This window comes from Diceros bicornis, chromosome 4, assembly GCF_020826845.1.
Source record: "Diceros bicornis minor isolate mBicDic1 chromosome 4, mDicBic1.mat.cur, whole genome shotgun sequence".
Taxonomy (NCBI): Eukaryota; Metazoa; Chordata; class Mammalia; order Perissodactyla; family Rhinocerotidae; genus Diceros; species Diceros bicornis.
The window spans coordinates 88,273,039-88,849,754 of record NC_080743.1 but is presented as its reverse complement, the minus strand read 5'-3'; the positions used below and the strand labels follow the sequence as shown (position 1 = coordinate 88,849,754).

The following is a 576,716-nucleotide window of genomic DNA, read 5'->3' as shown; positions in this document are numbered from 1 at the left end:
GTAAGTTAACCACTTACTTAGAGTGGATCAATGTTGGTCATTTGTGAGGTTTCATGCAGAGCTGAACATCAGAGTATAACGTCTCAACAGAAAGGAAAAAAAATCACCAACCCGTAAACACATGCTTTATGAACTCTGAAAATACCAGAAACTCCAGACATGACTTCCAGGGTGGAAACCTTGGGGACAGCAGCTGTAGAGCCACCTCTTGCTAATGGATCCATGCCAGGGTTTCATTTGTCATTGGGTTGGCAGGCACCACATCCCCAGTCATCTGTATAGCTGGAGAACAGAAGTTTCCACATTGCCTCTAAGTCAGCTTTAACCAGCTTGAATCCTCCTTAAAATATTTAACAGGCTCTCTCCTCTCCCCCAGACACTGAAACTGCTAAGCCTCCGTTCATCTTCCCGTAATGAAACCTGCCTAAAATTTTTATCTAAGTTGAAATTACACATCCTTTAGCACGCTAGCAATGCATTCCATCCCACTGGGAACCCTGCCAAGAGTGTGCAAGCACTTCAAGGAGCTAGGGTTTGAAGGTGCCATTACCCACAGTTGAAGTTTGTTTTTTCAAACAAGACCCTGTGAGGTTCTTCGTTTTGCTGAAAACCATGTGCCGGCTTGATGCTTTTCTAATCTGGTTGAGACCAAATGCTTCTCAAATGAATCTGCTAGAAGGGTCTCTAGCGAGAATTGTATTCTCTCTTAGCATTCTTCAGTTGGGGTTTGATTTGGGTTAATTGGTTAATGGTAAAATAAGTACTTACATCTTTTGCCCCTAAATCAGGAGCTGCTGCTGCTGCTTCTGCTCTATCCCATCATGACAGCCTGCTGTTACTCACAACTGGCAGACACTGTAAACTGTGATGCCACGTCAGCTGCCCAGAACATTTCTGCTTCAGCAACAGTTTCCCAACGGAATGATTTTGTGTGTAGATCCTGAGGCTGGAAACATGATCTGACCGCCATATTGAGAAGGTCTAAGTACAAGAGGCCACTACCTGAGATCACAGAGAGAAACCACACAAACCCCTCGTGTGTCTAAATAAGAATTCCAAGGAGCACCTAAATGTTATGTTGACTTTCTAAACAATCATGACAGTAAGTTAATAACTGATAAAAAAAATCAGGATTAGAAAGTGAAAATGTATAATTTAGAGAATCTTAGCATTATGGATTTTAGTTCATTAAAAAATTATGAGCTTGAGCTGGAAAAAAATTATCAACTTGAAGGGGCAAAAAACTGAAAAACTGAGTGCTCATGATAGGGAGATGGTTGAATAGATTATGAGACATTTATGTTGTGGAATATTAGGATATCTAATAAAAAATAACAAAAGCTATACCAGTTGACCTGGAGGGATTTCTATGGCATATTATTAAGTGAAAAAGTATAATATTATCCCATATGCTATTACATATGCATATATATAATTATGTGATTATGTATGAGTATTTATGTATCTATATAGATAAAAGTATACAAAAGATATATACCTGGCAGTTAATAATACTTCCTTTGTTGGAGGGAGAGGATGTGCAAGGGCGATGGATGAGCGGGGAAGTAACTTTTTTAAAGGCTTCGCAATAAAACAGCATTTATTACATCCCATTCCTGTAAACTTATCTGTATGTGAATGGTGGGTGTGCTTAAAGAGAAGTATGTATAAGTTTACAAAAGTTTTAGATATCCTAAGGTGGTGACATTCCAGACAACTTTTATTTTATGCTCTGTGCGATAATGCACCACCTAACTATGTTTCAGTCAACGATGGACCGCATACACAATGATGGTCCCCTAAGATTAGTACCATATAGCCTACGTGCGTAGTAGGTTATACCATCTAGGTTTATGTAAGTGCACTCTATGATGTTCACACAAAAACAAAATCTGCTAATGATGCATTGCTCAGAATGTATCCCTGTCATTAAGCAACACATGACTAATTTTATGTATATTTCAATTTTTCCAAGAAAAAAATTTTTATTTATGTAATCAGAAAAAACAATAAAGCTGTTTCTATTATGTAAAATTATTGACAAGTGGTAACTTGCCTGAACTCTTGTGCTTCCGAGTCCCTCTGCTGAATTTTAAATATATTTGGTTTTTTTCCTCTCTGTGTTCCAAATACACTCAAGAATTCTGAAGATGTTCTTGTGCTTATCTGGAACAGACAGGCCATGTCAAAGAGAAATGTAAAACACTCTTCTAGCGCAGAGCTCACAGAGCCCTCCTGTCCTTTGAGATTGATGTCAGAGTTAGGTCACATATTCGCTCCCCTCCATGATGTGTGGTGCAGGGGGATGGCCCACAGCACATGCACACACAGAGATGTTGCTGACAGTGCCATTCAACCCATACTGTCTCCGAAAATGCCTCTAGGAGTAACTCAGAAATCATTGGGGAAAATGCCAATTGAAGAAAAGAAGAAGGGAGTTGGAATTGACCAACCAATCCCTGTCTTTCAGCAACAGAGCCAGAGATTGGGAAATAAGCTCTTATTGATCAATAACCAAATAACCAACATATTTTACATAATTGAAACACAAGAAAGGCCACTGTGTATTCACGACCACATTTTTGGAATTAAAATGAAATGAGGTATATGAATGTACTTGGACAGTAAATTATCTTAATTATATGGACAACAACACAGAGCTTTTTTTAACTGGAGTAATCATAGAAAATTCAAGATGTCCATCACCATAAAGGCTGTGTATAAAGTAGATGTGTATGAATCAGAAGGTATATATTGTACATATTTATTCATTACCTTGGAATGGGGGGGCTCTCAATTTTAAACTTAAATGGGGAAAAGGCCTGAGTTAGGTAAAATTTCTGAATTATAGAACTGTTTTAAAAATAACTTTTTAAAAAGAAGTGTTGCTCTTTTACTTTCAACTATAAAATAATCCTGAGTCCAAAAATTTTTTTATCCTAAAAGAATCTTTAATTCAATAGATCATTTTAGAGAGAGATAATTATCGATTCAGAGAGGTTAAACAACTTGCCCAAGGTCACACAGTAGAACTTAGGACTTCCAGCTCTCAGCAATCATCCCACAGCATCGTGCTGTAAATATTAAGAACAGACCCTAACCTGACTTGTCATAACTAGAGAAGACACTCATAATTATCCTATTCTTGCTTTGTATGCATAGAGCACCTCCTTAGATTTATTCACAGTTAAATATGATCTGCATTTGCCATCTTGTCTTACAATTAGTTTACTCTCCTTTATCTTATTAATAATCACACAATTAGATGAAATGAAGGATATAAATGGACATCCATAAAAAGCAGAATGTAAACAAATGCCAAATGTGTGCTGTCAGCAGTAGGTGCTATGAGAGATCAGGAAAGAGAGATAAATCCAAGGTAATTTTGAGGATGAGAAAAGAAATCAATGAAAAAAGAGTTAGGAAAGAATATTAAAAATACAAAGTTCCTTATCAGAGAACACGTCTACTGTTCAGGCTATTATTGATGATACTGGGCTTTAGTTTACATGGGACTTGTGACCCTGATCCAAAGACAATCTAGCAGTCTCATTTTCCACACATTCCACTTACTTAAAAACAGATACAACTGGGGGCTGGCCCCATGGCCTAGTGGTTAAGTTTGGCGCACTCCACTTCAGCAGCCCAAGTTTGGTTCCTGGGTGCAGACCTACACTCCTCATCAGCAGCCATGCTGTGGTGGCGACCCACACACAAAACAGAGGAAGACTGGCACAGATGTTAGCTCAGGGCCAATCTTCCTCAATTAAAAAAAAAAAAAAGATAAAACAGACACATTTGGAAATGTGCAAAAAGCATATATCCATATATTCATAAACCTGCATTTTCCTTGGCTCAGACATCTTGGGTAAATTGAGGAAGTTACAGACTTGTCTGTATGTAACTAAACAACTGAATAAAAAGTGGAAAATGCAATGACTGCTGTGCTCCCAAGTACATGCCTTTTGGGTCTTGTAGGCACATACTTTCCACTATCGTCAGCGGATTGGAGGTACTAGCTCAGACTTCGCTGAACCAAAACCCACGGCAGAAAACAAGTACAAATGTCTCTCCTTGAAATAATCTTAAACTCCATTCCTTAAACTAAGTTACTTATACAACAGACCAAAAATCTCATGTTTACCCACCACAAGACTGACTCCAGTGATGAGAGAACATCTTGAACTCCCCAGGAGAGACTACAGAAAATGTTTTGGGCAGAGGCAGTGTATCACAGTGGTTACGGTTATGTGCATGGGCTCTGAAGCCACTGCCAGGCTGGGGTCCTGGCTCTGCCACTCTCTAACTCTGTTGATGTAGGGCAAATCACTGAATCTCTCTGGGCCTCAGTTTCCTTATCTGTAAAATGGGATTAATAGTAACTACCTCAAGTAATTGAATCATTACAGGCAAAGCACTTAGAAAAGTGCTGCAGTCTATGGTTCATACTTCTAGCCTAATAATTAGCCTTATTATTATTACTACTATTGTTTAACATTTGTTGAGTGCTTACAATGTGCCAGGCTTTGGGCTAAGTGTTTTTCATATATAATTTTATGTAATCCACATAGCAGTCTTATGGAATAGCTCCTTTTTTTTTTTTTTTTGCCCATTTTAAACTTTATTTTTGTTTTTATTATTGATTTGTAGAAGTTCCAGTTCTGGATACAAGTCCTTTGTCAGATATATGTATTGGGAATATTTTCTCCCAGTCTGTGGCTTGGCTTTTCATTTCTTAACTGTCTGGATAAGCAGAAAATTTTAATTTCAATAAAGTCCAATTTATCAATTTTTTGTGTGTGTGTGTGAGGAAGATCAGCCCTGAACTAACATCCTATGCCAATCCTCCTCTTTCTTGCTGAGGAAAATTGGCCCTGGGCTAACATCCACGCCCATCTTCCTCTCCTTTATATGGGATGCCGCCACAGCATGGCTTGACAAGCAGTGCGTCAGTGCGCTGGGGATCCGAACCTGTGAACCCTGGGCTGCCAAAGCGGAGCACGCACACTTAACTGCAGCGCCACCAGGCCAGCCCCCAATTTTTTTCTTTTAAAGTTAGTGCTTTTTGGAGCCTCATGAAAGAAATCTTTGCCTACCTCAAGGTTATGAAGATATTCTCCAATTTTTTCTTCTAGAACTTTTATAGTTTCAGCCTTCACATTTAGGTCCATGATCCATCTGGAATTATTTTGGGGTATGAATCGGGAACAGCCAGATGGAAGAGATGCACAAGATGAGGTATATGGGAAGGCGCACGGAGCATCCACGCCCCCCTCTGAGCATGCCACTCTCTCCGATTCTCCACGTGTCACCAACCCGGAAGCTCCTCCCCTTTCTTTACAAATGAGAAAACTGAAACTCAGAGAGAATAATTTGCTCCAAGTCCCACAGCTAGCAAGGAGAGGCCCAGACTTTGAATCCAGCGCTAGAATGAATCAAGAGCTTGAACTTTTTTTTTTTTTGGTGCTTTTTTTTTTTAATTGTGAAATTTTTGTTGTACATTATTATCAGTCACCATATAAGCGCATCCCTCCACCCCTTGTGCCCACCCCCCACACCTCCTAGACCCTGGCAACCACGAAACAGTTCTATCTGTCCATGTGTTGGTTCATCTTCCACATATAAGTGAAATCATGCACTGCTTGTCCTTCTCTCTCTGGGTTATTTCACCTAACATAATACCCTCCAGGTCCATCCATGTTGTTGCAAATGGGATGATTTTGTCTTTTTTTATGGCTGAGTAGTATTCCATGGTATATATATATCACATCTTCTTTATCCAATCATCAGTCGAGGGACACTTGGGTTGCTTCCATGTCTTGGCTATAGCGGATAATGCTGCGATGAACATAGGGGTGCGTAAGCCTCTTTGGATTGTTGATTTCAGGTTTGTTGGGTAGATACCCAGTAGTGGGATAGCTGGATCATAATGTATTTCTATTTTTAATTTTTTGAGGAATCTCCATACTGTTTTCCATAGAGGCTGCACCAGTTTGCATTCCTACCAGCAGTGGATTAGGGTTCCCATTTCTCCACAGCCTCTCCAGCATTTGTTGCTTTTTGTCTTGGTGATTATAGCCATTCTAACAGGTGTAAGATGATGTCTTAGTGTGGTTTTGATTTGCATTTCCCTGATGATTAGTGATGTTGAGCATCTTTTCATGTGCTTATTGGCCATCTGTATATCTCCTTTGGAGAGGTGTCTGTTCATTTCTTTTGCCCATTTTTTGATTGGGTTGTTTTTTTGTTATTCAGTTGTGTGAGTTCTTTATATATTATGGAGATTAATCCCTTGTCAGATATACGGTTTGCAAATATTTTTTCCCAGTTGGTGGGTTCCCTATTCATTTTGATCCTGATGTCATTTGCCTTGTAGAAGCTCTTTAATCTGATGAAGTCCCACTTGTTTATTTTTTCTTTTGTTTCCCTTGTCTGAGTAGACGTGGAATTCAAAAAGATCCCTTTATGGCCAATGGTGAGTAGTGAATGACCTATATTTTCCTCCAGGAGTTTTATAGTTTCAGGTCTCACCTTCAGGTCTTTGATCCATTTTGAGTTAATTTTTGTGTATGGTGAAAGAAGATGGTCTACTTTCATTCTTTTGCAAGTGGCTGTCCAGTTTTCCCAGCACGATTTATTGAAGAGACCTTCCTTTCTCCACTGTATGTTCTTAGCTCCTTGGTCAAAGATTAGCTGCCCATAGATATGAGGTTTTCTTTCGGGACTTTCAATTCTGTTCCACTGATCTGTGTGTCTGTTTTTGCACCAGTACCATGCTGTTTTAATTACTATCGCTTTGTAGTATGTTTTGAAGTCAGGGATTGTGATGCCTCCAGCCTTGTTCTTCTTTTTCAGGATTGCTTTAGCTATACAGGGTCTTTTGTTGTCCCATATGAATGCTGGTATTCTTTGTTCTATTTCTGTGAAGAATGTCCTTGGGATTCTGATTGAGATTGCACTGAATCTGTAGATTGCTTTAGGTAGTATGGACATTTTAACAAAGTTTATTCTTCCAATCCAAGTGCATGGAATATTTTTCCATTTCTTTATGTCATCATTGATTTCACTCAGTAATGTCTTATAGTTTTCATTGTATAGGTCTTTCACTTCCTTGGTTAAATTTACTCCTAGATATTTTATTATTTTGTTGCAGTTGTAAATGGGATTGTCTTTGTGAGTTCTCTGTTAGTTCGTCATTGGTATATAGAAATGCAACTGATTTCTGTAAGTTGATTTTGTACCCTGCCACTTGGCTGTAGTTGTTGATTATTTCTAATAGTTTTCCGATGGATTCTTTAGGGTTTTCTATATATAAGATCATGTCACCTGCAAACAGCGAGAGTTTCACTTCTTCGTTGCCTATTTGGATTCCTTTTATTCCTTTTTCTTGCCTAACTGCTCTGGCCAGAACCTCCAGTACTGTGTTGAATAAGAGTGGCGAGAGTGGGCACCCTTGTCTTGTCCCTGTTTTCAGAAGGATGGCTTTCAGCTTTTCCCCATTGAGTATGATGTTGGCTGTGGGTTTGTCATATATGGCCTTTATTACATTAAGGTACTTTCCTTCTATACCCATTTTGTTGAGAGTTTTTATCATAAATGGATTTTGGTTCATGTCAAATGCTTTCTCTGCATCTATTGAGGTGATCATGTGGTTTTTATTTCTTGTTCTGTTAATGTGTTGTATCACTTGATTGATTTGCAGATGTTGAACCATCCCTGTGTCCCTGGTATAAATCCCACTTGATCATGGTGTATGATCTTTTTAATGTATTGTGTATTCAGTTTGCCAATATTTTATTGAGGATTTTTGCATCTAGGTTCCTCAGGGATATTGGTCTGTAGTTTTCCTTCTTAGTATTGTCTTTGCCTGGCTTTGGTATCAGGGTGATGTTGGCCTCATAGAATGTGTTGGGAAGTGTTCCATCCTCCTCTATTTTTTGGAATAGTTTGAGAAGGATAGGTATTAAGTCTTCTTTGAATGTTTGGTAAAATTCTCCAGAGAAGCCATCTGGTCCTGGACTTTTATTTTTTGGGAGGTTTTTGATTACTGTTTCAATCTCTTTACTTGTGATTGGTCTATTCAGGTTCTCTATTTCTTCTTGATTCAGTTTTGGGAGGTTGAAGAGCTTGAACTTTTAATGACTGTCCATACTGCCTCCCAAGTCAGCAGTTCAAAAATACACAACGTAGACCCATTCCTTTGTCATTCATTCATTCATTCACTGAGAGCTTGCTGTGTGCCAGGCCCTGTATCTGGCGTTGTGGATCTAGACACAAACTAGGCAGACCAGGAGGAGCTGCCTGTATGAAGCCTACATGCTACTGAGGGAGACAGACAAGCAAACAAAAATAAATCCATCAGGTACTATCAGACAGTGGTAAGTGCTATGAAGACAATGAGAGAGTCAGAGGACAGAGAGCGTCAGGGTGGAGGTGGGAGGCTATGTTACGTAGAGGAGTCAGGGAATATTTCCCTGAGAAGGTGAGACGGATCCAGTGAGGGGTGTCCCACGGCAAGATCTGGGGGTAAGTGTGGAAGGCAGAGTGAACTATAAGTGCCAGTGTCTCGAGGCAGGAACAAGCTCGGCCTATTGGAGGATTGAGCAGGCCAGAGATACCAGAGGGAGCCGGTATGGAAAGAGAAGGTGTAAAAGAGCCTCTCAAAGAATAGGAAAGTGGATTGACTAGGGAAAAGAGGCGGCGCTGCCAGGAAGCACTGAGAATCCACTTGAGCTCTGTGTCCATAAAATTAAGACCAGTAAGCCAGCTGTGTATTTTTATCCAGCCACATATTCTGAGATTTGGTGCTTGGGTGCAGATGTGAAGAGGTGAGTAGAGTGTTATCAGGTCCCGGGCTTCACCAGGGGAAGGCAGCAGAGGGAGAGATAAGCAGGGGAGTGGAGTTGAGCCTGGGCCATGGCCTCAGGTTGGTGTCGGGCAACCTGCATCTCAGGGAAAAGGTGTAGGGATGATGGACTAGTGGACCCATTGGGGCCAAAGAATGGTTGGAGTTGGGGTTCTAGAGGGAGTGAGCTGGAAGTGAGGAGCTAGAGGTCAGAGTGGGATGCCAGAAATCCACACTTTTGAGTTGGGGCAAGTACTAGGAATGACAAACACCAGGGTTTACTGTAAGAGTGGGTGGCTAAGGTGGGAGAAAGGATCGTTGGAAGTAAGGAGGTTAAGGAGTCAAGAGGCCAGAACATCATTTGGGTCACCTACGCCAGTGGTCTCAAACCTGGTCACTTACTAGAATGACCTGGGGAGCTCTTAAAAAATACACCGCCTCCAACCCCCAAAGATTCTGGCTCAGTTAGTTGGGAGACATGGGGAGTAGTGCCCGGCTTTTTTAAAAAGCTCCCCAAATCATTTTTAAGTGCAGCCAGGGTTGGGACCAACTGATGTAAGTGGGCCAACCATCAAAAGTGAGGGGAGAAGTGGTGCTGAAGAGGGTGGACATGAGCCGGCGGGGCTCAAAGCTTCACTGGATGAGGAGGAGTGACCACAGGTTAGTAGACGATCACAGCATGGGAAATCTATGGAGATTCAATGGCCTGTGCTTCAAAGCTGGGGGGCAAGGGGTGGCTAGAGAGGAACAACGGTCTGGGAGCAGCCATGAAGAGCGAAGCAGACACCTACTCCGCTTTCAGGCCCTGGGACACCTGAGGGGTATCCTCATGTCCCCAGTAGTGAGTCAGGTATCAGTCAGAGCAAAAAGGTAAGGGGGACGTTCAGAGAGCAAGATGAGGACATAGGGGGAACAGCTTGGGGGTCAGGAGGGTGAGAGATAACGACAAATAAAGAGACACTTAAAACAACAGGAATTTATTTCTCACAGTCCTGGAGGCTGGAAGTCTGAAATCAAGGTGTCAGCAGGGCCACGCTCCCTCTGAAGGCTCTAGGGGAGAATTCTTCCTTGCCTCTTCCTAGGTTCTGGTGGCTCCCGGCAATCCTTGGCATTCCTTGGCTTGTAGATGCATCGCCCCAATATCTGCTTCCATCTTCACACAGCCAGATCTTTCCTCTGGGTGTATCCAAATCTCTCGCTACTTATAAGGATACCGGTCATTGGATTACAGACATCCTAATCCAATATGACTTCATCTTAACTTGATTATATCTACAAAGACCCTATTTTCAAATAAGGTCACACTCACAGGTATCAAGGGCTAGAATTTCAACCTATCTTCTGCGGGGGACATAATTCAATGCACAACAGACAGTTTGTAGAGGTGATGCGACAGCTAGGAATAGTGTTCTTACCCAAAGAACACAGGCTCTTTGGGCTGCTATTAAATCTGCTGAGAGCCTGTCACTGCAGAAGAGGGCCAGCTCTAAGCCTCCTTTACAGACCTCAGTGCCCAGGCAGAGGAAAGTGCAGTCTCACGTGGCACACACGCAGGCAGCTCAGTGGGCTGTCCTCAACCCTGCCCCAGGGAGAAAACAAAGCTGATCCAGAGAAAACTCATCCTCATAGTGGATAAACAATTCAAACAAACTTTATGTTCATGGCAGGTCAGCAATATCTTTGAATACACGTATAGCATATATTTGATGAGAAGCCACAAATTGACAAGATAACGAAAGCCTAAAAGATATCCTGCTGTCTCACCATCAGCAGCAAGCAGTGAAACTGGGAGATAAAGACAAAGAAAATAACCTGTGTTGTGCTACAGAACCCAAATTTAGTTAAAAGGGTAATGTACTCTACCCATCAGTTATCAAGGATTAAACGCCTATTATTGCAACATTGACACAAGAAAAATAAAATGCACAGCACCGTCCTGCAAAGAACTTATCCACCAGTTGCGGATGGGAAGAAACTAGAGCCACATATTAAAGACAAAAAGTATAGTTAATTGTTAAATTGTATAGTATAAATAGACTCAAAAATACAGAACCCAAAAATAAGAGAGATTAATGATTTCACGATTACTCAAATTGGGCTTTCTGGAGTTTGATAAGTATCTCTTTGGAGCCTATTCTGTGCACCCGTCACTGGGCTGGACCCTGAACCCATGGACATCTCCGTGAGAGCATCAGCCTCTCTGTTTCACAGGTGAAGAAGCTAAAGTTCATACACACAAAGAGACTTGCCTGAGGCCAGATACCTTGTAAGTTTCCAAGTCAGGAATTAAACCCAAGTCTCTTATCTTCGAGTCCATGGCTTTTTCTACAATGCATTGAAGGATGAGTAGGGTTTGGATAGGTAAGGAAAAACGAGGAGAGTGTTTTATGTGTGGGAAATAGGATTAATATTTTATTATTACATCTAGCTAATCGGCTCCTGAGAGCTGGCCTGTATCCCCAGATGAGAAGCTGCTGTCAATCCTCCAGCTCTTAAAATATCTGGGTCAGTGAGAAGAGGATCACAAGGTCTCCTTACGGTTATTTTTAACTTTAAAAAAATAACCTTTAAGGAAAAGGAGAGGATAAAAATGAAAAAAAATGTCAGAAATTTTACAAGCTGAAGTCAAAACGGAACTGTTCAATAGGAACAGCTAGGTTATTGACCCTGACTTGGAAGCTGCAGGGAGGAGTCCCTGGTGGGTCACAGTGGCTCCTGGCTCTATCAGAACAGGGAAGGGTGGCCTGGAATCTACATCAGAAAGTGGACCTGAGACATGAGAGAAAGTGAGGCAGGAGGCATGCAGGGGCTAGTGCCACTTCCCCACACCTGCCTTCAAAAACACATTGCCCCAGATCCTCCCTTCAGAGAAAGAAGTTCAGTGAATCTGTTCCAGGTTCTACCACTGGCTTTTGCAATTTTCAGAACGAAAGGAAAGGTCAGGGAATCTTTTAAGCAATCGCCCTGTGTTACATGAAAGTGGAACCAATTGACATATGAATGCTGTTCTTATGAGAAAAAAAGATATTCTGAGTGCTGCTTTATGTTTTTTGAGACAAATCAGCAATAATACAAACCCCCTGCACAGCTTTCCCATCAACTCAAAGATGCCAGGAATGAAGAAGCTGTAAGTGCCAGAAAATATGTCTCCCAGGACCTCGCAATGAGAGGTTCCTGCAAAGCATCCCACTGTGTTACATGTCAAAAGCAGCACATAAGAACAGGTCAGAGGCAAGACAGGCACTTTCCTGCACTGGGCCCCAGGCAGGAGAAAAGTCTCAGATACAGGTCTTGAGTCTAAGGAATTTACTCCCTGGTTGTATCTCTATCCCAGGGCCCCGGTCATAGCAAATCTTCATTAACTGTTGAACATCATTGAAGGATAAGATCAACATACGCAATGCCACAAGACAACGGTGCAAATCCATAGCTATCTCAGGGCCCAACTGTGTGCTCTGGAGGCTCCTAGGAGAGCAAGATCAATACAAGCTGGTTTCACTGAGGAAATGAGCCTTCAGCTGGGCCCTGAATGGATGCACTTCGCACAGAAAGGGAATGACAGGTTCCTGGTGCAGAGATTTGTTTCTTCAGGCGCTGTGCATGCAGCACAAACACAACATGAGCAAAGCATATCCTGCTCCCTGCTTTCACAGAGCCTGGAGGTTAGCAATCAGTCCCCCTAGAGTAGAGGTCCTGGTGGGTCATGACAAAAGCTGACATTTCTGTGGGGCCTGTGATGTGCAGGACTATGCGAAGTGCTTCACAAATATAGTCTCATTTGATCCTCACTGCAACTCAGGGACAAGGGGGTTACTATTATCATCATTTTATGGATTGGAAACTGAGCTCACACAGCTAATTAGCTGTGAAGCCAAATTCAAGTCCAGGGCTGCCTGGCTTGTGGGCCACTCTCTTTCCACTAGACCCCATGGGAAATGAGGTCAGGTGACGCTGTATGGTGGAGGGCTTCAAGCCAGGTAAAGCCATTCAGATGAGCTATGGAGGAAATAAGAAGTTATTTGTTAACAGTTCTCTCTTCCTGCAGTTACTGTGCCGTCTGCCAAAGTCAGACTCCCAACGATACACACGAAATTCAGAAGACCCTCCAGGTAAAACGTATTCTCTCCCTCCAGATCTCCATCCACGTTCATGCCATAGTGAACTGCAATGGCCATGTTGAAGGAAAACTTTAGAGTCATATTTTTCTCTCTCCCTTAAAGCCTAAACCTATGAGAAGCCATAAGAAACCCGTCCCCATGGTTTTTCTCATCTGGCCCCTGCACTGGCCTTTTTGTTTTCCTAAGATCCACAAGAACCCAGGAAGTCACCCAGACACCAGAACTCCCCAGTCTTTTAAGTGGCATTTTACCTCCCAAAACATCCAAAGGAGAAGAGATGCTTGCAAAGTTCTCCTTACCTTTAGTTCTCCACCTTCACAGGGAGGAAAAGGGAATGAGAGAAGAGGCGTCTGCACTCTCTCCACCTCCCTAGAGGACAAGGGATTGTTCCCTGCCCTCAATCCTCTCCATTTCTGAGTCGGGAAATACTGCTGCCTAATGACGTCAGGATTAGGAAGTACAAGGTGAAAGTCAGTCCTCCTGGAGGACACAGAATTGGAAATGCTACCATAAAAGTGAAAATTCTTATGCTCCTACAAATAACATCTGTTTATCAACTACAAAGCACTTCCAGAAACATCCCTTCATTTGAATCTCTCACAATAGTTAGGCAGGTTTTATTGTTGATATTAACTTTTTTTTTTTAACAGATGAGGAAATTGAGGTACATAAAAACGAAATGACTCCCTAAGGTCAGAAAGGTCAAACTTGCAGCCAGGCCCTCTGAGCTCAAATTCTGTGCTCTGTCCTCTCCGACACATCCACTCAGAAATCCTGATTTGGACAAGGATGCCAGACAGGGACAGGAAAGCTTAATGGTCACTGACTATGATGTCATCTTCCAAGATTAGGGAGATTTACCCAAATAGTTTTAATTTCACTTTATAATCTCCTATGAATCTATCCTCCAACAATATAAGTCTTTCTCTTATAATACTTGGTTTGGGTCCTAGCAAACTTTGAGAGTCATAAGTTCCATAGGCTTACTATTCCTGTGTAAAGAAGTGCTATTTTTACTTTGCCCTAAAACTATTTCTTTAAAATGATAAAGTTGTCCCTAGTTCTTGTGCTCTGGGATTTAATAAGTTTATATTTTTATCCTATGATTTTCATTACTTTACAAATTTCAATCATATTCCCCTCTCAGCCTGTGCCTTTCCAGAATGAAGAGCCCTAATTCTTTTATTATCCCTCACAAAGAACTCTCTCTACCCTCTGGATCAATTTAGGTGTCCTTCTATAGACCTTGTCTGGCTCTGTATGCCTTTGAGGTACATCAGATCATCAGGCCCCCATCACTTTGTCCATTGTTCTGTATAAAAGAACACAATGACTTCAGCTAAAATAAAATGTAGAAATATTTGAGAGATACTTTTAAAAATCAAACAACTCTTTTGCTCCATGTCAGCCCAGCATATATTGAAAAGTATACATTTTGCTTCAACTCTGAAATGAATTTGAACACACTGGTACTAGAGAACCTTGTAATCTATTATGAAAATGACAATTTGCAAAGCACTTTCACACACATTATCTCATTTGACCCTCACATGAACCATGCAAGGTAGAAAACACATATTATTATCCTAATTTTTCACATGAGAAAAGTAAAAAGATGAGTCTAGCCCAAGGTCAAACAGCTGGAATTAGAGCCCCAGTTGCTGGCCCTCCATGGAGAGAATGCTGCTTTATCCACTGTGCAATACAGCCTTCCTTATAACCACTTGTGATTTATTTTAAATCACCAAACTACCCTTCTCTAAGTCCCTTTCAGTGGTCCACAGCACAGTCATGAAATGTTCTATAGTTCTATTGAAAGAAAAGATGTTTAAGGCTGCTCTAAACCCTCTTCACTCTCGACATGCTCTCCAGGGGCAATCTCAGCCACATCACAGGCATCAATAACACCTCCGTGCAAATGACTCCCAAATTTGTATCTCTAGGTCACAGAGATACAAGAGATGCTCTCTTCTGAGCACCAGACAGGTATATAAAACTATATATTTGACATCTCCTGGATGTCTCAATACGTACAAAACTTCATCTTCTGCCTCCATCATATCCCCCTCCACTGCCAAAATCCAATTCTCTTTCGATGTTCCTCCTCTCAAATATCTATCCAGGAACCTAGGAATCCTCTTGACATTTCCTTCTTGCGCCTCCTCAACCCACCCCTATATCCAATCTAACACCAAGTCCTTTCACTCTAACCTCCTGCATAGCTCTCCATTCTGTCCATTTCTCTCCTTCCCCATCATCACCACCTTAGTCCAAGATGCCATCATCTCTCATTTGCACTTTCATAGACTCCAAATTGGTTTATTTCTCTCCAATCCTTTCTCCCCCCTGTAGCTGGAGGGATTCTTCCAGAACATTATTCTGGTCATGCTGCCTCTGCCCCACGCCTGCTTAGAACACTTCAATGGCAACCCATTACTCTTAGCTTAAAGGCAAAACTCCCAAAACTGGCCCACAATCTCCTGCCCAATCTGTCCCCACTTCCAGCCTCATCTCACAACACTCACCTTCATCTCTCAAACCCCAGCCCTACCAGCCTGCTTTCAGCCCCTTTTACTTGCCATGCTTTCATTAGCCACAGGGTCCTAGAATATTCTTCCCTTTCTTCCCTGCCTATTTAAATTCCTAGAATTTAATTCCTAGAAGCCTCCATCTTCAGAGAGAGGTTCAAGGGTCTTTCCTCAGGGAAACCTTTTTGACCTTCGTGAGTTAAATTCCCCCATTATACTTTACACAGCACTGGTTTGGCACGGTTTTGTGAATTTAGCAAATGTCTGTCTCCCCCACTAGATTTGGAAAGTTTTGCTCACCATTGTATTCCCTGTGCTGTGCTGAGCTTGGCACATAGAGGCAAATCAACAAATGTTTGTTAAATAAATAAGCCCACTAATAAGGAAATGGTTGTATATGATATATGTCCTCATTATGGAATACTAAGCAGCTGTCACAAAGAATAAGTCCATATTTACTAATATGGAATGATGTCTATGGCGTATTATTGATTAAAAACAGCACATTATAGAACAGCATGTTCAGTTACTATGATCAGTTATTTTTAAAACCTATGCATGTCTTTATTAAAAAAAAACAAAAACCTGTGTGTATGTGTTTTAAAAGGTCTGCAAGACTAACACCACACTGTTTACAGTGGTTTCCCTGGAGAATGGGAATGAGACAGGATAGAGGAAAATAGAATAACAATTTCTACTCATAAACTTCTTGCTGGTTTGACTTTTTTCAATGACCATGTGGTATTGTTGTAATTATTTTAACAATACCATTTTAAAAATAATGAGACAATTCACAAAAGTTAAGGAAACTGACCGTTTCTAAATACAGCAAAAAACAAAAAACCTTAAAATAACCGCTTCGTATATGATTCCTCAACAATCATTAAGTTCCAGAAACCAGCATATTTCTAATTCAGATCTTCAATCTACCAAGAAGATGTGATGAAGAAACAAAATGGAAGAGAACAGACATGCTAGTTTTTGTTTGTTTAATTAGGTCTTCCCCTCACGCGACTTTATAAACAATAAAAATTTTGAAAAACCACTGCTTTTTGATTCACGTATACAACCTTAGAAGGAAAAATAAGAGAAAGAAATAATAGCGTGAATGTTTCTTAGATTTTTTTGGTTAAATAAAAGTGATTACGTGAAGACATCTTTATTTTCCTTCACTTGCCAAATAACAAATCTTTTGTTGTCTTTACCATAGCTCCAATAGAAAAGATAGCTTTCTAAAGCTATATAGATTGCTGAGGAAGGAGCAGGGGCAAATATACTGGTGATGTGTAGACAGGATTATTCCACAGCTAATAGCACAAAACCTCACTTCGGCTGTTGAGAGAAGTGTGTGCAGGTGGACAGACTCACAGTCACCAAAAAAGAAGAGGTAGGTGTGTGGGAGTGATTTCTCCAGCAGCCAACCTGCAAGGGAGAGCTGGGAGAAGTCTGTGAATACAGAATAACGCTGTCACTTGGAGTGGCACTGATTCTTTTTTCAGCCTAACTAATGGCTCAGATGGTGGAACAACCAAACAATGACTAAAATATGAGTCAAATGCTTTCAAATCAAATCATTCCCGTGAAGCTGGAACACAGGCCAGCAGAGAGGAGGTCATTAGGCGTTCTAACCCATACTTGTTAAACCTGAAGAAACTCGCTCTCCTTAATAACTGCCTCTTTCATTTTAAGTCCCTTTGATGTTAGTGAGCTGGGGACAATTGATCTTTATTACTAGTGACACCTACTGATCAGCTCAGAACAGTGGGAAAGGTAGCTCCCAGCTGGGCTTGTGCACTTTTCCCAATCCTGACTTCTCTCCCAGGGTCTATCCAGCATGTCTTCAATTATCCCAAAGGGTGTCAGGAAATTCTAAAATTAGCCTCAACGTTGGTGTCTTGATATTTTTGAAAACCAACTTTCATTTAAACACAAAAATAGCTCACATTAAGAAGTCAGTTTGGGGAAAGGCAGGTGAAGAGAGGCCTATCATTAAATAGAACCACAAGGCACACAGCCCCCAGAAGGCTAAAATGCGGCAACGGGGCAGGAAGAGGCGCAGCAACGGGGCAGGAAGAGGCACAGCACGTGCTCTGGCCCTCACGGAAGCACCACGTGGGCCCGCAGCAGACACGTGGGTGGTTTCCCTGCCCTCTTTCCCCTCCCCCTTCCTTCTGCTAATTTCTCAGTTTCAAATTCTTTCCCCAAATGTTCACTCGATATTTTACAATTCAATTCTTCCAAAAGCTCTTTTGGTGAGAAAACCCTGAGAAGAAAGGTGTTTTCAAACAGCATGAGGTACTTATCAGCAAACAAAGCCTCTTACCCCATTTATTGGAACAGGACCTCACCAGAATAAGAAGTACCCCCACCTTCGTGGTACCAGGTGCCTGTTTTCATCTCCACCCACTCTTTTCGGGAATTATCACTCATGCAGTAGGAGGAGTAGAGAGTGTTTAGCACCCAGCAAAGGTACAGGACCTCTCCCCACAGACCAGGACTCGGGCAGGGACTGGAGCTTCCTTTGGCCTAAGCCAGGCACTCTACTCACACCCTCTGTTCTCTTCTCTCAATACATTCACTTGGATGTGAGGGCAATATATTCTTTTATTTTTTTAACATTTTTTAATGTAGTAAAATATACATAACATAAACTTTACCATTTTCTCCATTTTTAAGTGTACAGTTCAGTGACATTAAGTACATCCACATTATTGTGCAACCATCACCACCATCCATCTCCAGAATGTTTCCATCTTCCCAAACTGAAACTCTGTCTGTAGCCTTTAAACAATAACTCCCCATTTCCTCCTCCCCCCAGCTACTAGCAACCACCATTTTACTTTCTGTCTCAGTGAATTTGACTACTCTAGGTACTTAATGTCAGTGGCATCACAAATATTTGTTCTTTTGTGACTAGCTTATTTCACTTAGCGTAACGTCTTCAAAGTTCATCCATGTTGTAGCATGTGTCAAAATGTCCTTCCTTTTTAAGGCTGAATAATATTCCATTGTATGTCTATGGACATACATTTTTTTCCCACAATTTAAGATAATTCAAATTTAATTCAATTTATTGAGTATTGACCACGGGTAACTCACTGTGCTAGTATTGTGGGAGGTACAAAGGCAAGTCAGACACGGTACCTACTCTCCAGGAACTTACGCTACCGTGATAAAGGAGGAGAGAAAGAAGTGAAAGTAACTAGCATTTGCTAATCACTTACCATATGCCAGGTGTTTGCTCAATCACTATGTGTATTGCTCACAACAACTTTGTGAGGTAGATGTTGTAATATCCACTTTACAGTGAGAAAAGGAAGGCTCGGAGACCTTAAGTAACCACCTCCAAAGGGGCGAGACTGGGATTCAAACCCACATCTTGGATTCAGAATCCTGTGTTTATTCCACTAGACATGCTGCTTCCTTTGGTGCAAGGCAGAATGTGACAAATCGTGGGAGAGAATCCACAGGAAGGTAGAAGATGAGCACCCTCCTAAGGGGAACGGCCATGGCAGAGGTAGGTCTTGGAGGTCAGGAAGGCTTATGTTTGACAGAGATAAGGGAGTAGAGGAAACTGCTTGAGCAGAGCAAGCAGGGGGAGGCAGGAAATCAAAGTGAGTACTCAGGGACTGGAGGAGTTGTGGGACATAAGGCTGGAAAGCAGAGAGGGGCAAAATCACGGTCAAAATGAAATGCTTGCTCAAGGAGTTTGAACTCCACCACGTAGACAGTGGTGAGCCATTGTAGGTTTTCTGAGATGAGATATAGTCATAGCTGTGCTTTGGGAAGGTACCATGGCAATAATGTATAACAAAGATGGAAGGGATGGGGGTAGTTTAAAGGTAGGAAAGCCAGTTAGGTGGTCACTGGAATTAGCAGACGAGACATAACTAGTAAGAACGGAAAAGAGGATATGGAGGTGAGAGATTTCCTAGATGTGGGGATGACAGAACCTGGCCATTGATGCATTATGAATGGGGCGACCATACATCCTGATTTGGCTGGGACATCTGTTTTCCTAGCGTAATTACTAATAGCATCCTTTCTCTTTCAAACAGGTTGAAGTTTGCACAATAAAGTATATAATCACACTAATTATGAGAAATAAAAAAACAGAATCAAAGGTGACTCTGAAAGATTTTGAAGCTGGATTAACAAGGAAGGTAGTAACACCTTTAGAAACACAGGAGGGACATCAGGTTTTTTGGAAAGATGATGAGTTTGGATTTGGACATGCTGAGTTTACTGCTGAGGTGAGGATTTATTTAAGAGAGATAAGCACCTTGCCCGAGGATTTGCGCTGTGTCACATGAAGGAAGGCATCATTGACCTAAAAAAAAAAAATCCCAGAAAAGTGGTCAGACTTGCATATATACACATTTCAACAAACATCTGTTGCTGATTCAATTCTTAAAATAGCTAAAGTATTAATATGTGTCTCCAATGAACTGTATGTAGCTAACTATGCAATACTAACCAAATAATTAATCACCACAAACTCAAAGGAAAACAATAATATTTAAGAATAACCCAACCTCAGAATTTTTCTGTCTAAACTATAATTTTCAATGTTGTCAGATAAATGACAGCAGGTAAAACATCCTCAGGCCTGTCCATACTCTATTGTAATATTTCTGTGTGTTCTTGTTTTTTAAAGAATGGAGCCACAGCCAGAAGAATCAATATTTAACTTTTTTCCAATTTTCATCTTTTTTTTTTTTTTTGTGAGGAAGACCAGCCCTGAGCTAACATCCAATGCCAATCCTCCTCTTTTTGCTGAGAAAGATTGGCCCTGGGCTAACATCCGTGCCCATCTTCCTCTACTTTATATGGGACACCACCACAGCACGGCTTGACAAGCGGTGCGTCGGTGCGCGCCCGGGATCCGAACCTGCGAACCCCGGGCCACTGCAGCAGAACGCACGCACTTAACGGCTTGTGCCACTGGGCCGGCCCCTACAATTTTCATCTTTTTATTAAAATTATCCTGTTTCCAGTGTAACTAAAATTGCAGTCTATCTCAAATCCTTTTTTAGAAGCACAAAGTGACAAAACAGAAATTAAAAAGCAGCCACAGCAATCATGACAGTGTGGTATTGGTGAAAGAATAGACAAACAGATCAATGGAACAGATTAGAGAGCCCAGAAATAGACCCATACAAATATAGTCAACTGAACTTTGACAAAGGAGCAGAGACAATTCAACAGAGACAGGATAGTCTTTTCAAGTAATGGAGCAGACCAACTGGACATCCACATGCAAAAAAATGAATCAAGATGCTATCCTTACATCTTTCAAAAAATTAACTCAAAATGGACCTTACATCTAAATGTAAAAGGCAAAACTATGAAACTTCCACAAGAAAACATAGGAAAAAAATCTAAGTCACCTTGGGTTTGGCATTGAGTTTTTAGATACAACACCAAAAGCATGATCCATGAAAGAAAAAATTGGTAAGTTGGACATCATTAAAATTAAAAACTTCTGCTCTGTGAACGACACTTTAAAGAACAAAAAGACAAGCCACAGCCTGGGAGAAAATCTTTGCAAAACACGTATCTGATAAAGATCTTATATCTAAAATACACAAAGAATTCTTTTTTTTTTTCCCTATGTGTTTGTTTATTGTTGTTATTATCTACTACTTAATGAAGGAAATCATACGGTATTTGACCTTCTCCCTCTGACTTATTTCACTTTGCATTATACCCTCAATGTCCATCCATGTTGTCACAAATGGCTGGATTTCATCGTTTCTTATGGCTGAGTAGTATTCCATTGTGTATATACCACAGCTTCTTTATCCATTCGTCCCTTGATGGGCACTTAGGTTGCTTCCAAGTCTTGGCTATTGTGAATAACGCTGCAATGAACCCAGGGGTGCATGTACCTTTGCAAATTGGTGTTTTCAAGTTCTTTGGATAAATACCCAACAGTGGAATAGCTGGATCATATGGTAGTTCTATCCTTGATTTTTTGAGGAATCTCCATACTGTTTTCCATAGTGGCTGCACCAGTTTGCACTCCCACCAGCAGTGTATGAGAGTTCCCTTTTCTCCACATCCTCTCCAACACATATTGTTTCCTGTCTTGTTAATTATAGCCATTCTGATGGGCGTGAGGTGATATCTCATTGTAGTTTTGATTTGCATTTCCCTGATAGTTAGTGATTTTGAACATCTTTTCATGTGTCGGTTGGCCATCTGTATATCTTCTTTAGAGAAATGTCTGTTCAGGTCTTTTGCCCATTTTTTAATTGGGTTGGTAGTTTTTTTGTTGTTGAGATGCATGAGTTCTTTATATATTTTGGAGATTAAGCCCTTATCAGATGTATGCTTTGCAAATATCTTCTCCCAATTGTTAGGTTGTCTTTTCGTTTTGTTGATGGTTTCCTTTGCTGTGCAGAAGCCTTTTTGTTTGATGTAGTCCCATTTGTTTATTTTTTCTATTGTTTCTCTTGCCCGGTCAGATGTGGTGTTTGAAAAGATGTTGCTAAGACCGATGTGGAAGAGCGAACTGTCTATGTTTTCTTCTAGAAGTTTCATAGTTTCAGGTCTTACATTCAAGTCTTTAATCCATTTGGAGTTAATTTTTGTGCATGGTGTAAGGTAAGGGTCTACTTTCATTTTTTTGCATGTGGCTATCCAGTTTTCCCAACACCATTTGTTGAAGAGATTTTCTTTTCCCCATTGTATGTTCTTGGCTCCTTTGTCAAAGATTAGCTGTCCATAGATGTGTGGGTTTATTTCTGGGCTTTCGATTCTATTCCATTGATCTGTGTGTCTGTTTTTGTGCCAGTACCATGCTGTTTTGGTTACTATAGCTTTGTAGTATATTTTGAAATCAGGGAGTGTGATACCTCCAGCTTTGTTCTTTTTTCTCAGGATTCCTTTAGCTATTCGGGGTCTTTTGTTGTTCCATATAAATTTTAGGATTCTTTGTTCTATTTCTGTGAAAAGTGTTGTTGGAACTTTGATAGGGATTGCATTGAATCTATAGATGGCTTTAGGAAGTATGGACATCTTAACTATGTTAATTCTTCCAATCCAAGAGCATGGAATATCTTTCCATTTCTTTGTGTCTTCTTCAATTTCTTTCAGAAATGTTTTCTAGTTTTCGGTGTACAGATCTTTCACCTCTTTGGTTAAGTTTATTCCTAGGTATTTGATTCTTTTTTTTGCAATTGTAAATGGGATGGTATTCTTAATTTCTCTTTCTGCTACTTCGTTGTTAGTGTACAGAAAGGCAACTGATTTTTGTATGTTGATTTTGTATCCTGCAACTTTACCATATTCGTTTATTACTTCTAAACGTTTTCTGGTGGATTCTTTAGGGTTTTCTATATATAAAATCATGTCATCTGCAAATAGTGACAGTTCCACTTCTTCCTTTCCAATTTGGATCCCTTTTATTTCTTTCTCTTGCCTGATTGCTCTGGCTAGGACTTCCAATACTAAGTTAAATAGGAGTGGTGACAGTGGGCATCCTTGTCTGGTTCCTGTTCTTAGAGGGATAGCTTTCAGTTTTTCACCATTGAGGATGATATTAGCTGTGGGTTTCTCATATATGGTCTTTATTATGTTGAGGTACTTTCCTTCTATACCCATTTTATTCAGAGTTTTTATCATAAATGGATGCTGTATCTTGTCAAATGCTTTCTCTGCATCTATTGAGATGATCATGTGATTTTTGTTCTTCATTTTATTCATGTGGTGTATTACGTTGATTGATTTGCGAATGTTAAACCATCCCTGCATCCCTGGAATAAATCCCACTTGATCATGGTGTATAATCTTTTTAACGTATTGTTGTATGCGATTTGCTAGTATTTTGTTGAGGATTTTCACATCGATGTTCATCAGTGATATTGGCCTGTAATTTTCTTTTTTTTTGTGTTGTCCTTTTCTGGTTTTGGTATCAGGGTAATGTCAGCTTCGTAGAATGAGTTAGGGAGCTTCCCCCCCTCCTCAATTTTTTGGAAGAGTTTGAGAAGGATAGGTATTAAGTCTTCTTTGAATGTTTGGTAGAATTCACCAGGGAAGCCGACTGGTCCTGGACTTTTATTTTTGGGGAGGATTTTGATTACTGTTTCGATCTCCTTACTGGTGATTGGTCTATTCAAATTCTCTACTTCTTCTTGATCCAGTTTTGGAAGGTTGTATGATTCTAAGAATTTATCCATTTCTTCCAGATTGTCGAATTGGTTGGCATATAGCTTTTCATAGTATTCTCTTATAATCTTTTGTATTTCTGAGGTGTCTGCTGTAACCTCTCCTCTTTCATTTCTGATTCTACTTATTTGTGCCTTCTCTCTTTTTTTCTTGGTGAGTCTAGCTAAAGGTTTGTCTATTTTGTTGATCTTTTCAAAGAACCAGCTCTTGGTTTTATTAATTTTTTCTATTGTTTTTTTGGTCTCTATTTCATTTATTTCTGCTCTGATTTTTATTATTTCCCTTCTTCTACTGATTTTGGGCTTTGTTTGTTCTTCTTTTTCTAGTTCCTTTAGGTGCATTGTTAGATTGTTTATTTGAGATTTTTCTTGTTTGTTGAGATAGGCCTGTATCGCTATAAACTTCCCTCTTAGAACCGCTTTTGCTGTATCCCATAAATTCTGGCATGTCGTATTTTCATTTTCATTTGTCTCCAGGTATTTTTTGATTTCTTCTTTGATTTCTTCATTCACCCAGTCGTTGTTCAGTAGCATTTTGTTTAATCTCCACGTATTTGTGGCTTTTCTGATTTTCTTCCTATAGTTGATTTCTAGTTTCATACCGTTGTGGTCAGAAAAGATGCTTGGTATTATTTCAATCTTCTTAAATTTATGGAGACTTGTTTTGTGGCCTAATATGTGATCAATCCTGGAGAATGTTCCATGTGCATTTGAAAAGAACGTGTATTCTTCGGTTTTTGGATGGAATGCTCTGTACGTATCTACTAGGTCCATCTGTTCTAGTGTGTCGTTTAAGGCCAATGCTTCCTTATTGATCTTCTGTTTGGATGATCTATCCGTTGGTGTAAGTGGAGTGTTAAAATCCCCTACTATTATTGTGTTACTGTCTATTTCTCTTTTTATGTCTGTTAATAATTGCTTTATATACTTAGGTGCACCTACATTGGGTGCGTAGATATTTACAAGTGTTATATCCTCTTGTTGGATTGTTCCCTTGATCATTATGTAATGCCCTTCTTTGTCTCTTTTTACAGTTTTTGTTTTAAAGTCTATTTTGTCTGATATGAGTACTGCTACCCCAGCTTTCTTTTCATTGCCATTTGCGTGGAGTATCTTTTTCCATCCCTTCACTTTCAGTTTGTGAGTGTCTTTAGGTCTGAATTGTGTCTCTTGTATGCAGCATATATATGGGTCTTGTTTTTTTATCCAGTCAGCCACCCTATGCCTTTTAATTGGAGCATTTAGTCCATTGACGTTTAAAGAAACTATTGATAAGTATGTACTTACTGCCATTTTTTAATTTTTTTTTTCTCTCTGTGTTTTAGTTGTCCTTCTCTGTTCCTTTCTTCTTCTATACAGAATTGATGGTCACTTTAGTTTGACCTCTGTCTGAAAGCTGTACTCTTTAACTCCCCTCCTCCCTCCTTTTATGTTTTTGATATCATATCTAACCTCTTTTTTGTGCATTTGTATCCATTTCCCTCTTATCATGGAAATAGATAATTTTTCCTATTTGTGGTCTTCTCTTTTCCCCTTAAATCAGTCCCTTTAACAATTCTTGTAGCACTGGTTTCTTGGTGACAAACTCCTTTAATTTTTGCTTATCTGGGAAAATTTTGATCTCTCCTTCCATTTTGAATGATAACCTTGCTGGGTAGAGTATTCTTGGCTGTAAGTTTTTTCCTTTTAGCACTTTAAATATATCGTGCCATTCTCTTCTAGCCTGTAAGGTTTCTGCTGAGAAGTCAGCTGATAGCCTTATGGGGTTTCCTTTGTATGTAACTTGACTTTCTCTTGCGGCTTTTAGGATTCTCTCTTTATCTTTAATTCTGGACATTTTGATTATGATGTGTCTTGGTGTGGGCCTCTTTGGGTTTATCTTGTTTGGGGCTCTCTGTGCTTCCTGTACCTGGATGTCTGTTTCCTTCCTTAGGTTAGGGAAGTTTTCATCTATTATTTCTTGAAATAGATTCTCTGCCCCCTTGTCTCGCTCTTCTCCTTCCGGGACACCTATAACACGGATGTTAGTGCGCTTGATGTTGTCCCAGAGGTCCCTTAGACTGTCCTCACTCTTTTTAATTCTTTTCTCTTTTACCTGTTCACTTTGGGTAATTTCTTCTAGTCTTTCTTCCAGCTCACAGATCCGTTCTTCTGTATCCTCTACTCTGCTTTTGAGTCCCTCTAATGAATTTTTCATTTCCAGTATTGTATTCGTCATTTCTGATTGGTTCTTTTTTATATCTTCCATTTCTTTGCTGACATTCTCACTGAGTTCATCTATTCTTCTCCCCAAATCAGTGAGCATCCTCAACACTCTTAGTTTGAACTCTCTGTCGGGTAGGTTGCTCATTTCTGTTTCACTTAGTTCCTTTTCTGGGGTTTTGTCCTGTTCCCTTACTTGGAATGTATTCTTTTGCCTCCTCATTTTGCCTCTTTCCCTGTGCTTGTGTCTATGTATTAGGTAGGTCAGCTACGTCTCCTGCTCTTGGATAGGTGACCTTATGTAAGTGATGCCTTAGGAGGTTTCCAGTGTGCTTCCCTCAGTTCTCAGTGTTCCAGGGGTGGCCCCTATGTGGGCTGCGTGTGTCCTTCTATTGTGGCCTGTTAGCTCTCCCTATAGGCGCCCAGGGAGGCTGAGTTATGCTCCTGGCCAGCTGTTGTAATGCTCAGCTGCTTGTAGTTGTTGTGGGTTCTTCAGTCTCTTTATCAGGTGTGGGGAGCCCCAGCACAGTTGGCTGTAAGCTCTAATACCACATTTATGTTGCAGTATTTCTTTTAAGTGAGTAGGCCCCCAGCGTGGCAGGTTGTTAGGCTCAGGGCCTTACAATTGCTGTAAGCCTCTAGCCTATTAGGTCTCTTGTCAGCTCTCTGAGGATTGCAGCTGGGTGGGGCTGGCCTCAGGCACAGGAGCACCCAATTGTTTCAGGCTTTGGAAGGTGGGGCAAACCTCCTATGTGGGTCTTTGAGAAGCACAAGTCTTCTGCAGCTGACAAGCCCTGTTGCCCACAGGTCCACACACACAGTCAACACAGTCCTGCCCCGTGTGAGCGCTCCGACCTCCCCAAGCGGACCCAGTCTCTCCACGGTGGGAGCCCCACACACTCCGCCACCACCCCATACTCTCCACCCGCTCCTTGTGCACACCCTGCCCCGCCCAAGTCGGCTCAGTTGCCAGGCTGCAGAGAATCCAGTCACCAATCTATGCAGGCCCACAAGTTGCCTGAGGGCTTGTTGTTGGGTGGGGCCAGTCTCTGGGGTGGGCTGCCTGCCCTGGCTGAGCTGGATTAAATCGGTGCTCTAGCGGGTGGAGCAGACCCTGGGCTAGCAGGCCTCAGGGAGAACTCCAATGGCGTCTGTGTCAGCACGCTCACACCGGGCCACAACAATGGCCGCCGCCAATGTCCCAGTCCCTGGAGAGGTCTCACCCCTCACCGAGATGCACTCAGGGCCTATTAGGTGAGTCTCTTGTCACCAAAGCACTGTGCACCTTTCTTTCTGGTGATTTTAGGATGCTTTCTGGAACGGGTGAGTTTGTGCACGGGCCCTTTAAGAGCCAGTTTTAGTTTCTTTGTGAACCGGGTTTTCTGGGGGTACTCCCCAATGCTTTAGTAGCAGGCAAAGTCCGATATTATGCCGCTGGTCTCGACTGTGCTGGGTCCACAAAATGCCCACAGCGGGGGCGCTCCCCGGCTCAGGACCCAGCGCCTCCAGGGAGGGCTGCGTACCTGTGAGCTGCTCCCGGCGGCCGTGAATCTGGCGGCCTGTGAAGGCGGCGTTTTTCCTCTCCGGAACGGAGTCTCTGCCTCTTCCACCCCAGTTAGGATTGTCCGTTGTTGCAGGAGTTCCTCTTATCCAGTTTTCAGTTCTGTCTCAGGGGTAATTTTTCCACGAGTAGTTGTAAATTGGCTGTGTCCACGGGAGGAGGTGAGTTCAGAGTCTGCCTATGCTGCCATCTTGACTCCGCCCTCCTCACAAAGAATTCTTAATACTCAACAATAAGAAAACAAACTACTCAAAAAAGGGGCCAAAGGGCCGGCCCGGTGGCTTAGCAGTTAAGTGCGCGCGCTCCACTACTGGTGGCCCAGGTTCGGATCCCGGGCACACACCGACGCACCGCTTCTCCGGCCACGCTGAGGCCGTGTCCCACATACAGCAACCAGAAGGATGTGCAACTGTGACATACAACTATCTAATGGGGCTTTGGGGAAAAAAAAGGAGGAGGATTGGCAAAAGATGTTAGCTCAGAGCCGGTCTTCCTCAGCAAAACGAGGAGAATTAGCATGGATGTTAGCTCAGGGCTGATCTTCCTCACCAAAAAAAAAAGAAAAAGAAAAAAAGGGGCCAAAGACCTGAACAGACATCTCACCAAAGAAGATATACAGATGGCAAATAAGCATATGAAAAGATGCTCAATATCATATGTCATTAGGGAATTGCAAATTAAAACAACGAGATACCACTACACACCTATTGTAAGTGCCAAAATCCAGAACACTGACACCACCAAATGCTGGCAAGGATGTGGAGCACCAGGAACTCTCATTCATTATTAGTGGGAATGTAAAACGGTACAGCCAATTTGGAAGACAGTTTGGCAGTTTCTTACAAAGCTAAACATAATCGTACTATATGATGCAGCAATCACATTCCTACGTATTTACCCAAATAAGTCGAAAACTTACGTCCACAGAAAAACCTGCACACAAATGTTTACAGCAGCCTTATTCATAATTGCCAAAACTTGGGAGCAGCCAAGACGTCCTTCAATAGGTGACTGAGTAAACAAACTGTGGTACACCAGACAATGGAATATTATTCAGTGACAAGAAATGAGCTATCAAGCTACAAAAAGACAAGGAAGAGTCTTAAATGCACACTGCTTAATAAGAGAAGCCAGTTTGAAAAGGCTACATACTATATGATTTTAACTATATGACATTCAGGAAAAGGCAAAACTTTATTCAGAGACAGTAAAAAGATCAGTGGTTGCCAACGATTGGGGGTGGGGGAGCAAGGGTGAATATGTGGAGCCCAGGGCATTTTTAGAGCAGTGAAGCTATTCCCTATGACACTGTAATGGTAGATACATGACATTATGCATTTGGCAAAACCTATAGAACTGGACAGCACAAGAATGAACCCGAATGTAAACTATAGACTTAGTTAATTATAATGTATCAATATTGGTTTATCTAGAGCAGCAAACATATCAGACTAATAATGTAAGATGTTAATAACAGTGGAAACTGGGAAGTGGGAAAGGGAGTATATGAGAACACTCGATACTTTCTGTTGAATTTTTCTATAAAGCTAAAACTCAAAAAATAAAGTCTATTGATGTTTTTAATAAAATAAATAATAAATGCAAAAAATTAAAATTTTAAAAAGCAAAGAAGAATGGAAGAAAATAGATAAAAGTGTCATTATTTGCAGACAATATAATAATCTACATAGAAAAACTAACCAAAGCCACAAACAAATAAGAAAAGTCAGCAAGGTTGTGAGACAAAAGATCAGCTTACAAAAATTACTGACATTTCTCTATATCAGAAATAATCAACCAGGAAATATAACAGAAATAAAATACTGTTCTCAAAGGCAATAAAAACAGTAAAGTACTTGTAATTAACATAACTAAGAATAATCCACAAGACTTTATGGAGAAAAACTTTAAACTCTACTTAAAAACATGAAAGATCTGAATAAATGGCAATAGATCCCTGTTCACAAATGAGCCCACTTAACATTGTAAAAATATCAATACTCCCTCACATTAATCTAGAAAGTCAATGCAATTCCATTCAAAATGGAATCAGCCAGATTTTTTGAGGAACTACACAAATTTATTCCAAAATTTACCTAAAAGGATAACGATTCACACATAGCTAAGTCAAATTTGAAAAAGAAGAACAAAGGTGAAAGTGTGACCTTTCCAGATACTAAAACACCCTTCAAAGCTATAACATAAGAACAGCGTGACCCTATTATAGGAGCAGATATGTGAACCAAGCGATAGAGTGAAAAGCAGAGAGCAGAGGCATGGATATCCGGGAACTTGAAATAAGATGAAGGGAGCACCACAAATCAGTGAAGAAACAGTGAACTATTTGGTCTGAGAAAACTAGCTCACTATAAGGAGAAAAATAAAATTTGGTTACCTAATTTATATCCAAGACAAAAGTGACTTCAGATGGATTAAATCTTTAAGTGTGAAACACAAGTGCAAAGTTAATAGAGAAAAATAGACAAGAAAATCACTGTGACCCAGAGATGACAAAGGACTTACTAAACAAGTCCCAAAAAGCACTAACCATGAGGCAAAATATTGATGTGTTTGATTACATTAAATCTAGACAAAGGTGCCAAACACATGACAAATTTGGAAGGACAGACTTGTAAAGTCTCAAACTAACCTCTAGAACCTTGCTACTCACAGAGTGGTTCAAGGACCATGGTCTTCTGCATCATCTGGGAGCTTATGAGAAATGTACAATCTCGAGCCCCATCCCACCCTTATTGAATCATAATCTGTAACTTAACAAGATCTGCAGGTGATTCATACACACATTAAAGTTTGAGAACCACAGATTATACAAGGAACTTTAGCAAATTAGTAAGAAAGAGACAGGAAGTCCCACTGAAAACTGCAAGAAGGGTTTAAATTGCAATTTAAAGAATTGGAAACCTGAATGGCTAGCAAATATATAAAGAGATGCTTAAATTAATTAGAAACCAGGGGAATGCAAATTAAAACAATAAGATGCCACTTTATGCCTACCAATTTGGCAAAAATCCAAAAGTTGAACAAGGCTACATATCAATAGAGTAGTGAATAAACAAGAATTCTCATGCACTGCTGGTGAGGGCATTAACTGGTCAAGTCATTCTGGAGAGCAGTTGGCAGTCAAATGAAGAATGCATACATCCTATGACCCAACCATCCTACTCCTGGGAAAATACTCCCACAGCAACATTTGCACAAGTCCCTGTGGTCACCCATGAGACTGTTTATTATAGTTCTGACTATGGTGAGAGAGACTCAAGTCAACCTGGAAGTTTATCAGTAGGGAATGGATCTGTGAACTATGGTGGATGCACACCATGGACTACAACGCAGCACTGAGAAGCAATGACCTGAATACAGGACCAGCAACACAGACAGATCTTAAAAGGACAGCGCATAAAACATTAAGAAACAGAATAAGGTCTACAGCACAACACTACTTAAGTAACTTGAAAATAAATTAGTACACAAAATAATTCTGTGTGTTTTACAAGGAAATACAAATCCAAAGATATGTATTGAACACATTATTGAGACTGGCTCTGAAGGGAGGAAAAGGAGTGGAGAATGACAGTAGGAAATGTAGATAAAGGAAATAAGTAAACTCAGACATCCACAAATACACAGATATAAAAGCAAAAGATGGGCCTTGTGTGTCCAGCAATGAAAATGTGCTTTGAAATGAGGATTATGATTATCCATCCCTTTCCACTTGAAATCCTCCCCAAAGAGCATAAGAAAAATAAGTAAAAATAAGCACAGACACAAATCAATCATGGCAATCTCTGTGCAGCATGAAATCCCTGGTTTCAAAAACATCCGTCTTTTGGGGCTCTGTGCCTTACAGAGACCTTTCCAGTCTAAGTAAATTTAGATGCACTCAGAGGAGGCGGAGAGGTCTAAGACAGATGTTTGAAACACTCATCCCCGCCGTGTCAATCACTCAAAGGTACAGCTCCAAGTGACTCACAGCTGCATCACTCTCCCTGTCAGTTAGAAGTCACTTGTTCCCAGAGATCTGTCAGAGCCCAACAACAGAAAATCCTTGGTAAAACAAGCATGATCTGAGACAGTGATCCTTTTTTCACCCGGCATCCTAGAGAAATGAGGAATCTCCTGCAAATAAATGTTAACATAAAAAGAATCTTATCCCTTTAAATGCTAAAGCTTATTTTTAATCATTTTACATACAAATCTTTATAAAACTGTACCACACATTTACCTAGCTTCTTTAAAACATTGAGGGGGCGCCGGCCCCGTGGCTTAGTGGTTGAGTACGAGCGCTCTGCTGCTGGCAGCCTGGGTTCGGATCCAGGCACGCACCAACACACCGCTTGTCTGGCCATGCTGAGACGGCGTCCCACATACAACAACTGGAAGGATGTGCAACTATGACATACAACTATCTACTTGGGCTTTGGAAAGAAAAAGGGAAAAAAAGGAGGAGGATTGGCAATAGATGTTAGCTCAGGGCCGGTCTTCCTTAGCAAAAAGAGGAGGATTGCCATGGATGTTAGTTCAGGGCTGATCTTCCTCACAAAAGAAAAAAAAAAAAAAAACATCGGGAGGAAAGGACAACCTTTTTGTTCCATGACTTGGGAATCTCATAATTTTGAACATCCATTATTTTACCTTCTGTCTCTCAGATGTTCTGTTATTTCTCTCTATGTCCAGTTGCCACTTCTGTTGTGACTGTAGCTGGTTCTAAAAATAACTCAACTCTGTCCCTTTCTACCCTATAGTTTCTATCTGGGCTGGGAAAACAGACAACCAGTGGTGTTAAGGACTGGCTGTTTAACAAGGCTCTGAGTGAGAGACTAAGAAGAAAAGTGCACGGCTATAGACCAGCGTCTTTTAATAGCTAATTCAGATGCCTGGGATGTTGTCCTGCTGTATTCTACAGGCCGAGTCACCAAGAGGGAGGCTGCTCCATCCCAATGCCTAGACAGATACACAGGCTGTTCCCAGAACCCTGGTTCTCTGCCTCACAGTGGATGAAGCCATAATTAAATTTGTCTCTGGAGATATGCAACCTGGAATTTGGGGGAAAGGTGAAGATATTGCTTTTGTTCTAGATTCTGCTGTTGGAATTTTTAATTAGCTCATCAAGCAGGAATAATCAGAGTAACCTACAATTCCCTAATTATATTATGCTGATTCATGCTTCACTTTAGAAACCAGCTCTTCACCCCATTATAGCATTGTCCTGAGATCTTCCCAACTAAAAAATAAATTCCGTAAGTCTTACTTCTTATTGACTGGCATTCAGAATGTACCCAGTGAATGTTTTTTACTACTTTTTTTTTTTTTGTGAGGAAGATCAGCCCTGAGCTAACATCCACGCTAATCCTCCTCTTTTTGCTGAGGAAGACCGGCTCTGAGCTAACATCTATTGCCAATCCTCCTCCTTTTTTCCCCAAAGCCTCAGTAGATAGTTGTATGTCATAGCTGCACATCCTTCTAGTTGCTCTATGTGGGACGTAGCCTCAGTATGGCCAGAGAAGCGGTGCGTCAGTGCGCACCCGGGATCTGAACCTGGGCCGCCAGTAGTGGAGCGCGCGCCCTTAACCACTAAGCCACGGGGCCGGCCCCCCAGTGAATGTTTGATGAATAAAATAAACTCATGAATGAGTGAATATTTCTGGGACTGAATGGGATTGTTTTTATTTATTTATTTATTTTTTTTTTTCTGAGGAAGATCAGCCCTGAGCTAACATTTATGCTAATCCTTCTCTTTTGTTGAGGAAGACCGGCTCTGAGCTAACATCTATTGCCAATCCTCCTCCTTTTTGTTTTTTCCCCCAAAGCCCCAGAAGATAGTTGTATGTCATAGTTGCACATCCTTCTAGTTGCTGTATGTGGGACACGGCCTCAGCATGGCCGGAGAAGCGGTGCGTCGGTGCCCGCCAGGGATCCAAACCCGGGCCACCAGTAGCGGAGCACGGGCACTTAACTGCTAAGCCAGGGGCCAGCCCTGGGATTGTTTTTAAAAGGTAAATGTTTAGTTAGTGATACACTGTCATGTATATCACTAAGTTGAATTATATTCATCATATCATTGCTCTGATATAGTTGATCTGAATTTTCTTTTAAAAGTCAGTTAATGCATGCCAGCAAAAAAGAGATACAGATGGCAAACGAGCATATGAAAAGATACTCGAGATCATTATTCAGTAGAGAAATGCAAATTAAACCCACCATCAGATACCACTACACACCTATTGGAAGAGCTAAAATTAAAGAAAACAGGGGGTTGGCCCCGTGGGGTAGCAGTTAAGTGCTCACGCTCCGCTGTTGGCGGCCCGGGTTGGGATCCCAGGCGTTCACTGAGGCACCGCTTGTCAGGCCACGCTGTGGTGGCGTCCCATATAAAGTGGAGGAAGACGGGCTCGGATGTTAGCCCAGGGCCAGTCTTCCTCAGCAAAAAGAGGAGGATTGGCATGGACGTTAGCTCAGGGCTGATCTTCCTCCAAAAAAAAAAAAAAAGAAAACAACTGACAATACTAAGTTCTGGCAGATGCAGAACAACTAGAACTTTCTTACACTGTTGGTGGGAAGGCAGAAGAATACAACCACTCTGCACTTGATATTAGCCAAAAGGCCAAGAGGTGATGACAAGCACTCAGATAAACAGTTTGGTAGTTTATTAAAAGTTAAACATAGGGGCCAGCCCGGTGGCATAGTGGTTAAGTTTGCACACTCCGCTTCAGTGGCCCAGGGTTCGTGGGTTCGGACCCCGGTGCGAACCGACACACTGCTTATCAAGCCATGCTGCATCCCATATAAAGTAGAGGAAGATGGGCACAGATGTTAGCCCAGGGCCAATCTTCCTCAGCAAAAAGAGGAGGACTGGCAACAGATGTTAGCTCAGGGCTGATCTTCCTCACACACACAAAAAAAGAGAATAAAAGTTAAACATAAAGTAGCAAATCAGTACAAACAGAATCCTGAAATGTTCAAACAGATCATGTATGCTGGAGTACCAGTTCTAATCCAGAATACACCAGAAAATAGAAAACCTATGTGCTCTGGGCTTTGACAGGAGTGCAGTAATAGTAGCCTTGTCTTCAAAATCATGGGCTGCAGAGACTGCAACAGAATTGCTTCTGAGTAACTGGGGCACAGAGAGAGCTGCTCATACAGTCGAGCTCCCTCTTCTTGAGGTACATCAGCATCTGTTATTTGTAGGTTCTCCACAGATTTCTTTTCAACTGACATTCTTATCTAATGATGTTATCTAGGCACCATTGGATACTGGGGGTAAAAAAGAAAACTGCTCTGTAAATAAGGTCAACTAAATATCTGTGTAAATTCAAAAAAAGAAGGGACAGCCCCGTGGCTTAGCGGTTGAGTGCGCACGCTCCGCTGCTGGTGGCCTGGGTTTGGATCCCGGGCGCACACTGACGGACCGCTTCTCCAGCCGTGCTGAGGCCGCGTCCCACATACAGCAACTAGAAGGATGTGCAACTATGACATACAGCTATCTACTGGGGCTTTGGGGAAGGAAAAAAGGAGGAGGATTGGCAATAGATGTTAGCTCAGAGCCGGTCTTCCTCAGCAAAAAGAGGAGGATGAGCATGGATGTTAGCTCAGGGCTGATCTTCCTCACAAAAAAAAAAAAAAGTTAAACATACACTTAGCACATGACCCAGAAATCCAAGTCCTAAACTAAGAAAACCATCTGTCTATACAAAAGTCATACACAAACGTTTATAAAAGATTCATTCATAATCACCAAAAACTGAAAATAATCAAACATCTATTAATTGGTGAATCAAAAAACAATTTGAGGTACATCCATACAATGAAATACTATTCAGCAATAAAAAAGAACAAGTTACTGACATATGTAAAAACATGGATGAACCTCAGAAGCATTACACAAAGTTAAAGAAGCCAGACTCAAAAGGCTATATCCTGTATGATTCCATTTATATGACATTCTGGAAAAGGCAAAATTATAGGGAGAGAAAACAGATCAGTGGTTGCCAGGGGCTGTGGGGTAAGAGAAGGGGATTGATTACAAAGGGGCACAAAGGAAACTTCTGGAGTGATGGAAATGTTCTGCATCTGGATTGTAGTGGGGTGGTTACATGACTATACATGTTTGCCAAAACTCAGAGCAAAGTTTACTATATATAAATTATACCTCAATAAACCTGACTTTTAAAAAAAAAAAGTCAAGCCTTGTATTACTAAACACAAAAATAATTAAATTTTCAAAATTAAGGGTCAGCCTGGGTTCCTTAAAAAAAAAGAGAGAGTAACCAACACGTATGCCCTAATGCTTCACTGCAACCCCAGGGAGGCAAGGGCAGGGGGAACGTGAAGTGAATCGAGGAAGGAGGGGAGGAGCTACAAGGCTGTGTTACTGATCCTGAACCGGTCATATTCAGGGGAACATGTAGCTAATTGTTCTTCACACCAGACTTCTCCAGAGAGACCATATAGAACCCACTGCATGTCAAATCAATCCATCAGGAGGGGGAACGGCAGCAATTTATCTCCTATCTTCCATTTGTCAGTGCTTGCCCCAAGGAGTGAACTCCCCCACACTCTGGGTTGCTTTACCCAGATCCCTGCAAACAGTTTCTGGGGAAGCCAGAGCTTCAACAGGGCCTTGGAATCAGACTGTGCACCAGAGGTGCAGCAGCTCCCACCTTGATGAGCAAAATGGAGGCCTTGCCTAAGATTATCTCTCACCCCAGGGAAAGCAGGAGACAATCAACAGTGTTAGGAGATGGGCCTAGGGACAGGGTTTGGGCTGTATGGCTGTGGGGGTGGGTGACGTTAACCTTCACTGGAGAAGTGTGACAAGTGCCCAAGGCCTGGGGCAGGTGGGGCTGGCAGATATGGGGTGGCCCATAAACCGGGTCTGGAACAATGGGCTAAAATTAATATGCCATCTAAACTAAAAGAGTAATTTAATTTTTAAGAATATTCCACAGATACATTCAGGAAATTTTGAGTAAACAATTTCTATCCATTAAATCTGTTCATGTGGTGATCTCACCCAACCTTTATGTACTAACCAAGTTCAGATCTGTGAGGTTTAAGTACTGGGTCAGGTCGAGATGCATGTGGGCAGTTCCCTACAGAAAACAGACACTGCGCATCTAAGTGATGCCACCTTCTGAACAGATCACAGGGCTCATTCATGATCCACCCGTCATGGCACAGATATAACCCTTCAGAGAACAAATTCCAGTTAAAATTCAAAATCTAAAGACTGTCTCTCTAATCCTGCCCTCTGAAATGTCAATGCAAAAGTATCACAGTTCAGGCAAACTGAAAAAGCTCAACTCTGGCTTTTATAATGGCTATATATTTTGCTTTAAAAAATATACTAAGTGTTTACTAAGTGCTTTTGCATGTGTTATCTTACTTAATCCTCATAACCACCCTAACAGGTAGAGTATATTACTGCCCCCATTACAGATGGGGAAACTAAGGCACAAAAATGTATGCCATTTGCCCACAGCCAGTTAAGTGGTAGGGCCAGGATCTGAACCCTGGTGGTCTGACCCTAGAGCCCCAAACTCTCAATCAGTCATTCAACAGATATGTGAGTACCTGCCAGAATCTGGAGACACGGAGGTGCAGACAGCACATGGTCCCTGCTCACATGGAGTTTGTGGTCTAGGTGAATGATGGGCATGGAACAAGTAATTACAAGTAGATGAAGGAGAAGCACAGAGTGCTATGAAAATTCATACCCTGTACCTACTGCAAAGGCTATGGTACAAAGTACGTGGTCATAGTAATGTTAACTATCAAGGTCAAATCTATAAGTCCACATATGCAGGAGAAAATATAAGCTGGGAAGCATCGGTTTACATGAAAAAATATTACCCAGGCTTTAAAGTTAAGTGAAATTAATGATATATTCATTTAATCATCTTAATTTTAAAAGAACAAAATATATAAATTCTGTACTGCTAGGGAAAATTCAAGATTCCTCATCGTTTTAACTATGAGATAGTTCTTTCACATTCTCTGGTAGATGGATAAACTTCATTCTCTAGAATAAGGTTTCTAAGAAGCAACTTTCTGGCTTTTTTTGAGGAAAGAGCTTGGCATGGCCATAAGGAGCCCAGATTCTGGCATCAGACCAACCTGGACTGGCTTCCAGGTCTGTCACTTACTACATATCATTGGGCAGCTTTCTTAGCCTCTACGAGTCTTGATTTACTCGTCTGTAAAATGTGATAAAAATGATTCATACCTCAAAGGGTTGTTGTGAAGATTAAACGAGAAAATGCATGTAAAGTGCTTAAAATAGTTCTTGACCCAGAGTAAGCACCTAATGTATGGGAGCTGCCATTATTATTACTATTATTCCTCTAAATAGCGTGCATATTGAAAGAAACAGAAAGAGAAGAAATCGTAAATGGATGGGGTGCGAATGAGATGCTTGAAATTGTTAGGGAGCACGGCTTCAGAGAGCTGGTTGATAGCAGAAAGGTCAGCAGAGGGGGAAGAACTAGAAAAATCCTACGAGCAGAGCCCTCATTGGAAAAGAGAAGGGCAAATGGAAGCTGACAGGAGGTCAGTGAGTAGATAGTTAATTCATGTTTAAGAGGAGAGAGAACCTCAATGTGGGTAATTAAAACAATAACCCACCTCTGGCTTGCTTGCATGCCCCAGCAGCACCTAGAACACGTCAGTGGAGAGAAAACACAGTTCACACTAACACATGTTTCCACCCCCCTACTGCCTGATTGTCTTTACCATCTATCAACAGGTATACGAGAGCCCCAGGTAAAGCAAACCTCAGTTTACAAGCTACAGGATAAAAGCCACAAGATGGAAGGGGACCTGGAAATTCTCCAAACTGGTGGTTTTCAAGTGTTTAAGCCACAAAACCTTTTCTTAAAAGAAAAGTATGAACAAAAAAGTAAAAACGTGCAGCTACTCAGGCCTCAGCAGAGATGGGGTCCCAGACCCTGGGCAGCTCAAATCTACTGCCCACTCCCACATCCCAACTGTGGCTCCTGAAGCACAGTCTGGGAGCCACTGATATTGTCCTACACCTCAATTTTAGAGATGTGGAAACTGAAGGTCAGAAAGGTACGGGAACTTCCACAAAGTTGCACCTAGAGGGGCCGAAGCTGGAAATAGAATCCAACCAGTTTTCTGATGGCCAGTCAGGTTCTCTTTTTACCACTGAATGCTACCTTCTTGACTGACATACCAAAAAGATGAGGAAGAAAGTAAACTGTGTTTGAAAAGAATGTGCCTCGTCATAGGAAAGAACATAAGATGGAAGGCTGGTGAGCAATGAAGTCTGGCACTGACAGCTTAGAGCCCCCTATCTGCATATGAACAAAACATCACCTCCATCAATGGCTGACTAGAGTTACCAAAACAGTTTTCTGAACAATAAAATAAATTAAGCAAAAAAAAAACGTACAGTGAAAGCCTAACACATTCACATTTACAACTATATTGCATATGCATGCACACAATTACACTTCAGAGGAAGTATAAGCCACATTAATGGGACTGTGGGGGAATGAAGAAAGGGAGTGAATAGCCAACAAAATTAACAGCAGTGACTAATGGATGAATTACAGTCTTATGATGCTGGGCATGATTTAGTGTTTTGTTCACAGAACCCCAGCTTAGATCATCTGGTTGTACTTTAAAGCATCTGGATTCTAAAATCAAAGGTCAAGCTAAGTGCTTCCTTCTTAGACTCATATGTTGTAGAGTTCAGAGGTCATATCAACACAGGTAAATTATTTTCTAAAGCACCCTCACTTCCCTCTGTTTGAGACACTAGTTAAGTAGATAGATCCCTAAAAATCCAGCTCCTTCACGGCCTTTGCAGATTCAGGTTCCCAGGTGGCTCACTAGGCCTGATCTACAGCCATACAACCTAGAAGACAGGAAGAAATCCCGTGACCCCACCGCCCGGGAGACCTCATTAACCGTGCTGCATTTTCACCTTTTCATTCCATAAAAGGATTTACAGTATCCAGAGAGAAACTATCCAGTTGTTAGACACAGATTATTTCCTCATTTTATCTGCATCACATCCCTTAAGAGCATCTCACCCCTTAAGAGCATCTCACCTCCTCCAGCTTAAAAACTGCTCCAATGTGTGGCTGGATGCGCCGTTGCTGGCAGTACTGAACAGCCGAGGAAAGGATCCCGGAGAAGAGGGGAAAGTTCTGGTCTCGGTATCGGCCCCAGTACACCCCCATGGCAGATACATTCTTCAGGAGCAGAAGGTTGGCAGGCACAGAAGCAATGGTGCCTCCAGCAAAACCCACCACTACAATCCTGCCCTCCCATGCCAAGCTAAGGGGAAAAAGGAGAAGGAAAAGAAATTATAAAAAGCAATGTACATTCACACCCATTAGAATAGCTACTATAGGGGCTGGCCTGGTGGCATAGCGGTTAAGTGCGCACGCTCCGCTGTGGCGGCCCGGGGTTCACGGGTTCGGATCCTGGGCGTGCACTGATGCACCACTTGTCAAGCCATGCTGTGGCGGCGTCCCATATAAAGTGGAGGAAGATGGGCACAGATGTTAGCCCAGGGCCTATCTTCCTCAGCAAAAAGAGGAGGATTGGCATTGGATGTTAGCTCAGGGCTGATCTCCCTCACCAAACAAACAAAAAAACAAGAATGGTTACTATACAAAAATTTTTTTTCCTTAAAAAAAATACAGAAGATAACAAGTGTTGGCAAGGATGTAGAGAAGTTGGAATCTTCATGTACTGTTGGTAGGATTGTAAAATAGTGCAACTGCTATGGAAAACAGTATGGAGGTTCCTCAAAGAATTAAAATAGAACTACCATATGATCCAGGAATCCCACTTCTGGGTCTACATCCAAAAGAATTGAAAGCAGGGCCTTGAAGAGATATTTGCACACCCATGTTCACAGCAGCACTATCTACAATAGCCAAGAGGTGGAAGCAACCCAAATGTCTATCAACAGTTGGATGGATAAACAAAATGTGTTATATATACATTTATATAGTAGAACATTCTTCAGCCTTAAAAAGGAAAGAAATCCTGTCACATGCTACAACATGGATGAACCTTGAGGACATTATGCTAAGTGAAATAAGCCAGTTACAAAAAGACAAATACCATACGATTTTACTTATATTAGGTACCTAGAGTAGTCAGATTCACAGAAGCAGAAAGTAGAATGATTGTTCAAGGGGCTGGGGAAAAGGGGAACAGAGGAGTTGTTTAATGGGTATAGTTCAGATTTGCAAGATGAAAAAGTTATAGAGATCTGTTTCACAACAATGTAAATACTTAACACTACTGAACTATACAATTAAAAATGGTTAATATAGCAAATTCTATGTTATGCATTTTTTTTACCACAATAAAAAATGTAGAACGAGGGGCCGGCCCCACGGCTTAGCAGTTAAGTGCGTGCGCTCCGCTACTGGCAGCCCGGGTTTGGATCCCGGGCGCGCACCAACGCACCGCTTCTCTGGCCATGCTGAGGCCGTGTCCCCATACAGCAACTAGAAGGACGTGCAACTATGACATACAACTATCTACTGGGGCTTTGGGGAAAAAAAAAAAGGAGGGGGATTGGCAATAGATGTTAGCTCAGAGCTGGTCTTCCTCAGCAAAAAAAAACAGGAGGATTAGCATGGATGTTAGCTCAGGGCTGATCTTCCTCACACACACACAAAAAAATGTAGAATGAAATAAAAAGCAATGTACATTAATTCATAGAGACAGAAAGTAGAATGGAGGTTACCAGGGTGGGGAGTGGGAGAGGGGGAAAGGGGCAGTTACTGTTTAATGGGCACAGAGTTTTTGTTGGGGATAGTTGCACAACACTGTAAGCGTATTTAATGTCACTGAATTATACACTTACAAATGGTCAAAATGATAAATATTAGATTATGTATATTTTACCACAATTAAAAAACAGAAAAGCAACATGCGTTAAACCCCCAGCTGGGAATTCCTCTTGACCTTACAAACTGGCAGAGGTGAACCATCCTGTACCACTATTGATTCCTCAGTAGGAAAATATAAAAATAAGCCATAAGCAAGACAGTAAGGGGCCAGAAGAACTAGCCAGTTTTATAAGGGGACCCACTTTGGAATCAAGGCTACCTATGTAACTACGGTCACGCGTCACTTAACGAGAGGGACACGTTCTGAGAAATGCATCATTAGCTGATATCGTTGTTGTGCGAGCATCCTAAAGTGTCCTTACACAAACCTCGATGGAAGAGCCTACTACACACCTAGGCTGTATGGCACTAATCTTATGGGACCACCATTATCTACGTGGTCCGTCGTTGACCGAAATGTTATGTGGCACACAGCCGTATCAACTACTTTGTGGAAGGAACTGGGTGTAAACAAATGTCATTCTGCATGCTGTTCTTCAAGACAACTCAGTTTGAAGATTGTGAACTTAGGAAGCGGGAAGAAGACAGACACTTTAATGAAGCATCATTTGCTTTACACGAAGACAACTTTAGGACCCCCTTAAGTTACTTGCTTCTTTAGAGAATTTCGAGTAATCTACAAAAATTCACACAAGTTTTCTGCAGGCCATTATGAGAGGTACCATACAGTGCACGTTAAGCAATGAGTTATAAAAATAAATTTTGTAAACATCTTTGATATAAAATACGTGTACGTTTGTTTGGTTTTTAATTTTTGCTTTTCTTCTTCAGAAGGGAAATGAGAAGCTGTTGTCAAAACACTCTTATCCAGAAGGCAAGAGAAGGTGAGCATCAGCAGCTCTCTGTGTCGGCTCTCCACTTAGTCAACATACTCCTGCCTTCACTTCTTCTCTCAGCCAGTACCGGGCATAGCGCAGTGAGGTGCAGGGGCTAGAGGACCAACCGGGCCCCTTCTGCAGGGACGCTGCTCTCTCTGCTTCTGTTTCTTCTACTTTAAACTGAGATAAACCACAAAACTGTGCTTGCCAGCATGACACGAGAAATGAAACCAATATAATCAGAGCACTCCAGAGTCCCTGGTTGAAAACAAAATGACAACTGGTGTGGATACAGCAGTCCTACTAAATCTCCAATGATTTTTTTTTAATAAAACAAATCGAGGAGACACCTACACTGCTGGCTGCTTCAGAAACCAGCAAGATCAAGAGTCTGTACCTTAGTGCACGGTGAACTAGGGAACCGTCACCCCAGTAATTCTCACATCTGAACAATGATCTCCTCAAGAATTACCCACACCACGTACATAAAGTAGTTGAGTGGGGGCCGTCGTAGCTGAATTTAACACATGTATAATTTCTAAAGCATTTGATGTTGCCAACTAGAGAGTCTGCAGTCATTTTTTGGATCTTTTCCAGTTGGATATTTTGTTTTTGCTATATTTAAGCATTTCCTGATTTTCCCTCTGCTTCTATTCCTTTTCACCCACCCACTCAGCTGTTCTCGTTGACGCTGATGCCTACAGGAAAAGAGAGCAGCAAAGACGAAAGAGAAGCAAGGCCAGAAGGAAGACAGAGGTCTGGAAAGTTTTCAGCAGAATCTCAGGTCCAGCCCACTCCGGAAAGACCACTTCACGCACCTGCGGAGAGCCTCCAGGAAGACATCTCCTCCCACGGTGTCGACGACCACGTTCACCCCGCCACTGCCCACCAGCTTCTCCACTGCCTCCTTCAGGCTGCCCTGACTGTAGTTCACGCTGGACTGTGCGCCCCTCTGCATTGCCAGCTTGCACTTCTCGTCACTGCCGGCTGCAGCTATTACCTGCATAAAGAACACAGAGCTTCTGATGGTCCAGAATATGTATCAAGAGGGGCTCACCTCACCCACTGAGCCTCCAACCAAAGGGTACTAACCAAGGAAATCAATGTGACCTTGATTTCCTAGCATCAACCTCAATCCAACACCTCAGGCCCAACACACTCTGTCCAGCACACTGGCCCCTCCATGCCCCACTGGCCAGGGGACCTACATTTCCAGGAATCCTGGAACCCCAATGGGTCTAGCTAGGAGACGGTTCAGGAGACACTCAGAAAGTCTTCTCCAAATGCAAATTAAGGCCACCATTTATTGAGCACCTACTATGAGTCCGTAGTAAAGAATTAAGCTAAATACCAAGCTTAGCGTCAAGAAAGCAAGATACAGCAATGTGATGGGGAAGTACAAGGGATTCCAGAAGTGCAAATGAGAGGTATCCAACCTAGATCTGGAAGACCAGGAAAGGTTTTCCAGTGGGTAAAATATGATTCGTGGAAAGATCTTGAAGTTGTATAGAACTGAGTTCAAATCCTGGCTCTGCTACTAACTAGCTCTGTTACCTCTAGCAAATTATTTAGTAAGAGCTAACACTTACACAGTGCTTACTATGTGCCAGGCACTATTCTAAATGCTTTACATACATTAATAACTCATTTAATCTCAACAGCCCAATGATATACACACTATTATTATCCCCATTTTAGAAATGAAGAAACCGAGGCAAAAGAAGTTAAGTAACTTGCCAAAGGTCACACAGCTAATGGAAAGCAGAACTGGGATCCAAATCCAGATAAACTGTGTCCAGAGTTCATGCTTTTAACCTCTGTACTGCCTGCCAACTTCTCTAAGTTTCAGTTACCTCATCCATAAAATGCAATTTATTTTAAAAATTAAATGAAACACTATACATAAAGCACTCGGAAAACAAAGCGTTGGATAAATTGCATCTATTGTTTCACATATGCAATCATTTATTCTATTTAAACCTCATAAGAACATTACGGGGGGGCCGGCCCCGTGGCTTAGCGGTTAAGTGCGTGCTCTCCACTACTGGCGGCCCGGGGTTCAGATCCCGGGCGTGCACCGATGCACCGCTTCTCCGGCCGGCCGTGCTGAGGCCATGTCCCACATACAGCAACTAGAAGGATGTGCAACTGTGACATACAACTATCTACTGGGGCTTTGGGGAAAAAAAGGAGGAGGATTGGCAATAGATGTTAGCTCAGAGCCGGTCTTCCTCAGCAAAAAGAGGAGGATTAGCGTGGATGTTAGGTCAGGGCTGATCTTCCTCACAAAATATAAAAAATAAAAAATAAAAAAAAGAACATTACGGGGGAGGTATAATTACTCCCATTCTATAGATGGAGACATAGACCCAGAGCGGTTAAGCAACTAACCATCCAAGCAGTAGGGGGTAGAACAACTATTCAAACCCAGTGCTGCCTGATACCAAAGCCCATGCGTTTCCACTACATCACCCCAGAAGAAAAGCATGCTTAAGGCCTGGCAAAGACGGCATAGATGGTTGTGGGCCATACCGTGAGGAGGTCTGGGGTTTGGAAATCTCCAGAAAAGCTTCAAATACTCAAGCATTGCCTAGAAGTGCCTTATCACTGGGCAGCACCCACCAGCCCAAGCACTTTGGCCCCAAGGTGACATTCAGAACTTGCTTTCAAACACCCAAGAACAACAGTGCCCTTGAGATTCCAAACTCACTCAAAACTATTTGAAACCGAAGCTACCCTCAAATCCTCCCCAGTGGAACCCTCAACTAGCTACAGTTCACCGAGGGCTATCAGCACACAGTGCTGCAGAGGGCGGACACCAGACTAGGGTCAGGCACCTAACTCGAGTCCCAGGATTCTCACTAGGTCTGCCGGGAATTGTTGTCTCTCTTGGTGCCTCACTTTCTTTATCTGTGAAACAGGGATAATAAACACTTACATTTCTCATCCCCCAGGGGTTCTGAGAGGATCAAGGATGAGATAATTGCTGTGGAGGCACTTTGAAAGCAAGAGGAAATGCTGTGAATGGAAGGTGTTATCAAAATGACCTGTTCCAAGTAGGTGGCACGATGATATTATTTTCATCTTTTTTGTTTGCTTTTGCTTAAAACTGTTATTGCTGCTAAGGAAAATACAGCTTGGATTCATTTTAATATCTGTATTCAAGTGAATTTTTCTCTTCTATAACTTGTTAGAACAAATGTACAATTTTATCTTCCTACAAATGTTAAATAGCTAATGGTTCTAGACAATGGAACTAATTTTGGTCTCCCCCGCTATGAGATGTGCTAAAAGCCCTTGCTTTTGACATGAAATATGTTAATATTCCATGAGGAATCTCCTGGTATCTACGATTGCTTTCAGAACTCATATGTGCTTCCCAAAAGGAACTTAACTTGAGAAAGGAGAGAGGCCACCTGAAGAAATTCCAGACCAATCCAATTATCTCCAAATCTGCATATCTTGGTGCCTCTGGATATCCCAACTGCACGCTGCACAGGAACCTCACACTCGACATGTTCAAAACTGAACTCACCATTTCCTCCTATGTTCTCAATCTCAATAAATGGCAAATCCACCAGTTAACCTAGTTCGCTCCTTCCCACTCAATGTCTAATAATAACAGGATCCCTTTTTAAGAGATTCTTACTGACATGCCATTCCCTCTAATAGGAGCATTGCACGTGTATTTTCAATATTCCCACAACAACTCTATGAGGAAAGCATTATTTTACCAATGAGGAAACTGAAGCAATTAAGCTAGAGGCAGAGCTGGAAGGCGAACCTAGTTCAGGCTAACTTCAAAGTACTTATTCCTTCAGGTATATTAGGATGCTCTCCAATTAGCAAATTCTCTGTTTTCTTCCACTTTAGTATCTCTCAATTCATCAACTTCACTGCCTTGTTCAAGTACAATCACCTCTGGATGAAGTGCTCTGAGAGTCTGCCCTACCGCCTCCAGACTACCCCTGACCTTGCCCCTATCCTTCATCCCCACTGCTACCAGAGTGAACTCTGCAGAACGCAAAGATGATCATACCACCATCCTACTTAAAATCCTCAACAGCGCCTGACAGCTTCCAGTTAATGTCCAAATTCTTCAGTGCCTCATGCTCTTTATCTCAGAGAGATAAGGGTCTTTCTTTCATTTGTTTATTCATTCACTCAAGAAACAGTCATGGAGTCCCTACTGTGGTCTAGGCACCATGCTAGGTGCTGGGATTACAAAAATGAACCAAACAGACACTGTCCCTGCCTTCATGGGGATTACAGTCCAGCAGGAGGGAGACATTAACAGCAATTAATCCAATAATAACACAAGTAAAGGATTCACCACACCCTGAGGTGTGTACTACGAAAGAGAAATCTAGGATGCTAGGAGACCATATACAAATAGTGAGGGGAGGGGATTAACAGCTCCTGAGGGACAAAGAATACTTCCCCAGAAAAGTGACATCTGAGTTTAAATTTGAAGTGTGGGACATTATAGGTAGAGGGAATAGAATCTGCAGAGGCTGTGAAGAGAGTCAGACCTTGCAGGTTCTAGCAACTGGAAGGACCAGTGATTTAATCCTGGGTCCCCTCACAAGCCTGCAAGCAAGTCGACGGCGAGACCCTAACTCTAGGTTACTCGATATCCCCAGTGCCTTGCACGTGATTTTTAATAAATGAATGAATGTATCCCATGTTTGAAAACTGGAGCTACGACTTTCTTAAATGGAGAATCTAACAAGCAAATACCTTGGCCTGAAGCACGTTTGTTGCCACATCTATCACGGCAAGGCCTGTGGCTCCAGCTGCTGCTGTCACTAAAACCGTCTCCCTGTACCAGAGAAAGAAAAACGTCACTCCAGAAACCAAAAATCATCCAGCAATACGATTTTGAGAACATTCTAAAACTAGGACATTTTAAAGCAAGAAGAGAAATTAGAGGCCATTTCATTCAATGCTTCATGGACACCTGCTCTCCAGCCTTTAGGGCTGGGTTAGGTAGGTGATTGCTGGACCAGTGCTAATTTGGTCTAGTTTTGAAGATGTCCCAGGAAAAAGATGCCTTAATCTCTCTAGGTAGCCTCTTCCTTATGCCAGTGGCAACCTTCTTTTGAGCCACCACTCTGATTTCTGCTTCAGAAATTTTGTCCTAAAATCATTCTCATACTAAACACTGCCGAATTTTAGAAGGTGGTGATCAAGTAATGGCCACTACTCAACTAAACCCACCTCTCGAGAGCAATTCTGAGGCTCTCTGAAGAGAGCAGGAAGCATATGCTCCAGGTAAAGTGAGAAGCTTTAGCACCTCTGAGTCTGAAATACCCCAGCTAGGCACACCCAACCAAGCCTCACAAAGGCAAATACCATTGGGCTCCATTAAAACCAGAGTGAAGCGAGTTTACATAAACCAACTCTCTAAACTTTAAGGTTTTCTAAGAGGTGACTTCCAGAGCGGTCAGGTTTGAGAGAGAGATTTCTCCAAATTCATATTGGCCAAGTTCACAGTCTACCATTCCCTCTCAGACAAAAGGACATCCCCAGTGTCACCATACCCCAATCTCAGGTCACTACCTTCTTTTGGCCTTTCCTCATACAGACTGAACATGAGCTAAAGGTCAGGGAAGGGAAGGGAGGGGCAAGGCCTTGGTGGGCACTTCTGACATCAGAGAAGGGGACCACCCAGCCCTCTGTTGTCTACATAGTCCTCACCCAGGCTGGGTACAGGCCCGATGCTCCAGGGCTAAAATAGCAGTGCCATAAGATATGGGCAAGGTAGCAGCTTCTCGGAGAGGGACACTTTCTGGAATCTGCCACAGTCTCTACAAAAAGAGATAAGAGTGACAGGAATTAAGTACATGTACCTGTTCATAAAGGCTGCTGTACATATTATGATTTGATTGATTTGCAAAAGGAAACACATGTCAGGAACAAAGCCCAGTGGAAGTCAAGACCAAGCAAGCTGTGGCAGAATTCAAGACTAGGGTGCATCAGTCTTCAAAAATCCTAAGGCTGGGGGCTGGTCTGGTGCCATACTGGTTAAGTTCAGACACTCCACTTTGGTGCCCCGGGGTTCACAGGTTTGGATCCTGGGCACGGACCTACACACCACTTATCAAGTCATGCTGTGGCAGCGTCCCATATAAAGTAGAGGAAGATGGGCACGGATGTTAGCCCAGGGCCAGTCTTCCTCAGCAAAAAGAGGAGGATTGGCAACAGATGTTAGCTCCAGGCTAATCTTCCACACATAAAAAAAAAAAAATCCTAAGGCTGGCCTCTGGCTCAGGAAGGAACCAACTTACAGAGAATAGAACACAGATGACCACTATACTGTAATGGGAGAATTGGATTTGATGTAAATTACATCTCAATAAAGTTGTGGGGGAAAAAAAATGTGTACTGTTCACCACTAGGGGGCACCATTCACACCCTGCACAACCTTACGTGGCCAGCCTGGCTGACTCCATCTCTAGGGCTTTCTCTCAGAAGCTTCATGTAGAGAAGAAACCCATTACATCCAGCTCAATGCCCCAAACCAGTTTTTCTACCAAAACTACCTAACTATGGTCCAAGTGGACAGCCAACCAGTTGCTCCATGGCTCAGAAAACAAAATGCCCTTCTTCATTAAACCACTCCACACAAAGCTCTGTGCAATGGTTGTCAAACCAGTATAGAAAAGAGGTTTAGCATTTGAAAGAAAGAAATGCTTGGCTGGGAAACAAGATATGACCAAACGAATACAAAGAAAAAGGGAGAGAGAAGAATGAGGAATTAGGGATAGGGGGAAATTAAAGAAAAGGAAGGAGAAAAAATCTCCAAGTGTTAATATTGAGAGGTAGGGATACCTTCTGGTCAATGACACATTCTTCAGCCATCCCGTTAAAGGCACTAACGCCAATAACTCGATCTCCCTGAAGGGAAAATACCATTAAGGGTATGTTCAAACGCATGGCCTTGCCATTTACCTCTTCCCAAATTAATCAAAAAAATGAAGAAAATCTTTCTTTCTGACCCCATAAGACACAGGTTTGCCTTAATTATCTATTCAGAGTTAATGTTTAGTAAATAATTCAGCCTTTTCTCAACTCCCCCATTAGGTTGCCAAGCCAATCTGAGCACATTGTGGACAACGAATGATAGGATAGAGTAAAGAAAAGGTTGAGATGAATTGGAATGCCAGTGTTAATTTCTTTCATAAGAGGCTGAAACTTGAGAATTTTCTATCCTAGTAACTAAAGACCAAGGTGCTGCCTTTTATTAGTAATAAAAAGTTTAATGAAGCCAAGAATTTCCACTGGCTTCCTTCTCCCAATTCAGAATTAGTTTCTTCCCCTCCACCTCGGTTTCCCTTTGGTATCTGCTGACAAAGGCCAGGAGAAGCAAGATCCTTAGGCTAAAAATGAGGTTAGCACATTTCTCACAGCTACGCACACATCGATTCCCTAGATTTCAACTAATTTACCTCTTTCACTGTGCTGACATCTCTGCCTGTCTCCAACACTGTCCCAGAAAACTCCATTCCTAAAACAAATTGTGTCAAGATTAGGTTATCTGTAAAGCCCAGCACCATGGAGAAGAGAAAGCCCTGATCAACAGGCCATCCTACCAGCTTTCTGGCACTGAGAGGGTTTAAGTGGTCCCCCATCCAGGGAAGAGGGGTAAGAGTGTTGTACCCAAAGCACAGGAAAGTGAATTTAAGATTTCATGATCACAACCTGAAAAGCTATAGCAGTGCCATTCTTACCACGACACAAATGAAAATTTCAAGAATGGGGAAAAGCTCAGAGAATCTCAGGCACACAAGTACTTCTGACCCTGATCACTCGGGCTCCTACAGCACCCCAATTACAAAGTTCATCATATCGTATTTATCTGTTTCCATGACTCCTCTTCTGGACTATGAGGCCCTCAAGGACGTGAACTGTATTTATTCATACAGTACTTAGCTCAATCGGATGAACCGGTGTTGTCTGCCCTTTCCTCTTCCACCTCCGAAATTTCTAATTTAATGATCATGCATTTACCACTTGAGCTGCCAGAGGAATAACTCAATTGCGTATGACATCTTGCCCCCAGTTCAGCATTTAAGCAAACACAAACAGAGGGAAATGATTCCAACTGTTGAGACACAACCAAACAGCCCAAGGCCAAAACACAGCAACTATTTTGCAATCACTGTATCCTTAACGGCATATATCTGTATGAAATATACATGTACTGTATACATGCTAAGTTGTACTTATATCTCTTTAAATAAATTTCAACAACAAAAATCAGTCCTTTGTCCACATATTCAGGATCTAAATGTAATCAGATTGGGCATAATGAAAATCAGACAGTGAGCTGCTAAGAAATGTATAAACTTTTTCTTCTTTCTGATCCTTTGATATTAGATTTCTTTGGGAATGTGATTGTGAGGACTGAGAGTTTTAGCTGCAAACAGATGTTTATAATCCTCCAGTGAAAAAACAAACTCGAGGCACTGTCAAGGAATGAAAGTGAATGACTAGGGCCAATGATGATTGTGATCAGAATTCTGGTGAACCTAATGATAGATGAAAATTCATTTGTTTATTTCTTCATTTTTAAAGTATTCATTGAGCATCTCCTATGAGCCAGGTACAACGCTAAGATAGGGGTATAATTGGGGGCAAGACAGTCATAGAAACTTCCAGGGCTCACAATCTAGTGCTTCTAAGTAGCAGTGAGGCTGACATACCTGAGACCTCACTGACATCAGGCAAGCATCGCCAGGGTACTGCCTGAGATGAAGCACACGGTTCTGAAAACTCACTATGTTCTTTTCCTGAAACAGTCACTTGGCCCCTCAGACTCACCAGGTGTGAAGGGAAGATGGAGCCTTTCCTGATACTGACCACAGCAGGCCAAAATATCAGCAAAATTAACTCCACAGAAATGGACATCGACTCTGACCTGCAAAGGAAATAGAGGAACAGAGCAGAGCGATACACATCCGTGGAGACCAAGTTCATTCAATTATAACAAAATATTTACTGAATGACTACTATACACCAAGTACTGAACTAAGGGCCCACGTACAATCATGAGGCAAAATGGACAAGGTTCCTGCCTTCATGAACCTAAAAGTACGGTAGAAAAGACAGACATTAACCAAATAATTATAATGAGTTACATGTTAAATTACAACTCATACATAAAATGTCAAAGATAGAAATATATAGTGCTCTGAAAGCCGATAATGGGGGGATTTGACCTTTTGGTGAAGTCAGGGAAACATCCCTAAGAAAGTAACACTTGAACTGAGAACAGCTAAGAGTTAACTACTCAAAATAGGAGGAAAGCCTGGCACAGCCAAAAGCATTAGCATACACAAAGCCCCTGTGGCGGGGGGGGGGGGGGGGGGGGGGGGGGGGGGGGGCCCTAGAAAAACCAGTGAGCCTAGAGCACAAAGAGGAGAAAGAACGGGGAACACACCATCCAAGAGTTTGTAGGCTTTATTGAAGATCTTAGTCTTCATAGAAGAAACAATAGGAAGCCATGAAAGGATTTTAAGCAGAAGGGTAACATGATCAGCTGTTCTGGGAATCAGGAATCATCCTGGAAGCGAGTCGCAGATCCCCAGCTTCTGTGTTTCACGACAGTGCTAGAGCTGAGGCAGGCCTGCAGCAGTGTAGCCAGCAATTTCTCTAGACTTTATAAGCCAGTGGTTCTCAAAGTGTGGTCCCCAGACCACCAGCTTCAACATCCCCTGGGAACTTGTTAGAAATTCAAATTCTTAGGCCCCACCTCAACCTACTGAATCAGAAACACTGCGGACAAAGCCCAGCGATCTGCTTTAATAAGCCCTGGGGGGATTCTGATGCAGGCTGAAGTTAGAGAACTACCAACCCATCTCAACAGGGCTTGGGATCACAGGAGGAAATGAAGGCTGAGAGAATCAATGACATTCGTTTGTCTGTTTACGTTTCCAATTTAATACAGAGGTGGCCGTACTGGTAAGAAGACATTTTTATAGACAAAATGCATTCATTCAACAATGTTTTAAGCATCTGCCATGTGCCAGGCACCATTCCAGACTATGAGGATTTAACGGTGAGTAAACTCACATAGACCCAGCTCTCACGAGCTAATTCCTTACAAGGCAGTGTCTGGGCACATAACAGAACAAAGGAGTCCAGCCTTCAGCCTGCGCATATTGTGTGCATGACACATTAGTTGTTGACGTGTACAGCACACATACATCCCCAAGCCACTCCACCTTCATTCAAGGATGATTCAAGGATGAAGATCTTGCAGCATGTGAATCCCAGGAAGCTGACGGGCAGCCATCATGTGCTCGCCCAATAATCCATTTACCCTGTGTTAATGACACTTCAGGGCTGCAGCCACATTGTTCGCTGTCACCAGTACTCCCTGACATTGAGGCTCACTGCCTGCTTCACCTTCTCAGAGGGTCTCAATCTCCACACCAGATGACATTGTGTCACCAGGGTGGTCAACAGGCAAGGCCAAAGTGACTTCTACATTTCAGAGGAAATGTCCACAACCCTAAACTAACCCCACCCCAAACACTGCGGTACCCTAGAGGAGAGCACAAGTCACACGTTCACACGGAAATGCAGGGTATCACCGGGCTGGTGTGGGGAAGTTGGAAGGGCAGATAATTAGATGCTGGCACGGAAGAGGAAGCAAAAGATGGGGTCCATTTATCCGTGTGAAATCAATAACTTGCAGGTGGTTATGCAAAGTCGTGTGTAAATCAAAATTCTCTGTTTCTAAGGCAACAGCTCTGGGGACATGAGAAAGAAGCCTACATTTGTGTTTGGGGGAACAATCTTTCTCTAGCACTTTGGCCTTTATGTGAACCCTGAAAGTGCCCTTCTAGCCCAGGACGAAGTCGGGCTCCGGTCTCCCGGTCGCCCCCTAGCTGAGCGCTTGGGAACTCGATTCAGGATGGAAGCCTGCTGTGTGTGTGCGGTGGCCGAGGGGAGAGTGAACGGGGTGTCAAGGGGTCCCGGGGATAGGCCAGTCACCATACCTCGTGAGGCTGGACAGGGCGGGGGGCGACCTCCTCAATGGCCAGGGGCTGCTTCAACTCGGCGCAAAGCGCGGCGCGGTAGTGGCGGCCGCAGCCCAGCCCGGCCCTCCTGCAACACGGAACAAGGGCCGGTTACTCGGGGCGACCCTGGGGGCCGCCTCTTGGAGCCCAGGGAAGAGTCAGGGTCGCACCTGCAGAGCCACGCGCGAGAGAAGCACCGTGCCCACACCACCGCCGCCATGGCCCGCGCTCCGAGTCGCGGGAGGGTAGTGGTCCGAGCGTGGCAGGAAGGGCGGGACAGCCCCGCCCCGCCCCGGCCCTGCCCCGAAGAGCGGAAGAGCGGAAGAGCGGCCGCCCGGCGGCCCGGGGACGCGACCCGACCCGGCGGCCGGCGCCCGGAACCGCGCCGCGGGCCAGCTCCCCCGCAGGGCGCCGTGCTTCTCCCGGGAGCCTGAGCGGGGTGCGCGGACCCTGGGGCGCCCGAGCCCCTTCTTCCCCAGTCCTCCCTGGAGGTGGAGCCCGCGGGGGGAGGGGGGCGAGTAAAAGGAAATGGATTACCCGGATTGACCTTTGTTGGGATTTCTTTTTCTTTTCCTTTTTTTTTTTTTGGTGAGGAAGATTGGCCCTGAGCTAACATCTGTGGCCAATCCTCCCCTTCTTTTCTTGAAGAAGATTGTCCCTGAGCTAACATCTGTGCGAGTCTTCCTCTATCTTGTATGTGGGACGCCTCTTTGGGAGACTTTTAAAACCACACTTGGCCACATGTAAATAGCCGTTCTTGGGTGCTCTGCACGTGCTCAATCCTAAACACATAAGTAAAGGTTTTAATGTCTGCATTCAACACCTCACTAGAGTTCAATTCTTGTTACTAATTTTTTTCACACTTACAGGACCATTTACACTAAAACTACACGGTTACTAGTAATCCAAGGTTGAATGACCCTACACAAATCCAAAGAATACTTGCAATTAAAGTCAGGCCAAACCCTTATAGTTTTCATGTTCCCAGTGCCTATATTATGCCTAGCATGTAGTAGATGCTCAATAATTGATTCAATGACCACATAATTCCTAGGTGAACAGGTATACTCTGGGAAAACTGAAAACATAACAGTATACTCTATGAAATATTATAAAACTGGGTAGATCTCTATCGCAATAGTAACCAAATATTTATATACTAGCAATATAAGAGAAGCCCATGTTATCCTGGGAAGAATGTTTCATTTGACAGGCAGCTTTTAAAGACAGCATGATGTCAAAGAGTACAGCCTCTCAGGTTCAAGCCCAGCTTTACCACCTATTTGTGTGGCTTTGGCATTGACACCTGATGGCTGTGGTGTCAGTTGCCTCCTCCATAAAGTGAAAGTGTTGGGCAGGATAATCCTCAAGTTTCTAAACTCTGTTTCTATTTTTTGACAGAAATGATATTCCAAGATAGGAAATGATCTGGAAGTAATGATCAGGAATGGAATAAAGGAAAAATAGAGAGCGAAAATGAAGTAGGAAGGAATTTCTGAGATTATGACCTAAAGGCTTTGGTGGGAAAGGAATCCAAGAACCAAGTCCTCACCACAGGTATGTAGTAGAGGTCCCTGATATCTTAAGAGCGCTCATGGGGAATTTGAAGTCATTTTAGCCCCGTCCCCCTCAGGAGGAAACTCAGGCCTAAGAGGAACAAGGACTAGAAGGTGAGAAGATGAAAAAAGTTGTTTTCAATGAGACACTTTGTAAACTCTTAGTCATTAGGCACATAAAATCAAACCAGGAATAATGGAGAAATACTAACATTATCATCATCAAAATGAACATTCTGGTTGCCAAATAGTGAGCAACAAGAAATCTCAAGTTTATGAAGTGTGAAACCAGGATTGATTGTTCTGAAGATGAAATGAGTTGTTACATGTGGAAAGTGTTTTGTAAAATATTACGTATTTACACAAGATATAAAGCAAGCAATTTTTAATTGAGCTCCTTGAAAGCAGCAACCATTTCTTAATCTCCTTGATGTTTACAGTACTTTGCACAATGCAACACTTTTAGGCATTTAATACATGCTTATCTAATGAATTGTTGAATGAGCACTCAGTTATCTAGTATCAATTTTCTAGATAATTGGAAGTATCTTTAAGCATCAAGTCTTTTATTTTTGATTAAGTATTTTTGTGGAAATTTTTTTTCTTATTGTGATTTTCATAATATCCTTGTCATTCTCAGGGAATATGAAAATCAGTGAGTTTGAAGAAATCTATCAACACTGCATTCTACATTTATAACAATATCTGAAGAAAATAGTAAAAGTCCCTTCAAGAAGAATCTGGGAGGGAGATGAAAGAGTCTTAGGTAATTGAGGTAATTTAAGCATTTATATGTAAGATAACGTTCACATTTCCAAAGAGCTTCAAAGGTAACTGTCAAGGCATTTAATTGTAGTTGCTATAGCAGCGAAAGAAATATTTAGCCTATTCATCAAAGTGCTGCCACCACACCACACAGTCTAGTTTTTGTTATCGTTTCTGGTTATTTTGTTTTATTTGGGGGTAAGGTAGAACAGTGGACAGGAAGAATAAAACTTGAGTGCTGGGGGAGAATAAGACCAAGCAGCTACATCTGAACTGATGGGTCCTCCGGGAAGAAAGCAAGAATCGGTAACTGCCATGCAAACCAGTTTGAGGGCTCATTAGGAAGTAAAAGAGGAACAGATGACCCTTCCCTCTCCTACAAGTCACATGGAGAGAGAATATTTAACATCCAGAAGCTGCTGGAGAGCTGAGGGTGGGGAAGGAAATCAGAGCTGAATACACAAACAGCTATGTTTTCACAGAATAATAGACAAACAAGATATAAACAATATAAGCACCATTCAGGACTATGCTGAAAATGTAAAAGTATCCTCACAGTTAAAATGCCTTATCCAAAAGTTTGTCTGCTCCCTGAGAATAGAGACTGTGTCTCTGTGGCCCAGAGTTTACCACCACATCTGGCACGTAGCAGGCACTCAATAGGAAGCCAGGGGCCCTGCAAGCTGTGTGGGAGAGCTACCAGCACATTACTATCCAAAGCCACAGCCAAAACATTTTAAGAGGTCTTGCGCCCAATTCCCAAAGTATACAGCTGCTGGGCATAATCTGGTTTTTTTTCTGACAAGTTCAGTATTGCCATTGTAGATATAAGTTATTGTCTTCTGCCACAATGATGTGCTCCAAGATTCCTGAGGTGTATGTAGTTTGCCCTTTCATTGAATTCCCCCAGATTTCTCTTTCTGGTTGTTGCAGTTGGGGTTAAGTGTTACCAACCTCAGATATGAACTTTGGCCGTTGATGTATGTAGTACATACTGACCTTCTATTCTATTCCAAGAACCGTGTAAGGTTTGCTTAAGGTAACTTCTTTGCTCCAACACTCATGGATTCATAGCACTTCAGAGCTGGGATGATCGTCAGGATAATTTAATCAAACTGCTTCATTTACAAATGGAGAGGAGCGGCTCAGAGAGAGGCTGGCCCAAGCTCACACTGCGGGTTAGCAGCAGGAGCAGCATCAGGATCTGCCTTTCCTGAGTTCTTGTTCTACCTGCTTCTCTTTCCACCAAGCTCTTGGTTTTCACTCAACAGTATACGCAATAATAATAATATTTCATATTTTCATAGGATTTCATAGGTTTCAAATCACTGTCACTCAAATTGCTTCATCCCGCCAATGATGAGAGTAATAAAAATCATTACAACCAGCACCTGTTGGTAACATAACAAACCAGTCACTAAGTGCTTTTGCATTATTCCGTTAGTCCTCACAATAGTCCTATTACGAGGATACTATTATTTTTACTCTTTTATAGATGAGGAATGTAGGCTTAAGGAGGTTAAGTAACTTGCCCAAGGCCACACAGCTAGGACGTGGAGCAGTTTAGAAGCCTCCTAATTGCCTGATGCCAGAGCCCCGACAATGGTATCCGGCTGCCCACCGTGCCTTCCCTCACAGATGCCCTCCGGAGCAGACAAAGAAGGCATTGTACATACATTTTAAAGCCATGCTCTGCTTGTAGTTTTAAGCTTAATTATATAGGAATTTTACAGTAGTTCAAGCCTAGAAAATAGATGAATTTCCTGAAGGAGAGAATATAGAGAAAGCAGCCTCCAAGAAGGCCTGCAGTTTAAGGAGCAGGAAGAGAAGCTGACACGTAATTAGGAGTTACTACCCTATTCCATATAGCCAGAAGCTTGAAAGTGTATTGATTTCATTTAAATTTAAAGTATAATGTGTAAGACTAAAACTGTGATTATGTACAGTAGTTTACACATACATAAATATGATTTTAATGAAACAAATGTGCTGACTGGGTTGCCTGGTTACCAGTCATTGCTTAAGCAGGTACCAGCAGGAGTTGGGCTAAATTCCTGGCACCCGGATGGACTAATTTGGAAGCAGTGGTGACCTGGGCAATGGCTGCCATGGCCCCTAAAACTAACCATCAGTATTTGATGCAGGCATCTGTTTTCCTCCTTAAACCATCATTATGGAACCAGTTTACAAGTTCCTAAGCATTCTGGCAACTTTATGAAGCCTTTCCAACCCTCATTTCCCCCAGAGAGAACATATGTTCTTCCATATGTTCCCCCAAAGAACTTTGTGTAAACCTGTATTAGCTCGCTAATCTCATTGTTCAGGCGGCATTTTTCTATTTATCCATCCCAGCAGCTATGCTGTGAGCATTGTGGATGGTTCTGATGATAACATAGTGAAGTGAAAAGAATCTGGGGCTTGGAATCAGATGTTTGATTCCTGGCTTACCACTTACCCATTGTGACCTTGGGATAGTTATTTAACCTCTCTGTGACTCTATTTCCTCATCTGTAAAACAAGCATAATAATACCCTCCTCAGGTGGTACTTGTGAGAATTATACAAGGTGAGTACATGGCAGCACTTAATAAATGGCAGCTCTTATTATGAACAGTCCCTGCCCTTGAACTTCTCATCATCTAGAGGAGAGAGGCACACATAAATAGGCATCTAAAATGCCTGTGATATGTCCTATGACAGAGGGCTGCAGAGGGGGCTGTGAGAGCACAGAGAAGGTCAACCTACCCCACCTGGAGAGCGTCATTTCAAGAAAGCCTCCGAGAGGAAGGATGAGGAAGAATTAGCCAGGCAGAGAGCACAGCTAAGTGTGTTGCAGGCAAAGGAGTGCATGAGGGAGAACATGGCATGTTCAGTTTATTGTAAGTGCTCAGTTATGACTGAAGTTATGGTTTGAGCCAGAGACGGGTGATGGATGAGGCTGGAGAAGCAGGTGGTGGTGTAGAGAGAGCATAGGCTTTGGAATCAGGCAGTAAGGAATTCCAGCTTCACTTTCCAGCCATATATCCTCAACCAAGTGACTTCTCTCTGAGTCTCAGTTTCCCCATTTGTGAAATGATTGTGATTACATGAATCAATGTATGTAAAGTGCCTGGCACAGAATGTACTTTTTTAAAAAGTATTATTTATCTCTGTTTATCTAGGATGAGCTTGGCGGTATACACTCATTTTTGATTGAATCACCGGCAGGATGAATGAATGGGTGAATTCATTTGCTTAACACATATTTATTAGACACCATCCACGTGCCAGACACTGTTCTGGTCACTGGGGATACAGCAGCGAACAAAACAGACAAGAATCTCTGCCGTGGTGGGACTGGACTTGCAGTTCATGAATTGAGATGGAAAAGGGGGCCACTGGTGTCTGTGAGGGGACAGTCTACTTCATAGCCCATGTGCCTCCAGGGTTATCTGATGAAAAGCTAATAAACTGGCCAAGCAAGGTTCCAGGAGGTCTGCATGTGACTCCCACCTCTTCGCAACAATGAGGAGGCTCCGGTCCCCTCCCTTAACCACTTCTCACTTATCAACCCCCAGCTTCCTGTTGTGATCCACGGGAACTGGTGAGTTGTGTTGTTTGGCAGGAAGAAATGTCAAGGAGGGCTCAATTCATTCTTGGGCTCTAAGTCTAAAGTGGCAGCAGGAGGAAATAGGAAAGCAGTGCACACAAAAAGGCTATGGAGAGGGAGCTTTGCCTATCTCAGCAGCCAAGTGATAAGTGAGCTCAAATGCCTGGTGATGCTTGGGGGTTTTATTTCAGTAGCTGGATAATTATATTCACCTGTGTATATCACTTGACAAAAAGGGTTCACCTAGGGGATCTCATTTAATCCTCAGAAGGACTCTACAAGGTAGGAATTAACCCCATTTAATCCCCTCTCTCTCCTTTAACTCCTCCCTCTCCACTGCCTCCTTCCCTGTGATAGATACCTAGGCCCAAGTTTCAACCATAAACAAAAATAACAAAAATCTTCCTTCATCCCTCATCCCTCTCTAGCCAACAACCCTATTCATCTCCTCCTTACAGCCACGTCCACGTTGAGAATATGCTGATTAGCTCTGCTGCATTCCTCCCATCACTCTCCATTGGGATCTTCCCCTAAATGCCGCTGAAACTATTCTTGCTGAAGTCACCAGTGATCTCCCATTTGCCCAGACCAGTGGACTCTTGTCGGTCCCCGTCATAGTTGGCCTCTCTAGCCTTTGAAGCCAGTGCCTGCTGGTTCTCCTCCTACTTCTCAGCTCCCTTCTTCTCAGACTTGTCCTCAGATTATTTATCCTCTGCCACCCCTCTAATGTTGTCAACCAGGGTTCTTTCTACACCCTGCTCTCTCTGAGCTGTTTTTTCCTTCAAAATCCTGCTCAAGCTTATGATTTGTGAGGCCTTCCCTAACCATAGTCTCACCAACTCTCACTCACACTCTTCTCTCCTGCCTCCAAAACGTACCCAATCCCCTCCTCTTGCTTTCACGGCAGCTCTTCCAGCAAAGCACATATCACGTTGCGCTGTGACTGTTTATGCATCTGTCTCCCCAGGAGATTATGAAAAACTTGAGGGTGGAGCCAGCGATTTCTCTATTTTTGCATTCTCAGGGCCTGGCACAGGGAGACACTGAGATTTAGAGGTGTTTTGCAAATTTACAAGAGTCAAACAGCTAGCAAATGATAAAGGCAGGGCCTAAACCCTGGTCCCGGGACATTAAAGTATGTAGTCTCCCTACTTAAGCACAGAAAAGAACCATGTTACATGTATTTAATTTTAAGTGCCTCAACTCCAGCGAATTATATAAATCAAGGGGTAAGGTGGCAGCTGGAAGGATTTCCCTTTCCCCACAAACATTGCCCCGGCTACCAGGTGTGGAAGGATTGTTTGGAATTTGTAGCCTCCCTTTTGCTACCTCCAGGTTAAGAGAAGAAGGAAGGAAGGAAAAAAAAAAAAAAAACCACCACCTCCCATCTCTTCCTCCCAGTGGACAATCACCACCATCACTTCCTTTCGAGCCAGGAGGCAGGAAGCCTATCCGAGCTTATGAAATTCCCAACCTGAGAGGAGTAGAGTGACTTAATAAGACACTTTGTAGCTAGGCCAGCCCTGAATATGATCACTACCATCCTGAAGAAATACTCTTGAGGAAAGCTTCATAAGACTGTCACAGATACACGGGGAAGGAAGGAAACTTCTGCCTTCCCCAGGAACAAACAAGCTTCCTAGGGAGAGGCTCTAAAATCAGACAATGTGTGCATTCGCCAATTACAAGCTCAAGTTCCACCCAAAAACACACAATCAAAGGCTTTACCAAGGCCATCATTACATGCACAGGGCCCTCCCGCTGTTTGGGCAACATTTTAGTGCTGCACTGAAGCAAGATAAATTTCATCAAAGCAGCAAGGTAAAGACAGACCTATTTGGTGGTGCCTATTCTAGAGCTGATGACTCACTCCAACTTGTCATTTATAATGCTGCAGGCTGGGAGGGGGAGAAGGAAATGAAGAGGAAAAGAGTGGGCTGTGTTGTACATGTAATTTGTTTCCCCATTTCAGACGGCTTTTTAATGAGCTTTCTCATTAAGGGCTCTGTGAGCCTATGCTTAAAGTTTTCTGGACAAGCAAATGAGCAGGACTGAAATCAGATGGCATCTGGCCAGCACCTCATGTTTTGTTTTAAAAATATAGTAATGGGGAGTGGGACTATGAACAAAAACATTGTTATTTGTGAGAAGAGAGGTTTGATAACTCTTTTGTCCAAGATAATTTGAAAAGGAATGATGTGGTTTTACCCAATCCCTGTGAAAATTCTAATGTTCATCAATTATTAGAATATTAGAATGTATCTGTGATAGCATTTCTCTATTCAGCTTGTTCCCATGGAGAGAAGTAATTGTCCTGTGCTATCCTAGCCCTGGGTTCGCATTTCTGGTAGGGTACTCATCACATTGCATCAGAGATAAGGTCCCCTCTAGGCTCTGACCTCCGTGGGGTAAGCACTCAGCCTTACCCAGCCTCCTTTATATTTCCACAGCCCAACACAATGTCCAGACACATAGTAGACACTCAATAAATGTGGTTTTACCATTTAACTGAATTCGTTAGGTGCTATTTATACATGAAAATGTACATGAAATAATTAGACCCAAGTACTAGACCGAAAATCAGAGTAATTTATCACCTTGCAATGTTCAACAAACATTTTAATGTGCTAACAGCCCCTAATTAAAGCAGCAGCCTTCAGTTGAAACTATCAAGAGGGAGGAAGAAAAGTACTGGTGGAGATTCAGAGATGCAATTTTTTTTCTCATTGATGGACATTGTCTATAGGGTTTGTGAGCATGAATTAGCTCTTTTTACAATAGAGGAAAGGATGTGGTTGTTGCATTATTTATCTTTCTAGTGAGTTTGCTTAAATGAACGTAAATACAGAACACACGAAAGCAAATTCTAGCTGTTGCCTATGCTTGAACCAGTTGTCTGGCAATCCTTCCCTCTGCTTGTGTGGCATAAGGACTGCCTCCCTTGCGATGATTCCAGGGACTTTCAGAGGTGATAGCTGTGAACAGTCTGACACCGTGTTGGCCGTGGAGTGTGTGCTCGATAGAAACCAGGCACCCATTGCCTGGAAGGGCACAAAAAGAGGAAATGGGCTGCCCACCATTTGATTGGAGAACAGACATCAAGAGAAGGTGACACAGTCCTCTCTCAAACATTTCCTCAATGGTCCAGCATTTTTATGCTGCTAACTGTTCTTGTGTGTCCTGTATTTCAAACCAGAGGTCTAGGCCATCTCTGTGTCTCTCTTTCTTTCTCATTCAAGTCCACACTTGAGTAGTCAGCAATGAGTCAGCAATCTAACCCCGGGAGCAGAAGAATGAGCTCGGGTCTTCTCAGACGACATACCTGGAAAATTTTTTCTGATGGGCATCACCTAGTCAGTATTTCACAAAGTGTGATCTGAGGACTGTGCATCAGATCCCTGAAGATGCTGATTAAAAGTATTGGTCTCCCAGCTGGGTTGGCATCCTGGCATCTGTAGTTTGTTTTACCAGGCTCCCCCATAATGCTACTTCCTGCTGAAGTCCGAGAGCCTCTGGGCCTGGCTTCTGACCTAGTGGTGCCTTAGATCACTAGAGGGCACCCTGGAACAACATTTTTCCCAGGCTGCAGTCTTCCTGCTCCTGCCAACCCACCAGGGCTGTGGCGCCCACATAGTTCTGGGCTACAGTTTCCAAGCCCAGCCTGGAACCACAGTTTCCTTTAAGAAACTTAGTCCAATTGCCACATCACCAAATATATCTAGCATGCATTTCCACAATGGCACTGTAATAAATTCAACTTCCAAAGAAAAATCAGACTTTAAATCATCCTATATTTATTCACTAAATACTTACAAATTGTGTACCACAACCACATTAGGTTTTAAAAGGATTGATAAAAGAAGACATTCTTTCTACTCTCAAGAAAAATGTGGGAAAGATAGGGCATAAATATGAAATCATTTAAAAATCGCTACAATTAATATTAAATTAATTTTCAAAATAATAAAAAATAGAAGAAATTACTAAACCTGACACAGACAGGGTGCCGGTATATGCACAAACAAGAAGATCCACGAGTGGCCCTAAGCTGCCTGGGATGACTACAGACCGGGACCCCTGGGAAGAAATCATGGAAAGGTGGGATGGGAGAGAGAAGGGAGGTTGGGCCAGCCCAGCTACAAGACGTCTTTCTAATTCAGGGTTCTTCCTCGCCTCTCAGCAGGCACTTCACTAAAATAAACATGGCAAATGCAAATCTGGGAAGGACCTTTGGGCCTTCTATTGTCACATTGGCATAGTGCTCATTTATTCAACAAATACTTGTGGGCACTACCGTGTGCCAGGCCCTGGCCATGCACTGGGAAGACATGGTGGGCAAGACAGACGCCTTAGTGCTGCCCTCCGGTGTTTACACTTCAGTAAGGAAGAGGGACAAATGAACACATAATTACAAAGTCATGAGTAAGTGATAGGTTAAGTAGGGGGTTTGTGGGAGCTCATAGGAGAGAAACCCAACCCAGAGTCAGGGTGGTGAAGGCAGACTTCCCAGGGTAGAATGTCCTATTGGAAGAACGTAAAGGATGAGTTAGGAGCAGCGAGAAAAGGCATGTTTGAAAGTTGGAGAAGAAAAGAAGCAGGTCATATTTGAGGAACTGAAAGAAATTCAGTAGAGCTGATGGAGTAGTGGTAGGTGCTAAACAGTGTGAGGGGCTTAGACAAGCAGGGGCTAGCTCATGAGCAGCCTTGTAAATCTTAATAGGGATATCTGGACATTATCTTAAGGGTACCAGTGAGCCATTGAAGGGTTATGAGCAGGGGTAGTACCCTGATCAGACCTGCATTTTAGGAGGATCTCCCTGTGCCAGGGTCAGTGCTCCCTTGGTATAGTAATAAGCCAGCAAAACCAAAGGAATCAGTCTCTCCCTTTAATTGGACCTCTCCAGTTTCCTTCCTCCATCCCCACTCACCAGCTTCCCAGGAGACCCTTTAAAAACAGAGGTCTCTTTTCTTTTTTTTTTGGTGAGGAAGATCAGCCCTGAGCTAACATCCATGCCAATCCTCCTCTTTTTGCTGAGGAAGACTGGCCCTGGGCTAACATCTGTGCCCATCTTCCTCCACTTTATATGGGATGCTGCCACAGCATGGCCGGACAAGCGGTGCATCGGTGTACGCCCGGGATCCGAACCTTGGGCCGCCAGCAGCGGAGGGCGCACACTTAACCACTACACCATGGGGCCGGTCCCCAGAGGTCTCTTTTTAAGGTCTGCTTCACATGTCAGACAGCAGAGACGGCAGCAATAGCCTGAAAGATTTGCCTCTCCCAGGCTGGACTGCCCTTCTCGGCGTACTCTGTGGTCCTCGAGAAAGGCGACCTCTGGCAAAGTGGAGAGGGAGGCACGGCCACACCAGATTGAGAGGAAGAGTGGTCTGAGCCCCATTTCCTAGGGTGGAAGCCCTAAGCACCACCATTGAACTGTTTAAAGGCAATACGGCAGGCAGGGAAACATCAAACTTGTGAATCAGTGCACAAAATGTATGCAAAATGTACAAAGGGAGGCCTTATCTACCTAGGTAACTGCTGTTTTATTACTCTTATTACTGACTTATGACTTTCACTTGGCCCACACATCAAAACATCAAACTCTTCATCAGGCCTCCCATCCTTATCTACATGGTAGCCAAGAGGCAGGTGATGGCAGTAAACCTAAACGGCCAGAAGAAGCCCAATACTAATGCAGCTGTTTGAACTTTCCAATTAAAGTCTGGTTCCACAGTTGTTTGCCTAGAGAATAATCAGAGGAGCACTTTTTTTTTTTTTTAACCAACTCCACCCTCAGGCTAGTCCGACAGCATCCTGCATTATATCTTTATTTCCTAAAACGGAGGCCGCGTGGAGAACAGGCCTTCAAGTAGCACAGGTTCCTCAATTCCGGCCTGTGTGACAGGAGGCCTCACACCCAGTTTCCTTTCCTTCAGAATAAGGAAGAGTCTGTGTTCAGGGCCTGGAGCCTCTGGGCACAAAAATAGAATATTTGAGCATTTGGATTTTCCTTTCCTGACAGTAGACTTACTCAGGAAGAGGCACTTAAACAAGAGGTTTTTTTTCCCTCTGTGTTTTTCAAAAAAACACGTTTAATGGGGAGAGCAAAACTGTTGTAGAGAGATGACTTCTCAGCCCCTCCTCTTCAGTCCTCAAATATGCTCAGGTGAGATGGTCCTTTCCCCTTTAATTGTCTTTTCTGCTTCACTCCCCCACCCCCCTCCCACCCCCAGCACGCCTTCAGACTCCTTTGCACGCCCCCACCAAGTCCTAAAAGCACCACCGTCTCTTCCATTGTTGGGCTCATAACTGAGACTTCCCACACAGTGATATGAAGAGACATATGATTCAAGCATCCCTGTGCCAGAAATATTATTATAGTCTCAGGAAAAAATAGGGGCCTGCTCTATGTCTGTCACCTGAAATAAACTCCCAGTTCCTTCCCTCCTGCTCCCCAGATGCTCAATTCTGAAGATTATTCCAGCTTACTTTGCCACCCCCAAGGTTCCTAACCCCAGCTAGGGACTGAGGGAGAGGGAGGAGGAAAGGGGCCCTGTAGTCGGCCACCTCAGGGTATGTGAAGCACATGCTTGTCACGTGGAGAAAAAATGTGCCAGCTAACCTCTGTGACTCCCTGGAGAATCCAGAGTTTGTGTCTCTTTGCAGGGCTCAGAACAGCCTGTATGTTCTTCTCTCCCTGTTGTGTGCCTGGCGCTTCCCCAATGAGATATCTCCTGGAAAAGCTTTTCCTGTGAGGGGTGGGGAGCTTTTGTTCTCGGGGAAATATGGTGCAGCCAATTAAGAGCATTGTCCTGTGAGCGGGGAGGTTTCAGAGGCTATTTCCACCAGGGGTGAGTGCAGCTGCCTCTGATCGCTATTGTGGTGTTCTTGATCTCTCTGCCCTGCTGGGACAACCGTTTTGGGGGGAGATTGTGATAAAGCCCGATAAAATAAAAATAGATACGTGAAGTGAAATCTTTTTTTTTTTTTAATATTCTCTCTGCAATGAATTGAGTTTCTATTACTAACTCATCTCAGAGAAGGACCCTCCAACAGTTTGAGTTTTGACCCCTACCCACCTGGTAGAAGCTGGAGGTCGCAGGACTAAGCCATATCTGTGTTCTGTTTCACCCCGTCTCCTATGTATTACATGCAGGAGTCCAGCTAAAGTGAAATTTTTAGCAACTATTTTGATTTAGCTGTTGGTTGTCAGCGTAGTAGTTCAAAAACTCTTAGTTCTTGATTTGAAAAACAAGAATAGCGTATTTTATGGCATTTGTAGGATACAACACTGAAAAGTCTTAAAATATAAGCTGTGATTGTCCCTGTAGTGGCAAACCCAATCAGGAGAGAACTTTGCTGAGGCAGCCTTCCGCAGGGTGTATCACTTACCTGGTTTGCTCTCTCCGGATTCAAGAATCTTCATTCATTAAATGCTTCAGATATTTAATAAGCATTTACTGCATTCTAGGTAGTGTTCTGGGTGCTTGGGATACATTAGGAAACAAAGCACACACAGATTCCTGCCCTTGTGGGGCTTATATTCTAGTGGGGAAGATAAACAATACACAAAACACAATAAATAGATTTTATATTAAAAGGTGATAAGTGCTTTGGGGAAAAAGGAAAAAATAGATCAGAGTAAGAGTAACTAGGTGAGTTGGGGTGAAGGAGGCAGGCTGCAGTTGAAAAAGTGGATCAGGGGAGTCAGGAGGTGGTCATTGAGAAGGTGACAACGACTTGATGGAGGTGATGGAGTTAGCCCTGTGGATGTCTATGGAGGACAACTTTTCTGAAAGAGAGACAAGCCAAGGCACAGGACCTGAGATGAGAATGCACCCAGAACAGCAGGGAGGCTACTGTGGCTGGAGTAGAGCAGAACAGGAGGAGAGGGCACCGGGCAGCCGGTTCGCGGTCAGCAGAACCCCCGAAGCCATGTAAGAACTTCGCCTTTTACTCTGAGTGAAGGAGGGAGCCACAGGAGGTTTTTGAGCAAAGGAATGAAATGATTAGACTTAAATGTTAACAGAATCACCCCGACTGCTGTGTAGAAAAAAGACTGTATTAGGAAATCAACAAAAGTAATGAATCCTAGGTATAATGAACATATATATTTTTTTTCCTGGATATATTTTGAAAGTAGACAGAGCCAACAAGATTTGCCAATAGATGGGATGTGAGGTGTGAGAATAAAAGTTAAGTCAAGGACAACGCCAAGGCTTTTGGTCTGAGTAACTGGAAGGAAGAAGAAAGCTTCACCCGAGAAAAGGAAGGCTGCACCAGAGTCACCTGGGATCCATTTGATCCAAGTAACTTTGTCTGTAACAAGTTCTCATCTTCATGTGCTCATCAGAATCGCAGGGTGGCAACTTTGCCAATTACTCTTGCCCAAGAACCCCAGAGATTCTGCTTTAGTAGGTCTGGAGTGCGGTCCCCAAATGTATATTTGATGTACACTTTAGGTTGAGAACCACAGAATTGTAAAATAATAGTTGGTGGAGTTTTGTGTTTAAAATTCAGGGCTCTATAATGAAACAAGTGAAAGGATTTATAGACAATTCTCCCACTCTCTGGGATGAAATATATGCAACAGGTCCTCCTTTCAAAGTCTCTTCCGAATGAACTGCATATAGCTTACCAAACAGTCAAAGCTTAAGCATACAGAAATGATAAATGATATAGAATGAAGCTGTGAGGTTAAATTCCAATCTCTCACACTAGAAAACTGGTTATGCGGCAGTTGTGCCCTGAGTATATTTAGGTTCCTTTGATGCTTACCTAGTGTGGGCTATATAAACATCAAGCCAATCACCATCCCTCCAGCAGTGACCAGAGGAGAAGAGATGGAAAGGCAAACCTTCAGTGTAAAATAAACAGAAAGACAAGAAGGGTATCTACAGGGAGATTTGGGGCAATGGTTAAAAAGTGGCATGATGGTATCTCCAACTCAGGTCCTACATATAAACATTAATCTAATGACAAACGTTACGGATCCCAGTTTCCAGATTAAAAACCTGAGACTCAATTAGGCCAAGTTCACTTGCTTACATTCAGCCAATAATGCAGTGATAGGATTGGGCTTCAAAGCAACAAATCAAAGGCCAGCTTTGCTGGTTCCCAGGGCTGTCAGCACTTCCTCGTCACAATTGGTTCCATCAAGAGTTGGAATCCTCAGTGAAAGGAAAAGTTGCATAATGAAGCAGCATTCAATGGGAACCTTCTATTCAGTCTGACTCCCAGCCAGATCGTTCTTTTATCCTGGATCATTTTCTCAAGCTATTTATTTCTGTGTGGTGGTGGTGGGAACATTGACGACAAAACGGCACCTTCTTACTCAATTCTGCCCCTCCCTGTGTGTCTGACTCACACCTGCTGACAGGAATGAGCCTCAGCGTCTTCATTCCCTGCAGAGCTGGAGGTGGATTTTAACTTGCCCTTGCCCTCCCCGTCGTCATGAAGACTGTCAGCTTAGTTCTGATTTAAAAACAAAAAAATAAAGAAACAAAGCAACTCCACAAACCTTTATTACTCAGCGGGTCACTAGAGGCAGAGAAAGAGCAGCTCAATTCTCCAGTCTCACGTGAGGGGACCAGTGCTGGCAGTTGAAAGGCCACCTTTTGACTTGTAAAACAGCAACTAAATTGGCCACAGAGGCTCTTATGCAAGGAGGAACAAGGGGCTCCCCTTTCTGTGTTCAACCTTTACACTGAAAATATTCTTTTCACTGGGTGGAATGTCCGTTTGATGACATTTGTTTGGGGGACATTTAGAGTACTGGTCCTGATGAAATCAAGCATTCATTTGACCTGAAAACTATGCTCACATTCATTGAGAGTATAGAACAAATTTATGTAACGTGCTATTCTTATTGCCAATAGGCTGTGATTGTGAATTGCTACTTCCTTTTCTCATTAATGACAATAGGCTGGTATTCATTCTTAGCCGCCTTCTCACCCCAGACATTCTAGAAGACGGCCGTTTGCAAGACAGCTGGCCCAGGAGTAAGGGTTGTGCTGATCACTCTTGCAGAGAGGAAAGGTGACTAGTTATATGTGGAAAACTTTGTTTTCCTTAGTACCTTGCTCTATGACACCAAGAGAGAGACCATTTGGCGCAGGGGTGCTGCCTGTGGGATCTATTTGGATTTAGCTGATCTTGGGAAATAACTTTCTCTGGAGGCAGAACACAGGTTATTTTCCCACTGTGTTAGAAGATGCGACCTTTTGTGTGTGTGTGTGAGGAAGATCAGCATTGAGCTAACATCTGATGCCAATCCTCCTCTTTTTGCTGAGGAAGATTGGCCCTGAGCCAACGTCAGTGTCCATCTTCCTCCACTTTATATGGGACGCCGCCACAGCATGGCTCTACAAGCAGTGCGTTGGTGCGCCCCCCGGGATCCGAACCGGTGATCCCCGGGCCGTGACAGCAGAGCACGTGCACTCAACCGCTTGTGCCACTGGGCCAGCCCCGGAATATGTGACTTTTACTTGCACACTCATTAAATGGCTAGTGATTGTGCTTTTTTGCCTCTCTCCAAGAGTTGCTTTGGGATATTGGGAAAGGGGGCACAATTGAAGAGCAAATTGCTCTGATTAATATTGTATTTATAGTTCAGTCTATCAAGGTCATTTCCCTAGATGCCAGCCTTTCTTTATGAAAACAGAAATACTGTGTCAGTGTCTGTCTATCTCTAGAAGAGGCGGGAGGCCAATGAGGAAGGCAAGCAGTAATAAAAGTGGGATGCATGTTTATTTACGTATATATAGATTTGGCAGCTCGGTGCCATACCTATGTCTCCTGATATGTCTCCATATATATTTTTTTCCTACTCTGAAACTTCTCTTAGGTCACCTCAGTTCCCTCTTAGACTGTTTCTTTGGAAACAAACTGGGTGGAATGTTAAACAATTTCCTTGTTTATTTATAAACAATTTTATTCTGCTTCTATATCTCCCCTGACCAAACTAAGCATCTGGTGGCACTACTTTCGTTATTAAAAATTGACTTTTATCAAATACCATATGATTTCCTTCATTAAGTAGTAGATAATAACAACAATAAACAAACACATAGGGACAGAGATTGGATTGGTGGTTGCCAGAGGGGAAGGGGGGAGGGAGGAGGGTAAAAGGGATAATTTGGTACATGTGTGTGGTGATGGGTTGTAATTAGTATTTTGGTGGTGAACATGATGTAATCTATGCAGAAATAGAAGTATAATGATGTACACCTGAAATTTTTACAATGTTATAAACCAATGTTATTGCAATAAACAAAAAATTTTTTTTAAAAATTGACTTTTAAATCACACAAGGTTGTGAAGCTTGAAGTACAGCCTAGCTTCTAGGCCTCTGAAAGGGAAAGTACCCACAGAACACAGCCCTCTCCTTGAGCAGGTGAGAGAGATTACAGGTGTCTGTGACACTAGAATAATGGAGGGCCCAGTAGTCTTAAATTACCAGAAAATAAGTTAAAACAGTTACCTTAATGTTTTCTTGCTTTTAACAGCCGTGTTTACGTAAAGAAGACATTATCTCAGTCAGTCATCACGCCTTCAGGAACCTTGAGGTGTCCTGTTTGATTCAGACATCCCTCCTCAGGGGAGTGTCATTCCCTGAGTGCTTGGGTAGAAATAGAATGACCTCATTTCCAAAAAGCTCCAAGTGACCAGCGACCATGTTGGTGTATTTCTATGCCTGGTGCTCAGTGTAATGTATTTAATATTCACTTTGAGGTTAACGTTAAGAATTTTGGTGACAAGTTTAGATACAAACATTTCCTTCATTTATTCATTTTATAAATATTTAGTGAGCAGCTCTATGGAGAAAAATGATACAGTACCTGCCTTCAAAAGTAATAACAGCCTTCTTTTGAGTGCTTGCTACATGCCTGGCACCATTCCAAATGCTTTACTTAGCTTTTATCATTTAATCTTCACAACAATTCTGTGAGATAGATACTGTTATGATCTGCATTTTGCAGATGACAAAACTGAGGCACATGTTAGCAAGTTGTCTAATGTCACAGAACTAGGACGTTGCAGAGACTGAATTTGAATCCAGGCAATCTTGTCCAGAGCCTGAATTCTTAACCATTGTACTTGATTGCCATAGCCTCAAGTGCCTTGGATCTAAGGAGAGAAAACAGACAAATGTACTATGATTGAAGGAAGTATAGGGAATCAGGAGTATTTAAGACATATATTGACCCAAGCTACTTATCACCATGACATACATTTTTAGCCAAATTCCCTGCTTTATATGAGACTCAAAAGCATGCTTGGGAAAATACTTTCATCTAATCCACAATAGGTAGAAACATATGCAGACATACAGGTTGGTGGGGGAGAGAAGATGTCCCGAAGGAGGAGTTAGATTGAGACTAAGGACAGTTTTCAAGCAAAGAATCCAGTATCAGTTCATCAAGGCCAGTTAGAAGACTATGGGGGAAGCGGGGCAAAGGAGAGCTTGGTGACAGATGGCCAGGTCACACAAGAGGCCACGCATGCCATGCTGAGAAGTTAGAGTTTTATTTTGAAGGATTTGCACTTTAGAGAGATCACTCTGGCTGCAGGGTAGAGAATGGGTTAGAGAAGGACAAGATTGGATGCAAACAGGCCAGTCAGAAGATGCTTGCAGTAATCCTGGTCAGAAGAAGTAGGGGTTTGGACTAGGCAGTAGTAGTGGGAATGGAAATAAGTGAATGGATTCCAGAGATATCTAAAGGTATAATTGTCAGACTTGATTGGAAATGGGGTACAGATGAGGGAGAAGAAGTTGAGAATGACACCCACATTTCTGGCTTAGGCAACTGGTTGAGTGGTAGGACCATTCACTGGCACAGGGAACCAAGCAGGAAGAACAGGTCGGGAGGGAAAAGCAGGTGAGTTTGGAGCAGCTGAGTTTGAAGAGCATGAAGTGTCTACAGGACATCTAAATGAAAATATGCAGGAGACAGACTGACATATATTTAAATATAAAGCACAGAAGGGAGATCTAGGCCAAAATTCTAGATTTGGGAGTCACAGGCAAATAGATGGTAACTAAAGCCAAGAGAGAGGATGGGGCCACCCAGGAAAAGTGTGTAGATTGAGAAATGAAGTGGCCCCAGTACAGAACCCCAAGGAAAAGGGATGGCCAGTAGAAGAGGAGCTTAAAAAGAAGAAAGTATAGCCAGAGAGGTAGAAAGAAAATCCAGCTGAGTGAAGAGAGCAGTTCAAGAGATTGTGAACAATAGTGTCAAACACTGAGAGGTGAAGAAATCCATGCATTAAGCAGTGTCCCAAGGATTTTGCAATAAGGTGGTTATTGGTATCCTTGGTGATGCAGATTGAGAGAAGTGTAGATGGCATAAGCTGAGCTGTGGTGGGGTGAGGACTGAGTGGGAGGTAAAGAAGTAGTGACTAGACCAAATGTAGACAACTCCTTAAGACGTGTGGCCCAGAAGGGGAAGAGCGAGACAGGGCAAGGGCCATGGCAGGGTGTCTGTTTGTTTGTTTGTTTTGTTTTTATTCATTGCAGAGACTTCAGCATTTTAAATATTGATGAAAGGATTTAGTAGCAGAGGGAAAAGTGGACAATGAAGAGAGGGGGAGAAATCGATAGAGCAAGCCTCCTGAGAAAGTGGGAGAGTTTGAGATCCAAAGGACAGGCAGGGGTTGTAGCTGCAGAGAGGAGGAGGATGGGATATGTCTGGTGGGAGGCCAGACTTTAGGATTGGTGGTGGGAGATGAGGTGGTTATCATTCGGTGGCTTGTGCTTTCCCTATCAGCGGGTGTTGAGTCACTGGCTGAGAGTAAAGGGGAAGTGACATGTGTGGCTAGGAGGGATGGTTGCAGATTTTCGGAGAGGAGAATATGTGAGAGAGCTGCTTTGGAGAATGGAAGGAACATGTTACAAGGGTCCCAGCTGAGTCTGGAGTGAAGTCAGAGAGCCTTCCCCACTGTGATGCACACTTTTAGCCAAATTCCCTGCTTTGTATGAGACCCAGGAGCTTCCTGGGAAAGTACTTTATCCTACTCTACAAATAAGTTTGAAACATAGGTAGACAGGTTAGCTACTTGACTGAACTTAGAATAAACAAATATTTCTTAGAATTAATATTCATTAATGATTCCTTTTAAGTGCTGTGTTTACAATGAATATACAGACTCCACAAATCTCATCTTCTCATTAGATTCTAACATCATGACATTGGAATAACTGGTAGAAGGAGGTGGCATTGCCTGATGGTTAAAAGCACAGGCTCTGGAGTCAAACTTGGGGTTCATCCCTGATTAGGCTACCTATAGCCATGTGACCTAAAGCAAGATAACCTTTTGTCTGTAAAATGGGGATGATAAGAACACTTACCTATGGGGCCGGCCCAGTGGTGCAAGCGGTGAAGTGCGCACGCTCCGCTGTAGCGGCCCGGGGTTCGCCAGTTCGGATCCTGGGCGCGCGCTGACACACCGCTTGGCAAACCATGCTGTGGCGGCATCCCATATAAAGTGGAAGAAGATGGGCACGGATGTTAGCCCAGAGCCAGTCTTCCTCAGCAAAAAAAAGAGGAGGATTGGCAGGTGTTAGCACAGGGCTGATCTCCTCACAAAGATAATAATTTAAAAAAAAAAGTATTAAAAAAAAAAGAACACTTACCTCATAGGGCTGTTAAAGGAGATAATGTATTTGTTGTGATAGTACTTTTGATATATTAACTTTTAAGTTATTAACCAATTTCCTCCCTGGAACTGTTCCTTGTGGTCTATTCCTTGAAGTAGAAGGAGGAGGGGGAACAAGTCAGAAAAAAAGGTGTCTAGGATTCCTAATTTGGGAACCTCTAAACCATTAGGAAGATTATGCCAGGCAATACATCTGAAGCCAATAGCAACAGGATTGTCTCTGGGGCAATTGATTTTCCCTAAAGAGTAGAAAAGATTCCCTCCTTCCTGAAGAGAAAGAAAAGGAGCTGAGAGAGAAGGAGGTGTGTGTGTGTGTGTATGTGTATGTGTGTGTGTGTGTGCACGCGCGCAGGGGGGACATGTATGTGTATGTCACTAGAGAGAAGTCCAGACTTATCAGAACCAAGCCCATAGGAATGAAGGATAACTCAGCAAAGAGGACACTCTATTAGTTATCTATTGCTTTGTAATGATTTACCCCAAAACTTAGCAGTCAAAGGAAACAAACAAACATTTATTATTTCATAGTTTCTGAGTGTCAGAAATTTGGGAGTGGCTTAGCTAAGTGATTTTGGCTCAGGGTCTCTCATGAGATTGCAGTGAAGCCACTGGCTGGGTTGCCATCATCTGAAGACTTGATTGGAGCTGGAGAATCTACTTCCAACCTCGCTTACATGACTATTATCCCGAACTCGCAGTTTCTCACCACGTGGGCCTCTCCATAGGGATGCTCAACACATGGCAGCTGGCTTCCCCCAGAGTGAGTGATCTGAAAAAGAGGAGAGAGGCCAAGAGAGAAGCCACAATGTCCTTTATTACTTAATCTTGGATGTTTCATACCATCTCTTCTGTCCTATTCTACTGTATTACACAGATCAACCCTGGTACAGTGTGGGAGGGGACTGTACCAGAATGTGACTACTAGGAAATGAGGATCATTGGGTGTTATTTTGGAGACTGCTAGGGGGTTTGTTGGAACAGCCAGGCATGAGTGGGAGCAGACCACCTGACCTCCCTGGGATTTTGTTCAGGATCTATGGTTCCGCCAGCTCAACTTCCCTTTGGCATCATTTGAGGACTTCTCTTCTACAGCAGACTTCCCCTCATTACACAAGGCCTTCCAGCAGGAGTGATGGCCACCATGCTCTGAGATTTGGCTCATTCCTGCTTATCCTGTGTACATGACCCCCACCTTGCTATAAGCCCCCAAGAAGGAGGCCTGGATTTATCCACGGGTGGGTGTCCTCAGGAAACTCCCTTGCTATCTGGGATAGTAGTTAAACATACTCCAACTCCATAAGAATAGCTAATTTTACCAGGTGTTTATTTGTCAGACACTATGAAATAGACTCACCTTTCAAATGAGGAAATTAAGGCCCAGAGAGGTTAAAACTTGGTGAAGGTATAACTAATAGGTGCCAAAATTAAGATTAGAACCCTCTCAACTTGGTTCTAAATCTATGATCTCAACTTCTATTCTATATATTTAGCACAGAGCCCAGAGTTAGTAAATGTTCAATAAATGTTGGTTGTTATTATTAATTTTTCTCATTGGAGGAAAAGGTACCTTTCTAGATTCAAGAAGCTAAAGAATTGATACAGTCATTTTAAAAGGTAAACATGTTTTCATTACTTTTTTGTTATTCTCATTGACAATCCAACAAACCTTATAAAAAGTTATATTTACCAAATAGCTATTTTGATCCATGCACCCACTGAATTGCTCAGTGGTGGATCTAGATTGGCTATGACTACCACTTGTTTTACCTTCTGTTTATATAGTCATTCTTTCAAACATTAGTGTCAAGAGCTGCCAGTTCTTCTCTTACCTCAATGGTAACCCACACCGCTGCCTTCTTCTTTCTTTCAAACATTAGTGTCAAGAGCTGCCAGTTCTTCTCTTACCTCAATGGTAACCCACACCGCTGCCTTCCTTCAGGGGACTGAAATGAGTGTGGATTCTGCCAGGGTTGAACTTGGCCTCCACACCAAATCTGAGCTGTATGACCTTGGGCAAGGTACTTAATGTTGTTGAGCTGCTGTTTCCTCCTTTGTGAAATGGGCCTATTAGGAGGATTAAATGAGATAAGATATGTAAAACACTTAATACAGTGCTTATCACCAAGTAGGCTACCCAGAGTTAAATGCCGGTTTCCCTTTCCTTCTCAGTAGGGTTTAATTGCTCCAGTCACTGTGGTCCCAAATCATTTTGATTATCCCAGTTTATGGCATCTGAAATTTATCAGACGATATTTAAATGCATAAGAATGCCTGGTGATATCTCTATTTGTTTTGTATTTTGTTTATAGTCAAGTCTAATCTCCCCCAATATATTCCCTGAGAACAGAGGCTATTTCATATTCATATTTATATTTGTGTTCCCTGCAGTGCTTGGCAAAATCGCTGGCACATAGTAGTATTTAATACGTATCTGTTGATCTAAATTGAAATCAGAGTATTTGGAAAGGATTGAAATTAAAACAAAATAGGAGGGGTTGGCCCCATGGCATAGTGGTTAAGTGCGCGTGCTCAACTGCTGGCAGCCCGGGTTCGGATCCCTGGCGTGCACCGACGCACCGCTTGTCAGGCCATGGTGTGGCGGCGTCCCATATAAAGTGGAGGAAGATGTGCATGGATGTTAGCTCAGGGCCAGTCTTCCTCAGCAAAAAGAGGAGCATTGGCATGGATGTTAGCTCAGGGCTGATCTTCCTCACACACACACACACACTAAATAAATGAATAAAATAAATACTTAAAAAAAATTATATAAAAAAACAAAATATGAAATGTTTGCAGTGAAAGGTGAAGTAAATAGGTTTTGGGAGAGGGGAAATTCATATTTCCAGGAAAAAAGACACATGCGCTGTATAGATTTTCCTATTACATATCATTCAATACCCTCCACGTACATCTTCAAATTCAATTAAATAACATTTCAAATCTTTAAAGAGATAATGGTGGCAGAAATAGAGATTCATCTTTTGAAAATATTTAATATTTTATTTCATGAGCTTAAATGATATGAACACTTAGTACTAGAGAAATTATACCATTAATTATATTAATGATTTAACTGGTTTCCCAGAGTAAGTGTTTCAGTTCTATTTTGCTTAAAGTGACAATTCTTTTAAAAAAAATTTTTTTTGCTTTGGAGGAAGTCAGTTTATATTCTCTATTCAACTAATAGGACACTTGATAATAGATCACTGATGGATAATATGAGTGGGACAATGAGCCCAAGGCATTTTGCTTTCCTTTCCCTATTGTCTAATCAACACCTGAACGACAAAATATCAACCCTGGATCAACCCAATCATCTGATTCCTCCATGCCCACATCTGTCACTTGGCAGCCTGGGGTTGCTGCCCCTTGTTTGGATGGGCAGGGCTGTGGCTTTTTTTAACCTCCCTGCTCAATGGTACTGTCGTTCGTTCAATGGTACATGTTCTGTCAAAGAAATGCCTGGTTGGAGTTACTCAGTTTTCCTGGGTATCTCCATGTATATAGGAGGTATACATGTTATTAAACTTCTGTTTGTTTTTCTCCTATTTAAAGAAAAAAGAAAAGAAATGCCTGGTCATGGCACAGCTCTTGCAAGCTCTTGAGAGGGGATAGGGGTTTGTCTTACGGCAGAGCTCCTTGAGTGTTGTAGAGATACACTGACTTGTTTAAAGGGCTGAGTCAGGACAGGTTCAAGAACAGAATTACCTTCCCTTTCTTCAGGTTGTATTGCTAAGTTGGGTCCACTATTCTAGTCTCCTCCCTCCCTTACGGTGATTTTTTTCCTCTCAAGGGTCCCACTGCCCACCTCTGCAGTCTGGCTTCTATTGTGGAGGATAGAGGATGAGATGGGCCTCAGGGAGTGGGTGAAGAGATGTGTCAATGCACGTTACTTGGTAATAATTTTTTTTAAGCGAACAGTTTATTGGTTTGTTTTGGGCAGAGTCAAAATGTTCCCATATCAAAATAGCCACTTCAAGGCAGCCACATCAAGATGTTCCTGGCATCAAAATGACTGTGTCAAAGCTGTGTGTCAGCAAATTGACTACAACAAAACAGCCTGTATCAAAATGTCTGTAACCTACATTGGCACAGGACTTGCCATCAAAGGAATGCTTTCTAGAATGTCAGTGCTGTTCATAGCAAGATAAGATGAAAAGTTGTGTTTCTTTCCGTTGATGCTTCCACTTTCACTTAGGAGCTGGACTTAACCATAAAGAACTGGATGACAAAGAGGCACCACTCTTTATTCCTAATGATCAATGCCTTCTGCAAAAAGGAATTAGGTACAAATTTACAAAGATGATCCTGCTTTTAGCATGGAAATTGTGAAACTCCCATACTAATTTTATATTCATGCCTTTACACTTTGTTCTCATCACAAAGATCTTTTGGAATTATCTACTAAGAATCAGCCAACAAATTTATGCCAACATGAAGTCAGCCTGGAGTCACTTGTTCACTGCCTTCCACTATGTGTTCAGTCTCAAGCCTGGAAGAACCATAACACCTGCAAATGCTCTGAGCTGCTGCCTCTTCAGACACCCAGTTAGGTTGCAAAACCCTTCTTGGAAGGTTTGATGTTAGAAACCTTTCTTGACCTATATCTTTAGGTTAAGAAAGCTTACAGATTGGGCAGATTCTTGAACTGGGTGTGCAATATACAGTGGACATGGCTCTGTGTTTAATTTAACCATCCCACTTTTTCCTTGACTTTTGAGGTCCCATGCTCTCTTGGCTTTATCCTGCCTCACTGGGCAGTCCTTCTAGTCTTTTTCTGTCTCCCACTTCTCTGTCTGACCTCTAAATGTTGAAGTGCCTTAGTGCTCAATCCTGCACTCTTTTCTCTAAGAATAACTCTCTCCCTAGGAGGGCTCATTCAATTTTGTGAGCTTTAAATGGCATCTGTGTGCTGATTACTCCAAATATATATTTCCAGTCCTAACCTTTGCCAGAACTCCAGATTCATATATCTAGTATCCCTATCTGAATATCCGAAAGGCATCTCAAACTTAGAGATCCAAAATGGAACACTAGATTTCCCCACCCAAACTTGTTCTTCTTCTAGTCTTCTCCATCTTAGTGTCAAAATGAACCATATAGTTGTCCAAGCCACAAAAATAGAAGTTATCCCTGATTCTTTTTTCTCACCCCATATATATATATAACCCATCAGCAAATACTACTATATAGTTCTTCCTCCAAAACATATCTTGACTACATCTCCTTCCTTCTCTCTCCACTGCCACAACCCTACACTAAGCTACCATCTCTGTTACCAAGACTACCACAATGGCCTCTTAACTGGTCTCCCCCTTTCTTTGCATAACTAGCTCCTTCTCATCACTTAGGTCTCAGATAACAAGTCAAGGCTCAAGGAAGACTTCCCAAAGTACCCTATGGAGAGTACCTTCCTCTCCCCTGACTTGTTCTCCACCAACTCACCACGTTGACTTTCGTCACAGAACTTACTACAATGTGTAATTGTTTTTTTCCTTCCTACTAATTGTGTTGCCTGCTAGAATATAAGCTCCATGGGAGCAGAGAGTTCAACTCTTTTCTTCGGCACTCAGTCTCCAGGGCTTATCGTAGTGCCTAACTCACAGTAGGTTCTTGGCAGATATTTGCTGGAAAGAATGAATTCAAGTCTTTCCAAAAAAAAAAAATCTCTTTGGAATTCCAGAAATTTAGGAACCATCAATATTTACTGTTGTTCAGAAATATCGCATCCAGATTGGCCACATATACATGTATCAAATATGAGGAATGTTTATTCAAAGGCATTAAGCTGAGACTTGTTTTCTTTTTTTTTTTTTGGTGAGGAAGATCGGTCCTGAGCTAACATCTATTGCCAATCTTTCTCTTTTTGCTTGAGGAAGATTGTTGCTGAGCTAACATCTGTGCCAATCTTCCTCTACTTTGTATGTGGGATGCCACCACAGCATGGCTTGATGAATGGTGCATAGGTCTGTGCCTGGATCCAAACCTGCGAACCCGGGGCCCCCGAAGCAGAGTGCGCAAACTTATTCACTACGTCACCGGGCCAGCCCCAAACTGAGACTATTTTAAGGCCCACTTCAGACATAATTCTCTACAGACTACTCCTTGGTTTGTCCCAACCTGAACACCAGGATGGTGACTCTATGTGTTTGTTGGTACCCCCTGGTTCAGACACCAATCATTAGCTATAACTAAAAATGTTCTTTTACATAAGATTTTACAAAAGATTTAGTTGGGAAGAAATAATCACATGGATTAGAATAAACAATATTGAATTTTTAGTTACCTGACATATACACGTATATGAACTATAAATAGAAATGTAGTCGAGGAATGTTGAAATACTATTTTGCAAACTGGCACAAGAGTTCTTTTTAGGTAATGAATTGTCTTGGTTTAGAATAACGTCTTAAGAGATGCCTAAATAGTGGAAGTAGAGGCTCTGTATGGGTTGGAAAGAAACAACAAAAAGGTCATAAAATCATTCTGCATAAGAAACTGGGAAATAGGGGAAGAATAGAGAAGAAGTAAACGAGGAGGAAGAGTGGGAGAGAACGCTGAGCAAAATGTCAGGAGGCTTAACTTGGGTTGGTGGAAACAGAGCAAGGAAATCAAATTTTCAGTTTTAAATTGGCTGCTGAAAGTGTTGCATATTTGCCATATAGCCCCCCAATATAGCAAACATTATCTTCAAATCATCAGGAAGAGTCTACTATGCACAGCTGCCTCTCATGAATTTGTGGTGGGAAATCTAGGAGGAGGGGCTGTAACCCACCCTTGGGTCAGTGCCAAATGCAGATAAAGGAACAGCTGCAAGACACAGAGTGAAGAATGGGAATTTAGCAGAAGCCAGAAATCAAACCCTGAGGTTACCAAGAGAACAGGGAGCCCAGAAAAACTGCAGGGAATTTGGGGAGAGCATTGGTTTTCCCATAAGACATGGAATGGGGTTTCCAGATGCATTTATGTAAATCTCAAGGTAATATCTGACTTCACAAATAATCCAAGAGCCACTGGCTGTTGTTCTGCTGATAAGTATTAATCACTCCTCACCATGCCATTAGTGAAAACCCTACTTAGGGATGATAGCGTGTATGTATTCCAATTTGGATCCTCTCCTTTCATCATTCTCTTCTGCTTTGTTTCTATTTTCACCATGGTTCCATACTCCAATCTAAACCATATTAGCCACACTCATAGGTCACTGTTTTTTATTATTCTTAGAGTTGGTTAGCCAGAGCAAAAAAATTAAATTTATGAAGTCTTTGTACTGGGAGAAGTCTAGTGAAAAGTAAATTTTAAGCAATAATAGACAGAAAAACTAAAAGTTTCTGCAAAGAGCATATTCAATTCAACTAAATCATTTATTCATTGAACTCAACAAATATTTATACTCTGCTAGGTTCTCGAACTTTAAATATGAATAAAACCCAATTGCTTTTCTTGATGAGTTCACAGTCCAGTGGGGGGGGTACATAAATAATTACAATATAATATGGTAAATGCAAATATAGTAATAATCATGGCATTTATGAGATTTTTGAAGAGAGGCACTTCGTGAAGCCTGGGGGAGGGGTCAGGGATAGTGAAGCTTTTTGAATGAGCTGACAGCTGAATGGATCTTAATGCATGTGAAGAGTTAGTCAGGTAGAGATGGGGAGGGAAATTAGACTTGAGTTAGGGGTAGGAGGGGTGAATAGAAGTGGAGATGTGCCTTCTAGAAGGGATAGCATAGGCAAATGCCTGGAAGGAAAAAATGCATAGGCTACATAGGGAACTACAAGCAGTTTTGAGTTGCTGAAGACAAGATGAAGATGTAAATGAAGCTAGAGAAAAAGGTAAGAGCTAGATAATGGTGGCCTCTGAAAGCTATGAAGGGAACTCTCATATACGGCTGGTGGGAATGCAAACTGGTGCAGCCACTATGGAAAACAGTATGGAGATTTCTCAAAAAAGATAAAAATAGCAATACCATATGATCCAGGTATTCTACTTCTGGGTATTTATCCAAAGAACATGAAAACACTAATTTGAAAAGATATATGCACCCCTATGTTCATTGCAGCATTATTCACAATAGCCAAGACTTAGAAGCAACCTAAGTGCCCATCAACAGATGAAGGGATAAAGAAGATGCAGTATATATATATACAATGGAATACTACACAGCCATAAAAAAAGATGAAATCGTGCCATTTGCAGCAAGCTGGATGGACCTTGAGGGTATTACGCTAAGCGAAATAAGTCAGACAGACAAAGACAAATATCATATGATTTCATTCACATGTGGAAGATCAAACAAACAAACAAACACAGATATGGAGAACAGATTAGTAGTTACCAGAAGGAAGAGGGTAGGGGGAGGGTGAAAGGGGTAAAGGGGCACATATGGTGACAGATGGAAACTAAACTTCTAGTGGTGAACATGATGCAGTCTACACAGAAGCCAAAGTATAATGATGTACACCTGAAATTTATATAATGTTATAAACCAATGTGAAAGTGTAGACCATCCTATCTGCAATGGAGAAACACTAAAGGGTTTTAAGGCAGAAAAGTGACATGGCAAGATTAGTTTTAAATAAACTACTTCAGTGACTATAAAGAAAATAATTCGAAAAGGGTTGTAGTGGCACCTGTGGTTGTACTTATATTTGAGGCAGACAAAACAAAGGAGGTTTGTTAGCAAACTGTTGTTCTAGATCAGGTAAGAGATGAAGAGATCTGAGGCATGGATAGTGAAGATGAAGAGGTGGGAACAGATCAAGCAGTGTTTAGGAAGTTAAATTGCCAGGGCATGGTAATTCACTGGATTTGAGAAATGAAGGAGAGAGATTACCAAAGAATTCTTTCTTGGATGACAAATATGGATAATGAGCTCAGGAGCTAAAATTGTGTCTACAGGAAGAGACACTAGTTTAATGGAGAAGATGAAGAGTTCCGTTTTAAATATGTAAAGTCCCAGCTGCCTTTGGGACAGCCAGAATGAGCCAGAATCAGCTAGAAGGGAGAGATGTGAGATGAAGGTACAGCACTGGAATTCGTCTCTATACAGGTGGGAGTAGGAACACTGAGGGTGCATCAGGTCACTTAGGGATCATCTGCAGAGTGAGAAGAGTGCTGGTCAAGGGAGATTCCAGGGAGAAGACAGATAGGCCCCTAAAGAAAGTAGAGAAAGATGCTCAGAGATGTATTAGAGAACGAGAGGAGTGTGGTGTCATTAAAATAAAGAGTAAATTTAAGAAGGAAGAGATCAATAGTGTTATGTGTAACAGAGGTATACTATATAGGGCTCCAGGAAAACACTTTAAATTTATCCACTTAGATAACATTTTGAGAGCCGTTGTCATAGAGTAGTAAGAGGTTGAAGAGTGAGTAGGGAGGCAACCGCCTTGAATATCCAGGGAGGATATTCAAACCTGACAAGGATAGCACCAGAAGGGAAAATTATTGGCTGATCTCATATTTATATTATAAATATAGATACACAAAAACTAAATAAATATTTACAATTCATTGAAAGTGCAATATAATCAAGGAGAGTTTAATCTCAGAAATGGAATGATACTTTATTTTTGAAATCTATTGATGTAATTTACCATCTTATCCAATTAATGGAGAAAACTAAATGACCACTTCAATAAATACAAAAAGAAACATTTAATAAAATTTAATCACTTCATGATTTTAAAATATCCTTCTTAGAAAACTAGAAACAGATAAGATAATCCTTAATATCAAAAATGTATAGCAAACATCATACTTAATGGTGAAATAATGGAAACGTTCCCTTTAAAGACAGGCACAAGACGTGGCTATTTTATCCATTCCACATTGTCCTAGAGGTTCTAACCAATGACAAGAAAAGACAAGAAAAAAGACAAGACATTAGAAAGGAAGAAACAAAATCATCATTATATGAAAATAATTTAGGGCCGGCCCAGTGGCTTAGTAGTTAAGTTCCCACGCCCTGCTTTGGCGGCCTGGGGTCCGTGGGGTTGGATCCTGGGCACGGACCTACACACTGCTCATTAAGCCATGCTGTGGCAGTGTCCCACATACAAAATAGAGGAAGACTGGCACAGATGTTAGCTCAGTGACAATCTTCCTCAAGCAAAAAGAGGAAGATTGGCAACAGACGTTAGCTCAGGGCCAATCTTCTTCACCAAAAAATAAAATAAAAATAATAAGAGGTTGAGTGTTAACTAACCAGCCTTATATAAACAAACAAAAAAAAAGAAAATAATATAGTTATCTACACAGAACATTCAAGATAATCTTTTGACATGTAATCAATACTTATAAGACAGTTCTTCACGGTTGATGGTCACAAAATCAATGCTCAAAACCAAGTGTTTCTATACATCAGCAATAACCAATTAGAAAATATAATAATAATAATACCTAAATTATAGTTTCAAGAAAAGCCATAACGTATGTACTCAGAAATAAAACTAACAAAAAATGTCTTATATGAAAAAAATTATAAAACTTTATTGATGGATATAAATTAGGAGAGATATACCATGTTCTTGAAGGAAAAACTCAATATTATAAAGAGACAATTCTCCTTAATGTATAAATTTTATTAAATTTACAGTCAGAATCCCAACAGGTTGTTTTGTGGACTTGACTAGTTGATTCTAAAATGCACATGGCAGACTTCAGGGTCAAGTATAGGCAAGGCAATTTGAAAAAGAAAAATAAGAAGGAGGAGAAATTAACACAGTGTGGTACTAGAGCATAAATAGATCAGTGGACCAATAGAACGGGACAGAGAGCAACACGTATGAGAACTTGGTTTATGATAGAAGCGAAAATACAAAGCAATGGGGAAGAGCTGGACTATTCAGTAAATGGTGCTGGGTCAATTAGCTAACCATAAAGGAAAAAATTAGATCCTTCCCACTTTACACACAAATAAATATCAACTGGATTAAAGACTTCGATGTGAAAGACAGAATAATGAAGCTTTCAGAATAAAGGAGAATATATTTATTACTTCAGAGTAGGGAAGGCTTTTTTAAGGCATGGAAAAACTTAAACTAGAAACAAAAAAAGATGATAAATTAAAACTAAAATTTCTATTTGAGAAAAGATACCATAAACAATGTTAAAAGACAAGACTAGGAAAAAATATTTGCAATTCAAATAACTGCCAAAAGATTAGGGCACAGCACATAAGGAGAGAGAACTTTTATAAATCAATAAGAAAAAGACAAAAAATGCAATAGAAAGAAAAAATCGTCAACGAATGTGAATAGGCAATTCAGAAAAGTGAAACCCAAATTGCCAATAGCATATGAAAAGATGCTTGACCTCTCCAGAGGAAAATGCAAAATGCAAAATTGGATTGCTTTTCAAATATATGAGAATGGCAAAATTTAAAAATCTGATAATGCTAACTATTGGCAAGGATGTGAAGATAAGAAACTCTCATACTCTGATAATGGGAAAGTAAATTGGTACAATCACTATGGAAAACAATTTGCCAATATTTGTAGAGTGTAATTAAGTGTGTACCCTACTACACGGCAATTCACTTTCTGGACATATGTCTAGAGGAACACTTATACATATGCACAAGGAGAATTGCCTAAAAGAAGGTCACTGCTTTATTGTTTGCAATTGTAAAAAACTGGAAACAACCATCAATAGTGAAAGGCGTAAATTAATAATGGACCATTTATATGATGGAAAACTATACGGCAGTTAAAATGAATGGACTAGATCCATGAGTATCATCATAGATGAATCTGAATGCAAAAAATAAATTCCAGGATATATTATATATATGTAAATTTCATGAAGACACATAACAAGAATTCAATAAAAAAAATCACCAAAGGATTTGCATATACACATGTGCACGTGCACGTGTGAGAAAGATACGTACCAACATTAGAATAGTGATGACAATCCAGAAAGGGATTAGATGGGGTGTAAAGGGGACTTCAGTTATATTCACAGTATTTTATCTCTTTTTTAAGATCTGAAGAAAAAATAGTGACTGGGAGGTAAGGAGGTAGTGAAGACAGTGAGTATAGTCTACTCTTTCAAAAAGTTCAGATGGAAAAAGGAAGAAGAAAGATTGATGATGACTTGAGGAGGACACTGAATTGGGAGCCCCGCTTCTAACATTTTTATTATGACAATTTTTAAACATACAGAAAAGTTGAAAGAATTGTACAGCAAACATCTATGTAACCATCACCTAAATTCTACAAAGAGAATTTTGCTGTATTTGATTTATCACATATCTATCCATCTGTCCATCTATCAACTCATCTTATTTTCTGGATATATTTCAAAGAAAGTTGCAGACATCAATGTGCTTCATTGGTCAGGAGCTTTTTGATTAGATTGGAGAGACGAACACATAAATTAAGAGAAGGAGCCAATGTTGCAAGTTGAAAGAAAAAAGAGAAAATAATTGCTCAAGCCCTGAAAGAGGTGGGAGAGTTTGGTTTTGGAAAAAAAGGAGAGACTGCTCATCCTTTGAGGGTGAAGGAAAAGATGGTGGTGGGTGGGGATGTTGAAGGAGATCTTGCTCAGTGGCCTAAATTTTTCTCCTTGAAATAGGAGGCAGAAACATTTGTTGAGAATGAGAGTTGGGAGTTGACTAGGTCTTGAGGAAAGAGACAAAGATTAGGTATATTTACTGGAGAGAATGGGAGAGGGAATTGATCAAAGACAAGTTAAGGGATTGATGAAGTCTCTGAAGGCCAAGTTGAGCTTGAACCTGTAGCAGCACAAGACTCTAGATTATGTGATTTTCTCTAGCCTGCAGCTTTTTGAGAAGGAGGAGCAGAAAAAAGCAGACTGTGGGAATGATCCAGAGTTGATGCAACGGGATAGTGTGCAAGGAAATGGAAGAGAGTAGTGTGAAAGTATTTCAGATGAGCAAACATTAGTCCCAGTCAGGGCATGGGACTGAGAGAGTCTGGGAATAAAATAAAGAGATCAACAGATTTGAGGTCTCATGAAATGGAGAAATGGCCCCTTTGCTAAGCCACAAACTTAGAGAGAAACTTTGTCCTAACTATGCTCATTGCTACCACTCCAAACACAGAGACATAGCTCAAATAAGAACAAAGTCCCCAAGGCCTTTCCAAAAACTTTGTGGCAGCCCTCGCCACATCTCTGCATTTAACAGAACCTTTATCCAACTGGGACACCAAAAACTGTGCGCCAAAGTATAATATTTGAAGCCCGTCTCTCTCCCATCCCTATAATCCTCAGGCGCTGATTAAAAGAGAAATGCTTCTAGTCTCTTTTACCCCCATCCCCTTAATGGTTTAGTACTTTCTCACTTCTTCAGGTTATCACTATGAACTCCCTCTTTCTCATCTCTTTCTCATCTCCTGTGCCGATCACCACAAACCCCTAATCATCCTTTCCACTGAGCCATCTGGAACCTTATTCCATTGTAAATAAAATAATCCACCTTCTTAATATTTCTTCTTGGAAGTATAGTCTCTGCGTCTTACCTTGAATTAAGGGGTCTCCTTCAAGGCTAGGATTTGCCCTGCAAATTCTTCTAGTTGGTGCCGTTCATTCTCTCATACACTCTGTTCTGTTGTGTTGTAGAGGGAGTTGGGGTGCAGGGGTTGGCATTTGGCAGAACTTCCATTGCTACTTCCAGACCGTCACTCTTTAATTTGTATGTAAAAGCTCATCCTTCTCTTAATAAGCTCAACCCCCTCCTCCTCCCTGCTACTAACCAACCTCTTGGTTGCTTCCTTTCATCCCCCAAAGACTCTGAGATATAATTCACAATTGTCCTCTTTATCCCACCTCCCACCACCATCCTAGGACTTCAATAACTTAGCTTCCTAGTTTTTGTACCTCCTTAACCCTAGTGACCTTCTCCTCCACTCTACTTTAGTCATCTACTTCCCAGGAGCGCATTCTATATCTTGTCATCACTCAAACATTACACCTCAGCAATCTTAAATTCCAGTATCCCACTTTCTGACCACTAGCTTCTAAACTTGTAGCTCCTCCTTAGTTGTTCTGCTAAGGTTGTCCTGTTATAGACCAATGGGAAAATGACCCAAAAAACTTTCCAGATTTCTTGTTCTCAATACTAGCAATCAATCCCGATCAATAATAGTGAGATATTCAGGAGCTGCTATGTCCATCTTCATCCATATTTAGAAGACAGCTTACTAGGGATATATTTTGGATATTTTTTTGTTCTTTGCTCACAAGAGTCTTAAACAGCCTCCGGCTATTATAAGTGATGTCTTCACACCTTTATTATACCAGAGGTAAAATGCAAATGGGCCAGTGTAGCCACCATGTGTTGACCAATTATGATAATATTGCTCTCAGGGTAATATGAGGATAGTGGAATCATTTTAAAAATCTCTCCTCTAGAATCATTTGGCTTTGATTTTTTTATTGCATCTTTCGAGGACTCATTAGAACCACGGAGCTAAGGAAGTGATCATTTTCTTTGGTGAGGGTGAAGTAACTTCATGTTTCTATAGTTACTAGAAGAACACAAATTAATTTGCTAAAGATTACCCTCTTCACGGATTGTGTTAATAGATGGTTAGTACTATGTATTCCAGGCAGAGCTGGATTACTCAAAAGACATGGTGTTTAGAGCACTGACAAAAGCAGGAGGAAACAAAAACACACACAACATTTTTAAGAGTTTGAGATTTGCCATTTCTAAAACAAGTTCTGTAGTCGTCATCACTGAAAAAAAATCAGAACTTTGTTGCTCTTTCTAAACACTTTGCAAATTTTTTAATTACATGGAGTGAGGTTGAACACATTATTTTCAGTGCTTAGGACCTCTAAAGGTTTTAATTAGGCCCTGATGTCAGGGGCCCTTGTGGTTCCATCTGAGTGTTTTTATTCTTTTTGCATTCCTGTCGTTGAATTCTGAGGTGAGGTCATTATTTTGGAGAAGGTTTTGCCAAGAAGAAATCACTGGTGAAGATCTGTTTGTCTCTGGCCTGTTCCAGTGCTTTCCCAAACAATATGGTCATTGGTTGGTACAGTGACCTTCTCTTAGGGGCCATGGGCCAGATATAAAAGAGCGCTCACAAAACCCAGGAAGATTCCCAAGTCTTTTTTGGTACTAAGAATGCCTAAGATCAAATGGTTTCTAATTTATAATCCCCTTCAAATGTTGTTGTGAGAAGAGTCAGCTCCTTAAGTTCTCTACCTCAATCTCAGTTTCTCCATTTAGAAGACTCACTTCCTTTCTACCTGACCTGCTTCCAAACTTGACTTATGCCACAGCTTTGGTTTTTATCCAACTTCTTTCTACCCAGAATGCAGTGGAATGAATGGCAACCATCCAACCACTTGAGGCTTCCTGTCCTATGCTCCTGAACAAAGAGACTGAGAAAATAGAGAATTAGTTCCTTTTAAATACAGACCCCTTCTAGGGAATAGGGAATATATTTTCTTCTATTGCATTAGATTCTGCTTAAGATTGAGGATGCAGGATGCTCTCTTGATGAGGGACAGACAAGGTTGAAAAGGGGGACATACTGTGCAATGAGGAACAGCTGAGAGCTACAAAGATAGGGCTGTGCTCATGTATAAATAGAAATGTTGCTGCTACCCTGATGAATCAGACCAGATGTTTCTCTGATGTCTCTGTTTGGTCCTTTGGTTTAAAAAAAAGTATAATTTTGCTAAAATTATATGTAGGGCCAGGAATGTGGCACAAATGCTTTAAGCTTAAATGATATGTAAAAGAATAAAATTACTGAGGAAACCTTTATCAACAAGAAAAATATCCATTTAGAGAAGCACAGAAAAGGGCAAGAAGGAAACAATGTGTTGATGGAATTGATGAATTGAGATTCAGGAGATCTGAATTCTAATCCTTCCCCTGTCACTAGTTGTGTGACCTTCAGCAAGCCATGTCATTTTCCTGGTCTAGGTATGTTTATTTTTTAAATGGGGGAGGGGCAGGGGAGAGAATGGGGGGTGCATGGCTGAGTTCATTAAATTGCTTTTTTAGTTTCTTTTGCAGCGCCAAACATCTATGAACCCAACCGGGTTTTCTTTTTCAGTTTAATTTCTTGTTTCCTGGCTTCTGGTTTCATTGAGCGGTTGATACGTGAAAGACATTGTGGGGGATAAACATGAATAACACAAGGCCTTTGCCTTCAAGATGATAACCTAATAGCAGATATTTGAGTTATGCATAGGACTATACTACAAGAAATACTATGATTGGTTCCAGAAGGCAGACAGGAACAAATACCATGGGAACTCAGAGGAGGCAGAGATCATTGGCAGCTTGGAGGATAGGAAATGACTTGCTGGAGGAGGACATTGGCATTTGGTGGAGGGAGTAGGGCTTGAATGTTGGGTTTTTAGCAGGTAGAGATGGAGGAAAGGACATTCCTGACATAAGAAACAAGCAGGGGCAAGGGGCAAGGAAAGTGCTGATGTATTTGGGGAACAGTGAGCCATTTGGGTTGGCTGAGCACAGGCAATGAGTCAGGTAGTAGTGGTGGTTCAGGACCACATTTGGAAGGCCCTTTTAATCTCAGTAGAGCATGCATTTTACTCAGTAGGCAGCTGGGAGCTGTTTTTGAGCTTGGATGTGACCTGGTCTAAACTGTGCCTTAGGGTAATTCACCTACAGTACAGCATGTAGCATGAACTAGAGGTGGAAAGGCCTCAGGGGAAGGAGGACAGCTAAAAAGCTAATGCATAATCCTGGTGAAAGCTAACCAGGCCTGAGCTAGGATGGTGTCACTGGGAATGGAAAGCAGCGATTGGATTTATGCAAGCTAGGGTGGAGGAGAGGACTCCAAGGTAACTTCATGTTTAAGCAAGTCTGAGGTTGAACCTACTAGTTCAACCAACATAAAAAGGAAATTCCAGAAGGGAAGGTTGTTGGGGCGGGGAAAGAGGGAAAGAGTTCACTTTCCAGGCATGGAGTCTGAAGTACAGGAAGCATATCTTTTGTGTGTGTGTGTGTGAGTGTGAGTGTGAGTGTGAGTGTGTGAGGAAGATTAGCCCTGAGCTAACATCTGTGGCCAATCTTCCTCTTTTTGCTGAGGAAGATTGGCCCTGGGCTAACACCCGTGCCCATCTTCCTCTACTTTATATGGGATGCCACCACAGCATGGCTTGACAAGCAGTGCGTCCCTCCTTCCCAGGGATCTGAACCCACGAACCCGGGCCCAGGAAGCGGAGCACGGGAACTTAACTGCTAGGCCACCGGGCCGGCCCCCAGGAAGCATATCTTGGCAGAGGTGTTCAACATTTATGAACTCCTGACTCAACCTCAGTACTGTGGATGGGGTTGGAGATGGGCATCTCAGAGGCAACATTACCCAAGTGCGAGTTGAAATCATAGAAGTGAATAGAGCCCCAGGGAATTGGAGAGTGAGGCAGGAGGAACACAGACAACAGAATCTAAATTGTCTAAATTCTTCCCTTACGATGAACTGGGCATGGTCAATATTATAGAATATAATCAGGAGAGTCCTGCATCATTGTGTCCAAGGGGAGAGGGAATATTGAAAGGGAGCGGCTGGTGAAATGCAGTTTAAAAGCTGCATTACTGCTTGGGGGATTAGCTGCGTAGAGGTGGTGTCTAGATAGGGACTAGCTATAAGAAAATAGTTAAGAGCTTTTGTGAAGAGGGAACCTCTTATGTGTGTGTGCTTTCTGACAGACAGAGGAAATTGGACACGCCAAGATTATGACAGCCAAGATTCCAAATCCTCATCTCTCCTTAATGTTGGTGATGTATACTCAGAACCCAAGGCCTCTTTCTTTCTTTTGGACATCCCAGATTACTGCCAGCCTTTGTTTTTCAGACTATTACCAGGGGAATTTAAGATCATTTTTTCTCCTCCTAAGTTCCCCAATATTTAGTTCCCTCTTGTCCTGGGTCTTGGGTTTGATTCTTGGAGTTGAATTCCAATGACAATAAATATGTAGATCACCTCTGTGAGCTTGGTGTCTGAAGCTCTAGAGGGAGGAAAAAAGAGGAGGGCTTGGGCAGGCAGGGAAATGAGACTTTAGCTCTATTGTAGTTCACACACAAAGGCCTGTTTGCAAACTACAATGTAAACTAAGACTTTATCAGCCAAGGAGTTATCTTCACATTAAGATCTGGGATTACACCAGGGAGATACCACTGGTATAAATCGAAGTAGGATTAACTGCCTCCCAGCAATGCAAATTGGTTTATCACTTTTGTTTGTTTGTTTTGTTTTTCGTCAATATTTTTCTTAAGTGATAATAATTTGCAAAAACCATGAAATATTTACTTTTGGCTCCACAACTGTTAGCACAACCCTACCCACCAAAGGAACAACAACAACAACAAAAACCCTTAAGGAGTCCAGATTCATCAGTGAATTAAAAAATTAGGAGACTAGCATTTTAATCTGTCTTCTAACTAGCTATGTTACTTTAGGTGTGTTGCTTAATAGAATTCTATGCTCCAATTTTTTTCACTGGCTAAATGGTGATTTAAAAAATACTGGTTCTGCTTATCTCACAGAATTATTGTTCAGGTTGTAAAAGTATTTTCTCTTTAAATTATAAATTTAATTAGAATATAATTATATATATAATATATACAATTATATATTTATAAATATAAATTAGATAAATTCCAGACATACTATTACTTAGGCAACTAGATAACCACTGCAGCTAGTCTGGGGTCAGAATGGGGAGGTGAGACAGGGACGAGGACTTAGAGAGTCTAGATGAAAAAAGAAGGATTACTGGGGGTTGGCAGAAGCTTTTTCTTCAGCTCAAGAATGGATGAAGCCATGAGAGAGCAAGCTTGATTAAAAACCTCTGTGCATGTTTCATACACCACTCCTGACGCTGCTTTGAGATAATTGCTTGGGAAAATAAATTCCTTATATATTGACTAATAAAGAGATGCTCAGATTTGTACATCTGATGCCCATTATTCACTTCTCTCTAACTTCTGTTACCATGACTTCAACAGTATTTAGTATAAATAAAAATGCTCTAGCTTTGTTCAGTGCCAGGCCCTGTAGTCTCCGAGCTTCAACATCTTCCCCTGTCCAGTCAAGCATTGAAGAATACCATGGTTTAGACTTGGAAGTCTGACTATGGAGACAGATAAGAAATCAGTGTTCTAGAGATTGGAAATGATCACTCCAATACATCACCAAGCCACATATCAGCCAGCTTAATCAGGAAAAGTTCTTGAGGAACAAAGTCGAAGTAATCAATATCACTGAGACATTGCAGACCTATCTGTATTCGTGGTTGATTTGCCAGGTAACTGTTCCTCAGTTTCCTCACCTGTTAAACAAGAGGCGGGATGAGATTATCTCTACAGTCACTTCTTGCTTTGAAATACTGTTACTTTATTTATTTTTATATATATATTTTTTTATTTATTTTTTTATTGTGAAATTTTTGTACATTATTGTTTATCTGTCACCATATAAGTGCATCCCTCCACTCCTTGTGCCCACCCCCCACCCCCTCTAGCCCCTGGTAATCACCAAACAGTTCTATCTGTGCGTGTGTTGGTTTATCTTCCACATATGAGTGAAATCATGCCCTGTTTGTCTTGCTCTTTCTGGCTTATTTCACTTAATACCCTCCAGGTCCATCCATGTTGTTGCAAATGGGACGATTTTGTCTTTCTTTATGGCTGAGTAGTATTCCATGGTGTATACATACACCACATCTTCTTTATCCATTCATCAGTCGAGGGACACTTGGGTTGCTTCTGCAATACTGTTACTTTAAATAAAAGTTTGGAGGGCCGGCCAGTGGCTTAGCGGTTAGGTGCGCGCGCTCCGCTGCTGGGGGCCCAGGTTCCGATCTCGGGTGCGCACTGACACACTACCTCTCCGGCCTGTGCAGCTATGATATACAACTATCTACTGGGGCTTTGGGGGAAAAAAATAAATAAATAAAATTAAAAAAAATTAGATAAGAGTTTGGAGAAAATTACAAAATGCATCTTCATAGCTCTCAAAAAGCCCAAACAACACAACAGGATCCCACAAAAACAGCAAACGAAGATGTCCCCTTATAGACCAGTCTCTGTGCAAAGTAGGAATAAATGGGGGGAAAACACCACTAAACTAAACCCCCAAAAAGGTGTTTAAAAAAAAGAAGCAACATATACTGTGGAACTCTTGCTCCATTTTAAGTAGCCATGTTCAAGAAACATTGTTGGAGACCTACTATGTGCAAGGCGCTAGTTTCAACTTTAAAATTATTATTTTGCCAGCAATCTCTTAAACCTGAACTGGTGAATACCGCCTTGCGTGGGCATAAAATTAAAGCCAAGGTCAAGGGAGACAGAGTCTACAAACAGACCAAAAATAAAACGCAAGTGACATCATTAGAGGAAAAAAAGCCAACAAATTGCACAAAGATCAAAGGCAAAAAAAGAGAAATACGTTTGGTTAATACTGGGCTTTCGAGCATTGCATGTGCTTGCGAGGCCCGTCCATCAATCCACACCACACTTCTTAACCATGCTATTCTAAACCGATGACAAGTCCAGATTCAGAGCGGACAGGGCGCAGAGCGCGGATCCCACACATATCCCACAATCCCAGACCCCGCTGCCAACTCTGAGTAACTGTAAAATAAAGCAACTTCTCCAAATCTCTTCGTCCAATAAGAAAGAAATGTTGGTCCCAACAAATAAAAACAGAAATACACACATAAGAGGAAAAGGGTGGAAGCGGGGAAAGGTAAACTCGTTTCCTTTCTTTTCAAATTTCCCGCACCCCTTTTCCTGCCCGCCTCCACCCTAAGCCGCGGCTCGGGAGACCGGGACTACGCACTGCCGGGCGGTCCAGGAGAGGGTATTTGGGAAGTAGGCGGGACTGGCCAGATGAATAATTCGGTGTCCGATTCTTCCTGCCTTCGGTGGCAGTTCCTCCTCTGCTTCGTTACTCGATTGCACACGCGGCTGGGCTCTCGGCCCTCGATTGCTCCGGCCTATCACCCTGGGATGCCGCCTGCCGCCGCCACCGCCGCGGCCGCCGGGCTTGTGGGATCCGCGGCGGAGCAGGAGCCGGAGCCGCGGCCGGAGAGTTAGGGGCGCGGGCCGGCTCATTCCTGGGTGGGGGCTGAGGAGAGGCGGGCGAGAACTTGGGGCCACCGGCCCCCCTCAGGCTGAGGGAGCGGACACTCGGAGCCCCTGAGGCGGCGGCGGCGGCGGGAGCCGGTCAGAGGGGGCGGCCCCTGGCGGCGACGCCCCCAGCCCAGCCCTGCCCGGTCCCACTCCATCCCCAGCCCGATCCCCTTCTGGCCGCAAGAGACGTCGTTGGGGGTTAAGGAAGGCGGCTCTCAGGCACCAGGCGGACGAGCCGCCCCTCCCGGGTGCTTCCACGTCCCCTCCCGGGAGGGACCCACACCTGAGCCCGGACTCACCCCCGGCCGGGGCCACGCTGGACCCGCCTCCCGGCCTGGGTCCCGCCCGCCGGCTGCAGGTGGGCTGCAGCGCCCGAGCCGCGGGCAGTGGGCGGCGGGGAAGGAGGTGAACCGGGTCCGCGCCGGCCGCCGCTCGGGTCCTGCCCCCGCTGCTGCGCTCTCCTCCTCCCCTTCCCGCAGGCAGGGCGCGGAGCCGCTTGCCCGCCCCGCCGCCGCCGCCTTGTCCCTCCGGGGCACCATGGAGCTCTCCCCGTCGTCCGGAGGAGCCGCAGAGGCGCTGTCCTGGCCGGAGATGTTCCCGGGACTGGAGTCCGACTCGCCGCTCCCGCCGGAAGAGCTGGACGCTGTTGTCCCAGTCACTGGGGCCGTGGCCGGTGGCATGTTGGATCGGATTCTTCTGGAGTCCGTGTGCCAGCAACAGAGCTGGGTCCGGGTGTACGGTAAGGACCACAGGCCATCGTAGAGGCTGGTGTTTCTTATCTTTGCTCAGGCTAAATTCATTCCCTGGTCTCAGTCCTATTCTCAGTCCGATCCATCCTGGGTCAGTTTCCCACATCCTTTTTTGTTCTGGGGTGCATTTCTGACAAGTTTCTCCGGACTAGCACTTGGGTAGAGAGATGTGACTCAGAATGGTCTTTGGACCTTTTCAGGCACCTGCAGTAAATTTAAGGTGGAGCTGGGCTATGCAGACGTAATTCTTAGGTGATTACTTCCAGGGAACTGTCAACCGATCTTCAAGAAGGTATGATGGAACACACCGTGAAAGCAAGTGAATGGGCTTTCATTTCTTTCTCGTAAGTGAGGCAAGGCTGGAAACCAAGATATTATGAAAAAGCTTAGCAGAGGATAATAATAAAATAAAAAACCAAAAATATTTATTTTTGGGAACAAAAATATTTATTTGGTGGGAACAGACTAATCTATAACCTCTTTCTGAACCTCACCCTCCAAAGGCAACCTCTTAGTCCAGGGGGTGTGGATTGTTTCAGCTTGCACTGTTGTTTCTGGTTCTCTTTGTAAAGTGACTGGATTGCTACTCAGCAAGTTAAAAGTGATGAACACACTAAAACTTTCCCTTTTTTGTATTCCTAGTAACCACCTCTTTAATTAAAACGGAATGATGAGATTCTATTAGGGTGAGCCTTGTGGCAACATTAAAACCACGCTGGTTTTGAAAACTCATAGCCCAAGGATTTATAGCCCGGCATTCAGGACTGAGCTGTGGCTTTCCAAAATATTGAAACGTCAAGATGCTTATTACTTAGCTCACGTGAACACAAAAGATATTAGTAATGTGGCTGAGTATAAGATGGCAAATTTGAAGCACCTGGGATCAGACACCGTGTTAAGATGTTATCCTGCTGTCATGTGCATCTAAGCCTGCAGTGATCAAGTACATTATGGTTTTTTTCTTCATCCTTCTGAACAGGGTGTGTTTACTATTCAAGAGTGACCAAGATTTAGAAGTTATCTCTCTGGATAGTTCGGTTGATTTCAATTCAAGTCTATCACTATCAGAAAGATCACAGACCTAGGAGTCCAGAGATTTGAGTTTTTGTCTCAGTCCAGCCACTAAGTTGCTGTGCGATTTGGGGCAGATCAAGTCACTTTTTTGTCCTCTGATTCCTCATCTGCAAAATGAGTGGATTGGATTAAATAATCTTTTAATGGCCCTTTCAGTTCTAAAAATCCAGTAATTCTTATAACCAATTCTTAAGGATTTATGTATGTACCACTTTGTATTTTGCTGGATGTTTATAAATGTTTCTTGATGTTATTCTAATTAACTAAAAGAATTAAAGCAAAGAAATGGAAAATGATGCAGGGTCACCCAGTTCATTCTCAGCAGATTAAAAACTTTAGTGCCTGATCTTCCATCCACTGCTAAGCCCACTTAGCTGGTAGGTCTTAACAAAGGTTGATGAGTATCTGAAAATGAGCTTGAATTAGAGTATATTGTGGTTACATTTTCCCATTCTATCCTCATTCGTATCCTTACACACTTCTTTGGCATATTGTTTTTTATATGAAGTTTGAGATAGGGCCATGTTACTGCAAAATTATGTATATATGATAATTCAATATTTTAGTGTCCGAAACTATTCTGTCTGGGTTTTCTAGACCTAGTGTTAACTATCATTCTTTGCATGTAACCCATAAAAATACGTGCTTGTTTTTGTAGTCCATTCCTAGAGCTGTAGCTTTGTGAGAGCTGTGTGTGTGTATGTGCATGAATATGTGTACATATATATTCTTAAATATACATGTAAATATATGCATACATATATATTTTCTCTCACACACACACATACTGTGTATTTCAGAGCCAAGTTGCAGACTTTCCACTGCATTGTAACTTTTTTGTCTTCCCTGTCAATTAACCGGAAGTTGTTTTTATTTACTGTTTAATACTGCTACTTTCCTTCCTCTAGGGCAGCTCATCCTGGATACTCCTTTGTTGTCTTTAGTTTGATGTAAATATTCTAAAACTATCTGAATGACTCTTGGTTTTTCTATGTCCGTAGCTAGTTTTTAAGTTGCTTATTGTATAACTCTTGGAAAAGCTGTGAAGTAAAAAGAATAGAATGTAGAAAATCAATTTGGAAAACTCTAGTTTGTTTTGGTTTTCTTGTTTACTTGTTTTGTGTGTTCAAGAACTTGATTATTTTGGAACATTTAGGTTCTTCTACACAATTTAAAGAGACTTTGATGAGTGTAGTCTAATGTTTTTTAAAGAAATCTGGAAACTGAGAAACTAGAGTATACAACTAGGGGTTGAGAACCTGGGTTTTCATTGTGCCTTTGCCACAAATTGGTGGTCTAACTTTGGGTAAGTAATTTTAACTCTGTGGGTCTAGGTTTCTACATAAAATGTGGAATCTGGAGTAATTGGTATTTCTGGTCCATTTTAGCTTTAGAGTTGTCTGATTCTATGACCTGGCCTAGTATTTTACCTACGACTTGGCCTACTAATTCCAGCCTAACTCTTGGGGCCAGGCATCAAGCAAGCCCCTAACTTAAGGTGTTTAAATCATGATCGTCGGGGGATTCTGGGGAGCACTTTTGTCAAAAGGTCAGTGAACTGAGTTTTGAAAGAAGAAATGTTGAGGGCAGATGTACATTTGTTTGGAATGTTTTCACAAGATAGGAAGGTGGGAATGGGGATCTTGCTCAGGTCTAGCTCATTCAGTTTTGAGATCTAACCTAAAATAGCCATTCTGGTTTTAAAGATAGGATGCAAAATAAGGAGATGTATTAAGTGCTGCTGGCTTCTGGCTATGGTTCACATGCTCTGCAATAGACTTATGTTTGAAATCAGTTTACAAACAACAAAAGTACCCCTCCCCCAAAGAATATCTTAACAGAAACTTTTAGAAACAATATTTTCTTAGTTTGCCTCACTTGAAGCAAAATTTGAAGACTAGACACTGTTTAGAGTTTGCTATTGACAGGTCAGGTTCTTTGGTAGATAATACGTATATCCAGAGTTTTGTGTATTGCTATGATTGGAAAACTTCTTTGGAATATGTACAGAGTTTTATAATAGGTGGATCTATGTTTAGAACACAAACAAATGCACATCTTTGATACACAGCTAAGAAAATATTTATGCTGTCCTATTCTTCCTTTTCTTTCAGTTGTAAAATGTTTCATTTGCTTTACTCCAGTATTATAATAAGTTGTGCTCATGCCCTGTCAAGATTATAAAATTTTTGACACCAGGGAGTCTATTTTGTTTATCTTTGTATTCCTATCTTGCCACCCCCTTCATTGTCACCATGTCTAGCAGATTGGTACCTTGCTGTTCCTAAGTCATTGTCTGTTGAATGTTGATCCATCTGTCCTTTGACCATTCAGAGCTCACCCTAACTGATTGTATGGGTGGTAGAGTAGCTTAAACAAAGGCATGCCACAAACAGCTAAATATGGATGCAGAATCCAACAGCATCAAATGCAGAACATTTTTCAGATATTTATAGCCTCAAAGCAAAGTCAATTGGCTGAAGAAGCCCAGCAGCCTAGCAAAAGGAAACGGAGCGGCAGAGCCAGCCTCACCGTCTGTGCTTTCTGGTCAACAATGCGAACATTAAAATTAACTACTTTACCATGAGTGGATGGTGAGTGTAGGACACTATTTGGGAGAAATTTAAGATACCCCTCTCTAGCAGTTCCTGCATTGGAGTTCTGCACGCGTGAGCATAACAGGTCTGCAAGTGTATGCACAGATGTGCTCTTGGATAGCTAGAAGGGACATACAGTTATCACAAGAAAGCGGTCACCAAGAAATCAAATATTTTTAATTTAATAGTATCAGAGGTCTTACCTAAAATATTCAGTTAATAAAATAAATAACGTCAACATTATTGTTTACCATTAAGCTAGTATACAGCTCATTGTTTATTGATGACTGATAGGGACCTACTGGAGAATTTCTAAAGGCTGAGACTATTTCAGGGAGCAGAAGAAAAAGGGAATTAATCATACTGCATCAACTACCATATAATTCTAGAAAAGTGGCAATGGCAATTTGATAAGAATTTCTCGTGAACTGGATGTGAGTTGATGGGGGCAGAAGTCTTACCTGGTTGTAATAAATAATATTGCATATGCTTCACAAATTAAAACAGAGGATAAGATATATGTTATTGCATTTTTAGAGAATATGTCTCTGTATTTACTTAAAATGTTGCAACCAGTAACAAGTCCAGGAAGTTGTTTCATTTCGGTCCAGTATGAATTGGATGTGACTCACTGGCCTTATACAGAATGTTCTTAACATAACTAACTTTGAATATTCTTAACGAATCACTCATTCTCACATGTCTTAAATATGCACCTCTTGACGCCTGTTTTTTGTTAATGTGTAGATGAATGAAATTGTTCAACCAAGACTAAAAGTTTTTTGTGCTCTAGCTAGTTGATTGCTAGAAGAAAATCAGTGAATGCGTACCCATTACATCCCCAAACGTGTTCATGTTACTTAAGTGTTTTAATTTCCTTAATACTGTTAATTGAGCTTCTACAAACCAGTATTAATATTTTAGGAATTCTTGGGATCTTGAGCTTATGTTTCAAGATTTTATTTGTTTATTTTTTTCCTCCAAAGCCCCAGTAGATTGTTGTATGTCATAGCTGCACATCCCTCTAGTTGCTGTATGGGGACACGGCCTCAGCATGGCCGGAGAAGCAGTGTGTCGGTGCGCGCCCGGGATCCGAACCCGGGCCGCCAGCAGCGGAGCGCATGCGCTTAACCGCTAAGCCACGGGGCCGGCCCTCCTGAGCTTATGTTTAATACTTAGAATGTGGCATTAACTTTGAGTGTTGACACATGATCTCCAAATACATTTTATACACATTAGTAGACAATTCTTTACTAAAATAAGAACTTGCAAGAATGCCTACGCATATACTGTTTGTTTTAAATTATATTGATTTAAAATAGCCCCATTGTTTTCTTCCTTTGCGAGAAAGTTTGTATGTCTCATTTAAATTGTGTGTTCTGTTAATGTTTACAGATGATGGACAGTTTCCTCTATAACACGTTAGTATTTCTCTATCATGTTGGTTTATTGCTATTTCATTTTCAAAGAATGAAAATATTTTTGAAGAGAACTATAGATACGTCAGCAGTCTCTTTTCCAAAATCATTTGGACTAGAGTGTTTCAGAATTCAAAATTTTTTGATTTTAGGAAATACGGTATATATACAGTGACATAACCCCCTACTGGGGTCTGGAGCAACATCCAGGGTTCAGTTGTGTTATATTAAACAAAGGAGTGTTCACGTTAAGTATGGTATGAGACTAGAAATGATTTTATGTCAGTGTGGGTCAAATTGTAGTGCTAGAAAAGTTATGAAAAAAGCTTTGGTTTTCAGAGCTTTTTGTATTTAGGAATTGTAGGTATGGAATTGAGGGTCTGTACAAATTTTCTGACGTAAATTATATGAAGTTCTGGAACACCCTTCTTTATTTGATAATAGTAGGTTTATAACGATTGCCTTTATCTTTTTCAGATAATAAAATTCAGTGCATACACTTTTAAAAATGATATACAGTTGTGTCTAATTATGTTGAATGAAATAAATTTCTCTGATTTGCTAAGGAAAAGAAAAAGTATTCACATGACAGAGAAAGTAGGCTTTATTGAGATTTCTAAGGAAATGGTGGCAAGGCAGTGGTTTCCAAAGCTTTGTTTCATTAGGAAGAAGGATGAGGTAAGTTGAAGGGAGGGTTTATGTAATTGTTCTTCTCAGTTGCTCTTTTCACTAGCACAGAGTGATCTGATCACCTTTTAAGTAGGTGAACCACAAAAAAGCATTAGACTAATGACTGAGTTAATCTAGAAAAAATTCAGGTGTCTGCTCCCTTGTCCCTCCCTATTGGAATAATTTTTAAGTAACTAGAGAGGTGTTTGGTCTTGTTAACCAGGAGGAGGAGTTTGAAGTTGGCAGAGAGCACTGCTGGATTTGCTTTATCCTGTCTTGGCAGAGGGATAATTGCTCTCTGATGTTTGTAAAAACACCTTTCTTCTGAAGGCTATCAAGTGCTCCTCAAGACCCGTAGGTAGAGAACCTTTTATAAATTTAATGTAGCTTATTTTCTAGTGCCAGGCAGCCATCAAGAGGTACCTGATATGCAAATAGTAGGGAAAAAGACAGACGGTCTGAGGCCCAGCGCATTGGTGTTAGTGGGTGTGCTGTAAACAAAAAGCAATGAAAATTGAACCCTTGAAGGCGTGACAAAACTTCCTTTGCTTGCCTGTGATACAGAAGTTATCATCTTATGTCTGTAGCAGCGTTTCAAATGTTGGGAGTCTGAGTTTTACCTTCCCTTACCAAGTGTTGGTTACATTAATTAGTTGTCTGTGTTTGCTTTGCTCATAAGGGTCCAATTTAGATCGTGATTGCATTCTTATTCCTCCATAAATTGTCTTCAGCATTGCTCAAGTTCTCTTCACATTGTGTCATTTTCAGTAGGCTTTCTAAAAGTACCCCCTATGCTCCTCCTGAGTCTAAGAGATTGGTAATACTTGCAGATACTGTTTGGGAGGGTGAAAATTTAGAGAGGAAAATATTTAAAGTAAGGCAAGAAAACAAAATTCAGAAGAATAGTGTGAAAAGTTACAAAGAAACTTTAAAGTCCTAAATATTTTTCAAAACAATCCTGTAAGTTTCCTCATTAAGGAAACTGACTCAGGAAGTTTAGTTTATTCCCAAAATTGGAGACAAATTCCACAGTTTGTCAGGATTAGAACTCTTAACCTCAGATTCCTCAGCCTCCTGTTTTAGCTTCTAGATCTTACTGCTTTCCCTTAGGGAGATGGCCTTTCAAAGCTGAAGGTCAGGAAAACTCGACAGTGAGAAATACCAGATTGTTAGTTTCACAGTCTTTAAGGGAAATGCTGGCAATACTATTACCTAGGTAACAGAAAACAAAAATGGACAAAACATCCAGAAAGTAGGAGGATGAGAATAATCTCACAATGATCCGTAAGAGGACAGATTAGATATTTTTCATCTGTTTTCCTAAATCCCTTATCCATAAATTCCTTATTCTGCCATTGGAAGTGATATTTTAAGGAAATTTGACTGTTTCATTTATGATGCTTAGAACCCTGGAAATACCTAATATCTTTCTACCTTTCTTTTTAATTTCTAACCTCTCTAATTCAATCATTAAAAAATTAATACCTTTTTCTAATTATGAGTATAACCTGTGCTTAAAGAATTTGAATTATGAGAAGAATCCAAAGAAAATCAAAATTGTCTGTAATTTCATGTCTCAGAGATAACTATTCTTTTAATATTTTATTCCAGTCTCTTCTGTGTACAAATGTACATTTTTGTACATACTTGGTATCATACTGCATATATTTTATGTCCTGCCTTTTTTCTCTTAACAGTATATTTTCTCATGTTTTTGAGAGAGTTTAAAATTTTTTCACATACATTTTTAATTTTAAAAATAGGTAATACATTTTCTTTCAAAATTCAGAAGGTGTAAAAAGGATATTCTATGAGGTCTCTCTCACCCCTCCTCCCCACCCCTGTCTTGCCATCTGGCAGACAATCATTGTCCCTTCCACACAATCAATAAATGTTTGAAATTCTTGTGTATGTCTTCCGTACCTATTCCATGTACATAGAGGCAGATAAATAGATAGATTGATGTGTAAAAACTGCCAAGAATGGGGTCCAAGAAATTTAGTTTAAAAAAAATGCAGGGTCACGTTGTTGCAAGGTTAATGAAATGACTGGAGTAAGCCTGCAAAAGGGAGGTTGACTGGGAGATCTGGGGGTCTGGAGCCAGTTGTTAATGGCTTTATATCTGAATTGATATTATCATAGTTTTTACTGTGTATATGCTTTTTTCTCCTTTTTTACATAAATGATAACCCATTATGGGACTTGATCTGCACCTTGTGTTATTCCTACCTCACATCCCCCCTCCACACACACTTATTAATATATATTGGATATATTTTCCTGTCAATTTGTAGAGCATTTCCTCATTCTTTTTATGGCTGCATAATGCCTGGATGTATCATAATTTATTTAATCAGTTCCCAAGTTTTGCTGGTACAAGTGAGAGTGCAGTGAATAATCTTGAATATAAGCAATTTTGCTTGTGTATATCTGTAAGAAAAATTAATAGAATTGGAATTGCTAGGTCAAAGATATGTGTATTTGTAATTTTGAAAAATATTCCCAATTGCTCTTCTTAGGGGTTGTACCTATTTATATTTCACCAGCAATGGATGAGATTGCCTATCTCCCCCACACATAGGGAATTATCAGGAATTTTTAAATCTTACAATCTGAAAGTGAAAAAATAGTGTCTTAGTTTAATTTTTCATATCTCTTACATTAAGTGTGATTGAATATTTTTTTCAAGTTTAAGAGCTATTTAAATATATCCTTTTCTGTGAACTGTACATATCTTTTGCCCATTTTTATTGGGTTGTTGGATCTTTTTCTTAGTGATTTGTAGGAACTCTTACTATATTAAGTAAAGAGCCCTTTATCTGCTACGATGAGTTGCCAGTATTTTCATTTGTCTTTTTTTTTTTTCCCTTCCCTCCATGAGGAAATTATTTTTAAGCAGTTGGATGTATCAGTCTTTTCTTTTATGGCTTTTTGGTTTTATGTCTTAATTAGAATGGTCTTTCCCATTCTGAGGTTATAAAATAATTCTCCCCATGGTTTGTCTAGTACTTTGTTTTCATTTTCCACATTTAAATCTTTGATCCATTTGGAATTCATCCTGATACGAGATATGGATACAATTTCGTTTTTAGAAAGATGGCTTTCCAGTTGTCCTAAAACTATTTGTTGAATAATGTCTTTTACCCACTGATTTGAGACTCCTCTATCCTTTACTAGATAGATTGCCATTTGTATTGTAACCGGCAAACAGCCGTTGATGATTAAGCTGCTAGTAACTATGGGAGATTAGAATTTGGGAACTCAAAATGTGTCTCTGCCTGAATGACATTTTGACCCCCACCCCCACTAACTGACCAAAGGAGTTTGGGATAGGAGGCCTGCCTCCAGAAAAGGCCATTACTATAGATATATCTCCGGGTACCTGGGTGGGTTGTGCTACACCCCTTCTTAGTTGTAGTTACCCTGTATGAGAGACATTTACATGTGTAAAGAAAATTTCCATTTGTAAATGTATCTTCTTCCCTGTACCAGGAAGGGGGTGGGGGATGGCCTTACCTAGAAACTTATCAGAATGGAAAATGAAGACTTAAATCCGCATGATAAACTTACTCATTGTTAACTGTGCTGTTTGGGCAATATGCTATCTGACTCCCACTAGGTTCCTATAGATGACATCTCCCTGGAGCCTGGGTTACCATGGTAATGGGTGTTGGAGCTATTTTTTTCTAGGAACTGAACCACTTGTCCACTTCAGGCTGGATTGAGACCACCAACCCATCAACTGAGCCCTTTTGATGGCAAGAGGTTGGAACTCCACCCTCAGGGCAAGCTAATGCCACCATTCTGTGAACATGTGTCCTACGAAGAGGCATGAAGGCTGACTGCTCTTGGGCAGATCATCAATTACCTCATCCCTCCTCACCTCCAGTCATTTCAGACCACCTTGCTCTTTCCCCATAAATACTCCTGAGTCCCTATTTTCAGGGAGGCGGATTTGAGACTTGTTCTCTGTTTTCCTCACTTGGCTGCCTTGTGATTAAACCTTCTCTCTCTGCAATCTCATCATCTCGGTCATTGGCTTTCTGGGCGGCGGGCAAAAACAGACCTGGTGCGGTAACAGTATTTTGGTTTATTTCAAGGTTTTCTATTCTGTTGGTCTGTCTATATGCATATGCCAGTGTCACGCTGCTTTGTTACTGAGGTTTTTATAATATGAAAATATAATTTGTTAATGACTCTTATTTAACATAACTTATTTAACCATTATCCTATTTTAGACATTAACATTTTTCAAAATTTTTATACTAACAGTCTACTGATTGTCTTTGCTCAGAAGTCTTTGAATTGAACTTCTAGCCATTTCCTTAGGCTGAATTCCTAGAAGAGTATGTTTTTAAAGGCCTGAGACTTGGTGCCAAATTGGTGCCTCCTTCCTGGAAAGCAATTCCTGCTACAAGTATATGAAAGTATGGCTCATAACTTTAAGTCCTACTTTTGTATTGCTCCTTTCAACATATTGAAATATTTTTACATAGATTTCATGTAGCGCCTTAAACATTATTTAGCACATATTGAATGTCCTCAGAGTTCTATTGCTTATAACACTGTCCTTCAGAAACTGAATTGTTTTTCCAATGGTGTTCCTTTTGATTAATGGCATGTCTCCAGGTGAAGGAGGGAAGGGCGTGAGTATAGAGTCAAAGCAGTTGGTCTGCTAAAGGTCGAATCCATGACGGCCTTTTTAAAACTATGTTAGACTCTCCAATTGAAATAACCTGACACAGACACATAATATTTTAGATATTCTAGGAAAAATATAGTTGGTGCCTTTTATCTCAGCTGTCCGTGTTCCCCTTTTGCTCTTTGTTTTTCAGAGTATTAAGAAGGAATTGACATTCATGAAAGTTCTTTCCAACATGATTTGAATATCGGTTCATTTGGTTTTAGCAGGATGAATGATTGAGGTGTACTCCTTATGCGGTATAGTACTGTGTTAATGACTGAGTTTTACAGCATTGGATTAATTTAGGTATGTCCTAGGGAAGTTTATTATAATGTCAAACAAAGGCAAATTCAAGGAAAGGCAACAAGAATTAATTTTTTTGTTTGCTTTTTTTTTTTGTGAGGAAGATCAGCCCTGAGCTAACATCCATGCCAATCCTCCTCTTTTTGCTGAGGAAGACCAGCTCTGAGCTAACATCTATTGCCAGTCCTCCTCCTTTTTCTCCCTAAAGCCCCAGCAGATAGTTGTATGTCATAGTTGCACATCCTTCTGGTTGCTGTATGTGGGATGGCGGCCTCAGCATGGCCAGAGAAGCAGTGCGTCGGTGCGTGCCCGGGATCCGAACCTGGGCCGCCAGCAGCGGAGCATGCGCACTTAACCGCTAAGCCACGGGGCTGGCCCAACAAGAACTAATATTAATGACAAATGTAATTTAAAATCTTTTCTTCAGGAAAAAAGGATAGGAATAGGAATTGGACTCTGAAAAATCATAGTGTACATAGACCATTAAGCAGTTAACCAAATTTTTTTTTTTTCTATAAGACTTTATTTATTTTTAGATTCATAGCAAAATTGAGACGATGGTACTGAGATTTCCCGTATACTACCTGTTCCCACACATGCATAGCCTCCCTCATTATCAACATCCCTGACCAGAGTGGTACATTTGTTGCATTAATGAACCCACATTAACACATCGTCATCACCCAAAGTCCATAGTTTACGTTAGGGTTCGTTCTTGGTGTCGTACTTTCTGTGGGTTTGGACAAATGTATAATGACATGTATCTACCATTATAGTATTATGCAGAATATTTTCACTGCCCTAAAAATCCTCTGTGCTCTTCCTATTCGTCTCTCCCTACTCCATACCCCTGACAACCACTGATATTTTTACTGCCTCCATAGTTTTGCCTCTTCCAGAATGCTATATAGTTGGAGTCATACCCAAATTTTCTTTTATCAGTTAGCTGTTTTGTTTAGCATGTAATATGTAATCATAAGCTTGCTTTTCAAAGTCAGAAAGGAGCAAACTTAGAAAGGAACAAAATCGTTTAACAGTGATATAGAAGTTTCAGAGTGAAATGAAAAAAAGATTCCCATATCCAGTTAATATTGTAGGAAATTTTGTTTGAATTAAATTTGGTCAGGATATAATATATAAATATCTTGCTCCCTTAGGCTTGACTGTGTACAATTTTCTGTATATTTGTAAATTTCAAGAATGTCCCTGAGTAAGGAAACCAAGGCCTTTCTAGTGCATGCTCTTATTTTATTTTTTTTTATTTTTTATTTTTTTTAAAGATTTTATTTATTTTATTTTTCCCCCCAAAGCCCCAGTGGATAGTTGTATGTCGTAGCTGCACATCCTTCCAGTTGCTGTATGTGGGACTCAGCCTCAGGATGAACGGAGAAGTGGTGCCTCGATGCGCACCCGGGATCCGAACCCGGGCCACCAGCATCGCAGCGCGCGCACTTAACCACCAAGCCACAGGGCCGGCCCTATGCTCTTATTTTAAAACGGACCCGTTTTGCCCAAGTGGTTGGTGATTAGTTGGTATCAATGGACAGACCTTGAAAAAGATGGCCAGTGCAGTAGCTACCAGCTGACAAACAACATTTCAATGTCTAAAAAATGACTCTACCTTTAGTATTTTCTGGTTTCATAAAGACTTTGTAGTAGTTTTCCTTTTTACAGACTGAAGATTTATACACGTTTTTTGAATCTAGCTTGATAACATAGTTAAGAAAGAACTGTATCGTGTGGTGATTCCTGTTGAAAGAGAAAGATACTCTAGAGGATTTGATAAGGCCATATTTCTTGCTGTTTTGTTCAGGTCAGAAAGCCCTAAGTCATTCTTTTACAAGTATACACGAAATCACTTTAAGAAGAAATTTTTAACTATTTGCACTTCAGGTTGTATTTTTGGTGTAGACCTTGATTGAGAGAGGTTTTATGTTATAATGTCTATTGACTGGTCATCTTTCTTTTCTTGTAGTTTTGTTAGCAATGATAATGTTTCCCTTATATAACCAATAACGTTATTCCATTTTCCTATGAGCAGATTTTGTAAAATTATATGTTTTTACAAAGTTTTTTTCCTACAATCTCAAAATACCCTGCATTTTTTTTTTCAACAAACTTATGAAACGTGATAAATCGTTTCTCCATATTATTGGGGAAGTAAGCATGAAAAAGTTAGTAATTTGGGGCTGGCCTAGTGGCCTGGCAGTTAAGTGTGCACGCTCTGCTTTGGCGGCCCGGGATTTACAGGTTCGGATCCCAGGTGTACACCGACACACCGCTTGTCAAGCCATGCTATGGCGGCGTCCCATATAAAGTAGAGGAAGATGGGCTCGGATGTTAGCCCAGGGCCAATCTTCCTCAGCAAAAAGAGGAGCATTGGCATCGGATGTTAGCTCAGGACTGATCTTCCTCACAAAAAAAAAAAAAAAAAAAAAAAAAAAAAAAAAAAAAAAAAAAAGAAAAAGTTAGTAATTTAAAGGTTCTTGGGCCGGCCCCATGGCTTAGTGGTTAAGTGTGCGCGCTCTGCTGCTGGCGGCCCGGGTTCGGATCCCGGGCACGCACTGATGCACCGCTTCTCCGGCCATGCTGAGGCCGCGTCCCACATACAGCAACTATAAGGATGTGCAGCTATGACATACAACTGTCTACTGGGGCTTTGGGGGTAAAAAATAAATAAATAAAATTATAAAGGTTCTTGGTGAAGTAAGATTAGAATCTGAGTAAGATTGGAATCTGAGTTCCAATCTAGTGCTTTTTTTGAAAGATTACCCTATCTCTATTATCCAAGTTCAGAGTTACTGTTTCCAGTTTGATATATTGGTGTTAAAATGTGTCACAAGCTGTTTAAAGTAGCATTTTTATGCTTTTCTGAGTTGTCTTTAAAGTTTAGCAGTATGTCTTGTCCTAGCTTCTCTGCTTCTTTCAGAGCCATGTAGGTAAGAACAAATATTGAGTTCTTCACTGGTGAACTGCAGGAATAAAAGTGAGGATGCTAGGTGGAGTAACCAGTAAATTCTTTTTGCATTAATTCTTTTTCTTTTATTGTGTTAAAATATACACACCAAGTTTCATTTTAACCATTCGTAAGTGTACATTTAGTCACATTAAATACATACACAATGTTGTGTAACCCTTAGCATTATCTATACTCCCAATTTTTGTATCATTTCCAACAAAAACTCTGTACCTATTAAACAATAACTCTCCCTTTTCCCCTCTCTGGCCCGTGGTAACCTCTATTCTACTTTCTGTCCCTATGAATTTGCCTATTCTAGGTACCTTATATAAGTAGAATCATTAAATATTTGTCCTTCTGTGTCTGGCTTATTTTACTAAGCATAATGTCTTCAAGATCCATCCTTGTAGCATATATCAAAGTTTCTTTCTTTTTTTTAATGGCTGAATAATATTCCAGTGTATGTATATACCATATTTTGTTTATCCATTCATCTGTCAATGGACACTTGGGTTGCTTCCACCTTTTGGTTATTGTGAATGGTGCTGCTATGAACATTGGTGTGCAAATATGTTTTCCAGATCCTGCTTTCAGTTCTTTTGGATATATACCTAGGAGTGGAATTGATGGGTCTTATGGTAGTTCTGTGTTTAACCCTATGCAAAACTGCCAAACTTTTCCATAGCGTCTTGCACTTTTTTTCATTTCTGCCAGCAATGCACAAGGGTTCCAGTTTCTCCTTTACATTTCTGCCAGCAGTGCACAAGGGTTCAGTTTTTCCACATTTTTACCCACATTTGTAATTTTCCATTCTTTTTGATTATAGCCATCCTAATAGTGTGAGGTGGTATCTCATTGTGGTTTTGATTTGCATTTCCCTAATGATTAGTGATGCTGAGCATCTTTTCATGTGCTTATTGGCTATTTGTGTATTTTCTTTGGAGTAATGTCTATTCAAGTTCTTTTTTTTATATTAATTCTTAGTAGATATATTTGTATTTTTCAAATTGATAGTGATAGTGTTGATTACCTATATATTAATCTTAACTCTAATAACAGTGACAATCATGAGCATAATTATAACAATGACAAAGTAAAACTTCTTGGGTGCTTACTGTGAGCCAGGCAGTTCTAGGTGCTTTATGCCTATTCACTTATTTAATCTTGCTAACTATACTATGAGGTAAATACTATTATTATCCTCATTTTATAGATGAGGAATCAGAGCCTGACATGGGATTTGAATCCAGGCAGTTCGCTCTTGAGTTTATGCTCTTAACTACTGTGTAATTTGGCTTCTCACAGATAAAAAATTCAAACTGTTATTATAAAGAGCATTCAGTGTGGTATTTGTTAATTTGAATCTTGAACCTGTAGTTTACCTGTGTGTTTTATTATCACTGTAACTATAATCACATTTGATCTGCTGGGTATGCTTTGGATGGCATGTTGTTATGTAATGTCTTAATAGAGTTGTCCAAGTTTTATTAACTGTAGACAACGTGAAAAAGCTGTATGTGGGTAAGTGGTGTGAATATTTCTATAATTTAAAAGGTTAAACAAAGTCTGTTAGCTGTCTAAAATTTAGGTATTTTGAGCGGTAATACAAAATATGAAAATAGGTTTTTTTCTATAAAAGCATGCCTTTCTAGGCCTATTATTTATGTTTGATCAAGCCGGTGAGAATATTGATATTTAAAAGACCACACAATCTTAAGAACCATGAATTCTATTCATCTGGGGCGTAGCTTTATTTATTCTAGGATTTACATTTCAAGTGGCTCTCCACTTTAATATCAGTAATTCGAAGAAAGAGAATCCACTTTTATAGAACCAGGTAAACCCAAACATTGATCAGAGGTTGGCTCTATAACAGACATTTTAGGATACTTATTGAATTCACATATTTTTTTTCCTAAAAGCCCAGGAACATTGGCCTCTTGTTGGGCCTGGTTTGCTTTCATCTTAGTTCCTCTTCTTATTTAATTAATTAATTAATTAATTAATTTGAGGAAGATCAGCCCTGAGCTAACATTCATGCCAATCCTTCTCTTTTTGCTGAGGAAGACCGGCCCTGAGCTAACATCTATTGCCAATCTTCCTCCTGTTTTTTCCCTTTTTTCCCCAAAGCCCGAGTAGATAGTTGGATGTCACAGTTGCACATCCTCTAGTTGCTGTATGTGGGACGTGGCTTCAGCATGGCCGGACAAGTGGTGCGTCGGTGCGCGCCCGTGATCCGAACCCCGGGCCGCCTGTAGCAGAGCATGCACACTTAACCACCAAGCCACGGGACTGGCCCCCTTAGTCAGTTCCTCTTAAACCTGGCTGTCCTTATGGAGCATATGCTTTATAATTTAGACATATCCTAAGGTTTGTATTTCAGGAACTCAAAACTTAAAGCAAGATTTATACACAATAAAGAGTGTGAATCAGTTCTGAAATTTAACTTCTTTCCTACTAATAGATTGCTGTTCTTTAAAATGTGTGATTCTTTTGAGCTATGGGAAACCTAGCAATAGAAAGTGAGTTATAAACTTATATTCTGATCAATTCATACATCTTTAAAAAACAATTATAATTGACATGCAACAAACTACACTTATTTAAAGTATAATTTGATATGTTTTGAAATTTGTAAATAATTATGAAACCATCACCACAATCAAGAAAACGAGCATATATTTCTTCTTAGAAGTTTCCTTGCATCCCTTTGTAATCCTTCTACTCTATCCCTCCCAAACCCATCACCAGACAATCACTAATCTGCTTTCTGTCTTTATAGACTAGTTTGGATTTTTGAGAATTTTATATAAATGGAATCATGTGGTACTCATTTCTAGTCTGGCTTCTTTCATTCAGCATATTTTGAGATTCATCCATGTTGTTGCTTGTATCAATAGTTCCTTTGTGTTGTTGAGTGGTATTCCATTGAATGGATATTCCACAGTTATTTATCAGTTCACCTTTAATGAGCATTTGGGTTATGTTTCCAGTTTTTTGGCAATGACAAAGCATCTGTGAACATTTGCATATAAGTCTTTGTATAGATATATGATTTTGTTTCTCTTGGGCAAATACCTAAGAATGGAATGACTGGGTCATATATGGTAGGTATATGGAGGTACATTTTAAGAAACTGCCAAACTGTTTTTCTAAGTGCTTGTGCCGTTTTACCAGCACCATTGTTCCAGCACCATTTGTTGAAAAGACTATTCTTTCTGCGCTCAAATGCCTTTGTACCTTGGTTGACAATCAAATATATGTGTGTCTATATCTGGACCCATTACATTCCATCATTCTATTGTCTATCTTGACTTACAAGGATACTATTTTGATTACTATAGATTTATAATAAGTTTTGAGGTGAGGTATAAATCCTCTAACTTTCTTTTTCAAAGTTATTTTGGCTATTCTAGGTCATTCGCCCATATGAATTTTAGACAAATTTTACACAAAACCCTGCTGGGATTTTGATTGAGATTGTGTTGAGTAGATTCTATTGGCTTTTCTATATAAAGGGTCATGTATATTGTCTGCCAATAAAGACAGTTTTACTTCTTTTCCAATCAGGATGCCTTTTATTACTTTTCCTTGCCTGATTACACCAACTAGAACCTCCAGGATAATGTTCAGTGGAAGTGGTAAGAGCAGACATCTTTGCCTTCTTCTTGATCTTAGGGGGAAAGCTTTCAGTCTTTTGCCATTGAAGTATAATGTTACCTTTAGGTTTGTTTGTTTGCTTGTAGATGCCCCTTATCAATTTAAAGACATTCCCTTCTTCTTTTTTTTTTTTTTTGGTGAGGAAGATCAGCCCTGAGCTAACATCCATGCTAATCCTCCTCTTTTTTGCTGAGGAGGACCAGCCCTGAGCTAACATCTATTGCCAATCCTCCTTTTTTTTTTTGTCTCCCCAAAGCCCCAGTAGACAGCCGTGTGTCAGTCATAGTTGCACATCCTTCTAGTTGCTGTATGTGGGACGTGGCCTCAGCATGGCTGGAGAAGTGGTGCGTCGGTGCGTGCCCGGGATCCAAACCTGGGCCGCCAGTAGCGGAGCGCGTGCACTTAACCGCTAAGCCATGGGGCCGGCCCAAGACATTCCCTTCTATTCCTAGTTTCTTGAGAGTTTTCTTTTTTAATCAGGAATGGATGTTGGATTTTGTCAAATATATTTTCTGCATCTATTGAGATGATCGTTTGGTTTTTCTTAGATCAGCCCTAAGCTAACATCCATGCTAATCCTCCTCTTTTTTGCTGAGGAAGACCAGCTCTGAGCTAACATGTATTGCCAATCCTCCTCCTTTGTTTTTTTCCCCCTAAAGCCCCAGTAGATAGTTGTATGTCATAGTTGCACGTCCTTCTAGTTGCTGTATGTGGGAGGCGGCCTCAGCATGGCCGGAGAAGCGGTGCATCGGTGTGTGCCCAGGATCCGAACCCCGGCCGTCAGTAGCGGAGTGCGGGCACTTAACCACTAAGCCACAGGGCCAGCCCTGGTTTTTCTTTTTTAGTCCTAATGTTAATTACATTGATTTTTGAATTTTAAACCAGCCTGCTATCCTGGCATAAACCCTACTTGGCCATGATGTATTTTTATCCTCTTTATATGTTGTTTGATTTGATTTGCTAAAATTTTGTTAAAGAATTTTGCATCTATATTCATGGAGGAAGATTAGTTCGTAGTTTTCTTGTGATATCTCTCTGGGCTTTGGTTTCAGAGTATGTTGACCTTGTAGTATGTGTTGTCAAGTATTCTTTTCTTTTTAAGTTTTTTGAAAGAGTTTGTGTAGAATTGGTATTATTTCTTTCTTGTATGTTTGGCACAATTCATCAGAGAAGCCTTTGGACCTTGTGGGAAGATTTTTCACTTCAAATCTGATTTCTTTAATAGATATAGGGCCACTTAAGTTACTCATTTCTTCTTGATGTTTGTATCTTTAAGGAATGTGTCCATTTTGTCTGAGTTGTCAAATGTCTCAGCATAAATCTGTTAATAATACTTCCTTATCCTTTTAATATCTTTAGGATTTCTTTTTTTTTTTTAATTATTTTTATTTTTTTCCCCAAAGCCCCAGTAGATAGTTGTATGTCATAGCTGCACATCCTTCTAGTTGCTGTATGTGGGACATGGCCTCAGCATGGCCGGAGAAGTGGTGCGTTGGTGCGCGCCCAGGATCCGAACATGGGCCGCCAGTAGCGGAGCGTGCGCACTTAACCGCTAAGCCGCGGGGCCGTCCCTCTTTAGAATTTGTAACAGTGTTACCTCTCTCATTCCTGATATTAATTTGTGTCTTCCTTATTTTATCCCCAGTTAGCCTGGTTTAGGTTTATCAATTTTATTGGTTTGAGAATCAGCTTTTGGTTTCATTGTCTTTTTTCTATTTCTTTTCTTTTTTAAAAAAATTTGACTGATTTCTCTTCTGATCTTTAGTATTTCCTTTCTTCTGTCTATTTTGGGTTTCATTTGTTATTTCTTTGCTAGTTTCTTTCGTGTTTTTTTTTTTCTGAGAAAGATCAGCCCTTAGCTAACATCCATGCCAATCTTTCTCTTTATGCTGAGGTGCTAGTTTCTTAATGTAAAAGCTGAGGCATTGTCTTGAGATCTTTCTTCCTTTCTCATAAATGCATTTTCACACTGTAAATGTCTCTAAGGACTGCATTAGTTGCATCCCAGAAATATGTTGTATTTTCATTTTCATTCAGTTCAAAATAATTTCTCATTTCTCTTTTGATTTCTTATTTGACCAATGGGCTATATAGAAATGTGTTATATAGTTTCAAAATATTTGAGGATTTTCCAGATGTCTTTTTGTTACTGATTTCTAATTTGTGGTCAAGAATATACTTTGTATGATTTGAATCCTTTTAAATTTACTGAGACTTGTTTTATGGCCCAGAATAGAGTGCGCACTTAAAATGAACGTGTATTTTGCTGTTGTGGAATAGAGTGTTGTATAAATATCTATTAGGTCTAGTTGGTTGATAGTGTTGTGCGAGTATTCTATATTATTCATGATTTTCTATCAGTTACTGGGAGAGATTTGTTGAAGTCTTTGGTTATAATTGTGGATTTGTCGGTATTTCCTTGCAGTTCTATCAGGTTTTGCTTTGTGTATTTTGAAGCTTTATTATTAGGAGCATAAACATTTAAGAGTATTATGTCCTCCTGTTAAACATAATGTCATTATGTACTTTATCCTTATGAAATGGCCTTCTTTATGTCTGCTGATATTTTTTCTTCTAGAATCTATTTTATCTGATATTAATGTAGACATTTCAGCTTTCTTGTGATTTGCATTAGCATGGGATATCTTTTTCTATCCCTTTACTTTTAACCCACTTGTCTTTTTATATTTAAAGTGAGTTCCTTGTAGGGAGCATATAGTTGGGTCTTGATCTTTTATCCAGTCTTTCAAATGAAGTATTTAGACCATTTATATTTAATGTGATTATATTTAATTATTTATATTTAATGTGATTGCTTGGGTTTAAAATGAATGGTTGGGTTTAAATCTGTCTTGCTATTTATTTTTAATTTCTCCTGTCTGTTCTTTTCTCTCTTTTTAAAAAAGTTTTATTGAGGTCATAATAGTTTATAACATTGTGAAATTGCAGTTGTACATTAATCTTTTTATTTTTGGTGAGGAAGATTGGCCCCTGAGATAACATCTGTTGCCAATCTTACTGTTTTTGCTGAGAAAGATTAGCCGTGTGCCCATCCTCCTCTATTTTTACGTGGGATGCTGCTATAGTGTGGCTTGATGAGTGGTGTGTTGGTCTGAGGAATCTGAACCTGCGAACTCTGGGCTCCGCTGAAGTAGAGTGCAAAAACTCAACCACTACACCACTGGGCCGGCCCCCAGTTGTACATTGTTATTTGTCAGTCACCATATATATGTGCCCCTTTACCCCTTATGCCCACCACCCAACCCCTTGCCCCTCTGGTAACCACTAATCTGTTGTCTTTGTCCATGTATTTGTTTATCTTCCACTTATGAATGAAATCATATGGTGTTTGTCTTTCTCTGTCTGGCTTATTTTGCTTAACGTAATACCATCAGGGTCCATCCATGTTGTTGCAAATAGGATGATTTTGTCTTTTTTTTATGGCTGAGTAGTATTCCATTGCATATATATATCACATCTTCATCCATTCATCAGTTGTTGGGCACTTGAGTTGCTTCCTGTCTTGGCTGTTGTCAGTAATGCTGCAATGAACATAGGGGTACGTAAGTCTCTTTGAATTGTTGATTTCAAGTTCTTTGGATAAATACCCAGTAGTGGGATAGCTGGGTCGTATGGTATTTCTATTTTTAATTTTTTGAGAAATCTCCATACTGTTTTCCATAGTGGCTGCACCAGTTTGCATTCTCACCAGCAGTGTATGAGGGTTCCCTTTTCTCCACATCCTCTCCAACAGTTTTTTTTTTGTCTTCGTAATTATTGCCATTCTAACAGGAGTAAGGTGATATCTCACTGTAGTTTTGATTTGCATTTCCCTAATGGTTAGTGATGTTGAACATCTTTTCGTGTGCCTATTGGCCATCTGTGTATCTTTTTTTTTCTTTACATATTTTGGAGATTAACCTTTTGTCGGATATATGATTTGCAAATATTTTCTCCTTGTTGGTGGCTTGTCTTTTGTTCCTGGTTTCCTTTGGCTTGCAGAAGCTCTTTAGTCTGATGTAGTCCCATTTACTTATTTTTTCTTTTGTTTCCCTTGCTTGAGTAGACATGGTATTCGAAAAGATCCTTTTAAGATCGATGTCAAAGAGTGTACTGCCTATATTTTCCTCTAGGAGTTTTGTGGGTTCATGTCTTACCTTCAAGTGTTGAATCCACTTTGAGTTAATTTTTTTGTATGGTGTAAGATAATGGTCTACTCTCATTCTTTTGCCTGTGGCTGTCCAGTTTTCCTAACACCACTTATTGAAGAGATGTTCCTTTCTCCATTGTATTTTCTTGGCTCATTCGTCGAAGGTTAGCTGTCCGTAGCTGTGTGCTTTTATTTCTGGGCTTTAAATTCTGTTCTGTTGATCTGTGTGCCTGTTTTTGTACCAGTACCATGCAGTTTTGATTACTATAGCTTTGTAGTATATTTTGAAGTCAGGGATTGTGATGCCTCCAGCTTTGTTCTTTTTTCTCAGGATTGCTTTAGCTATTCGGGGTCTTTTGTTGCCCCATAAGAGTTTTAGGATTCTTTGTTCTCTTTCTGTGAAGAAGGTCATTGGGATTCTGATTGGGATTGCTTTGAATCTGTAGATTGCTTTAGTAATATAGACATTTTAACTATGTTGATTCTTCCAATCCATGTGCATGGAATATCATTCCGTTTCTTTATATCATCATCAATTTTTTCCAGTAATGTCTTGTAGTTTGCATTGTATCTCTTTTTACTCTTTTAATACTTTTTTGCATTAGTTGTGTTTCTTATGATTGTTTTCTAACTTTTTTGTATTACTTCAGTGATTCCTTTATAGTTTACAGTATACATCTTTTAACTTATGAGTGATAATATTACAAGTCTACCTTCAAGTGATGTTACACCACTTTGTGTATAGTATAAGAACTTTATAACATTATGCTTCCATTTCTTACTTCATGGCCTTTTTACTGTTGTAATATATTTTACTTCTACTTACAAACCCCACAATAAAATATTGTTTTTGCTTTAAATAGTTTATTATCTTTTAAAGATTTAAATAATATGAGAAAAAATCTTTAGTTGAAAAATCTTAGTTGTTTCAGGCAGAAGGGTAAATCTGGTCCTTTTTACTCCATCTTAGCTGATAGCAGAAGTCCCCCTATATCTGGTTTGGGCCTGAATGATGACGCATCCTGGAGCAATTCCGTAGTGTTATTCTTTTCTTTCTGCAGTTTTAAATCTAGTATTTTTCACATCTTTGGAGAGGTATGATCTTGAGCTGTTGGAGCTCTGACAAATTGGGTTTCTTTAGTGCCTTTTACTTATTTAAAGTCAGTACTCCAAGGAGGTCACTACATCTCTGTAGTGTCACCCATGTAGCCATGTGACTCAGTACAATAAAAAACCTTCATATGCTACCTTAAATTCCTCCATATATACCACAAACAGTTAATGGCATAAGCCTTGACTACAAATTTCACATCACATCTCTTTCTGTAAATGGTGGAGTGGAAGTTGGGAATGCTTATTTGACCTGAATAAATCACTGAAACACTTTCTTCTCTTTTTCGAAGGTGCTGATTTTTGACAAGCAAAATCACTTTTTCTAGATTTAGACCAAACTTCCTAAGCTTCTTATTAGTGAGTAATTAAACTACAAAATCATGCTATTAGGTTAAAAAAAAATTATTTTTGCTAAATGTACAGTCGGAAGTGAGGGTAGGGAGGAGCTGGTTAGGGGTCTGTATTTGGCACACAGACTGTGTGTTGTAGTGCAGGCATAGCAATGATGTCTGTGCTTGTTAGTTCACCATAGATATTTTGACTGAAAAGAAAACATATTGACTTAGGAACAAATATGTATGTTGGCAGGTTTAACCTAAGGCAAAATTATTTATAGGCACTGCCCTAATGGTGCTTACAGTTTAGTCAGGGAAGTAATTATTAATCAAATAAACACAAAATAAATATAAAATTACAATTCTAACAAATACTGTATAAGAAAGTATGTGGTGTGGTAAGAATATATAACCAAATGATCTAGTTTAGTTTGGGAGAATAGGGAAGACTTTCTTGAGGAAGTGGCTAAGATTTAAAGGGTGAATAGAAGTTAACTAGGTGAAGGGGGTTAGGAGTGAATGAGTGTTCAGGGTGAAGAGGACAGCATGTGCAAAGGTCCTGGTGTTAGTGAGCCTGGCAAGTTTGAGGAACTCTGAATAAAGACCAGAGTATTTGCAGTGTACAAATATCAAATCATTATGTTGTATACCTGAAACTAATGTAATGTTGTGTGTCAGTTATATATCAATGAAAAGGAAAAAGAAAAAAAAAAGACCAGTGTGGCTGGAGCACAGATAGTGAGAGGGCACATGGTATAAGATGAGGCTAGAGAAGTAGCCATGTGTCAAGAATTTGGGTCTGGAAGGTGATGCCTGGTGCCTTTACTTAGAAAAGACCACTTTGGCTGCAGTGTAGAAGATAGATTGGTGTGGAGCAGGGAGACCAGTCAAAAAGCTGCTGTTGTAATTTGGGCAAGAGATGATGGTAATTTGGGCTAGGGATATGGTGGTGGAGAAGAGAGAAGTAGACAGATTTGAGAGATATTTAGGAGGTTAAAATGGGTAAGATTTGGTCAAGGATTAGATATGGGGCAATGAGATACGGGGAGAGATGGGGAGATGTGTCAAGGGTAACTTTTAGTTGAATGGTGAATGAATATTGGAGGGTTGTTGGTACTGTTTGCTGAGATACAGTGTTTTCCCCAGTGAACTAGAAGCATTTTTTTTTTTTTTTTGAGGAAGGTTAACCCTGAGCTAACGTCCATTGCCAATCCTCCTCATTTTTTTCTGAGGAAGATTGGCCCTGGGCTAACATCCGTGCCCATCTTCCTTTGCTTATATGGGACACCGCCACGGTGTGGCTTGACAAGTGGTGCGTTGGTCCGCGCTGGGATCCGAACCTCCGAACCCCTGGCTGCCGCAGCGGAGCCCGCGAACTTAACCGCTACGCCACTGGGCCGGCCCCTAGAAGCATTTGTATTCCAGGGAAATGTGTATTTTGTTTAGGGATGTTTCAAAATCCTATTCATCCTTTAGGACCTGGCATAAATATGACTTCTTCCTTGAAGTCTTTCTTGACATCTCATTGACGGCTTTCCTCCATAGCTAGAAATAACCTTTTTCTTCTCTAAACTTCTATTAAACTTTGTTTATGTTTCTGTTATGGAACATTTTGTCGTCTAACTTGTGTTCTACTTATTTATGTATATGTTTTATTTCCTTTATTGTATTGAAAACTGCTTATTGAAAGGGAATTTTATTCATTTTGATAGTTTCACGACTAACAGTAACTGTTTCTTTAATGAACACATACTAAGGCCTTATGAAGGTGTGGGTTTCATGAGGAGTATACTATTTTAGTAAATTAAAACTCTTGTGTCTGTTAAAGTATCTACATACAAGAAGAATTCACTAGGATGATATAATGGTAGAAAGGTCTAACACGATTCCATTATTTAGATCATTAACCATTATTAAACATTACATTTTTAAAAACAAAGGTACTACTTCAGTCCAATATGAATGCTTTTGGTCAAAGTTTCTTAACAAAATGGGTTGTTAATTTTTATAATTATTGATTTAATTCATCCATCTGCAATTGATGAGCTAAGCATAGGGTTATATAATGCTTAACATTTGTATAGATAGGACTTAATAAATATTCAAAGCATATTCACTCATATGTCTCAATCCAGTCTCATATCAGGGCTGTTAGATAGTAAGATAAGTATTGTTGTTTTCATTTTGCAGATCCATGCCATATATCGAAGGATACTTTCGAAGACCTTGGAATGAGACTATTTTGTGTTTTCATAGATCAAAATATTCCCTTTAACTGTCTCTAACAGAGTAAATGGAAGTCTTTGAGTAATACAGTATCTGATACTATTGTAAATAGTAATCTTTCTGATGATTTGACATAACTTTTTGGGCTACCATGTCAATCAGGTTCAGTTTCCGAGAGGAACTCAACTCCAACCCATTCTGTTTAAGCATTGTATGATGTTTTCATATTTTTGTTAAAAAAGCTGTTAAATGTGTCTTCCAAATAAGTAGTAAAAAAAAAAATATGCCTTAATGAAAGGAAATAGCAAGATCTTAAAAATAAAGCACAATTAAAACTTGGAATATGATAATATGAGTCAGATTCTTTTAATGTGTTATAGAGAATCAGAGCAGGATCCCAGTAACCTCCTTTTCCCCAAGTTTTCACAGATCACCTGTTTCATAATACATTTTCAAGTTTTTCTGAGTAGCATGAGCCTTACTGGTCTCCAGTTTCTGAGCCCTACTCCTAACTGCTTCATGAAAATCAGTACAATATTTTTTCTTTATATGAGATCACCTTCAGAAGTTTTGTGAATAAATGTTTTTTAATCTCTTCTTCCAATTTCCTCTTAATGTTCCTTTTTTAAAAAAATGTATTTTGTTCACTAAGGCATTAAAAATTTATATTTGTGTAGCTCTTGGACATGTATGATATGCATTTCCCTTCATGTTCCTCGTAGCAACTTTGTGAAATAGATGGGGTTATAGGTGAAGAAACTAAATCTAAAACAAGTTGTGACTTGTTCAGAGTTAGAGACGCCAATCCAGTATTGGATCTACATTCTACTAATAGAAATCAAGTAATTCTGCTTTCTCTTTGTCATTTGTTGTCATTACACTCTTTTCCCCCAAACCCTAGACCTCTCTCTGATTTGGTCATGTTTCTCTGTACATAGCTTGAAACAAACAAAAGAACAAACGAAAAACCTAGTCCTACTTTTTAATCTTTTTTCACTGACCTCACCTCATTTTTGGTTTTAGTCTTCCTGTTTTTCATTTCTGGGTTTCTTTGGAAGCTTTTGGAGATAGATGTTCTTTAAAAGCTAAGCCTTGCTCTCGGACTGCCTCATTTTTATTTATGGTATTCTGTACCTTCAAGACAAAGGGCACCCTGAGTCTTCTCAAAGGAGCATGGAATCCATGGAGCTGACTCCTGTTGTTACTGCTGAAAAAAAAATCAATGACTGAGTGTGCCACCAGCCTGAGACTCATGAAATGTTCAACTGAATGGGTTTGGAATGTTAGGTGAAGTGTGAAAAGATTAATGAGCTTTATCAGTAATCCTATTTTTGCCTAGTATAAGAAAAAATAGACAAGTATGAGACTGTTCATCTGTTTTATAAAGCCAACATCAGAGTTGAAAAAATTGAGTATTTTGGGGGCACATTAAGTCAAAAAGAAAATGATGGTATCTGCTTTGACTATACTTAAGTAAAAAAAATAGAGAAAATGAAATTGACATGGCCATTTGCTTAAATAATATTTTCAGGTCTTCAGGAATGAAGACTTTAGTAGGAACGCAGTAATAATGATTGGATGTCAAAAATGACATGAGAAGTCATTTATCTGTTTGCATCCTAGCATGTCATCTTAATGTGTATCCAGGAAGAAAATGAATCAAACTGACTGATTCATAAACTGATTTGTTAGAGGCAAGTATGTTTGTGGTACATGAAAAACCTTTATCAAAGAGCTAGAATTTTTATAACCACTGAAGTTTTATTTATTTTTTGGTATATGTTATAATATCTAAAATTATAGCTGGGATAAGTGTAGTTTTTGTAGGAGGGAAGAATTAATGATACAGATTTGTCAGATTTTATAGTCCGGCTGTTCATCATGAAATGCATCTGTAATATTTACTTTCCATTTCTTTGCTCATATACTACTTTGGACCATTTTTTTAAAAATTTTTTTTATTTTTTTATTTATTATTATTTTTTTTTGTGAGGAGATCAGCCCTGTGCTAACATCCGCCAATCCTCCTCTTTTTTTGTCGAGGAAGACGGCCCTGGGCTAACATCCGTGCCCATCCTCCTCCACTTTATATGGGACGCCGCCACCGCATGGCTTGCCAAAGCAGTGCGTCTGTGCGCGCCCGGGATCCGAACCAGCGAACCCCGGGCCGCCGCAGCGGAGCACGCGCACCCAACCGCTTGCGCCACTGGGACGGCCCCTACTTTGGACCATTATAATTGTTTAGTATTAAAAGTTTATTTTCCTTTTTAGATCCTAGTTGAGTTGACCAGAAGCTAATGGTAATAAATACCAAGTATATTATAGTCTGGATAGAGGATGCTAGCATTTCGTGATAACATATAACATTGGTGCCAAATTCAACCTGTCGACCAGTGTTGTTAAAAATGAGTCCTTCAGCCCATCTACATAAGAATCACCAGGAATGCTTGTTAAAAATGCAGAACCTTGGACCCTTCCTACCCACATCTCCCACCAATCAAAATCTCTGGGAATTGTTCCTAGGATTTGCATTTTCACAAGCACCCAGCTCATTTGGATGCACATTAAAATTTGAGATCTCCTTTTACAGAAAATTAAACATGTTGACATTGCTCTCCTGTTTAAGAAGGTTAATTTAGGAGATCTTGAAGGCAGGGAAGGGCAAAGATATCTATTTTCAATTTAAGAATCAAATAGATTTTTAGAAGTTTAAAACAAAGCTAACATATAATTACATCATTAATTTCATTTATTAGTTTTCCCTGAGGATTAAACTTGGACTTGAATTTTATAATTCAAGGCTTTGAACATGTAATGTTTGTTTAAGCAAGGTAAAGTACCGTAAGGCTTCTAAAGACTACATTTCAGTTCCTATTGGGCTGAAGAAATACGGATAAGCTACACATTCAACTTGCCTTCTGGTCCCCACTTCACCGTACTCTCTCACTCCTGGTGTTCTTCCAGATGTCAGTTTTTCCAAAATTGGCTTTGATTTAAAATATAAAAAGAGAAAGGAGGGGAAAAATTTGAGGTTTCTTATTCACTGCTGTATGGAATTTGGTATTATGATATGTCTGTCTATGTCAGGATTTTCAAACATTTTCCTCCCAAGGGATATATCCAGAACCCCAGAAAACGAGAGTGGATCTGCTCTGGTTACACCCCATGAATGCTCCTGAGGCATTTCCTGGGCACTCTAGGGTCTTGGGTATAAAATTTGAAAACCACTGGAAGGAGAGGTAGTTAATATTTATTAAATTATGAGTAGAAAGAAGAAGGGAGAGTCTGAAGTACTGTCAAACTAAAGTCTGAGAATCACCTTAGAGCAGTGATTCTCACCCTGGGGCACTTTTTCCCTCCCTGGGGACATTTGGTAATGTCTGGAGACATTTTGGACGTTGCATCTGGGGTGGAGGGAGGGAAGCCAATGGTATCCAGTGGTGGAGGTCAGAGTAGTACTGCTAAACATTCTGCAGTGTACAGGACAGCCCCCTACAACAAAGAATTATCCTGCCTCAATTGTCAGTAGTGACTAGGTTGAGAAACCCTGCCCTAATGAAACAAGTTTTCTAAAATGTGATTTGGTTTATAGACCATATTCTAAAATGTACCTTGGTTTACAGATCATATTATTTGTAAATAAGAGTTCAGAGGCATATGTTTTTGTAAATGAGTAGCTGGGTAAATTGTGATGTCGTTGTTAGGTTACTCTTTCATTAGGGTATTTATTTTGTAGATATTTTGATTAAACATAAGTTTTCTTTCAACAGTTTTAGCAAAATCTTTAATAAGAAAATATGTTATTATATTTTATGTATGATAACCTATTAGATGTGCACAGTATGAGATGATAATAGCCTCTCTTTTAGAATTGCCCTCCCCGCTTTGGGGTTGGTTCTCTTTTATTTTATGGCCAGCTTTTATCAGCCAGTTTGACTTTTTGTTTTAAAGAAACTTTTAGTCACCTTTATTAAAGTAGATTGACTTTTTTAAAGTGGAAATATTTCTAGTAGAATCTCCTTTCTCCATAAACTTGTTTCTATTATTGCAGCATCATTTTAATTCAGTCTTAAGGAAGTGCTATAGAGAGATTAAAAACTTGAGTTTAGAATGTTGTGTTGCAGTCTTTGAGAAATTATCTCCTACCCTCCTTAGGTCCTTCCTAATAGCTAGTCATAGAAATATCCTGGGGGAACTGACGTCCAAATGTTAATTAGGAAAAGTATGTTAAGGAAGTTCTGGTCACCCAAAATGCTTCCTTAAACCTTATTTCCTCTTTAGTGGATATATAGCATTTTAGCCAGTTCCTGTGGCATTATATATTTACTAAATGTACCACAGTTTAGATAATTTTTGCTTATGTTTCAGGGGAAATTGAAGTATCTGATTGGTGAGGATTGTTGGAACTATATTCTTACTACCTTATCTGAAAACTTTTCCCTAGGATTTTTTCATAAGGCATGGGAACGATATCTCTTCATATGCAATGTAGAATATATACTTATTAACTTGAGTCAATTAGGAATCTAATAACTAGGCATGGAGTTTTTCATAAATCTTGTGGAAAATTTAGTATCTCACTGTTTTCTATGGATATAGAAAACAACAGCTAGCTGTTATAATTTTACACAGTTTTATGGTCAATCACGGTGGTTAACACAGGTCTTACCTAATGCTTATTTTATTTCAACATTGAAGTGGTGGCAAATGATTTTATTAAGTAGAAACAGAAGGCATTTGAAAACAGTAATTTTACATGCAATAGAATGTGTTATTCTGTTTTATGTGACATTTGCTACTTCAGTCTACATAGGAGAGTACTTTTTTTTTTTTTTTTGTGGGGAAGATCAGCCCTGAGCTAACATCCGTGCTAATCCTCCTCCTTTTGCTGAGGAAGACCGGCTCTGAGCTAACATCTGTTGCTAATCCTCCTCCTTTTTTATTTCCCCAAAGCCCCAGTAGATAGTTGTATGTCATAGTTGCACTTCCTTCTAGTTGCTGTATGTGGGACACGGCCTCAGCATGGCTAGGCAAGTGGTGCGTCAGTGCGCGCCCAGGATCCGAACCCGGGCCGCCAGTAGCGGAGCGGGCACACACAACCACTAAGCCACCGGGCCGGCCCAGGAGAGTACTTTTGAGTTCCCAGTGAGTGGAAATTGCCACCTGTATCTGGTTAATGTGATTTGTAAGGTAAGTTCCCAGAAAACTATTTATGTTATGATAACCTGTTTTGAAATTTATTGCTCGCTCTTTGGTTATTGCTAGTGTATTGCCATGATGAACTCAATTCTTTATCTTTAGAAATAAAATGCAAATTTGGAGGACAAAATTAGAAACATGATTTTTACCTCTGTTCTATTTGAGCAAAGAAGTACAAAATTAGATGGTCAGCTACTGTCTTACATATTGAGTACTTACTATAGAAGCAGAAATGTTTAAGTTGATCATAGTACTCTAAGTTTTGGTTGTTTATTGGGTTATAATTTACATATAGTAAATTTTACCTGTTTTATGTGTACAGTTCTATGAACTTTGATAAATGTAGACAGTCATGTAAACTTCCTCCACTATCAAGATAGAGAATATTTCCATCTTCTCAAAAGGTGGTCTCCTGCCCCTCTATGGTCACTCCCCCTTTCCCGCTCCCAGCCCTTGGCAGCCACTAATCTGATTTCTTTCCCTACACTTTTGCCTTTTCCAGAATGTCAGGTAAATGCAATCATAGAGTATATAGCTTTGTATGTCTGGTTTGCTTAGCTTAGCATGATGCTTTTGAGATTCCCCCATTTTTAATTAAAAAATTTTTTTAATGTGTCGGAGTTTCATTCCTTTTCATTGCTGAGTAGTATTCTGTTATATGAATGTACCACAGTTTATTTGTTCATTTATATGTTGATAGATATTTTGTTTGTTTTCAGTTTTTGGCAATTATGAATAAACCTGCTGTATCCATTGGCCTGCAGGTTTTCTTGTGGGCGTATGTTCTTATTTTTCTTGGGCAAATATCTAGGAGTCTTGGATTGCTAGGTCATGTGGTAAGAGTATGTTTAACTTTATAAGAAACTGCCAAACTGTTTTCTAAGGGACTGTTCTCCCTCTCTCTCCCTCTCTCTCCCTCTCTCTCCCTCTCTCTCCCTCTCTCCCCCTCTCTCCCCCTCTCTCCCCCTCTCTCCCCCTCTCTCCCCCTCTCTCCCCCTCTCTCCCCCTCTCTCTCTTTCTTTCCCTCTCTCTCTGTCTTTCTTTAACAGTAGAGACTTCATTGTTCATAAACTATATGGTGGTGATGAGAGAAATTGTATTAATGATACAGTTGTCCATTTTTTAGGCAATTGGCAGATACTTGAACATATACTAAAGGAGAAAGGCTTGGTGCTAGGTATAGTAGGGGATACAGATAATTATACTAACTGATATTTTATAGTGCTTGCTGTATGCCAGACACTTTTTTAGGCACTCAATTTATGATTCATATAATTTTTAAAACCACTATATGCTCTTATCCTAATTTCGCAGATGAGAAAACTGAAGCATAGGGAAGGTAAATATTTTGGTCAAAGTGACAAAGCTGATGGTGGAGCTTGGCTTTGAGCCCAGGTGACATGGCTCTAGAGCCTGTGATCTTAACCCGTACTCTAAACTAGAAAGTAGAAAACATGGTTCCTGCCTGCAAATAATCTAGTCAAGGTGACAAGTCTCAAACGTGTGAAAGATACATAGGATATATTTTTAAAGGTTGTAGACTGTAAATAAATGCTATAAGTAGAAAGGTGGGTCCATTTAGTTGACTAGATTGGCATAGTAAGGCAGAATCAGAATTCTAGACTTCTGGCAGTAGTGTTGCATAATATTATGGAGCAGCTGGGGTGGGCTATGCAGTGTGCATATGCACTCTATATGAGTAAGAATGAAAGAAACACCATTCTTTTAGACAGCACTTTTTTTGTTTATTTGTTCAGTTTTTAGCCACAGACATGTAGTTATAGTGAGTAGTTTATTAAAATTTTCTCTCTTGTTTTTGCAGTCTATTTAAATAAAAATGTGAGAAAGCTTCAAGAGTAGATATATTTTACAATCTAGCTGCCGTTTTAAGGGATTTCTACTTGCACTACTCTTGAAAAGTTGTGCTTCATAATTCTTGGAAGATGATGGGGAGAGAGAAGAGAAGAAGGGAACAGTTGCATTCATTCAGTCCTCTAAATGACTTCTGTTAACTTTGTTTTAATGCTTTAGGTTTATGCTCAGAAATAGGGTGTGCCATGCATTGCACAGCACGCTGTCATGTGCAGTCTGCCTCCTCATGACTCTTTGAGTAAAACTGACTCAGTGGTTTGATTGAGACCTGGCCTTCAGTGCAAGAGAAGTAAACATCTACTCAGAGCAGCTAGAAGACTGTTTTTCATTCTTTGGTCCTTCATTTTATAGCTTATTTTGCCCTCAGTCATATGTGACCCACAGATTATAGATTGAGTCTACTCTTGTTTGATTAATTTTATTATTTCCAGAATGTGTCACAGATAGGATGGTATAGTGGTTTGAAGATAGAGACTTATCAAAAGTTATTCATGTTTTTCAAGTCACTTTTCTTCTAACAATCACTGTTATCCAGGACTTAATGATAATATGTTTAAGTATGTTTAAGTTCAGCATTTTCTCTTGGCTTTGAATTGTTCTTCAGTTTTAGTTAGATATACAGCCTCTTAAAAATTAAGCAGCATGAAAAAAATGCTTTCTGTTCTGAAATGGAAGCATTTAAAGTCGCAAGGAAGTGGTAGTACCCTTTTTCCTGTGGGAATAACAAAAACAGTATTAACTCTCTCCATTCCCAAATAGTACGTAAAAATGATACAACATTCCTTTGTGTCATTGATAGTGCTTTCTCTGATTTTTAAAATTTCAAGAATAGATTATTTGGGAAGAGCACATCTTTTTGGAACTTTGTTTGAGATACATACATGATATAAATGAAACTCAAGACTTACAGAGGAAATGGAATAAACATTACATTTTATAACTTTGTTACTTTTAGACTGGAGATATATTCCTGTGATGACCATCTTTGTATAAAAGGCCTTTAGTATATTTGTTTTTCTATTCTCAATACTTATTCTAGAATCTAGACTTTTCATATGTATACTCCCTTAGCCCATAGACACATTTCCCCTTCAATCTCTGATCAAGGCAGTTGTACATAATTTTGATTGAATTTTGTCATTGTTACTTTGTTTCTAAAGAATATGTTTGTAATGAATGACTAGTGGAAAAGAGAGCCAGGTAGAGAGCAATGCCTCTACTGTACTCAATAAAGCATATAAAAAATTAGGAGGGAGCAAATGATTGCTCTGGTGGCTACGTTACTAAGGCTATAGAAAACCAGTGGTGAAAATGTCTCTATATTCTTTGGAAGACATTTCATTTTGTGGAACAAAATCAAAAGGGACTTTAGAGATAGTCTAGGTCAGTTCCCTCATTTTTACATAAGGTTTATCAATTCAGGCCTTCTGACCCGGATGAAGTGTTCTTTCTATAACACTATCTAGGTATTTATGATCTCTTTGGTGATCTAAAGAATTTCTTTCCCTTTGAAAACCTGAGAGTTTAAAAAATTGATCCATATAGAAAATGCTTATTTCATTTTATAAACAAATGCAGTAGCTATCAATTTTTGTTATTTGAAGACAGATAAACTAAAGTTCCAGTCCTGGTTCTGCAATTTATTAACTGAATAACAAGTTAATATCTGTGATATTGAGATAATAATAGAAATCTACCTGTTAACTTGTGAGGATTGAGTTACTCAGCATCTCAAACTGGTAACATTATAACGGACATAAAAGAATCATTTTATGTGATTTGAAACATAATACTCTGTACATTTTTTTGTTTTTGTTTTTTGTATGTCTTTTTTGTTAAATAGCTTTATTGAGGTGTATTTTACTTATAAAATTCACTCACTGTAATTGTATAATTCACTGATTTTTAGTAAGTTTATAGAGTTGCGCAACTGTCACTTCAGTTTAATTTTGACCATTTCCATCACTCCCAGATGTCCCCAAAAGTATCTCTCTGCAGTTATTTTCCACTCCTAGTCCTAGGCAACTGCTGATCCACTTTCTGACTGTCTAAATGTACCTTTTCGGGACATTTCATATAAATGGAATCATAATGTGTGGTTGGTTTCTTTCACTCACTATAAAGTTTTCAAGGTTCATCCATGTTGTAGCATGTACCTCATTTCTTTTTATGGCTGAATAATATTCCATTGTATAGATCTATCTGTCACACTTAGTGTATCCATTCATTAATTGATGGACATTTGGATTGTTTTCACTTTTTGGCTATTATGAATAATACTGCTGTGACCATTCATGTACCAATTTTTGTGTTAGTATACTGTTTTCACTTCTGTTAGGTGTATACCTAGGAGTGGAAGGGATGTGTCATATGGTAACTCTATGTTTAACGTTTTGAGGAAATGCCAAACTGTTTTCTATAGCAGCTGCACCTTTCTGCATTCCCACCAGCAATGTATGAGGCTTCCAATTTTTCCATATCCTCCCCAACACTTATTTTCTGAGTGAGTGTGTGTGTGTTTTATATAGCCATCCTAGTAGGTATGAAGTGGTATCTCACTGTGTTGTTTTTTTTTTTTCATAATTTTATTTATTTATTTTTTTCACCAAAAGCCCCAGTAGATAGTTGTATGTCATAGCTGCACATCCGTCTAGTTGCTGTATGTGGGACGTGGCCTCAGCGTGGCCAGAGAAGCGGTGCGGTGCGTTGGTGCGCGCCCGGGATCCAAACCCGGGCCGCCAGCAGCGGAACGCGCGCACTTAACCACTAAGCCATGGGGCCGGCCCCTCTCATTGTGGTTTTAATTTGCGTTTTCCTGATTACCAATGATGTTGAGCACTTTTTTAATGTGCTCAGTAGACATTCCTATATCTTTTTTAGTGAAATGTCAATTTATATTTTTGGCCCGTTTTTTTTTTTTTTTTTTTTTTTGGTGAGGAAGATTAGCCCTGAGCTAACATCCGATGCCAATCCTCCTCTTTTTGCTGAGGAAGATTGACCCTGGGCTAACATCTGTGCCCATCCTCCTCCACTTTATATGGGACGCTGCCACAGCATCGCTTGACAAGTGGTGCATCAGTGTGCGCCCGGGCCCCGAACCTGCGAACCCCGGGCCACCAAAGAGGAGCGTGCACACCTAACCACTACGCCAGCAAGCCGGCCCCTCTTTGGCCCATTTTTAAATTGGGTTATTTGTCTTATTATTGAGTTGTATGAACTCTTGTTGTATTCAGAATACAAGATCTTTATAAAGATATGTGATTTTAAGATATTTTATCCCAGTCTGTGGCTTGTCTTTTTATTTTTTAATGATGTCTGTTGAAGTACAAAAGTTTTTAATTTTGATGAAGCCCAGTTTGTCAATTTTTTATTTTATGAATCATGGTTTTGGTATCATATCTTAGAACTCCTTGCTTAACCCAAGGTCATGATAATGTTCTTTGGTTCTTTTAGAAGTTTTGTAGTTTTAGCTTTTAAATTTAGGTCTGTGATTCGTTTTTAATTAACTGTTTGTGTAAGCTATGAAGTAAGAGTCTGTACATTCATGTTTCTTTCTTTTTTTTTTTGCATGTTGATATTCAGTTATCCTGTCACCATTTGTTAAAAAGACTATCCTTTCCTCATTGAATGGTCTTGGCATCTTTGTTGAAAAACAACTGACCATGAAGTAAGATTATTTGTGAATTTTTGATGTATGTTGTATGCACATTGAAACATATTTTTTTTCTTTTTTGATGCTGGCACAGTAAGTTAGAATAATTAAAATAAAATATCAACTCATTAGCAAGATTTATATTTTAGAATTAGCATAAGTGCTAATTTTATAGTCTTTCACCTTTTCTGTTTTTTGGTGAGAAAGATTGGCCCTGAGCTAACATCTGTTGCCAGTCTTCCTCTATTTTTTGTATATGATGCTGCCACAGCATGGCTTGATGAGTGGTGTGTGCGTCCGCGCCCAGGATCTGAACCTGTGAGACCCGGGCCACTGAAGCAGAGCACGCAAACTTAACCACTATACCATTGGGCTGGCCCCAATAGTCCTTCACTTTTTATAGGATATGGATGTTTGCATAATTGTAGAAGGAAAATCTTCGTTTCAAATATAGAACAGGTCTTTTCCATATTATATCCAAATTCAGCAGGGCAATTTGTAAAACATGTATAGCACATTTTAAATTATGGCTTATGTTAAACGTGATTTCTTTAAACAACCAATCCCTACATCTTTATTCCATGTCATTCTGGGCCTCTGGTATTGACTTCTACCCAAATTTTGATATAAGTAGTATGTGATTGATAATTGACAGGTCATACAGTTTTCAGAGGATAAAAGTCTAAAGAAAAAATGCTTAATTAAGTTTCTTTTCTGTTTTATGCTAAGTTGCCCTTAAATATGCCCCAGGGCCACACTTATTATTTTGGCATGTGAAAGAGTATTTTTTTTTCCTAAAAAATCTTATGCAACTTCAACCACATCACCTCCGTGTGAGAGAGAGAATTTATTCTTATTTTTTGTGTATTTTGTACAAGTCAAATCTTGAATACTATTTTGACTACGTGTGTATTGACTTGAATCATTTATCGTATGGGAAATATAAAGAAGCCCTTTGTCATATCCGGTATATCTGATTTAGTTCCAATCTTTGGATGTTACCTTTCGGGGAAAAACCTCCAGGCTAAATAAAGATTTTTGTCTTTTCTTTTTCTTTTGTTGGGCAGATATAATCAAATATTAATCTTGATCTTTTGACTTTGCTTTTTTCGTCATATATTCCTTCCTTCTTTTTTTCTTTTCTTCCTCCCTTCCTTCCTTCTTTCCTTATACTGAAAAAATAATGTTTGTAATTTGGTTTTGTTAGGTTATGAGATGAATTTGTATAATTAAAATTCCAGATAATTAGAGTGTAACCCATTAAGTGCCAAGACCCTTTTAATGGCAAGCTTCTTGGATGCGAATATTCAAATTTGTTTTCTTGCCCTCTTAGAAAGTGTACATCAAACTTAATTTAATCTTCTCTTTATAACTGTTGGGGGGGTGGGGTGATGATGGTTTTTCCAGAAACTTGGCATTAAGCTGAACATTTTGTATCAGTTATCTTATTTCTTCATCAGCCCACAAATTAGACATTAGTATCTTTAGAGTAAGGATTAGATAAGTTATCCCCAGGGAAGTAAAATAATTTTAATTTGCCCAAGGTCACGTGAATTGTGAGTGGCAGAATGCTATTGTGAGTTCTGGGCTGTCTGACCAGAGAGCCTGAACTTTTTTTTTTTTTTTTTTTGTGAGGAAGATCAGGCCTGAGCTAACATCCATGCTAATCCTCCTCTTTTTGCTGAGGAAGACGAGCTCTGAGCTAACATCTATTGCCAATCCTCCACCTTTTTTTTTTTCCCCCCCAAAGCCCCAGTAGATAGTTGTATGTCATAGTTGCACATCCTTCTAGTTGCTGTATGTGGGACGAGGCCTTAGCATGGCCGGAGAAGCGGTGCGTCGGTGTGTGCCTGGGATCTGAACCTGGGCCACCAGTAGCGGAGCACCCGTGCTTAACAGCTAAGCGAAGGGGCTGGCCTGGAGCCTGAACTCTTAATCACTATGCAGCATTTGCCTCAACAGCTTTATAAACATTAGTAATTACATGCTACTAGAATGCCCTCGGAGGGTTTTGACGTGGCAAGACTGTTCATCCCTATATTAAAATCCTGATTTGGCTGTTCCTTTTTTGAGTCTTTATATTTCCTATTCTAATTTTTCTTCCCTCATTTTGAGGCTTTTTTTTTTTTTAAGTAACTTACAATGTAGCATACCTATTTTTATGCCTCTTCTTATTTCTTTCTAATCTTCTGTAGGCTTGAAGATGAGGTAGATAAGCAAGCTTGTTACTGTTGTTTCTAATCTAAAGGTAAATAGGTCATAAGTGAGGAAAACAAATTACCAGGTAGTTTACCTCCAGATATTCAGAGTGTTACTACAGTAAGATATCATGTAGGACACACAGATGCTTTTCTGGAAGGATCAAATACTCGATTATTGTATTTAAACATATCGCTTATATTTTTTGTTCCAGTTATCTTGCTTGCACTGTGACATGATTTTTGTGGATTTATTCATTTCAAGTTACATGAAATGTATGCAAACAAGCAAACTTTGTTTACTGGAATTGTTAGTTCTGGGAATAAATGAACAGCAGCTACTTCGTAGTCATAGTTAAATCCACATTTATTTATTTTCTACTGTATGCAGGGTGCTGGGTAGAATACAAATAAATATAAAGCATAGCTCCTCCCTTCAGAAGAAAAAGGAAGACAAGCATATGAAGAGTAAATAATTTCTAATTGAATGGATACAAAGGAGACTGTTGATGATCACTGGCTCTGAAAAACAGAACTAAGGTCTAGATGTGGGAGAAATATAACTTTTTGTACTCTGAAATTTTTGCTATGAGCTTGTTTTATTTTTGCAATATAAATAAATGCTTAAAAAAAGGGAAAGTAAATAACTGTTACTTTAAGTAACAGTTCAGGCCTGTAGTAGTCCTCCTTTATCTGTGATTTCGCTCCCTGAGGTTTCAGTTACCCGCAGTCCGGAAGGAGATGATCCTCCTTCTAACATCAGAAGGTCACTGGTAGCCTAACACTATGTCACAATGCCTACGTCATTCACCTCACTTCATCTCATTACCTAGGCATTTTATCATCTCACATCATCACAAGAAGAAGGGTGAGTACAGTACAAGAAGATATTTTGAGAGAGAGAGACCACATTCACATAACTTTTATTACAGTATATTGTTAACAATTGTTCTATTTTATTATTAGTCATTGTTGTTAGTCTCTTATAAATTTATGTGCCTAATTTATAAATTAAACTTTATCATAGGTATGTATGTATAGGAAAAAACAGCATTATAGGGTTTGGTACTATCCATGGTTTCAGGCATCCACTGGGGGTCTTTGAACATATCTGCTGTGATAAGGGGGGACTACTGTATAGTAGAAGCAGTTCCCCAGTGATGAGTTGATGAGTGATACTTGTTTAAAGTGGAGGAGAAATCTCTCTGGATGTGTAACTTAGAGATAGAATTTGAATAGCCTATTGGATTTTTCTTCAGATTTGGAGGATGAGTGCTATAACTGTATGATTTGTGTGTCTTTTATGTTGCTTTCATTCACCTTTTGTGATACGGAAATGTAAATGATACTTGTACAAGAGTTTGAGACAAGGAAGTGAAATCCATAAGTTAAGGGTACAATTTGGTGTCTGTTAGAGCTCAATGCTTTGTCTCCTGTCATCCTTCTTTTACCCTTCTCTTCTTTTCCTCACTTCCAATCCGTTAGTAAACTTGCCTGAGGAATTAGCTTTAGTCTTATGAATTTTGCTTCCTTTTTTTGGGTGGTGGGGGTCCAAATGGCACGAAACGAAATGTCTGTCATCTGCCTTTCCATGATCACTTTGGTCACATTGTATCAGCCACGAGTAAACCTGGCAGCTCCGTGAGCAGCAGGACAAACTTGAATGTGGTATGTGGGCAAGGAGGTTATTTTCTTAATCTTAAAGAAGTGCCACCAGAAAACAGCTCCCTGTTGTTGTTTTTTCTTTTTTTGGGGGGGAGGGAGGATGTGTTTGGTGGGAGTGGTAGTAATTTAGGTTGCTCTATAATTCACTGTCTAATAAAACTGAAAATTTGTCTTATATGTAGTTAGGCACATTAGTATATTAGAGTTTCCATAAAATTTCTGAGTGGGGCTCTTGCCCTGCTCCATGGGAAAAGCCTGTTCATAGGACTCATGTGAAAGAGAGAGTAGGGGAAAACCCTCTGAGGTTTAGGTAAGTCATACCAGTTAGGAAGTCCTAGGAGAGCCTGGGTACTGTCTAAGTCTGGCAAAGCCTCTTATCTTTTTTACTGCACTCAACATCCAAAGGGCACTGTATTTATTTTCAGATAACTATGTTCTTTATCAGTGATTGTCACATAAGGGAGAGGTGTGACAAGAACATGTGGGGGGACCTTTTCTAAATAAATAGCTACCTTGCTCCCCAAGATTCTGATGAGTGTTGGGAAAGGAAAAAGGTTGAGGCAGATGTTCATAGGCAACAATGTGAGGAATTTAATAATTGAGAAGTTTCTTAATTCTTTATTTATTGCTGTATAACAGACCACCCCCAAAACTTAGCAGTTTAAAACAACAATGAACATTTATTATCTCACACAGTTTTGTGGGCCAGAAATTCAGGAGCCGGTTGGCAGGGTTGTTCTGGCTTAGGGTATCATAACATTGTAGTCAAGATGTCAGCCGGGCTGTAGTCATCTGAAGTCTTGTTTGAGGCAGGAAGATGGCTCATGCATATGACTGTTGGTAGGAGACTTCACTTTCTCTCTGGCTGTTGGCAGGAAACCTTAGTTCTTATCCATGTGGACTTCTCTGTAGAGCTGTTTGAGTGTTCTCAGGACATGGCTGCTAGTTTCCCCTAGAGTTTGTGATCCAAAAGAGGGAACAAGAAGGAAGCTGTAGTGCCTTTTATGACCTAGGCTTAGAAATCATCTACTGTTACTTCTGCCTTATTCCTTTCCTTAGAAGGGAGTCACTGAGCCAACCCACTCTTAAGGGGAGGGGAATTAGGCTTCATATTTCAATGGGAGGAATGCTAAAGAATTTGTGGACATAGTATAAACATGGGTTATAAAATAAAATTAGTTCCTTTTTTCAATAATTGTAATTTAAAAAAAGATTTTGAGTCCTTTCATTGCAAGATATTATGCATATATATAGGTTAAAGACTCTGCCCTCTAGAATTTTATAGTCCTGGGTGGGAAAGTTAGGCACGTATGTAAGCAACAAGAAACCAAGATAAAATATGATATATTTCCATAATGCTTATGAATTGCTTTTTCAAATTAACTTTGCCTCAGTATTGTTCCAATTTATTAACCTTACTTGGAGAATATTAAAAATCTCGTCTCTTCATTAAAAAAACAACAAAAACCTTGCCATTCCTGAGTATGTATTAGTTGAATTCCTTATGGTAGACTCAGAAATTCTGTAATTTAACTACTTGATTTACCTGTTATACTAAATGTATAAAGTATAGAAGAGAAATAGCAGCATTTTAAATATACCTTATGAACTCTTTGAGTCTTAGGAGAAATAGTCACTTTTCCTTTAATGATCCTAGTTAGCTAACTGCTAATATAAAAGAAATGCAGATACTAAAGGGGAGTTTTGAATACAGAGTTAATTATCCAGACTGTCAGTTTATAGGTCTGTATGTAAACTACGGTCCTTATTGTAGCTTTGTATTTTTTTTTTTTTAACTAAAAGACTTTATTTTTTTTAGAGAGACAGTTTTAGGTATACAGAAAAAGTGAGCAAAAAGTACAGAAAGTTCCTATATACTCTTCTAACTCCCCTTCCCCTGCAAATTTCTCCTCTTATTAACTAACATCTTGTATTAGTGTAGTATATTTGTTACAGTTGATGAGCCAATACTGATACATTATTATTAACTGAAGTCCATAGTTTACATTAGGGTTTGTTCTTTGTGTTATACAATCTATGGGTTTTGACAAATGTATGATGACGTGTATTCACCACTGCAGTATTGTATAGAACAATTTCACTTCGCTAACAATCCCCCCTGCTCTACGTATTCATCAGTCCTCTCTTTCCATGAATCCCTGGCAACCACTGATCTTTTTACTGTCTCCATAATTTTGCCTTTTCCAGAATGCTATATAGTTGCAATCATACAGTATAGCCTTTTCAGACTGGCTTCTTTCACTTAATATGTATTTAAGATTAATTCTTCTGTGTCTTTTCTTGGCTTGATTGTAACTTTGTATTTAATTAAGCATTTCCTCCTAGTATGATAGTTTCCTTTTAAACAGAGAGGCAATATAGTGTAGCAAAAAGATTGCGGGTTTGGGACCAGACAAATTTGGGCTCGAGTCCTTGCTTCATTATATATTACGTATGTGACCTAGGGCCAGCTATTTAATTGCTGAGTCTGCATCCTCAGCTATAAGAATAGTGCCTGTCTCTGAGGTTTATTTTGAAGATGAAATGAAGTCATGTGAAGGGTTGCCCAGTGTTTCTTAGATACTCAGTAAATCTTAGTTACCTTCATTTTGCTCCTTTTCTGTAAAGAATGAAAAGATAAGGCAGTCGGGAAAGGTTTTCTTTAGGAGATGTATTTAAGTTGAGACCTAAAGGTCCAGCCCTATACAGGCAATGGGAATAACATGTGCCTGTACAAGGCTATAGGGAGGACAAGCTCGACAGTTTTTATTTTATTTTTTTAATGGTTTGTTTTTTTTTTTTTGGTAAGGAAGATTGGCCCTGGGCTAACATCTGTTGCCAATCTTCCTCATTTTGCTTGAGGAAGATTGTCCCTTAGCTAACATCTGTGCCAAACTTCCTCTATTTTGTATGTGGGACGCTTCCACAGCATGGCTTGATGAGCCATGGGTAGGTCTGTGCCCAGGATCCCAACCTGCGAACCCTGGGCCCCCAAAGTGGAGCGCCTGAACTTAATCACTCTGCCACCAGGCTGGCCCCAAGCTCGACAGTTTTAAGGACTAATCAAAGTCTTTGTCCCCGGACATAGTGGGGATAAGTTTGGAGAGGTAGATAGGTAGGAGCGGGGTCGCGGGGTCTTAAGGCACTTTGAGGGTATGGTAAGCATTTCTTTGTATTTAATTCTGAGTGTGGTGGAAGCCATTGGAGAGTATAAATCCAAAAGGGCTGTAACTATAATTTCACAAATTTGAGACCATAGGGTGCAGTTAATTCCAGAGGAGAGATTTACTTTCCTTCTGTTTTTCAGAATTTGGGAATTTAATGTTTATTACTTGCTTTCAAGTCTTTTTTTTCTTTTTTCAAAAGCCAAAGAATAAACTTTTGTAGAGGAGATCCATGTAGATCTATGTTCTTTTCTCAGTAAGAGCTTTAAAATAACTGCAGGGACTGAGACAGAACCTCCCCCTCCTCTCTGTTCTGCTTCTGCTCCCAGAATTGAAGTTATTTTCTCCTCTGTACTTTTTCTTCCATTTACTGCATTTTTAAGGAAATTAGGGATTGAGCATTTGAAATGAGTTCTGCTGTCTCCCTCTGTTGTTTTTCTGTGGAGTGTTGCACAGTTTTTACTGTTGGCTAAGCAGATTTTCTGGACCATTTCTAAGGCACACATACTCCCATCCTCTTTTTTCTCTTTATGCTGATAGCATTCTATTGCTGTGCATCTATCATCTGGGATATATAGTAGGGAGTAATATTGGAGGTTACTTTATTAACCTCTGTTAAATTTTAAATGACTTTTTGAAAGTTTGGAAATTTTATTTTACAGAATGAAAATCTTGTTAGTGCTTTTAGGAAGAGAGTCAGCCTCAGATGCTGACTGACACTTTGAAATAGTCAACAAAAAGCAGAGTTAAGGATTTTGTGAAATGATTTGTTTGTGGCCAAAAAAATCATGGTTGTGACTTGGATGATTTAATTAAACCAATACCAAATATTTACTTTTTTAACCTAAGGAAAAGTATATAATGTGTCTAGAGTAGATACCATTTTTATTCACCATTTCTGCTCTTCTGGATTGTCAGAGACGTTGTGGAAACATAGATGCTCTCATTTCTCTCCCACTCTGCACTTTCCAGAAGCACTCAAGAGAGGAGCCAGGTGTGTTTTCCTACCTTCTGTTAGCTAGGAGAAGGGAGAGGAAGAAGACAACTAATATTTAATTAATCCTTTGTGTGTTAGTGTATATGAGTACTTAATTATCTCATTTAATTATCTCATTTAAGCATTTTTATAACACAGGTGATATTCTCTAGAAACTGAGGATTAAAGAGACTAAGTAACTTGCCCATGGTCACACATCTCTTAAATAGTGCAGTCAAGATTTGAACCCAGGTCTGTCTAATTCTGAAGCCATATCTGTCTTTCCTTCCTTTTTTTCCCTTCCCTTCCTTCCTTCCTTCTTTTCTTTCTTTTTGCTTCCCTTTCTTCCCCTTCTCTATCCTTCCTCTTCCTTCTTTTCTCCTTCCTTTTTCCCTTCTCTTCTGTTTCCTTCCTTAAAAAAATAACCTTTCATTATTACAGAAGCAGTCCAAGTATGTTGTTGAAAATTATAAAATATATAATTTATATTTTATTTAAATATTTGGCTAAGAAAAAAAGTTAAATTCCTACCACGTAAAGCTTACCATTGTATGAACACTAATGTTAGTTTGTTTTTTTTCCAGCTGACTCTACTTTTCAATAAATTTTCATCTCATCTAATGAGCCGATTAACCCTCAAGTTACCTTTACAACTAATTTGTCCAAACTAGTAGTAATCAGTCTAGTATCATGCATTGCATTTACTTGTTACCTCCTTTAAATAAGTTTCTAAATACAGTCCTAGAGAATAAGGTCATTGGCAGGATTCAGCTGAGAGGAAATTTACATATTAGCTCCTAAAGCTGGTTAATCTGAATTTTCTGTCACTCTTATATTTTTCACAGGTTTTCCACTTGAGTGATAAAGTTAAATTTAAGGTTAAATATTTTTAGATATGTCAGTTAAGTATTCAGATTATTGTAGGAATAGAAAAATGGTGATTGATGTCTGCATTTGACTGCACAGGGAGAGTCTGTTTGGAATCTGAAGATCTTTTGGCCGCCTTATAAAAAGAGGAGAATAATAATTGATAACCCTTCTAAAGTCATGACCTAATTCTCCTCAAGTTTCCCCACATTGTCAAATGACTAATATCATATACTCTTGTACATTGCTATCATAATGGTGGTTCTTTTATGCCTCATAGGGATATATCTCAAATGTAGAAGTTTTTTACAAAATGCTCTTTCAGAATAGTGTCATGAATTAGAACTGATTTTGTCAAGCAAGTTCTCTCTGGGATGCAACATAGACATGGTCTCTTTTCAGAATGGAGAGTGGAGGTAGGATTATATCTACGAGCCATATAGCCTTAAGCAAGTAGCATACCCTTTTTATCCCTCAGTTCCCTCATGTCTAAAATGAGATGGAAATGCCCTATTTTCTTTGATTCTGAGCTGCAAACATTTTTTTCACATTCTAACTGTTCTGAGATTAGAATGTATTTTTATGATTGTTATGTCTTACTGTCAGCCAGATGACAATGGAGATGAAGTTATATGAAAATCTTTCATTGATATCTTCTGGTAAGATCACAGCATCTAGCCACCCTCATAGATTTGATGATAGTACTTACCTCAAAGGGTCTTTTTGAGGATCAAATTAGTTAATGTATATAAAGTACTTAGTACCTGCCACCTAGTAAATGCTATATAAGTGTTAGCTATTTTTAATATCTATTAGAAATATAATGATAGTGGTTGGCTGATTTATTTATGATTTTACAATTATATAACACCTTTTCTCCGTGGAACACAAAGCATTTTCCATTGGACATTTTGAAAAGGAAAACTAAATTCCTTAGCGTTATAGATGTATAATAAATACAAAGGAGAGACGATTACTGGGCAGAAGAGGTAAATGAGGATGATAAAAGTGGTAATAATAAGCAGACTTCATGATTTATACTTAATACGAGAAATGTAAGTTTCTGCTGTTTGTTTTTCTGATATCGATATGAGGGAGTAGATTTTAAGAAAATATCTAGTGAATTTGACTTTTTGGGAGGTTGTCAGTCTTTGGTGGTACAAATTTTCTATTTACATTTCTTTCTTTTTCTAATGGAAATAAGAGAACTTTTTTCCTTAGAGGACCATATTTGTGAAAAATTGAGCACTTAAATTTTTCTTTTCATTGTGGTTTTCAGATGATCCAGACTAAATCTAATAGATTACTATTATAATTAGTGGTTATCTGATTATCTGTGTAAACTTTTTCACTGGCCTTTTTCCTGGTATATGTACTGCTTCCGACTTTAAAATAGAAATCCAGAGTGATAACAAGAACTTTTGAATTTTTTAAAATAACTTCTTACCATTATTCCATTCTTCATTCTAACTATCAATTTGGTACAGAGTTGTAGACAAAATATTTTTCAGTTTTTACCAGGTAGGAAAGTTGCCTATGATAGGGGAAGCAAAATAGAGAAGTTATTTCTTTTGGTATGGTACTATACTGTTCACTGATTCACATGAACTATATGTCATAATTGTCATATAAAGTTATCAGTTATTATATTGTAAGTTTTTTTTTAATGTTCATTTTTCCAGAGTGGTGTCCTTTGTGGTAAATTAGAGTAGTGGTAAAATAGTCTAGATACTTTATTACCTTTTATGAGAATGAAATGTACCCAAATTTTGCTTTCATGATAAAAAAGTAAAAGGGTACTTTTTACTGAGCTCCTCTGTGTCAAAGCCTGAGCACTTTACATGTGCACTTATATTTACTTTGCTATACATAACGTTTTTCTTTTTACATATTAAAGTTGATATTTCTACCTCCATTTTACAATGCTGAAAGAGGTTAAAGGGTTTGTCAGCTAATTAGTAAGTGTCAGGATTTGAACCCAGTTCTACATTATTCTAAAACCTCTGAAAGCTGGTTAAAGTTTAAAGCTTAAATAGCTAGAGACTAGATCAATGCTTCTCAGCCTTTTCTTCATTATCTCTCCCATCCCATGCCACCCCCTCAGCCTTTTTTTTTAAAAATACGCTTTATTTTTTAGAGCAGTTTTAGGTTTATAGTAAAATTTTGCAGAAGGTACAGAGTTCACATATGTCCCCCACTCCTAAACACATGCATAATTTCTTCTGTCATTAATGTGGTGATATTTGTCACAATTGATGAACCAATATTGATACGTTATTATTAGCTAACCTCTCTAGTTTATATTAGGTTTCACTCTTTGTGTTGTACAGTTCTCTGGGTTTTGACAAATGCAAGTGTCATGTATCCATCATTACATTTTCATACAGAATAGCTTCACTGCCCTAAAAATGCCCTGTGTTCCATCTCTTCATCCTCCTCCCATCCTCCCTCCCCCTGAATCCCTGGCAATTATTGGTCTTTTTACTGTCTCTATAGTTTTACCTTTTTCAGAATGTTGTATGGTTGGAATCAACCGTATGTAGCCTTTTCAGACTGGCTTCTTTCCCTTAGCAGTATGCCTTTAAGGTTCATCTTTGTCTTCTCGTGGGTTGATAGCTCATTTCTTTTTATTGCTGAATAATGCTCCACTGTATGGATGTACTACAGTTTGTTTATACGTTTGCCTATCGAAGGGCATTCTGTTTGCTTCTAATTTTTGGCAGTTATGTATTTGTGAGCTCTTCACATGTTGGACTGGAAAAGCAAAATCTCAAGGAGCCTTTTAGACCCCACCATGAAATTTTAATATCATAGATATAATGTGCATTTGTTAATGTACTGTGGCCCTTTGGAGGGCCATCAACCATTTTAATAGCTAAAATCTTTTCTCTTCCAAGAATCATCTTTAAGGTGACCTTATAGACTGCTGTGCCTGCAGGAGCTTAGCCATTGTGTCAGTATTCCAGATAGCAGCAAAGAGCAAGGGGAAAGAGCCTAAAGATTCCACCTTTCAGTTTGAGGCACTTAGATGTAAGCAACTTTCCCAGAAAGTCCCAACACAACATTTCCTCTTAATCTCATTAGCCAGAGCTTAGATACGTGGCAACACCTAGCTATAAGGGAAATCTGAAACTAAGGTGCATTGCTGTCCCAAATAAAATTGGGGTTCCATTATTAAGGAAGGAAGAGAGAGTACATAGAGGATAGGAAAGTAGCATTCTCTACCATAGTGAGGGAAAGAAATTTTTGTTTCTACTGAGATACAATAGGTCTGAAAATTTGGCTGATTATTTCGGAATTGCAGTGAATTAATTTTAGTCATTTATTAGCAAGATCTCTCTGATAAATTCCTTATTGGAAAGAACATGGATGATTGCCATGGACTTGTATTCAGAGGGCTTTAAAAAGGTACTTCTAGGAAATAAGGGAGTTTTTTTTTTTTTTTTAATTGATGTTTTAATGGTTTCTAACATTGTGAAATTTTGGGTTGTACATTTTTGTTTGTCCATCACCATATATATGACTCAATAAGGGAGATTTTACTTTGATTTTTCACTATAGAGAGGAATAATTTTTCTTATTTTTATTCCTCATACTCAAACTCTGCAGTCCTCATGGGGTTCTGATGTTATCCTTTGCAAGCTGATGTAGGTATAGCCCTGCAAGCTTTATTTAGCTTTTTAATGCTTACCAGTTCTAGTCAAAATGCATTCTTTGTCTTCTGATGTTCAAAAAGAAAATTAGAGAGAACTTGAGATATATAAATTATTCCATAAGACACTCAAAAAATATTAGTTGGGCCCATTTTTGCATGTAATCATGTTGTTTTCAAAGCTGTTACAAGTTTTATTGCTGAGATGCTTGAGAAACATGTTCCTGTCTCATTCTATTATTCTTAGATGATTGAGCTGGAAATGTTTATGCAGCTTTTATAATGGTGACTTATTGGCTGAGTATTTGCGCCTGCTGCTATCTTTGGCATTCGAATAATGAATTAACTGGTAGGTGGCCATGGGAAGGGAATGTTATGAATGGATTTTGCCTACGCTTTTTTGGTAGCAAATTATATTTGCTACAAGGTTGCTGTGCCATACCTCTGTTTCTTCAACTTTTATAAAGCTATTAATTTTCACAGTAATGGATGGCAGTAACCTTTCCCACACCGACCTAGTCTCAGCATGGCATATGTCAGACAAACCTGTGGGTGGCGATGTCTGTATAAAGGCTTGGTATGAATGCCAGAGTTACTTAATAGTATAAAATGCTTCCTTTTAGCCTTTGGCTATTTCCAACTGTTTTAAGATTGGTTCATTTATTTCATACAACTTGGATTATTTTTGTAGTTGTAAATTACAGCTATAATGAAATCTTCCTTTAAATTGGTTATGCCAAAGTCGATGTTTATGGTAAATAACTCATTGTTTTATTTTGAACTTTTATATTAGGAGGATTGAATATTTTAATTGTCTTCACCTTTACTACACCATTTTACTCTCCTTACCTTAAGTTAGTTTATATGAGCAGTAAAATAGGTAAGTGAATATGAACAAACCATTAAAATATATATGACCACACAGGCTCCCTTTGGCAAATAGATGAGATTATACAGGATAATATGTTCTTTCCTTGGTGGTTTGAGATGCAGTAACAGAACTAGGTTATATTCATATGTACATCAGGAGAAAGCTCACCTTACTTTGCAACTTTATTCCTGAAATGAGGTGGATTTCATTTTTCACCATTACCACAAAATGATTGAATCCCTTTTTACCATAAGCCTCTATACTGGAATAACTAGTATTTCTCTAGTGTTCTTTTTTTTTTCTTTACTCATTTTTTTAAAAAGGGGTATAAAACCATAAGTAAAGGATTAGAGAAAAGATGTGACAGGAAAGGCTAAGCCTTGGTGAACTGCTTTGACTTTTAATTTTGACCCTTCAGGGGCAAGTTACATATAAACACCTTAAACTGTCTGAAGGAAAACCGTTTAGTTACTGTCTCTTAAGTTTAATCAATGATGTTATCAAAAGTGTAATCAACAGGCTTAAAGTGCTTCATCTATTTCATTCTTTACTGTTAACTAGGTTAGAGTTTAGAAATTTCTAGAGTTGTCCATGGCCACTTAAAGCTGTTTACCCTACATTTACGTGAATCTTGGAGATTGCCTTTGTAATTTTGCAAATTACATTTTCTTGCACTATAATTTTCCACTTACTTTCTCTGATCTGGAAAAAAAATAAATGACTGTTGTTACGGGTTCTTGCTCTCACTCTCTCTTTCTTCCCCTCCTTTTGCCTTCCCTTCCTTCCTTCTTTTTTTTTTAAATATAAATGATTAAAAGTATTTCATTAGGGAGGATTATGCTGTGTGAAAGATCTAAACCCGTGTAAAAATGTCCTTGTTGAGCTACATTAATCTAGGACATAAGCTGTCTCTAAACTATTCATTAATTTATGTGCTAGGTAGTGATATGAAAATTAAGAAGCCTTTCAGAGATTCCTAATTTATGGAGAGTAAGATAGGAAGAGTTTATGTGCGTAGATATTTTTAGAGTATTTACTGTATACAAGGGAATGTACTAAGCACTTGTGGGAGTTTTAACCTCTTGTTTAAACATGTATCATGAGGTAGATATTTTGTTTCTGGTGGTTGTGCACATTGTCACTATAAGAAATTCTAAAATTGTTGTGGTCTTAATTCATTTTTTCCCTTAAACTCCATATTTCTGCCAGTATCTCTTCAATCATGGTAATCTTTCCTTCTGCTTGTCATCTCTTCATTTTCTGTTATTTGCATTATAGAGTTTGTTGTCTTTGCCTTTTCTCATATTTTGCTTTAGTCATTAATTTACCTTTTACTTTTGAGTATCAATTGGAGAGAGATTCCATGTTCTCTGTGAGCTGCATTTGAACAAAGTAGGCACTTTAAAATGGATGCTCTTTTTTTGTATGAAGTCAAAACTGTCCTATATTCCACTTAAACACTTTTCCCATTGTCTTTTCTTCCACCACCTTCCTAAATGGAAGGCAGATTTGATCAAATAGTGCAGTCTGAATGATTTTCTGTTGCACTTAAAATAAATTACATTTACATGCAAATAGGATCACTCCAATACTTAATTATCTGTTGTCTGACCATTGGTTAACCTCCTTCATTAGCAAATGGGAACAATTAGACTAGGAATGACTGTAACTGGACTGGATTTGGAAACCCCACAACCTTCAGTATGTAAACATGGTGAGTTGTTAGTGTTGGTTTCTGCTTTAGGTGGTTCAACTTGTGATTTTCCCATTTGTAAAAGTATCGTCCTGTTTTAGGAGAGTTAGAATTGTAAATTAGCTCCTTGACAAGTCTTTACATAAGCTTGCTCCTCATACTTTTCATTTTTTATAGATTTTCTGAGATATTTTTTAAAATTAAAACCCTTGTTTTGTTGTCTGGTTAAATTAAGAAATTATAGCATATTGGACTTAACTGTTTTGTGTTTTTTAAGCCAAAATAAGAATACACTGGTTATTTTCTCCATAAAAGATAAAATATCACCTGCTATATAATTCAAATATTGTGATATAGAAATATTGAATACTTCTAAAACTTGTTGCTTCTATGGAGAGTGTGTGTAGTTTCACAATTTCATCATCATCATCATTTTTTTAAACTGTAATTTAGGATCTCTCAACTCTTAGGTATATTACATGTCCCTGCACTTTTGAGAGTGGGGGAAAGGGGAAGAGAAAGAGAAGTAAGGTCTCTAAAAATCTGTGAGTAAGGGAGGAGAGAGAACTTTCTTCACTGGAAATATTTGTAATCTTTGGATAGGTGGATGTGGCAGGCACAGCTGACTTAGAGATACGGTTTTGACATTTAAATGTAGATTTCTGTAGGTTGAGGATTCTTGCTGTATTATATCTAATGAGGAAGTAATTAGAAAATTGTAGATTTGGAAAGGTCCTCATTACAGGTCAGTTTTTATATTTCGAAGATAAGAAAATTGAGGTCCAGAGAAGATAAATAACTTGACCAAAGCTGGTAGTATAAGAAGAACTAGTATAGTAATTCATGTGTCCTGAACACTATTCCAGTGTTCTCTCTATAGTGGTGTAATGAACGCTGTTTTGAATGGGCTCAACATTTTTAAAGACCGTAGCGTTCTGATTTTTTAAAAAACATAGGTTATTGTATCCAGGTATCAAAATGTGTGAAGTTTGTATGTAAAGCTGTAAAGCTGTGCCTAGATTGTGATGGTACTTTTGGGGGGAGGGGTATATTTTAGTTAGTGTTTTTTTTGTTTGTTTGCCTGCTTTTTAGAGTTGTAGGGGTTGAATAAAAGGTTATTTAGGTCTTCTGTACTGTTTGTTTTATGGGTGAAACAATACTTTTAATACTACTTATAACCCTAAAATGATTATTAGGAAAATTTGGTAAATTTTTTTCTTCAAAAGTATTCCCCAGTTGGAAAGAAAAAAAAAATTTGCATCAAACAAGATGCTTGCCAGGGGTTAAAAATACAAAGCAAAATGAATATTAATAAAAAACCAGCTAGTTGCTTGTAAAATTTCAGAGATATCACAGTAAAATTTGCTGAAGTTTCTCATATTAAAAAAGGGTTCATTTAATTGATGCTATATCCTCTTAAGCATTGTAGGATATTACATTTTAGACCATTCTCTTTAAGGACTTACTATTTAGTAAACATACATGACACTGAAACTTCCGAAATAGATGTGTAACTTGAGGCAATTAGAAATGAAGATTTTGAACATTTTTTCCCCACTGCTCTGCACGTGTAGTTGATCCTCATTATTCGCAAATTCTGTATTTGCAAATTTGCCTAGTTGCTAAATTTTGTTTGTAACGCCAAATCAATACTCTGGCATTTTTGCAGCCATTTGCAAAGCAGCAAAAAATTTGAGTCACCCAATGTGCAGGTTCCCAGCTGAGGTCAAGCGAGGTGATGCTCTGCCTTCTTGTTTTGACTCTCAGACTGTAAACATGTGTCCTTTTTGCTGTCTAATTCCACATTTTATAGCATATTTGTTGGTGATTTGCTGTTTAAAATGGCACCCAAGCATAGTGCTGAAGTGCTGTATCTAGGGTTCCTGAGCTCAAAAAGACTGATGTACCCTACAGAGAAAATATGTGTGTTAAATACACTTCATTCGGGCATGAAGTATAGGCTGTTGGCTGTGAGTTCAGTGTTAATGAACTTCCACTCACACCTCTTCAGATTATTTTGAAGCAAATCCCGTATTATTATATTAAATAAGGTGCTTTAAACAGAAACACATGTAAAACAAGATTATGTAATGATCACATGAAGAAAATGTTGTGACCAGAGGCTCCCAGGAACTTAACCGTGTATTTCCCCTAGGAACAATGGTTCAGTAGTCGCTAATTCAGTAATTACTAATATATAACTACTGTAAATAATGAGAATCGCTTATATATTGTGGTAGCCAACCTCCAATACGGCCTCCAGTGATCCAAGCCTCCTGGTATTGACACCCCCTTCCACACTGAATAGCAGGTGATTGGCCCTTTGTGACCAATAGAATACAGTGGAAGTGACAATATGTAACTTCTGAAGCTGGATCATTACAAACTTGGTGCTTAGATTGTTTAGATTGGTGCTTAGATTGCCAGCTGTTGTACCCAGAGGACATCTAGGCACTCCTGTGGAGAAGCCCACTCGGAAAGGAACTGAGGACCCCCACTGAGGTATAGTAAAAATATATATTTGGTCATTGTCTCCAGTTCTTGGCACAGAGCTCCTAGGACCCTTGGAGTTTCCTGAGTGTTAGGAGTGTCTTTTGTTATTTATAACGAGCCCCTTTTATCTCACCTGAATTTATGCAGGTGAGGTGACTTAGACCAGGGCCCCTGAATGGCCCCAGAATGGGGTTAGTTACAAGAAAGACCAAGTGATAGACATGGAAACTTTCAGCCTCACCCACTGACTTCCAGGAAAGGTAGAAGAGACTAGAGATTGACCTCTTTAGGAGCTCTTGAACAGTGAGATTGGGTGAGCTTCCAGATTGGTAAACATATGGAGGTGCTGGGAGGGAGGCATTCCTGGAAAGGGCATAGAAGCTCCACCCCCTCTCCCCCTAAACCTTGCCCTATACGTCTCTTCCATGTGGCTGTCCCTGAGTTATATTCTTTATAATAAACTAGTAAATGAAAGTAAAGTGTTTTCCTGAGTTCCGTGAGTTGTTCTAGCAAATTATTGAGCCTGAGGAGGAGGTTGTGGGAACCCCTGATTTATAGCCAGTTGGTCAGAAGTACGGGTGGCCCTGTCTAGACTTGTGACTAGTACCTGAAGTGGGGGCAGTCTTATAGGACTCAGCCCTTAACCTGTGGGGTCTGTGCTAAGTCCGAGTAGTTAGTGTCAGCATTGAATTGAATTGTTGGACACCTACTTGATGTTGAGGAATTGGAGAATTGTTGTTGGAAAAGACACCATGTATTTGGTGTTAGGGATAAAAAAAAAACCCTACAGGGATCAACAGGTCACACCAACTTGCTGGTCAGGTGAATTGATCACCTTGGAAATTGATCTTTCATATCCAATCAAACCTCCAACTGAATGCAGCCTAAGCAGACATCTGGCTATAACCACATGAGACACCCAAGTGAGAATTAAATAGCAGAGCTCTTGTCAAATTCCTGACTCACAGATGCTGTGAGACTAGTAAATGATTATTTTTTTTAAGCCTTTAAGTTTTGGGATAATTTGTTATGCGGGCATGGGAACTGATACATATATCCAAGACCTTTTTTGGTAGAAAATTTCAAACATACGCAAAAGTGGAGAAAATAGTGTGGTGAGTCCCATATAACCATCAATCAGCTTCAACAGTGATCAGCTCATGCCTAATCTTGTTTCATTTATACTTGTTCACGTCTACTCACAACTCTTCAGGTTATTTTGAAGCAAATCCCATACATCTTTTCATCTGTAAATATTTCAGTGTGTACTTCTAAAAGATAAGAATTCTCCCTAATATCATTATCATATCCCTCCAAATTAATCATTTCTTAAAAACAGTCTAATATCCAATCAGTATTCACATTTCCCCGTCTTATAATTTCATTTTACGTTTAGTTTATTTGAATGTGATCCAGATAGGTTCCATACATTTCAATTGTTGATATATTTATGTCTCTTTTAATTTATAGATTCTTCCACTATTTCTCTCCTTTTCTTACCCCCTCTTTGCAGTGTTATATTAAAGAAACAGAATTGATTGTCCTTTACAGTTTCCCACAAGTCTGGGTTTTGCTGATTGCATCCCTATTGTGTCATTAATATGTCATCTTGCTTCTGCTCTTCCTATATATATGTAGTTAGATCCGCAGGCATGATCTGATTTAGGGTTTTTTTGCAAGACTATTTTTTTAAATAGCTTTATTGAGGCATAATGTTCAAAATATAAAGTACACTGGTTTTAAGTGAACAATTCAATGAATGTATCTTTACAGTTATACAACTATTATGACGATCTAATTTTAGAACATTTCCATCACCCTAAAAAGAAAATTTATGCCCATTTATAATCACTCCTTTCTGTCCTCAGACCTAGGCAACCACTAATCTACTTCTGACTCTATAGATTGACCTTTTTTTTTTGACATTTTGTATAAATGGAATTGTAAAATATGTGCTCTTTTGTAGCATGTATCAGTAATTCTTTTTTATTGCCGAATAGTATTACATTATATGGATATACCACATTTTGTTTGACAATTCAGCAATTGGTATACTTTTTTTTTTTATTGTGAAATTTTTGTTGTACATTATTGTTTGTCAGTTACCATATAAGTGCATCCCTCCACCCCTTATGCCCACCCCCAGCCTCCTAGTCCCTGAACCACCAAACAGTTCTATTTGTCCGTGTGTTGGTTTATCTTCCACATTTGAGTGAAATCATGCCCTGTTTGTCTTTCTCTTTCTGGCTTATTTCACATAACATAATACCCTCCAGGTCCATCCATGTTGTTGCAAATGAGATGATTTTGTCTTTTTTTATGGCTGAGTAGTATTCCATGGTGTATATATATATACCACATCTTTATCCATTCGTCAGTCAAGGGACACTTGGGTTGCTTCCATGTCTTGGCTATAGTGAATAATGCTGCGATGAGCGTAGGGGTGCATGAGCCTCTTTGGATTGTTGATTTCAGGTTTGTTGGGTAGATGCCCAGTAGTGGAATAGCTGGATCATAAGGTATCTCTGTTTTTAATTTCTTGAGGAATCTCCATACTGTTTTCCATAGAGGCTGCACCAGTTTGCATTCCTACCAGCAGTGGATTAGGGTTCCCTTTTCTCCACAGCCTCTCCAGCATTTGTTGTTTTTTTCTCTTGGTGATTATAGCCATTCTAACGGGTGTAAGGTGATATCTTAGTGTGGTTTTTTTTCCCCCCCAAAGCCCCAGTAGATAGTTGTATGTCATAGATGCACATCCTTCTAGTTGCTGTACGTGGGATGCGGCCTCAGCATGGCTGGAGAAGCGGTGCGTCGGTGCGCGCCCGGGATCCGAACCCGGGCTGCCAGCAGCGGAGCGCGCGCACTTAACCGCTAAGCCACGGGGCCGGCCCTCTTAGTGTGGTTTTGATTTGCATTTCCCTGATGATTAGTGATGCTGAGCATCTTTTCGTCTGCCTGTTGGCCATCAGTATATCTTCTTTGGAGAAGTATCTGTTCATTTCCTCTGCCCATTTTTTGATTGGGTTGTTTGTTTTCTTATTGTTCAGTTTTGTGAGTTCTTTATGTATTATGGGGATTAATCCCTTGTCGCATATATGGTTTGTAAATATTTTTTCCCAGTTGGTGGGTTCCCTATTCATTTTGATCCTGGTGTCATTTGCCTTGTAGAAGCTCTTAATCTGATGAAGTCCCACTTCTTTATTCTTTTTTTTGTTTCCCTTGTCTGAATAGACATGGAATTCAAAAAGATCCCTTTATGGCTGATGACGAGTAGTGTACTACCTATATTTTCCTCCAGGAGTTTTATAGTTTCAGGTCTCACCTTCAGGTCTTTGATCCATTTTGAGTTAATTTTTGTGTTTGGCAAAAGAAGATGGTCTACTTTCATTCTTTTGCAAGTGGCTGTCCGGTTTTCCCAGCACCATTTATTGAAGAGACTTTCCTTTCTCCACTGTATGTCCTTAGCTCCGTTGTCAAAGATTAGCTGCCCGTAGATGTGAGGTTTTATTTCTGGACTTTCAGTTCTGTTCCATTGAACTGTGTGTCAGTTTTTGTACCAGTACCATGCTGTTTTAATTACTATCGCTTTGTAGTATGTTTTGAAGTCAGGGGTTGTGATGCCTCCAGCTTTCTTCTTCTTTCTCAGGGTTCCCTTAGCTATTCAGGGTCTTTTGTTGCTCCATATGAATGTTAGTATTCTTTCTTCTATTTCTGTGAAGAATGTCCTTGGGATTCTGAATGGGATTGCATTGAATCTGTAGATTGCTTTAGGTAGTGTGGACATTTTAACAATGTTTATTCTTCCAATCCAAGTTCATGGAAAAATTTTCCATTTCTTTATGTGATCATTGATTTTACTCAGTAATGTCTTATAGTTTTCGTTGTATAGGTCTTTCACTTCCTTGGTTAAATTTACTTCTAGACATTTTATTCTTTTTGTTGCAGTTGTAAATGGGATTGTCTTCTTGAGTTTTCTTTCTGTTAGATCGTCGTTGGTATATAGAAATGTAACTGATTTCTGTAAGTTGATTTTGTACCCTGCCACTTGGTTGTAGTTGTTGATTATTTCTAATAGTTTTCCGATGGATTCTTTAGGGTTTTCTATATATAAGATCATGTCACCTGCAAACAGCGAGAGTTTCACTTCTTCTTTGCCTGTTTGGATTCCTTTTATTCCTTTTTCTTGCCTAATTGCTCTGGCCAGAACCTCCAGTACTGTGTTGAATAAGAATGGCGAGAGTCGGCACCCTTGTCTTGTCCCTGTTTTCAGAGGGATGGCTTTCAGTTTTTCCTCGTTGAGTATGACGTTGGCTGTGGGTTTGTCATATATGGTTTATTACGTTAAGGTACTTTCCTTCTATACCCATTTTGTTGAGAGTTTTTATCATAAATGGATGTTGGATTTTGTCAAATGCTTTCTCTGCATCTATTGAGATGATTTTGTGGTTTTTATTTCTTGTTCTGTTAATGTGGTGTATCACTTGATTGATTTGTGGATGTTGAACCATCCCTGTGTCCCTGGTATAAATCCCACTTGATCATGGTGTATGATCTTTTTAATGTATTGTGTATTCAGTTTGCCAATATTTTGTTGAGGATTTTTCCATCTATGTTCATCAGGGATATTGGTCTGTAGTTTTCCTTCTTAGTATTGTCTTTGCCTGGCTTTGGTATCAGGGCGATGTTGGCCTCGTAGAATGTGTTGGGAAGTGTTCCATCCTCCTCTATTTTTTGGAATAGTTTGAGAAGGATAGGTATTAAGTCTTCTTTGAATGTTTGGTAAAATTCTCCAGAGAAGCCATCTGGTCCTGGACTTTTACTTTTTGGGAGGTTTTTTGATTACTGTTTCAATCTCTTTACTTGTGATTGGTCTATTGAACTTCTCTATTTCTTCTTGATCCAGTTTTGGGAGGTTGTATGACTCTAAGAATTTATCCATTTCTTGTGCATTGTCCAATTTGTTGGCATATAGTTTTTTATAGTATTCTCTTATAGTCTTTTGTATTTCTGTGGTATGTGTTGTAATTTCTCCTTTTTCAGTTCTTATTTTATTTGTTTGAGCCTTCTCTCTTTTTGTCTCAGTGAGTCTGGCTAAGGGTTTGTCAATTTTGTTTATCTTCTCAAAAGAACCAGCTCTCTGTTTCATTGATCATTTCTACTGTTTTTTGATGTCAATTTCATTTATTTCTGCTCTGATTTTTATTGCTTCCCTCCTTCTGCTGACTTTAGGCTTTGTTTGTTCTTCCTTTTCAAATTCTGTTAGGCATAGTTTGAGGTTGCTTGTTTGGGCGTTTTCTTGTTTGTTAAGGTGGGCCTGTATTGCTATGAGTTTCCCTCTCAGGACCGCTTTTGCTAAATCTCATATGATTTGGTATGGTGTATTTTCATTTTCATTTGTCTCCAGATATGATTTGATTTCTCCTTTAATTTCTTCAGTGATCCATTGGTTGTTTAGTAGCATGTTGTTGAGTCTTCACAGATTTGTCACTTTCCCGGTTTTTTTCTTGTGGTTGATTTCTAGCTTCATGGCATTATGGTCAGAAAAGATGCTTGTTATGATTTCAAATCTTCTTAAATTTATATAAGCATGTCTTTTTTACCAACATATGGTCTGTTCTTGTGAACGTTCCATGCGCGCTTGAGAAGAATGTGTAATCTGCTGTGTTTGGATGGAGTGCTCTATATGTATCTGTTAAGTCCATCTCATCAAGTTTTTCCTTTAAGTCCATTATTTCCTTATTGATTTTCTGTCTGGATGATGTGTCCATTGATGAGAGAGGGGTGTTAAGATCCCCTACTATTATTGTGTTGTTGTTAATATCTCCTTTTTGGTTTGTTAATAATTGCTTTATGTACCTTGGTGCCTCTGTATTGAGTGCATATATACTTAAAAGTGATATGTCTTCTTGGTGGAGTGTCCCTTTTATCATTATATATTGCCCCTGTTTGTCTCTCATTACCTGTCTTATCTTGAAGTCAACTTTGTCTGATATAAGTGTTTCGGACTATCAATTCAGTTTGGTAGTTCTGTATGGGCGTTCCCTTAGTTTTCTCTTTCTTTATCGTGTGTGATTCTGTTCTGATTATTTGGTTAGTGGTTACCATGAGGTTTGTATAAAAAAATCTCGTGGATGTGATAGTCCATTTTTTGATGGCCCCTTATTCCCTTAGACTAAGTTGATTTGATCACTTTCCTCTTCTCCTTCTAAGTTATTGTTGTCACATCTTATTCCTTCTTGTGAGTTTGTGTTTAACATGATGAAGTTACATTTATTCTTTGTGCTTACCTTCCCTCGATCTTTGGTTTTATAATTTTTTGGTAATCTATTTTGATAGAGGACTGCAATTTTTCTGCTTTTGTCAGCCTATTTTCCTCCTTGTTCAAAACTTTGAGTCTGCTTTCTCTTTTTTTCCTAAGGGATGAGGGCCTTCTTGAGCACTTCTTGTAGTGGGGGTCTTGTGGCAATGAACTCCCTTAGCCTTTGTTTATCTGAGATAGTTATTATTTCTCCATCATATCTGAAGTATGTGTTTGCTGGTAGAGTATTCTTGGCTGAAAGTTTTTGTCCTTCAGAATTTTGAATATATCATTCCACTCTCTCCTAGCCTGTGAAGTTTCTGTCAAGAAATCGGCTGAGAAACTGATAGGAAATCCTTTGTATGTTATTTTTTTTTGTCTAGCTGCTCTTAATATTTTTTCTTTGTCATTGACTTTTGCCAGCTTTACTACTATATGCCTTGGAGAGGGTCTCTTCATGTTGATATATTTTGGAGATCTGTTTATTTCATTCACTGGTATTTCCAGCGCCTTCCCCAGGTTTGGGAATTTCTCAGCTATTATTTCTTTGAACAAGTTCTCTGCTCCTTTTTCCCTGTCTTCTCCCTCTGGAATACCTATAATCCTTATGTTGCATTTCCCAATTGAGTCGGATATTTCTCGGAGTTTCTTCATTTTTTTTTAGTCTTAGGTCTCTTTCCTCCTCCATCTGGAGCATTTCTGCATTGCTGTTCTCAATATTGCTAATTCTTTCCTCCATATTGTCAGCTCTGATGCTTAAGGCTTCCAGATTTGTCTTTATCTCCTCTATTGTGTTTTTCATCTCTAAGATTTCTGATTAGTTTTTTTTTGTAGTTTCAATCTCATTTGTGAAGAAACTCCTGATTTCATCAAATTGTCTGTCTGTGTTTTCTTGTATTTCATTGAGCTTTTTTATGGTGGCTATTTTGAATTCTCTGTCACTAAGATTATACATTTCTGTGCATCCCGCACTGACTTCTGGGTGCTTGTCATTTTCCTTTTGGTCTGGAGATTTCATATATTTTTGCATAGCGCCTGTTGGTGTTGGCTTATTTTCCCTCATAGTGAAAGTATATGGTCACTGTTTCCTCTTGCTGCCGCTGAGTGGGGGTCAAGGGCTGTGTATTCTGGCCCACCTTAATCTGCAGGCGCTCCTGTCGGCCCCTGGCTGATCTGAAGCGCGGCTGAGCAGAGGCTGCTGGGGGTGAAGTGTGGGAACAGCTGGAGCTGGAGTTTGGGAATAGCTGGGACTGGAGTGCAGCCAGGCTGAAGCAGCTGGGGCTTGGGTGCAGGTGGGTTGAAGCAGCTGCAGCAGAAGTGCTGCTGGGCTGAAGAAGCAGGAGCTGGAGTACCGCTGGGCAGAAGAAGCTTGAACTGGAGTGCACTGGGCCGAAGAAGGAGGAACAAGACTGCCACTGGGCTGAAGAAGGAGGAGCTGGAGCACTGCTGGGCTGAAGAAGCTGGAACTGGAGTGCAGTGGGCTGAAGTTCCTGGTGCCATGTCAGCTGGAGCCTGAGCACAGGCCAAGCTGAAGCAGTTGGAGCTGGGGCTGGGGGCAGCAGCCAAGCCGAAGGAGCTGGGGATGAGGCACAGTGGACCTGGGGCAGCTGGGGTTGTGGCTTAGTCCAGCCGGAGCAGCTAGGGCTGTGGCTCAGTGGGGCCTGCACTGCTGCTGCCTCTGGTGCAGGGGCGGCGGCTCGCCCCGCTGCTGGTGGGGCCCTGGCACCTGGGGGCCGCTGCCTTTGGGGGCGGGGCGCAGTCGCGCTGCCCGTGCAGGTGAGGCCTGGGCGTCTGAGGGCTGCTGCCTCTGGCGACCGGCCTGAGCTGAAGCACCGCTGTGCTGAAGCGCCGGTCGTGTGGGCCAGGTGGGAGAGGCGCCCTTACTTTCGCCTCCCCGATCTCAAAGGTTTCTCGCCTTGCTGTTGCTCTCTGCTCTCCTGAGGGGATAGCTTGTTGAAAGTACCCTCACAACAGTTCCGCTCCCTCTCTATGTGGATCACTAGGGGATGTCAGGGGTCTTGGAGAGTGCCGGTTTTCACGCAGCGAGCCGCCCCTCCCCCGCCGAGAGCCACGAGGTCTCACTCTCTAGGTCGCAGTCCTTGGGGAAGGAAGGGAGCTCCCCTTACTTCCTTCTACTTACTCTGGGGATTCTAGCACCTCAGTTCTCGGGTGTACAGCTGCCTGGGTGCCTCAGACGTCCCCTGTGTTGTATGAATAGCTTCTGTTTGAATATGAATATCCTTTTTGTTGTGTCTTAGAGGGGGAGAGTTCAATGGGGGAAGCTCACTCTGCCATGATGCTGACGTCACTCCCCTGGTATACTGTTTTGACTATTAAAAGTAATGCTGCCTCATATAACTCAATAACAAAAAAATGAACAATCTGATTAAAAAATGGGCAGAGGAACTGCATGGGCATTTTTCCAAAGAAGACATATGAATGGTCAACAGGTACATGAAAAAGTGCTTAACATCACTAATCATCAGAGAAATGCAAAACAAAACCATGGTGAGGTATCACCTCATACCTATTAACATTGTTACTGTCAAAAAGATAAGAGATAATAAGTGCTGGTGAGGATGTGGCGAAAAGGGAGCCCTTGTGTACTGTTGGTGGGAATGTAAACTGGTGCAGTCACTATGGAAAACAGTATGGAGGTTCCTCAAAAAATTAAATATAGAACTACCATATGATCCAGCAATTCTACTTCTGGGTATATATCCAAAGGAAATGAAATCATTATCTCAAAAAGATATCTGCAGTCCCATATTCATTGCAACATTATTTACAATAGTCAAGATGTGGAAATGACCTAATGTGGTATATATGTACTATGAAATATTATTTAGCCATAAAACAGAAGGAAATCCTGACATTTGCAACAACATTGATGCACCATGAGGGCATTATGCTAGGTGAAATAAGTCAGCAAAGAAAGACAAATACTGTATGATCTTGCTTTTATGTGGAATCTAAAAAAACTGAAGATAGATACAGAGAACAGATTGGTGATTGCCAGAGGCAAGGGGGTGGGGGAAATTAGTGAGGGTAGTCAAAAGGTAAAAACTTCCACTTAATAAGATAAATAAGTTCTGGAGGTGTAATGTACAGCATGGTGACTATGGTTAACAATATTTTATATTTGAAAGTTGCTAAGAGAGTAGATCTTAACAGTTCTCATCAGAAGAAAAGATTTGAAACTGTGAGGTGATTGGTGCTAACTAAACTTATTGTGGTAATCATTTAGCAAAATATACATATATCAAATTGTTATGTTGTACACCTTGGGTAATATAATATTATATGCCAATTATATCTCATTACTGAAAAAAAACTGAAAAGAAAAAAAAATAATGATGTTGCTATGATCTTTTGTATACGAGGTTTTGTGTAGGCACATGTTTTCAGTTCTCTTATATAGATATCTAGGAGTGGAATTGCTGGGTAATGTTATAATTCTATAATAACCTGTAAAATATCTGCCAAACTGGTTTACAAAATGGTTGTACCATTTTACATTCCCACCAGTAATGTATGAAGTTTCCAATTTCTCCACATCTTCAACAACACTTGCTAATGTATGACGTTTTAATTATAGCCATTCTAGTGGGTGATATATGATATAATATTGTTGTTTTAGTTTGCATTTTCCTAATGACTAATGATGTTGAGCATCTTTACATGTGCTTATTGGCCATTTGTATATCTTCGCTGGAGAAATGTTACAAGACAACTTCTTAAGTTACTGTGTGCTTCCATCAGGAGGCACAGAGTATATGATTGTCACTCTTGGGAATGGTATCAACCATTGGTAGATCCCTTATCAATGAATTAACTAATTAGTTCATTCATTCATTTTGATGCTGTCATTCCTTCTTCATTTAGTAGCTGGAATACTTTGCCTGTCCTTAGGGCATGCCAGTCATTTTAGTTGTCTAATGCTCATTCTGTAGCTGCACCATCAAAAACTAGCCACAAAGCTATTTAATTAAAATAAAATTGAAAACTTAGTTCCTTATTACACTAGCCACATTTCAAGTGCTTAATAGTCACATATGACTAGTGGCTACTATATTGGATAGCAAAGAGAGAGATTTTCCATCATTGCAGAAATTTTTACTGGTCACTGCCGTTTTGCAGTATGTTTTCAGGAAGGGCTCAAGGCAACAATATTCCCTGGGTTCTTGCATATTCATAAAAGTATGTGCCATTATACTTCAAGGTCAGTTGGTGTTGATATAGAATCTTTGGTTATACATGTCTTATAGCTGTTGGTATTATTTCCTTGTTTGCTTATATTTTGATGTTCATGGGAATACTTTGTTATCTAGTTTTGTTATAAATATTGTCTGTAAATTATTGGCTTAAGTATCCTAGTTGGTCTGTTTTTATGAGAGAATTTAGGGAAATTCAAAAGTATGCAGTCTTCATCATCGTCTTCCAGAATCCCTTCATGTTTATTTTAATTGTACCTGTTACTAACTGAGAATTGTAAAAAGTTAAGAGCCAGAAGGAACTGGGAGGTCATTTAGTCCCTAAACTTCATTTTAGAGATGAAGAATGTGAAACTTGGATAAGTTGTGTGGTTATAAGCAGTCAGGTCCATAGCCCAGTTGGCTTGACTCACATCAGTGCCCCTTTGCACATCTGTAGCACTGAGGCAAAGGATAAAATGTAAGCGGAGGTCAGATGACTTACAAAGACAAAATGGATACTTGGATTTAATTGGTTCATAAGGCCAAATGAAAAGAGGGAAAGGGAAGCAAAGTAACTGATTGAAACAGTTATAAAGAATCAGATATAAGATAAGTATATATTGTGTGTATAAATATAACATAAAAAATTTTTGAGACCTTTTTTAGAGCAGTTTTAAGTTGACAACAAAATTGAGAAGGAGATAAGAGATTTCCCATATACTCCCTGCGTGCACACATGCATAGCCTCCCTAATTATCAACATCACTCACCAGAGTGGTACATTTTTTTTTTTAACAGTTTTATTTATTTATTTTTTTTGTGTGAGGAAGATCAGCCCTGAGCTGACATCCATGCCAATCCTCTTCTTTTTGCTGAGGAAGACTGGCTCTGAGCTAACATCTATTGCCAATCCTCCTCCTTTTTCTCCCCAAAACCCCAGCAGATAGTTGTATGTCATAGTTGCACATCCTTCTAGTTGCTGTATGTGGGAGGCGGCCTCAGCATGGCCGGAGAAGCGGTGTGTCAATGCGCGCCCGGGATCCGAACCCGGCCGGCCAGTAGCGGAGTGCGAGCACTTAACCACTAAGCCATGGGGCTAGCCACTTTTGCAGATATTTTCTCCTAGTCTGGTGCTTGTCTTCTAATTCTCTTGATAATTGCCTTTTGCAAGGCAGAAGTTTTTAATTTTAGTGAAATATAGCTTATTAATTATTTCTTTCATGGATTGTGTCTTTGGTGTTGTATCTAAAAAGGCATCACTGGGGGCCTGGCCTGGTGGCGCAAGCAGTTAAGTGCACGTGCTCCGCTGCGGGTGGCCCCGGGGCTTGCTGGTTCGGATCCTGGGCACGCACTGATGCACTGCTTGGCAAGCCATGCTGTGGCGGCGTCCCATATAAAGTGGAGGAAGATGGGCACAGATGTTAGCCCAGGGCCAGTCTTCCTCAGCAAAGAAAGAGGAGGATTGGCAGATGTTAGCATGGGGCTGATCTCCTCACAAAAAAATAAATAAATAAAATAAAAAAAAATAAAAAGGCATCACTGTATCCAAGGTCATCTAGATTTTCTCCTATGTTATCTTCTAGGAGTTTTATAGTTTTGTGTTTTACTTTTAGGTCTGTGATCCATTTTGAGTTAATCTTTGCGAAGGATGTAAGGTCTGTGTCTAGATTCATTTTTTGCATGTAAGTGCCCATTTGTTCCAGCACTATTTCTTGAAGAGACTGTCTTTTCTCCATTGTGTTACCTTTGCTCCTTTGTTAAACACCAGTTGACTATATTTATGTAGGTCTATTTCAGGGCCCTCTGGTATGTTCCATTGATCTATCTGTTTGTTCTTTTGCCAATATCACACTGTTATGATTATTGTAGCTTTAGGGTGAGTCTTGAAATCGGGTAGTGCCACTCCTCCAACTTTCTTTTTCTCCTTCAGTATTATGTTTACTATTCTGGGTCTTTTGCCTCTTCATATAAACTTTAGAATCTGTTTGTTGATATCCATAAAATAACTTGGTGGATATAATTAAAATATTTTTAATATAGGTAGTTAGAAAAATGATTTGTCCATTAAAATGGACTGAAAAAGCCTCCATATATAGGGAAGAGTAAGCTTCCAAGGAGATTTCTTAGGGTATGTTGATAAGATTCGGCAATTCAGTTACCAGTTATCCTCTTCTGGGTCAGCTGTGTGTTTACTGTGCCATTTTATAATATCATTTGTAATTGTTGAGAATTTAATCAATACTTTTTCAAGTGAAAGCAAAAATAATAACCATTGTCAGAAGTAGATATAAATACTGGGAAATATAAAATTATGTTTTATTACAGAAGATATGATTACATATTTAGAAAACAAAGGAATCAGTTGAACAAAACCTATTAAAATTACTAAAAAAAGTTCAGTCAAGTGATGGGAAATAAGAAAAATATAAAATTAGTAGCCATCATGTACCTAGCAAGATTGTAAATTTTCTAAAAGCAAAATCCATACTTCTGTCTTTTAAATCTCCTATTATTGCCCAGAATGCCCAGTATTTTACCGAATTAAAATTTTTAAAAAAATTGTCATTGGTATATGATTAAAGATAAAAAGTAAGTCTCTCCAGTGGAGATATAAGGTTAGGTAAGCAGTGTATGGCTGTTTTGCAGATGCCCTTTAGTGATAAGCTTAGTGATAAGTAATATTGGGGCACTGAGGAGTCATTTATAGTTTTGAGTAGGAAAGTCTGTAGTTTTTGAGTAGGGAGTTGATATAAATTTTTGATTGATCCTTCAATGTATATCAGATAAATTAGAGAGGGCAGATCCTAGAGACATGGGAATCTGGAATAATCTCAGTAATAGGGATGAGACCTAGGAGCTAGGGTGTTAGCTCTCTAAAAGTAAGGGAAGATATGGTTAAGAAATTTAAAAAAAACGTTATTCTGAAATAATTTTAAATTTTCTTGAGTTGCAAAAATAGTGTACCGAGTTCCCATATACCTTTTTGCTAGCTTCTGCTAATGTTAACATCTTATATAGCCATAGCTCAAAATGAAGAAATTAACATTGATACAATACTATTAACTAAACTATAGACTTTATTCGGATTTCACCAGTTTTACGACTAATGCCCTTTTTCTGTTGCTGGATTTAATCCAGGATACCATGTTGTGTATAATTGTCATACCTCCTTAGTCTCTCCCAGTCTGTGGTGCTTTCTTAGGCTTTCCTTGTATTTCATGACCTTGATACTTTTGACGAGTACTACAAGTTAGATATTTTAGAATGTCCTTCAGTTTGGGTTTAGCTGATGTCTTCTCGTGATTAGACTGGGCTTATGCGTTTTGGGGAAGAATACCATAGATGTGAAGAACCCTTCTCATTGTGTCATATCAAGGGGTGCATGATATCAACATGACTTACCACTGGTGATGTTAACTTTGATCACTTGGTAAGGTGATGTATGCCAGGTTTCTCCACTGCAAAATTGCTATTTTTCTCTTTCTATAGTCTGTTCAGTAGCAGCAAGTCTCTTAGTCCAGCCCACATTCAAGGGGAGGAGAATTAAACTCCGCCTCCCAGAAGGAGAAGTATGAAAGAATTTGTAGACAAAAGTTAAACTTACCACATAATTAATCAGTATTTGAGGGAGATATTTTGAGGCTATGCTAACTAGATATGAAACATTTTGAGAGAAGACTTAATAGTTTTTAGTAATTAGAGGGCATAAAAGAAAGGAAAGGAACTCCCAGATTTTGAGCCTGATTATATTGTTGAAAGAAATAGAGTTATTCACTTTGGTTCTGTCATTGATTCAGTCTTTTTCTACATTAAAATCCAGTTCTTTAAACTATAAATATGAGTTTATTTTATTTATGTTTTTTTGTGAAGAGGACTAGCCCTTAGCTAACATCCGATGCCAATCCTCCCCTTCTTTTTCTTGAGGAAGACTGGCCCTGAGCTAACATCCGTGCCCATCTTCGTCTACTTTATATGGGAGGCTGCTGCAGCATGGCTTACCAAGTGATGCGTCGGTGCGCGCCCGGGATCCGAGCCAGCGAACCCCCGGCCGCCGCAGTGGAACGCGAGCCCTTAATTGCTTGCGCCACTGGGCCGGCCCCAAACTATAAACATGAGTTTAGATAGATAATCTAGATATAGTACCAAGAAACAGGACCTTGATTCTATATTCTTTATTGGCCCAGAGGTTATTAGAATATTCAGGACATGCCGTTCTGATGTAAACTACTCAATTCTGAGTCATAGCCATCAGGTTGCATGCTTTATCTTCTAACAGAATTTCTTCTCATAATTTATGCATATTTCCCCTGATAAACTTGCCCTTTATTTTTAAAATTTAAGATATTTTAAGGAAGTTTTTCCCCCACTTGAAGAATATAGCTCACTTAGTACATTATAAACCAGAAAAAAAAAAAAAGATTAGAAGTGTGGTGGTGACATCCTATTATTATAATTTACATGTTACCTTTAAAAAAATCTGTTACTGTCTTCCAGGGGATTTTTTTAGTCAGTTCTCAAGTATCCTCCTACATCTTTGTAACATGGGAGACAGATCTTGCTGACTCCCTGTCATCTTGCCAGCCTAAATTTTTTCTTTCTCTTGAGAGAATATGCTGAATATGTTAAACTTCCTCTCTCAGTTCTACTTCAAGCCCCCATGAATGACTTTACCACTGATGACTATTTTTCAACAGGCTGTGTGTGTACTCTACAGGACTTTGTTGAGAATATTATACCTCTGTTCTATGTAAGGAGCAATTCAGTTAGGTCCTATTACATCTATATCTAAGTTGTTACAGAGATCCTTAGAACGAAGATCCCTTCTCCTTCCTGGCAATTAGTAATCTGCCAATTGAGTTCATAGTTTCCAGAAACCTGTTGTAAAGTAGTGTTTGATTGCTTTTCCCCCCATAAACCTTGTATTTCTTGCCTTGTTAAATGATTAGTAGGTATTTAATTGCAAAGAGTATTTTAAAAAGTTCTGTTCAGGTAATATTTACTTCACAACTAGGAACTCGTAATTACGACCTCATAATAGAAAGTTGCAGCCCCAAAATTTCTAACTGAAAGTTTAAAAATGATTTCATTTGAGGCAGATTAAATACTGGAATTGAGCCACCAAATTATTCACTATTTGCTGCTGAAAGCACATACATAAATACAAAGAAATCCTATTGCTTTAGGAACAATAGTGATTTAAATTATTGTTTGTTCTGAGAATTTTCTCTCATTTTCCTTTAATTTGCATTTTGTACGTTATAAAAATCATTCATCTCTAAGTAAGCATTAATTGTGTGATTTCTACCCTCTTCCCCTTCTCATTATATCAAGTAGTTCTAGAATTCTGGATTCTTTGTAAATAGTAAACTTAGACTATGAGTGTTAGTGTGGAACTTTGGTCATTTTACTAGTAAATTATAGGTAGGATTAGGGGAGATGTATGTTGTTTGTTTTTTGTTGTCAGAATGTCAGCTGTGCTGAGATGCATACTTTTTTATTTGAAAGAAATATACATGAAATTAGTCTCTAAATTATAAGTGTCAGCTAATGTATTAGACTTCTTTAGAGCTGCTCAGCAATTCTGAGTAGAGTAAGTGGCAGATTTTTGGATGGTTGGCATTTAACAGGTCCTGTTGAGTGGGTAGAGAAGAGAGAAAATGAGCTAAAAGCATCAAACATTATTAGACTTTCTAATAAATACTATTTTTAAAAAAACACAATGAAAAAGGTCAGTGTTGGGGCCGGACCCGTGGCATAATGATTAAGTTTGGCACGTTCCGCTTCGGCTGCCTGGGTTCGTGGGTTTGGATCCCATACGCGGACCTACACCCACTGTCAGCCACGCGACTGATGCACGTATAAAGTTGAGGAAGATTGGCAACAGATGTTAGCTCAGGGCTAATCTTCCTCAGCAAAAACAAACAAACAAAAGGTTAGTGTTAAAAACCTGATTCCCTGGTGTATAGATGGATAATACTAATTAAAATAAAATAAAATATAATGTTAGAACAGGTTGAAAAATATGATTATATGTAAGATCCTTGGCAATGTCATTTCACGAATGCCTAGACCAATGTAGTATTTCATCTATAAATCAGCAATTCTATTTAGCCTAAATACCTACTTATGAGTATCATCTTTTCTTATAATATCTGACATTATGAATAGCCTCTTGTGTGTGTATAAAATGATAGTACGTATTTGGTGGACCTTGACTTTCATAAAAATCCTCTTTTTGAACATTATATTGACTTCCTGAACTCCTTTCTGCACGTGGGATTGAATCTTCCATATTCTGTTTCCTGAGTCTTGTTAATTTTGAACTGTTGCATTGTGGCACTTCTTGCCCAAGATCGTCGACAGTTTTTTAGCTTAGATGATTGGGCTGGCCATGGTCTAAGTATTTTCACTGTGTCCTGTCTTGTGGAGGGAGCCTCCCAGAAATCCTAGATTGCCAGGTGCTTCTCTGGATCACTGCACAGCCAGAGCCTGGAATTGGTTTGCTTACAGTGGTGCCCATGTCCCGCCCTTCCCTTTCTGTCACCCCTCTGCCATTATACCACCCAGATTTTGTTCTTGTAGGGAGTGGGGCTTGGTCACTGGAGGGGCTGTAGGCCTGTAGGAAGGAGAAATAACCTGGTTCTAATTCCCAAGACCACAGAGTTGAGGTGCCTCTGAGGGTTATCCGCTGCTCCCTGATTTGTGGGTTTAGGGTAAGGGTGGTGTTCAGGCAGTAGATAATGCCCTCAAAGCCTTAATTAGATTTGATTATATCTTTTAGTACTCTGAGAACATAACCACCAGTATAGCATATACGTCTGTTTTTAGACTCGCATACATTCAACCTTCAAATGCATCTTTGGAAATGATATATATAAGAGTAGAGGAGTGCCAGTATTAAATGATGCTTTACTACAAAGTTTATTATTGCTGCAAGGTTTTTATGTAAGGTTTAAAAGTAAAGGAGTTACCATAAAAAAGTCAATGTCATAAAAAAGTCAATGTTTTCTTTACTTGCTCTTTGATGACTGATTTCAGCCCTACACATCTCATTTGAAAATCACTAATTTTTCAAAAAAAATACTTTCTTGCTAGGATAGCTTTTCATCTTCTGCTGTTTTCTAAATGGTGATTTTTTTCTTAATGTGGGTCCAGCAGATTAGTGGCCAGTGGGCATATTTTGTTTGGCTGCTTTGTTACGCTTGCACAATATATTTCAAGAGGCCAGGTTAGATAGGCAGATGTATGCTTGGTTGCAAAAACATCTTATTCTCTATTTTTTTAACTCACTGCATACTTTTTATTTTAATTGTAAGGCTCTTGTTGGCATTTGATTTTTGCAACCCTGCTTTAGAAGAACAGAGGGTGGAGCGTTATATATAGTGAAGGGATAAGTTTTGGGATTAGACCAACTTGGATTCAAAACCCTGCTCTGCCTTGTACCTTGTGTGTGTCCTTGGACAAAGTAGTTGAACGAGTTGAAGGAGTTCTTTACCTCCTTTGTAAAATGGGGAAAATAATGTTATTTTTAAGGATTAAATGAGACAATTTATATGTAGCATCTAGCACACAGTAGGTACCCCATAAATGGTAGTGATTCTTATTGTAGACAGAGTTAACGAAGAACCACTAGTATCATGGCAATTTTCTCAAAATATTAGTAGTACCTGTTACTTTGATTCCTCATGCTTTCTCCCCTTGTAATTCAAATTCCCAAGTTGCTTTTTGTGGAAATACAGAAGTGGATTTCTCTATTAAATTTACTTGTTGCTTCTTTTAATAGGTATCAATTTCATCCAATAATTCTGAGGTCATAGGGCATGGGACAACACGCAAGTGTTAAAAAGTATTGTAATAAAAATGTGTCTTGATGACTTCTAGATTCTAAGGCTTAAATTTGAATTACTGGGTAATATTTACTTTGTGAGCTCTATATTGGCAAAGTATAATCTTTAAAAAGTCTTAATTATACTGGAACCAATAAGGTAAAATATAACTTGAAGTTTGGAGTATAAATAACAGAAGACTTAATTTAGAAATTATTCTTGGAAAATAAAATATAGTTTTAAAAGAGTGAAAGTAACTATACGCCTGTACTGTTTGCTGTTTCAAACTAAATTGTGCAAATTGGTATTACACTGGATATCTTGGGTTTTATTTTTGAATTCTTTATCGTTCATATTTTAGTCTTTTTAAATTTAGCATGCATATAGTTGCTACGAGAAACATTACTCATGAGATGATGACACTATAGCATCCATATTGATGACGTCTCTCTGACTATCATAGTCTAGGCCAGTCACATAATACAGGAGGGTAGACCTGGCATATCTTATTTCAGAATAGTGCCAAGACTTTGTCTTGGCTGACCAGACAGTCTGGTTACAGCCTTATGGTGTTCAGATACCCTAGAAAATAAAATTAAAACAAAACAATGTGATGTGGGGAAAGTGTTTTTAAACAAACTGATTTACACATCCACTTGTTCTTTTCTAAAATGCTCTCACTTATTAGACAATTATTGAAGAAAAAGAAAGTCTGTCATTTTTTTTGCCCTTCTGCGTATATTCCGTAAAATACCACTTTGGATGAGTATGTCCAAAGCAAAAAATCAAAATAATCAGAACTTTTAATTTTCCAGTCATAGTCTGAGAAAATTGTTCTGTGGTTTTGAAAACTATAGTAGAACTTGTGCAGAGAAAAAAAGAAACATAATAACTTAAAACAATAAAGTAATAAAATTATTTATTAGATGGGTCAAGAGAATAGATTTTCTTTTAATAACTAAACTCATGAAATGATATCAGGATCAGGGTGGTAATAAAGGAATCCCATTTATATCAAATTTATTGAGTAAACATTTACTAATCCTGTCTAATGAAGGAAAGGTCAGTCAGGCAGTGAAAAGTCTGACTTAGGGAACATATTAAAAGAAGATAGCTTGATTGCTTTCGATAATTTGCAGGATTGGCCCCAACTAGAGAAAGAGGATAGAGTAGTAACCAGGCTTCTTTTTAAGAGAGAGTACTTAAACTGGGTGAGACTCATTGTATTAAGCATGTCCATCACTCAGAATCAGTTCCCAAAAGAATCTGGTGCTGCCACCTGTGTGTTCCAGTGGACATAATTAACTCCATGTTCTTTCTGATTGCTTCTCTGGCCTCTTTTTTTCTCTTTGTTTCACACAGATGAGGGTTCCAAGTGTCTGTTCTGCTGTTTTCTTTTTTCTTCCTCTTTTTACCCAGAAAAGTCTACAACATGTTGGGGTTTTTTTTCCCCAAATAATTTAAAAAATGAGATATAATTCACATACCAGAAAATTCACCCTTTTTGGGCTGGCCCGGTGGCTTAGTGGTTAAGTTTGCGTGCTCCACTTTGGCACGCTGGGGTTCATAGGTTCGGATCCCAGGTGGGGACCTACACACCACTCATCAAGCCATGCTGTGGTGGCGTCCCACATTCAAAATAGAGGAAGATTGGCACAAATGTTAGCTCAGGGACAATGTTCCCCAAGCAAAAAGAGGAAGATTGGCAACAGATGTTAGCTCAGGGCCAATCTTCCTCACCAAAAAAAAAAAAAAAGTACAGTTAGGTGGTTTTTAGTATATTGCACAGTAACTTGTGCAACCATCAGTACTATCTAATTCCAGAGCATTCATACCCCAAAGAGAAACCCCCTATGCATTAATAGTCACTGCCCATTTTCTCCTCCCCTAGTCTTTGGCAACCACAAATTTACTTTCTATCTTTATGAAATTGCCTATTCTGTACATTTCATATATATGGAATCATATAATGTGGCCTTTGTGACTGGCTTATTTCAATTAGCATGCTTTGAAGATTCATCTGTGTTATATATATCAGTACTTCATTCCATTTTATGACTGAATGGTATTCCATTGTATGAATATACCATATTCATCAGTTGATGGACATGTGGATTGTTTCCAGTTTTTGACTATTATAAATAATGCTGATATGAACATTTCTGAACAAGTTTGTTGACATGTTTTCAGTGTTCTTTGGTATATGCGTAGGAGTGAAATTTCTGAATCATATGGTATAACTCTATGCTTAACTTTTGGAGGAAATGCCAAAATATACCCATTTTGCATTCCCATCAGCGATGAATGAAGACTGTAGTTTTTCCGCATCCTTGTCAACACTTGTTACTGTTCATCTTTTTCATTACAGCTATCCTAGTGAAGTGACATCTTCTTGTTGTTTTGATATGTATTTCCTTAGACACTAGTGATACTGAGTATCTTTCCATGTGCTTATGGGACATTTTATATCTTCTTTGGAGAAATATCTATTCAAATCCTTTGCCCATTTTTAATTGATTATTGATTTGTAAGAATTATTTATACTAGATACTATACCTTATCAGATATATGATTTGAAAATATTTTCTCCCATTTTCAGGTTGTCTTTTCACTTTCTTGATGATGTCTTTTGAAGCACAAAAATTTTAAATTTTAATGAAGTCCTATTTTTTCTTTTTTTGGTGCTTTTTATGTCACATCAAAGAAACCATTGCCTATTTCAGTGTCATGCAGAATTACGCCTATGTTTTCTTGTAAAGGTTTTATAGTTTTAGCTTCAAAAGACATCAAGAAAGTAAAAAGACAACCTGTAGAATGGGAGAAAATATTTTCAAGTCATGTCAGTATACTGATAAGGAACTAGAATTCACAGTATATAAAGATCCACTTTGAATTAATTTTGTTTTGTTTTGTTTTTGGGAGGAAGAAAATCACTTTATTCTAATTAATTTACAAACAATAACATCACAAATGCTGGTTTAAGGAGGCCGCACAAACATCTGCCCAGGCCCAAACTCCATACCATCTCACTGAACTTCTGTTTAGTAAAAACATCCTCTTCCATTGCAGTTCTGAAGCAAGGAAGCTATTAGTGATAGAGGAGAGGTTTAACTGATGGTGTTACACTTTATATCTTCACTATCAATTATATTTTTATGCTAAATAAACTTGGTTATAAGAGATGATTTCCATGTCTTCAGTTTGAACTTCTTCATTAAGCTAATCCATTTGCAAATCTGCACTGTTTGAGCACCTCACTGAAACTCTCACAAAGCTTAAGGTCACCCTGGTTCTGGGCACACTCCAAAAACTGTTTCATCTCGTAGTGGCACCGGCCAAACTACTGCTGCTGTTAGTATGCCTGCTGGGTTCCTTGGGCTCCTGGTAAGTGGTGTCAGGCCTTGAGGGCTCAGCATTACTTCCTCCACTGAAGCCCCGAGTGATGGCATGACCTAGCGTGTGCCCGACAGCAGAGCCCACAGCCATGCTAGCTGCAGTGGTTGCCATCTGGGCCATCAGACCTATCAGACCTGGCTGCCAGGGTACAGCAGCAGATGAGCCAACAGCAGATGGTATAGCTGCTGTTTATGGCTGAGCTGCTGGTGCTGGCCTGGGTGCAGCTCTCGTCTTAGGTGCCCAGCTGGCTGGAGGGGCCATGCAGGAGGTGCAGCTTTGGCTTCCACCGGGCTTTGAGTGTGGTGGCTCAGCATCCATAACTGTGAGACTTGGAGGAGCCATTTTGAATCAATTTTTGTTTATGGTGTGAGGTCCAGTTAATACTTTTGCATCTAGATATCCTGTCATTCCAGCACCAGTTGTTGAAAAGACTATTCTTTCCACATTAAGTTGTCTTGGCACCCGTGTCAAATCAATTGTTCATAAATGGATGGGTTTATTTCTAGTCCCTTGATCTATATGTCTATCTGTACCACATAGTCTTAATTATTGTAGCATTGTAATAAGTTTTGAAGTTGAAAAATGTGTGTATTTTAATTTGTTTTTGTTTTTCTAGATTGTTTTAGCGGTCAGGGATCCCTTGCAATTGCGTATGAGTTTTAGAATCAATTTATCAATTTCTGCGAAGATAAAATCAGCTGGGATGTTCATAGGGATTATGTTTAATCTGTAGATCAATTTGGAGAGTATTACCATTGTAATGATATTAAATCTTCTGATTCATGAACATGGGCTATCTTTCCAGTTGTTTAGGTCGTTTTTAATTTATTACAATGGTATTTTATAGTTTTCAATATAGAGGTCATTCACTTCTTTTGTTAAGTTTATTTCTAAGTATTTATTCTTGTTCGTGCTTTTGTAAAAAAATAAGAGGGGGAATGATAAAGCATAAGTGGTAAAATATTAACATTTGGAGAATCTGGGTGAAGAGTTTATGAGAATTCTTTGTTTAATTCTTTTAACTTTTCTGTAAGTGTGAAACTCCTTCATAAAAAGTTTAAGAAACACTATATAAAAGGAAGATAGAGCAACTTATAGACATAGGAATTAGTGCTTGGATTCCTCAATACTATTTATTGGCTGTCAGGTCTCATTTCTGGGAGGGGGTTAGGAAAAAATGAGGTGCATGTCTGAGTTCAAAACACCAGTTATAACACCTTTCTTCCATTTTGGCAACCATTATTATGCCATTAATCAGATAGATTAATGTCTTTTCTAATTCTAATTATTGAAAAAGTTGGTTCATTCCAAATGGAACAGGCCAAAAATCTTCAGGGGAAACTATTTAATTTTTAAGCATCTAAACAAGAATTACAATGATAAGTAGCATTATGGTGTGTGTATGTGGTATTAAACCATATTTCCCATTCTTTGTTCTAAATGATTTCCTGAAAATAAACTGTCATTAAATTTGTTGATGTCATTTTTCTCTATGAGTGCAGGATTTTTTTCTTTTCTTTTTTAAAGGAGACAGAAGTATGTATGGCTGGTTATAGAGCATGTTATTAAAAGCTTGTTCATGGGCAGTCCTGTGGTTGATGGATTACTTATTTTGGCGGAGTGATATATTGTCAGTTTTCACTTATTTTTCTCATTTCATAAGACCAAAGTTTTAAGTCTTTTTCAGAACACGTGCTTGTGTTCTTCAAACATTCATGTATATGTTTGTGTATGTGTGTGTGTATAAAATTATTTAGGAACAGTGAATATGGTGATTGAGTTTTTCATCAAATCATTCTTAGGTCAGAACTATGTTTTATTCATCTTTATGTTCTTAATAATTGATATTCCATGAATATTTGATTTTTAGAACTGAAAGGAACCATATAAACTAAACAAGACCTCCCCCTAATTTTACTAGTGAAGAAGCTGAGTTCCAGAGTCTCTTGTCCAAAGTTGCCTTGTTCACTAGTGTCTTAACCATGACAAACATCAACCTAATACTTGGCCTGTTGCACTTTCAAGTCTTAGTTATAAATGACTGAGATAGTGAAATTACATTCACAATCTTTTTCCCTTCTGTATGCACGTGTGCACAGGCATACTCTAGACAGTTCCCCAAACCCGCTTGATCCATCTCCATTGCAGGTGTCAACAAACCCCTTTTCCCATAAGTATTCCCTGATCTCACCAGAGCCAGATTCATCTGTTTTCACTTCCTGAAAGTAAAATAACACCTTGTTTCCTGAAGGTGCTAGAAACGAGGGAGTTAGGTGGGATCTTTTTTAACAGGTCACATGCTTGTGATCAATCTCAGTGTTGCAAAGCGTGAAAATAATAGCTGTGTGACGATACCAATCTGATTGCGTAATGGATTTTTAAATTAATGCACTTAAAAAAATTCCAGGCATGTTATACAAATAGCACCAATTTTAAGGTGTAAGATTTTTATGAAATGACAGATAATCCTTATGGAACTAAAATCAATAGGTGCCTAATATGACTAAGATGTGGGTAAAAGTTCCATATAGTTTTAAAAAACATAGAGGTAGATATCTCATTGTTAGTATGTTTACTCAAAAAGGAAACAAAATTAATTCAAAAAAGAAAAAATCAGTGTATGGAGGTCACCTTTTAGTTTAAATTTTTAGTCATTTACATGGATTTTTACAGAGTTTTGTTACAGTTTTTTCTAGCTTCTGTTCTGAGGAAGGTATTTCCAGTTGTTACTCAAAACAGTCAAACAAACAAAAAACTTTCCTAATTGATACATCCAATGGGACATTTTTCCCCCCACCAATATCTGGCAAGATATTTTCCATTGTTAGCATTTTCTTTAGGCTTTCAGTAAGGTGCACACTAAGTTAGAATTTGCATAAACCACTAGTTGTTGGTGTTTTATGCTGTTTAAACACAATGACAGAATGACAGTGGACTTTATCCATGCTCAGAAGACTTGAAGTTTAAATTAGAGAGACGGATAAAGCAGTAACAGAGTGAGAGAATGAAGATTTTTATTTTCCAGTTGACTGTTGTAAAAGATAGTCATGGAAATGGTTTTGCTGTGCTTTTTTCTTGTCTTATTTATCTGTACTATACAAGATAGAAATAACTTCTCATATAAAAGATGAGCCTATTTTTTAGATAATAAATCAAAATAATAGATTTTCAGTTACTTGAGAGTACTATTTTGAAATTGGCGGTTTGCAGAATTCAATTTTTCTTTTTAAAGTAGTTGTATGAGGAAAGGATATAAAAACAGACAGCTGCTTTTAAAGGGGAAGTTTTTAATTACGTCTAAGAGCATTTTTAAAAATAACAGTTCATCTTGGTTTTAGAGTGTGTTTTCAACATTAACTAAACAACCAGATTTTCCTGTCAACTTTGGAAACTGCTGAGGGTTAGCTTGATTCATGGCACAAGCAGATGGCATCCTGCTTCTGCCAAAATGGGCAGAAAATTCTTTCAGCACCCACCTGTGTATGTTCTAGTCTTCATAAAATCCTAGTGCACTTTTAAATTTAAATACTCTCTACGGTTTTAACAAACACATTTATTAAAGTTGAAATCAGAGATAGCACACAAATAGCTAAGATTTAGTCTTATTTTATAGATCCTGTGACAAACCAAAAAATGAAAACTGCAGACAAGAAAGTAGTATTATTGTTGGCAAAATACTACATATATATTGTATTTCTCCAAGAAGATTTATCAGAAATATTATTACCAGAAATCTTTTTTTCTTTTTACACCTTCAGCTTAGTTTCTAGAGGTTATTTCCTTTAAAGTACTTAATGAAGGACCCGTTTGTAATCTATGAGAGAGCACTCCTATTTTGAGTATGATATTTTCTACTCCCACTTTCATGTCTCATTGTAAAATTTGGGATTGTGGGTATGTTCTATTTTTAATGTGGCCTGCAGGATCTCAGCAGTAGCACTGCTAGCTCTGGAGTCTAGTTGAAATGCACACCAGGCTGTGTATTTCTGAGATTTTTGCCTATAAGCTTATGCTCGACCTCATAGCAGTCAGTGGGGCTGTCTGTACCATCATATGAGAAGCGTTTAGCGGGTCACACAGAATGAACTCTTTTATAGTCATTCTTATTACTGTTCCTTACTATGTGGTGTTTTAGAGTTTGTCAAGTGTTGTACAGCTCATATATGGAAACCAAAGTCTTTTAATCTGTGTTTGAACATGTATGATAATGTTGAAGTTAATTGAGGCTCCATAAATTTATTCTTTTAACTACAAAACATTTTTCATTTAAGATTTCCACAAAAATGAAGAAAGATCAACGGCACTATCCTTGTTTTTCATCTTTTACTGGGGTAGTAATAGAGCAATAGAAGATATAATCTTTAACCTTAAAATTATTTTTAACATCGATATACACAGTTGCCTACCTGCCCTTTAAAAATGTGCCATTTGTCAATTTTTTATTTTTATGATTGCCCCTGTTTTTTCCTTAGCTAGTGTATACTTAAAGAAAAAAGCTTAATATTTATTCTTTATGTTTGAATATGTCCAAGTCTTACTTAACTATAATGGTTACTTTTTCTTCCTTCTATGATTGACAAGTTGTATTCACAGTTTAGAAAAACCCCAAGGGATTTTGGTGGCAGCTCTTGTTAGAAAATTTTATTTTGGTGACGTGTTCGTTTGTTTTTATATGTCTTTAGGGCTTTGTTTTTATATGTCTATAAGTCAAGGGCTTGCTTGACTTTTCAGTAGGTTCATTTACTAGATGAGTTCATTTTTGAAAGGTGTTCTTTTCAATCCTTACAGTTGACACTAATTGCCTCCCTTTTTTGGTATTTAATGAGGATGCTAACTATTGAATAGGTGCAAGAGATGATCTTTATCTTTTACCGCTAGAGGAGGTACAAGCCAAGAGATATGCAGAAGTCTTATTGGTCCTGCTTAACTCACACCTATTAATTGAAGATTCTTCTCCACAATTCTCAAGGTTGTGCCTTTTTCCAACTATTCTCTTTATTATTAAAATTAACCTTTTAGGGTTTGCAACCATATGCTGAGTTGCAAATGTAGAGAACAGTTGCAATTCTGCTTTCAACCTTTAAAATGAAGGCTATAGTGTTTACTTATGGGACAGTACAGTTTTAAAATGGGGATGGAGTTAAGTGGGTGGGCTTTTCCAAAAAGCAACCTGCAAAAATTCTGGAGTGTTTGTACTTGCCGGAGTGCTGCCTTCTTAACATTCCATTTTATATTTTAAAGAAATACACGTCATGGAAGAATGGAAGGTTTAAAATAGATTAACAGTTTGGCTAAATGATTATGAATACATTTATTTCCACTCTTAAAATCCTTAGTGTGTGACTTTGTCCTTCCCCATCCTCCTTGCCCTGATTTATTTTAGATTTGTCTTTTCTTGTTTATTTAAACTGTTCCTTATTTCCAAATAGATAAATTGAAAATAGGCAATATTCTCTCTTACTTCGTTGCTAAGAAATATTCCAAGACATTTGAAAGTGGATTCTTGACCTGCATTTTATAGGGACTAAAATGTTGACCAGAGAATTAAATGTTTATGAAGTAGATTAAAGCATTTCCTCTCTCTATTTTAACGTGGAAAAAGATGGAGTAAATTGCCCCAGGAACTAGCTAAATTGAAATAGAAAAATTCTGTGGTCTTTCCCTAGAAGAAGTATGTTAAGACACAGTATACACATGTTTTGGTAGGAGCATGAAAGAGGAAGCTGCTAAAGATAAGTCTAACAGCTGCTATTGTGGGAAGAGCTAAGTCATAGTTAATTCCTCCAGTGCAGTAAAATATATAACAGAAAAAGGAGTATCTAATTAGAAACACACTTCTTAGGAGGATTAAAATATTTTTAATATTCATTCACATGTGCAACTATTTAAAATTTTCTTTCCAGTTTTACAGCATACTTTTCAAGAGGAGTTCTTTGGTGGATCTGTTTCTGAGTTGGTCCTTCTGTGTTCATTCATTCATTCATTCATTCATTTATTATTGTTATTGTTATTTTTTGTGAGGAAGATCAGCCCTGACCTATCATCTGATTCCAATCCTCCGTTTTTTTGCCGAGGAAGATTGGCCCTGGACTAACGTCCGTGTTCATCTTCCTCTGCTTTATATGGGATGCCACCAGAGCGTGGCCTGACAAGCAGTGTGACGTGCGCGCCCGGGATCCGAACCTGCAAACCCTTGGGCTGCCGAAGCAGAGTGTGCACACTTAACTGCTGTGCCACGGGGCTGGCCCCTGTGTTCACTTTTTAAGCAGATTTTTTTTGCTGTTTTCTCTGAAAGACATCCTGTTCATTCATATTACATGCTCTTTTCATATATCTTGTTTATTCAAGAATTCTGATCTTTAGCCCTTTTTAAGATCTTCAGGTTTCAAATGTTAATCATTCATGCATCAGCATTTGTTTACAATTAAATACACACATACTTATACACACACACTTATGCACACATGCACTGATGCACATACATACCAGCCTGAGTGTTTTTCTGTTTAAAATTATCAGTTCTTTTTTTAGTTTTGTTGATTTGTGTTGTTCATCATTCCATTCCTTCTTTCATCATTTCTAACTTATTTTTTTATGCCAGTTTAATGGGGGCAGTGAATTCATTTCAGCTAAATTTCTTGGCACATGCTCTTGGTCAATATAAATAGGCTTATCTTTATGTCCTTAATAAATTAATAATCAATTAATTATTACTTAATCAGCAGTCAGTAAATTTATACACTACTCTACACCAGTTGTTCCTGAGAGTATGGAATATTTTTATCCACATATTATGTTTCTAGGTCATCCAAAAGCAGTTTCTAATCCTGAAGATATGTGGTGAAAAGATGAGGAACAAAACATAGGCCTTTTAAAGCAATCTGATCTATCAGCACATTGTTCCCACTCACTCCTATCCTCACCTTTGTACTGGTTTTGTTTTGAGAAGTATCAATACTGTGGCGCTCAGGCAGCTTAATCGGTCACTGGTTTCTGCCCATAGAGTAAAGACTAAGGAAACATTGACAAAACCTGCAAACTCGTACATTATCTGAGCAGCTTTCTCTACAGAAGAATGAAAATAATAATTGATACTTGAGTAGCTTGCCTAAAATATTGGTCTGGGAAATTCAGACTTGAAGTCTGAGCAGTTAGCAGTTTTGAGGGAAGCAAGGATTGACTATTTGAAAATGGGGTAGATTGTACTTGGGCCATTCAGACAATATTGTACTCATGGAGTTGGGGTGAACAGGTTGGTCTAGATCAGATCCTACTAGAGAGAAAAGGTTATGAATAGTTTCTGTGGCAAAGTTCTTTACTCAGTACTTAATATAAGCTATTTTAATCAAAAGTTATGCTGTTTTAATCCTATGGTCCATTTGGAGATGTTTCATGAAACCTTGGTCTAAGGGTGGAGATTTGAGACTGAGGTGTAACTCTCCCAAGTGTTACTTGCTTTCTCTTTCTCACATTCTCTTATGGGAGTTTGAGTAACCATGTCCATAAATTTGCCCTTTTTCTTGGTTCTATCATTCAAAGCTTTTTAAAAGGATTTATTATGCCTAATATTTTTTGAACCATTAAGAAGTTTAAAGGTGTATAAATTTTATATGTTCCTGGATAGCCTTTTTCACGTTCTATTTCATATGTTGCCTTACCTGCCTGAGCAAGATTCTTTTACGGAACCCTTCCTTTTCTTTTCCCTTCCTTCCATTCTTCTCTTCCTTCCATTCATTTGCGAAAGTCTTTTGCAAACCTTGAACCTGGGCAAGGCCTAATTAAATTTGAAACTACACAGGGGCCGGCCAGGGGCCGGCATGGTGGCGTAGTGATTAAGTTTGTGTGTTCCGCTTCAGCAGCCCAGGGTCCACAGGTTCAGATCCTGGGCATGGACCTACACACTGCTTATCAAGCCATGCTGTGGCAGCGTCCCACACATAAAGTAGAGGAAGATGGACACGGATGTTAGCCCAGGGCCAGTCTTCCTCAGCAAAGAGTAGGATTGGCAACAGATGTTAGCTCATTGCTAATCTTCCTCACCAAAAAAAAAAAAAAAAAAAAAGAACTGTTATTGACTGTTTCCTGTTTAGAGAGGTTGTCAATGACAAATTGATAGGAGATGGAAGAGAGGTCTCTTTCATGAATTTGAAAGTCCTTTATGCCATTTTAATCTTCTTTTTCCATCCAATTTCACAAGATCAATTATACCTACAAACTGGCCCAGTTAATAGTGTCAAAGGTTAAGGTAGAGGAATGGCCACTTCTGCCTATGGCCTGGACAACTTGTGGAAATGGTGGTGGTCTAAGAGAAGCTGACTATAAAACCCTAGCCTCTAGCATGAGATACGTAAAAATATCCTGCAAATTAATCCTACAAACTGCCATTTAACAATATTAAGTTCTCTTTATAAAGAAATTTGGCAAGTTTTCTGTTTAAATTTTAATACTGTTATCCCTAGATCAATGATTCTCAACCCTATCAAACTCACTGTCCGCTTATTATAGCAAATATTTTGTGATGTTCTCTTTACCCCATCCTGAAACAAAATTCATATATATACACGTACACACACACATAGATGTATGTGTGTGCATAGGTATAGATTAAATATATCTATATCTATATAGTGTACATTTAGACATTTACCTCACACATAAGTTAAAAGTAATTACAGTCATCCCTCCATATCCAAGGGAGATTGGTTCCAGGACCCCCGAGGATACCAAAGTCCTCTGATGCTCAAGTCCCTTATACTATAAAATGGCCGTAGTATTTGCATATAACCTCACAGATCCTCCCATATACTTTATTTTTTTTTTATTTTTTAAAGATTTTATTTATTTATTTTTTCCCCCAAAGCCCCAGCAGATAGTTGTATGTCATAGCTGCACATCCTTCTAGTTGCTGTATGTGGGACACGACCTCAGCATGGCCGGAGAAGCAGTACATCGGTGCGCGCCCGGGATCCGAACCCGGGCCGCCAGCACCGGAGCGCGTGCACTTAACCACTAAGCCACGGGGCCGGCCCCTCCCATATACTTTAAATCATATCTAGATTACTTATAATACCTGTTACAGTGTTAGTATTATGTAATTAGTTGTTGTACTATATTATTTAGGGAGTAATGACAAGAAAAAAAAGTGTGCATGTTCAGTACACTGAACCATCCTCTGCCTTTTGATCCATAGTTGCTTTTCCGCTGATGCGGAACCCGCGGATATGAAGGGCCAACTGCATAATACCTCAAGTGATGTAAATGAGAAATAATAAGGAAAATAATTTAGAATAAAATAATATGTATTTCAATATGTAAATGCTCAAGCATGACTACACTAGAAGACATAATAAGGTAGTAGGTGCTTACATCTATGTATAGAATCACTGTGATTGTGGCACTTGCAAATGGCAGTTAAAATACCACGAGTAGTGTTTGCCATTGGTGACATGATTTTCCGAAAAGGTAAACAACCTTGGTAAAGTTCCAAGTGAAACAAAAATACAATCTTTATTTGTTTGGTAACTGCATTCCTCGAAATTCAGTGTATATTAAAATTGTGCAGAAATACCTATGTTTATGTGTAGAACAGATTTAGGCTTCGATAATTATGAACTTGTTTTCACCCACGTGAATGTCTGGTAGGACATTATTCACTGTGTGGGACTAGCCATACATTCCAAGATGTCTTAGTATACATGTCCCCCAGGGGCTGGGGGGAGGAGAGAACTCTAAATCTTAGCAGCAACTTCTAGTTACTGTGGTAACAAAAAACACCCTCACAGATTTCCAAAGTGCCTCCTAGGGGCGCAAAGCCCCTATTTTGACCCACTGCCCTAGAGGAATGGTCAATGTGAAAATAGTTCTAACAGTCCAGTGTGTCTCTAGTAAGGCATTTGTGGCCCATTCTTGGTATTCCTGTTTCCAGAGATAATGATCTTTACTAGAGGATGCATAGAATAAATGAAACAAAAAAGGCCATCATCACATTGTAGTATACATTTAAATATAGCATATTTGCCTTGGCTGAAAGTTTATAAACCTGTCATTCTTTTTTTAGGGCAAAAGGTGCTAATCTGGAGTTTGGGTACTTTCTGAAATCACACAGTGTGTGTGTATGTTCTTTCTGGGTAGATGGTCCATGGTTTTAAGTAATCCTTAAAGCAGTCGCTGAGGTCAGCATGAAGTCTAACAAGTGTGGAAGGAGCCTGTTCTCTTTCTATGAACCTTGGAGCACAGTGGCACTCCCTGAGGTTGACTGAGATGAGAGTCACCTTACCTTTACCGCTACTTTTTTCCTTTTTGACTAGAAGAAATAGGGATTAAAATCCTGTAATTGAGGAAATCTATTTAGGTTTCTTGAAACCATGGCATTAAAACTCTCAGAAGGAAAGCTAACATATTGTCATTGAGTCTTTATCCTGTCACATTCCAGGAGAGGAATTTTAACTATTGGGTAAAGCTTTGCAGGATATTAGTCATGACAAACAAGCTTTTATTTTTTTTAAAATGTGTTTTGTATTGTAATCAAGTCTAACATTTAAAAAAAGAAAATTTAAAAAATGAGAGACTTTTTAACTCTGCCCTCTCTTCCAATTATTCCCATATGTGTGACCATAGTTCATACCCTATGGAAATTACTTTTAAGAGAGGTACTGACTTTAGGACAAATTTTACCTAGTTGATGCAGCCTCTTCCTTTTGTTACTTATTCCAAGAAGTTTCAAGAAAAATCTTTGTCCCCTAATAAATGAGTGTGATATGAAAAAAGCATTAGCATTTAATCTTTTTGTCTTCTTGGAAAATCTCAGCAATATTCTTAGACGTCTCTTTAAATGCTTAATTTAGGTCATATAGCATCTCCTCCTAGTAATTTTTTTAGAATACCTATATCCCTTATCTGTATCTTTCTAGGTCTTAACTATTTGAGAGTTGGTTTCAAGATTCTTTCTTCTAATATTCTTCATATTTCCTTTTTTCATTTGCTGTCTAAGGTTAATGTTTACCTGATAATACAGTTTCCACTATATTAAGTTGGAAATTTTAAAAGCTTTCATCAATTTTTGGTAAGACAAAAGGTGTACTTTTCTAACACATATAATCCGAACGATGCCCTAACATATACTTTCAAGTAAGGATATCATGTGGAAAGAAGAGTTAATGGGGACTTCTCTTTTCAGGGTGGCACCTAAATTATGAAATCCATAGGTTAGGTGAACTTAAACTGTTTCTAGACCAAATTCCCTAAATGATTAGGTTGTGTTGAAAATGAGTTATAATTAGGTCAGTCAAGAAGGCCTAAACAGATAACAAGTGAGAGGCTAATTAGTTTCCTGCTTCTGCCTCTGGATTTAAGCAGTGTAAAGAGTTCATGCATGAACCCTTTGACTTTGGCATTTACTTTCCAAGGACAGTTGCAGGCAGCAGCTAGTTCCTTCGTGAGCTAAATTCAGCTCCTTCCTGAGTTTGCTTTAAAAAATAATCATCCATGGGCCGGCCCCGTGGCTTAGTGGTTAAGTGCGCACGCTCCGCTACTGGCGGCCCAGGGTTCAGATCCCGGGAGTGCGCTGATGCACCGCTTCTCCGGCCATGCTGAGGCCGCGTCCCATATCCAGCAACTAGAAGGATGTGCAACTATGACATACAGCTATCTACTGGGGCTTTGGGGGAAAAAAAGGAAGAGGATTGACAATAGATGTTAGCTCAGAGCCAGTCTTCCTCTGCAAAAAGAGGAGGATTAGCACGGATGTTAGCTCAGGGCTGATCTTCTTCACACACACACACACACAAAAATCATCCTTGCCAGATTTCAGCTTTGAGTTGCCTGTTTTCAAATCAGTAAAAATTATTGTCAAGTCCTGAGTGTTGTATGTTTCTTACCTAGAGTGACAAGAAGCTTTTAGGAAAGTTTTAGTGTTCTCTGGAGCTTTTGACACTTCTATCACTAAGATGAGATAGTGAGAGTTGTATAGTACGTGGCACGTTATTAAGAATAAGGTTCTAGATTTTAGAACTAATGTCAATGATTGACTGCTAACTTTGGGAGAACAAAATTTTGTTAATTGTTTCCATTTTCTCGTTGATAAAATGGAAGAGAATTGATCTTAGGTCCCTTTCACTTCTCTGATTTTTTTTCCCTTTGATTTAGTTAATTAATTAATTAATTAATTCTTGAGGAAAATTAGCCCTGAGCTAACATCTATTGCCAGTCCTCCTCTTTTTTGATGAGGAAGATTGGCCCTGGGCTAATATCCATGCCCATCTTCCTCTAATTTATATGGGATGCCACCACACCATGGCTTGATAAACAGTGTGTAGGTCCGCGTCTGGGATCCGAACCTGCAAACCCCGGGCCACCGAAGCAAAGCATGCGAACTTAACCACTACGCCACCAGGCTGGCCCCTCACTTCCATGATTTTAAATGTATGTTTTCCTTTTTAGTTAAATTATAGGAAGGATTAATTATTCCCATTTAATCCCATTCATTTACCTTTGAAAATTTTTATTAACTTTTTTGGGGGAAAAGTCATATGAGTATGGAAAACATTGTAACACCTATAACGGTATATGATAAAAGGGAAATCCACTTCCTACCCTAGATCCCCCAGTTTCTTAGGCCTCTCTCCCAGAACTAACCTATCTTGCCATGGTATCCATCCAGAAATATTCTGTGCACACACTAGCACCTATGTGTATGAATGCATGTGTGTGCCCCCTTTTCTCCAGTTAAACATATTTATTTTATATTTTACTTTATTTTTCATCATATTTTATTTTCTATTTTTTTAAACATTGGCAAAAGATTAGTTTTCTATCAGTGTAGACCTTTTTACAGGAAATCAATCTAAATTTTGCTATTTCCAGAATCTCCTTCATCTGAATATTTCCTTCAGTTTTTTAAAGGAATAGTGGGTAGCATGTGTAGTTGAGAGAAGAGTGTCGTGGATACAGGGTGTGATACTGCCTGAGAATTACTCAGTCTCCACTCTATTGGAAAAAAATACAGTGCCTGAGTTATGTCTTTGGAAGCTAATACATTCAAGTGGTGCCAATAGGCTCCAGTATGATCTTAAGTTTTGATAATACTGTATCCAGATCAGTGTTCTATGGGATTCAGTAATTATGCTGTGATCTTGAATTACATCTAATGTTGATTCATATATCTTGAAGCTTAATTTGTAGTAATTTGTGTATCATTCATTCATTCACCTACCATGTGCCAAAGACCATGCTGCATCCTGAGGTTATAATGGTGATCAGGAATAGGCAAGATCCCTGCTCTCTTGAGATCTAAAATTTAGTTAGTTACACAGACAGTGAATGTATAAATATAAACTGGTAAATGCTGTCAAGGAAAGGAATATGACCTTCACTGGGAGATAAGGAAAGACTTCTCTGAGGAAGTGGTATTTGAACTGGGATTCAGACTGGAGCGAGCACTGGGAGAACAGTTCAGTCGGAGGGAGCAGCATGTGGAAGGCCCTGTGGAATGAGGAAGGATACTGTATTACAAAAACTCAGGAAAGCCAATAATGCTGGGTGTGGTGGGTAATTAGAGGTGTAGTGTAAGATGATTCCAGACAGGTAGGCAGGGAACAGGCTTACAACTATAGTATAAATAACTGATTTAAATGACCACAGGACATAATTAATTCTAAAGTGTTCGGTAAATACTTTTTTTTTTTTTTTTTTTCTTTTAAGCCCCTGGGATCCTGGGGTTGTCTGTTTTTTTTTTATTGATGTTTTAGTAGTTAGTAGTAGTTCAGTAGTTAGTGGTGGATAATACCCTACACCAAAGTTATGTTTTAGACTAGAAGAATATTTCCAGTCTCAATGTTCATCATTTCCATAAAGTTTCAAACTATTCGTAGTTAAAACTTGAATTTCATATTTTAAAGGGTTTTATTTATCTCTCTTGTGATTACAGTTTTCAAATTTTGTATTGAGTGTTGTTTATTGAATTGAGTTTTGGCTTTAAGAGCATGAATGATCTTAAGACTTGTGTCAATGATAAGAAAGGAATTTAAGGGCATCTTACCACCAGTGCAAACATTTAGACATTAGATGACCATAAAAAATTTAACTTCAATACAAGTAATAAATCAACATCAGAAGATATATAGGACTGAGTGGGAAATGTGGGTTAAATTAACCACTTAAAACAAAGAATGTGAAATAAAAGATTCTTTTAATAATTTATTTCATTTATGTGATCTTTGCAGTGCAGTGAAAATCTGAAATGAAGACCTGGTACTTATTTATCAGAGCTCAAGTATAAAACTTTTCAAATCATTATTTAGTGAAGGGAGGAAAAACAGTATCTTTCTAGACAGATACATAGACATATTTTACTCTGAGACACTTTGGACGCCTCCAAGTGATCTTTTTAAATGAAGTGTTACAGGTCAGTTTATTCTGCATTAACTATAGTTAAGAGATTTTGCTCAAATTTCTGAATGTAAAATGAATTGTGAAAACCTCAAACACAAGGCCCAGAAGTAGATGTTACAGTCCAAGATCATTGGTCACTCTTCTCTTCCCCCTTCTCATTTAGGAGAATCTCATATATATATGTAAATCAATTCTGTTTTCGTATGTTTCCAGGAAGAGAGAAAAATCTCTTGTTGAACATAAGAATAATTTTTGAGATTGCTTTGCCACACCTAATCTAAATTTCTCTTTTTCCAGTGGAAGCCAAAATCTTGGTTCAGCTGTCAGAAGAAATGATGAACAGGTGGTCACCTAAGCGTTCTTTATATGCTTAATTATAGTTACTAAATTACTTCTATTTATGACTTCCCTTTTATAGTACTTCTTCATAAGTCTGATGGCTTTCTGAATCCTTCCAAGTCACTACTCAAAAAGTCTGCATTTATATGATATGTAGTGGTGGCTGACAACTTGGACAGAGGAGATCATTATTAAAAGAGAACCTGGAAAATTGGAGAAGATGCAAAAAAAATAAATTGTTCTCATTATGTGAGGGATAGTGTATGGAATACTGTGCTAATTTTTTCCACTTAGAAATTCTAAAGGACCCAACAACCGTACTAAAATCAAGTTTAATGGCTTTATACTTTTACATTATTGATTTCCTGGCTTATAGGGTTTTTAATACTCTGCTTTCATATAGCCAGACTATATTTGTAATACCGTAACAATATTGCTGTCTACCACATACTAAGTGTCTTTTATGTGTCTGGCATTTTTCTAGGTGTTTTACTTATATTTGAAATTCTTACAACAGATTTGCAGGGTTGGCGTTATTAGTCCCATTTGAGAAATGTGGAAACTGAGCCCAATGATGTGTTGGTGAATGTTTAACAACTGGCTCCTTGGGTAAAAAAATGTCCTTATTGTAGCATTTGCTGATTTCTGAGGTGTGAAGGCTCCCATCGTGGCTGATTTCAAGCTACCACTGACTTCAAGTTAGTGAAGGGCACTTGGGAAGAGATGGGCACAATTGGCTCTCCAGTAGTGTGCGCATGCGTTAGCATACCACTGACTAAGGCTCTTGAAAACAAAGTAACTTCTCTTTGATAAAGCCAAAATTCACACTCAGACTGGTTGAATTCTCAAGACTGTATTCTTTCTACAATACTCTGTTTCGTTTCTGGGTAAAAAATAGCAGAATACTTCCCTCCTTTAACTTGAGGAGGAGAGAAGGAGCTAGAAGAAACAGAGAGAGGAAGAGAAGGTAGAAAGAAGGGGGAGAGAGGGAAGGAGGAAGAAAGGAGCTGTAAGATTGAAAATTGAGAGCAACTGATTCAGACCATGTTGGAGGTAGGGGAAGAAAAACGTGTCTTACTCAAGTGATAACTCAAGTTCTATCAAAATAGGCAGCAGTATACTGTGGTTTTGTCACTCTCAAGAGGACATGCAGCTAGGGGTTAAGTGCGCGGGCTACGCTGCTCGCGGCCCGGGTTCAGATCCCGGGCACACACCGAGGCGTCGCTTGTCAGGCCATGCTGTGGCGGCATCCCATATAAAGTGGAGAAAGATGGGCACGGATGTTAGCTCAGGGCCGGTCTTCCCCAGCAAAAAAAGGAGGATTGGCATGGATGTTAGCTCAGGGCTGATCTTCCTCACACACACACTAAAAAAAAAAAAAAAAAGCCACACAGCATACAGAAATGATAATAATGGCCACCACATCTTAAGTGGGATTGTGTTCAGACAACTCCCTTCCTGCAACTGATGATCTATTCTTACCACTCTTATTCACACCGACTTCAACCAGTGGCTGCATCACTGCACACAAAAGCAGGCCAACAAAGTGGCTAATGTAGATAATAAATAACAATCTGTTATTCATATGACAGAAAATAACCACAATTTTCTGGGGGTAAAAAAGAAAACTAAATATACTCTCATACATTCAACATTTACAAAATTGCTTGTTGTTGTAAATAACAAGGGGGAAGAGAGAGATTTTCAGAGCACATCTAGAATGTGTTCATTCACTTCAGGTTTTCAGAGACTGGTTATGAATCTTTCTCTTTCCCACTCTTGCAAAATTATCTGGTACCCAAAACATAATATTGGAAGAAGAGAAAAAGAAGGCACCATTGCTACCCTAACCACAATTTTTAATTAATTTTGCAACTAGAAGTATCTAAAATGTTTATGCAGGAAAAATATTAAAATAATCCTGAACAGGGACTTTATAAGAAAGAAACATAGTTTACTTTGTATACAAATAATCACAGCTCACAACCAAAGATACCAATTAAAGCTGGAGAAAAGAAACCACTGAAATTTAATTCTGCTGACCAGTTTTCATATCAGATAAGAAATAGATAAATATTCCCTTCTAAGTTGTTGAATTTAGTGTCATAATGCTATTTATATTTCCTTATCCGTTTAGTGTCTGTAGACTCTGTAGTGACGTCTTCATTTCATTTGTGATATTGGTAATTTGTATCTTTTTTTCTTGATTAATCTGATTAGAGGTTTTTTAATTTTATTAATCTTTTCAAAGAGTCAGCTTTTTGTGTTACTGATGTTTTTATGAGTTCTTTAAATAAACTTTTAATGATGGAATAGTTTTAGATTTATAGAATTATGAAGATACTAGAGAGTTCCCATATACTCCACATCTATTTTCCCCTATTATTAACATCTTACACTACTAATGCACATATGTCACAATTAATGAACCAATATTGATGCATTATTATTAAAGTTCATATTTTATTCCTATTTCTTTAGTTTTTACCTAATATACTTTTTCTGTTCCAGGATCCTATCCAGGATACCACATTACATTTAGTTGTCATATCTCCTTAGGTTCTTCTTGGCTCTGATAGTTTCACAGGCTTTCCTTGTTTTTGATGACCCTGACAGTTATAGGGAGTAATGGTCAGATGCCTCAATTGGGATTTATATATTTTTTTTTCTCATGATTAGACCGGAGTTTGGAGTTTTTGGAGAAAGATGCAGAGATAAAATGCCATTTTCGTTACATCATATCAAGGGTACATACTGTCAACATAACACTGTTCTTTTTTTTGAAGCTTTATTGAGGTGTAATTGACAAATTGTGTATATTTAAGGTGTACAACTTGATGTTTTGATATACATATGTATTGTGAAATGATCATGACAATCAAGCTAAGTAACATCTATCACCTCACACAGTTACCTTTGTGTGTGTGTATTGAGAACACTTAAGATCTACCCTCTTAGCAAATTTCAAGTTTAGAAAACAGTATTATTAACTATAGTCACTATACTGTACATTTGATCTCCAGAACTTACTCATTTTGCATAACTGAAACTATATACTTGTTGACCAGTATCTCCCTGTTTCCCCCACCCCCTAATCCCTGGCAACCACCATTCTACTCTATGTTTCTATGAATTTGATTATTTTTATTTTAGATTCCACATATAAGAGAGATCATGCAGTATTTGTCTTTCTGTGTCTGTCATTTCATTAGCATAATGTCCTCCAGGTTCATCCATGTTGTTTCAAATGACAAAATTTCCTTCTTTTTTAAGACTGAATAATACTCCATTGGGTATGTGTGTGTATGTATGTATATGTGTGTATATATGTATATATATAATCTCACTCTCACATTTTCTTTATCCATTTATCTGTCGACATTTAGGTTGTTTCCATATCCTGTGAATAATGCTGCAGTGAACATGGGAGTGCAGATTATCTCTTCGAGATCCAGGTTTCATTCCCTTTGGATAGATATCCAGAAGTGGGATTGTTGGATCATATGGTGGTTCTATTTTTAATTTTTTGAGAAACCTCCATCCTGTTTTCCATAATGACTACACCAGTTTACATTCCTACCAACAGGTTCCCGTTTTCTCCACATCCTTACCAACACTTGTTATCTCTTGTCTTTTCGATAATAGCCATTCTAACAGGTGTGCGGTGATATCTCATTGTGGTTTTGTTTTGCATTTCTCTAATGATTAGTGATGTTGAACACCTTTTCATATATCTTTTGGGCTTTTGTATGTCTTCTTTTGAGAAATGTTTATTCAGGGCCTTTGTCCATTTTTTATACCAGGTTGTTTTTTTGCTATTGAGTTGTTGGATTTCCTTATGTATTTTGCATATTAAACCCCTTATCAGATATATGGTTTGCAGATGTTTTCTCCTATTTGTAGGTTGCCTTTTCACTCTATTGATTGTTTCTTTGCTGTACAGAAGCTTTATAGTTTGATGCAATTCCATGTGTCTATTTTTGCCTGTGCTTTTGGTGTCATACGCCAAAAATTATTGCCCTGACCAATGTCAAGAAGCTTTTTTGCTATGTTTTCATCTAGTAGTTTTACTGTTTCAGGTCTTATGTTTAAGACCATAACTTAATACTGTTAGTATTGACCTCGATCACCTGGCTGAGGTAGGTTTGTCACGTTTCTCCATTGTAAAGTTACTCTTTCCTCTCATTTTTCATATTGTACTCTTTGGAAGGAAGTCCAGTGGTCAGCATACTTAAGGAGTGATGAGTTATGTTCCATATCCTTGAAGGTGCAGTATCTACATAAATTATTTGACATTTTTCTGTACAGGAGATTTGTCTATTCCTCCTTGTCTATCCCAACCCCCCTCCCCCCGTTTACTTAGTTATATCACCATAGATTCATGGATATTTATTTCATACTTTGGGTTATAATCCAATAGTACTTTATATTTTTTGTTGTTCAGATTATTCTAGCTTTGGCCATTGGGAGCTCTTTCAGTTGGCTCCTTGTCCTTTTGACATACTCCATCATTATGCTTTCATTTGAACACTTTCCTTACTCTCTGGCACTATAAGATGCTGTAGGCCCATCTTGTATATTTCCTGCCCCAGTCCTAGAATCAGCCATTTCTCCAAAGAGCTCTTGTTCCTTTTATTGGAAAATGGTATTAGAATTCAAGATCTGGGAACTAGGTGTGCTTATTTATACTGGGGTACTGTTGCTTCTAGACCCTCTCAGTTGACAGAGCAAGGAAATATATGTGTGTATACTGACTTGTGTACCATATACACATATCAATAAATATTTCTAAATGTGACCATCTGTATCTGTATAAGCTGAAACGTGAGTTCATGCTGATGTCTCCAACTCTTATCTGTTACCACATGGATCATTCTACCTTCCTTCCATGGCTTATCTATAAACTCCCATTCCAACAGTGAGAAATTTGGCTTCCACAGTCCGACATCCATTTACTTAATTGTTTAATTCCAATATACATGTATAGGGATTTCAGAATTGTTAATCCAGATCCCTGTGGGAAACAACTTTATCAATTCAAGTACAGTGCTTATATAAAATTTTTTTTACTTTTAGTCTTACAGGCTCCACTAATTTCCAGAGTTGCTTAGGGTAGTCCCTGTTCCCCTTACCACTTTCAGTGAGATTGTTTCACACGTTCAAATTAGAGGTAGATTGTTTTACCACATTCTGCATTCAATTCTGGGATTCACTCGACTTCCTAAATGATTTATTTCTAATTTGTATCCTGTAAGTTGCACTCTTTATTTATTTATTTATTTTTTTGCTGAGGAAGATTTGGCCTGAGCTAACATCCACTGCCAGTCTTCCTTTTTTTTTCTACGTGAGCCGCCACCACAGCATGGCCACTGAGAGATGAGTGGTGTAGGTCCACGCTGGGGAACCGAACCCGGGCCGCCAAAGTAGAGTGTGCCGAACTTAACCACTTGGCCACCGGGGCTGGCCCTAGGTTGGACTCTTTTATGTTATAAAATTCTATGGGTTTTGACAAATGGATAGTATCATGTATCCATCATTACAGTATCATGCAGAAGAGTTTTACTGCCTGAAAATATTCCCTGTACTTCACCTGTTCAACACTCCTATCCCCTCAATCCCCTGGCAACTCCTGATCTATTTACCATCTCTGTAGTTTTGCCTTTTCCAGAATGTCTTACAATTGAAATCATAGATTATGTAAGATTCTCAAACTGGCTTTGTTCGCTTAATAATATCCATTTAAGATTCATGTCTTCATGTGGCTTGATAGCTTCTTCCTTTCTTTTGTTGAATAGCCTGTTGAATAACCACTAACTATTGAAGGACATTTTGGTTGCTTCTAGTTTTTGGTGATTATAAATAAAGCTGCTGTAAACCTCCATGTGCAGGTTTTTGTGTGGACGTAAGTTTTCAAACAGTTGTGTAAATACGTAGTGGCGTGATTGCTGGATCGTATGACTGTGAAGACTATGTTTAGTTTTGTAAGAAATTGCCAAAGTATATTTCACAGTATCTGTACCATTTTGCATTCTTACCAGCAATGAATAAGAGTTCTTGTTGCCCTGTAGCCTCATCAGCAATTGTTATAGTCAGTGTTTTGGATTTTAGCTATTCTAATATGTATGTAGTGGTATCTTATTGTTGTTGTAATTTGAATTTCCCTGGTGACAAATGATGTTGATCACCTTTTCATATGCTTATTTGCGGTCAGTATGTTTTCTTTGGTGAGGTGTGTGTCCAGATCTTTTGCCCATTTTTTTTTTTTGGTGAGGAAGATCAGCCCTGAGCTAACATCTGATGCCAATGCTCTTTTTTTTTTTTGCTGAGGAATATTGGCCCTGGGCTAACATCCATGCCCATCTTCCTCTACTTCATATGGGACACTGCCACAGCATGGCTTGACAAGCAGTGCGTTGGTGTTTCCTGGTATCCGAACCTGCGAACCCCAGGCCGCTGAAGCAGAGCACGCATGCTTAACCGCTGTGCCACCAGGCCGGCGTCCTTTTGCCCATTTTTTTAATTGGGTTGTTTGTTTTCTTACTGTTGAGTTTTAAGGGTTCTTTGTATATTTTGAGGACAAGTCCTTTATCAGATATATGTTTTGCAAATATTTTCTCCCAGTTTATTATAGCTTGTCTTTTTTCTTAGCAGTGTCTTTTGCAAAGCAGAAGTTTTTAATTTTAATAAAGTTCTACTTATCAGTTTTTTTCTTTTTATGGATTGTGTGCTTTTGGTGTTGTATCTAAAATTCAACATCAAACCTCAGGTCGTGCAGAATATTTCCTATGTTTTCTTCTAGAACTTTTGTAGTTTTGCATTTTGCATTTAGGTATATGTTCTTTTTCAGTTAATTTTTGTGAAAGGTGTTAGATCTGTGTCTAGGTTCATTGTTTTACGTATAGACATCTGATGTTCTAGCACCATTTGTTGAAAGACTGTCCTTTCTCCATTCTTTCTTTTTGCTTTTTGTAGAAAAATGTGTAAACACATTTCTTTAAATCAGTATGGTTGGAATACAGATGATGATTTGTGAAGGGTGAAGGTAAAGCTGTCCACTGTATTTGGAAATGGGATTTGACCAAGCATTGTACATGCACCTAGCCAGGATTTAACCCATCTCCCATTTACATACATTTGTGTACGTAGGCAGAGACCCATATGTGTGAGTCTGTTTCTGGGCTTCTGTTCTGTTCCATTGCTCTACTTGTTTATTCTTTTGCCAATGCTGTGCAGTCTTGATTTCTGTAGCTTTATAGTAAGTCTTAAGATCTGGCAGTGTGATCCTCCACCTTTGTTCTTTTTCAGTATCATGTTGGTTATTCTTAGTCTTTTTCCATTTCATACAAACTTTAGAAACTGTTGGTATCCACAAAATAACTTGCTAGGAGTCTGATTGGAATTGTGTTGAATATATAGATCAAATTTGGAGAATTGACACTTTTCCAGTCATGAGTCTTCTAATCCATGAACATGGAATATCTGTCCATTTATTGAGATCTTCTTTGATTTCTTTCATTAATATTTTGCAGGTTTTGCATACAGATTCTGTACATATTTTGTTAGATTTGTACCTAAGTCTTTCTCTTTTTTTTGAGGAGAGGGAAGATGCTGTTGTAAATGATATATTTTTTTAAATTTCCAATTCCAATTGTTCATTGTTGGTATAGGCATGTAATTAACTTTTGTTTATTAACTTTGTATCCTTTGACCTTACTATACCTGCTCATTGGTTCCAGGAGATTTTTTATAGATTATTTGTGTTTTTCCATAGACATTCATGTTATCTACAAATAGAGGCAGTTTTATTTCCTCCTTTTCACTCTAGATGGTTTTTATTTCTTTTCTTGTATTAGTGCACCAGTTAAGACTTTTAGTAGGATGTTGAATAGGAATGATGAGAGAGCACATTCTTGCCTATTTTCCATTTTAGGGAGAAAATATCCAGCCTCTCACCATAAAATATGATGTTAGCTCCGCCCTGAGCTAACGTTTGTTGCCTATCTTCCTCGTTTCGCTTGAGGAAGATTTTCCCTGAGCTAACATCTGTGCCAGTCTTCCTCTATTTTGTATGTAGGTCACTGCCACACATGGCCTCTGATGAGTGGTGTAGGTCTGCGCCCAGGAACTGAACCTGGGCCGCTGAAGTGGAGTGCGCTGAACTTAACCACCAGGCCATGGGGCTGGTCCCTAGTTATAAGCTTTTTTGTCGATGTTCTTTATGAAGGTGAGGAAATTTGCTGAGGATTTTTCTTTTTTTTTAAATTCATGAATGAGTGTTAGATTTTTTCCACATCTTGTCTTTTGTCTTTAGATGATGTGCTTATATGATTTTTTTCTTCATCCTGTTCATATGGTGGATTATATTAATTGATTTTCAAATGTTGAACTAGTCTTACATGCCTGGAATCTCACTTGGTTGTGGTGTATAATTCTTTTTATACATTGTTAGATTTGTGTACTGTCTCTATCTGATTTTGGTTTTAGGTTAATGCTGGCTTCACAGAATGAGTTAGGAGGTGATTTCTAGGCTTCTGTTTTCTGGGAGAGATTATGGAGAATTAGTATTACATATTCCTTACATGTTTGGTAGAATTCACCCTTGAAACCATCTGGGCCTAGTTCTTTGTTTTTGGAAGATTACTAATTATTTATTTAACTACTTTAATAGACATAAAGCTATTAAGGTTATCTGTTTCTTTTTGTGTGAGTTGTGGTAAATTATGTCTTTTTTCATTTAAATTATCAATTTTGTGGGCAAAAAGCTGTTTGTAACATGCATTTATTATCCTTGTAATGTCCATGTGATCAGTAGTTATGACTTTTTTTTCCCTGATTTTGATAATTTGTGTCTTCTTTCTTACTTTTGGTTAGCCTGGGTAGAGATTTATAAATTTTGTTGATCCTTTCAAAGAACTCCTTCTGATTTTGTTGATTTTTCTCTGTTGTTTTCCTGTTTTCAATCCCGTTGATTTCTGTTCTAATTTTTTTTCCTTTGCTTGTTTGAGGCTTAAGTAAGGTCTAGTGGCAGTGGATTCACTCAGCTCTTATTTTTTCCCCAAATGTCTTTTTTTTGGCCTTCATTTTTGAAGGTTTTTTACTAAGTATAGAGTTTAGTATGACAGTTTTTTTTCTGTATGTAAAAATGTTGTTCCATTATCTTGAAGCTTGATTCTTTCTGATGAGTAATCACCAGTCATTCTCATATTTTTTCCTCTTCATGTTACGTTCCTGAACCCTCTGGCTGACTTTATTATTTTTCTCTTCATAAGTAGTTTTCAGCAATTTAATAATGATGTGTCTTGATGTGGTTTCCTTGGCTTTATCCTGTTTGAGATTTGTTGGTTTTATGGATTTTTTCCTTCAAATTTTTAAAAATTTCAGCCTTATTTCTTCAGCTTTATTTCTGTCCGCTCCCTTTTTATCCTCTCCTTCAGGAATTGCTTAATATGGTCCCACAGATCACTGATCTTTATTTGCAGCCTTTCCCCTGCTCCCGCACTCCCTGTTTTTCGATTAGGATATTTTGAATTGCTATGTCTTTCATGTTCACTGATATTTTCTTTTGTGGAATGTAATCTGTTCTTCTGTCCATCAAGTCAACGTTTCATTTCAGATTGTATTTTTCAGTTCTATAAATTCCATTGGGTCCTTTTAAAAATATCTTACGTTTCTCTCATTATTATTATGCCTTCTTTTAAATCCTTAAACATATTTATAATATCTGTTTTATAGTCTTTGTCTGTTAAGTTCATTATCTCTTTCATTTCTGGTATTGTACCTACTGACTAATTTTTCTACTGGTTATGTTTCACATTTTCCTACTTAACATGGGTAGTAATTTTTTATTATATTTTGGACATTGTGAGTTTTACATTGTTGATTTTTTGCTTTTTGTTGTCTTTAATTATGATTGAGTTTATGTTTCTTGAGAATCAGCTTGTTAGTTTTGAGGCTTGATTTAAAGGTGTGTTAGGCTGGGTCTAAAGTAGCCTTTTTATTGGACTAATTTAGTCCTACTACCAATGTGTAACCTTTTGAGGATATCTATAAATGCTTTGGGTATTAAACAAGATTTCTTCTCTTTTGACTTGAGGGATCTCAAATGTCTTCCAGTCCCGAGTGAGTTGTGAGGATTTTCCAGCTTATAGCTCCCAGCAGTTGTCTTTGCTAGCAGTCATGAAGTTTAAACCTACACACATGTAGCTTAATTTTGCAACCATTAACTCAAAGGGATCCCCATGCAGATTTCTGGATCTCTTTCTCTGTGTAATTTCCTTTTCTCTTGGTATTTTACCCTGCAAATTCTATCAGCCTCAGTCTCCCTGAACTCCCATTTCTGTCGCCTCAAATTCAGTGACATCATTGTGTTCTGCCTTTGTTTCCTCTCCCTGTGCCAATATTCAAAAAATGCCTCTAGCTTTAAATCCAGGATTATCATAAGGTTTATCTGATATGTTTTCCTTCTTTTAGGGATCACACTCCTGTGCTTCCTGTTTTCTAATATCTGAAAAAACTTGCTTCGGATATTTTGTCTGGTTTTCTAATTGTTTACAGCAAGAGGACAAGATCAATATCAGTTACTTGGTCATGGAAGGAAATGGATGACTATAGTTTCATTTTTAGGACAATATTAACTGCGTCACCAGAAAGTCTACCATTAAAGTAATTTTACTTCACAGATTATTTAAAATATATCCTATCCTGAAGCATGTTTAAATAAAACCTAGAAATAGTAAAATCCTTAAACTTACTTTCTGATTCTATGTTAGGTCAACCAACATTTATGGAGTATTACTATTTAGGAGGTAAATTATACTCAGTATTTACAAATATTTGTATATTAGCTTAAATGTGAAGTAAATTACGTTCTAGGGTGAAGAATTTCAGGAGTCACTAAAAGTACCAAATTTCTCAATTGTATACCCCCCTAAAAAATTAGAGTGCTATTTCTCAGATATTTCTTTTGTTTTGATTCAATGATTCATAGATAGGACCACTAAGTTTGCTTAATATGGAGGTGCCTTCACTGGCAGCAATTATAAGATAAAGACCCATATGGTAGGTAGAAGCACCCAAAATAAAGGCAAGTAACCATAGCAATTATTGTTGTCCACTTCAAATGTTGATTTATGTTGCCTTTGTAAAACCTGGATTGATTACATAGATATCAACTGCATCATTATCAACTGTGACCTACTATAAGTGAACGATTCGTAATCTCTGAAACCACTGTTATATGGCTACATCATTATGGCATAAATAAGGGACTTGCAGCAATTTCCATAATTATAGTTCTTATGTTCCCTGGTATATATACTCCAAATATTTTTAATAAAAATTGATTGTCATGTGAGGATATAACAGCTAATTCCTGGTCCAGTAGTGGAGTCAGTATGAAAATAAGGGTTGTGGAACTTTGTGGGAACTGGTAGGAATACTGACATCTATCCATCATTTTTTTTGAACTAAGAATATATGCAAGTACCAGATACAGGGGAAAGAAAGATCATTGTCAACCAGAAAATTCATTCTGAGTCATTGGTCTCAAGGTCATGCTTCTTAATAATATCAAGAATTTAATTAATACATTTTCTTGGAAGCTTTAGAATACTTTCACTTTTCAACAAAAGTCATGATATTTCTGTTATGCTGTATATTAGAGCTATATTTGATTTAAAAATGGCATGACTATGTCATAACCCAACAGTCTCAAAGTCTCACTATAGGTCAGTAACTGAGCCAATAAAAGAAACAAATCTTCTGTGAACATAATCCATACCAGTTGTCTCAGAAGTGTGGTGTGTACATCCCTGGGGGTATACAAGATAATCCTCTGGGGTTCTGGTTATAAAAGTATTAACACTTCTGTTGATATATTTTTATCTCATTCTGTTTAAATTTATATTTATATTTTACAATATATGTAACATTAGTACAGTAGTTCATGTTTGTAATTTATAAGTAAATATACCTGGATAGAGATGCATGCTCCAAATTTTTTTTACTGATGGTATGCATTGGGAAAAAAAATTTGGAACTATTATTTTATACTGTCAATCAGTGGTTCTCAACTGGGGGCAGTGTCTGGAAACATTTTTGATTGTCATGACTAGGGTGTGAGGGTGTACTTCTGGTATCTATTGGGTAGAGGCCAGGGATGCTGCTAAACATCTGCCCGTTCACAGGACAGTTCTCCCCCCAACATACCCCACTAAACATACATAAGGAATTATCAGGTCTGAAATGAATTTGAGAAACCTTGCTAGAGATTGTATTTCCTCTTCCTTGATGGATGGATAGCAAAGAAGTGAGTCTAACCTATGTTTATTTTCTTTTTCATCTCACTGTAGACTACTTGGCTTTCCTATGTGTATGTCTGTATTTCTAATATCTCAAAAATAGGCACCAAAAAAATTGAAGGTACTTATAAACATTTAGTATTTTGTAAAACCAAAAGGATATTTTGAGTAGTTAGAGGAAGAGGTAACAAAATGTATGAAGCCCTAAATAGTAGTATCTTAAATATTTGTGTGTGGTTTCACACTTCTGAGATTACCTAAGTATGTTCATTAAATTCTACTTTATGTATTTGTATCCTACCAAGCCATTTGATATTTTATAAATTAAATTGGCATCCTTATTATTGAAATCTAAAAAGAAAGCAGCTACTGATAAGATTGACAGGAGAGAATCCATCGTCAGCTGGAATGAACTGTTTTGCAAAGTAAAGAACAAAAAGTATATGATCTACTGATTTCATGGGAAGATTCTGACTTTAGGTTTTATTTCTGAGTTTATGTGCCTTCAGTACATGATCCTATGCATATTTAACTTTGTTTTGGCTTCATGGTCTGGAAAAAAAAACCTTATTTGTAGCAGGAATAAGCATTCACTGAGGTTTCCATTTTAGAGCATAAGTTTTTAGATAGTGAAGACCTGTCCTTATTTGAATTCATATCTGAAACAAACATGTCTTATTTCTGTATGCACTTGTGTGCTTTAAATAAAGATGATTCCAAAGAGGTGCAAAGTCTGCCTCACAAAAGAGTCATAAGGATTAATGGCTTCAAGTATTGGAAAATTGAAATAGAATATTATTCTATCACCATCTAGTTGCTTCTCCTTTTGATAACATGTGCCAAAGAATGTCAACCATCTGCTCCTCACTCCACTGAGATGCTTGAGGAGTTCAGTCAGCATAGCTGAATTGTTAGCATGATCCTTAATTAAAATGGCTCATCATCTAATTTATATATGAGGTTCTTCCTGGAAATAGGGAATAAGCCTCTTAGAGTTCCCTCTAGATCCAAAAAGAAGCTTAAAATAGGGAACAACTTGAAAGTTATAGTCAGAATTAGATGTATTTAATAAGAAACTATCTGTTTTTTAAAGTTTTTTCACTCTGTTGTGAACCAAGACTTTAGCAAAATATAATAAAAATGAGTAACTAGAGAAATGAAATAAAAAACAACCTGTATTTTTTAAATTATTAGATTCAACAGACATAAAATTACTCTGTCAAATTTCTATACAAGTTTCTAAATACTACTTCTCTATTTTCGTATTCATCTTGACACAGCCTCATAACAGTTTGCAGAAACTGTTGAGTTTCTGGTGAGAGGTCTGAGAACCAAGCTTTGAGCAGAACTGATTTCAATAGAAATTATTTGAAATAAAATTTCCTTTTCTGCTATTTACATCTTAGCCTTCACTAAGTACAAATTTCTGCCTAATCTCAGTTGAAATATTACCTTCCTGCAAAGCTTTCCTTGACTTCTCCAAGCTGGCTTGGGTAATCCATCCTCTATGCTCTCACTGCACTCCAAAGGGGTCTCCCTTATATCATTATATTAATTCATTTATTTCATTTAAAGGAAATGTAAAAATAGTCCTTAAGAGCTGGGGAGGGTTTGTGACATAGCAGACAATAAGTAAAATTCTGTTTAATGAATGAATAAATTGCAGCAAAATCTCAAGGCTCTAAATATCAACATATACTGGATGAAGGAAAACTTCATTCTGTGGAAAGAATACAGTTTCTTAGTCTCAAAAGTTAGGCTTATGTGAATCAACTCCTTATAAAAATAACCCACAATAGATTGACAAATGAACACATGCACACATTTTGTAACTGTATAACACAGATTGGGAGAAAACACATACGTGAACACAAACCAAAAACTCAAACCACTTAAGCTAACTTGTTAGCAACACTGGTTTAACAATTTTTGGCAGGGGAGGGTATTCGGGTGGGGAAGGAGATTGAATACCAGTGCCCCAAGTGTTTTAAGGTTACTTTGTACTATACTTATATCTTTTTTCTTCTCCTTGCCCCTCCGATAAAGATCTGGTATCCTATCATACTCCTTCGATTTATTGCAATGCATATTTGATGACTGCCTACTGAGTACTCTGCTAGGCACCTTGGAGAATACAAAGGAGCTTAAACATGAGGAGATTAAAATCTTGTGAAGAAGTCAGAAATACATAAAACTAACCCAAACATAATGTAAAATGCATAAGATAGAAAGTGCAGTAGAAGAATGAAGGCAGAAGAAATTTTAAAAATATGTATAGATTATTTTAAAATTATGAGTGTTTATAGGGGCTGGCCTGGTGGCGTAGTGGTTAAGTTCGTGCGCTCTGCTTCAGCGGCCCAGGGTTCTCAGGTTCAGATCCTGGGCGCGGACCTACACACTGCTTATCAAGCCATGGTGTGGCAGGCGTCCCACATGTAAAATAGAGGAAGATGGGCACGGATGTTAGCCCAGGGCCAATCTTCCTCAGCAAAAAGAGGAGGATTGGCAACGAATGTTAGCTCGGCTAATCTTCCTCACCAAAAAAGAAAAGTGTTTATAGGATGCTTTTCAAACTTTTGTGTTTCATCTGAGTCGATTTGGGGATATGTTTAGGACAGCTCTTATAAATGACACATCTATATTGAAGTAGATTTAATATTTTCTTTAAATAATAAATAGATGGATAGATTGATAGATTATATTGCTTTAGTTTAAGCAATCCATCAGTAAAGGACAGATTTAGCTTGCAAAGCTAGAAATGAATCTACAGGAGATGAAAATGGTAAGGAATTTAGAGGTGTACAGTCTCCTGCTTTAGTGTGTAACTCAGTAGGCAAATGAATGTATAATTTTCAGTACTTCCCCTGGTGAAGCTGCACAACTATTTCCTTTGCGTTCCATTTCCAAGAGATTGGTTTAGGAGAGGGAAGAAGTACAGAAGTCTGAAGTCCTAGGATGCTGGCACTGCCTTTGGGGAGAGTTCAGATCTTGCATCACTCCTTGGGTATGCACACATTTCCAGTTCCCACAGAGAAGCTGTCCCTGGCAGAAGGCAGATAGGCACAGCCAGACTGAGTCACAACTTGAGAATCAGGGAAATTATTTTTAAAGGAATAAAGGCCATTAGTAGGATCATATTTCTGTCGCTAAACAGGAAGCAAAGAAAAAATATATTTAAATCTGGATCACATTTGAGGGAATCCATCCCAACAGTTTCAAATTATTCTTCCATGACATAAATCAGTGTGGATTCATGTGGCAATTACCTTTATTGATTCTTCTTCACAAATGTTGACTGATAATCCTCTGTTGTATTTTAACCCCACCTGCCAGCTGTGTAATGCTCTTTAAATACCTTTCATAGGATAAGCACAGGTCACGTTATTAAGCAAATGTTAAAGACCACAATAAATGCCACAAACCCTCCTTTCTGTCCTTTTTTTCTGATTAGAAGTTTATTTGTTAGAAAAAGCCTTATAACAGTAAAATAAATTGCTTTTGTTTATAATTTTCTGAATCCTCTATATTAAAAAGACTAAAAGTTAAATAATCAGCACTGTCCTGAAAAACCAAGGACATGGTTTTGTGACATTATGCTTCATAAAACTTAATTCTATTTGGAAATTCTTTAACCTTTCTTTACTCTTTAAAATTTTTCTCCTCCTCAACCCCCGCCCCACCCTCTCTCTCAGCAGTTAACACAGGTAGGTGATACACTGCTTCTCTACCTACATTTAAATGTCCTCTTTGAGAGGGACCTACTCTTTGTTTCCTTGTAACTAACTTATATTACCTTATACATACATGAGACTTAAACAAATTTAACTATAAGCACTTGACACAAAGAATGATTTTAAGGTTTAAATGTAGATATTTTTGATTCAACCCGCTCACCAAATATTTGCCAACTATTTTTCTGCTGCTCAACCTGCCATGTTCAAGTGATGAAAAATAAAAACGAACATAAATATAGTTGTGTAGGGCACTTAAGAGATGGTACCTCCAATACTGTAGTTTGAACGATTTAAGAATTTTCAAGGGTAATTTTGACTATATCCAATTTAGCTTTAATCATGTGCTTTAAAGCCTAACTTCATTCCTGCTCCCATTTCATTCAGCACAGGTACACATACACTATGCAATTCCACTATAGTCCCTTTTTTATTTGGCTAAAGTAAGGCTAAGAGAGATTAAATGATTTGCTTAAGGGCAGTCAATTAGATAGTTGTGATCAGGACCAGCTAGATCTCATCTTTTTCTAATTTTAAAGCTTATATTCTGTCCTATAATCCAGACCACTTCTAATGTGTCAGTGATCAATATACTACTTTCCCCATATTAGAAGTTTATTAAATATTTACTATTTAATTAACTGCATTTGAACAGCTAATTGTAAGTGCTTTCACTAATATGCAATGTGGCTTAGTACTAAGGTTGGGAGTTACTAGGCTTGTGTTTGAATTATTGCTCTGCCTCTTGCTAAATATTGCTCTAGCACTTAATAACTGTTGCTCCGGTACTTATTGTGTGACTTTTGGAATGAGCTTCATTTTCTTCATCTATAAAATGGGAATAATACCTACCTCATAGAATACTGTGAGAATTAAAAAGATAATTAATATAAGCTGTTCACTATATGGTAAGTATTCAGTAAATAGCAGGTATTATTATCCTTTAACACACTTGCTATTTTTCCTTTAAAAAACTGTTGCGGAAGATGAATCACTTTTTATGACATCAAGACTAAACAAAATTACTCATCAAACTACACATTATTTTCTAGATAGAACTCTTGAGAGTGTGACACATGTATCCAGGAAAAAAAGCTAATTATGGTGGACTATGAATTAAATACATTGGAGCCATTATCCCAAGTCTGTTATTGTGATCATAAAAGAAAAAGGTTACTGACAGTTTCCCCTCAACTCATACTATTCATAGATATATATTTTTTTTCATACTATTCATATATAGTATCCATACTATTCAAGGGACTTATATAAATCTTAGTATTCTATAACATATTGAAGAGACAAATCCACTATCCCAAGACCAAAAACTTGAGAATTCCATATCTCATAAATATTTGAGGGTATCAATATAACCATATCAAATAAAAAAAGTGAAAGAAGGATGTAGAATATTATAGATGTTTAAGAAATAAAGTAGAATCTTTAATTCTCAAAAGTTTTTTTGTCTCTTTGTGGTGCCTATTCTCACTGATTTAAAAAATAAGTAAATAATTGCCAATGGCATCATATATGCCTAAAAATCTATTGCTTTGCAAAATTTGGGAGCCTTTCACCCTCACTAAAAACATGTTAAAAAATAGCGGTGACACTATAAAGAGAGGGAAAAGTCATGCCTCAAAGTGAGAAAAGATATTTGCAATGTATAAAACAAAGGATTAACATCTAAAATAAAGAACTCCTATGGGTTAATAAGAGAAAGACAAACCACCCAGTAGAAAATGAGTAAATGGCGTTCTTTGAGTGGCACCTAACAAAAGAGGAAACACAAATTACCAGTGACTACATCAAAACATGTTCAACCTCATTAGTAATCAGGAAAATGTAACGTAAAATACAAGGAAATACCATCACACACCATTAGATCAGTAAATGTTTAGAAAGGTTGACATTAGTGCTGAAGGAGATGTACAGCAATAGAAATTCTTATTTCTATTTCACAGGACTGTAAATTGGTACAAGCATTTTGAAAAATACTTTGGCATTGCCTAGTAAAGTTAAACATGCTCATAGCCTATGATCCAGCAATTCCACTTCTACATGTTTACCCTAGAGAAATTCTTGAGTATGTGTACCAAGAGACATGTGTAAGACAATTCACAGGAACATTGTTCATAATAGCAAAAACCTGGAGATAACACAAATGTCCATTATTGGTAGATTTGTTAAATAAATGGTGGTAAATTTGTACAATGGAATGTTTTACAGTAGTGAAAATGAAGGAACTGCAGCTACATACAACATTTTATATGTGAACGTCTACAAGTTCTATTAGGTGCTCTTGTACTTTTTGGTGGCAAAAATTCTAGCCTCAACCACCAGGAGGCTGACGCTGCTCTAAGCAAAGGTAGCCTTCTACTAATAGTCTCTCACTGCACCTCTGATGATTTCACTCTATTCCTGAAACATATGCAGGACTCAGTACCCTCCTAAGGGGGTGATACAAATTGGATGATTTTGCATTTTTAAATTGATCTCCAAAAGAAAGCTACTTCCTGGTCTTCATGGAGGTAAAAAATTGAAAGAAAAAGATGATTCTTAAGCCAAATATTGAAATCTTCCACAGATTAAAAAGCAGAACACTGAATTCTGAGACATCCTGACTGTAAGATTTGAGTAAACCCATCTTATATTCTGTACGGAAAGAATAAAAGCAATTTATGAAATTGTTTCATGGATTTTTTCAATTAGTATATAAAATGCTTGTAAAGTTAAAGATGAATCGTTTGTCATTTTAGTTTCAGTTACAGTTTAGCATGTACTTTCTTCCAGAAAATGGAATATAATGGTATTTCATAATTGGAGGAATATATAAAGGCTTCCAAATTATCATTCCTTGACCATAATTAGAGCCTGTCATATATCCATGATAATAAAAGGAAGAATATTAGAATTATTCGTTGAAAATATATAGTCAAGCGGTTAGTAAAGACAGTTATTTGCTATGTTTTCCGACATTAGATACTATCAAAAATTTGTTCATGTTTACGGAAAAATCGATGCTATGTGAATTAACAGCCCATACCAGATCTTAGAGAATTTTTTATAAAGGGACTTCTTTCCTGAATGCCTTAACTAAAGGCCAAAAACAGAGTCATGAGTCAGGCCAGTTTTTTTTTTTTCACATCACTAACTGTTAAAAGGACCCTACATTGACACCTCTACTTCCTTACTATTGGATCACTTTAGCCTTGAAGTCTGTTGGAACTTGACATCCATACTTAACATTTTCTTGAAATTACAAATCTCCTACTTGCTGAATCTAATGGCAACTTCTAAATCCTCAACGTTTTTGACTTCTGTTTGACACTGTTGACTGTCCTCTCCTTGAAGTCTTTCTTTCCCCAGATTCCTTGATGTTACTGTCCTGATTTTTTTATTTTTCTGACTGTTTCTTTCCAGCCTGGTTCCTTAGCTCTAGTCCTTTGCCCTTTGCTTCCATGTAGAATTTTCCTCAATGTATTTCTCTTGCTCTATGTACTCTGTCCTGTCTATACTCATATACCCAAACAAGCCAAGCTCAGATACAAGTTTCAGGCAAGATAGGAGTGAAGAAAGCCAGAGAGGAAAGAGGAGTGGCATTCTGTTTTATTCTCATATAAAGATTCCGTTTTAGAGACCAAATGGCTAAACTATACTTTACTTCTAGTATTCCCTTCACTTTCTCCTTCCCTACCAGATCTTGCTACACCAATGTAACAATGTACTTAACCTTTCGCTTTCTACTTAGTCCAACTATCAGGTAAGAGTTATTGATAATATGTATGACACTGGACACTTGGTATGTTATCTCAATCAATGTTCACAAAAACTCTCGGAGAAAAGTATTATTTCCATTTTACAGATGAGGCAACAGGTTCAGTGACGAGCCTAAGGAAAATCACACAGGTAATGAGGAATGGAACTGATACTGGACATAGAAAGCTGTCTGGCTACAAAGCCCGTGTTCTTTGCAATTCACCATTATTTTCTTTTTAAATTTAAGATCCCATCCCAGTCACGACTCTTTGGTGAAAGCCTTAAACTTTTCTATACCTTTTGAACCATTAATTCTGTTTCTAAGAATCTACCCCAGAAAAGTAAAGATTTGGACAAAGATCTATACAAAGTTGTTTGTTGCAATGTTACTTGTAAAAGCAAATACAAAGCAAATCAACGAAAAGCCTGAAACTAGTTAAGTACTGGCTGAATAAATTATGATAATCCATTCAATGTAATATAGTACAGACAATAAAGGTAATGATCTCAAAGCATTTTAATGATGATTGGAAATGTGTTTTACAAAAAGAAGAATATTATGTTCTCGAATGTAAAGAAATATATACATACCTGACTCATATATACTGTGGGAATAAACTAAAATGTTAATTGAATGATGGGATTTTAGATGATTCTTTCATTGCTAAAAAAAGTTTCATCAGACATATATGCATATGATTAATAACTTATATGGCTTATAATGAAAAACAATAGTCCCTTGCTCCCTCCGCCTTTCCACTTCTAGGGCAACTACTTTTAAATTCTTTAGATGGTTTTGTCTGGGTTACTTCCACATAGGTAAGTAATATGACACTATTTTCTATTTCTCGATTTTAGATATTATTTATTTGCTTCTTCCTATGATAAAGCATTAGGACTCTTATAATGCACAGTTTCACTACGGCATCCCCAAAATAGCTATAGTACATGTTTTAGTCAAATCAGAAAAAAAGATGTTTTTTAAACATGATTATATTTCTTTTCTGGTACATCTTATTCTATTTTTCCTTAAATTTCTAATTCTTTCTTCTTGCGTTGATTTCTCTTATCATATCCTCATTGTTTTCCAAATGTGCCTTTGTATCAAGTGCTTTCATATACTTTTATATTAAATTCCCCCACCTGCAAACAACATTTTGTTTTTTCTGGAGATATTCCGCATGGAGCTTTGTGTCCACCACCTCCTATCTCTGTTGGTGCTCTCTAGATCTGCTTTGTGACCTAATCTTGGGACTTTCCCTAACTGCTTTTCTAGATTAGATACCCTGTACCTTGGATCCGGTGTTTTTCTCTTTCTTGAATTCTTATTTTGCTGAGGCACATCATCAAGTACCTTCCTAAGAAATGGTGCATTGGGATCAAAATTTCTGAATCCTTGCATGTCATTCTGGTCTAACGACACTTTCAATATCTTGGAGGTATTCGGTGTGACTCCTGAGAAATCCAATGTTTTCTCATTTTTTTTCATTCTTTTGTGGGTGATATTTTTATTCCCTTCTTCCTTTAAAGTTTTAAGCTCATCTCTTTATTCCAGTATTCTGAAATACACGCACTGGTTGGGTCTTTTTTCATTGAATAGTTGGTGGGCTCTTTTAATCTAAAGACTCGTACTTCAGTTCTGGAAAATTCTCTCTCCCTCTCCTCCTCTCCCACTCTGTCTCTCTCTTATATAACAACATCTTCACATCTATTTTTCTATTCTTTTTTTCTTGGACCCTTATTAATCAAATGTTAGACCTCGTATAGATTGATCTATCTATTTTTCTCATTTTTTCCGCCTCTGTTTTTAGGTTGTTCTTTCTAAGACATTTTCCTACCTTTATTTTTCAAGTGGTCTTTGAGGCTTTGTTTTCTTCTTTATTTTGTTTTGGCTATTTTGAATTGCCAGGAGTTCTTTTTAGAACATAATTGCTTTTTTCCATAGCATCCTGTTTTTCTTTAATGAAGGCAAATATCTTCATGAATCACTCTGAAAGCAGTAATAAGAGAGTTTATTATTTATTTTAAAGTTCAAAGTTATCTTTCCTATGTCATCTCTATTTTCTGGATTTCTTTTTATTTATGTCTGGTTGAAATTTTTCAGGCTTCTTGAAGCTGTAGATTGATATCTTTCATCAAATATAGAAAATCCTGTCACTGCCTTTGAAAAAGTACCTCTCTCCATTCTTTCCTCTTTCCTTTTGGGAGTCCAATTTAACATGTTAAACTTTCTCCCTGTAACTTCTAGGTCTCTTTACTCCTGTATTTTTACTCCTGAATACCTCCTATATTTTTATATTTTTCTTTTGTGTGTGTGTGTGTCTTTCCATGCTTTATTCTGGATTGTTTTCTCTGACCTAATTTTCTCTTTAGCAGTATCTAATGGTTTTTCTGAGATCTAGGACTTTTATTTACTTCTTTTTCTAATTTGTTATGACACTTTTATAATTTGCAGTGTTTTTGTCAGATTTTTAAGCTTGGATTTTATTGTCCAGTATATTATAACTATGTAATTATATAGACTTGTCCTTGTAATTCAAATACATGTCTCTGTTAATGTCTCTCTTTTTGTTGCCTATTGGTTTTACTTGTTTGTGCTCATGATTTCTTGCCTTCTCATGTGCATCATTATTTTTAATTGTGTGCTGAGCATTATATAGCATTATGATCCTTTATTTACAATTCCAAAGTTCAAAAACCTGTGATAACTAACAGTTTTTTCATAACTCATTTATTGGCCAAACCTGCTGTGAAATGATGCAAAGCTGTTTAGCATTATCTCACTTAGTGTGAATGTTTGTACATTTTGCTTCAGATTGGTAACAGAGTGCTGCCCCACACTGTACTGGTGATATAACAATATATGGTATATGCATCATATTACCTTTCTAAAATATGAAATCTTGTAAATTCTCAAACACATTTAGCCTGAAAGTTTTGGTAAAAAGTAGTGGATCTATTTGAAAATTTATTTCTGGAAATAATATGATGCTTGGGACAATGTTATATTTCTCTCAATAAGATTTTTGTTATCTCCTGCCCAACACTAGAGGTTCTAACAAACTGGAATTACCATAATCTAATTTCAAGACTTGAGATTTTTGATGAGCTACCCATAAGACTCAAAGCCAGGCTCCTTGTAAATCTGGTTTACTTGTGGTTTACCTTTAGTCCTAGAGTGACTCTGTGGGGTCCTAGTCCAAAGGGGGATAAAGGGAAGGGGATTAGTAACCTGGGTTTCCAACTCCGTCCAGCCCTGGTCTCTGACTTTTTATCTCTGTAGCCCCTTGTGCCTGTTAATGACATAGCTCAGTTTCTCAGGACCTCTTCTGGGTAGCAAAAGTCCCCAAGTGAGAACCACCCCTAAGTGCCTAGCTCACTCCTCTGGGTTGTTGTCTCAGCCAGGTAATTCCTCACCATCTGGTTAGTTGTTTGATACATGAAATCTTTGGTAGGTCTTGGAGCCAGCAAAGGGGAATCACTGACTTTACTGTCTCAGTACAGATTCTCATTATTTTACTTCTAATAATATCCTAGCTGGTCTCCCCCCACTGATCCATATCTCTTGCCAATCTAACTTCCTAACCATTGCCAGAAATAGCTTTCTAAAAAAGTGCAAACATGATCACATTACTAGCTTACTTAAACTTTTTTAGTAGCTCCTCATTATTTACAAGATGAAGTCCAAATTCTTTAGCAAATAAGAGACTCATTAGTTCTTCCTTGGTTTACCTCTACAGTAGTGTTTTCTCTCATTCCCTCTCTCCTCATACTCTGGACTCGAATCGGGATTATACCTGATATGCCTCATGCTTTTTTATGTCTTAGTATCTTTGCCCATGCTGTGCTCTTTGCTAGGAGTGCCTTTCTTTTACACTCAAACACTATCACCTTGGCCTACAAAACTCCTCATCCTTTAAAACCTGGGAAAACTGACTAATTCTTTTTCTGTAGAGCTTCCTTCATGTTCTCTCTCATTTCCCACAGAGTAGACTGGTTTCCATTTTGTCCTCATTATATTTTGTATGTACTTATATTTTTGGACTAACCAACCCATCTTAGCAGTTATTAGTGTCCATGTCTGTTTCCCCTAACTAAACTGTAAGGTCATTGAGGGAATATAGAATACATTGTTATTTATGCCCAATCCTTAGCACAACTCGCAGAATACTGTAAGTGCTTTAAAAATGTAATTGAATGAATGTTTTGACTTGAGCAGTATATTTAAATCTTTCTCATTTAATATTCATAATAAACTATAAAATGAAGAAGTACAGTATATGGTTTCTGAAGTTGTTTCTTAAAGATTTCTAGGATTCTAGTACATGTTGGGATGGTCTACACTTTGGAAAAGGATGTCTAAAGTGAAGATGACCCTGTAAAATTATAGAAGACACCAAAAACTGGCAGAGTAGATGTTCAACTAATTTAGTCCATCACAGGGTAGTAGGCATTCAATAAGTATTTGTTGAATGAATGAATTCCAAAAGAACTCACCCAACAAATAATATAGTGAACTGTAACAAGCATAAATAACTGAACAAATATAAAAAGAGCATTTTCAAATTGTCTATATTATTCTCTTTTGAGAACCTAATATGACCTACTAAATGCTCGTGCCAACTAGAACATATAAGATCTGGTACTAGGAAATGGATGAGAGGTAGCAGTATAATAAATAATCCCCGCAGGGGAAGATGAAGAACTGCATATCAATTATGGTTGCTAATAGTCTGAAGGAAAGAATGACTAGGAGAAATGAAGAAATTTAAGATTATTACTCACATGCATGAGGTTTACCAATGGTCCATATGGCTTCTATTAACAGGACATGGCCCATCATCACACTTGTAGGTAGATACGGTTTGAGGGATATAGTTTGAGTTTTTTTCAGTGTGAAACATATTCTTGAAAGAACAAGAATAAAAAAGTGGGAAAGGGTTGATTTTTAGATGACAGAAAAAAAATGTTGACAACATAATTGTAGTTTTAGAAGCTATTATGAAATTGAGATATTTAAATGTAGGAATTATGTTGATATCTTTATCAGCAAATAATCTTATAATATTGCTACCAGTTGTGAACTATTCCACTTAATAATGATGTAGTAAATTTTTGGATGTAATTCCTAGGAGAATTATAATAATAATGCAAACCTGTGTAAAAGAGACGCCTGAGGAATAGCCTCATGTAGGACATCAAGTGTATGCGGGCTTTTATGAAATGTATGGGATTTTTAAAAATCCTTCATAAGAACCAAATGAGAAAATGAAGTCAGAGTTGGAAAGTGACCATCTAGCCCGGGCCCCTCATTTTTGATGGAATTTTCGTTGTTTTGTTCCAGAGTATCAGTTCCTTTGTTCTTGTCCCAGAAGGTAACTGGGTTCACTGAGGATAAAGGAGGAGTGTGATGAGGAGGAGCTTGGGCTTCTTTCCATTGCCCAGACTATAACTGAATAGAATTTACTGAGTATATGGCTGTCATCACTAATTCCTTATTTGCCTAACGATGTGGCTGTACTTTCAAACACAAATTCAAAAATACGAGGGCAATCCTTTGCTTTTAGTTGATTAACATCAATACCGCTTATTAAAGGCCCTTTGAAAGATAAACCAACACACGCACAGATAGAACTGTTTGGTGGTTGCCAGGGGCTAGGGGGGTGGGGAGTGGGCACAAGGGGTGGAGGGATGCACTTATATGGTGACTGATAAACAGTAATGTACAACAAAAATTTCACAATTAAAAAAACATAATAAAGGCCCTTTGGGATTTAGGGATTTCAGACCACGAATAGGGATAATCTGGCAATTCTGTATTTCCAGGGACCAAACACTTCAGAAGGTTTTCCAGCTCCTGCCAGAACAGTACAACTTGGTAAACGCTCTCCCTAGTGCTAGGATTGGCCTGGCTCAAGGTTACCTTTTCTTCCTGAAACTGACCTATTTGAGAGGTAGTCTCTCTTACCTCATCTACTGCCTTATCTTTATCATTTTCCTTGAGTCATGCTGACTGTGGTGTGTCTGACTTAGACTTCTGTCTGACCATTTAAATATCATAATTTTGAAGTATTTGAGTCTCATTGTTGCATTAAGAATTATATTTAGACATGATCACTTTGGATTTAATTTCCTTGTCTTTTTCTGGTATGCTAAGTAGAAGCTTAGATTATTGATCTTAGATCTTTCTTCTTTACTAATATATGCATTGTTTCCCTCTAGGTACTTCTTTTGTTGCACCCCACAAATTTTGATAAGTTTTATTTTCATTTCCATTTAGTTCAAAATTTTCAAGTTTCTCTTGAGATTTCTTCTTCAACCAATGTGTTACTCAGAATTATGTTGTTTAATCTCCACGTATTTTTGGATTTTCCAGCTATCTTTCTGTTATTGATTTCTAGTTTAATTCCACTGGAGTCTGAGCACATACATTGTATGATTTCTAGTCTTTTAAATTTGTTAAGGTGGTTTTTATGGCCTACAACGTGGTCTGTCTTGGTGAATGTTGCATATGAGTTTGAGAAAAATGTGTATTCTGCTGTTGTTAGATGAAGTAATCTATAGATGTCAGTTATATCCAGTTGATTGATGGTGCTGTTGAGTTCAACTGTGTCCTACTGATTTTTTGCCTGCTGGATCTGTCCATTTCTGATAGAAGGGTGTTGAAATCTCCAACTAGAATAGTGGATTCATCTTTTTCTCCTTGCGGCTCTCTCAGTTTTTACCCCATGTAGTTTGGTGCTCTACACTTAGGTGCATACATGTTAAGGATTCTTATATTTTCTTGGGGAATTGACTCCTTTGTCATTAAGTAAAGCCGTTCTCTATCTCTGATCATTTTTCATTCTCTGAATTATGCTTTGTCTGAAATTAATGTAGCCACTTCAGCTTTCTTTTGATTAGCTTATATATGTGTTAGCATGTTACATCTTTTTCCATCCCTTTGCTTTTAATCTACCTTTATATTTAAAGCAGATTTCTTGTAGACAGCATGTAGTGAGATATCTTGTGTTTTGATCCCCTCTGACAATCCTTGTCTTTTAATTGGTGTATTTAGACCATTGACATTTAAAGTGATCATCAATATAGTTTAATTAATGTCTACTATATTTGTTACTGTTTTCTATTTGTTGCCTTTGTTCTTTGATCTCATAATTGTCTTACACTCCTTTTTTGTCTTTTGTGATTTTGGTTGAGCATTTTATATGATTCTGTTTCTTTTCTCTCAGGGTATATGGGTTATACTTTTTTTTATTTTTTTTACTTTGTAAGTGGTTGCCCTAGAGTTTGCAATATATGTTTACAATAATCCAAGTCCACTTTCAAGTAATACTATATCACTTCACAGGTAGTACAAGTACCTTATAATAACAAAATATTCCTAATTCCTTCCTCTGGCACCCTCAATTTTGCTTAGTACAAGGTGCTTTCTTATTTATCAGATGTGCAATGCTGATATTTACTTCAAGTTATCAGAATATTATTCGTTTTCCAAGTATATATTCATTAAAGAACATATGAAACTTGTTGGTAGCTTGTAGTTATCTCTTTATGCTTAAGATTTTTTCCAAATGGTGATGCTAACGTTAAAAATAATTTTTAAGAAAACATGGAAAAGCCAGGTAATAGTTTCTGCATTAACTAAATTGGCATTTCTGGAAAAAAACTTTTTAACAATTAAAGCAGTATTTCTTGCCTCTTTCTTGACCTCCTCCCATTTCACATTATTCTTTCATTAGTTTCCTCCTTTAATACTCCTCTCTATCCATATCCTTGAAGAAACAAATAACCACGTGGTTCCAGGAAAACATCTCCCTGGAGAGTATTTGACTGTCTTCTCCCCCTCTTAGGATATGTATTTTGATGTGATCTTCAGAGTATCAGAGATAATGTTAAACTGAAATATGTGATCACCGACCCTTCTCATTACTAGTCTGAAGTTAGGTACTTTTATTTTAGATCTTTCTCAGATTTTATTAAATTCAACAAGTATTTGTTGAGTGTTCACCATATGCCAAGCAGTCGGCACACTAAGGAGAATAAAAACAGAAATGGAGGTTATAGCCTTATGGGTAAAACGGGTATTGATTAATAATCTCACAAGGAAATGTCCAAATACAACTATAACTGCAATAAAGAGATGCTCGGGCTGTAAAGGCCTATAATGGGGAGATTTGACCTAGTCAGGGAGGTCAGGAAAGACTTCCCTCAGGAAGTAACACTTGAACTGAAACCTGAAGCATGAGTAGGCAGATGATAAGGGGAGGAAGATCCTTCCCAGTAGAGGGAGCAGTGTGAACAAGAGCCCTGTGGTGGGAGGGAGAGTGGCTAGTGTGAAGGACCAAAATGATTCAAGTTTAAGAGCGAGGCTAAAGGGGTGGTGTAGGTAGGGACCAGGCTGTGTTAAGGAATTTTCATTTGTTTTGTATTGTTTTCCAAAGAATATCAGGAAGCCATTGAAAGGTTTTAGACAGGATCTAGTAAATTTGTATTTTGAAAAGATTATTCTGACTACAGTAGGAATAATGGTTTGCAGGGGGCCATAGTAGATGTAGGTAGATGAATTTAGGAGGCTGTCGTAATCCAAGTGAGAATTGATAGTATGTTGATTTAGGGGAAATGGCAAGAAGTAGATAGATTAAGTAATACTTAGGAGGGAAATTCAATAAGACTCATGGGTTGGATATTGAATGGTAAGAGAGGGGGATGACTAAGGTTTGGGGCTTGTACAGCTGGATAGATGTGGTGCCTTTTATTAGGATAAGGAACACTGGATGAGACCAGATTTTAAAGGACAGATCATGAGTTAGATTTTATACATTTTGAATTTGACATAGCCACAGAATGTCAAATTGAATATATGGTTATGTTGCTCAAAGGAGACTGATCTGAACTGGAGGTATAAGTTGATGTGGTAACTATGAATGATGATGTACATGATGAGAATGTGGAGAGGGGATGCCAAAGACCCAGTTTGAAAAACTTTCAACGTTTAGAGACTAGATAGAGAAGAATGACCCTCAAAGAAGACAGAGAAGGTGTGAGAAGAGAGGTTAGAGGAAAACCAGAAGTTTTTATTTTTAAAAAAAGACTTTAAGGGGGCCAGCCCGGTGGTGCAAGCGGTTGGGTGCGCGCGCTCTGCTGCGGCGGCCCGGGGTTTGCCGGTTCGGATGCTGGGCGCACACCGACACACCACTTGTTAAGCCATGCTGTGGTGGCGTCCCATATAAAGTAGAGGAAGATGGGCGTGGGTGTTAGCCCAGGGCCAGTCTTCCTCAGCAAAAAATGAGGAGGATTGGCATTGGATGTTAGCTCAGGGCTGGTCCTCCTCACACACACAAACAAAGAAGACTTTAAGGAATCCTATAAGGAATTCCTAAAAGGCTTTTAGGAATCATCTGTATTTTTGTTTTTATTTTAAATTGTTTTATTATTTTAAAAACTCATTGATTCCAACACTTGTCTGTTAAAAATAATCTTTATTTAGCCCTTCTAGACATATCTTTGTCTCTTAAATGAGAAGTAATTGTGTACGTGTCAGGTGTGTCTGAGTTCTACTACTTAGAAGGGAGGTCGTTTTTGCCACAGGAAGTGTTTCATCGGGAAGCAGATGTGCTCCAGTGATAGGCGATGGGAAGGGGATGTTTTGTTATTAATTACTTAGCTTTCTATAAACAAGGGTTTTGTAGTTTTGAAAGATGTCTTCTTCTGGTTTATAGAAATTAATCCTATTTTTAAAGCTTTTCATGAGTTGGTCTAAGAGGTATGTACTCTCTTGTTCTACTAACAGAACTCCAAAACTCTTTGTTAATTGTAGCATATGTCATGTCTTCTATTACAAAGGAGTATGTGGGATATATAGAATAGAATTTAGTGTAGAAAAGCTGTGTCTTAAGATAGGAAGTGGTGGCAGACTATTTGTAAACTGAAGAAGCTCAAGTTTTGCCTTTTCGTCTCTGCTTGCTTCCCTTAGTTGAAATAAATCTAAAAAGATATTTTAATGAGAACCTGATATCCTATTTTAAACTTTAAAAAAGAAAGGATTTTAGCATTTGAACTAAATAACACTAGACTGTGGACTTAATGTCACACTTATGCTCCTTAAGCCTGAATTTCTCAACTATGTTCTGTGGATCATAATTTGGAAAATGCTAATTTGAGCAGATTATAGAATCCTGAACTGGGAATTAGGATACACGTGTGTTCTTGTTTTTTTTGCTGTTAACTAAGTAATTATGGACAAGTCTTTTCCCTCTGGCCTAGTTTGATTATATGTAAGAGTTGGTTAAGTTATCTGTGATGACTTGTCCAGTTCTGTGTTCTCTAATTCCCATTCTGTAGGTTAATGTTAAGGATTTTATTTTTGCTGTGGGTAGATTTAAATATATATATATTTATTAAAATTTTCTGCTTTCAAAAAGAATAAAAATATATATGCTTATTTTAAAATTTCATATATTACAGAAATTAATAATATAAAAATGAAAATCTCTTGTAATAAAAATAACAGATTTTGTTGTTGTTAAAAAAGAAATAACTAAAAGAAAAAAGCAACAAATTTTCTCTCCATGCATATTCCACCATGTACATACTGACATATTATGATATTTATCACAAGTGGGATCATGCTCTACTTTTTATGGTGTATCTTGTTTTTCTACCTTATCTCTTGGACCTCCTACCACATAAGTTTCTCTCTTAAGTTTGTTCTTATTATAAATGTAGTATATACTCACAGTTAAATATTAAAACTGTAAAGACCTACGGTAATTTCTCAGTTGTACTTTCACAGGTAGTCACTCTTAAAAAATTTGTGTCTTTGTAGCACATTTAAATACATGTAAGTTTCTTTTTGTATAAATATGTACTGTGATTTATCTAGTTTCTCTCCTGTTGATGGTCATTAGCATCCCCCTCGCTTGCTGCCTTCCATTAAAGAAATGATGTAATTCATAAAGTGCAGAAGATTGTTGGATTTTTAATTGGGCTTCATTTATATGTTGTAGATAGTCTTTGCTGTATCCAAGAAAGAGATTTGGCTAGGATTATTGTATCTTTGATTCTCAGCACACTACCTTGAGAACTACTAAATCTCTATGTGATAAATATACACTCTCACAGAGTATTTCAGGCAAATGTTCTCACTTTGTTCTCAAATCCCAATACAATTTCTTATTTTGGTGAACCTTACTGAATATCATGGGAGCATTGAGAACTCCTTTAGTCTTTTCATTTAAAAATGTGTCTACAGCTTGCTATTCACAGTTTGGTTCATGGATCAGCAGCACAGGTACCACCTAGGAGAACCACCATTGTTAGAAATGTAGACTCTCAGGCTCTCACCCATGTGTACTAAAGCAAAGTCTCCGTTTTATTTGATCTCCCGGTGATTCATCCATGCATTACAACGTGAGAAACACTGGTCTGGAAGCAGATCTGTTGCTTTTTTTTTTATGCTTCGTTCTTCGTGCCCACATCATGAGTTTTGTTCTTTGGTTCTTATTGCTCTGATAAAGAGAGGAGGAAGAAAAGAAAAAAATGAAAAAGTTTGAACTAAAGAGCTGAATTGACTAAGGTTAAGAGCCTTTTCCCCTCTGCTTTCACTGTGCCTTTCAATGGTAAGGTCTCCTGTTGATTTTTACCTGGTTTTTACCATATCACTTACATGCAAGAGAAGAGAAAATACAGTCAGTTCTCTTATCGTGCTTGTTTTGAAAACGAGGATTTGTACCATGTGATTGATATTAGCAAAAAATTTGAGCATTACATGAATTTTGTATTTGCTTGCATGCCATTTGTCTGAGAAACGCTAGCTGAACACAGAAAACTGGATCCAGGTACACATGCTGTGTAGGAAATACACAGAAAGCATACATTTCAACCAACTACCAGCTACCTCAGTTCTCCACAGGTGTTATGAGCCACACACATCCACTTACCGTGTTAAAGCTGTCCTTCAGACTTCAGATAACACTCCTTCCACCACTTTACAAAAATGGCAAAGCTGCAGCCTTTCTGATGCTCACTTCCACAGTCAAACTTAAGGCTTTTTTCAAGGTACGTGCCATATTTATTTTAGCATTTGAGTGTTTCTTAACCATTTAACATGTGTAAATTGGTCTACAGTTTTTATTAGCTTCCTATCTTTTTTTTGTGACATTATTGAAGTTTCTGAATGTTGCTCCTCAACCCCATCTTCCCTATAAGCCCTGTAGTTTTATTGTGCAGTTTTGTATAATGTGGTGATTTTTAGGAATGCATGTCAAATTATAGCAGAATTGACTGTAACAGTAGAATCTCAAGATCAAGAGAATCTCAAAAGAAATTGGTTCTATCCTTTATCCTGAGATTTGGTAAAAATCCCCTAATTACACACTTTCTCTAACACCCTGTATACTCCTCTTCCTAATGTAAGCCTTTCCTGATCAACTGGCAGTTCCAAGAGGGCAGGGACAGTGTTTGTCCTGTTCTTTTTTGTTCCTCTAGTCCTAATACAGTGCCTGCCACATGGTAGGTACTCAATAACAATTTGAAATATGACTCTATATTGATATAAGTACTTGCATATTTATTTAGGGAATTCAGATGTTTCTTCTGACTTAGCAACCAGAATACTTCTTAGAGCTGTGCTTTAAATATTACGAATTATTATAAAGAAAATTAGTTGATACTTGAGGTGGCAGAAACGTTCTTGTTCTGACCCTTCAATCAGCAGCCAATTTTTACAGTAGGTTTCATAATGAATGTAGTAATTCAGTGGTACTAGTGTCATTATTTTTAATTTTAAGAAATTATAAATCCTGTGAATATTTTCTTAAAAATTCATAAATTCATTATATATATTTGAGAAAATTCAGAAAATGAAGTGTCAGGTTACTATCTTAAATTCAGATGAAAGATAAAACTTTGAGAAATAACTAACATAAGTGATATTAGGCTTTCATAATGAGAGAAGACAATTTGAAGCATTTGTCAAATCCAACTTTAGTCAGCTGTGAGAGAGATGAATTTTCTTTATTTCTTTGATTATTCCTGTTTAAAAACTGTCACTTCCTTAGTCTGTAGTTCTTTTGCTTTTTGATTTCGCTTGAATCTTTTTCTGTGTTATTTAATATTTTCCAGTTCCGTATTCCTCAAATAGGGAAGTTTATGGTAAGAATAATTGTCGTAGTTCCTCAAAAGAATTGAGTTGATGAGTTTAGAAACAACGATAATTATTTTTACCCATGACCTTTACCCATTTAGTGTGTAAAAGTGTTTTCTCATTTAACATTGAGTCTCTGAATTTCACGGTGTTGATTACAGGGCCCAAATTCTACTCTTACTGTTCAACTTTTCTCAAAATTATAGTCTTAATTTAATTTTCCATTGAGGTATTTTAATAGGATGATCTTGATTAACTTCCCTCCCCTGTAACACCTGTGAAAGTAGATATTTCGTTATGTTGCCCAAAAGATATTCTGAAACAGGGACCATTACAGTATTAATAAAAATATTTGTATTATAGATCCAAAGGAAGTAGTTGTAAAATTTTTAAAAATTCACTTGTAGAGTGCAAAACACTTCCATATCCTCTACCCAGATTCAACAATTGTGTATGTTTTGCCCCATATGCTTTATCATAGTTTTTTTCTTGAATCATTTGAGAGTTAGTTGGAAATGTCATGCCCCTATATCCTAAATACTTCTGTGTGAATTTCCTAAGAATAAGAATATTTTCTTTCATAACCACAGTAAAATTATCAAAATCAGGAAATTTAACATTGATAGGGTTCTACTATCAAATTCATAGTCTATATTCAAATTTTGTCAGTTGTCCCCATAATGTCCTTTATAGCTATTTTTCCCCCTAGTTCAGGATCCAATCCAAAATCATGCCTTGCTTTTAATTGTCTCACTGTAGTCTTCTTTGAATTGCATTAGTTCCATGGCCTTTCTTTGATCTTCTTGACCTTGACATTTTGAAGCAAGGAGAACAGTTGTAGATCTTCTTTAATTTGAGATTATCTGATGTTGCTTCTGATTAGTTTTAGGTTACGCAATTTTTGCATGAATAACACACAAGTGATGTTGTATCCTTCGCGGTTCACCATGTCAGGAGGCACATAATGTTAGTTTATTCTATTATTGGTATTTATTCTTTCATTCATTCATTCATTCTCTTCCATGTATTTACTCCTTTCCTCAAGCCTAAAGTACACAAAAAGTGGTTTCAGAATTGCTAACCCATAATACTGGATAAGCAAACCTACTAACTAGAGTTCAGTGTTGCTTACAATTTTTTAACATACAATTTAATTATGGCAAAATACATAAGTCTTAAGGAAACAGTTGGGTGAGTTTTGATAAATATATATACCCAAACTCACATCTCTATCAAGACTTAGAAAGTTTCTATCACCCTGGGTAGCTTCCTGGTGGCCCTTTTCTGTTAATAGTGCCCTCCACCACTGACAACTACTTTTCTGGGTTTTTTTCCGTTATAGATTAGTTTCACCTGTTTTAGAACTTTATAGAAATGGAATCATACAGTGTGTACTCTTTTGTGCCCAGTTTTTGTTGGCATAATATTTGTGGTATTCATCCACATTGTTTTGTGTATTAGTAGTTCATTCTTTTTATGGCTGAGTAGTACAGCATTGTATGAAAATACTCACAATTTGTTTATTCATTCTACTGTCATGGGCATTTGGATTGTTTCCAGTTTATGGCTATTATAAATAAAGCTACTGTGAACATTTAAGTACAAGTATGTATATTTTAATTTTTCTTGAGTAAGTGTGTATGAGTGAAACTGCTGGGTCATAGGGTAGATGTATGTTTAACTTTATTAAAAAAAATTGTTGAATTTGTTTTGTAGTAATTGTACCATGTTATGCTTCCATTACCAGTTATGACATTTCTGGTTGCTCCATATTCTCACCAACATCTGGTGTTATCAGCCCTTTAAATGTTAGCCATTCTAGTGGATGTGAGTGATATCTCACTGTGGCTTGAATTTGCGTTTCTTTAATTACTAATGAGGATGAGTACTTTTTTCATATGCTTATTGACCATTCATGTAGCTTTCTTTGTGAAGGGTTTGTTCAACTCTTTTGCCTATTTTTAAAAATTAGGTTGTTTTTCCTTTTATTAATAAGTTGTTGGAGTTCTTTAAATATTGTGGTACAAATTGTGAGATGTTTGCATTGTGGATATTCTCTCCCATTTTGTGGCTTGCTTATTGTTTTTCTTAATATGTCTTCTATGGAACAGAAGCTTTTGATTTTCATGAATTCACATTTATAAATATTTTCCTGTCATAGTTATTGCTTTCTGTGTTCTAAGAAATCTTTGCCTACCCTCAGGTCACAAAAACTTCTCTTATGGTTTCTTTTACAAGCTTTATAGTTTTATATTTTACATTTAGGTTTATTTTCCATCACAGATTAATTTTTGTGGATGGTGTGATATGCTATAAATAGAGATTAGAGTTTAATGTTTATTGTTTTTCTCTTTGTGCAAATTCACATTTCTAAGTGTTTTTGTTTTTTTTTTAATTTTATTTATTTATTTTTTCCCCAAAGCCCCAGTAGATAGTTGTATGTCACAGCTGCACATCCCTCCAGCCGCTGCATGTGGGACACGGCCCCAGCATGGCCAGACAAGCGGTGCGTCGGTGCGCGCCCAGGATCCGAACCCGGGCCGCCAGCAGCGGAGCACGTGCACTCAACCGCTAAGCCACGGGGCCGGCCCATAAGTGTTTTTTTTTTTAAACAAGGGAAAATTTTACTATTGTAAGATACTCTAATTTGATATATTATGCTTTTGGGAAAGCCTAGTACTTCAACATTTCTTTAATATAGAATGTATAAATTTAGAGACTAGGTATATAGACAAATGAAAATGAGATTATTGCTTTATGATAATGGAAATAACTAGAACATTTTAATATGTTTGAAAGAATAGGTGTGTTACTAAATTTACTATTTCTACAGTAAGAAGAGAGAGACTTAGTGTGAGAACTGGTTTCCATTGTACACATTCTACAAATAAATGCATAGCTTTTTAGTTTTCCAGATGAAATCATCATTTTTTATACAACTTACAGAGTGATTTGATTGCTCTGTTATATTTCTTTTATTGGTGGTCTAAAGTCTGTCAGGCTTTCCATTCGAAACCCCTGTTTTCAGGAGTTTATGAGCAGACAGTTGAAAAAATAAAATAACCAGCCAAAAACTTGGCATTCATGATCTTGGTTCAATATAAGGTACTTGGCTTTAACAAAATTTTAAATAGTCAGCTGTTTTTTAAAGTTGTAAGCAGCACAAAGAGGAATAAAGGAATTTCTTTGGTTAAATAGATAGGGAATATTTTTCCAGACAACTTATCCCAGTTAGATTTATAAAGCAAACTTTCCCCTTCTCGAAATCATTTAAGTATGTACATTCCTATGTTCCAGTTGCCACAAGATCTTGCCTCAAGACTTTCCTTTTCCTTTGCTATAGTTCAGAGCAAATATCCTCTATCCCTGTTCTCTTTTCTATCCATTTATGCTTTTTTAATTCTCTTTATTTACAATAAAAATGGCTTTAAATTTTGACATTCTTGTGTCCTTTTTTCTTCCCCTTTGCCTTGCCTAATTGAATAAAACAGTATATGACTTTACCTATTGGTTGAAAAACAATATTAACTTTGAGAGAAGTTGTGGTATAAATAGCAATGATTTTCTTGAAATTAAATTTCTGAAATGCAGACTGTAAAAACTATTCTGAAGAGCTGTCACTTAAAGAGCAGGCTTTAAGCAAGTTTTTTTTTTTTTTTTTTCTTCTTCCGGAAAGTGTGTATGGCAGCTTGAGTACTTTCACAATCTGTTTTTAACCCACTATGATTTGCATGGTGAACACTTAACTACTATTGGTTCATAAAGGTGTTTGTGGGTTTTGTGTCACTTTTATTTCACTTCTTATTTTTTTTATAAATCATTTCCTGAAGACCTAGTACAGAAATGTAGCCTACTGCAAGAAGCAAGAAGATCTTCTGGAAATCTTTACTTTCGCTGTACTCTGTAGATAATTTGCTTCAGGCAAGAGATTTTTGGGTGCTGCTGAAATTTTGGAGATCTGGGAAAATGGGATAATAACATGACACCAGCTCTTAAGCAGCAACATCTGCTGTGGTTCAAAGCCACACGAAGAAAGCTGCTTAAGCAGTTGAATGTTTTGGACTGCACGGACAAGTGTGGTTCAACTGCAAAGACTGCGTGCGGAATAGAGGAAACTTACAGTTTAAAGAAGTTTAAAAATGGAGTCGTGGAAGATGAGCCTCTTTAAGAGACAAACATCACCTTGTCCTCCAAACTATCGAAGATCTTTGTCAGAACCTGCTTATGCAAATTCAGACATAGAAACAAGCTTAAAGAGTTATCCATGGTGTGGTCCAGTGAAAAGCAAGAGGAAGAAAAATGAACACGCTGTTTCTAATCTAGGAAAGCCACTGGGTGCTTATCGGTGGCAAACACACTCCAGCTTTAGGTGGAAAGGGGGCAAAAGGGAGAGATTGCAAAATAGTAAAGGAGACTTGGATGAACCACAACAGAAGGTCCTGCCAAAGATGGTTGATAATAATGCTTCTTCCTCTGCTAATGAGGTCCTTCGAACATCGACAGAGAAGCTGAACCTAGTCAACACCCAGTCACTTCGGGTTCCATTCACCAGATCTATTTCAGAGCCAGAACCTCGCTGCAGTATCAGATTTGTTAGACCGTGGCCGACTTCAGTGAGATCTGTGGAGTCTGAGCAGCAGGGATATTTCATCCGTGGCATTTTCTCTACTCTTTCCAGTGGCTTCTCCAGGATGCTGAGTCTAAAAAGAGAGTCAACCAATGAGCCAGTAAGAGAAGGTATATTGTGATGAAGAAGGGGAAAGAAGGGATGGCTCAGATTTAATTACTATTGGAATTTTAATTAATTGTGTTTTATGATAAGCTAAACCATTCTGTTTGCTCATTATAAAACAAATTTATTTAATTAGTACAATTGTTAAAAAGGGATAAATACTGCTTCAGAAACCCTCTTTAAATGAGTGATAGGAAATAATTATAAAAATTTGGTTAACCAAAAATTTGGATTTGGTTAAACTAAGGAATATTTTTATTAGGTTATACTCTTGCACTCAATTTTGGGGCCTGTGTAGAAGTTTTTTGTTGTGTTTTGCTTTGTTTTTACCCTTATTTATCCCCTTTGATCTACTTTTGCAAGTTAAATGCAATTTAGAGGGAGAAATAATCAAATAATTTCCTCATGACAAGTTGAGAAGTAAAAATAGAATTTCTACTGTTATCTCTTCATAAAAATTAACAAATGTTATTAGAGAGAACTATTTAGAGCAGAATCGTATTGGTAGCTTTTAATAAGGTGAAATTTTGACTTGCTTATGTCATAAAAATACACAATTTGAATATAGAAGTAGAAGATGCAAATCTTGAATATTTGTTAAGATGACAAAATAGAAATTTGTGTTTGACTCATTTCAGACAACAGAATCATTGATTTGTTGTAAACCTCATTTAGGACTTGTTTAAATTAAAAAATGTTTTATATTGACGGTAGCATTGTTAAAGCCAAAAAAACCTCTTAAATTTTTATCTGATTGCCTTAGAGATGATTGACCTTATCTGATGAACTATTTCACTTATGTGTTAGGACCTATGTTTGTTTATTTTTTGTTTTTCAAAATCTTAACACTGAAACTCTGATAATATATCCATCCACTTGAGATCATTTTTGGACAAGCTCTTACCATTAGAAAACTTTAGGTTATCTTTCTTATGAGATTGACCACATCAGCAGAAGTTTTAAACTTATGCTAAAATTGTGAGAATTGTTGAAGAATTTTGTTATTGGAGTACAATTTAATTCCTTTTAAAATAAAGTTGGAGAATGCAAAAGTGTGATATATCAGTGAAAAATTAAGTGATTTTCCAAATATATGTAAGCCAATAATTCAATATTTCTCCTAAACACTGTCCTTTCCAGATTTTCCTTTGCTCAGTGAGTTTTAATACTATAAATGTATATATTTTCTTCCTACCCTTGGATTATAGATAATTACCAAGAGTAAAATCTTTCTTGATGTTCCTTTGTTAACATTCTGTTACCATTTTTGAAAGACTAGGTTGTTACATTTCCTTGGATGCTAGTATGTCTGTTTCCTTGTCAGGTGATCAAAGGATGATGTAAAGGAGCATCAAAGGAAATCATGAATTTAAGATAAATTCTTAGAATTAATGCCTCTCAGTGGTTAACATATGTGCATTTGATAAAAGAAGGCTATAGGGTTTTTTTTTAATATTTGTGTTTACAAACATTTTTGGACTTTTATAGTTCACTTTAAGTTTTTAACAAATATGCCAAGCTACTGATTGCCTACTATGTATGAGTTGCTCTGAGAATGTGTTCCTGCTTTTTACACATTTTCGGTCTACTTAAGGAGATATGAAATGTTCTGTATTTATTACTTCCTAATATCTATTTTAATCATAGAATAATTAGGCATGTCGAAACATATACAGAGTTTCAGGTGGTATTATAAGGGATTTCAAGTCTAATAATTAAAAAACAGTACATAGTATTCCAACCAGTCAGATCAGCAATTTTTATAACCGGTTACTATGTTATCTCCTAAGTGCTTCACCAATGGCGAGTCAAGCTCTTAAGACTGAAATGTACTATTTAATACAAAGATTGAAGGTAGTTATTGTCAAGAGATCTCCTTTTCTTTTGGGCGGTAGCTTCTACCCAGTATGGAGTCTCTGTCAGTGGTTTTCTAACCATCTGAGGTTATGAACCTTTCTTCCCCACAAGGGAAAGAATACGATTGGCCTAGGAGACCTGAATTCTACTTCCCTCTATGCCAGTTACCATTTGTGAAATTTAATCTCTGAATTTCTCTTTACACCTTTGTGAAATAGTAATTCCTTCCTCACAAGTGGTAAATGAAATTTGAACGTGCTATGTAAATTATAGTTTACACATGCTATGTGAATAAAAAGTGTTCATATCAGAGTTCTTATTGCAGTATTGTGGCAAGATATGGAATTATCAAGACATAGATGTCTTTTAGGCTGTGTTAAGAAAATCGATATATTTCTTTCTTTTTTTTTTTTGTGAGGAAGATCAGCCCTGAGCTAACATCCACGCTAATCCTCCTCTTTTTGCTGAGGAAGACCGGCTCTGAGCTAACCTCTATTGCCAATCCTCCTCCTTTCCCCCGCCCGCCCCCCAAAGCCCCAGTAGATAGTTGTATGTCATAGTTGCACATCCTTCTGGTTGCTGTATGTGGGACGCGGCCTCAGCATGGCCGGACAAACGGTGTGTCGGTGTGCGCCCGGGATCTGAACCCCGGGCCGCCAGTAGCAGAGCGCGCGCACTTAACCACTAAGCCATGGGGCCGGCCCTCGATATATTTCTTAATTTGAAACTCACTAGTGTTTGTTACTTTTCTTCTTCAATATGAACTGCAAGATGTGAGGCGTTAAATAACGTAGTATGTATTTAAAGCATTTAAGACAGTGTTTGGCACATAGCAGTTGTTTAATATATATTAGATATTGTTTCTATTAAGAAAGTGAACTTGGATATAGTTTATTAAAAAATCAGGAGGAGAAAGAGGATATCTGATTGTTGAATTTGTTATAATTCGCGAATATAAATAAATTGTAATGTTCTAGTCTTAAATTCTTTGAACCCAAACTTGTTCTGAGCATGTGCATGTTCTGAGCATAAACAAGTAATAATTTCTTATATCACGGCTGAACACAATTACCCTTGTGTTTAAAGCAATGAAATTTATCATACTCAGGGTTCCTAATCAATTTAAAAGGGAGAAGCTCAAAAACTTCACTACTGTTCTATGTTCAACCCTCCAGTTGTGCAATATATATTCCTTCATTTGATACAATACCTAGGTCAAATGATACAATATAAAAAATAAAACTTTTACTTTTTATAACTAAAAGTGATTCTAACTGCTTTGGGCTCATGTCTAAGCATGGTGTCAACATGCCTGCAATAGTGGAAATAAATTGAAACACCCAGTAAGAGAGGAATAATTAAACAGGTTATGGCATATCAAATCAACAAAATACCATATGGTCTACATAGTTGACACTTACTAGTTATGTGCAACTTAGAAGAAACTGTAAAATTGTAAACATAAATGGGATGTAAACTATATAGATGTAACGTGTATAACACTTAGAAAGTAGAAATTACTGGGAGGCAATTTCATTCTTAAATTATTTTTCTTCTGTCGGTAGATAGAGATAGGAATGAAAGCTTTAAAAAAAAAAAAGTAGGAAAGGAAATTAAATATACCCCATGTAGTTCTCCTTTCTAGTTGTAATTTATCTTTTCTCTTTATCTATACTGTCACAGTAATAAAAATATCCTCTCTCCCCAGTGTTAGTTTTTAAAGACCTCCTAACTCAGGAATTAGAAAAAAATTTTACTTTTTTTCTTCTCGATAATTTTATTTTAATATTCTCATTCAATTTTTAATAACTTTTTCATTAAAAACCTTATTAGAAAGGACCTTAAACGTTAACTTACCAACAGTTTATTGAGTTCCTGAAACACTGTTCTTGGTGCTGGGAACATAGCACATTATTTTATTAACTAACAGCTTCCTCACTTATTTTAGGGAATTAGTAAATTAGAAAAAAAAATAAAGTACTCTAAGTTCACTAGATTTACATATAATAAGTAGTAGTAGTAAGGTCTAGTTAGTATAAGAATTTAAATGGTGCCTCACATCTTCTCTATAATTGGACCTTCTGTTTGCTTTATATCATAATGAGTTGACAAAAGAGATATCTCTGCAAACTACGGAGAAATGTGTTCCCTTCCTGCCATTGCTCCTAAGAATCACTGCATTTCAGCATGTGTAACACCTACCAAGCTAGCATTTTGTTATCCATCTCTCGCATCTAAGCTGTCCTGCAGTTACTGATTCAGTATTTTGCCACTTACGATATTTATGTTGTCTATTGTTAAGCAACCTTGAAGTTAATAAATTTTTAAAAATTTAGGCAACGAACTTGAATAGGCTATTTTTGTATACGTCTACTATATTTGAAATTATTCAACATATCAATATAATTCTTTCATTTTAAATAAATGTATTCTGGATGTATTAGTCTGCTAGGGCTGCCATAACAAAATCGCTACAGACTAGGTGGCTTAAAAAACAGAAATTCATTTTCTTGCAATTCTAGAGGCCAGAAGTCTAAGATCAAGGTATAGGTGGGGTTGCTTTCTCCTGAGGCTTCTTCAGCTTGCAGATCGGTCTCGCTTTTTGTTGTATTCTCACTTGGCCTTTGCTCTGAGCACAGGTGCCTTTAGTGTCTCTTCCTCTTCTTGTAAGGACACCAGTCCTATTGGGTTAGGGCCCCAGCCTTATGACCTAATTTACTTAATTACCTTCTTAAAGGTCCTATGTCCAAATACAGTTACATTGGGGGTTAAGGATTCAACATATGAATTTTAGGGGGACATAATTCAGTCCATAACACTAGGGAACAAAGGTTTCAACAATTATGAGATCATTAATGAAATATATTAGCATAAATTTTAAAATGTTACATGATGTAGTCACATATGCTGAAACTTTAAAAAAAATTTTGTTATAAAGTTAAGTGGCTTTAGAGAAATATAGGCTATATCACTTTAAGTTTATGTCTCATTTTCTTATTATTTATGTATATTTTTTAAATGGTTATATTCACTGTAAAATATGTGCTGAGTTATCTTCCTTTTTTTGATTTAAGACTATTTTACATACATTCCCATTTATTGACCAGTAATAAAAATGGTAAGGATGTTGGATTGTCTGGTAATCTGTTACATTGAAATGTTGAAGTACGTTCTACTGGACATTTCAGTTGTTTATAGTTTTTTTCCATTACAGTTTCCACTTATGGAAATCTCTTTTTTTTTCCTGTTGGCTTATTTCTTTGGGGTATATAAGAATAATTATACCTTGGAATGTGACTATCTTGTAGCTCATTATATATTGTAAGGTTTTCCGATAGAAAGATATAACACATTAATAATGCCTATAACAATTTGAGTACAGTTTTCTCTCATGACATTACCAAATTTGGGCTTAAGCATTCTGGGTTTTCTTTGTTTTTTTGTTTTTTGTTTTACTCATAGCATGAGGTGAGGGAAAGGAAAAGATCTTTGGAGTTGGACAAATGGCTTCAAATTTTTACCCATGCTGTTGTCTAGTTATATGACTGAGAAAGTTTCCTGTAACCTTTCTGAGCCTCTATTTTCTCATCAGTAAAATGTGCGATGATGATAACTATTTTGTAGGGTTGTTGCAGATAGTAAATGAAACAAGATGCCTAGCTCATATTAGGTAGTTACTTAATAAAAGTTTTATGATTATATGTTTAATGGGTATATAATATCACTGTTATATTTTTATTTTATTTGTTAATGAAATGGCACATTTTTTCCCTAAAATGGTTTATATTTGTAATATAATATGTGATCATTTTTCAAGTAGAATCTCTTGTTTCTTTTGATTATTTATCAAGTTGAATCTGAGTAAATGTAGCAATATTTATTTTCAATTATTTTACATTGTAGGTTCTAAAATTATTTACGTTTATCCCAAATATTCTTGTTTTTAAATAAAATTTGAGCAGTTTAAAAGAGCTATTCAAATCTTATAAAGCATGTTTCTGATCTTCTTTTATTTCTTCATTATTTAGAAAATTTATCTTAACATTTAGTACAAATATATTCTTATATTTCATTATTTAAAAAAATTCTTTTAAATGCTTACTTATCCTTTCTGGGATTGATTTAGTTGTATGATGTGATGTGTAGAACTAAGTAAACTGTTAGCAATATTAATAACAGTTGTACCAAATTATTACTTTCTACATGACTTCAGCATATATTTAAAATATTCTGAATGTCTCTATGTCTGTTTTAAAATGTTCCTTGGAATTGCTCTTATGTCACAGATTGTACCGTTTCTGAAAGCAATAAGTTTTTTTCCTGCAAAATGAAATAACCTTTTCTCCAATTATAAAGTAAAAAAAAATCACTGTATAAATTTTATCAAAGACAAAAATATAAGGAAGACCATTAAAACAGGCCATAATCCTTAGTTGCCAAGCTAAAGATTTTAATTTTTTTTTGAAAGATTTTATTTATTTATTTATTTTCCCCCCAAAGCCCCAGTAGATAGTTGTATGTCATAGCTGCACATCCTTCTAGTTGCTGTATGTGGGACGCGGCCTCAGCATGGCCGGAGAAGCGGTGCGTTGGTGCACGCCCGGGATCTGAACCCCGGGCCGCCAGCAGCGGAGTGCGCGCACTTAACCGCTAAGCCACGGGGCCGGCCCAGGATTTTAATTTTAATTTCAGGTATGAAACAGTTGTATGATAGTTATGTGATATGATGCTGCTTAGTCCTTATGTTGGAGTTAGATCTGGGGGTAAGTTCTGGCTCTGCCTCTTTTTAGCTGTGAAGTAGACATAACCTATCTGATTCCCTATTTTCTTTACAAGAAAATAGAGCTAGTAATACAGATGTCATGGAGTTGTTATAAGGATTAAATTTGTCAAGTGCTTTACTTAACTCATAGTAGGGGCTCAATTAATGGTAGCTTTAAAATAAAAGTAAAGCCATCTGTTCATGAGGATACACCCTGGAATCTTCTTGGGGTAGACTTAATACATGTTCCAATCTTAATTATACATTTATAAATCATTTCTTAAGATAACCAGTTTTGTCTAAGTGATATTTTCTAAATGTGTTCTCAAATTCTGGAAATACTTTACTTTAGCTTCCTATTTACTTGCTGTTTAATTAATAGAAGAACAATTGCAATTTTTTACAATATGTAGTCTCCTCAACCAAGAGCACTGTGTGTGCATGTGTACACTTCCATTTGTTCATGACTTCTTTAATTTTTCCATTGAGATTTTGCAAATTTTCTTAATAAAAAAATTAACCTTCAAATATTTTGCTATACTTGTGATTGGGCTCTCTTTTGATTGCGTGTTTTATAGTTAATTTTAAAGATGATAAAGAAGTATGTTGACTTTTCTATTGAGCTCTAGTTAATTACTGACTATCTGATATTTAAAATCAGCATTCTTTATTTTAGAAGCAGAATATTTTACTGGAAAGAGATCAATGTTTGGAGACATAAAGACCTGTTTTCAAATTCTTTATGTGTCATGTGTTTGCCACATAATTCTTGGTGAGTTATGTTTGACCTCTCTGAGCCTTATCTTCCTCATATTTAAAATAAGGATAATATTTACCTTGAAAGATTATTAAAAAGCAACATAACGTAGCTGTTAAGAATCTGAGGTTTTCTTCGGAGATATCTGGGATTTAAATCTGGCTTTAAAGAGAATGATTAATAGCAACTTTAGGCTTTGCCTTTGCTGAGGAGAGCTAAGGAGACAGAAAGGGAAGGAGTGTGTAGGTTGATGTAAGTACTGGCATTGTTTTCATTAGGGGTCGAATTATGGTTTTACTAGTATTTATTGTAGTACAGATAAGTAGATGAATGGATGAGTCGGTTAATCTAAAAATCAGGCCATGCATGGCCCATTAATAACAATGGGTCATGAATGAAGGATAATTAAAATGATTAAAAATATTTTTAAATCCTGGCTCTACCACTTATTAGTAATGTGACCTTGGGCAAATTACTTTTTCTCTCTAAGCCTTGGTTTCCTCATTTGTAAGATGAAGTAACGTCTGCTTTGTAGGTTGTTGTGAGGGTTAAATGAAATGGGATGTGTCAAGTCCATAGCATAGTGCCTGTCAGGTAGTAAGAGCTCAATAGACATTAATACCCAGTGGAGTGCTGGAGCTAGCCTGCAGAAGCCAATTTTGTGCATCTATTCCCAATTCCCATTTAGTGACATTCCATTGATAGCTTCAAATTAACTGTGGTGGGACTATTCTACCCCAAACGGTGGAGGTGGTGGTAGTGGGTGGTGGTGTTTCAGGAGGGATAGTTGTTAAACCTTTAGAGACATACCATTGGTAACACCTATTTTTATTTAAATCTTTAGAGTTAATAACCAGTATTATTAGAGAAAATAGGATTTTGACTCTAGATATAAATATGCTTTTTCTCATATTAAGAAATTTTGTATTTAATATTTTAGAATATTAATCAGAGTTGAATATTGAGTTGTATTAAATGCCTTCTTGGCATCTGTTGAGAGATATTTTTTATTATTCTTTTTCCTATTATTTTACCAGCATTAAATGTCTGGAAAACCTATATATGGTAGATAATTATTTTAAGGTATTTTTTTGCTGAGGTATGTTAATACTTTTTGTTACGATCTTTTTTTTTTTTTTTTGGTAAATCATCTGTAACTGTGTTCTTTTTTTTTTTTAAAGCCAAATCAGATACTTCCTTCTTCTTTTTTTTTTTTTTTGTGTGTGTGTGTGAGGAAGATCAGCCCTGAGCTAACATCTGTGCTAATCCTCCTCTTTTTGCTGAGGAAGACCGGCTCTGAGCTAACATCTATTGCCAATCCTCCTCCTTTTTTTTTTTCCCCAAAGCCCCAATAGATAGCTGTATGTCATAGTTGCACATCCTTCTAGTTGCTGTATGTGGAACGCGGCCTCAGCATTGCCGGAGAAGCGGTGTGTCGGTGCGCGCCCGGGATCCGAATCTGGGTTGCCAGTAGCGGAGTGCGCCCACTTAACAGCTAAGCCACGGGGCCGGCCCTGTAACTGTATTCTTACCTCTGAGATTGCACAGTAGTTTTTTTGGATCCTATTATTGAGTGATTTTTGAGATCAAAACTGTGTATTACTTTTGAGCCCATTGAATAAAATGTAATCCTCTTCTGAATTTTAGAATAATATAAATAACACTTTTGGAATTATCTCTGGTGAATTCATTCATGCTTTTATTCTTCAGTGATTTTTTTTAAGATGATTTAAAATTTTGCATTCACTATTATTGCTAACTGTTTTTCTGCTTCTTGTTTCATTTTGGTGCTTTATGTTTTTAAATTATTTTCCCTTGGATTTTCAGTTTGCTAATATGTGCTAAGTAAAATAACATCCAGTGTTAACAAAATTTGTATTTCTTTTTGCCTTTTGTTTAAGTAAATCCAGTTAGTATAAAATCTGAGCTAATTATTAGATATAATCAATAGAAAAACTTACTTGAATATTTTAGTTTAATGCCCTCATTGAATTTGTATCAAAGGCTCCAACAAAGCTATTCTTGAAAGTAAAATTTTCTTGTCCTTTTTGTCTCATTGCTTAAATGATCAGATTTCACTCTTTCCGTGTGGTTATGCAATTTCTGAGCAATCTGACAAATAAAATGAAAAAAATATGTGCTTTATATGGAAAGACTTTCCTTAACAACTAACTAACTGGTTTGGTTTTCTTATCTAAAACAAAGTAATTTAACTTAAAGTCACCAAGTCAGTAAATCAGTAAATAAATGTATAGGAGAGAGCCAGTATCCTAAGGAATAAAATTTCCTAGCCAGTTTATTCATTTATCTGAAATATCCTAGTTCATTTCAAGATTATTCAGCTGTTATCCCACCTTCTCCTGGCTGCCAGTATCTTTTTTCATGCTCATTTTCTAGATATTTGAGTTAGAGAGCCGTTGATTACCAAACCCTCAGATAACCAGAAGACATTCTTTATTGAAATATTAAGTGCAAAGGGTCTGACCCAGTGTAGTCAATGGTAGTTAATGGTGACATCAACCATATGGTAGTTTTCCTAGACTACGCCTAGTAATCTTGAGTGTTGAGCCACCCCTAACCTAGACTAGAATTTATCTCGAGATAGGTATGTAATCTGCCGGTATACTTAGGGATATGATACCATAAACTTGTACCTGTCTGTCAGCTTTAGAATTTGCTGTTAATCTCAGTTTCCAAAATCAGAGATTCTAATTTTAGGACCTAGCCCAAAAAACTAGTGAAATTTTCAATAACCACTCTAAAACTTGCCTATTCATCTGAGTAATATTTTTTGATGTATCTTGCAACTGGATCATTTTTTTTAACTCCTCAAGAGTATAAAGATTAGTGATTCTTTGGTTTTCAGTTGCTTATGGTTTTCCAGTGAAGTCTTAAAAAGCAAAGAAAAAAAAACCCAGAAAGGATTTGGTTTTAAATGTTGTGATTAATAGTTTATGTCACTGGTCGAAACTTTGTGGTGTGACTTGCACCAAACACTAGGCATCTCTGGCATTTACCTTGGAGCAAAAATTAACCTGTGACATTTTATGTTGGGCTCTGTTTCTTAATGTAACTAGATCTGTGTCTTTCCTTTCTTATTGACTCACTTCATTTTTTCTTTATCACCAGCCACTGAGGATGATACAGAAATGAATATAGCCCATTATCCTCGCTCTAGTAGTTTACAGTATAGTAAGGAGACAGATATGTAAACAGAAACAACAGTCTCTGACAAGATCATTTGAAATAGATTTGGATTAATAAAACTCTCTCAAGTTAACGAAAGGAGTCAGGGGTATTCTAGACAGAGGGAACAGTGTGAAGGCCGGGAGTAAATCTAGGGAATGGTGAGGCGTTCACAAAGTAAAAAATTTAGAGGATGGAAATATGAGTAGATGTGACTGGAAAGGAAAGTGAAGCGTCAGTGTTTGAAGAGTTCTGTGCTGAGTATCAAGCTAAAGTTTTTGGATTTCAAAGGTAACAGAGATTTTAAGGTAGGAGATAAGCTTTGTTTTTTAGAAAGATAATTTTATGGTAGCATGGATGATGGGCTGATGATGGGGATATAAAATTAAATTGTGCCAGAGTTTAAGTGAGACATGATAAAAGCCTAAATTAAAGAAGTCTCAATATTAAATGAGGGTAGCGACTCAAATAAAAAGACATTTCTGAGGTATATTGATAGAATTTGAAGAACAATGCAGAAGGCAAATAGGAATCAATAATAACAAGGTTTATAGATTTGGAAAATGGTGACACCTTTAACAAGTTTGAGAATAAAGAAGTAGAGAAAGTTCAAAGGGGAAGGCAGTGGACATGTGTTCAGTAATTTCTATATGCTTGTTTTTTCAACCTCTGGGTGCTTTATATGCATATATCTGGGTTAATCCTCTGAATAATCCCGTGAAGCAGTTAGAGTTATTCTCATTTTAAAAGTAAGGAGTAGAGGCACAGGAAGTTTCGGTTACTTACCTAAGACTATCCGATAGCTAGTAAGTGGTAGGTCCTAGGTCTCTCTGACTCCAAACCTCTGTTCTTACCCCTCCATTTTGTAGCCGCCTTTGAGTATATGATTTTTGAGAGGTTTTCAAGAACTTGGGAGCATCTATCCAATGAGCATTGAGGAATAATGTGGCAGGAGTTCAGGAGTAGAGATCAGTTCCCATATGAAGATACACATTGGGGAGTCATCAGCACATGGGCGTTGAAGCCACAGGAGTGGATGAAATCACTCAGGTGGGGGATATAGCGTGAGGGTAATGAGAGTGTCAAGACTAGCACTCTGACCTTGACACACCTGGCCATGTTATTCCAGACTAACCAGAGTTTATTAGCAGAGCCACTCAACTTTTATGATTATAGACTTGGAGTTTACCTGTTGTGGTGGCAAGTTTAATATTCTTACTTTTCTGTACACACACACACACAATCTGCTTACTTTTTTTTTTTTGTAGTTTAATTCTTTTTTTTTTTTTTTTACAGAGGTAACGTTGGTTTATAGCATTATATAAATTTTAGGTGTACATCATTATATTTTGATTTCTGTGTAGACTACATCGTGTTCACCACCCAATTAATTAATTAACATTTTCTTGGCTGAAAATGTTTGATAGATGTGTGATAGGTTTTTCTAATGTTAGAATGCTTCTGTGTATTTCTGCCTTTGCATCTCCTTTATGAGGAGTTTCCTGCTTTAAGATATTTGTTGCTATATTACTATTTGCATAGATAACAGTCACGAGTAAGTCTTCCTTGTGAATTAAAATCTATCATTATAAAGTATCCTTTTTTATTTTGATAATTTTCTTGCATTCTATTTTTTAATATTAAAATCACAACCAGTGCTTTCTTTTTGTGTGTATTGTTTAAATGTATATTTACCCAAGCTTTTATTTTAACCTTTCTGAAATACTTTGTAATGTATTTGGCTTTTATAAAACTAGACTGAAAGTCTTTTCTTTTTAAAGGTATATTGGGTACATTTAAAATTTTTGCTAAACATAGATTTAGTCTTGGCTTTGTCATAATGTGTTTTTAAAATTATTTTATTGAGATCATATTGGTTTATAACATTGTGTAATTTCAGGTGTACCTTATATGTCAGTTTCTGTATAGACTGCATTGTGCTCACCCTCAATAGTCTAGTTTTTATCCATCACCGTACATAGGGGCCCCTTTACCCCTTTTGCCCTGCCCCCCACCCCCTTTGCCTCTGGTAACCACTAATCTGTTTTCCTTATCCATGTGTTTGTGTATCTTCCAAATGTGACTGAAATCTTATGGTGTTTGTCTTTGTCTGGCTTATTTTACTTAACATAATACCCTTAAGTTCCATCCATGTTGTTGCAAATGGCATAATTTTGTCTTTTTTTATGGCTGAGTAGTATTCCATTATATATGTACATACATACCCCATCTTCTTTATCCATTCATCAGTCGATGGGCACTTGGTTGCTTCCACGTCTTGGCTCTTGTGAATAATACTGTGATGAACATAGGGCTGCATAAATCTCTTTGAATTGTTGATTTCATGTTCTTTGGATAAATACCCAAGTAGTGGGATAGCTGGATCCGTATGGTACTTCTATTTTTAATTTTTTGAGAAATCTCCATACTGTTTTCCATAGTGGCTGCACCAGTTTGCATTCCCACCAGCAGTGTAGGAGAGTTCCCTTTTCTCCACATCCTCTCCAACATTTGTTATTTTTTGTCTTGTTAATTATAGCCATTCTGACAGGTGTAAGTTTTGATTTGCATTTCCCTAAGAATTAGTGATGTTGAACATCTTTTCATCTGCCCGCTGGCCTTCTGTATGTCTTCTTTGCAAAAATGGCTGTTCATATCCTCCGCCCATTTTTTGATTGGATTGTTTGTTTTTTGTTGTTGAGTTATATGAGGTCTTTATATATTTTAGAAATTAACCTCTTGTCAAATACATGATTTGCAAATATTTTCTCCCGGTTGGTGGGTTGGCTTTTCATTTTGTTCGTGGTTTCCTTTGCCTTGCACCCCTTACTTACTTTTATTTAATAGCTTTATTGAGATATAATTCATATACCATACAATTTACTCATTTAAAGTACATAACTCAATTGGTTTTTTTTTGAATTGTGGTAACATATACATACCATAAAATTTATCATTTTAACGTTTTTAAGTGTGGGGTTTAGTAGAATTAAGTGCATTCACATTGTTGTGCAACCATTACCACCATCCAGCTCAGAGTATTTCATCTTTCCCAACTGAAACTCTGTATCCATTAAGCAATAATTCCCATTCTTCTCTCCACAGCCCCTGGTAACCACTATTCCACTCTCTGTTGCTATGAATTTGCCTGCTCTAGGTATCTTGTATAAGTGGAATCATACAATATTTGTCCTTTTGTACAATTTGGTTGTTTTTAGTATATTCACAAAATTGTGTAACCACACCATAATCAGTTTTGTAACACCAAAAAGAAACTCTGTACTTATTAGCAGTCATTTCACAACTGCCTCCTACTCAGCCATAGGTAACCATTAATGTACTTTTTGTCTGTATAGATTTGCCTATAGATTTCATATAATGGAATCATACAATATGTGGCCTTTTGTATATGACCTCTTTTATTTAGCATAGTGTTTTCGTGGTTCATCCATGTTGTGACATCTATCAGTAATTCATTTCTTTTATGACCAAATAATATTCTATTGTATGGATATACCACATTTTATTTATATATTCATCAATTGAATGGACATTTGGTTGTTTTTACTTTTTGGCTATTATGCTGCTATGAACATTCAAGGATAAGTTTTTATGTGGGCATATGTTTTCATTTCTCTTGGGCACTTATTCTTATTTTTTGCAAAGGAGATTTCCTGCATCCAAAATAATGATGTGGTGTTTTGAGACCTTAAGTCACATTTAGTTTTTCATTTGTTATCTAAACGTGTAACAGTCTTGCTATTTTATTCGTATTTTAGATCTAGGTATTTGTTCATTGAATAAATATTTGTGTAAGGTATTTGCAAGATATTAGTCTTAATCGAATACTTTCAGGAATCAACACTTTCCTACACCTGTGCTGAAAGTATAAATATGAATGTTTCCTACTCTGTTATCTAGAGTTTCCCACTGGTAGCTTGATTATAGTGAACATGGCGATTTGTTTTCATTGACAGGGTGATTGTCATATTTTTATCTGCCTGAGGCAGTTTTTAGTCAACTTCTCACGCTCAAGGCTGATATAGTTTTGTGAGGAAGCAAAGAGAAGAGTAAGATGAGTAATGACTGAATCTATGATTGTGAAACCTCATCCGCATGAGTATACAGGTTCCTGGTGACTGAACTTTAGTCAGTAAACCACAGGCATTTATCCTGTCATTCTCATGTGAAGTTTCTCATTGAGACATCCTTAGCTTTGTTTTTCTCTTAGTTTCTAATTTCTGGATTTGATGGTTATTTATTCACTTGCCTTTATAAAATAGAAATCCTGTGTTATGTCTATATTTTTGATATTATCACCAAAATGTCAAAATAGTTTGAAGCTTAAGGGATACCAATTCAATTACAACTTAGCACAGTATATAACCATAACCTTGGTCAAAATAATGAGTATTTTGAATGCTGTGTGTGTGGTTTGTTGTTCTGAAGAAAAGTGGTATCTGGTGGTTAGAACATATGAGTTGTTGTCAGCATTTGTGGGTTTATTTCCAGATCCAAGGTTTTTTTAAGAGAGAGGCAGAGTCCATGCCTGGTATATGTTTAGCACAGTGCTTTATAAGCTATAGATGTACTGTAAATACTAGTGAAGATTTTCTACTACTGGCAGAATAATATACAACAAATTACTGACAATATATGTAAATAATGATAGCTGTCATGGGTACAGCTATCTTTAAGCTTTCTTTGAGAAAGTCATGTTTATCATTCTTAAGTAGTAGTGATGGCATTTTAAGCAACTTATAATGGACTTTTTTTTATTCAAAGTGTTTTAGACATTCAAGGGACTGCTGAAAACTTTACCTAATGGAACTCATTCGTTTCACAGTAGTACTTGCCAGTATCTCAGAGTAAGGAAAATGCTTTAAGATTGTGTGGTGATTCTAATACGTGGAGACCAGGCACTGATATTCTGGTATTTGTTTTATTTGCCTCCATCTTTTTGTCGGCATCCTAAACTAGGTGTTCAAAAAAATAAGCCCTCTTGTAATATTATTCGTCCTTAATCTGGGCAGAGGTATTCTGCTCTTAAAATAAGGTGATATAGGTCACTTCCTAGTTTATTAAAAACAGATGAACGGCATTTAAAAATTTTTTTATGAATATTTCTTAACATTTTGGTGCCTGGCTTAGTCTATAATAAAATATGAAGTATTTAACTTAACTCAGATTTCTATATTTGATTATTTTATATTTAATATTAAGTTGTTGAGTTGCTTTTTGTCCCATGACTTAACTTTAGGGCATGGCCTTTCAAACAGTGTTTTGTGAACACCGATTGTCCACAGTGAACAGAGGTTGGTTGCTAGTGGAAATCATGATTGTAGCTTGTTTATTAATCCTCTCTAGCCTTTATTCCAATTTATTGGATTGATAGTTATGCCTCAGATATTGCTATTGATCCCTAGATTGAGACTGTATTCCTTTGAATAATGCTTTCCTATTCCTGTTCTCTATGGAATTCTAAATGTATCATTTTGTTCAACTGAAAGAAACTTAATATTTTTTTGTGAATCCTGTCTATTCTGAAGGCCAGTGTTCATCATGTATTTTTTTCACCAATGAAGAATGTTCATTTAAGCACTATTAATAGGGCCGTTTTTTGCTATTTTTAGCCAGTTTTCTTTTTCAACATTAGCCTACTGCAAATACTAGATGCAAAGGGACATTTCATCCAAGAGTAAATGGTATTGGAAAAATACCACTTCAAATAAATCATTCAAAGCAGTTGCCAGAATTTCATACTAAATAATGTATACATGTGTGTATGAGGGGGCAGGGGGAAGATAGAGGATGATTGAGAATTTATCTTGAAAAAATATGAAATGGGAATTTATGAAAAACTTTAATCTTTTAAATAAAATTTAGGTTAGAATTGCAACTATGCACTAATTATTAAAATAATGAACTTTTGTTTGGAGTATTTTTTCTGAACAAAATTGTATGATTGCAAGTTATGGCATACTTCTTCACATTTTATTTTCTCTGCACAATTATTTTATTACAGTTTTTTTACAAAATCATTAGAAGAATTTGTTAGTCCTTTAGTTAATTCTTTCAAGCCTCCTTCTTTTTATTTATTTTTATTTTTATTTTTTGTGAGGAAGATCAGCCCTGAGCTAACATCCATGCCAATCCTCCTCTTTTTGCTGAGGAAGACTGGCCCTGGGCTAACATCTGTGCCCATCTTCCTCCACTTTATATGGGACGCCGCCACAGCATGGCCTGACAAGCAGTGTGTCGGTGCATGCCCGGGATCTGAACCCGGGCCACCAGCAGCGGAGCGCGTGCACTTAACCGCTGCGCCACAGGGCCGGCCCCAAGCTTCCTTCTTTTTAAAATTTATACTTATTTCAGTTTATTGGAAAACTAAGCCCTATTATTATATCCTGTTGCCACATTGTTATATTTTAACAACACAGTTTTAAAATAAAAGCGCAGGACATAAAGCACAAGGTAGAATTCTGGGGAAAGAATAAATATTTTGCAATTTATAAATAAAATGAAAAAATAAGATGAATTTGTGAATACAGCTGAGTATTTAGTTTCTGATAATCATGCTTCCTTCTGGAGTGCTGTATATTTAGAACTTACATATCCTAAATGAGTATTATTGATGTAAATTGTGTCTGTACTTGGGATAAAATACTGTATTAAAGAATGAAGTGCTCTCTATGTATAGCTTTCAGAAGATCTCCAATCTGTGTTGTAAAACAAGCAACAAAAGTACTGTATGTTTTTTGGGTTCTTTATAGTTTTCAAACCCTTTCACATATGTAATTTGATAATACATGCATTGTGGAGAAAGTAGTAAGTTCACTTTATGTATGGGGAGAAACATTTTATATGTAGGGATAAATATTGTAGTTTCAGAAGGAAGCTCTTTCCTCTGTTAAGGCTGTGGATTTGGAAATGAGAGATGGGAGACCCTAAGAGGTAGACCTGAATCCACCACCAGTCTGATATCTTTATCCTTTTGTCTTTACATTAATTGAACAAGAATAAGTCGAGCCTTGATCATGGATAAGATTCATTAACGTTTACTTAATACCTTCCCTTCCTCTGCCAATGATGCATGATTAATGATTGTACTGGTAAGAGTGAGTAAAAGGTGGCAAGAAGCCTACCAACTTAGCAATGCAGTATCTTGGACAACTTTACTTACTCTTCATTTGGGTAACTGTGAAATGCAGATAATTATAGTGCAGATGAATTTTGCCCCCCTCCTCAAACACATACATCCATGTGGAGGCTATAGTTGGACCTCTTAGTCTGGAAATTTCTTTCCATATGAAGATTCTATGTTCTCTTGCTATGGTGTTTACCTTTAGCTCTCTCCCCAGTTCAACTGGTCACTTACTAAGGGAGCACTGTTGACAGCATGAGGATAGAGAACTGCCTTATTTCACCTGCAGGTTCGTTTCTTGATTTGTTCATATGTTTTTGAGTGTATCTCTTTATATAGTCTTCTATACAAAATTAAATTTATTTATGGTTCTAGAGGTATTAAATTATTCATATGTGACATCACAGTTTACTGGTATCAACATTTTACCACGGTGAGTGAGTGAAGTATGGAAACCTTACTTCCATTTAGGTCCCTCTACTTTTCCCACTTTAAAATGTCATTACCTGAAGTGTCAGATGGTATTGTTATTTTTACTTCAATCAATAAATATTTATAAAACTCAGGATAACAGAATATAATATATTCTCATATTTCTGCTCTTTCTATTGTTTTTTATTCTTTCCTAGTGCTATAAAATTCCTTCTATTATCATTTCCTTTTTGTTTGAAGCACTCCCTTTTGCCATTCTTTAAGGGTAGGCCTGCTAGGGACAAATTGTATTAGTTTTCCTTCTTCTGAGAGTGGTCTTTATTTCCCCTTCATTTCAGAAGGATAGTTTCATCAGGTATAGAATTTGCAGTTGATGGTTCTTTTCTTCAGCACTAAAAAAATTTTGTCCCACTTCCTTCTGGCCTCTGTGGTTTCAAATGAGAATTCTACTGTCATTTGAATTGGTGTTCTCCTATAGGTAATATGTCATTTCTCTGACTGCTTTCAAGATTTATTCTTTGTCTTTATTTTTCAGTTTAGTTATGATATGTCTTGTCTTGAACTTTTTGGGGTTATCCTATTTGGATTCACTCAGCTTCTTGAATCTATAGGCTTTTGTCTCTTGCCTACCCTTTTCAGAGGTCTTCAGCCATTTTGTCAAATACTCTTTTGTCCCTACTCTGTTTCTCTTCTCCTGGGCCCCTGATGATACGAATGTTGGATCTTTTGATATCATCCTGCAGGTCTTTGTTCTTTTTAAATTTATTTTTTCAGTCTATTGTCTCTCTGTTGTTCATATTCAGTAAATTCTATTGCTCTGTCCTCAAGTTTGATACTTCTGTCTTCTGTCATCTCCTTTCTACTATTGAGCTGTTCTAGTGAGCTATCTATTTCTGTTATTGTATTTTTCAGTTCTATAATTTCCATGCAGTTCTTTTTTATAACTTATGTTTCTTTGCTGAGATTTTCTATTTTCTTAATTTGTTCCAAGAGAATTTCCAGTTGATTATGAAGCATTTTATGATGGCTGTTTTAAATTTCTTCTCAGATAATTTCAGTATCTGATTAATCTCAGTTGACTGTCCTTTCACATTCAAATTGTAATATTCTTGTTTCTTGTTATGATGGATGATTTTTTTTTATTGAATGTTGAACATTTTGGCTGTTATGTTAGGAAACTCTGGGTGCTATTTAAATCTTTTATTTTAGCAGGCAGTCACCCTATTTAGGTTTAGCATGTAGCTACAGGCCTATTGTTGAGGAATCTGGTTCCACCGACAATTTAATTTTCAGATCTTTTGGAGTACTCTTTTGGTGTGCTTGGTTTATCTGGGCCTCCTACTGGTCCCTGCTGGTGCTAGCTGAGGGAGCAGAATGAGCTTCCCCAGGACAGGCCATCCGTGCCTCTAAGAGGGAGAAGGGAGTCTCCAGCCCTTGGGGACAAAGAGTCTTTCCAGGCTGGGCTGCTGTGGCAGGATCCCCCTGATTGTGAGAGATGGAGAACAGTTCCCAGACTGGGCCCTTGTTGTAGTAGGTCCCTCTTTCCAATGCCCCTGGGCTACCTAGTGTTCTCAGTGGGGGAGGGGAATCTTAGGTTTGGAAGGGAAGGAGAGTGCTTCCCTCAGCTGCTCATTGTCTGCAGGCCTATCAATACCCCCTTACCAGTGCTGTTGGCCTTGTCCAGTGTTGAAAGGAATGAGCCTCCCTAGGCCACTTTCTGTTGCTAGGTTTGGGGCAAGGCCTGGGTCACCTTCTTCTGTTGAACCAGGGGTTGTAAGATGTCCTGCCACTATGTTGTTCTTCAGCCCTGGAGCCCCTAGCAAGTCAGCCTTCTTTCCATTTTCAGAGTTCTGTGGCAGCCTTTTGAAGTTCCAAAGTTTATAGTTGTATTTAGCAGGGAAGGGTAGGGAGAAATGAGTCTATGCCATCTTGTCTGGCCCAAGACTCTTTCTTAATCCTTTGTTATTCTTTGGTTTACTGTGCCTAGTTTGTCATCATCCATGTCAATTTTCTGCAGTTGTTAAATGATGTAACTCTTACATATCCTTTCTTATCAGAAATTTTACATGAGATCTGAGCTCTTTTCCAACATAGCTCTCTCATCTTTGTGAAATCTTATCTCTTTTGCAAGATTAGCAATTTGACTCTGCAGTTATTTTGCACTCATACAGTGTTTAACAATGACCAACAAAGGTTCAAGGATGGATAGTGTTCAAGTGGGGATTGATTTTTGTAAGAGCTCAGTTAACTAGTGAACATTTTTGTGTTTGGTAAACTTTTGCTTTTCTATAAAAATTTATAACTTTAAGGACTATAATGAATACTTACTATAAGCAAAAACCTTTCTAATTATCTGTGTCCTTATACTTTATTTTATTAAATTATTTTAGAATTTTAAAAAACCTTAAAAGTCCTCTAATCAAATGTCTTTATTTTACAAGTGAGTAAAATAAAGTGAAGATAAAAGACATGCCTAATTTGAAGATAACCTTATAATTTATAATTTAAACAGAGAGGCTTGTGAAGATTGAAAGAGGGCACTATTAACAATTACTTTGGGACAACAGGTGTAATCTGGGACATGTAGTATTTATACCTAGACCAAATTGCTAGTAAGAATAAAATCTAGCTTGGTGAGACCCCAAAACTCCTGACTCCAGTGAGTAGCCCAGATGTAGCATAGCATTGTGATTATGATTATGGGCTACAGAGTCAAACTACTTTGGTTGAAATTCTGACTTTACTACTTACTAACAGTGTGACTGTCATCAGTTTACTCAAATTCTCTGTGCTTCAGTTTCTTTATGTGTAATATGGAAGTAATGATAGTACCAACCTCACAGAGATGCTGTGAGGCGTAAATGAGATCATGCATAGAAAGCCCTTAGTACAGTTCCTGGCTAGCACTTATTAAGTACCGTCTTTGCTGGTGCTGTTATTACTGTTGTTACTTTGTAAAATTCTAAGATCAGAAATGGCAAGGGTTAAGTGAGGTCTGGTAGCTTTAGTGTGAGACTAAGAGTCAGGAATCTGAGGTTCTATTTCTGTTTTGCTCTTGGCTCGCTTGGACTCTTTGGGAAACTGCTTAACCTTTTTGTATCTAAATCTTGCCATTTAAAGCTAGAAGAATCTAGCCATCTGCTCACTTTATGGAAGATGGTGAAGAATATTTTGGAAAATGCTTTAAGATCTGTGGGAGAAAGGTGCTATATAAGCTTATAACTGTATTCGTCTCTGCATTGACATTAACTTGCTCATTAAATATGTATACAGTTTTTAATCAGCTAAACCAGTAATCCAAAATTACTGTATATGTATAATGTAGGGGTGTTGATACTTCTGTTAGAACACTTCCTTTTGTGTTTTCTTCATTTAAAAAATGCAGATCTTTGGGCTGGCCCGGTGGCGCAAGCGGTGAAGTGCACGCGTTCCGCTGTGGGGGCCCGGGGTTTGCTGGTTCAGATCCGAGGCACGCACCAACGCACTGCTTGTCAAGCCGTGCTGTGGCGGCATCCCATATAAAGTGGAGAAAGATGGGCATGGATGTTAGCCCAGGGCCGGTCTTCCTCAGCAAAAAGAGGAGGATTGGCAGATGTTAGCTCAGGGCCAATCTTCCTCACCAAAAAAAAACAAAAAGAAAAAGAAAAAGCAGATCCTTGTTGCCACATATTAGAAATATATATAAAAATCAGTATGTATAAATTATGGGTAATGACTGAATAATAATTCCTTATTTTGTACTTAGTTTTTTTTTTTTTTTAATAATTTTATTTATTTATTTTTTCCCCCAAAGCCCCAGTAGATAGTTGTATGTCACAGCTGCACACCCTTCTAGTTGCTGTATGTGGGACGCGGCCCCAGCATGGCCGGAGAAGCGGTGCGTCGGTGCGCGCCCGGGATCCGAACCTGGGCCGCCAGCAGCGGAGCGCGAGCACTTAACTGCTAAGCCATGGGGCCGGCCCTGTACTTAGTTTTAATTAAAATGTAGCTTTGATTCTTTTTAAAGAAATGAAAAAGGATGGAAGTGGTTACAAGGAATGGTTGATTAATTATAATGACAGTAAAATGTGGGCTAAAAAGTATCTTAAAAGAACATTTAGCATTTCTCCTGCTACAATAGAGTTATATTTTAATGAATTCAATTTGGTAATTATTGATCAAGTGGCTACTATGTGCATGGAGAAAGATAGGACGATTCTTTTCTTTTGCTCAGATGCTTATAGTCTTGTAGGGAAAGTAAAAACAACTCTTTATTCTTTCATTGTCATTACTGCTATAACTAATCTTTTCAAAGTTGCTTGCAAATAGAGGTAGTATATGAAATGAAATCTTATACAAGATTTTGACTTTTAAATTAGCTAGATTTAGCTAAATGTTTTTATAAGTTTCAAAGAGTCAAATGGTCAGGTTAGAATAAAAGACATACACATAAAGGTTTCAAATTTGCCGAAGTGATTTCTCATTGGTGTCCAGAATCAGTGTTGTACATTATTTGTCAGTCACCATATACATATGCCCCACTTATGCCCACCCCCAACCCCCTTCCCCTCAGGTAACCACTAATCTGTTCTCTTTGTCCACGTATTTGTTTATCTTCCACATATGAGTAAAATCATACGGTGTTTGTATTTCTCTCTCTGGCTTATCTCACTTAACACAATACCCTCAAGGTCCGACCACGTTGTTGCAAATGGGACGATTTTGCCTTTTTTATGGCTGAGTAGTATTCCATTGTGTATGTATACCACATCTTCTTTATCCATTCATCAGTTGATGGGCACTTGAGTTCCTTCCATATCTTGGATATTGTGACTAATGCTGCAATGAACATAGGGGTGCATAAGTTTCTTTGAATTATTGATTTCAAGTTCTTTGGATAAATACACAGTAGTGGAATAGCTGGGTCATATGGTATTCCAATTTTTAATTTTTTGAGAAATCTCCATACTGTTTTCCATAGTGGCTGTACCAGTTTACATTCCCACCAGCAGTGTATGAGGATTCCCTTTTCTCCACATCCTCTCCAATGTTTGTTGTTTTTTTGTCCTGGTAATTGTATCCATTCTAACAGGTGTAAAATAATATCTCATTGTAGTTTTGATTTGCATTTCCCTGATGACTAGTGATGTTGAACATCTTTCCATTTGCCTGTTGACCATCTGTATATCGTCTTTGGAAAAATGTATGTTCATATCCTCTGCCCATTTTTTTTTTTTTCTCATTCGTTCATACCTTTATACTTTGTTTGCTGGCATTGTGCCGTGAAAAAGAACATTCCCTCCCCCTTCATACCATTAACATTTCTGTTTTGGGGCCGGCCCTGTGGCTTAGCAGTTAAGTATGTGCGCTCCGCTACTGGCGGCCTGGGTTCGGGTCCTAGGCGCGCACCGACACACCACTTCTCCAGCCATGCTGAGGCAGCGTGCCACATACAGCAACTAGAAGGATGTGCAACTATGACATACAACTATCTACTGTGTCTTTGGGGAGAAAAAGGGAAAAAAAGAAGAGGATTGGCAATAGATGTTAGCTCAGAGCTGGTCTTCTTCAGCAAAAAGAGGAAGATTGACATGGATGTTAGCTCAGGGCTGATCTTCCTCACCAAAAAAAAAAAAAAATTTGTTTTGGCTATCACTGTGGACTTGTCAAGTTTGTTTTTTCCTCTGCCTATTTTTTGATCAGGTTGTTATTTTGTTACTGAGTTGTATGAGTTCTTTATATATTTTGGAGAGTAACCTCTTGTCCGATATATGATTTGTAAATATTTTCTCTCAGTTGTGGGCTGTCTTTTGTTTTGTTCATGGTTTCCTTTGCTTTGCAGAAGCTGTTTAGTCTGATGCAGTCCCATTTGCTTATTTTTTCTTTTGTTTCCCTTGCCCAAGTAGATATGGTATTCAAAAAGATCTTTCTAAGACTGATGTTAAAGAGTGTACTGCCTGTATTTTCTTCTAGAAGTTTAATGTTTCACGTCTTACCTTCAAGTTTTTAATCCATTTTGAGTTAATCTTTGTGTATGCTGTAAGATAATGTTCTACCTTCATTCTTTTGCATGTGGCTATCCAGTTTTCCCAAACATCATTCATTGAAGATACTTTCCTTTCTCCATTGTAGGTTCTTAGCACCTTTGTCAAAAATTAGCTGTCCAAAAATGTGTGGTTTTATTTCTGGGTTTTCAATTCTGTTCCATTGATCTGTGTGTCTGTTTTTGTGCCAGTATCATGCTGTTTTGATTACTATAGCTTTATCTAGTGTATTTTAAAGCCAGGGATTGTGATACCTCCAGCTTTGTTCTTTTTTCTCAGGATTGCTTTAGCTATTCGGGGTCTTTTGTTGCCCTATGTGAATTTTAGGATTCTTTCTTCTATTTCTGTGAAGAAAGTCATTGGGATTCTGATTGGGATTGCATTGAATCTGTAGATTGCTTTAGGTAGTATGGACATTTTCAGTATGTTTATTCTTCCAATCCATGAACATTAAATATTTTTCCATTTCTTTATGTCATCATAGATTTCTTTCAATCAAGTCTCATGGTTTTCATTGAATAGGTCTTTCACCGCCTTGGTTAAATATATTCCTAGACATTTTATTCTTTTTGTGATTGTAAATGGGATTGTAGTTTTGAGTTCTCTTCCTGTTAGTTTGTTATTAAGTTATAGAAATGCAGCTGATTTTTGTAAGTTGATTTTGTACCCTGCGACTTTGCTGTAGTTGTTGATTATCTCTAATAGTTTTCCCATGCAATCTTTAGGGCTTTCTATATATAAAACCATATCATCTGCCAACGGCAGTAGTTTCACTTCCTCCTTTCCAATTTGGATACCTTTTTCTTGCCTAATTGCTCTGGCCAAAACCTCCAGTACTGTGTTGAATAAGAGACGCAAGAGTGGGCCCCCTTGTCTTGTTCCTGTTTTCAGAGGGATGGCTTTCAGTTTTTCCCTGTTGGGTATGATGTTGGCCGTGGGTTTGTCATATGTTGCCTTTATTAGTTGAGGTACTTTATTTCTATACCAATTTTTTTCAGAGTTTTTATCATAAATGGATGTTGGATCTTATCAAATGCTTTCTTAGCATCTATTGAGATGATCATGTGGTTTTTATTCCTCATTTTGTTAATGTGGTGTTTCACATTGATTGATTTGTGGATGTTGAACCATCCCTGTGTCCCTGGTATAAATCCCACTTGATCATGGCCTATGATCCTTTTGATGTTGCTGTATTTAGTTTGCCAATATTTTGTTGAGGATTTTTGCACTGTGGTCATCAGGGATATTGGTCTGTAGTTTTCCTTATTTGTGTTGTCCTTGTCTGGCTTTGGGATCAGGGTGATATTTGCCCTCTAAAATGTGTTAGAATGTGTTCTGTCATCTTCGATTTTTTGGATAGTTTGACGAGGATAGGTACTAAATCTTCTTTGAATGTTTGCTAGAATTCTTCAGAGAAGCCGTTTGATCTTGGACTTAGTTTTGGGGAGGTTTTTGATTACTGTTTCAATCTCTTTACTTGCAGGTCGTCTATTCAGATTCTCTATTTCTTCTTGGTTCAGTTTTGGGAGATTGTATGAGTCTAAGAATTTATCCATTTCTTCTAGATTGTGCAATTTGTTGACATACAGTTTTGCATAGTATTCTCTTATAATCTTTTCTGTTTTTGTGGTATCCGTTGTAATTTCTCCTCTTCCACTTCTAATTTTATTTATTTCAGCCTTTGTCTTTTTTTCTTAGTGAGCCTGGCTAAGAGTTTTTCAATTTTGTTTATCTTCTTAAAGAACCAGCTCTTTGTTTCATTGATCCTTTGTACTGTTTTCTTGGTTTCAATTTCATTTATTTCTGCTTTAATTTTTTATTATTTCCCTCCTTCTGCTGACTTTGTGCTTTGTTCTTCTTTTTCTAGTTCTGTTAGGTGTAGTTTTAGATTGCTTATTTGAGATTTTTCTTGTTTGTTAAGGTTGGCCTGTATTGCTATGAGTTTCCCTCTTAGGACCACTTTTGCTGCATCCCATATGAGATGGTGTGGTGTATTTTCATTTTCATTTGTCTCCGGATAGTTTTTGATTTCTTGTTTAATTTCTTCAATGATCCATTGGTTATTCAGTAGCATGTTGTTTAGCCTCCTCATCTTTGTTGCTTCCCCAGCTTTTTTCTTGTAGTTGATTTCTAGTTTCATAGCAATATGGTCAGAAAAAATGCTTGTTATGATTTTGATTTTCTTAAATTTATAGAAACTTGCCTTGTTTCCTAACATATGGTCTATCTTTGAGAATGTTCCATGTGAAGTTAAGAAGAGTGTGCATTCTGCTGATTTTGTATGGAGTGTTCTATATATGTCTAAGTCCATCTGGTCTAGTATTTCATTTAGTTCCACTATTGCCTTGTTGACTTTCTGTGTAGTTGATGTATCCATTCATGACAGTTTGGTGTTAAGGTCCCCTACTATTATTATGTTGCCGTTAATGTCTCCTTTTAGGTCAATTAGTAGTTGCTTTATGTACTTTGGTGCTCCTGTGTTAGGTGCATGTATATTTCTAAGTGTTATGTCCTCTTGGTGGAGTGTCCCTTTTATTTTATTTTATTGTTTTGTGAGGAAGATTAGCCCTGAGCTTACACCAGTTGCCAATCCTCCTCTTTTTTGCTGAGGAAGATTGGCCCTGGGCTAACATCCGTGCTCATCTTCCTCTGCTTTATATGGGACGCCACCACAGTATGGTTTGGTAAGCAGTATGTATGTCTGCACTCAGGATCCAAACCTGCCAACCATGGGCCACCAAAGCGGAGTGCTCTAATTTAACCACTACACCACCAGACTGGCCACTGGAGTATCCCTCTTATCATTATTTACTGCCCCTCTTTATCGCTCATTGTCTTTTTTATCTTGAAGTCTACTTTGTCTGATGTAAGTATGGCAACAGCTGCTTTCTTTTATTTGCCATTAGCTTGAAGTGTCATCCTCCATCCCTTCACTCTAAGCTTGTATTTGTCTTTAGAGCTGAGATGTGCTTTCTGGAGGCAGCAAATTGTTAGATCTTGTTTTTTAATCCATCCAGCCACTCTGTGTGTTTTGATTGGGGAATTCAATCCATTTACATTTAGAGTGATTATTGATATATGAGGGCTTAATGTTGCCATTTTATTGCTTGTGTTTCAGTGGTTACGTATTTCCCTTGTTTCTCATCCAGTGTATTTCAGACTGCTAGTTTAGTTTGGTGTCTCTATATGGTAGTTTTTTCAGTTTTCTCTTTATTTATCATTTGTGTCTTTGTTCTGATTTTTTGTTTAGTGGTTATTGTGAGGTTTGTTTAGAAGATCTTGTAGATGAGATAGTCCATTCTCTGATAGCCTGTTATTCCCTTAGTCTAAGCAGGTTTTGTCCCTTTCCTCTTCCCTTTCTAACTTGTTGTTGTCACAACTTATTTCATTATGTTTTGTGAATTTGTCGTTAAAATGAAGTGATTATATTTATTTTTAATGTTTTCCTTCCCTTTATCTTTAGAGTTATCGTTAAGTGTTTGTTAATGTGTTCTGATAGAGAGTTGCAATTTTTCTCAATTTTTCTTCCTATCTGTCTCCTTGCCCAAGGCTTTGTAAATCCTTTCTTCTTTTTTCTTTCAGGTATGAGGGCCTTCTTGATGAAATCTTGTAGGGGGGGTCTTGTGGCAATGAACTCCCTCAGTGTTTGTTTATCTGGGAAGGTTTTTATTTCTCCATCATATCTGAAGGATATTTTCGCTAGATATAGTATCCTTGCATGAAAGTTTTTGTCTTTGATAATTTTGAATATATCATTCCAGTCTCTGCTAGCATGTAGAGTTTCTCCTGAGCAATCTGCTGAAAGACTGATAGGGCTTCCTTTGTAGGTTATTTTCTTCTGCCTTGCTGCCCTTAATATTTTTTCTTTGTCATTGACTGTTGCCAGCTTTACTAATATGTGCCTTGGAGAAGGTCTTGTTACATCGATGTAGCTGGGGGTTCTGTTGGCTTCATTTACATGTAATTCCAGCACCTTCTCCAGGTTTGGGATGTTCTTAGCTGTTATTTCTTTGAGCAAGATCTCTGCTTCTTTCTCCCTCTGGACTATCTATGAGCCTCATGTTGCGTTTTGTAATTGAGTCAGATACTTCTTGGAGAATTTCTTTCTTTCTTTCTATTCTTAGTTTTCTCTCCTCCTCCATCTGAAGCACTTCTGTATTCCTATCCTCTAGATTGCTAATTCTGTCCTACATAATTTCAGCTCTGTTATTCAAGGACTCCAGATTTTTCTTTATCTCATCTATTGTTTTTCATCTCAAACATTTCTTTATAGTTTCGATCTCTTTTGTGAAGAATTCCTTCTGTTCATTAATTTGGTTCCTGATTTCATTGAACTGTCTTTCTGAATTCCCTTAAAACTTGTTGCGTTTTTTTATGATGGCTGTTTTGAATCCTCTATCATTTAGATTGTAGATTTCTGTGTCATCAGAATTGTTTTCTGGGTCTTTGTCTTCTTCCTTCTGGTCTGGAGTATTAATATATTTCTTTATACCATTTAATGGAGTGGAAGTGTACTGGGGTATAGTGATAGTATCTGGTTGCAGGTCCCACCTGTTGCCACCGGGTGGGCACAGCAGGAGCTGTGTAATCTGAGTCCACCACCGCAATCCCTGTCCACTGTGCCTATCAGAGCCTGAGCCACTCCTTGGGATCGCTGCGGCCCTGTGGGGTCTCCCAGTGATTGGGAAAGCAGTCACGTGGGCACCTCAGCCTGCTGCCCCCTGCTCTCAGAGTCCCGCTGACACACGCTTCCCCCTTCTTGGCCGCAGTGGTACTATGGGCATTCATGGCAGCCGTGAACTTGTTTGGTTTGCCTAGACTCGCTGCTCAGCTGCCCTCTGCTCCTAGGTCACAACAGCCATTCTGCTTAGTGGGCGGTACCTCCCCACTGTGTCCAAGCCAGAGCTACTCCCTGGGATGGTGATGGAATTGTGGAGTCTCCCACCTGACGAGGGAGTGATCACAGTGGGCCTCAGGGCTGCTGCTGCCTGCTCCCACAGTCCCGCCTAGTCATGGTCCCCCCTTCAGGGCTGCAGCAGTACTATGGGCGTTTGTGACAGCTGAGAGCTTGGTCGCCCAGGCTGCAACTCTGCTGCTGTGTGCTCCTAAAACTGCTCCTAGATTGCATCAGCTCTTGTGCTTGGTGGGCGGGGCTTCCCCAGTTGGTCCCAGTGAGAGCCACTCCCTGGATGGCAGTGGGACTGTGGGGTCTCCCACCAGACGAGAGATTGATCACATGCGGGCTCAGGGCTGCCGTCACCTATTTCCAGAGTTGTGCTGAGGCACGCTTCCACCCTCGTGCTATGGTGCTATGAGTGCTCCAGCCGGGAGTACAGTCGCATGTGTGCGCTGGGCTGCCTGGGTGCCAGCAAGTGCTCACCTATCTCGACCACCTCCCTGGCAGGTAGTTCATCCACCTTCAGATGTATAGCTGTGCAGGTCTCTCATGCATCCTCATGTGCTGTGTGTGTCTCCTCTGCTGATCAATGAATGCTCATTTAGTCATAGTTTGAAGAGGGAGAGACAAAGGGAACAGGTCACTCCACCATGTTGCTGATGTCAGTGCGTAATTTTTTAATAAAGGGAATAAGTTATGTTATTCAAGAGAATAAAGTACTTGAAAACTTGTATAATCTGAAAAATTATCTTGAGAGGCTTTTTTTAGATAATTTCCCCATAATTCACTTTCAGATTATGATTTAGCCTGAGTGATTTTCATTGCAAAAGTAATTTTGAGAAATTGAAAGAAATTAAAGCTTTGAAAATAAAGTGGAAAATTATATTCTAAACATATGAATTCTTGCATTTTAAATGTAAAACTGGATTAATACAGATCCGGGTATAGATTACAAATATTCAAATAGTGTGTTCACCCTTTGATCTTGCTATTCACTCATACTTGACTGGGAGAATGTTAGGATAGAAATATCTTATCCCAGCAATATGGCAATATGAACATTGATATTTAAATAAAATGTAAACTATGTATTTTAATGTTTGTAAGTTTTATGAAGATTGCAAAATTAAAGATAACTTATCTTTATCTCAAAATAAAACTTTTATTTTGTTTTTAAGGAGACTTTTTGGTATGATATTTTGGGACTGGCAATCAGTCCAGCTCTGTCTTTTTGGTTTGGTTGCAGATGTCTGAAATGCTTCTAAGGAAGAGGAATGAAATAGTCTATTAATTATTAAGATTTTTGTCTAAAGCTCAAGAAGGAATTTTTAGATAGAGATTAAAGGCAAAAAGTTTATTAATGATAGTTAGAAAAGGATCAAATGGCAAGAAACATAATGAAATCACAGTCTACCATCCGGTTTGGTAATCCAGAAATGAGTTTTTATGTAATACCTTGTTTTCCCTTTCTGTCACCAGAAATCCAGTTCATCATCAAGTCCTGTCTTTTTTACCACTTAAATATTTGTGGAATATGACCTTCCTTTATTTCTTCTACTGCCACACTGCTTTCAATCTACCATTCCTCTTGACTGGGTAATCATAATAGCCTCTGTATTAGTTTCCTAGGGCTGCTGTAGTAAATGACCACAAGCTGGGTGGCTTAAAACAACAGAAATTTATTCTCTCACAGTTCAGGAGGCCAGAAGTCTGAAATCGAGGTGTTAACAGAATTGGTTTCTTTTGAAGGCTCAGCGGGAGAATCTGTTCCATGCTTCTCTCCTAGCTGATGGTGTTTGCTGGCAATCCTTGGCTTTAGCTTCATCACTACAGTCTCTTTTCTCCATCATCACATGGCTGCCTTCTTTGTGTGTTTTTTCTGTGTTTTCAAATTTCCCTCTCCTTATAAGGATGTGACTCCTACTCCAGTGTTACTTCATCTTAACTTGTCATTTTACTGGCGCTTCCACCCAGGGCAATTAGGCAACAGAAAGAAATAAAAGGCATACACATCGGGAAGGAAGAAGGAAAACTCTCTATTTGAAAATGACCTGTTCAAGTATAATAATATCCTAGGAAATCCACTTAAAATTTGTTAAATAAGTGAGTTCAGCAGGGTTGCAGAATGCAAGGTGAATATACAAAAATCAAAGGTATTTCTATACACTTGCAATGAGTAATCCAAAAAATAAAATTAATAAAACAATCCTATTCACAATAGCATCAAAAAGAATAAACTACCTAGGAATAATTTTAACAAAAGAAGTGCAGAACTTTTACTCTGAAAACTTCAAAACACTATTGGAAGAACTTAAAGAAGATCTAAATGAGTGGAAAAAATTTTGTGTTCATTAATTTGAAGACTTAATATTGTTAAGCTGGCAATGCTTCCTAAACTGATCTACAGATTCCAGTGCAATCGCTATTAGAATTTACAGCTGACTTCCTTGTGGAAATGATGATTCTAAAATTCATACGGAATTGCAAGGGAAGTAGAATATGCAAAAACAATCTTGAAAATGAAAAAACAAAGCAGGAGGACTCACGTTGCTGGATTTCACAACTTATTACAAAGGAACAGTAAGCAAGACAGTATGATACTGGCTCAGGGATAGACATATATATCGGAGTAGAATTAAGAGTCTAGAAATAAAGCCATATCACTAAGGTCATCTGATTTTCAACAAGGGTGCCAAAACCATTCAATGGGGGAAGAGTATTTTCAACAAATGGTGCTGGGGCAACTTGATAGGCATATGCTAAAATTAAAATTGGACTCTTACCTCATATCAGATACACAATGAACTCAAAATGGATTAAAGACCTACATGTAAGAGCTAAAACTATAATACTCTGAAGAATTAATTTGACAGTATATCTATATGACCTCAGCTTTAGCAAAGCATTCCTAGATATTATACCAAAAGCGTGAGCAACAAAAGGAAAAATAGATAATTTGAACTTAAACAGAATTAAAATTTTGATGCATTAAAGGATACCATTGAGAGAGTGAAAAAGACAACCCCATAGAATAGTGGAAATATTTGCGAATCAACTATCTGATCAGAGACTTTTATCCCGAATATATACAGAATTCTTACATTTCAAAAATAAAAAGGCAACTCAGTTTTAAAAATGGGCAAAAGAATAGACATTTCTCCAAGGAAGGTATACTAACGTCCAATAAGCACATGAAAATATGTTTGAATAAACACTAGTGCAAAAAATAGAAATAGAAAAGATGCTTGACATCATTAGTCATCAGGGAGATGCAAATCAAAACCACAATGAGAGATGTCACGAAGATGGCGACATAGGAGGCTCCTGAATTTCCATCCTCCCATGGACTCACTGAGTACACAGCTACACATGGGGTGATTTCTTCTGAGAGAAATCCAGAAACTAGCTGAGTGATTCATACAGGTCAGGCTACTGAGAGAAAACGCACATCAAAACAGGTAGGAAAGCCTGAAACTCACTTGTACCATAAACCCAACCCGCAACATAGCACCACACGATCAAGAGAGGACACTCAACTCCCAGCATCTCCCTGAGGAATGAAGGGTTTGGATCACATATCTGGTGCCTCAACTTTTAAAGTCGCCATCTGAATGATGGGCCCCCCAAATCACCTAGCTCTGAAAGCTAATGGAGCTTGTGTTCAAGAGTTCCACAGAAGTATAGCAAACAAAGAAGTGAGTACTGATGGGTGTGTGAACACTTCCCGTGGCTATGCCCCAGGGGCTCAGTGCAGAAGGAGCAGGCAAAAATGCTCACCTCCCGGTCTTTTCCTGGAATGGATTTGACTGCATACTTTATAAGCTGCTGCCTGAGGGTCCAGCTTCTAATTAGCATGTATCTAGGGTGCTGACTGTGTTCCTCCTGGGAGCCTGAAAGAGCCAATGGGTACTTCCCCTTCATTTTTCCACTGGCTTGCTCTTACTCAAAATCCAGGTCTCCAGGTTCTACTTGGAAGGAGCGTGTCCACCCAACTTTTTTGGCTGCCACCTGAGGGATGGGCTGTCAAATCACGTAGCTCTGATAACCAACGGGTCTCAGCATTCATGAGTCCCACAAGGCCATATTAAGCAAAACAAAATGAAATGGACACACAAGCACTTCTTTCAGCTATCTGCCCTGCGTTCATTCAGCCAGAAGGAACAAGCAAAAACACTTATTTCCCAGTGTCTGCCTAGAAGGGATTTGACTGCATACTTTCCTAATTTTGCCTGAGGTTCCAGCTTCTAATCAGCCTTCATGTGCTGAGTGGGATTCTCCCAGGAGCCTAATAGAGCTGGTGAGTATGTCAACTGCTGTCTCCACCTGGCTCACTCCAGCAGTTAAACCAAGTTACCAGCATCTTCATGGAAGGAGATTGTCCTCACACATAGCACCCCAGCTGTTATGGCTGCCACCCAAGAAACTGACTACCAAATCACCCAGCTCTGGGAACTGACAGGGCTTGGCATTCATGAATTTCCCAGGACCACACAAAACATAGAGGAGTTTCTATTTGGCTGCACAATAACTCCCAGCAACTATTATCTTTGTCTCACCAAAGAGTAGGTAATCAAAAACACCCAGCTCCTGGTTTCTCCCTGATTGGAGTTAGACTGTATAACAAATGTCTTGGCTTTCCCAGCTGCTGCCTGAAAGTCATGTTTCCAATTAGCTTGCATTGGGTGGCGTGAAGGGTCAGGCAATTAGTAGTCCTCTAAGAGCCTGAACAGGCACATGGGCAATCCTCACACCTTTGGGATACTGACGGGTCTTGACACATCCTCAATTACTAGGAGCCACTAAGTAAAGAAGGTGGCTTGAATAATCACAAAGGTTTGAGAGGCAACCAGGAGCTTGGACTGGGCTGATTGATGAGATTAATCTCTTACACAAGACCAGTGTGTCAAGACTTTGAGATGTGGCTGCTTTATCTAATGTACAGGCACTAACACAGAGAGTCAAGGAAAGTGAAGAAACAAGGGAATGTGTTCCAAACAAAAGAATAAGATAAATCTCCTGATACTGATCTTAATGAAATGGAGATAAGTGATTTACCCGATAGAGACTTCAAATTAATCATCATAAAGATGCTCACTGAGGTCAGGAGAGCAATGTACGAAGAAAGTCAGAATTTCAACAAAGAGATAGAAAATATTAAAAAGTACAAAACAGAAATCATAGAGCCAAAAAATAAAATAACTGAACTAAAACATTCAACAGAGGGGTTCAATATCAGACTAGATCAAGCGGAAGAAAGCATCAGCAAACTTGAAGACAAGGCAGTGGAAAAAAGAATGAAAAAGAGTGAAGATAGTTTAAGGGACACCATCAAATGAACCAATATCCACATTATAGGGGGCCCAGAAGGAATTGAGGGAAAGGGGCAGAAAATAATGGCTGAAAAATTCCCTAATATGGGAAAAGAAACAGATATCCAGACACAGGAAGCCAAGAGATTTCATAGAAGATAAATCCATAGAGACCCACAGTGAAACACATTATAATTAAATTGTCAAAAGTTAAAGGCAAGAGGAGAGTCTTAAAGGCAGCAAGGGAAAAGCAACTTGTTATATCTGGTGGAACCAGGATAAGACTTTCAGCAGATTTTTCAGCAGAAACCTTGCCAGCCAGAAGATTGTGGTATGATATATTCTAAGTGCTGAAAGAAAAAAGCTGCCAAGCAAGAAGACTCTGCCCAGCAAAATTGCCCTTAAGAACTGAAGGAGAGATAAAGTGTTTCCCACACAAGCAAAAGCTGAAGGAGTTTATCACCACTAGACTGGCTGTATGAAAAATGGTAAAGAGAGTTCTTCAAGCTGAAATGAAAGAAGACTAATTAGTAACACGAGAATATATGATAGTATAAATATATAGTTTAATTCATAATATTGTGATGGTGGGTAAATCACTTATGAGTCTAATATGAAGTATAACTACTAGAACTACTATGACTCTAGTATAAAAGTTAAAAGAAAAAAGTATTAAAATAATTAAAACTACAATAATTTGTTAATGGGTACACAAAAAAAGATGTAAATTGTGACATCAAAAACATAAAATGTAAAATTATAGAGCTTTAGTATGCATTCTAAGTTAATTTCTTATCATGGTAAAATATATTGTTATAACTACTAAATATTTTATGTAAGCCTCATGGCAACCACAAAGCAAAAACTTATAGTGGATAAACAAAAGAGAAAGAGAAAGGAATCAAAGCATACCACTACCGAAAATGATCAAATCACAAAGGAAGAGAGCAATAGAGGAAGAAAGGAACAAAGGAATTTCATAACAGCCAGAAAACAATTAACAAAATCACAATAGTAAGTCCATACCTAATAATAATTGCTGTAAATGTAAGTGAACTTGAATTCTGCAATCCAAAGACATCGAGTAGGTGAATGGATAAAACAGCAAGATCTAAGTATATGCTGCCTACAAGAGATTCACTTCAGCTTTAAGGGTACACATAGATTAAAAATAAAGGGATGGAAAATTATATTCCATGCAAATGGAAACCAAAATAAAGCAGAGGTAGCTATACTTAGATTAGACAAAATAGACTTTGAACCAAAAATGGGAAGAAGAGACAAAGAATGTCATTGTATAACAATAAAAGGAGTCAATTCATTAAGAGTATATAACATTTGTAAATATTTTTGCACCCAACATCAGAACATCTAAATATATAAAATAAATATTATTAGATCTGAAGGGAGAAATAGACAGCAATACAATAATAGTAGGGGACTTCAGTACTTCACTTTCAACAATAGGTCATCCAAATAGAAAATCAGTAAGGAAACGTTGGTCTTAAACTACACGTTAGACCAGGTTGACCTTAACAGACATATACAGAACATTCCATTCAAAATCAGCAGAATACACCTTCCTCTCAAGAGCATATGTAACGTTCTGCATGATAGATCATATGTGAGGCCACAAAACAAGTCTCAATAAATTTATGAAGATTGAAATCATATCAGGCATCTTTTCTGACCACAATGGTATGAGACTAGAAATCAATTGCAAGACGTAAACCAGAAAATGCACAAATATGTGGAGATTAAACAACGTGTTCTTGAACAACCAATGGGTCAAAGAAGAAATCAAAAGTGAAATCAAAAAAATATCTCAAAAGAAATAAAAATGGAAACATAACACACCAAAACCTATGGGATGCAGCAAAAGCAGTTCTAAGAAGGAATTTTATAGAGATAAATATCTACATTAAGAAAAAAGAAAGATCTCAAATCACCTAACTTTACATCTCAAAGAACGAGAAAAAGAACAAAGTAAGCCCAGTTAGTAGAAAGAAGGAAATAACAAAGACCAGGGTAGACATAAATTATATAGAGACTAGAAAAACAGTACAACAGTACAAAAGATTAACGAAACTAAGCTGTTTTTTTTTTAAAAAGATAATCAAAATTGGCAAACCTTTAGCTTCACTAAGGAAAAAAGAGAGAAGACTCAAATAAATAAAATCGGAAATGAAAGAGGAGGAGACATTACAAGTGATACCACAGAAATAGAAAGGATCAGAAGAGACTACTGTGAGTAATTATATGCTAACAGATTGGATAATCTAGAAGAAATAGATAAATTCCTAGAAACATAGAACCTACCAAGACTGAATCAGGAAAAACAGAATATCTGAACAGACCGATTACTGGTAAGGAGATTGAATCAGTGATCAAAAACCTCCCAATAAACAAAAGTCCAGGAACAGATGTCTTCACTGGTGAATTCTACCAAACATTTCAAGAAGAATTAATACCAATCGTTCTCAAGCTCTTCCAAAGAGGTAGAAGAGGAGGGAACTCATGTAACAAGGCCAGCATTGTCTTGATCCAAAACCAGAGCAGTACACCACAAGAAAAGAAAAGTACAGGTCAGTATCCCTGATGAACATAGATGTGAAAATCCTCAACAAAATATCTGCAAACAAATTCAGCAATACATTAAAAAATCATACACCACAATCAAGTGGGATTTATTCCTGGCCTGCAAGGATGGTTAAACATGCACAAGTCAATGTAAGTGGTACATCACATTAACAAAATGGAGGAGAAAAATCATAGGATCCTCTCAGTAGATACAGAAAAAGCATTTGACAAAATTTAATATTCTTTCATGATAAAAGCTCTCAACAACTTAGGTATAGAAGCACTGTGCCTCAACATAATAAAGGCTGTATGTGACAAGCCCACAGCTAACATACTCAATGCTGAAAAGTTGAATGCTTTCCCTCTGAAATCAAGAAAAAGGCAAGAATGCCCACTCTTGTTACCGTTATTCAATGTAGTATTGGAAATCCTAGCCAGAGCAATTGGGATGAAAAAGAAATAAAAGGCATCCAAATTGGAGAAGAAAGAGTGAAATTGTCTTTGTTTGCAGATGATGTGATTTTATATATAGGAAATCCTGAAAACTGTCAGAACTAATAAATGAATTCAGTAAAGTTTCAGGATGCAAATAAATACACAAAAATCAGTTGCATTTCTATACACTAAATGTGAACTATTGAAAAGAGATATTAAGAAAACAGTCTAATTTACAATAGCATTAAAAAAGATAAAATACAAATAAATTTAACTAAGGAGAGGAATGATCTGTACGCTGAAAAATATAAGACACTGATGTTAGAAATTGAAGAACACACCAATAAATTGAAAGATATTTTGTGTTCATGGATTGGAAGAATTAATGTTATTAAAATGTTCCTACTACCCAAAGTGACCTACAATTTCAATGCAATCCTTATCAAAATTCCAATGGCGTTTTTCACAGAAATAGAAAAAATCATTCTAAAATTCAAATGGAACAATAAAAGACCCCAAATAGCCAAAGCAAACTTGAGAAAGAACAACAAAGCTGGAGGCATCACACTTTCTGATTTCAAACTATACTAGAAAGCTATAGTAATCAAAACAGTATGGTATTGACATAAAAACAGAGACATATATTAGTGGAACAGAATAGAGAACCCAGAAATAAACTCATGCATATATGGTCATTTAATTTTCAACAAAGGAGCCAAGAATATAGAATGGGAAAGGACAGCCTCTTAAATGAATGGTGCTGGGAAAACTGTATATCCACATGTGAAAGAGTGAAACTGAACCCCAGTCTTACACTGTGCATGAAAATCAACTCAAAATTGGTTAAAGAGTTGAACATAAGACTTGAAAGTTTAAAACTCTTAGTAGAATACATAGGTAAGCTCCTTGACATTGGTCTTAACAATGATTTTTTGGATGTGATACCAAAAACAAAGGCAACAAATTCAAAAATAAGCAAGTGGGACTACATCAAACTACAAAGCTTCTGCTCATCAAAGAAAATCATCAAGAAAATGAAAAGGCATCCTATGGAATGGGAGAAAATATTTGCAAACCATGTATTTGATAAGGGATTAATATCGAATATATACAAGAAACTCACACAACTCAATAGCAAAGAAACAAATAACCCAATTAAAAATTGGGCAAAGGATTTGAATAGACATTTTTCCAAAGAAGACATACAAGTGGCCAATAGGTATGTGAAAAGGTGCTCAATCTGACTAATAATCAGGGAATTCAATCAAAATCATAATGAGATATCACCTCCCACCTGTTATGATGACTGTTATCAAAAAGACAAGATAAAAAGTGCTGCTAAGGATGTGGATAAAAGGGAATCCTTTTACACTGTTGATGGGAATGTAACCTGTTAGATACACTTTGGAAAACAGTATAGAGGTTCTGCAAGAAATAAAAAATAGAACTGCCCTATGATCTAGCAGTCCCATTTCTGGGTGCATATCCAAATGAAATCAATACATTATCTTGAAGACATGTCTGTACTCCCATGTTCATTGCAGCATTATTCACAATAGTGGAGGTATGGAAATAGCCTAAAAGTCTGTCTGCAGATAAATGGTAAAGAAAATGTAGGTATAATGGAATATTTTTCAGCTTAAAAAAATAAGGAAATCTTGCCATTTGCAACAACATGAGTGACCCTGCAGGGCATTATGCTAAGTGAAATAAGCCATACAGAGAAAGACAAATACTGCATGGTATCACTTATATGTGGAAAGTAATAAAAACAGCAACAACAATAACAACAAAGTTGAACTCATACAGAGAGTAGAATTATGATTGCTGGGGCCCAGGGTTGGGAGAAATAGAGAGAGGTTGGCAAAAGTATACAAACTTTCAGTTATAATATGAATAAGATCTGAGGATCTAATGTATAACATGGTGATGATGGTTGAAAATACTATATCGTATAATTGAAATTTGCTAAGAGTCGAACTTGAGTTCTCATAAAAAGATAGTAAATATGTGAGATGATGAAGGTGTTAATTAACTTGATGGAATCTCTTCACCCTGTAGACTATATCACATCATCATGTTGTACACTTTAATTTTGTCAATTATACCTTATTAAAATAGGAAAAAACCTACCTTGAGATACCACTTTGTACACGTTAGGATGGCTAGAGTCAAAAAGTTGTATAATAACAAATATTGATGATCATGTAGAGAAATTGGAGCCCTCATACACTGCTGGTAGGAATGTAAGATGGTACAGCTGCTTTGGAAAATGACCTGGCAGTTCCTCAAACAATTAAACATAGAATAACCATATGACTCAGCAGTTGTACTTGTAGGTAACTACCCAAGATAAATGAAAACATATGTCCACATAAAAACTTGTACATGGGAGGCGGAGTCAAGATGGCGGCGTAGGCAGACTCTGAACTCACCTCCTCCCGTGGACACAGCCAATTTACAACTACTCGTGGAAAAATTACCCCTGAGACAGAACTGAAAACTGGATAAGAGGAACTCCTGCAACAACGGACAATCCTAATTGAGGTGGAAGAGGCAGAGACTCCCTTCTGGAGAGGAAAAACGCTGCCTTCATGAGCCGCCAGCTTCACGGCCGCCGGGAGCAGCGCACAGGTACGCAGCCTCCCTGGAGGCGCGGGGCCCTGAGCCGGGGAGCGCCCCTGCTGTGGGTATTTTGTGGACCCAGCACAATCGAGACCAGCGGCATAATATCTGACTTTGCCTGCTACTAAAACATTGGGGAGTACCCCCAGAAAACCCGGTTCACAAAGAAACTAAAACTGGCTCTTAAAGAGCCCGCGCACAAACTCACCCGTTTCAGAAAGCATCCCAAAATCACCAGAAAGAAAGGTGCACAGTGCTTTGGTGACAAGAGACTCACCTAATAGGCCATGAGTACATCTCGGTGAGGGGGGAGACCTCTCCAGGGACTGGGACATTGGCGGCGGCCATTGTTGTGGCCCAGTGTGGGCGTGCTGACACAGATGCCATTGGAGTTCTCCCTGAGGCCTGCTAGCTCAGGGTCTGCCCCGCCCACTAGAGCACCGATTTAATCCAGCTCACCCAGGGCAGGCAGCCCACCCTAGAGACTGGCCTCACCCAACAACAAGCCCTCAGGCAACTTGTGGGCCTGCATAGATTGGTGACTGGATTCTCTGCAGCCTGGCAACTGAGCCAACTTGGGCGGGGCAGGGTGTGCACAAGGAGAGGGTGGAGAGTGGGGGGCGGTGGCGGAGTGTGTGGGGCTCCCACTGTGGAGAGAAAATCCTCAACAAAATACTAGCAAATCGCATACAACAATACGTTAAAAAGATTATACACCATGATCAAGTGGGATTTATTCCAGGGATGCAGGGATGGTTTAACATTCGCAAATCAATCAACGTAATACACCACATGAATAAAATGAAGAATAAAAATCACATGATCATCTCAATAGATGGAGAGAAAGCATTTGACAAGATACAGCATCCATTTATGATAAAAACTCTGAATAAAATGGGCATAGAAGGAAAGTACCTCAACATAATAAAGACCATATATGAGAAACCCACAGCTAATATCATCCTCAATGGTGAAAAACTGAAAGCCATCCCCCTAAGAACAGGAACCAGACAAGGATGCCCACTGTCACCACTCCTATTTAACATAGTACTGGAAATCCTAGCCAGAGCAATCAGGCAAGAGAAAGAAATAAAAGGGATCCAAATTGGAAAGGAAGAAGTGAAACTGTCACTATTTGCAGATGACATGATTATATATATAGAAAACCCTAAAGAATCCACCAGAAAACTTTTAGAAGTAATAAACGAATATGGTAAAGTTGCAGGATACAAAATCAACATACAAAAATCAGTTGCATTTCTGTATACTAACAACGAAGTAGCAGAAAGAGAAATTAACAATACCATCCCATTTACAATTGCAACAAAAAGAATCAAATACCTAGGAATAAACTTAACCAAAGAGGTGAAAGATCTGTACACCGAAAACTATAAAACATTTCTGAAAGAAATTGATGAAGACACAAAGAAATGGAAAGATATTCTGTGCTCTTGGATTGGAAGAATTAACATAGTTAAGATGTCCATACTTCCTAAAGCCATCTATAGATTCAATGCAATCCCTATCAAAGTTCCAACAACATTTTTCACAGAAATAGAACAAAGAATCCTACAATTTATATGGAACAACAAAAGACCCCGAATAGCTAAAGGAATCCTGAGAAAAAAGAACAAAGCTGGAGGTATCACACTCCCTGATTTCAAAATATACTACAAAGCTATAGTAACCAAAACAGCATGGTACTGGCACAAAAGCAGACACAGAGATCAATGGAATAGACTCGAGAGCCCAGAAATAAACCCACACATCTATGGACAGCTAATCTTTGACAAAGGATCCAAGAATATACAATGGGGAAAAGAAAGTCTCTTCAACAAATGGTGTTGGGAAAACTGGATAGCCATATGCAAAAAAATGAAAGTAGACCCTTACCTTACACCATGCACAAAAATTAACTCCAAATGGATTAAAGACTTGAATGTAAGACCTGAAACTGTGAAACTTCTAGAAGAAAACATAGGCAGTACGCTCTTCGACATCGGTCTTAGCAACATCTTTTCAAACACCATGTCTGACCGGGCAAGAGAAACAACAGAAAAAATAAACAAATGGGACTACATCAAACTAAAAAGCTTCTGCACAGCAAAGGAAACCATCAACAAAACAAAAAGACAACCTAACAATTGGGAGAAGATATTTGCAAACCATACTTCTGATAAGGGCTTAATCTCCAAAATATATAAAGAACTCATGCATCTCAACAAGAAAAAAAACTACCAACCCAATTAAAAAATGGGCAAAAGACCTGAACAGACATTTCTCCAAAGAAGATATACAGATGGCCAACAGACACATGAAAAGATGTTCAAAATCACTAACTGTCAGGGAAATGCAAATCAAAACTACAATGAGATGTCACCTCACGCCCGTCAGAATGACTATAATTAACAAGACAGGAATCAACATGTGTTGGAGAGGATGTGGAGAGAAGGGAACTCTCGTACACTGCTGGTGGGAGTGCAAACTGGTGCAGCCACTATGGAAAACAGTATGGAGATTCCTCAAAAAATCAAGGATAGAACTACCATATGATCCAGCTATTCCACTGTTGGATATTTATCCAAAGAACTTGAAAACACCAATTTGTAAAGGTACATGCACCCCTGTGTTCATTGCAGCGTTATTCACAATAGCCAAGACTTGGAAGCAGCCTAAGTGCCCATCAAGGGACGAATGGATAAAGAAGCTGTGGTATATATACACAATGGAGTACTACTCAGCCATAAGAAAAGATGAAATCCAGGCATTTGTGACCACATGGATGGACATTGAGGGTATAATGCAAAGTGAAATAAGTCAGAGGGAGAAGGTCAAATACCGTATGATCTCCTTCATTAAGTAGTAGATAATAACAACAATAAACAAACACATAGGGACAGAGATTGGATTGGTGGTTACCAGAGGGGAAAGGGGGAGGGAGGAGGGTGAAAGGGATAATTCGGTACATGTGTGTGGTGATGGGTTGTAATTAGTATTTGGGTGGTGAACATGATGTAATCTATGCAGAAATAGAAGTACAATGATGTACACCTGAAATTTTTACAATGTCATAAACCAATGTTACTGCAATAAACAAAAAATTAAAAAACAAAAAATCTTGTACATGAATGTTTATAGCAGCATTATTTATTAGAGCCAAAGGGCGGAAACAACTCAAATCTGTTTTAATCGATAACCTAATGTGGTATATCCGTACAATGGTGTACTACTTTGGATGACTCTCTAAAAAGTTACGCAGAATGAATGCCCATTTATTATATGATTCCATTCATATGAAATATCTAGACTAGAGAAATTTATGGAGACAGAAGTAGATTAGTGGTTTCTTGGGGGGGGATTAAATTGAAGGTGTTAGCTAAAGTATAATGAAAGTCCTTTTTGAGCTGATGAAAAATCTTCTAAAATCAACAGAGGAGGTCGTAGTTGCACAGATCTATGAATATACTACAAACCATTGAATTGTATACTTTAAATGGATGGATTCTATTCATTGTGAATTATATTTCAATAAAGCTGTTATAAAAGAAATGTCTGTCTTCTCAGATAAACTACACATTTTGATGTCACAGATATTGTTTGTTTTATAACCATTATATTGCTTTTTAGACTTCAGAGTATAGAGTACAGCCACAAACAGCCTTAGCAGTTTGTTACTGAAAAAAAATTTTCTATTTTAGACTTAGAGATCTTAACGAATTTTCTGAAATGTGAGGTTTGTTTTGCCTTCATAATAGATGTCAATTTTTAAAATAAATTTGATAATAGTTGTTTTAGCACACTTGGAGATCCAAGAAAGTTTGGTGTCTTTTATCTTCTGGGTATATGTTTTTATTTTTATCTTCCTCTACAGTCTTAACTTTTGTTAACATTTTTAGAGTTCTCATTAAGACTTGTGCTTAGTGTAAATCAAATTGTGTCAGAGTGACATGAAAAACATTATTTGTCAGGTAGAAATTTAAACCTAAATATGAAAGATGATATGATAGCCAAAGAAAGACGTATAAAAGACCATTGTTCTTTAGAAAATGGGTTTAATAGAGAGGTTTGCAAATTTTGTTTTTTAGTTTTGGGAAGGGAGAAATGTAATGGTAGATTTTATGATTTTAGGATCCTTTTTTTTGGTCTTATTTTTTATTAAGGTGATTAGAATTATGATATTATCTCAATATATTTATTTTAAATTTTCATTATGTTTAACACTATGACTTTTGCCATCAGCTTTTAAAAATCACTTAGATGAGTGATTCACACATAAGCCTTTTTTAGAGTCCTCCAAAGAAGAAAAAAACAAGTTAGCTTACAAGTAAAATTATTTTGCAGTGTTTTATTTCCATAACTCAACATCTTTCTATATCCTAAATAAGTAACTTCACTAAAATATCTAGAGTATTTTATAAAAGACTTGCTGGATTAACTGATATGATTGATTCCCCAAAACTCCCTGTTCTTTCTGTGAAACCTTCTGACTGTCACTCAGGGTACACTGGACATTTGGGGCTGCAGGGCTGATCTCCAACATGCCCACTCACTTCTGTACCATTCAGTGAAGTTGAAACCTTACCAAGAATCAGTGATGTTTGTTCCCAAAACTGCCAGTTTGTTCTTGTTGTGATTGCGTGAAATTGTAATGTTTTGTAAATTGGTGAAAGTGAATGTAAAAAGTTTCCATTAAGTTAAATTTTAATATTTTGGAAAGGCTCAATTAAGAGAAGTTGCTTATGAATAATTGCTCGTAATCTGGTGAATCAACTATAAAAAAATTGGGGAAAAAATCTGGGAGAACTCTGTGCTCCGGTTATCTCATCACTATCTTTAAGTTTTCATTAAATAAAGAAAAATAAAATAACTAGGAATTATAGTTGGTATATAATGGGTGTGGTTTATGCAAAAATACCATGCAGAACTATGAATCAACAGACTCACATTCTAAAAGAAGGCTTGGCTCTACATGAAAAGATTGGCCAACGGGTTTGCATTTATATGTGTGATTTAAAAACATACTGTTTAAGGTATCCAAATAGAACTTTTTAAAAATTCTTTACTTTAGCGGACTTTTGCAGTTTACCAACAAATGAACACATAAAAAGGCATCTTGTATACTTTGGACGTAGTTTCCTAGTAGTCATACCATCATTTACAAGAAGTTTATAGTCAAATTGTTGTCCTCCCTATCCTTAACCACTGACATGGTATACCATCTTCTGTTCCATCTCTGGATACCTGTAACTGTTAAATTTATTAATTATCCCCTCTTCTGCCTCCCACCACACTTAATTCTTGTTCTTTTTTTGTGTGTATTGCATTGTATTGCTAATATCTGATTACATGTCTGTCTCACAATAGACTTGGCATTTTTTCTTCCTAATGTCTAGCACAATGATTTGCTTATAGCAGTACTCAATACATGTTTAAGGACATACATTTATTTAACCTTTAAAATTGCTAGATTTAAATAACATGCTTTGTCCTTTAACATCTGTCAGAATGAACATCTTAATCTTCGGCATTGGGGAATATAAATTTGTACATACACTTTTCTGAAGGATTGTTTGGCAAAATGTGTATGAGAGTCTTAAAAATGTAAACTTTTGACTCAGTAATTACATTTCTTGCAATTTATTCTAAGAAACAATTAGGGATACATACAAACTTTGGGTAGGATATTTGTTGCAAAATTATTTACAAAATTGAAAGATTGGAACCAACCTATATTTTCAACATCAGGGAATTCATTCAACAAATTTTGGTACCTTTATATGGTACAATACTACGTTAAAAACCATTCTCAAAGACTGATAAAGGACATTAGACAATGCAAACAATATATTCCCAATAAATTATAGCTTATTAAATTTGGCACATTTTTTCAAATGTCATGATCATTTTGGATCCTGAGTGTCTATCATATGTACCATTGCACTCAGTTCTGTATCATCAATAAATTTAATATGTATGTCATTTTGTTGATCTAAGTTACCGTAGGACTGAGAGTTTATATAGTAAAACACTAGAAATTGGTTAGGTTCATATGCTTCACTCTCTTGATCCAGATAATTTTGATGTGATTGTTCTTGGCACAGTTATGAAAACAGATAGTTTGGTCCTTGGTCTGCAGTGCTAGAGAAGGATTCAATTTGCCTAACCTCTTGAAGTAATATGCTGCCATTTCCTTCTTTGCCTGTGCTTCAGTGCACATTGCTTCGTCCATTTGCCCTGCTATATCAAGGTCCCAGCCATTTTTTCCCACTCTTCCTTGTCTCTACTCTGTATAATGGAAACTATGAAATTGTAGGAGTTATTGAGTAGCTTCCTAGTTGCTCCAAACTTAATTTTTTCTTCATCCACTTATGCTTTATTTTCTCTTCACTAGATTTGACACTTTGAAAGCACTGTCATTAATAGTGAAACTGGTTTTTAATCAATGAAATTATGTACTTTTACAAAAAGATGAGGTGCTTTCACTTAATTACTTTTAGTAGATGCCTGTCTTGACAAAATTAAGTGTGATTTATTATAAGCAACATATGTTTAATTACATCTTATGATTGTGGTCTATTGGATAAAGAAATGTACCTGCCTATAAATGTTGGCTTGATAAAAATACACACCCTCGTAAAATTCAACTTAACAGTGAATCGGAAGGCACGGAACCTGTGATCTGATTCTTTGTTCTCATTACTCCCATTGAGAATTGTATTTTACACTTTCTTTTGCTTCAAAATTGTACTAGTGCCTCACTAAACTTAATAGATACCTTTTGTCTCCCTTCCTCATTAGTTGTCATATGGACACTGATGACAAGGCAATATTTGTTACTTTTGGAGGCTCTAAGGGGCTTATGTAAAGCCCACAGTGGCTTTCTAAAGTAAAAAAAAAAATCTTAAGATTTTATTTCTCTCCTATATTTTAAGTCTTGTTATTGACCCTTTATACATACCATTCAATTCTTTATTGTTTATTAAAAAACATTTTAAGAACGGTTAAATAAGGCACTTGTAATTTTTTTCTTCACTGAGATTCTGACATTTCTAAGGATTAGAACAATGTAATATATATCTTCAAAAGGACCAAACAATGTATAAGCTCCCAAAAATATACTCAATACTTAGTAACTTGAATTAAAATAAATAAGCATCTATTATAACCTTCACCCAAAGGAGTTTGTAATAAATGAGGTTATTTAAAAATATATACAAAAATGGCTAAATAGAAACTCTCTTTGCCCTGTAATCTTGGCATTGTAACAGTCTGAATGTGCGGTGAGATAAGAGAAACACCACAAGGTGTGGTATTCCAGTCTTATAGCTCAGAGCTTCCTGCTGCTGCCATCATCGTCACACAGTTCTTGGGAACTCTCTAAGTGCGGTCTCTGAGTTCTCCCAATTTTACTTGTCAGTTTCCAGCCTGCATTTTAAGAAACACTTGCTTAAAATATTTATCTCCTAAATAGAAAAATAAGAACTCTGGAATGGTCCAAAATCTCAATGGCACACATAATTAGTTGAAAACATTCCATAAATAATGTTGATGTAAAGATAATGTAAATATTTTGGTCTAACAGTGGGTAGATAGATATTAGAGATGAGCTTAGCTATAGACCTTTCATAACAATTTAGCCCTAAGTACCACCTTTTTAAAGAGATCTTTATAAAGGATTATAAACTTGTTTGACTTTAACAATAATTTAATCATGATCACCTCATACTGAGCCTGTGTTTCTGTGCTGCAGTGGTTACTGTAGCTAGAATAAACACGTTTACATACTAAATTCATATGTGAGTTCAAGGCTAATAGTAAGTAAGGAAAAATAACTTTCCCAGGAAAGGCACACAAGGAAGAATTTATTTTTCTCTGTTACTAGAAGTGTACTCCTTAACACAGAGGAACATTACCGTAGGGATTAATCAGAAGTGTTTATGTGCATTGCATTTTAAAAATCTATAATGTGAAGTTTTGCTAAAGGACTCCAGGCTGGCCTTTTGAGAGTCTTTCTATTCATAGGGCTGTGTAAATTCTTAATCCTCTTTTTTGCTGTCATTATGTGGAGAATATAAAAATGAATAATTGAATGATTGAGGAATGTTCCTGAGTATATTATTTGGAGGAATTATTGGGGCAGAATCAGTGTCTTTTCTCTGTTGGAAACAGTGACTAAAAAGAGAGAAAGTGGGCAGGCTCCCGGTATTGTTAGGAAGGTCATGCTCCTGGGCTTTGTATAACTGCAGGGTATTTAAAGTTCCTGGTATCCTTGGAAACACAAACTGTTTGTGATACCAGTTGATGCTTGTGTTTCAATGATGTCATACAATTTACAGATCCACACAATGGATCTCTTGTTTGTGGACCTACAGAGGAGTTGAGATAGTTTTGGAAAAGCACCTGAATACCCATAGGAATTGAGGCTTAATTGTGTGTGTGTGTGTGTGTGTGTGTGTGTGTGTGTGTGTGTGTGTGAATTTTCTCTCAGGCTTTACGAAGAAGTAACAACCTTACTAGTCATTCCTTAATCTTTTTAGTTTAGATTCAACTTTTTTAAAAAAGCGAGAAAATATCACCCACCAAATTCCTCATTGTTTTACATTCTTGTGATTGAATTTGAGAAGTATATGTACATTTTTGTATTACTTGAAACTTGTAGAGAAACAGATGAGGATTAATTGTTCTCAAGTTTAGCCATCAGCTGTGCAGTGGTAAGAGGCTTATAGAGCTGGAGGTATTTGAACTAATTGGTTAGATTAAAACAGTGCCATTAAAAAAATTCTTTTCTTTTTTCCTCCTCTTCTCTCTTTCTTTCTTTTCTTTTCTTTTTTCCTAATCTGAGAGGTATTTGATAGACTGACCTAAATGATGTACCAAACCAGCCTAAATAAAACAATGTGTTCCTGTCCTTATATTCACTTCTGCTTACAATTGTTTCTGTGGCCAAAAGGCTATAGGTGTACCGGCTTTTCCTTTGTAAGGTTTGCATCAAGAGTGCTATGTAGATTCATGGCACCGTGGTGTACCAGAACCTGTCCAATGGTATCAGATGGAAGTTTCCTTATGTTAGAACAAACCTGTGTAGTTTGGTTATTTTTCCAGAATATTTCCAGGGAAAATTTTATTTACATATATCATATAATTCTGAAGATCATTTACAATTTAAATCAGTTTTTCCCCTGACATTTGATCACAATATTTTTAGCATCAGTAGTTTTGAATTGGAATGAGAAACCAATTTGTTATTTCAGATGTGTGAAGTAAAAAGAATAGTAAGAACTAACATTTATTGAAGGTTTACAATATGCCAGGCACTGTTCTAAATGCTTTACGTTTCTCACTTAATCTTCACCACATCCCTGTGAGGTAGAAACCATATTGTTCCCATTTTAATGAGGAAATTGAGGCACCAAGAGGTTAAATATCTTTTTTTTTTAAATATTTATTTATTTATTTTTTCCCCCCAAAGCCCCAGTAGATAGTTGTATGTCATAGTTGCACAGCCTTCTAGTTGCTGTATGTGGGATGCTGCCTCAGCATGGCCGGAGAAGCGGTGAGTCAGTGCGCACCCGGGATCCGAACCTGGGGCACCAGCAGCCGAGCGCGCGCACTGAACTGCTAAGCCACGGGGCCGGGCCAAGGTTAAATATCTTGATTAGACTCTCACAGCTGGTAAGCGATAGAGTGGGGATTCCTTTTTAAGCAGTCTGACTCCAGAGTCTGTGCCCTTAACCACTTGACCATGATGCCTCTCAATAACAATGATAATAATGAGAGCTAATATTTTCATGTGCCAGAAATTGAGAAATGGTCCTCAGCTCTTTCTAGTGTGTTAACTCACTTAGTTAAATAACCTAGGTTGGGGACATGGGTCATGCCATGACTCTGAGCCTCACTCTGCCAAATTTTTATGCTTTGTTAGCCTCAAAGATCTTCGTAAACAACTCATATGTGCTGAAAATCAATATTATGTTAAGCAGCTCTATATAAGAATCTTAGGAGAAGTCAGTATGTGCTGGGGCACTGTGAGTTAGTATCACCTTCCTGTATATTCAAGTGCTGTATTACTTATCGTATGGAGGAAATTAAAACCTTAGAGAGTCATTTGAGAAGTATAAGTTTCAACCTCATGTTCCAAATGCTACTTAGATATTCCAAAAAAGAGAAATAAAAAGTCTTATAACCAGCATTTCTTTTCTGGTTCCTGGGGTCTTTAAGTAGACTTGAACTAGTTAAAAATAGGTGGTTCCCTAGTAGCAGGTGGTTCTCTAACTAATAATAGAGGAAGTTAAGCATCTGTGGACTCACTTAAAGTTAGCATTTCTATGCCACCCACACTCTGTACCATGATAGAGAAGTTGAATTATAGATGTATTGAAGTGTTTTAAACTCTGTTTTCTTTTTTGTCCATAAGCTTGATATTGATCAACTTAGTTTGGAGTTTCCCTTTAACCATTTTCTGTTTTGGGAGGACCTCGCTTTGTATTTCTAAAGTGAATAATGTTATTTGAAAATTTAATCTTATGTTAAAGTGATAGATGTACATAGTTACAAGTGTGTACTACAAGGATTGAAATGAAAAAGAGCAGTTAGCTTCCCTACCGATTGCCTCAGCCAGTTTCTGTTCCATAGAGGCATCCACCTTTAACTCCTTTACAGGTTTTTCCACCACTTGCCTTCGTATTTTTAAATAACTCATGCATTCACACATACATAAATGCACACATGAAAATATAGACTTAAATAGTTTCAAACACTCTTTGTTTTGAACTCTGTTCCACTTTTAATCTGTTTTCAGAATTCTCTCTAAACACACACACACACACACACACACACACACCCCCCATGATCTTATTCCCTTTTATGATTGAGAAAATGTAATTTCAGAGAGGTTAAATCATTTGCCCAAAATCATGGAAATTGTAAATGGCAGGTTTGAATCTAGTCATCTCACTACACAGCTAAATTCATGTTTCATATAAGTCAAATTTGTTCAAAATGGGACTATATAGTGATTTCCCCCTCCTTTTCAATGCCCAAATTTTAGTAATAATAGCAAACAAACCTTTATTGTGTGCTGAGTATGTGTAAGGCACATTGTTAAGCGCTTTATGTGTATTATTTCATTTGAACCTCACAAAAATCTCTAAGAGAGCAGGTACTCTGTCATCCCTATGGTGAAGACGAATAAATTGAGGTTCAATTAGGTTGAGTAATTTGTGCAAGGTCACACAACTTAGAAGTGGTAGAACTGGAATCTTTTTTATGTATAATTTTTATTGAAATATAAAGTACACAGAGAAAAGTGCAAAAATCCTATAGTTTGATTTATAGCTTGATGAATTTGCATAAAGGCTACATCCCCAAGTAACTTGCACCTTACGGGCTGAAGAAACAGAATGTTACTAGCGTCCCAGAAGTCCTCCTTATGCCCTTTCCCGATCACTGCACATCCAGAGTAACTGTGTTGCTGACTTTAATATCTTTGATGAATTTTACCTATTTTTGAACTTTATGTAAGCAAAATTATACATCTTTTATATAGACTGATTTCAGACTTCTGACATCTGACTTCTTTTGCTGAATATTATATGCTGAATATTATATTTATAAGCTTCATACAAGTTGTTACATGTAGTTCTTTCATTCTCATTGGTATATAATATTCCATTTTGTGAATGACCACAATTTATCCATTCTACTATTTGTAGGCCTTTTGGATTGTTTCTAGTTTTGACTATTATAAATAGGTGCTGCTGTGTGCATTCTTGTACATAGCTTTTGGCGAATATTTGTCCACATTTCTGTTATGTATATATCTAGGAGGAGAATTGCTGGATATGTATATGTTCAGTTTTAGTAAATATTGTCAAACAGTTTTCCAAAGTGATTGTACCAATTCATACTCTCATCTGCAGTTGCTTCACATCCTCACCAACACTGATTTAGTACAGTCACGTGTTGCATAATGACATTTCAGTTAATGATGTACTGCATATATGATGGTAGTCCCATAAGATTAGTACCGTACAGCCTAGGTGTGTAGTAGGCTATACCATCTAGGTTTGTGTAAGTACACTCTATGATGTTCTCACAATGATGAAATCGCCTAAGGATGCATCTCTTAGAATGTATCCCTGTCATTGAGCAATGCATGATGGTATGTTTTTCATTTCAGCCATTCTGGTGGGTATGTAATAATATGACACTGTGGTTTGAATTTGCATTTCCCTGATGATTAATGAAGTTCAGCAACTTTTTATATGTTTTGTGGACATTTGGATATTCTTTTTTATGAAGTGGCTGTTCAAGTCTTTTGCCCATTTTTCCGTTGGGTTTTCTGTCCTTTTCTTAACAGAATACATTGGTTTTTCTCACCCCTCTTTGCCTTTTTCTCAGGGAAAAACTTTTGACTCTTCTAGCTTTTTATTCTAGCATTTACACATCTTATTAATTCTAAATAATATGCATATACTGTTGCTTTTTTTATTCATCAATTTTAGAGCTTTTTATTGATTTTCTATTATAGTGGATGAGGATTTAGCTGTCATACACAATCATCCCCACTTCCTCACCATAGTTATATATTTTTTTAAAATCCGTATTTGATGTTTACATTATTATGCCTACACTGGGCATGGCTGAATGTCGTTATTACATTTCCTTTCTTACTATTTTTTTGCTTTTTTTGTGAGGTTAATAATTGCCTTGTTTTTTCATTTGGTTAATTTTCACTTGATCTTAGCCAAAAGGCCGAGAAGCGATATAATTTTCTTTGTATCTATTATTTATTCTTCCCATACCTTCCTGTAGTCTTGCAGTACATTTTTAATCAAGGTCAGTGATGTCAGATAATCTATTAGATCCAGCTTTATTTTGTTTTCTTTTTTCTTGTCAACATCTCTTATGGAGTCCCCCTAGTCTTATATTTAGGAATGTTTCCTGAATAGCTGTCATCCTAGGTGTTTCTTTTGCTGTCATCCTTAGAATTCCCTTTGCCTTTCTTTAGGTTGAAAGCCTTGTTTCCTGGATCTTAAGTCTTCCTCCCTTTTTATTTACCTTCTTATTTCATTCAGGCATATCCTCCAGGAGTTTTAAAAGATGGCACGGTAGCAAAAAGCATGGTATGACAGCCTTCAACATGCCAGTCTCTTTAGACACACTAATCCAGTCAGAACTGCTTGTATCTGGTACATAGTTATCAACCTCCTATTTCACTTCATCATCATTTTGAGTTACCCTTTTCTTCTATCCTTTGTTGGAGTGCCTGTTTTTTTCCTTGTTGCTGTAGTTTTTGTTGTTGTTGTTTTGTTTGTTTTTTAAATATTGTATGCTTTCTTTTTTCTTTATTTGCTCCCTGTTATGGGTTAAATGTTTGTGTTTCCCCAAAATTATTTTATGTTAGAGCCCTTACCCTCAGTGTAACCGTATCTTGGAGATAAGGCCTTTGAGGAGGTTAAATGAGGTAATAAGGGTGGGACTCTGATCCAGTAGTGCTGGTGCCTTTATAAGAAGAGGAAGAGATATCTCTTTATCTCTATCATCTGAGGACACAGCAAGAAGGCAGCCATCTGCAAGAGAGGAAGAGAGCTCTCACCAGGAACCAAACTGGACCTGTGCCTTGATCTTGGACTTCCCAGCCTCCTGTCCCGTAGGAAAATAAATTACTCTTAAGCCACCCAGTCTGTGGTATTTGTTATGGTAGCCCAAGCAGACTGAGACACTCCCTTATTTTGAAGGAGGATATAATACAGCAGCTTCCTGTGAAGCAGAACATGGTAGGCAAAATTTGAGGCCTTGAATATGTAAAGACATCTTTATTCTATCTTCACACTTGGTTGTTGGTTGGCTAAGTGAATAATCTAGGTTGGAAATAATTTTCTTTTGAAATTTTAAAGATATTGCTCCATTGTCTTTTTTGTGTGTGTGTGAGGAATATCGGCCTTGAGCTAACATCTGTCAATCCTCCTCTTTTTGCTGAGGAAGACTGGCCCTGGGCTAACATCCATGCCCATCTTCCTCTGTTTTATATGGGACGCCGCCACAGCATGGGTTGCCAAGCGGTGTGTTGGTGCGTGCCCGGGATCCTAACTGGCAAGCCCCGGGCGGCCGCAGCGGAGTGCGCGCACTTAACCGCTTGCGCCACCGGGCCAGCCCCAACTCCATTGTCTTCTTAATTCCTGTGTTGCGTTTGAGAAGTATGGATCCATTCTTATTTCTGAGATTTTGCATGTAAACTGTTTTTTCTCGGTGATGTGTTTTGGTGGGCAGCTTTTTTTGTTGATTTTTCTGGGTTCTCAGTGGATTTCAATCTGGAAACTCATATCCTTTAGGACTGAGAAATTTCACTAATATTTCCTTATTTCTATTGTCTCTTCCATTATTTTTATGTTGAACCTCCTGGATTGGTTTCTCAATTTTCTTCTTTTTTCTTTTCCATCTCTTTGTCTTTTTGTTCTACTTTTGGGGATATTTTCGAAACTTTATCTTCTAATCATACTACTGAGTTTTGTTGTCATTTCTGCTATTATATTTTTAGTATACAAAAGCTCTTTTTAGTTCTATGAATGTTGCTTTTTATAATAATCATCCTGGTTTTGTTTCATGGATGCCATTTCTTCTTATAGCTCTTTGAGGGTAATGATGGTTGGTCGTTTGGTTTTTTCCTCCCTATATCATTTTTGTCTCCTTCAAACTGCTGTTTTCTGTTTGTTTTTATCTGTTTTCTCATGCTAGAGGCTTTCCTCTAATCTCTGGTAATCCTTGTTTGTCTGCTCTGTGTTGAGAATGGGAGAACGTTGCCTGGAAGATCTGAGTGTGAGAGTGGGGCTTGTCCACTGAAAGCTTTACTGTAAGGTGATCTGGATGGGCTTTTTGGTGGGAGAACTCCTTTTGTTAACGTCTTTGGTTCTTTTCTCTTGAGCTGATGTGATACGCAAAGAATATTCTTCTGATTGCCTGCCTGGAGAGTAAAAGTCTTTCTGCCAGTTCTGAGAGTCAAATGGGGGATGAAGAGAACTTTGGGGAAGCACTTATTAGCATTCCTTATATGTTTTCAGCATGCTTTTCTCAACTGTGACATCATCCTTTAGTCAACGCTTTATTTTACTCTTCCAAGAAGGCAAAACTCCATTCTTTTCCTGGGTTGGGGAGAGACAGTTATGTCTAGAATAATTTGGAGAAAGTATCTTGGGTCTCTGACTAATTCTTAAATCAATTTTTATTTTAGACCACCCCTCCTCCCATCAAGAGATACTTAGTGCTGGCCTATCCCTGAATTCTTTGAGGATTCTCTGGTATTAATTGCATTGGTTCTTAGCTTTCCTCACTATTAGCCTAGGATTAAATTTTCTCAGACCTGGTAAGTCAGTTACCACTTGAACATATTCTTTCTAGCTTCTAAAATTTCATTTATTTTTTTCTCTATCCTTCTGGGGTTTTGTCTCCATCTTTACATGTAAATATAAATTTATCTTTACTGTAGTTTTAGTGGAATTTTGAGAAGGAGTAAAATCATATATGTTCAATCTGCCATTTTAACCTAGTAGCTACCATATATATATTTTTCTTTTATTGATGCCATAATAGTTTATAACAGTGTGAACTTTTAGTTGCACATTATTGTGCATATAAATGCGTTCCTTTACCCCTTGTGCCCACTCCCCAGCCCTCTTCCCCACTGGTAACCATCAAACTGTTCTCTCTGTCCATCTGTTAGTTTATTTCCCAGATATGAGTGAAATCATGCAGTGTTTGTCTTTCCCTATCTGGCTCATTTCGCTTAACATAATACCCTCCAGTGCCATCCCTGTTGTTGCAAATGGGACGATGTTGTCTTTTGTTTTATGACTGAGTAATATTCTATTGTGTATATATACCACATCTTCTTGATCCAATCATCAGTTGAGGGACACTTGGGTTGCTTCCACTTCTTGGCTATAGTGAATAATGGTGCAATGAACATAGGGGTGCATAAGCTTTTTTGGATTGTTGATTTCAAGTTCGTTGGATGGATTCCCAGTAGTGGGATAGCTGGATCATAGGGTATTTCTATTTTTAATTTTTTGAGGAATCTCCATACCATTTTCCATAGAGGCTCCACCAGTTTGCATTCCCACCAGCTGTGTATGAGGGTTCCTGTTTCTCCACATCCTCTCCAACATTTGTTATTTTTGGTCTTGGTGATTATAGCCATTCTAACGGGCGTGAGGGGATATCTTAGTGTTGTTTTGATTTGCATTTCCGTGGTGATTAGTGATGTTGAACATCTTTTCACGTGCCTATTGGCCATCTATATATCTTCCTTGGAAAAATGTCTGTTCATATCCTACACCTATTTTTTGAATGGGTTGTTTGTTTTCTTGTTGTTCAGTTGTGTGAGTGCTTTGTATATTATGAAGATTAACCCCTTATGAGATATATGCTTTGCAAATATTTTGTCCCAGCTGGTGGGTTGTCTTTTTATTTTGATTCTGGTTTCATTTGCCTTGCAGAATCTCTTTAGTCTGATGAAGTTCCACTTGTTTATTTTTTCTTTTGTTTCCCTTGTCCATGTAGGCATGGAATTCGTGAAGATCCCTCTATGACCAATGTCAAAGAGTATACTGCCTATATTTTCTTCCAGGAGTTTTATAGTTTCAGGTCTTAAACTTCAAGTTATTTTGAGTTAATTTTTGTGTATGGTGAAAGAAGATGGTCTACTTTCATTCTTTTGCATGTGGCTGTCCAGTTTTCCCAGCACCATTTATTGAAAAGACTTTCCTTTCTCCATTGTATGTTCTTGGCTCCTTTGCTGAAGATTAGCTGTCCGTGGATGTGTGGTTTTATTTCTGGGCTTTCATTTGTGTTCCATTGATCTGTGTGTCTGTTTTTCTACCAGTACTATGCTGTTTTGATTACTATAGCTTTGTAGTATATTTTAGAATTAGGGATTGTGATGTCTCCTGCTTTATTCTTTTTCCTCAGGATTGCTTTGGCTTTTCAGGGTCTTTTGTTGCCCCATACGAATTTTAGTATTCTTTGTTCTATTTCCATGAAGAATGTCATTGAGATTCTGATTGGGACTGCATTGATCTGTAGATTGCTTTACATAGTATCCACATTTGAACTATGTTTTTTTTCCAACCCATGTGCATGGGATATCTTTCTATTTCTTTATGTCATCATTGATTTCTTTCAATAATATCTTATAGTTTTCATTGTATATGTCTTTCACCTCCTTGGTTAAATATATTCCTAGATATTTTATTCTTTTTGTTGCAATTGTAAGTGAGATTGTCTTCTTGAGTTCTCTTTCTGTTAGTTCATTATTAGAGTATAGAAATGCAACTGATTTTTGTAAGTTGATTTTGTACCCTGCAACTTTGCTGTAGTTGTTGATTATTGCTAATAGTTTTCCAGTGGATTCTTCAGGGTTTTCTATATATAAGATCATGTCATCTTCAAACAGCAAGAGTTTCACTTATTCGTTGCCTATTTGGATTCCTTTTATTCCTTTGTCTTGCTTAATTGCTGTGGCCAAAACTTCCAGTACTATGTTGAATAAGAGTGGCGAGACTGGTCACCCTTGTCGTCTTCTCAGAGGGATGGCTTTCAGTTTTTCCCCATTGCGTATGATGTTGGCTGTGGGTTTGTCATATATGGCCTTTATTATGTTAAGGTACTTTCCTTCTATACCCATTTTGTTGAGAGTTTTTATCATAAGTGGATGTTGGATCTTGTCAAATGCCTTCTCTACATCTATTGAGATGATCATGTGATTTTTATTCCTCGTTTCATTAATCTGGTGTATCACATTGATTGATTTGCGGATGTTGAACCATCCCTGTGTCCCTGGTATAAATCCCACTTGATCATGGTGTATGATCTTTTTAATATTGCTGTATTCAGTTTGCCAATATTTTGTTGAGGGTTTTTGCATCTATGTTCATCCACAATATTGGCTTGTAGTTTTCCTTCTTTGTGTTGTCTTTTTCTGGCTCTGGTATCTAGGGTGATGTTGGCCTCGTAGAATGTGTTAGGATGTGTTCCCTCTTTCTCTATTTTTTGGAATAGTTTGAGCAGGATAGGTACCAAACACTTTGAATGTTTGGTAAAATTCTCCAGAGAAGTCATCTGGTCCTGGAGTTTTGTTTTTTGGGAGGTTTTTGATTACTGTTTCAATCTCTTTACTTGTGATTGGTCTATTCAGATTCTCTATTTCTTCTTCATTCAGTTTTGGGAGGTTGTATGAGTCTAAGAATTTACCCATTTCTTCTAGATTGTCCAATTTGTTGTCATATAGTTTTTCATGCTATTCTCTTCTAATCCTTTGTATTTCTGTGGTATCCATTGTAATTTCTCCTCTTTCATTTCTCATTTTATTTATTTGAGCCTTCTCTCTTTTTGTCTTAGTGAGTCTGGCTAAAGGTTTGTCAATTTTGTTTATCTTCTCAAAGAACCAGCTCTTTGTTTCATTCATCTTTTTTATTGTGTTTTTGGTTTCAATTTCATTTATTTCTGCTCTAATCTTTATTATTTCCCTCCTGCTGACTTTGGGCTTTGTGTGTTCCATTTTTCTAATTCAGTTCGTTTTAGTTTAACTTCATTATTTAGGATTTTTCTTGTTTGTTAAGATGGGCCTGTATTGCTATGAGTTTCCCTCTCAGAACTGCTTTAGCTGTATCCAACATGAGTTGGTTGGTGTATTTTCATTTTCGTTTGTCTCCAGATATTTTTTGACTTCTCCTTTAATTTCTTCAATGATCCATTGGTGGTTGAGTAGCATGTTCTTTAGTCTCCAGATCTTTATCACTTTCCCAGTTTTTTTTTTTTTTGTAATTGTTTTCCAGTTTCATAAAATGATGGTTGGAAAAGATGCTTGTTATGATTTCAATCTTCTTAAATTTATAGAGGCTTGCCTTGTTTCCCAACATGTGGTCTATCCTTGAGAGTTTTCCATGTGCACTTGAGAAGAATGTGTAGTCTGCTGGTTTTGTCTCTTGTATATGTCTATTAAGTCTATCTTGTCTAGTTTTTCGTTTAAGTCCACTATGTCCTTATTGACTTTTTGTTTGGATGATCTATCCATTGATGTATGTGGGGTGTTAAGATCTCCTACTATTATTGTACTGTTGTTACTATCTCCTTTTAGGTTTGTTAATAGTTGCTTTATGTACTTCGGTGCTCCTGTGTTGGGTGCATATATATTTATAATTGATATGTCTTCTTGGTGGAGTGTCCCTTTTATAATGATATATTGCCCCTCTTTGTCTCTCATTAACTGTTTTATCTTGAAGTCTACTTTGTCTGATATAAGTATGTGAACACCTTTCTTTTTTTTGCCATTAGCTTGGAGTATCGTCTTCTATCCTTTCACTCAGCCTGTGTTTGTCTTTAGAGCTGAGATGTGTTTCCTGGAGGCAGCATATTGTTGTTGGGTCTTGCTTTTTAATTCATCCCGCCACTCTGTGTCTTTTGATTTGAGAATTCAATCCATTTACATTTAGAGTGGTTATTGATATATGAGGGCTTAATGTTGCTATTTTATTGCTCATTTTCCAGTTCTTTTGCATTTCCTTTGTTTCTCGTCCGGTGTCTTTCAGACTACCAATTCAGTTGGTAGTTCTGTATGATGATTTTCTTAGTTTTCTCTTTACTTATCACATGTGTCTCTGTTCTGATTATTTGTTTAGTAGTTACCATGAGGTTTGTATAAAAAATCTTGTAGTTGAGATAGTCCATTTTCTGATGGCCTCTTATTTCCTTAGACTAAGTCGATTCCATCCTTTTCTTTTCCCTAAGTTATTGTTGTCACAACTTATTCACAAGTTATTCCATCTTGTGTTGTGAGTTTGTGTTTAAAGTGATGAGGTTATATTTATTTTTGGGTTTTCTTCCCTTAATCTTTGACGTTATAATTGTTTGCTAACCTATTCTGATAGAGAGCTGCAATTTTTCTGATTTTGCCTACCTGTTTTTCTCCTTGTTCAAAGCTTTGTATCCCCTTTCTCTCTTCTTTTTTAATTTCAGGCATGAGGGCCTTCTTGAGCATTTCTTGTAGTAGGAGTCTTGTGGCAGTGAACTCCCTTAGCTTTTGTTTATCTGGTATAGTTACTATTTCTCCAGCATATCTCAAGGATATTTTCGCTGGATATCATATTCCTGTCTGAAAGTTTTGGTCTTTCAGAATTTTGAATATATCATTCTACTCTCTCCTAGACTGTAAAGTTTCTGCCAAGAAATTGGCTGAGAGCCTAATAGGAATTCCTTTGTACATTATCTTTTATGTCTTGCTGCCCGTACTATTTTTTCTTTATCATTGAGTTTTGCCAGCTTTACTATTATATGCCTTGGAGGGGGTCTTTTCATGTTGATATATTTAGGCAATCCATTGTCTTCATTCACTTGTATTTCCAGCTCCTTCCCCAGGTTTGGGAAGTTGTCAGCTATTATTTCTTTGGATAAGCTCTCTACTCCTTTTTCTCTCCCTTCTCCCTCTGGAATACCTGTAATCCTTAGGTTGCATTTCCTAATTGAGTCAGATATTTCTCAGAGAATTTCTTCATTTCTTTTTAGTCTTAGTTCTCTCTCCTCCTCCATCTGGAGCATTCCTATCTTCAATTTGCTAATTGTTTCCTCCATATTGTCAGCTCTCATCTTTAAAGATTCCATATTTTTCTTTATCTCTTCCATTGTGTTTTCATCTCCCAAATTTCTGATTGTTTTTTCTTTATAGTTTCAATCTCTTTTGTGAAGAAGTTCCTCATTTCATTGAATTATCTGTGTTTTCTTTCTTCTTGTCTGTGTTTTCTGAGCTTTTTGATGATAGCTATTTTGAATTCTCTGTTGTTTAAGTTATAAATTTCTGTGCCTTCAGGACTGATTTCTGGTTGCTTCTCATTTTCCTTATTGTCGGGAGATTTAATGTATTTTTGCATACTGCTTGAGGGTGTGGGCTTATTTTTCCTCATTCTGAAAATATCTGGTTGTAGCTTCTATCTGCTGCCACTAGTTGGGGGTCAGCAGCTGTGTATTCTTGGCCTGCTGCAATCCGTGGGCACTCTGGCCAACCAGTTGTGCTGGGGCACTGTGCAGGCGGGGGGTACTCTTTCTTTCGCCTCCCTGGTCCCGGGGGCTTCTCGCGCTTCCATGTCTGCTCTCCTGGGGTGCTAGCTTGATGAAGGCAGCCCCATAACAGCTTAGTGCTTCCATATGGGAGTTGCTCTCAGGCTGTTAGAGAACTTGGATTGCGACAGTTTTCCTGCTGAGGGCTGCCCCTCCCCCCTCTCTCTTTGAGGGCCAAGTGCACCTGGTCCCATGGTTGCTTGTCATTCGGGTAGGACAGGAGTTCTCCCTATCTCCTTTCACTTCCTCCCGGGGTTCCAGCACCTCCAACTTTAGATGTATGGCTGTGTGGTTCTCTCAGATGTCTTTTGTGTTTCGTGAATGTCCTCTGTAGGTATATGAATGTCCTTTTTGTTGTATCTTAGGGGAGGAGAGTCTGGGAGGAAAGCTCACTCCCCCATGATGCTGAACTTACTCCTGCCATATATTTTTTGAGATGAAATTTGAATAAAGCATTTGTGGAGCTCTTGAAGCCAATCCTGGTTCTTCTGTAGGCCAGGGTTGGAGGTTTTGAACCTAGGTAGATAAATCTAGCTTTTGACTTGATTTTTTTTTTTGACTGGATATGACTCAAACTAGATTCATCATTTTATCTCGCAAACCCAGTCTTCTTCCAGAATTCCTAATTTCAATCAATGAAACCCACATTCACCTCTTGACAAAAATGCCAATTGGTTGTGCCACTCTTCTGTTTGAAACCCTTCAGGGGCTTCCTTTTCTTTCTAGGATCAAGACGTATATCTTTAACCTGGTTTATAGGTCTCTGCATGATCTTGGCCCAGACTATTTCACCAGCCTCCTAACTCTGCATTTACCTCCTTGCTCCATATGCATCAGTCGTAGTGGCCTTCTTTTCAGATTGTTGGAAGAGCAGAACCACTCTCTTCCTCAAGGGCTTTTGGGCATATGATTTTATGTGCCTGAAATGCTAATACTTAAATTCCTCTCCACCACCAACTTATCCTCCCAACTGCAATAATGTCCCAGACTAAGTCCATTGCTCTTATTATATGCTCTCACAGCACCCTATATTGCTTCTTTATAGTGTTTATCATAATTGTTTAAATTAATTCTATATCTTTTGTACAGCATTTGACCCCTTGACTAAATTTAAGTTTCATCAGTCCAGGGACTAGGTTGGTCTTGTTCACTGTTAAATCTCCAGGCTTGAGGTCAGTGCTTTACACACCATAAATAAATACTTACTGAATTCAAAACAAAACAAGGAGAAACTTTATTGATATACTAGAAAAAAAATCCTAGATTTTATATCAGAATAAATTCTAAGATAACTGTCTTTGGTGTCTTTAAGCAAGTCATTTTATACCTCTGAGCCTCATTTTATTAATCCATTAATTGAGGAAGTGTGATATACTGACCTTTAAGATATCATTCAACACTGATTTGCTTTCCAAAGGACCTCCCTCTTCCTTGTCTATGCATTTCTTTTCTTGTTGATTTTTATTTTTATTTTTTCTCCTGCTTGATCCTCATTATTATTTGCTTCCCTGTAGTCATTCTTTTCTCTTTACTGTCTGTATTGTGAATGTATCTCTTGATACCTAAACTCTCATCATCCAAATATTTCCTCTAATGACTGGGAAATTTTTAACCTAAAATTGACTATCCAAATTGAAATATCATTAAAAGAAAGTCACATGTGTGTTCTGGCCAAAACCACTTAGTTGTACATGAATCTGGGTGAGAGAATAGGGAGTAGACTATCATCTTTTATCACTTATTCTTCCAACGGGATTGTGTTTCGTGATCATGTTGTTTAAAGGCTTCATGCAATCTAAAAATCTTTTAAGATAATGGAAGAGCTTTTGAAAAGTAGGTGGGTCTTGGAGGATTAGAAAAGCTCTTACCTAGGAGAAAAGATCGAAATGATAAAGGCTAATAGGAGACAAGAGAAAAAGACAAAGAAATAACCTTGGCTGTGCACATGTCCTCATAAACTATGCATATGATTTTTACCTATTTGTGAGAAAAAATGATATTATAGGGGCTGGCCTGGTGGCACAAGTGGTTAAGTGCTCACGTTCCGCTGCGGCGGCCCGGGATTCACCGGTTCGGATCCCAGGTGCGCACTGACACACCGCTTATCAGGCCATGCTGTGGCGGAGTCCCATATAAAATGGAGGAAGATGGGCATGGATGTTAGCCCAGAGCCAGTCTTCCTCAGCCATAAGAGGAGGATTGGCAGATGTTAGCTCAGGGCCTATCTTCCTCACACAAAAAAAAGAAAAAGTAATTATAAAAATGGCATTAGTTTCAGAACGTCTTGTTAATTTTATTTTTTTCTATTTGCATTCACATGCTGCTTTAACAGATTATTGTTCATTTACCTTGTATTACATGTTTGCAGTATAAAAGGAAAATGTAACTTGTGACCGATACTATATACTATGCACAAATGTACCCACTAATAAGTTTATTGAATATTAAATGATTTTGTATGTTTATCTTTAATTTAGATGTTTTTGGGCAGATCATATGTAGAGGTTTAAGAATACTTAATGATATTTGGGGAAAGTAATTGAGAGTCTTAGAGGGTCTTAAACTAAATTATTCTTTTTCCACTTAAAATCAGAATATAGTCTCATTTTTATTCAAAAATTTGCCATCTAACACATTTTCAGGAATGGATTAGATTTCGATAGGAGGGATTTCTGTTCTATTTGTGTTGGTTGTGTTGAAGAGAAGAAGCTAAATGCTTTCATTTATTGCTTTATAGTCTCATATTGTAGGTGTTTGTTTGCTCCTTCTCATTTGAGGTCATACTCATTTGAGGTCATACTCATTTGAGCTCAGTGGTTTTTGATAAAGAGAAAGATTTTTCACTTCTAATGTATGCCAGCTAAGTTGTGTCAAGACCAAGCTGATTGAATTGGGTTGTCAACTTACCAGTGAGTGAGTGATAGGATTCTTTAGAGAAGCCTACATTATCTTCTTGATAGTGTTCACTGTAAACTTAGTGATTTGTGATTCAAGCAGGTCACATTTTAGAAGAGATACATATGTAGCTCTGTATTCTATTGTAGCTGATACTGTGGAGAGAGGTGGAGCTAGTAAATTTTTTTTTAATGCTGCCAAACTCTTCGTAAGTTTTATTTTAAATGCAGTCTACCACCTTCTGCTCTCTGAGATAATTGGTTGTGTAACCCATTGCTCAGATCTGAGAAACTGATCTCTCAAGAGTGGTGAACTATTCATTTACTCTTTTTTTTCCTTTCTCCACTAAGAATCACGTTCCTTTAAAAGCTCTAATTGTTTCCCCACAGCATCTGCCCCTAAAGGAAAGTGATGGGATTCAGTTCAAAAGGAGACAAGCATGGGCATATATTAATGTAGGAATATATATTCCTTTTATACTACAAATATGTAATATATAGGAATATATTAATATAGGAAGAGGTACTAAATGTAACAAAAGGAATGAGTATTAAATGATGTTTGAGATTAATTCTTACTGTAGTTCATTTTTCTACCAGTAACAAGAACATGAGACAAGAAAAGGATCTTGAGTTTTGATCATTTATATAACACTGTGGTTATATTTTAAGGGCCAGACTAGTATTTTCTCAAATTTGTGTAATACTTGAGTGTTAAGAAAAACTTTCATATGCGCCTTTTTTTTCCTTCTAAGAATTAGTATATAAATGAATTATTTTATTTTGGGTATTGTATAGTTTTCTGTTTAGGTAAAAGAATGAACTGTAGATGTGAGTGATCTGTTAGGATTGGAGAGCAGGCTGTGATTGACTGCCATCTGTCACCTCAACGCTGGCATCATTCATAACATTCTATTCAGTTACCCAAGTCATATGGTTGCTTAAGCAGTGCTTGGCCCAGTGTGGGAATTATGGGATTTACTCCCTCTTGTGCATGTCTAAAAAGCGGAAGAAAACCATGGGATCTGCTCTGCCTGCTGTTTCGTAGCACACATGATCAGGTGCAGTGCAAACTGTGTACTAGTGAAGTGGAAGGGAGAAGCCGGCTGGAACCACCATAGGAATTATTTCCCATCCTGGCCATCTTAGAATACTTAGGTAATAGCATCAAAATAAAATGAGTTTTTCTGTAAGAGAAGTGTTACTTTTATCAAACATCTGATTGTCTACTATAAATAAAGCATGCCTTCAAGGAACTGGTTACACTGTTATCAGACAACTCACTCTGCCTTGTGATGGAGCAGAGTTAGAACCCCCAGTGCTTAGGTCCTGGTGCTGCTGAGACTGAGAGGGAGGCAGCAAAGGGACTCGTTGCATACTTTAGACTAGAGGAAATTACTCCCCAGAAAGAAGTGACACTTGTTATCTCCTACCTGCCCTCTCTTTCTCTTAAAAAGGGTGTTGGTGAGCATAGGGGATTTACTGACTAGACACCAGTGATCAAGTAGCCTGGAAATTAAGCCTCTGTAGATGAGAAGGAAACTAAAATGGTTAGCTAAGGTCAAAAGACACAATACAAATTCATTTCAGCAAATAGTTATCCTTTCAGAGTGAATTTATTATAAGGATTAAGACATATTTCCATTAAGGCAAACATTTCTGACCTAATGATTTTATATCTTAAACATGTTGAATCATTTATTACTTAGTACCCTGTTATTCACCAAGGTGAGTGTCATCATACTTAAATCTACTGGGGCCATTGATTCATATAATTTGCCAGCCCAAAGATTCATTGTATGTCAGGACAAAGCAGAGTTCACAGACAATAATTTTAGTGTTTGAGTGGTTATCAATCTAAGAAGATTTTTGTTTGTTTATTCTGGAAACAAGGCATTTTCTGACATTTTGACAGAATACAGAGAGTGGAAAGGTAATGAGGGGATAAAACAAATAGAATTAAACTTTATTTTAATGTCCATATTGGTTTTTCTTTTCTTTCTATACTTGAAGAATAAAAGAGAGTAACTCAAAGTATATGGATGGCAGTAATTGATGGCAGCTATACTAGGTCTTGAACAGATAGTATTAACACATTTATAAAATAATTTGATCATATATCTCTAATGTCTAGAGGGCTGCTGTTATGCAGCATGTTACAGTTATTGACATTATTAAGAATCATCTCCACATGACAACTCAAACATTTCCTCTCTTGTAGCAGAAATTGCCTATAGAAGATAGCTAGGCATATATCATATTTTTAAAGCTGTATGGCAGGGCAAGGATTTTATTATTCATCAAAAAAATAAAGAACTGCCTTCTAAAAACATTGCTTGTTAGTTGGCCTATTACTATAAATGATATTTAAACTTCAGCTTTTGTCAAAACTGTTTTGAACATTTTGGTGAAGAGAAAAATAGCCCTTTGTGTATTTATGGAAACTGACATGTTCTTAGCTAGTTTAAGTAGCATAACTTTTAAAGTTATTTAGATGTGTTTTTACTTGTATAAGAAAATGGTCACTCCAATTTTGAGTCTTTATGCAAGTAATGCTTGTATTTTGGCTTTGAGTTTTAACCAAATTCAGAACCAAAACAAGTCTGATAATTGAAGTTTGAATGTTAGGCAGAACTTGCCATTTCTTTTTTTTTTTTTTTAAAGATTTTATTTATTTATTTTTCCCCCCAAAGCCCCAGCAGACAGTTGCATGTCACAGCTGCACATCCCTCTAGTCGCTGCATGTGGGATGCAGCCCCAGCATGGCCAGAGAAGCGGTGCGTAGGTGCGCACCCGGGATCCGAACCCGGGCCGCCAGCAGCAGAGCGCGTGCACTTAACCACTAAGCCACAGGGCCGGCCCATGAACTTGCCATTTCTAAGCAAGGTTACCACTATCAGGAGTGTAACACACACACACACACACACACACACACACACGGAAAGATCTTTCTACAGCAGTTGAGACCTCTACAATTTACAACTAGTTAGAAATGTGTTTCTCTTTTAATGTATTAAAATCTCCCCAGTGTAGATAGATTTCCCAAAACTATGTTTTGTTTTTATTTTTTTAGGTTGGTACTAAGAATCAATGAAAGGCTATTGAGACTGAATGAAACATTAGGACTTGTGTTAGCTGGAAGATTCTCTCTGTAGAATTCTCTGTAAAGCTTGTTTTGGATGGCGGTAAATAAGTTTAGGATTTTACCTGTTGCATTAAACTTTCAAGGTTGGGATTTTAAAAAACATGTGGCTAGTAAGTGATGTGATTCAAAAGCAACTCAGATGAACTTCTAAGGAACTGTAAGATGCAAAAATAAAATTTACCAAAGCAGTTTCTTTCTTCGACATTCTCCATATTTGGGTCATAGACTTGTTCTTTTCTACTCTCCTTTACCCCTTTTTCTGCTTCCAGTTAGATCCCTTTGTTTACTCTCCTACTGTAGGTCTTTTGAGATGCTTTCTAAATCTGGAAGAAACAAGAAGATGCTTACTCTCTAAGGGAAAAGTTACTTTGTGGATATTTATAGATATACCTATTGGAATTTCCAGCTCTATCATATCTTTTTGTTCATCTTTTTTGTCAAGTGATGTGACAAGCCATGATGCCCCCTTCTGTGGTTACAAGGAAGGGTTATGAGGAAAGGTTACACATAAGAGAAGTTTTTTGTTGTTGTTTCCTTGCCAAGTGGTTACTAAATTAATATTAGCATTTGGAGAGGCCCAGGGTTTGATTTTTAGATTTAGAGGTAAACTAAATAATCTGGTATTTTGAATGCTGTTTTGAAAGGATTTGGATGTAATGGATTACACTGAATCCTTCAAATTCAATTCCAATTCAAAAGCTTCCCTTTTAGGTTTTCTTTATTCCTTTTTTGAAAAACTTTGCTTTGGACTTCCCTGCTAAAACTGAAGCAGAGTTACAGTTATATAACCTGCTTCATGAGCATTTATCAGTCTATATTTGTATTAATTACTCTTTTATTCTCTTGTCTTTTGTGCTATTCTTCCACCACAAACAACTAGAGAGTTACCAGTGCAATTGATTCCTATTTCAAAATCTAGCTCACATAATCCCTTTCTTTCTGTTTCTACTGTCACCAATCTATGACCCTAATCATCCCTTACCCAGGCCATTATATTAGTCTCTCATTCATTGTATAAGACCTCTGGACTTTTCCCTACTTACTTCATCTTACAAACTATTGCCAAATTTTCTTCAAGTCCTTCATTGGCTTCCTATTGTGTAAGCAATGGTTTTGAAAGTATGATCCGTGGAGCCCTAGAACCCGAGGATCCCCCTGATCCTGCTAGGTTAAAACTCTTTTCATAATAAGACTTGCCTTTTTTTTTTTTTTCCATGTGTTGATATTTACACTGATGAGGCAAAACTAATTATGAATAAAACTACTGACTCAGTAGCAGGAATCAAGGCGTGGCATCGACCTATACCAGTAGTCATTGCATTCTTCTCTGCCACATACAGTAGGGAAGAAAGAACTTTTACTTAAGAATATCCGTGAGAACTCAGTGAAAATCCTTAATTTTATTAAATCTCAACCCTAGAGTTTACATCTTTTTAACATTCTATGTGATGACACGGAAAGTACTCATAAGCTGCAAACTAAAGTATGATGGTTATAACAGTGGAAAACATTTGTACGGATTGATTTGCGAGCTGGACTTGCCACTTGTTTTTCATGGGACACCATTTTTATTTGAAAGAACAACTGAAAAGGCAAACTATAGTTATTCGATCTTGGTTATTTGGCAGACATTTTCTGGAGAAAGACGTGAACCTGTCACTTAAGGGGAAAAAACCAACAGTATTTATTGCCAGTGATAAAATTCAAGACTAAAAATGAAAGTTAGTATTTTTGAAAATTTGAATCTGCCACCTTGAGCTTGACAACTTTCCAGTACTTAAAGACTTTTCTGATGAGATCAGGACTTTTCTGAAGGTTAATGAATGTGATTTTTTTGATATTATGAAAAGTGTCAACATTTGTAAGATCTGCAAAACTAAGTGAACTGATATTTTCTAAATGATCAATGCATAATGTTACAAATTTATGTGCATGGGTAAAGGATCCATTCAGAGGACAAGATAGACCAGTGATTTTTTATGTAACAGAGTATGAAAAGTCGGTTGATGTGGTGTTAGATTCCACATTTTACTCACTTTTAAGAAGTAACTGCTTGTCAGGTTTTGGTATGGTATTAAAAAAGATGATCCCCAGTTATCTAAAAATGCTGTTAAAATACTCTTCCATTTTCCAACTACATATCTGTGTGAGTCCAGATTTTCTTCATATACTTCAACCAAAACAACATAAAGCAATAGATTGAATGTTGAAACACACATGAGAACCCAGCTGTCTTCTGTTCAGCTAGACTTAAAAGAGATTTGCAAAACTCAAAACAGTGTCACTCTTCTCACTTATTTTTTTTGTTTTGGAAAATAGTTACATTTCATTAGAAATGTGTTATTTATATCAACATGTAATAGATGTTATGTTATCATTAAATGAATAAATATTTTTAAAATTTTTCAGTTTTAATTTCTAATATGGTAAATATTGATAAATATAACCCACATAAACAAAAGATGTCTGAAGTCCTCAGTAATTTTAAGAGCCTAAGGGGATCCTGAGATCAAAAAAATTTGAGAATTACTAGTCTACATGATAATATCCAATCTTAGAGAAGTGCTTTCCAAAGGGCAACCTCTGATTGTTTTTAATGTCTCTCAAATTATTCAATTTTTATAATAAGGCCAGTATCCAGTGTCCTTAGTATCCTTATAGGAATGGGACAGTGCAAATCTAAATTTTTTTTCCAATTTTGCTAATAAGATTTTTATTTGTAATTCTAAGTTAGTTATCCTTCTTTCTTGTTTTCTTCCTTGGTATGCATTCTCATAAAATTGTCAAAAAGGGGACATGAGTAAAAAACAAGTTGAAATTATAACAGAGCTAATCAATCTCATAATTTAGACAGAAAATTTTAAAATATAGAAGTGTTGGTCTGTACTTCATTCTACCTCGGCACTGGGGAGAAGTAGTTTGGGGTCGAGAAATGCTTTGTGAGTCATTGTCTAGTTTCATAATACCGTGAAGAAACTAGGAACAAAGCTCAGGTTAGAGAAAGAGACATGAGACAGTGAGACTTGAAGAGAATTACTCAGGATGACACAGGAAGAGAATTTAGATTTTTGTAAATTCAATGCTGATACAAATTTATATTTTGTCAGGAATCCTGGGTTATGCTATATATATGGTATCCTATATTCTAATTTTTATGGAGTCTATGAATATCTTCTTGCTTAGTATAGATCATAAGATTACTGTTCAAATTAAATTACAGTGGGCAGTTTAGGTCACCTATGGTTAACTTATGTAAGAAGGTTAGTCATTTGGACGAAAACTTGTCTGGGCCACAAAACCACCACATTTCCACATAAAGTAGGTGCATCCCTCTCTGTTGAAGTGGTCTTGGTATTTGACTCTAAAAATAGGCCTACATTGTGGTAAAAATCTAACCCACTTGTTTGTCCAAATCATGTGAAGAAAATCAGCTTTGACAAGGCTAAGTATAGACAAGAATCTCCTATATGTATCAAAAAGGATTGAGTCAGTTCCTTTAAATTTTTTGGTGATAATTTTAAGAAATTTTGAAATATAAAGAAAACTTTTAAATAATTTAAGATGCTTAGAAGACAAAGGGAGACTTGAGGGTGGTGGGAGAGAGAGTTGGTGTGGAATGGAGAAGCGATAGATGCAGTGTCTACTGCTGTGCATAGTGCAGAGGAGATAGAAGCAGAAAAATAAGGGGAGAATAAAGGAGAAACAGTGAACTTCTAAGGATTGGTAACATGTCCAGCCAAGCCCTAGTAACATTATGGGTTCTTGGACTTTGAATTATTTTGGAGGATAGTTGATAACCTCCCCAAAACATGCAGAGCAACAAGTTTAGATAGATTTTGAGAGAGCAAAGGTAGCTAAGCCAGAAGGAGCACTGAAGATAATATTGGACACATAAGGGGATGTAAGAAGAGAGACATACACTTAACTGCACTAATTACTGACTTGTTTACTTTCTACAGAACTCCAACTATAGTTATACATATTTGGGTAATTATGGTATAAAACATCTAGGAAATCATTTGAATTTCCTTGAAGTCAATACCAGGCATACTTATCATCCTGTGATAAAAAGACTAAAAGTCTGTAGATAGTAATAGTAATGAAAACACTCATAATAGATAAAATGTGCTTATTTATAATTTATGAGTCTCCTGCCCTCATGGGTGTTTGTTCTCTAATTTATTCAGTTTGAGATGTTCTTCTAGCGTAAAAACTAAATAGTAATAAATAGTGCATTTTAAATGATCCCTGCAGTATATTCCTGAGCAGAGTTAGTCCTTCATGGCTAAAGAACTTTTAATACTATATATTGAACTGTCATAAAAGCCTTATTTACTGGATCTAATGTGTACTTAGATTAAGATATATTCCAAGTTTTACAGCAGCCTGAATGAATGAACAGTTCATGTCCAAAAAATTTAAAGTAACAAAATAATAGTAACCACTTGGTATTTTATAGGGAAATAAGACATTGAGAAGAATTGAGACATTTAGCTTTGATGTTGCATGCCTCCACCTCTAAGAGACATGATGGTGATATGTTTAGATCTTTCCTTGAGGAAATTGCTTTCTATGTTTTTAAGATCTTACTGGCCTCTAGTGGTAATATGATGCTATAGTTTAAACATTTCTAATTCTTATGAGTGACTAGCAATAAATCCATTTTGAAGGCACAGGCTGCCAATAACTTCACTCTCTCAGTCCTGGGTCAACAGTACCAGTGTACATGCAACATCATCTTCCTCCTAAAGACCAGAGACTGTATCTTTTGTTCTTGTCTGAGTCACCCCCACCTCTTTATTTTAAATGATATTGGTTTAGTTCTGAAGCTCCCTCTGATTATTTTAGTGCATACACAGTGGTGGTTACCGTGTCAAGTCTATGCTAACCATTCTTCTTAGAGTGTTGCAGCCCTCTTTTCTGCAGACTATAGGGCCAGTTTTTCCCTCTGTATATAACAGTTTTTACTTTTTTAAGAGGAAGTTAAATTTTCAATTTACCATTTAGATTCGTGTTTAGACCTCTTTATTTAATTTGATTTTGAAGAATCTTATGTTCAAAATACTAGTTTACTAAGCATGATAATGATTTGTCACTTCTGTTTTTCATATTTGTCACACAGATGTGAAAGGGCCACCTACCCATCGTCTGTCTTGTGGCCAGTCACCCTATACTGAGACGACAACATGGGAACGAAAGTATTGCATCCTCACAGACAGCCAATTGGTGTTGCTCAACAAGGAGAAGGAGGTGAGATGGATATTACTGAGAAAAGCTACTTCCTTTTTGTGACCAAATTCCTAAAATAATCTAGTTTTATTTTTATTTTGATAAGTTGCATTTATGAAAATGGAGACTTTATGAATGATAAACTATAAGTAAGTCTAAAGAGTGGCTAATGTCATAATGATATGCAATTGCCATGAAGGAGTGAGTTCAACAAGATGGGGCTGCATTTTCACTGAAGGACCAGTGAAAGAGTTATTGAGTTGACTACTTTGGAATGAGAACGGATTGGATTGTGTAGACCTGGCCCCGAAAATGACCCAGAGGAGCTATTGGAAATTATATCAGTCTAGCTCCTAGCAAGTAACAAATGGCACAGTTAGTGGATTATTTGAAAGAGGTTTAATGAAGGGACTATTTATAGAGGCAGGGGCAACATAAGGGACCCACCAAAGGGTGGGGAAACACACATGAACTAGCAACAGCAGAAGGTACTTATCACCCCAGACCTTCAGGGCAAGGGAAGGGAGCAATGTTTCTGGAACCCAGAGAACTATAGTTGCATGAGAGGGCTGCATGACAGTTGCCATGGCTGTACACAACACAGCCTCTATTGAAACAAAAATGGCCAGCAGAGAGGAAGCAAGGGAGAATAAACACCCCAATTCTCTTTTCCTGCCTTCTGATTTCTTGCCAATGTTACCTATTGCCCAGACCTAACTTGGAGACAGAAGAAAAGATTGCTCTTGATGTGGTCTGTAGAGGTTTACTTCCTGAAACACACAGCAAGGGAGAGAAGGGCAGAGAGTAGATCTAGAGAGGCATACAGAATGTAATTAGCACAGACATCTAGTTCTAGGTAAACTTTCTGTCCCTCTAAATTAAAAAACTCTTGAACTTATCATATACTATTACTGCTTTACTCCTCAAACTGTTATATGTACAGATCCTTCTACATCCAAATAATTCATTTACTTATTGGTGATTTATCAGATAGTTTGTATCATTCTGATTTGGTAGGGCCATAAAACCATCCTACTCCCAACCTCCGCAACATAAAAAAATGAGTGAATATGATCTTGACAAAGAAGAGGGATAATGAGAGGGAGGGAGAAGAAAAGATCTGATTCAATGAAGGAGAAAGATTAATTGCCAAAAATATATATGAATAACTAGAAAGCTATGGGTAGAATATCAATTTAGTGAAGTCATCCCTCCTGAAAAGTGAAAAGAGGCAGCAATGAACAGGAAATACATTTCTCAATTCTCATTTGTGGATCCCTCCCTCCCTTTTCTCTTCTCTCTCTCCTCACTCTCTGTCCCTTTTCTTTTCCGTCCCTTCTCTTACTCAGCATTTTTTAGTATAGTAAACGCAAGGTACTAACAATAAAGCAATTTCTGTTTCTTCTTTTATTTTAATAGGCAGTACTTACTTGCAAGGGCCCAGCTAATGTGTCGTCTATGAAGAACTTGCTTATTCTTTTTCTCCAGCCATTTAAAAATGTTCTTTTTTTTTTTTTTGAGGAAGATTGGCCCTGTGCTAACATCTGTTGCCAATCTTCCTCTTTTTCTTTTTTCTCCCCAAAGCCCCAGTACATAGTTGTGCATCATAGTTGTAGAGTTGTAGCTCTTCTATGTGGGATGCCGCCTCAGCATGGCTTGATGAGTGGTGAGTAGGTCCCAACCCGTGAATCCCGGGCCATCGAAGCGGAATGTGCGAACTTAACTGCTATGCCATCAGGCCGGCCCCTAAAAATGTTCTTACTTTTGTTACTATCTCCCTGCCCATGACCCTTTTCCAGAATTTTAATATTATTAAATTTAATTTTATTAAAATAATTTAATAAAGGTCAGCCTTTTCTGGTACAGTCTAGTACATGTTGCTGTGTTTATATTAAGTAGATACATAATAAAAATTGGTAGAGTGACTATTAGTATAGAAGATTTCTAATTATCCAATTTGAATAAACAAGTGATTCAAAATACTCATTTTAACTAACCTGCTCTGTCTGCAGTCTTTGATCAGAGCTATTAATAAAGAGTGATATGAATAGATCATTTGCCACCTTTTTGCCCTTACCTACATTTTATTCGGTGTAGTACTGTAAGAAATTAAATAGCCTGAGGACAGATAGCATAAAATCAAGAAGCATGCCTTACTTAGAACCAAGATAGAATCTGTTGATTAAATATTACTGATCAATTGAGTAATCCAGGCCTGGGCTCCCTTTGTCTGATAAAATAACTATCCATGATGAATAATTTCCTAAAATAATATCTTATATACTTTATCCCTTTTTATGCCAGTCATCATGAGTAGCCCTGGACACCTGGGGAAACCCCTCATCTCCCACACTCTACATATGGCTCTGTAAATAGTCTTTTCTGTCCCGGCCTTCCACTCATCCTTTCCTACCTCTTTAAACCCTTTCACCATGCCCTCTGCAACTCATGGCCCATCATCAGCAAAATCAGCTGTTTCTTCCACCTCTTCTCTGAAGAAGTCCCTTAACTTCTTGGTCTCATGAGAACCTGTGTCTTCCCTAAGGACACTGTCTTCTGTGAAGTGCTGTCAAGTGATGGGTGTTTTTCTCCCACAGCCCTTATGTCATGCTGTCTATAGTAGGTGTCCTTCTCCTTTCAGGCGTGCTTCCTATCTGTTCTCCCTCATTTTCCCTAAAAAGCCCAAACTCTGAATCTCATGTTGTAGTCATCTTCCAACTCCCAATCATACCTCCTCATTTTTTTGTTGCTCCTGGCTTTTTTAATGCCCCTGGCATTTTTTTGTTGCTCCTGGCTCATTATCATTATCTCTAGTGCTACTCCAGCCTTAATTTGTGATGATTCCAGTGTCCACAGAGATGATTCTATGAATACAGTGGCTCTCAGTTCCTTGAACTCCTTTCCTCTAAGAATCTTTTCCTCTACCCTGCCTCATTGCTACAACTTCTTCATATTCTCAATTGCATGCATCTTACTCTCTGACCATCATCTCCTATCTTTCTAGATGATCCCTTATTCCAACAAGTCTTCAATCCTTTTGGGACCTATGGTCCATCAATCCTATCACCGTTTCTGCCCCTCATACCTCTGATATCCTCTCTTCTCTTTTCACCCAGCCTGAATTCCGTGGTCAATCATTCCAAGGTCATCCCCTGCATACTCTTTCCCTGCCCTTCTCTTGTATCATCATACTCACTTTGCAATATGATAGCTCAGTTAAATCCTGTTCCTCATCTATCCTGCCCTGCTTTTATGCAGCATAATGTGTCTGGAGAACATCACTCCGCCATCCTGATGGTCTTTAAACTAATGGCTGCAAACCTCCTGTAAGCCCCTAATGCTTTTTGGTAATCACAAAACATTTTCCTAGTCCATTTACTGTCCAACTCTCCTGGACTAGTGCTTCTCAATCTGTGCATGGTGAAGGACCAGTTTTTCCCCATGTCATCATGAACAATAAAATAGAATAAAATGAATTGTTAAGAAAAATGAAATTTTAAGAAGACATAAAAATACAAGCCCAACTTTTAATTAGAATTGTAATGAAATTACAATTCAATAAATATACACAGAATAATCATAAAATAGGAAAAGAAGGAATAAAATTACAAAAATTGTACATGTTCATGGAAAGTGTGTTGTATAATGAGACAAATCCGCTGATCACACCAGCACTCTTCTTCTGAATTTCTATACTGTTAAATTGTTTATCGTGGACCAGTAACAAACAATTTGCAGAACAGCACAGGACCTTGGACCACACTTTGAGTAGCACAATCCAAAATGATTTCTAAGATGATTTTTTTCATGTCTCTTCCCCTATTCCAAAACTTTCTCTGTTACCCTCACTTACAGCTGATTGCTTTGCTTCTTCCGTCACTGAGAAAATTCAGGTACTCAGAAGAGAACTTCTGCATACTCCATCACCATGTCTACCCATCCACCAGCAGCTGTTTCCTTATACCCTGATTTTCTTCCTTTAGCCATGATTGAACTCTCCACAATCCAACAATCAGCCTCTCTATGTGTGCCCATTCCGTACTTCTTGCCTATTGAAGGATATATCACTAGCAATTCTCCCTACCTCTTTTACATCTTCAATTTTTTGATCTCTGCTAGATCATTCCCATCAGCATGCTATTATTTCTCCCATCTTAAAAGAAAAAATAAGCCTGTATTAACCTCACTTCTACCTCCAGTTACCACCCCTTTCTCTGCTTCACTTAACAGCGAAGATTCTTGAAAATTCTAAACTTATTGTCTCTAATTTCTCTCCTCTCGTTGTCTCTTAAACCTACTCCTGTCAGAGTCGTATGCACACCACTCTGCCAAAATTGCTCTTGTTAAGATCTCTGGTGACCTCCACATTGCTAAATTCAGTAGTCAATTTTCAGTTCTCATCTTAATCTGTCTGTTAGTGGCATTTAATGCAGTTGATCGCTCATTCCTTCTCCTAAAACTGCTTTATTCACTTGGCTTCCATGACACCATGCTCTCTTAGTTTTCCTCCTGCCTCCCTGGCAGTTCCTTCTGAGTCATCTTTGAGTCATCAGATTTCTCTTTTTGTCTTCAAATCTTAACAGGGGAGTGCCACAGAGTTCACTTCCTTAGGAATCTCATCCAATCTTATGACTTTAAATACCTTCTAATGCTGTTGATTTCTAATTTTATGTCTCAAGCCTACACATCTGTTTTCTCTAGACTCATATATCCATCTGCCCATTGCACACCTCTACTTGGATATGAAATAGTCATCTCCAGTATGCCCCACACTGAGCCCCTAATCTTCCCTCCCAAACCTGCCAGAGGCCATCCACATCTCCATTAATAACAACTCCGTCCTTCCAACTTATAAGGCCAAAAACTTCCCCAGCTCACTATGTTCCAGCCATTCGGGCTTCATCGCTGTTGTTGAGCATATCAGGCATGTTCCTGCCTCAAAGCCTTAGCCTTGGCTTTTCCCTCAGATATTTGCATGACTCCCTTTCTCATCTTCAATTCCTTGCTTACATACCACCTGCTCGTAAGGCCTACCCTGACCAACCTATTTAAAATTGCAACCTCTCCCTGTATCTCCGTCCAGATCTTCTGATCTAATACCCGGCTCTAATTTTTTTCCCCATAACATTTGCCACCTTCTGAAATACTCTATAATTTATATATTATGTTTATTGTCTCTCTTGCCCTACTGGAATGTAAGCTTTAGGGCACACATTTTTTTTAATCCAATTTTTTTTATTGATGTCATAATAGTTTATAACATTGTGAAGTTTCAGTTGTACATTATTATTTGTCAGTCACCATATATATGTGCCCCTTTACCACTTATGTCCATCCCCCAACCCCCTTCCCCTCTGGTAACCACTAATCTGTTCTCTTTGTCCGTATATTTGTTTATCTTCCACATATGAATAAAATCATACAGTGTTTGTCTTTCTCTGTCTGGCTTATCTCACTTAACACAATACCCTCAAGTTCCATCCATGTTGTTGCAAATGGGACTATTTTGTCTTTTTTTATGGCTAAGTATATTCCATTGTATATATATATCACATCATCTTTATCCGTTCATCAGTTGATGGGCACTTGGGTTGCTTCCATGTCTTAGCTATTGTCAATAATGCTGCAGTGAACATAGGGATGCATAAGTCTCTTTGAAGTGTTGATGTCAAGTTCTTTGGATGAATACACAGTAGTGGAATAGCTGGGTCATATGGTATTTCTATTTTTAATTTTTTGAGAAGTCTCCATACTGTTTTCCATAGTGACTGCACCATTTTGCATTCCCACCAACAGTGTATGAAGGTTCCCTTTTCTCCACATCCTCTCCAACATTTGTTATTTTTTTGTCTTGGTAATTATAGTCATTGTGACAGATGTAAGGTGATATCTCATTGTAGTTTGATTTGCATTTCCCTGATAATTAGTGATCTTGAACATCTTTTCACGTAGGGCATGGATTTTGTTTGTTTTGTTCATTGCTGTATCCCTCCGTGCTTAAAACAGTTCCTGCCACATGAGTAAATTCTCAGTAAATATTTGTTGAATAAATTTGAAAAAGCCAAATTATAAATTTTAATTCCTGAATACCCATTTCCTTCTCTTCTTTTTGTGTGATAAGTCTTCTCAGAACATGACTTAATTTCATATTTTTTCTAAAACTGGATAATAAAAGAGGAGAAAAATATTCCATAAGATGCTTTTCCATTATTGAATATGTGATTCTCTATTTATTGAGCATCTATTAGGTATGCAGTATTGTGATTGCAAAGATGCAGTTTTATTGGGGACACATTGAGGTAAATTAAAAGTTGTACTCATTTGGAACTAAATAGAGGTGGTGGTTGCACAGCATTGTGAATGTACTAATGTCACTGAATTATTCACTTTAAAATGGTTCATTTTATGTTATATGAATTTCACCTCAATAAATTATTATTTTTTATTTATAAAATATAATCATAAGGGAAAGATTAGCTGAGCTATTGCATGGCGTGGGATATCATATGAAGTGGAGAATGCCAGAAAAGGTTTTACAGAGAAATTTATGATTGGGCCATGTCTTTAGAGACAAATAGAAGCTTACCTTCTAGTAAGATAAGAAAAAGAAGGGAAGGATATTCCATGTATGTATAAGGATACAAAGTCAAGAAACATCTTATATCTCTTTGGCAAACTGCAAAATGTTCAGAATTCTTGGAATATGATTTGCCAGAGGAAAAGTAATAGCTGTCAAGAACCAAATAATAAAGTGCCTTGAAGGCCATGCTAAAGAATTTGGACTTTATTCTGGAAATGATTTGGACCATAGAACGGTATTTAACAGGGCAGTAACATCATTACATTTGCTTCATAGAAAAGTAACTCTGTTGATCATGTAGAAAATTGAGTGAAAGGGATTGGAAGGAAATAGATGAGTTAGATTACTGCAGTAGACCAGGTGAGGGATGATGAGTTTACAAAAAGTTTACAAAACAGTTTAATGCCCTGAGATGAGTCTGTTCTACCACTATTAAGTTGGAAAAATGGAATTAAGTCTCTAGGATAAGAAAATGTTAAGCCATTGCTGTACCTGCTACTTGAGTGATAAATTTAATATTCTAATTATTTCATTACAGGAAAGGATTAGAAAGCAATTTTTTGTGGAATGACCAGAATATGCTGTCACTCTTCTACCTTTCACTCACACTGTCATGAGGAGTGTAACTCTCACCCTTGGAATTTTGCAGTGAACAATTTAGAATTCCTTGAAACGAGGAGTTGAAGGAATTTCCTGCTAAAATTATCTTAAAAGGCTCTTTTAAACCTTAATCAACTAATCATGGGGATGTTTATTGCTGTGCTAAAGAGATCAATTAAGAGGGTTCTGTAAGGATTTAAGCTGAATCCTTAGCCAGGCGCTGCTGGAATGTGAAAGGACTATATTAGTCTAGTATTACTCATGTATTCAGTGTGTGGGATATTTCAGTGCTCTCTCTTAACTTTGCATGTTTCCTGTCAGAAATGGAAAAAATTCTGCTTGTGGGATACGCATGGGAAGAGTGTTAAATATAACAATTACCAATTTGAGAATGTAGCAGAAGGGTAGATCTGGGCAGAATGCTGAAAGAGAAGTCTGTGAGGAGTATCACCTTGAGAAATGACTCATTGGTTCAGTAAATTGCTTCATGCAGATTATGCCAAATAGACGTTGCTTGTTACGAAATATACTTCCCTGCCTGGATGCCAGGAAAGGCCCCAGCTGGCTTAGCACCAGCCCAGTTCAAAGAGGGCGTAGGAGGCCATTTGAATTCCATTTTGCTTGCAAGAGATAAGACCAAGTAAACTAGAGATTAAGAAATTGAGGGAAATGGTAGACAAGACAATTCTGAACCCCTCTGAGGTACAGCCAGTATCAAAATACAGAAGAAAGCTGAATTTGTGAGTTTCTTTCTTTTGGTAATAACAAGCCATTAGGAAGGGTAAATATGGTTCCATTTTTCTTCATTCAGACTCTACTTTCTGTATTTGAAATTTTTTAAACTGAATGCTAGCATACAGGCTGCAAAGGTAGTAATAATGCAATTTTAAAATATTTTACAATATTTTTCTTGCTTTTGGAAAGCAGTATTTACACTCAGATATACTGATGAAAATAGCAGTTAGAGTTTGTACAAACAGCTAAAATCAACTGTTATTTATCCTGGGGTAAAATACTCATGGCATGTTTCATTCAGAACCACTTTCAGGTTATTCAGCAAATACATAATGTGCCCCTGTGTGTGTATTCACTATATTAGAAGTTGCAAAGAATAAGACACAATTCTTTCCTCTCTCTCCCCCATACCAGATTTAGTTGTGAAATTAAGACAATTTTAAAACGGCATTTGATAAATAGCATAAGTAAAGTGGATAGAATAAAAGAAAATCCATTTATTCAAAAGAACCGTAGTCTGTGTCATTAAGATGCTATTGGCAATGGGCAATTACCAAGGGAAGCTTAAGAAAGGAAGAGATTTGATCAAAGTTATGTGTTATGAATATTAATCTGTAGGATGTATTGGAAGAGAGAGAGATAGGAAGGAGACAGACCAATTAAGAGACTACCATTCCTCTAAAAACTTGAATAGTTTCCCAGTACTCCCTGAATTATGCATGACCTGGTATTAAAGCCCTCCCAGTGTAGTCATAATATATTTTGGTGTTCTACCCCACTTATCCCCCTTAAGAGTCTCTAGCTAAATTGGCCTACTTCCTGCTCCAAAGCAAAACAGAAAATTTATATGCTTAGCAACTTTTTGGCTGATGTTATGTTTTTTCCTTTGCCCCATCTCTACCTATCAAATATTTATTCATTTCTGGGTTGGAGCTATTTTAAGATTTGGGGATTGACTGGTAAGATACAAGCTGTTAAGTTACGTGGAATTAGTTGCACAAATGAATATTTATAATTCAATATAATAAGTATAGTGACAGAGAAAGATCTGTTATTGACAGAACCTCAGGGAGGTGTACCTTAACCTTCCCTTAGGGAATTGGTAGAGGGGGAAGATTCCTGGAAGAGGCCATGCCTGTCTTAAGCCTTAGGATGAAGAGGAGTTTACCTGGAAGGCATAGAATAGGAAAGAAAGTGAGGGAAAATATTTTAGGATTCGAGAACAAACTAAGCAAAGGCACTGAACTACAAAATAGGGGATATAGTAGGGAAATGCAAGCAATTTGATGTTCATAGAACGTAAAGTCTGAAGCTGGACACTCACGCAGTGGCCAGATTGTGGATAACCTGGTATAATATATTAGGGAGCTTGTGCTTACTCTGTAAGATAGTAGTAGTTTTTTTTTTTTTTTTTTTTTTTTTTTGTGAGGAGATCAGCCCTGAGCTAACATCCGCCAATCCTCCTCTTTTTTTGCTGAGGAAGACGGCCCTGGGCTAACATCCGTGCCCATCTTCCTCCACTTTATATGGGACGCCGCCACAGCATGGCTTACCAAGCAGTGCGTCGGTGCGCGCCTGGAATCCGAACCAGCGAACCCCGGGCCGCCGCAGCGGAGCGCGCGCACCTAACCGCTTGCGCCACCGGGCCGGCCCCAGATAGTAGTAGTTTTAAAACACTCTTTTAGCAGAAGAACCCTTTCTTTGTAGAAAAGCTTAAGCAGAAGCCCTTTAAAACAGACAAATTCAGAATTAAGCTCTGGTTGAAGTAGAGACATACCTCCCCCTGTCATATACTTCCACATACAAATACACCACCACTCCTTTGAAAACCATAGCAAGGGGCAAAGGAGAACAACTGAAGGGCTTTAAGCCTCAGAATGAAATAATCATATTTGCATTTTGGAAATACTCTGATAACTATGGAAAGGATATATTTAAGAGGCAGAACGTCACCAATGAAGAGACCATATTAGTGGTTTGGATAAGAGATAATAAGAGGCTTTTGCCACCAGTGTTACGGTGTAACTGGTACAAAACTAGACCTCTCACTACAAACGACATAAAACTGGACTATATATCGATATATAGAGATATATAGAACTGCCTATCTGTCTGTCTATCTGTCTGTCTGTCTCTGTCTGTCTGTCTGTCTGTCTATCTATCTATCTATCTAATCTGTAGAAGAGAAAGAGAGAGAAACTATTTTCAGGCATTGGACAATAGGCGGCCAAAGACAGTGATCATCACCATTGCTCTCGCTCTCTGCTGTGTACCATTTCCCGACTTTGGTACTTGATATGGAGTCCAAGCAGAGTGTAGTAGTCCCACTGAGCTGAGGAGGCAGAAAAAAGAATTCTGCAGGTGAAGGGGCTGGAATCTGCTGGGCAGGACACTGGTGAGTCTTTGGTCAAGGGCCGGACTATACATGCTCAGGGCAGGACTACTCAGACTTTCTAGAGAGCAGCTGAAATGTTGAGAGGCCTGACTCTCAACAATGGCCTGAGCAATGCTAGAGGCCTGACTCTGCCAGTGAGAGACCTCTTTAAAACCTTACCACCCCAGGCAACTATAGCTGAGATACCAGAAAGACCATGCCCCAAAAATATAGAAATTGAGATTTGGTAAGGCTAAGTGATTTATTTATGCCTCCATGCTTAGTGCTGGTCGTCAAGGATGATTTCTAAGTAACTTGATGTATTTGTGCCACATTGCTCTTCCGTTGTCGTGGATGGTTTGGAACTAACAAAGAGGAGTGCAGTCAGAGATCCAGTTTGTCTTTGTTATTAACACGTTTTAGATACCAGAGAAGCCATGTACTTCTCACTATGTTCCACTTTCCTCATCTAAAATGGAATGTATTAAAGTGCTTGGTTTTTTTCCCCTGAGGAGAAAGAGGACTCAGAAGCACAGGACAAGGCCAAAGAGGTTAAAAGAAAAACAAAATTCCTCTCAGGTTATAGAATCTGAAAGATAAACAATTTTTAAAGAGTAATTCAGTATGAACAAGTAAATGTGGACTCATAAACTAAGACAATCAAAATGGACAAAATTGCTTTTCTAAAGTTGACTTTTTCTAAAACTGATTCTCTTGAGCTGTGTACTAAGATTTGTGAACTCCAGCTTAGTTCATTTGAACATACTTGAAATATGATCCCTCTAATTTTCGAGGAATGGATCAATATCTTTAAAAAATATTTTAGGTAAGAAGCAATCGTTAGTGTTGTAAAAATAAAATATTCTTAAGAAATGCAGGTTTAGAATAAAAGTCAACACTATTCTTCCTTATATCCCCAAGTCAGAGGTAAAATGCGCTAACCGTTAAGAGTGATGCTTTGAATAAAACCTTTTATCATATTTTAAGTTTCAACAGTAGAAGACAAAAAGTCTACATTAAAACTTGGAGAAAATCATTGTGAGCGAATTCTAGGCCCAAATAAGAGATTTGATATATTTTATTTATCATCTCCTTAGATATGGTGGAGACAAAGCATATGACAATAGAAGCCGTTTCTTACTTTTTCCTGGAGATGGCCTTTATAAATTTCCACAGAAAAGATCATAGGTCATTCCCTCCTAAAATATCAAAAATAACTACACCTTTTTTCTGTGTGGCTTAGGCCTTCATTTTTTTAGATAATAGGTACTTTTAGAACTCTTATGAAAATAATTATGTTTATTTAGGCTTATCTGTTTGTTCAAAGATCCAAACTATTTTTTTTTTTTCTTCCTAATACACCCCCATTCTTTCCTACTTTTAAGGCAGGTAGAGGATACATTTTTGCCTTTCTTACTTGGAGGGAGTTATTTAACCTCTCTGTGCTACTCTTTTAATTATTTAATTAGAGATAATATAATTTCCATCCTGAAAGGGATGGGCGACTTAGATTACTGTTCGTAAAGTTTTATATTACAGAGTGCTTTTGGAAGAGTTCGTGTCTTTATTGATGCTATTATTCGGTCTCCCTTATATTTTAGAATTTTACCTTTCTTAATTCTGCCTTTTGTTTCTCAATGTGCAAGCAGTAACCGTAGTTATGGTATGAAGAAATGAGGAATTTTTGGTCCTATAAAGAGTGTGAAAATTTTCAGTCCTTATGAAGACATTAGGACTTTGCTCTTCAGATTCTCAGTAACACAGAGAAAGCTTCCCTTGGCTATCATCCCCTTGACCCCTGTCACAGGCGTTGGATTACTGGGGCAAAGCAGAAGGCCTATACCCTTAAGCCTGTATCTATCCCAGTTTTGCTGGATCAGTTGATGTGATATGTGCACATTGTAATCATTTGGAGAAATAAATTATTCCTCATCTAAAAAGAGGATGATAATAATGGCTCCCTCATAATATCACACATGTAAATTCCTTAGCCTTGCACATGGTAAGAAACTCAGTGCTAGTCATTATTATTGAAATTTGTTGAAATTTCAATATTGGAGCCATAAGAAATTAGAAACTGTGATTAATTACTGACATATTTTGCCAAACTATTTAAGATGTTACCAGTACTATTAGTTCTGGTAAAAGTTACTAGTAAAATCTCATTGTGAAAAGTCCTTGCCCTCTACTCTCAAACGAAAATGATTTGGTCTTTTAGCATTACCAAAAAAAAAAAAGAACTTAGAGCCATCCCGTTAGTCTACAATGATAACCTGTAAGTTTTAAAATAGTTATTGGCATTAGAGATCTTTTATACCATTCATATTTCTCATTCCACATATATAAACAACACTTGATATGTTCCTGAAATTATGCCAGAAAAAAATATTTTTTAGGATTTCAGAAACTAATCTCACTTTTGGAAGAAAATATGCCATTTTATATAATTATCTATACAAGTTTCCACTGAAAATGTGTTTTATTAACTATCTCTAAGTGCTTAATTCTAACATTGAAGAAAATTTGAGTGATTTTACTACTTTTATCTAACAAAACCTTTTTTGTAGAGAATTTTGGAGCTAAATCTTTCTCATCAACTTTCATTTCCATTTACCTTATTGAGCTTTGGGCAGAATGGTGCTTGTGAACCAGTTTTTGATGTAAAAGAATCTTTTATTTGTGTGGGTGTTTTGTTTTATTTTCCGGAGCTCCCAAAGCAGGTACACTTCTGTATATTATTTGTACATGCTTCCTATAAGCTAATTTACATGCTCACTTTTCCTGATCTTTCAAGTTTTCTTTTTAAAGAAAAGCTTCTCAAAAGGGGTAGTAATAACTTACCATTGTATATACTTTATTTCTACATTTCTTCTACTTTGCTCTGATGATTAAAAACTCCTGTCATCATTAACTAAAAACATTATTCAAACAGAAGGTAGTTATGATGAGTTAACTGTTAAGTTTCATCTCTTTTTCTGTTGGTTAACTAGATACCTGTGGAGGGAGGACAGGAGCAGCAAACAGATGCCACCAAAGGGCGATGCCTGCGGAGAACTGTCAGTGTCCCTTCCGAGGGTCAGTTTCCTGAGTACCCACCAGAGGGCGCAGCTAAACTGGGTAAGCTTATAAAGGACAGAGCTTCCTAGCTTTTATCTGGTAATTTATGGACTTGTTAGTGAATGTTACAATAAAACAAAACATCCTGCATTTCCTGTTAAGTAAGCAAGTTGAAATATAGTATGTTAACTGAGAATTAGAGGTCATTAGAAAGTTCTATTCTTTATAACCAAGTGGCAGCAAAGTTATTTTACAGAGATAAAAATTTATCTGAGTGCTAGTAAGGTTGCTGTACAGTCCTAGGCAAGTTGGATGATATGTTGTTTCTGAGTTTACTGCTTTGCTTTAAATTTTCAAAGAATATTAGGTAATCTTGTTGAAGCACTGAGATTCCTTAGGGAGCCAGTATTGTGTGAAGACTTAGTATTGAGTGGTTTATCTCCTGTTCACACAGCTACTGATGTTGTCTTGTATAATGTAATGTCAGAGCAGGCTAATTTAGCTGAGCTAATTTTACACATCCCACGTAAGTTATAGTCAGGACTGTGGTTGGAGTGGGTGACAGAAGGGAGAAAACAAAAAAACCCTACTGGAGATATTGTACACTAAAGGAATTAATGTCAGTATCAAAGCAGCTCTTTCCCTATTTCCTACCAAATGTAATCTGGTGTTTTGCATGCTTAACGATGGATATTTAGATAATTAGACCAGTCAAATAATTTTAAGGGAACATAATTAAGACTAAATAAAATAATGAAAGAATTTGAAAAGTAGGAAATGCCTTGCATTGTTGTATTATTATTTGCTTAGTGAACCTAGACATTTAGTCGGTAGATAAAACAGAATCATTTATTGTCTCTATGTTGGTTAATATGGATATTTCTGTGATTTTAGTTTAATTTTTGAAAATCAAGGTTTGGTTTTTTTTGCTTGTTTTTGCCTTTTTCTTCATTTCTCTTCATTTTCTAAATTGAACTCAGAATTCTTGGTTAGAATTTGAATCTTTTATTTTTCTTTTTATCTTGTAACAGTGGTTGCTTTTCTAGACGTTAGTCAAGTTAGCAAACACTTTTCTCAAAGGAGTCATACTTGGAGAAATCAGATTTTCTTCTCATCTTATTTCCATTGTACTTCTTTAGCATGTGTTGAAAGGAGTTTAGGTGTGGGCCTAAATTATACTACAAACCTGTCTGGGTGTAACCATTTTACAGCCTGTTTATGTCTTACGTACAAGTTCTGTGTGAATTGGCCTGGCTCCGAGTCACCTTCTTTCAACTCCTTTGCTGTCATTATTTGTAATATTATGTTGATGACTGTCTTTGCCGCTTTTCTAGGAACGTTTGACTATTCAAGCTTTGACCCACAAAAGTCAGTTGATTTTGAGGAAGTGTACTTGTAGTCTGAAGAATTATTACAATTTTATAGAAGAGAGAACTATATAGTAAATTATTAAACATGTCCAGCATTCCAGGTACTGTTCCCAAAGACAAACTAAGATGAGGTGGCCAAGGTGTCTAGTCCAGAGCGAATCCTCTACCTTCTGTGCTTGATAGCAGGTCTGTGAGCCATCTTGACCCATGGCAGTCCATGATCCTTTTTGCAGTGGATATCCTAAATTAGCACTGGAAGCTATCGCTCATAAATATCAGAGGGGAAAAACTACTTTTAAAGCCATTCTTTCTTATATGCCAGTCTAATGTTGAATTAGATAATTATTCTCTTGTTCTATTTTTATCTCCTAGTAATTTGTCTTTAGGCAAAATTTTCTGCTGTCAAATGTTTGAGTAATTGCTGTATATGTAATATTCTATGCCAGTCTCTAAGGAGGAAAAGAGATGTAAGATAAAATTTCTGCCGTTAGAAGTTTCTTACATAGTTAGGAAGATAGATTATTGATGACTATTCACATACGTGTTAATATTGTGGTATATTTTATTGTATGGCTTTTATTGATTTTTTATTTTTTAAAACCCCATTCATTTATGCAGCAAATAGTTATTGAGTGACAACTATGTGCCAAATACAGTTCTAGGCACTTGAGATATAGCAGTGAAAAGAAAGTAAAAAAATCTATCCTTTTGTGGAGTTTACATTCTATTGAGAAGTGACAGACAATAAGCAAGAGTAATAAGTAAAGTATATACTATGCTAAATGGTGATAAGTGCAAAGGAAAAAATAAAGGAGGGAATGGGGATAGGAAGTGTCAAGGAAGTATAATTTTAGCTTAAGGTGCCAAGGAATGCCTCACTGTTAAGTGACATTTGAGTAAAGATCTGATAAAGTATGGGAGTAAGTTATGTGGATACCAGGGGCTAAGGGGTTCCACCAGGGGAACAACTAATATAAAGTAGGAATATGTTTGGAATGTTCTAGGAACAGCATAGATGCCAGTGAGGCTAGAGTGGAAAGAACAAGGGGGAGAGTAGTAGGAGATGATATCTTTGAGCTCTTGAGCAAGCAGATCATGAAAGTCTTATAGGTGATCATAAGGGCTTTGACTTTTACTTTGTGACATGAGGAGCCACCAACTTCTATATTGAGAGTAGGGATGCAAGAATGGGAGTTCAGAGACCAATTAGGATGCTATGGCAATAATCTCGACAAGAGATGGTAGAACTTGGGCCATAATGTAGTAGTGGAATGGCTGAGAAACAACGAGATTCTGGATGTATTTGAAGGCAGAGCCAACAGAATTTGCTTGTTGGATTGGATATAGTAAGAAACAGAAGAGTGAAGAATTTTGGCTAGAGCAGCTAGAAGAATGAAGTTATTTTTTTTAAATGGGAAAGACTATGAATAAGCCAGTTTGAAAGTGCGATTGCCCAGGAGCTCAATTTTGGAAATTTGAAGTTTGAGGGTCTTATTAGACACCTAAGTGGAAATATATGAGTCTGGAAATCAAGAAGAAGTACAGACTGGAGATATAAAAACGTTTAGCAAATGGACGGTGTTCGCAGCCATGAGATTGAATGAAATCACCAGGGAAATGTGTGTAGGTAGAAGGGAGAAGTCTAAGATTAAGCCCTGGAACAACATTTAGAGGTTAGGAAGATGAGGAAGCGCTAGCAAAGGACGGACCAGAGAAGAAGAATGAAAATCCAGAATTTTATTTCCAAATAAGTAAGTTGAGTCAGGTGTGTATGGGGAAGCCCTTCTGTTTTTGCACAGTTCTCACACTTTGCAAGCTCTGGATTCTCTTTGTTCTTCTCCAGTGGAACCCCAAGGAGGACTGATCAGTTTTTGCAGCTGTAAAACTGTGGCATACATTTTGATTTCAGGTATGAGGCAATCAGCTATGGAGAAATGCCCACTCATGAAAAACATGTACCTTTTACTCTACTTCAGAGAATTCATAACATAAAGGAGCTCTATGAATGTAATGATCTGTGAAGAACTTTTGTAGTGGCTGCCAATTTACTGTACATCAGAGATTTCAAACTGGTGTAAAAATTTTTGAATGTAAAAAGATGAGAAGGCCTATATTTGTGCCTCACACATTGTTAACATGAGCAAATTCACACTGATGAGAAACCTAATAAATGTCAGGAACTTAGGGGGGAAAAAGTGTGTATTGGGAGGCAGTGGGGGGGCCATAAGCACGGAATGTACTTCTCACTCAATGGTTCTCAGCATTCAGCAGTTTACAGATTACCCAAGATGCTAAAATTTATATTTACACTGGCATTTGACACAGATTTTGATACACCAAATTATTTTCCACTGAAAATGAGATGTTTTCTTGAGGTATATGAGCATCATGTCTAAAGCACCTGTTTCCAGGTTTAGAAAAACTAGAAAAACCTATTTTCCCCTGGTGACAATATCCAGATTTTAATTTATTCATCAAAAAAAAGATTTTCCAAATTCAAACCATGTAAAGTATGATTTGCTGAGTTTTCAAAAGGAAATGACTTCTTCAAATGGCAGAGTCTTTGAATACAAACAATACTGGGAGATGTATAAATTGACCACATGAACCTGGAACTAGTAAATATTCATTTTTAATGTACCTGTAACCTACATGAAGTCAATTAAAAAAGAAGCCATCAAATACTTTCCTAGAACACTGTGAAATAGAGGAAAGGGGAAAGCTGAACAGTGGACGACATTTTTGTGAAGTATACATTTATGGAAGAAAATATATCTCTATTGCAAACTCTGTGGCCTGGCTGGTTGACAGCACAGAGGTATGAATCGGGAACTCTGTCCAATCTGTTTGTTGCATTTCTTTGACATTCCCTTAAAGTTCATGCTCTCATGCCCAAATGAAGCCTGAAATAAGCAAGAATACTTGTTTGCAGGTAATGTCATAAACATGATCATAAAGCTAGTTTAATTAGAAAATGCCAAACATTTATAAGGCCGTGCTTTCTCAGTTCTCAAACAGAAGATTCAAATTGAATGGCAAATTCAAAACCAAACATCTAGTACCTGAAAGCTGCAGAGATCTCGTGCCTCTATTTTATTATATTATGATAAAATCTTAAAGTTACCCTCATGGTCTTACAAAATCTCTGGAGTTTTAAAAAACTGTGCCTGTGATAAGTAAATTTGTTTCACTATTATAGAGTCCTCAAAACCCAGAAACATTTGGTAAATGTACTTAAAATCATAATTTGTAAATGTACTTAAAATCATAATTTGACATAGTATGCCTTTGATACATGCTAGCAAGCCTTAGGAAAGAATATATCAAAAGTCTCGTAAAGTTAGCTATCCAGAATTTTCATGTTTATGTAAATGAAGAAGTCAAACAGAAAATTAAAAATACCACCACTAAAAAATGAAATCAAATTGGAAAAATTTTGAGAAAAGTCAACCTTGTACCTATGTTTTCCTAAGTTTATTGACCTCAGTGATAAAAATTTGTGGAAACTGAAAAAAATGAATATTAAAGCAGAATATCCTCTCCAAGGTATTTCTTTATAATAATTTTATAAAGAAAAACTCTTTTACTCGAAATTATTAGAAGATATTGATTATTCAAACCTTAGCTTTTAACCCTGACCTTCTCTGTTAAATTGGCCTCAGTTCTAACTTTATGTATAGACTAATGATCACTTTCTTTTTATTCCCAAGACATTATTAGGAGTATCTAGATAATTTAATTAGTATTTTCAAGATGCTAGAATCTTCTATAAAAATATAGGATGATAATAATAATATTGAAAGAAGGAGAAATATGAGTAAAGAAAATTTAATATTGCAAGAAACATATTCTTTCATTTTTTTAAATAATAGAATTAAAGATACTGATAAATAGTGCCTGTATCTGGTAGCACTCAATATTTAGATTGACTGTTAAATTTGTGTGTGTATGTGTGCGTGTGTGTGTGTGTGTGTGTGTGTGTGTGTGTATAAAACCAACAGAAGCAGATCTTGAACTTTAGGGTAATAGACATACGAATGATCAAAATATTTATGAAAAAATCAGTAGCCTGGTATTTCTAGCTCTGAAAGCTAGAGCTGAATGGATAATGGCAGTACTTGGGTTTCTTTGAAATGTCCTAAGACAGTCATCTTGTTCCCCTCCTATAAAATAAACTGAGACCATTTCACAATTATCTATAAGCAGGCTCATGCTAAGACAGCTGCTTAATATCCAGCCTTTATGCTTGTATTCTATCGTTCTTAGGTTTCAGCGATACATATGTTTTTTGAGGAAAAATCAAATAGAATTATCAAAAACATTATGGATAATTAAGGTAGAAGACCCTGGAATAAAGTCCCTTGAGGCTTTTGGTTGGGTAGTTTTGGATTTTCTTAAAAATCATGAGCGAGTATATGTTTATTCTTTGCAATTTGTAAGATTCTATAAGATATACATGGTAATACTGCTGATAATATGTATTCTAGAAGTATGAGCTTGAGTCTAGGTTAAAATAGCCATGTACAGTCAGTTCCTGCTATAATGTGACATATGTCATATAAAAATCACTGCTCTGTGCAAAATTACACAATAAAAATGACAAAGCTTATGGAGAAAAGGGGATTAGGGGCACTATACTCAAAAACTTGTTTAACGACATGTAAACAAAGATTGGAACTTTGTGAAAATGGTAGTGCATTTTTATGTGTTAAATTATTGAGAAATAACATAAATACTGCAATAAATATAGCACTTTACCTTGAAAAAATCCTGAAATTTACTTGTGGTAGTGGGCATCAGAGTATTTGTAAGTTATTGTGAAGTGATGGAAGGAGGGTTTTTGGAAATTGAGTAGAACATTGTCATACCAGATGTGGATGGGTGTGGCTCAGAACACACACAGTGAAGTGAGGCAGCAGGTAGATGTTTGAAGTTTGCATGTGTGTGAGCATTTTGTGTATTCATACGTGGCTTGGTTCAGCTTTCTTGCTTGGTGCAGTTTTCTTTGTTCACCTAGTGTTTTTCAGAGATGACCTTATTCATAAACAAACAAAAATTCACGTAATCACGGATTGTTCCCTAATGTGTCAATTGTGGTGGAACATTCAAGTTTTCAAAGCAAACATTATAACAGAGCTGACCTTACTGCCAGCCTGATTTAATCATTTAATCAGGTTTGTCCATTAGAAAGGAGCAGCTTGCATTTGTTAGCCAATTGAATTTCAAAATGTCAGTTAATTTTGAACACCTTCCTAAATTTCTTTTGAAAGTTAGTTATTTGGAACTCAAAACTAGTATGAATAAAATAAAAACTAGCAGTTCTTAAGTTCTCAAGCTAACCTACTAAAGCCGATTTTTATTTTACTCTTATGAACTAGATTTAGATTAGCAGTTAGAACGTTTTTTTCTCTGAGAAAATCAGTTCTAAGTCAATGTGCCAGACTACAACTTCTAACTTGTAAGTGGAAATTTGGATTCCTGATTTGCTCTTCTATCTTCCTCCCCATCCTTATCCTGACACGGTAGAGATTTGTTCACTTCTGTGAAAGATGGTTCAAGAGCAGTACTATCCCTCTGGTTGTGCAAATTATGCATTGCCCGACAACTAGGAGTGCATATCATTTAATTGTCATCTTTGATTTGTAATTATTTCATAAAATTTTCAGCAGATAGCAATAAAGTGTCTTAAATAAGGAATTTCTTTTCTGATTCATGTCAGTCATTTGTATAGGCTCTTGTCAGGGTTGCTCTAAAGCCAGAAGACCTGGAGCAGGAGAAACCTTGAAGGAAGTCACCGTTTAACTGTGGACCACCATTTGCTAGGTTTACAGAGCTGTATCATATATCTTAATATTTACGTTAGCATAAAAAACTTTTGTTTTTAAATAAACTTAAATAAAATATGTTCTTTCCTTCAACCTTGACTGTATACCTGTATACTTTTATAACAATGTGGAAGTCCAGGCTAGAATTTTCAGATGTGGTCCCACATCATCAGAGGCCTCACAAACATGCGTGTGGACAGCCTGGCCTGTGCATTCAAGCTCTGTGGGGATTTGTGCCTAGGAGCAACAGAGTTGAGTCCTCTAAAATGTGATGCCCAGGCGAGGGGCCCTCTTGACCAGTTCTAAGGCAATATTAATCTTGGTCATCCACTAGGGTGGTTAGAGAATGAGTGGCATGAACAATCAGGAAAGTCTTTTAGATTCAGCCTGAACTTCTGGGAAGAAAAATGGTGGGCTGCAAATAAGCATATAATTGTATTTCTTCCAGAAACCCCACTACAACTGTAGTAAAGGGATTTTCTCTTCAAGACATAGTCTTTTAAGGATAAGGAGGATGAGAAAGAAGAAAATACCACACACACAAAAAATAATAATAAATTGAAAGCTGAAAGCAAATGGAGTGTGCTAAATGACCTAGCTGACTTGAGAAAGCCAAATCCTAATCTGGCAATGAGGAAAGCCAAGAACTAAGCTGATTTTTACCACAGAATCTTCAAATAGCTCAGGAATCAATGGTACCAGGAACACATGGTAGTGGATCCCTAGGCCTCCTCCTCTTCTCCATTCCACTGAACCCTGGCTCTTCCCACACCCGCCTCTACCTTTATATAAGACTAGAGATTAATTCCTTGGAGAAAAAACCCCCAAGGGTCTCTAGATTGGGGCATGCCAGGCAAAATTGAGAACATAGGGCACTTTAAATATAAGGGAATTGAGTGAACATCTACACACTGAGCGATGAGACTCCTCCACCGGTCTTCTCTCACTTGCCTTTACCCTCTGGGCAGGAGATCGGAACAGTACCATTTGAGACATTTAACCGGCCCAAGAGGAAAGACCTAAAGATACTGGCATTCCCAAGACTAGCAGTCATCCGAAAAAAAGCTTCTAGCATGAAAGAGAAAAATCTAAACAAAAAAACAAAAGGAAAAAGAAACTTGAAGGAACAGTGACAGACAGGGAATAGAAAACTTAAAAGAAATTCGTCACTATCCTCAGAGAGAGAAAATATTATACACATGAGACGAGAACTGATTGTTATATATAAAGCCAAAGAGCTGCTGTGTATTTAAAAAAAAAGTAACAGAAATAAAACTCAGTAGAAGGGTTGGAAGATGAAAATGTGGAAATATCCCAGAGAGTAGAGGAAAGAAAAAATAAAATAGAGTACCAGTCTAGGAAGTCTAATAGCAAAACAAAGAGATCCAGAAAAAGAAAAACAAGGGGGGGGAATCACTAGCAAAATAATTCAAGAAAATGTCCCACAACTGAAGGATGTAAGTTTCCAAATTGAAAGGACTTACTGAGTGCCTATGACAAAGCACATTTTTGGGAAATTTCAATTTGTCTCTAGTGACGAAGAGACAGTTGTACAAATTTCCACAGAAAGGAAAACAGATTACACACTAAGGATCAGAAATCAGAACGGCTTCCGACTTCCTATCAGCAACATCAGAAGCTAGAAAACAATGAAGAATGCCCTCATACTTCTGAAGGAAAATTATTTCCAACTTAGAATTCTATATTTAGCTATAAGCCATTAATCATACATGAGAAATAAATAAAGACATTTTCAGACATGCAAGATTTTTTTAAAAAATTACTTCCTATACATTATTTCTCCTGAAGCTAATGAAATATATTCTTCACCAAGAATGAGCAGGATGTGGAATATAGAATAGCAGATCCAACATGGGAAAGACAAAAGGAAACCCTCGGAAGAATGATAGAGAGAGAAGCGAGTTAAACACTCTGTACCAGCTGTAGAATGAAGGCAACCGGTTCAGATTGGAGCAGTCAGAAGAAGGCGGTAATGAGGACTTCTCCAAGAAGACAAAATTGATATCACTAATGAATTTAAACAACAGGAAGCAAATTTGGAATTGAATTAACAATAAGCTTATAGAAATCTAAGCAAATGAATGATCACAGAATAACTACAGGAGAAACAAAAAAGTCGTTCAGGACTCAGAGAATGCTTATATAGCACTTTCTACATATTAGGCACTTTATAGATATGAACTTTGTAATGCTTGTAAACCCACAAGGTATTGTTTTACAGATAAGGAAACTGAGGCCTAGGGAGGTTAAGTAACTTGCCTAAATAACTAGACAGCTAGTAAATGGCAAAGATAGGATTTGAACCCAGGCAGTCAGCCTTTAGGATCTAGGCTCTTGATCACTGTGCTACAGTATACACAGGATATACTGTATGGCTGCACTGTAAATAGCATACATAGCCTTAATATTGTTTGTTCTTACCAAAATTACTGTGTAACTATATAGGGAGGGTGAGAGAATAGGAAGTGTATATGCGTCTACTGGGGTAGTAATGGAGGAGAGAAGAATCAGAGTCTCATCTTCCATAGTGGAAAGTCAATAGATAATGTCTAAAATGGAAAAATTAAAAAACATCAGTACAGTCATATTATTTATTTGATGGTAACTACCAAAAGAATTTGCTGAGAGAGATAAAAGTTGTTCCTGGAGAAGGAAAAGTATTAGAAGAGGAGACCTGGGGATTGCTGTTTGTTTTAATGAGTCTTGTAAAACCAGTAGACTCTAAACTGTGTGCGTATATTATTTTATTAACATGTAAAAGCTTAAAAAATAGGGAAAGACATATACAGTTCACAGGAAAGAAAATTAAATGCCATTTAAACACAAGGATAAATGCCATACCTCATTTATAATCAATAAAAAATTAAAACTACAATGAGCTGCCAGTTTTTGCCTACGAGATTAAGCAAAAAGAAAAAAGTTTGTTTTGGAAGGATAGGAGGAAACAAGCATTCTAGTCCATTAATGCCAAATTGCTTCTACAGAGGCAGCCTCTGCAGGATGCGTTTTAGCAAAAATATCCATCCTTTTTTCCCCAGAAGCAGCCCACTTCTAAGAATTTGTCCTATACATCTCACAGTCATTCCATCATGCAGACGCAACCTAAATATCCATCATAAGAGATTATTTAAATAATCTTAAATCTATGTAATGGACCTATCAAAAAGAAAGTGGCTCCGTGAGTAGTAATTGAAACAATTTCCAAGATACATTGTTGGGGGGGGGGCATGTACAGAAATGTATATGTATATTATGATGTGATTTCTGTAAAAAAGCCATATGCATATAAGCGTGTGTATGTAACTCTAGACTTATATAGAAGAAGCTTTTAGCAGTGGTTGCTTCTGAGGAGAGAACTGGAGACTTGGTGGATCAGAGTGGCAAGGACATTAACTTTTCATTATATAACCTTTTTTAACCTTTTAACTTTTAATCAAATGAATGAGTCCGTATTCTTAAATAATAATAATAATGGCAGTAATACTAATAACTATAATAAGGAGGAAGAGAAAGAGAAAGAATAGAGAAGAAACCTGCCTGTACTGAAATACATTTCAGTTCTTTATGATGTATTTCAAAAACAGGGAAAACAATGAACTAAAATGTTAGAGAATTAACTGGAAGGATATATTATATTGATGCCAACCAATGGGTTTCACATTACTAAAATATACTGCTTTAAAAATTAGCTAAGTTTCTTCTCACTCTCCAGTCCTTAATTTGTAGCAGGATATTATGTTGACCATTAAAACAGCTTAGTTTTTATTTATCTGCAGCAAAGAAGAGAAATGGAGTCTGACTAAACAAGACTAAAAACTTGTTGATGTTTTTACATTAGATGAATTATAATCTAATAGATTATAAAAGAAACCTCTGTTGGACTTTTCAGGAGTGTTTAAAATGATATTTTCTTCTCCTTGCCTCTTTGTTAAATAAAACTTAGCCGAAGTAATGCTGGCAAACAAGTTTTCTGTGGATCCTAAATGCTCTGCCTATCATTTAATGTACCATTTTTGTTTGTATTTCTTCCTACAAATTCAAAACCCAAAGACCATGATAGCAAAATATGGGGCCAGCCCCGTGGTTTAGCGGGTAAGTGCACGGGCTCTGCTACTGGCGGCTGGGGTTCGGATCCGGGCGCACACCGACACACCGCTTGTCCGGCCATGCTGAGGCCGCGTCCCACATACAGCAACTAGAAGGATGTGCAGCTATGACATACAACTATCTACTGGGGCTTTCGGGAGAAAAAGGGAAAAAAAGGAGGCGGATTGGCAATAGATGTTAGCTCAGGGCCGGTCTTCCTCAGCAAAAAGAGGAGGATTGGCATGGATGTTAGCTCAGGGCTGATCTTCCTCACCAAAAAAAAAAAAAAGAAAGAAAGAAAGAAAGAATTCCTTCTACACAGGTCTCCTGTAAACCCATAGCAACCCTTTTCTCATGAGAAGATCTGAGAATGCAGTTTTTCTGCCTTAGTTAGGACTGTTTTTATTATGTTTCTTATAGTGTTGGATAATTAGAATTCAGAAGAATATTAGTAAGAAAAATTGCTTGTAAGTAATTTTATTTTGTTTTATTTCACAGTTTTTCAAGTATTATTAGTGATGATCCTAGCAAATAATATTAGGCTAATAAAATAGTCCTCTTCCAGCTCTTAAAAGGGCCCCAGCTTTTCACTTCAGATTACAGATATGCCAGTGATCTGCACGAAAACTAAATAAAATATGAAATATAGGATTACTAGACAAGTGTTGTATTGCAAACTACCACTTTATGAATTCAGACTACTTTCTAATGTTCTGTTGTTTACCCTTAAGATTTTTTCCCTTTTTTTTTCCCCTAAATACTGGGGAAATTACTTTTCAGTATGTCCACGGTATTGGTTTTTTTACTGAGGTCCAGCGTTTTTAGCGGTTCTCTGTGCAGCAAAGCAAGTTTCTTTGCTTGTTGAATACTAGTTGTAACATGCTATTAGATTTGAGGTGGTAGGCATCATAGACATACTTTTATGACTGAAAACAGCTTCCTCCCACTTTATTATTATAACTATTTAATTCATAGAATTGACTCAAGTTAGAAGCTAGATAAGTTAAAGCCAAAATAGCACACGAGTCAGTTCCAGTTATGCTCTGATTCACTGATTCAGTTAGCATCCTTCTCCTGTAACAGGCACATTCTAAGTTTTTAGTATATTAACTGGTTCTAGAAATGATTGTAAAAGTTAGGACACCTTAGGGCTATCTCAGTTCTTCATTAACTTTTTCTAAAACGTAATTTATCTGTGCTTAGTCCCTAATTATTTTTTTCTGTACCCAAAATCTGATTTCATATGCCACTGAAATTTCCCCAGCATCAGAGATGTGATAGTAAGTTCCATAACTGCAGTCCTCTTCACCCTCTAACTCTTCTTCAGAGTTTGTAATGATTGACTCTCCCTCCTGCTTTAGAGCTCCCCTTTCTCTACTTCTGTGACTTTTTTCCTCTATTGGCTGCGCTTTTGCCTCACTGTACCCTCTTTGCTATTTCCTGCTGTTTGAGAGCAGATATCTAAGGGTCTTATCCTTACCCTTCTTCTCTTGCTTTGTTCTTTCTCTGTAGATGACTTCACCTATTTTCATTTTTCCAAATATTACCTCTGTGCCAGTAACTTTTAAATCTCTATTTCTGGCTTCAGTTTCTCTTCTCAATTCCAAGCCTGAATTTCCAATTGGTCATCTGAACATCTCTATCAGAATCTTGAAAACTGAAGCCATTATCCTTGTAGTTCCCCTTCTTCATTCCCTCCCTCCCCCACAAACTGTTATTCTCATGTGACTGTTGTTTCTGTTAATATGACCACCATCCTTCTAGTGCTTCTAACTTTACATGATCCGTTTATTTCTACCTAGGTATCTTAATAACTACTCATCTATCTCTTCTTGTTTCTGTTTTCTTCCTTCTTTGATAGTCATTTCACTGCTTGTTTGGTATTTTCTTTGTAAAGCACTAATTGAATCATATTACTTTCCTTGTTTAAACACCTTTACTGGATCTTCATTATCTATAGGATGAAGCCCAAATTTGCAGTGGCACTAAAGGGCCTCTGTACTCAGACCCAGAGTTGGCTGTCTAACATCGTCTTTCTTTACCTGCCACAGATACTCTGGGTTCTGGCCTCACAGGACTGCTTCAGGTTCCCCAGGCATTTTCATACACATGGGTTTTTGCTCACATTGGGCCATCAATCTGGAATGCCTTGCTTTATTCACGCACTTCACCACCTTCAAATATGATAATCCCATTTTATCCTGAGGCCCAAATAGATATCACCTCTTGACATTCTTTTCTTTCATTTCACTAATCAGAATTCACCAGCATTCGTCTGTGATAAACAGCTCTTTTTCTACCTCTAATACTGGGATGTATTTCCTTATGTTTTCAACAAGTTGTTGGTATGTGTCTTCTTTACTAGATAGGAGCCTTAGATGACAGGACTGTATCTTATTCATGTTGGTATCACCACAACACCTAGCAGGTTGTTTTGTGCATTGCTGCAGGTTGAGTGAGTGACTGATTGTTGAGCAAATGACTAATGTGACACACACTAGAGAAACCCTTGCTTGACTTTTTCGGGTGAAGCACTTTAAAATGAAAAATAATCTTAGATGTGGGAAATACTTTTTTGTTTCCTGCGGGAAAAACCTCATCCACTTCAAAGAAATATTTTAGGAATGAAATTAAAGAATTACTAAATATCACTGTGCAGCCACAAGGACTATAAACAGTTATTACAGTCACAACTATTGGTTCTGATAAGTACAAAGTTGATTAAGTGGGATTGTCCAAATTAATAAGTCACAATGTTGAATGTGCCTGGTTGCAATGTCAATCTGAACTCTTAGACTCTGCTACTGGTTGATATCATAACCGTAGTTGTGCTAGTGAGCAAGGTATCTGTGCTTATTTTTAAGATTTTGTTAGTAGTAAATAGCTTTTATTACATATTTTCTTGTTCCTGTACAGAATGGTGAGAGAAAATAAATTATTTTAATGAAAGAAAATAACCTTTTAATCCTTTTTGCTGCATTTCAGGTTGATAGCATAAATGTGTGTGCTATTGTTGGAGTATAGGTTATTAAGAGACTAATTAGTATATCAAAATCACGAGCAGATTTAGCAGTTAATTCAGAGATGGAGAAGGTTTGCTGCTTTAGGAAAGAAAATGCATGACTGTGACTAGAACTCTCCATCCTCTCTGGAAGGACTGCCTTTAATCAGAGGCAGTGGTGGAGCAGTGGAAATGGCATAAGCTTTGAACTTGCCCTTGCCTGGATTCAGATTCCATCTCTTCTCATCATTAACCCTGAACCTCAGCTTCCTTATCCGATGAGATTTTTATTATGATTTGAAGGAACAATGCAGGACCAACAACATAAATTTTGATTTGAGACAAACTTCAGTTCTCTCTGACTGTTATAAAATCATGGAACCAATGGGATAATAGAGTAGGTGTAATGTTTCTCATTTTGCTTGGACAGGTTTAAATCAACCCAATAAAGAAATCTGAGGTGTGACATGTTAGGAAGCATCCTGTCTCTATATCTCATGACTTTACTTGTTTGTTTTTTCCATTTTTACTTGCACAGTTTAGCAAATTCCTTTCTTCTAAAGTACAGTCATAATTCACCTTTCTGTTATGTAATGGAGGTAGAAAAATGGGTGTGGAGTTGCTTATAACGCATCTTGAGATTTATTTTTAAGACTTGATCTAGGCCCTTGGCTGCCATAGAACCTTTTCCAAAAGGAAAAATATCTGAATCACGTAAGTTTAGCAAAATTAGCTAAACACTGCTTGCTTTAGTTGTGCTCGCACACACTCTCACTGTCTCACATTCTTCTCTCTCCTTTTTTTTTGGTAGTCCAGGATTGGCTAAGGTGTTTACCAAAGCCTTTTTAGTTTGTATTTCAAACAGAAGGATTTATAAATCAGATTGGTGGAAAATTTTGTTGCGTTTGTGTCTAAAACAGACTGGAGCTGCCTCCAGGGATGAAGCATGTTTTGTTATGACCCTCTCAGCACCCACCTGCAGTCTGATTTCTGTAGTAACGATACTTAAGAAAGGAAGCTCCCGAGTTTCCCATAAAGCTGTTGTGTTTACTGGATCATTCTGATTACTTTCTTTTCTCTGAAATTCACAACCTATTTTCTTTCCTGTAGTCTTTAGAAATCTGCACTTGAACTTATGTTCCCATTTTAATTGATGTTTAATATAGCACATTGGGAAATTCCCATCTATTTCACTCTTTTCCTTCTGCTTACAAAATAATTCTTATTTTTTTCTGTGTTGGACCTCTTCTTGCTAACTCTAGAGAGTAGAGAATAACATAGGAAAAATTCAAGGAGAAAAGAGTGAAAAGAACATGAATTCATAGGATAGGAACCAGGTAAAAGAGACTGAATTAGAAAGAGAACTGGTCATAAAAAAAGATTATTATTTTATCTCAGTTCATTTTTTCCACTTACAGGCCTTTAGATTTTTTTCCCTCTCACTTTAATCAGAGTAGTGCCATCAAAGAGTCAAAAACATCTTTAAACAAATATTTGTAATTAATTTTTAAAAGTAGAAATTGTAGAGAAGTGTTCAGATGTATGTATTAGGAGCCAGATGAACTTAGGGAGGGAGCCTAGTGACATAATACGTTAGGTGTGACCGGAAGTGAGAAGAAAGAGAAAAATACATTTAAAAGCAGGATATCATTGGCAGTGCACGTAACAATTAGATAAAAATAGCATTGGAGTAGCTACTAAAAGCTTGAAAATTCCACAATGATAGATAAGCCTCCCAAAAAAGAAACTGCATGCAGAATAGGAGTGAGGAGAAAATTTGGCCTCTTCTGATCATGTTTGACATGGGTGGTATAGCATAGGGTTATAGGTAAAAGATGAGCTTTTGTAGCTAAATGTGTTACTTTGGTTAGTAAATTAGAATTATACTTATATTTTCAGAAGCTTTCTCAAGGCATAGCAATGAATTTAACTGCTCTGTTGTATTTATGACTAAATAATACATTCAGGTATAGTACTTGTCTTAGTCAGTTTGGGCTGCTGTAACAGAATACCATGGACTGGGTAGCTTTAAACAACAAAGATTTGTTTCTAACAGTTCTGGAGACTGAGAAGTCTGAGGTTCGGTGTCTGTTGAGGGCCCTGTTTCAGGTTGCAGACTACCGACTTCTCCTTGTATCCTCACGTGACAGAAAGAGGACAGAGGAGCTTTCTGGGGTCCCTTTTATGAGGGCACTGATTCCATGCATGAGAGCTTGACCTAATTGCCTCATGACCTAATTACCTCCTAAAGGTCCCACCTTGTAATGCCATAGCATGGGGGTTAGGATTTCAACACATGAATTTTGGAGAGACACCAACATTTAGTTCATTGAAGTATTATTGTCACTTTTAATTGACATAGCAATTTAAAGAAAAATTAATCTTGCAGAATCTCATGTGCTCATCTTAAAGGCTGGTTTATGCATTTTCCACATTAGAAATGTTGAACCATAGGTCAAACAAAGGTATGTTGTATCAGTACCTATCAAGGAAAAAGAACAGATTCAAAATTTCATTAGCAGAAATCTGTCTCCCTCTTGTTCTTTGTTAATAAGTGAGATTCATGAATGGGTTTCTAGAAGAAATATTAGACTTTAAGAAGTCATCCTTTAATGTATACTTGTCTTTCAAAATTATTGTATACTATTTCCATTTTATTGGTAATAATGCCATGTTATTTCAGAATTGGTGTACCAAATGTTTGTGTCTCAGAAAAAAATATCTAATTAAATTGTACTTTCTTTGTTATAACCCTCTTTTTCTCTCATTTTCCCTATTTTACCTTCTCTCCTATGGACTTTGGTCATAGATTTTAAGTGATGCTTCTTCCTTTCTAGGGATAATCAAAAGCGTAGGATTATTCCTATCATTTAAACTAAGATGCCATTGTATAAATACTGTAAGGCTCTTACTAAAGAACCAATTTGATGTAGTAATATGGTCCAGGTAAATAGAATAATTTCTAACTAAATAATAATTTCTAATAAATTCTAACTAACATTTCTCTCTATTTTGAATGAAACTTAAAAATTACTGAACTCTTAAAAATTTTAGTATTTGTATATATCCAAGTTTAGTTGCTATCATTGAGGGCATCTTAAATAGCTTTTTAAAAGCACACTATGTATCTATTTAAATTAGAAAGAACATTCTTGAGGCTAGAACGTCTTTTTAAATTAGAAACTGATATCAGAAAACTATTGGAATATCATAGAGACTGTAATTAATAACAACATAGTCTGTTGTTGAATCTGAAAGGATAATTGGCAGGAAGACAACATTGTTGATTCTTATACCTAGAAAAACAGTATAGAAAATGCAATAGGTATGTACAGTACAAAATCCAATGGGAAGAACAGAATAATACCTGCTGTAGTAGCATGACAGTGACCCCCAAAAATATATGTCTATGGCCTAATCTCCAAAATCTGTGAATGTGACTTTATTTGGAAAAGCGATCTTTGCTGAAGTGATTAAATTAAGGATCTCTAGGGGCTGGCCGGGTGGCGCAAACGGTTAAGTGCGTGCGCTCCGCTGCAGCAGCCCGGGGTCCGCAGGTTCAGATCCCGGGGCGCACTGATGCACTGCTTGTCAAGCCATGCTATGACGGCGTCCCATATAAAGTGGAGGAGATGGGCATGGATGTTAGTGCAGGGCCAGTCTTCCTCAGCAAAAAGAGGAGGATTGGCAGATGTTAGCTCAGGGCCGATCTTCTTCACCAAAAAAAAAAAAAAACAGAAACAAAAATACTTCAAATAAGAGTGGCATCTGTCTCTGGACGGTAATATTAGAAGCTCAGACCATAGAACAGTGCGCTTAAAGTTCCAAGTGAACATGATTTTTAAACTGAAATTCCAAGCTAAAGTACCTGTCAGGTAATAGAAGAGGTAAATTGAGAAGGATAAGAAGAAGACAAAGGAGTTCCCCAGAACATTGGTGAGGGGAAGTCTCAGGATGGCATCCGTGTAGCTGGCTGAGAGAGCATCCAGTCCAAATGAATAAGAGGATGGAAGACTTCTAAGGCCTTCCCAATTTAATCTCAACATTTCTAAATAATATTCTTATACCACTAGGTTTTATTTAGAAATGTTGTGATAAATACCGAAAGAAAAAGCCGAAAATTAAAAGGAGGAGTGCCTTTGGTGGGGTGGGTTATGGGGCTGCTATTTTTTATTAGCTTATTTGATTTTAGGTATGGTGGTGTTTTTTTCCCCGCAATGTACATATATTGCTTTGCTAAAGTCGTGTAGTTTAAGGAAACAACCTTCTGAATTTGTAAAATCAGGATGATAATTACTACTTCCCAGGGTTGTGAAAGATAAGATATTAAAATTAAGTTCCCCAGCAGAGTGCTGCCACATAGTAGGTGCTCATGAAATGTTAGTTTCTTTCTCTTTGCCGATTTTGCTGTATTTTCTGTAAGAAAAGGTATCTTGAATTCCAAGCAATCAATGTATGTGAACACATTTAAAACCCATCTAATTTTTAAGTAGAGTATTTCAGACTTAAGTACTGGTTATGCATCATTAAAAAGATTATGACAAACATTCAAGATGTCAGATTTTTGGTGAGAACAACTTTTTTCCTTATAAAGAAGTCACAGATAGTAAAAATGTATTCAGAAGTGAAGTGCACACCAAAAAATTAATTCAATGAAATTTAACACCCTTTTCTTCAACCATTTTGGATGTACTTCTTATTTCAACAAAACAGGAAAATCTATCTCCAGCAATATTTAGATCAGCATTTATTATACATTCAATAAATCTTGGTTGTTTATATTGTTGACTAAATTGCCTTAAGTTACCAGAGTCATTTGTGGCGGGAAAAGTATAAATGTTGTTGAATGCTAAAGTGAAGGCATTAGTTTATTATAGTTCCACTTTATTACAGAATTATTATCAGGTGACTAGTAAGCCCTGCACAAATCTTTTCTCAAAATTGTTTGGTTGGATAAGTTCAGAAGATTGGGCTAATACTAGCCTATAATATGAAGAACATAAGTGATGTGTTATTTTGTTTTAATGTTTCTGCTTGGAATATATACCCAAGATTTTCTGCAAGCTACTGTCCAATGTACCTAACTGAGAAATTATTTCACAAAAGCATTCTGTTTGTACCTCTTTGAGTAATTTAATAAGCATTTTCTTATCAAAGTATCTATGATTACAGTGTAGGGTATGTCGTGTCTTCTTTCTAATATTCTCTGTGGATGGAACAGAAGACTGAACAGTACTCTTGGTAAGAGGAATACTTTTTTGACAAAGTTACAGACTTTTTCACGTGATTTTAGTTCTAGCGGGATGTACTCTGGACCCTGCAATGAACACATTAAAAGTGTTTCCTGTTAAAAGTATTAGACATTTCTGTAAATGGAAGGAAAAGAAAAAGATTTCAGAGCATCTGAGGCAATAATAGCTTGTGAGTCCTGGTAAATGAAGAAACCCATAAATTTTATAGCAAAGAGGTAAGCTTTTTGAGGGAAAGAATACTATGTCAAATCAGGGATGGGTGATAAAAATTGTTCTCATTTTCTTTTGGGTTATTTTTGTTCTACTTTTTTACAGCCTCCCTCCACCAAACACACACAATAATATTTTTATTTTATTGTACTCAACAGATGTTTATATGTTGGTTTGTGCCATGTACTGTTCTAAGCACCCTCACAAATATTTACTCACTTAGCCCTATGAGCTGGGTACTATTATTATCCCTGTTTATTTTATTTTTTAATATTTAATGAAACTGAGGCAATGCTTTTCCAAGACCCTGCATGCAAATAGTAAAATTGCACAGCTGGTATTTGAACCTGGTAATCTGGCTGTAAAGTCAGTTCTCTTAACTACTATGCTCTTTCACCTGCTAATGTTACCTTAGAGTGGTCAGCAAAAGAGGCAGAGTTCTATACTCCTGGGTCGTGTGACACTGTCAGTGGTTATATCATATACCCTTACAAAAATAAATTCATTAGCAAAATTGTCTGTTTTACTGTTATTTAGTGGGAAAAAATTTGTAGTCATCTATTCAAAAATATAAAAACAGAATACATAGGTTTTTTGTTGCTACCAGCAGTTGTAGGAAAAATTGTGATGAATGAAATTCTGTACGCTAAAGATGCAACTTCATGCATCATTTAGAGAACTCCTTTATAAAGAACGTGTTTGGCACTTAATGGCACTCAATAAATATTGAGTCCAATTAAATGTTGAACAAGAATGCACAATATATTTTCAAATTCATCATGTTCTTTTTAATTTCATGTTTACATGTATGGGTGTGATGTAAAATTTGAGATATGCATCATAAAAGTTTTAGGAAATTTTGATAATTTTGTAGGAGATTTTTTTTTTTTTTTTTTGCTAAGAAAGATAAGCCCTGAGCTAACATCTGTTGCCAATCCTCCTCTTTTTGCTGAGGAAGACTGGCCCTGGCTGACATCCGTGACCATCTTCCTCTACTTCATATGTGGGACGCCTGCCACAGCATGGCTCGATAAGCAGTGCATAGGTCCGTGCCCAGGATCTGAACCCGTGAACCCCGGGCCACCAAAGCAGAGTGCGCGAGCTTAACCACTATGCCACCAGGCCGGCTCCTGTAGGGGATAATTTTAAATAGGCAGCAGCTGATGATGCAGCATAAAGCATGGTCTATAATAATCAGATTTTACAAATTCAAGCCTAGAACTTCTCTACGGACAAATCTATGTTCTTAAAATCAGTGTTGTGGCCTGACTTTCTCTTGCCAATGAGATAGAAACCATTGTATTTATTTCCTGATGAAGGGGAAAGGGATGTCTCTGTCCCATGCACAGATATCCCTGTTCTTATTTCCTTGGGTGGCCTCTTGAGAGATCTCATAATGAGTGTGTGATTCTGTCCTTAGTCACCATGACTATTTCCTTAGCAAATTCATTAAATCTCTTCTCTTCTCTCTAAATTTTTGTCACCCATAAAATATCTCTCACATATTAGACTTCCTTGAAATATGGCTATTTTTCATTTATTTTTGTTTCCTATCAATATAACATTTTAAGACTAGCATGTTAAATACATTATTTAGTTTTATATTTGCTCAAAAACCCAAGCCATAGGCTCTCTACATTGACTATATCCTGGGGCAGATTTATCTGTTAACAGTAACCAGTATTGAAGACAGGTTAAACAATGGTACGGACATACAGTCATGATTCTTGAATATGTTGAAAACCAAAGACTTAGTTTTGTATTGGAACTGCATCACTACTGTCAGTGAAACACATCTCTTACAGAGGATTTTCAAAATTTTCATTGATAGTAATATTTTTTGTTTTTTGCTTAGCAGTAATGAATTTATATCTCATGTTTTACTGCCAAGAGAAAATATGTTATCCCTTGTGACAGACAGAAAAATTTGACTTGTTTTCAAAGCAAACGGTAAATCAGTCCTTGGATGCAGTGTTTGTGTTGCTGAACTGCATTGTGTTTTCTTTGTAGGATTACTGTTTTGGAATTGATCATGAATTGATTATGTGCTTTGTCCCATAATTCTGTACCTTTTATACCATTGCTTTTGCCTTTTCTGGAAGAATATCTAATTATTTCATATGATGTAGCACTTTTTTTTGTAACTATAATAATTTTTTTTACTGTCCGTGCAGAAATTTAGAAGGAAGTTTTAACCTCTTGAAAGTTATTTTTCATATATACTGATATTTTCTAAAACTAAAAATGATTATTTATGGAGTTGTTTTTCATGTCCATAATGTTTTGCACTTGGCTTTAACAGATTGGAGGATCATTCATCTCAACTCTTAAAAAAGAAAAAAAAAATCTCATGTCATTACATAGGAACTTCCAAAAAGAACACTTCTCACAAAAGAGGAGGAAAGTGTATTTCAAAATGTAATATTTGAAATGAAAACGTAATAAGGCTAGTATCATAGAATGGGACAGGATTGCCCTCTTGGAGCCTGGAATATAATTGAAAAAAAGGATCTTATTTTTATTACTATCACCATTCTAATGGTTCAAAAGTAATGAGTAGAAGTACCACAGATTAATTTTCCCCTTACTTAAGAATTAAACTTTCCTTTGGGGAATGGATTTTCTATTAAAAAATAATCAGGACCATCATTTAAAAAAATTTAATATATTTGACACATAACATTATGTAAATTTAAGGTGTACAGTGTGCTGCTTTTGGTACATTTATATATTATAATATGATTACCGTTGTAGTGATATTTATTTATTTATTTTTTAATTTTATTTATTTTTTTTACCCCCCAAAGCCCCAATAGATAGTTGTATGTCATAGTTGCACATCCTTCTAGTTGCTGTATGTGGGACGTGGCCTCAGCGTGGCCGGAGAAGTGGTGCATCGGTGCGCGCCTGGGATCCGAACCCGGGCCACCAGTAGCAGAGTGCACGCACTTAACCGCTAAGCCACAGGGTCAGCTCTGTAGCGATATTTATCACTTTACATAATTATAATACAGTATTGTTGTCCGTATTCGTTATACTGTGCATTAGATCACTATGGCTTATTTACTACTTGTTGCAAGTTTTCTCTCTTAAACAACATCAGTTTTATTCCCCAACCTGCCATTCCCTGGTAACCAGCATTTTACTCTGTTTTTTTTGAGTTTGACTTTTTTAGATTCCATATATAAGTGATATCATACAGTACTTGTCTTTCTCTGTCTGACTTATCTCACTTAGCATAATGTGCTCAAGGTTCGCCCATGTTGTCACAAGTAGCAAGATTACCCTCCTTTTTCATGACTCGATAATATTCCATTGGTTTATATACCACATCTTTTTTATCCTTCATCCACTGATGGGCATTTAGAGTGTTTCCATATCTTGGCTATTGTGAATAATGCTGCAATAAACATAAGAGTGCATATATCTCTTCAAAATACTGTTTTTGGTTTGTTTGGGTATATACCCAGTAGTGCAATTACTGGATCATATGGTAGATCTATTTTTAAATTTTTTGAGGAACCTCCATATAGTTTTTCATAGTGGTTGGATCAATTTACGTTCCCACCAACAGTGTATGGGGGTTCCTTTTTCACCACATCCTCGCCATCGCCTGTTCTTGTCTTTTTGATGATAGACATTCTATTGAGTGTGAGGCACTATCTCTTTGTGGTTTCACTTGCATTTCCCTGATGATTAATGATGTTGAGCATCTTTTCATCTGCCTGAGGCCATTTTGATATCCTCTTTGGAAAAATGTCTACTTAGTTCTTCTGCCCATTTTTTAATCAGTTTGTTTTTTGTTATTAAATTGTATGAGTTCTTTATATATTTTGAATATTAATCCCTTATCTGATATATGGTTTGCAAAAATGTTTTCCCATTCTTTAGGTTGTCTTTTTATTTTGTTAGTTGTTTCTTTTGCTTGCAGAAGCTTTTGAGTTTGATATGGTCCCATTTGTTGATTAGGACCATCATTTTTAAAGGTTTAATTACAGGATAATATTCTTACCAAAAACAAGTATGGAATATCTTCAAACCAAAGACTGTATATATATTTGTGATACTGTTTTTTTTTTTTCCTATCTCTTTTCTTTATATAAAGGATAAGGTCTGATTCAGTTCTTTGCCCTATTTGATATTGAGTATGTTAAAAAATGGAAGAGGGAAAAAAGTAGCCATGGAACTGAGAAAAGAGGCCCCTTGTTCTCTCTTGTATTGGATTTCTTCCTGAGAACACACAATTTGGGGCCAAGCTACTGAGAATATCTCCCTTTCCCTTTCCTCACTTAACCAATTCTCTTCTACCTTGAAAAAAAACCAAGAAGATGAACTCCCTCTCTACTGGTTCCCCGTATCCTAGGACCCAGATGTTCAGAAAACTTGCACACATTATCACTCATTTTCCAGTCAGGAGCTGCCTCTCAGATTCTGGGTAATATAGCTGTCTCTAGACGCTGAAATAAATGAAAAAGCACAAGTGGCATGTTCTTTTGAAAATTCAGTATATTGTTCTAATAGATATATGTTTTGTGACTTCTGGATTCAAACACATTGAAGAAAAGAGCCAAAGCTGCTGATAAACCTAATCTGGAGGAATATGCAAGCTCTTTTATAAAATTAATACTATAGGAATTTGGAAAATACAGAAAGCTATGAAGAGGAAAACAGTAACCCCAAAATGCCACTTAAAAGATACATTTGGAGAAGTAGTTTAGTTTAGTGTACCATAGTGGTCAGGGGAAATCACCCCAGAGCCAGCTGAGATGTGAATTCTGGCTCTACCGCTTTCTGACCTTGGGCAAGTTACTCAAACCTGTCTGTGTCTCCATTTCCTCATCTCTTAAAATGGGCAAAATGATAGCTTTACCTCTTAGGTTGTCTGTTTTAGAACTCTTTTCCCTACATAACTGCTAGTAGAATTTTCTAATCTTTCTTTTTTTTAATGCTTCATGACTTATCTCTTGGAGTTCTACTAGATTTTAGTTTGCTTCAGTTAGTTGTAAGGAAATGATGGAAATTGAGTGAAATGGACTTTACCTGCAGTATGCAGTAGTATTTTGAATTATATATATGTATATGTGTATATATATATGTATATGTGTATATGTTGTTGTATCAGTGGTATGCCAAAGATGACTACCATCATCAATGCTTTTTCTAAGTAGATTTTATGGAAACAGTAGCCTGTAATTGCAAATATTCTTTAAAACTAAGGCAAAAACAAATGCCTAATGACTTATTTTTGCTGACACTGAAGTGTTATCTACATTATATGGGAAAGATGGACTAAGAGTGCTTCAGTTGTGACAACAGATTAGCTTAATAGGAAATCAACAAACCTAACATAATTTTTTTTTTTCTGGTGAGGAAGATCAGCCCTGAGCTAATATCCGATGCCAGTCTTCCTCTTTTTGCTGAGGAAGATTGGCCCTGGGCTAATATCTGTGCCCATCTTCCTCTACTTTATATGGGATGCCGCCACAGCATGGCTTGACAAGCGGTGCATCTGGGATCTGAACCTGCGAACCCCGAGCCGCCGCAGTGGAGCGTGTGCACTTAACTGCTACGCCACCAGGCCAGCCCCCCTAACAGATAATTTTATATATATATATTAAAGCCACTGAAGAAAATGAGCTTTTGAAAACTTTATTCAAGTACAATGTAAGCCCTCTTTTTATTTTTATTTTTTAGGTTTTATTTAGTTATTTTTTATTCAGATTTCCCCTGTTTTTAAAAATATTATTTTATTGAGATCAAATTGGTTTATAACATTGTGTAATTTCAGGTGTACATTATTATTATATATCAGTTTCTGTATAGACTGCATAGTGCTCACCCCCAATAGTCTAGTTTTTATCCATCACCATACATATGTGCCCCATTATCCCTCTCAACGCCCCCCCCCCAACCCCCATGCCCTTCCTCTCTGGTAACCATTAATCTGTTTTCCTTATCCATGTACTTGTTTATCTTCCACATATGAATGAAATAATACTGTGTTTGTCTTTCTCTGTCTGGCTTATTTCACTTAACACCTAATGACATAGGTGTTAGATTCATCCATGTCGTTGCAAATGGGATGATTTTGTCTTTTCTTATGGCTGAGTAGTATTCTATTGTAGGTATGTACCACATCTTCTTTATCCATTCATCAGTCGATGGACACTTGGGTTGCTCCCACGTACTGGCTATTGTGAATAATGCTGCAATGAACTAGGGGTGCATACATCTCTTTGTTCTTCAGATAAATACCCAGTTGTGGGATAGCTGGATCATATGGTATTTCTATTTTTAATTTTTTGAGAAATCTCCATACTGTTTTCCATAGTGGCTGCACCAGATTGCATTCCCACCAGCAGTGTATGAGGGTTTCCTTTTCTCTACATCCTCTCCAACATTTATCATTTTTTGCCTTGTTAATTATAGCCATTCTGACGGGTGTAAGGTGATATCATATTGTAGTTTTGGTTTGCATTTCCTTAATAATTCGTGATGTGGAACATCTTTTCATATGCCTATTGGCCATCTGTATATCTTCTTTGGAAGAATGTCTGTTCATATCCTCTGCCCATTTTTTGATTGAGTTGTTTGTTTTTATTGTTGTTGAGTTGTATGAGTTCTTTATATATTTTGGAGATTAACCCCTTGTCAGATATATGATTTGCAAATATTTTCTCCCAGTTGGTGGGTTGTCTTTTGGTTTTGTTCCTGATTTCTTTTGCCTTGCATAAGCTTTTTAGTCAGATATAGTCCCGTTTATTTTTTCTTTTGTTTCCCTTGCCTGAGTAGACATGGTATTCAAAAGATGTTTCTAAGACCCATGTCAAAGAGCGTACTGCCTATATTTTCTTCTAGGAGTTTCGTGGGTTCATGTCTTACCTTCAAGTCTTTAATCCATTTTGAGTTAATCTTTATGTATGCTGTAAAATAATGGTCTACCTTAATTCTTTTGCATGTGGCTGTCCCGTTTTCCCCACACCATTTATTGAAAAGACTTTCCTTTGTCTGCATTGTATGTTCTTGGCTCCTTTGTCAAAGATTAGCTGTCTGTAGATGTGTGGTTTTATTTCTGGGCTTTCAATTCTCTTCCATTGATCTGTGTGTCTGTTTTTGTGCCAGTACCATGCTGTTTTGATTATTATAGCTTTGTAGTATAATTTGAAGTCAGGGATTGTGATGCATTCAGCTTTGTTCTTTTTTCTCAGGATTGCTTTAGCTATTCGAGGTCTTTGGTGTTCCATGTAAATTTTAGGATTCTTTGTTGTATTTCCATGAAGAGTGTCATTGGGATTCTGCTTGGGATTGCGTTGAATCTGTAGATTGCTTTAGGTTACATGGACATTTTAACTATCCATGAGCATGGACTATCTTTCCATTTCTTTATGTCTTCTTCAGTTTCTTTTAATAATCTCTTATAGTTTTCAGTGTATAGCTCTTTCACCTCCTTGATTAAATTTATCCTAGATATTTTATTCCTTTTGTTGCAGTTGTAAATGGGATTCTATTTTTGGCTTCTCTGTCTAGTAGTTTGTTATTAGCGTATAGAAATGCAACTGATTTTTTAAGTTGATTTCGTACCCTGCAACTTGGCTGTAGTTGTTGATTATTTCTTATAGTTTTCTGGTGGATTCTTTAGGGTTTTCTATATATAGAATCATGTCATCCTCAAACAGCAAGCGTTTTACTTCTTCCTCTCCAATTTGGATACCTTTTATTTCTTTGTCTTGCCTAATTGCTCTTGCCAAAACCTTGACTGCTATGTTGAATAAGAGTGGTGGGACTGGGCACCCTTGTCCTGTTCATGTTCTCAGAGGCATGGCTTTTAGTTTTTCAGCATTAAGTATGATGTTGGCTTGGGTTTGTCATATATGGCCTTTATTATGTTGAGGTACTTTCCTTCCATACCCATTTTATTGTGAGTTTTTATCGTAAATGGATGCTGCATCTTGTCACATGCTTTCTTTGCATCTATTGAGATGATTATATGACTTTTATTCCTCATTTTGGTGATATGGTCTATCACATTGATTGATTTGCAGATGTTGAACCATACCTGGTATCAATCCCACTTGATCATGGTGTATTATCCTTTTAATGTATTGTTGTGTTCCATTTGCTAATATTTTGTTGAGGATTTTTGCATCTATGTTCATCAGCAATATTGGCCTGTAATTTTCCTCTTTTGTGTTGTCCTTGTCTTGTTTTGGTGTTAGGGTAATGTTGGCCTCGTAGAATGAGTTAGGAAGCATCCCGTCTTCTTCAGTTTTTTGGAAGAGTTTGGAAATAGGTATTAAATCTGTAGATGTTTGGTAGAATTCTCCAGAGAAGCTATCTGCTCCTGGAGTGTTGTTTTTTGAGGTTTTGGATTACTGTTTCAATCTCTTTACTTGTGATTGGTTTATTCAGATTCTCTATTTCTTCTTGATTCAGTGTTAGGAGGTTGTATGAGTCTAAGTATTTATCCATTTCTTCTAGCTTATCAAATTTGTTGTGATATAGTTTTTCATAGTAGTCTCTTATAGACCTTTGTATATCTGTGGTGTCCATTGTAATTTCTCCTCTTTCATTTTTAATTTTATTTATTTGAGGCTTTTTTCTTTTTTCCTTAGTCTAGCTAAGAGTTTGTCAATTTTGTTTATTTTCAGAAAACCAGCTCTTAGTTTCATTAATCATTTCTATTGTTTTTTTAGTCTCTATTTCATTTATTTCTGCCCTAATTTTTATTATTTCCCTCCTTCTGCTGACTTTGTGCTTTGTTTGTTCTTCTTTTTCTAGTTCTATTAGGTGTCATTTAAGATTACTTATTTGAGGCTTTTCTTGTTTGTTGAGGTAGGCCTGTATTGCTAGAAATTTCCCTCTTAGTACCGGTTTTGCAGCATCCCATAAGAGTTGGTATGTTGTGTTTTCATTTTCGTTTGTCTCCAGGTATTTTTGATTGCTCCTTTGATTTCTTCACTGATCCAATGGTTGTTCAGTAGTATGTTGTTTAGTCTCCACGTCTTTATCCCTTTCCCAGCTTTTTTTTCTTATAGTTGATTTCTAGTTTCATAGCATTTTGTTTGGGAAAGATGCTTGATATATTTCATCCCCTTAAATTTATTGAGGCTTACATTGTTTCCCAACATATCATCTATCTTTGAGAATGTTCCATGTGTATTTGAGAAGTATGTGTATCCTGCTGTTTTGGGATGGAATGGTCCCTGTGTATCTGTTAAGCCTATCTGATCTAGTGTTTCATTTAAGGCCACTGTTTCCTTGTTGATATTCTGTCTGGATGACCTATCCATTGATGTAAGTGGGGTGTTGAGGTCCCCTACTATTATTGTGTTGCTGTCAGTTTCTCTCTTGAGTTCTGTTAATAGTTCCTTTATATGTTTTGGTGGTCCTGTGTTAAGTGCATATATATTATTATTATTTTTTTGTGTGTGAGGAAGATCAGCCCTGAGCTAACATCCATGCTAATCCTCCTCTTTTTGCTGAGGAAGACTGGCTCTGAGCTAACATCTATTGCCAATCCTCCTCCCTTTTCTTCCCCAAAGCCCCAGCAGATAGTTGTATGTCATAGTTGCACTTCCTTCTAGTTGCTGTATGTGGGACATGGCTTCAGCATAGCCAGAGAAGCAGTGCGTCGGTGCGCGCCTGGGATCCGAACCCAGGCCACCAGTAGCGGAGTGCACGCACTTAACCGCTAAGCCACGGGGCCGGCCCCTATATTCTTAAGTATTATGTCCTCTTTGTGGAATGTCCCTTTTATCATTATATACTGTCCCTCTTTGTCTCTCTTTATCTTTTTTTTATTGAAGTCTGGTTTGTCTGATAGGAGTATGGCAACACCTACCTGGTTTCTTTTGCTTGCAGTTTGCTTGGAGTATCATCTTTCATCCCTTCACTCTGAGCCTATGTTTGTCTTTAGAGCTGAGATGTGTTTGCTGGAGGCAGCATATTGTTGGATCTTGTTTTTTTAATCCATCCAGCACTCTGTGTCTTTTGATTGGAGAATTCAATCCATTTACATTTAGAATAATTGTTGTGATATGAGAGCTTAATACTGCCATTTTGTCTGTTGTTTTCCAGTTATTCTATATTGCTGTTGTTTCTTTTCCCTTGTATTTCTGACTGCCGTTTTCCAGTTATTCTATATTGCTGTTGTTTCTTTTCCCTTGTATTTCTGACTGCCATTTCAGTTTCTTGGTTTTTTTTAGTGGTTTCCCCTTTATTTATGATTTTTGTTTCTGTTCTGATTTTTCTTTTTTTTGTTACTAGTTACCATGAGGTTTGTATAAAAGATCTCATGGATGATAGTCCATTTTCTGATAGCCTCTTATCTCTGTTAGCCTGAACAGGTTCCATCCCTTTCCTTTTCCCTTTCTGAGTTATTGTTGTCACAAATTATTCTTTTTTGTGTTGTGAGTTTGTGACTAAATTGCAGTGTTTATAATTATTTTTGATGCTTTCCTTCCCTTTATCTTTTATATTATAAATAAATATTTGCTAACCTATTCTGATAGAGAGCTGCAATTTTCTGATTTTGTCTGTCTATACCTTGCTCAAAGCTTTGTAAACCTTTTCCTTTTTGTTTCAGGAAGGAGGGCTTCCTTCATCATTTCTTGTAAGGCATGTCTAGTGGCATTGAACTCCCTTAGCTTTTGTTTATCTGGGAAAGCTTTTATTTCTCCATTATATCTGAAAGATAATTTCACTGGATAGAGTATTCTTGCCTGCAAGTTTTTGCCCTCAGGATTTTGAATATATCATTCCTTTCTCTCCTAGCCTGTAAGGTTTCTGCTGAGAAATCTGCTGAAAACCTGATAGCAGTTCCTTTGTAGGTTATTTTTTTCTGCCTTGCTGCCCTTAATACTTTTTCTTTGTCATTGACTTTTGCCAGTTTTAACACTATGTGCCTTGGAAAAGCTCTTTTTGCATTGATGTAATTTGGAGTTCTATTGGCTGAATATACCTGTAAGTCCAGTTTCTTCCCCAGGTTTGGAAAGTTCTCAGCTATTATTTCTTTGAAGAGGCTCTCTATTCCTTTCTCCCTCTGAAATACCTATAATACTTATGTTTCTTTTCCTAATTGAGTCAGATATTTCTCAAAGAATTTCTTCATTTTTAAAAAATCTTAGTTCTCTCTCTCTGTCCACGTGAAGTATTTCTATATTTCTATCTTCTAATTCACTAATATTGTCTTCCATAAGATCTGCTCTATTTTTTATGGTTTCTGCATTATTTTTTTATCTCATTAATTTTGTTCTTCATATTCAGAATTTCTGAATAGTTTTTTTTTTAAGGGCTTGAATCTCTTTGGTGAAGTATTCCTTTTATTCCTGAGCTCATTGAACTGTCTTTCTGTGTTTTCTTGTAACTCGTTGAGTTTCTTCATGACAGCTATTTTGAATTCTCTGTCATTTAGATTGTAATTTTCTGTGACTTGAGGATTGTTTTCTGGAGGCTTGTCATTTTTCTTCTGCTCTGCAGCGTTACTGTAGTTCTTCCTGGTATTTGATGAAGCGATCCTTTGCCGGCGAATGTGTAATAGCATTAGGTTGCAGATTCCACTTGCCACCACAAGGTGGGGGAAGAAGCTGTGTTTTCTGATGTCCCCTGTCTGCTGGTAGTTGTGCTAGTGGGGCCTCTCTGCGTTCGCATGGGCTAGCCACAGCCACTCTGCGGGTTGCGCTCATGCAGGTGGGGCCTGTGTGTTCTGTGGTCAGGTTGTGCTCACACAGGTAGGGCCAGCTGAGCTGTTGTGCTAGGCGAGAGCAGCACTTGCGTGCAGGCTGGTGCTAGCTGAGCCGCCACCACTCAGTGGAGAGCTGTCACGTGGGCAGGGCCACCTCAGTAGGTTGGTGCTCTCGCGGGCTAGTCTACCACTCTGAAAGCGTTCACATGCAGGCCGAGCTGCCCCCACTTCCACTCACAGTTGCGCCAGCCACTGTGTGAGTATCCATGACCTGGATTGCTGCATCTGGGGAGGCGGAGGCGTCTGCTCACCTAGTTGCACTGCTTCCCAGGAATCCAGTCCACCCACTTGCAGATGTATGGCTTCATGGATCTCTCAGGTGTCCTAATGTGTTGTGTCCTCTGTTGGTTAATGGCTATCCATTTAGTTGTAACTTAGAGGGGAGAGATAAAGCGAACAACTCACTCCACCATGATGCTGATGTCACTCCCTGTAAGCCCTCTTTTTAAATGAGAAGAGCCAATATCATAGGCATGTCCTTGGCTGTATAAGCACATTCAGAGATATTACCCATTAATATCCAACCTTATCCCCAGAATGCTTCTGGTTGCTTTTTGTTGTTTATTGATGAATGGTTTTCATAGAAATAGAAGTGTTGCTTTTGTTCCTGTAGTATATTGTTACTCAACATGATGAAATAAAACTAGAAGAAGATTTCCCTGTATTTTTCCACTTAACATTTTGCTTATTTTTCTTTGAAATATAGTCCTGTTCATATGAGAGCCAGAGTATTGAGAAAGGTGACTGATCTCTGATTTTGTCTAGTCTCTGTAATGCTTCCTCCCTGCCAGTTGCCATTTCAGGTGAGAAAATGCAGTCTACTAAATCATCTTGGCTGGAAAAGAAAAGTTAAGCTCTAATGCTTAGCCAGAAATTGTAAAAACTTTGTGTGGCTGTCAAAATTGTCACTTTTTTGGCACGTGCCTCTTCTAAACACTTGTAAATACTTTACTAACCATATGACTAACAGATCCTCTGGTCTTTAATTATAAAGACCTTTTTCTTAGAAGGAAAGTGTGTGTGTGTGTGTATCTCTTGTGGTCCCATCATATTCAAATAAAATGAAATAAAAATTAGAATTTCAGTGGCATTTCTGAATAAGTGGGTGGCTTTGGTGTTCATTCCAATTATGAACAATGATTTCCTTTTCTAATATGAGCTCTAAAAAGAATGCAGTGGGAAGACCACAGTATCAAAATGCCAAACTGTTTATGGTTGGAAGAAGCTGTGTGTCTGATTGTCTGCTGTTCAAAAGAGGAAGCACACATATAGACTAGTATACACCTCAGCTTGACTGCTATTGAGATGTGTTTCTACTTGGAAGAAGAGAGATAGGTATTAAGAGGGATTTTTTGTTAATTTGGTAAGAAATAAAATGGATATGCAAGTAATGTTTGATTATATGCAACTATCTCCTTTTTTGTGCCCTTTGATTTACATAAAATCATGCATTTATGGTTTTAGGGTTTCTTAATGGCTGTCATGTTGAGTTCTATGCCTGTACCAAAGTCAGAATTCCATAATTACTTTTGTAAGGGGTAAGGGGAAAATATGCTGTCTCTATTCTTCAGATTTCACAAAACATACGATTTGATTGATTCATAACTGGGAAAAATCATCCTAGTCTTTTAGAAAGAAAACTAATATTTGTTGATACTGAATTTGTAAGTTCACATAATATAGTCTTCAGTAATCTACTTATACTTGTTTTCAAGCCATTTGTGTATTCAGCAAACATTTATTAAGCACTTACTATGTGGCAGGCACTATAGTTTGCGCTGAGGATACAGCAGTGAACAAGGCAGGTATAGTCCCTGCCACCATGGAGCTTACAGGCACCAGGATGAGGAGCAGATAGACATTCAACATATAAATAACTAAATTATAGTTGTGTGAAGTTCTAAGAAGAACAAGAACAGAGTGCTATGTTAAATGTATAATAGGAGGACCATAGTTTGACAAGTTGGTAACCAAGCATTGAAATTGATTGATACTCTTATTTATGTTTGAATTATAATATCATGGGGTTCCAGAACTGGAAGAGACCTTTAAAAGTACCTAGTTAAACCCTTCATTCAATGTTTGAATCTTTGTTATTATCCATTTGATCCTTACTGGTATTTGACTATTTTTGAATTACAAAAATGGCATTTTCATGTAGTTCAACCTAATAGAACTATTTATTAAGTACAATGCTGGATCATGACTGCATAAGATGGATTAGTCAAGACAAGCCTACCCAACTCTCTGTACAGAGGAGAAATGTGAAATCAGATATTTACAACATAGTGATTATCTGTAGAAATAAAATGGCTTAAGTGCCCTCACATAACCAAAATGAACATGCTGGGTGCTGCATTGAGTGTTCTAGTTGTATGATCTAATATATCAGTTCAAAACTCCTTCACACTCTATGAGGCTGTTCTTAACCAGTGAGGGATTTTCTATATGGACATGGTTTTCAGCCACTTTCTAACTTGAGCCTAATGGCTAAAAGGTCAAGCATTTACTGATACTTCTTCAGCTTCTTAGAGAACTCCTCCCTGGTGCTGTAGGAGATTAAGATCTTATCAGTCTCTTCAGTCTCTACTCAGAAGCTGCATATCCCTGGCCGCGGCAGCACAGCGCATGGCACTGAGTTCACAGATGGTGAAAATTACTTCGAGAAGCAACTTCTATCAATCAAGATTCCACTTATTACAAGTAGATCTTAATTGGGTGAATGATGAAATGGACTATTTTCAATTGGCTTCAATTAGTTACTTGAAACTGCACAAGCCTGAGATGAATTCCTTTATGTTCTTGTTTCACCGCGTAACATACCCAGTGGTAATAAACTCTGGCATCAGAAAATGGATATGCTATGGTTCCTGTCCTCAAATTATTCTAAAGTACTTCTAAGTCTAAATACTTAGAAAGGGCTTGATAAGTGAAATATATTCTTCCATCCATCAATCTATCATTTATTAAGTACCTACAAACGCTAGGCATTGTTCTAAGCTCTAGGAATAAGCTGAAAACAAGACAAAGCCCCTGGCCACTTCCCCTAGCCCCACCCCCAATAAAAGAGACATTACTCATCAGTACATAATGTATTGATGAGGGATATAAAGAAAAAAATAGTGCAGATTAAAAAAAAAAACAGTCCAGAAGAGAATGTGATCAACTCTGGGTTGGAAATAAGGTAAACCACATGAAGAAAATAATTTTAAATCTATGTTTTGAAGGATAAATAAGAGTATGACAGGCAGACCAGGCAAGGAAGGGGCTTCCAGACAGAGAAGGAGGAACGCCAAGGCTGGAAGGCATGAAACAGGGAATAACAGATAGTAATGCATACTTGTAACAAAGATTTAGTATAGAAATTAATGAGATATGGTGTATAATCTCCTTTTAAGATTGCTGACTAATGGAATAGCATCATATTTTGATTTAAAAAAAATTGTTTCCTCAACAGTGATTCTCAGATTTATTCAGGTATTAGAACTCCTGGTAGTAAACATGCTGTGTGCAGAACCCAATAAGTTATTGTTATAATTAACTTTCAGTTATCTGAAAATGTCATTATTTATCTGAATTTAGAACCATTCTAGGCATCTTTAAGGTTAATTGACAGTAATAGATTCTAACATTTTAAAATATATTTAAGAAGAAAAACTCACACTTGAGAAAATTGTATACGTGAACTTTTTCTGTCATTTGGGAAAACGTTGCTGTTATTCTCTTTTATCATCAGAACACCAGTGTTGGTCAATAGCTTAGTTTGGGAACTGCTACACTGCAGTATATTCATCAAATGGACAAACAACCAGTGTGGGAAGAGTTAGGGAGTCACTGTCTCTTATAGCACTCAGCCCCTTCAGAAAACTGCTTTCCATGGCTCTGACTTCCTTTTATTGAGCTGAAATCTCTCTCCCTTAAAACTTAGACTTACTGCCCTTAGTTCTAACTCTTGGATAGAATTATGGAAATCATGACCTATTTCTTAGAATTATTCTGAGGAATAATAAGTAAAAATAATTCCAGTATGCTTTGTAGTATTTTAAGGTCGATTGTAAATGACAATTAATAATAGTGATGAAGCTTTGTATCATCTTTGGTGATGAAAGGGTAGGGGTTTTGTTTCGCATAAGGTAGGGTGGGAATCTGTGATCTGCAAGTCCGCATAGTCAGACCTGTAGTTTCTTCCTTTCTGTATAACTTTTGTTTATTCCTTTCTTTCCCTATGATTCTTATTTGAGTATCAGTAAGGTTTAAAGGAGTAGTTCATCTGAAGTAGAAATAGGAATCCAGAAGTAAAGGCAGAAGAATGCAATGTTAGAGTATTATGATTCTTGAAGGAAGATGAAACTAGATAACCAAAAACAACTTATGATAGAATTAAAGGAGACTTTAAATTTAAATTATTGAGAGTTGGGGAGAGAAAGGGGAGGAGACAAAGGGTGCGAAATATACATACACTCACACATATACACACACATAGATATGTACACATATATAGTGAGATAGTATGTGAGAGACATATTACACATAATACATATATAAACACACGTAAATACGGATAGATCGAGGATATGTGTTTCCATCAGCTGTTTCTTAAGTGGTAGGTAACAGATTGATACTATGCTCTTCTCATGTCTGTCCTGTTCCACTGTCTGAAGTGGCAAGTGGAGTCTATTCAGTGATTGAAAATGTGAATTTTTAAATTGATCAGTCCTGACATGCTAACCTCAGCAACTGAGCAGCTGCATAATGTGTTAGGTCATCATACCAATAATGAAGATTACATCACTGACCTGCCTTCCTTTTTTGTAGAAAAAAACAAACCTTAGAAATATGTATGATTTTTAAACAAACCAAATGATGACTGAGAATAGTGACATCTATAGTTTCATCACATCTAGTTGACTAATTAGTAAGAGCCACTCGGTTTATAAAATTAATTTTTGATTATTCTTTATTTTTAAAATGAAGTTCTAGTTTAAGACCTGAATGAAGGGTTTTAGAGAATCAAAAATTTTCTAAATTTAAAATATTTCTGTTGTGATAAGTTAAGGTGATTCTACTGAGTGACTTTAAGATAGTAATATGTGTGTTAACAGACTTCTATACAGACTTATATATACATCAGCTGTAAGATATTTACCTGGTTTTTGTACTTAGAAAAGTTTATATTTTAATTTAGTATGATCACATTCAAAATAAGAATTTCTGAAATTTGTTTTATTTTTATATCCCTAAAATAAGACAGATTTTGAACTAGATTGCTTTAAAAAAATAAATCACTTATTAAAACACACACATGCACACATCCACCCTACTGCCCCTTGGGACAGAAAAAATGAATTACCTAGCTTGGTAAATCACATTGCTTCTCCTGAAGTAGATTGCCAGCACCCAGTGCTGTAAAGAGAGGCGTGGTGAGTAAGGAAGGGTGGCTATTGTTTAGTGCTCTCTAGCAAAAGAATGGGGGGGGGGATTGAGTTTGACTGGCGTTGGCTCTCGCTTTTCTGCATTCCAAACTGTCTGAGACACAGAGCGAGGGCAAGAGAGAGAGAGAGAGAAGAAAGAGGGAGCGAGAGAGAGTGAGAGCGGGTGAGTGAGCGAGCAGGAGCGAGCACGGGCCAGTACGGTATACAAAGTGTTTTGAGTTTCTGACTGGCATGCTGGAAAGATCATGTTAGCAACACCCAGAAACTTCACAGAATGCAAATCGCAGGTAAGAGTTCCAGAGTCTCTCTGAGATTGAAGTTAAAAGTTTGTATATATTTAAAGGGAATGTTTTTTTTTTTTATTGCACAAATGCAATGACTGTTTACCTTTGTGGTTTTAAAAAACTAAGTTGGTTTTCATTACTGTGAGTTCACAGGAGTATTGTGTGTAGGCTATCCGCATTCCAGTACAAAATCTAGCACAAGCATAGCCTTCTGAGAAACTCGTAAATTGAAAGAGTAATGATCATAGCAAAATATTAACTCCACAACATTTATTTGTTCTTTTAATAATTTGAAGGGGATTCTTATTCTGGATCCTCCCCAAAATTCTTTATGGAATATTAAGATAGCCGGGAATGGATACAGTTCATTTCTCTCTGAGAGAGAAAAACTATATTGACCATCAATAAGATTGTAACAGCCTTGCTTGAATCTCAGTAGCACATAATAAATCTGTCATTCAGAAAGTTCAACAGGTTGGATCCATAGACAACAGTAAGAGCATTGAAATGAGAACTTTATTCTTTTTGCCCGAGGTAGGCTTTTAACATCCTCCGCCAATAGATGACAAGTTAGAAACTTTAACTAATTGGCTCATTGAAAGTTAAATCTGAAAGAGACTTTAGAGATCATCTATAGTCCCAGCTCTCGGTTTTCAGTGAGAACATTGAGGTCTGAGGGATTTCGTGCTTGCCCAAGATCACAGAGTTAGGAACAGAGTTGAAATGAAAATCCAGATCTCCTAATTTTCAGTTTACTGTTTTTTCATGGTACCAGTTACGGTTAGGCTTTACATTTTATCTATACTGTATCTGCTGGCCTCAGGTACCATGAATTATTGCCTAAATAGACCAAATGCATCATAAACCTAGATTGAATCTTATGGGGAGGAGCTATTGGGGGATGGATGTAGTCAAATCAATATTGACACCATATTCTTGGTCAAAACCGAAAATATATAACAAAATATTTATCAGAAGAAATACATGGCTATCAGTTAAGGAAAATGACTATAGTTTGTATGCTGCTTTTATATAAACAATTACATAGCTGTGGCATATTCTGAATATTTTTAAATGAAATTAAAACTCTTTCAAATTGATTTTAATTTCTTTTAAAGACTTTAGGACTTAGAAATTTTCTGTGTAATTTATGTTAGTAAAGCTTTTCCTGTATGCTAATATCCATTTTTGTAACCTGTATCTATTTACTGGAAACAAAAATCGTCCCATATTCACTGCCTTCTCTCTGTTTGTTTTTTAAAAATTTAAGATGACATTTTTAAATTATCCATCTCTTGGGACCAATTGCTTCAATACTCAAGGTACAGCTCTGTTTCTCTCCATTTATGAGTCCTCTGTTACTTCACCTCATGAATTATGTGTTAGAGGATAACTTAAGTGGAGGATCTTGAGAGTCACAACAGACAGTGAACATCTGTCTTCATACGTTTTCATTTAGTCCCTAAGAAAGGTTGCTGCCCTTTCCATTTTTCTGGAGACCATTGTGGGGTTGAGAGAGGCCACGCTATTCTAGTGAGCTAAATAGTAAAGATAGCCACTGTCAAAAGGATCTGTCATGGCTCTTTGCATGGGAACAAGTTAGCTTGATTTGGCTATGAGCACAGTGAAGGGATGTTGTTCTTTTGTGTTAAATCTTGACCTGCTCATTCCAGTTTTCCACTGGGTCTGTGTAAATGCAGTAGTGATTAACAAGTCTGTGTGGGATGAGCAGTAAATTGTAAGGAATAGTTTCATTACTGCTGTCGGCTATTGGAAACCAAATTACAAAGTGCATTCTCCACCCAGTAGGAAACAAGAGACTGTTTGTCTTACTGCAGAATCCATTATTTAAGCACACTGTTTATAGGAGGGCTGGTAGCTGTGAGAATAAGGACATAATGCTCTGTTCAACTTAGCAGTGTTCGTGTTATATTACGCAGGGCTTAGATTTTTCTCGCATCTTTTATCCTGGAGTATGGAATATGTGAAAGGACTGCCATGGTATGCATGTGTATGTTATGTGTGTATGATAGATGGATAAATAGACAGACAGACTCAGACAGATAGAGAGAGATTAAGGTGGACTTCTGGCCTGAGTGTATTTCCCCATGTCAGAAAAAATCAGAGGCCGTTAATCTATTGCTGGTATTTTACTGACCTAACTTGAAAGAAACTACTTTATTAACCAATCTAATCATTATAAAACTCACTACCATGCATTAGAAAGAGAAAAATATTAGAAGGAAACACATATTCCTTGTTCTTTCCTGAATACAAATGTCAGATTATGCAGGTTTATACCTTCTGTGTTAAAGAAAAGCAGTAGTAAGGTGCCCATTTTGTGACTAAAGACAAATTTTAAGTGAGAATATAGTGGGTAGAGTGAAATGAGTGGCATGAGAAAAGAAACTCTCATATGTATGTGAGATATTTTCTTTTGACCAGTGTTTTCTTGAAGGCAGGCCCATTTTCACTACTTATGATTTTCTCCTTGATATTAGTTTCTTTAAATTTTTATCATGAAATATATATATCCATATAAATACAGTTTATATATTAAATTTTCAAAGAAGGTAAAGAGCTCTGCAGTATAGCTATGACATTTTTCTGATGAAAGTTTGACTACAGTTAATCAAAACTTTTGTCTCTTTCAAAGGAGTTATTTCTCCTTTCCTGCTGCAATTTCTCCCTACCTCTTGGGTATAATTCTTGTTTTGTATCCCATTTAAAACCATAAGAATAAAATCTCTTCAAACAAAAGTCAAGACAAAAGACAGGCCAGGGCCAGGGGCCTGAGGCTGGATATGTAAAATGCTGAATTTTCAAATTAATGCTTTACTCATAAAATTTACCTGATTATGCACTCAAAACTCTGGGAATCCTTCTATGTAGATAACATGATTTTGCTTCCCCTTCTGCTCCAGTCTTGATCTTTAGCAGCCTCTAAAGAGGAAAAGTGTCGCAGGCTGGTTTTGTTCTTTCTGTTCTTGCACGCTCTCTAGCGGTTGTTCGTGTTGGTTCTTGTTTTCAGTTCCTTGTATATCAGTTTTAGTGAAGAAGCAGGTGACTGTTGTGGAAAAAGGTTCACCAGATTCTTACACTTGAGTTGCATAAACTTTCTTAAAATATCTTTTTTTTTTTTTTGCGAGGAAGATTAGCCCAGAGCTAACATCTGTTGCCAATCCTCCTCTTTTTGCTGAGGAAGATTGGACCTGGGCTAACATCCATGCCCATCTTCCTCTATTTTTCATATGTGGGACGCCTGCCACAGCATCGCCTGATAAGCAGTGCGTAGGTCTGCGCCCAGGATCTGAACCTGCAAACCCTGACCGCCAAAGCAGAGTGCGTGAACTCAACCACTACACCACATGGCCAGCCCAAAAATATCTAATTTTTAATGCAAAGAGGGAAAAAAATTGATTGTGTCCTGTTGTGTCCTAGTGAACAGTGATTCCAGAAAGTCATGACTCAGCAATATGAATCCTCTTATGGCTGTCTTTTCTTTCTTTTTTTAATGCTAATGAGGATTCAGTCTATCAAAATTCCACATTTAGTTATGGATATGATCTCAGCTTGTGTTTGGAAGCCTTAAGCACTGTCACTGAGAATGCTCTCTTTGTATATACTTGACAAGTAGGAGAGACTTACTGAATTAGTCATTAAAATTCAGATGAAGGTCTTTATCTTCTCTGGTACCCTCCTTGCCCCTATTAAGACCTTACCATTCAGTGAGTTAGGAGTGCTATGAACTTAAACACACTGAGAGGGAGCCAGCTCTTATCAATAATTTGACTCTATACAACTCCACATTTCTGTCATTCTCAGGTTTACAGTATTTTATGAGTAGATGAATTGCTGAAACAGCAACTTGAAAAGTTAGTTTAGGTTAGTGCAGTTCTATTCTTTGAAGAAGCAAAATTACTTGCTTGCTCTTAAGAGACTTTCTAAAGTAAGCAACTTGAGCTGCCAGGATTGAGAAGGTGTCATTCAGGATCAGGCGTCACCCAGGATAGCCAACCTGTTGGACAAGTTGCTAACTTGGATGTCTTGTGTCTAATTCCACAGACTATGGAGTACTTTTGAAAAATTTAGCAGTACTGTTGTATAGTTAATTATTAATAGATACTACCTTTAGTCAATCAATATGAAGACTAGAAAAATTGGACATTTTTTTCACTTTGTAGTATTCTGATTTGTAGCTTTTTTGCTAAATTGTACTTCAAATGGGTTGTGTGTAGTTGATTTGATTTCTGGTCTCTTGAATCAGATCACAGGAGATAAGATGTTTGGGTCTCAACTTCAATAACTCCTTTTTCCAGGAAAACCTAGAATATAAACAGTCAGGTAAATAGATGAAATCATTTATTTCATTACAAAAAAAAAATTATATGTCAAAGGGAGTGCAAGAAGAGCCACAAAAAGTCTAGCTTTTGTGAATACATAGAAAGAATTGGGTTTGATCAGTCAAAGGACAGGACAAGCTGTAATAAGTCTGTTAACGGGAGGATAATCATCTTTTGTGTACCAAGAGCTCATTGTAAAGAGCTCATTTCTAAGAATTTGCTCAGTATGGTTATAGAGTGTTTCTTATTAGCATTTTCTCAAAGTATGGGAAACTAATCACTCAAAGAAAGGGTAATAGATCATTTAATTGCTTTCTGCGTATGGTAGAGGAATTGCATCATGTCATATTTGGTCTGATTTTTGTTAGTCTCTATTACACAGCTGAAATATAAGGAGATTTTTAATTAATTAAAATCTTTATTTTGTCTTCTATAGTTTGCTAACATACATTCTGAGATTTTCCTTGAAGCATTTTGCCTCCACATGAAGTTCAATAAAATGTCACAGTAGTTTCCTGAAACAGTAAATGTCACTCTATTTTACAAGTACCATGATTTTACTTATAAATATTTGCATAGCTACAATTGCTAAAATTCTGAAATATATTTTTAGTAATTTTAGTTTTATTCATTTCCTTCTCATAAATACAACACTAAGTAAATACTTGATTGATGATCAACTTTTAAAGGTAAATTTTCAAAGTAAGTATTTTTTTTTTTAAATTGGAGCTGGAGTCGACCATTTTTATTAACAAAACCAAAAACATGGTATAAAGAAGAAATCCTAGGAGTTACTGTTCTCCTTAGAAACATTGTTTAGCTTACACAAAACCAAAATGTACTGTGCAGAGGGAATTGATTGTAATATAAAAGGCAGAAGTCTAGTAGAAGTACATGTGTTTGTCCCCTTTGCCTCAGTAGAACTGTTCAGGTCAACTCTTGATGATACCACTTTATTTCAGGTATTTTGTGGGAGGGAAGAGGGGAGCGTGGCAGGGGTTTCTGTTTGTTTGTTTTGTTTTTAAATGGAAGGATATTGAAAACCAGAAGCCAAGCTTTTGTCTGGTGTTTTTTAAAAGAAAAATCCAACCAAGTATTTACCAGTTTTTCTCAGAACCATATCTTCCTGTGAACAAACTGTAAAATGTTTTTGCCAATGAAATTTTAATTAAAAAGAAATAGTGAGCTTCAAGGGTGTGACTGTTTTATTCCTATAAAGTGCTGTGATTTATGACAGCTTTCCAGTAGGTTTCTCTCGGTGTCAGAAATTGTAAACCCATTTTCATTTTGCTTAGTTCTTGAATTAAATATTTAAAGGTAGACTTTTTTTTTTTCTTTTCCCTGGTCCAGTATGTGTTGCAGGAGAATAGAAACTGTTTTAAGGCTCTTCAAGTTTAGTCTAGATGTTGCCTATGTTACATTTTTCTCTGACAGTCTGAAAAGAGAAATTTTTAAATTTTAATATGCAATCATAATATATAACTAAGTCCTACACTTCAATGAGAAAAAGGCAAGATTTGAATGCCCATTTTACAACAGAGGCAATTCAAATGGCCATTCAGTATGTGAAAAGGTGCTCAGTTTTATTAGTCATCAGGGAATTGCAAATTTAAACCAAAATGGAATTTCACACCCATCAGAATGTCTAAAATGAGAAAAACTGTAAATACCAAATGTTGACAAGGATCTAGAACAACAGGAATTTTCATACACTGCTTATGGGATTATAAATTTGTACAGCTGCTTTGGAGAACTGACAGTGTCTACTAAAGCTGAACAATGCTCGATGACCTAGCAATTCCACTCCTATTTCTGCACCCAACAGAAATGCACACATGGGTTCACCAAAGACCTGCACAAAAATGTTCAGAACAGCACCATTCATAACAGCTAAAAATTGGAAACTACCCAAATGCTCATCAGCAGTAGACTGGATAAATTGTGTTTTGCTTATACAATGGAATTCTAAACAGCACTGACAAAGAACAAAGTACTGCTTCATGCAACAGAATGGATAAGTCTCAAAAGGTTAGTCTCAAAGGTTATATACTCTGTGTCATTGCTTCATGCAACAGAATGGATAAGTCTCAAAAAGTTAGTCTCAAAAGGTTATATACTCTGTGTCATTCGATTTATACACAGTTTAAACTCATCTGAGGATAGTGATTATCCTTATGCAGTAATGACTGAAAAAGGTATCTGAGGGAGGCTTCTGTTGCTGGTAATATTCTGTTCTATTTTGTTTTGTTTGTAAAATAATGGTCTACTTTCATTCTTTTGCATGTGGCTGTCCAGTTTTCCCCACACCATTTATTAAAGAGACTTTCCTTTCTCCATTGTATGTTCTTGGCTCCTTTGTCAAAAATTAGCTGTCCATAGATGTGTGGGTCTATTTCTGGGCTTTTAATTCTGTTTCATTGATCTGTGCATCTGTTTTTGTGCCAGTATCATGCTGTTTTGATTACTATAGCTTTGTAGTATATTTTGAAATCAGGGAGTGTAATAATACCTCCAGCTTTGTTCTTTTTTCTCAAAACTGCTTTGGCTATTTAAGGTCTTTTGTTGTTCCATTTAAGTTTTAGGATTCTGTGTTCTATTTGCATGAAAAATGTCGTTGGGATTCTGATTGGGACTGCATTGAATCTGTAGATTGCTTTAAGTAATATGGACATTTTAACTATGTTTATTCTTCTAATCCATGAGCACGGAACATCTTTCCATTTCTTTATGTCTTCTTAAATTTTTTTTAATGATATCTTGTAGTTTTTGATATACAGGTCTTTCACTTCCTTGGTGAAATTTATTCCTAGGTATTTTATTCTTTTTTTGTGATTGTAAGTGGAATTGTATTCTTGATTTCTCTTTCTGCTAGTTCATTGTTAGTATATAGAAATGCAACTGATTTTTGTATGTTGATTTTGTACCCTGCAACTTAACTGTATTTGTTAATTATTTCTAATAGTTTTTTGATGGATTCTTTAGGATTTTCTATATATAGAATCATGTCATCTGCAAACAGCGAGAGTTTTACTTCTTCCTTTCCAATTTGGATACCTTATATTTCTTTTTCTTGCCTAATTGCTCTGGCTAAGACTTCCAATGCTATGTTGAATAAGAGTGATGAGAATTGGCATCCTTGTCTTGTTCCTGTTTTTAGAGGAATAGCTGTCCGTTTTTCCCTGTTGAATATGATATTGGCTGTGAGTTTGTCATATATGGCCTCTACTATGTTGAGGTACTTTCTTTCTATACCCATTTTATCCAGAGTTTTTATCATAAATGGATGTTGTATCTTGTCACATGCTTTTTTTTACGTCTGTTGAGATGATCATGTGATTCTTATTCTTCATTTTGTCAATGTGGTGTATCACATTTATTTGCAGATGTTAGCCTCCCTGTGTCCCTGGAATAAATCCCACTTGCTTGTGGTGTATGGTCCTTTTAATGTATTATTATATTTGATTTGCTAATATTTTCTTGAGGATTTTTGTATCTCTTCATCAGCGATATTGACCTGTAATTTTCCTTGTTTGTGTTGTCTTTGTCTAGTTTTAGTATCAGGGTAATGTTGGCCTCAGAGAATGAGTTAGGAAGTGTCCCATCTCTTCAATTTTTGGAAGATTTTGAGAAGGATAGTTATTAAATCTTCCTTGAATGTTTGGTAGAATTCTCCAGAGAAACCGTCTGCTCCTGGACTTTTGTTTTTTGGGAGGTTTTGGATTACTGTTTCAATCTCTTTACTTGTGATTGGTCTAATCAGATTCTCTATTTCTTCTTGATTCAGTTTTGGGAGGTTGTATGAGTCTAAGAATTCACCCATTTCTTCTAGATTATCCAATTTGTTGGCATATAGTTTTTCATAGTATTCTCTTATAATCTTTTGTATTTCTGTGGTATCCATTGTAATTTCTCCTCTTTTATTTCTGATTTTATTTATTTGAGCCTTCTCTCTTTTTTTCTTAGTCTGGCTAGAGGGTTGTCAATTTTGTTTATCTTTTCGGAAAACCAGCTCTTAGTTTCATTGATCTTTCCTATTGTTTTTTTAGTCTCTATTTCATTTTTTTATTTATGCTCTGATTTTTATTATTGCTTTCCTTCTCCTGACTTGCTTCATTTGTTCTTCTTTTTCTAGTACTTTTAGATGTAGTGTTAGATTGTTTCTTCGAGATTTTTCTTGTTTCTTGAGGCAGGCCTGTATTGCTATATACTTCTCTCTTAGTGTACCACTTTTGCTGTATCCCATAGGTTTTGGTATGTTGTGTTTTCATTTTCATTTGTCTCCAGGTATTTTCTTGATTTCTTCATTGATCCAATGGTGGTTCAGTAGCATGTTGTGTAGTCTCCACATATTTGTGACTTTTCCAGCTTTCTTCTTGTAGTTGATTTCTAGTTTCACATCATTGTGGTTGGAAACAATGTTTGATATGATTTCAGTCTTCTTGAATTTATTGAGACTTCTTTTCTTTCCCAACATATAGTCTGTCTTTGAGACTGTTCCCTATGAACTTGAGAAGAATGTATATCCTGCTGCTTTTGGATGGAACGTGTTCTATATGTATCTATTAATCTATCTGGTCTGGTGTTTCATTTAAGGCCAATGTTTTCTTGTTGATTCTCTGCCTGGATGATCTATCCATTGATGTTAGTGGGGTGTTAAAGCCTCCTACTATTATTGTGTTTCTGTCAATTTCTCCCTTTAGATCTGTTAATAGTTGCTTTACATACATTGGTCCTCCTATGTTAGGTGCATATTTAGTAATAAATGTTACATCTTTTTGGTGGAATGTCCCTTTTATCATTAAATAATGTCCATCTTTGTCTCTTGTTATCTTTTTTGGCTTGAAATCTATTTCATCTGATATAAATATGGCTACTCCCATTTTCTTTGGTTGCCATTTGCTTGGAGTATCATCTTCCATCTCTTTATTCTGAGCCTTTGTTTGTGTTTAGAGCTGAAATGGTTTCCTGGAGGCAGCATATTGTTGGGTCTTATTTTTTAATCCGTCCAGCCACTCTGTGCCTTTTGATGGGTGAATTCAATACATTTACATTTAGGGCAATTATTGATATATGAGGGCCTAATACTGCCAGTGTATCTTTTGTTTTCTAGTTGCTCTACATTTCCATTGTTTCTTTTTCCTTGTGTTTCTTTCTACCATTTCCATTTGGTGGTTTTCTGTGATGTGTTTCTCAGTTTCCTCTTTTTTTATGTTTTGCGACTCTGCTCTGAACTTCTGTGTAGTGCTTACCGTGAGGCTTGTATAAAAGATCTCATAGATGAGATGGTCCTTTTTCTACTGATAGCATCTTATCTTCATTTACCTGTGCAGGTTCTGTCCTTTTCCTCTTCTCCTTCTATATTTTTGTTGTCACAAATTATCCCTTTTTGTATTGCGAGTTTGTTACCAAGTTAAAGTGGGTATCATTATTTTTAATGCTTTATTTCTCTTTAGCCTTTATGTTATAATTAATTGTTCACTAACTTATTCTGTTATATAGTTGCAATTTTCTGATTCTGTCTATTTATCACTTTGCTCAAAGCTTTGTATAGTTTTGCCTTTTTGTTTCAGGTAGGAGAGCTCCTTTCAACATGTCTTGTAAGACAGGTCTAGTGGTGATGAACTCCCTCAATTTTTGTTTCTGTGGGAAAGCCTTTATTTCTCCTTCATGTCTGAAGGATAACTTTGCTCAATAGAGTATTCTTGGCTGACAGTTTTTATATTTCAATATTTTGGATATATCATTCTATTCTCTCCTGGCCTGTAGAGTTTCTCCTGAGAAATCTACTGATAGCCTAATGAAGGTTCCTTTGTAAGTTATTTTCTTCTCTCTGGCTGCCCTTAATATTCTTTGCTTGTCATTGACTTTTGACAGTTTTAATATAATGTGCCTTGGAGAAGGTCTTCTTGCCTTGAGATAATTAGGTGTTCTGTTAGCTTCATGTATTTGTATATCAGTTCCTTCTTCAAATTTGAGCAGTCCTAAGTTCTTATTTCTTTAAATAAGCTCTCTGCTTCTTTCTCCCTTTCTTCCTTTTCTGGGATACCCGTTATCCTTATGTTGCTTTTGCTAATTGAATCTGATTTTCTCGTAGGATTTCTTCATTTTTAAAAAATCTTAATTCTCTCTCCTCTTCCACGAGTCATTTCTAGATTTCTATCTTTGAACTTCCTAATTGTTTCTTCCATATGGTCTGCTCTCTTTCTTCTTCATCCCACTTATTGTGTTCTTCAGCTCCAGAATTTCTATGTTGTTCTTTTTTTTTTGTGTGTGAGGAAGACTGGCCCTGAGCTAACATCCAATGCCCATCGTCCTCTTTTTGCTGAGGAAGACCAGCCCTGGGCTAACATCCATGCGCATCTTCCTCTACTTTATATGTGACGCCGCCATGGCTTGACAAGCGGTGTGTCGGTGCGCGCCAGGGATCCAAACCTGTGAACCCCAGGCCACTGAAGCGGAGTGCTCGCACTTAACCACTGCACCACGGGACTGGCACCCAGAATTTCTGTGTTTTTTGTTTGTTTGTTTTTTTAGAGTTTCAATCTCTTTGGTGAAGTACTCCTTCTGTTCATTAAGTTTATTCTTTAGCTCATTGAACTGTCTTTCTGAATTTTCTTGTAACTCATTGAGTTTCTTCATGACAGCTATTTTGAATTCTCTGTCAGATCGCAGTCTTCTCTTACTTCAAGTTTGGTTTCTGAAGAGTGGTCATTTTCTTTTTGCGCTACAGTGTTACTGTAGTTCTTCATGGTGCTTGATGAGTTGTTCTTCTGCCTGCACATTTGTGGTAGTAAACACCTTTCTTATTTGGGTAAGGCTTTGTTTACTTTGACTCTGAGCTGCTCCTGGTTGTATTTGAGAGCCTGCACTTTACACCCTCTTCTGCCTCTGCCAGGGGCATCATCAGTATCTTTGTTGTGCTGCTTGTGCCTCTGAGGTTGCTGGTGCCTTGCTGCTTAAGATATCACTGCAGTCACAGGTGTCGCCACTGGGGTCATTGGGCTGCGAGCACCTCTGCTGCTTCCAGGATCAGCTGAGTTGCATGTTCTCCCACTGCAGTGGGGGGTCAGGGGAGAGTGGAGCAGGAGCCGGGGTCATGGCCACCTCTGCGACGTCCATGTTTGTTGGGTCTGCGTGCACCGGTGCTATGGGTGGGGGGGCCAAAGTTGTGGGCATTTCTGCACCTGGGGGAGACTGGGGTCATGGGCTCCATTGTCTCTGTTACTGGGCTCTCCACAGGCTTGGGACCTGCTGCTGTGTGCACCACCTGTGCTACTGCTCCAGGGTTGTCTAGGACTGCTGAAAACACCACTGTTGGCAGCACTGGGTTTGTGGGTGTCGCTGCCACTGCTGGGTAGGCTAGTGTCATGAGCGACACTGCCACCACCACAACCATGGCAGGAGGGGTACCTGGGTTGCAGGTGCTGCCATGGCTCCTGAAGCCTCTGGTCTCTGGCACCTGTGTGGTTCCTGGAACCTCAGGTCATGGGCATCACTGCTGTTGCCAGGGGCCCAGGGTCTTGTATGCAGCTCCTGCTGCTGACATGGCTAGTGTGGGAGCTGCTGCTAGAGGCTAGGTCAAAGGCACCACTACAGCTACTGAAGCCTCAAGTCACTGGTGCCACCCACCACTGCCAGGGTAGATATAGGGGCTGAGCCGTGATTACTGCTGTGACTCTTGCAGCCTCTGGTCTTCAGTGCTAGTGCACTTTTGGGGACCTCGAGTCATGGACACTGCTGCCGCTGCCAGGAGTATCAGGGTCTTAGTTGCAGCCCCTACTGCTGGAAGGGCCAGTGTTGGAGGGGAGAGGGCTGGGTCACAGGTATCATTGTGGTTCCTGGAGCCTCCAGTCATGGGCCTACAGTGATTTCTGGCACCTCTGGGAGCATGGGCTGCCTGGATTGCTTAGGTGTTTGTTTGTGGACATTGCCTCAGTTCCTGGGGCCTCTGGGCACAGGCGTGGCTGTGACCACAGTTGCTGGAGACCTCTTTTCAATTCTGCCTTCCAGTTACAGACCTTTCCAAATGCCTGTCATTTAATGCCTCATAGTTCTTGACAACCTGTGCCACTCTTCTTCCTTGAACTTTTATTTATTTTGTTTTGTTTGTTAGATTGTAAAATAATCATAGACCAATTATTCTTTGAATTCTGATGTTATGCCTCATGTGTTGCCATCTTAAATACTTAGCAACAGAAATATCTGTTAACAGACTCATGTACAGTTTTAAGTCCTGGGAAGCACGTCTCACAAACAGTGGAAAAAACAAAGACACAGATATAGAATTTCTAGTGAAAAATTCTATATAAATAAAGGTAGAAAGGCTAAGCCATGTGCAGATATTATTTAGAAGCACTGCTTTAAGAGTCAAGTTAGATAAGCCAGTATATAATGTGGTATTATGGTTAACAAAGAAATGGTGATACCTACGTGCATAATATAAGTGTTAAACATTTAAGGCATGTTAAGTAATTTTCTGTTTTAGTTTGCAGTCTTTATTAGAGTTCTGTGTCCTCTTCTGTGTGCCATATCAAAAATTTTGGACACGTTTTCAGTGATGGGGAAAGGCTAGAAAATAAGATCTTGAGGAAAACTTAAAAACATTGAAGTTGTTCAGCATGAGGAAGAGAAATACAAAACATGTATGAAAACGTAGTCACCAGCTATTTTCCCTATCTGTTAAGAGAAGAAAAAAGAGAATGTGGTAGTATATAGAATCTAAGTGAAATAGAAAGAAGAAATATATAGGTTTTTGGCTCTAAAACTGAAAGTCTTAGGATCTTCTTCTTTGTGAGACATCATAAGTAAAATAAATTCTTATTTTTCCTGAGATCAAATGAATCCTGTTTGAAGGCCAAAGAAATTAATTGAATAAGTTTCAAGTTCCTTGCTACCCTGATTATATGTAATTTTATAATTTATTATAATAATAGAACTTATTTACAATCACAACAAAAGATTAAAAAATCTAGGAATAAATTTAACCAAAGAGGTCAAAGACCTATAAAATGAAAACTGTAAGACATTATTGAAAGAAATTTCAGAAGATAGAAATGGAAAGATATTCCATGCTCATGGATTGGAAGAACAAACAGTTAAAATGTCCATATTACCTAAAGCAATCTAAAGAGTCAGTGCAATCCCAAGCAGAATCCCAATAACATTCTTCACAGAAATAGAACAAAGAATCCTAAAATTTATATGGAACAACAAAAGACCCACAATAGCCAAAGCAATCCTGAGAAAAAAGAACAAAGCTGGAGGCATCACAATCCCTGACTGCAAAATATACTACTAAGCTATAGTAATCAATACCGCATGGTGCTGGCACAAAAACAGACACACAGATCAATGGAACAGAATTGAAAGCCCAGAAATAAACCCACACATCTCTGGACAGCTAATCTTCGACACAGGAGCCAAGAACATACAACGGAGAAAGGAAAGTCTTTTTAATAAATGGTGTGGGGAAAACTGGACAGCCACGTGCAAAAGAATGAAAGTAGACCATTATCTTACAGCATACATAAAGATTAACTCAAAATGGATCAAAGACTTGAAGGTAAGACGTGAAACCATAAAACTCCTAGAAGAAAATATAGGCAGTACACTACTCTTTGACATTGGCCTTAGAAACATCTTTTGAATACCATGTCTACTCAGGCAAGGGAAACAAAAGAAAATATAAACAAATGGGACTTGGTCAGATTACAGAGCTTCTGCAAGGCAAAGGAAACCAGGAACAAACGAAAAGACAGCCCACCAACGGGGAGAAAATATTTGCAAATCATATATCTGACAAGGGGTTAATCTCCAAAATATATAAAGAAATCACACAACTCAGCAACAACAACAAACACACAAACAACCCAATCAAAAAATGCGAAGAAGATATGAACATTTTTCCAAAGAAGATATACAGATGGACAATAGGCACATAAAAAGATGTTCAAGATCACTAATTATTAGGGCAAATGCAAATCAAAACTACAATGAGATATCACCTTACACCTGTCAGAATGGCTATAATTAACAAGACAAAAAATAACAAATGTTGGAGAGGATGTGGAGAAAAGGGAACCCTCATACGCTGCTGGTGGGAATGCAAACTGGTGCAGCCACTATGGAAAACAGTATGGAGATTTCTCAAAAAATTAAAAATAGAAATACCATACAGTCTAGCTATTCCACTGCTGAGTATTTATCCAAAGAACTTGAAATCAATAATTCAAAGAGACTTATGCACCCCCATGTTCATTGCAGCATTATTCACCATAGGCAATATATGGAAGCAACCCAAGTGTTCTTCAACTGATGAATGGATAAAGAAGATGTGGTATATACATTGGAATACTATTCAGCTATTAGAAAAGACGAAATTGTCCCATTGGCAACAACATGGATAGTCCTTGAGGGTATGATGTTAAGCGAAATAAACCAGACAGAGAAAAACAAACACTGCCTGATTTCACTCGTATGTGGAAGATAACAAACACGTGGATAGAGAGAACAAATTAGTAGTTACCAGAGGGGAAGGAGATTGGGGGGTCGGCCAAAGGGATAAAGGGGCACATACGTGTGGTAATGGATAAAAATTAGACTTGGTGCTGAGTATGACGCAGATTATACAGAAACTGATAAACAACAATGTACAGCTGAAATTACACAATGTTATAAACCGTTATGACTGCAATAAAAAATAAATAAAAATAAATAAAAAAATAGAACTTATTATGTAGATCTATTTTAAATAAAATCTTAATTTAAAATATAATAGTAATAGCTGCTGCTTCTACCAAATTCAAACCAATTCGGGTATAAAAGCTCTCCCTTCCCCTACACCCCAGGAATTTTATTTTCTGCACATGTAACCACAATTAACAATTAGTATTTATCCTTCCAGACTCTCTGTGTGTATATTGAGTGTGTGTGAATAACACATGAGCATAGACATTTTTTCTGTGTCTTGTTTTCAACAGGATCAAAAAATACATGTTGTACTTCAACTTGCATTTTTCACTTACTGGTAATGGTAGGCTACGTTTTCTGAATAACCTTCCCACTGAAAACAACTAAGTGAGATAAATATATATTTTTTAAAACTATCTTCTTAAAAGCATCAAAGATATACTTCTAGATAACCCATAGATCAACAAAGAAATTTTAATGGAAGTTAGAAAATATTTTCAACTGAATGATAATAAAAATACTATATATCAAAAGTTGTATGATTTAGCTAGAGTAGAACTTGAAGTTAGAAAAATAGCGTCATAGTAAAGAAAATAGAAGGAAGGAAAAAAGGATCAGAATAGGAATTAAGCAAATGGAAACACACAGTAAAGAAAATCAACAAAGCTAAGAGTTAGTTATTTGAAAAGATGTAAAATTGAGAAACCTGGCAAGACTGATCAAGAAAAATATAATTATTATCAGGAATAGAAAAAGGTATATTGCTATTGATTCTGCATACAATAAATAATATTTACAAGATATTATGAACAACTTTATGGAAATAAATTTTAAAATTAAATGAATAGTAAAACTTCTAGGAAAATACTGCTTACTGAAACTGACACACTTATTAACTATTAAAGAAATTAAATCTGTAGTTAAGAGCTTTCACATAAAGAAAACTCTAAGCCCAGAAGACTTTGCTTAAGTATTACAGCAAACATTTAAGAAAGATATAATTTCAGGTTACTCCAGTTCTTCCTAAAAAAGAAAAGAGACTGTACACATCAACTAATTTTGTAAGACTAGCATCACCTTTATCCTACCTGACAATAACATTACATGAAAGGACAATTACAAGGCAGTCTTATTCATTAGCATAGATACCAAAATCCTAAACAAAATATTAGCAAATGGAATAATCCATTATGACAAAGTTGGGTTTATAACAGCAATGAAAAGTTGATTTAATATTTAAAAATTAGTATAATTCATTATTAATGGACTAAAGGAGAAAAATCTTAAAATCAGCTCAATTGATACAAAACCACATTTGATTAAATTTAACAACCATTCATAATAACACTTAGCAAAACAGGAATAGAAAAGAATTTCTTTACTCTGATAACGGATATCTACAAAAATCCCTCAACAAACGTCATTCTTAACAGTTTAAAGCCTTCCGTATCAGATGAGGATCAAGGTTAGAATGTCCACTATTACTGCTGCTATTTCATATTATACTGTAGGTCCCAGTTAGTACGGTAAGGCAAGAAAAGGTATAAGGGTTGGAAAGACACAAAATTTTTACAATTTGCTGATGATATAATTGTTTGTATAGGAAATCCACAAAAACCTTTACAGATACTGAGTTTAGCAATGTTTCTAGATACAAGATCCATAAACAAAAATCAATTGCATTTCTGTATGCCAACAACAAACTGAAAGTTAATTTTTTAAAAGATACTATTTACAATAATATATAATGTCATTACTTAGGAATAAATCTAACAAAAGATGTGCATGGGGCTGGCCTTGGTGGTATAGCGGTTAAGTTAGCACCTTCCGCTTCAGCGGCCCACAGTTCCCGGGTTTGGATCCTGGTCGCGGACCCAGTCACCACTCATCAAGCCATGCTGAGGCGACGTCCCACATAGAAGAACTAGAGGGACCTACAACTAGAATATACAACTATGTACTGGGGTTTTTGGGAGGGGAAAAAAAAAAGAAAAAGAGGAAGATTGGCAACAGATGTTAGCTCAAGGCCAATCTTAAAAAAAAAATAAAACTACCATAAGATACTACACAACCTCTAGGTTGACTGAAGTTTAAAATCGGATGAAACTTGTCAAGGATATAGAGCAAGGGGAACTTTTAATTGCTAGTGAGAGTGAAAGTTCATACAGTTTCTTTTTTTATTTTAATGTTTTTAAAAAATATTTATTTATTTATTTATTTAGTGTGTGTGTGTGTGTGTGTGTGTGTGTGTGTGTGTGTGTGAAGAAGATCAGCCCTGAGCTAATATCTGTTGCCAATCCTCCTCTTTTTGCTGAGGAAGGGTGGCCCTGAGCTAACATCCGTGCCCATCTTCCTCCACTTTATATGGGACGCCACCACAGCATGGCCTGACAAGCGGTGTGTCAGTGCGCGCCTGGGATCCTAACCCGGGCAGCCAGCAGGGGAGAGTGCGCACTTAACCACGCCGCGGGGCCGGCCGCATACCGTTTCTTTAGAAAACAATTTGGCATTATCTAGTAAAACTGAAAATAGTGCTAACCCAACTGAAGTACATGATGATACATGTAAAAGAGTAAACAAATATCCATAATAGCCCCAAACTGGATATATCCTGGAAAAAAAAAATCAATAAAATGGGTTTTTTAAAAAAGTGAGATAGTCGTGCAATGGAATACAGCAATAAAAACAAACTGTAGCAACACACAACAACATTAATGAATCTTAAAAACATAATCTTGAGTAAAAGAAACTAAGCTCAAAATTATGTATGTTGTATTATACCATTTATATAAAATTCAAGAAAAGAGAAAACAAAACTTTATATTGAGGAATACACATTTGGGTGCTAAAACTGTAAATGAAGCAAAGAATGTTTACCACAGAAGTCTAGGTTGTGGTTATCTATCAGGTAGAGGGAATTGGGATCAGGATTGGAGTATTTAGGGACTTACGGGTTGCTGGCAATGTTCTAATTCTTGGTTTGGTGGTATTATAATTCATTAAACTCTATACTTATAGTGTATGCTGTTTTCTCTAGGGCATTATGTTTCAATAAAAAATATATTAAAACCATCATTTCATTTCATTACATTTGCACCTGTAGATCCTTAAAGGCTACGTATTGTTTCATTGTAGTTCTATCTGTTCCCCTCCTTATGAACACAGTATTTTCAGTTTTTGCTATTACCATCTTTAATGTTAAACATCTTTGTACGTATATCTAAGTTCAATTGCTTGTGCTGATATTTCTGTAGGATTGATTCCTAGAAATAGAATCAAAGGTAGTTTGCATTGCATATTTTGATAGACAGTGTTACGTAGCCTTGCAAATTTGTTCAGGGTGTCTTTTTTTGCTACTTGATACTTTTAATTTTTATGTTTTTTCAATCTGTCCCTGTTTTCCTTTGTAATTTCTGCCTTTTGTGTCATGCTTAGAAAGGCTTTTCTCAATTTAAGATTAGGTCTTTATCTGGAATTTATTTTTGGTTTTGTGAAATGAGATTTTTTTCAGCTATATAGCCAGTTGTCTCAACACCTTTTATTGAATGGTCTATTCTTTCCCCAGTGATTTGAAATGTACCTTTATTATCAGCTAAATGTCTATGTCTTTTTCTGGATTCTTTTTCTATTCCACAGATCTATTGTTCTATTCCTACATCAAAATCAAAATGTTTTAATGACTACAGATTTTAATTTGTTTCTCTTACTGATATAGATATAGCAGATTCCTTCTAATTAGTTCTTCCTTTCAAAATGTATTTGGCTTTTTACTCATGCATTTACTTTTCCAAATGAAATGTGGAATCAAGTTGTCCCTTGCTCCCAGCCAAAAAAAGAAATATGTGTGTTAACATTTCAACTGGAATTATAATGAATGTGTAGATTATTTGGGGGGAAATTAACTTTCATACACATTTCTAAGTTGTACGTGTTTTTAACTTGATATAAAGGGCAAGTTTTATATATTCTTTTGGGACTTATTTTTTTCTCTTAAATGTTATATTACTAATATCTTTCTATGCTATATAGGTCATTTATTTGACTACTGCATGATTTTTACATTGTTTGAATATACCAAACAAAATTAGAGTTTAGTTTGGGTTTGGTATTGGGGTTCAGTCTCACATTGAAGGGTATTTAGTTTAACAGAATTTTGCTATTGGTATTAGTGCTGCTGTGAACATTCTTGTACATATCTTCTTTTATCCATTTGCAGGAGTTTCTCTTTGCTATATTCCTAGGAGTGGAATTTCTGGGTCTTAGGGCGTATAAATGTTCAACTTTAGTAAATAATGCCAAACTGTTTTCCCACTAAAAATATGTATGAAATCCTGAGGGATCCACATTCTGACCAATACTTAGTATTCTCAGACTTTTTAATTTTTGTCATGTAATGAAGATAAAATGATTGATTTGCATAGCCTGATTACTAGTGATACTGAACATTTTTCCATAAGTCTATGGCTATGTATGTTAATGCTTTTGTGAAATTCTTCTTATCTCTTGCCCATTATTCTATTGAGTTGTTGTGCTGTTTATATTAATATATAGGAGTTTTTTATATGTTCTTTTTTTATCATAAAGATATTTATTCTAAAATTTTCCTTTTATAAAAGAGAAACGTCAAGTATAGACACTAAATGATTCAATCAAGGTCTCCTAGTCAATGGCTGATCTTGGCCAAAAATGTATGCTTCATGATTTTTAGGTTTTTTTCCACTACACTCTTTATATATTCTTGACAGTAACTCTTTAATACCTGTGTGTATGGTGAATGTACGCTCAATTTGTAACTAATATTTTCACTTTCTTTTTTTAAGATCATTGGATGAACAAAAGTTCATAATTTTATATAAACAAACCTATCAATCTTTTATTTTAGAGTATTTCTTACGTCTTCTTTACAAAATCATTTCCTACGCCAAGGACTCAAGATATTTTTTATTAGGAGTTTTCAATTTTGTTCTTGACATTTAAGTCCTTTATCCACCAGGAGTTGGTTTTTATACTTTTATACTTTTTTGATATTGATAACTTTTTCCTGCTATATTTATTGAACAATCCCCCTTTTTCCCCATAGATCTAATAGCACCCTATCTGTCATATATAAAGTTTTATATTTTTCTGCAAATGTCTTAAGTATTTCCTATTAAGCTTATCCCTAGTTTTTAGTTTCATTTTTTTTTTTGAATGGGTCCCTTTCTCCCATTGATTTTTCTAATTGGTAACTGCTGGTACACATCTAGGGAAACTCTTAAGTTCTGTTTATTTATCTTTATTCTAATCATCTTACTAAATCCTTTTATGAATTGTTTTTCAATTGATTCTCTTGTTCTCTGCTGCCATCCTTGTTTAGGGATACATCTTATTTTCTGCAAATATTTATCATTCCTTTCTTTCTTTCTGATGTCTATATGCCTTATTGCTTGTCTTATCTTAGCACACTGGCAAGAACCTCTTAACCAGTAACACATAACAGACCCTGGTGAACCCACATCCTGTTGAAAACAGGATGTCACTCCTACCCTTAATAAAAATTTGTTTTTAATGTTTTAAATTTGTATAGAAATTTGTATATTGCTATTGGTTTCTGGTCTATATCCTTTATTAAGTTAAGAAAGTTCCATTTATTCCAGATATTCTAAGATTACTTATCAGAAGGGATACTGGATATTATCAGTTGCCTTTTCAGCATCTCCTGATATGATCACTTGGTTTTTATCTTTTAATCTATCATAATATTATATTAAGATGTTTATTCATTTCTGCCAAGTCACAAATGTAAAGCCAGGAAATTTAGATCCAGCAGTTCATTGATAATATAAATATTGTCCTTTCTGTTATTCTCTAAAACCCTTAGAGTATTTGTTTTGTTATCCAGCGTGCTGACTTTGTGCTTATCCTTTTACTCTTCTTACCTAATTTTATTGTACAAAACACCACTAATAAATTTCCCAAGAGATTTCAAGTTTTATTATCTATTAAATATCTGCAGAAAAACCTGGGGGTCTCTCTTTATGCTGACTGAATGCATCACTGTTGAAACATAAGGATACATTTAAGAAAAGTAAGGCAGTGACTTATTACCATAGATTCTACACCATAGCCAAATGCTGATATCTTTAGGTAAATGATGAATAACTGTTATAAATGGTTATAGGGCTTTGAATAAACTTTTGACTATATTACTGTTGTTGAAATAAGTTCTTTTCTCTGTTTGTAAAAGATCTTTGCAGCATATGAGACCTTAATAAAAGAGAAAACAAGAAAAGAGAGACTTGTGTTTGTAATTTTGTGTGATTTTTCTTAAAGATAGCCCCACAAATTGTACAAGCTTCAGGCCTCACACCCTTGAGTCCACCTGTGAACGTAAGCCAAGACATGGGGAAAGGTTGGGGAGTGGTTTTATTTTCCCCACTCCTTGCCCCCAACTGTGTTATCACTGCTAGAAAGCTGATCTTTAATAATACAATGGGGAGCCAATAGTTTTTTTGGTTACTTTAAGTAATTAACCAGTCCATTCAGTCTACTTCAATTTCAAATTCTGTCTCATATCCAAATTAACTCCCCACCACCACCTGAACTTGGAGTGGGAGATGCCCAGCTGAGTCTTTCACTCCTTCCCTTCCTTTTCTGGTGCTAACTCCCCTGGTGTTAGGAACACAAGTTTTTACTTAGTGGGACATAAAATTACAAGGCTTCAGGCTGCTCCACTGCTGTATCTTGGTCAGTATATTATTTTCTAAGGCTGCTTTAACAAAAGACTACAAACTGGGTAGCTTAAACAAAACTTTGTCTTAACGATTCTGGAGCCTGGAAGTCTGAAATCAAGGTGTTAGCAGGGTTGCTTCCTTCTGAGGGCTGTGAGAGAGAAATCTGTTCCTTGCCTCTCCAATAGCTTCCGGTGGTTTGCTGGCAATATTTGACATTCCTTGCCCTGTAGAAGCATCACCCTGATCTCTACCTTCATCTTCGTGTGGCATTCTCCCTGTATGCGTGTTTTTGTGTCCAAACTTCTTAATTTTATATGCACTCCAGTAATATTGGATTAGGGTCTACTCTAGTGACCTCATCTTAATCAATTACATCTGCAATGGCCCTGTTTCCAAAGGCCTGGGGACTAGGACTTTAGCATTTGAATTTGAGGGGGAGACAATTCAATTCATTGTTTTCCTCCTCGCCTCCCCTGCCTTTCTCTAGCAGGTCTACTGCCTCAGCTTTCTAACCTGGAACCAGTTACTAGTCAGACACACCCAGTCTTTATAAGTGATTGATTCTTTTGGTGCTTCTTTATGAGGTTAGGTGGGGTGGGTAGGCGGGAAAAGCACTCCTTTCTAGACCAGCACTAACATTTTGGAAGATAATCTTCAAATTCTCCTTCTTCTGCACATAAAGACTGAGAACTTGAGTTAGCAGAGAGAGGCCACCTCTTAAGAAGCCCTGAGGAGGTATCCGGCTCCGGTTGTTTTCCACTTTCTTTGATATGTAGGGATACTTAATCCACTTTGAGTTTATTTAAAATTTGGGGGCAATAGGAAATATTCTACTCAACATTCTTTTTGGAAGGAGCGGAGGGGAAGAATCATGTCAGTCTGTGCACAAACTAAGTACAGAGTAGATTGTCCAGACAATTATAACCTAAAATTCCTTCAAATAATAAAGTATCCCCTTACCCTTCTTTTATCCTGCCCTTGTCTTGCTTCTGTAAAAGTGTTAAATTAATATGGAGTAGAGATGGCAAATCTGTTTCAATTTGTATACTGACTGATAACTCAGTAGTAAGTGACAGAGTATTGTGTTTAAAGAATTCCAAGGCCATACTCCGGTTCTGAAGGAAGAGTGCTGTCATCATTTTAAGATATCTGCTAAGGCCACTTAAGTGTGCCCCATATTTGCTCTCTCTCCAAAGTGGGTCCATCCCAGGGTATTGCAGAAGGCAGTCCATTGTGGGTGGGAAGAAAATATGAGAGCTTTTATTCCTTTTTTATCCAAAAATAAGAAAAAATACACTTTATTAATATTTACTACATAGATTTGGAGCCCATGCATATAATTTATAAATAAATATTCATATACTGGACACGCGAACTTACATTTTTTATTGATGAGGGTAGACCATCAGAGAAGTGTAGACCATGAGCTTCTAGAGAATAAGTCTTTTTCTGATTCCTCTCTATATTTCACAAATTTTATGTGTTTCATTTTGTTTGAATGAACTTTCCAGGTAGATAATTCTATAGAAATTTTGCCATTTAAGATCAAATAGAGCATGTTTTACATATCTATTGATGCAACTGTTTTGTTCCAGTTCATTCTTATACTACAGCCCAATCTGCAACATACTCAAATACTAACCAACAGGAAATGAAAGAATTGTTTGTAGTGCTTGTTTTTTCAATCAGGGATGTTTTCTGGGCACATCTGTGTTTGGTGTTTTAACAATCCAGGTGAAAATAAATGTATTGAAAGTTTTTGATAGTTATGGTTTTCAATGTAAAAAATAGGTGTGAAACTACCTGATATTTTTTTCTGAGTTGACAAAACATTTCTGTAATACCATATACATTCTCCGTAATTATTAGTACCCACTTACGTTTATCAAGCACCACATGTCCAAAGTTAGGTTTTCTTTTTCTTTCTTTCTTTCTTTCTTTTTTTTTTGTTGAGGAAGATTGGCCCTGGGCTAACATCTGTTGTCAATCTTCCTCTGTTTTTTTTTCACTTGAGGAAGATTGTCCCTGAGCTAACATCCATGCCAGTCTTTCTCTATTTTTTTTTTTGTATGTGGGACACCTCCACAGCATGACTGGTGAGTGGTGTACATCTGAGCCCAGGTGGACATCCGAACCTGTGAACCCTGGGCCGTGGAAGCAGAGTGCATGAACTTAACTGCTACGCCAGTGGGCTGGCCCCTAGGTTTTCTCTTAAAACCACCAAAGGTTATATTTTCTCCTTCAAACGTGTTACATTCCCTAACTTTAAAGACATTACTTAAAATGATGGATAAAAATTGACATGGTTTCCATTGTAAAATTAGCAGTAGCAAATTTGTCAAGCACAGCATCAAACAGCCTCCTTAAAATGCCTGTAGGGTCAAACAACCATGACAAATACTAGGCATGGAAAAATATTTTCATTTATTCATTCATTTAACGAATACTGAGCACTTACTGTATGCCAAGCATTGCTCTAATGTTCAATGAAATCCTTTTGTTAAGAGATAATTGTGAAAAAACAATCAGGCTATCAGAATCATTTATTGGTTGAAAGAAAAAAACAAATGTACTCTGTACTCTGTGAAATTCAAACTGATCTTTTCATACCTTTACATTAGAAACTATGGAGTCTGGCTTCTTGATTTTGTGGGGATCTTTGGATTCCTACACAATTTATTTAACCTTGTTGAGCAAAGAAAACAGTTTTACTTCCTGCTTAATGAATGTTTACCTTCACCCTTCAAACCTCTCTCAAAGTATCCAAAAATTTTATAGAAAGAAATTCTAATATGGAATGTGGTTAAAGAGTGTCAGTTCTGGAATAAGGATATCTAAGTCCTGGCACCCCACCCCCAACCCTTACTGGCTGTGTGACTTTGTCACTTCTCTAAACTTTAGTTTCCCAGATACAAAATGGCAAAAATGTTACTCCTGCCTCACAGGGTTGTTATGAGGAGTAAAGGAGATTAAACATGTAAAGTACTTCATGTACTATCTAGTACATTGTCAGTGCACAATACATTTGATACAAATGTTCAAATTATTGCTGGTTCTAGAGACAGATTATAGGAAATATTACCCTAATGATTTTCAGTTTACTTACATAGCAGTGATAATCTTAGATGTGTGGGTTTATCCTTTCATCTACCCACTCACTCAGTAAATTTTGAGTAGCTACTATGTGCTTGATATTGTGTTAGGTGCTAAGTAATAGACTCCAAGAATTGCATACACTTTGAGTAAAATTAGTTGTGAAGTTTAACTTTATTTTATGGAAAAATCTTTCAAGAATAATTGTATGTTACGCACTTTCTGGGTATGTTACCCTAAATGAAGGGTCAATATTGGAGAAGTTATGTATTCAACTACAGTCATCACTGATTTACATTTTTTTCTAAGGAATCTGATTATCTTTAATTCTAGATAGTCATCAACTTCCTTAAACAGAATCTGACATTAGTCTTTGATTGGCATGTTACTTTTTTTTTTTTTTTTTTTTGTGAGGAGATCAGCCCTGTGCTAACATCCGCCAATCCTCCTCTTTTTTTGCTGAGGAAGACGGCCCTGGGCTAACATCTGTGCCCACCTTCCTCCACTTTATATGGGACGCCGTCACAGCATGGCTTGCCAAGCAGTGCGTCGGTGCGCGCCCGGGATCCGAACCAGCTAACCCCAGGCTGCCGCAGCGGAGCCCGCGCACTTAACCACTTGCGTGATTGGCATGTTACTTTTGAGCATCTGTTTTGTCATACTGTTACTACCTTATTTTTTTTTCCTTGTTTCTTTTGTACTACTTTACATTTTTTTTTTAACTTTATTTATTTATTTTTCCCCCCAAAGCCCCCCAGTAGATAGTTGTATGTATGCTGTATATGGGACTCGGCCTCAGCATGGCCGGAGAAGCGGTGCATCGGTACACGCCCAGGATCCGAACCCGGGCCGCCAGCAGCAGAGCACCTGCACTTAACCACTAAGCCACGGGGCCGGCCCCTACTTTACATTTTGATACCCCTTTTCACTGGAGGATATCAAAGCACCTACTACTATATGTTTTAAATAATCATGTAATAGGAATGGCTTTTATAATATTAATATCCTTATTAATTTATGGCTTTACATGTCAAACTTGTTGCTTCTTAAATCCAAATGAATGAAAATTCAGCTTAGCTTCATTAGTTTTTTCAGCTCTAATCATATAAGATAACATTTCTGGCAAGTGAAAACAATGTGTGAGTGTATTCATTGATATATAATTTATATGTAAGTTGTTTGAGGTTGTTTGAGGTTTACATATATATTTGGGGTACTATTTAAAGTGTTGAACTATAGATTTCATAGAATTTAACTCTCTTCCTAGTACAGTAAAATATCTCCTCACCAAAATATAAGGAAATGTTATTGACATTACTTTAAGCTTCTTTGAGGCAAAGGGTAGTACATATCCAAAGGAATATCAAGGTGGAAATGCGATCACTTTACTTGTTGAATTAACATGTTGAATGTTAATAAGTTCAATAATAATCCTTCTAAAATTTGATAGATAGTATTTTAATATGATATAGACTATTACTTTGAATTGTACTTAGTCAGTACTTGTGATTTCTCTGTCACCATTGCTTGAAGACAATTTGTTTTTCAGCAAAGGACCGTGTATGATATTGAAATAGAGTTTGTGTAGTGGATTTTGCACGTAGAGGCATGTTTAATTTTATCTTTAAAATATCAACCAATGTCAGTGTTACATTTTCTGATTTTGATAATTGTTCTAGGTTATATAAGAGAATGTCCTTTGTTTTAGAAGATACACACTGAAGTCATTGGCAGTAAAGGGCATAATGTCCCAGCGTTCTCAAATGGTTTAGAAAAAATGCACATATATATGATAATATATACGGAGAGAAAGATTAAGCAAAGGTAGCAAAATATAAACAGTTGGTGAATCTTGGTAAAAAAATATATAGGAGTTCCTTGTTTCTTCTTGCACCTATTTTGTAAGTTTGAAACTGTATCAAAATATAAAATTACGCCCCCCCCCAAAAAAAAACAAAAACTGCACCAACTTACCAACCTTAGTTATCAATTTAGGAAAACATCTATTATTGTATATTACCTCATTCTTGAGTATTACTTTTTTCCTGTGTACGAGAATAATAGATCAGGAGAAGAGAGACTCAGTGAGTAGTTTTGATTTCTTTAAGAAGGATTGAAATCCCAGATGAATTAGGAATAAAATACAATGCTTGTAAAGTTGGACAATAGCTCACTTCTGCTGTAGCATTTTAAAATTCTTGGTACAGAAAAAGCAGATTATATAATACGTCTTATTTGAATATTCTTTTAAAGTGTAAGGCTTCCATATGAAACTTGTACAAAAATGTTCATAACAGCATTATTTATATTATTAAAAAGCAGAAACAACCCAAATGTCCACCAGTGGAATACTATTCAGCCACTAAAAAGAATGAAGTACTGATACATGCTACCACATGGGTAAAATTAAATGAAAGAAGTCAGGTACAAAAGGCCACATATTATATGATTTCATTTATATGAATTGTCCAGAAAAGGAAGATTAGTAAAGACAAAACTTAGCTTAGTAGTTGCTAGGGGGTTGGAGGTGGGGAGGGATGGAGAGTAACTGCTAATGGGTATAAGATATCTTTTTAGGTGATGAAAATGTTCTGGAATGAAATTGTAGTGATGGTTGCACAATTTTGTGAATATATTTAAAACCACTTTAATTGGAGTAATTTTATGGTATGTGAATTATATTTCAGTAAAACTCTTATATAAAAAAAGTAAGGCCTAATGAATTACTCCTGCCTCAAAGTCTTCCCATCTAATTAAGAATAAGAGCCAAAGACTTTATGACTTTATATGATCTGGCTTCCTGTTACTTCGTAGACTTCATGTCCTTTTATTTTTCCCCTAGTTCATTCCAATCTAACCTCCACTAGTCTCCTGACTGTTGCTGCTTCTAGGCCTTTTTATTGGTTTTTCCCTCTTCCTAAAAACCCAGCGAGCCTTTATTCAAAAGTCAGTCTCTCAGAGATGCCTTCCCTGACTACCCTCTAAAATTGTAGACCTCTCCAATGTAACCTATCCCCCTTTGCTTTAGTCTTCTCCTTGGCACTATTTACCATCTAAATCTGTATTTTTTTTTTTTTAAACTATCATTTGTTATTTTTTTTTTTTGTAATTTTATTTATTTATTTTTCCCCTAAAGCCCCAGTAGATAGCTGTATGTCATAGTTGCACATCCTTCTAGTTGCTGTATGTGGGATGCGGCCTCAGCATGGCGGGAGAAGCGATGCGTCGGTGCACGCCTGGGGTCCGAACCCGGGCCGCCAGCAGCGGAGCACGCGCACTTAACCACTAAGCCACGGGGCCGGCCTCTACCATCTAATACAATATATATTTTACTTTTTTATCTTGTGTATTGTTTATCTCTTCCTCCTAGAATATGAGTTCCATGAGGCAGACATTTTTTTTTCTCTTTTATTTGCAACTGTATCCCAGGGCTTGGAACAGTGCTTAGCATGTATTGTCACTAATGTTATCAAATGAGTGAATCTGAAAGCATAAGTACAGGCAGCCATAACAAAAATCAGGAATATGAAGTAATTGAAGAGGAGGCTACATGTTTTGTACCCTTTATTCAAATAAAAATTGTTTCCTATAAGACCATGAAACTAAGGAAGTGGGAGGAAAGAATTAACTGTTTTTAGAGTCTTGAAAGTAAAACAATAAAGACAGTTATTCAGTTCTTAAAATGAAATAAAACTTTATCTGATCCAGGCAAATAATTATTTTATTTTTAAATTATAAGGACCTGACAGAGATCCACAGATACATTAAATACTCAAAAAAATGTTTACTGAATTACCATGTGGGCCTAAATGAAGGGTCAGTAAACTATGGCCCACAGCCTTTTTTTTTTTGTAAACAAAGTTGTATTGGAACACAGCCATGCATGCCCATTTGTCTACATATTTTCTATGGCTGCTTTCATGTTACAGCAGTGGGGTTAATATAGTTGTGACAGAGACCATATGACCCACAAAACCCAAAATATTTACTGTGTGGCCCTCTATAGAAAAAGTTTGCTGACCCTGCCTAAATTAGTCCTTGTAGGCTATAGAAAAGTATGGTAGGGAATCTTGGCCGAACATTCAGAAGTTCAAATTTCATTCCCATGACTACTTGCATTACCTTGGGCAAGTTAAGTTTTATGATCTTTGGTTTTCTCATCTATAAAATGAAAACAATACCTATCTCACACAGTTGTTTAAGAATTTTAAATGAGGTATGCCTTATATATTGTGACAACTAGTACTTTTTCTTGGGTGCTTACTTGCTCTCAGTTTACAGAAGGCAAGTTTATGGTACTGGATTATTTTGATGATATCTTTCTGCCTGTACTGCCTTTTCTTTGGTAAAATAAATAAAATAAAAGATAAATTTTTTCCTTAACCAGGTTTTGTTTTGGTTATTGGTTTGGAGACTAAAGGTATGAATCCTTACATCAGGAATATATGGGATTCTTTAGTATTTATCTTTGGTATATAGAATCACAATCTCACTGTCACTAATATATTGTTCAGTAAACATTTATTAATCATCCACTATGTGCTAGGCATTAAAAATTTTTTTTAATTAGTAGAACACAGTTTTTGCCTTTTAAAAGCACAGGATATAGTGGAGGAAATCACTATGTAAACAAATAATTTCAGTAAAGAAATAGGAGTAATAATAATGAAAGTATGGATGAGAAAACTATTGACTCTACCTTAAGGTGTCATGGACGACCTAGAGAGGTGATATTTGAGCTGAGTCTCAATGGATCAGTTCGATATTGTCAGATATATATGGTAAAAAGAATGACACCTCACAGGAGGTACCAAAGTCAATCAACAAAAATTTTTAAGCACCTACTGTGTGCCAAATAATGCTCTAGACAGTGGAAATACACCAATGAACAAAACAGATGACTTTTTCCTGCTCTTGTATAGATTACTTTCAGTGGAACATGCAGACGTGGAAGTGAGATACATAGTATAGCATGGCTGAGCCAAGGAGAGTCTGGGGGCCCCTACCAACAAAGAAGCAGGAGCACATCACACCAGGAAGTTTGAACTTGATGCTCTAGGCCAATGGTGTCAACCCAGGACCTCCAGAGATACTGATGTGTGATGAAGTTATTACAAAGGGATTATCAGTCCATGCTTAGATGCTAAACACACATAGCCTGTGGATTTTGATAAAATGTTTTTTATACATATTTATCACTACTTTTCAATTTTATGTAGTTATTTTGAGTAATAAAATATAGATATAGTTAAACATATTATGAATTCATAATACTTTTTTTACGTTTTCCGTCTTCTCAATCGGTTAGTACTATTGCTACAACTATTTTTAAGTCACTGTCAGAATGACTGATTTTAAAAAGAGATCCTAAAATATTCGGCCTGATATCTCCTGCCAGTACTGAAGCTGTTAAAACTTTTAGAGCAGCCAACCAAAACTTCAGTAAATATTAAGAGAACTCCTTCTAAGTACCAGGCACTGCTCTAGCCCTTGGGGTTACAAAGATTGATATAAAGCAAAGTCTGTGTCCTCAAGGAACTTCCAGTCAAAGTGGACTAGAGTCCAGATGAAGAATACTAAAGTAAACATGGAGAGAAGGGTATTGACTCAAGATATATTGAGATAATAACTCTTAAGCAGTGAGAATTCTCTCACTGAAGGCAGACTACTAGAATAGAAAGAAAGAGTAGATTATTGGGAACAGAGCTGATGTTTTGCTAATGTAGGGAAAAACTATCTTTTTAAGAGTGTTATTTTCTCATAGCAACAAACCTAATCAATCTCCAGAGAACAGGGATATTAGTGATTTATGGTCTCTGAAAATACCTCTTCTGCTTGGTTTTTCTCTGCCTATTAATAAGGTGTAAGCCTGTGAAATAATCTTAAATCAAACCATGTAAATATGTAATGTATATCATTTAAAAATCCATCTGGATCTGGCTCCTTCACAATGACTGTTTAAGTGTGACAGGAGTTGAAGGACAGTCATTTGTGACATTGATGGATCTCTGAACCTTCAGCCCGACAAGCTCACTTCTCTTACTTCTTCACTCTCTCTCTCTCTCTCTCTTCCTCTCTTCCTCCCTACCTCTCCCTCTCCCCCTGTTTTCTTTCTCGCTAAGAAAGACAGAGCTATTGACTAGAAGCCCAGAGTTGCCCCCAAGTTCCGACCACCGGCTCGAATTCTTATGACGTGGACTTGTAATATCCTTAATGTTGCTGTTGGCAGTCAGTTACAGATTCCATTATTGTCGATCAATGCAGTCGCCATGCGAGGTGGGGGGGGGAATGGAGGAGGAGGAGAAGAAAGGAGGGATGAGAGCTTCCTATTCACAGATTTATCAACCTGCCTTTGCTCGCTGGAAATCTTCGTAAAGGGGGCTGGGATGCTGTTGAAATAGCTAAAGCAGGAAGGGGTTAGGGGGCTGCAGTTCTCTCGGCCGACTGAAAGGAAATTTGAAAACCTTTCTTCTCAGAACAAAACAAAATGCTGAATTTGTTCTTTTGCCTTTGTTTTTGTTTGATGATATGCTTTACTTAACTGATTAGCTATTGTGCTGTCTGGTTGTCTAAGCTGCTTCAGTGTAGGAACGTGTTTCTTTTTCTTTGAGTATCTTTATTCTTTATTTTCCTTTGCTTTCTCCTGTCGTTAAACACAGATCATTATTCAATTTTGTCCTGGCTTTCTCATTCAGGCTAAAGCTTAACACCAAGAGACAGAAGGACAGATCTTTCTTCCTTTCTCTTCTATCACCCTCTTTTAACCCTCTCTATTTCCTTCCCCCTCCCCCTCGTTGTATTAGATTGATGTCACAGAGACAGAATTCAGAGTGGAGGGAGGATCACATTTTCTCTTTCATCGTTACAGCCTAGCCAGCAATTGAAGTGTTGGACCCCCAAGAATTTAGTCTCTGTATCTTTCTTTTCCCACTTCATCATTCAGTAATTTTGCTCTCTATGGAAAAGTTTTCTGGCTGGAGAATGAGTCTCCTTTCCCCGGGTGATGTGGCCGAGTGGTTGGATAGTAGCACCGAAGAGGAGAAGAGCCTTCTGTCATTTCTGGGTACGGTAGGGCTCTGCTTGTTCTTTTAACACTTTGTTGTCTGAACTTCTCTTACTTTGGGGAGTAAGACCCCAAATTTTCTGAAATCCACTTTTGTATTTTTAAAAGGGGGAAGAGGAATTAAGAGAATATGTTTAAGTTGTTTGCTTTTCAAGTTTTGTTTATGTCTATAGAAATAGTACCACAAACATTGGCTATGAGAAATAAGAGACAGTTTGCTTTGCTTTAACAAAGAGTGCTAGCTCCATGCAAGGCTTACGTTGTCATCTGGTCAGCTGTTTGTGGTATTTAGATAACTTCTACTAGCCAAAATGTATTATTGTTTTACTATACCTCTTGTTACAGTAATGATGAGGCTTGCTGTGAGCGGGGGAATAGGCTTTGTGTGCAAGAAAAGCCTACATAGGAATTGAGAAGTAGCTTTTATGCCAGGTGTGAAATATTTGTAATGTTCATGTGTAAGATGACTACTGAGTATATAAAATAGGACACATGGACCAGCCATTACTGTAACTATCCATTCATGGGTGCTTTCTAATAAATTTCTAAGTAAAGCAATTATTGATCATGGAATTATTGACATAATAAACAAATTCCTGGGAAAGTTAGGTTACAAATCCAATCATATCTTAAATGAAATAGGAGAACTTGATGCCTATAAAAATCCTCTTTGTGAATACTTTCGTTAGATTAATAATTGCCTTCAAATTTATCTTTTTTATAAATTTGATTTATCTCATAATATATCTCTCTAGATATACATATACCTTTATTATAAATGGACAAAATTTATGGTCTTCTAATTTATTCCTCATGAATATTCTCTATGATCTATGAATAGTCCTCTGCTATTCCAAAAGATATCTCTCTCTATTATATTTAGCATAAGTTTATGTTTTGTTTTGTTTAATTCAATTGTGTTGTCAGTCTTAACATTCTGCACACAATAATCATTTGCACACAAATGATTTCTTTTTTCATGCAGTTTGGATGTAAAGGGTCATCCTAATCAGGTCTTTTCTAATTCTATAAAGACTCAGGTATATATATTTAGATATTAATCCTACTTTTAATTTGTTTAGCATAGTCTTACTTGTCTTAGGCATTTGGGTAACTTTAAGAAATATGTAAACCTTTTAACTCCTCATTTCTCTGAAGCCTATCTCATTCTACTTGCTTCCCATTCCCCTCCCCGCCACGCACATAGCAAAACATCAGTAAAGAAAAACAAATACAAATATCCCTGAGTAAAACTAACCATTTAGAGTCATCGCTAAACATCTTTCCCTTGGTCTTGCATGACATTTTTATGAATTCTAATTATCTAACCTTGAGATTAATTTATTTCTTTTTTTGGCCGTTACCCCACTATGCCTAAAAAGAATTTGATCAAATAAATAGAGATGGGCAAATAAAAAATACTACGTTTGTGCCCCCTCCCACCCTCACTCACATCCTCTATTTAGGAGAGTTAGTAAATTCCTCTTTATCCACAGATCGAGGTAATAAAGACAAAGGATGTTAAAACATGCTTAGAAGAAAAATGCAGATTCCTACAAATTATCTCTCTAATGGAAGGAAACTTTATCATATGTAATAGATAAAACACAGATAAATCAGAGTCACGATTCTGCTCAAGGGCTATAACAAGAAGTTTGGTTACTGAGTGAGTAGATAACTATGTATCCCATGCTCTGCTGTGGCAGGGCTGAGCCCTGGCTGTCAGCAAGTCATTTTGGGGATTGAAGCTCTCTCCTGACCATGGGGAGCAAACACCTCCATCTGTGGATAAATAGAAATTTACTAAACAACTCCAGAGGAACTAGGAGCAAAACTGTCTCAGATATAGCTTGTTATAGTTTGAAGATGAAGCAAAGCCCTTGTGATGAGTCATTTGCTAACGCAGTTACCATTAATGAGAACATGCTTTCCCTAAGGAAGATGCCAAGAGAAAAATAAGAGAACTGAATCTACTTTATGGTGAATCTAGGATGAGTGGAACCAAAAGAGATATTGTATCAAAGAACCTATCAAACTATGCTTTCTTTGCCTAAGAAATTTTATGGCAGATTTCTCTCTAGGAGAGGAGATGAAAGAAAAGTATTTTGTGCTGGTTAGGCTTTTCTACTTCACTTTTGCACAGTAGCCACCTCACTGACGTTCAGGCCTTCCTGTAAATTTACCACGCTGCTCGTTTGATGAAACTTCATAAAACTGTTCATTATTCTATTCAAAAACCTTCCGTGACTCCCTCATCACCTATCAATCAGATAAAGTAAAACACCTTACTCTGGAACTTATTCTGACCCTCCCCACCTGACATTCCAGTATTCAGGGGGCTAGGGGGCTTCGTTTTACCACACTGATTAACTTTCTATGTCTTGCCCTTCCCTACCTTTGCCTGTGCTGTTTCTTCTGTCAGCAGTGTCCCTTCATCCAAACTGGACTTTCCAAAACCCTACCCTGTTTCAGATCTTGCTTATGAACAAGATACTGTGCTCGTTACTGTGGCTGGATACAAAGAAGTATAAGATAAAGCTGCTTGTTAGAAGCATAGAGTTTGGTTGGGGAGAAAATATGAACTATATCCAATTAAGAGAGAAAAACTTAATGATAATTCAAGACAACAATGGAGAAAATAAAATAAAATAAAATAAGCCAGTACCTGATTGTGAAATGATTTATCCAGGCAAAAATTGCTGTGGGAATTTGAAGAAGGGAGACATCATTTTTTGATTAGAAACACTGAAGATTGCTTTACAGAGATAGGATTTGATCTGAATCTTAAAAGATAGAACAGATTTTTATGGAAATAGTGGAGTTTTTTGTATGAGAAGAGTGTCATGAGGAATATTAAATTATGTTCATGTCCAATGAGTAAACTGATTTAAAAGGAATGGAAAGTTCATGTAAAGAAATAATGAGAGATAATAGTTGAAGGATATTTGGTGGTTCACTGTGTAGGACCTTTCATGACAGGCTAATGAGTGACAATTTTATCCTGAGAGCAGTTGGGAAGAATTAAAGGTTCTTGAGCAAGAAAAAGATATGATCAAAATAGTTTTTTAGGAAGACATCTGCAAGTGTCGCAATAGGGAGAAGAGACTAGAAGAAGTTAAACCTGTTTGAAAGCTACTACCGTAGTCCAGATGTGAAATAAGTGCCTCTGTTTTAACACTTAACCCTCTATATTATAATTAGTGGTTTGCTTATTTATTATTAAAACTAGGTTGTGAATGCCTTCACAACAAGGGCTTAATTCTCTGTGTTTTCAGTACCCAGTATACTCCAGGTGCAGATGAATATTTGCACAGCTCAGATGAATAAGTGAGATGAAAAGATGGAGAGAGTACAAAGGATCTATCAGCAGAATTGGTGACAGATTGGAGGAATGGGGAACAAAATGAGTCAAAGACTATTTTTGAACTTGGGAGGATCGTGATACTGTTAACAGAAATAGAAAAGTTGGGAAAGGGAGCCAGTGTTTGAGGGAAGAAGGTGAGTTCTATTTAGATATATTGAGTTTGAGGTGACTAGTACACATCTGGAGAGAAATATAGTTCTCATGATTAGAAATGAAGTTACAGGTAGAGAGCAACATTTGGGAATCATCTAGGGAAGAAAGCTATAGTTGAAGCTCCAAGCATCTATAGGAATCTACCATTGAGAGACTGTCAAGAAAAAACAGGGCAGGGACTGAACCTTAAAGAACACCGGGAGTGGGCATGGGGTAAGGTAGAGAGGAAAAGGAGATACAGAGATAAGGATCATAATAGTAAGAGGAAAGCCAGGATGGTGTGGTATTACAAGTGCCAAAGTAGAAAACGTCAACGATGTGGTCTGTAGCGTCAGTGTTGACAAAAGCCAAAGAAAAGTCAGAAAAGACCACTGGATTTGACAGTTAGGAGAGTTTTGATAACCTGTGAAAGTATCAGTGCTATTTCATTCATTAAAGTTGAGGGAGGAGAAGTCAGATTTTATAATACTGAGAAAGACAGCAGATGATGAGACAGTGAGAGCCACAGGTTACGACTCTTGCCTGGAAAAATCTTTGAGTGATAGAAAGGAAAGGGTGCCTTTTTTTTTTTAACTGGGGAGACTTGTGCACATTTTTAGGTAGTGGAAAGAGCAAGATATTGAACCTACACGAGAGGAGAATAACTGAGAGAACAAAATACTTTATGGGTTTGGAAGTGAGGGTGAGGTTAAGGGCACAGGATTAACCTTTTGAGGAGAGAAGGGAGAAACGCACACAGGAATCAAAGATGCCTGCAGAGATTTGGCAACGGAAAGTAGGGAAGATGAAGAAGATAACAGCCATTGTATTAATCTTCTGGCATTTGTCTTACCCATTCTTGCATTGTAGTTGGTTATTTGTGTACCCATTTATGTTGTTATTTGTGTAGCCATCTAGCACTCCCTTGCTACTTCAGGGTAGGGATCTTCTCTTAATATTTTGGCATCTTCCAGAATAACAATGAATAGGTGCTTAATAATGTTTTGAGTGAATGAATGCTATTCATTTACCCAAAAGTTTGAGATTCAGCCATTTTCACAGTTATCCAAAAAATCTGTCAGATCCACCTTTTTCCCCCCCTTTTCTACTACCCTTCTTTATTCTTATACGTGCAAGTACCATTTAAGGTACCTTGGTAGCATTTGCAATTATTATTCAGTAGATTATAATTGGGTTTTCCAAATTCTAGAATAAGAAGGAACATATTCAATAAGTATTTTGTACTACTTGACATTTTATAAACTGAATTTGTCATTTCATTTCATTAAGTCATTTAAGTGATAGAATAATTCTATAAAAGAATGTAATTTTTACAAAACCTAATGATTTTTAAGTTTCTAAATGACTCTACTGACTACAGTTAATAATTTGGTATTGGCAACTATTATCTGATTCCTAAAATCACACCTAACATCGGAGGGAAAGCATATTCAATAGTTAAAACTCTCATTTCTGGCATTGTGGCAGACTAGATATCCTGAAAAATAATACAGAAACAACTGGAAATGTCATATTAATGAAACAAACATTTTAAACCAAATGACTAAACTCTCCTCTTGGGAAGGAGGAAATCCCCAGGAAGAGAAAAAAGAAAACTAAAATTCCAGGTATTAAATTGTCCTGGGGCATTTGCCAATCTCAGAATTCCAGGAGGTTAAGTTTTCATAGCCATAAGATAGGAGATGGGCTGAGGGTCCAAATAAAGTGAGGAATTAGAACTGAAAGCCTCACGCCATTGTTCCCGACAGGACTGGATCCCTTCATAAGTGAAAGTGGAAATAGGGAAAAATCTGCTTACTGAAAAAACATTGGCAAATCTTATTTATGTGAGTGGGGGGATAGAGGAGGATAAAAATCCCCTGAAAATTCATAACCACCATTCTGATGATAAGGTAAAACTAAAATAATGGACAACATTAATGTGTCAGAGATAGGAAGGGGGTAATTGGAATTGAAGTATTTTAAGATCATTGAATTATTCAAGAGAAGAATAGAAATCAGGATTAACTTTAGGCTTTAAGTACATGTGTTAAAATGTTAAGGACAACTATTAAAAGAATAGAAATAGAGTGAATGATTTCAAAAGCAAAAGAGAAAGTGAATTTTTACAACTTGATCAATCTGAGAAAAGACAGAAAATCAGAAAAAAATCATAGAAAAAAGTAAATAAAAAACACAATAAGATGGTAAAAATAAAATCCACCTATATCAGAAGATACAATATATGAAAATGTTAAAGGTAAAGATTGTCAGACTCAATTTTTTTTTTTAATGCTATGAATGAGAGAGACATAAGGACCCAGTAGGGTTAAAAGTAAAAGGTTTGGGAAAAGATATATCAAGCAAATACTAATTAAAAGAAAGCATAGACATGAAAATGAGATAAAATGGAACTTTATGTCAAAAAGCATTGCTTGGAATAAAGGAGGTCGCTACATAATGATAAAATGTAGAAATCACTAGAAAGGTGTAAAAATCGTACATGTACCCAATAACAGCCTCAACATTTATAAGGCAAAAATTGACGTAAATATAAGGAGAAATTGATAAATCTACAGTCCTATCTACAAAAATTAGTAAGGCTATAGAAGGTATAAAAAACACAATAAGTTTGACTGTATGATCTCACTCATATGTAGAATATAAACCAACACATGGACAGAGAAAACTGGACTGTGGTTACCAGGGGCAGTGGGGGTGGGGGGTGGGCAGTGGGCACAAGGGGTGAAGGGAGTCATATATATGGTGATGGACAAACAAAAATGTACAACGCAAAATTTCACAATGTTAGAAACCATTAAAACAGCAATAAAAAAAAAAAAAAAAACAGTCTTTGGCCCAGGAATAAATTCAGCATAAAATAAATACAAATAAATATTTTTTAAAAATAAAAAAAATAAAATAAAATAAAAAAATACACAATAAGTTTGAATTAAAGGAGATGTATAGAATCCTGAATCCAACAATTACATAGTCTTCTCAAGCACTTATGGAATCTTTATGAAAACTAACAATAGACTGGGGCATAAACAAATCTCAACATATTTCAGTCTTTATATCATACAGAATGCATTCTTTTGATCATAGTTGAAGTAAATTAGGAATTAGTAACACAATTTACCTTAAAAACCTTTACTTTTGGAAACTTTTAAAATTATATTGAACTCTTTAGTCAAAGAAGAAATAATAATGGAAATTATAAAATACTTAGAACTGGACATCCTGAAAATAGTACATATCAAAACTTGGATATTGCTAAAATAATTAAGTGAAACTTATAGCCTTAAGCTTTTATCTTGAAAAGGAGAAAGGCTGAAACTTAATGAGTTAATTAAGCATTCAATTCAACAAGTTAGAAAAAGAAAAGAAACTCAGAGAAAGTTTAGGGAAAAATAATAAAGATAACAGCAGATGATAATGAAATGAAAGACAGAAATAAATGTAGTAGAGTCAGTAAAGCCAAGAGTTGTTTCTTTAAAAATTCCAATAAACATAGATAAAACTGTCAAGATTTGATCAAAACAAAAGAGAAATCACAAATAGACAATGTAAGAAATGAAAAAAGGGGACATAATTACAGCAAATCAGAGACTTGAAAAATAGGAGACTATCATGAACAAATTTATGATAATATATTTGAAAATTTAGGGAAAATGGACATATTAAAGAAAAAAGGTTATTTATTAAAATTGACTATAGAAGAAATAAATGTAAGTAGGCCTGCTACCTATAACCATTAAAGAAATTGGATCAGATTAAAATCTACCACTGGTTATGGTTTGATTTCTCATATAGCTTGACTTCTGAAAAAGAATGAATTCTGGATCACACTTGCATTAATATTTCCTATCAGTGATTCAATGTTTCATTGCAAATGAATAAATTGGCATTCTGGTATCTAAATTGAAAACAAAAAATACTAAGAATGATGCTTAAAACCTAAGCATGGCGACTGAATCTATATTAAGTCCCACGGGTGGTAATGGTTCCCTTAGAGTTTTTAAGTCTTATATCCTTTGCTTGGGGAATATCCTTAGAAAAGAAAAAAAAAAAGTTCTTTCAAAAAATTTTCCTTATAGGGATGTGCAGATAAAAAGCTTAAGGAAATCAACTGATCAGCTATCTAAAGAAAATGGAAATGAATAAGAACATACCAAGATTTAAACCTGATTAATTTATCTATAAGTGTGCTTCTTAATAAAACCTGAAAATTTGTGAATTTTCAAATAGAATGATGCATAGAAAGAAAACCTCAAAACTTTTAAGCCTAATCTCCCATAAAGTTCATTTATCAAAATCTCAATTACAGCTGAAGATTCAAGTTAATATACATGAAAGGACAGTGATTCTTAAACTTGACTAGATGGTACACTTTAATTCCATATGTGAATTAGAAATAACTAGAAAATTTATTAATAATTTTAGTATGTATTAAGTTGAACCATATGAAATTGCTGATATTTTACCATTTTAACATACAAAAATGGCATTCTAAATGATCACATATGTTTATTAAAGGAGGAAAAAAAGGTGTCCAGACTATCCCGAACTATTTTTAGTTGTTTAGTTAAAATTTATTTATTACTAATTATTATCTTTTATTCTGTTTTACTACTTCATGCAGATAAGCAAGAATGAGTGCAAATGATTTATGGAAACATTGTGGAAGAAGTGTTTAAAATTGAGAGAATTCTATTTATTAAAATGTTTTATTTGAAAATTTAGAAAAGATCACCATTATTCAAATCTTGCAACACAAGCCCTCAGTTGTAGAACACTGTATTGGGCAGTTTATCTACAATATAAATATGTAAATATAGTTTGGTACGTGAAACTAGAGAACATATAATCAAGTAATATGAACTTATGTAAGTGTATTAATTGGAAATCAAAGAAATGTGAATAATTAGGCCTGGTTTTATGGAAGTAGATGAATTAAAATTGGTATTGAAGGTCACCTAAGATTTGGCAGGTAAGTGAAAACCATTAGCAAAGACAGATACAGGGGAATGAATAGTTGGAGTGTTGGCAGAAAAGAGTGACTATGTAAGGTAGGGGCCAGGTGATTTTTTTTTTTTTTTTTTTTTTATGTCTAGTTGTCTATCTTAAATCTCTAGGAAGGTAATTACATCAAGAAAGTAATGTTTTAGGGAGATTAATCTGGTAATGGTGAGCAGAATAGCTTTAAGCAGAGAGAGACACAGGAGTCAGTGAGATCAGTTAGGAGGGTGCTGCCAAAATCTGCATAAGATAAAATGTCCTGCACTAGGGTGATAGATGGTAGTTGGATAAAGAGGACAAAATGAAGCCAACAGACGTTTAGAGGAGAGACCTGGCAGTGTTTGGTAACTAAAGGAGTACAATCAACATTACAGGCTCCTCCCTTTTCTATTACCCTCACTAATGAGTGATGTCCAATGTAAACATTATTTGTTTTTGTACAGTGCCATATGCATATTTGATTCTCAGTAAATGATTACATTCTCATCTTTATATTAGAGGCCCAAATACTTGTATGTTTTCAGTACTTTCTATTATTGTCTGTTTTGGAAAAGACCCTGGCATAATCAAGGACCAAATCTTTTTATTAAAGACTTTAAAGATGAATACTGAAATCATGGTATGAATAAATCAAAGATTATACCTGGAATTATGTATGAAACATACTACTACTAAGAACATATTATTAGGTCAGTTAGAAAAAGTTTCAATAAATGTCTTAGAACATCTCCTTAAATTAGAAAACATTGTCTTCCAGAGTTGAAGACAAAATGTTATTCACCAAAATGAAGCTGTGAGATTAAGAAAAATCTTATAACTAGATTGAAATGCTCAAAACGGTCATTTTATGCTGAACAATGCTTTCTTAGTTATTTAGAGATTGTTCTTTGTAAAACCTAGGATCTTAATGCTTTTTATCTTTGTTTGTCTCATAGAATTGACCTAAGTAGTTATCTTTCCACTTAGGTGTACTGAAGATTACTTTATGAAGGTAGAAGAGCAGATTGTTGTTTTTTGTTTTTTTTAAGACTGTTTTTTTAGGGCAGTTTTAGGTTCACTGCAAAATTAAGAGGAAGGTACAGAGATTTCCCATATACCCCATGCCTCCACACATGCATCGCCTCCCCCATTATCCACATCACCCATCAGAGTGGTACGTTTGTTACAGTTGATGAACCTACATTGACACATCATATCACCCGAAGTCCATAGTTTACATTAGGATTCATTCTTGATATTGTACATTCTATAGATTTGGACAAATGTATTATGACATGTTAACATCATTGCAGTATCATACAGAGTATTTTCACTGCCCTAAAAATCCTCTGTGCTCCACTTATTCATTCCTTACGCTAAGGGCAGGTTATTTTTTGGAGGACTTTTTGTCACTTTTTTATTCAAGGAATCAGGAGTAGGTATTCTTTATAGCTTGATTCTTACTTTGTTCACATTTTTTCACCATTACCATAAGCAAGTCACCTTTTCCCTCTTTACCCCGTTGCCTCACCTGTTTGTTTCTTGACTAGAATATTCTTATTAGCCTCAGTGTTCCAGGATTGAGAGTTTTCTTTAATGAACTTTGTTTGCAGTAAATTATCCCTCAAAGAATATGATTTAATTCTCTTTAAAATATGAAGTATCACATGCATATTGTTAAAGTTCTTTGGGTTATTTTTAGGAAAACAGTAAGAAAATTGGAGGCTCTATGATTATTTATCTGATCTCCATTACAACCCATTATACAAAACACAGGTAGAACAGGATGGCATGCATGGATCCAAACTGCATGGGTTCCAATCCTGATTCTGCCCTTTACCAGCTGTGGGCATGGGCAGAGTAATAGAACATCATCTTGTTTCCTTATCTGTAAAATGGGGCGATAATTCTAATTCCAGAGAATTGTTATGAGGATTAAAGAAATAACTAGTGTAAAATACTTAGCATGTAAGAGGGGATAATAAACGATAGTTGGGTATTGTAGTTATCCTTTTTGTGTTTTTATTATTATTATTACAATCCCAAGTTATCACTAAGAACCAGAGATATGCTTTGTATTTGAAACTTAAGTTACCATATAAACATCCCTGAGCTGTTTTCTTAGCCTTTCTGGTTGAGAGTGTTATTTGCACTGAAACTGTTCTCTACCATCTCATCCAGTATCATCATGTGAAGCCCTAAGTTGAAGAAATGGAATACTTGTGGGTCTCCAGATTCCTTGACCAGAGAGAAATCTGTTCTTCTATTATATTAACAAGAAGAAATTTAAAAAAATAATAATAGTAGAGAATAAATTTGTTGAAGTAAAGAAAAGATGAGGGACTGGATGGCTTTACTTTCTGAGAATTCACCACATTTCTGTACTTAGCACCAATTCATATGTATTGAAGTAAGTGTCTAGGGCATGCAGACTTGAAAGGACTGCTTGTTTGAGTAAAGTACTGCAGGCTAAGTGATACAAATTGGATGAATTAAAGTGGCTTTGGGAATTAGTATTTCAGAGCAGCTGAATCGTAGTGACTGTCAGTGCGTAGGCTCTAAAGCAGTACAAGTGGGATACAGGAGAAAATGTCCTACTGAAAATCAGGTGGATGAAATCTATAAAATTCCCAGGTGCTACCGTGTTAGCAACTGTATAAATGCAGTGTGTAATTTTCTTCTCTTTGCTCTTGTCACTTTTCCTTTATAAAATTGTACCTACATCTTTAAGCTCCATTACCTTTAGGAGTCCTCCAACAAGAAGTATGAAATTTCATTTTCATGAAATCTTTTTTTCTTTCACATTGTGCCATTTGCTGTTAAAGCCCCTCTTTACTGAAGAGGTGCAAACTCCTTTCCTAATACTATTCCTTCCTTCCTATTCTGTTTCTTAAATGTCTTCTGTGTCTCCTACAGAAGATGAATTCTCCTAATTTAGTATTCATAGCATGGAGAGAAAGTTATTTGCTTATCTCATTCATTAATAACTTGAGCCACTGATGTATCATATCTTATTTATTGTCATTATTTGCACAATATAGGGGGAAAATAGATCATAGTAAAGTAGACTCAGCAACACTATACACTATATACACACTGAAATTTCAGTGACTTGAATGGGTCCACAAACAGTTTGGTGTGTATTCAATTTTTTATCATGCTTTGTTGAAATGTTATTGATTTTTAAAAAGGTTTTTGAAGTAAACTGAAGTATTCCTCTTTTGAGGATAACATTAGAACACTTGTTTCCTAAATATAATAACAAAAATATTAAAGGGGCCTATGAATAGTTAAAATTGACAGAGCATTCACATTCATTCATGTTTTATAATTCTGTACACAAAATTACTAGGCATTGGCTTGGGTTGCTATTAGTGTGAAGTATTTAAGTATACTATACATGCCAAGTTGACTGCCTCTATGAACATGCAGTGTTTTTCTGGTCTGTCATAACTAGAGAGTTTTGTTGTGAGAAAGATATTTTGGTTTCTTACATCAGTGTCCACCAAATTAAAACTTGATAAATATCTTTTTACATTTTGTTCATCTTTCGTGTTAAATTTTCTGAAATTACTTTCACATTGGTAAGGTTATTTCCCTTGTTTTAAATTTTGCCCCCACTCTCATCCAAGAGAATAATAATTGTTACCAGCTCAGGGGATTAAGTAAGGTAGATGCTAGACCCAATACTTAGCACATAAAAAACACCCAACATTAACTAAAATTATCATAAAAATATTTCCGTCTTAGACAAATTATTTACAAAAGAGATGCTTAAATAACTTTCACAGTACATCTTTTTCTCTTTAAAAAAAGTATTTTTAAATTATTTCCTCTACCTTTTTTCTTTTAACTATGGTAAATCATTCTAAAAGTGGTAGACATTATCAGAATTCATGACATTTTTAGCTATGTTATTTATGTTAAGTATATGCATATATGACATGATGGTATATGAATTTTGGTTAAATGTGATTGAACAAAAAGTAAATATAGTTGGTGTTTATAGATATTTGGCCATAATGATGTTATGTAAGAGATACTTTTCTCATTTAAGGTATTTTCTGAGGTTTTTAGAACCTAACTCTCGGTTAATATGATAAACATTTCCCTTTATTCTCTTTCCAAACATAGTAATATTCCAGAATTATTTCAATCACATTCATTATTCAGAATCCTGAGAAGAAAATAATTCAGAAAGTGCCAGTAAGTGTATCTATGTAGTGTTTCTATGTGATTTGTACCTTTTGGTAAAGTGTATTTGACCAGGTGGTTTTTCATTTCAGAGTAAAAAAGTTAAAGCCCTTACGTATAGGCCTGTGAGGCCTACATTATCTGAGCACGCCTGCCCTAATTCTTCTCAGGCTTTCTGCTACTGTTTGTCCTCACTCACTGACACCAGTCCCACTGGCCTCTCTGCTACACTTTATATTGGCTTCCGTCAGCCTGCAGTGTTCTTCCCTGATAAACCTACAACGCTGACTTCTTCACTTCCTTAAGTATCGGCTCTCACCTCACCTTATCCATACGACTACCTATTCGCTATAATTACTATAGTGAAATTACTATACCTCTTCATCTCCCTTACACTGTCCTACTTTTTTTCCTCTCTGAAACACTTCTTGACATTTGCTTCCTGATAAGTGAACTAAAGGCCATGCACACACTTTTAGGTTCTAAAGGCAGAGGTTGACTTCTGTTTGTTGAATAGGCATATCCTCCACCAAAAGTGCTTTTGCTCCTGTAATTATCCAGTTGTCAGTTTCTTTGCCACACTTTTCAAAGAAAGCACATTGACATAGAGGAAAATGAGTATGTTGAGTAAATGACATTATAATACTCCTTTTTGGAATTAGAGAGCCCTTTTCTTCCAAAAAGCTAATTTTGCATCAAAGCATATAAACTCATTCATCTTGTCTTCATCTCTGGTTGGTCTGAATAACCCAATAGATTAATGAAGACCAGAGCAGGAAAGGTGAAATGGCTTACACAGAACCACACAGATAGTTGGTAGAGCTGCTAAGAAGAGCACCCAAATGTTCTCTTTGTTCAATACATCATCCTGTGTGGAGCTGTGTTGGAGGTTATGTCTCGTTATTATAAGTTGTCAGCTATCTCAATTCATACCCAGTGGCAAAGGATAAATTTAAAACTTCACCAGGACTTTTATAACTTTTTTCACCTTTCAATCTGAAGATGAAAAATATTATTTTTAGAGGATGAGAAAGTGAACAAAACAGTTTCAGACCTTTATCTACTGAAACAATATTATAAGTCTCTTGTCTCAGTCGTAGAGAGCGAGTAGACTTTAAAATGACTGTAATTAAATATTGTGACTATGAAAGGAATATTTTTACAGCAGGTGAAAATAATGAGATAGTATGTAGCTTGAGGGGGTGTAGAGGAGAGAGCTGTCTAATTTTGGCCTATTGGAACTAGTATAGATTTTCTTTCTGACTCAGCAGAAATGTAGCTTTAAGAGCATAGTAGCAACTTTCCTTTCTGCTTGGAGATTTAAAGTTAAAGGTAGCTGGACCGCTGTAATGTGCAGGCCTGCCTGTGACTAATTCAGCACGTTGTTCATTCTGCTCTTGATGATGGTGCTCCTCTGTTTCTAAGTGGACATTGGTTCTTGGGGTATATATTCTTCTCTCAGCTTTGAAATAGTTTACAAGTCTTCTGAGAACCAAAGAACCTGGGTATTCAAAGGCCTTTTCTGCATCTGCAGATAAGTTGCATTGTTGTGGAGGCTGAGAAAGTCAAGAAGTGTAGACTTCTTCCTCTTATCGTTAGTTGATTTAGCTTACCTCATTCCCTTTTCTTTTCCCTCTTTAGTGACAGTTGTTGAAACTTCAAGAATAATTTAATTTCTTCCTTTTTTTTTTTTGGTGAGGAATATCAGCCCTGAGCTAACATCCGCTGCCAATCCTCCTCTTTTTTGCTGCGGAAGATTGGCCCTGGGCTAACATCTGTGCCCATCTTCCTCCACTTTACATGGGGTGCCGCCACAGCATGGCTTCACTAGCGGTGCGTCAGGGGGCGCCCCGGGGTTCGACCCGGTGAACCCCGGGCCGCCGCAGCGGAGCACACGCACCCAACCACTGCGCCACCAGGCCGGCCCTGATTTCTTCTTTTTGAACCCAGTAACATCTTTAAGATACATCAGAGTTGTGATTTTTTTTCTTTTCATGAAACGGAAAGAATCTAAAAGGAAAAAAAAAGTATAACAAATAATATATTTGTTGGAGTTTGAAATATGGTTGCTCATTTTAGCCATTATAATTTCAAATACTTAAAAGCATTGAAATATATTTATTTAATGAGTTCGTGTGCCTGAAGACTAAAATCAGATGTTTGGAAGAAAGTGAGGAAATAAGTTTCAATATTTTTCTTAACCAGAACATTGCAAAATAAGGAAAACTGTTTACTAGATCATTTTATCCTTGCTAATGGAACTTAACTTTTCTCCCAATTTGGTTTCTCCATCAATTATTCAGAGATTAAAATATATTATATTGTAATACTCAATCTCATGTATCTTCTAATTATAGGTAATTATCAGAGGAAAGATGAGATTTTCTTCTACCTTCACCAGCCCCTCTCCCCACCTGCCTGCCCCCCATATAGAATTGCCTAACTTGGATAATCACTCTTTTAATTCGTGTTCCTGAAGTCTAAAGGTCTTGTTGTTCAATGTGCTTTGACCAACTGATTTGTTTAAATTCAGTTCTTTGTGCCATTCCTGTGAATTTTAGCTAATTATACATCCATTTTTTAGAATTGTGCGTTAGAAATCACATGTGCCTAATTCTGAAAATGGCTTTGTACATTAAGGCTCATTTAACCACTGATGGTTAGAGAGAAGTTGAGAGACTTACAGTTATTGGTCATAATTTTAAAACATGGAACTTTCTTGTACTGCAGGCAGGCATATAAGATGCTATGTTGTCAATCTCTCAGTCATTACGAATGTTGCAGTTTGGCTTATGTCTTACTGGTCAAGATGTCACAGAGAAGATAGTTTAGTCATGGAAAGAAAATCAGTGTCTAGCATGCAAAGATCGTAACAGGGTAAGCACTTCCAGTAGGATTTTCAGAGGAGGGGTTGATTTGTGTGCATTACTGGGTCTGTGTGAAATGGTGTCCTTTTGGCACTAGCTGAATATAAATTTCAGTAAATGTTTTTTCTTGCTGCAGATTAGTGTAATACAGTGAAATTTTCTGTAACTGAGTGGAGGTAGTGGTTGACGTCTGCTAATAGCCTGAAAGTAATGAGGATGTGCAGTCTGAACGATTGATTGAATAGCTGCAGTCCTGTGTGTTTCTTTCTCGCTTGCTCTCTCTGCAAGCTGTAGAAAGGGAGGGGGAAGAGCAAGACACAGGGAGGGAGCGAAAGAAAAAACGCTTTCTCTTAAGTGGAAGTAGCACGGATCCCAGGGGCCAGGAGGCCAGAAATGGAAGTTTAAACTGCATCTATCTTTTAAAGGGAGAACAGCAGGAATCAAAATGTCAGTCTCCGGAGTCACGATTTACTCCTTATTTTTTAAGATCTGGAAGATAACACAGAATACTTTTTTTAGGATGTGGTTTTTTTTTCTTTTCTTGTCCATGTTGAGATTATCTAATGTTATCTGAGAAGCTGGATTCCTATATGTCTGTCAGTTGAAGTGGAGATGGGAAGCAGTTGTGATAAAGGTATAATATGTATATATCTATCATCTGTGTGTGCGTGTGTATGTGCATATATATATGCATATATATATATCACTCTATGAAAAAAATTTTTTAAATGTAATCTTAATATAGTATATAGTAATTAAATTGTAGAATATCACATCATCTGCAAAATTCCAAGCTTGTTAGGTCAGTTTGAACAGATTTAGGATTCCAGAATAAGATCTTAGTAAGGTCGTATTGCTAGAACAAGGAGAAGCTGATCTATTTTTATATCTGTATAGGCATATGTGTTATTTTATCCTAGCAGCAGCTTTCAGTCTTCTCATGGCCCTTTGGCTGCAGTCTGGTGAATCATCTTATCTGCACAGAACTGAACTTTGACCTTTGTGCAAACACCATCAAATCATGTGCAACACTAGGCTATATTTTGTTCACAAGAATATTAAAAAATTTCATTAAATTCTATTAACTGCTATATTGCTGACAAATATAGAAGTAGATTCACTGTGAGATGCAAATATTAAGTGAACTTATAGAGATTAAACATAGATCAGAGGAAATTACTTTTTATATGTACACAGGTAAAGATATAAACTGTCATGCTAAAGCAGATTCTTAACTGTGACCAAGTCTCCCTAGTGTCTTTATGGTTCAAACACCACAGAGATAAAGAGACAAATTATGTGGAAATACAATATAATGCACCTTGAAAGCAAACTGATTTTTTGTGGGAAAAGAACAAAACAATAATTTTACAATTTAGCGAAAGATCCTAAATTTTGGACTTTTGATGTTTCTTTCTTCTTTTCCAGAGGTGCCAGCAGAAAGGTCCCCCCGCAGACGGAGTATCTCAGGGACCAGTACATCAGAAAAACCCAGCTCCATGGACACTGCAAATACCTCACCCTTCAAAGTACCAGTAAGTGTTTCTCTTCTCTAAAAGACTATTTTACTTTTCTCCTTTCTTCTTAGAGTTAGAGACAGTTACTAAGGAACCAAAATATTTTGCTCCTCAGGAATTTCTTTACAATACTGAGGTTAAAGGACAGAGTTATCAACTTACATGGATTAACTGTGGTTAATGTCCACTACTTTAAGTATAAAGCGAATATTATTTTTACTTGTGGAGTATTTCCAAAATATGTAACTAAATACATTAAATTCAAATTCCTTTGAACTAGGGAGTGCAAATTTTTGCAGGATGTCCTTTTATCAGGTTAAATCTGTCTAGCTGAAACCTGCCTAACTAGCTAAAACCTGTCACAATTCTGTAAAGGTACTGGTGGGATTTTTTGGGGGGGTATGATTTTTTTATTTTCCAGAGCTGGAGCACAAGCAGAGAATGATGAGACTTATAAAGTTGTGGAGCAAATTATCAGAGACTTATACAATTGTGAGTTCTAATCTTGAAACCTGGCCTGTGCTTTGCTTAAGCCGTCTTTTAGATGGCCATCTAAGGGCTTAAGAATCACCCTGGAAGAGATATCCTAGTTTAAAATACTCCTTAAACTGACTAGGCAGTACTGAGAATCAGTATTAAATACAAAAGAATGCTGAGATGGAAAGGCTGTAAGTGGTCATGTCGTCTGACTACCAGTTGCTGGCCTGGTTTGGATCTTTTTGATATAACTCTGAGTAACTCAGATTTTAATTCATCCATTTTATTTGTTTATTGAGTAAGAAATATACTTCCTAATAATATCATTTTATTAAAATTCATTGATTTTAAACTTGGAAAGAATTGCTTCAATGAGGTCATTATTGTAGGTACAATGGAAAGCAGTATAAACTAGAAAAAGAATTTTCTGTTGGAAAAAAATTTTTTCTTTTAATTCGGCCAAGTTTATATGTTGTGTTCTTTATTTATTTATTCCAATACTATTATTTTTAAGTTTAGGATGACCTTTTAAGTAGAACTGATATTTTGAGATATATAAGCTGACATTCATTTGTAAGTTAACTGAATCGAATGTTTATTTTGGATTAACCCTGAGAAGCAAGATTTCCCCTTATTGTATCTCAGTGCCTTGCAGAGTTGGTGATATCTGTTACTATGACATCTTTCAAATTTTCACAAATTTTCTCCTATTTTGAAGATCACAAGTAAGTATTGGGTTAATATGCTAACCAAATTATGACAGGAATTTTAAAATATCAGATTTCATGCCTTTTACTAAATTTCTTTGTTCCATAGACATAGCAACCTATGTAAAAATTTTTTTTCATAAATGAAGAAAGCATTTTTTCCCCTCCTCTCCCCTTCTTGTTTATCCTGATAAAACAGAGATCAAATACAGTAAAACTAACTATCCATGTACAGAGTTTGGTGAAAAGGATTGAGTTAGAATTTGAAGTTTTCATTCTATCATGTTAGAATAGAATGGTGAATTCTTAAATTTGTTTTTCAAAGTCAATAACTGAAGAAGAATATCCCTCTACAATGTAGTAACATTGAAGTACTTCCTATATTGAATCTGAAGTTCATGGCTGGGCTTTTTAAATTTCAATTCATTAGGAACAACAATTTTTATTTATATTTAAGCAATAATTTGACAGCTAATTCAAAGTTTACCTTAGTAATTTAAAACTAATTATTCTTGAATAAAAGTAATAAACCAATGATGCATGTACATGAAGGCTAGCACTACTTATAAACCACTTACTCAGTTGTTAGTCTTCTGACAGTCTCAGCCACCTCATGGATTTAAAAATATTGAGGGAAAGAAGGGGCCTCTGTCTAGCAAATTGTAGTCACAAAGCCCATGCACTTAGCTCTCTAGGAGAATTTAATCATTCACAAGCCCTCACCTAGACAATTGTTTGAGAAATAAACATCAGAACATACTGATTGCACTAAAAAAAAAAAAAAGACAGTGAATTGAGGGAAGAGGCAGAGAAAATGAAAAGCAAGGAGTCATAAAACAATCTGAATCCACTTAGGATAAAGGCAAATAGCCTTACATTTATCAATAGCCCTTAAGGGTACCATTATATTACAGGATGGATGGCGCAGAGTGCAGTAATTGACACTGATAATAATGACCCTGAATCATCAAGAAAAAGTGAAATTATATTTGTTGTGCTGGGCTTTTTTTAAAGTGAAACTGTATAATATTGTGTGATATCCATTGAGAATATTTAAAATCTTGAAGATATGTGATGCTTATAAAACTTTTTATCCAGAAAAATCTGGTTTGTGAAGTAGCTCATTCCTTAATAATGCTAGATAAATAATTTATATTCTTTTAAGAGAAATCAAAATATGCTGGCTAAATGAGGCACTGCAGCACTTGAATGTCTGTGGAAGTACATTGTATTTTTTTAATTTCCATATAATACCAAGAGCTAATATGACTTACATCACTTAAATGTATTGCCGATAAGAAGTATGTCTAGTTTTCAGATCAACACAAAATATTTTGGTAATTAATATCACAAAAGACTCTCCGAATATGGGAAAACAGTACAAAAAGGAACCAAATTTTGAGATGCTTAACTTTAAGTTACTTATACATTATCTCAAAGAAGATCATTTCCATGCTAACTCTATGAAGGGACAGGAGTGTGATTTAAGCACAAGTACTTGTGGTTCCAGGATTCTTTACTCTGGTGAACAGCAGGTTCGCTACTCATGAGATATACCCAAAAAAGAGCTGATAGTGGACTCTGAAAGGACCTTATTCTTCTCAGCTCCATTTTCAGGCTCACTAAGAGCAGATGACATAGATTTTAGCAAACCTTGACTGAAATTATTGACAATGACATACTTATTGAATGCTTACTTTAGGCAAACTATTAGTGATTCACCAATTATTGATACTTTCTTGGCATTATACTTAGTACTGGGGAAACAGAAATGAACACAACAAAATTTTCCACTCCCAGAGAACTTATAGTCTAGTAGCAAGAGACAGAAAAATTACCAGATTCATAAGGAGGTAGATAAGCATGATGACACAGGTTTTTAACAAGGTTTTAGCTTCACACATGCACTGTGTAAGCTAAGGCTTTGCCAAGGAACCAGTATTTGAGTTGAGTTTCAAAGGCTGAATGAAAATAGTTGACAGGGGAAGAAGAGTATTCTAGGCTGAAGGAAGAGCATTTTGGAAAGACACACTTCATAAGGTGACTGATGCTTCCAGGGAATACAGAAAGGGTTCAGTGAGGCAGGAACTGAAAAGCTTGTAGGTAAAAATGGCAAGAGAGAAGGCTGGAAAGATAGATTGGGGTAAGACTGTGAGTGGTTTGCTTGTCAAGCTTAACTAAACTTTGCTGGCCACTAAAGCATTAGAAATTTGTTTATTGAAATGTTTGTCTTGGCTCAAAATCTAAACCAATTTGTATAAATACTGTGAAGTATTGGTAAATTACGTGACTCTTCCCCAAGTGACTCTTCTTTCTCTTGCTGTCACTATCTCAACTCAGGGTGATAGGTGAGAGGCCATTATTGAACAGAAGGCCAGCCCAGCACCCACCCCTGGCTATCAGCTGACACTGCTGATAGTTCTAGAGTAGAGGTTAGCCTTAGGGAGATTCAGGAGCAACCAGTGGGTAAGAGTTACTCGTATCCTGCTGACTGCAGCTAGATAAGGCAGAAAAGAGCCAAGGAGTAACTATACCAGTGAGCCCCAAACCTTAGTATATCTTCCTCATTCCCCAAAATTTATATTTTTAAAAACTTAAAATGGATAACTAGTATAGCAGTGTACTCATGCATATTTCTTCCTTATTCTAAGGCATCTTATGCAGGTTGTAGACGGCAGAATCAGTAAGTTTAAAAATAAGGACATGAAAAATGGAAGCGGGAACTTAGATGGCCACTGAACCTATCAGTTAAGACAAGGTCTTGGTATTTAGGAATGTTTAAATGAACTTGTACTTGTATCTAATTATAGCCATAAGAAAAAGCAGAGATCTGCAGGATAGTTTTTTCTGTTCTTCCTTCACTCTCATTCCATATTTCTTCACCTTAATTCCAGTTGCAATTATTTGTAGGTCTCTGTCCCTCATTAGACAATAAATATCTCTTCTAGGGGCTGGCCCAGTGGCATAGTAGTTAAGTTCGGTGCACTCTGACTTGGTGGCCCAGGTTCAGATCCCAGGTGCAGATCTACACCACTCATCAAAACCACGCTGTGGCGGCGACCCACATACAAAATAGGGGAAGATTGTCACAGATGTTAGGTCAGGGCCAGTCTTCCTCAAGCAAAAAAGAGGAAGATTGGCAACAGATGTTAGCTCAGGGCCAACTTACTCACCAAAAAAAAAATCTCTTCTACTCATCTTTGTAGCTACCCCAGTGCCTAACACAATACCTCGCACATAGTAAACATTCAACAAATAATCATTGAAGGGATAAAATATGCATGAGTTATCTAGGAACTAGAATCAAGTATCTCTCACAGCTATTCTCTTGGTATTACTGATGATGTCTCTAGTCAAATGGATTACTTAACCATTTAATAACCACTAAGAGATCATTTGGAATAAATGAGTTTACCTGTGTAGAATAGTTACATTTTTTCCCTCAGCAAAGAGAGATTTTAATTTATATTTGGAATTCAGGGCTATGGTATTTTATATATGTAGGGTATACTGTGTGAAACTAGATAGAATTCCTTATTTAATGATTTGTTTCTGTGGCTATTTCTTTGAGCCCTTTAGGTGTCATACATATGTATAAGCTCACAATGTTTTTGCAGATCTGATTTTTGACTAGTAGATTCTTCAAGAACAATTTTAGTCATTTGAATGATTTTTCCCTCTTTTTAAAGATCTTATTTTTCATTTTTTCTTTAACATCCTACTAGACTTTTTACTTTTGTCATATTTGTGTTTTCCTTTAAATAAAACATCCATTATATGTTTTACACATTGATAAAACTACATTTAAATGATATTATAGGGATGATTAGGAAGAAATGAGTAAACTAATGAAAAGTTATCCAGGTCCTTAAATTTAATGCAGAAAGGGAAAATGATCACGTCTTGTAATTGTATATATTTATTTCACATTCCCTGAGTTTTTGGAACAGGCTTCTTTCTTTAATATTCTATTTATAAAGTGTCTATTGATATTTATGATTTTTGTATCACTTCTCCTTAGACGATGGCATCAAATTAGCTTTGGCTAAAAGAAAGCCGCTTGTGTTCCGGGCCAGGTGCTCAGTTTAGTGTTCTTATTTCCATACCACAATGGTCTGAGTTGGCCTTCTATGTGAATATAACACAATGCAGTCGCAGCTGCTTCATTTGTATTAGCTTTGAGCTTGGCTCTGAAAGAATTCAGGCACTAAAAATGTATGCCAAGACAACCAGAAAGCATAGTTGAACTAAGGCACTAGCTGACTATTCCTGTGTAACCCTCCTTGTGTTCTTGTCACAATGACACCTGAACATTCCGAATCAGACATACTAGATATAAAAGACTGTCAAAAGATGAAACCTTTGCCTACTTTTTAGAAGAAAGTAAAGCTTTGGAAGATAAATGTAGACTAAGTTAAATTCCTAAATTTAAAAGGAATGTTTTAGGGGCTGGCCCGGTGGCGCAAGCGATTAAGTGCGTGCCCTCCACTGCGGCGGCCCGGGGTTCGCTGGTTCGGATCCCGGGCGCGCACCGACGCACTGCTTGGAAAGCCATGCTGTGGCGGCGTCCCATATAAAGTGGAGGAAGATGGGCACAGATGTTAGCCCAGGGCCAGTCTTCCTCAGCAAAAAGAGGATTGGCAGATGTTAGCACCGGCTGATCTCCTCACAAAAAAAAAAAAAAAAAGGAATGTTTTAAAAGGAATGTATAAAAAGAGATGTTACATCCTTTCTTAAATATCAAGGTATCAGGCTGTTAATATTGGTCTCTGTTTTGAATAGAATCCTCAATAAGATCAATAAGATCCTTAATAAAATCTTTGTTTTTCCAAGTTAAACCAAGGGACAGAAAGCTTCATGCCCACTTAATAAAGACCAGAAAGTGTTCATTGTCTAAACCAGTGGTTTTCAATTCTGGCCATACTTAAAAATCACCTAAGGACGTTAAAAAAAAACAAAACAAAAACTAATGCCTGGAGTCCACCTTAGACCAGTTAAATCAAAATCTCTGGACTGGAACCCAGTCTTCTGTATTTTTTTAAAACCTTCCCAGATGATTCTAACGTGCAACGAGGGTTGAGAACTATTTGTCTAAATGATTGGTTAAACTATTGGGAACCCATTTTAGTCAATGTCTTCCCTGTGGACATCAGTGCTTTTTTTTATACCTTCTAGTCTGGCATAAGAAACTAACAAGCAATATTTTCTCAGTGGCCTGCTATTGCTCACAAACAAATTGCTGCATTGTGTGTTAGTTGCCCTTCTAAGTGTTTGCCACAGTCAGTTCAGATGACTAGTCGTAAATTTACAAAATAACTTGCTTTATTGTGGCACGGTGACCTCTGACCAACCTAAGAATCTCAGTCTTAGGGGTGAAATAATCAGTTTGAATTCATAGCACCCAAGCTACAATACTGTTCAGTTTTTGTATTCTCATTGCTATTGTATTCCAGGACACTTCAAGTTCTGTCCTGTGCTGCTTAAAGATTCTATATCCATCTTTCTTCCTTCTCTTTACTGACAATCTGCATGGAGTTGAAATCCGTAATAGGATCACCCTGCAGTGATACCTCTTTTAATAAAGAGTATATTTATGTTCACATATGTATGAACATGTAATATATGAATATATATTCACATGATATGTCTATCAAAATATTATTACCAGAGGTAACAATAATATAATAAACATAGGAATGTCAAAAAAGGAAAATTATAGTCTGAAGATGTTAAACATTATCTCTTTAAATCATTTTGTAATCAGAATGGGTATAATTTTAAAAACTTCATGATAAATATCCTAGAAAATATAAAATTTGGAACAGAGAAAAAAGGAATAACCGTTTAAGGGGGCATGTGACCCTTTAAGGGAGATGGAAAGGAGATAGCAAACACCTGGAAAAAGGGAGCAGGCATGGCAGGGAAGATTCTAAACTTGAAAGAATCAAAGAATGATGGAAACCTTCCTCAATCGATGGTTATTCCTAGAAATAGGTTTGCAGCAGTACTAACTAGTGGAGATTCCAATTTATCCTGCCCAGGAGAAGAGGGCTCTTTGAGAGAGAGGACTCTCTCAATGAACTCACTTATAGCGCCTTCTTATGGATAGTGTACTATAAGCCCCTCTTCCCCAAAGCAAAGGTATTTTCCTTGTGCTTTAATGGAGAAGTGGAAGCTTAACACCTCTCACTTCACAATTAGAGATCAACATTTTAAAGGGCTAATGCCCACTTAAGGGAGCATGTAATTAGCCACTAAGTATAACTGGTATCAGAGACTTTCCTATTTCACAGGAGTTAGGAAGTGAGAGATATAGAGAGGAAACCTGGCCAACTTCTCGGTTTGCTAGGGTTAGCTGTACAGAAAGGTATTTTTGTACTTGTCAGCTGTACCTTTACTCAGCAAGGTACAGGCATTGTTGGTAAACAGTAATACCCTTGAGGTGCCTTCCTACCGTCCGACCCTTTAATTCTGTAACCGATGCCAGTACCATGCCACTGGATTTTTAAATGCTTTATTTTATATTTCACATCTACTAATTTTGTTTTAAAGGAACTTCATTCCAAGGGCATTATTTGATTAAAATAGCACTACAAAATTTTTTGTCAGACTATTGAGGAGCTATTAAAAGAAAAGACTCCAAAAGGATTTGAATAGACATTTCTCCAAAGAAGATATACAAATAGCCAGTACACACATGAAAAGATATTCAATGTCATTAGTCATTAGGGAAATGTGAATCAAAACCATACTGAGATACCACCTCATACACACTAGGGTGGCTTAATCAAAAAGAAAGAGAGGGGCCAGCCCAGTGGCACAAGCGGTTAAGTGCGCGAGCTCTGCTGTGGCAGCCCGGGGTTCGCCGGTTCGGATCCTGGGCACGCACGGACGCACCGCTTGTCAAGCCATGCTGTGGCGACGTCCCATATAAAGTGGAGGAAGATGGGCATGGATATTAGCCCAGGGCCAATCTTCCTCAGCAAAAAGAGGAGGATTGGCAGATGTTAGCTCAGGGCTGATCTTCCTCACCAAAAAAAAAAATAATAAAAGGCAATAATAAGTGTTGACGAGGATGTGGAAAAATTGGAACCTTCACATATTGCTGTAGGGAATGTAAAATAGTGCAGCAACTTTGAAAAACCGTTTGACGGTTCCTCAAAAGGTTAAACATAGAGTTACCATATGACCTAGCAATTCTATTTCTATATGTACAAGAAAATTGAAAATGTATGTTCACACAAAATCTTGTATGTGAATGTTCATAGCAGCATTATTCATAATAGCCAAAAAGTAGACACAACCCAAATGTCCATCAGCTGAAGGATAGATATACAAAATGTGGTCTATCCATATAATGGAGTGTTATTCAATCATAAAAAGGAGTGAAGTACTGATACATTGCTACATTTGGATGACCCTTGAAAACATTATGCTAAGTGAATGAAGCCAGACACAGCAGGCCGCATATTGTATAATTCTATTTATAGGAAATGTCCAGAATAGGCAAATCCATAGAGACAGAAAACAGATTAATGATTGCCAAGTGTTGGGGGCTGGGGGCAGGGAGTAACTGCTAATAGGTACGGGATATCTTTTGAGAATGATGAAAATGTTCTGGAATAAGACTGGGGTGACGGTTGCACAACTTTTTGAATATACAGCAACCACTAAATTGTACACTTGAAAAGGATAAATTTGATAGTATGTGAATTACATCTCAATAAAGCTGTTTAAAAAAAACTTGGGAAAAAAGAATAGAAAGTATCTGAATATTTCTTAATATTGATTACAAATTGATATGATAACATTTTGGATATATTGCGTTAAATAAAATGTATTTTAGGGAGGAAAAAGACAACAAATGCATTTCATTATATCGTGGCAGCTTATTTTCTACTTATTTTCTATTTAGGTGCTTATTACTGATACTTTGCATATTTGCATTTTTATTGAACTATCATGATTTGCCTGCTATAAGGAAGATAGTTCCATACATTTTTACTTAAGGATGTAGAAATAGGAAGCATGACATTTGATTTTAAAAGTGAAAAGTAAATTATGGCTGTCATAAATATATATGGAATATTTTTTAATTTTTACAAGTTTTCACATTTTATGAATTATTTGTATCTTATATTGTGTACTTTATATCTCTTCCATAGGTTCATGTCTATTAATTAAACTGCTTGACATTTTTCATTTTGTGTGTCGTCTACCTCTGCCTCTGCATTCTTGTAAGATTTTTTATATGTGAGCTTGTTTAATGGGATAGTGCTGAGATCTTCACATTAGAAAGATCTTTTTATGACTTTTCTATAGCAATGAAATTAATGATCAACAAATCAGGAAATGGAAAGTGATATTGTTTTAGAGAATCTTCTTCTAAATAGTCCTCTGTACTATTCTACTCTGATGTCCCAAAGTAATTTAAATTCAGCTTGCCCCAAGCTGTATTCACTTTATGTTTTTCCCAAAATCTATTTTCCCCCTGAATTTTCTAACTTAGTAGTATAGGCATGTGCCACATAATGACATTTGGTCAACAATTGACCGCATGTATGACGGTGGTCCCGTAAGATTAGTACCATATAGCCTAGGTGTGTAGTAGGTTTGTGTAAATACACTCTCTGATGTTCATGCAAGGACAAAAATGCCTAACGACGCATTTCTCAGAACATATCCGCGTCATTCAGTGATGCATGGCTATACTATAAATTTCTTCAGTTCCAAGAGCCAAAAACCTAAGAGCCATAGTATTCGCTTCTCTTTCCTCCCACATTCAGTCAATTTTGAAATCAGGCATCCATCTGCTCTTTTCCAGCCCCCTGCCACTTACTGCCTTCAATGATCAGTGCTTGTTATTCTTCCCCTGAGCAAGTACCAGGCCTGGCTTCATTAGCATGAGACCAGTACAGTGCACAGGACCTGCACTCAGAAAGGCCCTGTGCATGGAGTTTAATGCTCTGTGGTTGCCATGTCAAAATTCTTAATGATTCATCTTTGGATTTGTGTTTTGTAAGTGATGTCCAGTAGGACAATGGAGCATGGGCAGGGACTTGGAGCCAAGGCACAGTACCACCTGCTGCCTCCCTGGGATGGATTCTGCACTGCCCACTTCCCCACACCCTGGTATCCCAGCCAGCCTCCCCCTCTCTGCCTCACCCAGCCAACGTCTGTCACTCTCTGATCCTGGTGGGCACCTGTGCACAAACATAAGAAAGATAGGGGTTAGGCTGCGCACGCTGTGCAGTCTCGGGGCTGGGCTTGGCGAGCCATCCTTGCCTCTGCCTATCAGCTCCACCAGTGTCTGGCAGGTGACCAGAGGCCACACCTCAGTTGGGGCAAGCCTCTAGCCCATCCCCAGTCCAGGTATCTAGTGAGTTGCAGTGGCAGCTGTGGGAAGGAAGAAGCCTGGCTCGACTTCCCTGCGCTGGGACAGGGCATGGCATGTGGGCTTGGTGGCCAGCAAAGGGCAACCTAGTGCCCAAGGGAGCATGACATTAAATAGCAAATTAAAAACACCATGGCAGATGGAGAGAGAGACTGCTGAGGAAAGGAAAAATTCTTAGTACCTTTAATGGCGCTGTTTTTCTGCTTTTTGAACAAGGTCCCTTATATTTTGCGCTGAGCCCCTCCAAATATGTAGTTGGATCTAGGAACAGTAGAGACTTGAACTCATTTTCTGGTCTCCAATTCCTTCCTCATCCGCTTTAGCCTTCGCACTGCTGCCAGAGTGGTCTCTTTAATATCTGAACCTAATCATTACTTGACTCTCCCTTGCTTGAAATCTTTTAGTAGCGCTCTATGGTCTCATGCCCATGGACATGACCAAATTTTGTACATTTTATTTGGCTTGCACAGTGGGTGGGTTCTTTCCACTCTCCCTTTTTTTTTTTTTAATTTTATTTATTTTTTCCCCCAAAGCCCCAGTAGATTGTTGTATGTCATAGCTGCATATCCTTCTAGTTGCTGTACATGGGACGCGGCCTCAGCATGTCCAGAGAAGCGGTGCGTCGGTGCACGCCTGGGATCGGGATCAAACCCGGGCCGCCAGCAGCGGAGCTCGCGTGCACTTAACCGCTAAGCCACGGGCCGGCCCTCCACTCTCCTTTTTCTCTCCCTTTGTCCTTCCCCTCATTTGAATGTCTTCAGACAGAGCTAGCTTTTCCTTCAAAAAGCATCAGTCACCTGCTGAAAGCTTTTGAGTTTAACTCGTGCTTTACAGGATAATAAAAACGAAAGTTATCTTGGCACAGAGAGCCTTTCACTGTCTAGTTTTGGGCTGTCCTTCCTTCTCATTTCCTAATACCTGGTATCCCCATCCCCACCACAAGCTCTCTAAGCCTCCCAACTTAGGAAGTGCTCTACCTTAGTGCTCCATCTTTACCAACTTAAGAGTTCCCCAAACAAGTTTTCTCAGATATCTTTGCACGCTTTTGCCTAGCAGGACCACTTTCTATGCTTCCTAAATGTATTCTCCTCCTTTAAAGCTCAGCTCCAGTGTCTTCCTACCTCTCCTAGGCAACGTTAGCCTTGACCTTCTCTGTCCTTCCACAGGAGTGTGCATTTATCCATTATAGTACTGATACTATTGTATTGTGGGGTCATTATTGGTATAGTTGCCTTCCCTGGTCTGTGATATTCTACTAGTGGTCTGTAGAATGGGATATATATACCTCAGAGGGTGCACAGCACAATCTCTTTGGTTTTGCAGAATGAAAATATTAAGTGTTTGATTTTTTTAAAACTTTCACTCTTTTTAGGTTTTTATCTTATTGAGTATTTTACAGTCGTATATTAGAACATCCTTATAATTTATAGGTAAACAATTTTAGGAATGCACACCAACAATATTTTACTCATTTGATTCATGGTCAAGACAATTTAGAAACCACTCTTCTAGAAGATCAGGACTGTATCTTATTCGTCTTGTAACTCTAGCACTGACCTTTTCTTTTTCCTAATCTGTTTATGAAAACTCAGTGTATAGGTGCATTCATGATTACTCAAGGTATGAACATTGCAAAGACATTAACGTCTTATGCCAGAGCATCTTCACATTAGTTGATGGTTTTAAATTAATATTGTGTATTTTTTAAGGGTCTACATTAATCTTTAAGTAAAATAGAATTAAGGGTGGAATACTGTGAGTAGAAAGAAATAATTTTCTTTCTGTTGAAGCCCTGTGAGGATAATGATAGAAAGAGTGACTCAGGGGGACTGTCTTTCTCAGTTTGCTTCTCACTCAAGGAATAATTGGATGTGTAGGAATGTGGTCTGCCTCTCAACTCTTTAAAAGTTAAATGGAAAAAAAGACAATTTATTCAGCAGAAGTGAAGGTCAAAACCTGATGATCTGTCCTTCACTACCTGGGCTCATATCTTATGCAGTCAGTGAGACCATTGTCACTCAGGAGCACTTCCCCATTAAAATCAAATGCCTGCAGTTCAAAAAGGCTCGACACTCTTCTGACCATGTGATCTAGGGCCTGTGTCACCTGCCTGTTTAATTCTGCCAGAATATCAGTACAAGGATTACATATTATTAGCATTTAAGAATTTATACCTAGAACAGGCAAGGGAGTGATAACGTATTTTTTTTCCCCCAAAGCCCCAGTAGATAGTTGTACGTCATAGCTGCACATCCTTCTAGTTGCTGTATGTGGGACGTGGCCTCAGCATGGCTGGACAAGCGGTGCGTCGGTGCGCGCCCGGGATCCAAACCCGGGCCACCAGCAGCGGAGCGCGCGCACTTAACTGCTAAGCCACGGGGCCAGCCCTGATGACGTATTTTTAAATGTATGTTCAGCTAGCATCTCACTTGTGTGACCAAGAGCAAATTGTTTGACCTCCTGTAAGGCATAAGATTCCTTTTTTATGATAATGAAATACTGCACAAATATTTTAAGATCCTTGGGAAGTTTGCTGATAAAAAGGTATTATATATTAAGGACCAATTTGTTAATATTTGGGGGCCTAAATTTATAATGGAAAAAGAATGTTTGCAACATTAGAAGTGGCACAATTAGGAAATAGCCTCTAGAAGTTATATAAATATGCCTAATAAAATCTTTTCCATGATGTAGTTCTCCCTCCCTTCCCCACTTTATTCTTTAAAAAAAAAAAAAAGCCCATCCTGGTAGATATTAGTAAAGAGTAATTATATTGTTTTACTTTGTACCTTTTGCTCACTACCATTTCCGTAATTTGGGTTTTTAGGTGCATTTTGTTTCACCAGAGGCAATAAGAATTTTATTTTTTTTAAATAACTAATAGGCTTCAAAGCCCCCCTCCATCTGTGATGCTATTATTCTTAGAGTTCTAGAATTGAGAGATGGAAAACTTCAATTAAATTCATCTAGTCCATCTCCCCTGACACTGAAAAAATGTCTTTCACATTATATTATCTGATGCTTTTTCGGGCTTCTATGATAACCTCTGGGAGACTGTCCAATAGACTAATAGATCTCACTTTGAGGGAATGTTCTCTTTCTTAGTTTTGACCCATCATTTCTCATTATTTTAACCCTTAAAGCCACCTTCCTTAATATTCATCATCTGTGAACTTGAGTAAGACCTCTCTGCTAGTCATAAGAAAATCAACATACATTTCATTAGCAGGAACTGAGGTGGTCTATAGAAGTGAATATTCCAGATACTAGACTTTTCCTCTTTAAACACTAGATTTGGTTTTATTTTAATAATTTTGAGGGGTTTTTCTCCCCTCAGATGTATTAGATATTTTCCCTACTTTCTTGAGTGAATTGGACTTTTCTTAAATAGTTCAGGTTCATCATTATTAGCATTCTGCAAATATGTATTAAGTAGCCCACTGTATGCTAAGCACTGAAGAAATGCAAAGTTGAGCTCAATAATGTTTGCCTTCAGGAGTTAAGACTCAGTAGGGGTACATAAAATAGGAATAGAACTAATTATTGGTCAAGACAGAGGAAAACAGTAGTATAAACAAAAGATCTTAGATAATCAGAAGCGAGAGACTATCCTATTAGAGAAATCAAGAATGGTTTCCTGAGGAGTTGGTATTGGAAATAAATAGTGTAGGGACAACTGAGTAGCCATTTGGAAAAAAGATAAAATTAGATGTGTATCTCACACCTTACACAAGAGTAAACTCCAAGTGGATTAGGGATCTGAATGTAAAAAAATAAAATAAAATAAACCACGCAACTATTAGAAGAAAACATAGATGAATTCCTCTTTAACCTTAATATAGGACAAAACTTTTTGTAACAGTTACTGAAGAGCCAGAGGCAAAAATGTTTTTTAAAAATTGCATGGCAAAAAACATAACAAAGTTTAAAGACAACCGGCTGACTGGGAGTAATTGTTCACAACATATAAAAAACTATTAAAAATTGAGGGACAAATGCCCAAAAATGCAATAGAAAAATTGAAAAAGAGATATGAACAGTTAATTCTCAAAAACTATTAAAATGTCCTGAACAGATAAAAACAATGTTCACACTCACTCATAAGCAGAAAAATGCGAATTAACACGGAAGTATTTCACCTTTTAGGCTAGCAAAAACTATGAAGTTTGACTACAAATTCAGTTGGCAAGGTTGTGGGAAACAGACACTCTCATACATTGCTGATGGGAATGCAAACTGGTACATCCCTTCTAAAGGGGATTTTGGCAAAGCTATGTATGCATTTACCTTTCAACCCAGCAATCCCACTTCTAGCAGTCTACCATGAAGATACACCTCCATCAGTATGAAAATACATACATGCAAGATATTCCTTGCAGCATGTTTTGTAATTGCAAAATACTTGAAGCAACCCTAAATGCCCTCTCACAAGAAAGTAATTATATAAACTATGTGTGGAAGGTAGAATAATGGCCCCCCAAAGAGGTCCACATCCTGATACACAGAATCTGTGAATATGTTATCTTACATGGCAAAAGAGACTTCTGCAGATGTGATTAAGGCTAAAGACCTTCTGGTGGGAAGAGTAGCCTAGATTATCCAGGTGGGTCCAATCTAATCACATGAGGCCTTAAAAACTGAGAACCTTTCAGAGAGATGCATCATTGCTGGCTTTGAGGATGGAGGAAGGGGACAATGAGCCAAGGAATGTGAGTGGCCTTTAGAAACTGGAAAAGGCAAGGAACAGATTCTCCCCTAGACCTTCAGAAAGGAATGCAGCCCTGCTGACACCTTGATTTTAGCCAGGTGAACCCTGTGTTGGACTTCTGACCTACAGAACTATAAGATAATAAATTTGTACTTTTTAAGCCATCATGTTTGTGGTAATTTGTTACGGTGGTAGTAGAAAGCCAAGACAGTGGAAAAAATAGTGAAATTAGAATTAGGTCTATAATTTCTGTCAGTATGGTATCTGTGTTAATTTCCTAGTTTTCATAATTATACTGTGGTTATGCAAGATGTTAACATTAGGGAGAGCTGGGCAAAGGAAAACTGTACTATTTTTCCAAATTTTCTGTAAATCTAAAATTATTTCAAATATAAAGGCCAAAACATCAGGGATACCTTCCCTCCTCAAGATCCCTCCCCCACTCCACCTCATTAACATCTTATCGTCTTAAAAGGTTGCCATTTCTTCCTGCTATTTGTTTGTGAATTTCCAACCAAACTTGTAACTCAGTGGTTCCCAAACCGTGTCCGCATAAACGTTGTTCACAAATTTTTTTAGCAGATTTATTCTTAATAGACCCAAACTGGAAACAATCCAAAAGTCCATCAGTTGGCAAATGGATAAACACATTTATTTTGGTATATCCATAGAGTGGAATAAAAAGGGATGGACTGCTGATATATGCAACAACATGGATAAATTTCAAAGAGTATACTGAGTGAAGGAAGACTCCATAGTGCATAATTCCATTTGTATAACATGCTAGAAAAGATAAAACTATAGGGACAAATCAGATTAGTGGTTTCTGGGGCTGAGGAAGAGAAAGGGATTGACTATAAATGGGCAGGAAGACATTTTTTGGATGACAGAAATGTTCTATATCTCAATTGTGGTAGGATACATTTGTCAAAACTCATCAAGCTATATGCCTAAAAGTAGTGAATTTTGCCTTTGGTAAATTATACCTCAATAAACCTAATGTTTTAGAAGAAAAGATACATTTTAAAACATAATGTACAAAAGTTGAAAGTAAAAGGTTTGAAAAAATTTAACAGGAAAATAATAATCAAAAGAAATCTGACATAGCAGTGTTCTATCAAACGAAAATGAATCTCTAAGATAAAGAATATTATTAGGGATAGAGAGGTGTGCTAAATATCCTCCATTTCCCCTCCAGCAAATCTTAACACATCAATATGTTATAACATATATTATTATATTAACGATTATAACATGTAACATTATATTAAACATTTTACTTTTATATTTTAATATAATATAATAACATATCAGTATATTACAATGGTTAGATCTGATTGATGGATATATGCTTAATATATTAATTTCTGTGCTTTTGTATGTTTAAAAGTTTCATTAAAGTTTTACTTTGCTTAATTAAAGAGGATCATTGGATGCTTGTCAAAAATGCAGATCACTGTGCTCCACACCCAAAGATTCCAATTCATCAGCTCTGAGCTAGAAAACAGCTGTAATTTATGATAGAACCTTTCTTTTTCCCTTTGATGCTTAAATTTGCAAAAACAAGAAATAAAAACCCCCACTCCCAGGGGGGAAATTACCCACATTGAAACTGCTGGTTAACTATAAAGCACTTTACAACTGTTTGTTGTTTTGTTATTATTCTTGTTACCTAGAGTTTCCCTTCATGTTTGGACTTCCAATAACTGGAAGATAAACTAAGTAAGTAAAATATGATGGCTGGTGAGTGGAGTTTAACATTTTCAGATGCTCTTCCTTTTCCTTTTTCCTTGTTAATTTTCTACAGTTAGAGTTTAGTCAACACTTAGTGAATATCTACAAGTTCCTAAGTTATATTAAGAGAGCAAGGAAGGGAATAATTGATATATGACATAGCCCTTCTTCTCAGGTAATTACAGTCCATAATATGAACTGCTAACATATGCAAAATACAGAAATTAGTTTACTAATTAAACTAAAACATTAAAAGCAAGAATGCAAATAGTTCTCACCTGGGTCCTCTCTAGTTGACAAGGTGGCATTCTCTTAGTGTGAGTCATATAACATTTTAAGGAACTGCTATTAAAATTACTTAATCACCTAGAATTGCTTAATCCCTTGTGTGGTCGCTGATATGAAAGTCTCGGACAGGATTAAAGCAGGATTCTGTTGCACATCGCTGTGTTTTTGTGTGAAAGGTGATGATGTGTTTCTCTGCCTCCACTTCTCCATGTCTTGAGGTAACAGCAGCAGCACTAGGACACTGGCAAGTCAGTGTCTCTTATTAACCACTACTGAGGCTGCTGAGAGTGGTTGCACAGCAGCGGTTTTATTTCAGTTACCAATCGTGCCTTGATAGCCAAGTTCAGTCTTTGGAGGTTACTCCAATTTGCAGGTAGTGAACAACTTTTATCATTATCTTAGCATTTACCAAGCTCCAGAGCAAGGCAACATTTGGCTTTCACTGGCAGTTGCTAATTTTAAGCCTTATTTTGACAGAAAATAGTGAGTACCAACTAATTAAAGTAAGTCATTTTAGTTGTATCAATTTCTGTGACAATGTAGTTGTTTAAAATGGTAAGCTTTTTACTATTTTTAAGAATTGTAGATGGTAGCAACAGCCTTTCAAAGGAGAATTGGATTGGGTAGCATTTGTTTTGAGGGTTTTATTAGTATTCTTTCAGATTAGGTTGGTGTCAGAAGGATGAAATCTATTTGTAGTCTTTTCCTTTGTTTCCATTTATGTTGTTGGATTTTTAGAATATGCTTATAGGAGCATCATTTACTCCATAAATATTATAACTTTATGTGAAAGAGAGAGAAGCATTTAGCTCTTGGCATCCATCTATTTTTCAATTTTATATTTGATTTTTTCTCTCCATGACCACAGAATCAGTTACGTATAAAAGTAATTTCAATAAGGTTTCAATTTTACTTTAGTTTAATTATATAAATAGGAGCCATAGGGGTCAATTTTTCTAAGTCAGATGTCACACTAGTGGTTTTTTTGTTTTCTTTTTCTCCCTCATATTTTCAAATTGGCATATTGTACCTCTGCCTCTTTGTGTTATGTAATTCTATGATAAGATATGTGTAGAAATTAAGTGTAGTACACACGGAGAAAATAGGTTATATTATAGTGCCTAGGTTATTTGAAGAGGCATTTGAAGGTGGACAGTTAGTATAGTATAATGGTTGAAAAGCAAGGGTTCCAGAGTCAGGCTGCCTGGACTTGAAGTTCTACTCTGCCACTTAGCAGCTGTGTGACCTGGGAAAAGTCAGATACCTTCTCTGTATCTCAGCTATTGGTATGTGATCTACTGTGGATGAAGAAAATGAACTGTTCATATATTGCACATTCTTGCTCAAAACCATATTAAATCAGTACACATTTATTTCTATTTTCATAGCTGAAAGTATTTCTCTCAGAAAAGCTAATGCTTATATTTATGACTATTTTGAATGGTCTTGTCTCTCATTGTTGATTTCCATAGAAATCAGAGTAAAAGATGAGGTCTTAACAATGGCCTACAGGATCTGTGTTCTCTCACCACTCACCCCGCTACAGGGAATAGCACCACCCTGCCACCTCTCTGACCTCATTTCCCACAACCCCTCCGATTGCTTTCTCCACTCCAGCCACATTGACTTCTTGGCTCTTTCTTAAACATACTAAGCATGCTTCTGCCTTGAAACCTTTGCCTAGCCTGTTCCTGTTGCCTGGAATGCTTTTCCCTTCTGATATCTGCAGGCTAACTCACCTCCTCCAAGTCTTTACTCAGTGTAATCTTTCTCCATAAGGCCAACCATGACCACTTTATATTCCTAACTCTCTTTACACAGCTCTGTTTTTCTATAGTGCTTGTCTTTTACTAGTGGCTTACATTCTTTGTTTATTGTCTGTCTCCTTCCCTAGTGTATAAGCTTAATAAAGGCAAAGATTTTTGTTTTGTACATCTCAAGGGCCTCAAGTATCTGGCAAATAATAGATACTCAATAAATATATGAATAAATGAAATTTTTTAAGTACTAGCAGTATACTGGGTTTAAATCCTCGGCTATTAACTGTGTTACCTAAGCAAGTTACTAAATACCTGCTTCGTGGAGTTGTTGCATGGATTAAAAGGCATTACGTGTTGGAAAGCACCTGGCCGGTGTATGATACCCAGGAAGCCTTCAGTAAAGTCATTCAGTCAACAAATATATATTAAGCATTTATGATGTACCAAATATGACTGTAGGCACTGGCATACATCAATGAACAAAACAGCCCCAAATCCCTGCTATTCTGGAACTTATTCCTCATTTCTTTCCCTTCCTTTGTTGTGGTAGGTTCTAGAAGGAAAAATCGTGATTCTACCTAGCCTGTTCAGTAGTCTCTCATCCTAGATTCATATTCAATTAATACTTATAGGTACCTATTTTCCATTATTTTAAAAATACTTTTGCATTCAGTTATCTTATTCTTGAAAAGGTGCTAGGAAGAGGATTTGTTTTTTAATTTTTTGTTTTTAAGGAGGATCGACCCTGAGCTAACATCTGTTGCCAATCTTCCTCCTTTTTTCTCCCCAAAGCCCAAGTAGGTAGTTGTATGTCATAGCTGTAGATCCTTCTAGTTTCTCTATGTGGGATGCAATCTCAGCATGGCTTGATGGGCAGTGCATAGGTCTGTGCCCAGGATCCGAACTGGCGAACACCAGGCCACGGAAGCGGAGCACATGAAGTTAACTGCTACGCTACCAGGCTGGCCCCTAAGGATTTTTTAATCCTCATTTTACAGATAAGAAATCTGAAACTTGCAAGTTGTGACTTGTCCAAGGTCATTCAACTAGGAGAAATTGGAGCCAGGATTTGAAGCCACACTTTCTGATTCAGAGTTCCCTGATCTTTCCATGTTGGGGCTTGTAGCAAAAACACCATGATGGCTTTTATTCACTTCACTGCCTATTTTATTTCAGTTCTACAGACATTTATTGAGGCCCCACTAAATGCCAGATATCAGACCTGCCCTGGGAATGCAAAGATTTTTAATCCCTGTCCTGAGGAGTTCAGAGTTTAGTAGGGAAGACTGCTGATACATAAGTGGGCATGCAGTGTGCTAAATGTAAGGCCAGCTGTATTTATAGACACTTAGAAGCACAGAGGAGGGGCACCTAGTCTAGAGCAGGGTCAGGACATGTCAAAAAAGGCACTCTAGGGGCTGGCCTGCTGGCGTAATGCTTAAGTTGGCACGCTCCGCTTCAGCAGCCTGTGGTTCGCAGGTTCAGATCCCAGGAGCGGACTGACGCACCGCTTGTCAGGCCATGCTGTTGCGGCCTCCCATATAAAGCAGAGGAAGATGGGCATGGATGTTAGCCCAGGGCCAATCTTCCTCAGCCAAAAGAGGAGGATTGGCAACAGATGTTAGCTCAGGGCTAGTCTTCCTCACCAAAAAAAAAAAAAAGAGAGAGACACCCTAGAAGAGATCGTGCCTGAGCTGGGTCTGAAAGGATGACTTGGCCAGGATAAAGGGAGGGAGTATGAGCAGTAGCAGAGATGCATGGTGAATGTAGAGAATTGTAAGCTTTTAGAGTTGCTGGAGTGTAAAGCATGAAGCAGAGAATGACCAGAGATCAGGCTGGAGTGGTTAGTAGCTACCAGATGATACTGTATCCTACAGGCAGAACTCTTACCAGGACCACTCTTTTAGGTACCTTAGGTCAATTATCCACCCCTTGTCTAGTCATCTACAGCCAGGGCAGAAGAACTGCATAGTACAAAGCATAGTTACTTGTATGTAAGGAATACATACAATGCTCAGAAGGGGGCTGTGGGCATGCCATACACTCTAAGGTTTCCCAGAGGGGGTAGTGTTGCTGGAAGGCTCAGTGCTTGATTGGTCCAGGGCAAAGACGTAGTAGAAGCCAAGCCAAGCTTGGAGATAGTGAATATTTAGTGGCATCAGTATATTCAGCTATGTGGTCTTCCTGAACAGCCTGGTCATGGGACCAGAATTTAAATATTTATCCAGTTTCAATTTTGAATAGCTGATGATTAAGAGAATGGAGGTTGTCGGTGACTGAATTTCAGCGTCAGATGATTGGCCATGGAGTCCAGGTTGGATAGAGAAGAAAACAGGAACAGGGAGAAAATGGGGTGGGCAAGAAACTGGAGGTTTTTCTGAGGTTGAAGAGCCAGATGTTTTGGAAGAAAGAGATATATGATCAGGAATAAAAGTCAGAAAGAAGAATATTACTGTTTAAGACATCCGAGATGGGGGATCTCTGAATGATGATAAGATCTAGGCTGTGGCTCTAGGAGTGGGTAGCTGGAGAGGAGGATAAGGGTTATTGGAGTCAAGGAACTGTGAAGCTAGGATATTAGATGGATCGTTACCTGGTTATTTACTAGCATAGTGTTAGAAGTTAAGAGACAGAGAAATATTACAAGCTAGGGGCTAAAGTCCTTAGTGAATAAAGGAAAGTGAAAGAGAGATTAATGCATGAGAACAGTGAAGAGCGATACAGGATGTTAAATCAAGATGGTTTGAACCTCAAAGAGTATGCTTTACTCCAGACTCTTATTTTATGAAACAGTGATAATGGAAGCAGTCATGGTAAGCTAGGAAAATCCTAGCACCTCTTCCTGGGTATCGTTGAATATTGGGTAGGGGAGAATGAAAAATCTCTACCAAATAGGGCTCTAAGCTAAACAATGTTTCAGGTGAGAACTATGTTTCAGTTATATCAAGGACATTAAAATAGAATTTTGTAGTAGATGCTACTATCGCTGAGAAATATCACTGACCACTCTGGGCAATCTTAAATGTTCCCTTATCTATATTCCTAAAACAACTATAATTTCATGTATATATTTATCAGATATTTATTGAGCACTTACTAAGGTTTAGACACTGTGGTAGATGCTAAGATAGATAGAGCATTATATCTTCCCTCAAAAGTTTAAGAGCCAGTGGGATCAATAATTATACATTAATAGCTGGACAAACTACCATTCCAGCCTTATTTTCACTACTCCAATCATATGCCAGCCAGACTAAATCTTCTTAATGTATACCCTCTGTGTTCTTGCCTCCATGCCATCTCTCATGCATTGCTCCATACAATACCCTTGCTCCTCAACACCCCTAAACCTGAATCCTGTCTACTCTTTGGGACCTAGCATCTTCTGCCTCTTCCATAGTATTTCTCCTTATTTCTCCAGATGATGTAATCTCTTTTTTCTCTGAATTCCTGAAATCATTTCCTATGTAGCCTTCTAAAATAATACCATATTTCATCAATTCTAAGATGCTTATTTTTCACATTTTTAACATTTCTGTAGATTACACTTGTAAGATATGCTGTTTGTCATCAACAAATAGTTGCTCAAAAAGTAGTTCAGAAGAATGAAGAAGCATTAGGAATACCTTAACCAATTTATTTTGCGTATATACTTTTTATGTATACACTATGTGATATATGACAAAACCTGCCTAAATACGTTTCTTTAAAAACTTCTTTAATACAAAATAAAAATTCTAAGTGATAAAGCATTGTGTTATAGTGTAATTAGCAGCTTTTTTCTTAGTATACATAAAATAGTGGCATGACTTAGAATCAGTGGTGTCCTGGATTGAAAGAAATATGACAGTTAACTTTTATTTTGTGATTAAATATGCCAGTCATTAGGAACATGTACTTTCTGAATTGTGTAATATGTATTTATATGTAGTTTCCAAATCCTATATTAAATTACAAGCTCCTTGAGGGCAGAGTTTGTGTTATCTTTGATTCCCTTACAACACCTGAAACAATGCTTTATAACAAATGGACATAAAATAAGTATTTATTAAAATACATGGATTAAAATATGAATTATGATATAATAAGTGCCACAGAAAGGTAAAGTTAATATGAGTGAACATCTATTAGTACATTCTTAGTTACAACTTAACTGTATTTTTGTTAGAAATGTATGTATATATGGTATTTGGTCAGGTCCTTGGCTGGATCTCAACTTAGGCCAGTGGTTTTTACACCAACCATAAATGATTCTAATAGAATTCTATAAACTTACGTCTGGCTTGCTGACTACATTTATGAGCAGATGTGGTGACTCATCTTGATTGAATCATAGAAAGTAAAGTAGTAAATAAATCCTTTGTCTTGGAGAACAAATGATAGTGACTTTCCCTAACATCATTAAGATTGTGCAGGAGACCAGGCAAATGCCTGTCTCTAAGAAATATAGTACTTTTAAAAATAGCCTTGTTTTCTTCCCTCCCATCAATCTCTATATACCTTTAATAAAAAACAGCCTGGGGAATTATGTCTATGTGATATTTTCTAGGAGTTTTTATCCTTATTCTTTGGGCTACAAGAAATAATATAAGCATTTTTCTTCAGTCAGCTAAATAGTTCTACTTCTGATTCAAATAAGTTTGTTTCCATTTTTCTCTAATGGGAGGAGCAATGGCTGTGTGTTCACAAAACACTTGGTGTGGAAAAGCGCTGTGGTAGTCCACACTACTGTTCATCAAATATTTCCAGTTCTCTTTCTGGACACATGATACATCCTTTCCCCATTGAAGTTAGGTGTGATCATGTGATTTTTTTTTGTCCAATGAAATGAGACCAGAAGTGACATGAAGCTTTAAGAACTAGTACATAATTTGTCACATTTCGTTTATCCTGCTGCAGCAACTCTAGAAGCACAGAGATGGAGCCTCTCTTAACCTAAGTCCCTGAGTGAGGACAGCATAGAGCCGGGCCCCTATCTCCCTTAGTTGACCTGCTCATAGACATGTAGCATGTTTTATGCTACTAAGATTGTGGGGTTATTAGATAAGCATGACCTAGCTTATCCTGAATAATATAGTCTTCACCCCAATACAGTGGGCTTTGGAGTGGTAACTAAAAGAATGTAAGATTTGATGTGCTGATATTAGCTCAGTATTTCTTTTCTTTTTTATGGAAATATTTATTGTACACAGCTTCTATAAGATAACTCATCTCAAGGTGATTAGAAAGAGTCGTTTTCCATGTGTCAAAATACTTTTCTTTGAATTACAGCCTTTTCTTAAGACATTCTGATATACTTCTATAAGATGTCCTTACATCTGCCAACAATAGAGTTATTTCTTGAAAGCAGTGACCATCGGCATTCATTCTTGCATTTATTCTTTTATTCAACAAGCTTTTATTGAATACTCATTATTTGCCAGGTGTTAAGATTATGAATATGTTCAAGGAACTCCAGATAGTTTGGTGGAAGTGGCAGGAGGCAAGCGAGGCCAAAAACTGTAAAGCACTGTGTTCCCCTGAAGTCTAGATGTTTCAGTGGTTTCATAAATGATACCTATTTCATTTAAAAATAGTGTAGCTACATTTAAAACTTAGCTTTACAAATACCATATCCAAGGTGATATAGACCAAATTTTAACACTTTTGAGACCACCAGCACATTACCTTATACTGATTACTTAACTTTTTTTTTTTTGCAGATCTTAGAATAAAGCTGCTTCTCCTCTCACTATCAGTATGTTCTTTAAAATTCCTCCAATGCACCAAGTACCTTCTTTCCTCATGGCCTTTGCACATACTGTTATCTTTTCCTGTTTTCCCTTAATTTAGTTCAGGAAATTATTGGATGTCATATCTATTGAGATTGCTGACACTATCTTCATAGAAAGGATTATATTTTTCTATGTTATATTGTTGTGTTTTTAAAAATATGTTATTAAAGTTAGAAGTTTCTCTATCATAGCTAGTATAGAAACTATTTAAGAAATAAGAAATTAAGCACTATCAAAAAGTTTAATTATCCCAATTATCATAGAAAAAAGATTTTTTTCATCACATTACCAGGTGGTTTCAAGCAACTATTATTTACAAATTAAAAAATTAAAAGCTGAAATTATGTTTCTAGTCTTCATTATAAAAATTGGAATATCTTTTGCAAAGGTAGCACAGAAGAATAAGGAAGACAGCAAGGTGCTCTTATGGTTCTTTCTCCCATCACCTTCTGCCTTTTCATTCTAGGGATTCTTCAGCAAGCGCCTGAAAGGCTCCATCAAGAGGACCAAAAGCCAATCAAAGCTTGACAGAAACACGAGCTTTCGGCTTCCATCTCTTCGTAATGCAGATGACAGGTAGGAAGTTAATTTGCTTAAAACAGAGAAAGCAGTTTTACAGTGGGTTTTGATAAGGCATCTTGATCTTCTCTAATTTTGCATTGATGACAATTGGAAAGATCTAATACAAAATTTACTTTTTGTCTTGTTCATGTTGAGGCAAGGTATAAAATGTTGGTTCAAATACCCAACCACGAATCTTATAATACTGGAGAGTGTGTGAATACTTAAGAACTAATTTAAGAATTAGTTGTGTTTTTTCTGTAGAATCAAGTGCTAGTGGTCAGAGGTGTATCTTTCTTTTGTAGAATGGCTATAAGGGATGATGATGATAGCTAACATTTTTTGAGCACTGCACTAGATGCTTTATATAAATTGTCTTGCTTAATCTTTATAATAACCCTATAAGGCAAATATTTTTACTTTATAGATGAAGAATCTGAGGCACAGAGAGGTTAAGTAATCTTGCCCAAGGTCATACAGCTTAGTAGATAGCAAAAATGGTATCTAAACTTGGGTAATTTGGCTCCAGAATCCATGCTCTTCACTGCTACATTGTTCTTTGTGTACAGCATATGGAATCGGTCTTATTGGTCTGCATACATCTAGAAGACAAGTATGAAAAGGAAGCCTGGATTTCAATAATTAGGACTACTAGCTTGAGTAAATCTCAAATGCATAGCTCGCTAAGGATAACCTAAAATCGTTGAACGTGTGCTAGGACACATTTTTATTTTATTTTATTATTATTATTATTTTTGGTGAGGAAGATCAGCCCTGTGCTAACATCTGCCAATCCTCCTCTTTTTTTTCTTTTTTGTTTTGTTTTGTTTTGTTTTTTGCTGAGGAAGACTGGCCCTGGGCTAACATCCGTGCCCATCTTCCTCCACTTTATATGGGACGCCGCCACAGCATGGCTTGCCAAGTGGTGTGTCGGTGCACGCCCCAGATCCGAACCAGCAAACCCTGGGCCGCCGGAGTAGAGTGCATGCACTTAACTGCTTGCACCACCGGGCCGGCCCCTAGGACACATTTTTAATGCTTCATGTCTTCATAATGTTCCAAATTTAGGAAATGATACTTATTGTATCTTGACACGTCATTCCATCACCAATATTTATTGAATGCCTACTATGTGCCAAGCATTTTTAATGTAGTCTGTCATGTAATACAACCCTAGGTACTATTATTATCCTCATTTTACAGATGAGGAACTAAGGCAAAAGAGATTGAGAAACATGCCCAAGGTCACATAGCTACTAAGTGGTAGAGCTTGGATTTGAACTCATGTCTGCCTTTCATATTTGATACTCTGATTTATACTTGGGGGATTTTTTCTTTCAGTAAGAAGTTATCTGTATAACAAACAGAAATACAGATTATAATCTCTGTAATGGCATATTATAGATTTACCAGGCAGAGATTTACTCTCCTTGTTTTATAGATGAAGTAATTTGTCCCCCTACTGAGTTGATGAGAGACTACTGCTTTATGAGCTCTTCTTACCCCTGAACCACATTAGAGCTGCTCTGTGAAATTTGCAAGTCGGTCCAGTTTGCATTATAATTGTATTGTTAATTACCTCTTTTATACCTTTTTGTTTTAAGGTAATCATAAAAAAACTGATTTTTTTCTTCTCAGATCTTTTCCTTAGATTCCTATTATTCTACAACATTCATCATTGTAAGAATTCAAAATTTCAGCATTTTATAAATAAGTCTCAATAAAATGGAATGACAAATTTTTTCAGAATATTGGTTTTAAGAACAAGGATGTTGTGCATCAACTAAAACACTCTCAATTCAATAATCAGTTTCTTAAACTCTGCAGCATCATGTGTAAACTTGGGAGACAAGGAGATATTTTTTATAGGTGTATTTTATTTTTTAAACTTACACTAAATGTCACTTTTTAAATTTCAAACAAATTGCTCTCTCCTATTCCATTTTTCTTTACTTAGCCTAAAGGTATTATTGGGTTGAATTAGCAAGAGATTATATTCTCCTAGAGTCTCTCATATAGCTATTATATAGTTACTGCATTTTTAGCCTTTACAATGACCTAAATTCATGGTATGTGCCTTCCATGCTGTTCTGCTTTAATCAATAGTAATATCTTTCTATCTCAAATACAGCGTAATAAAAAGGTGCTAGTAAATCTCAAAGATTAGACAACCCGTTTTATTTTTCAAGTCCATTTGAATTATACAGGTTTCCTGCACAGAAATTTTTCAAAGACTTTATTCTTCTTGTTTAGGGATGTACTCACTAGAGTTTGAATGTGTTACAGTTTTTTTAAAAAATAGGCTCTCTTGCCTTCAGCTTATCTGAAGACACAGATAAATAGAACTAAGGTACAAAAGGTTAATCAACTGAAAGTTCTTTGAATTGGAACCCTTACAGGTGTGACCAAAGATTTCCTGAACATCCCTGGTTTTCTTGGGTCATATGCTGAAGTCAGGCCATTTTTTCCAACAGGATATATAGTATCCAAATCTAACTAGCAAAACATTTCTATTCTTACATCAAATCTACGGAAACTCTAGGTAAACCTAATAAGGAGCCCCTTTTTTCAGTTTTTAAATTGTACAGTAAAATACACGTGTCTTTGTTATTTAAAAAAAAAAGTTTTAGTACGTAAGTACAGAGTTAAAAACTAATGTCCGATTTCACTTTTCCCGTCTCCCCGTATAAACAACCTCATTAACATTTTCTATATTTTCAAACTTCTTTAAAAATCCGTACATAAATGCACACATAGGTATGTTTTGTTTTCATATAAGTGAAATCATATTATACGTATTACTTTGTAACTTGGTTTTTAGTATAAATAATTTGGAGAACTTTATTTGTCAGTACATGTAAGTCTACATCATTCTCTTTATCAGCTGCCTTCTTGGTATGCTACAGTTTTTTATAACATACCTACTTTGCTTCTCTGTTAATGGTTATTTAAATTGTTTCCCCTTTGTTGGCACAAAATAGAGATGTAATGAACATTTTTAACATGTACCTTTTTGTCTCTATATGATTGGGTCAGATTTCTGAAGTAGAACTACTAGGTATAGAGCATGCACATTATCAAATTGTCCTTCAAAAAAGCAGTACTAATTCCATTCCCACCAACAGACAACAGATTAAGATTACTTTTATCCTTTAAACAACCGTTTACATTTTATCAGTGTAATGGATGAGTAGTAATAATAAACAAGTATATGGTATTTACTATGTGCCAGCACTGTTCTAAGCACTTTACATAAAGTAACTCATTTAATCACCATAACATCAAGCCCTGGTTAAGGGGCCATTGCTCTTTGTGGGCTTTTTCCTCTGCCATCCTTAGGATCTTCAAGGATCTCTTTATGAACACAACATAGCTACTGAAGCTCTAGCCAGAGCATCCATGTTTCAGGCACCAAAAAGAGGGACCTGTGAAAGGGCACCTGTCTTCCAGATAAATTATCTCCCTTTAAAGCAATTTCCCAGAAACCCCGTCCGTTGACTTCTCTTTATGTCTCATTGCTACTTTCATCTGCAAGAGAGACTGGGAAATGTCATGCCTGGGTACATTGTTGCCCCTAATAATACAAGAGTCTGTTATTAAGGAAGGAGGGTGGGATGGACATTAGGAAGATAGCTAGCAGTCTCTGGCATAAGAGGGAGGTTGATTTACCCACCCACCCCCAGAACTCTGGGAAAGTTCGGCTCCACCCAGCTCTAGAAGGCCAACAGGCAGTCTTACATTTATCACATAGCAAATTTGAGAAACTGAACCAACCCAGATAAAAAGACCTACAAATACTGACATTTGCATTCCCTCATTACAACCCCAGCTGGTAATTCCACTTCTAAGTATATCCAAGAGAAGTGAAACATATGTCCCCACAAAAACTTGTACATAAATGTTCATAGCAACATTATTCATAACAGCCAAAAAGTGGTAATGACCCAAATGTCCATCAACTGATGCATACATATATAAAACGTGATATATCCATACAATGCAATATTATTTAGCCATAAGAAGGAATGAAGTACTGATACGTCCTACATCATGGGTAAACCTTGAAAATTTTATTCTAAGTGAAAGAAGCCACTCACAAAAGACAATATATTGTATGATTCCATTTATGTGAAATGTCCAGAATAGGCAAATCTATAGAGACAGTAGATTAATGGTTGCCAGAGGCTGGGGATATAGGGCAGGGGAGGTGATGAATAAAGAATGACTGCTGATGAACATGAGGTTTCTTTTCAGAGTGATGAAAATGTTCTAAGCTTAGATTGTGGTGATAATTGCACAACTTTGAATATACTGAAAACTGTATACTTTAAATGGGTAGATTTTATGGTATGTTAGTTATATCTCAATAAAGATGTTATTTTTTAAAAAAAACAACAGCTGGCCAGGAAGTACTCTTCAATGAAGCTCATCAGTCTATAAGCTCCAGTCCAACACACAAAGCTTCCATTGAGCTTTTTAGTACTTTACTCTTAAATATAAACAGATAGCCAAGAATCTCCAGATATTTGAGGAAAGCCTCCAACGTGAAAGACAGAGAGCAAAACAAATAAATGGGAGAGAGAAAAAAGAACCCAGAAGAAACAGAGACAATGCGTAGAGCCAAAAACAACTTCAAAGCATAATGAATATTTTCAAAAGATAAGATTGTGGATCTATGAAACAATAACAAGATGTTATAAGAAAAGGAACATCAATGAAACAAACAAGAGAGCTTGGAAATTAAAAATATAAAAGCTCAAGTCAAGTTACTCTTCCAGAAAGTAGAACAGAAAATGAGAAAATCAATCCAGAAGAGTCTAGTTAAAAGAGAACATAGAAAAACTTTGGAGAGAGGAAATTGTCAAAGAAATAATAAAGGAAATTTCCCCAAATGGAAAAACATAAACGTCCAGATTGGAAAGGCCACCAAATTTCTAGCACAGTGAATGAATGAAGACAAAAGACTCCCCCCAACACGCACACACATCAATTCACATCATCATGAAATATCAGAACACTGAAGCTTAAAAAAAAATCTTAAAAGCTCTAGAAGGAAAAGATAGCTTACATACAAAGGAGGAGTGGGATGATTGCATTGGAATTCTCAATAGAAATATGGAAAACCAGAAGTCAATGGAGCAATGTCTCAAAATTCTGAGTGAAAATTATTTTCAACCTAATATTCCATACACAGGGCAGTCCTTGAATGTCAGACTGAGGAGTTTGAATTTTATTGTATAAGCAATGGGGAGCCTCTAAACATTTATGAGCAAGAAAATGACCTATTTAGAATTGTAGTATATATAGATTAATTTAGCAATGGAATTTCAAATGACTTGGTTTGCAGAGACTTGGTTTGGAAGACCAGTTAGCAAAAAGCTATTGTAAGAAAGAATGAAGGCTCTAAGAGGGGTAGTGGCAGTGGGAATGAAGTGGCAGAGACAAGATAGGAGGAACATTTTAGAGGCAAAATCAATAGGATGTCACAAAGTCATCATTGTTCCAAAGCCATCTAATCAGATAAAAGCCAGTAAAGTGATTTCCTAGAATCAATATTGGCAGCATTTTCGCATTAAAGCCATGTCATGTTGGAGGGTGTTGGGATGGGAGAAGACTCTGATATTTTTGCCTTTCATTCAAATGTGCTTTGAAAAGTTTGAGAAAACTAGGAAATACTAAAAAACAGTGGTCATACTACATTGTCAGGCATTCCAGGATTCCCAATGCCTGTCAGCTGGCCAACCTTGCTCTCCATGTGCTACTTAAATTTACCAAAGTCTTAAGGCAAAGATAAGCACATGGAGTAGAATTTTCTCACCTCCTTCAAACGTCTCACAAATAAAAACCTTCACAGTAATGTCCTCAATTCTGAGACTCACAGACAAAGCGTGGTTTTAAAATATTCCACTTGTTCTTTGTCAGGAAAAGTAAGTGTAGTGTTCATTTGTAAGGGGAATTTTGGAACAATATTCTCAACGTCTTGAGTTTCTCCTCATTAGAAGTAACTTTTTTTTTTTTTTTTTTTTTTTTGTGAGGAGATCAGCCCTGAGCTAACATCCGCCAATCCTCCTCTTTTTTTTTTTTTTTTTTGCTGAGGAAGACGGCCCTAGGCTAACATCGGTGCCCATCTTCCTCCACTTTATATGGGACGCCACCACAGCATGGCTTACCAAGCAGTGCGTCGGTGCGCGCCCGGGATCCGAACCAGCGAACCCCAGGCCGCCGCAGCGGAGCGCGCGCACTTAACCACTTGCGCCACCGGGCCGGCCCCTAGAAGTAACTTTTTAATGTTTTATTTTGAATTTATATACTCACAACTTGTAAAAATAGTACAGAGAGTCTTACAAACCCTTCCCTCAGCTTCCCCCAAGAGGGATATCTTATAACTGTAGTATAATATCAAAACCAGGTAATTGACATTGGTACAATACTATGAACTAGACTGCAGACTTGATTCAGTTTTCACTAACTTTTATATGCATTCATTTGTATGTGTTTATAGTTCCGCGCAATTTAATCCTATGTATAGATTTGTGTAACCACCGCCCCAGTCAAGATACAGCATTGTTTCATTACCAGAAAAGAACTCCCTCTGCTATCCCTTTATAGTCATACCTGTCTCCTTACACCCATCCCTGTCCCCAGCAACCACTAATTTGTTTTCCATCTCTATACTTTTGTTATTTCAAGAATGTTATGTAAATGGAATCATAGAGTATGTAACCATTTGAGATTGGCTTTTTTTCACTAAATAGAATGCCCTTGAAATCCATCCAAGTTGTTGCATCTTTCACTAGTTTGTTCCTTGTTGTTGCTGAGTAGTATTCCATTGTATGGATGTACCAGACTTTGTTAAACTATTCCCCCAATGAAGAATATTGGGTTGTTTGTGGTTTTTAGCTGTTATGAATAAAGCTGCTATAAACAGTCATGTACACATAAGTTTTCACTTCTCTAGGGTAAGTGCACAGGAGTGCAATTGCTGGGTTGTATGTTAAGTACATGTTTAGGTCCATAAGAAACTGCCAAACTATTTTCCAGGGAGCTGTACGATTTTACATTTCCACCAGAAAATGTTTACGGGTTTTTTTGTGTGTGTGTCCCAAGAGATTTTCACCTATGTTTTCTTCTAGAAGTTTTATGATTTTTAGGTTTTATATTTAAGTCTATGATGCATTTATTTAATCTGTGGTTGTTTAAATAAAAGGCCTTGGCTCAGAACTTATTGATGTTCAGTTCAAGATATTAATCAAAACTGCAAACCTGCCCCAGCCAGACCAGTTACAGGGAATCTTCCTGCCTTTGGAGAAGGAAGTATTGTAAAGTACCACTTCTCTCCTCGTCTACTCTTCCCCTTCAGCTTACTAACCATGGTTTTAGGTGCCCTGCAGTTTTTGGGCAAGGGGAGACAGAAAGGAGGAGAAAGGAGATAAGAAAGTTCTAGTACTGTCTTAGCCTTCCATAATGCTCTCTGAGCCTGGCAGATGTTTAAAGTTCTAGTACTGTCTTAGCCTTCCATAATGCTCTCTGAGCCTGGCAGATGTTTTTTTGTTTTTTTTAATTTTTTGTTTATTGCAGTAACATTGGTTTATAACATTGTAAAAATTTCAGGTGTACATCATTGTACTTCTATTTCTGCATAGATTACATCATGTTCACCACCAAAATACAAATTACAACCCATCACCACACACATGTACCGAATTATCCCTTTCACCCTCCTCCCTCCCCACTTCCCCTCTGGTAACCACCAATCCAATCTCTGTCCCTATGTGTTTGTTTATTGTTGTTATTATCTACTACTTAAAGAAGGAAATCATACGGTATTTGACCTTCTCCCTCTGACTTATTTCACTTTGCATTGTACCCTCAGTGTCCATCCATGTTGTCACAAATGGCTGGATTTCATCGTTTCTTATGGCTGAGTAGTATTCCATTGTGTATATATACCACATCTTCTTTATCCATTCGTCCCTTGATGGGCACTTAGGTTGCTTCCAAGTCTTGGCTATTGTGAATAACGCTGCAATGAACACAGGGGTGCATGTACCTTTACAAATTGGTGCTTTCAAGTTCTTTGGATAAATACCCAACAGTGGAATAGCTGGATCATATGGTAGTTCTATCCTTGATTTTTTGAGGAATCTCCATACTGTTTTCCATAGTGGCTGCACCAGTTTGCACTCCCACCAGCAGTGTATGAGAGTTCCCTTCTCTCCACATCCTCTCCAACACATGTTGTTTCCTGTCTTGTTAATTATAGCCATTCTGACAGGCGTGAGGTGATATCTCATTGTAGTTTTGATTTGCATTTCCCTGATAGTTAGTGATTTTGAACATCTTTTCATGTGTCTGTTGGCCATCTGTATATCTTCTTTGGAGAAATGTCTGTTCAGGTCTTTTGCCCATTTTTTAATTGGGTTGTTAGTTTTTTTGTTGTTGAGATGCATGAGTTCTTTATATATTTTGCAGATTAAGCCCTTATCAGAAGTATGGTTTGCAAATATCTTCTCCCAATTGTGAGGTTGTCTTTTCGTTTTGTTGATGGTTTCCTTTGCTGTGCAGAAGCTTTTTAGTTTGATGTAGTCCCATTTGTTTATTTTTTCTATTGTTTCTCTTGCCCGGTCAAACGTGGTGTTTGAAAAGATGTTGCTAAGACCGATATCGAAGAGCGTACTGCCTATGTTTTCTTCTAGAAGTTTCACAGTTTCAGGTCTTACATTCAAGTCTTTAATCCATTTGGAGTTAATTTTTGTGTATGGTGTAAGGTAAGGGTCTACTTTCATTTTTTTTGCATATGGCTATCCAGTTTTCCCAACACTATTTGTTGAAGAGACTTTCTTTTCCCCATTGTATGTTCTTGGCTCCTTTGTCAAAGATTAGCTGTCCATAGATGTGTGGGTTTATTTCTGGGCTTTCAATGCTATTCCATTGATCTCTGTGTCTGTTTTTGTGCCAGTACCATGCTGTTTTGGTTACTATAGCTTTGTAATATATTTTGAAATCAGGGAGTGTGATACCTCCAGCTTTATTCTTTTTTCTCAGGATTCTTTTAGCTATTTGGTGTCTTTTGTTGTTCCATATAAATTGTAGGATTCTTTGTTCTATTTCTGTGAAAAATGTTGTTGGAACTTTGATAGGGATTGCATAGAATCTATAGATGGCTTTAGGAAGTATGGACATCTTAACTATGTTAATTCTTCCAATCCAAGAGCACGGAATATCTTTCCATTTCTTTGTGTCTTCTTCAATTTCTTTTAGCAATGTTTTATAGTTTTCGGTGTACAGATCTTTCACCTCTTTGGTTAAGTTTATTCCTAGGTATTTTATTCTTTTTGTTACAATTGTAAATGGGATGGTATTCTTAATTTCTCTTTCTGCTACTTCGTTGTTAGTGTATAGAAATGCAACTGATTTTTGTATGTTGATTTTGTATCCTGCAACTTTACCATATTCGTTTATTGCTTCTAAAAGTTTTCTGGTGGATTCTTTAGGGTTTTCTATATATAAAATCATATCATCTGCAAATAGTGACAGTTCCACTTCTTCCTTTCCAGTTTGGATCCCTTTTATTTCTTTCTCTTGCCTGATTGCTCTGGCTAGGACTTCCAGTTAAATAGGAGTGGTGACAGTGGACATCCTTGTCTGGTTCCTGTTCTTAGAGGGATAGCTTTCAGTTTTTCACCATTGAGGATGATATTAGCTGTGGGTTTCTCATATATGGTCTTTATTATGTTGAGGTACTTTCCTTCTATACCCATTTTATTCAGAGTTTTTATCATAAATGGATGCTGTATCTTGTCAAATGCTTTCTCTGCATCTATTGAGATGATCATGTGTTTTTTATTCTTCATTTTATTCATGTGGTGTATTACGTTGATTGATTTGCGAATGTTAAACCATCCCTGCACCCTGGAATAAATCCCACTTGATCATGGTGTATAATCTTTTTAACGTATTGTTGTATGTGATTTGCTAGTATTTTGTTGAGAATTTTTGCATCGATGTTCATCAGTGATATTGGCCTGTAATTTTCTTTTTTTGTGTTGTCCTTGTCTGGTTTTGGTATCAGGGTAATGTCAGCTTCGTAGAATGAGTTAGGGAGCTTCCCCCGCTCCTCAATTTTTTGGAAGAGTTTGAGAAGGATAGGTATTAAGTCTTCTTTGAATGTTTGGTAGAATTCACCAGGGAAGCCGTCTGGTCCTGGACTTTTATTTTTGGGGAGGTTTGTGATTACTGTTTCGATCTCCTTACTGGTGATTGGTCTATTCAAATTCTCTACTTCTTCTTGATCCAGTTTTGGAAGGTTGTAGGATTCTAAGAATTTATCCATTTCTTCCAGATTGTCGAATTGGTTGGCATATAGCTTTTCATAGTGTTCTCTTATAATCTTTTGTATTTCTGAGGTTTCTGTTGTAACCTCTCCTCTTTCATTTCTGATTTTACTTATTTGTGCCTTCTCTCTTTTTTTCTTGATGAGCCTAGCTAAAGGTTTGTCAATTTTGTTGATCTTTTCAAAGAACCAGCTCTTGGTTTTATTAATTTTTTCTATTGTTTTTTTGGTCTCTATTTCATTTATTTCTGCTCTGATTTTTATTATTTCCCTTCTTCTACTGATTTGGGGCTTTGTTTGTTCTTCTTTTTCCAGTTCCTTTAGGTGCATTGTTAGATTGTTTATTTGAGATTTTTCTTGTTTGTTGAGATAGACCTGTATCGCTATAAACTTCCCTCTTAGAACCGCTTTTGCTGTATCCCATAAATTCTGGCATGTCGTATTTTCATTTTCATTTGTCTCCAGGTATTTTTTGATTTCTTCTTTGATTTCTTCGTTAACCCAGTCGTTGGTCAGTAGCATTTTGTTTAATCTCCACGTATTTGTGGCTTTTCTGATTTTCTTCCTATAGTTGATTTCTAGTTTCATACCGTTGTGGTCAGAAAAGATGCTTGGTATTATTTCAGTCTTCTTAAATTTATGGAGACTTGTTTTGTGGCCTAATATGTGATCAATCCTGGAGAATGTTCCATGTGCATTTGAAAAGAACGTGTATTCTTCGGTTTTTGGATGGAATGCTCTGTGTATATCTACTAGGTCCATCTGTTCTAGTGTGTCGTTTAAGGCCAATGTTTCCTTATTGATCTTCTGTTTGGATGATCTATCCGTTGGTGTAAGTGGAGTGTTAAAGTCCCCTACTATTATTGTGTTACTGTCTATTTCTGTTTTTATGTCTGTTAATAATTGCTTTATATATTTAGGTGCACCTACATTGGGTGCGTAGATATTTACAAGTGTTATATCCTCTTGTTGGATTGTTCCCTTGATCATTATGTAATGCCCTTCTTTGTCTCTTTTTACAGTTTTTGTTTTAAAGTCTATTTTGTCTGATATGAGTACTGCTACCCTAGCTTTCTTTTCATTGCCATTTGCGTGGAGTATCTTTTTCCATCCCTTCACTTTCAGTTTGTGAGTGTCTTTAGGTCTGAAGTGTGTCTCTTGTATGCAGCATATATATGGGTCTTGTTTTTTTATCCAATCAGCCACCCTATGCCTTTTAATTGGAGCATTTAGTCCATTGACGTTTAAAGTAGCTATTGATAAGTATGTACCTACTGTGAGCCTGGCAGATGTTTAAAGCTGACTCGTCTATCATAGGGTCTTTGGGGAATTCTTCACAAGTGTTTCATCTCTGAGGAGCTCTCACCTATGGTTTATTGAGTTTGGCAGGTACACTTCTATTCCAGGTGTTCACTTGCAACTCCTCTCACAGTTTCTAGGAAGGAATTCTTGCAGTTCTAGTCTCTTCACCCTTCCAGCCCTCTGGTCCACAGGAAATATCCACACATCCTTTGCCCTGACAAACCTCTTAGGAGTACAGGTGAATCCAAAAGCATCAACCCTCTCAGGTTCTGCTGCCAACAGTTAGTCATTTCTCATCATCTAGATTTCCCAGATAAAATCAAACCTCACCCTGTCCGCATCCCCTACTCATATCCCATAGGGGAGAGGGGGTTGAGCCTCACAGCTTTCTCCAAAAGTTCTCTCTCACAAAATCCTTTCCCTTCTCCATACTCTGCCCACTTTTTATAGTCTTGTTCAGAGCGGTTCAAGGTAATGGAACTGGTTCCAAAACATTTCCTTTGTAAGTTCTGCAGTTTGTCTGGTACGACATTTTGGTATACATCTATTTTATCTTAGTGTCTCAACTGAAACTTCAGTTTTAATATCTCATCACATATGTATATAATACTTTCCTTAATTAGCATAGTGAACAAAATGCAACATAGCCCTATCCTTCCCTAACTCTCAGCATTATCTCCTACCACTCCTACCCAAAGCCTGTCATTACTTATCATACAGTTTCATATTTCTCTGCTTTTGATCTTGCTGCTCTCTCTATCCCAAAAGCCATTTCCTATTCCTACACCCTGATCTTTCTTGGGCTTACTTGTAATTCATACTCATGCAACAATACCCAAGTCAGGAGTCGTGTGCTCCCTGACTTCTTTTCCTTGTTCTTCCAGTACATCATCCTAAACTAAGTACCTACCCTACATACCCACCATGGCCAACTGTATATACCCTGTTTTAGGACTAACTACTTTCTATTGAATTTATCTTTTCATGTCTCTGCTTACTGCAGCAGATTGGAAACTCCTTGAGGGTGCAAACAATCTTTGTATATCCCCGGCCCCTAGCACAATGCCTGTCCTATTAAGAAACTTAATGTTTCTTGGCCTGAAACAGAAGGGAAGAGTCCAAACAAATTCTAGATAATAAAGAATAATCTTTTTCAATATGATGTACTTTGATAGAATGACAACTTCTCAGATATTGGATTCCAGGCCATTAATTAATCAATACAGTTTAGCTATAGATTATAGAGTTTCCCTTACCAGTATTTACTACTATGGGCCAATTAAGGATCCCTCAGTTTTGTGAACTGAAGTCCAATCAAAATTTCTAATTGTATCATGATAGCATTTTAAATTCATTAGAATGTTTTATCTTAGTAGAAAAAACATTATTTCCATACATTTATTCCTTCTCTTTTCATATTATTCCAGCAAAGAGTTTTTTCAAGAAAATAGCTATTTTGATCTCAACCAGATGAGTAATTTCCATAAAATGAACTAATGCATATCATATTGCTATGAAAAAGCTCTGTCTGCAGTGATAGGCCCATTTGTATGAAACTGTAGTTTATGAGATATTTGTGAAATCATAGATTATTGCATTTGATTCTCACAGTAACCGTGTGACGTATAGGAAGAGAAATCATTATCCACATTTTGTAAATGAGATAACTAAGGTTCAGAAAGAATAAATTATGTGTTCCACATCACATAGCTAGTGAGTGGTTGAGCTGACATGAATATGTAGGGCTTTGGCTCCAAGTTGAGTGCCTTTTCCATTATACTCTTTGTTCATGTATTGATAGGAATCCTAACTTGCTGAGAAGATGATTAAGAAAGAAGGAAAAATCAAGGGTAAAAATCACACACACACATATACATACATACAAGCATACACAAAACAACAACTCTTAATAAAAGTAGAATACTATGCAGTAATAATTAATGAGTCAATTTATGGTCATAATATTTCCACAATTTCCACATAAAATTTCCACAATAAAGGTCCCTACTGTACCCCTTTCATCTCCCCTTCCCCTTCAAATCCAAATGGATTGGATGAAAAATTAAAAGCACTAAGAGAAAATATAGCTGGATTTCTCTCTTGTTTTTTTTTGTGAGGAAGATCGGCCCTGAGCTAACATCTGCCAATCCTCCTCTTTTTGCTGAGGAAGACTGGCCGTGGGCTAACATCCATGCCTATCTTCCTCCACTTTATATGGGACGCCGCCACAGCATGGCTTGCCAAGCGATGCATCGGTGCGTGCCCGGGATCCGAACCGGAGAACCCCGGGCCGCTGCAGGTAGCGCGCGCACTTAACCGCTTATGCCACGGGGCCGGCCTGGGTTTCTTGTGATCTTGGAATGAAAGAACTTTTTCTAAGCATAAATTGGGGGAAATAATTACATATATGACAGAAAAATTACTAATTTAATTAACATACAAAGAGTATTCACTATAAGTGGTTCAAGAACATGATATAGCAGTTCTTAACTCACAGAAAAGGCAACTGAGATTGCCAGTAAACATGTTGAAATGTCCTCAACCTCATAATTAAAGAAATGCATGCTAAATAATGAAATACCATTTTTTTACCAATTATACTGGCAAAGATTTTTGAAGTTCAGCCATATCCCATTTTGGTGATAGAATGTGGAAGCATGCACTGTTGGTAGGAGTTTAAATTGATGCCATCTTTTATGGAGGATAATTTATTAATATCAAAATTTTAAATGTATGTGCCCTTTTGATCTAGCACTTTCACATAAATACATGCACAAACAAAGATATATCTCCTGAGAAACTTTTTGAACCTGGGTGGTAATCACAAAAAACAGAAAAGAAAAAACTTAAGTGGTCATCAGGGTCTGGTTAAACTACTCCAGGCCTATATAAGGGAATACTTTGTGGTCACTAAAGAGGCAAGTTATATCTGTATGTTCCAATATGGACAGAAGTCCAAAATACACTGTTAAGGAAAAAAAGTATTATAGAATCCCATTTGTGTGTGTGTGTGTGTGTGTATTTGGTTATCTATGTATAAAAAATTTCTGGGGGGGTCATAAAAATTGTTAATAGTATTTTCTGTAGAAGATTGAGGGAAGTCCCCTTATTTATATTATTCATCTTCTATCCTTCTGAGCTGTTGGACTTGATTACCAAGAGCATTTAGTACTTCATTGTTTAAGAGGAAAAGATGTTTAATTAGAAAAAAACTTCCTTCAACCTCATTTCAACCTTATGTCTCCCTAGTTATTTCTCAGTTGCCACCCCTTCACCGTCAGACTTTATGAGTTAGTCTCCACTTTCTCACTTCCTATTCATTTTCTCATCCCACTGCAATCTCATTTTTGTCCTCATCACTTCACTGAAACCGCTCTTGCCAAAGTCTCCAATTGTCTCTCAGTTCATATATCCAGTGGCTACCATTAATATTTCAACACACTTGATCTTCTACAGTAATGGACAGTCCACCCTTCTTGAGAATGCTCTTCCCTGGGCTTTTATGATACTTGAGTCACCTGGATGTCTTTCTATCTTTCAAATTTTTAAGTCTCTTGTGTCATTTTTTGTAGATTTAAGTGTTATCATTCCTCTGTTTATTTTCTTAGGACCTTTGCTTGATCTGCGTGTTCTGTTTCAGAATTCACATTGTCATAGTCCATTCAGGCTGCTATAACAAAATACCATAGACTAGGTGGCTGATAATCAAGAGAAATTTATTTCTCACAGTTCTGAAGGCTGGGAAGTCCAAGATCAAGGCTCTGGCAGATTCATTGTCTGGTGAGGACCTGCTTCCTGTTCAAAAAACCATCTTTTTGCTGTGTCCTGACATGGAGGAATGGTCGATGCATCTCTCCGGGGTCTGTTTTATAAGGGCACTAATCCTACTCATGAGGGCTCTGCCCTCATGACCTAATCACCTCCCAAAGGTCATACCTCCAAATACTATCACATTGGAAATTACAATTGCAACATAAATTGGGGGACACAAACATTCAGTCTGTAGCACACATCTACTCCCACAGGAACTTCAAACTTTACTTGCACAAAACTTGCCTTCATTTCCACCCTCACCTCAACCAGCATTGCCTCTCATTTCCCATCTCTGTAAAAGACATTACCATCTTTCTACCCAGTGGCTCATCCTTGACTCTACCCTCTTCCTGATGCCTCCAACATTCCAGTCATTAAAGCCTATTTACCTCCTAATTATCTCTCAAGTCTATCCACTTCCCCACTTCTGCTACGCTAATGACCTTTACTCAGATTACTACCGTAATCTATGAACTAGTCTTTGTCTTTCATTTTTTCTCTCTCCTCTCTGTGTACCCGTCTCTTTTTCCACTCCTTAGCCGAAGTACTCTTACTGAGACACACATCTGAGCATGTCATTCCCTCTCCACCACCCAAAACCTTTCTGTGTCCACTGGTCTTGTAATCAAATTGAAATACCCACAATACTATAATTTGTATCATGCTATCTCTCAAGCCTCATTATTCCCCATCCCTCTTCTCTCAGCCCCAACACACGTCCATACTGCACTAGAGCCACACTGCTGAACTCTTTTCATTTTCTCCAACACTCTAGTATACTTTTACTACAGGCCTTCTCACATGCTAACCATTCCCTCTAGAATTCTCAGTACCTCCACATCTGCATATAGCTAACTCCACCCCATCCATAAAGTCACAACTTCACATTACTTTTTTCTCTAAGAAACTTTCTCTGAATCCCCAATTTAAGATCCAGGGCCCCTACTAAGTGCTCAAAGAGCCTCTTTTGAATTCTTTTTCGAAGGTCTTAATCACATTGTATTATAATGGATTAACTCACTAGATTATAAGCTGTATGTGAGTACAAGGACCATGCCTTTCTTCTTCACCATTGTATTCCTTACGTCTACCTCTAGTATGGTGCCTGATGCATAATGTGTACCAAGTAATCATTGGATGGATAGATGGAGTCATATATATATATTCATTTATTCAGCCAAATGAGATACTAATGTGAAAGCAAATAGTCATGAGTTTAGGAATGATTAAGAAGTACATGTCATTGAACTCCATTAGTTTTTTCATCTTTTATTCTCCCTGCACCCATACTTAGTTTTACGGCAATAATGAGACTAGAAGTCTAACTAAATTTGGGGAAAGAGAAAGAAAAGTTATTAGTCTTTCCACTCACTCTTTAACTAGTAAGAATGTTAGGTGAGTTGGTTTATGAGTGTGGTTTGATTTGGTTTCATGGAGTTTTTAAAATTCAATATAGTTGTGTTTACATTTAATTTGCTTAATAGGCACTAGTAGATTTTATTCCATTTGCAATTTAAGGACAAAAAAGGGGCGTATTACAATATAGTACACTTTCTGTAAAGAGATTCTTCCCTAGTGTCTGTCAGATTGGAGGCTAGTTGAGTTTTCTGCCCTCCAGAACATGTTTTAATATTTATAATCTTGTCTTCTTTCTGTGTCTGCCTTCATTGTATATATACATGTTTATGTACCAGAATAGGTTGAATGTCATTTTTGTCTCTGATGATAAATTTCCTTACCATGAGTTGGTTCATTTTAAGTAACAACTCAGGCTGACAGATATTCTTCTTTACCATTAGCAGCTGGACTCGTTAGACCATCCTGTCTAGAGTCTGAGAGCAGGGAGAGAGAAGATTAGCAGTAAATGTTATGTTTCCATAAATGGCTTTTGTGTGAGTGGTTGTATCGTCTATTTTTTTAAGCTAACATCCAAATCAGAGAGTAATATAAGCAGTAGGGACTGGGCTCAACTGCAGTGGGTTAATCAGTGCAGCTAGTGCTGTCAGGATCCTCAGGGAGAACATTTTTTTAGCACACAACTAGAACTCTGGTGAATGAGCTCTAATTTATTTTTATTTTTTAATCCATGGAGGGAAACCTTTAAAATTACAGTATAGGAAAGGATCTGCTCTTTCAAACAGAAAACATAAGTTATATGTTTTCACAGATACCAGGCTGAAAAACAATAAAATCTGGGGAGCAAGTAAAGCTACATTTTTCCCAAAGTGAGATCTCAGATGCGGTTTTGTTTGTTTGTTTTTTTGTTTTTTCGGGTTTTTTTGAGGAAGATTGGCCCCGAGCTAACATCTGTTGCCAATCTCCCTTTTTTCTTTTTTTTTTCCCTTCCCATAGCCCCAGTATCTAGTGGTATATCCTGGTTGCAGGTCCTTCTAGTTCTTCTATGTGGGATGCCACCTCAGCATGGCTTGATGAGTGGTAAGTAGGTACGAGCCCAGGATCCAACCCGGCCAACCCCAGGCCGCCGAAGCAGAACAAGCAAACTTAACCAATATACCGCCTGGCCGGCCCCACAGATGCAGTTTTTTAAAAACTGATTAGACTTTATGTAAATCTGTTGGTGGTAGAGTATTAGGTTACTGAATTTTGTTAATTACTACCTGGGAAATTTTCAAACAAGGTAAAGCGCGTTAGGAATATGTATTAGTGAATACAAGCGTGTATTGGCAGCCCCCAGCTTCTGGCTGAGCTGTCTCTTCAAGAATTCAGTAAAGCGATCTGGAATCATAACTGCCAAGCCAAACAGAAATTCACCTGCTCTGGAGTACAGGATTTTGTGTGGCAATAAGCATTTTTAATTAAGTTTCCCAAATTTGGAACTGAATCTGTAAACATGTGGCAGATTGAGCTAGCACATCCAAACACCATTGGCGCTTTGGAAGAAATATGGCTTTTAAAAAAATTGGACGGTGAAGCTGAGAAAAATCCAGCTGTGTTTTACTTAACATTGCACTAATCAGAGTTCTTTGACTCCTTTTTCTTTTTCTTCATCAGTGTTTCCAGTGGTGTGTGTGTTGACACCCTATCCACCAACCCTTCACTTTTGTCTTTTAAGACTCATTTCAGGTAGGGGTGTGGTTCAAGCAATATAATACCCATTCACTGTAGCAAGTAATAGAAAGCCTCCCCTGCCTTGTAGTTTATCTCTTAAATAGGTCAGTAGCAGCAGGTAATCTTGATCGGCAAAGCAATTAGATTTTTAACCCTTACCTGTCACATTGCTAGAGGACCTGGAGTTTACACAGAAATCAAGATTGTCTGCTGACCTTAAAAATGTAAAGAATATGGTTTTCCTTAATTAAAAGTAAAATTGCTTCTGGGAGGAGTTTCCCAATTAAACCAAGAAATAGTCATATTGGAGCCCTGAATTATTCACACATGGTATTTGGGATGATGGGGGTTGGGGGATAAGGATACAGGGTTGGGAAGAGAACTTGGGCCAGTAGTCAAGGGATTCACAATGTCCACTTTGGACTAGGTTCCTGAAGATTGTTGTCAGATTGGACTGGGAAGAGTTGTCTTAAACTTGTATTATTCTCTCAATAAATCCACATTCTACTTTCCATTAGAGAAGTAAACTGTAGTGCCATACGAAACTGCTAAAACTCTCTAGTTAGCAGAGCTAAGAAAGATCAATTCATATGAAGGTACAGGAGGAGGGAAATATGATTTAGAGGGGACTTGGGGTTACTGATCCTATTATATGGAAATATTTGCACAGATAATGCCTCCCCCCAGCCATTCCCAGGCTGCTTGATCTTCCTATTTACTGTAATGCTGCTTCTCTGGGAATTACTTCTGTCTTCTCAGCGATACTTTCTTCTCAATACAGGAAGGGCTTGCTTATTTATTCAGTAGTAATGTTGAACATATTACTGACTTGAGTGTTCAAATCATGGGGGTGTGGGTGTAGCTGTGTATATACACACATATGTACATAAACGCTGAACAATAGGAGATTCTGAACTACGTATTAATAATTGAAATGTCAGTACCTAGGAGTTTTGAGTTCTAATTCCAGATGGGTTGGTTGTAATATCTGTTTATGGCTGCACTTGGAAGTTAGACCTGAGTATTGAAATGAAATTTGTTTGGCATTAGAAATAGTGAATAAAGAGTTTTATCCAACTTTTTTTGTAAAAGAAAAAAAAAAAACATGTGACCAGATAAGTTAATGCAAAATAATAGCTAGAAACATTAAATTAGAGTAAGCGCTGCACAAGAAATAGAACAGATGTGAGAGGAAGATTGTACTCGCAAGGTAGGATGTAGCAAACACCTCCTAGTAAGGGGGCTGGGAATCATACAGGAAGCAAGCTAAAGCTTCTCAGCTTTGTCCCCTAGTAGCATTAAGAGATTTTCCTCCACCCCCAGAGTTGCCTCCGTTTTTTTTCCTACAGCCTTACTCTGAGAAATTGTTAATGGGAATGGGTAGGGGCCTTGCCATTTCTTCCTTTCTGTCTTAAAATGGTCACGTTTGCAGAGCATGTTCCTTGAGTCCTTCAAGCTGCAGCTTCTCCCTGCTGCCTTTAGCTCTAATCTCTTTATAGGTGTAGCACCATGGCAACAGGCCCAGCCTGGAGCCCAGGAACCTTGTTTGTGTTACCTGAGGGGCTGGATGCAGCCTGAGGAAGAGAAGAAGGAATATTACCTATCCTGCAGCCTATTTGGAAGATGACTTCAAGTTCTGTTGTTTGTGTTTCTGTTCTGCTTCTGTTGAAGACTTGAAATTACACCTGGAAAACATTTATCCACAGATGTTATCAGTAACCAAAGGCAGCAAGGAAGCCATCTTCTATTGGTTCTTGTCTTCTAAACAGAGAGTTGTTTTCTGAGATGTAGTTCAGAAAGTGATTTGCTATACCGTGACATGTGGCACCGCTATGATTTGGGGTTGCACTGCCAGGTGGCTGTACAATTGCTTCATGTAGGTAGACATTTATTTTATTTGAAATAAAATTAATTTATGTCTTAGAATATTTTCCTAGAGAATTTAAAAACTGAGTAAGCCTTTTGTCTTACCTCCTTCTGTTTTAAATATGCCTTCATCTTTCCTATTAAGAGGCTTACTCCCAGAGCATGAGAGGCTTTTCTCCTCCAAGCAGCTCTTCCTGGGAAAAATGGGCTGGAATTGTTATTTCCTGTGTGTTTAAGTAAGATTACAGTATCCTGTTGCCTCAACCAGGCTTCCTATGAAGCATACTGGGCAAGGTTGTACGGTAATTACATTAAAGGAATAAAATTGTTTTAGCATTTAGTTATTTATAGTTAATGTGCTGTGTTTACAGTGTATAATGTGTCATCGTCTTGTCCAATAGAACAAAAGGAAATAAATGTGGAGCTATTATGTTTTTATGTACAAAACATTAGATGGCTTTTGTGTATACTTTGTAATAACGAGGGTAAATATAATTATTGACTTTTTGACCTTGAAAAGACTGTTGAATATCAGAACACGTTTTTCAGTCTAAACATTAAATGGTGGTTGGTTTTTTTGAGTGTGGAAAGAATGGACGAAAATCCTTATTGCTTAAGATGTTTCTTACTGTATGGAGTTTGATTAAACAATGTTAGAATGGAAACGGAAGGGAAAGAGCAGCCTTTAGTGCTAGTTTCCTATATCTCATTACTTTATAATTTAAGTGAAAGCTACTCTGGCATTAAGTATTTCAGTTCCTTTTAATGTTAACATGGTTATTTCAAGAAAATGAATGAAGCTGCTTATTTAGTGTGTTTTACAAAAACAAATGTCTTCACAGAAGGCATTTCTTTTTATCCCTATTACTAGGTACTTCTGCTTGAAATATATGTATTTAACTCTGGGTGTTTCTGTCAATAAATACTATAATTATTGAGTAAAACTGCGTGGCAGTCCAGTTCTGGATTTAAGAATATTGTGCTTGATATTGTTTGACTTCATTAATTCTTCCAAGGGGAAGGCAGTGAAGTACTAGCTCCTGTAGTGACAAGAATCATGATTCCCAGTATCCTTTTTTAAACAACTAGGAAACAAAATCAACCAGGATGGCTGAATGGTGTTGACAAAGATCTGTTCTTGTGGATGAGAGTTTGAACATTTCATTTGAGGGTGGGAGGTTTCTTCAGGGCGTTTTATTCTTTATTCATATTTATATATTAAAGCATGGATAGAACCAAAAGCTTGCCAGAAAAGAATTCCATACTGAGATGGAAATCAGACCTTTAAAGGCAGGGTCTTGTGCTGAGAAGTTTGGCTTTGATTCTGTGTGTGTATGCGTGTTTATTCTGCCAAACCAGAAAGAAACAGAATGAGGATTCAGCCACTACTATTTTGTCAATGATAGAAGAGGATAAAACTATCACATGAAATAAAAAAAGAAATAACATGTCTTTTGATAATACCTTTACATAAAAAAGATTGTATAAGATAACCTTGAATAGTATATATTTCTCCATCTCGAAGATACGAATGAGGGTAAAAACGATGTCTGTGGTGGAGCTTTGAGCTCCCTTGAGTCTAGTAAAATTGTAGTACACGTTGTTCTTTATTGAAAAAAAAATGCATCTGTGTGCACACACCAATATATAATGTATATGGTTTACATGTGCCACATGAATATGGTTACTATTATTATTATAGATTAACTATTAATTTGCTCCTCATTTATTTTTCCTTAGGCATTTATACGTTTGTTGTTAGCCTCCATTGTATTAGACCTTCATTTCCTCCTTGGCCAAGTAGTTACACATTTCAAATATCTTTTTCTACCTTTAGGTCTCGTGGGCTGCCTAAACTAAAGGAGTCACGTTCTCATGAATCTTTGCTGAGCCCGTGCAGTGCAGTGGAGTGTCTGGATCTTGGTAGAGGGGAGCCTGTATCAGTGAAACCACTCCATAGCAGCATCCTTGGACAAGACTTCTGCTTTGAGGTAAAAAAAAAAAAAAAAAAGGGTAGAAAGAAGGAAGAGTAGTGAAACAACAAGCAGATTTTCTATCCAGTAATGTGATCTCATTACTGTGGTGTTGATGATTTGATCATCTTAACTGGTTTTCAGTTGCTTAAAATTACCTACTTACACGGAAAAGGTTGGAAATCTATTAATCCAATTATATTGGCAATTAAAGTTATTAATGATGACTTCTTATTTCTATTGGCCTAGTCTGCTTTCAAAATAAATGGGTTCTTAGTATGTTCTTAGCAGGGGTGACAAGACGAACAAGTTATTAAACTAGTGTTTTAATTTTTTAATATTGATAAAGATATCACCCAATATGTTTTTATTTTTCTCCTGAAAGCGTAAGCTCCAGATTTTAGTGATTCTTTGAGGAAATTGACCAAAACCATAATTTTTCTAACTAAAACATGGGCAGTTCAAGATTTGGGACCATGTCTGATTTATTTTTGTAATCATCTGCACCTAGCCCAGTCCCTGGCACATTGCAGGTGCCTAATTTCTTGAAAGAGCAAATTACCCTTCACCAGAAAATTATGACTCTTACTTTTTATGAGGTAATTTCTCCCTCCCAAACTAGATGTACACAATTGGCCATTTGAAAATTAAATTTTAAAATAATATATGTAATTGTTAGGGTTAGGATTTGATTAATTAACACGAACTTACTAAGTAACTAGTGATGAGTCCTATGATAGATGTTGTAGAAGTTGAAAGATGTTTGATTCCTGTTCTTATGGACCTGCAGTATCCAACAGAAATATAAAGCAAGCCACATATATAATTTTAAATTTTATGAAACCCAAATATTATCATTTCAACATATAACTAATATAAAGTTATCAATGAGATTTTTTATATTCTTTTTTTTTTTTAAACTAAGTTGTCATAATCTGATATATATTTTACACTTAGAGCACATCTCAATTTGGGCTAGCTACGTTTCAGATGCTCACTAGCTACATGTGGCTTGTAGCTACCATATAATCTGATCTGATTCATTGAGTTACAGTCTGAGATTGAGTTAATATGTGAGCACACTTCAGCAATTTAGACAGGTCATTTATTGGTGTCCTATTTTGTAAAAGTCACTTGAACGTTCCCATATTTGTGGAACTCAGTTCAGCAGGTTGTATACCAAGCCCGGTGTTAGGTACTAGGCATATACACAACATGTTTCATTTTCAAAGGACAGTGATAGTAATGGTCAGGCTAACTTAATAAATGACTGGAAATCAAATGACTGGTTGCCTAGTGGAGGAGAAATGGGTTCCCAAGACAGTAATTCAATACACGTAACTTTTTTCAATTTCTTTTAGTAGCCTTCTATAATATTGTAAGTGAAGGCAATCCTGAGAAGTTTGTTAAGCTGTTTTAGAGACTTGCTTCCCTTTTTAGTTATTTTTTTCCTTTGCCCCCCCACCCCACCCCACCCCACCCCACCCCACCAAGCCCCAGTAGAGAGTCATATGTCATAGTTGTACATCCTTCTAGGTGCTCTGTGTGGGATGCCGCCTCAGCATGGCTTGTGCATAAGTCCGTGCCCAGGATGTGAACTGGCGAACTCCAGGCCCCTGAAGTGGAGTGCACAGACTTAACTGCTATGCCACCGGGCCAGCCCCTTTTGGTTATTTTTTTTTATTTTTTGTGTGTGAGGAAGATCTGCTCTGAGCTAACATCTGCCAATCCTCCTCTCTTTTGCTGAGGAAGACTGGCCCTGGGCTAACATCTGTGCCCATCTTCCTCCACTCTATATGGGACGCCACCACAGCATGGCCCGACAAGCGGTGTGTCGGTGCATGCCCGGGATCTGAACCGGCGAACCCTGGGCTGCCACAGCGGAGCGCACGCACCTAACCGCTTGCGCCGCCGGGCCGGCCCTCGCTTTTGGTTATTTTTTATTAACTCACTCAGAATTGAGCATATTCATTTACAGGTAGTTTAAGATGTAGCCTGAAAGATTTTTACTTTTGATGTTTTTTAACCTTAGGCCAATTTTAGCTTCCTGAGCTGAATTCTCAATGGTCTTTCTTCTCATACCTGGAGATGAGTGTGCATATTACCTAGATAACAAAGCAAAAAGCTGATGTAGATGTAGCTATAGATATCACAAAACTAGCAATTATCATTTTGGTTTCATGTAGTATGACTTGGGTTCATGGCATATCCCTAACACTTAGATGATACAACTAGGAAGATAGAGCCCCCAAACCCTATGTTTCCCTTTCCTTATCTCTAATCTTTGTGTTGAAGGTTACCTACTTAAGTGGCAGTAAATGCTTCAGCTGCAACTCCGCTTCAGAGAGAGATAAGTGGATGGAAAACCTTCGCAGGACAGTTCAACCAAATAAGGTAATAGTGGCTTTGAGTGTCTAAAAAATGTATAATTCTGTAAGCAATAGTTGATAGAAGATAAATGCAGTAATAATACCTTAATTTTTATAGTTTTTAAAACGCCTTTACATTATGCTATTGTATGCTCAAAATAATCTTATTGCAGATATTATAATGATTTTACTAGTGTGCATAAGAAGACTCAGAAGTTAAGTGACTTGCCCAAGTCAGAAGCTAGCGCATGATAGAGATGGGACTAGAACACAAGTTTCTTAACTACTTAACCTCTATTTTATTTGCAGCAACTAGTCCAGTTACCACTAGGCTGGCTTTATGAGAACTTACATTACAGGATATTTTTTTAATCCAAGTAAAATAGAATGTATGTGACTTTCTAAGATTCTGACACATTCTTGTTTAGAGCTTGCTATTGTGAACAATGACATAGGAATCCCTTTTATTATTTATTGACTACTCTTAATAAAGTACATAGTCAGCATCACCTACTTTAAGAGGAAAATGTTGTCTGTCTGAGATTTCAGCTCTCAAACTCAACTTTGTTGCTTCCTTATAGGACAATTGCAGACGAGCTGAAAATGTTCTTCGTTTATGGATCATTGAAGCCAAGGACCTTGCCCCTAAAAAGAAATATTTCTGTGAACTGTGCCTTGATGATATCCTCTTTGCTCGTACAACCAGCAAGACCAAAGCAGACAATATTTTCTGGGGTGAACATTTTGAATTCTACAGCCTTCCACCTCTTCATAGCATCACAGTTCACATTTATAAAGATGTGGAAAAAAAGAAAAAAAAAGACAAGAATAATTATGTAGGGCTAGTCAACATCCCCACTGCCAGTGTGACTGGTCGCCAATTTGTAGAAAAGTGGTATCCAGTGAGTACACCTACACCCAACAAAGGAAAGACAGGAGGACCTTCTATTCGGATTAAATCACGTTTCCAGACTATCACCATTCTGCCTATGGAACAATACAAAGAATTTGCAGAATTTGTCACCAGCAACTATACCATGCTGTGTTCTGTCCTTGAACCGGTAATTAGTGTGAGAAATAAGGAAGAGTTGGCCTGTGCCTTAGTGCACATTCTTCAAAGTACTGGCAGAGCCAAGGTAAGAGGAAAAGGAGATTATATTACCCCAAATCTCTTCCCTACCTTTTGTGAAGAAACAAACATATGTTTCCTGTAAAGAGCCAAATTAGAGAAATATACTTTGCTATTGGTGAAAAAAAAAAGAATGAAGAAGGAAACCTATTAGCAGTTCTTCGATCTAGAAAAGATGGGGATTATAAAACTAAAAAAGTAAGCTGGGGAAACCAACAAATATTTATTTACGTTCCATTTGTATGAAACATAGGTACCTCAACTAGCTCTTTATTGTCTGACAAAAGAAATGTAGGATTGGCATGATAATCCCACAATGCATTTAAGATTATTTATCTTTAGTTCTAGAGTGTGTTGTATGATGGTTTATTCCTTGCTATATTTTGTTTAAGTTAAGATTAATTGATGACTATATCCCCTAGTCACAGAAGGAGGTATTCCAGAAGCATGCTGGGCATTATCAAGAATCTTCATAGGATTAAAATCTAAATTTGGAAATAAAATAGCAAGGGATGTTATATAAGCTGTTTCATGATAGCCTTGTCTCATTTCATCCTGGATATAAGTAAAAATTCAGGAAGATGGAAAAAGAGAAATATGCTAATTGTTTGAAGAACGCCAATCAATTGATAGAGTCTTTGATCAGCCTGACTTATGAGGTATATTCACTTAACTAGGCTGAGTCTCCATTATATTATATGCAAATTAGTTGTGATAAAATTGTATTTTAGATCTAGAGGAGTTCACAGCTAGAATAATTTGTTTAGAACTAAACAATAAAGATAAATGTTTTTAAGATTTCTTGATACAAATCAGAATATATCAGCATATTCAGTAGTTAGTTCCTTGTCTAACTACCTTCCTGTTGATTAGCTTTCTTGTGGTTGAATTTACTGATAATAATTTTGAGCTCTCTGGTGTTACAAAAGCCTACAAGTTTGGGGGCCGGCCTGGTGGCATGGTGGTTAGGTTCGTGCACTCCCCTTTGGCAGCCCAGGGTTTGCTGGTTCGAATCCTGGCTGCAGACCGAGGCATCGCTCATCAAGCCATGCTGTGGCAGCATCCCACATACAAAATAGAGGAAGATGGGCACAGATGTTAGCTCAGAGCCAATCTTCCTCAGTGAAAAGAAGAAGATTGGCAACAGATGTTAGCTCAGGGCCAATCTTCCTCACCAAGAAAAAAAAAGCCTACAAGTTTGAAGTGAGGTGTCATTGGAATTTTAAGTCTCATCTTTGAAATTGTATGGATATGTTCTTTCTGCTCTTCAGTTGCTCAAGGTTCAAGGATTTATGTAGGCTTTTTTTAACAACTTTATTGAGGTACAATTTTCATTCAATAAACTATACCCATTTAAAGTATAAAATTCAATGAGTTTTGACAGATTATGCACCCATGGAAACTACAACAAATAAGATACAGAATTTTGCCATCATCCCCCAAAGTCTCCTTCGGTCCCTTGGCATAAGAGTTTTAATAGTGATTCCTAGGTCTACGACTCTTTTACACTGTTGAGCTTCCCCAGAGTAAATCCCATTAATGTTTAAAATGCTTTATTTTAAAGAAAAATAAATCAGCGTAGTCCCTGTTTTTGGTTTTGGAGACTTTGAAATATCCAATGAATATATAACATTAATAATATATGATGTTATCTCATTTCAAACTGAACAACAATGAACATTGATTTTTATATCAAGTTCTTTAAGACTGTTGAGAAATGAAGCAGCTATTTCTTAAGGGCTTTATTTCTCCTTATGCCTTTCTTCTGGATGGATGGGTAAACGAATGGATAGATGGAGAGAAAAAGAGAGTCAGCCTAGAAGATAAGTTCAAGTGTTGGGTTCAAGAAATTCCTGGGACCGGCCCCATGGCATAGCGGTTAAGTGCATGCACTCCGCTGCTGGCGGCCCAAGTTTGGATCCCGGGTGCGCACCGAGGCACCACTTGTCGGGCCATGCTGTGGCGGCGTCCCATATAAAGTGGAGGAAGATGGGCACAGATGTTAGCCCAGGGCCAGTCTTCCTCAGCAAAAAGAGGAGGATTGGCATGGATGTTAGCTCAGGGCTGATCTTCCTCACAAAAAAAAAAAAGAAAGAAATTCCACGTTGATACTGTGAACCGATTTGTAGCTATTATATATTGAACACTTAATATGTGCCAGAAACTGTTAAGTGCTAAGAATGTAGAGGTGAATAAAAATAGACACTGTCTTTGGCCTAATGGGGCTTACAGTCTTCTGGGGAAAACAGATATTAATCAAGTAATTACAGAAATAAATGTGTGATTACAGTGAAAAGTGCAGAGGAAAAAAAAGATAAATGATGCTGTGACAGTGTGGATTAAGGGGACCTGACTAATGGGGTTCAGGGGCGATGCTGATCAGAGGAGGCTTCACTGAGGAAATAATCTGCAAACTAAGATCCAAAGGATCCGAGGATTTAACTCCATGACACTGGGGGTTGGGAGCAAGGATGGGAGCCAGGGCAGAACCGAGAACAGCATTTGCAAAAAGCTTTGTGGTGAACAGACAATATCGTGTGTTAGAAAGGATTTGATGTATTCAAGGACCTAAAAAGTAGGCCCTTGAAGCTGGAGCAGAATGCAGTGAGAATGGTACAAGATGAGGCTGGGAAGGAGACAGAAACCAGAAAATGTAGAGACTTGTAGACTGCATTCAGAATTATGGTCCTTGGGGGCTAGCCCGGTGGCCTAGCAGTTAAGTTTGTGAGTTCCGCTTCAGCAGCCCGGGGTTCCCTGGTTCAGATCCCGGACACAGACCTACTCACTGCTCATCAAGCTGTGCTGAGGCGGCGTCCCATATAGAAGAGCTGTAACTCTACAACTATGATACACAACTATATACTGGGGCTTTGGGGAGAAAAAGGAAAAAAGAGGAAGATTGGCAACAGATGTTAGCACAGGGCCAATCTTCCTCAAAAAAAAATAATAATAATAATTATGGTCTTTATCAAAAGTGCGATGGAAAACCTTGAAGGAATTTTAAACTTAGGGCTGGTGACACCTAAGATTTTATCATGACTGACTTTTTTCTTTCGAATGAATCTGGTAGCTTTAGTTTTAAAGCAGCATTCCCAGGATGTCTGATGTTTCATCAGTCTCTTCTAATGTATGTTATCTATTCAGTTGCTTTCTGCCTGATTGAACATTATTCTACCAGGATTTTCTGACCGACTTGGTGATGTCTGAGGTGGATCGTTGTGGAGAACATGATGTCTTGATCTTCAGAGAGAACACCATTGCCACCAAATCCATTGAAGAATACCTCAAGTTGGTGGGACAACAGTATCTTCATGATGCATTGGGTATGGAGAAGAAAAACATCTGTTTTCTTTTCTTTCCCTTTTGATTTTAAGTTATTTCACCCTCCTGAGACAAACTGAGCTCGAATTCTCCATGTTATGCAGTTGTAGCTGACTAGAGTGTTAAAATTTGAGTTTCAGCTGTAAGAAGTCTCTGCAGTACTCACCAGTGGAGGAACAACAGATTAGTTTACTACAGTATGTACAGCAAGAGAAAGCCCAGCACACCCCCAGGCCCTCAAGTTCCTGACTCGGAGATACCCAACAATATTAGTGGGTATCACTACTAGAGCTGAGGTGACCTGTTTCCCCCAAGGTGCTGGTTATTTATATCATGATATAAATATATTACCTATGTCTTGAAAGTGTTAAAATTTGCTGTCATGCATCAAAAATGAAGGCAATTGCCAATTCCCACAACTCCCAGTTTCTGCCTTTAAGACCTCCAGAATTTTTAACAATAACTAATTTTTGTCCGGTCAGTAGTTCTTGGTGACTAGGCCATTCACTTGCAGTTCCAGATTTGGTCATGAAATTCAGGCGTTAACCACTAGAGTAAGGCACTGTGCTGGGCACTTTGATGTACATAACGATAAAGCAGATGGGAGTTCCTTGAAAAACATGGTCATTTCTTTTATCTCCATATCCCCAATACTTCACACAGAATGGAGAGCAGCAATATCATATAGAAACATAATGTGAGTCACATGAGAGTAACTTAAATTTTCTAGTAGTCACAGTACAAAGAGGGTAAAGAGAAACAGATAAAGTTAATTTTAATAACATTTTGTTTAACCCAATATATCCAAATATTGTTTAACAGGTTATCAGTATAAAAATTATTAATGAAGTATTTTACTTTTCATACTAACTCTTTGAAATTCAGTGTGTATTTTACATTTATTACACATTTCACTTTGGACTAGCCACATTTCAAGTGCTCAACAGTCACATGTGACTATCAAGAGTAAACAGTAAGATATGTCGAATGAATGGATAGACTTTTGCCCTCAAGGAGCTTACAATATAGGGAGATAAGAAAGATAAGAATATCCCTATAACCAAAAAGGAGAGAAATCCTGTTGTTTTTCAAAGAATTAAAGAAATTGATTCTAGCTGATAGAATTATAAAATTTCCTGTGTGAAATACATTTTGGTGTGTGTGTAGCTTGAAGCATAGAAAGGTTATATAAAAACAGATTGGACAGGGAGGTAGTAGGGATTAGTGCAGGGGAAAGAACAACATGAAAAAAAAGGCAGAGAGAACAGGATATGTATGGAGTAAAACCAGTTAACTGAAAAATGAAGTGAAAAAGGCAAGTCAACAAGAACAAAAATTAGAAAAACAATTAGAACCAATTTGTTGAGAGCCTTGAATGCCTGAATGAGGAGTTTAGATTTTATAGTAATCATTGGCAAGCCACTGAAAGTTTTGAGCAACGTGTTTATTCAATAGAATCAGTTTAACAGAATGGTTAAAATGGGTTGGTGAAGAAAGCAACTGAAAGCAGAGACCAGTTAAGAAGGTGTTGTGATAAGGAAGGCAAGAAATAACGAGACTCCGAATGAGGTAATCACCAAGAGTAAGAGAAAAGGTGGATCTTTTAGGTGGAGAAATATTAAAGAAATTGAACTGTTAGGACTTAGTTTATAGGAATTATAGGAATCTGGTGGCGGGTGGGGAGAAATTTGGGGCCTTTGTGAGTGACTAGAAGGATGATGAGATTCTTAGAAATAGGGAACATAGAAGTAGTAGGCTTGAAAGATGGGAAATGATATTTCCACTTCACATGTATTCAATTTGAAGTTCTAGTAGGAAGTCCCAGGGATTCGCAGTAGGAAATCCCAAGACATCTGTCTAGCTAGCTCTTGGAAAGGGGATAAATGAAGCTACAAGATTACCAGAGGAGGAAGAGAACAGGGCCAAAGACAGATCTTACAATGTCTCTGGGTTTATGGTGTAAAAGGAAGAAGAGGTGATCAGAGAGAGAGAAAATGTGTACCAGCATGCAAAAAAAGAAAGAAAATCAGGAAAATACTGAGTCCTAGAGACCAAGAGGGAAGAAAGTATCAATAGAGTCAGAGATTGAGGAAGGTGAAGGTAAAAAGAAAAAATGGCTATTGCATTTAGCAACTAAAAGGTCACTAGTGATGGCTGGGACTGCTGTGAGGAGGACAGGAGCCAGGTTGTACAGGGCAAAAAGTGAATGACTGCTCAAGAAATAGGACCACTGTGTTTATGTGAAGTAGACTCACTGTAGTGGCGATTAGTTTGTACTCTGCAGAAGTAGATTTTTTTCTCTTCCTGCTTCCTATCTTCATATTCTTTTCTTTTCTCTCAGTCATGTGCTTTAGTTTAAGATCTAATGGAAATTTGTGAGAATAATTAAAATGCATTTTCATTGACGTTAGGAAAGGTACAGAGAGGTTCGTGGTCTTACATAAAGAACTTATTACAGTCATATCATACATTATATATCTCATGGTTTGCTTTAATGATTTGTATTGCCTTATAAAAGGCAATGATGAAGCATTTCAAACAGTATTCTCCATTCTGTGGACATAAGGGTAAATATTTGTTGACCATCTACTTCTTAAAAATCAAATATTCGTATTCTACCTTCAATGTGCTAAACAGGATTCCTAAATAATTTCCGAAGTAAAAAGTAGATACGGGTCCTTTGATAGGACAGTTAATAATTAGCTTATTGGCTCAACAAGACATGAAAATTAATTCAGTGAGCATGGGAAGAAATTCAAGTCACCCCATAAAGATCTCTATTATCATATTTGTAACCCAGGAGCAAGGGCCACAGTGGTGAAAATGGCTGCTGCTTCCAAGAGCATAAATAAAATTAATTGGTAACCTTCTTCAGGACAGAGATTCTCCTGTGTTCTTCCCATTTAACTCCTCGTATTTCTAGTTAGCGTTAACATTTTAGACTCTCAATGGCTGATGTTTTTCTCCCATATTTTACTTTTATGACAGAAATTCTATTTTGGAAACAGCTTACTGGGCCGGGCCACTGGTGTAGCGGTTAAGTGCACGCGCTCCGCTGCTAGTGGCCCGGGTTCGGATCCCGGGCGCCCACCAACGCACCACTTGTCAGGCCATGCTGTGGCAGCGTCCCATATAAAGCAGAGGAAGATGGGTACAGGTGTTAGCTCAGGGCCAGTATTCCTCAGCAAAAAGAGAAGGATTGGCATGGATGTTAGCTCAGGGCTGATCTTCCTCACACACACACAAAAAACAAAACAACTTACAGAATGTATCTTGGCACCAGTGTAAATTTAGACTTATTTTATATGGTTCAAGATAGTAATAAGTGATTTTTCAAATAGTAACCTTGAAGAACTGCAAAATTTTCAGTTACCTGAGAAAGATTCAGTTATTTTCATCATATGATACTGTACTTGTTATGACAGGAGCCTCTCATAATACAATTGTGGAAAATTTCATAATAAGTATTAAATAAAAAGGCCTTTACAGTGAAGTCTCAGTAAACCAAAAAAATTAAATTAGGGGCCGGCCTGGTGGCGCAGCGGTTAAGTGAGCGCACTCTGCTTTGGCAGCCCGGGGTTCGCAGGTTCGGATCCCAGGCGCGCACTGATGCACCACTTGTCAACCCATGCTGTGGAGGCGTCCCATATAAAGTAGAGGAAGATAGGCACAGACGTTAGCCCAGGGCCAATCTTCCTCAGCAAAAAAGAGGAGGATTGGCATTGGATGTTAGCTCAGGGCTGATATTCCTCACAAAAAAAAAAAAATTAATAAGTACTGTTGAGCACTCTGAATAATTAAAGTTTTGTTATATTTCATACACTTTGGGCAAAAAAATAGATGCTATTTCCAGACTACCTGAAGAATTCTCAGAAAATTGAGTTTAAAGTTGCCAGTCATATACAACATCTATCTGCTTTTTAGCCAGTCTTCATTTATCTTGATGAAAAGCATTACTATTTACTGCACAGACTCTGCCTCAGTTAGACTTAAAGTTAAATCCTCTATCTGTTAACCCCTTTTACCTTTCTCATTGAAATCAGATTGCATGTTGATGTCCTGTGATGCACGGGAAATACCGTTTGTGAGATATAGTAAAGAAGTCCCTCAAAAGGCCTAATTTCCATTCTTGGTGGCAGAGGCAAATTTATTTTTAGCAATAATTATGTCCATACCTGTTGACTTATTTCTACACATGCATGTTGGATGCTAGATAGTAATGAGTTAATGATTTACATAGAAAACACACCATAGAACATTCTAGGCACAAACTCACATTTAAACAACATTGGCTCTGATTTTTTTCAAAGTCAGGAGAGCAATTGTAAATGAATTATTGAATCTGTCTCAATTTTTGATCAGGTAAGGAGCTTCTAGGTACAAATCTATAAAAGGTTCACCTTTCAATGTGGTACTTTCCACATTATCAGATGTAGATTATAGTTTCATAAGTGAAAATAATTTTCTCGATTTTGGAGGATCTTAAATACCTCTTAATCAGGTAAAAAAAAACTTTAGATAGTTAATTTAGGTCTGGACCCTTGAGTTATTTATTTGTCTCTTGGAGAATAAAAGAAAAATATTCTTAAAATTCATGAGTTATTTATTAATGTTAGTATTGTTTCCCTAGAATAGGTATAACCTTAAGGAACTCACTAAACAGAATATTTATGATATAAATTTAGAGGCGGGCCAATTTTTACATGGAGGATTTGACACTGATAACTTAGTTTTAAATTTAGGTACTTTTTCTTTTTTTTTTTTTTAATTTATTTTATTTATTTATTTTTTTTTGTGAGGAAGATCAGCCCTGAGCTAACATCCATGCTAATCCTCCTCTTTTTGCTGGGGAAGACCGGCTCTGAGCTAACATCTATTGCCAATCCTCTTCCTTTTCTTTTTTTGCCTCCAAAGCCCCAGTAGATAGCTGTATGTCATAGTTGCACATCCTTCTAGTTGCTGTATGTGGGACGCCACCTGAGCATGGCCGGACAAGCGGTGCGTTGGTGCGGGCCCGGGATCGGAACCCGGGCCGCCAGCAGCGGAGTGCACGCACTTAACCGCTAAGCCACGGGGCCGGCCCTAGGTACTTTTTAAAATGAGGTAAATTGTGTGGAAGCACATAGCATGGGAGACATTGAGAACATGTCGAATACAAATTTTGTAAGAATTGGTAAACATTTTTAAAAGCCTTTTACTAATTTTGGTCATATCACGTTATGAAAAGTTATTTTAAAATTGCATAGTTTGTATATAATACTACTTATTGTATAGAGCCCCTACTAAGTGCCAGGCACCATATCAGACACTTTTCTGTTCATGCATTATTTCGGATTCTCACCGTGCTCTATAGGGTGGGAGTCATTAACGCCATTTTGAAACTCGGACTAGTTAAGTGGCTTTTCAAGGCCCCACAGTCAGTTAAGTGATGGGTCCAGGATTTGATCCTAGATCTGTCTGGCTCCAAAGCCATTACTTTTTCTGTATACCACTTAGTTCCCTGTTCTCCAAGCATTCTTCTTCCAAATAGTAGCTTCCTATCCTCTATCATAGCTATTTTTTTAAATCCTTCATTTACCTCAGTACTAACCATTTTAATAAAAAATGCTCTTTATATTGCTGCTTCTACTTAATTTTGCAGAAATTATTGTTCTCTTTCATGAAATGTATTATAACAAGCCTGAACCTCGAGTAATACAAGCAGATTTGAAAGGATCTCTGAAAGATCTATGCCTCTTTTCTAAAGACCTATAAAAACCCAAGAATACACACTACCATCTTGGATAAATATTTATAAAGCACCTGCAATGCTGTGGGAGCTATTTGATAGGCTGGAGATTTGAACATGAATAAAGCCTGGTCCCTGACCTCCAGGGGTATTCATCCTAGAGCTGAGATAGACATGTGAACAAATAAGCACAAAGTAGTGTGAAGCATGGAAGAGGAGAACATGTACAAGGTGTAGTGCATAGTGGAGGAGTAACAGATGAGGTAAGGATTTGTTCTTTCAGGGAATATTGGGCATATCTCTATAGAGGACAGGACGTGTGAACAGGGCTTCTACGCTAAATATATTTGGAAAAACCTATACAGATTATATAAAGAGATGTTCTGCTACAATTTTGTGCTGTGTTGAACGATTATCCCCATTACAAGAGGTAAGCCTAGAGACCCTTACTCGAATCTCTGGCACCAGCATTAGTACTTAAACCCTTAGGTGAGCTAGTCAATCAAGCTTGGGTTATTTTTTCTTCTAAAATGGTAACATTATTTATCCTGGTAGAGGGGCCTTATAGCAAAATTAAATATATTGGTGATTTCAGATAAAAGATTTAAAGTTATATCATTGTTTACAGTAGTATCATTATTATTTTTATAAATACCATGATGATAATGTTAGTGATTACTATTTTTGCACTTCCAGGATAAGGAAAATAAACAAGATACATGGGAAGTGGTGACTCTTGGGTTCCAAAGCAGTAGCCCTTCGTGAACAATCTTTTGTGCCCTCCATGTCAGGTCTCAGAAAGAATTCCTCATTATACATTTTAGGACAGAAATCCTAAATCCTTTTATTCTATTCAGGAAGGCATTATTTATAGTTATACTGTCTGCCAACTTCTCTCTTCAATAGGGGAGTTCATCAAAGCTTTATATGAGTCAGATGAGAACTGTGAAGTGGATCCCAACAAATGTTCGTCTAGTGAACTGATAGACCATCAGAGCAACCTGAAAATGTGCTGTGAGCTGGCTTTCTGCAAGATCATCAACTCTTACTGGTGAGCTGGTATCAGTGTTTCATGTCCTGCGTATGGAACTTAAATTTTTCCATATACAAGTCGACACAGTGTTAACTGTTATCTCCCAACCAAAGGAAGGGCTTAGGGGAAAATTGAAAGTTTTCCTAATACGGTCCTATCTAAAATCTAAATCTCCATTATAAGCAGAAGTACCTCTGAACTGACTATCTATATAAATGTACTATTTCCCCAGAATATTAACACCACATCCTCTTTTTTTGTGTGTGTGTGAGGAAGATCAGCCCTGAGCTAACGTCCTTGCTAATCCTTCTCTTTTTGCTGAGGAAGACTGGCTCTGAGCTAACATCCATTGCCAATCCTCCTCCTTTTTTTCCCCCAAAGCCCCAGTAGATAGTTGTATGTCGTAGTTGCACATCCTTCTAGTTGCCGTATGTGGGACGCGGCCTCAGCATGGCCGGAGAAGCGGTGCGTCGGTGCACGCCCGGGATCCGAACCCGGGCTGCCAGTAGCGGAGCGCGCTCACTTAACCGCTAAGCCACAGGGCGGGCCCAACACCACATCCTCTTAACACCAAAAGTATTTTAATGGCTTTCTAAAATATTTACTAGTGTTAAACAGATGTGTTAATGGTTTTTTATCATTGCTCCAACCCCAGCAACTGGTGAGATTTTGGAAGATTTTTGATGAACAGTTTTTAGAGAGATTATGGTGGGGAGCCTCATGCCATTTTCCCACTTCGTAAAACTAAATTTGTCCTAATCTCTGAGTTTTGTAGCTTTGGGTTTCCAGTTTCTATCCAGGTTTCTGTGAATTTTTCTCCACCTCTCAGCCACAGTCAGACAGAGCTCTCTCCACTGGGCCCTCCTTATAGCCTAGCTCTAGAGCAGAGTATGTTGAGTCAGAGTGGGATTGCTTATGCTTTCGAGGATTATGGCACTTTTGTATTTAGAGATCTGGATCTCTTTTCCTTCCCCAGTGTTTTCCCTCGTGAGTTGAAAGAAGTGTTTGCATCATGGAAGCAGCAGTGCCTGAACCGCGGCAAGCAAGACATCAGCGAGCGGCTCATCAGTGCCTCATTGTTTCTCCGTTTTCTGTGCCCAGCCATTATGTCTCCCAGTCTTTTCAACCTTATGCAGGAGTATCCTGATGACCGCACGTCTCGGACTCTGACTCTAATTGCCAAAGTCATTCAGAACCTGGCTAACTTTGCCAAGTAGGTGTTGCTACCATAACCACTTTAAAAAAAAAAAAACAACATTATTTAAAAAGTAAGTGAGACCTGGGGCTAGCCCCACAGCTTAGTGTTTAGGTTCAGTGCTCTCCGCTTCGGCAGCCCAGGTTCACAGGTTCAGATCCTGGGTGCAGACCTACACCACTCGTCAACCATGCTGTGGCAGCAGCCCACATACAAAATAGAGGAAGACTGGCACAGATGTTAGCTCAGGGCTAATCTTCCTCAGCAAAAAAAAAAAAAAAAGAGAGACCTAAAATTTAGATGGTGGAGAGCCTCATTACTCATGTTACAAGATTTTCCTTATGGTATTATTAAAAATAGCAAAAAAAAATGGAAACAAGTATTCACTTTATAGAGGAATAATTACGTAACCTATGATATATACATTCAATGGAATATTTGCAGCCATTACAAATAGTGTTTACAAAGAACCAATAATATGGAAAATGATAAAGATATATTGAATGAAAAAGGCTGTTAAAAACTTTAGCCAGGGGCCAGCCCAGTGGCCTAGTGGTTAAGTTCACATGTTCCACTTCGACAACCCAGGGCTCATGAGTTCGAATCCCAGGCACAGACCCACATACTACTCATCAAGCCATGCTGTGGCTGCGTCCCACATATAAAAAATAGAGGAAGATTGGCACAGATGTTAACTCAGGGCCAATCTTCCTCACCAAAAAAAAAAAAAAAAAAAACCCACAAAACCTTTAGCCAAAAAAAAAAGACAGGATACCAAATGGTACATATCCCAGCAACATGAAAACACAAAAACCTAAATATACAAAAGTTGGGAAGAACAATCAGACAAATTCTATGATTATATTGTCTAAGATAATTGGCCTGACTTCTTCAAAAAAGTCCGTGTCATACAAAATGAAAAAGATGGAGGGGACTGTTCTAGATTAAAAGAGACTAAATACAAGGTTTGAATCTTAACTGGATCTGAATTGGAAAAAAAATCTACAAAAATCATTTTGGGGGCGATTGGTGAAATTTAAATATGAACTATATATAAGATTTATGAGTAATGTTTTGTTTGGTTTGGTTTGGTTTTTTGGGGGGTGAGGAAGATTCGCCTTGAGCTAACATCTGTGCCAGTCTTCCTCTAATTTGTATGTGGGATGCCTCCACAGCATGGTTGATGAGTGGAGTAGGTCTGCGACTGGGATCCGAACCCATGAACCTGGGCTGCCAAAGCGCAGCGTGGAACTTTAACCACTCGGCCACGGGGCCAGCCCCCATGAATAATGTTTTTTAAAAGTTTTAGTGGGATAATGGCATTAGTTTATGTAAGAAATATTCCTTATTCCGAAGAAATAGGTGCTAATGTATTTAGAGGTTACGTCTGCAACTTACTTTAAAATAGCCAAGAAAAAAAAGTATATGTATAGAGAGAGAGAGTGAAAGCAAACCTGGCAAAATGTGAAGAGTTGGTTAATGTCAGTAAACAGCATGTGGTGTTCATTGTATATTCTTTCAGCTTTTCTGTAGCTTTAAAATATTTCAAAAGGAAGCGGCCAGCCCAGTGGCGCAGTGGTTAAGTGCGTGCATTCCACTGCGGCAGCCCTGGGTTCGCACGTTCGGATCCCCGGCGCACACCAACGCGCCACTCGTCAAGCCGTGCTGTCTTGGAGTCCCATATAAAGTGGAGGAAGGTGGGCACGGATGTTAGCCCAGGGCCAATCTTCCTCAGAAAACAAAAAAGAAGAAGAAGAGGATTGGCATCGGATGTTAGCTCAGGGCTGATCTTCCTCACAAAAAAAAAATTTTTCAAAAGGAAGTTAGGAGAAAGCAGTTGGGGAGAAATACACTCAAATGTAAACAGCAGATATGTTTGGGTGGTAGAGTGGGTACACCCACACTTTTTCTTTCCACTTTTCATTGTTTTCAAATTTTTCTTAAGTTTCTATAATTTTTATAATTTATAGAAAACAATTTTAAGAATTAACTGAGAAAGAATTTACACTGGCAGAATTGATCACAGATTTACTCAATATTGAAGCTTAAAAATAACTTTCTATTAGAAGGAAAAAATTAGAACTAAAATGAGACAGATTGTTTTCTAGTTTTATAAATAGTGGCTTTTTGGAAGTGCACTATATTAACTTTCTGTGCCCTATATATATGTGCCAACACAGAAATACGCATATTTACCCATATTTGAGCTAATTCTGATAAAAATTATTTCTTGTTTATTTTGGAACAAGTTTTGTGGACTTAAGCTAGGCCCAGAAGATAGCTAGAAACCAGATAAGCAAGAGGAGACAAGTTCTGTAGTGGAAGTAAATAGTATGAGTAAAAGCTTGGAGAAGAAAAAGAGTATAATATATTTGGGAGACTTTGAAGAAGCTAGTGATGTTGAAGGTTTACACTGATGAGCATTTGGTAGGTAACTAAAGTCTGTATTACAGAAAGCTTTAAGTACCAGAAAAAAGACTTTTGGCTTTACCTTATAGAGAATATAAAGCTATTCAAAGTTTTTGAGTATTAAAGTAATATTAAGAAAGTATGTTTTATCGTTTATCACTTACAGATAATAAACAAATTAGTCACTTACCTCTCCAAAGTAAAAAAATTTTATAGCTCTGTGTAAAGTCAACTCAAAATAATCACATCTCTTTTCCTGAATATGTTCTTTCTCATTTTCTCTCCCTCTACTTCAGATTTGGTAACAAAGAGGAGTACATGGCATTCATGAATGATTTTTTAGAACATGAATGGGGTGGAATGAAGCGCTTTCTCTTGGAGATCTCTAATCCAGACACCATCTCAAACACCCCAGGCTTTGATGGCTACATTGATCTAGGCCGAGAGCTTTCAGTTTTGCATTCCTTACTGTGGGAAGTAGTTTCCCAACTTGATAAGGTAAAGTAGGCTGGAAGGGTAATGGGAGATGGGAGGTAGAGAACCGTGATATACCTGAGTTCTGGAGAGTGTCTACAGAGTGGTAGCTTTCTACTAGTTGAAAGCAACCTTTCGCCCTAGAAGTCTGGAAGTAAATGGTTATCATTTGTGAGTAAAATATGTGCCCTACAAACCAGGAAATTCTAGAAAGCCATGAAATTATTGAAATATATTTTTAGGTAATTACCTTAATAAATGGAGTATATATTCCTATAAATAAGTATATGTGTATATATTTGTGTATGTATGTTTGTGTATATATAAATATAAACACACACATACACTTAACCTAGAAACTGATATCAAATATTGGTGTATGCAGCCTTATTCATGTATAGTAGAATGAGGTGAAACTTCATATGGTAATTTCTAACAAAAGTGTGGACTTAGAAAAATATTGAGACTATCGTGTTTAAGTAATTTTACCCATGGGATTTATTTTTATCATGCAAGTCAGAGAGTTTAATGTAACTGTTAGTACTACAGAGTTACATGGATCTGAAAATCCTAATGTTTTCTTTCCTCTACAGATGTAAATTAAGAATACAGAAAACCATTATCATTTTTCATCATTTATTTTTTGACTATAAGCTAAGAATTTTATTATATATCATATTAATAACTAAATGTATACCATGCCAATCATTTTCTTCCTCCTGGAATTTTGCAAAGAGGAATATTTTGTAATGGAAAATAGTTTAATAGACTTTGGCTAGGTTTATCACAATAATTATTTATTGATGTTTTTGTTTGCTACAGGTACTTTATAAATATGTGTGGTGGTATGTGTTAGAATAACTTCAAAAAACAAAGTTATTTTTCTGTGATAAGAATTTGTTTTCCTCCATTTTCCTATTATCCTTAAAAATGTTGCACCAATAAATTGGGAGGAGGAGTAAAATCTATTAATAAAGACCAGTTTCCTGAAGAAATGTAAATGATAGGGTGTCCACTGGTGCTTAAAACATTTGTAAAATAATAAACTGTTCCTTATTCTTGAGGGCCCCTTCTTCACTTCTACAAACACTAGCTAGATTTTAAGTTGCAGCTATGCTGAGGATAAATTTCTGAATAGGAATCATGGCTCAAGAGAGCTGAGCAAGTAAAGACATTCTTCAGATGGCATTTGTACCCATTTGAGCAGGGGGGAAGAGTCTATTGGTTGTTGAGAAGACAAAGACCCAGAGGCAGCCATGTAAAACAGTTGAGGGTTCCCATAAGACCTCATGAGAATAAGAGTACCCCAAAGAAAAACATGATTGAGATGGATAAAACAAGTACTAAAAAATTATTCTTTGTTGAATAACTGCATCAGTGGGATGCAGATACAGTTATCATGTAAAATCAGCCTGGTTTATTCAGGGTTGAGGTCTTTTTAACAGGCTTTGCTGTGTAAACACACTTTCTCCTTTTTAATCTCTGTTTGGTCCTGGGAACCAGGATTACATCTAGACATATCTCACAGAGAGTTTACCTGATTTTGCTGTTTAAGAAAAAAAATTGTCTTGCTGATGCCAACTCAGTTGGCAGTAGGTCAGGGTTCCCAAGATTAAATGGGATAGTGAATGGCAGTATCAACTGTGTGCCTTGCAGTGCTCTGGACCCCTGAATGCAACACCTTCTTGTATGTTGGCATGCATTTCTTTCCTTACATGATCCCTTTTCTTTGCAAGTTTCATCACACTAGCCAATCCTCTGGTCTTGAAGTCCTTTTTGGTTAGAAGGTATTTGGTTCTTCCCCAACCCTCCCCCACCTTGAGCTACTCGTGTCCCAAAGATTTAGTTTGCTTTGCATGCCTATTTTAGTTGGAATGGCGATAGTTTGGTTGTTTTGAGCATGTCTTTTAATTTTTATTTGCATAATCCTAATTTCTATTTCCTTTCTTTCCTCGATGTCTGCTGCACTTTGTTTCGCCTCCTCCATTCATCTCGACGCCATGGTTCCGCTGCTCCATAACAATGCATTATGAACCTGCCACTCCCATTTGCAAACACCTACCCTTCCCTCCAACCTCCACCCCTCCATCAATGGGCATCGTTGTCCCAAAACCAATCTGTGGTGGATATCGCAATGCTTATTATCCAATTAGGGTGAAAATTCCTTCCTACAGGCGACTGTGGCAAAATTGGGACCTCTCCCTCGTGTTCTTGCTGATATTACCAAGTCTCTGACTAATCCTACACCAATACAACAGCAACTGAGACGCTTCACTGAGCATAACTCCAGTCCAAATGTCAGTGGAAGCCTCTCCTCTGGGCTGCAGAAAATATTTGAAGACCCCACTGACAGGTATGAAAGAGAGAATTTAAACTACTTATCTGAGAGAGAGAGAATGTTTAGAGATTTGGCAAAAATCTGTTTAACTTATTTGTTGAATCTACAACTTTTAAAGTCATGAGCAATTGGAAAGAATCATCTGACCTGAGATAAATCCAATTGTTTGTCCTAATAATACACAAGATCTAGGATACTTATTTTCTAGAATGATATTGTAAAATTATAATATATTCAACAAATATATTAAAAAAACCTATTTCCTGCTTGATGGAAGACTAAGAGCTCTATGAAATTGATATTTTCATATATTGTAGCACTCAAAAATCTGGAGAACTTCAGTTAGAACCATCTTTTAGCTGGCTGTGTCAGCTGGACAGTAGATACAATGTTGATGCTTAGACTTTATTTTCTGTACTGGCAAGACTGTGCCTTTAGCAAGGACTCTTTGGTTGTGCACTCGGAGCTTCTCTTCTTGAAAGTATAGACAGAATCAATTAAATATGAATTGGAATACCTTGGGAGGGTTTAAAGCCTAACTAGGAAATGATTGGAATACTAGGAAAAATTGAAGATAGTGGTGTATATATAGTGTTATTCTTCACCTTTGGAGAAAAACTAAAAATGTTGGATTTTATTCTAAGAATTGTAATGATGAAATCTGAGTTTAGAAACCTATGTAAGTACCCACATTGGGCCTGAGAGCTTTCAGAAGAGTCCATACACCTTAGTTGAGGAGTCTTAATTTTGTTGGATTTGCCTCAGGAGTAATTAAGGTTCTTTCCTTTTCCACAGTGATTTGCATAAACTAAAATCTCCAACCCAGGACAACACAGATAGCTATTTCAGAGGGAAAACATTGTTGCTGGTTCAGCAAGCCTCCTCCCAGAGCATGACTTATTCTGAAAAGGATGAAAAGGAAAGTAGCCTTCCTAATGGTCGGAGCATCTCCCTCATGGACCTTCAGGACACTCACGCTGCTCAAGTGGAGCATGCATCTGTCATGCTTGATGTGCCTATGCGCCTGACCGGAAGCCAGCTTTCCATAACCCAGGTGGCCAGCATCAAACAACTGCGGGAAACCCAGAGCACTCCCCAGAGTGCACCCCAAGTGAGAAGGCCCCTGCATCCAGCCTTGAACCAGCCAGGCAGCCTCCAGCCCTTGTCATTCCAGAACCCTGTCTATCACCTCAGTAACCCAATTCCAGCAATGCCAAAGGCCTCTGTGGATTCTAGTTTGGAGAACCTAAGCACTGCCAGTTCCAGAAGCCAAAGTAACAGTGAAGACTTCAAACTCAGTGGACCCAGCAATAGCAGCATGGAAGATTTCACCAAACGTAGCACTCAGAGTGAGGACTTCTCCAGGCGGCACACTGTGCCCGACAGACACATACCTCTTGCTCTGCCACGGCAAAATAGTACTGGGCAGGCCCAAATTCGAAAAATGGACCAGGCTGGGTTAGGTGCCCGAGCCAAAGCCCCACCATCCCTGCCACACAGTGCTTCCTTACGTAGCACAGGGAGCATGTCGGTGGCATCTGCAGCCCTGGTGGCCGAACCTGTGCAGAATGGGAGCCGGTCCCGGCAGCAGTCCTCTTCCTCCAGAGAGAGCCCTGTTCCCAAAGTGAGAGCAATCCAGAGACAACAGACACAGCAGGTAGGGGTCAGTGCTGGAGGGGTCTGGCTTCTACTTGGTGCAACTGTTTCCTCATTTCTTTGTACATAAATCATTGGGAAATCCAATTGCTAACAAGGTTTCCCCTTAAAAATATTTTCTGCAACCTTTAAATGGAAAGAGGAAATGAAAAGTTTGGGAGGCTTCTGGCTACGTGAGGTAGCAGAATGTAGCTTGACTCATTACCCTTAAGAGGGTACCTCTAACAGCCACGCAGAGGGCCTTCCCTTCTCTTCAAGCAGCAGAGCTGCTCCCTCAGTTTGCACTGAGAACAGATCTGGGATGTTGAATGAATAATTAGACTTAAACTACGAACTCTGTAGGCCAAATCAACTAGAATATATTTTGGGAATCTGGACATTAATCTTCCTTAATTTTTTTTTTATTTAAGCTTCCAGAATTAGGTTTTGCATTCTGAGCCAAGAATTTAATGTAACTGCTCTCTACTCCATCCCCTAACTCCCTCTGGAAATATCAAGTCCCATGTGCCTTTTCCTGGAAATGGCTAGAAAAATAAACAACTGAACATCTATAGAGGCAAGGTAGAGGAGAGAGGTAAAAAAGATAAAAACACAGGTGGTTGGCAAGTATTCTAAACATTTACAAATCCCTTATATTTCTATTTACTTGGACAAGCCCAGCTAGTGTCACACCTGATCTTAATATAAGATTTCCAAACGTTTTTCTTAAGACAAAAAGGTTTCCCAAGAATTCAATCATTTCTTCCTTACGTATTACATTTTGAGGCAGCAATACATATTTTGCTCTTTGAAACAAACTGATAATTTTAAGAATTCATATATCTGTATATGTGTGTGTATATATATATAAAATCTTTCATCTAAAAAATTTGTCTCCTAAAAAGCTGTATTTGTTGAATTTTTTTTAAAACCTAATCGTAATTTATAAGTCCTAGGGAGCTCTGTGATTAAAAAGAGTTCTGTGACAAATCCTTTTGTCAGCAAAATCACTGGTCAGAGGAGACTGCAATAAAACTTCAATGTTTCTCTTTAATATATTTGCGTTTTTATAGGTAGGCATTTACTGATTTGGCTGCTTCTGCCTCCACTCTGCTGTGATCAGAGTCCTTACCCCTACTTTGATAGTTATCATTTAAAAAAATTAGAACATTTACAGAATCCTTGGATACAGAAGTAGAGGAAAGGATGAAAAGCATGAATAACTTATGCTGATTCTGGTAGCCAACTTCCTGGCAAAACCTCCTGCTTGGTCATTCTTTGCTAAGAAATAAAATTTTTCTTGTCTTAAATTTTTCATTTTTATTTTGTTATATTTCCCAAAATTTTACCAATTCATTTGATTTAATAAGCATTTTCACTAAAAAGGAAAAAAGATTACATATAATATAATATTTTCCCTTTTCTTTAAATGAATACACTTGTTAAATGCTTTCTTATATATATGCACATACACCCACACACTTACTTTGTGTGTTAGGAGGCTATTGGTCATCCATGCCTTGTTGTGAATTTGTTTCCACACATTGCTTTTATCCTAGCTTCTAGTTGAGATCAACTACTTTCAGAGAATTAAAGTGTTTCTTGAGAGGAGAAAAGAAAGATAAGTAATTTTAGAGATGGAAAACTATGTGGAGGCAAACATCTTTTGGGGGCTTAGTGCAGCATGAGGGTCCTGAGGATGAGATAGGGAGTAGAGAAGAATATCAGATTGGCACAAAGGGACAGGACATGAGAAAGAGCCCTTCACTTGCTTTTCAAAAGTTGACTTAGGTCCAGCCCTGAACAGAAGAGAGGAATGCTTACCTATTCCTCCTGTATCATGCAATCCTCAATTCCCAGGTCTCATGACTCAGACTGGCTGTTTATAAGTATTACAAATTAAATAGCCTTTTGTGTGATCATCTGGAACCAGTTGTTATTTATAATATTTGTGCTGTGGGAAAATATAACGCCTATGACATAAGCACTCCATACATGTTTCTGTGGGCGAATAGAAGGCTGGCTGGATGATGGGAGGGAGGAAATGCATCCAGTCTCCAAACAACCAATTTAAAAATTTGTTATGCCACAGCCATTGATTAGTTGAGGAATGTCTGTATTATATTGGCATCAAGTGGGGCACAGCCACAGTGAGACATCCTAGAACAGCTTTAAGTATTCATCTTTGTTTATGCCTTTGCTGGTACTGCCACTGCCATATCAGTTAGAGCATAAATCACTATATTTTGATTGCTCAAGTTTCTGGGTTTTCTGCACTGGCTTTTTCTACACAGATGGTTTATTCTTTTGGACTTGTTATTTTTTTATTCCTTATCTTTCTGTTTCTTGCTTGCTTTTCTCATCTCACTTCCATGAAGCCTCTGAAGTTCTGTATAATCAGCACATTTTTTTAGGCAACTTCTTTTACATATTTTAATTGCAAATTGTGTTGGAATTCTTCTCTCCCAAAAACTAGAGGATTTCTTTGTGGAAATTGTTCTGTAGGCGTCTATAATTATCAGTGGCTTTGTCTCATGCATATTCCATTTGTATCTTAGCACAAAGGAGCAGCCATTGTTGGCAGTGTAACTACCTTCAGTCTTCTCTGTCTACTGAGTAGGAAGGAAGCAAATAAAATCCTACTGAAACAATCTACAAAGAAGGAATTTGTTTTTCAGGAAAATATCTTTTAATTTTTGATCCTTTTCTGCCTCTATTTGGATTTCTTTTTTCTCTTTTTCCTCTACACTTTGTTTTTCGTGTATCATGTACCCTGCATATAAATAGACTTTATTTACAATATATGAGTTGTTCAGCTCTAGCATACTACCTAACCTTAGAAATTCAAATTTGAAGAGGCCTTTAAAGTGGGTTTTTGACAAGCCTATCAGAATGATGCTACAGTTTTCGCATTTGGTTTTGTTGAACCCTCTCCTAACCAACCTCTTCACGAACTCTGAGTTTACTTATTAATTTAGTCAGCCATTTCTTTGATGTTGATAGCAGAAGTGTTATTCATTTATGGGAACCTGACTATTTCAGGTTATGGAGACGCTGAAACCAATAAGTCTCATTTATATCTAGTAAGTGCTAGCAAGGAACAGGGAACTGGCCTGTTCACAATTGTCTTCAGCATAGCCAAGCTATGACTAATTGTAGGATCAGTGAAACTGCTGTCTCAGTCACTTTTGCCTTAAAGCATTGCTATTTTTCCCGGAGAATCTCTATACAGCTTTATCTCAAAAGGGAGATTCCTAACAGGAATTCCTGCTCCTTTCCTTTTTGTCTTTTTCATCCTTCATTTTCTTTAATGATCCACTGTTGGAGGTCAGTGGATATAAATGCTCTTTCTAAGGCTATAGCTAAGCAAATGGGATCTGAACCACTTGCCAACCTCTTTTCTCAATTTCTTTGACTATAAACTAGCGATAATAACTTCTGCTGTCTATCTAGCTTATAAACAATATGGAACAAAAATTGAGGAAAAGCCTTTGATGCACCTCCAAAGGATTAGAGCAAAAATAGAGTATCCTTCCCTTAGTAATAAATTGTACTTTAGAAATGAATTCTAAAGAGAGTCCAGAGTATTAATAAAGGAATAATATTTTATTGAGCATCTATTATGTAATTACATAGTCACTTTCATTCAAAAAAACTATATGATCTGGTGCCATGCCTCAAGGAGTGACAGTCTAACTGGGAAATAAGACCAGCACACACAAGACCAATGGAGAAAATGTAAAAGACAGTATATAATTTTTTCCTATGAAGAATATAATTGTTAAAGCAAAAAATAATTTTGAAACAAAAATCACCTCTATTTTCTTCCAGTCTAACACAATAACTGTTTTTGATTTGTTCAGTATTACTTTTCCATCTCTTTTATAATTATGTAAAGGTTTTATCATGAGTAGAAGGAATAGCTAATATTGGTCTGATTTATTTTTTTCAACAATTGTTAACCACCTACCTTATTCTATGGGAAGTGCTAGGATATATTAGGAAGTGGTTGAAAATGAGATTGAACCAATAAAGTAGGAATAGACCTGAATGCCTGGTTCCCATTGTGCAATCTCTCAGAATTCACTGGACATTGTTAGTCCTAAAGATATGGTAGCTACCACCATCATCAGTGAAATAAACCAACTCTTGTTTTTACAGCCTTTCAGTTAACAGTTAAAACTGAGATTACCCTAAGGAGTTGTTGTTAATCTACTTTTAGGGGCTGAGATCTCTCCTTAGTGTGTTCTTAGGAATACCATTAGTTTGCAGTGCATTTATAGGCATCCGATAAATAGTTACCCATAGCAAATCACAGGGCAAGAAAGTTCACTCAAGCAACATCTTGTTAACTATATAAAGCAGAAAGCTATTGATATCTGCCTTGAAGTAATGAATTCCAAACAGTAAAGTTATCAGTTTTAGTAGCGATTTTATCTCAAACCGCTATGGAATAGAAAATCCTGGTTTCACAGAAAAGCAGCTTTCCTGTGCCCTGTGTGCTAAAGTGCTAAGATTATAAAATTAAAAAGGCATTTGTCTCCCTTAAATATTGACTTTCTATTAATTTTTTAAGACTCAGAACTACATTGTTTTGCTTTCAGGTGTACATATCTCAAATAAAAACCTAAACTCCTTGTTAAACTATTTTTCTCTACCAATACTAAAGCAATTTATTGTTCTCTGCTTTTAAAATCCAGTCGGGGGAGAACGAGTATGTGTGTGTATGTGTGTCTGTATAACAGTTTACAAAGTGCTTTTACATGCTGTCTCATTTGTTTCTTATAATAACTTTTGATGTGGATAATTATTACCTTCCTTTTATAGATGATGCTATATCCTATAGGCTAGCATTCCCAAAGTGGGATACTCAGAATTATTTAGATATTCAAGGTGTTTGTTTAATTAATCATGTAATTATTTTAACACATATTAGAAAAATGTGTAACAATATAAAAATATATTTATAAAAATATACGTAACATCAACTCATGATTTTACTGATATTATTGCTTATCGCAAGGACTTAGCTAACTGAAAAAGGTTATTTTAAAGAGATAATAAATATCAATGATAATGTGGTTATGACAAAAATAATGAAAGTGATACACAAATGAATGAAGAGTAAGAAACACACATACCATAGTGGAGATGGAAGCAGACTTTTAAGAACTGAGGGTTCTAATGTTTGACGTGTTTATGTGTTTCTTGACACAGTGGAGAAAATGGCTTTAAAGAAGGAATTTCTAGAAGTCATTCACAATTGTTTATGTGTGCCTCAGTCATGAAGCCATTTTTTATTGATACATATCTATAATCTGTTCATAAATCAACTAACTAAATGATGTGGTTCTTCAAACCTTTAAGAAATACCCTCATGTTACTTTTGTATGTGTAGTTTTTCAAGTCTCTCCCCACCCGCCTTTGATAACCTTTTAGTCTCTGCAACCAATTTTTTTCATCTAGTCTTTCTAAATCTCAAAGTCATCCAAATACCCCTTCTTTTAAAATATCTGTCTATTTAGAGTTTACCTGGGTTCTATTCCAGAATGACATAAAGATTCTTAAGGTATACAGGGAAAATTCCCTTCAGTTATGAGATTATATTTGGTCCTTAAAGTAGAAATCCATTTTAATTATAGAAAGGCTAATTCAAAAACAATGCTTTTGCTCTTGCGCTTGCTTGCTCTCTCTCTCTCTCTTTCACTGTCTCTCTCTCTCTCTCTCTCAGGCAGGCCAGAGAAAAAGAATTTGTTGTATATTTCCAGCATTGTTTGTGGAAAAAGCACTAATTTTCAGTAGCCTAATATAAATTGTAATATCCAGTGCCAGTTTTCTAAACATAAATATAGTAATAGCATCTAAGCTCTCTAATACCCTGTAGTTTCCGAAGACCTTTCACACACATTGTCTTATTCAATCCTTGCAACTCCCTATGAAATGGTCAGGATAAGTGGTGATGGTGGTGGTGATGGTATCCCTATTCAGTAGATTAGGAAAAGAGTATTTAAGAGATTAAGTGACAATTTAAGTGGCAGAGTTGCTACTCAAGACCAGAGTTCTTATCACTCTGTATATCTATATTGGAAAAGGGCAATTTATCTAGCTATCCTAACTTGATAGAAATATCCCTTAGACTAATTCGATATCCATTGTTTTGATCTTGTATTCATCAAGAAACTTTCCAGTCTAAAATATGGACTTCTGAGTGATCTTAACCCATCAAGAAGTCAGTGCTCTCTGAAAATGACTTTTCTCTAAATGGTTAATGTGAAAATTAAGAATTCGGCATTCTGATATATAAATGGGCACTTTGTGAGTTTGTTGAGCGTTCATCAGTTCTTTGGTTCCTGATAATCTCTGGGTTAAATAGACATTTCCTTACCTGAGCAATCAACCATCACATTGTGCTTTCTTTCTCTCATTCTGTCGTCATTGGAATTTCATTAGGTAATTTGGGTCGCTAGACTAATTAACAATTTTAAGGCCTTGGCTTTCTTTGGAGGGAGAAAAAGGCAGGTTCTTGGATGTGATACATAGGAATTTCTGTTCAGAGTAGTTTATTCTAATACAAATGGATATTCTCTTTTCTCACTCTCAGCCCTGGCATTAATAAAATATTACTTAGAACTGAGGGCATTTATTAGAAAACAAGAGTCACAATTATGTCTTCCAAGAATAGCTCTCTTTGTGAAACATAACTTTTAGCAGATGAGCTGTTTTGGGAGATGCTAATAAATATTTGTGATGCAGGTTCAGTCACCTGTGGACTCTGCCACAATGTCCCCAGTGGAGAGGACAGCAGCCTGGGTGCTGAACAATGGGCAATATGAAGAGGATGTGGAAGAAACGGAGCAAAATCAAGATGAAGCCAAGCATGCTGAGAAGGTAGAACCTAGTCTGTCTTTATTGACTTATTGCCCCCACAGTGATAGGCCACCAAAAGGTTTGTCTGGGCAAGAACATGATCTCCCCCCTCCCCAACTTCAACTCCATCTCTTATGTTAACCATCATATACATATCTATGTATAATAATTCAGTAGAGTCCTTACGTGAAAATATGCAGAAAATATCCGTCAAGCTGGGGTGGGAGGATTAGTTCTAATTTTTTTTTTTTTATGTAGCTTGCTTTAATTTGGAGAATACTCTGCTATTCATTTCTAGTCACTTTAGGTGAATATTTAGTGTTTCTATAAACTGGTTATTAGTCTTCAACCAAGGCCAAAATACCCTTGGACTAGACTTCCTTTCTATACCTTGGTAATGATTTTTTTTTCTTTTTGTCTTTTCTAGATAAAGAGCTTCTAGCTCTATAGATGATTTTTAAAAGGACATTAACTATGTATTGTTTTGGTTTTATTTTATTTTTTTAAGAAAAGTTGACATGGAAAAAAAGGATTATCAAACAAGAACCTTGGCATCATGTATGACATTATCTCATTTAATTAACAACCAGGCAACTAGCTTCTGCTTATTTATCAGCATGATCCTAAACTATGCTTGTTGATGCATTCTACCTCTTCAGATGTCATAAAAATTGTCATCTTTGATCTTCTAGATTAACAAGCGTAGTTTAGGACTATGATATCAGACCATGATGAAGCTAATTGTCTAATTGTCAATTAAGTGGGATATTATGTGAAAATAGATTGCATTTTACAAAGCACCATACAGATTTGTCATTAATTACTAATGAATTTAAGTGGAACATCCACAAGAATGTTTATGCTTCTCACCTCACATAGAAACTTGACATTCCAGTGTACCCAGACTCCAACCACAGAAACTTCAGTACAAGAAAGGACCATGTAACCAATTGAATTATATAGAGCTTTAGTGAGAAAACAGACGTGTTTCAGTAAGCAGTTACCAAATTGCGCAGATGAACCACTCCATGAAAATGGGCCCAGAGGCAGTATTACTGAGCACTGGAGAACGTGGAGGCCTTTTGCTTAGTGCTTGTGACCACAATATTTTACACGTTTATAGTTGCGGGGAAAGCGGCAATACCATACTCTGCCATAAAATTCTATTTATTGATTTAATAGCTTCACATAATAGAAATGTTGCTTGTTCTATAAAGGACTGATTCTAGTAGAGTGAAGGAATGGCAGTCTGATGGGCCAAGATATGTCAGAGATCCTATAGTACAGGTGATGATACAGCAGTCTTTTCCCTTGTAGACAACTGGCTTATATTAAGTAGTTTGTCAGGCTTCTAAATGCTTGATCTTTTTTTTCCTACTCCCATTTGATACCATCACAAATTGAATGTGGCTTGCAGCAACTGTTTAATATGAAGTTTAATATGGAGAGAGATACATAAATATATAGATTTGGAATGCCAAGTTAAGATTAAAAATGTAATTTTAGGAGGTGGGCAGAGCTCCATTACCATTATGCCTATTAGTAGTTTTAAAGAACATTAGCCACACATGGAGTGGCAGCTCAGACAGCATCCAGCTACATTGCCTCGAGTTTCTTTCATAAAAAGTAAATCACTAACTTCTAAAACCAACATAACTCCAGTTTTTCTCTCCTTGTCTTTGGTGTCTCTTCTGCCCTGCTCTAGTATGAACAGGAAATTACTAAACTGAAGGAGCGCCTGAGAGTGTCCAGCCGGCGGCTGGAGGAGTATGAACGCCGGTTGCTGGTGCAGGAGCAGCAGATGCAGAAGCTGCTGCTGGAATACAAGGCCCGGCTAGAGGACAGCGAGGAGCGGCTCCGCAGGCAGCAGGAAGAGAAAGACAGCCAGATGAAAAGCATCATCAGCAGGTTAGAGGATCACCTGGTGGTGGTGGGTGTGGGCTACAAGGATACTAAGAGGTGAGAAGATGATCCTAAAGCAGTGGCAGCAAAAGCTGTTTTCAACTCTACATATGCTTTGTGGTACTTAGTACAAATGTGATGACTGACTATATCTATCACAGTTTTCTAAATGTGAGACCTTAGTGCACTTCCTTTGAAGATAGAGGTAGTGTATTTTTCTTTAATCATAACAATTAGAAAAATTAAAAACTTAGTGACTCCTTTGAGAGGTCTTAGAGGACAACTGGATTTTAAAAAGCTAAGTATTCAGGGTCAGCCCGGTGGTGCAAGCCATTAAGTGTGCGTGTTCCACTTTGGCGGCCCGGTGTTCGCAGGTTCGGATCCCAGGTGCGCACCGACGCACTGCTTGTCAAACCATGCTGTGGCGGTATCCTATATAGACTAGAGGAAGATAGGCATGGATGTTAGTCCAGGGCCAATCTTCCTTAGCCAGAAAAAATAAGGGAGGGGGAAGGATTGGCATCGGATGTTAGCTCAGGGCTGATCTTCCTCACAAAAAAAAAAAAAAAAGCTAAGGATTCAATGTCCAAGACTAACTGAGTTTTTCACAATGAGTCCAGAGACATGGAAGAGAGTTTCACTGGATATCTTTAGGGCCAGAGAACCGAGAGAGAGTGCCAAGGATGTCAAGAGAGACTAGGGAGGGGTCAATTTTACCAAACACTTACATAGCACTTACTATGGGCCACTTTTCTAAGCACTTTACAAATAATAATTTGATAAATCTGTTAACAATAATTTGTTTAATGCCAACCTCTAAGGTAGGCATTATTATTATTCTCATTTTACAAATAAAGAAACGAGCAACAAATTCATTAAGTCACTTGCCCAAGGTCCCTTAGTGGTACAACCAGGATTTGAAGCCAGGGTTCCTGAGTCCATGCTCATAACCACTGTGCTTCAGTATTGGCAAATGCTATGGACAGGTCGAGTAGACTGAAGTTAGAAAAGGTTTGTTGTTTTGTGGTACAGAGGTAATTAGCAGTCTTACTGAGAGGTTCATGGAATCAGACTTCAGTGAGTTAACATGTGAATGGTGGATGAGAAAGAAAGTGGACCTACCAAGTATAGAGTACTCTCTGAGGAAACTTAGCTGTGCAGCGGAAGAGAAAGAACAACTGTTACAAGGTAACTTATGATTAAGAGACGATTGTTTGTTTCTTCTTTGTTGGTTTGATATCTTAAGATGAAATAAATTGTGCTGAGGAAGGGATCTGATAGAGCAGAGGGAGGATATGATTATGGGAATACTGTTCCAGAGGAGAGGAAAATGCACGGGATCCAGTCACAGGTGAAAAAATCAACCTTGGATGTCTTCTACCAAGGTGGGAGAGAAGAAAGAAAACATGGTTGCAGATCTCATCTTAGGAAGGAGTGGAAATATTGAACTATGATGAATTTTGGGTTTCTTGTCCTCTACACTAGCTAGCCCTCTCTTTGAAGATATTGATGTCTCCTTCCTGCCACATTCTAGGCTAATGGCTGTGGAAGAAGAATTGAAAAAGGATCATGCTGAGATGCAAGCAGTTATTGATGCGAAGCAAAAAATAATTGATGCACAGGTAAGCAGGCTCTGAATCTAGTAGAAGGCACTTGTTTATAATAACTGTTATTTCCTGACTTACCAGGTGACCCCTTTAAAGTAAATGCCAAGACATGTATTGGAAAATGGGGTCATTAGACAGTTCTCAGCATTACCTTTTGAAGATGAAAAGAGTTTCTATGTGACCTATATTACTTTTCTTTTACTGGTGACAAGTCTATTAACCCAGCAAAGTATCAGCGTGCTTAGTGCAGTTGCTTGATAAATCTCAACCTGGTGCATGATGGGGTTTACTTCTTTCCTTATGGAAAGGAGGGCATTCTCTAAGAGGGTAACTGTGAAAAACTCTAAGAGGGTAACTGCATGTGTCTGGCTTGTGACCTCCACTGACCATTGCTTGGCTGTGATGTTCACGGTCTTGTCAGTCACGTCCACTGTGCCATCAACCTCTAGCCGCAAACAGTAGTGGAACTGCAGGGGAAAGACAGGATTGTAGAAGGTACCTTTCCTTGTTATTCTTTTGGTTCAGGATTTGGCACTGATGCTTGAGATTTGCTTGGCTGCCGTTCTTTGTTGGCACTGTGCTTAAAGAGCCTCTTTTGGTTGATGAAATCAGAACCTGGGCCTCTGCTCACTATAACTTATACCTGTGACACTGATGGCACGATGACTGCTAAGAGCACATCACAGGGACATGATCGATCAGAGCAAAATCCAGGAGGCAGGAAATGTTTCTAATTCCTTTTCATTTTATCAATACAAAATATAATTGTATTTCTTAGAGTAAAACAAATAACAAAAGGCAGGTACATTTTTGATAGTGGCTGGTCTAGCCACTGATTGTGTCACCTCCCTGAAGACAACTCAACCAGGTTTGCATTTCTCACCATTAACCATATCACATCCCTAAGTTGTGAAAAAAAGGAGAGCAAGAACTTTATGTTCTACTGTCTTCTCTGCATATCAGCCAGTAGTCAGTCTATGTTAGAGGCCCCAGTATTCTTAAACATGTACTTAACACCTCCAGTCTAGTTTCCTGACAGGGTTAATGTGGGATGGGGTTTATTTTTCAAAGAAATTGGGAGTGAGGCTAAAAGCAGCCATGGGAAGAATGCTCTATGGGCCTCATACTCCTTCAAACATACTAAACTTGGAAGATGAGTGTGAGTTGTGATGCTCCCTCACCAGCATAGCTCCCCAGAATATTTTAGACTCTTGAGCTCTATAGTTTATGGATCTTGAGACCTCCTAAGAATCAGAAGCAAGATCTGCTGTAATTATCTTACTTGGTCCTTTTTTTTTAAACCTTTCTAGGTGGGTGTCCCCAAAGTGAGTGAGGTAAGGGTAGCAGAGACAAGACCGTCTCGTTGTATGTACTAAAAAAATTCATTCCAGAGGGGCCAGCCTGGTGGCATAGTGGTTGGGTTCGTGCGCTCTGCTTCAGAAGCCTGGGGTTCACAGGTTCGGATCCCGGGCGCGGACCTGTGCACAGCACATCAGGCCGCCAGTACATGGTGGCATCCCACGTACAAAATGGAGAAGGATGGGCATGGATATTAGCTCAGGGCCAAGCTTCCTCACCAAAAAAAAAAAACAAAAAACAAATTCATCCCAGAGGTTTAAGAGAAACAACCTGGATAAAGAAGGCAATTTAGTCAGGAAAACTAGTGTTGATAAGTTTTCACTTTAGGATTTTCAATATGACAATATAAAGCAGGGAGAGTTCTATTAATAAGTACACCAGAAGAGATTTTAGTTCTAATGGGATAAAACAGACAGTTTTAATCATTTCAGCTGGTCTAAAACTGTGTCAGTCTTAAGCAGAGGGAGCTTGGGTGTGTCACAGTCATGGCTGTATGCATACAGTATTTCCGTTTCCCCAGCTGCATGTCAAGACAGCCTCATCTTTAGCTTTGCAGATTTCTACCCCACCCCCGCCCCCTATTTTGACATCTAGGGCAAGATGACTGGGTATGAAGCAGAGTCATAGGCGTAGAACGTGAAAGCAAGGGAGGGAATCAGATTTATCAAGTCTCGAAAGCTCTGGAAAGTAAGGACCTTCTCTCAGTTAACCAGGTGGGTGTCACTGTTCAGAAATGGGAGAAATGTTATCCTCAAAGCATCAGTCAGTGTCAGGCTTGTGGTCTGGCTAAGGCAGATAATATTTTGGATCCCTACCTTAAGGCAGTGGTTATCAATTAGTTTTATTCCCTGGACTGTTTTGGTGGAACCATTGGCACCTTCCATAGATCAATTTCCAGCTGCTCCTACTGACCACTCAACAAGGACCACTCTCAGCTAATGGATCAAATCACACTGAGGTTGGCTAGATATAATAAATTACCTGTTCAAACATAGGCATTACTATATAATAAATTATTCTACCAGAGGCCCACTATGGATCCCTAAGACTACTTGGAGAATCCACTAGACCGCATTTTGAAAAACCGCTGCAATAAGAACAGCACAAATCATAAACATTAAAGATAGTTTTTAAAAAATTATAATCTCCTTAAAAGGAAGGTTTCCCAATTCCAGCTGTTGTCTTACTTGATACATTGAAATCCTGTATCAGTAAGTCTTTGAACATCCTTTGGCAAAAGACTGAACATCCTTTGGCAACCTTTGTAATAAATGACTTTTTATATCAGATCCTTTCCTTTGTAAGGATAAATCTTACATCTTAAGTGTTTGATGGAGCAGAGCAGCCCTTCTGGCATCATTTAATAGAATGAAGAAATGTTTGGGGGTGAAAGCTTCCCAGCAAGGTAACCCATACTTTTATGTCCCTGACATCTGCCTTGGTACTGCTGGTAGTAAGAAATATTTCTGAAATGAATGCAGTTGCTTTTCTTAAATTAGAGTTGAGCCCACATTTCTCAAAACACTAAAGGCCAGGTGCCCAGTGAACTGGTTTTCATCTCTTTCAGCAAACCTGTCCCCCTACAGGATAGGCTTCTCCCTGGATTCAGCTTCTCCGTCTCCATTCTAGAGTCAGTTCATGCTCCAAGGCCTGGCCTGGGTCAGCCGCTTTCTAGCTGGAACTGTGAGAGGATGGGCACTCCACTAGTGAGGGCAGAATCACCTGTCCTGGACCTTGTAGCACGGCCATGGGGATCCTGGAGATGGTACTAAGGGATCGTTTCTTAAACATCAGCCAAGGGACTGTGCCACCTTTCACCTCCAGGATCTCTCCATGTGACTCAGATGGAGAACAGAAAAGGGCTTCCTCCCATGAGAAGCAAAGCAGCTGCCTAGTTACTGTTGCAAGTGATATCTCCGCTGTGTTAAATTACAGGTCATAAATGGAAATGAGATTATTCAAACAGGCAAGTAAACCCCGTCCGTTCTCTAGCTGAGCAGTTCCCAGCCCTGGCCCAGTGCACTGGCCTCCTACACATTCCAGCTCCTGCGCTCCCCACACCCGAAATCCTTCCTGTCAGGCAGGAGTGATTAGATTGCTTTGCCTTTCAATGCAGGCAGAATCAAAAGGTCAGAGCATCTTTTGCCAACTGAACTTGACTTTCAAAAGTCCCTATTTGATTTTTTTTTTTTTTTTTTTTTTTTTTTTTTTTTTTTTTACTTTTTGTTTTATTTTGAGAGGTTGGCATTGAGGGGAGTTACAAAAGGGAGTTTCTCCTCTTGGAAACTTGCAGCTCTTTAGTAGGGGTGTTGCTTGGCTTCAGTTGTTACTTTGTAGGAAATAAATAATCACCATCATTCTTAGCCTTCTATTTGACCCTGTAAGAATCAAATAATTTTTCATGAATGTTGGATAAACTCTGAAGAATCCTGCATTCCTCAGTATTGGGGCCTTATAATTTATCCTAATAGTGAAACATTTTTTCTTTTTTAATCATTTTAAGATTTTGCCAGTTTGTTTAGAGATCGTTCCTAACCATAGGAGGGAAACATCGTATTTGGCTCCCATCCCTTGTTTTCTGGTAACCACTGACCAACCCTTACCTACTGGCTTTTAAAAGATCTATACTTGTTATCCCAGTAAACTCCACTGCTATCATTTTTTTTTAGTTATTATTTTTTAAAAAGCCTTGCAGATCTTTCTTTGTTGCCTATCCTTGAAACAAGTTATCTTCCCAAAGTAAAAAGCCTCTTATACTAGATTAGTGGTTAGTTAATAATGCTGATTTTCTATATCTTACCATCTGAGCTCTCCATGGGGGAAAGGAAGAATTTTTTTTAGTGATAATAACAAGTGTGAGCTAGTTTTTTTCACACTTTTGAAACTGTGACCACCAGCACTGCTGCCATGCAGATCCCCGCCCCACTGCCAAAGTAGGAGGTTGAAGGGAAGTGTTACTTGATGCTGCTGTTGGATAACCTTTACCTAAATTTTCTGCCAAGGCGGTTGCATTCACTCTGCATCCTCCCGGCAGCAAGTTTCCCAGGAGAGCAGTGCTGCATGCATACAGCCCTGTATAACTACTGCTTTAATAGCACGGAGCAGCATCAAACCCTCGGCCCTTATACGTCCTCTCTGAACCTTACCGTGACTGACCTTACTATGATTTTCCCTGGGTAAATTCAAAAACTCCCAGGGTAGGAAAGCTCCTTTTGGCTGTGGGGGTTGTTCCTCGTGTACTATTTTCTTTTTAATTTTATGAGCTTAGGTAAAGACTGTCCTTTTCAGCGTTAACTTGTTTTCTGAAAAATAACGACTTTATGTTGGAAAGATTCTGGAATGATTTACCTAGCTGCTGAAGCTAAGATTAGGGTTTCTCTCCTAATCTTTGTGAAACTGATAATATTTTGATGGGGTGATTTTTTCTTTTTTAATTTAGATGAGCCTACTTTCCTTTAGATTGCCTTTTCTTTTTTTTTTTTTCCTCTTGGTTTTTTTGTGTATTCAACAATCTTTGTTTCCAAAATATTGGTTTTAAGGCATTTTTTTTTTTTTTCAGAGACTCAAAAGTATAATGAAAGCTGTCTCCTTATTGAGCAGTTTTCCTGGAGTCACTCTGAGCTGGAATGAGTCTAGGAGCTTGTGTTCTCTGTCTGTTTTCATGTGTTATGTTGATGGCATCCCCCTTCGGCCACATCTCCCTCCCCATATCAAATAACTCCTTGGTCTGAGCTTTGGGCTGCTTTTCCCCCTCTTGCTGTTGCATCCTCACTTTGTTGGTGACTATAAACTGCCACCATGTATTGTTTTAATTTTGAGCACAATGTGAATTCTTTCCCAATGTGACTGATGTGCCCTCTTTTGGGGCTAAGAACCCATAGATCACATGCACTTCTCCTCTGTAAAATGAAACCTCTGGTGCTTCTTTCTTTGCCACCTAATTTCCATGTTTTAATTTTGACCCAAAGCACTTAATACAGTAAGGCAGCTTGACACCTCTGTTGCATAGTCTGAAGTAACACGTGGTGTCATTTTTACATGACGTCCTGGTGTCCCAAGGGATTATTAATAACAAACTCTGCTGTGCTGAAAGGAAAAAAGAGAGAGAAAATAAACACAGACCCATTGGGCTCAGGGGAAGCTGAACCTGACTAGTGTGCAGAAAGAGGCAGAGACGTTCCATTTGTCTGGGAAGCATCATGCGTACTGCTGTTTGATAGCATTAGAACGGTCATTCAGTAGAGTATTAGGGTATGATTTCCTGCATGTAGCCTGAATAAAGCCATGATTGGTGTGTTGTAGGAAAAACGGATCGTGTCCCTGGATTCGGCCAACACCAGACTGATGAGCGCGCTGACCCAAGTGAAGGAGCGATACAGCATGCAGGTCCGCAATGGCATCTCCCCCACCAACCCCACCAAGCTTTCCATCACGGAGAATGGTGAATTCAAAAACAGCAGCTGCTGACGGGCTTTCTGAATAGACAGACTGTGGGGGGAGACAGAAGGAAATTTCCCGCTCTCCTGTCCCCAGCCCTTTACCCAACCCCACCAGGTTTACAGAATGTTGCTACTTCAGAAGCAGTGTGGCGAGAAACTCTCGAATGAAGAAAGGAAGCTTGTCTTTCAGGGCACAAGGCTAAGACTTCCAAGGTCGATGCTTTCCCCCCATGTCTCTATGTACATAGGGAACTCAGTTCTGGGCCATGTACAGAAAATACCACTGTAATATACCAAAAGGAAGTTAATAATGTAGATTACCTTTTTAATTATTGCTATTTTTATTATTGTTTTCCTCTTTGTTGAAAGCACTGCAGTTGTTAGAGGAGAAAAGTAGGAACATGTGTGAGTGAGAAATGAGCCCAGGGGTTCAGTAGGTGGAGACCAAGTGTCTATCTGATAGAAGCACATGGCGTGCAATAGGACATTGTCAGAATGAATTTTTCAGGGATTCTTCTGCCCACTCTGGCCCCCTTGTCCTTTAGGAAAACATGCAAATACCAAGATCCAAACAAAACAGTTTATCCCATTGATCAATCAAGACTGGTTCTAGATGGATGGCTGATCTGATTTGGGGATGCACTGTTTTAGAGGACACAGATAAGAGCTGTTGCATCAAAACTGGACTTTAGGAGTAATTTCTGTTGAACTCCTGTTGATGTTTATTTCCTTCTGTCAATAGCAGATGGGAATTTTCCATTTTAGATAGGGGGCTTTTTTTTGACCCCAGTTGTAATAAAGGGTGTTCTTTTTCCTCTTTAGAGTTTACAAAACTATAAATATTTGTGTCTCTATATTCCATTTTCATCTTCACACACCCACTGCACTTTCCTCCCCCGTGGTGGGAGCAGTCATCACCAACAGGGTTTACTCTCCCCTGGAGAGGTTATTGAAAGATGCTGTCCATAAGCCATCCGAAGTCAACAACCTTTCTTCCACACAGAAAAGGGCTAACCATCCCATAGCAGTGATCTCTGAATATTTCCTATTTTAAAAAAAAAGAAAAAAAGGACATTTTCTATTGGTAAGTTATAATTTTTGTTTGGGATGAAGATTTTATCCATTTGTACTAGCAAATCTCTGGGTAGGGTAATTTTATCTCAGTCTTTAACTTTTAAATTGCTTCTTTCTCTAATCCTCTCAGTAAAATTTGGAAAGGAAATCCAAATCTGAAGCATCGCTTTCTTAAAAGTCATGATTACTCTTCTAAAGAAAGAAAACAAAGTGTGAGGACAGCGCATTCCAGTTGTTATTCCCACGCTTTTAGTCGATTTGGCAGTAATGACCCAGTTTCATCAATCGTCATCCTTGACTTTATTATGAGACAGAAATAGTCGTGGAAGCTAGTTTACTTCCTTTTTTCCAGAGATGTGAAATGTCATCTTGAATGCAGACTTGATTATCAGAAATATGGACTGTTACATGTTAGATATTATATATACAAATATATATACATATATATTCACACATATGTACATAGAACTGCACAAATAGGAAACGTTCATGCCTTCTATGCTATTGGATGTAATGTTAAAAGGGTTTTGAATCTCTTTAAGCAAGATCTAAGCAGTTGTTTGTATTGAGAAAGCAACAACATTTCTCAAATAAGTTAATGATGTTTATTTAAGTAAATTATAAACTTGAAGGAAATTTTAACAAAAGAAAGGAGGAGAGGGAAAAAAAAAGGACCTGCAGGAGCCATATGCATGGAGTGGGTGTTTCTACATGGCAGAATATTTATAAGGGAACAGGAGTGAAGCCCAGACAGACACCGAGCCTCCCTTTCACCACGCCCAGGCTTGCACTCTGACCTCTTGAGCACTGCCCTCTCTCGGGTGGCTCTTTGTGTTGGACCTTGCATCTTCAGCAACCTCACCATGGCCCCCCAACACACAGCCCTTTAAAACATTTCCCTTCATAACACTCCCGTGTCTGCCAGCCAGAGATCTAAAACAGGAGCTGCTCATTGTGCTTATCTGATCTGCAGACTTGAGGCCCACTTGTTTTGGCACTTGTATATTTTCTTGACCGTTGGTAATTATCTTATACAGTCTTATCTCTTCCCTCCAAGCTGAGGGCATACTGTGGTCAAAATCACTTAGTTTAATAGGAAAAAATTACCAATTCTGAAATAGTAGTGCCCTTTGTTGGAGGAGCGGGGATCATAAACATACTCTGTGCTTGTTGGTGGCTGTTCTCAGCTCTAGCCATGATTAATTAATTCTTTGTAAAAGCCTTCAGTTGTGCAGCAGAAAACCTGGTAAAAAGAATTGTCAGTTTTGATGGCCTTAAGTATGTAACGTGCCTGATGTCTTGCATTGAGGTTTGAAAGCTCTCAAGTGTTGGTTATGGATTACAGAGGACTGATAAATGTACCTATATTGGGGTATTGGGGAAGACACAAAATCAAGTGTGTTTTTGATGGATGCAATATATCTTATTGGCATTGCGGGGGCTCTTTAGATGGCTGCCTACTTTGGAAGATTAAATGCCCAAAATGGTTGCACAGATTATGCAGCTCTCTGTTATGAGGTTAGCTTGAAGGAAGAGAAAAGAGTAAAAAAATTAACAGTAGAAGTAAGCTAGAAGCTCAGAGTTGTTACCAGATGTTAAATTTTAGATTATCCTTTGAGCCTATTCCTATCTAAATATTTTTCTGAGTATTTCTTTAGAGAATGCTGCCATCTTTAGAATTTATTCTGTAAGATTTTTTTTAATATGGAGGAAGGCGGCAACAGCTGATAATTTTTATGCAGGTGTTGCTTAATTGGCTTTTCTTCAGCCCAAATAGGTACATACCTCTGTTTTGCTGGGAGGAGGTACATGCTTGAAGAGAAGCGGGTGGATTAATGTACTCCTTGCACTCCTTCCACCCATCACATCACCACATTGTGGGCTGTAGCTTAGACCAGGGGTGAATGGAATTTGGAATTCAGGTGCAGTGCTTGCAAAGTGCTTATCAAGCTGACAACCAGACTTGGCCATTTACGAGGACAATTTTGGTAGGATTTAGGAAAAGAGCTTCCTAGTCCCCTTTTATATCACTGGAGCAATAAGTTTTCTGGGCCGAAGCAGCAAAAAGAGTTACATTTTCATCAGGTCATCATATTCCCTGAGTCTCTGCAATACCAGCTATGACAGAGGGGAGATTATAGCTAGGTAACTATAACGAACTCTTGAGCACTTACTGTTCCAGGCACTATCACCAAGGGACTGTTGCGGTCTAGGGCAGTCTTTTGGTAAGGGAAATGTGGTAAAATGACGTACTCATGCTGCTATAGCTTTTTGCTTTTTTCACTTAGAGTCAAGAATTAGCTTTCTCTGGTCTTCTTCCATCTTTCCCTGTGATGGTGTGGACAGTGAAAGAAAAAGTAGGTTTCCTGTCTACGACTGCTGTACGCCCTTGAGAATTAGCTTGACTTTAGACATAAAGCTTTTCAGATCCTGATCTACCTACAGCCTTTGTTTATGGATCTGTAGTTCTGTAGACCACTGGCTCTCACTCTGTCCTCAGAGACACACTGGGTTTGGGAGCAGTTGTTTTTTGGAAGTCCCAGAGCAAGACAATTGCCATCAAGTGAGTTTGCATTCGTATTTGTTTTGCCTTCCATCTAGTTTTAGTTCTGTTATCTCCAGTTTGGAGTTCCTGAGAAGGCTAGTTGTGGGACTGAACTTGAGGAAGGAACCCTCTTGGGGATTACCTAGTCGACCCTGAGCCCCAGGCTTGACACCAGACTAGAATTGTCACTGGGCCTGACTCAGCAGCTCCTGAGCCCATGCCACAGCTTCCCTGCATTTCCAGATACACTTTTGGAGGCCTCCTTCTCCCACAGATTGTGGAAAGCCAAAAAGGCTTTCTTCTTCATTTCCCCTGCCCTTTTTCAGGTCTAGTAGTAAAATCTCCTGTTTGCCCCAGCAGGAAATAGTTGCCTTCCCACCCCCATCTGGGGGCCAAGAACTTGGGATACTTTGTTTTTATCAATATGTCAGTTGCAAGGGCCTATTTTACTAGTTTTTTAAAAGCAAGGTATATTGGGGTGTTGAATTTTTAAATAGAATCTCTTTTCATGTTTGAGTGATTGTTATTTGTTCTAGGAGCATTCTCTTGTTGTGATGACCCAGTTATGAATTCTTTTGAGTTTATGAAGGACAAAAGTGATGAAATTTGCATGAGATAGAATAAATATCTTATGAGGAGTAAAAGAACCTGAGGAAGATACATGATCCAAAAGGGAACCAATGCACAGCTGCCTTTTCAGTAGCCCAAAGGTTCAAGGAAACAGGAGGATTTATATCCTTTGCCTGCTCTTAAAATACATAGATAAATGGAAAGGCAGTTTCTGTAAACAACACACGCATAGCCACACAAAACACAATTCCTATGGCTTCCTTTTTCTGAATGTTAATCCATCTTACAGAGCAGTGGTTCCCAAACTTTCTTGAGTTTTTTACATTTTATGCTCTCATTTGTTAGATTTTATGACAATGGTTCTTTCCTCTTTAAAATGTACCATATGTGTTATATGTATATGTAAGTTAAAGTGACTTGAAATTGATTTGGTTTGACATTGTCTCAGAAGCCCTAGATATTAATGTTGACACCATGGGGAGTCATAGAAAGAAAGTTGAATATCACTGATCTGACAGTAGGAGCCAGAAAGAAGTCGCTTTTGTTCCTGATCAGTTAATCCTCAGGTGTTTGAGTAACCAACCCAGCAAGACTTGTCAAATGCGGTAAGCCACCCAAGGAAAGCAAAGTGGTAGTTTTTGCCCATATTTCAGCATGTATTTTAATTTCCTGCTCAGTTCTTATTTTTCATCCAAATGTCCTCATTTTTCCCTAGGAAATTTTTTAGTTTGGGACTTAAAACCAGATTTATCTGTTGTTGTAGAGAGATTTCCACAGAAGCTGTGTTTTAGGGACCTCCATCATCTGGGGGGGTACAAATATTTATGTATAAATATCATAATTTTGTCTTTTCTAAACTCTCAAGGGAAAAATTCCCAGTCCACCAAAAGGTTAAATACTAATTGACTCAATTCCCAGTCCAACAAAAGGTTAAATACTAATTGACTCAATTCCCAGTCCAACAAAAGGTTAAATACTAATTGACTCAATGACCACTATGCTGCAGAAAAGCTGAAATAAATAGTAAAGCTTAAATTTTGACTGGTGCTTAGATATTTCCTAGTTACATTAAAATTAACTCAAGCAGATAGCAGCACATTAACCTGAATCACACCTGTGAAGAATTTACCTTCTAAATTTGATTTTGTTTTTCATCTCCAGGGCCTTAATAAAAGTGTGTTAATACACATGACTATTTTACAATGATAGTTCTAAATAATTTATTTTTTATTTCAAGAAAGAGAAATACACCTTAGAAAAACAAAACCCAAGATTTTATTTTATTTTTGAAGCCATATTTTTGTGCTAGTAGCACTTAGATTGTTCCATATGTGAGATCCATACCTGCATTTCATTACCTGGGTTTGTTCTAAAGATGATTTATTTTTGTTCTGTGAATAATTTTTGATGGTTCTTGTACATGTACAGATATAGATACGTTTGAGGTCTTTTATTGATATTCCTACAAAGAATACAAATAAACTTTAACTTTAAACATTTCAGACTAGAGTTGCTACTGTATTTGACATATTAGTATCTTACTTCTAGCATATATCTGGGTGATTAGGACACTTGGAGAAAAACCAGAAAGAAAATATGCAGGAACATTATTCCAAAGGTATATTTTAATATTAAGAACAATGTGTCTCAGAATTTCCCAGTTTACAGGTAAAAAAATATTTAGATGTAGGACAAATAGCTAGCATTGCATTGTGATAATACCTTATTCTAGAGAATTTGAAATCTCATTAATAGCTTGTGGCTGGTAAAGAAAGTGTCCTCCACTTTATTTGGAAGTATGGCCCTACTTAGCTTCCCAGACCACTACTGTCCTCTCTTAATTCCCCAGATAGATTAATGGAGTTTGTTTCAGGATTTTTGTTGTTTCGTTCTTGGGGTTTTTTGTTCTTGTTTGCTTGTCAGTCTCAAGGTTATTGTTCCAAAATACTTCCATCTTCTCCTGCTTACCTATTTCATTCTGTAAAATCAAGGGATGCAGGTTCCATGTGTAGTTTTCTTTTGTACTAGGTGTTAAGTCTGAAATTCCACCACTTAACCTCTTCACATATTTGGAGTTATTTCTAATTCTGATCTACTAGGAATTAAAAAACTAAAATTCACTCAAAATCCAGAGATGATTGTGTGAGGAGACTCCAGATCAGTAGACTTGTGCTATTTTTTGTTTACTTCAAAGCTGATCCATTTCAATCTGAATGTTTCATGACCTAATGTAAACTTTAAGACTTCTTGGATCTGAAACATCAAAAAGAGAGAGACTATTGATGCTATCTTGTGACCCCCTGGTCATCTTAGCCCTAAACGGTCCACCTATAGACGCTTATGTCCAGCCACGCCCTTTATTTTTCTGAGCCTCCCTCCAGCTGCCTGCCTTTTGTCATAGCACCTTCACCAAAGGGAAGGCGCATAAATCAATTTTGTTAGGCCACCACCATCACCCTCCCCAGCAAAATATATATATATATATATGTATATGATGACAAAGGAGACTAAAACAAATGACTTAATGAGTGCTCCTCAACCCTGACTATTCATCAGAATCACTGCAGAACTTTAAAAAAAAAAAAAAAGAGCAGGGATGCCGCTTTCGCTCCACTGTACAATTAAATAGAATCTCTCTAAGGATAGGGGCCAGGCTTTTTTTTTAAAACTTCCCTATAGGATTCTAACTTCAGCCAGGGTTAAAAACCACTAGTCCTCTGTGTGTGAGTGTCTGTTACAATGTTTCTGAGATAAGTTGGCTACAGGTGTTTCCCTGCCTTCTATTTGGAATTTAAAATGCTGCTAAAACTGATAATATGTACTCTACCTTCTCCCACACACACCTTATCCCCACCAAGTCCATCCTTTAAATCTGTGAGGTAGAAATTGTCTCCATTAATATGGGACAGATAGATTCCAACAAACGTGACCAGAGATGGAATTTCCCATTTTGACCCCAAATTTCCCATTATTGGCTTTAATTTAAAACAGAAGGTAGATGGTTTCTGGTTTGGCTCACCCTCCCCAAAAAAAGGGGGTCTTTGGCTTTTGTAGACCTAGTACTCAGCACTGCAGTCTTATTACTTGAATCAGATGCTGAATTGCATCATTTACACCTGTTCTTCCTTCAATAGCAAAATGCACTGAAAGCTCTCCAGTTCCCTTCCCCACTTCCTGGCAGGCATGCTCACACAAGCACGTGCACACACACACACACACATTCTTACACACACACACATTCTTTCTAGAAACTTGAGTGTGTGAGATTTTAGAATGAACTGCCTGGGTCCTATTTCTTCGGCACCCAGTAAATTGAGTAAATTGCAATAAGCTACCAGATAGATGCCAATCTGTGTCCTTGTCTGTAAAATTATGATTTTGGCTAGATGACCTCTGACATCCTGTGCTTCTCATCTGCTGTAACTGAAAAATGTGCCCTTTTGCCATACTCAAAAATCAGCTTGAGACTTTTGTGGCAATATTTAGGGACAATTCTTCCTCTTCACAAGCTCCCATCTCACAATACTCTTAAAAGAACAGAAAAAAAAAAGCCTGGAACAGTTGTATACTCAGAACAATAACAAGGTTGATAATGATAATAAGAACTAATGTTCATGTTTATTGAGCACTTACTATGTGCCAATTTGCTAAATAAGCACTTTCTATGGATAATTCATTTAATCATACTACCAACCATGTGAGTTAGGTACTGTTATTCCTAATTCAGGAGGAAACTGAGGCTCAGAAAGATTAAGTTACTTGTCCAAGGTCACATGGCTAATAAGTGGAAAGCCAAGACCCAAACTCAGGTCCTTCTGACTATGCTGTCTTGATTTTTTTTTATAAAAAAAAACGAGGTCAGGAAAAATGTTGGAGAGAGTAAGAAAAAGATGTGAGAAGATCTCAGCATATGAACCAACCTGTCACCATGAGCCAAAGTGATGGTGCTGGGAACAAATGAGCTAATTTTCCAAAGCTTTTTCTCCTAATGTATTGGTTTTGACAATATTGCCTTGCATTGTCAAGTCATCTGACTGATCAAAATTAGAAGTGGGCAGAAGTCTCACCTCACTCAAAAATTGGTCTTTCATATTTTCTGGGTCCATCAGAGCTGGGATGGTAAAATCTGCTTTCAGTATTCCAAAGTGTTGCCCTGAAAGAGAAGGTGCTCCCTGGTTCAGGGGAAATGATCCTGTTGCCATTTGCAAACTTCAAGTTCTTAGCAGTCAGGAGTGCCCATTAGACACCACGGAGGCTCCATGGAGATTAAGGATTTCAAAAAGGAAGAGGAGAAAGAAACTGCTGAACAGAAGAATGCTCAGCCACAGTTAGGACCAACCAACCCGTGGCTGAAAGGAGAGTCTCCTGTGGGGTAGTGCTGGCTCTCCTCCCACATCCTGGCCACCCTCAGGTATTTAGTGTCTTTTCCATCTCTTCTGTTTTTTCCTCCTTCCTTTGAATCTATTAAGTAGATGCTCCACACCATGCTGGAAATAGTCACCTCTCCCTGGGCCCACATTTGTAAAGGCCAACTCTACCCCCAAAAAACTCTAAGTTCTTTGAGTCTATAAACAAATCCTTCGGCTGTGAGCCACTGTAATTATCACAGGAACTACAGCCTCATGATAGGACTGCTTATATTTGTAATGCGTTTTATAGTTTATAAAGTACCTTTGCATAATTACCTCACTGGGTGCTTTCAACAGCCTTGTGATGTAGGCAGGGTTGTTTTTACTGTAGCCTTTTTTGCAGATGAGAAATAGAGGAGATTCTAGAGTGAGAAAATTTGTTCCCCAAGCTTTCCCAATAGTCAGGGAGCTAATCTAGGATCCTCATCCTTGTTCCTATTTCTGTTTCCTTCCCAACATGTCATGTTGTCTTTCATAAAAAGGTCTTGAGTGCCCTGTGCTAAGGAGTGGCTGTCCAGATTTAACTGCTCAGTTGTTAAGAGTGGGAGCTTGGTAACCAGAAGCAGTTACCTGATTCTGGTGCTGGAGTTTTTTCTTCAGAGTCTGGGTGGTTAGATGAGTTCAAATGTGCCTCTGTGGCAGTAGCTGCATCTCTCGTATCAGTGCCACTCCCTCCACTGGGCACAGCTACAGGAGAGGAAAATAAAGGAGTTATTGCAAATACAGCCAGGAGCAAGGCGGTCTGAGCTAGAAGACAAGCGTGGGCAGCCACTGCTGTGCACACAGTTGCTGCAGAAACCATCCAGTGTGGGATGCTCAATCCCTGCCAATCCTTGACTTACTCCCTCAGGCTCATGTACCCAGCCCTTGAGTTGCTACACCATCACCTCTCATAAAGTGTCCCTGATTTCAGGATTTGTGGGAATTGGGCAATATATTATGAGATTTCTCCTCAGTACCAAATATTTTCTTTCAGTAGTTCCTACTCCAAGAGGCCCAATGCCCTTAGGTTGTCTGCCAGCTACACAGAGCCCTCACCATGGCACCCAGGGACCTCCAACATCTCCATCAAAGGGTAGCACCTCAAACTCAAAGCATTCCAAAACCTAGCTCAGCCTTCCCCCAGCAACCTCCTCTTCTTGTGTGGCTGCCCATCTCCTGAGGCACTCTAGCCAGAGACCGCAGGGATCCTCAGCTGCTCCCTTCCTCTCCTCCACTTGCTCTCATGTTCAGTCACCAAAGTCCTGTCAGTGCCTTGCAGGTGTCTTTTTTCCTTCTCAAATATGGAAATAACCATATTGGTTTTGTGTTAAGTTATTATAAAATATTTAAGCAAAAGTTTCCCCTCCCCTGACCCAGGGACAACCATTATTAACAGTTTGCTATAGAATATCCTTCACACACTTGAATTTTTTTAATTTGAATGTGTGAAGCTCTACCTTATTCTCTTTAAAGGCTACATAGAATTTCATTGAATGTACCATAACTTACTTAACCAGTCTGCTTTCAATGGACATTAGATTGCCTCCAGTTTTTCACTGTAATAAACAATGCTGCAACAAACATCCCTGTATGTGGAGGATGTGTATATATGTGTGCACCTTGTACTATTATTTCCTGAATAGATTTCCAAGGGTAGAATTTCTGTATGAAAGGGTATGCACTTTTCAAAAATGACAAGCATTGCCAACATGGTAGCACCAGTTAACTCTCCTATCCAGTGTCTGAGGTCGCTGATTTTCCCACCTTCTCATCAGCATTATCACCCTTTTAAATCTAACTGGTAAGGAAAAAAATAAATTTTTAAAATGCATCTTGCTTTTAATTTGCATTTCTGTGATTCAATAAACAAAGCTGAGCATTTTTTTAAAATGTTTTTGTATTTCTATTTCTTCAATTAATGTCAGTTGCAAACGATGTAAGGTCAATTCCCTCCTCACCCTGCTGCTCCAAATCTGGCCTCAGTTCCGCTCACCCAGACTGTGCAAGTGTCCCCATACATACCCTTCCCGTCTCTCCTCCTCGTCGGCCTCCTCTCCAAACGCCCTCTTCTTTCCCCACCCAAAATATTGTAAATGTCTTTAATGAAATGAATAAATTTGTAAAATCCAGAAACACAGAAGGGAGGAAATGCTCATATTCTCACTACCTGAATATAACCACTGCTGACATTTTCACACATTTCCTTCCAATCTTTTTTCTAAGCCTAGGTTGATGTTTCCTTTCAGTGGTGTTGTGACAGTATTACATGTATAATGTTGAATCATGCCTTTTTCCTTTAGCATCCTTATATAAACCTTGGTCCATGTCATTATAACCACCTTGCTTCTGTTAACTACACATCTGAGCATATTCCTCTGATGGCTCCCCTGACTGCAGCATCAAGTCCTTCAGAATCTGGCCCCAGTCCATCTCTTTCCCCTCAGCCCTTGCCACTCACTTCCCAAATATGTGACCTACACTCCAGTCACATCAGACTGTTTGTCATTCCCAAACCACACACTTTCATATCTACCTATCTTTGCCCATGCTGTTCCCTCTGCCAGGAAGAACCTTCTAGTCTTTGCCCCACCACCTTTCCAGGCAGAATGAATGAGTCCCTTTCCTGCCAAGGCTCTTGCTCCACACTTCTGGTACAGCGCTTATCAAACTGTCCTGGTCGTCTCTATTAGTCCCTGTTAGACTAAGCTCTCTTAAAAACAGGAAACAGGTCCTGCTCATCTTGGTATCCACACTTCAATGCCTTGTTCAAAACAGGTACTCAGGAAATGACTGTTGAATTAAATCACCTGCCAATGTGCAAAACAGTGTTCTAGGCCTGGGAAAGAGAGAGTCATAAAACAGTTCCTGCCTTGTGAGATTCCGCAATCTCAATAATTCATAATTGTGATCATTCATAATCATTTATAATTAATAAAATCTTAATGAGGCCAGCCCTGTCTATGGAATAAGGTAAGGACAGAGGCCGGAGATGGAATTAATCACTAAGCATTTCACTAGCGAATAGAGATTAGAATGGTAATAACTACCATTTATTGTCTGCCAGATGCACTGAAAGGTGCCTCATGACATTGGTATTTTTCTTCACTTTAAAGATGAGAAAAATGAAGTTCCTAGAGGTTAAGAAACTTTCCTAAGGCCACACAGTAAGTAGTAGAGCCAACATTCCAACCCTTGGCTGTCAGACTCCTGTAGCCGAAATAGACTGTTTCTCCCCTAGATCGCCCCACCCTAAGTTATTGTCCAGGGAGGAGGAGAGAGTGACCTGGCTCTGGCCAGACACAGTCCCCTGTAGAGTGGACTCGAATGCAGCCAGAGGTGGGTCACTGTGGTCCAGCACACGACCTGCGCCCTCCACCTCCCCGCCTGTGGCCTGAGCATGGAAGCTAGGGCCTGGCCTCCCCAGAGGAGCAGGAGGGCACTGGGGCCGGGCCCAGGGCCGGGTGCCCAGCCCCCAGCGATGCAGGCGGGCACCCGTTTCAGGCCCCGGCCAGCTCCCAGCTGTCTGCGGGCGTGCGGCCTGGCTCCGGGCTGCCCGCTCAGGGCGCGCGGTGGTTCTCTGGGGCGCAGTCGGGCTCCCTGGGCCAGAAGGCCCCGAGGTGCTTTCCTCGGTACCCAGAATGCTCCCCGGAGTCCCGGAGCCGCTGGGCCAGCCGGACGTGGCCAACCCAGGGGGCGCCGCCACCCTGGAGGTAGCTGAGGCGCCGCCGGTGGAGCTGAGCGACGGGCCCACTGTTGCCTCCCGCGGAGTCCAGGACCTGCCGTCGGTAACGGGGTGCTCCAGGGGCAGAGGGACAGCGGCAGGGCTCGAAGCCGAGGCCATGGGGGTCCCAGTCACGATGTGGGCGACGGAGAGGTTCCCCGGGGTTGTTGGACCAGTGGGGCTCCACGCGGCGGGCGGCGGGGAGGCCGGGGTCGCGGGGCCGGAGGACGCACTCTGGGCAGTCACCAGCGGGGTCAGGGGCCTTTCCCCGGGGCCCAAGGCATCCCTTGGGGACGTGGTGTGGCCCAGAGGGCTCGGTGCCGCTGTCCCTTGGGGCTGGGGAGCCGCGGCGCCTGTGGAAACGGAGGCGCGGGGGGGCGCGGGGGGCGCGGGGGGCGCGGGTGCCGGCACCGAGCTCGTCCGGCTCCGGGCTGACTCGCTGCGGCAGCGGCGCCGTCGGAGCCGGGCCCTGTGAGGCGCCCGCGGGCCCGGAGCCGCTCCCTGCGGCAGAAGAGAAGGCTTCTGTGGGCGCCGAGCGGCCGGGAGGGAGGTTCGGCCGGGGCGCGGGGCTCCGGGGCCTGGCAGGCGCGGGGCGGAGGGAAGAGCCCACCGTCGGGCCGTTGCTGCCGAGCCCTGCGGTGGCCCTGCGGGTCTTCCGCGCCCGGCCCTGACACCCATTGCAGTCAGAGGTGCACAGGGCGGGCCTCCAGAACCTGCTAGGCACGGCCTGGGGGGCCAGCGGGCCCGGGGCAGCCGGGCGGGTGCCCAGTTAGACCTTAGGTGGGAAGCAGAAGACAGGCTCTTCCCCAGCTTGTGAACCGAATCTGACCACAGACACCAGCCCGGGGGCCGTTGTCTTCAGGGTGAGGGCCAAGTTCCTTAGCAACTCACAGGGGGCCTCCTGCAGGATCCGGGCCTCCCCGCTCAGCCCTAAGCACCTCCCACCCGCCTGCGGGCCCTACCTGCAATCCCTCACCCGGCCACCTCCTCTCTCCTTTGCAAGCTACCTCCTCCTCGTAGTTGAAAATCACCTCCTCCAGGAAATCCTCTGATAATTACGGGAGCTGGGACAATCAGTCCTCTTCTCTGGGTCCCCTCTATGCCTGTGACTACACAGGCAGCACTGCCTTTCACAAGCCCTCTTCCCACCTGGCTGTCATCTCCTTCAGAACCAGCCCTGCCTTTTCTTTGTGTCCCCAGGATTAATGAAGCTCTGTGGGACCCTGAGCAACCCGCCTAACTTCTCTGTGTCCTCAAAAAAAGGCAATAATACCTTTGTCTGAGGTAGGAACCCGTAAAGAAGCCAGGAGAACTGTGATTTTTCCCTCAATTATCCGAGTTAGCTTCAGGACTCTTGGGAAGCAAAATGAGGTAATAGCTGTGACGATGTTTCAGGAATTTAAAAATGCTGAAGGAACATCATCACTGTCATTCCCAGACATGTCCCCACACATCATCCCAACTCATCCCTCATCTTCTCTCCTCCCAGAGGAGCCCAGCATTAGAATGGATTTGACAGCCATGTCTACTGTGCTTCCCTCTCTGGGTGCCCTACCTCAAAGGCTTCTCTGATGATTTTTCCTCTGGAGCACTGCTCAGTGGCTTGCCCTCTGTCTCCCAGGCCAGGCCCTCATCACCTCACCTGAGAGACTGCACAGCCTCTCTTGGGTCTCCTGTCCCTGGAGCTGCAAGTTCAGTGGTCCAGTTCAAGGAAGGAGGTTGATGGTGACCAAGTCCTCCTTGCCCCAACCCCAGCTGGCCCAGCTGGGGGGGGGGGGGGGCGTGACACAGGGAAAGCCCTCTCTGCACAGGTGGCCCTTGGTTGCCACCCAGTTGGCTCACCTCTCTTCTGGCCCCTCCCTGGCCCTTCTGGGAGGCCCCATGGGGCCCACCCTGTGCTGCTGCATGTAGGCTGCCCTCTCCATTTCCCAGGGCCTGGAGACCCCAGGATCCAGCCAAGAAGAGGCTCAAAGCATGCATACAGAGTGTAAAACAGGGGAGTGTACTTGAGCTGGGTGTGCTCCCCACTGTCACTTCTGAGGGAGTGTAGAAGAGTTGAGGGAGCTGTGCCGACTCCCGGTGTCCAATGGAGGCATCTGCAAGAAAATACCGAGAGAGAGTGTGAGGGCAGGGCTGACACAGGACACACAGCAACCCTAGGTCTGTCACACCCAATGGGCCTGTGAGAAATCCCACCATCAGCCCCATCACAGGAACCAAGCTGAGGAGGGCACATATATTGTAGATCTACCACATGCCAGTCACAGATAGGTACTCTCACAGTCCTGAATCCTCACAACAGATCTTCAAGGGAGGGACCGTCCTTCCTATTTTACAGATAAGGGTCATGATTCTCATCAAATGCAACAAAAAGAAATAGAAAAGACCAGCCCGGTGGCATAGCGGTTAAGTTCGCATGCTCCACTTGGGCAGCCCAGGGTTCGCAGGTTCGGATCTCAGGCACGGACCGAAGCACCGCTTGTCAAGCCACGCTGTGGTGGCGTCCCACATAAAGTAGAGGAAGATGGGCACAGATGGTAGCCTAGGGCCAATCTTCCTCAGCAAAAAGAGGAGAATTGGCATCAGATGTTAGCTCAGGGCTAATCTTCCTCACCAAACAAAAGAAAGAAATAGCCAAGAACAGGCAAATCCACAGAGACAGAAAGTAGATTAGTGATTTCCAGGACTCAGGGTGGAGGAGAATGGGGAGTGACTGCTAATAGGTGAGGAGTGTCTTTTGGGGGTGATGAAAATGTCCTAAAATAAGGTCCCTCCCTAAGATACAACAAAAAGGACATTCATATACCAACAGAGGACATTCACACAACACAAAAGACATCTGAGAGACCCACGCAGCCTTACATCTGAAGGTGGAGTTGCTGGAACCCCCAGAGGAAGTGGAAGGAAGTAAGGAGAACTCCTCTCCTTCCCCAATGACAGCGACCCTGGGACCAGAACAGTGTGGCTTTCTGGGGCAGGGGGGTACCCTCCATGGGAAAACCATCCCTTTCCAAGTTCTCTCACAGCCTGTGGGAAATTCCCATACGGAGGGGACTGAACTGTTGTGGGGGTATCTTCATCAAGCTAGCACCCCAGGAGAGCAGATAGCAAGGGAAGAGTGAGAAGCCCCCGGGATCAGGAAGGCAAAAGAAAGCCCCTCCCCCCGCCTGGCACCCCAGCACAGCTGGTCGGCCAGAGCACCCATGGACTGCACAGGCTCAGAATACACAGCTCTTGACCGCCACCCAGTGTCGGCAAGTGGAAGCTGCAACCAGATATTTTCAGAATGAGGAAAAATAAGCCGACGCCCTCAAGCAGTACGCAAAAATAAATTAAATCTCCAGATCAGAAGGAAAATGACAAACACCCAGAAATCAATCCTGAAGGCACAGAAATTGATAACCTAAACAACAGAGAATTCAAAATAGCTATCATAAAAAAGCTCAACGAATTACAAGAAAATACAGATAGATAATTCAATGAAATCAGGAACTTCTTCACAAAAGAGATTGAAACTATAAAGAAAAGCCAATCAGAAATGTTGGAGATGAAAAACACAATGGAAGAGATAAAGAAAAATCTGGAATCTTTAAAGAACAGAGCTGACAATATGGAGGAAAGTATTAGCAAATTGAGGATAGGAATGCAGAAATGCTCCAGATGGAGGAGGAGAGAGAACTAAGATGAAAAAGAAGTGAAGAAATTCTCTGAGAAATATCTGACTCAATTAGTAAATGCAACATAAGGATTATAGGTATTCCAGAGGGAGAAGAGAGAGAAAGGAGCAGAGAGCTTGTTCAAAGAAATGATAACTGAGAACTTCCCAAACCTGGGGAAGGAGCTGGAAATATAAGTGAATGAAGACAATAGATCTCTTAAATATATCAACATGAAAAGACCCTCTGCAAGGCATATAGTAGTAAAGTTGGCAAAAGTCAATGATAAAGAAAAATATTAAGGGCAGCAAGACCAGAAAAAATAAGATACAAAGGAATTCCTATCAGGCTCTCAGCCAATTTCTTGGCAGAAACTTTACAGGCTAGGAGAGAGTGGAATGATATATTCAAAATTCTGAAAAACAAAAATTTTCAGCCAGGAATACTCTATGCAGTGAAAATATCCTTCAGATATGATGGAGAAATAATAACTATCCAAGAAAAACAAAAGCTAAAGGAGTTCATTGCCACAAGACCCCCACTACAAGAAATGCTCAAGAAGGCCCTCATGCCTGAAAAAAAAATAAGAGAGAAAGGGGATGCAAAGATTTGAGCAAGGAGAAAAATAGGTAGACAAAAATCAGAAAAATTGCAGCTCTCTATAAGAAAAGGTTAGGAAACAGTTAATTATAACACCAAAGATTAAGGGAAGAAAACCACCAAAAATAAATATAACCTCATCACTTTAAACACAAACTCACAACACAAGATGGAATAAGTTGTGACAAGAATAACTTAGAAAGGGAAGAGGAAAGGAATGGAATCAACTTAGTCTAAAGAAATAAGAGGCCATCAAAGAATGGACTATCTATAATCTGTGAGATTTTTTATACAAACCTCATGGTAACTACTAAACAAATAATCAGAACAGAGACACATGTGATAAATAAAGAGAAAACTAAGAAAACCATCATACAGAACTACCAAACTGAATTGGTAGTCCAATTCAGAGAAACAAAGGAAATGCAAAAGAACTGGAAAATGAGCGAAAAAATAGCAACATTAAGCCCTCATATATCAATAATCACTCTAAATGTAAATGGATTGAATTCTCCAATCAAAAGACAGAGTGGTGGGATGGATTTAAAAACAAGATCCAACCAAATGCTACCTCAAGGAAACACATCTCAGCTCTAGAGACAAAGGCTCAGAGTGAAAGGATGGAAGACAATACTCCAAGCTAATGACAAACAAAAGAAAGCAGGTGTTGCCATACTTATATCAGACAAAGTAAATTTCAAGATAAAACAGGTAATGAGAGACAAAGTGGGGCAATATATAAAGATAAAAGGGACACTCCACCAAGAAGACATATCAATTATAAATATATATGCACCCAACACAGGAGGACCAAAGTACATAAAGCAACTATTAACAAACCTAAAAGTAGATATTAACAACAACACAATAATAGTACGGGATCTTAACACCCCACTTACATCAATGGATAGATCATCCAGACAGAAAGTCAATAAGGAAATAGTGGACTTAAATGAAAAACTAGACGAGATGGACTTAATAGATGTATATAGAGCACTCCATCCAAACACAGCAGATTACACATTCTTCTCAAGTATGCATGGAACATTCTCAAGGATAGACTATACGTTGGGAAACAAGGCAAGTCTCTATAAATTTAAAAAAATTGAAAACATAACAAGCATCTTTTCTGACCATAATCCTATGAAACTAGAAATCAACTACAAGATAAAAACTGGGAAAGTGACAAAGATGTGGAGATTAAACAACATGCACTGAACAACCAATGGATCATTGAACAAATTAAAGGAGAAATCAAAGCATATCTGGAGACAAATGAAAATGAAAATACACCATACCCACACATATGGGATGCAGCAAAAGCAGTCCTGAGAGAGAAAGTCATAGCAATACATGACCACCTTAACAAACAAGAAAAATCCCAAATAAGCAATCTTAAACTACACCTAACAGAATTAGAAAAAGAACTAACAAAGCCCAAAGTCAGCAGAAGGAGGGAAATAATAAAAATTAGAGCAAAAGTAAATGAAATTGAAACCAAAACAACAGTAGAAAGGATCAGTGAAACAAAGAGCTGGTTCTTTGAGAATATAAACAAAATTTACAAACCCTTAGCCAAACTCACTAAGAAAAAAAGAGAAAAGGCTCAAATAAATAAAATTAGAAATGAAAGAGCAGGGCCGGCCCCGTGGCTTAGCGGTTAAGTGCGCGCACTCTGCTGCTGGCGGCCCGGGTTCGGATCCCGGGCGAGCACCGACGCACCGCTTCTCCGGCCATGCTGGGGCCGCGTCCCACATACAGCAACTAGAATGGATGTGCAACTACGACATACAACTATCTACCAGGGCTTTGGGGGAAAAATAAATAAATAAAATCTTTAAAAAAAAAAAAGAAATGAAAGAGAAGAAATTACAACAGACACCAGAAATACAAAGGATTATAAGAGAACACCATGAGAAGTTATATGCCAACAAATTGGACAATCTAGAAGAAATGGATAAATTCTTAGACTCATACAACCTCCCAAAACTAAATCAAGAAGAAATAGAGAATCTGAATAGACCAATCATAAGTAAAGAGATTGAACCAGTAATCAAAAACCTCCCAAAAAATAAAAGTCCAGGACCAGATGGCTTCCCTGGAGAATTTTACCAAACACTCAAAGAAGATTTAATACCTATCCTTCTCAAACTATTCCAAAAATAGAGGAAGATGGAACACTTCCTAACACATTCTATGAGGCCAACATCACCCTGATACCAAAGCCAGACAAGGACAATACAAAGAAGGAAAATTACAGGCCAATATTGCTGATGAACATAGATGCAAAAATCCTCAACAAAATATTGGCAAACCGAATACAGCAATACATTAAAAAGATCATACACCATGATCAAGTGGGATTTATACCAGGGACACAGGGATGGTTCAACATCCGCAAATCAATCAATGTGATACACCACATTAACAAAATGAGGAATAAAAACCACATGATCATCTCAATAGATGCAGAGAAAGCATTTGACAAGATCCAACATCCATTTATGATAAAAACTCTCAACAAAATGGGTACAAAGAAGGAAAGTACCTCAACATAATAAAGGCCATATATGACAAACCGACAGCCAACATCATACACAACAGGGAAAAACTGAAAACCATTCCTCTGAAAACAGGAACCAGACAAGGGTGCCCACTCTTGCCACTCTTATTGAACATAGTACTGGAGGTTTTGGTCAGAGCATTTAGGCAAGAAAAAGAAATAAAAGGAATCCAAATAGGCAATGAAGAAGTGAAACTCTTGCTGATTGCAGATGATGTGATTTTATATGTAGAAAACCCTATAGAATCCACCGGAAAACTATTATAAATAATCAACAACTACAGCAAAGTTGCAGGGTACAAAATCAACTTACAAAAATCAGTTGTATTTCTATACTCTAATAACGAACTAACAGAAAGAGAACTCAAGAGGACGATCCCATTTACAATTGGAACAAAAAGAATAAAATATCTAGGAATAAATTTAACGAAGGAGGTGAAAGACCTATACAATGAAAATTATAAGGCATTAATGAAAGAAATAAATGATAACATAAAGAAATGGAAAGACATCCCATGAACATGGATTGGAAGAATAAACATAGTTAAAATGTCCGTAATACCTAAAGCAATCTACAAATTCAATGCAATCCCATTCAGAATCCCAGTGACATTCTTCATGGAAATAGAACAAAGAATACTAAAATTCATGTGGGGCAACAAAAGACCCCCAATAGCTAAAGCAATCCTGAGAAAAAAGAACAAAGCTGGAAGCATCACAATCCTTAACTTCAAAATATACTACAAAGCTGTAATAATTAAAACAGCATGGTACTGGTACAAAAAACAGACACACAGATCAATGGAAAAGAATTGAAAGCCCAGAAATAAAACCACACATCTACAGACAGCTAATCTTCAACAAAGGAGCTAAGAACATACAATGGAGAAAGGAAAGTCTCGTCAATAAATGATTCTGGGAAAACTGGACAGCCACATGCAAAAGAATGAAAGTAGACTATTTTCTTTCGCCATACACAAAAATTAACTCAAAATGGATCAAAGACTTGAAGGTAAGACCTGAAACTATAAAATTCCTGGAAGAAAACATAGGCAGTACACTCTTTGACATCAGTCATAGAGGGATCTTTTAGAGTTCCATGTCTACTTGGACAAGGGAAACAAAAGAAAAAATAAACAAGTGGGACTTCATTAGACTAAAGAGCTTCTGCAAGGCAAATGAAACCAGGATGAAAATGAAAAGACAACCCACCAGCTGGAAGAAAATATTTTCAAATCATATATCTGACAAGGGGTTAATATCCATAATATATAAAGAACTCACACAACTGAACAACAAAAAAACAAACAACCTGGTCAAAAAAAAATGGGCAGAGGATATGAACAGACATTTTTCCAAGGAAGATATACAGATGGCCAATAGGCACATGAAAAGATGTTCAACATCACTAATCATCAGGGAAATTCAAATCAAAACTACACTAAGATATCACCTTACACCTGTTAGAATGGCTATAATCACCAAGACAAAAAATAGCAAATGTTGGAGAGGTTGTGGAGAAATGGGAACCATAATTCCCTGCTGGTGGGAATGCAAAGTGGTGCAGCCTCTATGGAAAACAGTACGGAGATTCCTCAAAAAATTAAAAATAGAAATACCTTATGATCCAGCTATCCCACTACTGGGTATCTATCCAAAGAACCTGAAATCAACAATCCAAAGAGGCTTATGCACCCCTATGTTCATTGCAGCATCATTCACTATAGCCAAGAAGTGGAAGCAACCTAAGCGTCCCTCAACTGATGACTGGATGAAGAAGATGTGGTATATATACACAGTGGAATACTACTCAGCCATAAAAAAAGACAAAATTGTCTCATTTGCAACAACAGGGATGGACCTGGAGGGTATTATGTTAAGTGAAATAAGCCAGACAGAGAAAGACAAACACCACATGATTTCACTCGTATGTAGAAGATAAACTAACACACAGACAGAGAGAACAGTTTGGTTTTTACCAGGGGGAAGGGGGTTGGACAGTGGGCACAAGGGTTGAAGGGAGGCATTTATATGGTGACTGACCAACAATAATGTACATCTAAAATTTCACGATGTTATAAACTATTATGACATAAATAAAAAAAAGATGTCCTAAAATAAGATGGTAGTGATGATTGGACAACCCTGTGAATATACTAAAACCCACTGAATTGGACACTTCAAAAGAGTTAATTTTAAGATATATGAATTATATCTTATTAAAGCTGTTACAAAAAAGAAAGAAGGAAGGGAAGGAGGGAGGGAGAGAGGAAGGGAGGAAATAAAGAAAGAAAGAAAAGAAAAGAGAGAAGGAGAGGACAAGGCAGGATGAGGCTTGTGGCTGAGGAGACATATTCCACACAAGATCCAGAATAATCAGGCGGCCTCTGGTTCCCATGCATTTGTAGTGACATTAACGATGACAATGGCTAATATCTATTGAGTGCTTACTCTGTGCCAGGGTGTCTACCAGGTCCTTTATACACACTTTTATTCAGTCTTCAAAGCCATCCTATGAGGTGTGTCATCAAAACCATTTTGCTAAACATATTTCCCAGATGAGGAAAAGGAGGCTCAGAGATGCTACCCACCTTGTTTCTAGCTAGTGGTAAAGTCTGTCTGATTCCAAAGCCCACTTTAAACCACTTTCTGGCCCAACAACTAATTGCCATTGCTCATTGCTAATGTCCTGAGGCTGTGAGGTCCATTCCATTCTTTAAAGATCCCCCAGAGTTAAAATAAAGCCTACTCCAGAACTCAGTTACCCTCAGAGTCTAGAAGTGCTTCCTTAGGTCTATCGTCAATGTCTCCTGCTGCCAAGTAAACCCATTTCCCATCCCATTCTAGCCTTGCTGGGCCAGGGGCCCGTGGGGTGGACTGCCACTCACTGTAGAAGCAGATGAAGGGTTTCAGGGCAGAGCAGACCACTGCATAAACTCTAGGGGAGTAGCGCGCGAAGGTGCCAATTCCCGCACACAGTCCTGGCCAGAACTCGGGCACCTGTAGCCAGGTGGGGATGCTGGCACCCAAGTCACTGGACCAGCTCAGAGACCGAGAGGCCGCGTTGAAGTAGAGGCCAATCCAGGCCTCAGTGTCACTCGTGATGGACTTCAAGGCCTCCTTGTCTGCCTCGTCAATCACCGTCTGCAGGTCAGCCAGGTCTGTCTGGTGGCTGCGGCAGTAGAGCAGGGCCGCCTGCCACGTCATTTCTAGGTCAAATCGCATGAAGGTCTGTCCACCAATCTGGACCACAGCTGGGAGCAGAGAACATAAAGACCTGAGGTCTGGATCTCTGACATCCAGCCCTCATCACCACCTGGGGACAGAGCTCTGGTCTGATCCCGGCCCTTGACCTCTGGTCCCTGGGTGTTAGGTTTGTTCAAATCCACAAGTTTATAGGCAGACTCAATACCAGGTTGGGAGAATGAACACCAGCAGCTGGGGGCAAGAACACATTCGGAGAAGCAGGGGTTAAGAGCTCTCCTCGTGGCTCAGTGGCCTTATACGGTAAGTCTAAGTCTCAATTTCTTCACCTGTAACAATGGGGATAATAATAGTACCTAAATTCATTTAATTTAAAGGATTATGTGAAACCATATATAGAAATTGTTTAGCACAGTGCATGCAAAAGTAAACACTTCATTAAATGGTAGTTAAACTTTGGGGGGAGATAGTGAGGGAGGTAGGACAATCCTGGCTTGGAGTCAGCCTCATGTGTGATTTCCAGGGGCTGTGCCTGCCGGGCTGGCTCTCAGGAGGCTCCAGGGCTGAGGGAGAACAGAGGAAGTGTGTGATGCTCCTCACAACATCAGGAGAGCCAGGGAGAAGAGGCGAGCCTAGTGAGGGGCGGACCTGCTGGAAAGAGGCGGAGCAGGCCTGTGCCCAGTGGCCCTGACTTCTGGTGGAGCTCAGACAGACCAAGATGCTAGCCTCCCACGCCGTCTACCCTGAGTCCCCACCTGCCGTGCCCCTTGCCAGGCCTGTCACAGAAGCCCGAGCATCTGTGATTCTAAATGACGGAAGTTTGGAAAGAATGTGCTTTGGCACCACCTGAGGGATGATTCCAGAGACCTGATAAAAGAAACTCTCTGTTTGCAGGATTAGGAGTCACATCCTCAAATTCAAATAGAGCCTCCCAAACTCTCTGACACAGGCCTGTTCACCTAAGCCCGTCAAGATTTGCCTGATATTTCCCTAATTTCCCCTATCTAAACTGACTTTTTAAAGCTACCCTTTATTAAGCACCTAGTCCTCTCCAGCCCCAAGCTATGCATGTGGCATACATCATCTTTTTAAATCTTCACTGTAATCCTGAGAGGGGGATGTTATTAACCTCATTTATAGAGGAGAAAAGGGAGGCGATGGAAAGGTGAGGACTTGCCCAAACTCAGGCCATATTAAGTGGCATGTCAAGCTTCAGAGGAGGTCTGCCAGCCTTGGAAGTCCATGTCATTTTCACTTTACAACTCCAGATTCCATAACAGGCAGAAAACCAACTGTATAAAGCAGATAGGTCAAGGAGTATATCTCCTTCGTCATAGAATTTCTCTACATCAGACATGAAGAAACATTTTTTTTTTACTACCAGGGCAGTAATATCCAGAGGGGGACATCTCCACCCGCAGATGGACGGGCCTGGGCTGTGACGAGGTGCTGCCCATGCCCACACCCCCAAGCCACTGAGTTGGGGCATCGGAAGAGCTGGGATGCAGCTGGGGACCTGGGGTCTCTAGTTGGAGACCTTGAGCAAGTCACCTCCCCATCTGGGTCCGTCTGAATAATAAAGGCATTGATCCTCTCATGGGTTTCAGCCTGGGACCAGCAAAGCCAGGGATCCCTCAACCAGGCAGGGGTTGGGGGAGCAGAGGGGACACAGGTGGCATGAACCTGCCAGCTCGTCCAGGTGCACAAGCCCAAGGGAAGGCAGAGCTCCTAAGTGTGTATCTGGCTTTGGAGAGGTGGTCAGCCTGAGAGCAGGCTCCGTGAAGATGCGGGGTCCCACGGCAGCACCTGCAAAACAGAAACAGACCACACCTTCTGGGGCGGGAGTAGGGCTGCCCAGGATCCTCTGCAGGCACCAGGAACCGCCGAGTTGAAGCCAGGAGAAGCCTAGCTCAAGGGTAGGCTTGTTCGTTCCTATCTACATTTATTCAATAAATATATATATTGAGCACCTATTGTGTAGCAGACGCTATTCTAGGCCCTGGGAAAATAGCAGAAATAAGATAAGCAGGATCCTTGCTCTTGAAGAGAATATGAGAAGCAGCCAGCCTCGCAAGGAGGTAGGAGTACCCTGGGCAGAGCCAAGGCCAAGGTCCTAAGTGGGAAGGGGCCGCGTGTGTGTGAGGAGCAAAAAGCAGCCAGTGTGGCCCTGGAGAGGGCTAGGAGATGAGGCCAAAGAAGTCAAGCAGGGCCTGGGTGGCTACCAAAGGGATGTGATTCTAAGTGCGAAGGGAACCTACTGAATGTGTTTAAGCAAAGTGATCTGGTTTACACTTTTAAGAGCTCACTCAGTGTAGAGAACAGACTGTAGGGGCAGGGGCAGACCCCAGGAGAGGCAGTGGTGGCGTGTGCTGGGGGTGGACTTGCAGAGACAGATAGAAGTGGGTAGAGTTAGGACATGTCTTGGTGGAGTCCTAAGACACTAGAGGGAGGGGGGGACAGCTCCCCCCACACATCCTTTCCTTCCAGGGGACTCCCACCCCGGCATGCTCACCACTCCTGGAAATCTCTACTGGCTTTCGAATCCCAAGGTCAAACCTAGGCCACCGTGGGCTATATTTCAAGGCCCCATGACAGGCATGGTGTGCCAGAGAATTGGGGTCACATCAGGTTGGTCGTCCATGTCGCTATTTGAGGGGTTAGGGTTAGGAGTGGGCTTGGCTGACTGAGGGAAAAGCAGAATCTGGCACTTTTGACCAGGAAAGTGCTGTCTGGCCTATCACCATCCTTCTATATGATCTTCTCAGCACCTTCAAGACAAGGTTCAGTGGCATGAGCTACCTGGGCAAAGGGCAGGATGGGGGGCTGTTCCCTAACAACCATGCACATCGAGTACCAATACTGGGTTTCCTGCAGAGATGGCCGAAGCAGCTGGCTCCCACCCACCAGCGTCCGGAAGCAGTGGTTCTCCCAGGGAGTGGCTGTTCCACTCTCCCCCAGTCCCAAGGGACAGAAAACCAGACTGTGCTTCATGAGAAGGCGAGAGACCTTGGATTCTGCTCTCGTTTCTGTGTAGATGCAAATGGATTCCCCGCCTGCCTTTCCCTTTTTCCTCTCTTTCTTTTTCCTGGTGTCCCAAATCCTTAATTGGCAGAAGGAGGGGACATGGGGGAACATTCAAGATTTCACTTTTTCTCTGCCTTGATTTACACCTGTTTCTCCGATGGAGTCTTGGGAACGAGGGACACAGGAGGTGGAAACTGAGGCCTCAGAGAAGAATGTAGCAAAAAAAAGTTAAGATAATAGTCAGTTATCCTCTGAAAGAATTGAGCTCACTCGCTCCCCCCCTCTCATTTGCTCTGGCGAAGCAACCCTGGGAGGAAGACCAGGCCCAGAGTAGGACTCTGAGCACACCATCACAGCAGGTGAAGGGCTTCTGAGCTGTGCACGAGGCAGCCCCCAGACGCCCTCCTTGAAGACCAGCAGGAGACTCCACACCAGGGTGGCGACGGTGGAGCCGCTGACCCAGCTCAGGCCGTGAACGCGCGCATCCCAGAAGAGGCAGAGCCACGCCTCAGAGCGTTCACGCTGCTCAAGCTGTTCACGCTCTGCGGGTCTGTCAGGTCTGTGTGGTGCAGCCTGCAGTCCTGCCTGGCCTCGGACCAGCTCAGCTCCTCCTCCACCCTCGAGAAGGTCTTACCATTGCTCATCAGCTGCAGGACTGGGGCAGGAGAGGTTGTCAACGCACGGCTGCCCCCATGCCACCCACCCCTTAGTCCCCAGAGAGCTTTCAGCCATGCCACAGCCGCTTCTTCATCTTCTTCTCTCCACTGTACCTCTCACCGCTGGTCCTCCAGTTGCACAAAGCTTTGCCTCTGGGCCTTTGCACAAGCTGCTCTCTTGGCCTGAGAGGACTGCCATCCCGGCCTGCTCCCTCAATACCCCATTCTCCCATTCCCTCATCTCCCCCTTCCCTTCGCCCAGCTAACTCCTCACCCCTCTGCCCTGTCCTGAGTAGTGCCCTTCCTGTATGCGGCAATGCACCTCTGTTAACCTCTGAGTAACGACTGACGGTATTTACTGAGCATTCAAGATGTGCCATTAGCTCACTGCATCCTTCCAACAACTCCTCAGGATAGATGGACGTCACTACACACATTTTACGAATGAGGAAAGCAAGTCACAGAGAGTTAAGTGACTTGGCCAAGCCCACTCAGTGGGAAGGGGTAGAGTCAGGACCCAAGGACCCTGAGCAGGGGTCCCAGGTCCAGGCCCTTAGTCATAGCATGGTACTGCCCTGACGTAGGCATCAGGGGCTTGGAACTGGGGCTGCACATTAGAATCACCTGGGGGGCTTTTTCAAATGCACCAGTGCTCAGGCCCACCCTACAGCAAGGATCTGAATCTCTGTTGCTGGGACCAGCATCAAAATTTTTTAAAAGCCCCCTGGGAAAGGACCTTTTTGCTTGTCTGTCTCCACCACCAGGTCCGGGCAACTTGGGAGCAAAGAACAAGCCTTATTCATCATTGCATTCCCAGCGTCCAGCACATCAGAAGGGCTTGATGTGTTGGAAAGGAGTGAATGAATGAATGAAATGATGAGAAAATCACACTTCTCCCAGGATCCAACCCCAAGCCCCAGGATCTCGATGCTCGTTTCCTTCCTTCCTTGACTACCTGCCGTTGTGGTCCCAGCAGATGAGGGCTGGTCAAGGGCTGCTCTGCTCTGCCCAGCTCCTGCCTGTGCAGAGGGCTAGAAAGGGTGAAGGCGCCTCTTGGTGCCAGGATCTTAGGACCCACCTCAAGCCAGATGCCCTAGAAGAGGAAGATAAGCCTGAAGAACTGGGCCTACAGAGTGGCAAGAACATGCGCGGCAGAGGGGGGACAGGGAACAGGCCTGAGCAGGCGCTTGCCAAAAAGAATGAAGCTCCCACCCACCAGGGTCCAAAGTTGAGAAAAGTTGGAGGATCCCTGAGCCAATGAAAGGGAATAGAAAAAAAAAAAAATTACTCTTTCTTATGACGTGTGATTCACTTTGATATTTTTTATCCTATTCTGCTTAATTTTTTAAAATCACTGGCCGTGGCCCACTAAATTGATTTTAGGATCTAACTGGTCACAACCCACAGTTTGAAAACCCTGCTGTCCCAGCTGATCTCCTGCCTTTAAACACTGCCTGCTGGGGCTGGCCCGGTGGCGCAGGGTTAAGTGTGCACGCTCCGCTGCAGGGGCCAGGGGTTCGCAGGTTCGGATCCTGGGCACACACCCACGCACTGCTTGTCAAGCCATGCTGTGGCGGCATCCCATATAAAGTAGAGGAAGATGAGCATGGATGTTAGCCCAGGGGCAGTCTTCCTCAGCAAAAAGAGGAGGATTGGTGTGGATGTTAGCTCAGGGCTGGTCCTCCTCACAAAATAAATAAACACTGTGTGCTGACAACTCCCAGATTCCAGCCTCCACGGCTGAGCTCGGTTTGTGTGTCTGACTGTCTGTTCCACACATACGCATAGATCCACCCTGTTCTATTCTGTCTGGTCTCCCAGCTCATCACACGGCACCCCTCAATCCAGCACCTCAAGCCCCAACCCAGGAGGCATTGTTGGTCCCTCTCTGTCTCTATTCTTGGCGTCGCGTCACACAGCAAATCCTGTCAGTTCTATGGCCAGTGTGTATCTTGAGCCTTCTTGAACTTTCCACTCCTTCCCATGCCCACTGCTGCCCTGGCCCAAGTTGCCCTTCTCTCGCTGGGACTGATGGCACTGGCCCCAACTGTTCCCTCTGCTTCTGTCCTCAGCCATCACAGTACATTCCTCACGCCACAGCCAGAGGGACCTTTCTAAGATATTCACTCATCACTCCTCCGGGTCCCGACCTTCAGCACCTTCCTACAGCCCCTGGGCCTGCAATCCTGGGCCTGCTTCTGGAGGAAGCCTCCTCGCCTCCCACATTTGTTCCTCACACACCAGGCTTGTCCTTGGGCTCTTCCCTGTGCCTCGGGACCTTTTCTGGCTTATTCTTTTGGTTCCTCAGTTTACCCCTTAGACTCAGCCCAAATCTCCCTTCCTTGGAGAAGCTTCTCCGCCCGCTCCACCTAAAGGATCCCCCACAGGCCTCTCCCTGTGACTCTCCCCGCTCCTCACCCTCATCGTCTCCTTCACTGCATTCGTCACGGTTTGTAATAACCTTGTTTACTGTCTTCTTGCCGAATGTCTTGACCTGCCACTAGACCGTAAGCTCCGTGAAGTCAGGGCCCATTTCTGACTGGCCCTACTAGGCACTTGGTAAGTATTTGTTGGTTAGATGCGTAAATGAAGAAATGAGTGAGTGAAATTATATGCAGAACAGCAAACGCAGGGGCTGGCCTGGTGGCATCATGGTTAAATTCGCATGCTCTGCTTTGGAGGCCCGGGGTTCGCAGGTTCAAATCCCGGGCATGGACCTAGTCCTGGCTCATCAAGCCGTGTGTGGTGGAGTCCCACATACAAAATAGAGGAAGATGGGCACAGGTGTTAGCTCAGGGCTAATATTCCTCAGCAAAAAGAGGAGAATTGGCAACAGATGTTAGCTCAGAGCCAATCTTCCTCACCAAAAAAAAAAAAAAAGGGACAGCAAACACTAGGTCTGGCCCCTGGCCCCTGGGATCTAGGAGGGTAGGGGTGAGAGGAGCCCGGCCAGGGCTGACAGGGCTGAGGCAGCAAGCAGAGAAGAGGGGGCCGAGGCTTCACTCACCACACCTGGACTGACAGTTGAAAAGCATTCATTTCTTTCCACTTTGTCTCCCCTTCAACCTCGAAATCTGGGACCCTGAGGGGAAAGGAGCCATCCCACCCCTGACCTCAACCCGAGCCCTGTGCACGCATGGAGCCCAGCGCCCCTGGCCCGGCCCAGGCAGCAGCCTTACCTGCTGCGCAGAGGGAGAGCAGCAGCCCCCAGGCCAGCATGGCTGCACACGGGACAGGCGGCAGGTGGAAAGGCTCCCACCTCGGGCAGAGGCTGTGTCTGGTCTTCTGGTTATTTCTTCCTTGCTCTCCACTCTCTTCCTCTTTCCTACCCAAACTGACAGATTTTACTAAACAAATATTTATTCAGTGCCTACTGCATGCCAGCCACTGTGTGAGGTGCTGGGGACACAGCCTGAATAAAACAGAAAAGAGCCCTGTCCCCCTGGAACTTACAGGGAGGGTCCAGGGATCCAGAGACCAGAGGGGAGGAGCCCACCCTGGGGCTGGCCAGGGGGAGGCAGGGAGTAGGGTGACAGAGGGCAGGCTAGGTTAGACCTCTGATGTCCTCAAGGGCCAGAGGAGCAAGGGACAGAGTGGAGGGAGAGAGAAGGGTGGGTGGGGAGGGAGGAGGACCTGGCATGTGTGGGCCAGGCTTTGCCAGACTCCCCTCCCTGCCCACGCCCACAACAGCCACAACACCAGAGAGAGGCCATCATGGTCCCCATTTCACAGGTGAGAAAGTTGTGGCTCGGAGAAGTGAAATAACTTGCTCAAGACTACATGGTATTGGAAGTAGCAGGGCAGCAATTCAAGCTCAGGTCACCAGAAAGCATGAGGTGGGGAGGTGATGGGCCCCCAGCAAGTCCTACTTCAGCAAGGTCAGAGGCTCCCACCCCAGGCTAGGCTCCGGCTCCCCGATTAAGCACAGACCAGACCACAGCGCTTTCTCTGGGGAACCATGAACAGCTCGCTCGCTCTCTCTCTCCCCACTCCCCTCCCTCCGTCCTTCCCTGCACCCTGTTTATACCCAGAGCTCTCTCCACTCTCCCAAGGAATAGGCTTTTGGAAACCAAAGCCTGGAGGACAAACAGCCCCTCTGAGTGAAAGGGCAAAGGGAAAAAGGAAAAAATTGTTAATGCTTCAACAACAGTGTCCTGCCACAATATTCTCTTGTACAGTGATGGCTTCAGATGACTTCATCCCAATGGGAACCTGTTTGTGCCAAGGCCTCTCAGGGCCACTCTCTGGGGACAGAAGAGACCCTGACAACCCTGGCCTGGAAAACACCACCCCTGCTAGGACCCTATCACTCGGCCCTTGGTGTCATTCGAGAGTCTTGAATTAGGGCCCTGCTAGGCAGCCCGGGTTTCCCATTGGGAGCAGAGAGAACCACTTGGGGAAGCTCAGTGAGGGTGCCGGGCCTCTGTGGCCTGGGGGTCGGGCACTGCATCTCCCTGAGGGCAGTGCTCGGTACTCAGGATTGAAATTCCATATGCATTTCTTTTCTCCTGCTAGACTGCGGAGCCACTTCAGAGCAGGGACTGCGCCGTAGGCACAAAGCACTCACCCACAGCGAGTCCAGCAAAATGCTCAATAACAAGTGGGCATTACAGTTTGTATTAGGAGGATTTGCTCCTATTTTTCTCTTGGGTTCCCACTCCTACCTAGGACTCTGTCAGATCCATAGAGATGAATAAATGAATGAGGAGCCTTAGACTGGACACGGAGGGCTAGTGACACGGGGAGGGAGGACAGCCCTGCTCCCCAGGACGTGAGCTTCACTGGAGTTGTGCCAGGAAACCCAGGCAGGGTAAAAGGAACAGCGAGAAGGAAGCAGCAGGCTTCCTAAGCGACCCAGGAACAAACACTTGGTTTGCATGAGCTGCAGGAAGCAAAGGCCTCCGTGGCCGCTCCCTGCAGCATCTTCTCCTGTTCCCGGAGGAGGAACGCACTTCCACCCAGACATAGCACTCTCTCGGGTACAGATCTACAACTCTCACTTTCCCACAATATATATATACTTTTTCTCCCCGACCAACTAGATCTGCATCCCCAAAAGTGGAAGCTGCATTTCCCACATTTGCTTTATTAGTGGGACAGTCTCTCAGCACCCCTGAGAGCCGGCAGGTGTTCTTCTGAAAAGTGAGTTGCTAACGACTGTCTGGGGTCTTTGTTAGAGACGTGCATTGTGGCCACAATGCCCCAGCCAAGCACAACCCGAATGGTTTTCTCTAAGCTTTGATTCCTATGAGATAACAGAAAATATATACATTGGTCTCTGCCCCCGGTTCCTGGCACAGAGCTCCTAAAACCCTTGTAATTTCCTAGGTGATAGGAGTGTCTTTTGTTCTAATGAAGTGACTCTTGGTGGGCTCCCGGATGGGGGCTGCTGACCAGAAAGACCAAGCCGTGGTGCGAAGCTTGGAACTTTCAGCCCTACCCCCTCATCCTCCAGAGTCCATGACTGATCATGCCTACGTAATGCAGCCTCCACAAAAATCCTAAAAGTATGGGGTTCAGAGAGCTTCTGGGTTGGTGAACACATGGAGATCTGGGGAGAGTTGCCCGCTCAGAGAGGGCATGAGAGCTCTGTGCCTTCTCCCCAAGCCTCGCCCTATGCATCTCTTCCATCTGTCTGCTCCTGAGTTATTTCCTATTGTAATAAACCAGTAATCTAGTAAATAAAATGTTTCTCTGAGTTCTGTGAGCTGCTCTAATAGAACCCTAGAAGGGGGTCGTAGGAACCTCCAATCTCTAGCCAGTTGGTCAGAAGCACAGTTGACAACCTGGACTTGTGATTGGCATCTAAAGTCAGAGGTCAGAGGGAGGGGAGGTTAGTCTTGTAGGATTGAGTCCTTAACCTGTGGGATCTGATGCTATCTCCAGGTCGACAGTGTCAGAACTGAGTGAAATTGTAGGACACTCAGCTGGTGTCACAGAGAATTGCTTGTTGTGGGGAAAACCCCACACATCTGGTGTCAGAAGTGTGGCGAGTGTGGTAGTGGTGTGAGAGTAAAGGAGACACACATGAGGAAGGCCTGGGGGTGGTTTTCCTAAACAATTCCTTATCTGCAAAATGAGGGCAGTAATAGCTATTTTACAATGGCTTTATGAGGATTAAATGAAATAATCTTTGTCATGGCTTTGACACACTGCACAAATTCCAATGTGCCAGAAACACTGCATCTGTTTATCGTCTCTGAATTAACTTAAATATTTTAAGGCATACGCACCTGTTTTAAGTATACAGTTTGATTGGTTTTGCAGAATGAATACACCAGTGGAACCACCGTCACAATTAGGTAGAACGCATGCAAAATGCTTGGTTAAGACACTAGCTGTTCTATTGCAGTGACTCCCCAAGTCCCTGTGGGCAAACCCTTGACTCTAGCTCAACCTGCAGGAAGAAGACTGGCAGGGCCGCCAGGAAACCACTGAACCAGAGACTCCAGGTCCACAGGCCCAAAGCCCCTCTTCAGGGTAACCAAAAGTCCCTCCTTAGCAATAGGACAGCCCAACGTCTCTTTACACCTGAGCCATCCTGTCCTTCTGCAAGGAAGCGATGCTGTGCAGCCCCAGGAATCTGCACCCCTGTTTGGCACTAGCCAAGCTGTGCCAACAGGCTGAGGAGACAGGAGAGGCTGGGCGAGGGCTCTGAGCTGGCTTTTGCACTCTTGAGGGCAGGTCTGAGAATGAGCTCAGAAGGGGCTGGGACAGGGTGCAGCCGTGGCCGAGGGAAGCTCGAGGGAATCTGAAAAACAAGGTATTCCCTCCTGGGAGAATGAGGGATCCAAAGAGTACGGCAAACACCCTCCTGCTAGATGGAGTCCAAGGCACAAAGCACCTTGCGTGAGCACAGGAGAAAGCGTGGCCTCCTCTGAATGGGCCGATTCAGAAAGGCGGGCAGGGAGAGAAATGTCTTCCCGGAAGACTTTGCCTTGATGTCACTAGCCACGGTGGCGGGGTGGGAGAAAGCTCCCCAACAACGACAAAGGGAGGAAAGAAGGATGTGGTCTCAGGACAGCCAGAGGCCTGGGTCTGAGTGGAAGGGGCCTGAGAACCCAGGGCCTCCTGCTAGGTCTGCCCTGGTGAAATATCAGCTTGACACACACACAGCTCAGAGGACACCTTCTTGTTCTTCTATGCTGTGAGGGGATGTGGAGATTTAAGTCCAGCCCAAACTGCTGTATGTAGTGACAAGGCCAGGTGCAGGTGAACTCGGGCCAGATGGAGCAGACAGAGAAGGATGATTTGGTATTCAACACCCCCGCGGGGACAGGTGAGGACCTCTCTGCGCTGGAAGGAACACCCATGTGACATGCCGGAGACAGATAAACACTCACCATTGAGGGCCCAGTATGGAGGGGACGGTGCCACTGGTGAGGGGAGGGAGCACTTCGTCTTCAGAGACCCAGGTCGGCATTGGGAAAGTCTGGCATGTGGTAGGTAGCATGGCCCTGCCTGCCTCCTGTGCTGGGGTATAGAGAAGCTGCGTCTAGAGGAACCAGGGTATTGGGCAGCTCACAAGGCCAAGAATGGGGTCCAGAAGATCATGGCCGAGAGCCAGTTCCAAGAACTGAGCTGTGCCCCTCCTCTGGGCTCCCTCGGCACCTGGGCCTACTTACCATATTGGAAGTATGATTCTATTGATGTCTCAGTCAGCCCATCGATGATGAGTTCCTAGCGGCTGGGATCTTAATGATCTCTGAGCCCCTGGTGCCCAGCAGGGTACTCGGCACAGAGTAAGTGCTCAGTAAACGTGTGTTGAACGGACAGGGGACTCAATGTGGAGTCCTCTGCAGCGTGAGTCAGACAGAGCTCCTTGCTGAGAACCAGCCTGGCTCTGGGCCTGGATAAGGCTAGGCTGCCAGTGAGGAGCTGCGCTGAGACCCAGGCAGGACCCGGGAGTCATGGGTCTCAGGATGGGCTGTTATTGTGGTTTTTAGAGGGGTGGGGGCACAAGAAAGTGACCACTTTGGTTTAATCAATGATTAAATAAAAATAAATTAACACTCGTGTTTAGGGGTCTCACAAATGAGTGCGCTTGCTTCCGAGTTTGATTCAATTTGAGCTGTCTTTCCCTAGGGAGCGATTTTCACACGAGTTTTACCACCCAGGGGAGTGATGTCATTTATGCCTCCTCCCTCAGCCTCAAGTTGGAGCCCAGGGCCCCAGAGGGTTCTTCTCGAAGTTCGTCTGTCACGTGGCCCAGGAGCACCCCAGAGCCGTGTGGTGAGAGGAGCAGGCCGGCAGCTGGTGGCTCTGAAGGAAGAAGGGGTGGGGGGTTGGGGGGACCTTGTGGATTCAGTCTCCAGAGCAGCAGAACAGGCTACTGGAGAGAGGCTCCCTGCAGACTAAACATACGAGGCGGTGAGCCATCAACCTCTGGTGAGGAAAGGCCATCCTAGGTGTCTCGATGCAGTAAAAGTGTCTGTCCCATGTTTGGCTACAGAAAACCAGTCAGGTGAAAGCATTCATTGTAAAAAATCATGAGGGACTGAGTAGAAAGGTACCGTACAGACCCCTTTTTCCATGGCCGCTAATTAAAATTACCAACCCTGAGAATTCATGAGATGTCACCAAATAGAAGTCCTTCACATTTCCATAGGAAATGTCACTGTGGGTCACCAGCCAGGAGTTACAGCTGCACATGTGTGACTTTCCAAAGATCTACAATTAGCAGGAACGCACAGCCAACTCTGTGAGTCAGGTTCTTAGTTGCAAAGAGAATCCACATTGGCTGGTTTAGTTGTTGGGAGGGCTAGAGAAAGGCTGGTCTCTCAGCGTCCAGATCAACGTTCAAAACCATGTCGGGGAACTGGCAGATTCAGAGCCAGGGCCTTTGCTCCGCCCATACCAGCCAATAGGACGGCGCAGCAGAGGCAGTTCCCTCGTGGCGGGACCGGGAGCTAAAGAAAAGCCAATCTTACGTATGGCATATAAAAGTGGATCTGGATGCATGCTTTTTAGCTTCATTAAATCTAAACTAAATCAGGACAGCCAAATATTTTGGCATTAAATACAGGAAGAACATGGAATCCGTTGAATTTAAGATCCAGGGAACCAGGCAGCCAGTTTATGAGCATTCTGTAAGTGCTGTTTGCCAACGAAGGAAAAGGTCCACAGCCCTGCACAGGGCTCAGTCATGGAACAAGAAGGAAGGAGCAAACCTCTTGGATACTGCCTAATTCTTAGTCTTTAAATGCACCAAGCTTCCCCCACTGGCAACTCAGTCACCCCTGAGAGCTTCCGGGCTGCTGTGCCTGTGCCACGAGCTGTCCCCACCCTGATGGTCTCCAGATGGCTCTAGGATGGCTCCCAGAATCTGCGTATGGCTCCTCTGTGTGGAGACAGATTTAAACAGCCTTCTCGAGCTCACTAGCCTCTCCACGTGACTCATGGCTCTATAAGCTTCCTCGCTTTCATCCTCCACAGCTCCAGGTCAGAGATGCTCTTGCTGCAAGCCCAGGCCCTCGAACTCCTACCAAGGGAAGAGGATTCACACCTGGGCCATTCTTCACATGGACTCAGCTCTGAGGTGCTAATGACCCCGGGGGCAAAATGGTGCAGAGAAGGAAGTAACTAGCTGTGAAAGAGGCACTGGCCAGGCTGACACCACAGGAGGCCACCTAGCAGCCAGTGTATCCAGGTTCTGGAGAACTTGAGTCCAATCTGAGTTGGTGTTTTCTGGTGATGAGGCCTAGCAGTAGGTGTCCCCAGGCAGGGGTCATGTTCAGGTGGCTTCATGGGGCTAGACAGGTGCATCTGAAGCAGGTTATGGACTCGCAGCCAAGAGGCCTACAGCAGGGCCCATCCCCAGGGAAGGTGCTGGCACAGGTCAGGCAACTTGGTTGGGCCCCAGTGCTACTCAGAGGACTTAAAACAGCAAAAGAAGCTTCAGACCAGACACACATTCTGGTGCCTGCAGGAAGGGAGGGAGGTTTGCAGGGTCTTCTGCAGAATGGAACTGGGATAGACTGGGACTATTGTATTGTAAAGCCCCAGACAGGATCATTATTACAATCTGTCTCATTGTCCCAGCCCATTGACCACTCAGGTGAGAAAGAAGTGGATCCCTAACCCCAACTCTAACTTTGCCAGTTCACATTTGCTAGGAGATTTAGTCCCGGCTCAAGTGTCCCCTGTAGTCTTCCCTCTTGGACCTTGTCAGCTACCTCCCTTTTGCATTAAAAACAAAAGAACCCTAAATCAAGTTTTCTTACAGAGGACTTGTTAAGAGTTAGAGTAAAATAAGAAAGATGAGATGCACTGGGAAGGTGTGGCAGAGATTGGCTACCTGCTCTTTAAACCTATTTCCTCTTATTCTTGAGAGAAACTTGGTCATGTGTCCCAGCCTCCTTTGCAGTTAGTGTGACCTTGTGGTTACATTCCAGCCAAAGGAGTAGGAGTGGGAGTGAAGCAGCTGCTCCCAGGACTAACCCATAGAATCTTTCATTTGTGATCCTCTGTGGACACCATGCAAAAAATAATCCTCCAACAAGGGCAACCCAAAGAGGCTGTTGTGCCACTCAGTTTTATGGTTGCAGTGATAAATGGGAATTTGGAGGTGTCAGAGGTGGAGAGGAGGCTGTTAGGGACTGGGAAAGCAACTGTAGAGAGTCTTCGAGCAGGGAAGCTAAAAGAGGCAGGAGTATAACTGCCATCCTCTGTTTGGACTCCATCCAAAGAGGGTAAGGGACACCAGCCAAGTGAGGAGGTCCCAGGAGCAGAATTTGGCAGGAGCAGGGGAGCCTCTGATTGTTGGCGGCTCTTGCTTTATCTCACACAGCAGGCTGCTCTCTAACGGTTGGCTGTGGGAATAGTAACAGGTTCCCCTGGGTCCTGGGAGGCCCTAGCAAACGTGTCCCTATCATGGTGAACACACAGGAGAAAAAAGCCTGCAATCCTCATACCATACATCTGCTTTGACTTCTCACTTATCATTAGCTGGAGATTTACAATTATCTCCTCAGAATATTATGTTACGTTCCTGAAATAGAGGTACTAGAAGTTCACATGATAGAAACTGGATGTAATTTTTCCATAGAAATAATATAATAAGATTATGATTCTAGCCAAGATCTGATACACTATTTATAGAAACAATCAGAAATTGCATAGTGACCAACGTGTCAATGAGAAAAGATACCTGTACCCTGCACAGTGTAGAGCTTTCTAAGGTGACTATAAATCAGTCAAGTAGGACAATGCAGTCACCAATCATATTAAATCTCTAAAAAATGTATGTGAGAGGTTTCCTGGGCATAGGAAGCAGAGAGGCCCTTGGGCTCAGGGCAGCACCTAGATACTGCAGTGTGTTGGCAGGAGTTGTTAGAGCAAATCATGCAGGTCACACAAGTTAACCATGTCGTGCCAGGTTGCCTAGAGACCCCAGCCGTCAGGATTCCAGACACCCTGATGAAACATGCATAGGCTTTAGAACACTAATCAAAGGGCTTTAGAACCCTGGGTCACCCAGCGGTCAAATAGGCCCCTAAGCATGGATGACATTCTCTTCACGTTCTCTTGGCCTGCACGTGGTTAGTGGCTGAGCTTGGGCTTCATCGTTGGCCAGATCCTGGAATTTTGTATCCCTGGAATCACAAGAGGCCAAACTCAGAGGCCCAAGACCATCTTAAAATCCCCTCTCCCACACCAGCCTCCCCAGACAACACCCTTTTCATGAAACTGAGAAACCAGGACACTTGTAATGAAAAGGAAATCCAAATGACATCAACTTGTGGCTCCTTCTTTTGCTCTGTTGTGAATATCTCTTTTCCATCGAACTCCACTGGAACATCTGTGGGCTTTGTGCTCCTTATCCTGGTACCAAGGAATTTTGCCATGAAGGGGAGTTAGAAAAGCATATCTGGCATTCTTCAGGTAAAAGCGGCCTATGACTTGCGTGTAACAAAGTTGTGCCACAGCAATACCCAGCATCCCAATGCTGCTTCAACCTAGCACTTCATGCAGTTGCAAAATCTTAGAGAAGAAAATAACATGAGACTCATTTATTCAAGTTCACCCAATGGATTTCCCCAGCCCTTCCAGAACATATTGATAACAGCAATGATGTATTTGGGAGCATGAATAGCACATATTGTGAGAAGGGACAGCCTGGAGCTGCAGGTCTGTTGTTAAATTGATTTCTTTTAGACCCAATTTCCTGATATACAGGCCAGTGGGCTCATGTGAAATGCTTGGCTAGAAGGAGGCTCATTTAACAACTTCTCAGCCAAGCAAAGGAGACTTTGCTGCAGGTCCAGGAGGATCTCAGGCCCTAACAAGGAGGAGACAGTGCCCATTTTCAGAGGACTGGTAAATGTTGAGATAGGGTCAGTCATTTTCACTGCAGTTCCTTGCTCAAGCCTGCAGGATCTTTGGAAACCTATGGAGAAAGGCCCTCCCTGCCACGTGGCCGGAGGATCTGGGAGGACAGAGCGAAGTGGTCAAAGGACCTTAAAGTGCCAGCCTCTCACTGATGAGCAGGGAAAGCAAATCCGGGAAGCTCATCACCACCCCCGCTCCTCCTTCCCCGACTGAACAGAGTGACAGTCGCATTCTCCTTGTGTGATGGTTGTGATGGAGTGAGATGGAAGGACGTCACCAGACGCTGGCTGTGAAATAAGCCCCTTGGAAATCCATTGAAAACGCTGCAGGTGGCTCCCGAGGAAGTTTGGGTGCTCACAGCCTCTGGAGGGACAGGTATGGGCAGGGTGAGTGTGATAAGTCATTGCGGGGGTGTGGGGGTGCGGGCACGGACTTCACAGGCGATTTGCATCAGTTCCTGTACTCCTGTGCTGTCTGTTCTTGGAATTCCCAAGTTGACCTTTTCTGTAGCAACTAGTAGCTGAAATGAGAGGGAAGGAGAAAGTGAAATGCCCAGGAATAAGAGGGAAAGAGAAATTAGGCTTGCTAACTTGAATTCTGAATGATTTTTAGGTCCCAGGGAGGCTATGTTCCTTTGACTCTTTAAGCACAAGTTACAGCTGCCCTCAGAACAGCCCCACTTTTCCTCCCCACCCCCACCCCCAGACTTCTCACTGTCAGCCCTGTCCACATATTGCTTCTTGCCCCAACCCTCTTCCAGGATGATGGAAGAACCGAGAGGAGAGACTGGGGTGGTGTCGGGGAGAGAGGAGACACGGCCAGCTGTGCAGTCAGGCCAGAAATCGTCCTGCCGAGATTGGCACTCCCCCTCGCCAGCACGAGAAACTTGGGTTAGCACAGTACACGCACCTTGAACCAGAGAGACTTCAGAGAATCTCAGCCCCAAACGAGGAAGGGTCCATCCATGTCAGGAGAGCTTGGCACTTGACCCAAGTCCCTCTTCTCAGTGGCCAAGGCACCCCAGGCTCAAAGCTGTGGTGACACTCCGGGCTGGCACATGGGTCCTGGGCATTGTGACCTCAGCTGTTCCGCACACAGAGAGGTGGTCATCCTGCCCTCACCTCGGCCTGTAATCTGCATAGGACAGTGGCCTGGTCACGGGGGCCCATTGTGGGGAGGTCGGGAAGTTGAAGAACACTCTGGCCTCCTCCATCATGTCGGCCAAGAAGGCAGAACTGAAGAAAACAAACCTGGTAAAGGAGAAACATTGCTAGGCCACATGGGGCCTCTGAGCTCCCCTCTCTGAGCATGGAGATGTGGGGGTGGGAGAGAGGGGCTTCAGAGAACGCCCCAGGAATCCTCAGCTTTTCTTTCTCTGTTCGGAGCATGAAGTAGCCTCTGAGCCTGGAAGGAGGGTGGGATTAATCCCTGCCCTTGGGGTGGGAAGGAAAGAGGCCACTGCTGACTCCCTCTGGGACAAAGAGCACTGTAATGCCCCACCCCATCCCCACACTCCCGGAGCCAAGACCCCACGCCAGGCCTGTGCCTGGCCCGCACCTAGCAGGCGTGTCTAAGGCGCTAAGAACACTATTAGATAAATGTAATCATCAGCCCCAGTTTACAGATGAGGAAATGGAGGCTCAGGGAGACTAAATAACTTGCCCAAGTTGACACAGCTAGTAAGGAGGACAGCTGAGACTGGAACCCAAGTCTGTCCCCAAACCTGTGCTCCTGAAATAATACTTATACGGCTCCTTTGGTTACCTTAAAGTGCTTCCCTGCCCAGGCCCCCCAGCGGGGAGAGGGCTGCCTGCTGGACTGGCAGATGGACGCTCATAAGAAGAGTATAATGTGACCGAATTTGACTCGTCTTGACTTGGGTGCTGGGGGGTATGGGGGCCTGAGCTCAAGCACAGTTGGATGAGAAGGGTTGGCGGGGGTCCTCTTGCAAGGGCCGGGGCTTACCCTCCCCAGCCCTGATGCTTGGCAGGCTGAATCACAACCTCTTCTCTCCACAGAGCAAGAACTATAAGACAGTTTGCCTGGAACTGAAGCCAGAGCCGACCAAAGTGAGAAGCTTTTTTGAGGCCATGCCGGCAGCCAGGCCTGAGACCTGTGGGGAGGTGACTTGGACTCAGGGGTCGTTTGCTGTTCCTGGTGGCCAAGACCTTTCCCAGGTGCTGGGGGATATACTGAGAGACAAGCTCTCTACTCTCATACAGCTTCACACTAGTAACTCATCAGATACATACACAAACAAGGAAAAATTCAGTAGTGTTACCTGCTACGCAGACAATTAAAATAGGGAAACATGACTGGGTGGCTGCTGTAGATTGGGTGGTGGGGAAAGGCCTGCCTTTGAGCTCTTAGCTCAAAGACACCAGCAACTCAAAGGCTGAGGAAGAGCATTGTGGGTGGGGAAGCAGCTCGTGCAGAGGGCCTGAAGCTGGATGAGCCTGGCTGCTCAACACACTGAGAGTGGAGGCCCAGGAGGCCGGGAGGGGAGTGCAGATGAGTTCAGAGAGAGAGGAGCGGGAGGTCGGAACCTGCTGCGCAGGTCGGGCCACCAGCTTTCACCTCTCTGCCTTGGCCCAAAGAGAGGAACAGAAACTCCTCTGCCTCATCCACCCCACACCTGCAATTTCTCATATTCTGTGTTTCTGGTTTCAATCAACAGACATATGACTACAAAGGAGTTAAACAAGAAGGGCCGTTTACCAAACCAGGAGGGACACAGGAGCTAAAGGTAGGTGTGCAAACGCAGGTGTGTGAACACAGGTGTCCAACCCCCCAGAGGCTGCAGCAGCACAGTGGAGAGGTGGGGGCCACTGAACAACCTCTGTGGCTCATAAACTGCTGGCATATACGGCTCTGCTCCAGCCCCTGTGACTTCATTCCATCCGGTTCTTTCTTTGTCTTTTTTTAACTATTTGTTTTGAAATAATTTCAGACTTACAGAAAAGTTTCAAAAAATGGTACAGTAAATTCTGTACAGTGACTTCTGTACCCTTCATCCAGATTCCCCCAATGTTGGCATTTTATCATGGTTCTCTCTCTCTCTCTCTCTATATATATATATATTCACACACACATATATAATATATATATTTCCTGAACCATTTGAGAGCATGTTTCTCTCTCAAATTTCAGGGTATATTTCCTAAAAACAGGAACACTCTCTTACATAGCCACAGTACAATTATCAAAATATCAAAATCAAGAGATTAACGTTGACAAAGCACTCATCTATAGCCCTTATTCTAATTTCACCGATTATCCACTAATGTCTTTCATAACAAAAGTAAAAAACTTTTTTGGTTAGATCGCATCCAGGATCACACATTACATCTAGTGTCTGTGTCTCTTGAGTCTCCTTTCATCTGGAACAGTTCTTCAACCTTTGTCTTTTGGGACATTGCCATTTTTGAAGATTACAGATCATTTATTTTGTAGAATGACCCTTAATTTGGGTTGTCTGATGCTGCCTCATGGTTCGATTTAGGCTGTGCGTTTTGGGGGTCATGTCACAGAAGTGAAGGTGTGTCCTTCCCAGTGCATCAGATCAGGAGGCACATGATGTCTAGGTGTCCTACCATCCTATTTTCTTGACACATCCTTTCCTTCCTCCCTAATGGGAGGTATCTCTCTGTTCCTCTTTTGTCAATGCTCCAAGATCTTTCCTTTCCTCCTTTTGAAAGCTTCCCTTCCATCCAAGACTTTTGTTTTACTGTCTCTTCCCTATTTATTTCCTCAGAATGAACTCAGGGAGGTGAGGGAAGAGCTCAAGGAAAAAATGGAGGAGATAAAACAGGTAAGAGGATAAGATTTTTCCTAACTTGGAGGAAAAGGGTAGCTTCGAGGAAAATGCAATACCAAACTTTGAATAGCAAAGGAAATAGGAAACTGCATGGAAAAAGCAATCAAACTGACTCAGCCTGAATCCCCTAGAGTGTTTGTGTTGAGCAACTTAGGATATCTGTTTCTTGTTTGATGCTTAAATCCAACTTTCCAATGATAAGGACTCTCTAAGGTGTCTCATTGATAAGGCTGAGGAGATATAACCTTAGTGACAGAATGAGAGCAGCTGACTTGGAATTTGGGGGCAGTCAGGGACCAGTTCCGTTCTCCTTTTCACCTCCCCTGAGCAAGCTGCAGAGCAAGAATTCTCTTCTTGTTTCTTTGATGGAACCACCTATAGCACACTTATAAAGAAAGGAAATGCTCAAGCAAGAAGGTATAATTGAGGCTGTGGCCTGAGCTCCACATGGGAGCCTTGCAATAGCCAGATCTAAGTTGTGCCAAGGCTGGTGGTGGTGATGACTTGATGGTACATGCCCCCTAGTCCCTTCATTGACTCCTGGGGAGAAAGTGGCTTTAATAGGCCGTTATTAGTCCATTCCTTGAGCTTTATCCAGCTCATTCCAAAGGAGCAGCTGTTGCCCTTTGCTTAAAATTTCCCAAAGACGACTCCACAACTGTCTTCAGTAATACGCACTGTGCCTTTCTTCCACATTAGATAAAGGATGTAATGGACAAGGATTTTGATAAACTCCAGGAATTCGTGGAGATTATGAAGGTAAGCATTTACTGAGTGCCTTCCATGGGCCAGTACCATACTGGGAATTAGGCAAGAGAAGCCAGACCCTGCCCTGCAGGTGCTTACAATCTAGTAGGAGAGAATTAAATAACAAGCACCAAGCTAAATGATAACTGGCAGTCAGTTAATTAGGGATTTAGAGAAGTGAGTCATACATGTGGGCTGGGGTAGCCAGAAAAGTCCTTACAGAGAAAGTGAGTCTTATGTGAGCCTTGAAGGCTGCATTGGAAGCTTAACACAAACCTCACCAAAAGCCCAATAAGATTATTTTGGACTCCACAATTACTGAGAGGACCGTCTAGATTCTAGAATAGTGGTTCTCAGGCTCCGTGTGTTTCAGAATCCCTGGGCGCACTAATATGGAAAGCAGAGCCCAGGTCCTGTGTGGATGGGGCTCGCAACCTAGGATTTTCTTTCACATTCCTCAGGTGAAAGTTTGAGAAGTGGTTTATTTATTTATGCTTCTAGATCAAGGGTGATGTAGGAGCATAAATAGGAAAAAGCAGATAGCTACAAATTTTTTAAGAGTTGTAAGGGTGCACTTACCCCTACCAGATATTAGAATTCATAATAAAGCCACAATAGTCTTGTCTAGATAACCAGACAGATAAACAAAACCAGGGTAGGTAACCCTGTAACAGCCTCTCAGCCAGGAATACACTGAGAATCACTTTTGAGGATTTTTAAAATCCACAGACCCAGCCCTGGCCCAGATGAACTGAATAAAAATCTCTAGGATGGGGCACAATTGCTTAAAACTCGGCAAGTGATTCTGATGCTTGCCCCTGGATGAGAACCAGATCCCAAACACCGTGGAAGTAGTTACTAACCTTGGCTGCACATTGGAATCGCCTGTACCGTGGCTTTGACCTGCCCCCTCCACCCCCCTTATCCCAGGCTGCATCCCATAACAATGAAATCATAACCTCTTGAGATGAGGTCCAGGCATCAGTAGTTTTTAAAGATCCCCAGGGAGATTCCATCGTACACTCAGGGGTGGGAACCACAGCTCTATAAAATTTAAAATATGATAAAGATGATTTTTTACATGTCAGTGAGAAGGAAAAGATTATGTAATAATATTAAGAACATTGCTTGACTATATGAGGAAAAAACAATTTGGTTTGTTAACACTATAAACTGAGATAGTCTATAAAGTTAATTTAAATAATAAAAACCAATACGAAGAAATTATATGTAAATATTTAACTGGATGGTCTAAATATAAATACAGTGGGAAAAATCACAAAGGAAATATTGATATATTTAACAATATAAAAATTATAACAGAAAAGCACCATATACAGAATTAAAAGGCAAACGACAGTTTTGGGGAAACAATTTTCTGCAAATAGACACAGACAAAAGGTTTTTATCTGTAACATATAAAGCTCACACAAATCAATAAGAACCAAATAGGAAAACGGGCAAAGGGTATGAACAGACAATCCACAGAAGAGAATATAACTAAAAAGCAATAAATATATTTAAAACGTTTACCTCATGAATAATCAAATAAATGCAAATGAGAACAATACTTAGATAACTGTCACATTCCAAGAAGCAAAGTTTTAAATTATGACAATCAGAGAATGAGATAGGAATGCTCTTATACTGCTGATCAGAGCGCAAGTTTGTACAAAACTAGATAGGAATTAGACAATAGGTATCAAAACTGCTTGACTTATCAGTTCCACTTCTCAGAATTTAACCTATGAGAATAATCAGAAATGCCAGCATGGGTATATACAAAAAGATGTTCATCACAGGATTATTGATCATAGAAAAAATTTGGAAACAACCACAATTTTCAACAGTAAAGGAATAGCCAAATAAATGATAGTATATCCATATAATGAAAATTAGGAACTATCAGAGACAGTGTTTAAAAAGAATGCCTATAATGAGAAGTAAAAAAAGCAAGATACGAGTAGTATATATGGGCTGATCTCAACTATGCGAATAAAAAATAGGTAAGTAAATATATAGAAAAAAGACAAGAAAGAAATATACCAGAAGGGTTAATAGCAATTATTGCTAGGTGATGAGATTAATTTTTTCTTTTATATTCCTCTGTATTGTCCAAATTTCCTACAAAAGGCATGCATTATTTCTATATTAAACAATATGCAAACACAGGAAGCATTTTGTTAGTGAGTAGGAGTGGGTAACAAAAGGCACAAAGGAGGCTATTTTGGGCGCGGGAACAGCTCACGCACAGCGTGGAAGCAGGCTGAACGTGAGGCGGATCACGGTCAGCAGGGAGAGCAGTCATAAAAGTGGGATCATTGGGGGAAACAGAGAGAAGTAAAATGGAGTGGGCACAAAGGCAGTGGATAATGAAGGCTTTTGAAAGACAGGCAGACAGGTTGGGACTTGGCTGTGTAAGCAGTAAGAGGCCTCTGGAGATTCTTAATCAAAGAACATGCTAGGAGCAGCACTTCAGAAAGTTGAGCCGGCAGCTGTTTGCAAGGCGGCCTGAGGGCGCCGGGAGAGCAGGCAGGGGCCGTCAGGAGCAAGCATATCAGACAGGAAGCCGCCTCCTGGCTCAAGGTGAAGAAAGCTGGACCAGGTGGAGGAACAGAAGGAAAAGGGTAAATCTGAAAGATGCATCGAAGGAAAACCAACATTCTTGCTGATTAATTCCATATAGAGAATGGAGGAGAAGCAGGCAGCCACAATGACACCAAAGTTTTAATCTGGAAGATTAGAAGAAAATGGTGACATTGACAAGGCTAGTTAGGAAACAGTTACTTTAGAAGAGAAAGTGAGGTCCGTTTGGGACACCACGAGTTTGAAGTGATGGTGAGACTTGTAAGAATATGGGACATTTTGACTCTGATTTCTTGGACCCAGGGGACATTTTTACTTCAAGGATATTTTTACTCTATTTATGAATACAAATATTTTATTCAAAACTTATACTAATATTTAAAAATCTTTTCAAGAAGGTATTTTTTGAAATCATCTCCACCCAGGCGGTATAATTCTTTGATTAATTTTCTACCACAGATCAGTAAACTGTTTCCAAATCTTTCATTTTTTATTAAAATTATTTTCCTTGAAGCAAATTATTTTTCATTTATATTTTATGATGTTCAATCCAACCCGGTTTTTGGCCATAACAGACATTGTCAATGATAATGTCTGCCATCTTAGAATTTCTTTTGCAAACACTGTTTCTATCCAATTTCCCAGGTCAAATTTTATAGATCTAAACTTTGCCAAGAAGATTTTTATTATTCTTTTAGTTCTTAGTAAATAATAAACGAGGTGCCATTTGAGCTACTGTCAGTTTTTTGTTGTGTTGACCATTTCTGCCAGGAATTGGGTACAAGGTGGAGCAAACACAAATACACAGGATCGGGGTGCATAGCCGGGGTCAAAACATCGGAGTCAGAAGCGTCTTTGGGGGTCACAAGATTTGTTTTCTTGGTTCCATCATTGTGGAGGCATTGAACCAAGGCAGATAATGGTTTCATCCAAATGTGAAATCAAGTAAAAGATTTCCTGGCCTCGGACTCACCTGGCGACTTCGGACAAAGCCCTAATGACTCTGCCTGTGCTTCTGCCTCATCATGGAATGGGGGAGGGGAAAAAGAGAGATGGTGCGTGTCCCACACACATCAGAAGCCACCTCACCCAAGGCCGGTCAGGACTCTTGAGGAAGTAAGATGCTGAGGTGATCTCTGAGTGGTCTGCAGAGAGAGGCAGGAGAAAGGGATTTCAAAGGCTCTTCAAGATGATGATTCTAGCTTTGGATTCTCTCTTGAAGGAAATGCAGAAGGATATGGATGAGAAGATGGATGTTTTAATAAATATACAGAACAGCAAGCAGTAAGTGTAACCTGCACCCATCTCTCTTCACCCCCAAAGAATCTCCTCCCTTCCCTTTGCTAAATGTTCCTTGGGGTTCAGAGGACTCGCACACTCTTCCAGGAGCTGTCTTGTTTTCTATTGCCCCAATGGCTTGGAGTCAAAGGCTTCCATGGCCACCTGTGCTACAGGTTATCTCCTTGTCATGTTAGAAATTATCTCCCCAACTCTGCCCCTCGCTGACTCCCCAGTCCCCTTAGAAGAGGACCAAAGGAGCAGCAGGAACTCAGGCTCATGGGAAAGACTGACCCACAGCCTCGGCTCAAGAAAATGCACGAAGCTGACGGAGCACCGCTGGCTCTTCACAAGAATGTGGCACTACAGAAACCAAAACAGGACCCGCTGGATTGCCTCCATCAATGTGGGACCTGCTGCGTAAGTGAAGCCCCACCGCCCTGCACCAGTGCTACACCCCTGGGCTCCTGCTGCTCGCTGCCTTCCCCGGGCCCTCTGGCTCCCTTATCTCTTGCTGTAAAGGGACTGGTTCCACCCCTCTGCTGGCCCCAGGATGCCTCCCTAGCCTGGAGCCCTCTCTGGGGTCTTGTCCTCTAGGCCTGGGGAGATTCCTCCGCCATGACCAAGTAGGACTCAACCCTGGATGTGCCTGCTCGCCAGCACCGCTGTACTGTTCTGTCCTCTCCTACAGCAAGACCTGCTGAGGTGCCCAGCAGGCTGGCCGTCTTGGACCAGGGAAAAATGACCTTTCTTGTGCCGTTTCTGTCCTCTGCAGGAGAAATGTATGTTGTGTGCCCTAAAGAGCAACTACAATCAGGGGTAGGTAGATCCATACAAGAAGTGTCTCCATCGGGCGCCCCACCTCCACGAAAGGCAGTGTGCTCAGGCTGCATCCGCATCGAATCCCACCTGTGGTTGTGCAGAGTCTGCCCCCACCACATCCACTCAGTCTTAGAGGACGCGGCACGCGGAAGGGGAACGGGGTAGCCCGGCCTGGAGGCTGCTGTCTAGAGGCTCCCGTGGAGGGGAGGGTGCCTTCCCAGCTGCTGACCTGACCTTGCCTCAGGTTCTTGCCTCTCTCCCCATCTGGCAGGAAACTTCCACACCAGGCCTGGGCGCCCTTTTCACCCTTGGCATCTGGAGCTGCCTTCTGATTTACCTGTGCTTCAACCTCTGTGCAACTGGGGACATGCTTCCAACCTAGCGCCGCCTCAGAACCCACCCGCAGCTCCGGCTCATCCTCTCCCCACTCCCCGAGCGGCACACTGAAGCCTTGCTGCCCTCTTTCCTACCACCCGCCCCAGGCCTTTCTCTACCTGGAGATTAAAATCTTCATTAAAGCCAAAGCGACTATCATCATTTTGAATATCAGCCCTAAACCTGAGTGTGCAGAGTGTCACTTTTTTTAGTTCTAAGTCAGCATATTTCAGACTCCAATCCCTCCTCCTATTCCTAATGGGTTAGTGGGAAATTCTATCTTGGTCATCCTCAGGGTCATCCCCATCCCCTCCACCTCACTGCCTCCCTCCACTGCACCTGATTCTGCAAAGGTCCCAGGTCAAAACAGAGGGGAGGCCCTGAGGACATCAGATGCCATTCTGTGTGGTTGCAGGAGAGACCCCCCCCACTGCCCTATGCACCTGCTCCCTCCATGTTCTCAGCTCCTGCACTGAATGTGGGGGGATGTCTTGGCAATGCGGGGAACCCCCAGGCCCAGGGTCTAGTCGGCACTGCTTCCCTCTGAGGTCTTGTCAGCAGAACTCAGGTCCCCGCTGCTCATAGGAACTTGGTCCCTTTCTGGGGCTCCGAGGACCCACCCTCCTTATCCTCTCAAAGGTTTCCTCTCCCCCTACCCAAAAGGAGACATATCACTTCAGAGGCCTTAGGTCCTTACAAAGGTGGGGCTGAGCCATGACCTCCCCCTGCTCGACTCTGTGACCTGTTCCAGATGCCCTACTGAGGGAAGACAAAGCTTGGCTATGAGCTTGAAATGAGAGTAAAGAAAGATACAGAGAAAACAGTATTTCAGTAGACTATCTGGCCATGAGTGTGATTCTTTGGCTTCAGTTCAATGGAGAGGATTTAATGGGATTCCATATTTTATTTCACACCAGCTCTTTTTTATTTCATCTCTTTGCTAGGTTGGCTGCTTCGACTTTTAGGCAGTCTAGTAAATAACTGATCAAGTTCTTAATGGCTACATAGTAAGGAGCAATATATTGGGGGCTTCAGATATACATTTAAAAAACAAACAAAGTATAGGCCTTGCCCTCAAGGAGCTTGTAGTTTTAAAGGAGAGATGGTAAACCTGTATGTTAAAAATATGGACCATACAGTAGTTCCCTCTCATCCGCGGTTTTGCTTTCCACGGTTTCACTTACCTGCAGTCAACTGCGGTCCAGAAGCAGATGATCCTCCTTCTGACGTATGCTCAGAAGGTCAATAGAAACCTAACACTATGTCACAATGCCTACATCATTCACCTCACTTCATCTCATCACTAGGCATTGTATCATCTCACATCACCACAAGAAGGGTGAGTACAGTACAATAAGATATTTTGAGAGAGAGACCACATTCACATAACTTTTATTACAGTATATTGTTATAATTTTTCTATTATTAGTTATTGTTATTAATCTCTTACTGTGCCTAATTTAAACTTTATCATAGGTATGTATGTGTAGGAAAAAACATAGTATACCTAGGGTTCAGTACTGTCCGCGGTTTCAGGCATCCACTGGGGGTGTTGAAATGTATCCCCTGCAGATAACGGAGGACTACTGTATATAAATAAGTACAATAATCATGGGCATGTGATAAAAGCAGAAATGGATTAGGGGTGGGAAAAAGAAGAAGGGGATGTATAACCCTCTATTAGTTTCCTATTGCTGCTGTAACAGATTACCACACTTTTAATGGCTTAAGACAACACAAAATTGGTCCAAAATTGGTCTCACTACGTTAAACCAAGGTGTCGGCAGGTCTGCGTTGCTTCTGGAGGCTCTAGGGGAGAATCTGTTTCCTTGCCTTTTTCAGCTTCTAGAGGCTGCCTGCATTCCTTGGCTCATGGCCCCTTTCCACGTTCAAAGACAGCAATGGCCAGTCGCGTCTTCCCCGTTCTGCATCACTCTGACACTGGTTCTTCTGCCTCCTGCTTCCACTTTTTTTTTTCTTTTTTTGGTGAGGAAGATTGGCCCTGAGCTAACATCTGTGCCAATCTTCCTCCGCTTTGTATGTGGGACGCTGCCATAGCCTGACTTGATGAGCAGTGTGTAGGTCTGTGCCCAGGATCCGAATCTGTGAACCCCGGGCTGCCAAAGTGGAGCACACAAACTTAAGCACTATGCCACCAGGCCAGCCCCCTCCTGCTTCCACTTTTAAGGACTCTTGTGATTACATTGGGCCCACCTGGATAATCCAGACTACTCTCCTTATTTTAAGGTCAACTGCTGAGCAAACTTACTTCCCCTTCACCATGTGACATAACATGTTCACAACTTCTGGAGATTAGAACATGGACATCTTCGGGGGCTACTATTCTGCCTACCACAGAGGACTCCCCAGACCCTGCCCCTTGATGAGGAAACCTCCAAACACCTGGGAACACTGCACTGTTCAGTTCTGTGCTCTGGTGGTTTTTAAAAAGGCCCACAAATTCTTTGATGATACTCTTTTTTTCAAGAGGAGCCTAATTCCTCTCCGCTTGAGTGTGGGCTAGACATAGTCACTTGCTTCTAATGAATAGAATATGGCAGAAGAGATGGTGTATTAATTCTGAGACTAAGTCATAAAAGACACATGGCTTCCATCTTACTCTCTCTTGGACGCTCATTCTGGGCGAAGCTCGCTGCCATGACATGAGGACACCTAAGCAGTCCTACAGAAAGGGTCACATGGCAAGGAACTGAAGCCTCCTGCCAACAGCCATGTGAGGAGTCATCCTCCGGCCCCACTCGAGCCTTGAGATGACTGTTGCCCCGCTGGTACATTGACTGCAACCCCATGAGACGCCCTGAGCCAGAACCACCCAGTTAGGCTTCTCCCAAATTCCTGACCTGCAGAAACTGAAACAATAAATGCTTGTTGGTTTAAATTGCTAGGTTTTGAGGTAACTGGTTATGCAGCAGTAGATAATACATGTGCACATCTACTGTTCATTTTTTTTTAAAGACTTCAAAAGTTGAGGCATAAAGTATATGGTTATATGCACAAAGTACAGCTTGGTGAATTTTTATATATGCACATCACTGACATCGTAATAGAACATTTATTTATAGGACATTTCCAGAACCTCTTCCCAATTCATATCTACCCCCAACCCAGGTTACCACTATTCTAATTTCTGCTCTACGTATTATTTTGCCTGTTGTTGAACTTGATCTAAGTGGAATCATATATGTATGCTTTTGTGTCAAAATTTCTTTTGTTCAAAATTATGTCTGTGCAATTCGTGCATATTGTTTTATGTATAGCAGTAGTTCATTGTTTTTTAATTGTTATGCAGTTTCTTTTTTATGAATACACTATAATTTATCCACTCTCCCATTGGTGGCCCAGATGATTCTTTAAAATAGGCTAAGTAAAAGCAATTTTCCCACTGCCCTCTGTGTGTTTGCCTGTCTTTAAACACCTTCTCTGGCCCATGGTGCCCTGCGAGTCACTTTGCCTCTTTTTTTTTTTTTTCCAACAAAAAAATATTTGCTTTATTAAACTGAAGAACACTTAACCCCTAATAGACCAAATGACGTCGTCTGCCATCAGGGAGGCGGCTGGTACAAAGTTCAGAAATTAAAATGAGTTGTATTGTGCTTTATTCCCTGCTGTGACTGTGGAAGTACACACCTGGTACGTCCTCAGTCACCCTTACAGTCCTTGCAACCACCTGAAAATCAAACGTGTGGTTCTTCTGTGGTCTGCTACCTTCCAGGGAAGCAGGAACCCAGACCTGCCCCCTAAACTGCTGACCCACCGACAGCCCTGCCTGCTGCTCTTTTTTTCTTTTCCCCGGTTTTATTGAGATATAACTGGCATTTATTGTTGTTAGTACCCTACAGTCGATTCCAACTCCTAGCGACCCTGCGTATAGCAGGGCGAAACCCTGCCCATCTTTTTGCGCCATCCTCTCACCTTCTGACGCTGTATCAGACAGTGCTTTGCTGCTATTCTTCGGGTTTTCATGGCCAATTTTTTTGGAAGTGGGTGGCCAGGTCCTTCTTCCTAGTCTGTCTTAGTCTGGAAGCTCCGCTGAAACCTGTCCACCATGGCTGACCCTGCTGGTATTTGAAATACCAGTGGCGTAGCTTTCAGCATCGCAGCAACACACAGCCGCCACAGTATGACAACTGACAGATGGGTGGTGTGGTTCCCTGACCGGGAAACAAACCGGGGCTGCGGCGGTGAGAGCACTGAATCTTAAACACTAGACTAATAATTGACATACAGCACTGTAGAAGTCTAAGGTGTGCAGCATAATGATTTGAGTTACATATAGCATGAAATGATCATCACAATGTTTAGTTAACATCCATCATCTTATATAAATACAAAAAGAAAAAGAAAAAAAATTGTTTTCCTTTGTGATGAGAACTCTTAGGATTTCCTCTCTTAACAGCTTTCCTATATGGCGTCCAGCAGTGTTGCCTATGGTTGTCAGGTTGTACCTTACATCCCCAGGACTTATTTATCTTATAACTGGAAGTTGGTACTTTTGACCCCCTTCCTCCAATCCCCCCCAACACTTTGCTTCCTCTTCACGGAGGAGCACCTTTGAGGCCCGCTCTGCCTCATCACCCCTGCTCTGCTTAGCCTCCACCCTGCTTTTCCCTTGAAGCTGCTCCCCTGAAGGAAGCCAGTCACCTCCTGGCAGCTGGTTCCATGGCCCTTCCTCAGTCCTCATTCTTCTGGCTTTAGTTCCTGCTTTTGGCCCTGGGGATTAATGCTCCTGGGGTTCTCGGCTTCCTGGACTGCTGCTTTTCCCACCCCAACTTTTCCTTTTGTGTCTCTCTTGGTCACTACTCCTCTGCCTACATCCTAAATCTGGACAACCTCTAGGCTGTTCCTATATCGCTTTACTGTCTTCTAGGGACCTACTTCACTTCCTTCTAGGAGACAGAGGGCAGGAATCACATCTGTCCTGCTCGACGCAGGGGCCCCAGAATTAACAGTTTGCTCAGTGAGTGAGGACTGTGTGGCACTTGATCAATATCAGCCCTCCAGGATCAGAAGGTCAAACCCAAATTAACAGAGACCCTCCTGAAACAAATCAAACTGGCTCTGGAATCTAAAGTCTAGATTAATTAATTAATGGGGAAAAGAAGAATGGGGCTGGACAAAAGGGAAAGCCCACGTGACTCTAAAATTCAACCCCTAGTCCTGTCCCTCATGTTCAGGAACAATGACTTTATTGTTTTTTTTAAATTGGGTCTCCATAATCATCACTTGATTATAAATGCCTCTCCCAACCCTTCTCTCCATCAGCATTCACTTGCCAGCTTGTTAATGCCACCAGAGAAGCTGGCCGAGACAGGAATGTTAATCTGTTTGAGAAGAACTAATGGCAACTTTGATCTAAGGAAGAACGAACAGTGGTCTCCAGTCATGGTCTCTGGCAGGTGACTCCAGGCCTTGGACTCCAACCGTGACCTCTCACCCAAGGTCAGATCCCCCTATCTCTCCCGGCCCAAGTCATCCTGTCAAACTCAGTGCAGCCAAAAACAGACTCCTCACTGCTGGGCCCAAATCCCTTCTCTGCCTGACTCCCTGACGGGGTCCTTGTCCCTGCTCAGTGTCCTGGCACCCGGAGCACAGGAGGATCTCTGAACAAGGGCCAGACCTCGTTCCCCACAGGGCTTCCATCAGCCCATCTGCCTGTCCACTTGGTACCCTGGCTGGACGTCCCAGGAGGAAATCTCAGCGCTGTGGAGATCAGGGCCCCTACTCTGTGCAGCCAGACCCCTGCCTCCTCCCCCAGAGCTCCTCTGGTTCTTCTTAGGATTTCTGAGAATATGGGCAAAGTACCTGTTACAGGCTGGCAGTGGAATTTTCTTTCCTCTCTACCCTGCTCTCTATCACTTCCTCCATGACATATCTTTGATGGCTCTCAGGACCTTTTCTGGGAGAGCTGAGGATGACAGAAGAGGATATGAGTTGCTTAAGGACAGAGACTACACAGAATTCATTGATCACCCACTACCCCTGCCATTTGACAGCTATGTGGATGTGTGGTGAACAGTCCCTGTTTCTGACATTGGTGCCACTTAGTCGTTCAAGCTTGACATTTTCTCTCTACCTCCCACAGCAAATGAGCTACCAATTCCCCTGCCGTCTTTATAACATTTCCAATGTCCATTCCTGAATCGCCCAATTCCCGTACACAGCCTAATCTAGGCTCTTAGCTTCTGGATCCTGGACCACTTATAACAGCTTCAGACCCACTTCCCTCGACTCCAGCAGTTTCTTCTCGACCTGGAATCCACTGTGCATGCCACTTCCAGATACTTGGTCCTTAACCTCTGCTTTTCCCTGCAACTCACTCCCTTGCTCAAAAATCTTCTCCAGTGCTCATTTCTTAAGGGACAATATCCAAACTCCTCAACCTGCTGCTCAGGACCTTGCATTTCTGATCTGATCTTAGATTTCTGATGTTTTCTCCCCATTCCTATCTGTAAACCTACACTCTAGAGCCCCAAATGTGCCCTTCACACCCCGACACCCCTGCCTTTGCTCATCTCATTCTCTCACCTCCAGGAAGCCCCCATCATCCCTACTGGACCACCCTCTACCTCCACACAGCTCTTCAAGGACTCAATGACTAGGCCACTCGGTCATTTAGAGAAGTTTCCCACCTCCTTACTATTTCCAACCTGCATATGTCTTTCCTCTGCAGCTCGTCATTCTCTAGAGGCAGGGCTCCTGTCGTCTTCGTCTGCATTCTCAGCATGGGGGTCAGAACCCTGCACCTGGCAGGCGCTCAGGAAATCTATGTCATCTGAATTTCACTGCCTTCCCTGGGTGGTCCACGTGTTGACCCTCTTGACCCCCAACAGCTTTCCCAGCACCGCAGCCTCGGCACCATGGACATGCCTGAAGGGTCCTGGGGTGCCAGCAGGGGTCTCCTCCCACATGGGTCCCCCCAGGACTCAGCAGGCTGAGAGGAGGTCCCAAGAAAACGCTCTAGATTATCCAGATTTCTATCCCAGATAGATATGTGACTGTGACATAGATATGTGATAGATATGTGACTGTGTCCTGTGTTCAGACTGGCTCATGGGATGACAGAGCATCCCTCTTGAGATTTGATTTTGTGGCCAGATTCCCCTCGTCGTGTTTTCAAACCTAAGCAGACGTCAGTTTTAAGAACTAAAACAAGGTCATCAGGGAAACCGAGCTGCTAGGATCAGCTGAAGCGCCAAGTCTTCTTTGTGCAAATGATCCTGCAGTGCTAATCAAGCCCCAAAGACTGGTGGCAGTGGTCTCTGCCGTCTCTGTCCCTTGACCCTTCCCAAACCCCCTGTGCCCCAGTTCCATCCAACTCAGAGGCAACAGAAGGACAACAATGTGTGTTGAGAGGACAGGTTTGCCTGGCTGTCAAACAGCTGTCACGTCTGCCCTTGGGAATGGGCCTTCGGGGAGCCACAGCCTATCATTCCTGCTGACACCGCACGTGGGCCAGCTTTGCTGGTGAGCTTGTGCTTTCTCTATCAGTCTCAATGTCACCTCACCTGGAATGAAATTAGACTTAACCTTGTCTCTCCTCCCAAAGATGCTATTCCTGTCCTGTGTGCAGAGCCTCCTGTGGGGCATCTCCCTGCCCTGGGCCCCTACTTCTCCTTTGTGCTACAGGACCCGGTTGATCAGGTCAAGGTGGATATCCAACCCAACTTGCCCCATCGGATTTCTTTCCCTGGGGATTTGGAATTGGAATTTTGTGCCTCTGTTGGCCCCAGAACTGAGGACATATAATTGGGAGCTGGGGAGGCATCTGCCAACATGGGCCAGAGAAGCAGAAAATGCTGGTCTGTAGAAAAAGAAAACCAATTTGCAGAGAGAGAAGAATGAAACAAAGGAGGTGAGAGAAGTCGAGACCCAGGCAGTTGCAGAGAGGGGGCAGCCAGAGCCACTTTCCGGGTCCAGGCCCACTGGTCTGCTGCTGGCTTCTGCCACAGTTTTGTGAGGGCTCCTGGGCTCCTGGACTGCAGTGCCTGTTCTGTCACCGCAGAGTGGCTTTCTGTTACTTACCACCGAACAAGGCTAAGGCCTCACGGTTAGAAGAAATCTCGGAGATCATCTGAGCCAATCTCTTCAATTTGCTGTGAGGGTTCTGAGGCCCAGAGAGGTGCAGTGAGGTGCCCTCAGCCACACAGCCAATTTGCAGCAAAGCCAAGACCAGAAGCCAGGTTTTCTGACTCCCAGCCCAGTGCTCTTTGCTCCCTGTGCTCCGTGGCTCCCCGGGACCAGGTGCACTTCCAAGGGGAAGGAGCACAGACCTCAGGAGCACAGACCTCAGCACTGAACCTGGACCCAAATCAGTGGTGTGGCTGCAGGTGAGTGCCTTCCCCTCTCCCAGACACAGTGTTTTCATCTGGAACGTGGGGATATAACACCTAATTCTAGGGCTGGTGTTGAGGGTTAAATGAGAGTATCTGTAGAGGGATTGAATTTTCTACAAAAACTGCTGTGACAACAATGATGAGGAGGTCAGAATTGCCTTTCCTCGATTAAAAGGCCTTCAGTTCTCAGTCCCAGTGTCCTGACACCTTGATGACTCCAGGCAGAGCCAGGCCTGCAATGAGGTGGATGTTGATCTACTTTAATTTAAAAAATAAACAAATGACCTATAGCTGTTTTGAAAGGAGGAAGGATGTGTATATTAGAAAATCAAACAATAGGAAAATGTAGGAATGGTGAGGGGATTGGGACTGGCCATTCTCGAGGACAGAATGGGGCCCTTGTAACCCAGCACCTCATTCCTGGAGCCTCAGTGTCTGATTCCAACAGAGTGAAGTGCAGTTGTCTCAGCCCAGCCCACCCATAGAGGGCCGGCCCTACAGCCCCAGGCCTGACTCAAGCAGGCTCCAGAGAAACAGGAGGGTGAATCATCTGGTGGCAATTAGGTGGGCAGGGCTGGGCCCTGGAGGAGGCTGGGCTGTGTCATCCATTCCCATCACTGCCATGGGCCCTGGCACATTGCCCACTCACAGCACCCCTTCTCTGAACATAGGCACAGCCAGCCCCGGAAGGCGGGTGAGGCTGGGCTCAGGCATCCACCACCACAGAGGGAGCCCAGACTAGTCTTTCTCAGACTCAACAGGTCGATTACACCCATTGCCATGGCAATGGGCTACCCACCCCTGTTCCTAATGGGGGCTCCCCTGACTGGCTGCAGGGGCCCCCAGAGCCTCCCTGCACCCCTCATCAGTATTTCAAAGGTCATTTGCCCACCTATGTGTGTGATCAAGGTGACTTTTTGGTACTTATCTCTATATTAAAACAAAACACAACCAAAACATGTTCAACCTCCAGAACTGAGATGAAACAGAGAGTCTGAAAGGCCAACCCCAATTCTCACAGTAGAGGACCCCAAAGGTGGACAGCGTGCCCTCAGCAGGTGAGGGAGCGATGTTTAATGGTGGGAGGTTCTGCCCGTTACACACTTTAGTGTTGACATCAGCTTTTACAAGTGGTGACCAAGAAGAGTTTGTTTCTGTTTTGTTTTGTTTTTTATGGGTGATGAGTTTGTGGGGAAATAAGCGACTCCAGTATGAGTCTAATCAGTAAAATATTTCTGAGAGGCAATTTGGTGACACATATCAGATGCTTTAAAAGACAGGGAAAAATTACAGATGGGTGCCAAGATTTAGCTACAAGGGTACTCATCATGGAGTTGTTTATAATATATACTTAAAAATCAGACACAACATAAGTGGACACCAATTGGTTAAATAAATTATGGCACAATCCATAAAATGGAATGCTCTATTGACATTAAGAACAATATATTGTGGAAATATATTTAATGCCATCAAGAGATGTTAATGATATAATGTTAAGTGAAAAACAGCAAATTATGAAGAAGCATTAGAGTATAATCCCATTTTTGGTAAAAATGGGTGTGTGTGTATGTTTGTGTGCATGTGCATAGGGAGGCACACATGAACTGAAGACCTAGAAGGATATACACAAGAATAACAGCAGTGGTTTTCTCTGCATAATAGGATTATGACAAACTTTTCTATCATTCCTTGTGCTTATCTATAATTTCTAATGTTTCCACAATGAACATGTATTATTTGTGTAATAAAAAGCAATAATTTTTTTTAAATGTTATGTATTTTTTTTTTTTGCATTTTTTTTTGCAGGGGAACCTTTGCCCTATGCTAACATTTGTTGCCAATCCTCCTCTTTTTCCCTTTTCCCCCTCAAAACCCCAGTACATAGTTGTATATAGTTGTAAGTTCTTCTAGTTCTTCTATGTGAGCCGCCACCACAGCATGGCTGCTGACAGACGAGTGGTGTAGTTCCACGCCTGGGAACCAGCCCCGGGCCGCGGAAGTGGAGCGCACCAAACTGTAACTGCTAGGCCATCAGGGCTGGCTCAGCAAGAATTTTTTTTCAAGGAAGAGAAAGATGGCCTAGGGAGGACCCTTAGGAATGGAGACAAAGTCAGTCAAGATCTCCCAAAATCTCCTCTGCTGGAAGCACCCCAGACCTTCCTGTCTCCTGGGAGAGCCCAGTGAAGCCACGCACCCTCCACATGTTCATCCAAAGGGTAGGTTAACCCCACTGAAGGCATTTAAAGGAACAATAGGAAACAAAATCAAAATGGCTTCATGTTTACAGCCAGGAGTGATTCTTATTCCACATATATCCTCCCACCACTTCCCCCAGTGGTCTCTGCCACCCCCCTCTCTCCCCTGAGCTATTACAAAGGACTTGGAGTGTAGTAGGAGTCCCCCACTGTCTATTCTCAACAAGTTGAAGCTGTCCTTTAAAATATTAGTTATATCGTATCACTCTTACGCTCAGAACTTTCTGGTGTTTTCCCATTTCTCTCAGAGCAAAATCCAAAGTCAATGGCTTGCAAGGCCCTACAGGATCTGCCCTCCACCTTCACCCACGACACACATGGTCTTCTTCCCCTCACTTTCTCGGCTCCAGCCACACTGGTTTCCTCGTTCTTCCTCACATGTACCATGCACACTCTTACCTCAGGGCCTTTGCACTTGCACTTACAAATGCTCCCTCCCATTTCCTCAGCTATCCACGTGGCCAGATCCCTCACCTCAAAATTAACTCAAAACAGTGTCACTTTCCCTATTATTCCACACAAATAGCGATATCCCCACCCCCAGCATGCCTTACCTTCCTTCCTCTGCTTTATTTTTCTCTCCAGCACACTTATCACCAACTTACACGCTATGTATTGAACCTGTTTGTTGTCTGTCTTCTTCTTCTAGAATGGACACTCCTGAGAGCTGAGACTTGGTTTCTGTCTCTGCTCCATCCCTGGGCCGAGGGCAGTGCCAGGTGCACAGCAGGGGACCAGTCAACACTTGCTGAGAGGACACAGGACTGTAAAGATACTTACCGTGCAGCAGGCTCTGCGGCTCTGGGGAAGAGCTGTCCCTGCACTGTTTCATCTTGTTCTCACAACCACCCTATGAAGTCATTCTGTCTGTCTTCCTATGAAGTTATTCAAACTCATTCTCCCTGCTTTATACATGAAACAGGCTCAGAGAGAAGGTGATGAAAGTAATCTGTCCAAGGTCACAGAGTAAGCAGTAGAGTTGGAATTTGAACCCAAGTATTCTGATTTCAGAACCTATTTCCTCCACACTCTTGCTTCTCACGGTGTGGTCCCCGGATCAGGAGCATCAGCATCATCTGGGAGCTTGCTAGAACTACGGAGTCTCAGGCTATATCCCAGACCTTCCCAATCACGATCTGCTTTTTAACAAGATCTCCCAGGTGACTCCAGGGCGCATACAAGTCTGAGAAGCAGTGCTCTATGCTATGCCATCCGGTGCACGGAAAACGGGGGGCCTCCCTCTGAACAAGGGGCCGCCCCCAGTCTGGGTTAGTTTGGCCTTGGATTCTGTACCCCTGTGGGTGGTTCCCTGTCCACTACCTGCCAGCCCAGGAGCTCTTCAGTATCTGCTGCTGCGATCCTGGAGGAGTGCTGGAAAGGGTCTGGTGCAGAAAGCCAAGCCTGTGGCTTCTCTCTTCAGCCAGCCCACGGGCCTCTGGGGGAAGCCAGAGTTTCATGTGAATTAGAGAAAGCCTAGTGCCAGCCTCTGTCCAGGAGGCAGTGCTGCTGTGGACAGGGTTGCTTCTCTTTTTTAGAGGAAAGTGTCTCATTTCTCTTAGGGAAAACCAGACCTGCGCCTCTCAAAAGCAAGTGAAAGAACCCATTGACATCAGAGATGCAGCACTGAGCTCGGGCTAGAAGCTATTTCTACTTCACACTTAGGCACTCAAGCCAGGGAGGTTGTTAAAACAAAAACAAAACCGACTTTCGATTAAATTATTAGTGGCTGGGAAGCCACCCTGAAATTTTATCACCAGGAGCCTCCTCCAGACTTGCCATTCACTGAGGAGTGGGCCTGGAATAAATCCAGAAATCCTCACTCCCAGCCTTGCCCAAGCGCATTAAAAGCAAGGGTATTTACAAACCCAAGTACGCAGAAGCCAACTATTGAAAACAAACCAGCAGAGGGCGCTGGGGCCCCATCGGTCCCTGCCCACAGACCTTTCCAGAAGGAAGAGCTGCAAGGACAGAAGAAACGAAATCAGACAAGATTGGGGGTCTAGACTGTGGGTCCCACCCTGGCTTCATCTTCTGAATGTTGTGGGGGCCCAGGATGACTGACAGCTCTGATTTGTGCCAACAGGAAAGCCAGTGGTCACCCACATAAGGATCAGTTCCAAAAGGCCACCCCAAAACTCATATTTGGAACTCACAATGAAGTGACCTTCATCCACTCCTTTAGTCACTTAACCAGCATTTCTTGAGCACCTACTATGAGCCAGGACAAGGCTAGACCATGCATTTTCCCACAAAGTGGTGCTGTAACAATTGTTAGATTCCAAGGCTAGCCTCCAAAAGCCATTTAAATCTTTAATATAGAGAAAATAGAACTAACGAGACTTTTCTGGGGAGAGAAAAGGAATAGGGGAAAGTCAGTGTAGAGGAGAGGAAAGAAAGTGTGGGGAGAGATGAGTAGGCATAAGAGGACCCTGGGGAAGAGGAAGGGAAGTTGGGTTTTGGGTTTCAACTCCTGCCCGGTGTATATAAAATACTGAACCTTACAAAGTCTATCTTTGGCATCTTCCCATTTCTCTTTCTAGATCCTGCCTTGGGACTTGCCTCTCCAGAGCCTCAGGACTGCACGAGGCACGCCCAGAACTCAGCAGCACGTCCCAGCCTGCCCTGCCCATCATAGCTACCTCATTCCAGAGTTTTCTATCCTCCACTCCCGTCCACACTCCCATGCCTGCAGCTGCCCTTCTCAGCTCCGTGTTGGTAGGACAGCAATCTATTAAATTAATGCACCCTGATGTGTGACAGCCTGGCCCTCCCAGGGACGTGCGCATCATTTAAAGAGTACCCAAATTCACCTCTAATTGATAAATTTCCAGGCAGTGGGCTGGAGGGACATGACAATTTCAGGCTGTTTGTGTCCGCATGGTATTTTTGGAGCAAGGCCTGACCACCTACCTGCCAGAGGGCTGTCACAATCTTTCAGAGGAGCTGGAAGGAGGGACTTTTGGGGATGAGGGGCTGGTAATGAAAAGTCATTGGCAAGTCAACAATTTCCAGGACAGGGATAAATATCTCTGAGCAGTTTTGAGTGTGTGTGTGACAGTGACTTTGTGTGTGTAATTCCATGTATGTGCTTGGACGAGGCCAGAAGGAGAAGGTCAGTTCAGGGGAAAAGGATGGACTGCAGGGCCGGATGCTGGAGAAAAGCTGAAGCGAGAAAAAGGGCCTCCTGGTGCTGGGGGCCTCGCTGAGGCAGCTGCACGCCCGACATCCTAAGGGCCACCTCCTGGAAGCCCTCCTTGCTGAGCGCGCTGCCCCGCGGAACAACAGGCGGCGCGCCCACTGCCCATGCGCAGTTCCCCGCAGGTCGGGAGACCTGCTCAGAAAGTCCTGCCTCAGCGCCGTGCGGCGGCCAGCTGAGGTCTAGGGGTCTGAGTCTTTCCTAAAGAGCCTGCTGGCGGGAGGTGAGTGGAGACTAAAGGGGCAGGGGAGGACAGTTGTGACAGGGCCATTGCAATGGCAGACTCCTTCATTGCAGCCGCCCCGCCACAAAGCGGGCTGAACCGTGGCGCTTCATGCTGCGATTGTCCTTAGGATGAGCCCTGAGCAAGGATGAGCCCTGAACATCGTGCACATGGCTTCCCCACTTCAGCGGCCTCGCCCGCCTCCCAGAGGATCCGGTTGAGAAGCCCACCGCTTGTTGTTTCGCTGAAAGGGTAGGCTGGCTGCGCAGGAAGTGGGGCGTGGAGGGAGAATATCGCTTCGCCAGGTCTTGGTACAACAGCAGGGAAATCTGGGAACCTGTCCACACAGAAGGATTTAAAACCAGAATTGCCCTCCTCGTTCACTGTGCCTCCGCTAACGCTGTTCTCACCACAGGGAATATACCCCCAGTCTGCCTCTCAAAGTCCCAGCCATCAATAGTGACAGAAGTCCAACTAGTGGTTACCCTTAGGGTGGGGGGATGACAGGGACGAGGTGCAGAGGAGGGTTCTAGAGTGCTGATAACATCCTATTTCTTGATCTGGGAGGTGGTGATATGTATAAAAAAGTATACATCAAACTGCAAACCTAAGATGGTGCATCTGCTTTGGATAACAGTTTGGCAGTTCCTCAAAAATTTAACGTAGAGTTACCATCTGACCCAGCAATTCCACTCCTAGATATATACCCGAAAGAACTGAAAATACATGCCCACACCAAAATATGTACGTGAATGTTTATAGCAGCGTTACTCATAAGAGCTAAAAGATGGAAACGACCCAAATGTCCATCAGCTGATGATGAATGGATAAACAAAATGTGGTCTATCCATACAATGGAATATTATCCAACCATAAAAAGGAATGAAGTACTGATACATGCTACAACGTGGATGGACCTTGAAAACATTATGCTAAGTGAAAGAAGCCAGTCACAAAAGACCACATATTGTGTGATTTTATTTATGTGAAAAGTCCAGAAGAGGCAAATCCACAGAGATAGAAAATAGATTAGTGATTGCCAGGGGCTGGGGGTGGGGGAAGTGAGGAATGACTGCTAATGGATATAGGATTTCTTTTTGAGGATGATGAAAATGTTCTGGCATTAGATCATGGCAATGGTTGCACAACTCTAAATATACTAAAAACAACTGAATTTTACACCTGAAAGGGATGAATTTTACAATATGTGAATTATATCTCAAAAAATTGATCAAGCTGTCCACTTATGATTTGTTCCCTTTGATCTATGAATGTTCTACCTTAATAATTTTTTTTTAAGTTTAAAAGTGAAGTTACCATTACTCTGTTGCTCTGGCTCCTGATTTAAAAAAAACAATCCCAGCCACTGTCCTAGCCACCTCCTCTGTGAAGGCTCCCTCACCCTCACTCTGAGCTCCTTAAGCTCATTCAGTGCCAACACCCCCTTCCTACTTACTGCTTGTAGAGCCTGGCCACTCAGAGTGAGGCCTGTGGACCAACATCACCACGTCACTCGGGAGCTTGTTAGACACGCAGCATCGCAGGCCCCCCAGGGCTACTGAATCAGACTCTGCATTTTAACAAGATCCCCAGGTAATTCATATGCACATTAAAGTTTGAGAAGCACTGCTCTAGAAGGATTCCCCCCACCCCGCACCCCACCCCCCCAGCCCCGGCTGCCTACAGAAGAGATTCTAAACTCCTAAGACTGTCTTTGTCCATGCCCACCTAGCCTGTGCTCATCAACATCTGTGGACTCAGTGCTCACATGTGTTCATCCTGTAAGAATGCTGAGTGGCCTCAGAACTAAAGCCAGTACCTACTCTGACTTTAAGACCAGGATAGAGGGACTAAAATTTGAGGACACTGGGGCCGGCCTGATGGGATGGGTGTGCGCGCTCCACTGCCGGGGCCCGGGGTTCGCCGGTTCGGATCCCGGGCGCACACCGATGCACTGCTTGTCGGGCCATGCTGTGGCGGCCTCCCGCATAAGGTGGAGGAAGATGGGCATGGGTGTTAGCCCTGTCTTCCTCAGCAAAAAGAGGAGGATTGGCAGATGTTAGCTCAGTGCCGATCTTCCTCACAAAAAATAATAATAAATAAATAAATAAATAAATAAATAAAATCTGAGGACACTTAGGTCAAATAGAAGAATAGGTAAATTCCAGACATCCAGGGTGAAATCTCCAAATACCATTTCCCACTGAAAGGAACCAGGGCTCCAGGGAGAAACGGCTGATTCTAGGTCTGGGCAGAAAATGTACAAGATGAGGCTTGTTTAAAATATACAGACTTCTCAGTTCATGTCTGAAGGATTCAGGAGCCAACTGGAAGAGACTCCCACTGGCTAACACGGGGCCACTTGAGCATCAATAAGAATATTAACTGCAATGAATTGAAACACATCACATGTGTTAAAATCCAGGAATTCATAGTAATACTAAAAACAAAACAAACCTAAACTAAACTCTGATTGTTCACTGTTAGCGGATGCTAGGAAAGCAATTCATTATTTTGAAAATGGTAAAAAAAAAAAAAAAAAAAAATGGAGGAAATCAAGCAGTTATCCCGGGTGTCAAACTGTAGATAAATAGTGATATCTGATTCGGTCACTCCTCTGTCATTTATAAGCTGGAACACCTCTATGAAGGAGGAATGATAGAATCAGACATCACTATATTGAAATGTTTAATGAACCAAAGGATTCAGGCATTGATCACCCGCAGCCTCTAATATCACGGAAAGAGACAGCCAGACATCCTGTACCTCCTGTTGGAAGAATATATCACCACTAAAACCAGCCCTGAATCTGATTAAGCTCTAGACCCAAGGACCAATTTACAGGAAAAATAGGGACAGAGAGCGTATTAAATTACACCATAGGGAGGTCATCAGCAAAATCTAGATTGTGGACAAATCTACAGGATGAACAACCCAATGTCTTCAACAAATTGCAAGGAAAAAAAAGATGGAGGAGTAACCTATAGATTAAAACAGACTTAAAAGGTATATCAACCAGTTTCGACACATGAACCTCATTTGATTCAAACTGGTTTTTTTTTCAATCCATGTATGACAATTTTGAGACAATCTGGAAATTTGAACAGTAGGAATTGTTGATTTGTTTTGATGTGTAATAGAATTGTGGTTATGATACAAAAAGAGTTCTTTTTGAGTGATTTTCTAAAACTTTTACAGATGAAATAATATGATATCTGGGATTTGCTTCAAAATAATAGAAGATGAGCTAAATTGATGGGTGTGGGGGATGGGGCCAGGTTGGCCACAGTTGGGGTTGGGAGGTGGGTAGGTATGTGGTAGTTCATGAGACTGTTCTGTTTACTTTTGTGCTATGTTCAAAAGTCTCTAGAATTAAAAAAGCTAAAACAAACAAAATAAATACAACAAAGTGTTGACCTAAGAGAAACAAACACATAAACAAAACAAAACAGAGTTTAGGGCCAGCCCTGGTGGCCTAATGGTTAAGTTTGGTGAGCTCCACTTGGGTGGCCTGGGTTGGGTACCCGGGTGTGGACCTACACCACTTGTCTGTCAGTGGCCATGCTGTGGCAGCAGCTCACATACAAAAAAAGAGAAAGAATTGCAACAGATGTTAGCTCAGCAGAAAAAACAAAAAACAAAAAGCAAAACAGAGTTGAGGTAAAGGAAAACAAAAAAAAAAAAACAGAGTTGAGGTAAAAGATCCATGACTGTGTCAGAACAATCAGATGACCTTTCTTGTTTTATTCTCAACCTACTTTCCCACCGCTAGATTATTTATGATGTAATAATTTGCCTTCAGAGGTGGTCTATGAACTGAGTCTCTCAACTCCCAGTCCAGAGAATGAAGCCGAAACTTAAAAGTTACTAAAACTCAAGGAGAAAGAGTTGGATACAGACATAATTATGGAAGATTTCAGGTCAGGAATGAGCATAGCTGAGTTCACACCGGAAATCCATGACTGAAGGCATGAGCCCGGCTGCAGGTGTGTTCGTGACTGAGTTGGGATGGAAATAGTGTGTCTGTTTAGCATCCTTTTCCCTAACAGAATCAGATGTTCCGATCTGAACTCAAATCCCCTGGGGAGCTCTGGAAACACGGGCCCAGGCCCCCCAGACCAATTCCATCAAGATCTCTGCAGGAGGCCCGGGGCGCCCGGGGTTGCAATGCTCCCCAGGCATGCGGATGTGCACCCAAAGTTGAGGCACTTGGGGTCAGGGCAGGCAAGGTGGGGATGTTAGCACGTCTGCCCACGTTTAAATGTAGCTGGTGCTGGGAAATGGTGGCAGCCACTGCGAGGTAAATCACAAATCGAGCTAATAGGTGAAACTCATGGTGTCAACTTCATTCTGTTTGCTGTGTCACTTGAGGTCATTTGGAGCCGCTGTGTCCAGCCTGAGTCACTTCTCTCTGGGTCTCTGGGTGTGGCTGAGATCCGAGCAGGCCGGAGGTTGGCTCCTGTGGACTCAGCTGTGGGCTCCCGTGGCTGCAGGTTTCAGCAGCGTGTGTCAAGTACTGGAGCTAAACAGCTGGTCAGCAGAAGTCACGGTCTGGATACAGTTGGGGAGGGAAAGGCTGCGGGGGTGCAGGAGGATTGCCTCCCGCTGCGTGCTGGGCTGAGTCAACCCAGTAACACCCAGGGCTGAACAGGCAGCACCAAGCCCAGATTCCATCTCCATGGCGACAAAATCCCTCCCCGAAGGATCTGGGTCTAGTGCTGAATGGTGACTTTCATCAGTGCCACAGTAGAAAGTTAAACTGGCTCACTGACAAGAAAGAGAGATTTAAAGCAAACATGTCAGAAGCCACCAATCCCTGGCAGTTGGGGAGGGGGGCAGTTTCTAAACAAACATGACACACTGTGGAAAAATGTGATTCAAGTTTCCAAAAGCAAGCCCCCCTCGCTGCAACCTGCTCGCTGAGTGGAGCTGGGATGGACACCTCCTTAGCCGGCATAGGTGCCGTGTGGCCTCCTTGCTGCTCCGTCAGGAGCCTGTCACTTTCAGGCCCCTCTTGGTCCAGAGGGAAGGTCCCTGCCACACACTGTGTTTGTGACTAAGCTGACCTTCTACCATGCCCTCCTTCTGCTCAGGGTGTGACCCACCCTTTGCCCTTCCCTTTGCCTCAGCCCCACCCGAGTTTACCTGCTCTGACTACTGACCAGCTCAGCATTGCTCATGGCTCCCTAGCACTGAGGTCTTTCCAGCTTGGCCTCTCTCAAGAGCTTCCCTTCTGAGGCAGCCCTACCAGCTGTGACCTGGCCTTCCTGGGACCTTCCCCTCTCTGGCCCTGGCCTGGAGGTCCTGGCATCACTTACCTGCTGCCAGGTAACAATACGGCAGGGAGCTGTAACCAGTCAACCCACCGGGCAATGATAAGTTGACGACTCTGGAAGAGCTTCAAGCGAGACATCTTTGGTGAAGCAGGGTCCATGTGAGGCTAGAGGAAGGCAGAGTGGTGTGGGTGTGAGGGCAAGATCTGTGGACTATGAAATCAGGACAAGTTCCTGCAGGAGGTGGGGCTTGAACCAGGTCAGGAGGACAGGCTGCATATTAGTTTGGTGATGAGAAGTGGTGGGACTGGGCAGCCGTGTGCGTGGTGATGGGAGAAAAGTCAGGAACAGATGGGCTCTGAGAACCCTTGCGGTCAGGGGTGATACCCGAAATATTTAACCCCTGGCTCTGACCCACCAGAACTTGGAAGTGCTGGCTGTGCCAGGTGTGACCCTCTGGTTGCTGGATTGTGAGGAGTCTTCGGGATCCTGGGAAAGGACCAGGGTAATGATGAACAGGTGGCAGTTGGGTTGGGGGTGGGGGCTCAGGGCAGCAGCTGTTTACCAACCAGATGGAAGCGGCTTGGTATTTCAGCAACCCTCAGGGCTGTGAGCAGCGCGCCCCAGCTGAAGCCCTGCCCAGCCCATGGGTGGAGCAGTGGCCGTGAGATGTGAGCCCAGCGCTCAGACGCTCCAGCCAGACCCTGAAGCTGCATACTCGTCTGCAGGAGGACGTAGTCATGAGTCAGCTGCTGGTTTTCCTTCCTTCTCGAAAAGGATGGTATGTTCCAGCATGGTGCAGACCCCGTGGGCACCCACTGCCTTCGGAAAAGCTGAGATGTCTCTATCTTGGCCCAGCCATCACCCAAATATAGCCCAGGCCCCAGCCAGGAGTAGCTGGGGGCCTCACAGCCCGGTCTCCAACTCAGAGGCTTGCAGTCTCCCTGGCGTGGGACTCCAGCCTCGGTTGGTCTTGTGAAGTTGGAAAAAATCTCAGGGAAGATGAGACTGGAAGGTTTGACGGCTTGTCAGACTTCATTTAGAGCCAGAAAAACCAAAGGATTGTCCCTGGGACGTGACGGTTATTGTTATAACCTTTGTAATTGGGTCTGGCTGCTGCATAGCCACTCTCATTTGTAGAGTCTTTGCTGGGAGAGGAGCCCCTCTCTTTACTGACATTCAGAGGCCACGGTGGGCTCTGGCACAAGTCGCACAGCAAGGCTTTGTCAGGCCAGGAATCCTAACTCAGGGACTGGGAGAAGCAGCAGCCCAAACACTGTTACTGTAGAGCGGAGCACGACGGCAGCTGGCAGCTCAGCGCAACTGCTGCAGGGGGCGGCAGGCGCAGAAACTGGCTGGCTTAGGCAGGGAAGGGGCTTACTGAGTGGAGGTGGGGACACACACAGACTTTATCAGTGGGGAGGCCGGAGCGCCACACTGGGGACATGGGCAGGTCCCAGGGCAGGCTGGCGGCAGGAAACTCAGCCGAGGCCCTGCTACGGCTAGGATACCACCACTGGGACTGCTGCACTGGACACAGCACACAGCCTTCACAGGTGGTCTCCCGGCCTCGTTGCCATGGCCAAAAATAAGTTCCTTCTGTCCCTGCACCTTTTCCCTCACAGGTCAGAGCCCCAACTTGGCTGGACCACTACAGGAAGCCTGCGAACTCTGCAGGGGTGGGGAGAAGTGGAAGTGCCTGGCACCTTCAATTCCCAGAGGGCCTGATGGATCCCGCCTCCTGCTGGGACTCACGTAGGGAGATTCCCCCAAAGAGGAAGGGTGCTGGAAGCTGGGCAGCCAAAACAAACAAACAAAGCAGCAGCAACAAACACCCATTGTATACCAGAGAAGCAGTTTTGTGGATGGAAACAGTGGAATGTGCTAGTCTTGTCTTTAAACTTAAAGACTATCCAGATTAATAACAGATGAGTAACTGACCTACAGATGAGTAAAAGCCTGTGTGTGGGTACATTCTCCTCTTCCACGTGGGGCCATATCCAAAGCAAGCATTTCCAAATGAAACACCTGTGGGGGCGGGTGAGGCGCTCTCTCTACACAGACATTCAAAATTGACTCAATTCTCACTCTCCAGCAAGTTTGCTCCATTAGAAATGGTGCACTTCCTACCTCAGGCAGACAGAGAGGGTGGTCTGACCCATGGAGACCTTATCAGAGGGCTGGTTGGACCCTACATGATGTGGTAACATCTGGTTATTGCTGGTGGGTGAGGGGAGGCGTGATAGTAACTCTAGAATGGCCCAGGGATGGCTCCCGAGGGCCCACGAACATCCTGAGGTTGTGTGGGAAATGTTGCTCCCATGGGTGGAGCAGTGCCCGTGAGATGTGATTTGTTCTGGAACAAGGTCAGGGCTTTCATGGGATCTTCAGATGAAACAAGCACTGCTCTAGAGCAGTATCTCCTCAACACCTTCCTGACGCCCCTAAGGCCTGATGAGCTGCTCTGAAAGATCAGTTTGCATCCCCACCCATTCAAGGCAGGCATTCTGCCCTCTCCTCCCTCCAGCCAGCCCCACATGCTCCCTCCTGCCACACACCCAGCTTGGATGTTTAATAGGCATCTCATCTGAACATATCTGGACCAGAACTCTTGATTCACACCCCTCCACCCCCCACGGCCGCCAACCCTCCGGCTTTCCTATCACAGTTAACGCCATTCTTCTATTTTTTTGCTTGAGGAAGATTGTCCCTGAGCTAGCATCCATGCCAATCTTCTTCTGTTTTGTATATGGGACACAGTATGGCTTGATGAGTGGTGTGTATGTCTGCACCTGGGATGCAAACTGGCGAACCCCGGGCTGCCAAAGCAGAGTGAGTGAAAGTACTTAACCACTATGCCACCTGGCTGGCACCTTTATTTTTCGTTTTTATAAGGAGGGAGAACTGTGTAGTGGTTAAGCATTGAGTTCAAATCCCAGCTTTTCCGCTTGCTAGCTGTGTGACTTTATGCAAGTTGATTAAACTCTCTGTGCCTCCAATTCCTCTTCTATAAAATGGGGACAATAATAACACCTAGTTCACAGTAGTGCTGTGAAATTTAAATGGCTTTAAAATACGTCAAGGGATCAGGAGTGTGCCTGGCTAACAATGAATATTAGTAATTGTCATTCTTCCAGTTGCTCAGGACAAAATCCTGAGAAGTATCCTTTATTTCTCTCTTTTGCTTACACATCACAACCATATCCATCAGCAACTGCTGTCCGCCGCCTTCAGATGTGGACCCCAAATCTGAGCTCCTCTCACCATCCCCACTGCTCCTGGCCTGGTCCAAGCCGTGTCACGACTTCCAGTGGCCTCCTAGCCAGTCTCCCTGCTTCTGTTATGGACATCCTCCGCACATCAGTTCTCCAAACAGCAGCCAGAGTGCTCTTCCTAAAATGGACATGGCAGCGGACCCCTCCTTTTCAGACTCAGAACCTGAGTCACGCCCCTTACCATGGCGGACAAGGCCCTGCCTGTTCCAGCCCCCCACACCTCTCACACCTCCTCTCCTACCTCTTCCTCTTCCTCCCTTGGCTCTGAATGTCACTTGGTCCCTCCTTTACCCTTGTTGTCCCCTGTGCCTAGAATAGTGCCAGACCGGAGGAGGTGGAATCGGGCTGTTGGCCTAGAGTGGTGAGGGGAAGTTCCTCTGGGAAGGTGACATGAGGGCACACTTGAATGAAGTAGTGGAGAAAGCCGTGCTCGTTGTGGGGAAGCATAGTACATACATTTCTGCACAGTGACCTGATTTTCTACAAATGGTGCTCAGTGGGGGCTCCTAAAGCCCTGCAGGGAGGGAGCCACAGTTTTAAGGCAGCGTTGGGTGTGGAGATGCAGACCTGGTCGGCTGGAGGGGTTCTGCTCCGCCGCCAGGTACCACCTTCCTGCTCCCACATCAGTCAGAGCGCAGCGCGCAGAGCGGGTGGCGCGAGGCCCGGCGCGGGATTCAGGTGTTCGATTAACGCCTGCCTCGAGCAGCAGCCTCAGGGCGAGGAGGTGAGACCACACACCCTCCCTTTCTCCGAGGCCTCCCTGCACCTCTCTGAGCTTTCTCTGCCCCCACAGGTAGGGGGAGTTACCAGCGGAAAATATCCCTTCGCTTCTCGGAGGCCGAAAGAGAAGGGCACCGAGACCCACCCTGGCCACAGGAGGGGGCGCAGGTTCCCTTCCGGATCAGGGGCTGCAGTCTGAAGGGCAAGGGCAGCTCAGTGAATAAATGAATGCTTCTGAGCAATGTTTAACCCAGGACTCCAAGACACCAGCTGGTAATAGTGCTGCAGACCTCCTGATTCTGCCCCAGGCTGTAAAACAGTTCACTGGCCCAGCACATGGATCCGTGGGGAAATTTAAAGCGCCGCTGAAATAGTAGATGTCACCATCTTCGTCCGCACTATTGGTATTACTACCATTCCGGTTTCTTCTTTTGCTCAAAGTGCATTCGTTCCTGGCACAGGAATGATAGCAACCTTACACCGAGCGTTACTCGGCGCCAGGCATTGTTCTTAATTGTCTTAGTGCTCAGCCGCGAGCGGTGGGAGGGAGCTGGGCTCGCCGGGGCGTGCAGTTCTCGCTGCGCCCGCTGGGTGGCGCAGGCGCCGCACTTTGTCCGGAGCTGGGTGCCGGAGGCCGCGGGGCTGACCTCGAGGGCGCCATCGGCAACCGCGGACCCAGGCGCCCCAGCCTGGACCTGGGCGGGCCGCTGCGGCCTCATCCTGGCTCTGGTTCCTTCTCTTTGCTTTCCAGAAACTTTTCTCCTTGGGGATTCGCATCTCACAGAGCAGGCTCCAAGGCCACGGGTTTGGCCACAGACGGACTGGAAGGGGATAAGGATGAGAGCGGGGTGGGGGGTGGGGCGGCTCTTGCAGAGTAAAGTGAGGAGGCAAGGATGGTCACTGGTCAAGGCCAGGTCAGTGGTCAGCCGCCTTGGTTTGATATTTAACCAGCTTGCTGCGTCCTGATCTTGGTGATCTCTTGCAGATGCTGCGGAGGGAGTGGGAGGTGAGGGGAGGCTCTCCCCGGTAAAGGGAACCAAGCGGGGAGGTGGGGGATGGAGAAGTGGAGAGGAATGGGACCCAGGCCCGCTGGAATGGAGAGGGGGCCTCTCCCCGCCCCCTTCCCTCCCCCTCCCCTTTCCCCACCAAGGTGCAGTTGCTTGGCGTCTTCTCTGTAATTTCTGATTCCTGTGGGAACCAGGCTTCTCTCCCTACTTCTGACTTGACCCTTCTTCCACACCTGGGCGGTTAACCATTTGCCCAATTCGAACTTGGTTTTCTACTTGTGAGAAGAGAAGCAGGTGAGACGCGAGGCGCTGGGGCTTCCCATGAACGCTGTCAGGGGAAGCCAGGAAGTGGACCCGGCGACATGCCCCTGAGGATTTATGGACACCTTTGGAGTATGCGCCTTAGGACACAAAACCGCCTTCTGCTTCTTGGGCACATCCACACAACACCCAGGATGCTTCTCCACACACAGTAGGGACCTGGTGTTTAGTGTCTGACCCTGTAAAAGGAGCTGGCGAGCAACATCAGAATAACAAGCCCCTGGGCTGTTGGTATAAAAATGCAGATTCCACTTTCTCATTCTTAAAGGTTCTAATTCGGGAAGACAAGGCTGGAGCCCAGGAATTTGCATTGTTAACAAACACCCCAAGAGACTCCGAGGCGCGGTGGGTTGGCCACACTTGGAGAAATATCAGCCAACGCTTTTAGGTACTATTGTGGGAGGATGAGAAGCTTGGAGACAGCCGTCCCTCGCTCCTTTCCGTGCATCGCTCAGGCTTGGTGCGGCTTCAGGCTCCTATAGCGTTTTGTTCCTTGCCCGCAGCTTTGTCAGCTTTCCCGTGCCTGGGTTTTTTCTTTCCTTACCTCACTGGAGTGTTGAGCCTGATTATTTCGGAAGGTAAGCGCTTCGTTAATATCAACCTAGACTTTTAGGAAATCTCAAACAGTTGTGCAGCACTGGATAAATTCTGTAATAAATGAAAATTTCATTTTCTAGTCATTCTTTTTTTTTTAAATAATTTTATTTATTTATTTATTTTTCCCCAAAGCCCCAGTAGATAGTTGTATGTCATAGCTGCACATCCTTCTAGTTGCTGTATGTGGGACGCGGCCTCAGCATGGCCGGAGAAGCGGTGTGTCGGTGCGCGCCCGGGATCCCAACCCCGGCCGCCAGCAGCGGAGCGCGCGCACTTAACCGGTAAGCCACGGGGCCGGACCTTTCTAGTCATTCTTATAGAACTTTCTGCAACCACTTCATTTTCTTTTCTTAAATGGAGAAGTTCTGATTTGAGCCAAAACCACCCCCACCACTCCCACGCCCAGTTCTCTGAGCCTCCTGAAGTTCAGGTCTCAAGGCTGTCAATCACGATTTCTGTAATTCTTTAGACTTCTCGTGGAATTAGAGGAGCAGATTTTTTTTTTTGAAGGAAAAAAATTAGAGGGGGCCGGCCCCATGGCATAGCGGTTAAGTGCGAGCACTCCACGGCTGGCGGCCCTGGTTCGGATCCCAGGCGCCCACTGACCTATCGCTTGTCAGGCGGTGCTGAGGCGGTGTCCCACATAAAGTGGAGGAAGATGGGCATGGATGTTAGCTCAGGGCCAGTCTTCCTCAGCAAAAAAAAAAGGAGAGGATTGGCATGGATGTTAGCTTAGGGCTGACCTTCCTCACAAAAAAAAAAGAAAAAAGAAAAAAAATTAGAAAATGCCTAAATTTTTTTCTCTACTGGAAGAACTTAAGGTAAGTGTACTTCTCTGTGCTTTATTTTCCCTCACAGCTCGACCTTCTGTCATAAAAACAGAAGGTTGGCAGACAAATTATACTGAGAGTCCTCAGTTGGGTATTTTATTGTTGCATTTTTAGGAGCAGTGTTTTATAATTGCCCTGATAATACAGGGGATATTTGTGGGAGTGAGTCAACAACACCTTCCCTGCTGGTGTCTGCCCTCCAGTGACCCCGTGGGATGGATACACAGCACAGGAGGGATCATCTCGGAACATGAATAAGATGGAGGGCCTAGTGCTGGCGCCAGGAAGCCTTCAGAGACAGAAAGCAGTAGTGGGGCTAGACAGGCCCGTTGTTTTGGTACTTCCCGCGAGAAGTGAGAGGTGGAAAATGGTCTCTTTACCTTCCCAGCAAATACAGGGCCTTGCTCAGAATTTCCTCTGACTTCGCGTTCACAAGACACTGGCTGCCCAATTCCACAGAGTCAGATCAAGAGAGAGACTTCAAGAGAGTTCAGGAGAATGCATGTTCTCTCGACTCTGAGGGCAGATGGATTCGCATGAGGTAAGAGAACTCGGGGAGGGTCATAACTGAGCTCCAGATGCATCTAGAACCCTTCGGAAGGCTGGGGGGTACATTACAGACACTTTCTAAAAATTGCAGTTTGAAGTTAATTTTGGTAATATTTTTCCAATATTTAATGGGGCTTCAGGAAAGAGATAATACATTTCCTTCTTTGTTTGAAGAGTGCTAAACTTGCTGAAATCCTCTCTGCTACAGAAACAGCAGTTCAGCTTTATTTGCTCATGACCGAGAACTTGCTCTGCAGCAGCCAAGGGCTGCCTGGGACCCCCACCCCAGGACCACATAGAGGGACTAGAACAGGGCACACCCAGATCCTCCAGGCAGCTACTGGTTCCAGGACACTGGCTCTTCAAGGTTTACTTTGTCCACCTAAGTGCCAGGTGTGCCATTTCCACTTCTGTGATTTGCCCATTGTCCCTGAGAGGTGTCCATGTTAGTGCCGTTGACAGATGAAGAAAGCAAGGCTGAGGGAGGCTGATGGACTGGCCACCCTACAGAATGTGGTGGCGCCCACCTGGGCATCCTGGCTGCCTCGAACATCAAGGGCTCAGTAAGAGCATATGCAATGAAGGACAGAAGAGGGGCTCAGGGATCAAGCCCAGTTATTATGAGTCACAGTCCAAATTCTTTCCACTTCATCACAGTTTCTGTAGTCAAAAAGGCAGGATAGTCACCTTCAGCTTTTTCATTGAAGACCCAAGAAACCTGCCTCCCTACCTTCTCGGTTTTAATTCCAGAGTTGCGTAAGCCAGTTATCATTCCATGCCCTAAACCGAAGAATAAACTCTCCAGTTGTAAACATAAACGTTACAAAGGACAAGCTCTGGCCCACAGGGAAGACAAGTAGCTACAGGCCAGCTACACGGAGCCTTGGGATTTATGTCCTAAGTCACCACCAGGGCGTCCCAGGATGGCATTTTAAGAAACAGAGAAAACTAAAATGTTCCCGCTCTGATTCGTTACTTGTCATAACACCAAGCAAGTGACTGAGGGGACAACTCTGGGCCGAATTTGGGAGGCCAGGAGGAAAGTGCCTGGGTTGTGTCAACACAATCCAAAGCAGCCTGGTTCAGACAAAACATTTTGCTTCTGAAACTTCTGAAACCTTCTCAGCCCTTGACTGGTGGAGCTCATCTAAACATTTTAGAAACCATTGAAGCACATACGGTGGAGGCCGGGAGAGGGAGTGGTGGTCTTTAAGGAGCTTGTTTTCATTTTGAGGGCCACAGAAAAATGAGACGGGCAGAAAACTGAGGTCTTGCCAGAATGGTTTTCCTGACAAAACCTTAAAGAAAATAATGTCCAAGAAAATATGTGCTATGACTGTCAATGACGTGAAGAGAAAGACCATCACAAATTCTAACAGAAAGTATAACGGACAGGTGTTCCCTACTTCATCTGGGACCTGGTGCAGGTCCTCCCTCCTCCAGGGAGGCTCTTGCGGCAACACTGGCTGAGCTCTTTCCCTTCTTTAACCTCATCTAAAGTGTTTATAATGTGTCGAATACAGCACAGCGTTCAAAACAGCCCACCCTTATATTTGACTGAACTCCTTTCTCCAATACCCACTTTGGGGTCAGGGACTGCAACTTTATGAGAAGAATGATAATCCCTAGTAAGCACTGCCTTTGGATCCAGGCAAGAGGAATCCTGGCCCTGGCATAGCATTTTCAAGGGATAAGCCCGCATCCTCCCTTCTAGAACATTCTCCAGGTACCCAGGGCCCATGTTGCCAGCCCATGGAATGGCCAGGGGGCAGCTATTTGTAGGGAGCCTGCTTGAACACAGAGCTGGGTGTCCATGTGCCAGTATATGAGAGCTTTCATGGCACTGGAACCTGGTGGGAAGAGAAGGGGTTGGCGGCAGGCTGGGCACCAGGGACCATCTCCCTGTGCCACCATGTTCTAGTATGGAGTTCCCAGGAGGCCAAGAATTCTGCATTTGAGCTGGACTTTCCAGCCTCGTGTTGCTCTGAGGAACTTCAAACGCAGTGAGATCAGGGCACCTCATGGGCAGAGGGTGCCTGGCATGGTGTGGGAGGGGTGAGGAGAGGTCTCCCAGCGTAAAGAATGCAGGCTCCCATTGGATCTCTTCTTCCAGGCCCCACAAGTGTTGGAAGCAGCCTGGGTGTGTCCTGGCGAGCTCAGTCCCTGAGAGCAGTTCCGTTTTCATCTTGCTGTTGCTATCACCTGTCTGGAGCCAAGAAACGAGTCACCAAAATAATGAAATGCCTAGCTAAGCTTAAAAACAAAACAATGTGAACTTTCTAAATACATAAGTTATGAAAAACAAAGTGGAAACTGCAGGTCCCCATAATGAATTCAAAGACTCTGTTCCAAGATGGAAATAATGTTAAACAAGGGAGTTGAAGGCAAAGGGGGTGGTTAGGAGAGAAAGACGAATGACATTGAACTGAGAATACACCAAGGCTCCGTCTCACAAGATGTGCATTATTTGTAGTACACATTCTACTGATTTAAAACACAGTATAACTTCATCCTTTTAGATGACACTAACTTAAAATGTGGATAAATATTACGTGATTAGGCTATACTGACATTCTCTTCTATTCTACTTTAAAGATTTACCATGAAAACTCAGCAAACAGACTAGAGTGCAAGGAAAATGTTAGTTTTAACTAAGAAATCAGCTCTTTAAGGGACTCTAGCACAATAATTTTTGGTATGGGAATGGCACTGTGAATTATAAATGAGTCATCCATTCTTTGAAGGAGGCCCAACAGGACCTCTTCTTGGAAGGACTTGGGGAGCTTTCTGAGTTGTTGAAAGGTAGCGAACTGCATTTCGTCATCATCCAGCAATAATTACTAAGTCTTGTTAAGCCTAACAAGAGCAGGTAACACCTGTTAGACGTTTGCTTCATGCTAAGCTCTTGGTTGAGTGCTTTGCAAGCATTCAGCCTCACAACAGGCCTGTGAAGTATTGGGCACTAGTATTTCTTTTTTTTTATTTTATTTTTTTTGGTGTGAGGAAGATCAGCCGTGAGCTAACATCCATGCTAATCTTCCTCTTTTTGCTGAGGAAGACCGGCTCTGAGTAACATCTATTGCCAATCCTCCTCCTTTTTTGTTTTTTTTCCCCAAAGCCCCAGTAGATAGTTGCATGTCACAGTTGCACATCCTTCTGGTTGCTGTATGTGGGACACGGCCTCAGCATGGCCGGAGAAGCGGTGCGTCAGTGTGCGCCCGGGATGCGAACCCGGGCCGCCAGTAGCGGAGAGCACGCACTTAACTGCTAAGCCACGGGGCCGGCCCTTGGGCACTAGTATTATGGCCATTTTACAGATGAGGAAACTGAGGCACTTGGAGGCCCAAACTACCCAGCTAAATACTGGGGAAACGAAGACAGGTACAAAAGGCTCTCTGCCTTTACGAAGTTTACTATCTAGTATTTTTTTAATGCTGTAAATTTTCTGATTTTAATAAGTTCAGACCAGCTTCATCTTTTTTTTTTTTTTTTTTGGTGAAGAAGATCAGCCCTGAGCTAACATCCGTGCTAATCCTCCTCTTTTTGCTGAGGAAGACCGGCTCTGAGCTAACGTCTATTGCCAATCCTCCTCCTTTTTTTTTTCCCCAAAGCCCCAGTAGATAGTTGTATGTCATAGTTGCACATCTTTCTAGTTGCTGTATGTGGGACGGAGCCTCAGCATGGCTGGATAAGCAGTGCGTTGGTGTGTGCCCGGCATCCAAACCGGGCCGCCAGTAGCAGAGCGCGTGCACTTAACCACTAAGCCACGGGCCGGCCCCCAGCTTCATCTTTTAACTGATCTGAATTTGGTGGATTTCACTAAAGTAAATGGTGTGAAATATTTTTCCAACCAATTAACTGTTGTCATGGATTATAATAGGAATGAGGAGAAAACTGGCTTGTGGAATATCCAGTCCACACTTGGGAATCGACCGCCTGAAGAACATTCTTATTTCCAGATTTGTTATGCCTGAACAATGACAGAAACAGCGGTGATTTTATAACAAAACCTCAGGGAAGCTATTAACAAGTTGGCATTTCTAATTCACGTAGAAATGCTCATTTTATTTATCTGAGAGTTGTAGCAATGGTGTTCATTTAATTAAGAATCAGGTACTGTGGAAGGACAATATTGTGAAGTTCCTTATATTTCAGACAAATATGAATGCAAATGCAAAAGATAATTGGTTGAGTATCTAAATGTCAGCTTATTTTCCTTTGAACCTCTCATTTTACATGGTTTGAGAGCCATTTAACAAAGGAATTATATAAATACGTTGTGTCATTTTATAAGATTTTTTACGGCAAATTCATGTAACAGTAACTAGTACTAGGCTCATAAAGAGCCAAAAAGAAAAGTGCCTCCAACTTTTGACAATAACTAAGGAAACTCTGTCTGTGTATAGAAGGCAGGTGAAGATCTAGTAGCTTTTTCAAATGCAAAGAAAGCGTTAGCATATTCTAACCTCTGTGACAGGCATTATAAAACTAAAATGGTGAGAAAGCAGGTTTGAATGAGAAAGAATCTGAGAAAAGCAGAGAATGGAAATCAGGGGGAGACTGGAAGGAGACCAAAAACATTGGAAAAGGTGACAGAGAGCGCCCACGATTGGTGGCTGGCACCACACCTTCACCTGGAAATGTTGCTCACCTGTCTAAGCCACCAGGTCAGGTTATTTCCTGGATCCAAGTGCTCCAGGTGGGTGTGCCATGTCCATGGCCCAGCCTTCCTAAGCTGCCTCACCTCAAGGTCTGGATTCATTTGTTCCCAGTAAGCATTTGCTGAGCGCTAATTATGTGCCAGGCACTGGGCTCAGTCAGGGAACACACCTATGAACAAGGGCAGCAGGTCCCTGGCCTCAAGAGCTGACATTCTGGTCAGAGGAGACAGTCTGTAAACTGTAGATAAAGAATTGTGAGAATTGCAGATGGCGATTTGTGCTGTGAAGAAAATAAAGAAATGTAAGGGGACGGAGTGTGATGGAGAGACAGGAGAGCTATTTAAATAAGTGATTTGAAGGCCTCTCTGAGGTCGTGATATCTTAGCAGGGAAGGAGCCAGCCATGAGAAGTTCCAGGGCGAGAGCACTCCAGAGTGAGTACAAAGGCCCTGGGGCAGGAAGGAGTTTGATGCATTTGAGGACGAGCAAGAAGGTACCGATATAGCTCAAGTGTAGAAGAGGAGAAAGTAGGAGATGAGGTTGGAGAAGTTACAGAGGCTAGATCCTGTGGCCTTCTTGGCCGTGGCCAAACTCGCAGATTCTCTTCTAAGTGGAATGGGAAGTCACTGGAAGATCTTAAGTAGGGAAGTGATAACATCAATTTACATTTTTCAAATATCGCTCTGACTAATCTGTGGAGACTGGGTTATAGGAAGATGAGAGTAAGGAGGTGAGTGAAGGGAGTGACCGATCATAGCATCCATCTTCTTCCCACAGGGATGAGCACTGGAACGGGTCTGTGACCCTGCTGGGGGCTGAAGCCTGTCCATGAAATGTTTCTGTGGAAGTTAGAAGATTCTCTCTCCTCTCTTTGGAATTGAGCTAAAACCTCTGCCCCTTGGAGGAGCCAGAGAAAGTGAAGAGGGGCCGAGAGAGGGATGGGCAGCCGCAAGGCCACACCTGCAGTCCCTGAGGTCCCAGCGCTGCCAGGCTTCCTCCAGCTCTCCCTTCAGTTCCAGAGATCTTAGCTGAGGGAGTTCTAACAAATGCGTGGAGGACAGGGGCGGAAAGCAGACGGCCAGGGAGGAGTGGAGAAAGAATGGGGGGGGGGGGACCCTGGCCTTGGAACTGGACGTGGGTGGGATCTGAGAGGAGGGAAGCAGAGATCGCGTGAGCTCTGGCCCAAAGATCTCAAGCAGAGAGGACTCTGTGACCCTGGCAAGAGGACGACTGCATGTTTTCTGTCCAAACATCCAAGTTACTCATTTTCCCAGGTGACATTGCAGCTGTGGGACCTGTGAACAGTCCCACAGTAACTGCTAACAATGCTGAGTTTTAAAAAGTTCAGAATGGTGTTTAAACAAACAAAGAAATGAGAAAACCAACAAGGGCAGTGCCTTAGTGTGTATAACACACGGGGCAAAGCAAAATTAATTTACAAGCATTCTCTTAAAATATAGAGACAGAAGATCCTGAACATTTTCTACAAATTCTAATGGAAATTAATAAAGATGAGCAAAATATCACAAATATTGTCTTTGTTCTGTGTGGTGTCTTCATTATTTTATTGTAGTGAATGATAAGTGTTTACAAATGTTCTTATAGCTTCTCTCTTGCTACAACCCAAAACTTTCCATTAAGGGTTTAAGTTTCTTAATTACAAATTGTCCGTCCCATGAAGATGTGGTACACACACACACACACACACACACACACACACGCACACACACAGTGGAATACTACATAGCCATAAAAAAGACAAAATTGTGCCAGCCTTTGGTGAAGTGGGAGAAATGTCCTCCCCATAAGGCCTCTAAAAAGTGCTGCTGTGCCCTGTGTGTGCTCGTGTGCATGAGTGCATGTGTGTGTGTGTTAGCAAAGTTCAGTGCAATAGCACTTCCAGATTTTACTTCCAGCTCCCTCTCTCGCTGGGTGCTGGTTCATGGGTCAGGGCCAGGCATCAATTTGGGGTCAAATACCAACCTTTCCTCAGCCTTCACTGAGGTTTGCAGTCCTCACTAGTCAAGCCTGTCCAGTCTCCTGTCTTATGAAGAGTCCTTTCCCAGGCCAGGCAGCACCCCAGTCCCTCAGGTAGGAGACTTGAGGTGGGCCAGTCCTACCAGTTCACCTGATGTAGCAGACACACCCACCCCCAGCCCACCCCCAGCCCAGCGCCTAAACCAAGGGGGTGAGATGAGCAAATCTGTGTGTAAGATTCAACTGGCAGCCAAGGAAAAGATGATTTAGCCTGCAGCAGAATCTCCTGGAGCGCTTGTTAAAAATAGACTCCTGGGCCTTACTGGGATAGTCTCATTCACTAGGCCAGGGGCAGGGCCTGAGAGTCTGCATTTTAAAATTGTGCACCGGTCCCGCCCCCACCCCATGATTCTGATGTATTGACTGTCGGACCATCCGAGAGACTGGATTGGAGGGAAGCAAGCTGGAGGTCAGTGTGACCTTGCGTCATGCGTGAGAGAAGGCAAAGGCATGATGGCACCGGGCGCCACCAGAGAGAGGAAGGGGAGGAGATGGACTCCGGGGACAGAGTAGGGAGCAGCGTTCCAGAAGACAAGCTCTGCCTGGATGCAGGAGGAAGGGAAGGCGGTCGGGTGGGGGGTGTGGGAGGAGGCTGCTCCCCGGTCTGCGTTCAAGCCGGGTCCTGCTTTTCCAGGAGAAGCAGCTCTCACACATCAGGGGAGGGGTCCTGGGCTCCCTTCCCTCCTGCTGGCTCCCCTGGCTCTGCTCCTCTGACAGCACCTTTCTCCTTGGAGACAAGCCACTTCCTGGGAACACTCAGGTTACAGCTGTGCCCTGGCCCCAAAGGCAGCCTCTCCATGGCCCTGCCTGATAAAGTTACCAAATGCGCGTTGTGACAGATTTCTGGAGTAGGACAGCGAGTGGAAACGATAGCTGATCCCAAATGTTGTCTTTTAAGCCGCACACCCACCTAGTGATACAACTGCACCTGACATGTCCCGAGCCCTTCTCTTCCGGGGATTTAAAAATGCCTGGACTCCACATGGGCTTCATGACCCTGGGACTTTTTTTTTTAAATGAGGTACACAATGGATTGTCACATACCAGTGTAAAAGCTATTTTTCTTTTTCATCTATTTATTATTAAGTAGGGGGAACACTAATCTCATTTTATAGACATTGATCATTTCTGGATGTAAATGGCTCACTCATTTTAGAGACTCCACCTTGAAGCTGCTCTTTTCGTTGAGAGTTGTCCCTTTTATATTAATGAAGTCCGCATCCCTGTGGGTGGGACCCGTGGGCCTTAGCAAACCATTTTACCCAGAGAACCTCACCTGAGAAATGGACCTTCTGCTGGCTTTGTGTTCATCCAAAACACCTGGCTTAGGGCTCTGCCCAGAATAGCAGCCTCGTCCACTGCTAACCCGCCCGGTGGATCCAGCTTCACCGAGGGAAGGGGTCCTGTGCCTTCATCCAAAGACTTCATAGAGATTATGGGATCCTTCCACAGATGAGGTAGGAAATGGGAATTTGGGTCAAAGGATTATCTTAACTCCCTAGAAAAAAGTATCTGAGGCAAAGTTTGTGTTAAGGCTTAATTGGGAGGTGCAGTATGGAGGCAGTGGGAGTGAGAGGAGGGAAAGCAAAGAGAAGGTGGTGTGTTATCAGCCAGCTATAGCTTCACAGAGGAAGGCCGCCTTCAGCTTGGCCACACAGGATGTCTTCCAGACGGGCCAAGTGGATCCACCACACTCCAGAGCAGAAGAGGAGGGAAAGGAATTTATCTGCTGGCTCCTTGCCATCTGTTGTCTTTCACTGGTCAAAGTTGTCTCCATGGCGTGTTAATTCCCCCACAGTTCTGAGCTGCGTTCCCTCGCCTCTCCAAATGGTCACTGGTGAAGCCAGCCCTCACACCACACATTTCATTTATTCAGATTTGGCCTGGCATCAGGCACCATGAAAAACATTGGGAAGCCCAGTGTTCACCCAGGGGTATTAGGAGCAGGAGCTGAGGCCAGAGGACACGTGGGGCCGAGCAGACCTGGGAGACACTCAAACTGGGTTTGGTTCAGTGATAGACAAGGAGTCGGGGATTTTAAAAGAGGAAGTTATTCTTTTGCCTTCTCACCAAACCTGTGGCCCCGCTAGACCTCCAAATGCCATTTACCGTTTTCCTTAAACTCGAATCTGTCTTATCAGCATATGACAATAAAAAGGACAATCCTAGAGAAGTTGTGGGGGAAAAATTCATATGTCCTCACTTCACAAACTACCCCACCTCATTTTTCTGCGATGCTCTAATACTTACTGTGTGACCTCGTGAAAGCCGCTTAACCTCTCTGAGCCGATACGGCAATTTCATGAGGGTCAATGTAATACATACAACATAGGGTCCTTGTGAGAGTCAGTGGAATAACGAATGCAGGAGCACTTTTGAAACTCTGGTGTGCTCCACAAGGGCAGGGGCCGTTATTAGTCCTCCTCTCTCCCTGCAGCCCCACTCACCCTCCCTCCTGAGACACTTCTGGCTCCTTTCCGAGACCCTCTTGGGCTTGGTCCCAGCTGTGTTGCGAGCAAGTCTCCCTCCAGTTCTGGCTCCCAACCCCTTTGCTCCTTCAAGCTTGCCTATCCCTTGAAACAACCTCTGCTTGGCATTCTACGAGGGAGAATTCTGACACTCATATCAGGGACTCTACTCTTTTAGCCACAATGGTTTGCTAGGGCGATGAGTTCACAATTTCACAATAAAAGGAGCTTTCTTTTGAAACAATGAGTAAGCTCTCCACGAGTACCAACACGACAGGAACCATAACAACTTGCACGGGAAAAGCTGGTCTACCTGTACCCTAGAGTCTCCACATTCAGGCTGAAAAGAAACACAGGTCGGCTTGTTCATTTCATTCCTAAGCCTTTTTTCCCCTTAGCACCTTTTCCTATGCATTGTCTCATTTTAGCCTCCAAATTACGTTATTCCCTATGAGGTAGGAAGGGCATCTCCACTTTTAGAGTGGAGCAAGCGGAGGTTCAAAAAAACAGTGATTTGCCCAAGGCCCAGGACAGCCAGTCTGAGCCAGGCCAAAGGAGAAATTGTGTCTTCTAGTTCCAAGTATTTTCTGTTAAACACCACTCCATTGGTTTTGGCTTGTCCCTATTCCCTTTATTCTTGGTTTTCAGAAGAACTTCTATCCCCAGGGAAAGTCTCCTGGCTTCTACCAGATGCTTGCGTTCTTGGTAACACAATTTCTCTAACTCACCAAGAAAGTCGGTCACAGAACATGCAGCCATTAGGGATCAACCTGAGACCACGTGGCCGCCTCCTGCCTTGAGCCCAGCGGAAGCCTAAACCAATGTTTGCTAGTTGGTTGAGGGAGCCTTGTGATGCCATGACCTGCCCTGGAGTTCAGAGCAGAAGAAAGGCCCAGCGTCTCTCCCAACTTGACCTCATGATTTGGGGTCCTCTTGGGGTGGGGGTACCTGAGCCTCGCCCTCCACCTCCATCCCCAGAGGCGTGATGGTCAGACAGGTAACTACAGGTCTTTTATTGTACTGAATGTTGTTCTGCTGGTTTCTGTTTTCCTGAGGGGACTGTGCAAGGTGGTGGTATTTTGAGAGGGGATCTGGGGGATGTGAGTGGAGTGCGCAGGGGCTGGAGGGGCACAAAAGGAAATCGGGAGACGAACTTCAGACAAAGAGCAGAGTTGCTGAAGGGGAAGGAATGTGGCTGTGTGAGTGCGTGTACCTCCTTTGTTTCCCTATGAAAAGTTCAGTCAAATTCATGTTACTAATTTGTGCTTTTGGAGTTAATGGGGGGAGGGGGCAGGGCAGGGGGGGCAGGCAGAAGTGGGATGGAAGTATTTGGGCATAAGGTGAAAACGGGGTAGCCCAAAGGCTCTAGTCACATGCAGGTCACAAACCGAAGATTTTGTCGCGGAAGAAGGGGTCTGTTGCTGGCCTAAATCATCATGGCTTTGGTCTCTGAATCTGAAGATAAATGCATATCAAGAATTGCTCCTTTATGTCTATTCCAAATCAATCCTCTTTTAACTCAAATTCAAATCCATTTCTTCTGGTTTCGCTCAAGTTGAATCCTTGCCAATGTCCCAAACTTTGACTCACAAAATCCAGAATTGTAGAAAGAGGAGTAGCGGGGGAAGGAAGATGTGGCCAGAGTCAATGGAAATTGCGGACCAGGCAGTTTTGCAAAATGAATTACACTGTTACGGAGGCTGGGACTATAGCCATAGTAAGGAGCTATTGCTGTTCTGCACAAAGGATAGTGAACAATTCCTTCTTGGTGAAATAAATTATAGGGAAAGTCAGAAATACCCGGCTCCTCCAGTGGCATAAATTCTGATGTTGATTGACACCAATTGGAAGCAGCCAACGACGCTGACTGCAATATGGAATAGTGGCGTTCATCTCAGTCCAAACGTATCTAAAATTTCTTAAGCACCATTGAATCTCCTCGGCCCGATCCTATCTCACCCATAAATCGTCTCCTGTCTCTATGTGTGATGTCAGGCCTAAGCCCACGACTACTTTCTGATCCGTGAGGATCTGCCTCGCTTGTTGACACAGCTCCACCTTGTTAAATTAACAGTGTTTTGTGCAGAAACACACTGAGTGCTTGTCTTAGTCTGTTCAGGCTGCTATAACAAAATACCACAGACTGGGTGGCTTATGAACAACAGAAATTTATTTCTCACAGTTCTGGAGGCTGGAAGCTTGAGATCAGGGTGCCAGGAAGGTTGGGTGACGGCCCTCTTCCAGGTCACAGACTTATCATTGTATCTCCCCATGGCAAAAGGGGCTAGGAAACTCTGTGGGATCTCTTTTATAAAAGCACTAATCCCATTCATGAGGGCTCCACCCCTATGACCTAATCACCTCCCAAAGACCCCACCTCCCAATACCATCCCATTGGGCATTAGGATTTAACATGAACTTTGCAGGAACACAAACATTCAGACCATAGGAGAGCTACAATTTGCAAACCTAAGTAGTGTCTGCCTCCATGAAGGGCCTCACCTATAGAGATAACCAGAGTTTTTTGGTGTGTGTTTTTTAAAATAAAGATGTAAATATTTCTCCACAGTCACATACATTTATACGTAGTACATTAACACATCAAAGACAGGGAGGGTAACCAGATCTTAAATGACAATAATATATCTGTTTTTAAGGACTATCGTTTTTATCAGCCATTTAAATTTCGGGGCATGTTTTCTCATTTCACTTGACACATGAGAAAATTGTTGCAAACTAGTTGAGCTGTAAGGCGAACTTGACTGTGATAATGGGACACAGCTCAGCAAAGACAGCAAGGTCAGCTGACTGACTGCCGTTCTGTTCTCCTCTGCATGCTGAATCCACTGAACTGGTTCAGGATCATGTCTTTGTTCTCCAAAGGACTATCAGGGTGGCACCAGGGTGGTCCAAGAATGTCTTTTGTACAATGAACCAGTAAGGACACCAACAAATGTATATGGAATGAATGGATTCAAAAAGGGTGATTAATATTTCTAATAAATCCCAGATAGCCAACTTTGCATTGAACTATCAGCCTAAATTCCTTTTCCTAGATGGGTCTAGAAATTCTTGGGTGGGTGGAAAATGTACCTTGCGTAGAAAATGTCTGTTTAAATCTCCAGTCCTGCTATGCCAGCCGTACTGATCAGGATAGGCTAGATAGACTAGATATGCTATAGTAGTAACAAACAGCCCCCAAATCTTCGGATTTATGCAACAAAAGTTTATTTATAACTTACCCCTTATCTGCTGTAGGTTTGGGCAGTTATCCAGAGCAACTATCCTCACATGTTGACTCAGCATTCCGTTTGATCTGTGGCTCTTCCTTATCAACACATACTTCCCTGATTGCCACAGCAGGGAAAGAGCAAGGAAGAGCAAATAAATGCTTCCCCCTGGAGGTGATGTGTCATATTTAATTTGCAAAAGCGAGTCCCATGGCCACACTGAACTCCAAGCAGGTGGATGTATCAGTTATTGGTTCTTGTAAAAAAAAACCACCCCAAACATATGTTTTCAGCAACACAGTTTGTTATTTCTCACAATTCTGTGAGTTGGCTGGGCAACTTCTTTGCTGGTTTGGCCTGGGCTTACATATACAGCTGCATTTGGTCGGAGGATCGGCTGGGCTGAAAAGCCCTAGATGTCCTCATTCATGTATCTGGCAGTTGGTGCTGTCTGTTGGCTGGGGTGCCTCAGATCTTCTCCATGGGGCTTCTTTGAAGTAGTAGACTAGCTGACTTCCTTAATATGATAGTCTCAGGACAGCGTTCCAAGAGGACAAAAGCAAAAGCTGCAAGGGGTCTTGAGCCCAGGCTCCAGAACTTGCACAACACTTCTGCCACATTCTATTGGTCAAGGCCAGTCCTAGGGCCAACCCAGATTCAAAGTCTGGAAACAGTCTCTCTTTTTTCGTGTGTGAGGAAGATCAGCCCTGAGCTAACATCCATGTCAATCCTCCTCTTTTTGCTGAGGAAGACTGGCCCTGGACTAACACCTGTGCCCATCTTCCTCCACTTTATATGGGACGCCGCCACAGCATGGCCTGACAAGCTGTGCCTGGGTGCGCACCTAGGATCCGAACCCGGGCCACCAGCAGCGGAGCACGCGCACTTAACCACTACGCCACAGGGCTGGCCCCTGGAAACAGTCTCTTGATGGAAGGAGCTGTAACCATTGTAGCCATGTGTTTTAATCTATCATAGCAGGATACAGGTACAGTCGATTCTTATTATTTGTGTAGTTGTATTTTATAAAGTAATTGCAATTACTGAATTAGAAAACACTGAACCATTGCTCCTAGGGGAAATACGAGGTTAGGTTCTTAGGAGCCTCTGGATGCAACGTTTTCATCAACTGATCAATAATAACTTTGTTTTCTGTGTGTATCTATTTAAAGACACTTTATTTAACATATATTGTTGACTCATTAACATTGAACTCACAGCCAACAGCAGTATAACTCATATGCCTGAATAAAGTTTATTTAATACGTGTATTTCTCCATAAGGCACATCACAGCCTTCTTGTGCTTAGGAACACCAGGCAGGACTTCAGCACTACACTTGGGAATCATTTAAACAGTGAAACCACCAACAGAAAGCACAAAAATGTGAAAAAAATGTCACTAAATAGACCCCAAAAAGGATACTTGTTTATAGTAGAAGAGCTGAAATCAGGCTTGTTTTACCTCACTGGGGCCATGTGTGTCAGGCAACTCAAATTTTTCACCACTCTGCACATGTCCATGAATGAGCACAGAAGCAACGTGAGTGTTGATTTTGGGGTTACAAATAAATTTTAGCAAGTAAGCGGATTTGCAAATACAGAACTCACAGATAATGAGGATCAACTATACACAAAAGAGGGAAACCAGATTGGTGAACCGTGGTAATTTCTGTCACACTAGTTCATAGGAAAAAGGAAAGAAATGATCATTTATGGAGTACTTACTATGTGCTTGCCTTTTGCATTTACTATATCATTTAATATAATCTATAATATATATGATATATAAAATAATATAATCTTTTTTATATGTTGCTGGATTCAGTTTGCTGGTATTTCGTTGAGAATTTTTTCTTTTCCTGTGATTTCTTTGTCTGATTTTGGTATCTAGGTACTACTGTCCTCATAGAATGAGTTAGGAAGTGTTCCCTCCTCTTCTTTTTTTGAAAGAATTTGTAAAGGATTGGTGTTGATTTTTCTATAAACTTTTGGTAGAACTCACCAGTGAAGCCATCTGGTTCAGGGCTTTTTTTTTGTTGGAAAATTTTTGGTTACTAATTCAATCTCTTGTCATAAATCTAGTCAGATTTTCTATTTCTTCTTGAGTCGTTTTGATAGTTTGTGTCTTTCTAGGAACTAGTCCATTTCATCTAGGTTATCTATTTTGTTGGAATACAGTTGTTCATAATATTCCATTATAATCCTTTTTAGTTCTATAAAGTCTGTGTAATCCCTCTGTCATCCCTGATTTTAATAATTTGAGCTTTCTCTCTTTTTTCTTGGTCATTGTAGCTAAAAGTTTGTCAATTTTTTGATCTTTTCAAAGAACCAGCTTTTGGTTGATTTTTTGTCTTCTCTATTTCATTTATTTTTCACTCTAATCTTTGTTGTCTTTCTTCTGCTTGCTTTGGATTTAGTTTGCTCTTCTTTTTCTAACTTCTTAAGATGGAAGATGATGTGTTGATTTGAGATCTTTCTTTTTTTTTTAATATAGGCATTTACAGTTATAAATTTCCTTCCATGCACGTTTTCACTGCATCCCATGAGATTTGGTATGGGGGCCGGCCCGGTGGTACAAGCGGTTAAGTGTGCATGCTCCGCTGCGGCGGCCCGGGGATCGCTGGTTTGGATCCTGGGCGCACAGCGACGCACTGTTTGTCAAGCCACGCTGTGGCGGCATCCCATATAAAGTGGAGGAAGATGGGCGTGGATGTTAGCCCAGGGCCAGTCTTCCTCAGCAAAAAGAGGAGGATTGGGAGATGTTAGCTCAGGGCCAATCTTCCTCACACACACAAAAAAAAGATTTGATATGTTGTATATTCATTTTCTTTCATATCAAAGTCATTATTCTTTTTTTTTGTTTAATTTTCTCTCTCTTTTTTTTTTGAGGAAGATTGGCTCTGAGCTGACATCTGTTGCCAATCTTCCTCTTTTTTTCCGTTTTTCTCCCCAAAGCCCCAGTAGACAGTTGTATGTCATAGTTGTACATCCTCCTAGTTGCTCTATGTGGGATGCCGCCTCAGCATGGCTTGATGAGCGATACATAGGTCTGCGCCCAGGAGCAGAACCGGCGAAACCTGGGCTGCCGAAGCGGAGCGCACGAACTTAACTGCTATGCCATCAGGCCGGCCCCTTAAAGTTATTATTATAATTTTCCTTGTTATTTCTTTTTTTGACCCATTGGTTATTTAGGTATATGTTGTATAATTTCCACATATTTGTGAATTTCCCAAATTTTGTCATTGGCTTCTAGTTTCATTCCATTGTGGTGGGAGAATGTACTTTGTGTGATTTTAATCCTTTTAACATTATTGAGACTTGTTTTATAGCCAAACATATGGTCTATCCTGGAGAAAGATTACTGTTGCACTTTGGAAGAATGTGTATTTTGCTGTTGTTGGGTGGAGCATTCTATAGATATCTGTTAGGTCTAGTTGGTTTATAGTGTTGTTAAAGTCTTCTGTTTCCTTAGTGATCTTCTATCTAGTTTATATTCATTATTGAAAGTGAGGTATTGAAGTCTCCAATTATTACTGCTGAGTTATCTATTTCTCCTTTCAATTCTATTATTTTGCTTCATGTATTTTGAGACTCTGTTGATAGGTGCATATATGTTTGTAATTGCTTTATCTTTTTTGATGGATTGACCCTCGTATCATTATAAAATTTCCTTCTTTTTCTCTAGCAACAATTTTTCCATATATTAGTATAATGTAGTATAATTAATTAGTAAAATGTTTTGTCTGATATTAGTTTAGTTTGTCCAGCTCTCTTTCGATTACTGTATACATGGTATATCTTTTTCCATTGTTTTACTTCCAGCCTATTTGTGTCTTTGAATCTACAGTGTGTCTCTTATAGAGAACTATAGTTGTATCACATTGGTTTATTTTTATTCATCCTGTCAATATCTGCCTTTTAATTGGAGTGTTTGAGTGTTGCTCTTATTGAGGATCCTGTGTATATGATGAGTTACTTCTCTCTTGCTGTTTTCAAGATTGTCTCTTTGCCTTTGGCTTTTGACAGTTTGATTTTGATACATCTAGGTGAATATTTTGAGTTTATAATACTTAAAGTTTGTTGAGCTTCTTGGATTGTAGATTAATGTTTTTAATCAAATTTGGGAAGTTTTCAGCCATTATTTCTTAAAATATTCTTTTGCCCTTTCTCTTTTCCTTATGGACCTCCAATTATGCATATATTGGTACACTTGATGGTGTTTCACACAAGTCTTTAAGGCTCTATTCAATTTTCCGCATTCTTTTTTGTTTCTCTTCCTGAGACCATGTAATTTAAATTGACCTATCTTCAAGTTTGCTAATTCTTTCTTCTGCCTGCTCACATCTTCTGTTGTGCTCTCCTAGGAAATTTTTCATTTCAACATCAGAATTTCTATTTGGTTCTTTTTAAAAATAATTTTTATCTCTTTATTAATAGTCTCTATCTAGTGATATATAATTCTCATGCTTTATTTCTTTAGATATTATTTCTTTTCGTTCTTTGAACATATTTAAAAGAGCTGATTTAAAGTCTTTGTCTAGGAAGTGTAGTAAGCCCAATGTCTGGGCTTCTTCAGGGACAGTTTCTATTGATTGCTTTTTTCCAGTATATAGGCCATACTTTCTTGTTTATTTACTTGTCTGGTAATCTTTTGTTGAAAACTAGACATTTTCAATAATATAATGTAGCAACTGTTATCCCACCACAATGGAATGTAGCAGATTTGCCACCCTCCCTAGGTTCGTTTTGCTGTTGCTGTTTGTTGTTGTTTGTTTGTTTTGTGGCTTTTCTGAACTAAGTCTTTTTTTTTTGGTTGTGTGTGGCCACTGAAGTGTCTGCTTAGTTAGCTTAGTGGTCAGCTAATGATTACACAGAGATTTCCTTAAATGCCCAAAACCAATAAGTCTCCCAGTCTTTGCAGAGGACTCTGTGTGAATGTTGGAGCATGCCTTCAACGCTAAGCTGGTCAGTTGATAACTCTGACTTAGCCTTTATTTCCTGCTTTTTCAGAGCCTCAAGGTCAGCCAGTGAGAGCTCAGAGCCTTCTCAGGTCTTTCCTGAACATTCACACAGCCCTGGGAATGGGCACAGCCCTACATATGCGTGTGGCCTTGTAGATTTGCAGGAATGTGTCATAGTCTTTCAAAGCCCCTATAAACATCTCATTCCACAGCTTTTCCTTTTAAACTTTTTGGTTAGCCTATTATTTGCCACAACTGTTGTAAAGTTAAATAATTGCCTCTAATTGTTGTCAACAAACATACCGGGTTAAAAGGCTTTTCACACTGGGTGAGCTCTAAGATAGGTCAAATAAAGGTAGCCTTGCCAGTGGGGTCTTTCAGGAAACCACTATAGAGGTCAAATAATGACAATTCTCTGGGGATGAGGTTTTGAAGGTGCTCCCACCCTGTTTTGCCCCCTCCAGTGGCTGGCAGGTTTCTAGTTTTCACTGCAATTGTGGGCTGTTGGTTTACAAGACTGCCACAGAGGGGGCATGTTAAAATGCCACAAAGTTTGCTGTTCTTACTGAGATTCAGTGTCTTTTTTGTGAATAAATGTCTACAGATGGAATAAATAGGCTAACCAAAAAGCCTTTTGTTAATTTTCAGAGTTTTGAAAAAGTTGACTTGGACAATTGTTGCCAGTTTTCTCATTGCTTTGATAGAGGAAAGAGTTTTTGGAGTCCTTACTCTGCCTTTTCCACTGGTGTCCCTTGGTAGCTATTATGAACCCTACTATATCAATTAGGATTAGATTCATCTACATGTGATGAAAAACCTGAAGTAACAGTGGCTTAAATACACTAGTTGTATTCTCTCACACTAGAAATTTAAAAGTAAGTTCAAAAAGTTAAAAACGTTCAGGGACAGCAGTTTCTTTTAGCTTTCAACTCTGCCGTCCCTAGAGTGTGGCCCTCATCTTCATGGTCTAAGATGACTGCTAGGGCTCCAGCTATCAAATCTGCATTCCAGGAAACAAGGTGGAGGAAGAGGTGAAGAAGAGCAAACATCCTTCCTTTAAGGACACTTCCCAGAAATTGCACATGATATTTCATCACATAGTCACATAGCCACGCCTAGCTACGTGGGAGGTTAAAAAATATGATTATTAGAAGATCATGTGTCCAGCTAAAAACCAAGAGTTTATTACTAAGGAAGGAGGGAAACTAGCTGTTTCTGCCATATGCATTTGACAGGTAAAGAAACTGAGGTTTAGAGAAGTTCAGTAATTTACCCAGGGACACCTGGGCAGTATGTAGCGGTGATAGGATTCAAATCCAGTGGTCTGACCCTAAAGCCTTTACTTTTAACCACTTTGTCATTCAGATTCCAAGAAGTTAAATAACTTGTTGAGATCACATAGTTGGCGAGTGCAGATCTATCTGGCCTCAAAGATCATCCTTTTTCCATTATTTACCCCAAACCATCTATCTTACTCTGATGGGCCACCAGGAAGAGTGACAAAAAATAGACCTCACTGTTGAAGCTGAAGATGCCTGGTAGAGGTCCATGAAGATCCGCAAACAAAGTGCACAGGGTGTCCTTTAGACACAGGACAACAGTGAGCACCTGAAGGGCAGCAAATGAACCACGATGATAGTTCATCAGAAACAGAGCCATTAAGAAACAAATGCTGTGGAACTTGCTTGCTTTCTGAAGTGGAATTAAGGAACCAGTAAGGTACAGGCTGAAATTGCTGTAGGAAATCAGTATTGAAAGTTGCAGTCTTGAACAGGACACGAAGTACTTTCTGTTTTATTTTTCCCACTAATCTCCTGGACTCCTAGCCCCCCTCCAACTAGTCAGTAGGTTTTTTTCGGTTTTTTGGGTTTTTTTTGTAAGGAGAGCAGCCCTGTGCTAACATCTGCCAATCCTCCTCTTTTTTTTTTGCTGAGGAAGACTGGCCCTGGGCTAACATCCGTGCCCATCTTCCTCCACTTTATATGGGACGCCACCACAGCATGGCTTGCCAAGCAGTGTGTGGGTGCGTGCCCGGGATCCGGCAAACCCCGGGCCGCCACAGCTGAGCGCGTGCACTTAACCACTGTGCCACTGGGCTGGCCCCCAGTCAGTAGGTTTTTATTAGTCCCTTCCACTCACATCAGGCTCTGGGATGGGGTGAGGCCCAAATTAAGCCCAGGGCACAAGGTTCCATTGAGCCCACCCAAGGTCTAAGAGAACAGACCCCAGCGTCTGCCTTGACTCACCCATTTCCTTCTTCGTCAGCTCTTACTCTCCTTCACCTTGGATTATCCTAAAGCTGCGTTAATTGGGACCAGGAGAAGCAAGGTCATATTACAATTACAAATTCAGAAAACGTTTTCAATTCAACCGGAGCTCCTTCTCACGGTGCTCACAGAGGATGCACTCACCGAGGGGGTATCAATGGAATTGCAGCTTGATAACCAAACAGAAGCACAATTGAAGCTGTGGTGACTAATACAGCCCCGTTCACAGCTGCCCAAAGATAATCCAAGATTATTATTAATCCAAGATTAAGATGTTCTCTGTGGTTTGGATCCGTCCCAAAAAAAGAAAGATTTGGTTTCAGCAGCTGGAGTAATTCTAGCTCTATCTAATGGTGTATGTTTGAGTTACTGAAGTTTAAAAACTCATGGTTGGACCTTGGGTCCCCATAGGGAGCTGCTCTCTCTCCCCTGCTTTGCCTCTGGGAGCCTCCTCACTAGCACACAGCGGATCCTCATTGCTAAGAGCTCCCTCCCAACCCTGCCCAGGTACCCTCAAAATGACCTCTGCTGATACTTTCCCTTCACACGCGCATGTGTACATGCACACACACACGCGTACACACACAGGTGCAGGAACAGCCCTAGCCTCTGCCTTTGTCTTCCACTTTGAACTTTTTCGGGCTTCCCCACTGGTCTTTCTTCAGCTTCACACCTGGATTCTTCCTCTCTACAACAAGGTTAAGAGATGTCTGTCATGTAAATACTAGATTTTACCTAATATTTAAAATTTAATTATCTCTTTTGAGATAGTTATAGATTCACATGCAGTGGTAAGAAATAATCAGATGAGATCATGTGCTCTTTACCCAGTTCCCCCCAATGGTAACATCTTGCAAAACTTTAATATAATATCACAAGCAGGGTATTGACATTGGTACAATCCACCAACCTTGTTCAGATTTCCCGTCTTACATGTCTCATTTGTGTATGTGTGTGTATTTAGTTCTTTGCTATTTTATCACATGTGGAGGTTTATGGGTCAATCACCATCTCTTGCCTTGTCTTTGTGTAACACCGCCCACCTCCTTCTTGCTCTCTCCTCAACCCCCCAGCCCTAACCCCTGGAAAACACTAATCTGTTCTCCAACCCCATAATTTTGTCGTTCAAGACTGTTATATAAATGAAATCATAACCTATGTAATCTTTTGGGATTGGCTTTTTTCACTCAGCCTGATTCCCTTGAGACCCATCCAAGTTTTTGCATGCATCAATAGTTGGTTCCTTTTTATTGCTGAGGAGTGTTCCAAGGTGTGGATGGACCACGGCTGATTTAACCATTCACCCACTGAAGGACAGCTGCATTGTTTCCAGTTTGGGGCTATTGTGAATAAAGCTGCTATGAACATTCATATACAGGCTTTTGTGTAAACAAAAAATATAAGTTTTTATTTATCTGGGATAGGTGCCCAAGAATACAGTTGCTGGGTCATGTGGTAATTGCATGTTCAGTTTTATAAGAAACTACCAAAATGTTCTCCAGAGTGGCTGCCCCCACCAACAATGTATGAGTGGTCCAGTTTCTCTGCATCCTTGCTGGTAATTGATAGATCACTATTTTTTATTTTAGCCATTCTGATGGGTGTGTAGTGAAATCTCATTATGTTAATTCAAAAAAATATTTTTAGTCTATTTTTATATTTCAACTTTTAACGGTTACTTATTTGTGCAGCTTTCATATATTTTTATTTTTCAGAAGCTTGTTTACTATTGAACGATTGTACGAAGTGCCAGAAAAATTCAAATCGTATTTTACATAATTCCATTTTATTCATCAGTCCATAATTTTTTCAATATGCCAAGAATTCTAACAATGA

General features: G+C 39.1%; 4 protein-coding genes and 1 pseudogene across 11 annotated transcripts; 2 read left to right on the top strand and 3 right to left on the bottom strand.

Moving 5' to 3' along the window:
- Window positions 1-9,774: 9,774 nt before the first annotated feature.
- On the bottom strand, window positions 9,775-53,476 carry LOC131404861 (quinone oxidoreductase-like protein 2). The gene is made up of 11 exons (XM_058539997.1): window positions 53,369-53,476; window positions 53,178-53,286; window positions 50,995-51,091; window positions 49,620-49,678; window positions 49,003-49,068; window positions 47,869-47,978; window positions 46,909-46,990; window positions 42,987-43,168; window positions 39,524-39,752; window positions 19,774-19,821; window positions 9,775-10,043 (listed from the first exon to the last, which is right to left on the bottom strand). The coding sequence occupies exons 1-11, from the start codon at window positions 53,416-53,418 to the stop codon at window positions 9,924-9,926; spliced, it is 1,152 nt and encodes a 383-aa protein (XP_058395980.1). The 5' UTR covers window positions 53,419-53,476; the 3' UTR covers window positions 9,775-9,923.
- A 41,297-nt stretch (window positions 53,477-94,773) lies between these two features.
- RASAL2 (RAS protein activator like 2) lies at window positions 94,774-486,380 on the top strand. 7 transcript variants are annotated; one of them, XM_058539990.1, is made up of 19 exons: window positions 94,774-95,599; window positions 295,478-295,605; window positions 308,864-308,990; window positions 395,042-395,148; window positions 420,439-420,548; window positions 442,754-442,907; window positions 445,185-445,283; window positions 445,840-446,394; window positions 449,566-449,710; window positions 456,343-456,487; window positions 457,446-457,682; window positions 460,370-460,571; window positions 462,701-462,900; window positions 463,681-464,542; window positions 471,274-471,408; window positions 473,093-473,295; window positions 474,824-474,911; window positions 478,191-478,221; window positions 480,558-486,380. In XM_058539990.1, exons 1-19 carry the CDS (start codon window positions 95,398-95,400, stop codon window positions 480,698-480,700), a joined length of 3,873 nt encoding a protein of 1,290 aa, XP_058395973.1. In that variant the 5' UTR covers window positions 94,774-95,397; the 3' UTR covers window positions 480,701-486,380. The 7 variants fall into 7 exon arrangements, with proteins under 7 accessions (XP_058395973.1, XP_058395975.1, XP_058395974.1 ...); XM_058539989.1 differs by lacking the exon at window positions 94,774-95,599 and adding an exon at window positions 222,478-223,209 and having other exon boundaries at window positions 462,722-462,900; XM_058539987.1 differs by lacking the exon at window positions 94,774-95,599 and adding an exon at window positions 222,478-223,209.
- Window positions 170,578-171,157, bottom strand: LOC131405025 (coiled-coil-helix-coiled-coil-helix domain-containing protein 2-like; annotated as a pseudogene).
- A 650-nt stretch (window positions 486,381-487,030) lies between the features above and the next one.
- Window positions 487,031-506,897, bottom strand: CLEC20A (C-type lectin domain containing 20A). The gene is given in 11 exon segments (XM_058536965.1): window positions 487,031-487,136; window positions 488,951-489,036; window positions 489,863-489,979; window positions 494,850-494,861; window positions 495,008-495,091; window positions 502,703-503,072; window positions 504,763-504,824; window positions 506,391-506,456; window positions 506,459-506,560; window positions 506,563-506,697; window positions 506,813-506,897. Coding segments are annotated over 11 exon segments (1,200 nt in total). The 3' UTR covers window positions 487,031-487,055.
- Window positions 506,898-521,528: 14,631 nt separating this feature from the next.
- On the top strand, window positions 521,529-528,790 carry TEX35 (testis expressed 35). Of its 2 annotated transcripts, none has more exons than XM_058539995.1 (8): window positions 521,529-521,585; window positions 521,706-521,774; window positions 522,783-522,839; window positions 523,545-523,604; window positions 527,401-527,462; window positions 527,702-527,876; window positions 528,232-528,275; window positions 528,550-528,790. In XM_058539995.1, the coding sequence occupies exons 3-8, from the start codon at window positions 522,822-522,824 to the stop codon at window positions 528,608-528,610; spliced, it is 420 nt and encodes a 139-aa protein (XP_058395978.1). In that variant the 5' UTR covers window positions 521,529-521,585; window positions 521,706-521,774; window positions 522,783-522,821; the 3' UTR covers window positions 528,611-528,790. The 2 variants fall into 2 exon arrangements, with proteins under 2 accessions (XP_058395978.1, XP_058395977.1); XM_058539994.1 differs by having other exon boundaries at window positions 527,693-527,876.
- Window positions 528,791-576,716: the final 47,926 nt, after the last annotated feature.

Bases quoted from the DNA above. Each gene is read 5' to 3' on its own strand.
- LOC131404861 (XM_058539997.1), bottom strand. From the start codon at position 53,418: ATGGCGGCGGTGGTGTGGGCACGGTGCTTCTCTCGCGCGTGGCTCTGC. The intron at 39,753-42,986 runs GTGCGTGAAGTG...TTTTCCCCTTAG, and splicing joins TTCCTGGAGGCTCTCCGCAG to CTTGGCATGGGAGGGCAGGA. The intron at 19,822-39,523 runs GTGAGATGCTCT...TTTTTTTTTTAG, and splicing joins CAGTTTTTAAGCTGGAGGAG to GTCAATGATGCCTTCCTTCA.
- RASAL2 (XM_058539987.1), top strand. From the start codon at position 222,612: ATGGAGTCGTGGAAGATGAGCCTCTTTAAGAGACAAACATCACCTTGT. The intron at 420,549-442,753 runs GTAGGAAGTTAA...TTCTACCTTTAG, and splicing joins CTTCGTAATGCAGATGACAG to GTCTCGTGGGCTGCCTAAAC. The intron at 446,395-449,565 runs GTAAGAGGAAAA...TTATTCTACCAG, and splicing joins AAAGTACTGGCAGAGCCAAG to GATTTTCTGACCGACTTGGT.
- TEX35 (XM_058539994.1), top strand. The intron at 523,605-527,400 runs GTAAGCATTTAC...TCTCTCTTGAAG, and splicing joins AATTCGTGGAGATTATGAAG to GAAATGCAGAAGGATATGGA. The intron at 527,877-528,231 runs GTAAGTGAAGCC...TGTCCTCTGCAG, and splicing joins ATCAATGTGGGACCTGCTGC to GAGAAATGTATGTTGTGTGC.